At 32.3% G+C, this 538,880-nt stretch overlaps 2 protein-coding genes across 2 annotated transcripts; both read right to left on the bottom strand.

The window, feature by feature from the left end:
• Positions 1-74,806: 74,806 nt before the first annotated feature.
• On the bottom strand, positions 74,807-312,661 carry LOC140433914 (dopamine receptor 1-like). The gene is made up of 7 exons (XM_072521886.1): positions 312,649-312,661; positions 310,204-310,248; positions 306,649-306,828; positions 286,843-286,972; positions 124,277-124,509; positions 89,391-89,588; positions 74,807-75,222 (listed from the first exon to the last, which is right to left on the bottom strand). Exons 1-7 carry the CDS (start codon positions 312,659-312,661, stop codon positions 74,807-74,809), a joined length of 1,215 nt encoding a protein of 404 aa, XP_072377987.1.
• Positions 312,662-536,659: 223,998 nt separating this feature from the next.
• Positions 536,660-537,322, bottom strand: LOC140433913 (protein FAM200C-like). The gene has a single exon (XM_072521885.1). The coding sequence runs from the start codon at positions 537,320-537,322 to the stop codon at positions 536,660-536,662; it is 663 nt and encodes a 220-aa protein (XP_072377986.1).
• Positions 537,323-538,880: the final 1,558 nt, after the last annotated feature.

Here is a 538,880-nt window from a genome sequence, read left to right as displayed (position 1 = left end):
TGCTGTTTACCTCTAACAACTTTTTTTAAATAATGTGGCATTGCATGTTAGGTCTTTACGAAATAAACAATACAAACAGATTAAACAACCTATACTATTATTTTATTAGAGGTAAATATTATATTGTTATAACAATTAAGTAAAATTATAGACGACAAGTTTCAAAAGTGTTAAAGATGCTCCATATCATCTTCATCTTCTTGTGGGTAATCGTTTGTGGCTACATCGCTATGTGTTAAATTTTGATAAAACGCATGACAAACTGACGGAACAAAAGGCAGTAATGCAATTAAGTCATTGTACTTTTGTTTTGTGATTGGTAATGGGATTACTGAGACTTGATTTAATTGGGCTGGAAACGTTACTTGCTGTCTTCGATACCTCATGAAGTCCACTTCATACATATTTTGATTATTGAAATCGGTCTTATAAAAGAACTTTCCAATGTGTTCTTGTTGGACTTGTAGGAAAATACGTGTTGACAGTAGAACAAGGTCTTTATTAACATTTTTTTTTTCTACTTACAAAAGGAGGATTAGATGACAATTTCTTATCGAACAGCGTTTTGAAGCTTTTGAAATCTGCAAGTTTCATATTGTGCACTGTGTATTTACCTGATGTTTGCCTAACTAGTTGTTGCCAGTCCCATGGTGTTAAAATGGCCAAATTGGAGAGTTTCTTTCTTTGTCTTTCGATTAAAGCATGAACAGTGTCTGCTTCCATATGTGTGCCCTTTCAGTAAAAACTTTTGAGTGATCGTCTTTATTTGCAGTATCCAAAAATAGCACATTATAATACTTATATTTTTATTTTGTCCATAGCAGTTATTGGTCCAAAGAGTGATGTCCTCTACTTGACTACCTGGAATTGTATTGTCAGCCCATTTCAAAATTGACGAGGCAATTTCATTTGCACATTGGGCCCCTTTCGATTCGTCCCACATTATACAGAAGAATCACTGGCATCATGTAATATAAAATTTAATATCCAAAGATTCCTTTTGTAGAAACTAATACAATTGTTTTTTAGTGGTGAAGGCAAACATTTTTGCAAATCACCAGATAGTACTTTGTATTTTGGTGACTCTTTAGCTGTTATAAAGTCCAATTGTTTTAAGTTATACCGAGTTTTAGATTCAATTAGGTGAGCATCATGATCAGCCTGTACACTGGTTAGTTCATCTGAAGTAAGATTATTTTTTAATTGAACGGTGAATGTACTGCATGTATCGCAAATGTCTCTTTCGGGCGGTTTAAACGATAACTTGAAGTCTTTATTAAAAATATCTGCGTACAACCACTTTTTTGCTCTGAGCCTTGGATCTACATGTCTTTCATTGCATTCATCAATGTACAGTTGATACATATTTTCTATTGTAAGTTCTGTGTCCAGATAATCTCTCTTACTTCTTTCTCTGGAATAATGACTCTCGTATTTTGGGAATGATTTAATATGTTGATGTATACTATTTATGGTTTCGGTAGGAGTTTTATTGGTTGGCGTGTGTCTACCTCTTTGATCAGCTTTTCTTAAACCTCCTGGCTCAATTTTTGTCAACATATTTACTACTACTAAATTAGATATACAAAGTGTGTTTACAAACATAACCTTGCACACCTTCAATAGCTGATTGTTCACTGTAAAATGGTAGTGTAGTGTATTATTTTTAGATTTGGTAGAATTTAGATCTTTTTTTCTTGATCGAAGAGTAGGTTGGATGTCGATACATGAGAAGATAAATTGCTTTTTAAGATCTAAAACGTTTGTCTCAGTCCAGTATGAGTTTGCGAAATGAAATGTATGAAATTTTTTGTGTTTCGTATTCTGGCTAACTTTCAGAGCATTTCATGCGACACATACAAGGAGGCTTTAACATTTTTGCAGGCATGTCTTTGCCTCTTTTACTGAGATACTTTTTCCCACCAGCTATTTTTCGTTTGCGAATATTACAGGCCCAATTTTGTTCATTTACTTACGTTTTTTACCTTTTTGTTTGCACTTAGTTATATTTTGTACATTTCTTTTAACACTTTTCTCTTCTTCTAAAATAACTTGATCATGTTCATTGAAATTGCCTGCATCACTGCTTAGGGATAAATCGTCCTAAAGAAGATTTTTTTTTATTGCCCCACTAATCGCTACTCGTAGGAGTAATAATAGCTTTCTCTTTTACCTTTGTTTTCGCTGGTTTACTTATACGTCTCATATCATTGTCGTCCGATTCTGAGCTTTCATCACTTAGAGGCTCATAGATTTTATCAATATCTAGGTAACAAACCAGCTAAAAGAAGGACTTGAATCGTGTTTTATTATAATTTATGAAAATATTTTATTTCTTTTAACACTTTTCTCTTCTTCTAAAATAACTTGATCATGTTCATTGAAATTGCCTGCATCACTGCTTAGGGATAAATCGTCCTAAAGAAGATTTTTTTTTATTGCCCCACTAATCGCTACTCGTAGGAGTAATAATAGCTTTCTCTTTTACCTTTGTTTTCGCTGGTTTACTTATACGTCTCATATCATTGTCGTCCGATTCTGAGCTTTCATCACTTAGAGGCTCATAGATTTTATCAATATCTAGCTAACAAACCAGCTAAAAGAAGGACTTGAATCGTGTTTTATTATAATTTATGAAAATATTTTATTTCAAAAATAATAATGTTAAAAAATAAAAAATTTAGACATGACTTTAAATTATTATGTTTAATTTCAAATCGAGAGCTGTCATTCGTTTCTCGTAAAGTGTAGCACAAAACTGTATTGAGTTGTGGCGTACTAGAATAAATAAAACATACTGGAAAAATTAAAAATTTAATTTGAAATTAATACAAAATGAATAACTTTAACAGTGAAAAAGTCTGGAATTTAAATATATGTATTATAATTCGAAACTGCTGAAATAATAGTATTTTGTCATATCTTCATTATTAAAAAATTCTTCAAACATTTTGGACATTAATTCAACCGTCTCTCTGGTTATTAAATTTATTAGATACCGTTTTTTGTTGTTAATAATAAAAATAATATTTATCTAAACACATTTTTGAACGTTATTTTTTTTATTTAGATTTAGTGCAATTCCGTTATCTGTGATGTTAACAATGAATTGTTTCACGAACCATTATCTCCAGTCTGAACCAGAGATATGTAAGAGAGGCTCTCTTATATAATCTCTGGTCTGAACACTGGTTTACATTGGAAAAAAAAGCGTACCATTTCTATATGACGGGAAGTGTAGAAGGGTACATAACACTATGTCCGGATGGTAAATGACGGTGCACACATGTAGTAGAGGTAAACAACACCAAGTCCACATGGTGTTGTTTACCTCTGACTGGAAGTGGACTTGGTGTTTATTAAAAAGTCGGTAAATTGCCGTAAAATTGTCTCTGGACATAGTATGGTTTACCTATGTGTAGAGCCCGAAAAGTTATATTCAAAAGTGCAATAATCTAAATTTCGATAAAAATGGACATAGTGTCCTTTACCTCCGAGGTACACATTTGTTACTTATTAGATTAACTCTGAAAATACAACGAAGAGCATTAGTTAAACACACATCTGGATGAGAAATCACCGCTTCGCCTTGCTTCCTATGATGATTTTAAAAGCATCATTTGAAAAATCATTAGTTGAAAAAATAAACAAGAAGACAATTTACAATTTAAAGAACAACAATAACGTGCTGTGATCTGGTAAAAATTTTTGAAACCTTATTATAGTTAAACTAAAATAAATAAATATCTTGGGATAACTAAATTTGATTTTAACTATCTTGTGTTTAAATGATCGAAGTCATATAGTCAAGACTTTATTATTAAAGTGTTTAAATTAGAATATTAACATTTTTATTTCACCAAAAAAAAATTAGATTTAAATAATTAACTGGACTTTGTTTTATATCTGTATCATGCACATCTGTCTAATCATTATATTTTAAAATTGTTTTAATAATTAATCTGCTATTCCTGGTAGACATATTCCAAAAAAAAATATGAACATCGATCCAGCCGACTTTGTTTTATATAGATATATGGATTTTAAAAGCGGAAGATAAAAAATGTACCGGCAAATTAGAAGAATTAGATATGAAAGATGAAAAGGTTTTTCTGACCAACCTGTATATGTATATAACATATTTTTGTTGATGAAATTTGTCCTTGATGTATATTTTTGAACAGAATAAGATAAAAAGATAAAAAAATAAATGTTTTTAACTTACCTTTCTGTCATTATCTTAGAATATATCAGTCCAGGTTTTTCGATTCCGAAATACTATTTCTCTTTTCTTTTTCTACATTAACTAATCCTCTTTCTTGGTGAATTTATATAGAGGTTTTTATCTCCTCTAAATTACGGTCTCCATTGAATATCTTATTTGCCGATTCAACTTTCGTCCATTCTCTGAACGTACTACCTTATTGGAATAATTCAGATGCGTCGAAAAATCATTTTGCATTCTCCATTACTTATCGTAGTGGCAAATTTAACTTACCTTCATAATTCTTAATATAAATATGAAAAAATACAAGAGGAGAGATCATAGCATTTTTTATTTCAGATCGTTTGTATACATATTAAAGACAGTATACACACCTAATAGGGGTATAAAACATTCATTTTTATACAGTAGTTCTTCTAAAGAAGAAAAGACAAATCAAGACATTCAGTCTATTTACAATAGGTATTTTTCGACATTTAATAGATTTTTACAGATATGTATGTTTCTTACTTAATAATAAATATTATTTTACAATAGAAATTTTTTTCATATAATAACCCTGTTTCTTAAAAGTCTATAAGGAAGAGGAAAAGATATATTGATAGATAGTATAATTGAAAAATATTTCGTCTAATTTGTATAATAATAATTTAGATACAATCCATCTAATTTACAAACCGTTGCACGTCATTATCTACGTCAGAGATCGAAGTTGACATAGTTGCCAAAGTATAAAAAAATCCTGAATCCATTTTAAATCAAATAGGTCACATAATTATTATTATACTCTTTACAGCGGCTATTTAAATTCTTACGTGACATTTTTGAAATAAAACACACTAATTTTGTTCTAAAAAGAACAGATTTTATTAAATAGGTAAAAATATAAAACAAGAGGTATTCACTTTAAACTTTAAAATAATAAAGTACAAAAAGTGTCAACACCGTAACTGTCAAATCAGTGTGACCAATTTATGCCAAAATTTCACCTTCGTTCGATTACAGTTACAGTGTGTTCCGAAAAAATGTTCTTCATAAAAACGCTTTATAATGCATTTATACAAATTAAATGAAACATATTGGTGTCCATTTCTTTAAGTTAACAATAATAGAAATCTTTAAATATTAGTTCTACGCGTATATAATAAAATATGTCTAGTGGCTGTAATGCCAGTGTACTCGGCAAAGTGATTCTAAAAAAGAACACACCTATAGTTTGTCCCAAACCCTTCTTTTAATGCGCCATATTTGATCGAATTCTCTCTAACACATTAAGCTAGAAGTGACAGAAAAAAAAACGTGAGTCTCTGATTATTATACATAGAACTTAGAAAATTATTCATCGTACAGCTAATTCTACTTACGGATGTATAATTGGTTGGAGTTTAGAATACCCTAAATAGATATCCAATCAATGATCCGCATAAATATAATTTGACGCAGAAGGTCTCGATCTTGACAGTACTTTCACAACGTCAACTGATAAAATAATTGTCATAAAAATATTTTAGATATGCCGAGATATATCGAGAAAGAACAAAGACTAATATTAAAATTATTAAATTATTTTCAATTAGAAAAAGAGGGATTACGATCCTGCAACTGTCAAATTTAACTAAAATGACATGCAATAATTCTCGACATTCTTAAAATCCTATATTATGTCAAAATTAGTGACGCACTGAAAGAATGATTTGGGACAGACAGTACCGCTTAATTAGTTCGTGTTGGTATCATGTGACGTCACGGGCTACGACGCCGATGACGTGCAACGGTATGTAAATTAGATGAAGTATATACCTTTTAGATTTATTTTAAAACGGTGGGTTTCTATCCCCAGAGTAATATTAATTAAAAAAAATTGCGGATTGGAACATATTATTTTTGAATAATCGATTTATGATCATAGCAGTTCTGTTTCGTAGACCTACGATAGCATTCAGCTCGAGGATGTTCGAATTCAGATCGAATTTATAAAACACATTAAAATATACAGTGGTCCCAGAAAAGGGGATTGCCTATTACTATTTAATATCGTTATGGATAAGATAAGTGCATAAAAAAAGATATTAAATTTGGAATACGGATGTGAAAATACTGTTTTATAGTAATGAAGATGATTTTTAAAAGATCTTACCTATTACTAACAGAAAAGAAATATGACAAACAAGAAAAGTTTAAATATAGCAATAGCGACTGAAAAAAAAAACCAAAATGTATATTAAAGAGTATATTAAAGGACTGATTCGATCTAAATTGGAAATTTGTTATCTAGAAATAGAAATATAGCTCAAGCGATACTGAAAATCAAGCAATACGCCAAGCTAAAACAATAATCAGGTAACCTTAAGCTATGGTTTGTTAGAATAGTGAGCGATGCATAACTCACAGTCAGTCGAACGTCGCGCACGTTCGTCAAAATCAAAGAAATGGTTTTATATTATGAGAACGGTTTGTTAGGTCCTGCTGAGCTGCGCGCACTGCAGACAGATAGCCATGTACGTCAACGGTGTGGCGTATATGTATAATTGTATTTTTATATAGTTATTATTATTGTAAAAATTAAGTAATGTCTACTAAATTTTCTCCCGAAGAAGATGAAAGACTAGTGGATCTAGTACAAATCCCTGGAAAGTCTAAAATATTCTCGAAATTTTTTCTCGTTCTGTAACAATCTTTCTTCGAGTGTTAATTTAAAAGCACCTTCTCTATTAAGACATAAAAAAATTTCGTTTACATTTTTATTTCTTTTATTTAAATTTAACGTTATCAACTCTTCTTCCAACTCTTCTTGGAGTAATAAAATTATTGCGTTAAGTTTGCGAGAATTCATTTTTTTAAACGTACAACCTTTGAGATAATAAATGTGAAACTATTTTCTAAACTTGTTTTCAGAGCGACAGAATATTTATGCGAATTAATCGAACAAACCGACTCACCCAAAACTGCCGTGAGTCAAGTAGAACAGATTCGGCTGTACGTGTATGCTGTGTGCTGCGCACTGTTCTAACAAACCGTAGCTATAATAGACCAGACTGTATCTGCTCTAAAACACCCTCATTTGGGTAAATCGTATATGATCCTATTTTTTGCTTTAATCACTTCCAAACATTATAAGAAATAATATTTCACCATGAGAACACTTATTACTACGAGAACAACTACGAGAAATTAGAAAAATTCAATTTTTTTTCTCCCTTTCTTTGCTATATCTCAGCAGCTATACATTTTCAAAAATTTTGTAAAGACGAAAAAGTTTTGCAATTAAATTTCCTACGAAAATTAATGGCAAATGAAAATTTATTATCATTATTGAAAAATTTGCAAAAATCAATAAAAAATGGTCAAAAATCAATGCTTTTTTAATAATCTTTTTCAGGTCTTTGGAAGCCACATAGAACCTTCAAAATTTACACAAAAAATCTTATTACACTAAAAACACTACCCAAAAATGTCATCCACCACAACCGATTAATTGGTTTTCGCAAAATAATTTTACAATCTAAATTTTTGAACAAAAATTATTAATTTGCAAACTTACGCAGATCCAATGAAAAAAGTTCTAAATAATTGAATTTTTTTTTTGGAATATATTAGGGCATTCAGGAATTTGAATAAAAATCAAATAATTGAAATTCGTTGAATAAAAGAGCCTAGGGAGTTTTTTATAACTGTAGAACTGTATAATTTTAAACGCAGATAACGTTTTCGGAATAACTATTCCATCCTCAGTGCTATCCTAAAATAAGTATCACCAGTTTAATTAAATCAAACGTGAAAGTTAAAGTAATTACTATTTAAATGGGAATAAGCCACAATTAAAGGTTGAAGTAAGTTAATTGACGTATCAACTTCCACTTCGGAAACAATTGAAGGTTAATGTAAGTTTATTGACGTTTCAATTTCCACTTCGAAAATTGTTCTCAAAATACAAATATTAGAATGATTTCCGTAGTGGAAATTAAAACGTCAATAAACTTACTTTAACAAATAGTTAAATACTTAAAAACACCTTTAATTGTGGCTTATCCCCATTTAAATAGTAATTACTTTAAAATGCCACAAGAAAATAGCTTCAGAACAATATTGTGAAAGCTAAAATTTTGACCAAGGTTATTACAAAAATGAGGTTTAATACTTACTTATTATTACAGATTGAGATGTTAATTGATGTATGTGAGTGTGTATTTGATATAGAAAGTGAACAGAATAGTTGATGTGATCAGTTGTTTCATTTGGGTGTGAATATGAATTATGATTTTTTTGTAGATGAATTTATGTAAAATTATTGTTTATTAAAAGTCAGAGTATTAATAGAGTTGTGTACTGTATTTTTTAAGGTTGTAGTTATTGGAATATGGTATAATGAGATCTATGGTGATATTATGAAATATGATCGAAACAACATAATTAGATAAAATTATGAGTAATGGTTATATGGTTATAGGATGGAACTTTTTTAATGAACTTATGTAGTAATAAGCCTCTATATGTTAAAAACAACATTTGGTACCTGAGAAATATAAGGTGTCTAAGTTCTAGGTTTATGAATGTTAGATGGATGGAGAGAGTTGATTAAGTCATAATCTCTCTTATCGAAAATATGGAAAAACCCACAAAATTGATGGACGAAGAGTGACTCTATTTGACTAAAATTAAAATTTGTGATGTTATATTGTTATAGTGACCGGAAAAATAACTGAATAAGAGACTTAGATCTCCAGAGGTCCTACACCATACCCTAAGAAAATTACGTGTAGGTAAGGAAAAAGGAAGTATACTATAAAAGAAAATAGGGAGAATGGATAATTTTAATTAGAGCAGTTATATTGAAAATGGTGTGAACTTTACTGTAGTATTGTATATAATAAATATAGATTCTGATGTGTGGCTTGGCTTTAGATGTATCATGGAATTAGCTAGGTGTGTGAGCGAAGAGAATACATATATATATATATATATATATATATATATATATATATATATATATATATATATATATATATATATATATATATATATATATGAGTAAGGGCTTTAATTTTATTGTGTGGTTACGCACAGTTTGTAAAGGGGAATTGAATTATCTGATCCGAATTTGCTTATGGAGTATTGACGGGTAAAGAACATTGGACATAAGGGTCAGAGGTGAAGTTCAAAAATACTGAAAAACAGTGGGGGTGATGGATAAGTTACAATAAATTTAGAAAGATTGGCTTGATGGGGACTAAGAAAGATGAATAAATCGCAACAGAAGAATGCTTAGTGGGATATGGATGTAAAGAGAAGTTGTAGAGGATATAGGTCATGAGAATAGTTGGTGATGGAAAGGGAGAAATTCACGATGGAACGAGACATGGCAATTAAGACAGTTTGGACTTCTCTGCTTTTCTTTGATAATTTCCAGGTCTTCATATAAGTTGAGTTTTAGAAAGTCTGTTGGGAAATATTGTGAAAATATGATTGAGATTGTGGTTATGTTATTTCAAATGTTGAGAGAAAGTGAAAGTGTTTTCTCTTTTTGTGTGCTCTAAAGATTGGAAAGACAGTGATCTACAGATTCTTCCTATACAGGTAGCATCACAATATGAACATTTTAGGTTATAAACACTACTACTATTCATGTATTTGTTCGGGTCCTTAGAATTATATAGACACTGTCCCAAATTATTGGGTACTTTAAATGAAATGTGGATGTTTTCAACTGAACTGAATATGAATAAGGTGAAATATATCCAGAAAGACTCTCATAATGATATGGTAGTAAAACATAGTAAGGTTTATTGGTAAGGTCTCTGGGGAACGCAGTCCCTTGTAAGGTTGTAAGACGTCTTCTATGGATTGGTATATTGATGATGTGATCGTATCCGCTATTGACTGCTATTTGTCGAAGGGTATTAAATTCTTTGGTATAGATCGACTGGGATAGTGGAATGATTTTAAGGCGATGAATGTAACTGTATATTATGTATGTGGTACATGGTGATTTGAAGAGAAGGAAGCCACACATACATCAGTATGTGTGGGTTTCCTATAGACACTGAAGTCGAAATAGTCATATAATCTGGCGATGAGGAGATCAAGAAAGTTAATTGATTGGGATGATTCTAGTTTCATTGTAAACTTGATGTTGGGATGGATTTGATTAATTTTAGAAAGTAATAAAAAGCTTAGATTTAAATATATTTTACAATTGTGACTTTATTTCTTATTTTTTGTTATACTTTTGTATTTAACACAAATAAATTTTTATGAATATTTATTTTGTTATGTATTTAAATGATCTTTTTATTTTAAATGCCCGAAAAAAAGATATTAAAAAAACATTGATTTTTAACCCTTTTTGTACAGAGAAACCAGCTGAGAAGACTTGCATTTTGATTTGTGAATGCTAGTCACATTAAACATAATTTTAATGCTTAGACACAAATGGAAAACAAAGACTGGTATATCAAAAAAGCCTGAACCCACCAGCATAACAATAGGATCTCGGCTTTTAATAAAGAACAAGTTATCGCCTTTTTTAATAATTTGCAACAACTATATATGAAAATTAACATTAAGGAAGACCGACTTTTAACGTTGACGAGAGCGGAATTACCACTGTACAAAAGCCTTGCAAAAAACTGGGACCTAAGGGTGTCAAACGGTTTTGAAGGGAAACATCCGGTGAAAGAGTAACAATTGTTTGCTGCTTTGCAATTACCTGTTACATTCCACCAATGTTTTTCTTTTCAAGTATTAGAATGACAGACGCATTTGTAGCATAATTTTTTTCTTTAAATAAATATCAAATATTATATAAAAATTTATTTGATATAGCTGACGCTGTTTACTTATAAACGTTTTTGCCGAATCATCTGTAAACAAAAATTAATGGAATACTTATTTCTCGAATTTGACCTCAGCTTAAATGCGTTTTAATTTTAAATAAGTTACCACAAAAATTTGAAGTCCCAGCATCTTTAGGGTTCAATTTCGTATAAAAGGCGTCGCAGAGGAGAAACCTTATTTGTCACAATTTTAGATCTGGTACGAGAATGTACAATCTTGGCACAAGGAGTCAAAGAGAGTAATGGCAGCGACTAAGGAAGAAGGTTCTTTTTCGTAGTTTTGAAAACTGGCAAAAGTTTTCCATAATTCCATGAGTTTTGATGAGAAGAAGGTGATTTGAGCTCAAAATGCCATGTGGGAATCTTTGTAATAAAAGTTAATCACCATTTGTTGTAAGCTATATCCTATGACAAGTGATTTTAAAGCAGCGTCTGCGGGCTAAGTAAGCCGACATGGTTTTCAGTGGAAAATAAGCAGCCGAGTTTGAAGAATCACATATTGTTATCATCAAGGATAACCTGAAGTCCAGTTTTGGTATTTGATTTGATTTCTCCCAGGATTTGTTAAGCCTCCATTTGCGTCTTCCAAAGGTCAGATTTTGATTGTATGAAGTTTGTTGGATAATCTTTTTTGTTCAAATGTAAGGAAAGAAAAACCCTAAACCTTTCTTTTTAAGTAGCAAGAGGATTTGTTTAAACGCCGACCTAATTTTAAATAGTTTAGAAATCCCCTTTTAGTGTTGCTCAGGAGATTTCTGTAAGTATTTCTTGATTTCCTTTTCGTAGTTAGTTCTTCCAGTCCTACCCAAAAAAGTAATCCATATTCACGACCTTCCTCTCCAATCAAAATACGAGTAGCCGTTCGCAAACGTTTTGATTTAAACGTTTTTAACCTCCTATAAGCAAATGATATTGTTACACATTAACAAAAAATGATCCTTCCAAATTTATTTATTCTTATTCTAAAGCGTCTGGAGTAACGACGATCTTTTTATAAATGGTTTCAGCATTTCAAAAATACCTTAAAACCATCGAAAGATGATCCAGTCATTTTGATTTTGGATAACCACTCCAGTCACATTTCTTTTCCTATATTTAATTACTGTAGAGATCATGGAATTTCTCTTTTAACAATACCTGCTCACACTTCACACAAACTCCAACCCTTGGACATAACTTTTTTTAATCCTCTCAAATCAGCATTCAATAGATATTGTGACTATTGCCAGCAGAGACGATAACTTAATATGATTTAGTTGTGATATTTAATAATGCATACGTGCATACTGCTAGAATGCACCAAGCACAATCAGGCTTTCAGGCGGCTGGCATTTTGCCTTTCCAAAAAGATAAATTTGCAAATGATCACTTTTTAGCCGCAACTTATAATAACAGATAATGAACCGTTTTAGCAGGAGCATTTTGGAAAATCTAAGTCTTTTTCCGAAACCACCAAAAAAAAAATACTTGCCGAAAAAAACAAAAATCTCAGACAGAAACTCCTAACAGAAACGCCTAACAGAAAAACTTGAGATGGAAATTAATAACAGAAAAGAAAAGCAGTATTGTTTAAACAAGCGCCAAAATGGACAAAGGGACAAAGAGAACATCCCGAAATTGACAAAAAGGTACAAAACGGAAGATTTTTGAAGACAACAGCTCCGAGATGTTTTAGAAACTGAACTGTGCGATGATGATCAGTTGGACGATCTCGTGTCAGATGAAAATGACTTCTGTGTATTTTGTGGTGATGGTTGCAAAAAAGACGAGATATGGTACATGTGTTCGATATGTTATCAATGGGTTCATGTCATGTGTACAGGAGAAGATAGTCCAGAAGGATATTTTTGTGACTTCTCCGATTTTTTTTAACACATTTTTTTTTATTTTATAATGGCTTTGGCATAGCCAATTAGCCACGATTATGTGATAAACACATAAAACATTAAACTAGATTTTGAGAGATCATTTTTAAGCTCTATTATTGTGCAGAGTTATCTGACATATGCGTACAATTAGCCCAATAGATCGGGTAATTTTGCGCGTTACACGAATTGGAAATTTCGCCTCTCACTGTTCAACTCTAACTGCCCTTGAAGTATATCTTCAAAAAAGTTGGAAACTGAAATATTTTAAGTTGTTGCAATATCCTGAATTAGCTTTAGGTGCGCACCAATAGCCGACTATCATTATAAAGTACACTGAAGAGACAAGGCCTGTAACAAGTCAAACAAAATAGAAACAACACAAATAAAAACACAATAATTAAATAATATATTAAAATAAGTTTTAGAAATTGACTAGTGTATTTTCATACTTTTTTATCTTTGTAAACAATTTGAAGATAAATTAGACGAAAAACTTTCCTTAAGGAACATTTCCCTAAATGTAGAATAAAATTTAACAAAATTAATCACAACCTGGAAAAATATTGCTAGATGCTCTATTTTTAACTACAATAAAATATACAAAAAATGTTAACCATGATATGACTAGTTCATTTACAAATATACACAATGCTCAAATAGATGAGGCCACAAATATAATTTTAATTTATTTGCTATTACTATTTTTCATATTTTATTCATTACATCTTTTAAAAATAACAAAATAAAATTGAAAAACAAAAAAAAAGAAAGAGTATCACTATTTTAAGCAAATTTTGTACTGTTATTGAATACAAACATTTCTCAGTTTATAAAAAACAATACTTGAAGACAGATATTTAAAATTGGTGAGTGCTAAAAATAAAAAAGAGTAAATATGCTTTAAACAACAGAAGTAATTTCAAACTTTAAATCGGTACTTCTTGAAATTAGTTTTCTTAGTACTCAAAATATCTCACTTTATCAACATGTTGGTAGTCTTAAAAAAACAGTCCCATATCAGTCACTTCCTCATTACCTCAGTTTACCTCCAAAAAGTTTAGTAACCCCTTATTTTTAAGATTTTTCAATCCTCTATCCCACTGTCATATTTTTGATACTAAATACAAATGATCTCTCTACTAGAATCCTTGAAATAAATGGTGTTTGGTATGAGTAGGTAACATGGGGTTGACTTTTATATAGAAATACGTCGTGAAATGCAAGGTCAACTGATCTATTGTATATTTTTACACTCTGGGCCAAAATTAACCGGCCACCTTATAAATGGGTAATTTTTGATGCCTTATATCTCTTAAACCTGTTGTCCGATTTAAGTGATTTTTTTAATATGTTATAGTCTTATTTCTTGACAATATCGTTATAATAACATGGTTGCTAACCAGGTAAATTTTCATTGTATACCGGGTGTACGAATTAAACTGTGTTTTTTTCTGAAAGTTTGCATCACCCTGTGGAATATTCTAGCATTTATAAAATATTGAAATTAAAACCTAACTATAGCTTCATGTTTTCTCAACATTTTGTATTTTTGATTTATTCGCTTATGTCGGATAATACAAAAGTTAGGTAGTTTAACAACTAGCCATGTTTTTCATCAATATAGAAGATTTAACTCACCAGCAAAATTAACCCCACTACCTTTATAATTGTTTTGTTTACATTACCTGTGACAGTTTGTTTCCTAAATTTGTGTCATCGAAGGATTTTTGACATATAGTCGTTGTACGACATTGTTGCAAATTAAAATTGTAATTTTATATCATTGTGAGCGAATATTGTTTAAGTTGAAATTTTGGTGCTTATTTATTGTTTGTGATTTTAAAAATGCCACTCGTTCTAACTGATGCTGTTAGAGCAGTGGCTTAAGTTCATGCTGGTTACATTCAACGTCATATCGCTGGTATACTCGATGTATCCAGAAATACGATACAAGATGCCATCAGACGATTTCGGGAGACAGGATCGTACAACCGCAGGCCAGGTCAAGGCCGAAAACGATGCACTTCAGTTCGAGATGACCGCTTCATTGTCACTAAAGTATTGAGAAATCGCTTTTGCACCGCCCCTGAAGCTCGTAGGTCTCTTCTTGAGGTGAGAAACGTTATTGTGAGTAGACAAACGATTAGAAGAAGAATGTCAGATATAAACTTGAGGGCTTTTCGTCCAGCTCGCGCACCACAACTGCTCCTATAACACCGTAGGGCTAGACTTCATTTTGCGCGAGAATATGCTAACTGGACTATGGCAAAATGGAAGAATATATTGTTTTCAGATTAGAACAGAATAGCCCTAAAAGGTCCAGATAGACGCCAAGGTGTCTATATAGGCGTCAAAATGAAAGGTTTGCTGCATGCGCTACAACCGAAACAGTGGCTTACCGAGGAGGGTCAATTATGGTTTGGGGAGGTATTTCTTACGAAGAGCGTACTCATCTTGTTGTGTTCGGTAGAGGCAGTGTGAATGCCCAAGTATACGTGCAAGAAGTTCTCCAAGACCATGTCATGTCTTTTGCACCATTCATTGGTGATGCTTGGTGAACTTCAGACTAATGCATGACAATGCACGTTGCCATACAGCAAGATTTATCCGTGAATACCATAATGAGCTCGGGATTCAAGTTCTACCATGGCCAGCACACAGTCCCGATCTTAACCAAATTGAGCATATCTGGGACAACCTTAGAAAACGGGTAAGAGCTAGAGTACCAGCTCCTGCAATCTTTGAAGAGCTGAAGACAGCTGCGGTAGAGGAGTGGCACAATATCCCCAATCTGATATTCAGGATAGCATGAATGGATTGCCAAACGGGCTCCAAGAAGTCCTAAGGGCTAGAGGCGGCAAAACCCATTATTGATACCCAATTTTTTTTCAATTAGACTTTGATTTTTAAAATATTGTTAATTTTTTTCGAAGATTTTATTCATTGGATTTTTACTGTTTAATGACGTTTTTTTAAAAAGATTATTTTTTTCTCTTCCGCGGAGATAAAAATTGATAAAAAACATGTCTAGTTGTTAAAGCACCTAACTTTTGTATTATCCAACATAAGCGAATCAATCAAAAAACAAAATTCTTGAACATTTGGTTCGTTAGACAGTGCATTTCACATCAAGTCACTCCTACTTTTGCTAAGGTCAAAACATCAAAAAATGTACCCGATAAAGAAAAACAGATTTTGGAGAAAAAGATCCTGAAAAGAGAACTTAAGAAGCACTATACCAAACTTCACCATATTAACGTCAATCTTAAAATTACTTATGATCAAATTTTGCAACAACATCCTTGGTTTCTAGTCAACGACTCCTTTAACAACATAGAAGATGAGGTCTCTCGCTTACAATCCACCAAGAAGAGAAATCTTACCCACAAATTAAACCGTTTGATTTTGCAAAAACAACAGGGAAGCACCTCAACACTTATGCATAAGTTTTCAGATCACCAATTTCATCCTAGAGTCTTAAATCTAAGTAACACTAACTTTTCAGAGGATGAACTGTATTTTTTAGGATTAGGCCTTAAGTTTTCTTGTCAGAATTTTAGGTTAAGTGACTCAGTGCTGGGAGGATTTGCAGTAGAGCTGGACACTCTAATAGAAGGTATGACTAACAATGCTGATACTAAACAATATTTGAGAAACTCTTGCATTAGCTTACTTCAACAACAACAATGTAAGTACAAACGCAATTTTCATAGAAATCACCATAATTTTAAAAAACAAAAGGATTTGCTAAAATCAATTAAACAAAAAATTGATAGAGATTCTCTTGTACTCAGCAAGGCTGATAAGGGTAATTGTGTTGTAATCTTAGAACAAACTCAATACATAGAGAAAGTAAAATCTTTTCTTTCAGATAACAGTTTTGTAGTTTTAAAAAAAATCCACTTAACACCTTTATTAATAAAACAAAAGCAATGGTCAAATTGTTTAATGATACTATTACTAAATATAACAACAGAAAGTTAATTGTATCTAATCCTATAATACCTAGGTTATATGGACTTCCTAAAATCCATAAACACAATTGTCCCATAAGGCCTGTAGTAAGTTTTTGTAACACTCCAGTTTCTATTTTATCAGAGTTTATTTACAACACAATTCAGTCTATCACTAATTTTAAACCTAAGTTCTCCATCAAAAATTCTTTAGATCTAATAGAACGGTTAAATAACATTAGCATAGAAGAGGGTTTTTATTTAGTTTCTTTTGATGTTTCCAATCTGTTTACTTCTGTACCAAGAGATGAAACATTACCTTTAGTACACAATCTTCTAGACAATTGCAACATATCGGCAAAAGACAAATATGCTATCTTAACTATACTTAAATTCTGTCTGGATCAGGACTTCTTTCAATTTAATCAAAAAATATATAAACAACCAACAGGTTTAGCAATGGGATCTCCACTATCACCTTTTCTGGCTGACATTTTCTTAGACAGCTTAGAACAGAAGTTTGTTAACAACAACAACAAAATAGTTTTTTGGTCAAGGTATGTTGATGATTGTATAGCTCTCATACAGGGAACCGAAGATGATGCTTTACAGATTCTGGATGATCTTAATAACCTCCATCCCAACATCTCTTTTACTCTGGAACCAGAATCTGATAAAAAGTTCAACTTCTTGGATATGACTATTTCCCGTAATAAAGATTCTTTAGAGTACAATATTTACAGAAAACCTACCCAAACAGATCATGTTATACATGATATATCTAATCATCCAACCCAACATAAAATGGCTGCTTTCAACAGTTACATTCATAGGTTACTCAAATTTCCACTTTCTAATGATAATTTTAATTCAGAACTTAATACTCTTAAACAAATTGCTTTCAATAATGGTTATGATCCTAACATTATCTATAAGCTTCTAAATAGAGCTAAACTAAAAATTGCAGAAAAGCTTGCATATTCATCACAATTTTTTCTTCAAACTACTGCTTCAAATAACACCAGATATTTCTCCTTCACCTACATTAGCAGCATTTCCAATAAAATATCTAAACTTTTTACTTCTACAATCGATAACATCAAAATTTCCTTCAAGTCACACAACACCTTAGGTTCCTTCTTAATCAACACCAAAGATAGGATAAACACACTTGACAAAAGTGGTATTTACAAATTAAAATGTGATGATTGTGATGCCTCTTATGTAGGTAGAACCATTAGAAAGTTATCCACTAGAGTTTCAGAACATTTGAAAAGACCAAACTTTTCAAGTTTTGGTCAACACTTATTATCCAGTAAACACAATTTTAACATCAACACTGGTTCATCTATCTTACATGACATTAGTAGAAAGAAAAACTATATGGAGTTGGATTTATTGGAAGATTTGGAAATTACAAGGGAAACAAATGAAAACTCTCACTGTCTTAATACTCAAATTAATTTAAATTGTACTAAATTTAAACCTATTTTTAAAAACTTTATTACAGCTTCACCTCGTGGGGGACCCAGCTCGACTGTTTAGACTTCCTGCACTGAGCACATCCATAGTAATTTTATAGTTATACCATTGACTGTGGGTTCAACTGAACTACTTGGATTACACCCCATTTATATACTTTGCTTTACATTTTGATTTTCAATTATTAGTATTTTAATTACATAGTCAGATCTCTTCCTTTCTACATTACAGATAGTGCTTGGTAGACCATTTTATTGTAGTCAACCACCCACTGTTTAACATATTGTTTAGTCCGCTTCTTGCATTCTTACTTTTCGTCTATTTCAGTTGCTCTCAAACTAACACCTTAATTATTACAGACATGTTTGAGTGTGAGATCTGGATTATTCAATCTACTTAAAAAATATTCGATATAATTTTATATTTCATCAGTGACCTCCTATAGTAGTGTCAGTTGGACTTTTGGTCAATACTTAGTTTCATAGAATTGTAAAAGGTGCAGATCACATATCTATGATTGTGACTGCTCATCCAAGTTGTCATTTGTCACATGTCACCCCAACATTTCCGTTAGATCAGGAGCCATTCTGTCTCCGGCTTCTTCAAGTAATGTAGCCTTCCTTAAATTATTTTAAAGTGTTTGTTTGTCCATTTGTAGTGTAGTGTAATGTACATTTATATGTTTATGACATCTTGTTCTTGCCGGATAGGCCACAATTGACGAAGTAAGTCTATAAACGTTAATCATATAAAAACCTTTTTTCAACCATAAAACTTCGAGTTTTTATCGAAGTTAATCAATTTCTTTGGTTATAAAAAAACGTTTCTTGGCTTATTTCAGATGCCCCTGAAGATGATCTAGGGATCGAAAGTACTTGGGCAAGATTTAATTAAACTGTGCTCGATATATGCCTTTTATCTGATCAAAAAACAAAATGTTCAGAAAGCATGAGGCTATAGTTACTATTTAATTTCAATATTCTACAAATGCTAGAGTATTCCACAGGGTGATGCAAACTTTAAGAAAAAAACACAGTTTGATTCGTACACCCGATATACAATGAAAATTTACCTGTTTAGCAACAATATTATTATAAAGATATTGTTAAGGAATAGGGCTATAACATATTAATTAAATCACTTAAATCGTACAAGTTTAGGAGATATGAAAAATCAAAAAATACCCATTTTTAAGGTGGCCGGTTAATTTTGGTCCTGAGTGTATTATTTTCATTTACTCCACGCTTTGTTACTTTAAATAAACTACTATTTTAAAGCTCAAGTATACCAGCTTTTTTTTCAGAAAATGTTTATGAATATAAAAAGAAGTGTAATCTAGCCCAAGAGAAAATAAATCCTTACTGCAACTGGCATTTAACTCCTGAGTATTAAACTTCAAACGAACATCTTCAATGCCACTACATCGTAAAGTATACGAACAATACATACTCCAAGTGCACTAATGCACAGAGCGAAAACTTCAGTTAACCTCGACACATAAACTGATGTAGTTTTTAAAATAGGAGCGTAAGCCTGAATGTATTTATTCACTTATTCTTAAATTAATGAAAGAGGACAATTGTTGTCTGATGTTAATATTAAAATCGAAAGCTTTGTTAAGTTTTAAAATTTTATGTTTTAATCTTAACATTTATCTGTGCAAAATTTTTACGGTTTGTGAAATGTTTGTTCACTTAATCTGTAATGAGGGACATTTCTTTCTGCAAACAAACAGAATAAAATAACTGTAAAACAGAAGGTTAACACAAAATTTAAATAAATATTTGTAGATAAACTAACAGTTGAGAATTGCTACAAAAAAAAAAAAACAAATTCATATTCAAAATATAAGAGCAGCAGAAGAAATAAAAGCATATTAGGACAATAATGTACCTACACGCGAGAAGAGCTAGCCGATGCCACTCAAAAGAACGCAGCATTCAATTTTTGCACAATCGGAGTTTAACGTTCTATCTTGCTATAAAGACACAACACGAGTATATGATAGCACATTATTAAGTATAAGGTAAGAACACAAAAAAACTTAAAATATACAGCATTAAACATAAAAATGGAAAATTATTACAGAAATAAAAGAAATAGTTAAAAGATGGAAACTTTGAAGAACTGCTAACGGATATAAACCCAGACGACATTAATGAAGAACAAAATAATATACTGCAATATAACACAGAAAACTCAATAAACGAGAAAGAACTAAAAAAAGCAGAAAAACCGTTGAAACATTGAAAAGCTCCTGGAATGGATAGAATATCAACAGAAATTATAAAAAAAACATGGTAAAAAACATGAAGACAGAGTTGGTGGGGTTATTTACACCGGATGAAGGTACCAGTGAGAAGAGTGTAAGTAGCAAAAATATTGAAAAACAAAAAAAGGGAAGACCAAGACAGACATGGGATGAAGTGATCGGGAAGATACTGTAGAAAAGAGGAGTGACATGGACAGACACAAGCATGTTGATGCGAAAACGCAAAAAAATGAAAGAAATTTGTTAAGATGCATCAATAATGTGTACAAATAAGGGATCAGAGATATGATGTTCATTGTATAGTCATATAAGAAAAATCAGGGAAGATAGTCTACCAAAAATTGTGATTGAAGCAAAACTAGTTGTAAAGCGTACACAATAAAGGCTACCAAAGAGATAGAGGCACAGGTGAAAATCTACCTCTTACCAAGAAATATTACAAAGATGAATTATTAGTACGAGATATAAAGATGTTGCACAATAACAACAAGATTAAGTTAAAGAATATTGAGAAAAGTTACGATTTGAAAGAGGAAAACTCGATGTTAAAACTTTGTTAAAAAATCAAAATATCAATTATAGTAAGGTCAGAATGAAGTAAGTGATCAGCTTTGACCAATAAACGTTTTAAAAACATGCGAATAATTTGATTAAGTTTTGATTTGGTTTAAGTTGCCCATCTTAAGTGTTGATTAAGATAAGTACAAAAATAGCCGTATTTGGATTGGGTCAAGGGTATAATAAGGTTTAACGAAGAGTTTAAGTTAGATGTCATTAGTTTACAACAATCATAAATACTAAATCCAAATCAATAATTTATGTCTTAATAATCAGAAAAAGCCAATAAAAATGTCTTGAGCAAAGAATACAAAACAAAAAGTAATATTATCATCTGCCACTGCCCACCTAGAACCGTGAAACCTTATGGTGATACAGGTATACTTGATGCTCGGTTATAACAGCTAATTTTGTGAGATAAACACGACCTAGTGAAGAGACGGCTGAACTTCGGAAATTACGCATCACCCAGGATTTATAAGCCTTCTTCCAGCAGAAAATAACCATTCATACACTAGTGTCTCACAGGACAAGAATGTACCAGGAACAAACAAATCAAATCCGCGATAAATTTGAAAGTGACTGGTCGATTGGAAAGCTGCGTTTCCAAATATAGTGAAGTTCTGTAGTCAGGGAGACTCGAATTGTTATATCTGAATAAATGCTTAAAACAGTTATCAGAAAGTAATAGAGTAAAATATTACACTAAGAATGGTCAGGCGAAAGAGAAAAACGGAAGAAGGACGATACAGCTAGAACAATGGAATGTCAGACGATCCTTTTATGAAGGTGCCCTAAATGAACTAATAAATAAGGCAAGGAGGTATAAAATCGATTTAATGGCTCTGCAAGAGACAAAACAGTTAGGGTCGGTAACAGAATAACTCAAATAGAAGGTATTGTGGTTTTTAAAAGTGAAGGAAACGGCACAATGATAGGAACTGTTTTTTGGTAACTAATGTATCATCGATTAAGTGATAGCTTTTTATTCTCTTTTTGATGCTTTTAATCCTGTCTCTGATGGGATGTGTTTAATACGAATTAATAGTAGTAAAAGAAACTGGATTATAATCAATATTCATGCCCCGTCTGAATACAAGGACGACAAAATACAAGATCTTTACTACAGACAGCTAAATGGCGAATACTAACGCTTACCTAAACGAGATGTAAAAGTAATAATGGGATATTGTAATGTCAAAGTGGAAAAAGAAACTTTGTACACTGCAGTAACTGGTAACCACAGTAAACGTAAAGTATCAAATGAAAATGATCAAAGATTTAATGGATTTTCGATAAAGAAAAACATAGTAGTCAAAAGCAGAGAACGAAAACGAAAAGAGATATAGAAAGGTACATGGGTCTACCCAAATGGAACAACGGTGAACCATAGATCATGTTATGATTGAAAGTAAATACATGAATACGACAAAAAGAAACAGTAAAATTATTGAAGTTTTTATATTAATATATCTTTAATAACGGATTTTTTAAATAAAAATTTTGTGATTTATGATATCCAGCCAACTACAAAAAGAAGAAATAAATAGAATTCTCCAACTATGTGATCAAAATTTACAAACAGAACAAGTCTGAGAATAAATTAAATCTAAGGTAGGAAAATCTAGCAAGAAAATAGTTAAGGGCGACTTCAAGCGAAGTAAAAACAAAGACTGATTTGACGAAGAGTCACTAACAGGAAATATAGATTCCAAAAAACAGGAATATAAAATAATTCGAGGAAAACTTATAACTCTGTGTAGAAAGAAAAATATTATATTATATGGAGCTAAAATTAAAAGAGCTAGGAAAAAATTTAAAAAACAAAGAGGCGAAATCGTTCTATCAAAAAAGTAAGAAGATGGGAAAATATCACCAAAGTAGATATATAAAAGGCAAAGACGAAAATTTAATTGATGATCCGGTACAAATATTAACGAAGTGGACAAAAACTTCGAAGAATTGTTAAATAGTAACTTAAAGCACTAAGCAGAATAGAAAAGAAAATGGCTAGGTTGAATTCACATGATCTCCTGAGAGTTAGCAAAAGACATAGCTAATCAGAATTAGCGTATGACAAACGCTCTGCTTTTACCTTCAAAAGGTCACTTTATATATATATATATATATATATATATATATATATATATATATATATAGATATACAAGGATTTCCACAGTTTTCACTGTATTCCTTCACTCAACCGTTTTCTCCAATTTTTCCTGTTTAGCCAGTCCCCTTCCTGTAGGTTTCTTCTACTCATTGCTTCGTCCACCTCATCTCTGAAAGATCTTCGGGGTCTGCCTCTCTTTCTTCTTCCTATCGGGCTCCACTCTGTTATTCTATTTATCCACCGATTTTGGTCTGCTCTTCTGACATGTCCGTACCAGGTTAACCTCTTCTGTTCGATGTAGTCTATTATGTCGGAGTTCATGACCATTCTCCTCTTAATCTCCATGTTATTTATCCTATCTCTTCTTGTTACTCTGCAGCTTCTCCTTAGAAATTCCATCTCTGTTGCTCTTATTTTGTTTTTGGTTTTCTTATTTATTTTCCAATTTTCACACCCATAAGTGAGGATACTTCTTGTCATGGTATTATATATTTTTTTCTTTGTTTTCATGCTGATGTTCTTATCCCATAGTACCGGGTTCAATTTTCGTATGCAGTCTCTTGTTTGTCCTAGTCTATTTTTTATATCTTTCTCCGTTGTTCCTTTGTTTGATATTATGAAACCTAAATACTTATACTTGTCTGTTCCTTTGATTTGTTTACCTTCGTCTATTTCCAGCTGTTTTATTTCTGTATTCTCCGTTGTTAGGTATTCAGTTTTCTTTAGGTTTATTTCCATCCCATTCTTTGTATATTCCTGCTCCAGTTTTCTCATCATAAAACTGAGGTCATCCTCGTCTTGTGCGATCACTATTTGGTCGTTGGCAAAACTTAGCGTATATAGATATTCGTTCGTTACTGGTATACCCATTCCTTCGCACTTTCTTTTCCATGGTTTGAGGGTTTTTTCCAGGAATATTTTGAACAGGGTAGGGGATGTGGAGCAACCCTGTAGTAGTCCCTTTGTCGTCTTAAATGGACGGCATATTCTATTGCCCGTTTTGATAGCTACTTCGTTATTCTTGTAGAGTGCTTTTACCGCGTTTATTAATCTTCGTGGAACTTCGATGTTTTCCATTGCTTCCCATAGCTTGGTTCTAGGTATTGAGTTATATGCCTTCTTAAGATCAACAAAAGCCAGATGGACGGATCTATTTTTGGTCATTCTTTTTTCTATTAGTTGTTCGACCGTGTAAATGTGATCTAAGCATGCTTTCCCTGCTGTGAAACCTGCCTGGTCTTCTCCGATTTTATCTTGTACATATATTTCTAATTTTTCCTTTATGGTCTTTCCATACAGTCTGCCTATAGACGATATAATGCTGATTCCCCGATAGTTTTCGCAGTTTTTTCTATTTCCTTACTTGTATATTGATGTCATATATGCTTGGGTCCATTCTGCCGGTAAGTCTTCTCCATTCAGTGCTCTCTCAAACATTTTATGTATCATACGGAATAACTTTTCCGATCCGTTTTTTATCAATTCATTTGGTATTCCGCCGGGACCTTCTGCTTTTTTGTTCTTTAGAGTTTTGATCGTTCTTTTTACCTCAGCTAGGCTTAATTCGATTTCGTCATGTGTGTAGATTTCTATTCCGTCTATTTCTGATTGTTTGAATTCGGGGCGGTCTTCGGTTAGCAATTTTTTATAGTATTCTTGCCATTCGTTTTTTTTGATTTGACCGATCTTGATTTTCTCTGTCTTATTTCTTTGGAGCGACTTTAAGATGCGCCATGACTCTGAATTTCTCGTTCCTCCTATGTGCTGTTCTATCTCTGTGCATGTTTTTTCCCATCTTTCATTTTTTTCATTTGCTACTTTTCTTTTCACTTCTTTATTTTTTTTTTCTGTATAGTTCCAAGTCCTCATAGTTTTTTGTGTTCAGGTATTTTATATGAAGGTCTTTTTTCTCTTTTATGCATGTTAGTGTGTCTTCGGTTAATTTCGTAGTTTGGTGGGTGTATTTTTGGTCCGCTTCTCCAAGAGCTTCTAGGGCTGCTGTCTTCATGCAGGTTTTTATGTGTTCGTATGTTTGTTCTAATGATTCATACCGAAACTCTTCTAGCTTTTGGTCCAATCTTCGCTTATATAGGTCTTTTATTGAGTCTTCTTCTAATAAATTGATTTTGAATTTCTTTTCTTGTGTTGAGCACGTATTGACAGGTGTAGCCGGAGCCGTAACTTGGTCAGACTCTCCCTGGGTCGGTTTCTGTTGGGTCCATATGAAGGGGAATTCCATCCAAGCGATTACTAGTTTGTGATCTGTGCCGCATTCTGCGCCTCGCTTTACTCTCACGTCTTTTATTTTCATCGAGCTTTCGTGGTTTACTATAACATAATCAATAATAGACCTCAATTTTCTTGTTTCTTGTGTCCAAATGTATTTGTGTATGTCTTTATGTTTGTAGAAGCCGTTTGTGATCTTTAAGTTGCTTATTTCGCATAGCTCAATCAATCTCTCCCCGTTATCGTTCATTATATCTTCTCCAAATCTACCAACTGTTCTGTCGTTTTCTTTTCTTTCTGTTCTTCCATTTAGGTCACCGGTGATAATTATTTCTTGGTTCTTCTTTCTCTTTTCGATTTCTTCTTGCAGTTGTTCTATGAATTGTTCGTTTTCTGCAATTGAGCTGTCTTCTGTTGGACCGTATACTGCTAGTAAGATAATTTGTCTTCCGTATACTTTTAAGTTAAGCTTGGCAATTCTTTCGTTTATTGGTTTCCAGTTTTCGATTGCGTGTTCCCATTTCTTTTTCAGTATAATTGCAATTCCTGCTTTTGCCCTTTCTTTCTTATCTATTCCGCTCCAACAGTGAATGACTTCTCCCATTTTTTCGGTACCGTTTCCTTTCTTTTTCGTCTCAGTCATTATCATTATATCTAGTTTCATTCTTTCGAATTCCGCTATTACCTCTTTGTATTTTGTTCGCCAACCTTGTACGTTCCATGTGCCGAGTGCGAGTTTTCTCTGGCTTTTCTTTCTTTTTGTTGTTGTTGTTTGGTTGAGTCACTTTATCAAAGTGCTTATTTCGGAAGTTCATATTGCATATTTATAGCAGGCATTCAAGGTACGCACTTGTGAATAATTGTCACAAAACTTTTGGATAATTTCTTACAAACGTTTTATGCGTAGTGTTCTTTCAAAATGTTTTTCCTGTTGAAGACTTAAATCCCAAAATTATCAGCCCCGATGGGGGCTCTTCCCGACCTACGAATAAATAAGGTTAAACCATTTTCTTACGTTGGCGTCAACTTTGAACATGGAAAATAGAAATAGAAGTTCGATGCCAGAATAGTAAAAGGGAATGAAAATTACATAAATTTATATACGATCTTCTTTAAGTGCCGTCTCCTGATCGGAGGTTGGATATCATCATCACTATCTTTACTCTATCTACTGCTGCTCTGAAAAGTTCTATAGAACTGCATTTAAACCAGTCCCTTAAATTCTTTAACCATGACACTCTCATTCTTCCTATACTCCTTTCTCTTCTTATCTTTCCCTGTATTATCAGCCTTAGCAGTTCATATCGCTGTCCCCTCATTACGTGTCCCAGATATTGTAACTTTATTATTTTTATTGTGTTTATTGTTTCGCATTCTTTGCCCATTTCTCGCAATACTTCCGTGTTAGTTTTCTTCTGTGTCCATGCTGTTCTAAGCATCTTCCTGTAATACCACATTTCAAAGAACTTTAACTTATTTATGTGTTCTTGCTTTAATGTTCAGCTTTCAAGTCCATATTGCAGTATCGAAAACACGTACCATCACATTGTTTTCATTTTTACAAACGCATTTCTTGCTATTTCTATCCTGGCTCTTATTTCGGTTGTTTAATCATTATTGTCTGAAATCCAGTTTCCTAGGTATTTGTATTTATCAACCCTTTCTATCGGTATATTTCCCAAATGTATGTTTGTTGGTATATTTGTTTTCTTTCTTATTATCATGTATTTGGTCATTTTTATATTCATTTTTAGTCCATATTTTTCACAGAAACTGTTTGTTTTGTTTAGCAGTAATTGGAGTTGTTCAGCAGAGCTTGCCGTAATCACGGTGTCATCTTATGTTGTTATCTTACGGTGTCATCTTACGGTGTCATCTTACGGTGTCATCTTATGTTGTTAATAGATCTTCCGTTAATTATTATTCCTTCACTTTGAGATAGTAATGCTTCTTCAAAAATGGCTTCACTGTATACATTAAATAGTAATGGGGACATAATACATCCCTGCCTAACTCCTCTCCTGATTTTAGTTTCTGGACTGGGTTCGTTATCTATTACGATCTGTGCTCTTTGATTCCAGTAGAGGTTTGTTATTATTCGTAAGTCCCTATGGTCTATGTTTTTTGTTTTTAGAATTTGGACTAATTTTTCATGTCTTACTTTATCAAATGCTTTTTCAAAATCAACGTTTAGAATTTGGACTAATTTTTCATGTCTTACTTTATCAAATGCTTTTTCAAAATCAACCTAACAAACATGCACATCAACATTTATACCCATGTATCTTTGAGCGAACACATTAAAAGCAAATACCGCTTCTCTGGTTCCTAGTCCGTTTCTGAAACCAAACTGACTATCATCTACTCCTTCTTCCAGTTTTTTTATTTATACGACCATGTATTATTTTCAGGAGTAATTTGAGAATGTGACCTATTAGTGATATTGTTCTGTATTCACTGCAATATTTAGCGTTTGTATTTTTAGGGATAGCACAAAAGGTGGAGAGTAGCCATTGTTTCGGTATGTGTCCTGTTTTGTATACTGAGTTAAATAAGTTTACTATAATGTCTAAGGTTTCATCATTTATGCATTTTAAGGTTTCTATAGGAATTTGGTCTGGACCTACTGCTTCATCATTTTTGCTGTTTTTTAATGCCATTTTAATTTCCTCTTTAAATAACTTTAAAACCATATCCTCTTCTACTTCTATCTCCATCTGTTCTGTTCTATTGTCTTTGAACAGTTCATTGATGTATTCTGTCCATGTCTTTAATTTGTGGTTAGTATTCAACACAAGTTTCCCATTTGCATCTTTCAGTATTCCGGGTTTTCTTGTTCTATTGTGAGTTAATTCTTTAATTTTTTTATGTGTGTTAAAACTATCATGTCTTTTCTGGTATTCTTCTATTTTTGCGCATTGTTTTTTTAACCATTGTTCTTTTGCTTTCTTAATTCTGTATTTTATTTGTTTATCCACTTTTTTGTACATCTGATTATCTTTGTTTTTATATTGACGTCTTTCTTCCATTAAATCTAAAATTTCTTCCGTCATCCAATGCTTCTTTTTATATCTGGTTGGTATTAGAATTTCTTTTTGACTTTTATCTATTTCTGTCTTTATAATTTACTTCTATCGATTTTTGCATTTGTTGTTTTTCTTTTTATTATTTTCATTTTGAATCTAATTTTGATCACTACTGGGTTGTGATCTGATCCTATGTCGGCAGTTGGATAGGTTTTTGCGGATATAATTGCGTTCCTGTATATTTGTTTAACTAATACATAGTCTATTTAATTTCTTACAATTCTCTCTTCTTGATCTGCTGGTGACTTCCAGGTATATAGTCTTCTCTTTGGCATTTTAAATAATGTATTAGCTATAACAAAATTATTGTTTTGTCAAAATTCGATAAGCCTGTCACCCCTTTCGTTTCTGTTGCCAAGATCATATCCTCCTGTACATTCTTCTACTTTTTCTTTCCCAACCTTTGCGTTAAAGTCTCCAATTATAATTGTTACATCTTGCGTTTTAATGGATTTTAAAATGCTGTCTAGGTCTTCGTAGAAAGTTTCAATATCGCTCTCTGGTTTGTCCGCAGTTGGAGCATAAACTTGTGGGATGTTTTTTAAGTTTGTTCTGGTTTAATTGTAAGAGTATAATTCTCTTGGAGTATGGAGTGAAATTTATTACAGCTTCATCAATGTTTTTGTTTAATGTTATCCCGACACCATATCTGTGTGAACCGTCTTGACTTCCTGAATATTTTATTGTTTTAATGTTGATTTTTATCTTTCCTAAGTCGGGCCATTGGACATCGCTGATTCCTAAAATATCTATATTCAGCCTTTCCATTTCTTTAACGGTATTATGTACTTTTCCAGCTTGATGTAGACTTCTAACATTCCAAGTCGCTACTTACAATAAGGCATGCGATAAAAGGCAAATCGGATAAGATGGACAGGACATGTACAGAGATTGAATGAAGGAAGACAACAAAATACAACATTCTGAGAAAGGCTCGATATCAGAAAGTTAGTTGGTCGTCCAAGATAAAGATACATTAACGAATGATCTATGTAAGATAGGGGTATAAGAATGGGAGATTGCTAAAGAAGATCAGCAAGAGTGAAGGAAAATGGTATACGCGACCAAGACTCACTTAAAAGTTGTAGAGCTAAGAAAGAAGAAGAAGACTAAAAATTAGGCAGTTTAAGCTCTCAAATGAATTTGAAAGGGAAAACTCCATATATATATAAAACAGTAATTCGACTGGATTAGTCATGAACATTAATTAAGAAGGAAGAAGATACTCTAGAAAGATGAGCAAACAAAAATATTTAGCTGCGTATTCGGAGGAAGGAAGACAGAGAACCTACCATTACCAGATTTCCAAAGGATCGGATGATTGGGACATGTAGAAAGAATGGCAGTGAACATAATGTCTAAACTAGTCATGACCAGGAAACTAACCGGTCTCAGAAGAAGAGGTAGGCCCAGAATGAGATGGATTAATAAGGTAAAGAAAGACCTTAAGCACGTGAAGGTGGGGGACTGGAAAATTAAACACTAAACAAAAGTGAATGGAGAAATATTGTTCCTCGGGTACTTCAGAGCAGTTAAGAATTTTGTATATACTTAAATTTGAGTTTTGCTTAAAATAATTGTAATTAGCTTATATTATACCTAATCGTATTTTATAAAAATGGCCTAGGTCTTAACGGCCTGTTGTGCGTTATTAGAGCTCTTTCGAAATGCAGCAATTCTTAAAGTTAAACATCATTGATGATTTTTAATCTTTGTAACTTAGTTCTAGAAGTAAATGTTACCAATAAAGAAGTGATACCTAAGACCTAATTGAAGAATTAACATATAATAAATTAGATTTTACTAAAAAAACTGTTTTTAATTTTTATTAAATATTTATGTCATAAATATTATAAGAATTATAAAAACAAACACTTTTAATCTTTTCATTGCGAATATAATCAATGAATTGTAAGTTATATACTTGTGGACTCATTTATTGTACAGATACATTTTCCTAACTAAGTAAATCGAAAATTCCAACATTTAACATAACTTTATCTCTTTATATCATCCATTCTAATTTTCATTTATTCGTAGACTTCTAAACAGCTTTGGGAGAGCGCCATTTTCATTTATTTTCATTTTAAGGAAATCCAATGGCGAATGTTTGTATTTGTGTTAAGGAAAGTCTATGCGGTTTGGGGGAAACGCTACACGACGAATTTGGAGGAGCGTTACAGAATGTCCCTATAGTGTATTTATCCCGGGAACTATAGAATCTCCCATATATCTAACTAAGATTTAAGATATCTTAAAAGTTTATAAATATCGATGAGGAAGTTTTTAAATTCGTATAAGATAAAAAAGAGTTATTTGGATTAATGTTTTCAACGTTTTCTTTTAAGAAAAGTAACATTTTTTTTAATAATGGATACAATATTTTTTAACAGTAAGATTTATTAAGCGTGTATTACGCACTAGAAGGCATAACAGCCGTGTCCTAGAGTGACCTGAGTAGAAACTTTTAGAAAAAAGGAACAAAGTATTACTTCCTTCTAGTGCGTAATATGCCGCCTTCTTAAAAACGAATTACAGACATTTGTATCTGGATGATAGAGGTACTTTAACTATTTTAGCATTTGGTGACACTCAGACTGGCTCAGAGATACACAATGATGTTCATATATAAGTAACCACCTTTCAGTCAGTGTGCAAGTAACTCATTCGGTTTAAATAAATTCTTTGCATATTATTTTACACTTTATTTTTTATTAATGAGTCTCATATTATGTTTACATGACGTTTGCTTTTTGATATTTTAGCGACCTTACCAGATACCATCGAGTGACTTTCAAAGAAAAGGATAATGTCCTAATAATAGAGTTGCTTCTATTTGTTTAAAATTAGTTTTATATAAAAGAAGAAATTATTTTTTATTTTTGGTGTAAATTCCCTTACCAAAAGCCAAGTTTCTCTGAAACAATTTTAAAAAACGTAAAAATCTCCCTATTATCAACAATACGTTAACAAAACATAAAATATTTTAAGGGGTACTACAATATTATCGTTAGTATGTCATATTTTTTCTGGTTAATATATAGCGTATAATATTAAATTGTCATACACAATTCGTTGGTACGCGGGCAAAGGGGTACAAGTGAAAATTTGATGAAACATAAGAAAAGTACACTACGCTATAAAAAACAAGTTCATCTGCGGTTGTGCAAAGATACATAAGTCAATAATAACACCGTTATCTAGATATGAGTTGGTGCCCAATGACTCTAAATAAAAATTCAATCATTCATTGGGTGCAAAGGAGTATAACTTAACTTATATCCAATAGCAAGACTAGTGCATCCCGTGCGTTTAGTGATGATAGTGGTTAGTGAAGTCAACTTTTGTCTCTTGACACCACTACTCAGTTAACTTATATCTGTTGACACGTGGCGTTCTAACACCAAAATAAGTGTTAAGAATGTATTTGTAACAAATTTTAAAACATATTTAACAGTTCAAAATAAGGTCTTTCCGTGCTAATAAAATTCTGGAAATGTATGAGAAAGTACAATCAAATAATACAGGTTACAATTACAAGTTATTATTATTAAAATTTGTTTTAATGTGACTAATAACTATAATAACACGTAGATTCCGATTCCGAATCTTATCAACATCAAGAGGAAGCAGATGAAAAGGCAAAGTTAAAAAATAGACAGACTAATAGTAACCTAGGCAGTGGTATAAGTAAGTTTTTGCTTGTTGATTTTAAGAAAAAATTAACAACTGTGCTTTTAGGTTCAAATGCGGCTCCATCTATTTCTGTTTTTAGTTTTTATCTGACATATTATATCGTCTTAATGATGATAGTGATATAGATCCTTCTTATGATCCGGAGGAAGATTCTGACGTTTTATTATCGGATAAAGATAACATTAGTTTTATTGCAGGACTCTCAATATGATTATTGAGAGTTTCAGTAAATGCCTGACGAGTATTTGTAACCTGTTTATCTACCAATCGTTAATAATCTCTAAATGAACAATTATATTACACTTCTGTATGTTTTTTTAAACGGTGGTATATAGCCAACTACTGGGATTTTCCCATTAATTTTTTTTAATTATATTACAATTAAAATTTGTATATATATATATATATATATATATATATATGTATATATATATATATGTATATATATATGTATATATATATATATATATATATATATATATATATATATATATATATATATATATATATATGTATATATATATAAACGTAGGTGGTCCGATAAGTATTTAGCCTCACCGCCTGATGGCGCCACTATCTGAAGAGAAATCTACTATCATGTAATATCATGTTCCGACAGCTTATGAAAGCAGACGTGGCCGTGGATTTTAAGGAAATGGAAAAAGAGCAATATCGGTCGGTGATTCGATTCTTGTTTTTGCAAGGGAAATCGGGCAGCGAAATCAAAGAGCGCTTGGATGTTGTGTACGGTGACTCTTTTTCTTCAAAAATTGGTTTAACGAGTTTTAACGTGGCCTCTCGTCGGTTTTTGAGAAGAATTGGCTACCACAAAAAAGAACGTGAAAAAAATCTACGATTTCATATTGGCAGACCACCAACTGAGGGTACGCGAGATAGCCGAGACAGTAGGCATCTTAATAAAATACCGAGTAAGTGAAATCCTGCGTGAAATTTTGGGCATGAAAAAGCTGTCGGTGCGATGATTGCAGCGTTTGCTCAGAGCGTCTGCGCCTGTGAGAGCTTAACAAGCTTAACGGTGAAACCACTTCAGAGCAGTGTTTAACGCCATTTCAGCGTAATTCGAAGGAATTTCTACGTCGTCTCGTAATCATTCACGAACCATAAATCCGTTGGTACACAACAGGGACCAAAAAACAATTGAAACAGTGGCGATTAAGGAGGTGAACGTGCTCTTAAGGAGGTGAATTTTTTTTTGGAATTCACAAGGGGTGATCTACGTCGACTACCTAGAGAATGACAAAACTATCACAGGGTTCTGCTACGCCTAACCCTAAAAAACGACCCCATTTAGCGAAGAAAGAATTGCTCTTTCACCATGACAATGGATACGTTCATACCTCTGCCGTCACCATGGCAAAATTGGTCGAAATGGGCTACGAACTGTTGCTCCATCCACCATATTACCTAAATTTGGAACCATTTTACTTCTTTTTGTTTCCAAACTTAAAAAAGTCACTCGATGGGCAGAAATTTAAGTCAAAACAAGATGTTATCGCCGATACGGAAGCCTTCTTTGAAGACTTCGAGAAAACGAATTTTTCATATGAGTTTAAAAAGTTAAAGCATCGCTGGGTCAAGTGTATTGAGCTAAAATTAGACTACGCTGAGAAATAAATCTCCACTTACTCTCAAATTACTTATCGGACCGCCCTAGTATTCAAAACCTTTTTCCAAAGAATGGTGTAAGGTGTAATTTACTTATTCAGAACTTTCTTCCATTCTTTTCGGTTTCGTGTCAATGTTTTTACGCCTGTTCATGTCACTCTTCTCTTCAATATATTTCCGATTACTTCATCCCATGTCTCTTTTGGTCATCTTCTTTTTTGATTTTTATTATCTTTGCTTTATACACTCTTTTTATTGGTATGATATCTATCTTCTGATGTAAATGGCCTTATTATCTTAGCAGTCTCTATACTACAAAATTTCTGTTCTTTATTCTATCCATTTTAATAGTATCTTTACCTCTTCTCAAAAACTTCATTTCTAGAGCCTGTATCTTGTTCTCTTGCTGTTCTGTTAATACTCATGATTCGCTGACAAATGCCAAAATAGGCCTAAAAACTGCACTAAAAACTTTAATTTTTGTTTTTCATGATATTTCTTTTCTAATGATACATTTTCTATTCGTTGTATGACACAGTTGTTGTAACGTTTTCTCCATTTTTAATATTTTGTTGTCTCATCCTTTTTCTCTTCGTATTTTAAATAGTTTCTGTGTCTTTATTGAAGACTTTTTCCAGCTCGTATCTCTGTCTTGCAGTGCTTTTTTGGTTTAAAGAAAATATATGATCCTCAAACCCCTTAATGTCAATCTTCGGTAGTTATTGCATCGTGTGCTATCTGATTTTTTGTATATAGGTACTATTAGTGATGCTTTCAAATCTGTCAGGATATCTTTAATTTTCCCTATTTGTAATTGTTCAATCACAAAAATAATCCCTTAATTTGTAATCTCACATTATTCTTAACTTCTTAATATTTTATAGTTTCATCGTGTATAATAATTGAAACATTGTGGAAACATATCGTGTAATATTTTAATAGTTAGTTCATTTACCTATAACGTAATAAATTGCCGAATAATATATTTTCCAATTGAACTTCTTAAGTGTTACAATTACGGCCTAGATAAAATGGTATTGTAAGCTCATAGTTCAAAGTTTGTTAGTATGATAGAAGCAATAACCTCTGTGCTGAGGTATACATTATTTGTGAGATTATAAAAACTTCAACGTTTTATTGTATTTACCATCGTCGATCAAGAAGAAGCGGGCAGAGGGGCATTACAAACGATTCGGTACTTATATCTGCTGTTATTCCACCCACTGCAGGTGCTTTTTTACCCGTTAACGTATTTGTTGCTTCTTTTAGTTTTTCCTCATTTATTGAGTTTTTCGTGTTATCTTATTAACAGTATAATATTTTGTTCTTGATTAACGTCATGTTGGTTTTTATCTGTTAGTACTTTTGCGAAGTGTTCTTTCCACCTGTTTACTATTTGTTATGTCTCTTTTATTAAATCTCCATTTTTATATAGAAGATTATCAGCTGTGTCATAAAAACTATGCTACAATAATTTTTAAGTATAATCAGATTACTGGCATATTAAAAAACATTTCCTTGCATTTAATGAATTCAATTGCACTAAACTGCTTAAACTTGAAGTATTAGAAATATTAGTTTAAATAAAAATTTTAACTATGTATTATGTATTACATATAATTAATGAAAATTTGTGACACTGAACATTACATTTATAGTGCAAAATTGTTTAATATTTCATATAAAACTTAGTGGATTAATTAAACTTCTACGTAAGTTTAACACTAAAGAAATCAATAAAGGTTGGCCAATAGATAAGCACTCGAAGGCATAACTGCAGGGAAAAGATTTTGTCGATACAAATTTGAGATTAGTTTATATGCGGGAGAATAAGTTTTTAGGTAAACATTATAGCCTAAGCTTTGCCTTCCCAATACCTTCCTTAATGGAGTATCATACCCTATTTTTTTTCACTAAGGGTTGGGTGTCAGGGATAACTTTGTTGAAAAGGCTTTTTGATTTCCTGTAAACAAGAAACTCGATTATTGTTTAAAATGTAACTAGTATAAAAAGAGATAAAAATTATGAAGGGTAAAATCGAAGGAAAAAGGGGTCCTGGTAGACGACAAATATCCTGGCTGAAAAACATTCGCGACTGGACCGGGTTAAACACACAGACGCTCTTAAGAAAAGCAGAAGATAGAGATGAATTTGCAATGGTTATAGCCAACCTTCATTAGTGGAGACGGTACTAGAAGAAGAAGATAAAAAATGAAAATGAACCACTAAGTACATTCATTAAAAATACTTTATATTTGATATTTCAATTATCGAAGTGGAAATCAAAAGAACAAATATAATTTTATTCACTACTACTCTAACCAGCATGCTTGTACCAATACCACACCAACTTTGAAAGTTTGATACTATAGGTCATCATAAAGCGCTTCGAGCATTGGCTGACTACCTCATCGACTACCGATACATTACCTTGATTAAGAGTATCTACGAAACTGTTACAGCTAATGTCCAACTTCATGAAGATATTAAAAAGTTTAGACAGGGTGATACTATCTCAACGAAATTGATTACAGCTGTATTCGAATATATGTTTAAGCAAATGATCATCATCAATCAGCCAATCCCGTCCACTGCTGGACATAGGCCTCCCTCAGTTCTTTCCAGTGTTCTCTACACTGGGCCGCTTGTAGCCAGTTTCCCGCTACTCTTTTTATGTCGTCGGTCCATCTAGTCGGTGGTCGTCCTCGGCTTCTTTTATAATTTCTGGGCCTCCATTCCATAATTCGTCTTGTCCATCGTCCATCTTGTGTTCTGGCTAAGTGTCCTGCCCAGTTTTACTTAAGTCTCGTGGTTCTTTCGATGACGTCTTGAACTCCTGATCTTTGCCTGATTTGTCGGTTTGTTATGTGGTCTCGGAGGCTCACATTCAGCATTGCACGTTCCATGGCTCGTTGTGTAACTCTTAGTTTATTCGCAGATTTCTGCGTGAGTGTTAAAGTCTCTGCTCCATAAGTTTGTACAGGCAAAACACATTGGTTATAAACTTTTCGCTTGAGACACATGGGAATTGAACTTTTTAGAATATGGCTTAGTTTGCCAAATGCTGCCCATGTCAGGCCTATTCGCCTCTGTATTTCATTTGTTTGATTGTCTCTGTTTATTTTGATCTCGTGTCCCAGATATTTGTAAGTGTCTGTTTGTTGTATGGTATTATTGTCGATAGTTATATTTCCACTCATTACGAGATTTGTCATAAGTTTAGTTTTCTCAAAGTTTATCTTTAATCCTGCTCTTTCAGACAGACTTTTAAGCGAATGTAGCATAGAAACCGTATCCTGTAAGTTATCTGTGATTAATACGAAATCATCTGCAAACCTCAGATGATTTAATCTTTCTCCATCTATATTGATGCCCATATCTTGCCATTGGGTGTTCTTAAATATTGACTCTAGAGCTGGCGTGAACAATTTTGGTGAAATATTGTCTCCTTGTCTTACTCCTCGACCTAAGCTGAATTTTTCTGTGTCTTCGTGTAGTCGTATACTTGATGTAGCGTTCTCGTAGATGTTTTTGATTAGTGACGTGTACCTGTAATCTATTCGGCTTTGATTTAGGGCTTCCAGTACGGTTTCAAACTCTACAGTATCAAAAGCCTTCTCGTAATCGACAAATGCAAGAACCAGTGGTATGTTGTACTCGATGCATTTTTCAATTAAGATCTTTATGGTGTGCAAATGGTCATTTGTGCCATATCCTCTCCTAAAGCCTGCCTGTTCTTTGGGCTGATAGAAATCAAGTTTAGGTGTTAGTCTCTTTGTTAAGATTTTCATAAAGAGTTTATACATATGTGTCAAGAGGCTGATGGGTCTATAATTTTCTAATTTAGTAATATCACCTTTTTTGTGTAACAAGACTATCACTGCATTGTTCCAGTCTTTAGGAATCGTACCCGCATGTAAGCATTTATTAAACAGTTCGCTTACTGATTTTAATAGAATTTCTCCTCCTGCTTTTATTGCCTCAATAACGAGTCCATCGTCACCAGGCGATCGATGGTTCTTCATTTCCTTTAAAGCTGATCTTACTTCTGACACAGTAATGGGTAAAAGTATTTCCGATCCCTGATTTATGAGAGTCTTTACTCGTGTCGGTAAATTTTCTTGTGATCTTTGGCTGGTATAGAGGTCTTTATAAAACTCTCTAGTTATTTTCAGAATGTTTTGTTTATCTGTTGTTGCCTTTCCGTCTTTATCTTCTAGCTTGTATATTTCTTTTTTACTTTGTGTGAGTTCTCTTTTCATTATCTTTAAACCTTTGTTCTTTTCTACTGTTTGAGTAATTACATTAGTATTATATCTTCTTATATCTCTTCTAATATCCGCTGAAATTCTTTTATTTAGTTTTCTATATTCTTCTTTGTTTCCCTTTTCTTTCTCGCTTAGGTTTCGTCGTATTTCCATGAGAGCTTTTGTGTCTTTGCTAATCTTTTCACTTTTGGTGTAATTTTTCTTGCAAAATTTGAGTTGTGCGTTTCTAACCGAGTCTGTAATTAATTTATTATGATCGTCGATACTTAGAGGTTTGGGATTATTACTCTGTAAAGTTTCTGCTATATTTTTTATGTACGCTTCTGGCTGATTTGGTGAATTCCAAACTATGCGTTTGCCACTGTTTATCATCTTTGCTCTTTCTTTTTGTAGGTTTATCGTTATTCTAGCTCTTACTGGTCTGTGGTCGCTTCCTACTGATAGTTTATTAAGTACAGTGACATTCTTGAATAATTTGCTTTTTGTCTGTTATTATATAATCATATTCGCTCTTAGTTCTTCCATCTGGACTAACCCACGTCCATTTTCTACTCTGTTTCTTCTTAAAAAAGGTGTTCATTGCATACAGTTTGTGTTGCAGTAGAAAGTTGGTAAGTATTTCGCCTCTTTCGTTTCTTACTCCGATTCCAAAATCTCCGATTGCTACTTCTTGTTCGTCCTTTTTCCTTCCGAGTTTCCCGTTAAAATCTCCCATTATCAGATTGTAATGGGCCGGTTCCTGCTTTTTTGCTCTTTCGATTTCCTCATAGAAGGCTTCAACAATCTCATCTTCGTAATCGCTGGTGGGGGCGTATACCTGGATTATTTTCAGATTGTATCTCTTATTTAGTCTTAGATTTATATACATAACTCTTGGGGAAATGCAGCCAATGCTCTGTATCATTTTCTGTAATTTTTTGTGTACTAATAAACCTACTCCTCCAGTTGTCGATTCTGTTTCCCCATTATAGTGGAATATGTTGCCTGATTTTAGTTTGACCTGATCTTCACCTCTTCTTTTGACTTCGCTAATTCCTATAATATCCCATTTCACATGTCTGAGTTCTTCCTCCAGTTCCGTCATTTTTTCATCTTTGGATAAGGTTCTTACATTATACGTAATTATGTGCAGCGTTCGTCGTTCTTGGTAGCCTCTTACATCCCGGAGATTCTTTGCACCCTCTGCCCGCTGTCCGTGAATCCTACCGCTACCTTGGTTGGGAACTAGCGAGCTGCCGGGGACTGAGGGACCTTTTCTTGAATGTCTATTCATGCTGAGGGGTTTTGGCATTTAAACACCACGCTTGCCAGGCGGGTTAGTGAGTTGGTTTGGGAAATTGGTAGGATAGTAGGTATTGGGTAGGAATGGGTTTAGGACATGATTTCTCTCCATAGGAGTTGAGAGACAATCAAGGCTCGCGTAGGGCAGGGTCGCATCCCTGAAGTAAGTCTATCCTCCACTGGGATTGTGGAGGAGTACTTACCCGCTACCGCAAGCAAATGATACAAGGGGATAATATGGGAATTAACATAAATAGAGAGAATCTAAACAACCTAAAATTTGCTGGTGACATCGTTATAATGTCTGATAGAGCTGATAAAGCTACAAAAATGCAGGAAATGCTCTATGAAGCATCAACAACAATTGATCTTAAAATTAACACCTTAAAGAAAAAAATTATGACCAACCTTGTAGTCAGCAAGAAAATTTTCAGATTAAAAGCCATAGTATCGACCAAGTAATAGCTTGCAAATATCTACGGGATGAGATTCGCTTAGGCCGAAAATTAGACAACTAAATTACACAGAAGGATTGATTTTACATGAGCTGTCTTTGATAGATTGAACAACATTTTTAAGTCTAATATTCCAGTTTGTTTAAAAAGAAATGTTTTTAACCAATGTGTTTTACAGGTCCTTACAAATGGTGCAGAAACGCCAACTCTGACAAAAGGAACAATAAATAAAATAAGAGTTACACACGCTATAGAAAGATCAATGTTAGGTATTACAATTAGAGATAAAGTACCAAACCTAGAAATAAGAAGAAGACCAGGAGTCACGGATGCAGTTAAAAAATAGCCATTGCTAAATGGGCTTGGGCTGGACACGACGGATGATAGATGGACAAGAAAGATTTTTGAATGGTAACCAAGACAAGAGTCATATCTAAATAGAGGACGACTACCGACTAGATGGGTGGATGATATATAGCGAATCACCACAAATTGGATGCAAGAAGGCAAGAAGATCAAGATAGAAATCGGTGGAAAATTAAACGGGAGGCCTACGTTCAGCAGTAGACAAATATACGCTAGTTGATGAAGTGTTGAAAAGCAAGGGTGATAAGAGGCATCCCTGCCGTACTCATCTTTTAATAGTAAGAGCCTGTGATTCCAGACCGTCTACTAAAACTGACGTTATTTGATTCCAATACAAATTTGCAATTCTGCACACGTCTCTGCCATCCAAGCCAATTTTTCTTAGAACTTCGGCTTTACCTTTGGCTAAAATTTCAATAAATGCCTTAACCAACTCATCGTTCTATAATCAGCACAGGTATTTGCTGTTGTCTTCATAAGTAGAGCTATGAACAATGAATTGGATCAACCACTAGATCCACCGGTATAAATTGTATTGAAAAACGACTATCATTTATAAGCTTCTATGATTCACCTGAAATTTCATCATAAAATTCTTCACTTCCATTAAATATACTAGTTAATCTGGAGATACCCCGTATGTTAAAATACCACTTGCTGTTTAACGAATCTAGAGTTTTTCTTTATTATATTAACAAAGTAGAATCTTTTCTATTCAACAACTCCTTTATTCCACTTAACAAAAATCCAATAAACAAACTTATGAAGACCTAAAACCTAAGATCCTACCTAACCTAAGACCTAAAATCTAACATTCCTAATTCTACAAATTTGTTTTGTCAATACTCCTTTAGCTTCACTAGCAAAATTTATACTAAGACTCTGTTTCAAGATCTAATTGATTACACTCCCAAATATACTGTTGCCAACTACTCTTCCAGATAACTTTACTATGGTCTCTTTCGATGTAACAAATCTTTTAACTAATATTCCCAGACTAGATACCATTCTAATCATCAACAATCTCTTACTCACAAAAACTATTAACCCTAATAAATGTTAACCGATTTATCTCTCTACTCCAATTCTGCCTCTCTCAAGACTTCTTTATCTTTAACGATAAAATTTATAGACAACCAGAAAGTTTCGCAATGGGAAATCCACTTTCTTCCCTACTTGCAGATCTTTATCTTGACTCTCTTGAAAATACTTTTGTTAATTCCCAACCACAAGACAAGCAATCTTACGGTATAGATATGTAGATATTTTAGCCCACCTTCAGAATTATACAACATTTTGTTGTTAATTAATAATTTATATCCTGCAATTAACTTTACCTTAGAGTTAGAAAATATCATTATCAACTTTTTAGATTTAACCATTAAACGGAATTTTTCGTCTTCTTTTTCTACATTAGAATTTTCAATTTTTAGAAAACCTACCCAAACTGATCATATTTTATGATACCAACATCATCAAATCATCCTTTTCAACATAAGATGGCAGCTATTCATTGTTATGTCCATAGACTTTTTAACATCCCTAAGTTACAAGAAAACTATACTAAAGAAATCACAATTAATAATCAAATAGCAAACAACAATGGTTTTCCTTCTTCTACTGTAGATACGGTCAATACTCAAAAAGATACTTAACCAAGCTTTTAATGTGGAAAATAAGCCCAACACTACGTCCATTTATAGATCCTAATCTTATTTAGGACCAATTTCGGAAAAAATATCAAGAGTACTTTGTAGTAAAATCAGTAACTTAAACATCTCTTTTAAAACCAAACACAACATTAAGTCCATGTTTAGCAAAACTAAGATCAAAAATAATGAACAAAACAAAAGTGATATTTACAAAATTGTCTTGTGGTGATTGTAACATGACTTATGTGGGTAGAACGATGAGAACCCTAGCTCAAAGAATCAAAGAACATCTCAATAACACAGATAAATTAAACTATGGACATCACATTAAATTTAATAATCATTCCTTTTCTCCTACCAAAAACAGTAAAATTTACATAACATCCCAAATAAAAATTTAAGACTTATGAACCTTTTAAAAGATCTTGAGATATCCAAAGAAATGAAACTGATACCTGATTGTTGCTTAAATACACGAATTAGTCTAAATTGCAATTATAGTTTTATTTTTAAATTCTTGTAGAAGAAAAATCGGTAAGATAGTTTCGAAACTAATTCAGATTTCTGCTTTAATCTGGAGCCTTCTAAAAATTGCAAGGCATAGCCAGACGTTGATTTCATTTCATTTTATTCGGATCTACTCTGTATGAGTACAAGAAACAAATTCGTTAAAGATTTCTGCTTAGTTGAGGAGACATGTCGTGGAATGCAAATTTTAAATTCCCCATGTCTCTATTAATATCTTTATCAACGTCTAGCTATGCCTTGCAATTTTTAGAAGGCTCCAGATTAAAGCAGAAATCTGAATTTGTTTCGAAACTATCTTACCGATTTTTCTATCAGATGTCGCTATTGCGTCCATAACGAAGCCATTTTATTGTTGCTTCCTAATAAGACAGAGAAGATTATTTTTCACGTTAAGAACGGCTATGAATAACTGTTCTGATGAGACTTATTAAGTCGAAATACGTATCAACAGATACATAGACGCTTTGAAATCAAATCTTTTCTGTCTTTTTCATTTTCTTGCAGAAGACTTTAGAAGAAGAAGAGTAAACTTATACAATCTTAAATCTGTATTCTTTATACATTGTATATTTAAATTTTTTAAATTTTATTTATTATTTTTAACAATTATTATTTGTAATCAATTATTTGACAAGTTATTTTTCACTGAGACAAGAAAAATTTCAAATTTAAATTAACATTCTTACTATTCCAATCAAGAGATACAATTTTTTTTTAAAACACTCAAGTGTCATACTGAGAGGCATCATAATCCAGTTTCTTCTTTATATCTAAATAATTTCTCTTAGGGATAACTTGTCGATTAAACCTACTTTGGCCTTCGGTCAATTCACAACATATTTATTATGATGCTATGAAAAGCAATTTTTAAAAAACAATTTTGTAGAGTCTTCGATACATGTCTTCTTTTTTTTCAATTAAAAATTAAAAAAAATTGTTTAATTGAAAAATCATTTAAGCGCTAGCGTTAGATTTTGCTCACTCTATTTGCTGCTTCAACTCCAGTAAAAATGGTCCGGTTCTGACACTTGTACCATAACCAAATTTTTAATGTGTTTTTGTTGGAGTCCTTTGTATGTTCTTTTCACTAATTAAAAGAATATAAAAAAATTAAAAATAAAACCAGCATTTTTCTGCTTACCATATGATCTCTCTTAGTAGGATACTTTTTATTTGACGTAAGTGAATTACTGTTAAATTAAATTAGTTATTTACATCCTAACATACGTTAGCATAGCTCCGAAGATGTCTTTGTAAGCCGAAAGCGCTCAGCTAGAAATTAAAATCTTTTACACACTTCAAAAATATTTAACTTTTGCATCTTTTGATTTGTCAAAAGTGTGTACAAAAATATATCAGTCTCTTCATTTTTTGTTATATTGGTTAAAACTAAATCAGTGGAATTTTTAATCAAATCTAGGTATATGTCACCTATTAAATTTCTTCTTCTTCTTCAAGTGCCATCTCCGCGGCGGAGGTCGGCAATCATCATAGCTATTCGGACTTTTGAGACGGCTGCTCTGAAAAGTTCATTTGATGTACATCCGTACCACTCTCTCAGGTTGCGCAGCCATGACATTCTACGCCTCCCGATGCTTCTCTTTCCTTGGATCTTTCCCTGCATAATCAGTTGGAGCAAGGTGTATTTCTCTCCACGTGTAATATGTCCGAGATATTCTAATTTTCTTGTTTTTATTGAATTTAAAATTTCCATTTCTTTGTTCATCCTTCCCAGAACCTCTTTGTTTGTGACGTGTTCTGTCCATGATATTTTCAGAATTCTTCTGTACACCCACAGCTCAAATGATTCCAGTTTTTTCATTGATGTCGCATTCAAGGTCCAAGATTCCATTCCATAAAATAAAGTCGAAAAAACATAGCACCTCGCCAACCTAACTCTTAGTTCCAGTTTTAAATCCCTGGTACATAGAACTCTTCTCATTTTGTTGAAATTTGCTCTAGCTTTTTCTGTTCTTATTTTTATCTTCTGATTGTAATCATTTGTGGAGTTAATCATTGTTCCCAGGTATGCATATATGTCCACTTGTTCGACGTTGGTTTCGTTTATTAGAAGATTCTCGTTATTTCTTTGAGTTTTCGATATTCTCATAAATTTCGTCTTCTTGACATTCATTGTTAGACCATACTCTTTTCCATACTCTGCTATTCTGGTCACCAGTCACTGAAGATTTTCAATGTTTTCGGCTAAGATCACAGTGTCGTCCGCATATCTAATGTTGTTAATGGGAACTCCATTTACCTTTATTCCAGCTGTTTCACCCTCAAGAGCTTTTTTCAGGACCTCTTCGGAGTAGGCATTGAAAAGAATTGGCGACAATACGCATCCCTGTCTTACTCCACATCTAATCTTTTGCTCGCTGTTTATAGTATAAAATAAATTTCTAGAAAGAACGAAAATAACAAAAAACAGAATCCCCATACATTTTTATTGCGTTGTAACAGACATTAAATTAAAAAAAATAAGCTTTTTTTGGCTCTTATATTGAATTTGAAAAATTGCAAACGTCGCGCCGATGAAAGTCATATTTACACAGTTCCTACAAGAATTCAATCGTATATAGATAAAATGATTTCTTTGATTAAATTTGGTGAATATTTGCACAACTAATGTCCGTTGTAATGTAACCGATCAATTATCGTTTACGTATGTTATGATGTAGTCAAACTTGACCACACAATGCTATTTTAATTCAGGTTTATTTTCAATCGTATCCTTTTATTTTGAAACATGTAATTTCCGGAAACTTTTTTCGAAACCAATTTACGGCCTACATTGTCACAAACATACCTGTCAGTATTTCCTTCATTGCAAAACTCTGCGATTCTGTTCCCGAGTTGAATAATTTTTAAAATACGGTTCAATCATTTTCAGCATTTCTGTAATAGTGTAAACCATCATTTACAGTAGTTAATTTTAGAGAGCTACCCATGAAAAACAACATATGATGCAAAATAATCTGCAACATAATAAAAATATAAAAAGATAATTGGTACCAGGAAACTATCCTCAAAATTCATTTCAGTAATACATTAAATTTTTAAGAAAAATCGAATCCATTTTTTAATTTTTGAATGGAAATGAATGGGTAACATTTTTTTTTCCTCGTAGCACTACCATCCTTAGAGGTTCTTGAATAACTACAAAACTTGCTTCCATCTGTGATAGTTGGGTTGGTGGGCAAATTAGTAACATTTGGTGACTAAATATTCCTTAACTGTATGGACCGAAAATCGAAACAAAGCAGTAGTATAAACAGAAGCAATAAACGTAATTTAAAAAGGTATTATTAACCTAGCTTAAGAGCGTAAATACTAGGCTATATTTTACTATTACTCTGTAAAAAGCTGTATTTTTCTAATAAATTTAAGTTTTGAGGTTGCCTTTGATAAGATATTTTCCTGGTTGTAAGTGCTTTTAGGTAATATTACAATCGATATCACGTGCATTGTCCTCCAATCTGAAAATAAAATGAATTTCACACAGTACACATAACTGTGTCTCATCAGAATTTACCTTCAATTTAATTCTACTTTGACAATTTTTTGGAGAGGTTAATTCATTATTAAGAACTAATTTTAAAATTGTCAACATGAATTTTTTTAGAATTAAATTATTTTAATAAAAATTTACGATTAAAGCTTTTATAGTAGCGGTAATACAGTACAACGCTAAGATTTGAAGGTTTTGTTATTTCTGCTCTGATATAATTCGGCGGCTGACATCTTACAGGGACCCTCCTTCCTCTTACCGCACGCTTGCATTTCTACGTGCAGTAGAATAGCTTTTGTAATTACTATATTGTGTATGTTGGTATATGTTACTATTATTTATTTTTACTAAAATAACTATATAAAAACACAGTTAAATCTATAATTAACGTAAGTATATAGTTTAAAATTTTTGTAAAAAATGCTAGCATGTCATCGTTCTTTTTTTATTTATTTCAAATATTTAAAAAAAAAACAAAAAGAGAACTTAATAATATAAGTCACTTAAAATACTTATATACTTAATTCATTTTCTTTTTTTAACTACTTCCGCCCTTATTCGGGACTGTATTGAAACAGTTAACAAAAGCATATAACCTTTATAATTTTTTTCAACCATTGTTAATTTATAGTCAGTGAAAAACGTTTAAATTCAAAAATATTTACAAGTGTGTAGTGATTTAGATAAAACCTATCTGTCCTTACACATCTCGTGCTACAAAACACCCACATTAATGGTCCTTAGAGCAGGATATTAACCTATGACAGACAACCATTTCCAGATAGCCGACATCCATAAATTATAATGTCAGTCCATTTAACTTAACCCTTAGAATGATTTAACATTGTGAACATTTTTTGTGTTTAGTTTAATTCTCTTTTCTCCTTCTTGAAGCCTTAATTTTGGTATTGAGAGGGTTTAGTATCGCTTTTGTTTTTTCTGGTGCCGGTACCTCCTTTTATTTCACCTATTTTTATCTTCACCTGGTCAATATTTTATTACTTTTTTAATTCAAGGGAGTTGTATTTCTCAATGGGTATATAAATTTTTATTTTTAGCTCCCTAAAGAACCAAAAAAATCATGTAAAAATGTTTCAACTTTGGTCGAATACAAACAAGTAAGAACGTTTTTAAAATCCAACTACCGTTTTGTTTAGAAAATTCTAGAGCTGTGTTACAGTTAATTTTAATATCGCCATATTTATTTTTGACAGCTGAATATAAATGGTGTGACTCATTTTAAATTATGGATCCTATTGAGGAAACACGTCCACTGCATTTTAATAAATAACTTTTTTATAAAATACGCTAAAATGTAATATTAATTAAATGTACGTAAATCCCCAACCATATTTACACAAACAAATTTTTACTTTGATCTATAAACAATTCACATATATAAAATCTCATTGACAGCAGTAACAAACATTATTTAAGCTGTTTGTTTTGTAACATATTAATATCATAATAAAGATCTTTGTGGCCTTTTTTAAAACCATTTATTAAATTTATTATGTTTACTGGAAATTAAATACAATTTTAGTTTAAACTATGATTATTTTGACGTTTCGATTTGTACTTCTTAAATCGTTCTCAAAATACAAATAAAACAAATTTGATATAAATGCAGGTGCCCTAAATAAACTGGTAGACTATAGCAAGATTACGGTTGCCTGAGTACTAGAGCACGAGGGCCATAACAGCAATGAAAACGCAGATAAAATGGCCAAACAAGGCTCATTAATAGCATTCAATGCACCGAAACACTTCAGTGGTTTTGCAAAGGCAGTAACAAGGATGACTACAAGAAAGTGAGTAGCTCACAAATATCTGAAATGGTGAAGGAATTTGCCAGGATACACAGGCGAAACAGTTATTTATAAAACATTCGTCAACATTTACAGCAAACCTAGTAAGCTAACCTAATTACCCCATAAAAGAGTGGTTGGTTCAAAAATCTTTAAAATGGTGGAGGAATCACTAGAACAAAGACAGGCGAAATAGTTCATTAGAGAACATTCGCCAAAATTTACAGTAGACCTACTAAACAGACACAAAAAAGTCAAAGCTATAGTAGGTCTGCTAACAGGGCACAGTGAGCTGAACACGCAGTTAAAGCTGATGGAATTGGCAGATGTTGACCTATGCAAATTTTGTCACCTAGAGGAACAAATAGTAAGACTTCCAGACCTTTTCAACCCTCCCTAAAATAAAATCCCTTTTTTGCAATCATAACGTCAAAATGAAGCTACGAAGCCGATATAGTGTGCTAAAATATTACATATTGATAATAATCTTGTACGGCACTGAAATCTTGACTCTGAATGCAGACACTATAAATATGCTAGATTAGAGAGGCTCTAGAAATTTGGAATCACAGAAAATATCATAGGTGGAAAAACGATCAAATTATGAAGTTATACAACTGGCTAATACTATTAGAGAATGACAACCACAAAATGTCCTATCTAAATCACATTCTTCGAGAAAATTAGTATTGTATCTTACAACTAATAGCCAACGGCAAGATAGAAGGACGGAGAGGTGAAAACACGTAGCATGGCTGAAGAACAGTCGTGACTCAACAGGCATGCAAAATATCGACTAGCTTTTTAAACTTGCGGAGGAACAAATGTCAGAATAATTGCCATTGCCAGGGAAACCAGACATGTAATGAAGAAGAAATCGAAGGAAAACCTTTATATTAAGGCGCATATTGAAAAAAATAGTTTTATTAAAAAGAAACGTTTCTGGATTTCTAAATTCTAAAGGTGCAATCTGTCAGAATATGGAGCGGCGTTCAAAGATAAATAGAAAATAAAAAATAAAATAAAAAACGGCAAAATATAAAAACGTGAACCAACCTAACGTGTAATACCGTTTTCACCTTGAATATTTGTAGTTTAGGATCCCTGGAATAGAGCAAAACTGTCTATTTATGGCTAGCGCGGCCAGTTTCGATGTTTTTCGGTAAATTAAAACAGTTCAAAGGAAACTGGAAGCTGATCTATAGCACGTACTAAACCCCATCAAACCTTCCAACGTGACTAGAGATAAGTACAGCCAGTATTGTGGTAATTTTACTATGGAGTGGTCTAACGAAAATGTGTTGGAATTTTTATCATTATCATTATCATAAATTATCCAATTTACTAGTATTTTTGCCGTTGAACCCTGATCTCGAGCAGACACGCTTCATTGGGTTAGATCAAAAAGTAAATATTTATCAATTTCACACTAACACGGAGTGCCAAGAAGAGCCAGACAGAGAAAAATTTGTCAAAATTGTGGTCAAGCTTCAACAGGAGAAGGCATTCGAAGCAGAGAAGTTTTAGTATAGAATAAATTGTTTAATTGAAAATCACATTTTTGTGAATTAGTTCCTTTTTCCAAAAGCTTTTTCAATTGTGGTTGATTTCCAAGACATATTAACAATAAAAAAGGTTTTAAACATATTCCCTGAATAATCAAGCAACATCAATAAATAAGTTAGTAAGAGCTTTAGCTTCTAGGACAATCTGTAAGTACAAATTTTAATAACTTGATTCAGTTTAATTAAACAATCCGGGACATCCTGCATTATAAATTACAATACCACTTACGAGGAACGCTTTTTAGTGGCTTGTATTGGAGATAAAAGAAGCTCGGAATGTTATTACTACAGTTCACTGTTCGCAATTTCGATTCAGTGGAATATTAAAAAACCTTTCGCAACGAATAGACTCAAGAGTTGACATGTAATTGATTGAAATTGAAATGTTATTCATTCTTTGACGACGGCCTGATTGATTTTTCGAAAAGTGGGAAAAGTCGGTAATGGATTTTTAGATTTGTTTTTGGATAGAGAGGGCATATAGTAAAATGAAGAGAAACTGACGATTTTAAAGCGATTTACTTTTTCAACGATATACTTAAGATTCCCTTTCAGTCGCAGTAGACACATTGCTTTATACTAGAATTAACAGTATGGTTCAAATAATCCAGTCGCTATTTTCGGTGTATACATCCCGATTGACTTCTCAAGAGTTTTCTTTTAAAACTAACTTGTTTAGAGAATGTCTAGACCAACGCTTCTAGTGGAAATTGCTAAATCTTTAAAAAAATTTTATAAAATGGTTGTACATAAAAGTAAAATATAAAAAAAATAAATTAGCCTTTTATTTAGTAATGACATTAAATTTCAAGACGTATCTTGATACCAAAAAAGTTTTTTGCTGTGTTAAACTTCTGGCTGAAAATTGTTACGTCTATATTGATTATACGGGGTGTTTCGTTAAAAATTGTCCATATATACCTTAGCATAAAATTCGTAGATTTAACCTTCTTCTTCTTCCTTCTTGTACGTAGGCTTTAAAGCCTGTTTCTTCTTCACTATTAGCTTCCTAAATTGTTTAAATTATTGCACTATCCTTTTCTTGGTCTGCCAATACTTCTTTGTCCATTTGGTGACTTATCTTGTGCTATTCGTACTATCCTATCCTCTGCCATTCCACTAATGTGTTCGTTCCACTCCCGTTTTCTTTGTGTAACCCATCCATTTATGACTTCTATATTGCATGCTCTTCTTACGTTTTTGCTGCTCTCCATATCCAACAGACTTTTCCCTGATATTCATCGGAGTATTTTCATCTCTGTTGTTTCTAGTAGTCGTCTCGTTTTAGATGTGTCAAGTCTTGTCTCCGCCGTGTATGTTAATATAGGTCTAATTGCTGCTTTATCGATTTTTTTTTTTGTCTTGTCTTAGGTGTTTGTTCTTCCAGATTGTGTCACCAAGAGATTCCGCCGCTTTACTTGCTTTTAATCTTGGTTATCTTCCTTCTTCTTCGACATCTTCGTAACTAGTTCTATCCCCAGATATCTAAACCTTGCTTCCTGTTTTATTATTTTCCCATCAATTGCGATTTTTCATCGTAGTGGGTATTTAGATGTTGTCATACATTTGGTTTTTTCTGCTAATATTCTCATATTGTATTGTTTGGCTGTTGTATTGAACATATGTGTTATCTCAAGCTCGTCTTCTGTCTTGGCGATTAATGCGGCGTCGTCTGCATAACATGATATTTGGATTTCTTTGTTCTCTATTCTGTAACCATGACCTTAACGTACTGCTTGTATTATTTCGTCCAATATTATATTAAAGAGAAGTGGGCGTAACGAGTCACTCTGTTTGACTCCGCTTTGTACTGATATACACCGTGTTAGTTTTTCATTTATATTTGCTCATATTCGATTATGTCAGTAGATGTTTTCGATGGTTTGTATAATATTGATTGGTATGTTTCTTTTATACGGTAGGTGTAAGACGTCTTCGACCTTGGATGCAATCGAAAGCCTTTGTCAGGTCCATAAAACATAGATATGCTCGTTTGTTGTACTCGATAGCCTTTTCTGTGAAAGATATTTCACAGAAAAGGCTAGCGAGTAAGGCATTTCAGATTAGTTTATTGATTTTGTTGGTCAGGACTTTTGTGCTAAGCTTAAGTGCGGTGTACAGTATATTTATACCTCTATAATTGTTGGGGTATTCTTTATCTTCTTTCTTGAACATTGGTATTATTACTCTGTTTCTCCTTGCGTCTGGTATCTTGCAGTGCAATATAAGTATTGTAATCTCTAGGGTTACACTTTCTCCTCTGTATTTTAGAAGCTCGTCGGTTGACTATCTATTTTTGAGTGAATTTATGGCTATCTCTACTTCCTGAAAACTGATTTCTATTTCGTGCCTTAATACGTTATTGTGTTAATTATTATTTTCCTTTCCTTTAAACAGTTCTGTCAGGTATCGTTCCTATTCGTTTACTGGTATGTTATTGTATTCCTTCAATTTTGCCATTTCTTTCCGTTGGTTTCTTATGAATCTCCATATTTGTTTTTGTGTGCAGTATAAGTCCCCAGTGGTCCATTGTTCATTTTTTGGGCTTCTTACCCACTGCTTTGTTTAATTTCGTATTCTTTTATAGGTTTTTCGGGATTCTGGAGTATTTGATGTTTTATACTTCGTGTAAGCCTCTCGTTTCTCCTTATATTTCTCGTTTATTTCTTTTCTGAACCATGGTGTATTGTTGTTGTTTCTTTTGTTCAGTATAACTTTGCGTTTTCTTAAAACTTCTTTTTCTGCTTCTTCAATGTTATTTTTAATTTCCGCCCAGATTTAATCTAAAACACTTGATTAAAATATTCTTCCTTACCAAGATACAGAGTGATTTATTACAAATATTCTAAAATAATTTTAACCCATTCTTTCAACACCTACCAATATTTTTTGTTCAAACTTGACAAACAGTTTATACATATTAGGATACTTTAACTAGTTTTAAAAGATAGTTTTCCGCCGTTACCATAGGCGTGCTGCAGGGATAGATACTTCATTTCCCCCTCCTCACAATCTACGCCACTGTCGTAATAACCATTCTATTATATTTTTTTGATTCTTCGATACTTTTTCCGTAAATACTATTCTTGTATCTCACCGTCATAGAGTAAGTAGTTTTAAAGTTATTTGCGTTTAAAGGTAATGTTTAAACTACATAATCTTATTTTTTTGCTTATTTCACATAGTATCTTTGATAATTTAACCAAGTTACTGATACAATTTTGTTAATTCTAATCGTAAATTTCCCTGAATCTTTAATAGTTATTATATTTTTTTCATCTCTTGGAATTACGAAATCACTCTTTCAGAAATCATCAACCTTACAAATTGTAGGGCTTATTTAAAATTAAGTAGACTGATTTATTTATCTGTATTACATTCTTAAAACTGTCAGACAGATAATTGTAATTGAAAAGTCTAAGATTACTTACTGTTATAGTAGAATTTTTTAAATTAAAGAGTAAAGCAAATTATACAAGGCGTGTTGCTGCTCAAAAATATCAAACAATTATTATATCCTGACAGGCAACAACCCCATTACAGGACTTTTAAAATATTTACGAACGGTTCACGGAAACTAGTCAATTCCATCCAAAACGAGATTCAGGACATCCAAAAATAATAACAGTAAATTAGGAGGATGACGTGTTAGTACGAATTGCTAATGAACCTCAGTTAAGAAGATAAAGCGAGGAAGTGAGTTTTCATGGTCTGCTCGGAGTCCTGATTTTAATCCCTTAGATTTTTATATTTAGGGACACTTTTTTCTTCATATGTTCCCAAATAGAGCTTGCCGAAAATTTTATTGGAAATCAATCAAACATATTTCTGAAGGTTATGAGAAATTTTTCTGATATAATTCAAAAATTTGTTGACCTGAATGGAGGCCATACATTTATTAAATTGATTTGTTGTTATTGTCGCCTAAATAACTATTTTTTACAATAGTTTTGTCTTATATAACAATTATTTTATTAACCAGCCCAATTCGAAAATTTACCAAGAAAAATTGTTTTAGTATAATAAAAATCATAGTTCTGATTTTTTATGAACTAAAACATTAATACGAAAAAATCATTTGGAGTGAAATTTACTGAATCTACTAAATTGTATAACTTTATTAGTGACATAATTATGACTCATGTGAAATGGATGTTAGCTTTATTGCTAACATTGCTGCTTGATAAGATTATATTTTAAACATTACCTTTAAACGCAAATAACTTGAAAACTGCTTACTCTATCGCATTGTTAGAAAATGATATTTATGGAAAAAGTAACAAAGAATAAAAAAACAAGCTAAAATAAGTATTACTACAGTGGCGTGATCGTGAGGGGGAAAAAGAAAGTATCTATCCCTACAGCACGCTCCTGATAAGAGCGGAAAACTATCTATTAACACACTTAACAGGTGTAAACTGTTTGTCAAGTTTAAACAAAAAATATTGGAAGGTGTTAAAAGAATGGGCTAAAATCACTTAGGAATATTTGTAATAAAACACTTTGTATCTCGATAAGGAGGAATATTTCATTTAAGTGTTTCGAGTTAAATCTTCGTATTTTGTGCTAAGGTTTCTACAGTTACTATATCGACACTTCTTAATGAAACACCCTGTATAAGTGCGTTAATTGAAGACCTTAGAGCAACAACGGTACAAGCCACATTGTTCCAAAAATAAGTTATACACATTTTTAATAAGAAAAGACATCTACTAACAACCTATGAGAACTATCGCTATTGCTCTATAAATAACTCCACAAATCAGAAAAAACCTTATTTATTTAAAAAGAAAATCAAGTATTTTAATTGTAAAAACTAAAAACTGTTTAATAGTAAAAAAGACAAAGATTCCATAGAATGTATAAAAAGTAATAGAAAAAAAAAAACGCATTCAGTTATCCACAATCAGGTGAGTAATTCAAATATCTAACATATCTTCTTTTTAAGTAAGGGTATTGAGGCTTAAATTTAAATGTAAATAATCCAAATATTATAACGAGGTAGGGTATTTTTTGTTTTTTACCTTTTTAATCGATAGTATAACTATTCAAGAGTATCCAGTTGTGATTTTTGAGAGTGATCGGGAAAAATTAATGAAGTTTAGGCATTTAGCAGTAAGTGAGTTGAGTCAGTGAGCTGAGTGAGTGAGTGAGTGGGGTGAGTGAGTGAGTGAGGTGAGTTAGTGAGATAAGTGAGTCTGGTCAGTGATTGATGTGAGTGAGTGAGTGAGTGAGATGAATTAAGTGAGTGAAATAGGTTAAGTGAGTGAAATGAGTGAGTCCGGTGAGTGAATGAGGTGAGTGAGTGAGGTGAGTGATTAAGGTGAATGAGTGAGGTAAGCGACTGAGGTGAGTGAGCTTGGCGAGTGAGTGAGACGAGTGAGTGAGATGAGTAAGCATTCACATAGAAATTGGAATAAGTATGTCAATGTCAAGTTCTTATAATTATGCACTTGCAGCAAATAAAGGCAGAGTACGTTGACGATAGTAGCAAAAAAAATCGGTTGCCTGTAAAGTCGGTTTTACGGGCGAAGATTTTACGTGACAACGTCTTTTTCTCGGTAGAATATTTATTGATATGAATATTATTAAATTGCACAATAGTTGTTTGCAGTTAAAACGCGCTGTTTCTTCTCAATCGACTGAATTACGATTGATTGCAGAGTGATTTAAACTAATAATTTACTTAACACTATCAACATTTGTCAATAGTATGACATAACCTATAAACTCAGTTTCTCAATTTTTGTGTCAATCTAACAATTAATCAATCAATCATAGTTTACGATAATGAAATATTAGTGTACAATTATTTACCTTTATTGTTGTAGTTGTTGTAAATGACGAATCTAAGCACTCCACATTTTCACTACAGACACAGCTGACGATACTTTAACCACACGTGTGAACTTGTATTATGACGCTTTCTTGGTTTTCCAACGCCAAGAACGCTCGAGAAAGACAGAGACACAAGCACGCACCGATTCAACGCGCCTAATTCTCTAGTGCTGCGCGCGCAGCGGACCGATCATGTTTGAGTGGGAGAGAGACGCAAGGCATTCGCCGGTCCGGCGCGCCTCTCTCTCGTTCGGTGACTCATCGTAACAGACGTGAGCGGGCGTTACACTTTTTCATGAGTGACTCCGAGCCACAACCTAATTTAAGACGTTGTCACGTCAAAAGATGCTGTAGATATTTAAGCAGGAAGCACGTCGCGACGTTGCTATATGGGCTTGGAATAGATGATACTGTGTGAGTATAAAAAAATAAGCTTTTTTTTAAACGGATTTTTCTCGGAATTATTCACGTCGATATTCACTGTACTTCAAAAACTACCTGATCGATCCGTTTTAAACTTTGCACACTTCTTTCATAGATAAATGACAAGGTCAAAACGTTGAGATATTGTCCATTTTTTTATAATTATTTTATAACATCAAATTAGTCTTTTTTAAATCTTAAATTAAAATAAAAAAAAAATTAAATGAACAATACCTCGAAATCTTTTTGGTTTTTTATCAACAGATGATCCAGTTATAAGTATTTTTTTACATCTTGGAAAATTAGCTGTCTTTTACATAATTTTTAATATTTTACCCCCCTTAACGTTTAAATACTACAATCGGTTAGGGATTGTTCAAGTATTACGTAACACAACTAGGTTGGGTTAGGTTAGGGCAGTAGGTTGTTGTAAAACGTGTTAAAGGTTTGGGGGGGGGGGGTTCGATCATCGCGTTCCGTAATATTGTTTGTTTACTTAAAGAAAAAAAACTATGGAATTAAAATCTCTCAAGTTAGCAATCCTTTTTGTTTCGGTTTTAGGGGGAATTCCTCGATTGTATTGTACAATATTGTTATTTTGTTCCTTTTTACGGGAAATCTTTCGACTGTATTGTACGTCCTTTGTAGTGCGTTTTTGATTTTAAATCTTTTTGATTTTAAATAAAATAATTAATAATTAATTTTGTAAATATACATAACGTGATTATCAGAGTTTGTAGTATATATGAGGTTAAAAGCCTCGTACATTTACATGTTCATATAATTAGAGCACATTGTTAACGTAGTTTTTTTAACAGGCAAATACTTTTTCTGTAACCATAAAAACACAAAACGATTCAGTGTGCTCTTCCGATATCAGAAAAAGCTTCTGTTTTAAGATGGCGCAAAGCAAATCTGGAGAGGCACTCTAAAAATAAATGAAAAATTAAACGAAACTTGGGCCTTCGTTATTTAAATAAAAAATGAAAAGACTGATATGTTTTTTGTTGAAGTTAAAGCAACTATCAACATTCTATCTGTTGCCACATTTTCGCGGGTACATGTCGTTTTTTGTGGAAAAAATTAGTTTTAACTTGTATTAATATTTTCAGAAAAGAAAAAATATTCTATTCCTTAATAGTACAATTGATATTATTTTTAATACACATTTGGTATTTCAGGATTTGATTTAAACCCTTTTAGTTGATTTTCTTAAAAACTTAGAAGTAGGTAGGCATTGTTCATGAAATGGCAACGTCGTTTTGGTGCCTGTAGTCGGTGCGCATATTCGCCGATTCCACAACGTACGGCATAGGAAAATAAATACGAACCTCCGATTGGTCCTAGTTTAAATAAAAAGAATATTTAAATTGAGTGTTATTTTTTTGCTAGTTAGTATAAACAAAAATTCTTTATCCTTTATATATCTTAAACGGGGTGCTTAATATGTGCCTCGTATTTGCAGTGTAGCGCTGTCAGTACTGTATGAATGCATCAATGACAATATTAGGTTCTTTTTTTTAATAAACTAAAGATGTTAAAATTAAAAAATTTCCTAGTTCTCTTCACTTTGCTACACAGGCAAAATTGATTTTTTTTGTGTGGTAGCTGGTTTTACTTATTTTCTAGCATTAAAAAAAAACATTTATACTTATATCCCGTAAAATTCAGTGGTTCAGATTTTCCAAATTTGATATTTTTTGGTATAACAAAATGGTAAAACTAAAAAAAAAACAGTATTACACATTACACATGATTAGTCTCGAGTAAGTATCAGGCAGTTTGCTAAACAATGACATCGTATTCACTTTAAATTGCCTAGTTTATCTAAAAATATCACATTTGGAAAAAATCCAACCCATACCACTGAATTCTTCGTACAAAAATGTATAACTAAAAGATTTTAAAAAAATGCCCATTAGAAATCTTTTATCCCCTTAGTATATTTATCATCAATCCCAGCGGTGCATTTACTTGCCCATTCTGTATGTAGTGGGATCAGCGAATATGCAGTCGGTGCGAGTAGTATTCCACAGATGGGAGCGGTAAGATACATTTTTTGTAGCACCTGGAGATAGCTAAGAATATTAAAATATCAAAAATTATTTACTAGTTATTATTTTCAATACTGTCAGAGTTGGAAGAAATACTTAAAGTAATAATATTGCTTATTCGATACCTAAACTAGAAAAACTCTCAACTAAAAATTTGGGTTTCTGGATGTAAGTTTAAAAATTCTCAATTTCCTTAAATAATTTATGTCAACCAAAATTCAGTAATTTTTAACTCAAATCGCATAAAAAAGTTGTGAGTTAAAACACAAAAAAAAAGATATTCTTCGTCAGTTTACTGCTATAAACAGTTTTTTCTCCTACTGTAAAATTTGAAGATTTTCAGTTGAGAGGTTTTGGAGTTTTGGTATTGCTATGTAAGTTGTAAAGTTTTTATAGGTTGCTTCATTTAAAATCTGTTAACTCTTAAAAGTTGCTTACAAACTCTTAATGCTACTTACTTTTAGACTAGTGAAATCTGTATATTTTTACCAAAGCTACAAATCGAGTTTAGTGATTGTACGGCAGATTGTACCATTTTTGAGTATTCACATACTATAGTCAAGTAACATTTTAATTGTTTTTATTGTTATTTAAAAAAGGTTTTAATACAGAACCCTTTTTTACAGAACCACTCATGATTATTAGCTTGTTGTTCGGTAAGGTAATTAATATAATATATATAACAACTATGCAGGTAATTTCAATGTAAAGTTAGATTTTATGACAGAGTTGACTGCCTCTAAGATAAGCAAATAGTTTTTGAGCATCCTTCTTTCCTCGAGGGCTTGTTCCTTACAGTCTGTCGGGATGTTAAATATCTGTGTTTATTATATTTAGAACTCTGTAACAGATGTTTTACTGTCAGGTCAATATTGCATACTTTACACAAGTTAAAGTTTACGTTGAAGTAGGTTGTCGTGAGTAAATTTTGTATGATCATGTGTGAGTATAACTTGTTCTTTTTTTTTGTGTCCAACGTTGTTCATGTTTATTTACTTTGAAAGAGGCGTTCTTTCAGGTTTGTTGCCACTTTTTTTGGTTGAAATTTTTGGTTAAAAATAAATTTAGCTTCCTATGTACCGATATGATATTTTTCTCATAGGCGTGATTAGTCGGTGCATTTTAAGAAAGTATATGTATAACTTAATTCGGTTAAAAGTCTCAAACTTGTGAGACTGTTGTTTTGTGAATTTAAGTGCATAAAAGTAACCTATACTGACCAGATTCAAGTGTGTATACTTAATCAGCGATTAACAAGAAGTCAATCCAGCTCTTGTCAAGTGTAAAATGGATCTAGAGTTATATGCTATACATACGGATGCTGGTTATATAAGGTCCCAATGTCCTACTTGTCGCAGTTCGAGCAGAACTCTCACTTCTCTAAATTTCGCTACTACCACTCACACCTTAAGTCTAGATGTGCTTTACACAGATGTTTGTGTAGTATCCCTCATGTCTAGACCTTTGATCGAAGGTAATATTATTCGAAGGCATGGGATAATATATAATTTTGTTTAATAAATTTATCCTACAAAAAGACTGAGTTAAATATGACTTTAATGCATTAAAATGCAATGTTTGCATTTTAATGATTCCACTCTGAGAATTTTTAATTTGTTTGTAAGTCTGTTCTATCTATTAATTATTTTTAATAATAATTTTAATGCACTCCCGATGAAGCTAATAAACATGGTTTATTTTCATTGCAAAGTACAGGGCATATAATTGGGTTTGCCGATGACACGGCTATTGTTTATGAAGCTGATAACTAGTATGACTTAAAAATAAAAGCAGAAACTGATCTAAAATTCATAAAAGACTGGTTTAATTATAAAATACTTACAATAAATTTTAAAAAGACTGTTTACTTACCAATTTCTAACTATACCCCGAATATTGATCTATTCGAACCTCTTCGAATAGCACATAATAAACACAATTTTTGCATCAAACCAGTATCGAATGTTAAATATTTAGGTGTACACACACTTAAAATGGGATTGTCACATTAAATACGTTATTAAAAAGTTACAGTTTATCTTCTATAAATTTAAGCACCTAAAAAACACATACCGGGTATATACCTTCGCACACTATATTACGGATTAGTAGAAAGTCATCTCCGTTATGGTATACTGGCTTGGGGAAGCGCTTTAAAAACTCACATTCTCCCACTAGAAATCATGCAAAGAAGATTTCTGAGGATCATTATGGCTATACCCTACACTTGTTCTACAGATAGACTATATAAGGAGAGCAAAATATTTGACTTAAAGCAGTTATACTTTCTTTGTATATCTGTAAAATATCACACCATGAAAGTTAAAAGCAACTTACGTTCACATGGATATCATACTAGAGGCAAGCACCTCTATATGGCTCCAAAAATGACGAAATCTTTCTGTCAACGATCATTCTTATTTTTAGCCCCTAAAATAAACAATCATATTCCCCTTGATATTAAAAATATGAAGAATGTCTTTCTCTTTAAAAATAAATTAAGATCATATCTCATGGAACAGACAAGACATTTTTGTAATATCATTATAGTAGCTTAAGTTATAAAGCAATATTCACTTAAACTTTCTTAAAAAAAAAACCTTAATTTTAAATCTACTACTTTTAAAGATGAATTAAAAATGTAATATATCATGCTGTTTTTATTGTTTTATTTAATGTGTTTATCATATTTACTGAAGCATCTGTATTTACACTTTTGTCCTTTCAAAAATCTTGTTAACTCATTGATTAATACATAAGTACTGTATTCATACCAAGGGTTTCTACTAAAATTTTAATTATGGTTATTTATGATTCCAAAAGCAGTATATATTATTGTATTGTATACATTGTATTGTTTATTTTATTTAGCATATTTACCAGAACATAATTTGTGTATTTGCAGATCTCGTTAAATACTTATTAGTATCTAAGTTTAATTTTATTATACATCTTTGATTGTTGTATCTAAATTTTCAACCTGCTTGTTTTTTATGGTTAAATTTTATCATATATATATTTATAGTTTAGTATAGTATATTGTATTTTTATTTATTGTATGTTATATTTACCGAAACAGGTGTTCCCACACCTCTCGGAGACCTTCGGGTTAATTTATTCACATATTTTTAATTATTGAAACAAATTTTGTATGATTGTTGAATAAATTATTATTATTATTATTATTAGCGAAATATCGAGTTTGACGATATTTATATGCGGTATGTCCGTAAAGTATGGAATAAATTCAATATTTCCTAAATGAAAAGCCTTTAAAAAAAAACACGTTGATTTTTGAGTTTAATGTTTTACATTCTACAAAAAAATTTCATTATAAAAGGTGATGCACATCAAGGTGATGACGTCATCGGCCCTTTTTTTAAATGTAACACCATATATTTTATGACATTTTTAGTCCGATAAAATGAGCTGATTCTAAAAAAGTGTAATACTGGGGGTCTAATGGATATAATTTGAAAGATATGCGCTTAGAAATTAAATTATATTTTATCAATTATTGCATAAAAGTAGCCTACTACTAGTTTTCAGTAAAATATAATAATTTTTAGTAACGTTCAATAACAATTAAGTAGTACAATAATTGTATTAATTCGTGAATGTTCTGTATTATTCGCGAATCGCGAACTCAGGCGGAAGTGTGTAATTTATTTAATGATAAATATCCAGAAAGACCCAAAACGCAGTAAATAGTAAGTAAGATTGAAAATAAATTTCGAGAAACAGGTACGGTTAAAAATGCACGCAAATCAGGTCGTTCCTCTGTAAATTATGATGCAACATTAGATGTTCTACTTGCTTTTGAAGAAGATCCGCACACTTCTATTCGTAAGGTTAGTGATCTCGATGTTTGCAAAACAACGGTACACAGAGTAGTGAATTGAAAAATGGCACCCCTTTAGATGCACACTTCTATAAGAATTAAACGAGAATAATCCAGATAAAAGAATACAATTTTGCGAAACAATGATGGATAACTGCAACCGAAATCCTCTCTTGATTCAAAATATTATTTTGTCGAATGAAGCCATATTCATATTAAATGACGGTCAATGATGATTGTAGATCCTGGGCAAAAGAAAACCCTCTGGAGCGAAAACATCATACAAAATAGCCTCAAAAGGTAAACGTATGGGCTGGCATTGTAAGAAACACAATCATCGGACCCTACTTTTTCGAAGGTAATTAAAAGGGCCAGCTACCTTTAGTTTTTAAGAAGGTTTCTCGTACCTCCTTTAGTTAATTTATTCCTCAGTAGAATTAATAATTGTAAAGGTTTTGATGAAAATTTATGGTTTTAACAGGATCGTGCGCCTCCGCATTATGCTGTAGATGTTCGAAGGTACCTGAACGAAATTTTTCCGAACATATGGATTGGAAGACATGAACATATTGAGTAGCAGGTTCATCGATAATTATTTGCTTTAGCGGTGTGACACTTACTGGTTTAGTTTTATAAAGTCTTCTTTTTAAGTATCCCCGATAGAATCAATCTTTAATTTATTAATTCATCTTCCGAGAAATATCTGATCTAAATAAGCAATTCGTCCTTCTTCAATAAAAATCATCTTTGTTGTCGAGCTTTTAAAAACAAATAAAACAACTACCAGCTTTAACTATTAATGCAATTTATTTTACAAAACTTTTTATTTAACGTCAAGCTGTTGTTAGTTTTATGAACTAATGTTAAAAAATTCTATATTTACTGAATTACTTCAAAACTATTTGGCACTGGAGTTTTATTTATTTAAGATTTCCGTGACTAGATAAAATACCAAGTTACATATGGTTGAACTCGAATTAAAGTTAGGATTTTAATAATAATACAATGTAGAGTATTGTATTTAAAAAAACCAAAGCGACTAATGACATCAGAAAAATGGATAATCTGGCAATATTGCAAGCATCTCATTTGAAATCTCCACATTAAAAAATAGACGTATCCTGGTGTTGTATTTAAAAAACCAAAGCGACTAATGATATTAGAAAAAAGGACAATCTGGCAACATTGCAAGCATCATATTTAAAATTTCCACATTGCAAATTGGGCGTATCACGGTTTTTGTACAATTTGGACTATCCATTTAAGAGATAATTAGGCGTTTCCCGACTTTTAGTCCACTCTGTATAGCTATTGTGGGATTAACTTGCCCTAAATCAGATTTGAGAGTCATCACAACAGTCCTTTACTACCACCACCGCTATACTCGTTGCACAGTCGAGAGATTTACAGCAAACTTTCTCGCAGTTTTATTCTAGCCATTGCCACCATCTTACGCCTCCACAAATCTTTCCACAACAAGGTTTATGTTCAATATAATAAACCGAAAATACATTACATAAACAATTTGATATCGAAATATAAAATCATAGAAATAAAATGTTGATTGCCATGTTGATTTCCATGTTGATTGCCAACGTTCGGAACGGACAAAGCACATGAAGAAGAAGAAATAAAAACTGTGCAAATAGTGATAATGATCTTTGGACATTTGCATGAGGAGCCGTTTTTTGGCAAACGCGTATCGAAACAATTTTTTTAACAATCAGTTAGTAAAATATGTTAAAACAACAAAATTATTAGACCAGGCGAAAAGCTGGGGTTCGTTCGGAAAAATATTTCCATGAGATACCTCAAAATAAGGTTCAAGCGGTAGCCCAGGCAAAACATTGTTAAAATTTTTTTGAACTTATCGTTTTCGAGTTATTTCAAGGCTTAAAAATACAAGTAAAAACATTATTTTTGAATTCACCAAGAACCTTAATTCAAGCTCAAACCTTGTTCTATCATTTTTCGATAAGTATTTTGGGTCTATTCCATTTTAAAACATTTTTTTTAATTGATAATGAAGCGCTTATGACAGGACGGGCGCTCGGACTGCAGCGTGTATGAGAGAGAACCAAGATCTAGGGTACACATTTTTTCTGGTTTAAATTCTCATTCTACAAATGACCGCACGCCTTTTCATACGTGCCTTGTTATCAATTAAAAAATATTGGTTTAATAGTTATTTATGCAACAAGGGTTTTAATAAGATGATTACCTCCGAAGAACAACATATTCTAGCCAGAGGGCCGCTGGCCCGAAGGATGGATTTTGGTCAATCTGCATAATATTCCGGCAACACCTGCAGTACATTCAACCAACTTACACCTTTAAATGATTAACAGAATTCGCAGAAAATCATTCGTTGAAGTAAAAGGCACGGTAAACTGCACTGGTGTTCTTCATAATGTTTAACACTTTGCTAAATTTTAGGTATAAAATAAATATATGTGCCATTAACCCGTTCTTTATAGTTTTGTATATTTTGTTACATTTTTTTAATAAATAGTATTCTTGCATAATATTATTAAACGTAAATTTATTTCACCTACTTGTTTGAAAATTTTTTTCTGAAACAAATACTATCCTGCAAAGGATAACTTATATTCAAAGTAGATATACAAAGTACTAAAATATTACTTTTAATTTTTGTTTCTAGTTTCTAGTTTACTCCGAAAATACTTCGGAGTAAACTAGAACATTTTGTCAATTTAAATAGTGGTGGTTAGATTGACCATATGTTAGAATGTACCGTTTTTGAGACATCTGCGATTACGGGTAAAAGTTAGGGTTTTGGTAAATATATTTAACTTTTTTATTTGCAAATGAAAATACTTGTACTTAAAATAAAATAATTGTGGGAAACTTTAATTTGTTTATGTACGGTTTTTAACTATTTCTAAACTTTTTATCAAATATAATTAAATTACAATCGGCATTCCTAATGATCGCTAGGTTAATTTGCTTAATGCGTTTAGGATCTTTGTAGTTGGTTATATTATATTTTACCTCTCAAGCACAACAGTTAGAAAGTTTCTGTCATATTGATCCAAACTCAGTATATTATAACTCAAACGTGTAGTTTCAAGTAACCATAATGCCTAGATGTAAGTTGAATATTGATGAATTAATTGCAAAAGTGTATAAATACTTTACCATAAAAAGAGACAATGATGGAACTTTAATATAAATCAACGCGTTTGTGACGCACTGAGGATAGGTGAAAGTAGGCTAAAAAGTGTAATGAAGATTGTCAGATATTTAAAGAAAATCTTACTGTGCCTGAGTTTCACGAAAATAAAAAACAACTCGTAAACATTCTAGGAGCATTGACTTACCTGATGGAGAAAAATTTGAAATTTGCAATATTTTGTATTTGCGTTTCTAAAATTAAAAGGACTAGCCTTTGGAAAGTGTTGAGAGATTTAGGATTTAAATTCAAAAAAGAAAATATTAAGTTACTTTTAGGCGAAAGGAGTAAGTGTGGTTCACAAGAGAATTAAATTTTTGAGAGAATATACTAGACTTAAATCTGAAAATGCAACATTTGTATACTTAGATGAGACATGGATATTTGCAAAGGGTGGAATTAAAAGAATTTGACAAGACGACAGCATAAAATCAATAAAACACACAGATAGAGAAGGCAAAAGACACATCATTGTATATGCAGAAGGAAAAGAAGACTTTATAGAAAACGCAGATTTGATTTTTTCTTCAAAATCAAAATCTGTTGATTAACATGTAAAAATGAATGCAGATATGTTTGTTAAATAGGTTAAGGAGAAACTGTTACCCAGTCTGAATGAACCATCAGTTATATGTTTAGATAATGTACCTTACCATTCGGAGATTTTGGAGAGACAACCAAAACAGTCGTGGAACGTACCAAGCATAAAAAATTGGTTAGTTGAAAATAATATCAATTTTCCGGAATACGCCTTCAAATGAGAGTTAATGGAAATTTCGATACGTAATAAAAAACCAATGGTTTATATAGTTGACCAAATTGTATCAAGTTATGAACACCAAGTACTACGGTTATCGCCGTATCACTGCCAGTTTAATCCAATCGAACACATCTGGGGTATATGTAAAACGTATTATGATAATCACGTTGGATGCAGTGGATACAGTGACGATGCAGTTAAGGAAATGTGACAAGAAGCTCTTAAAACTACAACTCTAGAAATATCGGCCGAAACTGTAAATAAATGTGAAGAATTAATAGAAGAGTGGTGGATCATGGAAAATAAAATTAGTGAAATTATTCCTGTGTTTACAGATTTACATCATGATAGCGGTAGTGAATTTAGTGACGATGATGATGATTTGTAAATTTAAATATTCAGTAAGTACACTATTATAATGTTATTTACAAAAAATTGTACAGCAGGTTAACCATTATATTTATACATTCATTATTAGCCAAATAAACAATTATATTTAAAATTTCATTTGAATTCTTGATCCTCATTTTATACAAATTAACTCAAACTAAATTTATCAAATTTATTTATTTATTTAATACTAGAATGCTTCCCTTATTCAGAAGATCTTATTTTAAGGTATCTTATGAAAGTTATTATGCAAAAAAATCTCATGAATACTCAGGAATATTTTTTCTAACGAACCCAAGCTTTTCGCTTTCACTTTTCTATATGAAAAAACAAACATTTCAAAAATAATTTTAAATTACGGGATGACACTAATTGTATGCATGTGACGCTAATTCGATCTAGTAAGTAGAAGCAACTCTATTGTTACATAGGCGGCTTTTAATCTGGTAAAGAAACATAACATTAAAAGAAATAGAACATATATGCTATACACATTAAAAGCACAAAACCATGTTAACACTTTAATCTAGCATTGCAATTGTACATTGTATAAAATAACCTGTCACTAGATTATACCAACACGGTGTGCTTCTATTTGCTTAAATAAAATTTATGGTGTGCGCTATATAATACTGAATAGTTGGTTGGTACATTTAACGTTTAGTCTAGTTCCATTGGTCTATCTATGTCATTACGAGATGATATAATATCAGTATTTTATAAACAACAGACATAATAAATTAAATATATCAAATTACTCAGTATAACATGTTCATAAATAGACTACATATCAATTACTTGAGGCAGTGATATTTCATACATAATTAAATGTATACAGGGTGTCCCATTATTAATTGGACATTAGCTAATGGGTGATAGCTGACATTAAAATAAAGCGTTTGAGCTCAAATTGCTTCGGCAAAATGTTGCTAGTTTTCGTTCTACAAGGTGATTCATTAAAATTTTTTATAATATTTGTAGGGATATATTGAAAACTATTCAACCGATTTAAGTAAAATTTGGTATCTTGATATTATTTAGTATGCTTAATATGAAAATGATATTAGTTTTACCATTGACACTAGGTGACCATATCTACTATAACATTGGTTGATTAATGTGGCAATAATCTATTTGTCCGCCCTGTATAAACATTTTATGACAAAAAAACATGAACATTCTACACAAAAAAGGTATTCTTCTTTCAAATCAAAAAGGTACATCGTTTTCGAAATAAACGTATTTTGTTAATGATACGCATGTCTGTATGTAATTTTTCCCAAAATAAGCAGATACCTAGGTATGCTGTGAACTTAATGGCAAAGTCAACACGTATTAATTAGATAGATATGATCTATCAATAGAAATGCGCGATATGATCTGTTTGTATGCCCAGAAAAATTTTTGTTCTCGTAAAGCAGATCAACGCTATTTAGAACTTTATTCCAATAGAAGGCAACCAAACCATAAAATTATTAGATAATTGTTCGAGATGAGGCGAAACAGGGTCATTTCATCCCAAAAATAGAAATGCTGGAAGACCGAGAATGATTGATGCGGATAGGGAGGATAAAATTGTTGTGCGTGTTGCAGAAGATCGAGAAACCAGTACAAGGCTTGTTTCTGTTCTGCGGCCACTGGTATAAGCAATTCTACGGTGTCAAGAATAATACGGACAGAAAATCTGTATCCATATCGTTTTACTCCAGTACAGAATCTTTTACCACAGGATTTTTCAGCAAGGCTCCGATTTAGTCAGTTTATGATAGGGCGGCATTTAGAAGATCCAATGTTTTCTAATAACATTTTATTTACCGATGAAGCCACATTTACTAGAAAAGATGTGTTTAACTGGAACAACAGCTATACCTATGAGACAGAAAATCCTCATGCATTTCAAGTCCATCATTTTCAACATGAGTTTTCCATATATATCTGGTGTGGCATATTTTGGGATTGTATTGTAGGACCATTCGAATTACCAACAAGGCTTGACGCAGTAACGTGTCTGAATTTTTGGAGAGAAGAGTTACCAACTCTTTTATAAGACATACCCCTAAATTTGAGACGTAACTCTTGGTACATGCATGATGGCGCACCACCACATTATAGCTTAGAAGTAAGAAATTATCTAGATAAAATTTATCCTTCAAATGTGGATTGGTAGAGGTAGTGTATACCCATGACCAGCACGCAGTTCCGAGCTAAATCACCTAGACTTTCATTTGTGGGGCTACCTAAAGTCACTTGTTTATATAAAAAAAATAACCGTCAAGAGTTATGGCAAAATATTGTAGAGGGAGTTAACGTAATTAGAGCCCAAAGAAACTCATTATTAAAAATAAGACAAAAATTACACAAAAGATTTAGATTATGTAGTTTATCTAATGGTAAAAATTTTGAACACTTATTGTAATTTTTTTTTGTTTTGTTTTGAATTATTCACTTTTTCAATTGTTTTATATTCACTTTATTGTTTAATTTAATTTAATTTATGATTTTTTTTTTTAAATTTGTTTCTGTGTAAAAGGTTTAATAAAAATAATTGTTTCAATCATATGCATTTTGTTTGCAAAAATTATCTACTACTAATACATTTAATATTCACTGGTATTTAAGATCTTTTAAATAATGTTTGAATTTACATAAGTTTTTGTAAAATTTTTTCATTTTATGCACGTCTCTAAAAAATACGTTTATTTCGAAAGCAATGTACTTTTTTGATTTGAAACAATGTACTTTTTTGATTTGAAACAAGAATATCTTTTTTGTGTAGAATTGAATGTTATTTCATGTTTTTTTCCTAGAATGTTTATACAAGGCGGACAAAAAAATTATGACCACATTAATGAACGAATGTTATAATAGGTGGCGACACCTAGTATCAATGGTAAAACTAATATCATTTTCATATTAAGCATACTAAATAATAGCAAGATATCAAATTTCACTTAAATCGGTTGAATAGTTTTCAATACATCCCTAAAAAAATTATAAAAAAATATTAATGAATCACCCTGTAGAACGTAAACTACCAACATTTTGCTAAAGCAATTTGAGCTCAAACGCTTTATTTTGATGTCAGCTATCACCCATTAGCTAATGTCCAATTAATTATGGGACACACTGTATAAGCAACACATTTTTTAAGGGGTAGTTTACAAGGAGGAGTTAAAGACGTAAGTATTTTATTCGATCCATACAGCAACATATACTATACAGGGTGTGTCAAGACGAGTTTACACTATCTATATATCGAAAACTACTGACACGATATTTATGAAAATTGGTTAAAGGGGTGTTTATGTTATCACAAACTTAAAGAAAACATTTTGACATGCCACTTCCGGTTATACCAGAAGTAAACAGAAACTTTCTTATTTTACATAGAAAACCCTGTATATTATTGCATTTTTAGATTCTGCATAAGATTCTAGACAAAATTTGTATTAGGTATCATGGGTCAAAATTTTATATTTTTTTATTTATTCATCTTTTTTCAAAAATTTTGAAAGATAGGGACAAACTTTTTAAAGTTAATATCTCATCCATTTACAATAATATTGTCTTAAAAATCTTTGCACGTAAAGTATAGGTAACGTTCTTTTAGAACTTTATATTAAAATCGAATTTCTAGATACAGGGTGTTCACAAATAATATGGCATTTCTTTAAACTTCAAACAACAGTAAGTCAATAATTTTAAATGAAACACCCTGTATTTTATAATTTCAATACTCCACCTGCAGTTTTGTTGGGTGGATCGAGTAGCTCGATAGAACTGTTGCCAGTCTTAAGCCCGGATAAAGGAGGAGGGGGTCTATAGCCAGGTTAGCACCTTACTGATAGATTTTAAAACCATACAGCTCTTAAAAACAGGACTATGCCTAGGAACAGAAATGATTTCATTACGAAGACTAACGCGAGAAAGAGGACAACGAATTTATGGGAAACGAGAAATATACTACGCATCGGTACTTGGAACGTAAAGTCACTAAACACAAGAGAGCAGGAAATTACAAAAGAGCTTGTAGAAAAAAATAAAGACATATAAGCACTACATGAGACGAAGAAAAAGGAAAGGGTCAAATTATGCTAGATGACTATCTGATGATTTACAGTGGTGTTGCGAAAGAAACCAGAGCCAAAGAAGGAGTCGCTCTGTTAGTACACAGAAAATTTTTACACCAAGTACAAGAATGTAAATATACCTCTGAAAGAACAGTAAGTGTAAAATTTAAACTGGATGTCAAACCTCTGAATATGATAGCAATCTATGCACCAGAAAACAACAGAGATATCACCATAAGGAAAGTCTTCTACGAACACCTTCAAACTGTAATAAACGAGACACCAAATGATGAATATATAATCATTATGGGTGATTTTAATGCCCTTGTTGGCAATGATATAGTTCCAGGACTAAAACAGCGATATAATGAAAATATCAGAAATAAAAAGGGAGACCTTTTGACGGACCTCTGCAGCATAAACCAGATACGTAATAATATATTTTTCCCCCACAAAGAACAATACAAATACACTTTTGAAAACAGTAGAGGACAGAGATCTGTAATAGACTATATTCTGTCGAATAGAGAATCACAGTCCTCTAAAATCTTGGATGTAAGACCACTAACATTAGCAGAAATAGTAAGCGATCATAAATTGATATTGTGCAAAATCCGAATGAAAATACATATATATGATAACAAAACACCAGAATACACTACAAAGATAAAAGTCGAAAGCTCACAGAATGACTCCACAAGATGCTTATTTCAAAAAAAATAACCAAAAAAAGCAGAAACACATATATCACAGCAAGTGATGGAGTCGAATAAGGCTGAGCAAAAATTAAGTCTAATATCTTAGCCTCGGCCAAGAAAGTTCTTGGTGAAAGAAAAATAAATCGTTCCCAAGCCGAAGAACTTCATTGTTTGGTACAGAAGTGAAGGAAAAATGTAAAGAAAAGAAAAAATTTCACCTGAAATACATGTGAACCAAAACACAAGAGGCATATCAAAATTACAAGACAATCAGAAACGAAACACATGTACTTGTAAGAAAAATAAAAAATGATTACTGGGAATGCTTTTCGAAAGAAATGGAACATAATTTTTACGGTCTGCAAAAGAAAATATGGCGCTTCATAAGAGGTAAAAGAACAGAGGTAAAGGAACAAATAGAAGTAAAATTACTGAGAAATCACTTGAGTATAATAGACCAGCATTTCTGTGGCTGATTGAGCTAAAGAGCATTTGACAGAGTAAGACTCAAAGATGTAATCCATCTTCTGTATAATAGAAAATTTCCCCTAAATATTATAAAAACTATCGAAAATATTTACCAAAACAACACAATGGAAGCCAGTATAGATGGATAACTTGAAGAACCTATAGAAATAGGCAGCGGAATCAGACAAGGGGATTTATTGAGCCCCATTTCGTTAATTTAATCATGGATGAAATCATCAAAAGCGTTAATAAAGGAAGAGGATGCAGACTAGAAAACAAAGAAATAAAAATACTCTGTTACGCAGACGACGCGATATTGATAGCTCAAGATATAGATAGTTCGCAAAGACTGGTCCACAGATTTAACATAAGAGCAAAAGAATTTAATAGGATAATCTCATCTCAGAAAACTAAAACAATATTAGTCAGCAAAGAACCAACCAAATGTAAAATAAAAATTGATGGCATCAGTATTGAACAAGTAATGGAAATAAAATACGTTGGAATTACACTGTCTAGATATGGAGATCTGAACAAAGAAGTGACAGATCAACTACAAAAAGCAAATAGACTAAAGTTTCTTCATTTAGCAAATCTCATCTGTAATCAAGAGCACGTGTTGATATTCACCCTCCCATTCGTTAAGAGGCTATTAAATATAATTTATTGCCTTAAGCCAGACGGATTCTCATGTTACAGATCCAAACTTGCCAGTCTGTTTAAATTCAAATTGTAGCGTGTTGCTTTTTTATTCAAAATGTTTACTTTGTTATGTATCTCTCAGTTAATGAATATTTTGTTTTAGCACATTTTCCTTCAATTGAACATTAAATTTTGCTCACAGTGATTAAATTTCAAGAAATGCTTAACGCGGGATAAGAAATATAGTAACTAAAAACATTAAATGTAAGCTAAATTGGCAGCTTTGTCCCAGAATTATACAGTAGCCTATACATCTTAGTGAATGCAGTATCTTTTCATCAAATCACTCATCGATGCTAGAACCTCATTTTAATGATCGATGTGATTATATCTATTCATAATTTGTATATGTAAACGTACCTATGTCTAATAGTGAACCATATGCCTTTTCAAAATTAACAAATCATTTATCGATTCTGTTTTACTATGGTCTGTAAACCAGTAGACACATATCTGACGGTGGATCACATGACTTTTCAAAACTAATAAAGTACGTTAAATTGTTTAACAGTTCTTTGCTATATCATTGTATTTGCTATAATGCTATCGTGACAGCTCACACGTTACTATTGGACCTATAACAGCTGAGATAAAGCATACCAGCCCTTTGTACACGCCACCATGTTTGTTTTTGGTATATCATTACATTGTTTTTGCTATATGCTTTGCTAACAGGTTTGCCGCATGTTTTTCAAAATCAACAAATACTGCCGGAGTACCCATGTCTAATGATGGACATAAACCTTCATACTTACTTTTCACATACCACAACAGCATATGTGGTTACTTATACGATATCATACACAACGCCATATATGTTTTTTGTATATCATTGCCTTGTTTTTGCAGATGACACCTCGCATACCACAATTGGACTAATAACTGCTGAGATAAAGTACACTGGATCTTTGTACATACCGCCATGTTTGTTTTTTGTATATCATTGCATTGTATTTGCTACATAAAGTCACATGACACCTCACATGTGAAAATGAAACCACTAACAACTGAGATACACGCCACCCTTTGTACACGCCATCGTGTTTATTTTTTCTATAATATAATAATTCTGATTCCCCTCCCTTTCGATCGATCTCTTATGCGCCATGATCCGTCCAGCCATTCCCGAGTTGTACGACTTTGAGACCAATTTGTTATTTTGTACTTACGGATTTGGTGGAGGCGTCAATATGAATTATTATGGGAAAATCGTCTAAATCGCAGTTTTGTTGCATCGAAGTGCAGGTGCTACCCTTTTTCCATCTAGATGGTTAAACATCTGCATGGGCGACGTGTCGTCCTAATGAATTTAACTGAAATTATGTCCACCATATAGCGTCTAATTATTTATTATTAGTTGACATCAGGAAAAATGTTCCCGAAAACAGAAGGTTCGATACTCGCCATTCAGAATCAGGTTATTATCAAGTTATTATCGTTTAAGCCCTCAGGTTCAAAGCCACAATTGCCGATATGGATTTTAAACCTAAAAACCATTCAACATCTTACCGGGGACTGCCGGTATTGCATTACGTTATTTATTGCATTACGTTCACTAAGCAATAAAATAACTGACAAACAGCACTAATAAATATGGCGACACCTAACCCGCATAGACAACATAATATTTATTAGCAAGCAATGCACAAGAACTATACTAAATTGGGTAGTTCCTTACAGCGAGATGTTTGGTTTAAATTAAAATTGTTTCCAAAACAAAATTCTAATATTTTTAAAGATACCAGTAAACACATTTGTATGCCAAGGGACAAATAACAGATCACATAACGCCCAAAAAATATGTGGGAGCAAGTATTAACAGCCGGTCTAACCCAAAACAGAAATCATATTAAAAACCAAACAAGCGAGGAAAATACTCATATATATGAAAATATTTTTTACAAGATCAGACCGTAGTCTAGAGCTCAGAATCCTAATAATCAGGTGTTGTTTTTCTGTCGTACTGTATGACTGTAAAAGTTGGTAGGTGAACGATATTATATATAAGATAAAGTACAGGACAAAAGAGCAGTGGAAAGATTCCAGAACTTTTAGTAAAAAAATCTGAGGAGATGGTTTGACCACTCATAGATCCACTTATCAACAGAAATTTCCCGTGCAGAAAGAGACGGCGCAATAAGAAGAAAAAGCAAAGCAATAAGAAGAAGAAGAAAAAATAAGATCAAAACGTTTTTTCTTAGCCTTGTTGCCATCTAGAATCCATTCAGACAAGGTCAACAACCACTATTGGGAGTCTTACGTTGCCACGCAGCCTATTTGTTAAATACTTCATTAAACATCATAACATATTTTTAACAATAATGTAATACAAAACAAAGTTTGTTACTCTTTAAGGGTTTTTATTCAGATATATACTGGCTTGAATCATCTATACCTGGCAATATTACACTAATGATGGATTTTTTAGTCAGAAAACATTCTGTGATGTAGTATTTATTTAATATATATCTTTTATAAATGATTTTTAAATAAAACTTTTGTGATTCATGGTATACAGCCAACAGGAATTTTATTTTTCTTGTAGAAGAAAAATAAAAGTTATAATTAGCAAGAAAACGTGACTATAAGGAAAGACAAACCACAGTTTAAATAATAGAAATCAAAGAAATTGGACATTTTTAAAAATAATATTGTTGAACTTTTGTATATTGAGGTAGTATATTTATGCAGTTATGTAGTTTGAAAAACTATTTGATAATTAAAATTTTTATAAAATACCATAATGAGTTAAAAAATTAGAAAATAGATTTTATGTTCATAAAATACTGATTTTTAGTCTTTGAAATACGTATTCTATCTAGATAATATCCATATAATAACTCTCTGTTTATTAGGGTTCTAAAAATATCTGTTTGTATTTGATTGTGAGGGCAGGTAACTCGTTGAACCCTTTCTACTTCTCTCACACACCTATCTCTATATCATTACAAACCTCTAATTTACACCATTGTATCCTGTAAATTGCCACATTCCTGTCAAATGGCGCTAATATCTTCCAATATATCCTTTTCAGAGTTGACCCTGGTTTGTCGTACGGATTCACAGCTCAGATGTTCACTGGAGAATTCACCAAAACTACCGTTTCTCCTGGCGTTGACTACCAAAGTCTTCGTACCGTAATCTGTAACGTATTTGTCGTTGTTTAGTGACACGCTCTGATAGCCGCACTTGCACCAGTCTGGATAGTGAGCAGTCAAAATCCTCTTAAAAGCTTCTCTAAATTCAGTGTTAAATATGGAGTAGATGATGGGATTAAACGCTGAGTTGGAATATCCCAACCAAGTGAGAATTTTAAATGTTATATCTGGGATACAGGTTTTGCAGAACGCTGCTACGATATTTATACAGAAAAACGGTACCCAGCAGATAAGAAAAACACCCATTATTATGCCTTAAAGAGAAAGGAAAAATTAAAAAATTAACATTAATACAAATCATATCTATATTATAAATGTTACAACACAAATTAATAAGCAAAGAGAGTATTTAAGTCTTAACAATAAGTGGTTTCAATACCTTTTAATATATATATATATATATATATATATATATATATATATATATATATATATATATATATATATATATATATTGATTATATATTTGGCCATTTAATTCAACAAAGCGATAGCAACTTTTGCTAAAAGATTGAATCTTTTACACATTTCGTAATGCCCAGAGGACAGAAAACGATATTATTAAATCGTTTTCGTATGTATGGAATAAATTCAATTTTAGCGTTATTATATACTATCTGAAAAAAACCTGAAACAGGTCGAATTTAATTCTTAAATTATCAATTTACAGTATGAAAATATTATCCTCTTCCTGCCCCCTTTGAATTATAAGCACCCCCTCGAAAATTTTAAATAACAAAGGGGGTCGTGTGGCACCTTATTAGAAAAGGATTTTAGTCCTCTGTTCAGCAATATAAAGTTTTTTAAATTTTGTGCAATCATAACTGAGAAAATTAATTTTTACAATTAAATGTTCAACTTGACAACCATTATTCACTTCTTGACAATAACCAGGGCGATTTTGGAATCCTCGTACAACATTTTGTATGACCTTGAGGGTTATTTTGTTAGTTTATTCCGTTATCCTAACTTTTAAATCAGCAATATTGCCTGGCATATTAAAGTATACTTTAGAAATAATCAGGTATTTTCGTATCTGTTCTGCTAAACATTAGGGAAAAAACTTAAAGATAATAAAATATTAGTCAGAAAGCCAAATAAACAATTGATATGAATCTAGTAGGCTGCTGTCATTTAGGTATTTAAAGTTACTAAAAGACGGCAGTATAATATTTGTGCGCGTATTAAATTTAATTATGGCTCATTTGTTCGAGACTTAAAGAATAGACATTTTAATTATGATTCGTTTTAGTAATAAAACAAGAACTCAAAAGAAGGTTTGTGAAATGTTTAATAATAAATACCCTGGTCAAAAAGTTTCGCAGACTACAGTTAGAAAAATTGAAAAGAAGTTTCGTTATACTGGACATGTAAAAAATGTTGAAAAACAAGGTAGACATGTTAAATTTAGTGATCAAAAAAAGTTAGATGTACTTTTAGAGATTGAGGAAAATCCGCATAAGACAACTCGAAAACTGGCCGTCGTCAATGATGTAAGTAAATCATCTATTTTGAGAGTTTTGCATAAAGAAAACTACCACCCTTACAAGTTCAGTTAGTACAGGAGTTAAATGAAGATGATCCCGATAGAAGGCAAGAATTCTGTGAAATGATGGGCAGAATGAACGCAGATTTGCAGTTCATAAACAAAATAGATTTTTCTGATGAAGCGCCGTTTCATTTAAACTAAACGGTTAACAAACTCAGAGAAAATCCTCACTGGGTGTGTGAGACTCACGCAATATCCTAAAAAAATAATATTTGGGCTACTATCAGCAACAATAAAATTATTGGTCCTTATTTTTTTGAGGACACAGTTGATGGTGAGGTTTATCTAGATTTTTTGATTAACTTTTTAGTGCCTACGGTACGAAGATTTTTTCCTGATGTAAATCATTCAAATAAGATAGATCAATCTATTTAATAACAACAAGACATAGCTCTTCCGCATTTTGCACGTATAGTTAGAAATTATTTAAACGAGGTTTTTCCCAATCGGTGGATTGGAAAACGTGGAACCATCGAATGGCCGGCTAGATCCCCGATTTGACTCCTCTCGATTAGTTCTTATGGGGTTATTTAAGATCTAAATTATATTTTAATAGACCAAACAGTATTGCTGATTTAAAAGTTAGGATAACGGAAGAAATTAACAAAATAACCCCCGAGGTCGAACAAAATGTTGTGCGAGAATTCCAAAATCGCCTCGGCGATTGTCAAGAAGTAAATGGTGGTTATTTTGAACATTTAATTTAATTGATAACTTTTCGACTGTTCTAACAACCATTCAAATTTTGTCATTTTCTGTCATGTGGAACAATTTTACCCAATCATGTCAACATTAGACTATAATTGCATTCAGTGCAATTTTCAATCCCTATGACAACACGATCGAGTTTGACAACTTCATCCAAATAAATTTCAAAATGTCACGTTTTGTCAAGATTATAAATATTATGCGTGGTAATAGATCTTCTATAGTAGAGAACAGCAAGGAATCTAATGTTAACTTAAATTTTAATAATTGTACTTTCACTAACTGTACTTTTAACAAATAAATGTTTCGTTATGTTGAGTTATGATTTTTTTTTCAAAAAATTATCCGCCGAATATCCCTCGGACATTGATGAATGCCTCATAATTTTCTCAAGCTCGTTGCTTGGTAACAGCACTCAGCCTTCGGCTTCGTGCTGTTACCAAGGAACGAGCTTTCGATTGTCATGAAATTATCTCGTCTGTTATCAATGTCCTAGGGATATTACTACTGAAAATTACTTTGAAAAATTCATTCTAAATAATATGTGACATTATTATCTTCATTCAACCTAAAGTTTTGTGATAGGGACATTATCAAAATTTTACATCTTAAAAATCAATTTTCTCAGTTATGATTGCACTAAACTTAAAAAACTTTATATTTCTGAACAGAGGACTAAAATCCCCTTCTAATAAGGTGTAACATGACACCCTTTGTAATTTAAAATTTTTGAGGGAGTGCTTATAATTCAAAGGGGGAGCTGGAAGGAGATAATATTTTCATACTGTAAATTGTCAATTTAAGAATTAAAATCGACCTGTTTCAGGTTTTTTCAGATAGTACATAATAACGCCAAAAATGAATTTATTCCATACATATGGACCGCATGGTATATTATTAATGATGCTCCCCATAATCCTCATACCTTCAGTTCTTTCCAATATTGACCCCTGAAATATTAGTTGGGAGTACACATTAAACAATTGTGGCGACAGCACACATCCCTGTCTAACTCCTCTTTAAATTTTTACTTGGTTTGTCTTACTATCTTCTGCTCTTACGACCACTGTTTGAGTGTAGTGTTGTGAATTTATTAAAAGGTTCAATATTTATAACACTTACGGATTTAATTTATTTTTATTTATATTAACTTATCTAACAATAATTTATATATATCCGTACGTAACAATTAAAGTCGCGGCCGCGGGTCTTCAGAATTAACTGTCCCTTCCAAATAAAATGTCCTGTTATATATGCCATTGCCTTTACGCTAGAACCATCGAACAGCCTTCTCGACTAGCGGCGAAATTATAACGGTAAGGCAAACGGGTATTTTTACATCGGCTCGACCGTTTCTGGAAGGTCCCTTCAGGTAAATATAAGCCTCTCGTAAAATCTACAACATATTAGAATTAGTCATCATATATTTACAGTTATTTTTAGGCCAGGATATTTATCGTAACATTGCCCCCCTCTTAAAAGATGGTTCCTCCTGGAACCTTGTCGGGACTGGAACCGGAACTGTATGCTGGTATCGGCAACTGGACCCTCTTTTACAACTTCCAGCTGTATAAAAATGACAAGGGACGGTTTTCTCTCCGCACCAGTAACTATGCGGATTGCAACAGACTAACACCTGGACTTCGGTGTCTTTGAAGATCTTCTCCACCATATTTCGGATAACCCTCCAATCTAATTGGCGGCACTCCAACTTTGGCATGGCTAACTTTTGCACGTCGGACTCTAGTACGTGCTCTCTCAATTGAAGTAAGGCTTCCCATACATCTCGGTAGGTAGGTTGGTCACGGGCAGTGTCTTTTGTTACCAGGTAGAAAAGGTAACGTGATGCATCTTGGAGTTTCAATGTTTTACCGGGAGCTGGCACCTGGCATTGAAGTTCTGCAACTCGACCAAACTTCCTTCGAAAGACGGATGCCAACCCTGGTGCGTCTTTGATACTGGCCGGGATGGTAAGGGCCAGCGAGTAGTCATCGGGGAGCGCGAGTAGATCTTGCTTTTCTTCAGTGGTAACACCATGTCTCGCTTTACCGGTACCTCCATAGGCACCCATGAATTCCTCAAACGTGAGGTCAGACACATCTTGGACTTGGTTTACTTCCACTTCTTCATCTACGTCGTGGTCACCTTCGAAAGACGCCAGCCGGTTATAGTGTACTATCATCGGCTTTCCCCTCGGAATCTTGCTTATTCGGTAGATGACATCGTTGATCTTCTCCATGATGAGGTATGGTCCTTCCCAAAACTGCTGCAATTTGGGAGAACAACCTTTTCGCTTCTTGGGATTATACAGCCAGACTTTGTCGTTCTTCTTAAAGCAACCCTTTTCGGCTTGTGTATCGTACCGTTTCTTCATTCGGTCGCTAGCGATCTGAAGGTGGGAACGGACCAACTCATGTACATCGTCCATTCTTCTTCGTAATTCGATCACATAATATTCACCTGCTACATCTTCTCCAGGTCGACACCCAAACTCTAGATCACAAGGTAGTCGCATTTCGCGTCCGAATAGGACTTTGGCTGGTGTCTGGCCCGTTGATTCGTTAACAGCAGATCTGTAGGCCATTGTGAAGAACGGAAGGTATTGGTCCCAGTCTCGCTGATGATCGGACACCATCTTTGTCAAATACTTGCCAACTGTCTTATTCATTCGTTCTACCATACCATCCGATTGCGGATGATACGCGATAGTTCTTGTTTTCTTCATGCCTAGTCTATCACATATTCCTTGGAATAGATCACTTTCGAAGTTCCTGCCTTGGTCACTATGGATCTCCAAAGGCACTCCAAATCGGCTGATATATTCTTGGATCAACTTATCTGCAACGGTGGCGGCCTTCTGGTCTGGAAGTGCGTAAATCTCGACCCACTTAGTGAAGTAATCCATTACTACTAGCATGTACTTGCCTCCATTTTCACTTTCTGGAAATGGCCCAGCGATGTCCAAAGCTATTCTTTCAAACGAGCTTCCAACATTATATTGTCTCATAGGAGCTCTCCTTTTTCGGTAAGGCCCGTTACTCGTGGCACAAATAGTACATTTCTTACACCAGTCTTTTACATCGTCGGAACTGTTCAGCCAATAAAACCGTTCCCGAATTCGCTGAAGGGTTTTCCTTACACCAAAATGCCCTCCCGATGGACTGTCGTGTAACTGACGAAGTACTTCGGCTATTCTGCTCTTTGGGATCACCAACTGTCTTCTCTTCTCTGAACCGTCATCATTTTCCAGGACTCGTTTGAGCAAGCCATCTTCAATGATAAATGAGTCCCACTGGGCCCAATACGTCTTAACTACTGAGCATAGGTTTGATATTTCCTGCCAAGGTGGTCGACGGTTTTCCTCTTTCCATTTTTGGATTTTCTGTATAACTGGATCTCTCTCTTGTTCTTCCCTTATCTTAAGTAGGCGTCCAGTCGTCGTTGACAATCGTCGTTCTTAGCACTGCTGCTTCCTTGGATTCCGTTTTGTTGCAGTGGAAACACTCTGCTGGGCATGGCCTTCTGGAAAGAGAATCAGCGTTTCTATGGCTAACTCCGGCCCGGTGCTCAATCTTAAAATCGTATTCTTGGAGTCGTTCGATCCACCTGGCTATCTGACCCTCTGGATTCTTAAACTGCATCAACCTCTTAAGGGCGGCATGGTCGGTTCGGATTAGAAACTTTCTGCCATAGATGTATTGATAGAAGTGCTCTACTGATTTAACTACTGCTAGAAGTTCTCTTCTCGTGACGCAATAATTCCGCTCAGGTTTTGAAAGAACTTTACTAAAATATCCGAGGACTCGTTCCTGTCCTCCTTGAATCTGAGACAGCACTCCTCCAATTCCCACATTACTTGCATCCGTATCTAAGATGAACTCTCCTTCTGGCAGTGGATACCCTAAAATTGGTGCTGTTATTAGATGTTTTTTTAAGGTCTAAAAGGCATTTTGGCAGTCTGTATCCCAGCGGTATTCTCTTGCTTCCTCTGTAAGTCGCGTTAATGGCTTAGCGATATCTGCAAACTTCTTAATAAACCTCCGGTAGTAAGTACATAGTCCAAGAAAACTTCTCACTTGATGTTTGTCAGTTGGTTTTGGCCATTCCTTAATGGAATCGATTTTTCCCTTATCCACGGCCACTCCTTCTTTACTGACTATATGACCCAGATAATTTACTTTACCTTGAAATAGCTGGCACTTCTTTGGGCTTAGCATCAATTGGGCAGCTTTAAGTCGATTAAAAACGTTTTCTAAATTCCTCAAATGATCTTCGAATGTCTCCCCCAAGACGATTATGTCATCTAAATAAACCAGGCATGTTTTCCAAGATAACCCTCTCAACACATTTTACATAAGCCTCTCAAATGTCGCAGGAGCATTACAGAGTCCAAATGGCATAACGTTGAATTGCCACAATCCAGATCCTGTGGTGAAGGCTGTCTTTTCTTTATCTACTGGGTTCATTTCTACCTGCCAGTATCCAGACTTCAAATCCAAAGTAGAAAACAATTTACTTCCAGCCAATGTGTCCAATGTGTCATCGATCCGAGGCAGAGGATAACTATCTTTCTTGGTAACGTTGTTCAGCAAACGGTAATCCACACAGAACCTCGTCGTTCCGTCTTTCTTCTTAACCAGGACCACCGGAGAGACCCATGGGCTCGTAGAAGGTTCTATTACCCCGTCTTTCTTTATTTCCTGAACAATCGTTTCAGCTTCCTCTCTTTTCGCCTGTGGTAATCGTCGAGCTGTTTGACGAATTGGCTTAGCATTACCAGTATCAATTTTATGCTTAACAACGGTAGTTCTTCCCGTCTTTTCTCTTTTCGGTACGAAAATATCACGATACTGCCGAAGAAATTCCCTTAGTTTCCTTTTCTCCATCTGATTTAGAGACTGTCCTGCAACTGCAACCATTTGGTCGAATTTGTCGTTGGCATTATCAGATGTTGTCGCCTGACGGATTATGGATGTCACAGGTACACAAGTTCCTACCTTTGTCTCTTTCTTGATGGTCACTGGGTAGTCATTGACATTGATAAGCCTCACAGGAATTTCCTTAGCCAAAGTCACCAATTCCTTTCCAATTATGATTCCACGGCCAACCTCATCGTCGTGGTTCCAAGGCTCCATCATAACAGGTCTCCCTTCGTCCACAATTACCTGTAGCCGCGCTACTATGATCGTTTCGCTTCTCGCAGGCACGACTGTATCTTCTTTAATGGCTGCTTGCACAGTGTTGTCATTATGTGGATGGAGAAATACTTCCTCGTTGCCAACTTTGATTACCTTATTCTTAAAATTCAATTGGAATCCATGCATATTCATTACGTCCATTCCTAATATAACATCCTCTTCGATGTCAGCAACTATAACAGTATGGACAAACTTTTCTGCTCCAATTCCCAATTGTACCTGGATTTCTCCATGAATGTTGGCATTTTCACCTGTAGCGGTCCGAAGTCGCAACCTCGTTGGTAACAGTTTCTTTCGGCTGTTTATAACTGTCGGGCGTATAATGGTTCTGGTCGCTCCGGTATCCACCAACAACGTATGTCTTTTACCATTTATTTCTCCATCTACATATACACTATCTTCACGACATTTCAAAGAAGCTATTAGTATAAGAGGGTCTTTGGAAAAGTTCCGGGTCGAAGCTGCTCCCCTAAAGCCGACTCGTTCTGGTTTTCCTGATGGTGAGTTTCTTGATTTTATGGTCTTCGTTTTCTTGCATGTAATAATTTTCATCATATTAACGAGCTGGTCAAGTTTATCTTCATCTCCTTCCTCTTTTACAGTCCTAACTTTACTGTATCCTCCAGAGGCCTGCGTAGCTGACTCGTATTCGAGGGCGGCGGATAAGACATCAACCAGCGTCTTGTGACGAGCTAATCGTAGTGTTCTCTGCATTTCATGATCACGAAGACCATCAATAAACGTTTGAACGGCCAACTTTTCCATCATATCTTCGGGGGCTGTTGGATAAGCATATCGTACTAATCTGGCAATATCTACCTCATATTTCTTTTGTCTTCGATTTTTAAGCTGCGACTGATATACATGTTCCAAATGTTCGTGGCCATATCGCATATTTAACCTCTTCTTCAGTTGTTCGAAATCATCGGTCTCCTCTACGGCTATGGTCTGAAGCACATCTAAGGCATCTCCTCGAAGAGCGATAGTCAGGTTTACAGCCTTTTCTTTTTCAGACCATCCATTCGCTCTTGCAGCTGATTCGAACTGTTTCATGTAGTTATTCCATGACGATTTTCCATCGAAAGTTGGGACTTTCACATGGACAGAACCTCCACTTCCTTCAAATTTCGGCCGTATTTCCAACTTACATTTCGTCTCGTCTTCTTTTATCTCCACTGTAATCGGATTGTTACCTCTCTCTGCTGTCCCTGTTTCCTCCATCTTCCTTTCCATCTCTTTAATCTTTTCTTCGAAGGCCAACATATCGGCAGCAACTTGATTTTTTAACGAAGACATTCTATCGTCCAGGGCAGACATCTCAGAAGTGACTTTAGAGATTTCCGAAGAGATGTTAGTAGAAACTTTGCTTTCCAGAGAAGAAATCTCGTTAGAAACTTTGTTCTCCAATGATGCGATGTCACCAGAAACTTTCGAAATATCGCCAGAAACTTTGTTCTCTAATGATGCGATGTCACCAGAAACTTTCAAAATATCGTCAGAAACTTTGTTCTCTAATGATGCGATGTCACCAGAAACTTTCGCAATCGACGAGATAACAGCAACATGCTTGTCTTCAAATATATAAGTTTCCGGATCCAAACCTTCTTCTTTTAAAGCGTTCTTTAGTCGTTGGACTAAATCAGCCTTTTTCCCGGTAGAAGCTAATTCCCTATCTTCAAGATGCCTTCTTAAATCCGTAACTGTGAGCTCATAAATCGTAGCCATTTTCACAATTTATTTTAAGTATTCCACTGTTCTGACACCATTTGTTGTGAATTTATTAAAAGGTTCAATATTTATAACACTTACGGATTTAATTTATTTTTATTTATATTAACTTATCTAACAATAATTTATATATATCCGTACGTAACAATTAAAGTCTCGGCCGGGGGTCTTCAGAATTAACTGTCCCTTCCAAATAAAATGTCCTGTTATATATGCCATTGCCTTTACGCTAGAACCATCAAACAGCCTTCTCGACTAGCGGCGAAATTATAACGGTAAGGCAAACGGGTATTTTTACATCGGCTCGACCGTTTCTGGAAGGTAACGACCTTCGACCTTCAGGTAAATAGAAGCCTCTCGTAAAATCTACAACATATTAGAATTAGTCATCATATATTTACAGTTATTTTTAGGCCAGGATATTTATCGTAACAGTAGTATAGATTTTTGATTAAATTAATATCCTCGGGATCTAGGCATATGTGTTACAATCCATGTATGAGTTTACCATGTTAAACTCGGTTAAACGTTGTTGGAAAATCTATAAATATAACACATGAATAAGCTTTTATTATATTCCCTGCATTTTTTAATAGTACCATCAGTATGCACGTTGCCTCTCTTGTCCGCATTTCACCTCTAAATCCAAAGTGTGTGTGTCTAATTGTTGTAACTAGAAGCACAATTGGAGAAATTTACTTCCAAACAAGCTTTCAACAATATTCAAACAGGTCCGAATTTGAAGTCTTTAGACTAAGACTAAAGTCTAAAAAGTCTAAAAGAACTTCAGAAGAAAGAAGTGTACTATTTAACACATATTTTTAACGCAATCTCAAGAACTGTTTACTCTCTATTTGTGGAAAGTAGCACAAAACCATCTTAATACCCAAACCAGACAAGCCTGTAGAAAAAGTCAAGTCTTATAAACCTACCAATCTAGTTTCAGTAATGTTAAAGATTTTTAAAAAACTACTACTAGACGAATTACAGTCAATACTCGTGGAACAGGAGCTAATACTCAATCACCATTTTGGATTTAGACAACAACATGATACCACTAAGCAAATTCACCGAATCTGCAAATCCATAAACAAAGCCTTAGAAGAGAAGAACTACTGTTCTGCAGCCTTTTTGGATGTCTCGCAGGCTTTTGACAAAGGCACACTGGCCTGTTATACAAAATAAGACAAGTGATCTTGTACATGAGTTGGTCTTAAAATTAACTTTTCTAAAACACAATATTTGACCAACCTTGTACTAGTCAAAAAAGACAAAAAGATATCAACTAATGATACGCAAATTAAACAAGTGTGTACATATAGCCCAGTCTGGTTATGCAAAAATCATCGATTTCACGGCAAAATTTTTCGCAGATATTTGAAGCTTTTAAGACATAGGTGGGGGTTACTAGATGACGAATAGATGAAAAGATACTCATATTTTTACCTTGCGTCTTTTTTAAACAGTAATTTATGGTCACAATTTGATTTTTTGTCTATAAGTTTTTTCCCTAATGTTTTTAAAAAACAATATTTATATCATTTTTTTATAACAAGAATATCTTAATTTTCCCGTTTTTTCAATTAAAATTGATAAATAATTTACGGAGATATTTGCAAAAAAGCAGTTTTTTGACACTAATTTATAAATATAATTAACTTTTTTATTAACGAAATAAAATGTTAATAATACATTTAAACATCGAGGAATTACTGTCCTTTAAATTTGTGCGAAATTTCCCCCCGATCAATCAAATAGTTTAAAAGTTATTTAATTTGTTTATCCCTGAGGCTAATTATTTAAACTATTGAGCTTCCCCTATGCATGATGCTAGACACATTTAGCAAATTTCATAGGATTCTTTAAGACTTAGACTATCGGAGAAGTTAAATGCATATTGCGTTTTCATCGAACATATTTATAAAATAAACATTTGAAAAAGGGGTATGTTTTTTACTAATAAACAATTGTATTATCTTATATATTTTTCAAGCTACAGACTTGTACGTACAACCATTGGATATCTGGTTAAAAAACTCACATTAAATAATAAAAAAACCTTCTATGTCCAATATGAACGAAGTTAGCGACTATTTTTTTTTTAAATCATATCTCCATTGTTTATAAACATTAGGAAGTAAAATTTGCACAAATTTTGAATGAAAATCTAAATTTTATATTGAAACTTATAGCTATAAAATTTATCTAATTTTTCAAAACTTACAGCCCTTCGAAACGAAGGTATTTTCGAAAGATCAACATAGGAAAGTGAAAAGGATAACTGTTTCAGCTCCGTTTTTTTTTTCGACATCGGAACTTCAAATTGCAACACGTAGGAAAAATTTACGTTATCTCGGCTTCCATTGCAGCTGGAAGCCTCTTTTTTTATTCTGGGGTACAAAATAGGTTGTTTTACTTATAAAATAATAAAATATGTTTTTTACTTATAAACAATTGTAATAACTTTTATATTTTTCAAGCTACAGACTTGTACGTGAAACCATTGGACAGGTAAAAAAACTCACATTTAAAAAAAGAAACCTTCTATAACCAATAGGGACGAAGTTAGCGACTATTTTTTTTTAAATTATATCTCCATTGTTTATAAACATTAAGAAGTAAAATTTGCACAAATTTTGAATGAAAATCTAAACTTTATATTAAAACTTGTAGCTTTAAAATTTATCCAATTTTTCGAAACTTACAGCATTTCAAAACGAAGTTACTTTCGAAAGATCGACATAGGAAAGTGGAGGGGAAACTGTTTGAGCTCCTCGCTCCAAAATTTCGTCTCACTAGTCTCAGTGTAGTGGCTTTAGAAAGCAATATACTTATACTTCTTTAAGTAAAATATTTTGTGTTTTTTGAACAAAAAAGTTTTAACTAAAAGAAGACGAGAAAATATGCTGCAACCTCGGTACAGTTACGTTTGATGACGACAGTGATTCTGAAGATGTATATTTATTGACTAACTTAATAAGTGAAGACTTGAAGACAAAAAACCTGCAACAAAAAGGTTCGGAGCTGACAGTAAAGTTGAATGAATGAACCAAATTTTAACTTTTAAACCAATGTATGTAAAGAAAATAAAAAAAGTAAAGTTCAATAAACATTGCAAAATTTAATAAGACAAGTGATGAAAAAATCTACTTATTTTATCAAAACAGTAACGCAGATTAGATTAATATTGTATATCATATTTGTACGAAAAATAGAATAAAAATCAATATTGTTAATTATAAAAATACAAACAATTATAAATAATATAAGGAATATATTAATATATTGTGTAAAAAATTACCTGAAATTTAATTGATAAAATATATAAGTATTATTACATCATTGATATAAAATGAAAAAATATATGTTGATTTTCCGAGATTTTCCGAGATTTATGGGGGGTGACAATTATGTATCAATATTAATGCTGCGACAGACTATTCCAGCCAAATTAAAAAAGAAGTAAGTATTTACAATGAATTTCAAATGGACTCAATTTTTCCGAGGTTTCTCATATTTTCCGGCCAGTGAAAACTATGTAGTTATTCATATTTCGACGAGCTACCCCAGAATAAAAAAAGAGGCTTCCAGCTGCAATGGAAGCCGAGATAACGTAAATTTTTCCTACGTGTTGCAATTTGAAGTTCCGATGTCGAAAAAAAAACGGAGCTGAAACAGTTATCCTTTTCACTTTCCTATGTTGATCTTTCGAAAATACCTTCGTTTCGAAGGGCTGTAAGTTTTGAAAAATTAGATAAATTTTATAGCTATAAGTTTCAATATAAAATTTAGATTTTCATTCAAAATTTGTGCAAATTTTACTTCCTAATGTTTATAAACAATGGAGATATGATTTAAAAAAAAAAATAGTCGCTAACTTCGTTCATATTGGACATAGAAGGTTTTTTTATTATTTAATGTGAGTTTTTTAACCAGATATCCAATGGTTGTACGTACAAGTCTGTAGCTTGAAAAATATATAAGATATTACAATTGTTTATTAGTAAAAAACATACCCCTTTTTCAAATGTTTATTTTATAAATATGTTCGATGAAAACGCAATATGTATTTAACTTCTGAGATAGTCTAAGTCTTAAAGAATCCTATAAAATTTGCTAAATGTGTCTAGCATCATGCATAGGCAAACTCAATAGTTTAAATAATTAGCCTCAGGGATAAACAAATTAAATAACTTTTAAACTATTTGACCGATCGGGGAGAAATTTCGCACAAATTTAATAGACGGTAATTCCTCGATGTTTAAATGGATTAATAACATTTTATTTAGTTAATAAAAAATTAATACAATTTATAAATTAGTGCCAAAAAACTGCTTTTTTTGCAAATATCTCGTAAATTATTTATGAATTTTAATTGAAAAAAGGGGAAAATAAAGATGTTCTTGATATAAAAAAATGATATAAATATTGTTTATTTAAAGTATAAGGAAAAAAACTTATAGACAAAAAATCAAATTGTAACCATAAATAATTGTTTTAAAAAAACGCAAGGTGAAAATAGGAGTATCTTTTCATCTATTCGTCATCTAGTAACCCCCACCTATGTCTTAAAAGCTTCAGATATCTGCGAAACATTTTTCTTCCTTTTTTTTTAACCAGACTGGGCTAATATAAATATCTGAGCCATGAGAATAAATTAGAAAGAGACAATAAAACAATCGAGTTAAACAAGAGAATATAACTAACACGGGCAACTTACGGAAAACCGCTACTTATAGCAACGGAGGATGTCCTGCGGACGTCCTCATGCGCATCCAGCAAAACTGGATTCAAGGTGCTCAAGATCGAATGCAATTGAATAATTTACGGAAGACCTATGTTAAGCTAGTGATGTTGATGATAACTGCAATAGGTAAATTTACCAAAACTTAACTGAGAACTGTTTTCGAGGTATATTGCTTACGTTTATGGAGAATAGCCAAATTACTATACACGGAAACGTGGGAGGTGAAGGAAGTAGAGTTAAATTTTCCATAAGTTATTCTAAGAATTTTGTTTCAAACAATCCAATCTGAAAATTTTCAAAAATAATAGAAAATGATTACAAAATATATCGTAATATTAGAAATACTTCAATAGATATGAAGTAATGAGTAGAAGAAAAAAAAAAACAATTTTAAAATCATATTGTAATTTTTTAAAAGTAATCACATAAAATATTGATAGTTAACCTGTTAAATCTTAAATTCATTTCTGTAAAACTAAAGTACCTACTTACCTACGGTAATGGCAGCTTTGTGATCGCTGACGTGATATGGACTACTGTGATGATTATGAAGGTGAATGTGAAGAGCTTTGTTCTTATGTTTGGTGCTCTTCTTTTTGGTATTTGGATCTGGTAAATCAATTGGTCTGGTAATGGCTCGAATATTTTTTACATGTTTTTGAGCGTAACAGTACAATCTACAGTATATACCTGAAACAAAAATATTGAAAATAGAACCAACCATGAGCATTATTATTGACATATTATTATTTTTTATTCTTTATAAGCTTGAATTAACACAAAGATATTAGTACATTAAAACATAAAATTTATAATAGTTAATATTAGAGTTTGGTTAATCAAAAATGGTTAGATAATCCAATATAATTTTGAACGTATGTACTGGTGTATGTTAATACCGAAATGAAATAACGAAAACATCAAAGGAGCAGAAAAATAAGGAAAATCAAATAAACAGTGGTTATTAAGAGAGAATAAATAATATTGTTACCAACTGAACCTTGAATGAGGAACAATACAAGTTTTGCTAAGACAATTAAGAAAAATGGGACAAAAAATTCGTATATTTACAGTATAAATATTTGCAGATAATGAATACAACATCAAAAAGAAGAACACCATTAGATACTAAACTATATTCAACTCCAAGCTACCGACAAAATAAACAGAAATCACTGAGTGATATTTGAGTCTGCATGTGACAAACATTGGCTTTTGGTCACAAGTTATCGAAGCATCTTACTCATGTCGGTTAGATAATATAGATATTAAACTATATTCAATCCCAAAGTACTGACAGAATAAGCAAAAGTCACCGCGTGATAATCGAGTCTGCACGTGACGAACACCTTGCCATTGGCGACAAGTTATTATGTCGGTTGAGCTAACAGGCACGCACGTTTTTTTTCGTACCGTGGAATGACGAGTTCCAGTAGGTAGTTGTGCAAAACTGTTGGTTTGTTAATCGCTAGGTCGTATGTTGATACAGTGCAAGCATTTTTTTCAATAAAATTTGTTATAGTCAATACAAAAGCTTTCCCTACTTTAAAAAAAATTCCAGTAAGTATAATGAAGCGTTACAGTTAATTTTGCAAATGCATATTTCGTTATTTTAGTTGGAAAAAGTATAATAATTACATTTATTAAAGACGTCTGATGCAGAATCTGCGGATGAAAATGAGTAACTTTTAGTACTACGTCCTTTTAGAAAAAGTTAAAAAAATCGCATAGATATAAAAACCAAAGAAATAATAATTCATACAAGTGTGAATTATAATAATAGATAATCCTAATTGAAGCGTTAAAGGACATTGACGGGTTGAAGTTTTTTTGAAAAGTGTTTTCAATGTCATTAAAGAATAAAAAAATATCTGATGCTATGAAGATGCCATGAAAGACCCAGAATGGGTACAATCTATAAGAAACAAGCTACCACACGTGTAAAATTGAATTGAGTACATGGACAGAACAAGAATTACCTTAACATAAAAATCTTAAAAGATCTATGTATGATTATTGTTTATATAATAAAAAGGTTTAAATCTTAATATATTTAGATGATATATTATTAATGGGCAAATATATGGACGTCAAGCGTATTATAAGAAGAATATTTTTATAATATAAGATAGTTTTCAGGCAAAAGATTTAAAAAACATTAAAATTTTTTTACAATTTTTGTAGGTATGAACATTACTAGGACAAGTATTGATCAAGAAAGATTTGTATAAAAACTTTAGGATCATTTTAATATGAAGTAATGTTAACGAAAGATGACTCCCATGGAAAAGGGATTTCAATGCAATGAGGAGAGTGGAATTCTAACTAATATTCCTTGCAGACAATTTGTTGGAGGACTGATGTATTTATCAACAACAAGTAGGCCAGACATCAATTATACAGTACAGATTTTTAGATTGTCCTACTACAGAGACAAGGTATGCTGGAAAAATAATTTTAAGATATCTACGAGGAAGTAAGAAACTGGGATTAACTTATAAAAATACAGATTATCAGATAACACTCAATGGATATTCAGATGTCAATTGGGTAACAGATAAGAAAGATAGTGTAAGTGGATATATATTAATATATGGTAATAACCCAATATCATGGTTTTTAAAGAAGCAAAACTGTATGGCATTATCAACAGCAAAAGCTGAGTACATTGCAGCAGCACAAACAACTCTAGACTTAATCAATGTCAAGGGTATTTTAGAGAATTTTAATGTAATTGTCAAAACTTTATATTGTGATAATAAAAGTACGATTTTAATGTCTAACAGTAATCATAATTCCAGAAAGACCAAAACATACAAATATTAAAATTCATTTTTTAGGGGACTTAATTTTTAAGAAAGAAGTTGTAATGGATTATATATCAACTGAGAAAAATTTAGCTAATATTTTAACTACCTCTACTAGGTACTACGACTTTTATAAATCTAAGATATAAAATTTATGTTATATAAATTGTAATTATTATTTTGTTAAATTATAATATTTCTGATTTTCCTGTTGCAACATTCTAAATCATCGAGGAGGATTATTGGAATTTTGTACTTGGAAACACTGGTTCACAATGTCACTAGTGATTCCGGTTGTCAACTGTCACTTGTAATCTTATTTAATAATGCAGTACATGCAGTGTGGTTTACTTCTTAATGTAGAATAAAGTATTTAAATAATTCACTGCGAACTCTTAATTACCATAACTGTGGAACAACAAATTCTAATACTTTATTGTCTAAATTGTGTACAAGCTTTAGATATCTATTATCTATTCCAATCATCTTTAGTTTTTGAAATATCTTGTGATGTTGGACCCACTTAAAACACTTTTTTAAAATATATCAAGCAGACTTAGATTGGTTTCTGTACTTTCCATGATATTTGGAGTAATGTTAACATTGAAAACAAAACCTATCTCGTTATATATGCAACAAAAATATGTACACAATAAGAAAAAGATGGAAACATTAGTACCAATAGAATCCAAATCTTCGAGGTTGTCGAATCCTAATATATATATTTTTATATATATATATATATATATATATTTATATATATATATATATATATATATATATATTTATATATATATATATATATATATATATATTTATATATATATATATATATATATATATATATATATATTTATATATATATATATATTTATATATATATATATATATATATATATATATATATATATCTATATTTAGAAAACTAAATCAATAGAAATCAGCAAAGAACCAATCAGGTGTAAAATGGAAATCGATGGCGTCAGTATTTAACAAAACCTGGGCAAAAAAGACTGATAGAATAATAACACAATAAGCCTTAATAACACTATATGGCGCAACCGACCTATTAACATTTAGATGATGTCAAGCATTTATAAAGCCAGTGTAAGACCAATAATGATGTATGCATCAGATAGAAGACCTTACACAGCCACAACACAAAGACTACTGAAAACGGCAGAACTAAGAGTACTGAGGAGATTTACAGTAAATACGCTGAGAGATCAAAAGACATTAGAATAAAATGTAACGTACAGTGTATAAACGAATGGACACAAAAAAAAATTAAAGAAGCACAAACTTAAGCATGGTCCTAACATTTATTGATTAATTGAAATTTGGTTAGTTTTCATTTGACTTTTAAAGAGTAAACATGTGTGTGTTTGCAATAACTGCTAGTGTTAAGTGTAGACTAGTGTTAAGCTCCTAAAAACCAGAAAAAGCTCAGAAGAATATTGCCAAATCCGATAAGAAAACATAATATAACATGAAACACAAAAAAGAATAAAATAATCACATAAGAAAAGGAAGGAAGAATCACACTAGAATGGCAGAGACCTGTGTGGTGATAATAGCAAGAGATAAATCACCAATCGGTAGAAAAAGTATGGGAGGGCCGTGCACACAAGATGGAGTAAAAATCTTCAATAAAGATATCAATCCGCCAATGAACTTGATTGCTTATAAAAAGAAAGAAGATATATATATATATATATATATATATATATTTTTATATATATATATATATATATATATATATATATATATATTTATATATATATATATATATATATATATATATATATATATATATATATATATACTGTATACTTAAAAAGTTATCTGTTATTGAGTGGCCAAAATTGATTACAATAGCGGTTAGTATATTATTAGTGCTAGGCTAAAGCAAGGTTAATACACAAGGTACCCGTTACTATCCAATGAATGAAGATTTTAAATTATACTTACGTCTATTATGTAATAAACAGTATCACTCTTCTTAAGATAATAATTAGGAAACTCTAGTGCATGTTTTATATAGCAGTTAAACATGTTTCTCCAACATATACATAATCATAGCTATATCCGACGGAAGTTAGTTTGGACATTTTTAACCAATTATAGACTTATAGATATCTATTTTTTCTTTATCTTGTTCATTAATTTGTGCAGATATTTTATAACTAATACAGCAAATATGAGACAGAAATATTTACAGCTCATAAAATTAAAAATTACTATAAAAAATAATAAATGATACTAAATTGTAATAAAGGTAGAGTGACGTTGAATATGTCGTTAGAAATGGACTACTTATTCTAGGTGTTAGGCTTTTTTTTTTCAAAATACGTATAGACATACACACACATAAAATAAATGTTTCGACAGGTATTCCATGTCTTCCTGAAAACTGTATCTAAAATACATCAATTATTTTTATCATAATATTTACAAAAAAAAAATAATAATAAAAACTCACCATAAAATGTAAATTAGTCCATTTGGGGTGAAATCCAATAAACAATCATTAAGGTAAATATAACAGGTAAACACATTTTTTACTAAAAAACATTCAACATTTAAAAAATCTTAGCTGTGGTTTTTTCTTCACTTAACACACCAATAAATTTCTTTATCGGATGTCTATTGTAATATAATTTGTTCGACGCTGTTATGGTATTTATAGTGTTTGGGCACCGTTTGATGTGCATTAATCCATACATTTCTCTTTTTTGTTTTTTTTTACTTTAAAATTTTTTTTTGTTCAAAATTGAAAGTCTGATCTTGTTGTTTTTCATGTTTGGTAAGGGCCGTCGTATTTATTTTACGATATTTATGTGAATTGAATCTAAAATGTAGGTGTTGACTTATTTGACCAATAAACTCCTTGATAGTCTTTTGACTTATTTTAATTCATATGCAGAACGTTTGACGAATTATGCTCTGGTACCATATATATTTGGCCAATTAATTAAAGCCATAACAAAGCTTTTACTGAAATCGTAAACTCTTACAAATTTCGAACAGCTTAAAAGAGACAGGCCATCAAAGTAGATGGCACTTCTGCAGCTATCCACTTTCAAGTCAAAAATATACAGAGACTTTAGCTGGTTGTTCTGTGTGTGAATTTGTATTTACCCGGATCTCTGACGATATAGGGTTATGCTGAAATAACGTTATAAGATCCTGTTGGTTCGATTTTTACACGGCACGTTTGACGAATTGTGCTCTTGCGCCATATATATTTAGCTTTCGAATTTATCAAAGCTACAAGCGAAGCTTGTGCCGAAATCGTAAACTTTTACTTATACGTATATATGTATATATTTAAACCTAAAGCTAAGATTAATACTATTACAAGAATTATTATTAAACTTAACAGGCACTACGACTCTCTCTCTCTCTCTCTTCTTCCTTAAGTAATCCAACTTTGGACATAGGTCTCCCCCAAATCAATACAGTGTTTTCTATTTTGCGCCACTTGCTTCCAGTTGTGTCCTCCGATCTTCTTAATGTCATCAGCCCATCTCATTTGTGGTCTTCCTCTGCTTCTCTTTCCTAACCATTGTTGTATTTCGTGGTTCCAGCTTTTATCCTTTAGTCGGGCATTGTGTTCCGCGAAGCTCCATTTTAATTTGGCAGCATGTTCTTCTGCGTCTTTTACTTTGATTTTGCTTCTAATCCATTTGTTTGTTTTTTGTCTATTAGTCTCACCCCGAGCATTGATCTTTCTATCGCCGTTTGTGCCTTTACTATTTTATGTATATGAGACTTGGTGAGTGTCCACGTCTGTAAACCATACGTGAGTATAGGTAGGATACACTGATCGTAAATTCTGGTTTTCAAATATTGTTGTATTTTAGTGCTTTTCAAGATCCAACTCAGTTTTCCAAATCCTGCCCACGCTAACCTTATTCTTCCGGTAATTTCTGAAGTTTGATTTTCTTTGTTGTTGTCTTTGTTATGTGTCACAGGTAGATGTATTCACTTCATCATCATCATCATTGGTGCTACAGACCTATATGAGAGCCCCGACTTTCCCAAGTCTATTTCGCCAGTCCTCATCTACTACCATCCTCATCTACACCATCCCTTCATCTGAGTTTTGGCCTACCCCTACTTCTACTTTCCACAAGTTGTGACATAAGGATTCTTCTAGGAAGGTTTTTCTGCTATGATCTTTCCAGATGTCCTACCCATCTTAGTCTTCCTATTTTTATAAGGGATACTACGTCTTTACCACCACATATATGTTTATATCTGTGATATATCTGGTAGTTGTAGATGTATTCACTAACTGTTGCTAAATTTATGTGTTCAACGTTATTTCTCTAATGTTCGGTGTATTTGTCATAATTTTTGTTTTTTCCAAGTTCATATTAAAACCTGTTCTTTCCGAAGCTTGAAATAGTTGCGTCATCATGGTCTGTAGTTCTTCGAAACTTGTAGCGAATATTACAATGTCATTAACATTTATTCCTTTATCTGGCCAGTTAATGTCTTTGAACACGTCTTCCAGTCCAAGTGTGAATAGCTTTGGTTAGATAACATCTCCCTGGCGAATTCCTCTGTTGATTGGTATAGCTTTGGTTTTCGCATCTATTTGTATTTTCATTGTAGCTTTCTTGTAAATATTATGTATGAGTTTTCTGTATCGGGAGTCTATCCTGCAGTTGTTCATAGCTCTCTCTATTGCCCAAAGTTCTATGGAGTTGACTGCCTTTTCATAATCAACGAAGCCAAAGTATAAGTTTAAGTGATATTCATTGGCTTTCTCTATTAGCGTTTTGACTGTAAGAAGATGATCCGCTCTACTGTAACCTTTTCGGAATCATGCCTGCTCTACTGGTTGACAGCTATCGAGCTTTGTATATACACTACTACACTGATCACTTATCAATGTATTACTGCTACTAGGAATAGCGAACGGTTTATTTATACATATACACACACATATATATATATATATATATTTATATATATATATATATATATATATATATATATATATATATATATATATATATATATATATATATATATATATATATATATATATATATATTATAAGGGTTGGTGTGAAGATTTCTCACAGATGGATTTTTATGACTTAATTAATTTGCGAAGGTAGATGATGAGAGTTGGCATGCAAGTAACGATTGGTATGGGTGGGTTGTAGATAAATATACTGATAAAAACCTTGGGATTGATTTTATAGATTTGGCAGTGTTATACGAGGTAGTTTAAAAGATAATTACGTTTTTTAATTAAGTTTGTGGCAAAATTAACGCCCTGTAAAATTGCAGAGATTTGATATTAAATCTATTGTCTAAAATTATTAACACAGCGAAATTTTTATTTTGATATAGAGGTTTGTTGGAACTCTGAATGAGTATTTTCTGAGCTTTCTTAAATAGAACATCCTGTATTTTAGTATTGTAATGAAATGTTATTTTATGATGCGTTATTATTTATTAAGTATTCCCTATACCTAACTGCTTTAATTTGTGAGTTATTCGATATTTTTTGAACTAAACATTAATTGCAACAACAATTAGGTGACATTTTATCAGGTTGACCGTGAAAAATATTCAATCTAAACAAATTTTTCAAAAAGAAATACATAATAGTCTAGACTGCTCCTGAAATTGTTAGTATTTGATTCTTAACTTGCTAGTAAGTAGCTAGTATAGTTGGTGTGTAAACTATTAATAAAAACATAATATTCTACCTAGTTGGCTATAAATTTGATACAAACTTACTTAGAGTTTACCATTAGACTTTTTTTATAGTTCCTGTTGCTATGTTACTATTACTAATATGAATTTTTTTATAAAGCAACGTATTGATATGACTTTTGCGCCAGGAGAGTATAACAAAAATATTCTACTAGTTACAAGAATTTGTCATCAGAAATTCCCAGATAGGCGGCAACAAAAAATTGATTAAACAAAAGCTATCGTAAATGAAGAAGATAAGTTTAATGTAATCTTTAATAGCACTGAAAATCCGCATATTAGTACGACGGAAGTTGCACATGCTTTTGAAACTAGTGATCGTAGTATAGGAAGAATTTTTAAAAAGAACAAGCTGCATCCATATCATGCACAATTGCACCAAGAGCTAAATGAGGATAACTATAATAAAAGCGTAGAATTTGGTCGGTGGGCGCAGAAACAAATTCAGGATGATGCATATTTCCTGAAATACGTTTAATTTATTTTTATTTACTAATAGTTATGTAAACAGACATAATTTCTGCTATAAGATACTTAACTACAGTCCATCTATTTTACTTACCGTTGCACGTCATTATCATTAACAAAGATCAAAATTGACATAGTTGCCAAAGTATAAAAAAATCTTGAATCCATTTTAAATCAAATAGGTCACATAATTATTGCAAAAGTGGATTATACAACAAAACAAATTCTTATTAAATTCTTACGTGACATTTTTGAAATAAAACAGACTAATTTTGTTCTAAAAAGAAGAGATTTTAATAAATATGTAAAAATTCAAAACCAGAGGTATTCACTTTAAAATTCAAAATAATAAAGTACAAAAAGTGTCAACACCGCAACTGTCAAATAAGTGTTACTAATTTATGCCAAAATATCACCTTAGTTCGATTACAGTTACAGTGTGTTCCGAACAAATGTTCTTCACAAAAATGCTTTATAATGCATTTATAAAAATTAAATGAAACATATTATTGTGTTCTGAAGCTATTTTCTTGTGGCATTTTAAATTAATTACTATTTAAATGGGAATAAGCCACAATTAAAGGTTAAAATATGTTTATTGACGTTTCAATTTCCACTTCGGAAATCGTTCAATAAACGTATTTTAACCTTTAATTATTCCCATTTAAATAGTAATTAATATTATTATGTATTTCTTTAAGTTAACATTAATAGAAATCTTTAAATATTGTTGCTACGCATATATAATAAAATATGTCTAGTGGCTGTAATGCCAGTGTACTCGGCAAAGTGCTTCTAAAAAAGAACACACCTACCACCTAAATATTTCGTGTTGGTATCATGTGACCTCACAGGCTATGACGCGGATGACGTGCAATGGTAAGTAAATTGGATGAAGTATACTAATTTATATCACTTTTTTACCCACAGTCAAACAACATGCTCATTCTTCTTAGGGAGCCTGTCCGCTCCGAACGTTCTGGCATGGTGGCTATGGACATTCTGGCTATGATGACTAGCTGTTGACCAAATCCGCGGTTGTGTTTATCCTCCGTTGTACTTTTTCATTGGTTACTTTGTCTGTCCATGGTATCTTCAGGATCCTTCTGTATAATCGTAGCTCAAAAGCCTAAAGTTTTTATAGAGTTTTCGTCTTCAATGTCCACGTTTCTACTCCGTACAGAACAGCTTCGGCAGATGGCTCATTAGGCTTATGGTCCTATAGCCTTCACAAACTTTTGCTCCTGGTTTTTTGGGCAATGTTACGAACTCTACGCCATTCTACTGGTATTTTTCCTGCTTTGTATATTTCATTGTATATTTCATTTATCATTTTTATTTGTTCATCTAATAGTTTTAGCAGTTCTGCATCAAGTTCTTCATTATTTCTTTGAGATTTCGGGACCTAAATTTTCTTCAATGGTGGGTTCTTGTATTTTTCTGAGGTCGTGGAAAAGTTTCTCCAAATTTTCTTAAAATACTTTCTTTTTATCTTTCTTGGTTATGGTAAGATTGCCTTCATCATCTGTTATTTTTCCGCTGTTGCGTTTTCGGAACTTTCCAGCTATTTCCTTTACCTTTCGATGGACATCGAAGTTATCATATTGACTCTGATACTCCTCTATTTCTTAACATGGATCTGTTTTTTGTTTCTCTTTGACTTCTTTTATCTTCCTTTTGAAGATGATATGTATTCTCTTATATTCTTGGAGATTTTCTTTTTTTTTTCTCTGATCCATAAATTCAAGTATTTCATCTGTATTCCACGATTTTCGTTTCTCTGTATCTTTCTTAAGGTGTTGTTCTTTTATTTCTTTTACTGTTTCTTGTATGATGGAAGACTTTCCTCTATAGCTTCTGCATTTCTGCATTTTAGCACCTTTGTGTTCAGGTTTTCTCTCAACTTCAGTCGAACATTGGGATCTTTTAGTTTTCTAACATTATACTTCTTCATCGACTTACTAGTAACCTTTTTCATTCTGACTTTGAAATTACCAACAACTGGTACATGATCAGAATTTATGTCTGCCCCCGGGTATATTTTGACATATGTACAACTGTTCCTGTACCTCTTATTTACTAGCATGTAATCAATCTGATTTCTTACAATTCTTCCCACAGAATCCTGTGGAGATTTTCGGGTGTACAATTTGCTTGTATGTAGCTTAAACAAGGAGTTCATTATTACTTATTGATTTGCTTCCGTAAAAATCTCCAATGTATCTACCATGATCTTTAAGTGTTGGAATCCCTGAAAATTATGTTATAAGAATCTTCTTTTTCGAGGATTACGTAAACGAAAAAATGTATCTATATTTTTGGATAACGAATTGTCGGAATTATTTTAAGTAGTACCGTTAAAAATATGTGAGATAATGTGGGTATTATAAGGAATGGAGCGAGAAGGTGGCCTCCACAATCTCTAAAGTTAAGCAAGCTAGATTTTATTTTCTGAGGTTAATTAAAATATAAGATATATAAATCACCAGCTACAATTAAAGAAGATATATGAGAGAATTAGACATGAATGTATGGGATTAAACAGAAATATATTAACTATAATTATAGTGTAGGTCGCTCTTTTGAATATCGCTTGCAATTATGTATTGACGTCGACGGAGGCCAACTTTAAACGTTTATTATAAATTCAACGATTTTTTTATTTTTGACAAGTAAATATTTTTTATATAGAACATTAATTACATACATTTAAAGTTAAAAAAGACCTCAAAACCATAAAATCTAGTCTTGCACACTCAACAGAATATTCCAACCCATTTACGCATGAAGAAATATATCAAGCCCTAAATGAAATGAAAACAGGAAAAGCGCCGGGTTTCGACGCCATTCACGCTGAGTTCCTCAAACATAGCGGCAGATTCACTAGGCAATGGCTCGCAGAATTCTTTTCTGACATCCTTCAAACGGGAAACGTCCCCTACCAACTCAAAAATGCAAAAATCGTCGCCATTTTAAAACCAGGGAAAAGTAATCATTCACCGAAAAACTACCGCCCCATCGCACTCTTAAGTATGGTGTACAAATTGTTCAAAAGACTGTTGTATAATAGAATCAGCAAAACTCTATTCCAACACTTACCAGTGGAACAGGCAGGATTTCGGCCAAACCGCAGCTGCACAGACCAGGTACTTGCCCTGACCAATTATGTGGAATCAAACTGTCAAAAGCAATTAAAAACAACCGCTGTCTTCATAGATCTATCTGCTGCTTACGACACTGTGTGGCGACAAGGGGTAATATATAAATTAATGCGAATAATCCCATGCAGAAAGACCACTGAGGTTATTAACGCCATTCTATCCAACAGATGTTTTAAAGTTATATGGGGAGACAAGACTAGTACCCAAAGAAAACTGAATAATGGACTTCCACAAGGATCCGTGCTGGCTCCCATGATATTCAGCCTCTACATAGCAGCCATGCCAGAAACCACATCAAAAAAGTTTGGATACGCAGACGACTGGACGCTTGCCGCAAGTCATAAAGAATTCGAGGTCACTGAACGCATTCTAACAAACGATTTAAATGTCCTAGGGAATTATTTCCGCAAATGGAGATTGCAACCCAATCCAACTAAAACAGAAGTGTCCTGCTTCCATTTGAACAACAAGATGGCCAACTATCAACCTCAAATCCATTTTGAGGATAGACTCCTTAACTATAATAAACACCCAAAATACTTAGGTGTTACACTTGACAGAACGCTAAACTTTAAAGAGCATCTTACTAAAACTGCTGCAAAACTCCGAACTCGTAACAACATCCTGCAAAAGCTCTGCGGCACTACATGGGGCTCCTCAGCACCCACACTTAGATCGACAGCATTAGGACTGGTATACCCCGTAGCGGAATACTGTGCATCAGTATGGATAAACCGTCCACATACTCACCGTGTTGATGTCCAACTCAAGCAAGCCATGCAAACTATATCGGGCACAATCAAGGCCATGCCCACTTACTGGTTACCAGCTTTGAGTCATATAGCTCCACCACCCATCCGCCGGGAACATGCCCTTGTCAGAGAATTTACAAAAATCAATACTGATCCTGAGCTCCGCTCCCATGTCGGAACTTCCGCCAGAGACATAAATAGGCTCCGTTCAAGACACCCGCCTCTAAAAAGAGCAAAAAGCCTAGTAGATCAAAACTTTAATGTAACTGAACGGTGGAGAGAACAATGGGAGAATAACGCTGCACCAGCTAACTGGAACATGCCATATATTACAAGCAAACCTGAGGGCTTCAACAAACCGAGACGAATTTGGACCACACTCAATAGAATAAGACACGAACTGTGGCAGATGTTTCGACTCACTTTTTAGATGGGGAAAAATACAATCACCAAATTGCGACTGCGGCGCCGAAAGGCAAACAGTAAAACACATGGTAGAGGAATGCCCGATTAGATCCTATAACGCCAATCCTTCGGATTTCCTGGCTGCTACAAAAGCGTCAATCGAATATATTTATAATCTAGATGTTTGTCTGTAGAATAATATTTTTGTATTTACTGTTGTTTGTAATTTATATAATTTATATATATGTATATATATGAACCTGTGATGTAGCCATACGCAAATAAAATTTATATAGAACTTTATTTGTATATTAAACGTCACTTCACTTTTAACTACATATTTCATATCTTATTAAATATTAACAAATTATAGATCAGTTTAGATTATTATGTATTTCTTTCACTGCCAACGTAATAAAATTTTACCCAATTTTTTTTTTGCAATTAATGTTTGGCACAAATAGTGACAAATAACTCATAAATTAAAGCAGTTAGATATAGGTAGTAACACCATGGTTTAGAAAATAAATAAAAGAGAAATGTAAAGAGAAACGAGAAGCCTACAGGAAGTATAGAACATCAAATATTCCAAAAACCCGAGACAACTATAGAAGAATACGAAATGAAACAAAGCAGTTGGTAAGAATAAAAAAAATTAACACTGGGAACAGTTTACAAAAAGATGAAAAGCGACTTCTACGGTACACAAAAACAAATATAAAAATTCATAAGAAACCAACGAAAAATGATGGCAGTATTGAAGGAATACAATAACATACCAGCAAAAGAATGGAAAAGATACCTGATGGAACTGTTTAAAGGAAAGGAAAATAATAATCAAAACCTCAACGTACCTGAATTAAGAGACAAAATAGAAATCAGTTTTCAGGAAGTAGAGATAGCCATAAACTCAATCAAAAATAGAAAGTCACCAAGACTAGACAGAATAACCAATGAGCTTCTAAAACACGGAGGAGAAAGTATAACTCTAGAGACGACAAAACTTATACAAAAACTAATATTCCACTGCAAGATACCAGACGCATGGAGAAGAACGGCACTATCGAGTGAGTTGGTGTTTCAGCTGATTGGGGATGGCAACGATTCCGAAATTGAAGTAGTAGAAGATGAAGGGGGTGATCAAAAAGACTCGTTTCTGCCGTTGATGCATGTTGATGAGCCTGAGATACCTCCAAGTTTAGACCCATCGTCTGCAACTGCTCCTGAAAAGTACAAAAAAGCCGAGACAGTCGTCAAAGGATCTGGAAGCAAATGCCATACAACCAGAAGGAAGACTGCTATCCAGAGCGGCCGCCAGCAGCGGTTAGGTCTCTTTTGGCTTATTTTGAAGACTATTTTGACGAACAATTTTTTGTGCATGCCGCAGTTTGTACAAATAGTTACTATATGCAAAAAAATGGAACAGTTCTAAACACCAATGCAACAGAATTAAAAAAAATTGTAGGAGTACATTTTATCATGGGGTGTATTCCATACCCAAGCATTCACATGTACTGGCGGACAGAAATGCAACTAGCTTTAGCTGCTGACAAGATTTCTAGGGATCGTTTTAAAGTTTTTCGTATGGCTTTTCACGTTGTGGAAAGTAATGAAGCTCCTACAGGAAACCAGAATTCACTCTGGAAAGTGCAACCTGTACTTGATCAAGTAAAGAATGCTTGCAACAGATTAGAACGCCAAAAAGGGATTTTATTCGATAGACGAACAGATGATTCCATTTTGTGGGGCATGTCCACGTGGTTTAAGACAAAATATTAAAACAAAGCCATGTCCACAAGGGTTAAAAGCTTTTGTCACAACTACTCACGATGGTTTGATGATTGACTTCGAAGTTTACCAAGGCGCTAAAACAAACTATGGAGACAAATCTCTAGGCGTGGGAGCTGCTGTCATTCTTCATCTATCTAAGTCTATTCCACGTGGTAGTTGTGTATATTTCGACCGGTTTTTCTCATCCATACCTTTACTAGAAAAATTAATAGAAATGGAACTTCATGGGACTGGCACAATGATGACGAATCAAGTTCCTGATAAAAAAATATTGATTTTAAGCAAGATAGCAAAATGAAACGTGGTGAATCTCAACAGTTCATTTGCAATGATGTTGTTGTAACATAGATGGACAACAAATCCATCCTAGTAGCATCCCATTGCACTTTTGGAGATGATTCTTGTCAAATCAAGCGATGGGATAAAAGTCAATCAGCATTTACAGACGTTAAATGTCCAAAAGTAATCGCGAACCACAATAAGAATATGGGAGGTGTAGATATTCTTGATCAGTCCATAGAATACTACCGGACCTTTATCAAAACGAAAAAATGGGCTCTAAAAGTCATCCTTAATTTTTTTTTAAATTTCAATTTCGAATGCTTGGCGGTTGTACGTATTAGAATCAATTGCAACGGGAGCAGCCAAAAATAAAATAATGGACTTATTGGAATTTCGAATGCAGGTGGCAGATGGTCTAGTCAATGCCCCAGAACGTAACTGATATTGATGAACAAGATGAGAACCTGCGCCTTGACTGAATCCACCTTCTGTGGCCAAAAGGTATCATGGATATGATCATCTTCCATCATTTGATGAAATAGACAGTACAAGATCGTGCAGAATGGAAGGTTGCAATAGTAGATTTAAGATACTATGCACCAAATGTGAAGTTTACCTTTGTTTGTCTAGAAAACAAAACTGTTTGGCAAGCTATCATACAAAGTAAATATGTTTCAAAATAATTTTTGAGTGTTTTTATTATTTTTTAAGGAAAATAATTATTTTTTTTTTGTTATAATTTAATTTACCTTTAATATCTAAATTAATTACGTAAAAGTTCCTACTACTATAAATATTAATAAAAAATATGTTTTCTATGAAAAATATTTGTTTTGTACCATTTTACATTAAAAACCTGACGCAATCACGATCGAGCACTAAAGCAGTTTAAGTCTGAATATCACAATCGTACAGGATCCCACTACGCTAAGGGGGACGAGGGGGATTTTTTAAAATATTTATTTGGTGTACCTTATATAATAAATAAAGATGTTCAGTAGTCTAAAATCTTCATTTCAAATAATACGAAATCAGACCTGAAAGTTTGTTTCACTCCGTCAATATGGCTGTATATATTTATGTATATTTAAAAATATTACAGAGAGGAGTATGCTCCTATCTGTGCTTCTTTTACCTAAATAATTTTTTTCGTATATTAAGTTTAATATGGCTTTTATAAGGATCCTATTATCTATATTATTTTTAAAATTAAAGTTCGTTAGGTTTGAATTTTACCCTCATATAAGTTCATCTTTTATATTGCCAACAATATGAGATCATTATATTAAAATATGATTATATTAGATATTTTAGCAAGTTAAACTTTCATTATCAACAAATATCTTCTTGCTACTTTAGTCCAGACTAACCTAATAAAACTACAAAGCATCTTTTATACATCAGGCTCGCGTCGGACGCCAATGAGGTATGGTAAATAAAAGACCTCCTTTACCGGGGATAAAATATTCATTTTTACGGCTTCGTATTCTGGATTAAGGAGAATTGAAGCTTTAAATGGGAGTAGTATAAGTTATGTCCTTGTTCTTGAGAATATGAATTTCCTACCAAGTTTACTTCAGATCCAGTTGAAAAGGAGGTAAGCGGAAGTAAAAATTTTTTAATAGACTTCTCGAAGGGTATATTAGGGAAAAGTTTACAGCGTGAGCTGATAAAATATTCACCAGGAAAGGTGCTTCTACATGATGCACACAGAGAATTTCAATGTTACACGCAAAATGTAAAAAAAATGCCTTGTAGGGATTTACTCGGTTTATTCTTTAAAACGTTTAAAAATAAAAGGGATGGAAAGTATCAGTCAGAAAAAACCCAAAGAACTGATTTAATTTTTGCTCCTTCTATCTATCCTTCTTCTTCTCTTTTCTTTGTAGTGCACAATCTTTATTAACACACTTTTGTTAATAGCAGCTTGAAATAGATACGAAAATTGTTAATTTGTGAATTCGTTAATACCACTACGGTATATTTTTAGCTACGAGTTCCTCTATCAAGATTAAATTTTCAAAATTTTTTCTTATACTACTGTACAAAAAGATGTGTACATAAATATGAAATTATTATTATAATTTCAGAGTATGAGACCTGTATTAAGTAGGGCTAGAACAAAATATTAGGAGAGGTAATAAAGGAATATACAGATAATAGCCAAATCAGTGCTATAACACACACTAGCAGTATTTACATACGCAGGCTTCCATTCGCGATATTCATTCGCGGTGGTTTCTCGTATATGGGGGAGCGGGCTGTCTTTAGCGGTTTTAACACACGTGTCTCTCGGTACTAACACTAAGATCGAAGAGATAGAGCACATTTACGTCTGTTGTCCATACGATTCAAAAAAGGATTCGCAGTATTTTTTAGAACCGCTATCAAGAAAGTAGAGCTGTGGAAACGTCCGTTTGCGTTGGGCCCAGCTAGGAAAGAAAGAGGTTTTTCTGTTTTGCTATTTTAAAACTGTCTGTATGTCTTAAGGAGTGGGTTTCAAATAGAAGTAGGAAATACTAAGGGTTGAACTAAGGTAATGACTTTTCATATTGAGGTTGAGAATTATAGGAATTAATACAGCGAAAAATACAACAAGGTTTTTCGCACGTGAAAAATTGAACAAATACCAAGTATAAAAACTTTACATATATTTTTTGGTACGTCTCATGACATGTACGATACATTGCAGCTTATATCGATTAGTTTTTTTGATAATTTATTTTTGTTTGCGTATTCCTCCTCGTATGTTCTCATACTTCACTTCTCATAATTCAGCAGCTGATTTTTAATACTCCTTGTTGGAATGATTCCCACGTTCACGTCTTGAATGATTGGAATGAAGGTTGGATAACTGTTTCAGTATAGTCTAGTTTTGTACACTATAGTAGAAAATAATGGTATTGAGAAGTCGTAGTATTTTATTATCCTCATATGTAGGTAGGTGAAAATAGAAGTCGTGGCTACTTAATTTTTTTCATTTTTACAAAAGCTCTTTTGGCTTTTTCTCTTCTGGTTGTAATTTTCATCACTGACTACCAATTTAATTTATATTACTGCCCAAGTATATCAGCTTTTCGTGTCGTTTGTGGCAAAGTTATTATTGATGTTATCACTATGTTAAGTTATCATATTAAATGACACTAAGAGTGTGTTAGGTGACATGAATGCAAGAATAGGACGAGAGCGAGTTTTCATGCCCACTATAGAAAGGCATAGCCTACACAACATCAGTAGCGATAATGTATTACGACTAATAAACTTAGCAGAAGCACTAAATGTGAAAGTCGTTAGCTCCTATTTTTAACACAATAAACTTCTGATGAAAAAACAATGAGTCAGATTGATCCCATCTTAATAGATTCAAGGCATAGAACAGACATAATAAACTGCAGAAGATATATTGTCTAATGATCTCAACATTGAGGGCCTACAATTTCAAACATCAGTCAAGAAAATAAAACAAATAAAAAAAAATGGAATATGCAAAAAGGAAAACATCACCAACAGACTAAAGAATCAATATGTAAATGAAAAAAGCCAGTCAGCTATAGATTCCTACTAAGCCAGAATAAGCCGGCGGAGACAAGACCTGATACATGTAAAAAGAGACGACTACTACAAACAACAGAGCTGAAAATACTTCGACGAAAATCGGAGAAAAGTCTGTTGGATAGGAAGAAAAGCGAAAATATAAGAAGAGCATGCAATATAGAAGACATAAATGGATGGCTGACAAAACGGAAACAGGAGTGGAACGAACACATTAGTATAATGGCAGAGGATAGGATAGTACGAATAGCACGAAATATATCACCAAATGGACGAAGAAGTATTGGCAGACCAAAAAAAAAAAGATGGTGCGATAATTTAGACAAATTGGGAGGCTAATATTAAGAAAGAAACAGGCTTTAATACCTACATAAAAGAAGGAAGAAGAAGAAGAAGAACTGAATAATGTCCTTTAATTTATTCCTGTCAAATTTCTTTTTAAGGTCCAAACATAAATATGGTGGTTTATTGTATTCTAGTGATTTCTCTTGAACTTCTACATCTTCTTCTTCTTATTTTTATGTAGACATGTCTCCGTCTGTTTTCCAATGTGCCTCCAGTAAGTTGTCGTTCCATAGTTTTCGTGGTCTTCCTACTGATCGTCTTCCTATTGGGGAACTGTCTCTTGTCGTCTTTACTACTCTATTTGTTGTCATTCGACTTATATGATCATTTCATTCTACTCTTCTATGTTTTACCCATTTCTTGATGTTCTCCACCTTGCATCTACGTCGTATATCTGTACTTCTAGCTCTATCCCAAAGTGTCTTGCCATCAATTTTTCTAAGTGTTTTTATTTCTGCTGTTTCTAACATTCTTTTTGTTCTGTCTGTATCAGGTCGTGTTTCTGCCGCGTATGTCATTATTGGTCTGATGACTGTTTTGTAAATTCTGGCTTTCATTTTTTTTCCGATATTTTTATTTCTTCATATTATTTCATTCAGACAGCCTGCGGATCTGTGTGCTTTATTCACTTGATCTTCCACTTCAGGTTCGAGCTTTCCGTAGCCAGATAATGTAATGTCTAGATATTTAAACTCCGTCACTTGTTCTATTATCTGATTTTCCAGCTCTAATTTACATCTTAGTAAATTTGCTGTTGTAACCAAGCATTTTGTCTTTTTTGAGGAAATTAACATGCTAAATTTTCTGGCGGTTATATTAAATTGGTACAGCATACGTTAGAGAGACATAGTGGTGATACTAGGCGACTTTAATGCCAAACTTGGAAGAACGAATCTAGATGACCACATGAAGATGATTGCAGGGCCATATGGTCTAGGAGATAGAAATGAGCGAGGAGACCGACTATTAGAATTCTGCAACCAAAGGAAATTTTCTGTAATGAACACGCATTTCAAGCATCATCCGCGTAGACTCTATACCTGGAAATCACCTGGAGATAGAACAAGAAATCAAATAGACTTTATTCTGATCAGTTCGAGATAGAAGTCTTCAATTACCAACGCAAAAACATTTCTAGGAGCAGAATGCGGAAGCGATCACCAGCTCTTGATGGCTGATTACAGAATACGTTTCAAGAACATACGCAAAGCTTTTCCCCGTTCTTTTAGGCTAACGGACCCCGAATTAGCTACCTTTAAAGAGAGAATTTAACCAGCACTAACCAAAATAGAGAACAATCAGGCAGAACAAAGTGTGGATAAAGCCTGGACAGATATTAAAGAAACCATCGTAACAAAATTAAACCAATGTCGCCAACCATCTATAAATAATAGCATTAAACCGTGGATCAGCAGAAACACGTGGAAAGTGATTGAACAAAGAAAGCAACTTAAAGTTGGCCCCTGTGATCAACAGACATATAAAGCTCTCTCCAGAGATATTCAACGAATATGCCGAAAAGACAAACAAGAATACATCTCTGAAATCTGTCAAGAAATAGAAAATCACGGATATCGAAATGAAACCAAAGACCTCTTCCGGAAAGTGAAAATTCTTGCAAGAGAATTTAATCCCAAGAACTATGCAATAGAGGACAAACATGGTATTATCATAAGTAATATCGACAGAGTGTTGGAAACATGGAAAAACTATTGTTCAGAGCTCTACAGGGAAGAACACGTAAATCTAGGCCACACTTCAGCCCTCGAAAACATCGCATACAACCCTGAACCTGAAATTCTGCTGTCCGAGATTGAAGAAGCTGTAACTTACCTCAAGAAGAATAAATCCCCTGGCTGCGATGATATCACGGGAGAGCTCCTTCAGAACATGGGAGACAAAGGATGTTACATAATGTGGAAACTTTGTAATAAAATTTGGAGATGCGGAAAGTGGCCCAGTGAATGGCGCACATCATTGTGCATACCAATTCATAAAAAAGGAACAACTACAAAGTGTAGTAATTATCGTACCATCTCACTGATTTCCCATCCAAGCAAAATATTACTAAGAATCATTAAACGCCGTTTGCAACAATACTTAGACAAACAAATTCCCCAAGAACAAGCAGGCTTTGTCAAAGGGAAGGGTACGAGAGAGCAAATCCTTAATATGCGGCAGCTTATAGAAAAGGCCCGCGAATTTAAAATTCCAATAATAATCTGTTTTCTAGACTACCAAAAGGCATTTGATTGTGTGACGTGGGAAGTTCTCTGGACAGTTCTTCATGAGATGGGAGTTCCAGATCATTTAGCAATATTAATTAAAAACTTATACGAAGATAACTCAGATAAAATAAGAATTGAAAACCAGCAATCAGATATCTTCAAAACCAGCAGAGGTGTACGACAAGGGTGCATACTATCTCCAGACCTGTTCAATTTATATGGAGAATACATAATAAGGAACGCACTCGATGGATGGAGAGGCGGCATCTCCATTGCAGGAAAAAAGATCTCAAACTTAAGATTCGCAGACGATACAACACTGATAGCAACATCTGAAGAGGAGATGTCGAGACTGATAAAGAGAGTAGAAACCGAAAGCAACAAGTGTGGGCTCAAGATTAATAATCAGAAAACAAAAATCATGATTGTGGACCACGCGAATATCCTCCAAACAACAGGCGCCCTAAATCAATTCGAGAAAGTAGACGAGTTCACGTATCTAGGATCTTCCTTAAGCAATGCAGCCTCCTCCCATACGGAAATTCGCAGAAGAATAGGGATGGCCAAGAACGCGATGAGTCGACTGTCAAAAATATGGAAGGACCGCTCTTTATCCAAAAAACTCAAAATAAGACTGGTACGGACACTCATTTTTTCAATCTTCAGTTACGGTGCCGAAACATGGACAATAAAATCAGAGGATAGGAAAAGGATTGACGCATTCGAAATGTGGTGCTGGAGACGAATGCTACGCGTCTCGTGGACGGAGCACAGATCCAATCAGTCGATTCTCGAAGAGCTAAACATTCAGACCAGACTCTCCTCTCAGTGTCTTGCAAATGTTTTAAAGTTTTTTGGCCACATTGCGAGAAGAGACAATGACAACTTAGAAAGACTAATTGTATGCGGAAACGTAGAAGGACGTAGAGGCAGAGGACGCTCACCTATCCGATGGTCAGATCAAGTACAGAAAGCCACTGGAGAGACGTTTTCCGAGTCCATGAGAGCAGCCCAAAATCGCAAGAGATGGAGAGAATTGACAGCCCGCATTGTAGGAAATCACGATCCTCAGCAATGAGGAAACGACAAGAGAGAGAGAGAGACAGTATACGTTGTCAACCGTCTTCACTTTGAGACAGTAGTATTGCATCGTCTGCATAGCAGATTATTTAAAGTTGTTTTTTTCCCATTTGGTACAATTTTTTAGTTCTCACTTTTTTATTATTTCATCTATAATCAGGTTGAACAATAGAGGACCCAGGTAATCTTCCTGTCTTATGCCATTGCCAGCTTCAATAGCGTCGGTTGGTTCTTCTTTCACTTTTACCTTTATTGTGTTCTTTTTGTAAATATTTTCAATCATTTTGATTATTCCTAGAGGTATCTCTCTTGGGTGCAATAAACGTAAATAACGTCCTTTAGTATGACCCGGTCAAATGCCTTCTTAAGGTCCACGAAACATAGATATGCCGGTTTGTTGTATTCTAATGACTTATCTTGAACTTGCTTCACTATAAATGTAGTGTCTGTGCATGATCTTTCCGACATACCTTGTTGTTCTTCGACGAATGTTATAATTTTATTCATTTTTTTTTATTATCACTTTAGTTGTCAATTTTAGTATTGTGTGTGATTTGTCTCCATTTTTGAAGATATTAGGATGCTTAATCTCCATTCTTGTAATATTCTGTTTTGTTCTATTATTTTTTGGATTAGTTTTATTAGTTGTTTGGTCAGATCTAGTATTTTAGGAGCTTAATCGATATTCACTTCATTCTCCTGGTGATTTTATATTTTTAAATTTTCTTTGCTTTGCTTTATTTGTTTGTTAATATTTGGATCAAAATTTTCCACGACATTGAATTTGGAGATGTGGCAGCATCTAATGGCCACCTTGACTAAGAAATTTAACTCCCCTAAAGTTATGTTTATGGAGACCTAAAAATTAAAATCTATATAACATCACCCGTATCTTTAAAAGATTTGCATCAACAAATTGTCAACGAATACCAATAAATCACTCAGTAAATGCTTCGGAATGTGAAAGAACGTTTGTCATTGTATTGACACCGGGGATCATCAGTTTCAACATTAGACAACTAAAACTAAAATCAACTAAAAAATAAGTAACCAGCTAAAAATAATAATTTTAAAATGTCTTTCTTTAATAATCAAATAAATTATTGGATCGAATTTAAAGACTATTAGGGTGATTCTTAGCCTTTCTTAAGTGCTAAAGTAAAATAATCGAAAATATCGAGAAATGTGTCACCCTTTAATAACAAATTGACGTGTTCTTTAAAAATAGCCACATAAACTATTTTTATTACCCACGTGGGTTTGGCTAGGTTAGGTTTTTCCCACAAATGTCGTCGATTATTAAAAAATATTTTTAGAATTCAGGATCTTCCTGTATCATTCATCTAAAATAAATATTTATTGACGATCTGTTCTGTCCGTCAAGTCATTAATCCTACAAGTTACATATATTAGTAATACATATACTAAGTGACATAGTATTGTAAATGATTAAAATTTCAAAATGATTGCATTGCTTTAAAGCCCTTTTACCTTTAATAATGTGTGGATGCACCCCGATGTGTTACGCATTCTCCAACGCGCCTAGGCATGCTTCTGATCAGGTGGTCAATGTCCTCTTGTGGTATCTCATTCCAGGCAACCACCAACTCCTCTCGAAGTGCTTGTAGAGTCTGAGGAGGACGTTGCAAATTGAGCAATCTCCTACCCATCATATCCCACACGTGCTCAATTGTGGATAAGTCGGGAGATCTTGGTAGCCATGCTAACAATGTGACATCATTATGTTGAAAGAAGTCTATTGTGACTCTTGCAACATGTGGTCGGACATTATCTTGTAGGAAAGTTGGATTTGACAGGGTGTCAAGATCGAGTAAAAGGTGGGGTTCTAGGACTTCTTGGATATAACGCTGCGCGTTCATGTTACCTCTGATGAAGATTAAAGGTGACCTGGAACCATAAGCTATAGCACCCCAAACCACAACTCCAACAGTGTGAAGAACATGTCTTTCAACAAAAAACTGTGGATTCCTCCTTTCACCACGTCGCCTTCTAACCCTCGCTCGACCATCGTGCATGCCTAAACAAAATCGAGACTCGTCACTAAAGACAATACTGTTCCATTCCTGATTCCAGAGTGACCGTTCTCTGCACCACTGAAGGCGATTATGGCGGTGTTCTGGAGTTAAAGGGTGGACCCAGTGTGGTCGGTATGAAAATAGGCCAAAACTTCTCATTCGTCGGTAAACACTTCGCCTGCCAACAGGTCTTCCGTGTTCTGCAAACCATTCATTTGCAATGAAGCTGGTAGTGGAGAAACGGTCTCTTAAGGCCAATAATCTTAGGCGGCGATCTTCACGGTCTGTTGTTCTACGGCGGCGTCCAGTGCCCCTTGCTCTTTGCGTACGGCCTTCTTGAAGTCATGTCTGACAACACCTAACCACGGTGTCTACACTTCTTTGCACTCTAACTGCAACTTCCCGAAAAGAAAGTCCAGCTTCCCGAAGTCCCATTATACGGCCCCTATCAAACTCAATAAGTTGACGAAATCGTACAGGTCTCCGTACTCTAGGCATCGTAACCAATCGTAAAGAATGTCAAGAACCACAATCCGCCAAATTTGAATCTTTACTACGGTTGAAATATTCATTTTTAGATTGTTAGTGAATTTAACAACAAAAAGTATAAAAACCGTAATCTCCAACTGATAAGGCTAAAAATTTTATCACTTGTTTTTTTAGTAAGATAAATAAATTACACCAAATTTTATTGAAATAAAATCATTTAAACTGGGTGTTCGGATTTCTATGTCACTTAGTATATTATTGTTCATTAATATATAAAGGAGTCCGGCGCCCCTGACTCTAAACTAATTTTAATTATAATAACTTGAGGAAATATATCCGTCCAACATAAGGGTGCGTCAAATTCAGTATGTCCCAAAATTTATTTCAACAAATTTAATAAACTGAGACACGGGCAAACAAAGTAAAACCAATTCATCATCCACTTTAATGTCCAATACTTTAATCCGAATGTATAGTTTGTCATTTATCTAAATAAATGGCCTACCTACGTGCAGATTTGAAAACTTCAACTTGAAATATTAAGTTGTTCAACCAACATATTTTGACAATATAAACTTTATTTTGAAACAGGTGCTGTATATTCCCAATTTTAACATTTTATAGGTAAATGATATACGGAGTTTTTCATTAATATGTATTACTGGATATATACAAATAATATCGACATCCTAATGAAAACTCCACATTTTTGGGTATTTGACCTTTTGGTTACCTATTACCAATGAACCTACGTTTTCTATTATTTTAAACTTTTAAGTTTCTTTTTAAATTGAAAATTTATTATAAATTGTTTATTTAAAAACCATGTCGAGTATTTATAGTTTTTACTAAAATACGACTTTTTTCACGCCTTACTTTTTCTCTCCAATCTTTCACGCCTATTTTTGATAAGTATAATTCTTAAGCTTTAATTCTTACAAACTGCTACTTCTTTCGACGTCCTCTTCTATTCTATTTATCCATTTCTCCCTCCTTTAATATTGATTTAATATTTCGGTTCTCTGGCATTTGTATAAATTGACCGAGCCATCTAGATCTTTGGGCTCGAATGTTTGCCGTAATTATTTCCATTCTTCTTCTTTAAGTTCCTTCTTCTATCGAAGGTTGGAAATCATCATCGCTATGCGGACTCTGTTGACTGCCGCCTTAAAAAGTTTTGCACTACTGCATTCAAACCATTCCCTTAAGTTCTTAAGCCAGGATATTCTTCGTCTTCACACATTTCGCTTTCATCGGATTTTGCCTTGCATAATAAGTTGTAATAATGCGTATTTTTGCCCTCTCATCACATGTCCTAAGTATTCAAGTTTTCGTCTTTTGATAGTTAATATTATTTCCGCCTCATTTCCTATCCTAGTTACTTCCACCTTTGACATTCTTTGAATCCATGATATTCGTAGGATTCTTCTGTAACACCAAAATTCAAAGGCGGCCAACTTATTCAGATGGACTTGATTTAGTGTCCACACTTCCAAGCCATAAAGAAGAGAACACGTAACATCGAAGCATTCTCAGGCGTAGTTCTGACCTTATATCCCAACAACAAAAAAACTTTTTCAGTTTAATGAATGATGCACGTGCTATTTCAATGCGTGTTCTAATTTCTATGGTTTGGTCTACATCTGCTGTTAGACATGTTCCTAAGTATTTATAGTTATTAGCACTCTAAATTGCAGTATTTTCAATAGTCAATTGGATATTTGCATGTGCAGATTAAGTCATGATCATGCATTTTCCACACATACTCATTATATCTTTATTTTTTCATCTTCTTTAAATATTCTCTGCCATCTGTATTTCTCCGAAGACCTTTCTTACCCAGATCTCTACTTTCTTTTTTTCCTGAAGGTTCATAATCCATGTTTCGATGACTTACATCACCGCTAGTCTGAATACTGTCTCGTAGACTCCCAGTTTAGCTGATCTTAACACATTTTCTGATTTCAGTATTGAACTAATGACAGCCTCTGCTCCTTTTATTTGGGTATATTTGCTATTTTTTGATCTGTCTCCTCTCGTTTCCATATACATATTACGTTTTTGTTTGGTTTATTGTTAGTCCGTATCTTCACGTTTCTTCTTGAAATTTCTGGAAAACTTTTTCTAGATTCACATGGAAAATGAAATTCTTAAAAGGTGTATATATATTTTAAAAATGCCCTTTTGGGTTACACCACAAAACGTTTTCGGATTAACAAGCCATCATCAGTGCAGTTACCAGGTATACATGAAAAAAGCCACTAAATACGTGGGTAAAACCCTTTAGATGTTGTTAAATTTTTTAACTAATACGTATCTGTTGATAAATTTAAATGATCTTTTAGTTTTAAAAGGTTTACATCATGGTAACGCAAAACTCCCAGGGGTTGCAAACCCAATAGAAGGTGTCACTATAGGTCCTTAAAAGTAACTTAAGATTGCTTAATAAATATTTTATAGGCTATAGGAAATAGAAAAGTATTTTAAAATTGTGAAGAATAATAAAAAAATTTCCCGCTTTTTTTATTAGTCTCCTCAATTTTAAAATCATCATCATCATTCTGGCTTTACAACCTTGAGTGGATCCTAGCCTCCTCAAAAATTTGTCTTCAGTCGTTCATATCCTTTGCCTTTCTCCGCCAAGCCCGTATTCCCGTATTTCTCATGTCTTCATCAATGTTATCAAGGAACCTTGTTTTGGGCCTTCCTCTTTTTCTCTGACCAATGGGTCTATCAAGGAGCGTTTTTCTAGTTGGGTCATATTGTTTCATACGCATTACATGCTCTGTCCAACTCCTATCTTAACATGTTTTACGTATCAGGTTTCTGGTAAATACTGTAAAGTTCGAAATTGTATCGTCTTCTTCGCACTACATTGTCATTCACTGCTCCATAGATTTGCCTTAGTACTTTTTTTTCGAAACATCCTAACATGTTTTGTTAGAGTCCAGGTCTCTGAACCATATGTTATGACAGGGCGTATTATTGTTTTGTATAATTTTATTTTTGTATTTCTCGATATAATTGTGGATTTAAGGAGGAGATTGAACCCAAAATAGCATCTGTTGGCCGTGAAAATTCTGCGGTTTATCTCTGTGGTAGTATTATTTTTAGTATTTAGGAGCGCTTCCAGGTATACAAATTCGTTCACTGCTTCGATGACGTCATTTTCTATAACAAGTGGTCGTAGGATTTGTGGTTGCATGCTTATTTTCATAAACTTTGTTTTGTTGGTGTTTATTATTAAACCCATTTTTGTAGCTGATTCTTTTAGTGCTACATACGCCTCTCGTACAGCGTTTTCCGTTCTCCCAACAATATTGATATCATCAGCATAGGCCAGAATTTGCACTGATTTATTATAAACTAAACCAGTGGTTGTGATTTGTGACATACCTATTACTTTTTTCAGAGCCAGATTAAACAGTACACAGGAGAGAGGGTCTCCCTGGAGCAGCCCGTTATTTGTTTTAAAAGGTTCAGAGAGTTCCCCCTGAAAATTCGTACTCTACATTCAACTTTTTCAACAGTTAGTTTTGTTAAATTTTCCAACTGATTTGGTATTACTAGCTCTTTCATTGCTTTAAACATTTCTCTTTCATTCGCAGAGTCGTAGGCTGCTTTGTAGTCTATAAATATGTGATGAGTATCAATGTCATACTCCAGTGTTTTTTTCAAAATTTGTTGATTTTGAAAAAAACACTGGAAACACTTTGTTTGAAAATTTGTCAAAATAAATTGTCAATTAATCACCTGTGAAACCAACCTGGTATTTTTCTACTATCTGTTCTACATATGGTGCCATACGGTGACATCACACTGTGGAAAATATTTTATACGCTGCATTTAGAAGCCTAATTCCTCTGTGGTTAGGGCATTCAAAGATATCTTCTTTTTTGTGTATGGTGCAAGGTATTCCAATATTCTAATCATTGGGGAGGGATTTCTGTATCCATATTTCTTTTAAAAGCTGCTGTAATGCCATTATGGTATTATGGCCACCTTCTTTATATAGTTCAGCTGGGAGATTATCTATTCCGGGTGATTTGTTTTTGGCTAGCTTTTTAACTGCATCTTTAACTTCAAGAATCGTTGGTGATTCCTCTTCCCTCTCGTCTGTTCCCATTACCTCATCTCTTTTGTCTTCCAGGTTTTCTTCATTTTCCTCTATATTAAGTGCTTAATTTTAAAATATTTACACCACTTTTTCAAACTTTTCGTAATAGTGGTAGCTCTTTGAAAATGTCCAACTTTCGAATTTTGAAACAATTTAATATTTTAACTTGTTACCTTTCTTAATAATCAACTCCAATTAGCATTTCCATACATCATTAAAAAAACCCCTCATTTACCAAACCTACCCATGCAGACACTGCCAATACCAGTTCAATTAATTTGGATTGTGGCAGCATGGTGAGACGTTTTCTTCAACATAATTGAAAAGTATTTCATTAGGCGTGGTTTAAAAAAAGGATAGTAATGGAGAAAAAATTGTGGAAAATCTGGGGCTACAAGACCTGGAAGATGATTTGCCATTGTCAACCTTTTGCGAAAGTCGTGGAGTTAAAATTTTTTTGAATTACCTAGAGATTGATGTAGCCCTATTGACGGAAAATCCTAAAGTAAACTTAACTAGTTGTGTTAGTGATTTTAAAGCAAACGAACAGGTGTCCAATGTTTCCGGCAATGAGAGTGACGAGGAACTAGAACTTACTACAACTGTAAGTAATTTAAAAAATGCTCACCTAAAATTAAGAAACTTAAAATTATTTTTTATATATATAAAGGTGATGCAAAAGTAAGTTAAAAAATATCTGATGTAATTTTAAATGTTAAGTCAGAAATTATGAAAAACGATGTAAAAACAAAATCAATCCAAAATTGATGATTTTAAGAAGTAATACCTACCTTTTTTACATTAGTATTTTATTTGTTTTATTTGTGTATATCTCTACCTCAGAGCTAAATAGTAGTAACTTCATTTTTTTGACAAATTGTATTATCTCACTTTATACATAACAGACTTCACATCTTCCATATGCAATACGATATTAATTCCTATTTAATGTGGTTACAAAGATAGACAATGTGAAAGTGTATTATTCTCCGTTCACAAATTGTTCACAAAGTCATAAAACGGTCGTAAAATTTGTATCATCATAGGCGTTCCTGAGGTGTTTATCATTAAATAATAATATAATGTTTTAATACTGGTATATATAATATTAATAATGTTTTAATACTAATATATTTAGCAAAAAACAATTAAAACTTTCACGGCTAATGTTGGTTATTATATTATATTAATAAAAATAAGAATTTAACCATTAACAATTTTGTAAATAAGAATACCTTATCTCTTTGGATATTTCAATACTAATCTTCGCGTTTAATCACTTTACTAGAAAACCTGGAATTCATATCCGAAGGTACTATTCGTTGCAAGATAATTAGGATGAAATTCCCCAGATTTTTAATAATATAATGGGTATAAAGATGCCGGCTTTGGCCACGTGCCTTGTCTGTTCAGTTTATATTCAAAACTTAACTTGAAAGGGTGAAGTTATTACGAACGAAAACAATTTTGTTGTTTAGTACGTTTTTGATCGCATGTAATTTACGGCTCGTCGGTGTTTCCGCGTCTACGACAGTAATTAGCGTCTCAAATATTTCTTTTGCGAATTATATGCAGTGCGTGAGTGATTTTTTATTCCATATACCTACGAACATATACGTACCTTTCGCTCGTGTTGGTTTGGTAAATTGTTTGTGATGCTTTCATCATCAACATCATCAAGTTTTACACCGGTACTGTTGCGTTCAGTCAGTAAGTCTGTCTATTCACAGGAAAAAGCCTATTGAAATTGATGAATTTGCCAAAAATGGTATTCGAAGAAAAATTCATGGATTTTTTTTCAAAAAAGAAATACCAAACCTATACAAAATTTTACAAGAAGTTAGAGATGATCCGGATTTGCCTCATATCGGACGAACTAAATTGTGGCAAGTTTTAAAAGAATTAAATTTCGGGTGGGAGAAATCAGACCGAAAATCACTTTTGATTGACCGGGAGGAGATAATATGTTGGAGAAGAAATTATCTAAGATCCATATGAAAATTCCGGGCTGGAGGAAGGCCAATCTTCTACCAGGATGAAACGTGGGTAAACTAAGGTCATACTCTAAAAAAATTTGGTCAGATAAAAATATATTAAGCTCTGGGCAAGCCTTTATGGAAGGTTGGTCTACTGGTATCTCCCCACCTTCTGGTAAAGGCAGTAGATTAATAATTTCTCACATTGGTAGAGAAAAGATTTGTTAAGCATGGTTTGTTGGAATTTCAGTCCAAAAGTACAAAAGACTATCACGAGGAGATGACAGCTGATGTTTTCGAAGAGTATTTTGAGCAGATGATTGAACACGTACCACCAAATTCAATTATAGCATTAGATAATGCACCTTATCATTCACGACTAGTAGAAAGACGTCCAACTACTACGTGGAAGAAACAGGATATTCTTGACTGGCTGCGGAATAAGTATCTGCCTTACGAAGATGAAATGGTAAAAGCAGAACTTTTAAAAATTACCCGGCAACACAAATCTAAGTTCAAGAAATACGTAGTTGACAAAATGGCGGAAAGGCGAAACATCACAGTCCTTAGACTTCCACCCTACCACTGCAAAATAAATCCAATTGAACTCATTTGGGAACAAATAAAAAGTTATGTAACTAAAAAAAATACGGCATATAAAATACAAGCTGTACGTGAATTGTTATACGAGTCTTTACAACATATTACAGAACAAAACTGGAAAGATGCAGTAAGACATGTAATAGAAGAAGAACAAAAAATGTGGGATCTTGATAATTGATGCGACCGTAGAAACACAACCGCTAATTATTAACCCTCAAGACGACTCGGATTCCGAAGTTGATCCTATTTATTTTGAATTTTAATAGTTTTCGAATCGTAATTATATAAGGTAAGTAATAGTAGTTGTAATCGTAAGGTATTACAGGGAAAAGGCGCAAAATGTCGCCTGTCAAAATGTTAAATGTGTTTTAAATGTATCCATTTTTTTTCAAATCCTGAGAAAACTAAAAAGAATTTTTGAAAAATTTAAAGGCAGAATGAAATATTTATTAGAATAAATAAAAAGTTTCTTTTGCATGCAATATTTTCAATTAAAAATTATACTATATTTTCTCTTTTATTTTCACCCCTATTACATAACATATTAAAATAAACATTGTAGAAGTTTTCAGGGACTTTCTGCCCTCAGTAATAATGTAATCTTTCATTCTGCGTTTAAATTTTTCAAAAATATTTATTAGTTTTCTCCGGATTTGAAAATAATGGATACATTTAAAACACATTGAAAATTTTGCCAGGCAACAGTTGGCGCCTTTTCCCTTCATTAAATAAATGCATCTTTTACAAATGGCAAGAACCTTTTTATTTTTGAATAAAATAAAGAAGTTTTACTAAAACAAAAATACAATTTACATAAGTACAATTAAAAAAATATATTTATTTAATTTAAATAAATGTTTCAATCATATACTCTACGACACTGGTCGGTCATCTGTAACCAAAATACCTTCGTAATCGGATTATAAGGTTGACTGCTGTATTGTATTCCTTCAGATACAAGGTGGGTTATTCGAAAATATCTTAAACCGTCAGTTTCAGGTTGGTTTTTACTATTATATCGTATTACCTATCCTCTCTGTATTTCAGTTCTCTAATTAGGGTTAAATTTGTAGTGAGCTATCGAAAAATTGTGAACCGATTAAAAGTCTCTCAGTAGTTCCGAGCTAAATAATAGTTTACACTACTCAATACCCAGTAAAATAAAAGTATTAGTTGAGTTAATATTAAGTATTTGCTCTATGGAACGACGGTAAACCGCGGTGTGGCACTGTAATCAGTTTGTTTATGCTGAGTTATTGGAAAGCAATACACCCGAAACAATGCTAAACCTTGGCTGTATTCCGTAATATTTCACACAAAATGTAATTTTTCATGTAAAATTTCATTGACAAGTGTGATGAATGCGACAGAATAAATTTGACTAAAAGTCAGATCATAGAAAGAAAAGAAAATACTGAACAAGATTATCAACATCTTCTGGAGGCTAGTGACAAGTATGAATTAAAAATACTTGATAATTAAAGAGCAGCACCAAGTGTTGGAACAATAAAATTATTGACACTTGGTTTAAAGAAATATCTACCGACGCCTGTTCTAAGTAATTAGCAGAGTTTTTATAAGCTCAATATATGGACATACAATAATTATACGATTTCAGACACTTCAGGTAATGTTTCTTGCATGCTGTAGGATGGATCAAGGTCTGGACGTGGGGCACGCAAATTAAATGGCTTCAAGATTTTTAAAGTGGACTTTTAAATAAAAACATAAGAGAGATTACTGTGTGGTCCGACAATTGCCCATCCCAAAACGGAAATATGGTAAAAGTCATGCTTCATCAGAAGCATCCATAGATAAAAATTAAAAATCACAAGTTTTTATAACGTGGTCGTACTCATTTTAAAGTGGATAGTGAACATTCTCTTAATAATAGGGAACAAAAAAACATCTTTTTTTTAAAAACCATGACTCCCTGGGACTGGCAGCAGCTAGCACGACTTTGCTCGTTCTAAACCAGTCAATGTAATTAATATGGAATAAAATTACTTCAAAGATATTAACACTCTTTACAACAACTTTTCACCTATAAGGAAAAAAACTTTGCAGAATACTTTCGTATGTCAGATGTTGTCCACTTAGTACGCAGCGATAATTTGGGATGACTTTTTTTCAAAACTAATTTTAATTCGGAAACATTCCAATCTGTTCTGCAAACAGAAATGCTAGACGTGTTTAGTATTCCACTTCAATAAAGTAGGTGAGGATTTATAAAAATTGTCCAAAATGATTTTAAGTGAACAACATACATGATGCTTTGAGTTTCGTTTTGCGTTAGTTTTGTTTTTTAATTTTGTTTTAGAGATATAACTTGTTTATTTCATTTAATTAAATCCAAAGGAGTGTCTTGACTAAACTTTGTTTCATTTACCGTATTATCTCCAGATTATTTATTCATGGCTGTCAACTTACCATTGTATGATCTCCCGAACATGATAAAAATTTTCATACCGATCAGTATTAACTCCACGTTTTTTTCAAAAAATCTAAGAGTTAAAAAAAATAACAAATACAGGGCTATATACATAGTATCATTTATACCTATCAAATAGTGTCCATCACATATTTGAAGAACAATAATTAAAAATTCTATTTAAAATTTACTGGTTATATTTCTTTACACTGCTCTCTTTTAAAATGTCAATTTTGACAGTTAATACAGTTTAGCTCTGAGCATCGAGTTAGAATCTATGGAGAAGCTATGAACATATTAACGTGTGTATTAAAAACGGTGTAGGTAGGCGTGGCTAACGATGATACCAATATGGCGGCGGGATCATGGCCGGACTCAATAATATTAAAACTACTATAAAAATATGACTAGTTATTCAGAAGATTTAATCATAATCTAAAACAGTGCAATACATTTTTAATAAACTATGATTTATTTATCCCGCGGTAAACACTAAAAACGCGATATATTATACATAAAGATAAATTAATACAGTCAAATACTATTAATTTATTCTCTGAAGTACGGGCCATTACTTTGTTTACATATTTGTATACTAACCTGTAGAACGTTATTCCTGAAGATTTTCTATTAACATTGCTTCTGCTACTGCAACTACGTTGAGAACAAGAAACCATTATTATGCACTATCACAATATATTATTACAGTTTCTATAAAAGTATTATAAAACTAAAAATATTCGAAAAACAATAAACGTAAACAAACATATACGATCTGTCAAGAGTGTCAAAACAATCTTAACAATATGGCCGAAGTGAGGTCGTTTTTAGTCACGTGATGCCCTCTACATAGATTCTAACTCGATGTCTCTGAGGTACAAATATGCTTATGTAAATATGTACGAAAATGTGTAATTAAAGTTCGAGAAAATCGAAATCTCTTTTTTATTTCCATTAATTAAGCGATAACTTTACACAACGAACAATTATTTCCCCCGTTGGTGTCCGCTATGGAGAAGTTTCACTGTATAATATTTAATATCTTCGATAAATTAGAAATTATTAAAAAATTTAAAAATAAATTTTTGTAAACAATTAATCTAATGCAACTTACCTATCATTACAATACATGGAACATAAAAAGATATACAACTAGACACAACAGCATATGTGGGAGTCAGATCTAGAGCACACGTTGGATAATTTTGACCTCCTGAGTTATAGACTAGCGGTTGAGGTGGCCTGTGTAGCTCTAACGATATTGGGACGAATGAAATTAAACCGGCTAATAACCAAATGGTAGCTATGGTACCTAAAGCTACTCTTCGGGTTACCCATCTGCCGTATCTGAAACAAAGTTTATCAAGAATTAACAAAACAGTTTATAATAATTAATAGCTTAAATTAGGCAGGCGATATTTTTAAATATTTGCTTTAGAATTTTGACTCCCAGATCGGAAGTCTCCATTCCTCATTATACAATTTAAACTAGCCAAGAAGACGGTTTTTAGTGACAATCAAAACTCTTATTTACATTGTATGAGTTGCCATCATTTAGTCATTGTACAAAAATTTAAATTTTGTGATGCAATTTTCAAAAAGCATTACATCTTTTAAGAAACATTTGTTGATTAAGGTACAAAAATTAAAATTTTGTGATGCAATTTTCAGAAAGCCTTACATCTTTTAGAAAACATTTGTTGATTAAGGTACAAAAATTGAAATTTTGTGACGCAATTTTCAGAAAGCCTTACATTTTTAGGAAACATTTGTTGATTAAGGTAATATAGATTAAATCTATACAGAATCAAGTCGACTATCTGTGGTTTTTGTTTTGGAGAAGACTTTTTGGACTACTATCCGTTTCCTAATAACCGGTTTGCATATGGTGCCATACGGTGACATAGTACTATAGAAAATATTTTATACGCTGCATTTAGAAGCGTAATTCCTCTGTGGTTAGAGCATTCAAAGATTATCTCCTTTTTTTGTAAACGGTTCAAAGTATTCCAATATTTGAATCATTGGTTAGGGATATCTGTGTCCATATTTCCTTTATAAGCTGCTGTAATGCTATTATGGTATCGTGGCCACCTTCTTTGTATAGTTTAGCTGGGAGGTTATCTATTCCGGGTGATTTGTTTTTGGCTAGCATTTTTAACTTCAAGAATCGTTGATGGTTCCTTTTCCCTCTCGTATGTTCTCCTTATCTCATCTCTTTCGTCTTCCTCGTTTTCTTCTTCTTCCTCTATATTAAGTGCCTGGTTCAAGTGTTCCATCCATCCATACATCTTTCCTTGTTGTTAATAGGTCACCATTTCGACTTCTGCAGTGACTTGTGGTTGCCTTGAATTCTTTTCTGTTGAGACTAACTTTCTTATAGAATGCTCTAAACTCTTTTGCTAGTGAGGTACTCTGTATATTTTAGTTCTTTTTTTTCTCTTTGTCTGATTATTCTTTACAAATATTCTAGTTCGTCGGGTAAGCATCTTTCTGCAGGCTTTATCATTTGGTTTGTTGCATTCTTGCATTCATCGTCAAACCAATGATTTTTACGGGTACAAATTTCTGTTACTATTTCATCTTTAGCTGCTGCTTCAATGTCTTCCTTCAGAAAACCTCCCTCTGGTCCAGTAGGAGTCTATATCTGTTTGGCCTTCTTCATTTATATTTTGGTTCCCTGGCCTGTTGTTGATACTTTCCGAGTACCGTTATATAATCTCGCATCTCTCAGCTTTTGCACATTTCATTTTTTTCTATTTATTTTATTTTTTTTACTGGTATTTGAAATTCTGAGATCTGAGTCTATGCTAGCGCCTTTAAAACTTCTGCAGTTTATTACGTCTGTTCCATGCCTTGAGTGATCAATCTGACTCGTTGTTCTTTTATCTGGAGAGGATCAGGTTACCTTGTGTATGTTCTTGTGTTCAAAATAGGTGCTAGCGACTGTCATATTTAGTGCTGCTAAAATTACTTGTAGCAAATTTATGTAAAAAGTGTTATTATGGATATTAACGATGTACCAACTCGTTTTAATAATAGTACAAACTCAATCATCATCATCATCATCACTGGCTTGACAACCCTTTTTGGGTCTTGGCCTGTTCCAGGATTCTTCTCCATTCTGATCTGTTTCGTGCTTTTTTTCTCCAGTTTTTAAATTTTAAGGTTGTTATATCATTTTCTATTTGTTTCAAGTATCTCAGTTTCGGTCTTCCTCTTGTTCTTTTTCCTACTGGCATCTGTTTGAATATTTTGTTTGGTATTTCTCCTTCTTCCAGTCGTTCTACATGTCCTATCCAACGCAGCCGTCCTATTTTAATGAATGTTATAATATCCGGATTATGGTATATTTTGTATAGTTCAGAGTTGTATCGTCTTCGCCATATTCCGTTTTCTTTTGTGCCCTTATATATGTGTCGCATAAGATTTTTCTTTCGAAGGTGGCCAACAACGTTTCCTCTCTTTTAGTGAGTGTCCAGGTTTCTGAGCCATATGTGAGTACCGGTCTTATTAGGGTTTTATATATTTGGCATTTTGTCTTTCTTGCGACGTTATCTGATCTTAGGTGTCTAATTAAGCCATGGTAACATTTATTTGCAATAAATATTCGCCTCTTCACTTCCTCCGTAACGTTATTATCAGACGTGACTAGGGATCCCAAGTATATAAAGTTTTTTACCCCCTCTATGTTGTATTCTGCTATTGTTATATTTTGTGGCTGCCTTATTTCTGCGTTTTTACTTACCTGCATATATTTTGTTTTAGTCTGAATGATTTTAAGACCACTATTTTGTGCAGCTCGTTTTATTTGGTTGTATGCCTCTATCATTTCTCTTCTTAATCTTGCGATTATGTCAACATCATCTGCAAATGCTAGTATTTGCACGCTTTTATTAATGATTGTTCCTCGTGTATTGACCGTTGTGTCCCTCAGTATTTTCTCGAGTTCGATGTTGAACAAGATGCAAGATAGAGCGTCTCCCTGGCGTAGTCCCTTTTTCACATCTATTGTTTCCGTTAATTCATTTTGTATCCGGATTCTACTTTCTACTTTTAGAGATTCTTTTATCAGTTCTATTAGTTGTGTTGGTATATTAAATTCTTTCATTGCTTTTATTAAGAATTCTCGGTTTATATTGTCGTATGCGCTTTCAAAGTCTATGAAGAGATGATGTGTGTCGATGTTATATTCACTTGTTTTTTCGAGGATCTGTCGCAGAACAAATATCTGGTCTATTGTTGACTTCTGTCTACAGAAGCCACTTTGGTATTTGCCAACTATTTTTTCAGCGTGTGGTCTGTCTTTCATAAATGACATTGGACATTATTTTGTATGCTGCATTCAGCAGCGTGATTCCACGGTAGTTTCCACATTCTAACTGATTTCTTTTTTTATGTAATGGTACAATAATAAGGCTATTCCACTCCGTTGGTAGCTGTTTATTCGACCATATCTTTGTTATCAATTCATGTATTGTTTTTTGTAGTGCGTCTCCTCCTTCCTTTAGTAACTCCGATGCTATTTAGTCCGATCCCGGTACTTTATTGTTCTTTAATTTTTCTACTGCTGCTCTAATCTCGGCTATTGTTGGTGGAGTCTTTTATCTGTTGTCTGCTTGGTCTAATGGTATGTAAGGGGCCGTCTCTCTCCGATCTCCTTCAAACTTTTCCGTAAAATGTTGTGTCCATCTACTTAGTATCTCTTGCTGTTCTGTCAATATATTACCTTTCTTATCTCTACACATCGTTGTTCTCGGTTTAAAGTCTTTTCTGCTTTTGTTTAGTCTCTGATAAAATTTTCTTGTCTCTGTTGATTTACTTAGCTCTTGTAGTTCTTGAAGTTCTTTGTTCATATATTCTCTCTTTTTTCTTCGGTGAGTTTTCTTTTCTTCTTTGCGTAGTCGTTTATATTCTTCCTCTGCTTGTCATGTTCTGTGCCCCTATTGCATCAGTAAATATGCTCTGTTTTTTTGTTTGTGATGATCTGACATTCTTCGTCAAACCAGTCATTCGTTCTTGTTTTTTTTTCTCTACCTTTTATGCCTAGTACTTCTTTAGCTGCCTCTTTTATGATTTTTGTTTGTTTCTTTGAGTCTCTCTACCTTGTATCGTTCATGTTTAGAGCCTCTTTCCTTTTTGATGTTTGAAATTCTAGCCCTTACCCTACTTTCGACCAGGTAGTGATTAGAATCCGCATTTGCCCCTCTTCTGGTGCGGACGTTTATTATATTCGATTGGTGTCTCGAGTCTACAATAACATGATCTATCATATTTATGTAAGTCCATCCGGGGATTTCCAGGTACCTTTGTGTATATCTTTGCGAGCAAAGTACGTGCTGGCAATCACCATTTTAAGTGATCTTGCTAGTTTTATTAACCTATTGCCATTGTCATTTGATTGCTCATGGAGACTGTGCCTACCTATTGGGGGTTGGAATTGCTGTTCTTTTCCAACTTTGGCGTTTAGGTCTCCATAGATTATTTTTATATCATTTTTTGGGTATAATTGATATGCGGACTCTAATTCATCATAAAACTCTTCTTTAATTTCCTCTTCTTTTTCTTCTGTCGGGGCATGCGCATTAATTAGACTGTAGTTAAAGAAACGACCTTTAACTCTTAAAATGCACATTCTTGGACTAATGGCTCTGAAATATCTTATAGTATGCTTTACTCTCTTGTTTACTATGAATCCTGTGCACAATACGTGATCTTTAGGATCGCAGCTGTAGAAAATCGTATGGCTTCTTTTTTCCATTAGATTGTTTCCAATCCACCTCATTTCTTGTATGGCAGTTATGTCTATTTTGTATCTGTCTAGTTCATTTATTAGATTTTGGAGAGCTCCCAATCTATATAAGGTACGAATATTCCATGTCGCAACCCTCAAATCGTGTTCCTTTTTCTCGCACAGTCGTTGTCGTTTGATCAGTCCGGCTTAGTTAACCTTCAGCCCAACCCCTTATTCGTCGGAGGACCAAGACTCCCTTCTTCGTCAACCCTGACCCCACCTTCCACTGGGGGTTGGTTACCCAATCTCCAGTGGGGTTGTATACAGTCCGCCTTGGAGGTGAAGATAGGAATTGAGTAGGATAGGCTAAGTGATGCCAACAGGATACGGCATCATGTATTGCGCCTCACTACCCCCTTTACACACCAGTACAAACTCAATAGTCAGGTAAAACGTCATTATTAAGCTATGATGCATACAATAGCCAAATACGTAAAATTAAAAAAACGAAAAATGTTTTAAGAACACCGGGTGCTAAAAAAACAACAAAGCACTATAGAATGGTTTGTAAATATGATTTAATTAGAATAAGTGGTAAAGAGCGACTGATTATGCCAGTTGACAAAAACGCTTAGTCTAAAGTATATTATGCTACAACTGATGAATTATTTGATATAATTCATAATGTGCACTTAGCAATTGGGCATGGGGGACGCAATTGTTTGGTATGCGAAATAAATAAACTTTATTGTAATGTAACTAAAAAAATAATAATGGTTTACCTACGACTTTGTGTGCTCTGTCAGAAAAAGAGTAGTAACCCAAGTAAAGGTTTGTTTCGAAGCCAATTTTACATTCAAGAAATAACTCTTAGACAAGCTGCAATGGAAAATAGCATATTAGGCAGCTAAGGTTTACAAGCGTTGATAATGTAAAGGTGGTTATAATGCTATCTTGCGTATATGCATATAGCATAGGTTCACTATCTTGTCAAAATAAAAATGATTAGTTTTCAAAAGTTGTTTTAAATAAAAAATAATACATTATGGATAATTTTATTTATTTATCAACATTGGATATTTGCTTCTGACCACTGTCGTTAAGCGGTTATTTATAAAAAATATAATTTTAAGTTATTTTTTATAACATTGGCTCATAGCTAATATCATTGTCGTTAAAGGCCGGGCATTGTCGTTAACAACCAGGGAAAATGGACATCCACGACATCTCCGGTCTTTAACATCAATGTCCAATGTATATTATTGCCCGTAACATATATATTGAATGCTCTGATATAAAATATAGTGAAATTTTTCATAAAAGCGTTCATTTCGTATTTATTTATTGAAAACATATAGAATGAAATTGAATTCAATAAAATTTTTAACAATAATGGTAAATATGATATTTGCTTACTGTGAGTTTTATTTATTGTTTCAAAGTATATAACGGCTTTATTTCAAGTTCAATATAAAAATTATATTAAAATTACATTTTCAGAAATTATTACCGTTTAGAAACGGTAATCTACGTATAAATTAATTAAAAATTGGTGTACCTCAATAGTTAAATTTTGTTTATGCGCTCAAACATACATTATATATAATTTTTACAAGGAAACTAAGTACCCGTAGCTGACTGTATACCATAAATATACTCCATAAAATATATTCCTTTTATAAAGGTATTTTTAAATTTTTGTTTTGGGATACATGGTATACGGCCAGTTACAAAAACTTAGTTTCCTTGTTACAGTTATGCAATATTTAATATAACTTTTGTCTTTTAATTAGGTCGTAGGCCTGTTTGAAATCTATAAATATGTTGTGGACGTCAATGTCGTACTCCCACGATTTATTTAGAGTTTGTTTCACTGTATATGGCTGATCAGTTGTAGATCTTCCTTGTCGGAAACCGGTTTGATATTTCCCGAAAATATTTTCAAATAGTAGTTGGAGTCGTATTCGTTTTCTAGAACTGTGAATTCTATGGCCAGTATAAATTTTTTTTTAGTCAAGATCCTGGCATAGCTGCAGACACCTTTTACAAAGTGAATATATTTAATGCTATTAATAGTATGTTTGAAATCTTTCTCAAGAGTAATAATATTTTTTGTGTACTATTTATTTCAATTCAGCTGTTTATTAAGTTTTATTCAAATTATTAACGCTGTAGACACTTTTCTTTGACTCATTCTAAAAGCGATTTTAATTTCAGACGCAAGTTTTCGTATAAAAGGAAACTTACAAATTATATTTACACCATTCAATTCAAAGTCAGACGTTTATATAATCAAAAATATTCAGACGAAAATACCCCGCAGTGCTTTGATGTAATCCTTTTATATGTGTCTTCGTTCTCATCCTTGTATTTACTTCGTTGATTTCACTGCCTCCGAAAAAATCTAAACTCAGCATCTATTTATGAAATTATACTAGTTATTGTTTTTGACTAAAACCCACATAAATATACCGATATACGTAAGAAGTATACTCATATAGGCTTAAGTATACAGGAACGTAAAGTATGGTTGGTAACACTGGTTTGCAAAAAAATCTCTCCTTTTTGTTTTCATGCATAATAATGTTATTTTTAGTGCTCTAAACGCAGAATTTACTATAAAAATAAATACAGTACATAGACTTTTCATATAATGTTTGTGTAATCAAAAAACGATATTCTTGTAAAAATGACTATACCAAGGGTTCTAAAGTACTATGTTTAAGATTTACAGTAAAAAATATTATTTTGTCAAATAAGGGTTATGAAAGTTTTACTAAATCTATCTCATTATAAGTAAAGAGTTTAAGTCAAGAATAGGAAGGTGTAAGGATCAAAGAAAATATCCTAAATGATACGGCCTCAATCTTGAACCGATGATGGGTTGAATTTGTCGACGCAAAATTTAACGGCCATCATATCGAAGAAGCAGATAACACCGTAGCAAATCGAAATTATTGGAATCTATTCAACTCAAACGAAACACCACTTACCACTAAAGAAATTGCCCAAGCCAATCAAAAGCTGAAAAATAATAAAGCACCAGAAAATCAATCAAATTTGTAGCGAGCTCTACAAGAATATTGACGATGCCCTGCTACAAGCACTGCATAAACCTTTACTTCTTGTCTGGAAAAATAAGACAATGCCCTGTGAACGGTCTCAAAGCCTGATAGGCTCATTACTAGACTTCGGCAAATATGCAAATAAAAATGTAGAAAATATGCGCATAAATATGCACGTGTTTACCCGAAAATATGCAAATATTTTACAAAATATGCATACAAATAAATAAAAAAATCGTAAAATAGTAACAATTTTATTTAAAAAAAAGTGTACATAACTAAATATTTCCTACTATTCATTAAGATTTACATTTATTTTAAGTAACTACATCATTTTTAAGTATGAATAAACTTATTTAGAATTATGGTAACAATAAATGACCAAGTGGTGTTCAAAATTTTCTAACAAAAACTTGTGTCTGAGTACATATATTTATATATGGAAAAACTTCGTTCAACATCAACTGATGTAACGGGAGCATTTTTCAAACTAACCAAAACATTTGGTTCTAAATTAATTGTTTCCGAAATATTTCCAGCTAGAACACTGACTACTTCAGAAAGAATATGGTAACCTTTATTTTTTTCCATAGTAGCTTCAAATTTTTTTAAAATATCTTTTCCAATATTACCTCTAACGTTCCTACAACATGACGCAAATTCTTTTATTAATGCTGTACTTGATGTAAAACTAAAATTTGATTTTATAAAAGAAAGTTCTTGTTGAAGCAAGTTACTCTGAAAAGTTTGTTTAGAATCCAAAAGAGATTGGGAACTTTCATCTGTTAACGTATCAATTATGTTCTTTATTTTAACAAAATGATCTGCATAAAAATTAGCTGCTTCTAACCATGTTCCCCATCGCGTTAAAATAGGTTGTGGTGGAAGAGGAATGTTAGGTAGCATTTCTTTATAAAGTTGAATTCTTATAGGAGATTTAAGAAATACTTTTTTGACACTGGATATCATGGTATTTACAAGAGGAAACTTTTTTCGTATTTCCTCTGCAACTCTGTTTAATCCATGCGCTACACAAGTAACATGTATTAAATCTGGGAAAAATATTTTTAAATTTTGTCCTGCTTTCACCATATAAGGAGCAGCATCCGATAAAATAAGCAGTAATTTATTAGAAGGAATAGTTGTCGGAAGAAAAAAAGTTGCTAATGTTTCTTGTATAAAACGCGAAATTGTTAAAGCATTTGTTTTCTCAAGTTGCTGGCATGAAATAAGATGAGATTTTGGTAAGGTATCTTCTTTAAGAACACCAATCAATAAATGAGCAATATACTTTCATGAGGAATCAGTGGTTTCGTCTACAGATATGTAAAAATAATTATCTGCAATTTCTTCCTTAATATTAATTAACACCGACGAGTATAGCCCGTTCACATTATTTCTTCTTAGAGACCGATCACTTGGAACATTAAGTTTGCAATATTTTTTTAGAAACGAACTAAAATTTACATTTGCTAATTTTGAAAGCGGTATGTTTGCAGACACTAATGCGCGACACAAGTCTTCATTAAAAGTTTCTTGCTCATCTAATTTTTTTGAAGTAGATTGGAAACATTTAGCCATTGAAGTTTGATGTTTTCCTCCTATTTTTCCTTTTTTTGCAATGTGTGAAGCAGTTCTCACATGTTGGTCTATCTGAAATTTCTTCTCACATGCTATCTATAAATAAAAATAAAAACCTTTATTTTAACCCAACCTTTAAAATATAAAAATATACAAGGTGTTTTTGGTTAATCAAATAACTGGTTTGGAAAAAAAAACACTCGCTAAGTGTTTTAAATGCAGTATTAATCCACAAATTAGTTTTTGTTACTAACCATTAGTACATCATATAACTTATTTTAAAATTCAACAAAAGTTTTTTTTTTGTTAATTCAATTACAATAAAAATAATTGTGTTTTAGAATAGCTGACTTCATAAAAAAAAGTAAAGGTGAAAAATTTTTCTAAATACACACCATTGTATTGTACCATGGACAATTTTTTCTCACTAAAGGAAACTATTTTTCATTTAAAAACAACCTACGAGTACTAAATTTCAAGTAAATACGTTTATTGGTTTTAAAGTTATTGTTGTTAATAACTAAAAGAATTTAATTTTTTTTAATTTTAACACCCTGTATCTCGAAAAGTAAATGAGTTTGACGCCTCATTAACTATATCGTTTTGTTCAATTTTTCGAGAAGTATCTACAGTCAAACGTTGTAAGTGTCATTTGGAAACACCCTGTATGTATGAAATATTAGATATTTAATAGAAAATATTAGATACTTACAATTTTGCCACAGACTGAACAGTAGATTTTTCCCATATCCATAGACAACTCTTTATAAGGTTTAATCCAAGTTGAAGCACTGGTTGTTTTAGGCATTATAAAATCACAATCTTCCTTTTTGTTACGCACAACGAGTGTTTACGCTTTGAATATCAAAACAAAAATGATTTACAAATCTGAGCATCAAATTAGAAATGTTTAGGTACCTAATTCAATAAACTGGGAGATTTTGGAAAATTCCTAAATTAGGAACAAAACTATTAGCCGTTTACCTGCTGTTAAGATACAATAAATTGTAGATAGATTTGGGGATTAGATCATAAAATGCAAATGAGCGAACCCTTAGCGATTATCCAATAACTGAATGCCTCAGTGACCGGGACTTTCTAAGAATGTTGAGGGCTACTTAAATTGATCTTCTTTGAAATTGTAAATGTTTTGTACCTGTAGAGATTACGTACTTAGATCATTTCTTAATTAAAATGACTACAAAATTTTATACAAGAATTGAAATAAATTGGTATGTTTAAAAATTTTCAAATACAGTATAAAAATCTGAACTTTTATGCACTTTATGCAAACTTTTATACAAATATGCCAAAATATGAAATATTTGCATAAAATATGCACAATATGCAAAATATGCAATATGCATATTTGCCGAAGTCTACTCATTACATAAAAAAGGCGATCAGCTAAAATGTGACATTTACAGCGGTATAACCATGTTAACAACTGCTTACAAAATAATAGCAAATATTCTCTACACATAGAAAGTTACAAGTTTACACAGTTGGCATACTTAGAAAATACCTGGCCGAATTTACTCCAAAAGAATCAATAATTGACGAGATTTATTTAATAAGACAGATTCTCGAGGAAACATTAGATTTTAACATTGAAACTCATCACCTATTCGTCAACTTCAAGGCTGCATACGACAATGTTAAGAGAACAGTACTATACCAATTAATGCGTGAGTTTAATATGCCAGAAAAAATTATCCAATTAACGATAATAACAATGTCTAACTTAAAAACCAGCGTTAGGATAAAGGGAGAAAATTATTGATCCTTTAAGATACTAAGAACTAATGAATATAATAAATATGAATAAACTAAAAAAAGATTTATCAAATTTAAAGCAATAGTCATGTTGATATTAATTATGCTATTTTATTTTATATCATATTAAAGGCACTTTTAGAACTCAACCACCAAAATGCATAGCTATTAACTATCGCATATTGTCCCCGCATAGGTTTGGGCTAGTCATCTATCATTTAACAGCTTGTTTCATTGATATCGCACCACCATTATTTAAAACTACAGAGTTTTCGGTTTCCCAACGGCTATAAATTCTGATTCAATTAAATATGGTCATAAATTCACATAATAGTTAATAAAATACAAAACCAAAACAAACCGTATCGCAACCCACAATAACAGAAATGTCATGGCTTTTAATGCATCTGATATAAACCGTTAACAAAATTCAAATGAAAACAGTGGTGTACTCGAATTTTTATTTGTATACTATGAAGTTACATTACAAGTTATATAATAGTTTTGATCAGTTAACAAGATATTGAATCTGGAGACGATATTTTTATTAATTGGGTGGCACAAAGCAATTATTGTAGTAAATATCAGCAATTAATATTTTGTTACACTATATAATTTTTCCACAAAATGGTTCTACAAGTAATTAAAAGAGAGAAAAAATTAGGTATACAGGTATATGGTGCATCGTTTGCTGTATATAAATATTTGACCTGTAATAGGAGTATAGTAAGTAAATGAAGGATTGAATCAATATTTTAATAAAAATATATATTTTTATTTTCATATATGTATAAAAGGAGTTGAATGCAAACAAATTTTGTAACACATACTCTGCAGTAAAATTAATTGTTAATTTTGTTATTAATATAAAAATACAATACAATACACTGCCACATAATTCAATATTATAATACAATACAAATTAAAATGCAATATTCATAAGTATTTAAAAATGACAATATACATAACTTACGCATATGTTTAATTTACCATGATAATAATAGTAATAAATATTAAATATGTTTACAAAAGGAACATTTTTATTCTCGAGAGAGAAAGAGAGAGAAAATATATCTTCTCTCTCTCTCTTACATATATCTTACATATGTAATGATTTTGCCGATTCACTCAATATATTACGAATACACACAAATTTCCAACGTCGAACGCGCGTATAAAAGTATAACTTCAAAAAATGAATATACACTCGCGATCATAAAATCCGGGTCACCTTGAAAATTTCAAGTTTATTGAATATTTTTGCATCTGGTGCAGTAATAACCTTTTTTTTAGGCTAATGTATTTTTTATTTGTCATCAATGTTTGTTTTGAAAGAAAAAAAAACGGTTTTTTTATTGTTTTTATTGAAAAAGCACAAAACAAACCAAATTGCTGATAAAACAGACATACGAAAAAAAAGAAAATAATAAAAAATACAGAACGTGGTAAAAGAGTGGAATTTCAATGACTAATATCGTGTATTGCCTCTCCTTGCTCTAATAACCTCTTGCAGACGACGGGGCATACTCTCAATTTTTCTCCAGATTACATGTTGTGGTATGTTATTCCACTCTCTCACTAACAGATCCTTAAGCTCCTGTGCGTTGTTAGGAGGTGGTGTATGGGTTTGAATACGTTTTTTCAAATTGCCCCAGAGACGTTTGATGGGATTCAGGTCCGGAAACCTAGCTGGCCAGGGTAACCTCGTAATTCCAACCTCGTCTAAGTATTGCATACTGATCCTTGCAACGTGCGGTCACGCGCTGTCCTGCATAAAAACCGCGTTTTTTCCAAGTCCCACCATGGTGCGCATAACATGTTCTTCCAGACTCTCCGTAATGTACCTTCGTGCAGTTAAGGACCCATTTTCGATTAAGGGTAATTCTGTGCGGAAGTCGGAAGATACACCAGAGTCCTCCCCAAGCCATGACCGAGCCTCCACCAAATGACATTCTTGGAGCAATGCAAGCTTGTGAAAATCATTCACCGGTTCTCCTACAAACTCTTACACGTCTATCGGATCCAGTTAGGTAGAAACGGGATTCATCTGAGAATAACACTTTGCTCCAATCATTAATTCCCCAATGCGCGTATTGTCGAGCAAAAGCTAGTCGTGCAACTCGATGCGCCCGGCGAAGTGGCGGTCCTGTAGCCATTACCCGAGAAGATAGTCCAGAAGAACGAAGTCTTCTCCTGACTGTTGCAACGCAAACATTGCAATTTTTATTTCCTGTAGACAATTTTAATGCATAACCGCAGTTGAGGTCCGATTTCGTAAAGCCTGAAACATAAGGAAACGGTCATCTCGTGCCGTGGTCGTTCTTCTTCGTCCAGATTCAGGTCGTCTGGTTAGCAAACCCGTCTCCTGAAAGCGTTGAAGCACTCGTTGAACCGTAGAAAGGCTTACGCCAACAGTTCTTGCGACTTGCCGTTAAGTATGACCGTCTTCCTCCGCGCAACAATGCGTGCCGTTTCAACAACAGTCAAAGGCATTTTTGGCAAAAAATAAATAATAATAAACACTAATAATGGCACTAATACACACTAATGGTGGCAATAATAAACGTTTGTTTGTTGCGTTTGAACAGAAAGTCGAAGCACAAATGAGAGATTTAAAACAAGCGGCAGTTACAGGTACCGTTCATTTTGGGTGTATAGTTTTCCGCGAAATCGGCATTATTGGAATTCTTTGTTACAAAGGAAACCACTAATACGACAACAATTCTCAGAAACATGCATTAGTTTGTATTTGTGTTATTATTATTTACGATAAAGCTCGTTAAAAATGAAATAAGGGTAATTTTCAAGGTGACCCGGATTTTATGATCGCGAGTGTATTTAATAACACTAACGTGGGGTTTTTAAATATTTTAAAAATAAAAAAGGAAATTCATATTGGGATTCGAACTCACATATACCAGCGTATAAACCAAACACGTAAGAAATTTCCCAATTGGACATGATAATAACGTATTTCAAAATTGACAGTTCTCGGTCATACAGTGATTTATTGTAATTATTATTTTGAAATACAAAAGACTAAAATAATTATGAACATTTAATAAATAATACAAAATATATTACATAAATAATAATATTAATATATATTATATTATATTATATATATATATATATATATATATATAATATTATATATGTATATATATACATACGTATATATACATATATATATATATATATATATATATATATATATATATATATATATATTTATATATATATATATAAAACTTTATTATATATATATATATATATATATATATATATATATATATATTAAATATATATATACAAAAGGAACATTTTTATTCCCGATAGAGAAAGTCAGAGAAAATATATCTTCTGTTTCTCTCTTACTCATATCTTACATATGTAATGATTTCACCGATTCACTTCCGTGCAAATTTTCAGCGTCGACCGCGCGTATAAAAGTATAACTTCAAAAAATAATCTTACTTCTCTGTTCGTAGATATATACAAATATTTTCCTAAAACTAACTTTACAAAAACTAATTATAATAACTTAGTTCTATGCACTGGGTTTTTTCATTTCAATGTCTGTCTTTCACTAACAAATTCATTGATTATACGAATATATAGCATTTTTCATACAAAAATGCTTGCACGTCACTCAAGATTTACGACGTCAGAACCCCACAGCGCTGACAAAACATCAGAATGATTAGTAAGTGAGGGATTTTTAAAATGTCAACTATTTGTCAAACTATTATATTAACAGTAAATACACTTAGTTTTAAGCCTACTGCAATACACTAAAATCCATTAGAAAACATTTTAATACAAAATTATAGATTCTAAATTTTAAACTTACCTCTTTTGGGCTTTAATAGTAAAAACGTCCCGTCATTATTTGGTCAAAAATTGGTCAAAATAATCTATCTTATATGAAAGCTTATCAGTTTTCTACATATTATTTATTTATTTTGGCATAGCACAATGACAATACACAACAATAATTAGTTTTTAAAGCTATTAGTCAAAATTTAATATGTATTTATAAATACAATTTATTAATATATATTATATTATGATCAAATTGTGCAAGGAATCAAAACATAAACAAAATTCATACTCTAAAAAAGCGGCAACACTTTATACACTTTTCCCACACGCTAAACTGTCAATAAAATTTGAAGTATTAGTTGCGTACAATTGTCTAGTCTATTTAATTAAAATTATTATTTTGTTTAATATTAGACTTAAAGACTTATTTCATAAAATTTATATTATTAATAATAACAAATGTTTTTGGTTATTTAATCAATATAGTTCTAAAATTTCCAATATAATTATATTTTATTTTTTTGATTATTATACCATGTTGACGCCTATGAAAGATCAAGCAGTTCCGTATGGGTTTCGTATAATTAGCTGTGTTAGGAAAATTTGAACTCTAAGTTTGACGTTCTGGAAATTTTAAATATAAGTGGCGTCACTTTATATAAATTGTAACGTACAAGCATTTTTATATGAAAAATGCTATATGGACTTTCCTTTTATGATTCTCGCTAATCTGACCTGATTTTACATTTACAATTATAAATAAATTAATAATCTACTTTAGAGATCTCAGTTGACTTTTATAATTTACAAGTTCCTTTGTTAGACAACATTTACAATTTACGTTATTTCAAATATTTCAAGTGATTCAAACTGTGACTACTCTGATTACTTTGTTACCTCATGTTTATGCTTTTTATTTGACATTAATGAGAATTCCAATATATATCCTTACATTTTTCCTTACTCTTTCTCAAATAAGATTTGCTTCAGTTTTTCTCAGTCATTACCTTAATTACTGCACAAATACATAATTTTTCATTTTCCTTTATACTTTAGTACTTTTTTCTACAGTGTATCTACTTTTTAAACATAATTCATATTTATATATCCCCACTAGTATTTATATCATGTTTATATTTTATATATCTTTTAACGAGTCCGGCACTTAAATAATTCTTAAATTATTTCTAATTAAGATATTTAAATCTTTAAATTAACAAAATTCATTGAATATTCCCGTAGGTATTTTTAACGTTTACAGTTGGTATTAAACAAAGACTCCAACCGGTAAGATTCTGAAAGCTGCATCAATGCGACGACCCTTTACGGCACTTTTAGGTTGACAGTTACCGAGGCAAGTTGATGGAAGTAAGGCGGCCAGATGTGTGGTTTTTAAGAATCTGATGTCTAACATTAAAACACTGAAAACTTTTGTTGTCAACACTTTCACAAAAGTGATCTATTTTTGGTATGTGTTTACACTTTATAGTCTTTAACTGAATAAGTTGAGGAGGGGAGAACTGTTTGCCTTAAGTTGCTCAAGTCAAATTCATCATTAAACGCATGATTATGGCCTAGAAGGAGAAGTGAGTACGTATTCTCTGTTTTTTTTTTATTACTGAAAGCCCCTTTATGTTCTGCTATACGTTTGATAAAAGTTCTACCAGTTTCACTGATGTAAGTTTTTAGGAAGTCGCCACATTTAAGTTTGCATACACCTTCTAGACCATAATCATTCTTTTATTGACAAATTTCAAATTCTTTACATCCAAAATAAAGGCCTTAAGCTATCTTTATTAGAATCTATGGAAATTAACAAATTAAAAACCCTCCTCAACCTATTCAGTTAAAGACTATAAAGTGTAAACACATACCAAAAATAGAGCACTTGAGAAAGGCACTCTGTGATAAATTTTGTGGAAGTGCTGAAAACAAAAATTTTTAGTGTTTTATTGATATAAATTTCTATCAAGTAACGGTCGAATTCGTCACTTAATATGATTTTAACTTTATTTTAGAAAAAGTGGGTTTTTAAATTTGAACGAGTCGTTTAAGTTATTTTGGTTTTTTATGTGTACCTTCGGGTAATAGCCACTCTGAGCCGATAATGGACAATTTTTGATTAAAATTGTCACTGCTATATTCTCATTTCTCCTTTCATATTTTATCTATATCTTGTCATATTTCATCTCATATCAAATATTTTATAGCTAAATATACTATACCGACCTTTAATTTTACTTTCCTGTCTGAAAATCATACAATTATTTGTTTCTATTTATTTTCCACAATATTTCATCGTATGATCCGTTTCATATAATTTTATATTCGTAAATACATCAAGAATATGCTTTCTTTTTAAAAATTATCTATTCAATCAATTCATATATATCATAAATCATTGTCAAACTCTTCGAAGGTCATCACATTTTACAAAAAGCATTAAGGTTTTTGTTCCAATCTAAGTTTAATTGGTAAATTTTTTGTAGTACCTTGTAAGGTTGATTAACCTAGTGTTTTTTCATAACCTTTTTTTACGTAGTAAGACCAGACATTAATACAATTGTTTTTTTAGCCGATCTACCAGAAATCAACCAAAACTGACAACAAAAGAGAAGAGGCAAGACGTCACAACAGTGAAGAAGAATTTGTTTTAAGTTAAGCTGATTATTTTTGTACATAGGATCTAGGATTGGTATGTATGTTTTCACCAGAGTCCAAGTTCTCCGCCAGACCAACTCCAATGAAAATCTAACAGAACTGGCAGAAAGATCTGCTTTTAATGTTAGTGTGTGGAACACCTTAGCGTTTCTGTTTAGGTATTATTTTTAATACGAATCGGATGGCATTTATGACTTCTATTGCATTTTGACAATGGTTACGACTTGAATCTTTTAGTGACAGATATTCTTTTAATTTTCTATTTCTTATTTAATGTCTATATTTTCTTAGTTATTTTTTATGCAGATTTTAATTGAATCCTGCTTAGAGTAAATATATGATGAATAAAAAGAAACTGATCGAGAGTAGTGAATCGATGTCAAGAACCGATGTCATGAAGCCGTTCTGTGACGCTCGCCTCAGCATTTTACTGTAGAGAAGAAAAGTAATAAGTAGACTTCGGCAAATATGCAAATAAAAATGTAGAAAATATGCGCATAAATATGCACGTGTTTACCCGAAAATATGCAAATATTTTACAAAATATGCATACAAATAAATAAAAAAATCGTAAAATAGTAACAATTTTATTTAAAAAAAAAAGTGTACATAACTAAATATTTCCTACTATTCATTAAGATTTACATTTATTTTAAGTAACTACATCATTTTTAAGTATGAATAAACTTATTTAGAATTATGGTAACAATAAATGACCAAGTGGTGTTCAAAATTTTCTAACAAAAACTTGTGGCTTCTGTCTGAGTACATATATTTATATATGGAAAAACTTCGTTCAACATCAACTGATGTAACGGGAGCATTTTACAAACTAACCAAAACATTTGGTTTTAAATTAATTGTTTCCGAAATATTTCCAGCTAGAACACTGACTACTTCAGAAAGAATATGGCAACCTCTATTTTTTTCCATAGTAGCTTCAAATTTTTTTAAAATATCTTTTCCAATATTACCTCTAACGTTCCGACAACATGACGCAAATTCTTTTATTAATGCTGTACTTTCGAACAATGACAGTTTTGGTGATTCTAACTGAGTAATTGTTTTTTGAACAAAACTAAAATTTGATTTTATAAATGAAAGTTCTTGTTGAAGCAAGTTACTCTGAAAAGTTTGTTTAGAATCCAAAAGAGATTGGGAACTTTCATCTGTTAACGTATCAATTATGTTCTTTATTTTAACAAAATGATCTGCATAAAAATTAGCTGCTTTTAACCATGTTCCTCATCGCGTTAAAATAGGTTGTGGTGGAAGAGGAATGTTAGGTAGCATTTCTTTATAAAGTTGAATTCTTATAGGAGATTTAAGAAATACTTTTTTGACACTGGATATCATGGTATTTACAAGAGGAAACTTTTTTCGTATTTCCTCTGCAACTCTGTTTAATCCATGCGCTACACAAGTAACATGTATTAAATCTGGGAAAAATATTTTTAAATTTTGTCCTGCTTTCACCATATAAGGAGCAGCATCCGATAAAATAAGCAGTAATTTATTAGAAGGAATAGTTGTCGGAAGAAAAAAAGTTGCTAATGTTTCTTGTATAAAACGCGAAATTGTTAAAGCATTTGTTTTCTCAAGTTTCTGGCATGAAATAAGATGAGATTTTGGTAAGGTATCTTCTTTAAGAACACCAATCAATAAATGAGCAATATACTTTCCTGAGGAATCAGTGGTTTCGTCTACAGATATGTAAAAATAATTATCTGCAATTTCTTCCTTAACATTAATTAACACCGACGAGTATAGCCCGTTCACATTATTTCTTCTTAGAGACCGATCACTTGGAACATTAAGTTTGCAATATTTTTTAGAAACGAACTAAAATTTACATTTGCTAATTTTGAAAGCGGTATGTTTGCAGACACTAATGCGCGACACAAGTCTTCATTAAAAGTTTCTTGCTCATCTAATTTTTTTGAAGTAGATTGGAAACATTTAGCCATTGAAGTTTGATGTTTTCCTCCTATTTTTCCTTTTTTTGCAATGTGTGAAGCAGTTCTCACATGTTGGTCTATCTGAAATTTCTTCTCACATGCTATCTATAAATAAAAATAAAAACCTTTATTTTAACCCAACCTTTAAAACATAAAAATATACAAGGTGTTTTTGGTTAATCAAATAACTGGTTTGAAAAAAAAACACTCGCTAAATGTTTTAAATGCATTATTAATCCACAAATTAGTTTTTGTTACTAAGCATTAGTACATCATATAACTTATTTTAAAATTCAACAAAAGTTTTTTTTTTGTTAATTCAATTACAATAAAAATAATTGTGTTTTAGAATAGCTGACTTCATAAAAAAAAGTAAAGGTGAAAAATTTTTCTAAATACACACCATTGTATTGTACCATGGACAATTTTTTCTCACTAAAGGAAGCTATTTTTCATTTAAAAACAACCTACGAGTACGAAATTTCAAGTAAATACGTTTATTGGTTTTAAAGTTATTGTTGTTATTAACTAAAAGAATTTAATTTTTTTTAATTTTAACACCCTGTATCTCGAAAAGTAAATAAGTTTGACCCCTCATTAACTATATCGTTTTGTTCAATTTTTCGAGAAGTATCTACAGTCAAACGTTGTAAGTGTCATTTGGAAACACCCTGTATGTATGAAATATTAGATATTTAATAGAAACTATTAGATACTTACAATTTTGCCACAGACTGAACAGTAGATTTTTCCCATATCCATAGACAGCTCTTTATAAGGTTTAATCCAAGTTGAAGCACTGGTTGTTTTAGGCATTATAAAATCACAATCTTCCTTTTTGTTACGCACAACGAGTGTTTACGCTTTGAATATCAAAACAAAAATGATTTACAAATCTGAGCATCAAATTAGAAATGTTTAGGTACCTAATTCAATAAACTGGGAGATTTTGGAAAATCCCTAAATTAGGAACAAAACTATTAGCCGTTTACCTGCTGTTAAGATACAATAAATTGTAGATAGATTTGGGGATTAGATCATAAAATGCAAATGAGCGAACCCTTAGCGATTATCCAATAACTGAATACCTCAGTGACCGAGACTTTCTAAGAATGTTGAGGGCTACTTAAATTGATCTTCTTTGAAATTGTAAATGTTTTGTACCTGTAGAGATTACGTACTTAGATCATTTCTTGATTAAAATGACTACAAAATTTTATACAAGAATTGAAATAAATTGGTATGTTTAAAAATTTTCAAATACAGTATAAAAATCTGAACTTTTATGCACTTTATGCAAACTTTTATACAAATATGCCAAAATATGAAATATTTGCATAAAATATGCACAATATGCAAAATATGCAATATGCATATTTGCCGAAGTCTAGTAATCAGTAAAAGTAATAATCTATATTAGAATGTTGCCTTAATAATCAGAGTTTAAAATATGTTTTAAAAACATAAAGCTTTAAAATTATGTACATAGGTATATTATATATTTGGAGTTCGTTTAAATAATACATTATATGGTGACCAAATTTGTGATTAATAACTACTAAATTAAGCTACGTTTTTAATATTTAAATATAGTTTAACATTAAAGACTTTTTATTTACATACAACGTTGATTGGTAATAACATAAATTGCAATAAACGCATATTCGTCATTACCCGTAGCTACAGCAGCTATTAAACACGGATACCATATATCTTCAAAATTCCGTTTTACTAATCCTGAAACTGAAACGTATGTGCTCCGTAATTAATTGTTTGAGAGAGAGAGCCAATTGTTTTACTCTTGTTGTGTAATCGAACTTTAACAATTACTACAGTGAGCCGTGCATTTTGGTCCGTAACCTGCCACAAAATTCGAATCATGTGAACTTTGTTACGACCATTTATTACATGGTATTAGCAGCCGCAACGATGCTGTTATGGCGGAAAAGCGGGTCTGAAATGTTTTTGTTCCGAGATACGTGATTGCAATCGTTTTCCACAAAATTTGAACGGGAATCCGATAATGCACTGATGTACGTAGATAATTTCCACAATTTTATTCATAACAGAGCAAAAAATACTGATATCCATATTAATTTTTAAATTCAATGTGAAAGGAAATGTAATGTTGACATTTGTGTTGTCTACATGCTAACGTAAGAATTGAATTGAATTAAAATGTTATTTTACTAATTGCAAATTTGCAGAAATAGTACTTTAAGATCTACCAGCTCTTACATTAGTGTTCGTGGTAATTCTAAAGGTGTACATTTTTATCTATCAACGTCTAAAGATGTGATCTAATAGAAAGTGGAGTGGCGTTGTTCATAAGTGAATAGAAATAGAAAATACATAATAGAAAAAGACAAAATATAAAGACGGAAACCACCAAAACGTCGAATATCGTTTTTCTTTTCAATATTTGTGGTTTACAATCCTGGGATAGGGCAAAACAAATCCCGTTGTTTGTCGGTAAATCAACCTGGTGCAAAAGACAATCGGAAGCAGATGCAGCGCATATCTAACCCTTTGGACCCAGCTAGGGGAGGTACGGTCAGTGTCGCAGTAATTATACTATGAAGGGGTCTAACGTAATTGGGTCTGAATTTTTTATCTTCATGTAAATAACCCAACTTATTAAAATTTTTGCCGCCAACGCTGATGGCGTACAACAGACTTAACCCTCGATACTTACCTTCGGAATGGTGCGACTATATTTTGGGGTAGGTAACGTAGGGTAACGTATGGTGCCAACCGTTGTTTCTTTTGTGATCGTTTATATCGATTTTCTGTTTCTCTTTGCCAAAGTAAACCAGCGAAGAGAGCCTTTTCACAAGCTGTGAGATGCCACCTTTAAGGCGGTATGATTAATGATAAAAATTCCAACTTCTTTAGACTACTCCATAGTAAAATACAACGATACTGGCCGTACCTGACTCTAGTCACGTCGGAAGGTTTGATGGGGTAAGTACGTGCTATAAATAGCTTAAAATTTTCTTTGAACTGTGTTAATTTACCGACAAAAAGGAACTGACCGGGTTGGCCACAAATAGACAATTTTGCCCTATACCAGGATCGTAAACCACAAATATTTAAGGTAAAAACGTAACGAATGTATTTTCTATTTCCCTTCGCCGATAAAAAACGCTACTCAACGTTCTGCCAGATCGCACATTAATACGTCATTCATCAATATCTTATACGTAACTCGATTTAAGAACTATGACAAATTTAAGTTGCCAGGCGTAATTTTGATACCACAATTATGCAAAATGTTTATTGTGAAAAATACAATACGATTAGTTAGTATATTATGTACATTTATTAAGCAGTTACATAATTCAAGTGTCACCTAACTGTAAAAATGTAATAAATGGCTTTTTGTAAAGACATGACCTTGACTTTACTTTAGTAACAGAGCATTTGCTAAGCAAACTTTGCATGAATATAGTTATCTCACCAATAGCATTAGTAATTGACTGGGTTAATCTAAAATATAAAAAATACTAATAAGCCAAATACTGGTTTATATGCGAATAACCTTTAACTACTCGCGCATCAAGTTATAATATAAGTACTTACACGCGTGACGTACTTTATACACTACAAGAGAATACACTTAAAAACATAAGTTTTTTTTATTTTTTTTTGAAAAAATACACTTAGATGTTTGTTATAAACCTTATTTATTAACAAAAATAATAATATTGAACATTTTGAGTAAGCCAGATAGAATGAAATTGTTATCAACAAATTTTTTGAAACCAAAGAGACATGATACTAATACTAAAATATAAAAAATAATAGTCAAAATATTAGTTAAATATTTATTGCACATCCTCTGAGCTGTCATCTGTGCTTTATCGTTACTTATAGATGTAAAATAACTGAATTCTGCCTTTAAGATATGCAACCAACTATACATGGACTTGTATTAACTAATTATCTCTGTATCTTTGGGTAAAAGGTATGTTTATCAAGTGGTCAAACTGTTTACCTTTTTTTTTTTTTTTTTTTTTTTTTTTTTTTTTTTTTTTTATTCAGTTTGATGGCCTTGGCCGAGCCAATTAGCCAGACAAATTTAAAGACAAACAATTTTTACAATCAGAGTAATTTTTTACAATTAGAGGAATAAACATATAATCATCCGTACAATCTAACGTGCAATTAGTAATAATTAGCAATTAACAATTAATAATTAGTAATAAGTAATAATTCTTTTTTTTTTCTTTTTTAATTTTTTTTTTTTTTTTTTTTTTTTTTTTTTTCCTGCGCTAAGACATAACCCGATTCAACATCTCGGAGGTTTACATCTTTTTTATTTTTTTTTTTTTTTATTTCTTTATGATTTTTTTTTTTTTTTTTTAATTTTTTTTTTTTTCTTTTTATATTTAATTTTTTTTTTTTTTTTTTTTTGCTATAATACAATATTTACTTAAATATAAGTTAGTTTTAAGCTACAATTTATATTTACAGTTTTTGATATGTTCGTAAATCATTTTTAATATATTGATATCTCTAGAGAAAATCAAATTGTTCAGGTAGACGGGAAGTGGAATTTTTAATATAATAAGATTATCATAAAATTTGTTTATGTTTACTGATTCGTGGGAACATTCAAGAAAAATATGTAATAAGTTACCTTCTTTTCCACACTTGCAATTAGGTGACTCCGCGAGACCCAACTTGTACATATGAAGGGGGGTAAGAGCATGATTAGATCTTAATCTGTTTATAACCCTTATGAAATGGCGATTTGATAGAGTATGAAACCATCTTTTTATGGGTATTTCAGGCTGCATTTGTTTGTAATTATTTCCAGTTCTCGTGTTTCGATAATATGTTTGCCATTTTTCTTTTTGATGCTGTTTACTAATTATATCAATGTCTGAAAAGGGAAGTAAGTTCAAGGGAGCTTCTTCGCCTATGTCTAGGGCAGATTTGGCTAGGCTATCTGCTATTTCATTGCCCTTAATGCCCGCGTGTCCCTTTATCCATGATATAATAATGCTTTTCCCTAAATTTGTAATTTTATTGTAAATAGTCATAATTTCTAGTTCTATATGATTTAGTTGTTTGGACCTATGTACGTTTGTTAGTCTGTCGACGACACTCTTACTGTCTGTAAATATTATGCAGCTGTAGGGTTCGTTACTATGTATATGCCTTAATGCAAGAAGAATCGCTGTCATTTCAGCAGTGTATATCGATGATTCAGCTGGCAATTTCAATAATTTTTTAAATCCGCTTTGAACATTAATTAATGCACATCCTACTTTGTTTTGTACTTTAGATCCGTCTGTAAAGTAAAACTGATAGTTTGGCCATTTATGCCGTGTAAATGATTGAAAAGCGACTGGATCTAAATTACTGTCCATAAAAAAGGTATTAATATGTTTTGAAAAAAGCTCTTCTAATATATGGGAATACATAGGTGAAACTTGATTTTCATACGTATAGAAAGTATGTCGGTATTGAGATATCCTCAGGTAACTATTTACCAGAAGAGAACATTTTTTCTTTGTCCAATATTTATGAGTTAGATCTAAAATTGATAAAATATGAATATCCTGTAGATAGTTAGTATTTTTCCCTATGGCTCTAGTAATGAATTTATCACTTAAAAACTCCCGTCGAAATTTCAGAGGTGGTTCTATCGCCTCAACTTCCATTATATTAACAGGTGTAGAATTCAAATATCCAAGACAAAGCCGAAGGCATTTATTTTTTTGTATTTCTAATTTATTTAAATGTGTGTTTGCGGCAGTTCCATATAAATGACAACTGTAATCGAAAATGGGTCGAATCATAGTACGGTAAAATAAAAGTGCTACATTTGGATCAGCGCCCCAGTTAGTTCTACAAAAGGCTCTTAGAATGTTCATTGCATTTTCAGACTTTTTTATGACATGATGAATTTGATCCTTCCATAGGAGTTTTCTGTCTAAATAAGTACCGAGATATTTTATACAATTTTTAATAGGGAACTGAACTTGACCTACTTCCAGATGCCCTTGTGGAATTTGATGTTTTCTAGAGAAAATACAAATTTCAGTTTTAGATTCTGATATATCTAAACCAATATTTTCATAGTGATTAAGAACAGCTTTAATTGAGAGATCAAAATTATTTTTACATATATCCAATGATTTGTGGGCTGTGTAAACTACTACATCATCAGCATATTGAATAATTTTTGTTGGGCTATTAATACAATTTTCTATATCCATATTATATAAAATAAATAGTATTGGGCTTAATATGCTACCCTGTGGAAGTCCTATATTCGTAAGACGTGGTGGAGAGATGGAATGGTTGATTTTTAAAAAAGTTGATCTATTAGTGTACAATGTCCTCAGAAAACTAGCTATGGTGATGGGGAAGCCGATGTCTAATAGCTTTTTATGCATAATGTCCAAGTTAACGGTATCGAATGCAGAGGAGACATCAAGAAAAGCAGGCATAGTATACATATTATCAGTAAAGTTTATTAGTATCGATGAGACTAAGGCAGTTATGGCATCTTGGGTTGATTTTGATTTTCGAAATCCATACTGAGATTTTGGGAGAATATGTTCTTGCTCTAACCAATGTTCAATTCTATTTTTTATTAACCTTTCTAACGTCTTTAGGAAGCAAGAGGCTAAGGATATTGGTCTATATGATCTACTGCAATTTTCTGGCTTACCAGGTTTTTTAATAGGTATTAGAATATATTCCTTCCAGCTGTCTGGAATTTGTGACGTATCATTCCAAATGTCATTAAAAATATTTAATAATGATATTTTATAGTGGTGAGGAATATGGTATATCATGGAATATGAAATATTGTCTTTACCTGGAGCACTGCTATTTTGTTGACTAAGTACTCGCTCTAACTCCCACATTTTAAATGGTTCTTCTAAGCCAAACCTATCTCTTGACACTGTTTCGCTGTATTCTGGAAAATGTTGTGAAGGTACCCACTGTGGAGATATTTTCTTATGAAATTCATCTAGCCAGCTGGATTCTGGATCTATTGGAATCTTGTTGGACTGTTTGCGGTTTTTAAAAGTGTTTACTTTCTTCCACACTTCACTGATTTGTGTTTTTGAATTTAGGCTTTCGCAGTATTCTACCCAATTCTGTTTTTTCTTTTGTTTGAAAAGTTTTTTTGCGACAGCGTCAAGTCTCTTAAATTCAACTAAATTATTTCTTGTAGGATCTTGTTTATATTTTCCATATGCAATTTTTCGGTTATCAGCGGCGGTTTTGCAACTTTCACACCACCATTGGTTCGAAATTCGTCTCTTATGTGTTCCGTTAGATGAAAACTTTGGTATTGCTAAATTGGCTGCTTTATTAATGTTTGCTATTAGAGTTTGATAGTTTCCAGGAGGATTTACAGCTTCTAGTACAGATGTGTATAATTTCCAATCGGCCTTGTTAAGATTCCAGATCTTGTGATAGTTTTGAGCTGTAAATGAAGTTATATGATCTGTTTCCATGTTAATGATAATCGGAAGATGATTGGATCCATGAGGGTCCTGTAGGACTCTCCAAGTAAAAAATTTTGAAATATCTTGTGTACAAAAGGTTAAGTCAATAGCGGATGGACTCTTACTAGTTGCTAATGTGGGCGATCCATCATTCAAGCATATCAAATTACAATGATCAATACATTCTAAAAGTTTTTTACCATAGCTGTCTTCAATTTCGCAGCCCCATGCGATACTGTGGGAATTAAAATCCCCACCAATAATAAACGGTTTAGGTATGTCTTTAAAGAATTCCAACCATTGACTTTCAGATATCTTGGTCTTTGGTTCAATGTAAACTGACACAATATTGATGGGATTTTTACCTCGGAGAATTTTAACTGAAATACATTTGTGAGTGAAAGGATATCTATTTTTAAGATTTATTTCTTCGCATCTTAAGTTTGATTTTAATAAAATGGCAGTTCCACCATAACCGTCTGCCCGATCTGATCTAAAGCAATTGTAACCTTTAAAATTATAATAGTATTTTGATTTAAACCACGTTTCTGAAAGCAATGCTATGGAAATATTATTTTGATATAGCAGATATTCTAGATTTACTTTATTAGCTACTGCTGAACGACAGTTCCATTGCAGCAAATTTATGTTCGCGTTTGTGTCTGCGAATTTGAAGACAAGGTATGGTTTACATGTTTACTAATTAATTCCACAATTTCAGATTTTGATACATCGAAATTGTTTGTTTGTTTTATATTACTTATAATATTGAGAACTACTTCTAAAACTAAACTTATTGTTGCATTTAATTCCTCTGATTGTAATTTTACTCCGGCTGAGTTTTTTAAATAATGTTGACTATTAAAAATTCCCCCCGAGACAAAAGAGGTTTTTGGTTGTGTAAGTATTTCTTTTCTTGAAATTTCAATGGGATCAGGGCTGGTTGGTCTGTGTCTTTTGTTTGGGTTTGAAGTTGTAGGAGAAGAAAACATATAATTAGTAAAATTGTTATTATAGGATTTGGGTTGTAAATTGTGGGACTGTGAGTACTGAGGTTGAGAGGAATGATACTGTATTGTACTAGAAGGGGTAGGTACAGATTGAGGCTGTTGGGAATAATTTGTCGAGGATATTTGACCACTTTTCATGGCAGAAGTATTATGAGCAACTATGTTTGCGTACGTATTTTTTGGGACCTGTTTATTTGCATCAAAGAAATTAATATTGCAAGAGCTCATGGTTTCCTTTACAATTTTTTGTCTTTTAAATTCTGAACAAGCAGACAAATTAGTAGTAAGATGATTTCCTTGACAGTTAAAGCACCGTGGTATGTAATCTGAATTTTTACAATCTTGTGTGGTATGGGACTCCTGACATTTGCTGCATCTTGGTTTACTTCGACACTGACCTCCCAGATGACCAAAACGGAGGCAGTTATAACATAATAATACTTTCTGGTTATACGGCTCTACCTCCTTGATAACTTTATTAATAGAAATATATTTTGGTAAGATTTGTGATTTGAAAATAACAATGCAAGACTTTGTGGGTACATATTCTACTATTTTACCTTCATCCGTAATTTTTTCTACTTTACGTTTTATTCTTTTGACATTAGATACTTCAAAAGTGCAATGTTGATCAAATTGTCTTATTTTATCTTTTATGTACGCCTCTGAAAAATCTTTTTCTATATCTCTAATAACACCTTGTCTATGAAGAATAAATTTTGGGATATACAATACAAAGTTATTTTTAACAAAAATATTTTCGTTTTTATTATTTATTAGAAAATTTGCTGATTTATAATCCTTTAACTTGATCCTAACCCTATTCCGACCTATAGAATCGATACTTATAATTTTATTGTCTATCTCCGGAAAGTTAGAAAGAATAATATCTCCGATTTTAAGAGCATTTAATTTACCATTAAATTCGACCGAATTATTCTCAACATAAATATGATACGGGCCTAAATCAGTACTTACATACAAAAACTCCTGTCTTTCTTTCGATGTGTTATCGTTATCGATGGTCATTGCTGTTGTTGTTTGTATATCATTTGTATTTTTTTGACGTATATCTGGGGGCACTGGGTCGTCTGGGGGTTTCCCCCCGACTAACTGGTCCATTTAATTGTTCTTAAAACTCACAAACTAATTTTATTTTTACACCTAATCTGCAGATTTATAAAAACACAATTTTTAAACGAAAAAGGTTTAATTTCGTTCCGCTTTGTCGATAGGCACGTCCGATTCGTAGGTGAACTAGAACACGACTGAACTGTTTACCTGTCGCTTCATTACTATTGGCCTTCAGACCCGGATCCTTCATTACTATTGGCATATAATATATTCATCAAGATAAGTTACTTTATTTCTTCCTTGAAATATTCATAATAAAATCCCAATATTCTTTTTATAAATACATAGTTTTCGGTTAATTTCCCAAGGTCACAAAAATTTACGAAACGTTTCATTAATTATCCTCATTCGGGCTAGTTTTTCTTGTCCTAACCGCCTTGTTTTTTATCAAATCAGAATAAAGCTAATGAGAGCTTTTTTGATTTTATTTTTAGTCGCTGGAGGAAGAAAAAAAAGAATATAACAGTCAATTTTCATTTTGGATTTGGGTACTGGATGGAGGCTGTTTTATTTTGAGTTTTTGGTTTTTCCCCTGGATTCTGGAGTTACTATTTAGTTTTTGGTGCTAGGAGAGTGAGACTTCTAACTTTCACCCGAACGAGTCCCAGCGGCGTTATGGCTTCCGGAAGAAGAAACTTCTCGGAAAAATAAGTTACCTAAATTTTGTTTAATTTTTTAGTGATCCGAACGAACCAATCGTAATAATCATTATAGTCAATTTTCATAATCCATATTTGCATTTCATTATCTATATAACATTCAATTTTTCTTAATATAATTTGTTTATTTTTGTCATTAAATAATTTAAATATATATGTATTAGTTATAACAGGGCAGGGTGTATTGTAATACAATTTTTGTAAGATCATTTGTGTACAAAGGTCCATTTGGTATTTTTACAGCCCTACTGGTAACCTCATTGGTTAATCTTGGATCTGTTCCTTTCCGAACAGACCAATTTGGGTACAGTTACAGGTTATCTGATTTGAATCAAATTAGAAATTGTCAAACTGCTACATTGGGTTAAATATAGGGAAGCGTTATAGTTGTTTGGATATATAAATTTTGGTTGTCAGTAAATTTTGTTTAATTAGTGAATAAAACTTTATCTAAGGTTAAAAGCATTCAATTTGAAGTGTAACCAGAAGTTCATACTTTTCTAGTACATTAGGGAATGTAAAATATATTGTATATAAAAACAAGAGTTAATAGGATTTTCATATTATAAGGGTATTTAAATTCAATTATATATATATATATATATATATATATATATATATATATATATATATATATATATATATATATATATATATATATATATATATAACATTGTTAAGGGTATTTCCAGGTAGGGTATTTAAGTTAAATTGTACATTACGTTGTTCACGGGGTTTATATTTTATTATTATTAAATTGGGTTGTAAGTGATAATCTGTTTTATTAAACCACCTTCTTTTATATATAAGTGTATATCTAGTTACAGAAACTCATAGTTATCGGCAGCAATAAAGTCACTAGGTGAAGTGTTTGTTAGACGAAGAGTCCAGTAAACATCTTCCCTGGCGCCCTAATCATCCTTCTTTCGTACATTCCTGTTGGCAGTACTTACTCTTAGTTCGTTTTATTTATTCTTATATTTTCTTAGTTAATATATATAGTTACAATTCTTAACTGTTTTCTCAGGGCATGCAAATAGGCCTAACCCTACCTTGAGTATCAACTGGCCAGTCTTAAGCTTACCCAGCTAGCTGAACTGCATTCAGTTTTAACTTCTACTTTTAACTTAGTTGAAACTTATCTTCACTACTACTCTAAAGATCTTTATCACATACGGGACCTTGTCCCAAGTGATCTATATACATTTTGTTACAGTAGCGCCCATCGTGGTGCAACACGGATTTGTTATAGTCTGATCTGAGACAAATGCTGCATGTTATCGTTGTAGTCCGGTTTTTCTGTCTATCACAAGAAAAACACCTTCCTCGTTCTTTTGCTGGTGGTTTGTCATTCCGTTGAGCTATTTGAGGCCGGTTATATGTGTTTAGAATAAGTCTTATGTTGGATGGCAAAGTATTTATTTCAGATCGTTCTGAACGTTGTAGTTTCATTAATGATATTTAGTATTAGCATACTTTTGGGCCCAGGAAGTACTTTTACAATATTCATTTTGTTAGTATTATTAAACTTACTTTTTAAAGAATACTTATACCATTTTGTTTCATCCTTGCCTTCATCTGAAGGCAAGGATGGAACTTCATTCTGAACTTCAAGTTTCACTTGAATATCCATTCAAATCAGAACTCCGTTCTTCGTTACAAACAACTTCTTCATCCGAAGTATCAGGATTTCCCCCAATTACTTCTTCGCCTTTTTCCCGAAATAATGCATCAGCGAATGCTTGGAGTTCTTTATGAGTAAGTCGATTGGGATTTCTAACTGGAATCTGATGCCTGAAAAATAAAATTACTAATAAAATTTTTTACCTGCATGGGAAAAAGTATTGTTTATAAATAAAAATATATTTTGTGCCATAATGACTATAAAAAACAATTAAAATAATATGTACTTACATTACTACACGCGTGGCGAATTTTTTACACAAGAGGGAACAACCAATATAAACAGCTAATTACGATCTTCTCAAAAACGCCGATTCTCACGAAACTAAAACCAGTTGTAAAGCATGTTCCAGTGTTAGGTTAGATAGATAAACAGGATCGGTCTTTAAATTTTAAAATATATTTGCAGTAGAATTATTATATCAAAATACGCCAGCCCGTGTAGTTAAAGGTTAAGCCAAAATTAACTGTAATATTAATTACATTTTTAACTACAAAAATTTGACGTTTCGGTTTCCACTCTGGAAATTGTTTGGAAAAACATTATTTAAAAATTTTGTTAAAAATAATGTATCTATCCTAACCTTCAATGTTATTGACAAAAATTGACACACTTGAGCTTGGGCTGAAAAAATATGAGGTGGATTTTTGCCCTAAGGACCTTCAAATTATGATAATTCGAAGTGTTCTACATTGTTCATATGTGCTATAAGCGTTTGTGTATGAGACATTGTTCATGTTGTTCTGAAGCTATTTTCTTGTGGCATTTTAAATTAATTACTATTTAAATGGGAATAAGCCACAATTAAAGATTAAAATACGTTTAATGACGTTTCAATTTCCACTTCGGAAATCGTTCTCAAAATACAAACATTAGTGAAATATATTAAATAAGTTCTCAAAATACAAACTAATGTTTGTATTTTGAGAACGATTTCCGAAGTGGAAATTGAAACGTCAATAAACGTATTTTAACCTTTAATTGTGGCTTATTTTCATTTAAATAGTAATTAGTGTTCATGTATTGTGTATGTGTGTTGTGTATGTGCAAGACAATGTGTCTTAGAGTTTTGGTAAATATAAAATAGGTTTTGAAATAAAGCTGCAAATAACTGGTAGCAGTAAACAAGATAGTAAAAATAAATAATATTACTTTGTTTTTAGTTTTAACATAAAATATTTAAAACTAATAATTATTACAAACATACTTTCTAACGAAAAAATTTCGCCGTTAAACAGACGTATTTCATTGAACGTGAAAATACACAGCACAAAAATATTAATTCAATAAATCCAAAACGTTGAAGTAGAACACTTAAAGTAATAATATAAAACTCCTAAAATAAATACATAACTTTAACAAATATTTCCAATCTGATAACATCTGATACCAGTCACGTTTTAAAACAACAAACAATACGTTCAAAAATGGTACATGTATACAGTTTAGGAGTTTCAATTAATACAAAATCCCAAGAAAGCATAAGTTTAAAATAGAACTTTCAAAATTGCTTCTCATGCATCAACTTGTCGTATAAATCAAACGCAAAGCTGTAGATAAATATTTTATACTTTTCTAGCATACACTAGAAAAATAATAAATTTGGAAAACCAATTTTATGTCATAAAAATAAATAATTATGATACACTCCTTTAATATTTATTTGGATCGAAATTATACTTAAAAAATCGATCCTGTAGTTTTGTGACATATGACATATCAATGGCCTAGAGGCAATAACTTGTAAGTAACAAAAATTAAAAAATCAGGTTTTGGCACCGCAATACTTTTTTTACCAATCACCAAAATTACAGACGTGCAAAGCAATGAATTTAGAATTTAGAGATGTACCAGAACCAGAAGCCAGAGATCTGCCAGAGTTAGAATGACATATTTGTCCTCCTGGTTATTCATTAGATGACTTGCCCCTGGAATTTGAAGACGGATTTATACTAGAAAACCATTCAATGGGTACAATGCCAAAGAACTCCCCTGTTAACATCAACTCTAATCAGAGCGGCGTTATTGATTTCAACTTTTCAGATCAGATGAAAAATAATAAAGAAAATAAAGTGTTAGTCAATCAACTAGACAAAACAATCAGTACAAGGCATTGTTATAAGTTTGAGTTTTAAATGCAATAATGAAGAAAAAAACCCTCAAAACAACGATCCGGATTATATTTTAGGTAATAGTGATAATAGTTGTAATAAGGACATAAATTCAGAAGTTATACCTAGTGGACCATCGAAAAACAGAACAAAGAAAATCGACTCGGACAAAAATAAATGGAAAAGAAACGCAAATAAAATTAAGCGAATGAAAGGAGAAGAATACATTGGATTCACTAGACGAAATAAAAAATGAAAAAACAAAAAAATGAGGATAGAAAGGAAAATTAAAGAAAGGTGAAATGGTAGACATTGCGAAAAAACTAAAGTTTATTTTTGCAATAAGATTACGGACGAAAAAAGAAACCAAGTATTTCAAATTTTTTGGAAAGATGGAAACAGAAAAAACTTTTTGTTGTAAATAAGGTTGAGATGGCAAAACCAAAAATAAAAAAAACTGAAAATAAAGAGACGCAAACATCGAATAGCTTTAAATATTTTTTAGAGTATAGTCAAAAGATGTTCGCAAATACCATTTGTGTTGGAGAGTGGAGTGTAAGAAGCTGGTGTAATGCTGAAGAGAATGGGATGATACCATCCTTGGTGAAAATAAAGGACAGAAAAACAAGAGAACATAAGTTATGTGAGAAAAGAAAGTTTCTTGAAAACTGGTTTGGCAAGCTGCCAAAACTACCTTCACATTATGCAAGGGCAGATACCAAAAAACACCGCATCGAAGATAATATAGTTAAAAACAAATCGCTGTTGTACAAAAGGTACGTTGAATCTTGTGAAGGAAAACCTCAGAGCACTTTTGTTTTTGATGAGATATTTTAGAGAAAAAATTTAGGGATCTTCTAGCCTCAAAAAGATCAGTGCGATTTATGCTGCCAATTTAAAACTGATAATACAAATCAAGAAGAGGATGAATCGCACATTGTATCTAAAGACCGGGCGAGGCAATGCTCGGGTAGAAGCTGTCAACGAAAATTGTCACCTTATAACTATGGACCTTCAATCTGTTCAAATATGCCCCAGAATGTATGCTTCGACGTTTTGTTATAAACAAAAACTTAGAGTACATAATTAACAAAGTTTTTGGTGGCATGAATCTGAAGGAAGGCTTTAGGCTTCAAATTTTGTAAGTTGCATAATAGATTATCTCCAAACACAATTTAGTCAGTCTAGTTTACCTATAATAATATACAGCGACAGTTGTGGGTACTAGAATCGCAATTCGATTCTTTCAAATGCTCTGCTGACCTTTTGTGTTACAAATAAAAGAACTGTAGAGCAAAAATTTCTCGTAAAGGGCCACACGCAGATGAAATGCGATAGTATTTACAGCTTAATAGAACGGAATCTGGATAAAAGAGAGATTTATTTGCAAGGAGAATATAATAACGCGCGCAAAAATCCGTTTCCCTTAGAGGCAGAATATTTACACCACGATTTTTTCTAAAAATTACAACGATCCACTTTAGCAGTGGTATTCTTCTATAATGCCGCCTGGAGCTATGATTTGCGATGTAAGGGCTCTAAAATATACACCAGAAGATTATATATTACAAAATAGATTTTGACTCCGAATATATGCCTTTGAGAAAAATGATAACCTTCAAGTTAGCTAATGTTAATTATAAAAACCTATACTCGTCCAAATCAAAAATTCCTCTCGAAAAATATGAACAACTTCTTGCTATCACAAGAGATATGGATAGAGATTACCACGACTTCTACAAAAATTTACCACATGAAGTTTCCAAAATAACTAAAGATATATAGTTAGTGAAAATGAAACATCTTTTCTGTATAATTTTTCTATTTATTGTAGACACTTATGTTGTCGAATTAGATTTTTAAATTATTTAAACTAACTTTTGATCATTTCTGTATTTTTGTTAGCAAAGTATTTAGTGTATTATATATATATATATATATATATCCCTTAACTGGTATGGCAGGGTCAAATTTGACCCTATTGGAAATTCTTTTGTAATTTTCGGAAAAACTAGGCGATATGGCAACATACCATTTGAGGTATTCTTTCAAGGCGTGCAACTGCTTCAGTTCCGCTATCAGTCGCCCGCAAGCAATTAGTGGCTCCACGTGAATATTGTGAATTGGGTCAGATTTGACCCTGCCATACCGTTAAAGGATAATTTCTCGTTTTCGGGTAAGAAGCACAATACTGTTATTTTTCCAGAAAAAAATACAATTTTGTTTGTTCTTTCAATTTAGAGTTGTGATCGAAGTATAATATGTCGAACGTGCGTGACAAAAGGGCGCCTTTGACACAAAAGGAAATTGAACATATTGCTGAAACTTTATGGGATACCGACAACGACCTTTCCGATGCAGAGACGATTGTTAGTGATCACGATACGGATAGTGACTACAATGCTGATAGTGAGAGTGAAGATGAAGCTGTTGATGGCAGTGATAGGCACTCTGTCGAAGAAGTTAGCTTATCTGTTGAAAGTGAAATTGTTGGGGATGAAAGTGGCTATTTCTACGGAAAAAATAGAAAAAAGTGGGCGAAAACGCCACCTGCGTCTAGCCGTACTCGCGTCACCAACATAGTGTCGCATATTCCTGGCCTTTCGGGACCATGTCGGACCAATAAGCCAACTACACCCTTGCAGGCGCTCAGTTTTTTTCTCGATGGATACATTATAAATGAAGTTATCGCAAGAACGAATGAGAAAATAACTGAACTGCAGGCAACCTATGGCGATCAGGCCTTGTCATGTCAGTTTATTAATCATGTCGATGAAGTAGAAATGCGAGCATTTCTCGGTCTTCTCTATCTAGCTGGAGTGTTCAAGTCGAGTCACGAGGACATAAATTCGCTTTTTGCAACAGATGGAACAGGTCGTGACATTTTTCGTGCAACAATGACTCTAAAGAGATTCAGTTTCCTGCTAACAGCCTTAAGATTTGACAATCCAGCCACTAGACGACAACGTATTGAAGACGGAGATAAACTTGCTGCAATTTCAAATTTGTTTTACAGATTTATTGGAAACTGTAAGATAAACTATTCTTGTGGGGAATACGTAACCGTGGACGAAATGTTGGTTGGATTTCGGGGAAAGTGTAGGTTCCGTATGTTTATAAAAAGCAAGCCTGTGAAATACGGACTAAAAATATTGTGTTTGTGTGACGCTCGTACACATTATTTGATCAATGCTTTTGTATATACGGGCAAAGATGAAAATAGGGCAAATCCAAAGAAGCTATCTATTCCAACCCAAACTGTGCTAACTTTGATTGAACCAATAGCAAATTCGAACCGTAATATTACAGGGGACAATTGGTTCACGTCACTAGAGCTGGTTGAAGAATTGCAACGCCAAAACTTGACATACGTAGGTACTATTAGACGGAATAAAAGGGAGTTACCTAAAGAGTTCCTAGCTAGTAAGCAACGTGAACCACTTTCCTCGCTTTTTGGATTTACTAAGGATATAACAATTGCGTCATACGTTCCAAAAAGAAATCGCTCAGTTTGCATGATGTCTACAATGCACCATAATAACATGGTCGAAGAAGGAGCAAAGAAATTACCAGACATCATCTCCTTTTATAACCTAACGAAAGTTGGCGTTGATGTACTGGACCAAATTTGTGCCAATTACAAAGTAGGAAGACGTACTCGGCGTTGGCCTCTAACTTTGTGGTACCGAATGATGGACATCTCCGCCGCAAATGCAGGCATAATTTATAATGCTGCTAATCCAAATAATGAGATGGTTCGTAACCGTTTCCTTATTGATTTAGGGAGAGAAATGATCAACGAACACTTAGTTCGAAGAAGTCAAATGAAAAACATTCCTCGGGAATTGAAGGTAACCATAAGGCGAATCAGCAATATCCCAGATGAGGCCCCACGAAGCATAGATAACCCTCAACGTCGACAACCTAAGCGTGCCAGATGCTTCTTATGCCCTTACAGTGACAACAAACATCCAATTGTATGTGACGAGTGTAGCAGGCATATTTGCAAAGACCATTGCAAAACGTCCAACATGTGTACAAATTGCTCCGAACAATAAAATACTGCGCAAAATGTAGTTGTCAGAATTTTTGTTTATTATGTTTTTTCATGTTTTTAAGTATTTTTCCCTAGGTTTAGGTTTGTTTTGATTAAAACAATTCCGTTTAAAATTATTTTTAATTTTTTCTCTATTTTTTTTTACAGATAAGAAAAGCCATGTTAATTTTTATAAGTTTAGCCAGAAGTAGGCCAGATATTATTAAAAAGTATATGTAAACATTATTATTTATAATAAAAAGGATTTATATTCGATCTGAATGAAAATTTTTCTGTTTTCTATTTGCTGCATGCAAAAAAAGGCACAGGGTCAAATCTGACCCCGCCATACTTTAAGTGTAATTTTAAATCACCATACCAGTTAAGGGATATATATATATATATATATATATATATATATATATATATATATATATATATAAGACAAAATATAATAATTTCAGAACATCAAAATAAATAAAAAATATACTATTTTTTACAAATATTGGGGTTAACCGACTTTTGTACATACTCAAAACAGTAAAATTTTAACACTTTATAACTCACAAATAAAACAGTAAAGTTATAAAATATACTTGCAATACCTCTTATAAATTTAAAAACAGGAAAAATGAAAAGAGTAATAACACGTATGTACCATTAAAAAAGTGAAAATAGAATTTGGGACCAAAAACAATTGAAATTACAAAGAAATAATTGTAAATAGTTTTATGACCAACTTAAATATTTTTATTTAATAATATATAAAGTTTTTTTTTAAATAACTACAAATTTTGCCAAAGGTACTTGCCAGGTATTGCTTCTAGGCCATCGATATTCCGATTCAGCAATAAAAGTGGAAAAAAAATTTAAACTGGAAGTTTGTATTTCCGGCTCCAACAAACCATCTTATGTCAATCTTCCGCATCTATTTATTTGGTAAATAGATAGACAAATAATCAATTGAGCTGATAACGAAATTCATTATCAACGTGAAAAAACTCAAAAAAAAAGATTTTTATGTTTTATTTCAGGTAAAGAAAATAATCAAAATCCACTTTTTTTATTTAAAAATATACAAACCACATTAACCACGCAGGGTTATTAGTAGAGTAACGTATAAAAGAATTTGATTTATTTATATTAAATATATGTCTATAATCATAAATCTTTTAAAAACTTAAATTTTGTTTCTGTGATTATATTTCCTCTAAATAGTTTACGGATAGTTGTTGGCGTCTTCTATACAGAAACTTCCCTATAATAGGATTCGTTACGATTTTTTCTCTTTATCAGAAAGGAAACATGGAAAGTGCAGAAAGTTATCGTGGTATTAGCTTCTTAGATGCAGTAACCAAACTCATTTCGACATTGACTTTAACCAGATTTACCTCGTGGGTACAAAATAATAACATTTTAAATGAGTTCCAGGCAGGATATAGAACCGGCTATTCGACTATAGACAACATTTTTAATCTTACGAGTATAGTAAAAATACAACATGCACAAGGAGTTTTAAATGTTTATACATTTTCTGTGGACTTTGATGCTGCTTTTGATACAGTTGATCGGCGGGCCCTTTTTTACTCGTTAAGTCACTTAAGATTATGTACTAAAATGCTGAATTTGTTAAAAAGTATGTTCGAAAATACGAAATCGGCAGTATGGTCAAGGGAAGGTCTATCTGAATGGCTTGACTGTAATTATAGAAGTGAAACAGGAGTGTCTTTCAAGTCCATTGCTGTTTGCGCTTTTCTTGAATGACCTACGTAAAGCATTGGGAGGCGGTTTGGGGATAAATGCTTTGATTTTAAGACTTTTATTTTATGCAGATGATTTGGTTTTGATGACAATTAATTCGAAGGTGCTACAGCGGATGATTAATGAACTGAAAAAATACTGCAGAATGTGGAACCTAAAAATACATTTATAAATCCAAAATTCTTGTATTCAGAAGAGGAGGTGGTGTGATCAGGGAATCTTAGAAACTGAATTATCGAGTATTAGAGGCAGTCTTCTTCTTGATGTGCCTATCCGTTACGAATGTTGGCGATCATCACGGCAATCTTTATCTTATCTGCAGCAGCGCGGAAAAACTGCACAGGTATTGTATTGAACCAGATTCTGAGGTTCTTTAACAAGATGTTCTTCTTCTTCCTGGACCTCGTTTTCCAAATATTTTTCCTTGCAGGATGGTTTGAAGGAGAGCATATCTGGATTAGAGGTAGTGAATAACTATAATTATTTGGGAATGATAGTAAAACCCAAGTTGTTATTTAAAGCTGATCTAAAAAAGCGCCAGAGTTTGGCAAAAGTAGCGACTCACACGGCTTGGAGTAGTTTGTATCTGGTAAGGCTGATATACCCTTTTTGGCTAAAGTAACAGCATATGAGTCGGTGGCCAGATCAATTTTGACTTTGAGTCTCAGGTATGGGGTCTTTTTGTGTACGATGAGGTGGAAATAATCAGAAGATTTTATATTTTAAAAAGAATATGATAGAAAAAAAAAGAAGGAAATACAGCGTGGATACTACAAAGAACCGCGCGAAGAAGGAGTAAACATGCATTATCTAGTGGAAATGGAAAATTTTAAAGGTTAAAGTGGTTGGGTAGAAATGAACTTAGTAGAGTGAAAGTAGTTTCTATGATGAGACAGGGACAAGCTGAGTTAGCAGGTTATTGCAGGGAGGCATGGCCGTATGGGTATGAATTAGTGAGCCTATTGAATTACTAAATCTATTAGCATGGTGTTAGTTCAATAGGATGAAAATATTAAAATTAGCATTAATAATTTGTTTGCGTATAGCTATTATCTTTTTATCTATCTTGTCTGTCTTGACTATCTTGTTATTATTATTGCTATTAGTATGATTATTATATAAACAGCTTTCATTCCCTGTAAGGGACAAATTCAATCATTTCAAATGCAAGCTATACCGTATTGTTATACATTGTTATTATACATGATAAATTATTAGTTATCAGCAATACGGGATAGTTTGAACTATGTATCACCAATCACTATATAAAAACTCTTGTATCGGAATCTAAGTAGTATTTTGTTTATTTCTAATTTATTACAATTCAACAGATTTTTTTCTCTTACCAATTTGTGGGTTGTTACTTTGTCTGCTAAAGCAATTTTATGCATATTAATAAACACAGACATGTAATATTGGCATAATTACTATAACTTTTTTGATCTATATCCTTATAAGACAGCACCCTAATATGGGCTTTTTATAATTTCAGCATTTAATTTACTTTGTACCACTGACCTGATGATGCTTTGCAAATTTTAGAAAGCGAAACCGGTCGTCTTGGCTAGAAAAATTAAATTGATTGTGAGTAAGTCTAATTTATTTCTTTTACCTCTTTTAACATTTATTTAATTTATTTTTTATTTGTTTTAATGATCTTGTTAGATAGAATGAGCGTTAGTATAATTTTTTGTATATTAGAGAATAATATTTGTTTGCCAACGCTCCTGATGGTATGTACCATGAAGAACAAATATCGCTAAAAGAGAATATTGTATTGAATTTTTTTTAATGAGAAATAAAAAGGCATTATTGATTGATTGATGGATCGTTTTGAAGACACCTAGTGGTAATCTGTAAACTGTAGATTTATTGCTGTTTATTTTTTTTAAAGACGTTTTCCTATCGTATTATATGCAACCATAATCTAATTTAATTCAAATAAGTGATTTATAAAGGTTAATTAATGTTTTACAGTCAACGCCCCAAACTGTATTACATAATATTATTAGATTACAATTAAATGTTCTATCAAATACTAGACCCAAAGCAGTTACTTTGATTGACAGCTTTATAGGCAAATTATTTAATTGCATTATATAACATAGGTAATGTAAAATTAGTTGTAAGGTGAGTGTCATTTTTATTAAAAATACGGTTTTGAGTTATTTTGCAGAAAAATTAAATCTAGTTTGCAATGACCAGTTTTGAAGCCGATTTAACGTAATTTATAAAATGTTTGTTGTAGAAACTGGGTTATTATATTTGGTATAAATAACAGTATCATCTGCATGAACGCCTGCTTTAATAGGAGCTGTAATTACATTTATAATGCTATTAAAAATATGGTTGGGACAAAAATAGACCTTGAGCAACTCTATTATCCAGCATTTTTAGAGAACTTGTGATAGCATTTATTCGAACTTGTATTGAACCATTATTGAAATTTGTTATGGAAGCCAACATGCAACTTAGAATTCCGTAATTGCAAAGCGTTTTTAATTTACAGTGTTTCCATGTTCAATCGAATGCCTTTTATGCCAAAAAATATTACTATTAGCTTCTGATTGTTTGCAAAGGCTTTTTTAGTTGCAAACAGATGTTGAATAAACCTAACAAGATTATTTTTGCTGCGATAGGTAGGTATTTTATGAATATCCTTTTAGTACTAACGCATGGTCTCACAGACGGAGCTAACCTATTCATACCGATAATTAACGATCTTCGGGCTAGGTCATTCAGTATCTTCAGAAATTCAAAGATTTCGGTCTTAGACATAGATGTTAGCTTTTGCGTCTGTATACTAAAGGTAAGGATTGTGATTTTTAGCGTTGTATTTTTAGTGAATAAAATATTATTTGTTTCATTTTTAGAAATAGAAATGAACTATGAGAAGGAGCAAAAATATTTGAAGAGACTTCTAGAGAAAGTTGATAGTAATAGTGAATTGGAATGCAACGATTCTGCTGATAGTTCTGAAGTAGATGAAACTGAAATACAAAATCTCGATACAGATAATGAACAGGATATATCAGAGGCAGAAAATGATGTTTTTCATGAGGCAGAAGTAGAAAATATTTGCTGGCAAATTCCTATCTATTTCTACGAAAGTATCTTGGTAATAAGCGAGTGCATACAAGAGCAGACAATTTAATGAGGTATTTACTAGGTGTAAAGAAAAATGCTAGGGAGAAATTAATCTTTAGTGATATTCGGGGCTGTTTTATAACAGACTGGATGTTGGAACTTATTGCAATAAATACAAACATAAATATTTACCTACATACTGATCTTCTGAATAAAAACTACAGTAGGACGGATATACTAGAAATAAAAACACTTATAGGCCTGTCGTAAATAGCAGGAAAGTTCAAGAATAATGCTTTCAATCTATCGCGACTTGTTTAGAAAAAACGGTACTTTCTTAGAAATATTTTGCCTTACAATGCTATACGAGCGATACAAAATTTTATTGGCATTTATTCGCTTTGATAATGAAAAAACTCGTGCAGAGAGACAAAAAACAGATAACTGGCTCTAGCACATATTGGCTCCTATCCGAAACTTTTTTGAAGACTTCAACACGAATTGGGACGCTGTGGGTTCAAAGTTTATATGCCAAAAAAAAACCAAATAGGTACGATATAAAAATATATGCCTTGACTGATGCTAAATTAGCTTATAGCTCAAATTTAGAAATTTATGTTGGTCAGCGACCACAGGGACCCTACCAGCAAACAATGACTTTGGATTTAGTAGAACGTTTATGCAGACCAATTTGGGGTACACATAAAAATGTTACTCTTGATAATTTTTTACCAGTTATCAGCTATCTTATACATTATTGGCCAATTATCAGTTAACCATAATTGGAACTCTTCGAAAAAACAGACCAAACCTGAGGGAGATGATACGTTGGATATACAGACTGGTAAGCCTAACATAATAATTGATTACAACGCAAACCGAAGAGGAATGGATACTATTGATAAGATATGTGAAAGCTACAATTGTGCAAGATCGACTAATCGCTGTTCGGACAGCCCAACGCATACCACTTAGGAGAACATTTTTAGAGAAAACGGGTATTTAATTGCTTGAACCACATGCAAAACGTAGAGCAATGCAATTGCAACAAACATGCTAAGGATGATAAGTATGCGACTCAGAGAAATGTTTGATATCACATTGAATGTGCAAAATAATGAAAAATCTCATGATGGGTATTTTTACTGTGGAAGCCAGAAAAGTCGAAAAACAAAGTAAAGTTGTTACTCGTGTAATAAACTTATGTGCTTAGAACACATAAAGGGTATATTATGTGTGGAATGTTCAGAAAAAGATTTAGATCTTTTAGATCTTTTAAGTTTAAAGTTACCCCGTATTATTAAATTGTTTAAGTGTGGTTTCACTTTTTAGAATAGTTGCTTGTTTTTGTTAATTAATTATTTTTGGCAAAATAAATGTTTATAAATATCATTTTTAAATAAAACTATATTTTTTTTTAAATAAAAAGGTATTTAATAAGAACCTTGAAGTAATTAAATTTTAAAAATTTGTAAAATTTCCAGTTCTAGGGCATGCATAAATATACGGTCCCAGAGACGAACGTTAACACTTCACACAAAATAATTCACGTTAGCACTGAAAGGATATTGGTGTGACATCATCAGGTCCTGCAGATGTATTTTTGGAGTTTGCAATAGAAAATTCTAGTTCTTGAAGAGTAAGTTTAAATTGAAAATTTTTGAAATTTATATTGGTATATGTAAAGTAGGTTTCTTGGAGATAAAAAATTATAGAATAAAGTTTACCTATTATTAATTTTAAATTATCATGAAGTGTCTTCTTCTTATAGTGCACCTATAGTGCGTTGGCGAATTATTTTAAGGCCAGACGTCTGTCTTTTGCGGCATGCAAAAGATCGCCAGTGTTATTTATGCCTGTCAAGTTCTTTATGTTCCGTGCCACGACATTTGTTTGCGACCTACTCCTATCTTACTTTTAATCTTTCCCTGGATTCACTAGATTGCCTGATTTTTTCTTATTGTCATGCATTTAGTTTTTCCAGCATTTATTTTCAAGCCTATTTTTCCTAGGGTGTTTATTTTATTTAACATCAACTGCATATCATGTTCGTTGTCTGTTATTATCGCGGTGTCGTCGGCGTAACGAATGTTATTTATTGGGAAACCGTTTACCTTTATTCCACACTCAGAGCCTTCCAGTGCCTCTGCAAAAATGTTTTCCACATAGAGATTAAAAAGCATAGGAGACAAAATACACCCCTGTCGCACCCCTCTTAAAATTTCAAATTCTTCTTTGTTGGTTAATTTGTTCAGTCTCACTCGTGCTTTATGATTCCTATAGAGATTCTGGATAACTCTTATATCTTTCTCGTCAATTTTAGCGTTGTGTAGCATTTTTATCATTGCGTCATGTTTTACGGTGTCAAACGCTTTTTCATAATCGATGAATGTTATGATTTTATCCTTTTGTTGATCCATGCAGTTTTGTACAAGCGTATTCAAGCAGAAATATGCTTCACGTGTACCCAGTCCTCTCTTGAAACCAAATTGTGTCTCACCGCTTAGATCTTCCAGATTTTTGAACATTCTTGTGTGAAGGATGCGAAGAAACACCTTAAGCAGATGACTCATTAAACTAATCAGTCTGTGGTCTTTGCATTTTGTCGCTCTTTGTGATTTGGGGATCATTATAAAGGTTGAGTAAAGCCAATCCGTTGGAATGTGGTCGGTGTTATATATGGCATTAAAAATTGTTATCAGCATGTAGATGTTATCATCTTCCAACAGTTTTATGGCTTCCGTAGTAATTCCATCCAGTTCAGGGGCCTTGCCTAGTTTTGCTACTTTTATAGCGTAGTTTGCCCAGATTTTAGCTAGTTGTTCCTGGGTATGAACGTAATTTCCTTGATCATTCTTCAGGCGAGTCTCATGGTGTTTCTTGTATATACTCGAAATTTCTTTGACCTTTTTATGTAGTCCAAAACTGTCTCCCTTTTCTTGTAGTGATTCCAATTCTTCACAACGTTCTTTCATCCAGCTTTACTGTGCGTTTTTAATTCTTGCCCTTATTGTACGTTGTATTTTCTTGTATTTCTGTTGATTCTGATGTATTTTGTACTGTCTGCGTTACTCCATTAGATCAAGTATCTCTTGCCTCATCCACTCGTTTTTGTGATTTCTTTTTATTTTACTTGTGACTACTTCGTCAGCCTATTTTTATTTTCTCACAGGTTTTCTCTATTTCGCAATTTCCTTGTATGTTTCTCAAGTTCTCGTTGATGTACTTACTGTATGTAGATCTAAGCTCTTCATCTCTCATTAGTTCTCTAGTGTTTATGTAGTTTTTATTAGATGGCTTTTTAACCTTTGCCAATCGAAGTCTTACATTCGCGATTAGGGGGCTGTGGTCAGACGAAATGTTCGCATCAGGGTAAGCGGCCACTCTTTTTATATAGTTGCGAAATCTTTTGTTTATCAATAAAAAATCAATTTGATTTCGTATCATATGACCTGGACGATCTCCTGGTGCTCGCCATGTATACAATCTTCTTGGTGGGAGTTGATACCACGTATTGGATATGACGAAATCGTGGTCATTACAAAATTCAATTAGTAACTCTCCTCGCTCATTTTTGTTATCCAGACCGAAATCACCGACCGCATTACCACATCTACCCCTACCGACTTTGGCATTAAAATCGCCCATTATGATGTTGATATCGTTTTTCTTTGTGACCTTTAATGATTCCTTTATGTCTTTATAGAAATATAAAACTTCAGTTTTCGGTTTATCAGACGTGGGTGCGTAAACTTGAATTAGATTTATATTAATAGGTTGACCGGCTAACATCACTATGATTACTCTGTTTAAAACGGGTATGTAATCTATAAGAGACATCGCAATTCTATTATCAAGCACTATTGCAACTCCATGCATGTGGTAATTATCTGTGGCGTCGCTACCGGAATAGAACACTGTAAAATTGTCTTTGTGAGAAATATCTGAGCCAGACCACTTCAATTCACTTACACCCATTGTTTTCACTTCTAAGCCCCGCATTTCTTTGAGCAGGTTATGTAACTTTCTTGGGATGCACAAACTATTGAAATTCTATGCCGCTACTTTATGAATAACATCTTGAAGTCGAACCCAGGGGATTTTTAGCACCTTCGGACCATCTAAGGTCTGCCAGGGACTAAGGGCCTTTGCTTCAATTTTGTCCGACTAATAAGATAATTATTCCAGGGATATCCGTAGGGATCTTTAATGTAGTGGTTTCCCCTTACCTTCTACATATTTATATCGTTGGCCAAATTTTGGTTCATCCGCCTTCGGGGTCGATTTCTCAACCCCAGGACAAAAAGGTGCCCTAACACTTACCAACTCCTACGCCCCAAGCCGTTGGTCAGTAAGTGGGTAACTGCTTATACCTGTATAAAATGTATAAAATCCATTTCTGTCCCACTGCACTATGAACAAATTGATCATGTCTTGATTATCCTTCAACTTGTGATAATGATTCGCCTGTTCCATCAGTTAAAACGGGTTAAGGTTAATATTTTTCTTTTAACCTAGTAATTAGAATTTTTAATCTAGAATTTTGTATAAAACAAATGAACAAAATTTATAATCTCAATTCCTATATATTTCTGTAATCTAATTTATACTAATATAGTTCAGTTGGTTAGTTAAAGTAATCTATTGAAATCTTTTCAGAGTTATGGGAGAATACGGTGTGTTTTAGAAAATTTTCACTATAATCTAGTCGAAATGGAGGTGATATTTTCGATTTTGTCTTTGATTGATTCTAAAGAGCAAATGAGATTTACCCGAGAGGTTTTAAAAAAGTGTTGGGCTATTTTTGGGTTTAGATTATTGAAGGATATTAAAGATGGGTGAAAAGGTTTTTGGATTCTTTTCGTTAATTTCAGGAGACAATGAGATATGTAGACTTAGACAAATATGCAAAATGCATATATTGCATATTTTGTATACAATGCATAAACGACAATTTATTTCAAATTGCGGATTTTGAATATTTATCTAACCGTAGATAATGGTATGACTATGTAACTGGAAATTGTAATGTTTATTTTATTTCAATATTTCAGTCTTCAATATTACCGATAGAACCTATAGATACTACCTAATATTCTTGGTATTGCTGTAGCAGATAACCGATTATAATCCCGTAGTAAAAGGGTGTTTTAATTTTATTGCGTGGGGAATAAATAGAATTGTCCTTTTGCAAATCATTTTGTTCTCAAAAGTGAAAGTGAAAACCTAATCGTCAGTCGAGCTTGTTTAATTTGTCAACTATTTTGCTTTTAAAATGCCAAAAATAACTAGTGTAACTACTTCGATTAAACCATATAAAGAGCTATCTATGGATATGGACAAGTTTATTTTTCAGTTTGTGGCAAAATTGTAAGTACCTACTAAATATTTATTACTTTACTACATTTAATGTTACCTAAAATATTTTAATGATTGTATAATTTAACGCTATTAAAACGTTAAAATATTTTCTTACTAAGGCGCTCTGATGAGTTCTGAAAGGACGAAATGCGTATAAGCCAATTGCAGAGGCACTATACGTGAAATCAAACTAACTGCCTTTTCTATATCTTTATTTACCCGTATTTTGAGTATTAGAAGCCAGTACATGAAAGGTTCCTGCTTAGAGGAATCGATATGATGTGAAATGCAATTTTAGGTTTCCCATGTCGGTTTATTCATCGTCTGTTTGGTTTGCTTAAGCGAGAATCTGAATTTTGGTTTCAAACAAGCAAAAATCTTCGGATTTTTACTTTTCAGTTTATTCTTAGATGTCGCCGTGTGCCACTTTAAGAAGTTATTTCATTATTGCTTTCATTGGTGGAAAATATTTCATTTCATGTTTTGGGCTTCATACTGAGGTGCTCTGATGAGTCCTGAAAGGACGAAATACAAACAGACTAATTGTAAAGGCACTATACGTGAAATGAAATTCTAACTTTTTTATCTATCTTTATTTACTTGTATTTCGAGTAGTTAAAGCCAGTTCATAAAAGAGTCTTACTTAAATGAATCGATATGCTGTGGAATGCAATTTTAGATTCCCCATGTTGGTTTATTGATCATCTATTTGCTTTCTAAATCGTAGAAGGCACAGATTTAAAGGAGAATCTGAATTTTGGTTTCGAAGAAAGAAAAATTTTCGGATTTTTACTTTTTGCTTGATTAATTTGTTTTTAGTTTAAGTTTATTTATGATATAATTGATTTAAAATTTAGACTGTTTAGTATATAATTCGTATTTAGTATTCGCTCCGTGCGTGACCATGGTAGCGGTACTTTGAAACGATGCCAGCGTGCGTAGCGGCGAAATATGACACAATTGGACCTACCTTTTTACGCATAAATTTTATCAAAAATGTGTGCAAATACATATTGCGTATTTAATTGTGCTAATAATAGTAAAAATAGTAAGTGTAGTTTTTATAGGTTCCCAAAGATTACATATAAATTAGAGAAAAGAAAAAGATGGATCCGTGCTATTAATATGAAAAAGTTAATATCACATAACTTCATTTTGATGCAATTGAAATAGGAAAAATTAAAATAATTTACCTTAAATGATATTTTATAAGGCTTCAAGCTAACTGCAGAGTAACTGATGACTTTAGTTTTTATATCATAACTTTTACTATTACTGTTTTTAAATATATGCTCTTTCACGTGAAAAACTTGATTTGCCAGTACTAGATTTTTCCCTTTCTTTTCCGTTTGTGGTTGAAAAGATATATTATGATGAATTTTGAGAAACCCAGTTTTTAATACTACATTTATTTTGTACATAAACTGAAAAAATATAATTAAAAAGTTAATTATTAATAATTGTCAATTTCGCATGTATTTAACAATGTCAGACATATGTCATATGTTTAACCTGAAAATTGGTAGATCCAAAACTGTCAGATGAAGGCGGTAGGTGTCGCGTCAGTCACGCGCGGAGCGAATAGTACAGTGTAGTAACCTTAATGATTACTATTTTTAAAAGTAATCAAATATACATTGCTATATTATATAAAAAAATAATATTTCTGAAACGATTTGTTTATGTAACGTTGAGAATTAATGGGTTAACTAGCAAATGACCGTAGAGCTACGGTATTCTGATTATCTCATTTAAACTTAAAGCTATTTGTTAAGTACTTTACTTTATTTTAGATGTCCGTAATTTTTTAATACGTCTTTATTAATAAATTTATGATATCTATTACATTTTAATAATTACGAATAATGATTATACCTAGTAATAACACTTGGTTTAATTGCATACATTCATGGAATGCATTTTAATTATTTGTGCTTAATGTGCATGCATGCAAATACTCGTTGGTAGATTTTCGTAACGGCGTCATGGTGGATTTTTCTCCAGTAAATCGGATAAAGCTCACTGCGTTCTCGGCCAACGAAAAGATCATCATATTTATTGTTTTCAAATCATTACAACACGATAATCCTACGTGCTCTGTAGACAGTGTTGTGGAGATATGCGCAAAGTACACAGGATGTTTGAAGAGGTCAATTTATAATTTAAGAAAGGAGGACAAGACAGGGGTCATCACGAATTCTGTTGTAAAGTCAGAGAGACGACCAGTGGAAATTAATGAAAATGTTAAAAGTGTAATTCGAAGAAAGGTTCAATCTTTTTATTTTGCCAAGGAAATTCCAACAACTGCAAAAATTCATGTTGCATTGCAAGATGATGATGTACTGTACATCAGTAGAACTCGATTGCGGAAGATACTTCACGAATTAAATTTTTCGTAGGAAACTATTAACAGAAAATCAATGTTATTGGATAGTCCGGAAATCGTTTCTTGAAGAAGGCATAATCTTCGAAAAATTAAATAGCACAGGGAAAAAAACCAAAGAATATATTATTGAGATGAGACAAAGATAAATGAAGGCCATACGGTTTCCAAGGTATGGCAAGACAAAAATGTTAAAAGCAACCGCCAAGCTGTGTTGGAGGGATTGTCCACAGGTATTAGAGCACCGTCGGGAACAGATAGAAGGCTTATAATTACCCACATTGGGAGTTCAGAGGGTTTCCTTAAAGAAGGGTTGCTCCTATTTGAAGTCAAAACACGGGCGACTACTACGAGGACATGAGGCCGATCTGTTTAAAGAATATTTTGAACAAATGATGAAATTTATACGAGAAGGTTCGATTATCGTTACGGATAATGCTAAATATCATTCACGGCAAACCGAACAGTTTCATACAACAGCGTGAAAGAATGAGAATATAAGACAGTGGTTAATTAATAAAAATATATCCTTTGGAGATGACCTTCTAAAATTGGAGCTTTTGCAAGTCGCTAGGCAACACATACCTTCACACGCATCAAGAATGCATGTCGCAGACGAAATGGCCAAAAAAGTTTACAGTACTTAGATTGCCGCCTTATCACTGTGAATTAAATCCTATAGAGTTGATTTGGGCCCAAGTAAAAGTGGACGTGGCAAGAAATAACATCACTTAAAAACTTGCAGACGTTAAAGAACTTTTTAAACACGCTTTACACAATGCCACTGCCTTAAATTGGAACAAATGCATTCAACATGTGATAAAAAAAGAAGAAACAATGTGGGACTTGGACAACACATTAGATATCTTGGCGGAACTATTAATTATTAACGTGGCTGCTGAAGACACCTTCGCGAATGAAGAATAAGTCAATGTAGATTATGAATAACATGATATTTCTTATATAATTAATCTTTTAGCTATTTAGAATTATTTGAAATTTTTATTAAAGCAATATGTAATATTTTCATTACTTTTAATAAAATTTTTCAAAATAATTAAAATTATGTACAAAATAAAATTATTAAACATTGTTAACGTTTTTAATCTTGAACAAGTAAACTGATTGTTGCGAAACTGTCTATAAAATAATATTTTTTTTATTTAGAAAATCGCATCGACCAAATGGCCATTAGCGAAAAATTAGTGGATTACATTAGGTACAATTACTTCATTACAATTTGGTTTATTAAATATTATGGTACTTATTAATGTCTTTCAAGAAATTCAGAGTATTGTTAAAGTTACAGTCTGCACCTAGAGCTTCTATAAGTGTTCCTGGTATCTTGTTATTGCTTCGTTGTTGATTGTAGAGGGGACATTCACATAGTAGGTGCATTATTGTTAGTGTCGTATTACACGTCTCACATCGCGGCGCTTCGCACTTTTTAATTAAGTAATCATGCGTTAACCTATTATGTACGAGTCTGAGGCGCGTTACTATTATTTCTTGGCTTCTTGACTTAGGTAACACATTCCATGCCTCTATGCTTGGTTTCACTTGTTTTAATTTTGAATTCGACACATTCCATTTATTTTTCCACGCACTTAAGATTGATTTTTTTGTATAAGCTTTTATATCCGTTGATACTAATGTGTTTACGATCTCGGAAACGTCACTCACTATCGCGTCTTTCGCACTATGATCAGCAATTTCGTTGCCTTTTATTCCTATATGGGATGGGATCCAGATAAAATTTATCTCATTATGATTGGTATAAGCCTGAAGAAGGACTGTTTTAATTTTTTTTAAAAGCGGGTTTTTTGGATACAGTTGTCGGATGCTTTGTATGGCACTAAGTGAGTCTGTTAAGATAATATATTTGGAGTTTGTTGTCAGATTGCTTAGTTCTATGGCGCGATAGAGAGCATACAGTTCAGCTGTATAGATAGTACTAACATTAGATAGTTTGAATTTAAGGACCTTCTCTGGAGTTACCCACACCTTCGGATGATTTTAAACCATCAGTGTATATCTGGGTATGATTTTTATAACGACTAATGATTTTTCTAAAATGGGAAATAATTAGATCAGGATTAGTGGAATTTTTATCAAATGACGTAAGTTCAAAGTTATATGATGGTATGTTTTGAATCCAAGGTGGATTATGATCATATGTGTATGGAAGACATTCAGGTATGACAATATCAAACAGATGCAAATGGTCTTTTATTCTTTTATAGAAAGGTTTATTAGAACGGTGATTTGCATTAAGATTTGGGTAATTTATCAGTAAAAGTATTTCTATAGACAGGATTTTTTGCAATATCCTTAATTTTTGTTGCATATGTTAGACTAAGGTAAGCTTTTCTATCATTTAACGACAATTCATTTGCTTCACAAAGTAAACTTTCAATCGGTGTTGTACAAAAGGCTCCCAGGCATATTCTGAGTGCTGTGTTATGAATAGTATCGAGCTTTTTAAGTACTGATTTCGATGCTGAGTCGTAAGCCATAGCCGCGTAGTCTAGCTGTGATCGTATAATAGTTCTGTATATAATTAGCAATGTACTCCTGTCTGAACCCCAATTCTTGTGTGCTAGAATTTTTAGTAAATTTAATCTTCTGTAACATTTACATGCTAGATTATTATTGATATGTTCTTTCCAATTCAACTTTCTGTCAAAAGTAACTCCTAGCAATTTTAGCAAATCTTTTTGTTGTAGTGATTGGTTGTATAGATATAATGAGATTGGTGTACTGACTTTGTTTTTAGAATATTCCATATATTTAGTTTTAGTTGTTGAAAAGATAAATCCAGTTTCCTTTGACCATTTGTCAATATCTAACAAGAAACTCTGTGCAAGTTGTGAGAGGTTGTTTAAGTTTTTGCTTTGACCAAATATTACGAGATCGTCAGCATATAAGCGGCCTTTAAGTGGAAGTTTTAAATTTGGTAGAAGATCATTTATGGCAATTATAAATAGCGTAGGATAAAATAATATTTGTTTTCTTAAAAAACTGACATTTTTATTACCCAAAAAGCAAATTATATTCTTCAATTATTAGTATACATAATATACAAAATTTGCTAAACATAAAAAAACGTGATACCTCTTCTTTATTATAAGCTCATTAACTATTGTCTAGGAGACGCTTTAAAACCCTTATTACTATAGAGCCTATTAAATACTGACTCAAGATCAAAAATGTTTTCTGACAATAATTGACAAAAAACTTTATATTAGAACATAATTTAACAAATAAAAGCTCAATAAATGAGTTTTCTTGGCAAAAATTTATTCGAAATTATAATTAATCGTATTTACTAAACAATCCTTAAAAGTTAAATATAATAAGACCAGTTTCAAAGAAACTACATTCAAACTGTCTGCATATTTAAGTAGATATATTATATGCACTCCAAGGAAATTGAATTCCAAGCTTTAAAAAGGTATTTTCCGTTTGGTTAAAAATATTACTTTTGATATTAGGAACTAATTTTTCTTGAAATTGAAACGCGATCTTTTTAAATCAAAAAAGTATTTACAGGAAATTACTTCGTGCACCATTGGCTATAAAAAAATGTTTTAACTGTTTAAATATACTTATGGACAAAAATATCGAATATTTTGGAATTTTCAAATTATTGTTCTTTCAAAATAAATTCTGGTCAATCAAGTCGTTTATTGTAAAATAGAGTTTATTTTAACAATGTTTATTGAACAATTTTAAGTTTTTATGAGAAGAAAATTGTTAAACAAAAATAAATGTTTAATATTAGGTTAATAAGTTTATTTTACTCCAAACTTAAATGATAATTTAAATTGCTTAACCAAGTTGTTTTAACTGAAAGAAGTGCATGATCAGTAACGAGTATTCCCCCCTCTAGCTTTTATTACTGCTTACATCTTTCTCAGCATGCTTGCAAGTAAATTTTGGACATATCCTTGGGAAATTGCATTTCATTCATACTGTGCAGCAAGCCGAAGCTGCTCTATTGTATTTGGAACGGGATTTATTTATCGTATTCTGCGTTTTAGGTGATCCCACATGTGCTCTATTGGATTTTATTCCGGGCTAAACGGTGGCCAATCCAATCTTCGAATTTGGACCTCATCAAGATAATTACTCACTATGGCAGCGGCATGTGGTCGAGCATTATCGTGCATTAACGTGAATCTTTCATATCCAATGTAACCAACATAGTATGACAAAACATGATCTTGCGGGATGTTTTAATTTTTTGCTAGCTGTGTTGTATTTTTGAAGACCAGCTGCTTGTTTTAATTTTTTATGCATATTAAATGTATTGAGTTTTGCTTCCAATGACTTTATCTCTTCACACTGTGTTTTTTCACAAAAAAACACATTTTCTTTGGCCTTTTGTATTTCGATTCTTATTTGTCTCTGAATATTTTGTACATTCTTTTATTGTTCTTTAATTTTCTTTTTTCTTTTATGGGAATGATTAAAACTACAATTAGTTTTAATCTTTCTTCTTTTTCATTTCTCTCCTCTAGACCAAAATCGCCAATGAATTTATGGGTTTTCATTTTACCAATTTTTGCATTCAAGTTACCCATAATAATAGTTATATCTTCTTGTTTAATTTGTTTAATTAAATTTATCAAAAACGCATAGAATTGCTCTACCTCTTCTTTTGGTTTATCGCTGGTTGGGGCATACACGTAATTTAACTTGACCAGAGTAGTATTTAGTTGGATTACTATTAATGTTTCAGAAACAGGTGTAACATTTGTAACATGTTGACGTAATTGATGAGATATGATTACTCCAACACCATTCATATGTTGACCGTCATCATTGTGGTTTAAGGCCATATAAACATAATATTAAATTGTGAAAAATTTTTTATAAATAAATGGGTAAAATAACTTTAAATAAAATTCAGACGTTTGTAGTCAATATATTCCAAAACGCATAAATTTGTTTCTAGATATTTTAAAATAACTTTTGCAATATAAAATATAAAATTAAAATACAATTGCACATTTTTAAACTAACTTACTTAAGCTTTTATCTCATATTTTTTGTTTTTTTTCTTTTTTAATTCGAAGTCCAATTTACTGAAACATGGCCGCAAAGAAAGCGATTTTTTAAGATTTATTTAAAAATTGTTATAAATAAATGGGTTCCTACTAAAAACTTTCGGTAAACTTTTAAACATAGAATATTGACATTATAATCTATCGGTTAAAATTGTAGGTATGAAATAACAGGTATAATTTTGCCAGAAATAATTATCTTTCTGTACTTTTTGTAGGCGTAGAAAGTGCCTATGATAATATATGCCTACCCACTCTTTAATCATAATTAAATTCTGTATAAATAGAAAATATTTTCAAGAAATTTTGATACACAATTGTAGGTCCAAGAAATAACAACAAAGGGCTAACAGAAGGCACATTTTTGATTTTTGTTCTCTTTAATTTGTATACTGTTGATTTACATGAATTATTTTCAATATTTTAAACATATTCTTAAGATTTTTTCTTGAAAAAATGTTTAAGATAAATTTATTTATACCATTAGTACATTATAGTACAACATTTCAAGAGTATTATCTGAAATTTTGGTGCAAAAATAATAAAAGTTAAGAAAATTACGTAAGCTTATAACTGGATCATCTGATGACAAAAAACCAAAAACATTTCGTTAGTTTGAGTTTCCTTAGGTCGCAATGTCGAGATATTGATTATTTTATCGTTTTTTCAAATTTTACAAGGAAAAAAGACTAATTTTTTGAATTTGCGAAATTTTTTTTTTAAAATTTGACTAATTTGATCGCATAAAATTAATTATAATAACAAAATGGACCTCAACGTTGTGACCTAGTAATGTATCTATAAAACAAATGTGCAAAATTAGAGAAGGATGTATCAAGAAGTTTTTGAGATACAGTCTATATACAGAGGCACTATACACTATAGTGAAATCAAGCTTAACTGCCTTTATTTTATTTCGTAATACTCGTTATAAGTACAAGAAACCCATTTGCTAAGAATTTTTGCTTAGATGAGGAGATAATTTGTGAAATGCAATTTTTAGATTCCCTATTTTTCCTCTTTACATCTTAAGCATCGTCTGTTTTGCCTTGTAATTCATAGAAGGCACCTATTAAAGTAAAAATCTGGATTTTGGTTTCGTTAATAGAACATTTTCGGATATTTACTTTAGTGATTCACACAGTATTGTTTATTCCAGGCACATATAGCGATGTGCTTTCGGGTAAAATATCTAGACCATATTTTTGTTCCTGCTTTCGATGTACTCTTCCTTTTTTGAATTTGTAGCCATTTATCTGCTCTAGTAGTTCTAGTAAATACTTATTCCAATTTCTATGTGAGTGCTAACTGACTTCACTTACTTATCTCACTTACTCGTCTCACTTACTCTCCAAGCTCACTCACCACGCTCACTCACCTCACTCACATATCTCTCTTACTCACTCACCTCAATCACCCACCCCACTCACTCACCTTACTCACCTATCTCACTCACTCACCTCATTTACTCATAAATGCCTATAATTCCATTAATTTTGCTCCTATCACTCTGAAATTTTAACTATCGTGTGTTACACGTTACTTTTAACTTATTTTTTTTTATGAATTGTAATATTTTAGGGATAATACCACACCCTTCAGACAAATTTCTACTTAAAATATAAAAAATTAGACAGTAATATATATTCAAATATAGTAGTATTAAATGAACAAGATCTTACCACTATCTCACTTCAATTTAGTCAGAATATCCTCAGTGATTTATATTGTCCCAGCTCAACTCTGTCAGATCTTTATGATTACAATTGATTGTTTCTGAATATAAATGATAATTTATATATGATAATTTTCGCAATAATATTAACTTATTAAATTGAATCTGTGACAATATATACTGAAACTTTCAAGTCCAAGGATGGTATGGAAGGTGTTTTTATATTTCCTCTAAAAATATTAACTATTCCTACAAACTGGATAAAATATTTTCTATATTTAGTGCTAAAGCTATTGCAATCTATGAAGCTATGGCATATTTATGTAAAAAAGACTACAATTATTGATCCTGTAATAATTATATCGGACTCCCTGTCTGTTTTAAATTCCTTGGTTTTGGCTAAGTACCCAAGTCACACCTCCAATGATACTATATATGCAATTAAAAAAAAAACCGATTTTGGAACTACAAAAGTTGGAAAAACATGATAATTTTGTATGGGTTAAAGTACATATCGGTCTCGAACATAACAAGCATATTGATGTGCTGACAAAAAAAAAAAAACAAACGGGTTTGACCAATAAACTACCTGTAAGGCTTTGTGATGCAGTCGTTTATATTAAAATGAAATATGTCAAAATTTATAACGGATGCTGGTCACACCATACTTATACAGATCCTTCTAGATACTGTAATATACAAAATCAAATATCGAATAAAACATAGTTCCAGCCATAAATATAATTATTCAAGAAAATATATCACAACTACAATACGTCTTCGATTTGGCCACGCCTATCTCGCACACCTACATAAAATTCGTGTTCCCCAAAAATGGTAATTGTCAAAATGGTGGTAAAAAGGTAATTTTGATCACATTTTGTTCGAATGCCAAAAATATAAGGATAAATCAGTTAATAGAAAAATGTTGGATTCGTGAAAATCGCATCGAAGCAATTAACCCAGTCATTAGGTATTTACAATCCAAATGCAAATACCGACGACAGTGATTATGAGTAAAGATCTAATTTTTGGTTAGACAGTAAGGTAAAATGCTTTTATTTTCTGTTATTGTTATATGAGTGTTATTGATAATATGAAATTTTATCAGTAAATACTGCAATTTAAAAACCATAGAATTTTTTATTTTCTTATATTTTTAAATCCGTATTTTTGCCTATCTTCCACAGTCCTTCAAATATTGGGAGTCAAATCTTTTATCCCTAATCCAAAATAGTTGCAAATTCGTGAAGTATACTTTACTTTAAATATTGTGGGTATTAAGACGGCTTCATAAAACGATATATTTAAACGCGAAAGATAATTTATTTAAAAATAAATTGCTAATATCTCATATTTTTTAGGATCTCTTTCAAGATTTATTAGATACCAATTCACTTTTTATTACCTTTATGCATATTTTATTTTGTTCATAGGATTTTATGCATACAATATTCATATTGCGATATCCGTTGATCTATTTGATTTATGATTAAACTTAATTTGCGAGAGGTGTCAGAAACATCCAACCGAACATAAAGTGCAAACAAAGTAATCACAAACTGTTGCTTCTACAACGGTTTTTGCGTTTCAAATTTTCCAGCTTAACTTAATGGTCGTTGCTTCCTCCAGCTTTAAGGCGCGAAGCTGAGTTGAATACAGATGATATATAAGGGATGATATTAAAGTGCACCGGTTCTTCGGCTTGACAAATATATGCGGAAAACAGTCGGCTTAACGTCTCAATGGAAATAGAGGAATTGCATATCTGACGAGCGCTCTACATATATTCAGGATTTTAGGAAAATATTAAACTGGAAATTTAATGAATATTAAAGTTGGTATAACATAATAGCTTGGGTTTTAGCTAAAAATAAAAATACAATTAACGTTAATCTTGGATTTAAATCTTAATATTTTGCTTTTTACATTAAATAAATAGTAGATATACTTTAAAGAGAAAATTGAAAAGGTTCTAAAACTGTTTTCTTGTGGCATGCCTGAGTTAAATATCATGAATATTAAAATCCGTAAACTAATTTTCGAAACCAAATTCAGATTTTTGCTTTAATCTGTGCCTTCTAAGAATTGCAAAGCAAAACAGACGTTGATTAAGATGTTAATAGAGACATGAGGAATCTAAAAATTGCATTCCACAACATATCTCCTCAACTAAGCGAAAATCCTTAGCGAATTTGGTTTCTAGTACTCGTACAGAGTATATCGGAATAAAAGGAACAAGACAGTTAAGATTTGATTTTACATATAGTGGGTCTGTGTATCCGCTTATACGTATTTCGCTTTAAAAGGGCTCTTCAGAACGACTATTCACAGTCGCTCTAAAAGTGAAAATAAATCTTTTCTGTCTTAGGAAGCAACTCTAACATGGCTTCGTATGAACACAAATAGCGATATCTGATATTAAAATCCGTAAACTAATTTTCGAAACCAAATGAGCTTAGCTAAGGATTTTTGCTTAGTTGAGGAGATATGTTGTGGAATGCAATTTTTAGACTCCCCATCTCTATTAACATCTTTATCAACGTCTGTTCTGCCTTGCAATTCTTAGAAGGCACAGATTAAAGCAAAAATCTGAATTTGGTTTCGAAAATTAGTTTACGGATTTTAATATCAGATGTCGCTATTTGCGTCCATACGAAGCCATGTTAGAGTTGCTTCCTAAGACAGAAAAGATTTATTTTTACTTTCAGAACGGCTATTCACAGTCGCTGTGAAGAGCCCATTTAGGGCGAAAAACGTATAAGCGGATACACAGACGCACTGTACGTGAAATCAAATCTTAACTGTCTTTTTCCTATTATGGATATTCTATTTTTGTTCAAATAAACCACAATTTAAGTTTAAAGAAGTTTATTTTTGACGTTTCGATTTCTACTTCGGAAATCGTTCTCAAAATAACAAACAATAATAAATTAAACATTTATTTCTTGGTAAAAAATTCTTGTAATAATTTAATTTTATCTGACTCATTTATATTGACAATTTAGACATATATTATACATTTTAAAGTGGACCACTATAAAATGATATTGCCAATATTTACTTTATTACTTCATTGTAAAATAGTAAAGATAGTAAATTATTATTTTTGAGAAGAATAATGGGTTTATTTTAATTTAGACCGTTGTTTTTTATTTGTTAATTGTCGCACTACCTATATAGTGTATCTCTGTCGCACTTACACATAATATACGCACTTACGCAAAAAATTCCCAAAAAATACTTGCTATTAAAATTATTAAATTAAGTAAATTAATTATCTTCTGTAAAGTTACTTTATGTAATTGTTACTAGACTTTACCTACCTTGTTATAAAACCATACCTTTTGAAATTTATTGTGTACTATAATTTTCACTTTCAGTTTACAGCAAAAATCAATTATAATAAACTATGAATAATTTATGACGTAATATATTACCTAGTTAAAAAATAATAATAGTAAATTACCAAATTTTAATAAATTTCAAAGTATTATAAGAACTACTTGTTTGCTGACCCAGCAAACGTTAAAATTGTCAACTGGAGCGTTCTATTTGAATTTATTTTATTTTATTTTATTGAATTAAATTTATTTTAATTTAATTTATTTTATATTTTATTCTATATTACTGAATTTTATTTATTTATTTTATGTTATTTTGATTTAGTATATTTTGTTTTATTTTAATCATATTTTATTTACTGTCATTTTAATTTTTTTTCATTATTATTATTATTAGTCTGGCCGCTGGGTACCTTCCTGTATGCATGGTAGGGTGGTTAGCTAAATTACTAGCTATTCTCATCATCATCATCATCATGCAATCTCTTTTGTCCACTGCTGGACATAGGTCCCTCCCATTTTTCGCCACTCTTCACGGTTCTGTGCTTCTTGTTGCCATTTCATTCTCTAACTATTCTATCTTATTTCAAATACGAATATGTAGGTTCCTCATTTCAAAAAGAGGTCCCATTTTATGAACAATTTTTTCATAAATAAATTTCCAAATTTAATTATTTTAATTTACAACTATGAACCCCCTCCCATGTCAGTTGGCCCACCTATGGAATTTGCATTTTAAGTCGATTACCATAAACAAATTATACTCTGCATGTTTAAGTTTTCATATTAATTAATATGGCATTTTTATTAATATTTATTAAAAACATTACCTTATGGTTTTTTATTTATTTTCAATAATAAAAAAAAATTAATAAACCCTGGCTATGCATTTACTTATGTCAACATACATACGTTGATTTTTTTATAATTACGTTAAATCCAAAGCTAGCTATAGAAAAATGACATCAAAACAATAATATTGTCAAATATATTTTGTAGTATTGTAAAGTTTTTGCCGTTTGTGGATTTTATTGTGAGGGACAAGATCTATGCGAAATTTTAAAGACCCACCTGCTGATAATCCGCTATTGATACCTATTGTAACACAGACCCTTAGAGTTGTACAGAGTTGTACTAACCTTTATCCAACATTCAAATAAAATTACCGGAGGAGTGTTGAATTCTGAATTATTAGGTTTAAATGTTTTTACAAATTGATCGGAACAATGGTTTTTAGCAGTAAACAATCTCACAATATACAAAAAAATACTTTCGTTGTTCTTTTTTCTAAACTTAGGACTGGCAAAATAAAAAAAATTTCAGTTACGAAAATAAGTCGACATTTTGTTTTCTGGGTTCGTCAATTAACATTAATTATTGATATACACAAAAAGAAGCAAAACTTATTTCAAATAATCGTCATTAAATATTTTTGTGAAATGTTATCAAAAATATGATGTCTTTGCTTATAACATTTAAAAATAATTAAGAGAAATTCCTGCGGTTGACCTAAATACAAAAGTTACAAACAATTTGATATTTCCGGTAATGACTAAGTACTTCATGAGTAGAATTCTACTTTCGTAGAATAAATAAATGGGGCGGGATCATTGTCACAATATTTAAATAACGGAATTAGTCATCCTTAAGCAGTATATTTTGTGGTTCTTTCAGCCAGAGTTTGTTGAAAAAAAGTGTTGTGATATATTTAGTATTTATCAAAGATATGTGGCGTCCATGGGAAGGTGATGTACGTTTACCTGACGAAAATGAACCTACGGATAATTTAGAAGATGAAGATGAAAGTTCTGTGCCAAGTACTCAGCAAAGGAAGAATTTGTGTATAGCTGAGCAAAATATGGTGTTAGATGTATTTGATAGACTTTCTAAAAAAATGACCAAATATGAAGGTGTTAAGCAAACGGCGGTTTTAACAAAATTTTCTTGTGTAACAGAGTGCCGTTTAATAAAGACAAGTTCGAAAAGTAGAACAACAAGAAAGAATTTGGGACGCTCTAAAAAAAATCAACCTCACCTCTTGGAACCTATTAGTGAGACAATATATAATATGTATGCAGCTAAAGTTATGCCTAACCTAAACAATATCATGGCAAAATTAAAAGAAAAACATATTGTTGATGATTTTTCCACAAAGACTTTGGGAAGATTTTTGACCAAAAATGGTTTTAAATAAAACTATCAATAAGAGACAAACCATAATTGAAAGTAGCCGCCTAATAAAATAGAGGAATGAATATATCGAAAAAATATCGCAATACCGCAGTGAGTGTCGAGAAATTTATTATCTGGACGAGACTTGGTTTGATTCTCATGAAAGGATAGATAAAGCCTGGACAAATGGTACAAGAAAATGCCAAATAGATGTACCCCATTCTAGAGGCAAGCAAATTTGCATATTGCATTGCGGAGGACAACATGGATGGGTGAACGATGCGGTATTGTTGAGTTCCAAAAGTAATAAAAACAGTTCTCTAGGCTACCACCAAGACATCGAAGGGACGCTTTTTGAATCGTGGTTTGAGAATACATTATTCCCAAATTTAAAAGAAAATAGCGTGATTGTTATGGACAATGCATCATATAACTTCAAATGCATTAAAAAAATTCCAACCAAACAGAGTAGGAAGGATGAAATTCAAGAATTTTTAATAGCCGAAGACCTATATTTTGCGGATCATTACACCAAAGATTCACTAATCCAGGTTCTTCATACAAAAGTCGTAACTTAAGAATATATTATAGGTAAATAAGCCACTAACAATGGACATATGGTTTTAAGATTACCTTCATATTACTGTGTGTTGAATCCCATAGAATTGCTATGGGCTCAGTTAAAAAACCCTTTCCGGAGGAAAAACACATCTCCAAAAGATGCTCAAAGTGTTGTCGAACTAATAAAAACAGAGTTCAAAAATGTTAGTGCTCAAAACTGGCAAAATGCAATAGAACATGTAAAGAATATTGAAAAAGATTACATGAAAAATGTCCCAGCCTTGAAGAAAATTATTATTAATTTGGCTGAGAGTGATGAAGAGAACGATAATGACGATGAGTTGAAATAACTGTTAACTCTAACTGGAAGATCCCAAATGAATGTGAATTTCCGAAGTGGCTAGTATACCATTTAATTTATAATAGTAAAATAACTAATGGGTAACTTTTTGTGACATCGTGGCATGTGATATGTAAGTAAATAAAAACTATTTTTGAAGTTATACTTCTTTAGAAGCGATTAGGAAAAATTGACGAGAGTGAATTTTTATAAAATTCACAGTATGAATTACGGGTATATTTACAGCATGAACTTAGTTGCTACGTCTAAATCTTTTAAGTTAGGTATTAATGCAAATAAAATATGAAAAAAAATATATTGGTGTTTTTGTAATTCGATTATATTAGGACGGTGATAGATATTTACTGATGATTTGTTTATTGTATATGTATATTTTTGTGTATAAAAATCGACCTGGTTCAGTAGTTTTCATCTACTTTATAATTACGTAGAAATTACATTTATCCGTTACTTCTTATGCACAGAAGAAAACTAATAGAGAATAAGAATAAGAATAAACACAATAAAAATAAGAAAGTTACAATATCTGGGACACGTAATTAGGGGACAGCGATATGAACTGCTAAGGCTGATAATACAGGGAAAGATAAGAGGAGGCTGAGTATAAGAAGAAGGAGAGTGTCATGGTTGAAGAATTAGAACTCTTCAGAGCAGCAGTAGATAGAGTAAAGATAGTGATGATGATATCCAACTTCCGATCGGGAGACGGCACTTAAAGAAGAAGAAGTTACTTTATGATCTCACTGTATAATATATTAATAATAAGTGTTCATTGACGAACTTAGCACGGTTAATAAAAAAACTTTTAAATCCACCAAATTTTTATTTTGGTAACTGAAAAAATATTTTATTTTGCCAGTCTTAATTTTAAAAAAAGGTGAAGGTAAATTGTTTTAAATACTATATTATGAGGTATTTTACTTTAAAAATAATCAGTATTTCGATCAATTGGTAAAAACACTTAAGTACACAAATTAATAATTCGAAATTCAACACTATCTCCGACAATTTTATTCGAATGTTGGATACAGATTAGTACAAATCTGTAAATGTCTCTCTGCGGGTCTGTGTTACAATAGGTATCAATATCGGATTACCAGTAGATCGGTTTTAAAAATTTCAAATAGATCTTGTCCCTCACTGTACAATGGGTCGAGGTAAAGTTATCGATGAGAAAATTGGTTCAATCATTATTATATTTTTTAATTTTGGAAAATCTAATTCGGAAATCGCGAATATGTTGCAACTGCTCCGCTATGTGTAGGAAGGATAGTCAGAAGATATAAAGCTACAGGTTCCGTCGTCACAAAACCTAGAAATGTACGAAAAAGTAAAATAACCGAAGCAGATCGAAAAGCATTAAGACGCATTATATTAAAAAAACCAGCAAATTATATGGAGTTTTATGAGGCGACGTTATTAGAAGACACGTTTCTAGACCAACATGTTACCGAGAGGCCCACTAATTAGGATTTGATACTTACAAAGTAAGCTTTATAGTTGAAAAAAATAGTACGAATTATTTTTAATAAATTTTAGTTTATTTTAGGCTAAGGAAAAGCCACATTTAACATAACAACAAAAGAAAAATAGACTAAGGTGGTCAAAAGAGCATAAAGATTGGACTCAGTCGCAATGGAATTCAATACAATGAAATGATGAGTCCAGATTTGAAGTGTGTGTTGGAGACAGTAGGAGTCGCGTCATTCGCAGGAAAAATGAAGCTTTCCATCCCGACTGTCTGAAGAGAAAAGTTAAATTTCCTGCATATGATCCTTCATATTTGAATATTTTAGAAGAATCTCTTACCGATTATGGAACACAGTTTAACATCAGCGGACGATTTTATCTTCCAACAGGACGGCGCAGGTTGTCATACGTAAAAAAATAATTTAAAATGGATTAAATACCATGGCATACCACTTCTGGAATGGGTTTCTTACAGTCCCGACTTGTCCATGATAGAGACTTTGTGGCGTGAAATAAAAAAAGCTTTGAGAAAACATCCTGCCACGTCCGTCAACGAATTGAAGGAAAATATTGCAAGAAATATGGGATTCGTTTACATTAGAATTTTGTCAGAACTTGGTAAAAACTATGTCTCGAAGAATTGTGTATGTCATTAAAAATAAAGGGGCTGTAGCTCAATGGTAAAATTTCACATTTTTTTTTGTTAATATTATTATGTTAGTATTATAGTTAATATAATATTATAGTTATTATTGCATATTCTATGCGTTTTTTTTTAATTTATTATAATTATGTTTAACCAATAGTTTTTATTGCGTTATAAAATATTTTCTATATATAGAAAATTCAAAAATGTTGTTCGATGCATTAACACTTCTTTAATTTACGCTGCGCTTTTAATTTTGTTCTCTAAAATTTAATGTTCTTATCAATCTAACATTGGGCTACTGATATGGGAAGGGGCTCGTATTGGCCTCGTAAAGTACGGCTAAAAATACATTACAAATTTTATATATGTTTATTAGCACATTGGCTAATAATGAATAAATAAATTATTAAAAAACTATATAAATATTAAATTACAAAATTTTAATAAATGTCAACTATTGGTTGAAAATTTTTCACGTAAGTACGTATAATATGTATAAGTGCAACAGAGACGCACCATATGGTACGACGGGCGCGGCCATGGACGTATAAACATAGATGGACCCAGCAATAAGATGCCTTAAACACACACTGTTTTGAAGCTGCGATATTCCTGGACAAGAGGGTAAAGGGGAGTAAAACGGGTATCGATAGACTGTGATACTTCCTCAATGAGCATAAGCGTGCTTGAATTTTTACTCGCGGGGATAATTATTCAGACGTTAATAATTGGAAGTAGTAATAATGTATAAAAACACGTTTTTATAGAAAAAATAAAATACAATTTTATTTGCTTTAAAATTAATACAATAAAATATTGTTGCGTAGCGCAACCTAAAATTATGATCCAAATGACGAACACCCTTTTTTAAAAAATACTACTTTTAGTTTTAAGTCGAGTTGTACCCGAGAATGCACGATAGATGTTGCATATACTCTTTGCACATAATTGCGAGATTATCACGTATTCTCTTCTCAATTTTATTAGAAAAAAAACATCAGTCATTATGTCACTGTCACATTTGATTAATAAAAATTAATTCGCTCATTTTTCAACACACAATGTTCAATTAACGCAAAATAAAGTTTCTTAAGTAGTAAGATGTTTTTTAAAGTGTAATACGGGAAGTGTGATCGCCAAATGTAAGGTAACACATTTTAATTAATTAATAGATATAATTAGAACCAGATCGAAGGTACTGCCCCAACAGGCAGTGAGCAACACGTCAGGAGGAGAAGATAAAATCCCCCGGTGTTCTACATGTTCCTAACGAGCCGGATACAGCAACTGTTCCCGTTTATGTAAAGCTGGAAGCTGAATTTTCATTAATTATAGCACGAGGGCGATCATCTCTCGTTTCTGCAAAGGCGTTTTCACGCAGTACTCAAGATTTTCTCACACTATTCGTAAAAAACATCACTCGCTTCCTCATTTCTTCGCAAAGAAAAGACATAGTTTTTATTCTCTCATATACACACATTGGAGTTTTGGCGGTTCCAGGATCCAAGGTTGTTCTATTAGCGCCGGGAGGCCGGTATATCGACATCGACACTTGCAAGGGATAAGGAGTTTATGTGAGGTCGCGGTTGGACTTAATGTGCGGTTTGATCATTTACTGTAACTTTTACGAATTGTTTTTTGCATCGTCGCATGTCATTTTATTTTTAGATTTTAGATTCGCAGTGATTTTAAGTAGATTTTTATGGTAATATTATTTAGTTCATGATACTAAGTATCTCTTGTTGTATTTAAAATTTGTATTATTTTTTCTCACGTTCAAAATGACTGATGTTGCAAAAATTATAAAATTGAGAGGGCATACTAAAGCTTGTATTACTAGAATTCAAACATTTGTCTCAAAAAACCAAAATGTAGTTTTAGATTGCGGTCAATATATTGCACGCAAAAATGTATTAAATGAAACTTATCGCGAGTATCTCAACCTACAAAAGGAACTTGAATTAGAAGATTTTGATAAATATTGTTCAGATAGAGACATAGTTAAAGAACAGTATTATAATTTAGATTCATATTTGTACGAGAAAATCACGCAATTATCTGCAAAACCAGTTCAAACTCAACCTATTGTAACAAATGTAATACCATCTGTTAGCACAATTCAAAATGTAAAGTTGCCAGAATTAAAAATACCTTTTTTCTCGGGCGAAATCTCAGAATGGCCCAGCTTTTTTGATGTTTTCACCAAATTAATAACAAATGATAAACAGTTATCTAATGCTCAAAAACTTATTTATCTCAAATCAGTGTTAAGGAATGAACCGTTAAAGTTAATTGACAATCTAGAAATAATTGATTCCAATTTTGAAATTGCAATACAAAATTTATGCAATAGATTTGAAAATAAATATTTAATAGTAAACAGTCATTTGAACAGTTTATTAAATGCTCCACTCATTACAAAACCCAATGCACATGCTCTAAGGGATTTCTTAACTCAAATTAAAAGCCATCTCGCTGCCTTAGAAAACCTCAACATCTCGAATCAACTCACTGATTTAATTCTCATCAATCTCTTTACTCAAAAATTAGACTATAATACTAAAAGATCATTTGAAACCGAGCGTAATATAAACAAACTCCCAAGTTTAATGGAGTTCCTTGAATTTATTGAAAGAAAATGCAAAATTCTCGAAAATCTTGTTCCTGAATACTCTCATTCTCCGAAACAAAAACAACCTTCTCGTTTTACTTCTCTTAACACAGTTAGCAATAATTTGCAGTATAGTAGTAATAATCAGTATTTTAAATGTTTCTTATGTCAAAATAACTCCCATAAAATATACACTTGCCGGGAATTCTTAAATATGTCTGAAGATGAGCGTTTTCAAACGGTCAAGGCAAAGAAAGCGTGTCTCAACTGCTTGGCTAGTGGTCATTCAGCAAGCTCATGTACCTCTGCGTCAAATTGCGCTAAATGTAACAGGAGACATCACACATTGCTCCACTTCTCTAACGCTTCTACTCATAACTCAAATAGTTCTCGTTTCAGAACAAATCAAGATTCTCGTAGTCTACCCACTAGAAACACTCATTTCCAAAACACTCGTCACTCTCAAGACTCACAAGAAAATCATAATTCTCAAAATACTCGCCAGTCTCACAATATGCATGATACTCCAAATTCTCGTACTCACTCTAATGTATCTCGTGATCCCAATACTCAAAGCGAAACTTCAAGTTCACCTGCAATCCCACGAATAGCAAATCAATCTCAGTCTAATGATGTCTACCGAGCATCATCTCTCTCTACACTCTCAGGCAAAAAGGAGGTTCTACTCCAAACAGCATGTGTTACAATTTATGATTCTCATAATAATCCCGTTAAGGTTCGCTGCCTTACAGACTCAGCTAGTCAGCTTTCGTTTATCACTGAGGAATTAGCAAGTCGCTTGAAATGTATTCCTTACACAAAAAGTCTTCAAATTTCTGGAATATCCGAAATCTGTTCGACGTCGAATAAAATGGTGGATTTAAATATTTTCTCAAATGTTAATCCCACAAAACATTTTACACTCTCTTGTGCGATTCTCCCAACCATCACTTGTAAGCACCCTCAAATTACATTGGATTTTAATGCTCTCAAAATTCCACCAAACATTCACCTAGCTGATCCAGAATTTTGTACTCCTGCCGAAGTTCAAATGCTGCTTGGAGCAGATGTTTATTTCGACTTACTTACTTACGGGTTAATAAAATTAGGCCCTAATCTTCCTACCTTAACAAATACTCATCTCGGTTATCTTGTAGGTGGAAATGTACCTCAATCATCTGGGTCAATTGACTCATATTCTATACTTAACATTCAAGAAAATACTCAACCTCGAAATGAAGTATCCTTGTTTGTTCAAACTCAAAATACCGATTCACTCGTACGGTCGTTTTGGGAAATAGAAGAAATCTCGTGTTCTACTTGTACTCCAAAAATCCTAACTCCTTCGGAGCAACAAGCCGAAGATATTTTTAAATCGTCACTTAAAATATTATCATCTGGTAGATTCCAAGTAGATCTCCCTTTCAAATCTCCCAACGAATATAAAAAATTGGGCGAATCGTTTTTCCTCGCAAAGAAGCGATTCCTAAACCTCGAACAGAAACTGATCAAGTCAGATCAATTATACGCACAGTATAAACAATTTATTCATGAATATATTGCACTTGGACATTGCAGATATGTGCCTCTCTCCACTCGAAATATTCACTCTGATTTAAAATACTTTATTCCTCACCATTGCGTTTTAAAGGATAGCGTAACAAATAAGTTGCGTGTTGTCTTTTATGGCAGTATGAAAACTACCTCAAATCTAAGTCTTAATGACATAATGCTTCCTGGTTATACGGTAAAACGCGAATTATTCGATATTTTGATAAATTTTAGATTATTTAAATACTGTATTGTAGCAGATCTACGTCATATGTACAGACAAATTCGAGTAAATCCCGAACAGGTATTTCTGTTGAACATCTTATGGCGTGATTCACCTCAAGAGGATTTGAAATGTCTTCAACTTAAAACTGTCACTTATGGATTAAATAACTCCGGTTTTCTCAGCACTAGATGTCTTAAGGAATTAGCTCAAAAACATTCCGACAAATTTCCCTTGGCTAGTGATGCTCTTTTAAATTGCTGTTATATCGATAATGTGCTGTATGGCTGTAACGATTTTGAAACACTCTTCGAAATTCATCGTCAATTAACCGAATGTTTGAACCTCGCTTGTTTCTCGCTTCATAAATGGTGTGCAAACTCACCTGAATTTCTCGCAGGTATTTCTCATATCTCTAATGAAGCTAGTTATGTAATCAATCCTGAAAATAACACGAACAAAATTCTCGGCCTATGTTGGAATTCTCACTCCGATCATTTTTCAGTTCTTGTGCCAAAGGTTACCGTTAAGGATACCTATACAAAAAGAGAAGTTCTTTCTTTAATTGCTTCCATTTATGACCCTATCGGATTGATTAACCCTGTAGTGGTATCTGCTAAATTAATTATGAGAAAGATTTGGTTAGAAAGGTCGAATTGGGATGACCACCTCAGTCCAAATTTGCTTACACAATGGAATCTATTTTTACAAACACTTCCTCACCTCTCCAATCTCAAGATTCCTAGGTTGCTGCAAAATTCTAGCAATGTAACAAGTACTCAAATACATGGGTTTTCGGATGCAAGTCTTAGCGCGTATGGTGCTTGCGTTTATTTAAGAACATCACATGAAAATGGCTTTATCTCTTGCAATCTAATCTCCTCAAAGAGTCGTGTTAGTCCTGTAAAAGTTGTGACTCTTCCTCGATTAGAACTTCTAGGAGTATTATTACTCTCTAATCTTGTTACGAAGATTCTTTCTGTCTTGATTCCATCCCAATCTCAGATAAATTCTGTCAATTTATGGACAGATTCCGAAGTCGTCCTCGCATGGATTAATTCACACCCTTCTCGTTGGTCTACCTTTGTAGCCAATAGAGTAACTCAAATTCAAGAACTCACCTCCAACCATACATGGAGACATGTACGATCGAAAGATAACCCTGCGGATATATTATCTCGTGGTGCTACACCCTTGCAGTTGCTTGATTGTGATCTTTGGTTTAATGGTCCTCAATTTTTGTCAGATCCACACTTTGATTTCAACCTCTTTGTATATAATGGCCCTTCGAGTATTAATGTTGATGAACTGCCTGAACTCAAAAGGGTTACTCATCTGATCAGAAAACCAGATTCACAAGTGTATGATGCCCTCTGCAAATTTTCATGTTTCACTCGACTTCAGAGAGCTTTTGCATACTGCATTCGTTTTATTCACAATGTAAGAGCTAAGTCTCATAGACGTACAGGTCCTCTCACTCCAAATGAACTCTCTAGTTCTGAGTTAATGATTATCAAATTGACCCAGTCTCATTTCTTCAGTTCGGAAATCCAATTTTTAATGGATAATCGTCTGCTTAACGATAAGTCTATTCGTAAATTGAATCCCTTTCTAGATTCGTCTCAAATGATACGAGTAGGCGGTCGTCTTCTCTTTTCAGATGTTTCTTATGATCAGAAATTCCTTCTACATTCTGGCTCTCAAAATACACTGTCCAATGTTAGATTGAAATTCTGGCCTCTTGATGGTCTTCGACAAATCAAACGTATAATACAAAATTGTCTCACTTGTTACCGTTTTAACGCACAAGTCGCTTCCCAAATCATGGCTAATCTCCCGAGGGAAAGAGTTCAAATTGCACGTCCATTTATAAACGTTGGAGTTGATTTTGGTGGTCCATTTCCAATCAAGACCTCTAAACTCAAGAGAGCTCCCCTTACTAAGGCCTATATGGCAGTGTTTGTATGTTTAGCTACTCGCGCCGTGCATGTGGAATTAATTTCCAGTCTTTCTACTGAAGCGTTCTTATTGACTCTGAAAAGATTTATCGCCCGAAGGGGTAATCCGAGTATCATTTTCAGCGATAATGGCACCAACTTTCTAGGTGCGAAAAATCAATTGAAAGAACTTTATGAGTTGCTTCTCAAAGGTGATACCTCTGAATCTATTCGCTCTTTCGCTACTTTATGTCAAATTCAATGGAAGTTTATCCCTCCACGCTCACCACACCACGGTGGTATTTGGGAAGCTGCCATAAAGAGCTTCAAATATCATCTCGTAAGAATAATGGGTAACTCCAATTTTACTTTCGAAGAACTATCCACTGTACTTTCGCAGATTGAAGCAGTGCTCAATTCACGCCCTATCTGTGCGCTCTAAGACGACCCGTCCGATTTTTCCTTTCTTACTCCCGGACACTTCCTTATTGGATCTAACTTAATGTCTTATCCTGAATTAGATCTCTCTGATATTCAAGAAAATAAATTGTCTTTGTGGAATAAATGCACAAGAATTCAGCAGCATATGTGGAAGGTTTTAACTCGCGATTATCTTAATAGGCTTCAAAATAGACCTAAATGGTTCACTTCTCAGGTAGGCATAAAGCCTGATGATCTCGTCTTGCTTAAGGACGAAAACTCGCCTCCTCTCAAATGGCCTATAGCACGGGTAGTTGAGACATATCCGGGAAAGGACAACAAGGTAAGAGTTGTTAAGGTCAGAACTCCTGAAGGGTTATACGTTCGCTCTATTGCTAAACTGTGTCCTCTTCCTATGACTCACCTTCAAGAATTTTAATAGTTTTTTTTTAGATTAGTTATACCTTTCTTCAAATTGTACATCAATATTTTTTTTTTGATGCGTTCACATCAAGAGGGGGACTATGTTGCGTAGCGCAACCTAAAATTATGATCCAAATGACGAACACCCTTTTTTAAAAAATACTACTTTTAGTTTTAAGTCGAGTTGTACCCGAGAATGCACGATAGATGTTGCATATACTCTTTGCACATAATTGCGAGATTATCACGTATTCTCTTCTCAATTTTATTAGAAAAAAAACATCAGTCATTGTGTCACTGTCACATTTGATTAATAAAAATTAATTCGCTCATTTTTCAACACACAATGTTCAATTAACGCAAAATAAAGTTTCTTAAGTAGTAAGATGTTTTTTAAAGTGTAATACGGGAAGTGTGATCGCCAAATGTAAGGTAACACATTTTAATTAATTAATAGATATAATTAGATCCAGATCGAAGGTACTGCCCCAACAGGCAGTGAGCAACACGTCAGGAGGAGAAGATAAAATCCCCCGGTGTTCTACAAATATAGTTGAGCTCAAGTTAATTTTTTAATAGGTATCAAATAATCCTACGATAAAAAAAAACAATTAAAAAATATACATTTGTCAAATTTAAGTACATACCTATATTTATTGATAATGCGTTAAAACATATTCTTTCAAATTGTGACAAATTTGTTTTAATACAATATCAATAGATTCCACGTAGTAAGGGTTTCTGCTACAAAATTATTTATTGAAATATTCATTCCAAAGCTCTTGCTGGCATTTGACATAAAATTATTTGCAAATATACATACTTATTAAAAAGTAGGCGTGAAAATGTATAAATTATTGGAAAGCTATTTACCGAACAGAAATATTAAAGTAAAAATGGTAAATAGACATAATAGAAGACGTTGGTATAGAAATAAATTTTTATTAATTGCGAAATAAAACAGTCTTAGTAAGAACGCTTCTTATGCGCACGGTGTTAGCATCTAAAGTAGTCCTCGTTTCATGATGAATTCCAATTTAAAAATATTTCTCAAGAACCAATTTTAAAAGTTGCATAGAGTGACCATCGATTGCATCTTTATCATACGTATGGTCATCAAAATGCTCATAGATTGATTTTACGACATTTTGTATGGTTTTATTAATCAAAATATTCATAAGGTTTTTAACTAGTCTGTTGTAGATATTTATAGTTTTATTAAAAAATCTGAAATATTTTTCAGCTTCCTTACAAGTTTAAATAACCAAAAAGGATGCTTTTGAAAGGTTTTTTTATACTGTTTTCTCTGTTGAAGTTTAGAGTAAGTTTCATCATTAATCAATATTATTTGGAAACCTATATAGAAAAATAAATGAGTTTTATTCATTTCACTAATTTATTGTTAATTCATAAGAAAAATTAAATTAAAAAGCTACTAAACAGATCTTTTTAATCACATGATGTCTACTTACAATTTAAAAATGTCTATACTAATTTTATGAACTAATATCTTGTTCAATACATTAATTAATATGAATAAACCCAATGGTACGCCTATGAAAGACATATTTTAAAATGTAAACACACAGGCTTCCTCAGTTTCTCATCTTAAATAATGTAAACAAACAGTACAATAAAATAATGTAAACAAATTAAATGAGACATTGGGATGTAAATATTTCGTTTTTTTTGCAAATGCAAAACTGTAGCACCATTATTATAATTTGTTTATTTCACTATTTACAAATATCACTTAAAATACAGCCAACATATCGAAAAACAACTTTTCCTCATCTTGGGTAATAAGTAAACAAACATGGACATGACATGGAACAGCATTTGAAGTTTGACGTAGAGCCATAAGACAGAGAAATGTAAACACCGTTGCCATTAATAAATAGGTTTCAGTGCTTCTACATATAAAATAATTGGTTGATATTTGTTATACGCTATTATTAAATGATATGCACACTATGTGTACATTTGATGTTTTAATTACAATTAAATATATTAATATAAGTAATAAACTATTATTTTGGTTTGATAGCACCTGTAGAGTATAAAATAAATATAGTAATATTTTCAGCGATACGTGAATAAGATATTTTATTAAAAAAATGTGACAACGTTTGAAGGTGCTGAGAATGTGACCTAGTCAAATAATTTTGGCTTCACATTTTTATGTAAATAACTGAGTCCATATGTGTTTATACGTCCATGGGCGCGGCGGATTACAAATCGAATTAAACGCGCACAATTAACAATTAAGAAACAACAATAATAGAATTTAAACTTTCATTTAGGGGCTTGGCAACCTTAAAAATATTAATTTACATGTGAATTTTCAAGTCTCGAAAATAAGTATTTTTGCATTTTTCAGATTTTAAATCGCTTATAACTCGAAAACTACCAACTTTAAAAAATAAAGTTTTGTTTAAAATAGTCCAAAAAACATAAGACATATTTTCCGGAGCAAAAAAGGTGATTTTTGGAGTTTTTAACAATGTGTCCGCCCAAAAATTTCGCCTGGCACCCTTCGGATTTGTTTAAAGGAAACGTTTTGAAACAGGAATCCGCAGAGAAACCAAATCAGAAAACATTTTTTCTACGGGAGCGGTCTCACAACCTGTAATAATATTACATAAGTTAGACTAGAAACGTAAAAAAAAACAAGAAAATAATCAAATCAAAAAGTTGAGTCGATGACTTAAGTACAGATGAGATAAGTGTATAAAGATATACCATTTTTCAAAGTAAAAACGTTGCACTTCACAATTTATATAAAGTGACTTCACTTGGATTTAAAATTTCCATAAGATCAACCTTAGAGTTCAAAATTTCCTAACACATCTAATAATACGATCCCATACGGAACTGCTCAATCCCTCATAGGCGTCAACATGGTATAATAATCAGAAAAATGTAATCATGATTATATTGGGAATTTTAGAATTATATTGATTAAATAACCAAAAACATTTGTTATTATTAATAATATAAATTTTATGAAATAACTCTTTATGTCTAATATTCCACAAAATAATAATTTTAATTAAACAGATTAGACAATTGTACGCAACTGATATGGGAATACTTTTAATTTTACTGACAGTTCAGCGTGTGGCAAAATTGTTTAGAGTGTTGCCGCTTTTTTAGAGTAAGAATTTTGTTTATGTTTTGATTTCTTACACAATTTGATCATAATGTATTATATATTAATAAATTGAATTTATAAATTTATAAACATATTAAATTTAGATTAATAGCTTTAAAAATAGCTTTAATAAAAGAGTTAATTTGTCTAAAATCAAAGTTGAAGAATAAAATCAAGAAGATATTTAACAAAATTAGAATATTATTGGTAAATTTAGGATAAGATTTAAAAAGGTTATAAAAAAGAATAGTAACAAAAAATGTGATAGAAACGAGACAGTCGTACGGATTCTTTTAGAAAAGCTAAGTAACATGAAGCAAACATATGTCCCAGAAGAATCACTCCAGAATATATGTAAAACCTTTAACAAGATCAGAGAATAACATAATAGAAAATAAAGAAAAGTGGAAAAGTTGGATGAATGACAATATACTGCAACTCATGGAAGAAAGAACAAAATCAAAGAATAACAAAATAATGTACAAAAAAATTCAGAGAAAAATAACAACCGAAATACGAAAGGCCAAAGAAAATTGGTTAAAAACATAGTGTGAAGCGATAGAGTTGTTGGAATAAAAACACGATACATTTAATGCATAAAAAGGTAAAATAAGCAGCTGGTCCTCAAAAATCCAACACATCTAGCAAACTGCAAGATCAACAGGGGACCATCGTCACAGATAAAAATCGAGAAATATGCACATGGACCAAATGCATATAAGAAAGCTTTTATTATAATAGGCCTGAACAACTTCCTTCCTACATATGTAATGACCACTTACCAATCACATCAAATGAAGTGGAAAAAGCAATATCACAACTAAAAGATGACAAAGCTTACTTAACACTGACGGTTGTGAACGACTAACAGAATATTTAATGACATATATTTAAACGGTGTAATACCAAGATCATGACTAAAGACAACGTTTATTGCTCTACCAAAGAAAACAAAATCTGTGTCCTGTTAAAAGTTATTTTTAAAAATCATACACCAAAGGATATACTATGGACTATGCGAATAAAAAATCAGCCGTACACAGTTAGGTTTTCGGAACGCAGTGTGTACGAGAGAGGCTCGTTTTAGCATACGAGTACTATTTCAACGATGTAAAGATGTGATATTTGTGCATGCTTCATTGATTAACATAAAGCGTTTGATATAGTAAAACACGATAAGCTGATGGAGATATTAACAAATATTTTAATAAACACCTGTGATCTAAGAATTATCAGCAATCTGTACTGGAAACAAACATCGTGTATCCGTACAAAGGCAGGAGAATCCTTTGATATCAAAATCAAACGTGGGGTCCGACAAGGATGTATACTATCACCCTTACTGTTTAACATATACTCTAAGGAAATATTTCAAGAAGCAGTAGAAGATGTTGAAACCGGAATTCAAATTAACAGAGAATGTACCAATAACATTAAATACGTGGATGACACGTGGATGGTAGTATTCGCTGACAGTTATGAAGCCGTCCAGAAGTTAATAAATAGATTCACAGAAGTGAATGAGAGATATGGATTTTCACTGAACCTTAAGAAAACGAAATGTATGGTGATCTCTAAGAAGAAAAGCAAATTGAAAAAATCAGTGTGAATGGTCAACCAATAGAACGAATGACCTTGGTACCAAAGTCAATGAAAATTGGGACCATTCCCTAGAAATAAAATGTAGGATAGAGAAAGCAAGATCTGCATTACACTGCCACATAATTCAATATTATAATACAATACAAATTCAAATGCAATATTCATAAGTATTTAAAAATGACAATATACATAACTTACGCATATGTTTAATTTACCGTGATAATAATATTAATAAAAAAAATAATAATATTAATAAATATTAAATATGTTTACAAAAGGAACATTTTATTCTCGAGAGAGAAAGAGAGGGAAAATATATCTTCTGTCTCTCTCTTACCTATATCTTACATATGTATTAATTTTGCCGATTCACTCAATATATACGAATATACACAAATTTCCAACGTCGAACGCGCGTATAGAAGTATAACTTCAAAAAATGTTTGTGGAAGATAAAAATAAAAAACCAACAACTCGGATTATGTTGTAAATTTTCATTTTATTTTAAAATTTAGCATTTTTGAGTATATTACATAAATTTAATAAGACTAACGTGGGGTTTTTTAAATATTTCAAAAATAAAAAAGCGCATTTTCCAGAAAATAAAGCATTCCTAAAGGTACAACTAAAGTAAAATATATATTCAATCATCGCTAGAGCAGTGGAGAAAACAAGTAACCGGAATGGGAACAGACATAGACGGTGGTAAATGTCTATCAACTTATTTTTCGCAGATGATCAGGTAGTCCTAGCGAATGATGAGGAAAACATGAAGTAAATATTTAGAAAACTAAAGAAAGAATATGAAAAATGGGGCTTCAATATGAATATGTCAAAGACAGAGTATCTTAACATAGTAGATGATGAAGAAGATTTAGAAATTAGAAACACAAAAACATACAATGAATATAAATATCTCGAATCTATATCTAAAGAAGGCACTACCAAAAGAGACATCGAAAACAGAACGCAGCAGTGAAAAAAAGCGGTAAACATTCTAAACTCTTTACTATGGTCTAAATATATTAGACAAGAAACGAAATTGACAATCTATCGAACCTTGGTAGAGCCTATTATGACTTATGAGGCAGAAGTTTGGCAGATCACGGAAAAAGATAGAAAATAAATAGAAGTAGTAGAAATGGACTTTCTAAGGAAAGCGTGTGGTGTATCCAGAGAAGATCATATCAGGAATGAAGATATTAGAAGAAGGACAAATACGGTATATTCCAGTATAGATAGAATCGCAATGAGACAACTAATGTGGTATGGTCACGTGAAGTGAATGAATGAAGATAGATGGCCAAAGAAAGCTTTAAATTACATACCACAACAAAGAAGAAGAAGGGGAAGGCCTTCAGTTGCCTGGGAGAAAGTATATATATATATATATATATATATATATATATACATATATATGTATATATAAAGGTACAACTAAAAACGTATAATAAACATAAAAAACTAGTCAAAAGGGACTAGTTGAGAAGGTACAGCATACTTATAAGAAGCAGATATAATTCCCATCTTTATAGCATATATTATCTTATTTCTGCCTCTATTCTAAATTCCAGAATATATGAATAGCGTCTTAGTTGTTTTATCGGAGTGTCGGAGTTTAATATATATTTTTTATATTTACTTTTGATGATTTATTATTATCATATTACCCTCAGTAAAGAGTACCAAAAACAGTATAATTGCTAATTTGTAACAAACAATTTAGATTTCATATTTATACAATTTAATTTTACATTTATAACTAAATCATTTTTCTTCACCAATTTTTAGTAATTAATTTATCCTACAAAGGGCCACTTAATAATAAAGAAAATAAATCTGATATGAATGATTAAATTATTTAATATATTACTAAAATGACTAACCTTTTTACGGCTTATATTTTACCTTTACGTCTTATATCCTGAAAGCACGAAAGTCGGTGCTCGCACAATAACCATATATTTTCTAATTTTTCCTTTGCCTCTATAGATATACGGCTTAAGTGATAGATATGAGGGGAGTGGAAAAAGATTGCCACCGTTATATATGGCTCCATTATTTTTTACGATAAAATAAGAGGAGATCTCAGTAAGAAGAAAAAGATAAATTCGAATCGACAGTTTGAGTACATTTTTAGGCGGACTGTTAAGAACGCGCGCGCCAGATTGAAGCAGACAATCTGAAAAAATTGCTATGTCAGCCGTGGATTGTTGAGCATGTGGGTCAATGGTTTTTATATCAGTTTTATGAAAATTTAATAAGCTGATTTTTTTCAGACAGAGAAAAAAGCTTAATATTTTATAAACATACCTGAAAGATAAAAGCTTTGATTGATTTTAGTATTTCCAACGGTAAATAATAAATTAAAAGTTTATACTTATACTTGTGATAAAACTTTAAAAAATTATATCATTTTCTGTAAAAATAATTTTTTGCATCTTTAATACGAAAGTTTTTTTATAATCTACGTTTTTGGGTTTTATACATGCTCATTTCTGTAGCAACAATTATAGGTATGGTACTTTAGAGAACAAGTTAAATATGAAAATATTGGAATTAATATTCCACTGCTGGATAGGTAACGAATCCGAACTATCAAAAACATGTTTTTATTTATGCTAGGCAGATGAACAACAACAGATGAATCATTTTAATTAAACATTCGCAAATGATAACCTATAAATTTTTTTTTATAGATTATTTATCATCTATATCATTTTTCAAAGTAAAAACTTTGAACGTCACAATTGATATAAAGTGAGGTCATTTATATTTAAAATTTCCAGAACGTTAACCTTAGCGTACAAATTTTCCTAACACAGCTAATAATATGAAACCCATACGGAACTGCTTGATCTTTCATAGGCGTCAACATGGTATAATAATCAGAAAAATGTAATCATCATTATATTGGGAATTTTAGAATTATATTGATTAAATAACCAAAAACATTTGTTATTATTATTAATATAAATTTTATGAAATAACTCCTTAAGTCTAATCTTCCACAAATATTAATTTTAATTAAATAGATTAGACAATTGTACCCAACAAAAACGGGAATACTTCAAATTTTAATGACAGTTCAGCGTGTGGCAAAATTGTTTAAAGTGTTGCCCCGTTTTTTTAGAGCAAGAATTTTGTTTATGTTTTGGTTTCTTACACAATTTGATCATAATATATTACATGTTAATAAATTGTATTTGTAAATACATATTCAATTTAGATTAATAGCTTTAAAAACTAATTATTGTTGTGTATTGTGATTGTGCTATGCCAAAACAACTAAATAGTCTGTAGAAAGCTGATAAGCTTTCATATAAGATAGATTAATTTGAACAAGAAATATTGATAGGACGTTTTTACTATTATTGCCCTAAAAGAGGTAAGTTTAAAATTTAGAATATATAATTTTGTATTAAAATGTTTTCTTATGTATTTTAGTGTGTTGCAGTAGTCTTAAAACTAAGTGTATTTACTGTTAATATAACAGTTTGACAAATATTTTAAAAATTCCTGAATTACTAACTATTCTGTTGATTTGGCAACACTGTGGAGTTCTGACGTCATAAATCTTGAACGACGTGCAATTATCTTTATATGAAAAATTCTATATGTTCTATTTAAATCTGTATTCTATCGACATATAATAGAAAATAGACTGATCGCTTCAATAACAGCCCGTTCTCACAGTGTAACAACGCAAAGCAGTCCCTGCATCTCTTTCTAATGGGCCGAGTTTATCGACCACGTGATATTTTTATTGATCATTTAGGTGACGTGGTCGATAACCCGGTAAATTAAACAAAGATGCACGGACTGCTTTGCCTCAGTTTTCTCTGTCGCACTGTGAAAACCGAAAGACATAAAAAAATACTTTCAGAGATGTCCTTGGCAACACTATGCAAGAAGATTTCTAAACTATTTAAAATAGGATGTTGTTTAAAAAAATCTTCTTGTTTGAAAAGAAAGGCTTTTCTTTCATAAAAAATTTTAAGGGTGAATCTTTTTTAAAAGAAATAATGTTTAAACTTATGGTTTAAAGAGAAACATTATATATTTATTTTTATTTCACATAAACAGTTATTACAAAAACAATGTCTAAATAACTTAACAAAAATTAAATTGAATTGGACCTTCTAGCAAAACAGAATAAAAACTATGGTTATCTACCAAATGACAGAAAAGAATGTACTAACTGTCATATGTCGAAATATAATACCAAACTTTCCCTGAATTATTAATTATCAAGGTTAATTTTATTTAAAAGAAAACTAAAATATGACAATTAGTAGATTCATAAAACTATAATTTGTTATAAACTTTTTAATTTGTCGTAAGAGCAAACCTTAGCGTATTAACGAAAAATGTTTATTTGGAAAATTCAGCAAAACTACTTTCTTCACTGGCTAATTATTTCTTTTTAAATTATTAAAAAAGTTTGTTACCTTGGAATTGGATACAAAAATCACTGTCCCACACACACTTTAAACGATCTGGATTCGACTTATGAGAGAAACAAAATAGTAGCCGAAGAACACCAAAACTAAGCCTTAGGTTATCCTGGATGATAACTATATAATTCTTCAAAAGTCGGCTGCTTATTTTTCACTCAAAACCATGTAAGGCCAATTAGCCCTCAGAAACGCTGTTATCAGATCCCTTGACACGGACTACAGCAACAAACCGGTGATTATCTCACTTTACAAAGAGTGCTATATATATATATATATATATATATATATATATATATATATATATATATATATATATATATAGCATTTCGAGATTAAATCACCTTTTAATGAAAACTAATCGCATTAAGCGAAAATTTGCCGGTTTTTGAAATTATAACCGAAAATATTGTTTCCTAGTTCAATTTTCAATTAGTGGTCTTTGTCTGCTACACCAACGAATTTTCGATGACAAAATTCTTCATGAATTCAACAACGAAATCGATTGCTTTTCAGCCGTTTTATTGAGTAGTGATTTCATCCTCCCAAAATCATTCTCTTGTCAGCATTTTCCCACCAACCTAAGTGGAAAGATTCATACTTATTATAAAAGAATAATTATAATTATTATAAATAGACTCGAAAATGTTTACATTACCAATCTTAGAGACGCAAAATATTTTCGGTGATTTATTATATACGGGGTAAAACAAAAATTCTACACACTGATCGAATGCTTTTTTATCCAGGTGGACTGGCATCACTGATTTCAATATAACTGCATTTTTACCAAAAGATGCCCAAGACAGTTTTATTCTTCTGTTGCTTTTTTCTTGGTTACTAATTGCTCCTTCAAGTTTTTCAGGGGCTTTGTATAGTTCGTTGAAGAATTTAGTCACGAGTTGTATTATTTTATTTCTGTCTGTAATTCTAATGTTATCCTTTGTTAGAGCAACAATTTGCTTCTTTTTAATAAATAATGCTTTTCTTGTTTTCTTATAGTTTTCCTGTTCATGATTGCATTTTCTGCCAGTATTTCGTTGTATTCTTTTGGATTGTTATTATTTTTACTGGTTAGTGTTGGTTTTGTGATTAATTTTATTTTTTCTAGTTTCAGATCTAGAACAGTTTTTGCTGTGATTAGTCTATGGTTGCTGCCTCTGAAATCAGTTTGAAATTTATTTATTACATTAACATCTTTTATTGTAGCAATATTGTTAGTTAGAATGAAGTCAATTTCGTTCTAAGTGGTTCCATTTGGTGCTACCCAAGTCCATTTTCTGTTAGATTTTTTCTTAAAAAATGTATTTGTAATTAGCATGTTTTGGTATTGTACAAACTGAACCAGTCTTTCTTACCTTTCATTTCTCACACCGATTCCATACTTTCCCACGACTTGTTCCTTGTCGTTTCTCTTTTCCACTTCGGCATTAAAATCACCAATTAAATAACTGAATTGACTTTTATTGTTATTTACTGCTGTCCTCTATTTCTTCGTTAGTGTGAGTAACGGTTGGGGAGTATTTTGTTTATTTTTTATATTGTATATTTAATACTCTTCGTTTTCATTTCTTGGTTATTAGGAATTGAATACCGTCTGTTCTGCCCATTGATGTGCCTCGGTAATGAATGTGCGGTTTATACTACGCAGATTCTTACCACCCTCTGCTCTCCTGGCTTGATCCCGAAAGCTAACCATTTCGTGGCCATTTGGGCCTACGGAGAATAAGGGCAATGATTTGAATGTCTCGTTCATATCAGGGGTTGTCAGGCGTACCTTACCACGCTGCCTCAGTGTGGGTTGTAAGGGTTCACTGGTGTGTTCCAATTATAAGGTGTTGAAATCCGCCTTTCACGCATTTTCTTTTATATAACGTACTTTCGTAATACGCCATATATTGCCGGGGATGTCTTCGTAGAAGTAGGCAAAGCTGGCTGACTTTTTAGATAAGACGTAACCCATTTGTCACTATCAGATAGGAATTTACCGGAGACATTATATTGGTTTGCTCTTACCAACAATAACTTACCAACAATAATGTTAGAAGACTCTGAGGTTTCCAGAGCAACAACCAACACATCCACGGAGGAAGCTAAGCTACCTGAAGAAAAAATACCAAACGTTTAGAAAGTTTCAAACAAGAAAAAGTTTCATGCGAGTTGATAGTAAAATAAAGGTAAACGATATCGGTATAGCTCGCAACAAAGGAAAAAAATATAATAAACTATGTATATGTCGTAGGCAAGTATGAAATGCAGGCATTCTCGCAAAAGCCTAGTCATTTTCGTAATGACTTGGCAGTTTGTATAACGTTTTCATTTTTACGAAATGACTTCAACCTTTTAGGCATTTGCGAAACTACCGGAAACGGTAATTCTATTTTGAAACAGTGTTGCAATTTAGGCACAGATCATATAATATAAAAAAATGTTTTCCTTTCCTAAATGAATTATTAAAAGCTCTTCCAAAATCATATTCTTTTGGTGAATAAAAATTTAAAGTCAGTGCAAATGTCCTTGATTCTAGAGAATATTTGGCACCTTTTAAAAACCATCGAAACAATGCTTTGGGTGATTTTCGTAAAGAGGCCTAAAACAATAAAAATGCAGAAATAATTATACAAAAATACAAGTATATAATAATAATTTAATTCATTTTCTCTTCCCTTTTTTATATTATATGATCTGTGCCTAACTTGCAACACTGTTTCAAAATAGAATTATTACCCATGATATCATGAAATTATCGTTTCCGGTAGTTTCGCAAATGCCTAAAAGGTTGAAGTCATTTCGTAAAAATGAAAACGTTATACAAACTGCCAAGTCATTACGAAAATGACTAGGCTTTTGCGAGAATGTCTGCATTTCATACTTGCCTACGACATATATAATATTTAAGGCAACCGTATATACGTATTTCTGACTATTGGTCGTCTTCAGTACGGTGCAACCAAGTTAGAAAAGGAGCATATTAACTTAGGAAAGGATCACTACAGGAGCAATGCGACCAATTTGTGGCAATAAAGGTGGTTATGGTTAAAAAAAACAGGAATATATATGTCAAACTTCAATGAACGCAGACGTAGAAACTGCTCAAAAGTAGTTATATAAATTGCGATGAAGTTCAGCAAGGAGCCATAGAGCCAAGGTCTTGCCTTACTACTTCAGAAATATAGGTATGTGACTCCCTACGAATTATGCTTTTTATGTATGTTTTAAAACCTCCAAATACAAATCAGTACGGACGAAACCTAAAAAAATTACCCCGCAAAACTGTACATTTGTTTTTTTTATAATGGGGCTTTCACTCTCAATCTGTATTTAGTAAAATGGACGAAATCAATAATTTTCCTGGAACGGTAAATCATTACAAAAAACATTACATGATCTTATAGTCTAGCAAATAAAAAATGCAATAAGCAGATGCAAATGATCTTTTATTCTTTCATTCAAAGGTTTAACAGAACGGTGATTTGCATTGAGGTGTGGGAAATTATCAGTAAAAGTATTTCAATAGACAGGATTTTTTGCATTATTCTTAATTTTTGTTGCATACGTTAGACTAAGGTAATCCTTTCTATCATTTAACGACAATTCCTTTGCTTCGCAAAGTAAACTTTCAATCGGTGTTGTACAAAAAGTTCCCAGACATATTCTGAGTGCTGTATTATAAATAGTGTCGAGCTTTGTAAGTACTGATTTCGATGCTGAGTCATAAGATATAGCCGCGTAGTCTAGCTGTTATCGTATAATAGTTACTATTACTACTACTACTAAGGATTTCCACAGTTTTCACTGTCTTCCTTCACTCAACCGTTTTCTTCAATTTTCCCTGTCATTCCAGTCTCCATCTCGCAGGGTTCTTTTCTCCATAGCCTCGTCGATTTCATCTCTGAATGACCTTCGGGGTCTTCCTCTCTTTCTTCTTCCAATCGGGCTCCATTCTGTGATTTTGTTTATCCAGCGTCCTCTGTCCGCTCTTCTGACGTGGCCGTACCAGGATAGTCTCTTCTCCTCTATATAGTCGATTATGTCTGATTGCACTCCCATTCTCCGCTTAATATCTGCGTTTTCAATTCTGTCTCTTTTTGTAAGTCTACAGCTTCTCCTCAGGAACTCCATTTCTACTGCTCTTATTCTACCTCTATTTCTCTTGTTTATCGTCCAGTTTTTGGACCCATATGTCAGGATACTTCTTGTCAGGGTATTATATATTCTCTTTTTTGTCTTTATCGTAATGTTCTTATCCTACAACACTGAGTTTAGTTGTCTTATACAGTTTCTTGTTTGTCTCAGTCTGTTGTTTATATCTTCTTCTGTTGTTCCCTAGTTCGATATTATGGTTCCTAAATACTTGAATTTATCTGTTCCATTTATTTGTCTTCCCTCGTCTATCTCCAGGTTGCTCATATCCTTGTTTTCTGTTGTTAGGTATTCGGTTTTCTCTAAGTTTATTTCCATTCCGTTGTTTTTATATTCTTCTTCTAGTTTTCTGAGCATAATAATAGTTATTATAATAATAGTATAATAGTTCTGTATTTAATTAACAATGTATCCACTTTGTTTTTAGGAAATACTATATATTTAGTTTTAGTTGTTGAAAACATAAACCCAGTTTTCTGTGACCATTTTTCAATATCCAACAAGAAACCCTGTGCAAGTTGTGAGGGGTTGTTTAGGTTTTTGTTTTAACTAAATATTACGAGATCGTCAGCATATAAGCGGTTTTAAAGTGGAAGTTTTAAATTTCGTAGAACATCATTTATGGCGATTGTAAATAGCGTAAGACTTATAACAGATCCCTGAGGAATTCCATTTTCTAATTCCACTTTTGATGACAAGTTACCATTTACTCTAACTTGCATACATCTTTTATATAAGAAGTTTTTCTATAAATGCAAGGCAGTTTCCTTTAATTTCTAAATCGTATAGTAATCTGATGATACATGAATATCTGATGATATTCCAATACATTTTTGATTAAGGGAGAAGGCTTCATGTACACTGATTTATAGATATATAATATTGTCTAGAGTTGATCTATTTTGTCGAAAACCACTTTGTTTTGGAATAATAATATTTCGATCTTCAAGTGTCCAGAGGAGACGACGGTTGACAATTTTTTCTAATAGTTTGCATGCAGTACATGTGCAATTGGTCTATAAGACTCAGGATCTGTTTTGGGACATTTTGGTTTTAATATTGGTATTATAATAGAATCTTTTCATGCTGTTGGAAATTTCTGTTCTGTCCAAATAATACTAAATATGTTAAGTAGATGATTGTGTGCATTCTCAGGTAAATGCTTAAGAAAAACCATTGAGATATTATCTGGACCCTCACTAGTCTTTTTAAATGAGTTTAATGCATTTTTGTATTCATTTATATTAAATTTGTAGTTTAATACATCTGTGTCATCTACAAACGGTAAAATTACATTGCATTCTTCGTTCTATTTGTTGATAAAATTATTATTATAATTGCTTGTATTAGATCTATTTTTATATGTATTAGCAAATTATTCTGCTATTTCTAGGTCATCTGTGATTATTCTTGTGCGTATTATCTTTCTTTAGTTGAGTAATTTTGTTATAAGCCGGTATTCCAGATATTTTTTTGACATTCTTCCACATTTTAGACATAGGGGTCCTACTGTTTATACTGGACACAAATTGAACCCACGAATTTATTTTTAAAGTTTTTATTGTTAACTGAGCTTTAGCATTCAGTTTTTGAAATTCTATTTTATTGTTAAGTGTTTTATGTATTTTGTATTTGTTAAAGGCTTTTTTGGAAGCTTCGATCGGTGTCTTACATTGTTCATTCCCCCAAGGAACTGGTTTATGTTTTGTAACAAGTGCAGTTTTTTAATGGTTACCTCGGCTGCATCTAAGACGATATTGAAGAAGGTTTCGATGTCTGTGTAAATATTGTTGGATATTTCACAGTTTGTGACATGTTTTTCTATGATATTTTCAAATAATCTCCAATTTGCTATCTTCGTTTTTGACTTAGAGGTGTGCTTTCTATTTTTGGGCTTAAACAAGTTATTGATGATTATTATTGGGTAATGATCACTGTTATAAGTGAAGTCTAATCTGTCCCATGTCATTAACGCAGAGAAGTTATTATCCGCTATCGTTAAGTCCAAGGGCGTTGATTCGCCTTTTTGTATATTGAATCTTGTAGGGCGTCCATCATTTAACAGTGATAGGTTATACTGATCTATTAATTCTTCAATAATAAGTTCTCTTTTGTCATTATATGTACGCAAATACTGTAAGCATTAAAATCAGCTGTTAAAATATGCGGAGAAGGTATTTGTCTCACGAGGTTAAAAAGGTCCTGTTTATCAATTAGTTGTCCTGGGGGTAAGTAAATCGTGCAAATATTTATTTTTGTGGTCCCTTCTAGAGAAATAGCTACAGCTTCTAAATGTGTTTGTAGGGTAACCTATTTGCGGTTAATTTGTTATTTACAAGAATTGTCACTCCACCACTTGCTATTCTTTGGTTTATTCTATTTTTTTGAAAAACTTTGGTAATTATGTAAATAAGATTCTTGGTTGCTCTTAAGATTCGTTTTTTGAAGACAAATAATATCTGGTAGATATTTTAATTGTAGAATTTTTAACATCGGTAAGTTATTTATAGTATCCGTTTATATTCCACTGAATTAATTTTTCATGTTCATTAAAGCTTTAGTTTTCAATGTTATTTGGGATGCGCATACTGGAAATTGACGTTTATTGTGGTTTTTGGTATTACTCGTATTAATATTGAAATAAATCAAAGCAGCCATACATTTACAATATGACTGTATATTACTTAAATTATGCGTATATTATTACAATAGTGTACTCTAAATTCCATCATTAACATTGAATAATTAAATAGCTTATATGTTATATGTGGACACAAGGATTGCTTGATCAGATACATATATTCTTAATTAATACTCATCGAATAATTAAGTATGTTTTATTATTAAGTTACAAATACATTATGAAATGTCCGGTCACGAATAATAGAGATTTCAAAGATAAATACATTATATTGTTGCCACATACGGGGAGCCTTAATAGTGCACGTTGGATTCGTTATTATAAAAAATATAAGAAAGAATATTCTCAAAACTGTACTTACATTATAGACAGTCCTAAAACTACTTATTATATTCGCTATTATAAAAGATATAAAAAAAGATATAGCAAAATTATAGTCAGCTTTATACTAAGGTGAAAAGGAGGAACTACTTGGAAAAACGCAAAAAATCATCGACATTTTAAGGGGACACATATCGATAAGTTGGCTCTTAAATTGTTCTCTAACAAAAAGGCATGGATGACAGCAAACGATATGACGATATAACTCGACAAATTTGACACGAATATGAAAAAGTACAACAGAAAAGTGGTATTGTTTCTGAATATTGCTACATCTTACTACAAGGTTGCACTGGATAATGTTAAACTTATTTTTCTTCCAGCCAATACTAAATTACATTGTTAACCGTTGAACCAAGATACTATCCAGAATTTTAAAATGATCTATAAAAGTGGTTCTATATATAGGCAGTGGTTCTTCAAAAATTTTGGTTTTAAGAAAATCCATTATTTTGACGACGTTTCGGTGAGTTCGCACTTGCCATTGTTAAGTCAGGTTCATTAGTTCGTTTTTTTTGTCCAATTTACAACCTGTCCATGTTTTTTTTTCAGTTATATCTAGAGATTAGTTTGTAAGATATCTAGTTTTTGCTAGATTTATTTTTAATCGTATTTCTTTTTATTTTGTCTAATAGCAGGAGTTCAACATTATATTGTGTCATACGAGATTTTCTTTTTTGGCAAGGTCGGTTATTTGTGAGACATGTAGTCTATTTCTAATTGTTTTTTTTTGACACCGAAATGCCCTACTGAAGAACTGTCGTGTATGAAGCCACACGTCTTGCATAATAAGGAAGTCCCACTGGGCTCAATACGTTTTAACTACTAAGCATAAGCGTGATATTTCTTGCCAAGATAGTCTACGGTTTTCTTCCTTCCATTTTCATATTTTCTGTAAAACTGGATCTTTCACCTGGACCACCGTTGTTTATAGCACGGCTTCTTCAGTGGATTCTGTTTTGTTGCAGTGTTAACACTCGGTTTGGCAAGGCCTTGACAAGGCCAAGAGAATCAACATTCCTGTGGCTAACTCAGAGGCGATGCTGATTCTTGAAATCGTAATCTTGAAATCGTTTATTCCATCTGGCTATCTGAACTTATCGATTTTTGAACTACGTTAACCATTTAAGGGCGGCATGGTCGGTTCGATTTAAAATCTTCTTTGCATGATAGAAGTGTTCTATTGTTTCATGACTACTAGGAGTTTTCTACTCGTAAAGCAATAATCTTGCACGGGTTATCCAAATACTTGTTTCGGTATTTCTTGAATTTAAGCTAGCATTGCTCCAATCCCCACATTACTTACATCTATATCCAAGATAAACTCTCCTTCTGGCAGTGCATATACTAATATTGGTGCTGTGATTAAATACTTCTTAAAGTTTTAGAAGAATTTTGTCAGTCCTCATCCCAGCAGTAATATCTTGCTTCCTCTGTAAGTCGCAATAATGGCATAGAGATATATGTAAACTTTTGAAGTTATACTTCTATACGCGCGCTCCACGTTGGAAATTTGTACGGGAGTGAATCGGTGAAATCATTACATATGTAAGATAATGAGTAAGAGAGGGACAGAAGATATATTTTCTCTCTCTTCCTCTCTCGAGAATAAAAATGTTCCTTTTGTATATATATTTAATATTATATATATATTATATATATATTATATATATAATATTATATATATTTATAATTTAATATTTATTAACATTATTATTTATGTGATATGTTTTGTATTATTTATTAAATGTTCATCAATTTTTTAGACTTTTGTATTTCAAAATAATAATCTCAATAAATCACTGTATGACTGAGAACTGTCAATTTTGAAATACGTTTGTGTCATGTCTAATTGGCAAATATTTTACGTATTTGGTTCATACGCTGGTGTATGTGAGTTCGAATCCCAATATGAATTTCTTTTTTTATTTTTGAAATATTTAAAAACCCCACGTTAATTTTATTAAATATATGTAATATGCGCAAAAATGCTAAATTTTAAAATAAAATGAATATTTACAACATAAACCAAGTTGTTGTGGCCGTGGTAACCCAGGTTCGAATTCTGGTCACGGCAATGTGCTAACATGTCACGGTGAGGCAATTTTTTGTTTTTTTTTGTTAAAAAATATTTAAAAATATTAATGACTGTGTTTAAAACAATCAAATCTATTTTGAACAAATTTTTACAGGTGTATAAAAAAAATACTCTAACTCGCTCCAAAAAAAATTGTTGTTTTGAAAAAATTATTGTTGAAAACGAAAAATTCGATAATAGGGTAGGATTAAAAATGTTACTTTTGTTTATCTATATAAAAATAACGATTTTACAAATTTTTAATGGAGTTTAGAATAAAAATTTTACAACAGCGATTCATTGCTCAGTTTTTGAAGTTATATGCGTATATTAAACATATGCGTAAGTAAGTTATGTATATTGTCATTTTTAAATACTTATGACTATTGCATTTTAATTTCTATTGTATTATTATATTGAATTATGTTGCAGTGTATTGTATTGTATTTTTATATTAATAACAAAATAAACAATGAATTTTACTGCTGAGTATGTGTAAAACAATTTTTTTTTTCATTCAACTCCTTTCATACATATATGAAAATAAAAATATACATTTTCATCAAAATATTATATTTTAATGAAATCCTCCTATAACAAGTCAAATGTTGTTTATAGACGGCAAACGATGCACCATAGACCTATATACCTAATTCTGTTTCTCTTTCTGCTCTCTCTTACCTATAGCATTACACATGTAATGATTGTGAAAAACTGGAATATCTGGGCCACATAATGAGAGGAGAAAAGTACTCTCTGCTTAGACTCATAATCCTAGGAAAAATCTCGGGAAAGAGAAATGTGGGACGTAGGAGGATTTCCTGGTTGCAAAATTTAAGGGAGTGGTATGGGTGCAGTTCAATACAGTTGTTCAGAGCTGCAGCTAACAAAGTAAAGATTGCTGTGATGGTAGCCAACCTCCGATAGGAGACGGTACTGCAAGAAGAAGAAGATTGTGCAGATTGACTCCCATAAAAATTTGTAACGGCGAACGCGTGTATAGAAGTATACCTTCTACCGGCAGTCCCACTGGACTCCCACACCCGTTTTTTTAATTAACCTTCGATAGTAAGTACATAGCCCAAGAGTTTTCTCACTTGATGTTTGGCAGTTGATTTTGGCCACTCCTTAATGGAATCGATTTTTCATTTATCCACTGCCACTTCTTCTCTGCTGAATATATGACCCAGATAATTGACTTTACGTTAAAGTAGAACCTACTTATTGAGGTTCAACATCAAGTGGGCAGCTTTAAGTTGATTAAAAACATCTAAATTCTTCAGGTAGTCTTCAAAAGTCTCACCCATGACAACTATATCATCTCAATACACCAGGCACCATGATTTTAAAAAGGTTATATTACCATATATCATATTTAAGTTATAAAACAAATACAATATAGCACTTTGGGAGATATATTAAATTAAGAGAAGGCATTTGGCTCTATAGAAATTTAGACAATCCTTGCTTTAAGTAACAATAGAGTTAATGACCGATATACGAAAATTCTATATCTGTATAGTATGTGAAATATATATCTATTAATGCAACATCGCAATCAAAAACAAAAGAAAAAATAAAAAGATAAAACTTCAGGCAGAAGTTAGACAACGAGATTATATATCTTACTTTAGGTATTTACTCCAAAAATTGTTTAGAACATTAGAATGGATAAATACAGGAGTGACGAAAACCTCAACTATCTAATATTTGCCGATGATATTGTCTTAACATCAAACGATAAAGGGATATTGCGAGAAATGCTTTTAAATCTAAATACAAAATCAAAAACATAATTAAAAATAAATCTAGCAAAAACAAAATAATTAACAAACGAACCTCTAGATATAACTGAGAACACTAAAAAAGGTCGGATAAAAAAAAACGAACTATCAAAGCTTAACCTATAGTTTGATTTAAATAGAAGATATTTCTTAACATGGGCACCATTTGGAAGATTACAAATAATATTTAAATCACACTTACCAAATACTGTAAAGGCAAAACTTTCGATCAGTATGTATTGCCGGTTCTGACATAGAAAACTGAAACATGGGCTTTTAAAAAAATAACATATTTTAACTTTTAACAACATATTTCTCAAACTTCAAGTGACTCAGACAGTAAGGGAACGAAGAATGCTCAACATTAAATCCATGTCCACTAAAGAAATAAGATGACGATCAAAAACGAAAAAGTTACAGAAGCAATTCAAAAGATTGCCATATTAAAATGGAACGGCAGGACACATCGTGGGACCAAACTATCTTCAAGAACTTGACATCTGACAAATTAAACGTATGGCCTGGTGTGTGTGAATTGTGTGCTATTGCATAAGAATTTTTCTCTGATTTGCAATCACTTTTGTGCTGCGTTATGCTTTCTTTTAACTACTACGATGTTTGCCCTATATACTTTACATCACATTATATATTTAAATATTTTGATTTTAGGAATTTAACTATCTTGGAGATGGAACACAACTATAAAAAAAGATTATTGGTCGAAATGTACCACATAAACAAAAATAAAAAATTAAATAATTATAAGACATGGACGTGCAAGTTAAGCGAAACAGTACAATATTTTAAAATTTTGAAAAACTAAAAATAGCTTACATCTGGTTAGATAATACGGTTCGATAATAAAACTCGTTGTCATTACAACAAAACAGTGTAAAAATGATCGAAATCAGTGCCGCCTTGTTCGTCGTAAAATATGTATTACTCTAATATAATTTGCTTTATAAAATAAGACAAAACATTTATAGTTATAAAAGTTATAAAATTGTGAATGTTATGTTTGTATCTAATTGTTAATTAATTTTGTAGTAGTTCCTGATCGAACTAAAGTTCCTGAAATATCGAACTAATGAAATAAATGTAGTTTTAATTTAAATTACTGATCACAGTCCCGACATTTTAACACGATTATCCCGTAGTGATATTCAACACACTTGCACGGTCTATAATTACGAAAGATTTCTAATTCTACTACAAATCTAATACTACTTGTAGTGAAGTGAATAGTGATTAGTGTAGTAGTGTATGGGAGCTCGGGAGACTGAGACCTCGGAAGCCCTTAAGAAAAAGCTCGGCGCAATGGAAATCAACTCGGTTCAACCCGGAAGACTAATGAGCTTAATATTAATTTTTATAATAGTATTAATTAATCTTAGCTCTAGGTTTGATTGTACTATCCGCGGAAATCTTTCCGAACATACACACACACACACATACACATATATATATATATATATATATATATATATATATATATATATATATATATATAAATAAATATAATAAATATATATAAATATAATAAATCTCAACAAATTAAACGTTTTAAAATCACAGATCCAAAGTATTGTTACGATAAATATATGATTCATATTTAACTGTAATAAATATATAAAGATTTTAATAAACTTGTAAGTGTTAGAACCTTTGATAATAAATAAAGACAATAAATTAGATTAATAAACATATTACAGTGGTGTCCAGAAGTGAATATATAAAATAAATTGTGAAAATGACTACGATTTATGAGCTCACAGTTACGAATTTAAGAAGACATCTCGAGGATAGATAATTAGCTTCTACCTAAAAAAAGGCTGAGTTGGTCCAACGACTAAAGAACGCTTTGGAGGAAACAGGGACAGCAGAAAGAGGAAACAATCCAATTAGAGTAGAGACAAAAGAAGACCATAAGATGCTGGAATTGTGGCGAAATAGGACAAGTATAAAGTTCATGTAAGCATCCTAGGTGCGACGCAAATCAAGAAACCCACCATCAGGAAAACTAGAACGGATCGGCCTTAGGGGCAGCTTCGACCCGGAACTTTTACAAAGATCCTCTCATATTAATAGCTTCTTTGAAATGTCGTGAAGATAGTGTATATATAGATGGAGAAATAAATGGTAAAAGTCATACGTTGTTGGTGGATACCGGAGCGACCAGAACCATTATACGCCCGACAGTTATAAACAGCCGTAAGAAACTATTACCAACGAGGTTGTGACTTCGGATCGCTACAGGTGAAAATGCCAACATTCATGGAGAAATCCAGGTACAATTAGGAATTGGAGCAGAAAAGTTCGTTTATACTGTTATACATCGAAGAGGATGTTATAAGATTAGGAATGGACGTAATGAATATGCATAGATTCTAATTGGATTTTAAGAATAAGGTAATCAAAGTTGGTAACGAGAAGGTATTTCTTCATCCACATGATGACAACACTGTGCAAGCAGCCATTCAAGAAGATACAGTTGTGCCTGTGAGAAGTAAAACGATGATAGTAGTGTGGCTACAAGGAATTGTGGACGAAGGGACACCTGTTATGATGGAGCCTTGGAACCATGACGACGAGGTTGGCCGTGAAATCATAATTGGAAAGGAAGTGGTGACTTCGGCTAAAGAAATTCCTGTGAGACCTATCAATGTCAATGACTACCCAGTGACCATCAAGAAAGAGACAAAAGTAGGAACTTGTGTACCTGTGAGATCCATAATCCGTCAGGCGACAAAATCTGATAATTCCAACAACAAATTCGACCAAATGGTTGCAGTTGCGGGACAGTCTCTAAATCAGATGGAGAAAAGGAAATTAAGGGAATTTCTTCGGTAGTTTCGTGATATTTTCGTACCAAAAGGAGGAAAACAGGCAGAACTACCGTTTTTAAGCATAAAATTGATACTGGTAATGCTAAGCCAATTCGTCAAACAGCAAACGGCAAACAGAGAGGAAGCTGAAACGATTGTTCAGAAAATGAAGAAAGACGGGGAGATTGAACCTTCTACGGGCCCCTGGGTCTTTTCGGTGGTCCTGGTTAAGAAGAAAGACCGAACGACGAGGTTTTGTGTGGATTACCGTTTGCTGAACAACGTTACCAAGAAAGATAGTTATCCTCTGCCTCGGATCGACGATACATTGGACACATTGGCTGTAAGTAAATTGTTTTTTACTTTGGATTTGAAGTTTGTATACTGGCAGGTAGAAATGGACTCAGTAGATAAAGAGAAGACAGCCTTCACCACAGGATCTGGATTGTGGCAATTCAACGTTATGCCATTTGGACTCTGTTGTAATGCCCCTGCTACATTTGAGAGGCTTGTGGAAAAAGAAGGTTATCCTGGAAAACATGCCTGGTTTATCTAGATGACATGATCGTCTTGAGGGAGACATTTGAAAAAGATCATCTGAAGAATTTAGAAAACGTTTTTAATCGACTTAAAGCTGCCCAATTGATGTTAAACCCCAAGAAGTGCCAGCTATTTCAAGGTAAAGTCAATTATCTGGGTCATATAGTTAGTAAAGAAGGAGTGGCCGTGGGTAATGGAAAAATCGATTTTATTAAGGAATGGCCAGAACCAACGGACAAACATCAAGTGAGAAGTTTTCTTGGACTATGTACTTACTACCGAAGGTTTATTAAAAAGTTTGCAGATATCGCTAAGCCATTAACGCGACTTACAGAGGAAGAAAGAGATTACCGCTGGGATACAGACTGCCAAAATGCCTTTGAGACCTTAAAAAAGCATTTAATCACAGCTTTAATTTTAGGATATCCACTGCCAGAAGGAGAGTTTACCTTAGATACAGATGCAAGTAATGTGGGAATTGGAGGAGTACTATCTCAGATTCAAGTAGGATAGGAAAGAGTTCTTGGATATTTTAGTAAAGTTATCTCAAAACCTGAGCGAAATTATTGCGTCACGAGAAGAGAACTTCTAGCAGTAGTGAAATCAGTGGAGCACTTTTATCAATACCTCTACGGAAGGAAATTTTGAATCCGAACCGACCATGCCGCCCTTAAGTGGTTGATGCAGTTTAAGAATCCAGAGGGTCAGATAGCTAGATGGATTGAACGACTCCAAGAATACGATTTTAAGATTGAGCACTGGGCCGGAGTTAGCCACAGAAACGCTGATGCTCTTTCCAGAAGGCCATGCCCAGCAAAGTGTTCCCACTGCAACAAAACGGAATCCAAGGAAGCAGAAGTGCTAAGAACAACGATGGTCAACGACAATTGGACGCCTACTAAGATAAGGAAGGAGATGAAGATAAACTTGACCAGCTCGTTAATACGATAAAAAGTATGACATACAAGAAATCGAAGACAGAAGAAAGATCAGGCTCTTCAAGAATATGAGGTAGATATTGCCAGATTAGTAAGATGTGCTTATCCAACAGCTCCCGAAGACATAATGGAAAAATTGGCCGTTCAAACGTTTACTGATGGTCTTCGTGATCATGAAATGCAGAGAACACTGCGATTAGCTCGTCACAAGACGCTGGTTGAGGTCGTATCCGCCGCCCTCGAATACGAGTCAGCTACGCAGGCCTCTGGCGGTTACAGTAAAGTTAGGATTGTAAAAGAGGGTCCAGTTGCCGATACCAGTATACCGTTCTAGTTCCAGTCCCGACAAGGTTCCAGAAAGAACCATCTTGTAAGAGGGGGGCAATGTTATGATAAATATATGATTCAAATTTAACTGTAATAAATATATAAAGATTCTAATAAACTTGTAAGTGTTATTAATGTAGAACCTTTGATAATAAATAAAGACAATAAATTAGATTAATAAAAATATTACAGTATAACTGACACGTTTGATAGAACGGTTTAAAGTGGACTCAGAATTCGACAGAAAATTTACATGCCAATCTTAATTATTAATTTAAGTAGATTGTAACTACTTGTCTCTGTACGTCTATGTGTATCGACAATAACAAATAAAATATGGAGCTGTGCTGGATGCTATTCATTAAATTTGGAAATCACTTCCACCGTAATTATAAAATTATCTGAAACCGCAACAGAACAAACCAATCAATTGGATGGAAAATGTCGCTATTGTCCAAGCGTTTAACTATTCTAGTATTTAATGGCTAAATAACTGCCAATACACTTAGATGTGGATTAAACTTAATTGAGTAATACATTTTTAAGGGTGAACTTAAAATAGTAAAATGTTTTCTGTACGTGTAACACAGAAAGCTGTTAATACAACTTAAATTTGCCTCTACTACACTTTCTTTGCTCCTGATGAAAAATTTATCAAAATTCTTACAAAACATTCTATTATGTTAGAGCTTTACAACATAATAACGTGACAGACCAGAGAAATTAGCAAATAAAAAGCCTTTTTCGCGACACTCTTTGAAACAGGTATCTAAGAACTGTTAGATAAAACAAATTAAACCTCATGTTTACAGTAGTAAAGACTGGCAAATTATAAGGAAAATTTTACTGAAACAGCATAGACAATCCTTTTAAATGACAGTTTGTAGCAAAAGTTATTTTCGTTAATTTTTTGCTTCATTATTGCAAAAATAGCTTTAAAAGTCGATTTTTTGAAAATTATTGATATCTTTTATAAAAATGCACAAAAACACTTTTAAAATCCGTAAACTAATTTTCGAAATCAAATTCAGAACTTTATCTGTGCCTTCTAAGAATTGCTAGGCAAAACAGACGTTGATAAAGATGTTATTAGAGACATGGGGAATCTAAAAATTGCATTCCACAACATATCTCCTCAACTAAGCAAAATTATTAGCGAATTGGTTTCAAGTACTCGTACAAAGTATATCGGAATAAAATGGAAAAGACAGTTAAGATTTGATTTCACGTACAGGGCGCATGTGCATCCGCTAATACGTATTTCGGCCTAATAGGCCTCTTTAGAACGGCTTTCACTGTCGCTCTGAACGTGAGAATAAATCTTGGAACACACTATTGGAGAATATGGAACAACTGGATATTCTTGAAAGATTTTACTGAATAGTTTATGAAACAATTTATGGAATAACTGCAGCTGTCGGGAGGACCTAACCACCTGATTGGGAGCCCATAGATATTTGGTAGCAAGCAGCCCATCGATGCCATGATGCCATAAGTATCGTTCGAATTTAATTAGGGTTGTTTTTGCCTACTTAAATATATTTTTTTAATTTTTAATAAATATGATTAGTTAAGAAATTGTTTTATTTGCTATCTGCTAAGGGTTCATGGTTTAACTCATAGTTTCAGACAAGACGAATTCACACTTGAGAGACTGAGCTAGGCGAAGCATAGACGATAAGCTCCCATGGTTGATTGAGGTAATATTTTTATAATAGTTTTGAATTCTCTTTGGTAGTCTTATCGTTACAAGAGAATAGAGGAAGATACCCACTTTGTTGTATTTCTTTTGTAAAAGAAGTTGTATACATCTTTTTCAGAATGCGATGGAAGGCAATCCTCAATGAGAAATGCTAAAAAAGTACATACATGTTGTCCAGGCTGCCCCTCAACTACTTTTATGTGCATTAAGTGTTTTTTGATACCCATGCAAGTACTGTTACGAAGTTATTGTAATAGAATATAATAATATATACATTTGTTGTAATATATTTTGTTCATGAATTACAAACTATGTGGGACAACCTGGTGTATATGGTCTGGACTAAAACCAAGAACAAAAAATTCTATCCACAGACCGTGTGCAACAAAAGTGACCACTTTTTTTTTCTTGTTTTAATTGTCAGAACGTCAAATTGTCATGCACACACATAAACGAATATAATTTTGATATCTAAAGTACAAAAAATCCTTTGGTCCCTAACGTGTTAAGCAACAAATTAACAAACATATTTTTACAAACCCTCAATTTAATCGATTTTCTACAATTTTTCAGTAAAATTGTGTCACTTTTCCATATAATTTACCGTTTTTCAGGTTTAGTATTTTAAATCAAATAATAATGATACATTGGGTATATATTGTTTATAAGTAAAAAATGACATTTAATCTTTTGCACATTTTGCTTAATACAAATTATTAATAATCTTAATAATCACCCAATTTATCGAAAAGAGGTTGTTAGATAATTGTATTAACGAATGTAATGGAAAAATCCTTAGTTCTCTGGTCTTTCAATCTAACACTATTAGTACTATTACATTCTCTGCCTTCCCTTTCTTATGTAAAGATCTCTCGATGACGCCTGGTATTTTCATTATAATTTGCAACTCATTACTTTAATAAAAGTACAAAATAATGGGCAAATAATACACAAACACGAATATTTATTTACAAGTCGCCTGTTTTCCATCTTATTATACGTATTTCAAGCACGTGCTACCATCAGCCGGAATATACCTCTTTTTGTTGTATTTAATGATAGGAATAGCTTGGAATACGTGTGATACGGTGGCAATTAGATGAGATGTAAATATTTCTGTTTGTATATTCTTTTAGGGTATTTCGATAATAATTTAATGTTTGTTACACTTAAGTGACATATCTTGATAACCACTTTAAAAAATAAGATTTTGTTGTGATTTTAAATCCTGATAGATACTAATAGAAATTCTGGGCAATGTTTGTCAATGAGGCATCTTTAAGAGCTCTGCAGTAATGGCTATATATTAATTGGCGTATATAATACTGTCATCAGGCAAATAACTGTAGGTCAATGATTATTTGAACTTAATTTAACACAACGTGAAACTGTAGATAGAACAATTTTTTAGTATGCAAATCTACTCTAATATGATGGACAACACACTAGTCTCTTCCCATCTGCTAAGTTTGTGCTTCAGACGTAAGTTTTTAAACTTAGTTTTCAATTGTAGTTAAATAAAAATGGTTTTAAAAATTATTGAAAGCACTACTACGCTCGATGCATAAACAATATTACTGGCCGAAAACTGTGTAGCGTTCTTGAAGTGAGAAAAGCTTGTTGTGTAAGAGAGACAGGAGACCTGCTTCGTTTTCATCCATATTTCGTACTGTTTGCTGGGTGAGAAGTGACTCTGGTGGATACTTGATGGGGAGAACTGATCTAGTGATAACTGGTCAGTTATCGACCAGGCTTAAAAGTTACTAATACAGCTATTAAAATATAGGGGTTAATTATAGAAGGCTGAAAATTAAGAGCAGTATTCTTGAATACCTCATCATGAAAAAATTAATAATTTTGTTTAAAAACAATTTTAGGATGGATCACGCTTATCACTTAAAAATAGATTACGACCGATTTTTAGACCTACCGAAGATATCAACAAAATTGTATAAACATAGGTCAAGCCGTTTCGAAGGAGTAATTGACGACTAACTCTGTGACGCCAATATGGCAATTAAAAAATACGGGTTGGTAATGAAAGGGTGAAAAATTAAGAGTCGTATCTATTTTTTAATGCCACAGCATAAAAAATTTAAATAAAAAATGTTGTATAAAGAATAAAAACAAGTTTAGGTGGACCACTCCTACAACAACTTAGGGATATAAAATATTGATTGCAACCGATTTTTAGACTTACCAAATCTATCTATAATGATGACTATGATGACAGGTCACTCCGTTTGTCCAGTAAACTAACGGCACCAGCTAGGAAAGAAATATGAACTACCATATTTTAATCATATTTTATTCTTGAAACAATACGTTTACTTAATAATACTATATTAATTACATATTAATATAATTAATAATTAATTTTAATAATATTTTTAAGGTAGAATTTAATACAAAATAATCTGAAAAAAGAAATCTGAATTAATTAATTTTTTCGAAAAGTGCTAAATATAGGTTACTGTAATTGTAGGGTGAGACCAATGGCGTATAATATATATTTATTATACGTCATTGAGTAAGATAAACATACACTTACTATAAACATAAAATAACGTTTAACAAACGTCAAAGTTTTACCAAAATAAAATAAAAACTAAATAAGATTAAATAAAATTGAATAAAGGCAAATATAATTAAATCAAGTTAAACAGAATTATGTAGAATTAAATAATTTTTTGAGCGTTTATCGATACATCATTGGAAAGGAGAGGCAGTAGCAAATATGTTGAGACATAAAAACACACATTGCGGCATTGCTAAGAGGGCATTATATCATATCTCCTTTACGTTTGGTCCGATTGTTGCGTGTGACAGGTTAAAAAAAGGGAAGGATATCACAAATATATTAACATAGAAAAAACACAAACAAAGCGACTACCAAAAGCGCTAGATGGTGTCTTCATTACTAACGAACGTATAGTTACATACGAACTGTCAGAGGGCACTATGCATAAAAATAATTTAACTAACATGACAAAAAAACAAACAAGATAACTACTAAAAGGGCACTACATAGTATCTAGAAAATTTACTAGTATGCATAAACAATTTCATAAAAATCTCTATGTCACTAATATTGGTATAAAAAATAGCGGTTGGTGATAGAAGGGTGAAAATTAAGGGCCGTATGTATTTGTCAATACCACATTATAAAACAGTAAAAATAAAAAAAAATGGTAAAAGAAATTAAAAAATGTTTGGGGCGGACTATCCTTATTCCTTAGGGTTATGAAAAATGAATTAAAACCTATTCTCAGATCTAAAGAGTATGGCGACTAACACTATGACACGAGAGTTTTGTAAATATAGATTTATTTATTTCATTTTTAAGTTATCAAACATTGCAACACATATAAATATTTAGGAATGATTATCACAAAAAAGGCAACCTAGACGACACTATTGAGGAGAAAAACAACCAAGCAAGAAAAGCAATTTCCCTTCTCAATAGTATACTCTATCAATCAATCTCTAATAATAACAAGCACAAGATATATACCACACTGATTAAAACTACAATTACCTACAGTAGAGAAGTAAGGCAAATAAAGGAAAGATACAAGAGACAACTTGAGGAAACGGAAATGGATTTCTGGAGACGTTCAGCTGGACAATCTAGACTAGAAAGAGTAACGAACAACAGAATAAGAGAAATTATGAAAGTAAAACATACAATAGTGGACGATATTAGTATTTAACAACTCAGATGGTACGGTCATGTACAAAGAACGTCTCCCAAAACAAGTCTTAATGTGCACCTCTTACGGTAGAAAAAAAGACGAAGACCCCGCCTTAGTTGGAGAGAAGGTATCAATAGAGAAATGAGAGACAGAGACATAGAAGAAGACTTATGGATGACTCGGGAGGAGTGGCAGTTGGGTATCGGAAGACGTAGGAGAACGTTTTAAACCGATCTACATATATATATATATATATATATATATATATATATATATATATATATATATACATAAATTAATACTCTTTTAATTCTATTTCCTAATCTTCATCTAATATACTGAATCACTGATAACTGACTATCTTTCTGACTGACCTCACACTGACCTCTATACTGAACTTACTGACCATTTTGAATCCCAATCACATCGTATTTATATCATTTCAATGTTCACGAATATTCTTGAAAGAAAATATATCCGAATCCTTCTATTTCATAGACATTACAATGCTCGCGAAGATTCTACTGCGAACAAAGGTTAAATTGGTTCTATTGACGTCTTATTTTATATTTCTAGATAATTCTCTACTATTCTATCTAGAAAACTACTATTATAACTGAAATTCTATCGAGAATTTTATGGAAATTTAGGCTTTTCAGATCAGAATATAAACTTATATATAAATTACATCTTAAATTAATAAATAACCCTATTTTTAAATCCATAATCATACACAAAATTCCCACAACCAAATCCACTTCAGTGTATATTTGGTTGCCTATAAAGACGGCTCACTCAAATACATTTACAATATCATAATTATAAAAATAAACAAATACATTGCAAAATAAAAAAACTTTTTAAACTTATTATTATAATAATTTCTTAAGAATGCCCTCATATAAATACTTTCTATAATATTCTCTAGTATATAACTTATAAATTATTTCTTTAAACACTACCTTTGTTTCTCCTATATTTAATATTATCTCAATATATATATATATATATATATATATATATATATATATATATATATATATATATATATATATATATGTAAAAGATATAATCTTTTAGCGAAAGCCGCTATCGCTTTATTAAATTAAATGGCCAAATATATGGCCTAGGAGGACAAATTCGTTAAACTTCCCGTGCTCGAATCGGTATCAATAAAGTGTTATGATCATTTCGGCCCAGCCCAGCCTCATCAGACACTTTGGGCTGATACAAATTCAAACTCGGAAAGTCCAACGAATGTCTCCCAAAACTTCACTACAACAGTAGTTAGCTACAAAGGCGCCACCTGCTTTGGCGGCCGTGAACGAAAACGATATGATAATATCGTTTTCTGTATCCTCTGCGCTATGCGAAATGTGTAAAAGATATAATCTTTTAGCGAAAGCCGCTATCGCTTTATTAAATTAAATGGCCAAATATATGGCCTAGGAGGACAAATTCGTTAAACTTCCCGTGCTCGAATCGGTATCAATAAAGTGTTATGATCATTTCGGCCTAGCCCAGCCTCATCAGACACTTTGGGCTGATACAAATTCAAACTCGGAAAGTCCAACGAATGTCTCCCAAAACTTCACTACAACAGTAGTTAGCTACAAAGGCGCCACCTGCTTTGGCGGCCGTGAACGAAAACGATATGATAATATCGTTTTCTGTATCCTCTGCGCTATGCGAAATGTGTAAAAGATATAATCTTTTAGCGAAAGCCGCTATCGCTTTATTAAATTAAATGGCCAAATATATGGCCTAGGAGGACAAATTCGTTAAACTTCCCGTGCTCGAATCGGTATCAATAAAGTGTTATGATCATTTCGGCCTAGCCCAGCCTCATCAGACACTTTGGGCTGATACAAATTCAAACTCGGAAAGTCCAACGAATGTCTCCCAAAACTTCACTACAACAGTAGTTAGCTACAAATGCGCCACCTGCTTTGGCGGCAGTGAACGAAAACGATATGATAATATCGTTTTCTGTATCCTCTGCGCTATGCGAAATGTGTAAAAGATATAATCTTTTAGCGAAAGCCGCTATCGCTTTATTAAATTAAATGGCCAAATATATGGCCTAGGAGGACAAATTCGTTAAACTTCCCGTGCTCGAATCGGTATCAATAAAGTGTTATGATCATTTCGGCCTAGCCCAGCCTCATCAGACACTTTGGGCTGATACAAATTCAAACTCGGAAAGTCCAACGAATGTCTCCCAAAACTTCACTACAACAGTAGTTAGCTACAAAGGCGCCACCTGCTTTGGCGGCCGTGAACGAAAACGATATGATAATATCGTTTTCTGTATCCTCTGCGCTATGCGAAATGTGTAAAAGATATAATCTTTTAGCGAAAGCCGCTATCGCTTTATTAAATTAAATGGCCAAATATATGGCCTATGAGGACAAATTCGTTAAACTTCCCGTGCTCGAATCGGTATCAATAAAGTGTTATGATCATTTCGGCCTAGCCCAGCCTCATCAGACACTTTGGGCTGATACAAATTCAAACTCGGAAAGTCCAACGAATGTCTCCCAAAACTTCACTACAACAGTAGTTAGCTACAAAGGCGCCATCTGCTTAGGCGGCCGTGAACGAAAACGATATGATAATATCGTTTTCTGTATCCTCTGCGCTATGCGAAATGTGTAAAAGATATAATCTTTTAGCGAAAGCCGCTATCGCTTTATTAAATTAAATGGCCAAATATATGGCCTAGGAGGACAAATTCGTTAAACTTTCCGTGCTCGAATCGGTATCAATAAAGTGTTATGATCATTTCGGCCTAGCCCAGCCTCATCAGACACTTTGGGCTGATACAAATTCAAACTCGGAAAGTCCAACGAATGTCTCCCAAAACTTCACTACAACAGTAGTTAGCTACAAAGGCGCCACCTGCTTTGGCGGCCGTGAACGAAAACGATATGATAATATCGTTTTCTGTATCCTCTGCGCTATGCGAAATGTGTAAAAGATATAATCTTTTAGCTAAAAGTTTAAATAATATAATTAATAAGCTAAAATTTTCGCTAAAAGATTATATCTTTTACACATTTCGCATAGCGCAGAGGATACAGAAAACGATATTATCATATCGTTTTCGTTCACTGCCGCCAAAGCAGGTGGCGCCTTTGTAGCTAACTACTGTTGTAGTGAAGTTTTGGGAGACATTCGTTGGACTTTCCGAGTTTGAATTTGTATCAACCCAAAGTGTCTGATGAGGCTGGGCTAGGCCGAAATGATCATAACACTTTATTGATACCGATTCGAGCACGGGAAGTTTAACGAATTTGTCCTCCTAGGCCATATATTTGGCCATTTAATTTAATAAAGCGATAGCGGCTTTCGCTAAAAGATTATATCTTTTACACATTTCGCATAGCGCAGAGGATACAGAAAACGATATTATCATATCGTTTTCGTTCACGGCCGCCAAAGCAGGTGGCGCCTTTGTAGCTAACTACTGTTGTAGTGAAGTTTTGGGAGACATTCGTTGGACTTTCCGAGTTTGAATTTGTATCAGCCCAAAGTGTCTGATGAGGCTGGGCTAGGCCGAAATGATCATAACACTTTATTGATACCGATTCGAGCACGGGAAGTTTAACGAATTTGTCCTCCTAGGCCATATATTTGGCCATTTAATATATATATATATATATATATATATATATATATATATATATATATATATATATATATATATATATATATATATAAACTTACCAGCCATTTCGGAGGATTTAGCCATTAGTATTCGTAAAAGTAGATAAATAGATTCTTAATACTTAGTTTTGAATATTTAGTGTATTTTTTATATAATGTAACGTACTAAATGATATTTTTAAATTTTTCGTTCTTTGGCCACTAAATTAAGAAATAATAATAATAAACTATCGGTTCTGTAACACATGCTTAGTAACAGTTTGGATATCACAACTAATATTTTGCATACAAAAGGAACATGTGTGCGCTGGCGGTTTTCTTGACTACAAATTTAATCCATTAGGCCGAGAGAAATGAAAATTTTTAAAAACCCTTTGGGCGTATGGAATGTTTAATAAAATTGAAGTATGATAATAGCACTTTTTGATAGTTTTCTAAATTTCAAGGTGATTTATTTAAGATTTCTAAAAAAATACTCAGTTTCACTGAGTTTTATCCTTACCTGCATACGATATAACTAATATTAGCCAAATTAAACCTTTTTATTATTTTGGTCATAATAAAACAATGTCTACAATCAATCATTATAACTTTTCTCATAAATAAATGTGTTACAATTTTACGGAAAAACGTTTAAACCATTTTAAAGATCGTGTCAAAAATACAACAAATTATATTATTAAAATGGAGAAGTGCGAATTTCTGATTTAAAATAAAACATAATAATTTTGTTGTTATTAAATGAATGTTACTTTATAAATTTCATTAAAAGGAATAATAATATTTATAAATAAAAGATTACATACTCAACAAAATAGCATTATAGTGTGACTTTATACCAGCCAAGTAGTAGGAAATCATTAACACATGTACAGCTCATGCGCGATATATAGAACTTATATGGTAATTATGATTCATAAATTAGTACCAAGCCTCAGTCTACATTACTAAGAAAATAAAAATTCTTCACCTTTAAAACAACGAAAGGTACTGATTACCAGAAAACTAAGATAAATATTGTTCAGTTCCCGAGAAACAGTCAAAACAGTTCTGATATGCCTTTCCGAATTTCAAATAAATTGATAACTTCATACGATACGACTTCATAAGTCGTATATGTTTTATTTTATAGACCATAACCGAATTCCAATCAATAAAAATACTTTATCGCAGAGGTACTTGTGCTTGTTTATATTTAAGAGGTAAACAAGATTTTATTATCATTATTTTAAAAAAATATTTTTAAATACCGTTTTTAAAACAAACCTAAACCTACTGTACCCTACAATCACCCTATTTTCGATACATTTAATAATAAGAAAACCAAATCAATATCTATACAATAAGTAAATTCCAAAAAAATAAATCTTTTGGTCACGAGGATATCGGTCAAAGGAGAAATAATAAAAGGAAATCACAGTTCCAATCCTGTATTTGAAGACGTTTCGCTTATTTAATTTACAAGCTTCATAATTTCAATCTAAAAGAATACAAAGGTGATAGGTAAGAATATAAAAAACATGGAAAAATAACTTACGAATGGTGAGTGAAGAAAGTTAAGGTGTAAAACAAACACACCATTCTCTTAGTATCCGTGGTCAAAATATTATTTTAAAGCTGAAAAAAATGGATAAAAACTACTGCGAAGCACTAGAAAAACCCGTCACATTGTACGTAAAAAAAATATTGACAGTAAAGTGTAGAAATAAAAACAAAAGATTTTACAAAACACACTGGCACAGAGATGTTATTCTAATAAAGTTAACGTTTAAAAAACATCTTATAAAAACAAAAGATTTTACAAAACACATTTTTTATTTCTACATTTCTACACTTTACTGTCAAATATTGGACCACGGATACTAAGAGAATGGTGTGTTTGTTTTACACCTTAACCTTCTTCACTAACCATTCGTAAGTTATTTTTCCATGTTTTTTTATATTCTTACCTACCGCCTTTGTATTCTTTTAGATTGAACTGATGAAACTTGTAAATTAAATAAGCGAAACGTCTTCAAATACAGGAATGGAACTGTGATTTCCTTTTATTATTGCTCCTTTGACCGATATCCTCGTGACCAAAAGATTTATTATTTTGGAACTTACTTATTGAATATTGTTTGACGGTCGTACTCCTTTATATTTTTATATATATATATATATATATGTATATATATATATATATATATATATATATATATATATATATATATATATATATATATATATATATATATCTTCTCTCTCCCTAATACAGTTTTGATTATGATAACAGGTGAATTGCAAATAGTAATGTTTGGTTTACAAATGTTTACTATTATTATTTATGTCTCTGGCTTAATTAATTTGTGTCAACGTATCTGAGATCCCGATGGACTTGCCTTTAGGTATCGGCTGCTGATCTTCACTATTAGGTATAATGATATTCGTAATAGTCCATTGGACAGTTACATTAGGGTTGCATTTTTGAGAGGACGTAATTTTATTGTTTTGATGTGTTAAGAATAAGCTGAAGATCAAGTTTGTGGGGTCGCCACCCTTGTCCCCCGGAGCCATCTTGCAAAAAGTGTTGCAAATAGTTTTCGTGCTGTATCTCGTAAAGTAGCAAACCTACAGAAAAATTTATTGCACATTATTTGTAACAAATTAAATTATCTACAACTTACCGGGTGCTTGAATACTCATAAGAATACGATAAAAACAATCCAATAGGTTTAGTTTTCTATTAGATATTTTTTAATTTATATAATGTATCATTTTGTTAACATAACTATGTTATTATCATAATCTTAACATAATCTAAGTTTATTACCAACTTGTTTCCCGACCAGATCTAAGGTAGAGTATGGAGGCACGTTTTTTTAAGGGGTAAAAGGCGTGTTTTTAAGGCGAGATAATATTGGGTATAATTATACAAGGTGGTCCAGAATTATGTACATTAATTTCTAGAGCTCATAGTACGTCAAAAAAAAGGGTACTTCTTTATGTACACTTTTTTTATAAAACTGAATAACAAGGGAGATACAACCCTTTAAAGGGGTGAATTGAAATTCTTATTTTTTCAAATATCTTCCAAACGGTTTTGAATATGGAGTTCATATTTTGGGAGTAATTATAAGACATTAGGATAATTAATTTCATGTCACCACCTACCACATCCTATATTAATACAGGGTAGTTTTGGAGGGCAAGTGGGGGTTATTGCGTCACATGTTTTTTAATTTTTACATATTTTAAAAAAATATTTTAAAAATTTTTTCCTTAGACTTTTCTACGTAAAAAAGGTGCTCTTGTAATATTTCGATAGATATCACCGTTTTCGATTTATTTAAACTCGAAGGTATACATGTATTTTATTGTAATCGTTACATTTCTTAATATTTCTTGTTATTCAGTTTTATAAAAAAGTGTACATAAAGAAGTACCCTAATTTTTGGACGTACTATGAGCTCTAGAAATTTATGATTTATTTAAAAAATTGTTTTCAAACTATTATTTTTTTATTCTATTTGATGGTTCAGACTGCAATACAAAATCTAATTCAGTATCGAAGGTAAATGTTTGCGGGAGAATGTGAGTTGAATTGGTGTCATTGTGGGTCATTCATCTTCGAAGTTTTTTAACTTTTCGATTAATTTTAATATTTTCATAATATTACTGCAGTCTTCACCCGAACAATTGTCGTATATTTCAGGCCTGCTTTTTGGCAACCACACATATTTCCAATTTTACTTGTATTTCTAGAAAATTGATTTAAGAAGATCGGGGGGATCTGGAGTTTTGAAAGTTATCTAAATTTTTCCATGTTTTTTCCAGTCTTAATCTTCAGGATAGTAGTGTTTCCTGGTTACAAACTCTAAGACTGTGAAAATGAGCTGCATCTTGTATTCGCGAAAACAATGATAAGTTAAATGTATTGTTCGCGACTGTCTTGGTAAATCATTTGTATCTCATGCTGTCGGAGAATCATCTTTATTTCTACCATATGACGAGACGATAAAACGTTCGCTTAAAACAGTAAGCAAAGATAGTTCGGCTTTTTCACTAAGAATTAATGCTATTCTGCTATCTAACTCAGCATGTTTCTGTTAAATTTGGATAAATATTAAATTTGTCGATCTTGTATGTTGCTGATATTGTGTCGCTTCTTGAAAAAGTGTGGAGAAACAGCAACTTCTCTGCAATGTCATCGCCATATATAAATCTTGAAGAACAGTCTAATTGATGCGACTTATATACAACCTTTTAAAGGTTTAAAAAAATTGGACACTTTGTACACACAACATTGGACTACTTCCTTTCTAATGCCGTGGGTAGGACAAGAATGTCAATGTATACTGCTACGACAGTCACAGAAGCAAGCGCAAAACAGATGATGACTACATATGCATCAGATTCAGCCTGGTCGATACTAAAACCCACTTCTGATAAGGCAGTTTTAAGAAGGTCTATTAAGTTTATTTTGTTCTTTTCATTACCAATAAATTGATCTTGGGATAATGTTGGTACTTTACTATTATTAAACTTTATCTCTGCCGATTAGTTCTTTTTAGTGCGACGTAGGCTTACGGGATGGGGTAAGTTTTGTGATGGAGGAAAGGGTCGATAATAAATTAATAATAACATAGAAATGGTGATAAAATATTAAATTGATTTAAAATAATAATAATAATAATAAAATGTATAATAGGAAACGATATAACAGCTGTAGCTGAAAAGCAATGGATGAGAATTGCAAAATATAGGGAAACGTGGAAACAATTGGAGGAGGCCTATGTCCAACAATGGATGAATGAAGGCTGAAGAAGAAGAAGAAGATAATAGGAAACTAAGTTTAACGGTTCGTTTTTATCGTATTCTTACGAGTAATCAAGAGTTCGATCAACACCGGAGCACTTTAAAAACCAGAAAAATTAATGAAAATAATTGTGGTGAAAATTATTCTTTAAAAAATGGTCTTTAATATTTCTTTGATGTCATTTAATTATAGAATGATTGAAAAAAAGTTAAAAGGCTCAAAAACATTTCTTTCAAAATTTTTAGTTATTTTTGATTAGAACTATTCCATTGATTTATTTTCCATTTTACGATAAAAAGTAATAAAAAGAAAGTAGATAATTTAATATACTACATACACATATTTTTTGTATAGTTGCTAGTTTTTGAGATACAGCGCAAAAACCGTTTGCACCCATTTTTCCAAGATGGCAGCCGGGGACAAGGGTGGCGACCGCACAAACTTCAACTTTAGCTTATACTTACCGTCTCAATAAATCAAAATAATAAAATTGCGTCTTCTAAGAAGTCCAACGCTAAGCCCAAAAAAATGTAACATTTCATTGGATTATAATGCTATAAGTGTAAAAAATTGTGTTTCAGTAGTTTTGCAAATATATACTCCAAATAATGATTAGTGTTGGGTTCTTGCAAGTATGTATTGTGTTCCAACAAAAAAACAAACAGAGATTGTAGCGTTTTCTTAAAATTACTAAAGTCAAATAAAGTTGCGTACACGTCACCAAGGTCGTAATTCTATTGTATGGGTGGCTACAATTCTATAGCAATGTGTATGTTACTTTAGTTTACTAAACAATCACTTCTTAAAATAACCTGATCAATAAAACAACTTTTGTAACAAGATAATGTATATACAATACCTATAGCTTTTTTGAATTTAGACGTCCCTCATTGCAAAATTTTGCGTTGAAATGTTCATGATGAAACCACCAATTAATGACGGAGAATTAGTCACTACCAGAAATATTGTCATGTTGCCGCTTCGTTTGTTTAGTTTTTAATCAGTATTCTGTGACTTTTGTACTCGTGGTATCATCGATTTTTAAGGTTATCTTGTGAAAAACATTTATTTATTTGTCAAAATGCCCAAACAGCTGAACAGTAGAGGTAATATGAAAATAAAATATCATTATTTTACTTTACAAAAATTTGTATTATTTTAGCGTGTAGCTGCTGCTTTAAAAATCAGTGTAAAAACAGTAAGCACCATATGTCAAATGCGGAAAAAAAGTGAACAGTTCGAGTCACCAAAGAAAAAGCGTTGCACTAATAAACTAGTAACAAATACAATAACTTTAAATACAAGCTCTATTCGTGATACCATTTACAATATGTACCAGGGAAGTAAGTATGATTATAACAAATATACATTTAACATAATTTTATTTCTGTATGCTTTTAGAACAGCACGTAGCGGTTCAATCATTGGGGTCCCAACCGAAAGATTAAGAATTATTTAATGGTAATACCACTTCTTTAAAAAGATTGCTCAAAGAACTTGAGTTTGAGTGGATGAAAGATAATCCACGAACAAGGACTTATGCAATTACCTAACGTTGTTTGTAAAAGAGTACATTTCTTGAGAACTTATAAAGAAGCGAAGGATAAAGGTATATACCAATTCGTGTTTCTTGATGAAACTTGGATATTTCAAAATGGGATCATTGGTTATTCTTGGCAAAATGATAATATAAAGAGTGTTAAAACACTAAAACGGATGGCAAAAGGTTTGTTGTATTAACATAAGTTGTTATATAAACATTTAAATAATATCATTGCAGATATATTATACTCCATGCGGGTAATGAAACCGGATTTATAGAGGGTGCTGAAGCAATATTTTGTTCAAAAACTCAACTTAATTATTATTATGGGGAAATGAATCAGGCAAATTTCTTGAAATGGTTTGAATATCAGTTGCTGGAAAACTTAGAGAATCCTTCTCTAATTGTACCTACTTGATAATACACCTCATTACAGTATGTTATTGCATAAATCTCCGAATACGAGAATTGCTATTGAGAAGTGGTTGACAGAAAAAATCATTCCCTATTCCCATATGATGTTCAAAACAGAACTGTTGCGCAGCGTTTCTCAGTAAATATACAAATATATTCTTACATATAAATGTCATTTATTTTAAACATTTTTTTAGAAATATACCACAAACTAAGTATATAGTGGACGATATGGCAGAACGGTATGGACACAAAGTTTTACGTCTTCTTCCTTACCATTGTATCCTTAACCATATTGAATTAATTTGGGGCATAGCAAAAAATTATTACAATAGGCACATTGGTAGAGATAGTAACAGCGCTATCAACTGCCTAAACATGTGGTATGAGGCACTTTACATGATTACTCCCGATACGTGGAAAAACTTTATCAATCATACTGAAAGAGAAATATTTAAATGGTATAAGAGAGAAAGAATATTTGATCGTCAAGAAATTAGTCCAATAGTATTAAATGGTAACAGTGGAGAGAGTGACACTAATGTGGAATCAGAAAATGTTTAGTTCGTTGATGTTGTTTTTTTAATGACCTATTTTGTCTTTGAAAATACGTTCATTATTAAAAAATATTTTATTTTATTGCTTGTGGTTTTATTTTGATTATATTTATTGTTTGATAACTCAGTAATAACCTTACCACTTTTATTATGGAATTCTTTACTTTGTGAAATCTATTCATGAATGTAATTAACAAAAAACAAATGAAAAAAAAACACTCATTTCCAAATTCCATTTAATATAGTGTGAAATTTGCTACCTTTACCTTTTTTGTTTACTTCAGTTCTTTTCTGTTAATTTTCATACTTCATGAACCATCTGACAACGCTGCAAATGTTCATAATAATGACGTGAACGCATCTTTATTTGGCTTTCACTGTATTTTGTTTTAGAACAATTTATTTCGAGTGAAATTTCTCGCCCATGTTATTTTTAATTGACTTTAAAAGATATTAAAATCCGTTTAAATCATCGCTTATTCTAAGTTTTGCAAAGTACATTTTAAGGTTATATCTGAATATAAATTAAACAACAGTGGGGACAGCACACAATTCTGCCTGACTATCTTTAGAATCTTGTACTCTTCTGTTATATACTATTCTGTCGAATTCCCATTAATACGAGTGATAGCTGTTTGACCGCAATATAATTTTTCATTGGTCCCAACGTAACTTGTGATGATGTCCTGTATCAAATAACCTTTTATAATCAATAAAAACGGTAAAGACATCTTTATATTAATTTTGACATTTTTTCAGCAGAATATTCGTTGCAAAAAGTTCTTTTTTAGTTGCCAATCCATTTCTAAAGCCAAACTGCGTTTCACCTTGATCTTCTTTACACTTATTTCCTATTCTACTGTAGATGATACGTAAAAATAACTTTAAAGTGTGATTTATAAGACTTATAAGTCTAAAGACGCTAAAGTATTTCAGACTTTGTTTTTTGGTAAAATTATGAATGCAAACTTCAATCATAGTCTACAAGCTCATGGGAGATTTTAAATGGGCAATGTGACCCCGAATAAAACACATCAAAAAATACTACAATATGTAGTAACAACTTTAAAAATTAATCCTTCAATTCTTATCGATACATGTGAGTCACAGGTAAGAAAAACTTACCACTTAAGAGAGTAAGTTTTTATTTGGCCAAACATTTTTGTACGCCATTAATGAACTTAAGTAGATAATAATTGCGATCTAATGCCGTACAAAAATATTGGTATGAGGAGCAGGAAAAATTTTTTATTTTCCAATTTTTAGTAATTTGTCACAGTACAATGTCACAGACATTTACACACAAAGTTTCGAATCGGTATATATAGATTCATTTTTTGAAATGCCGTATATTTGGTTGGGACAGGGGTGAGAAATCTAAGGTGCAACCTTTAATTTGAACCCCTATGCTTTGTGTACCGAGAAGAATTGGCGGCATAGTTTCTAAAGTTGTTATTACATATTGAATTATTGATTTATATGTGATTTATGCTGGGTCAAATAACCCATTAAAAATGTTCCATGGACTTGTAGTCTCTCAGTCATTTGGGATTTCTCCGGTTGAGTACACACGACTAAAAAGCTTAATCAATCTTTAAACGGTTTCTTCGTTAATTAGTTTAAACGTATCTGCCGGGATATTCTCAGGGCCAACAGTTTTCCTGTTCTTTGCCAACTTTATAGTACGCAGTACTTCTACCTTTAGTATTTCTTATCTTTCGTCTTTACCCAATTTCTATTTTTCTCCTGGTGTGACGTCAATTTTTATTTACTTGAATCAAAATTTTATCTTTTTTATTAAGGTGTAACGTTATAAACGTCACATTTTTATTAATTTATATTTAAATAAATATTTTGTTTTAATTTCTTTATTAATTTATTAATTCCTTAACCACCAGCTTCCATTTTTTTTTCAAAAAGTAGTTGGCGCCATCTGTCTTTTTTTTCTCCCTCTTTCTGTCCCGTAGAATAAATGTTTGCCCTCTCTCTTTCTGTCCAGTACTAAATATTCTGTTCTATGTCGACAGAAAAGCTAATTCCATCATATAAGAACATCCTATGACATCTGTGCTAACTTAAGGCAGTCCCTTTCTAGTTTCTAATCACTTAAAATGGTGGGATTATTTTTTGTTAATAATTGAAATTTATAAAAGAAGGTAGGAATTATAATAAATTTCATCTTATGGTCTGCAACATTCTTCTCTTGGGGTGAGTACTTTCATTGTAATCTTTATTCTATAATTCTGACAGCATTTTCAACATTCGTAATCTCACTTCTTTCGAAAGCACGTTTTTCGATTATATGCATATAGGGATCTGATCAGAATTTAACTAAGTAATAATAATAATTGTATTTCATTTTATCCGCTATTTGTTTAATTGTAATTTTTTAAAATGGCAAGGAAATTAAACTCTTTATGATGTGTCTCTAATACAAACTGTTGTTGTATTTTAGTTTATTGACCATATTCACGGTTTATTGGCTGTATTAATTGGCCCTCCGTTCGGCTCGCGGAGATAAGAATACGGCCGAGGTCAGAAGGCCCTGCCTGTCGTAAGAGGCGACTAAGGGGTAGGAATTGAGAAGTGGAGAGCCGTCGCTTGAGGTGTCGGGTTTGTAGAAACGCACTCGAGGCGCTTAGGCGTCACGGTCACCGGTCTACATTCCTAGTATCCTAGACGAGACTCTCGTGGGCCCACTCTACTCTCATTTCAAGAGAACCAAGCGAGGTTAAACGAGCTGGGCCCGTACACACCTCTTTTGGCCTCACACCATCAATCGTGGTGTCGGTGTCTCGGCACGTACCCGCCTGGAGATTTAAGAGTGGTAGAGGAGAGATCCTAGGGGGCGACCTGTCTACGTGCGAGGTGGAAATTTCTCTGCCTGCGTCACATGTCTGCCCGTGAGAGGGGATAACCGATGAGGAGGTAATCGCAACACAGGTACTATGGGGGAGGTGGAGCCCCGCGATGCGTATGCAACGCGCCACCTTAATTTTGGTGTCGGACTCGTAGGGGCAGTGGATTCGCTAACGGTCGTATGCCAAAAGGCCAGGTAGACCAGGGTCCTGCCAATTTATTTGGAGGGCACAAAGCACAGCTATGTATTAATTCGCCGTACCATTTTACTGGCCGTATTATGAAAATTTATTGAATCTATTGGAGGACCACACACATATGTAATAACTGCAGCTCTCAGGAGGATCTAATCGTCTAATTGGGAGGCTACACAAGCAACCCATTGATGGCATCGTTGCCTTAAGTATCACCCTCACTATATTCTTTGTTAAGCATTGGCAGGGTTGATTGTTTCCTGTTTTTAATAAATATGATTAGTTAAAAATTGTTTTATTTGCTATCAGCTAAGGGTTTATGGTTTGATTCCTAGTTTAAAACAAGACGAACTCAAACTTAAAATACTGAGCTAGGCGAAGTATAGACGATAAGCTCCCATGGAAGATTGAGGTATTATTTTTATAATAGTACTTCAATTATCTTTGGTAGTGTTATCGCTACAAAGTGTGATATGTTTTGGTGAACCACACCAATTTTAAGTGTGAAATAGCCAAGTTTCACCTAAACAATAAAATAAATTCGGAAAAGTTTTGTGATATGGCTGCTTTCTAAAAATTTTCGGGCGATTTTTTTGTAGAAAAATCATATCCAGCATATTATTCATATAAAGTCATCGGGACGATATTTTAATCGAAAATAATGATAGCTTTAAAAAGAAAACAATGTACTAAACTGTCACAGCAAATAAGTCTCTTAGAAGAACAAACATTTAGGAAAACAATAATAATATAACACACCGTATCTCTTAAACATATTCAACAGAATTTGGCTTCACCACCAATGGCCAGCTATTTGGTCAAATGCAATAGTCATTCATTTCCTAAAAACTAATAAACCTAAATATGACCCAGAATTATATCGACCCATATCTCTGACATCGACAACCTGCAAATTACTAGAAAATATTGTTAACTCCAGACTCTCATGGGTTTTAGAAAATTCTAATTTCTTAATCTCCGAGCAAAATGGCTTTAGAAAAAATCAGTCATCCACAGACAACATTTTAGATTTGGAAAGTGAAATACATGAAGCTCTTGCTACAAACCAAAAATGTGTTGCTATATTTTTTGACTTAGAACGTGCATTTAATAAAGCTTGGAAATACAACATTTTAAGACAACTTCATAAATGGAATATTCAAGGTCACTGCCTTGCTTTCATCCAAAACTTTTTAAATAACAGATCTTTTCAAGTAAAAATAAATAATATTTTTCAAATATTTATAGTTTGGAAAATGGTACACCCCAAGGATCCATACTCAGTCCAACACTATTTCTGGTAGCAATAAACGACATCATCAAAAACATTCAAGTACCTTTACAGGCTCGTTTATACGCTGATGACCTAGTGGTATCTATTAAAGGTAAAAATAATTCCTCAATGTCATCAATTCTCCAAAACTTTTTAGATAGTCTCGAAAATTGGTCCAACTTTACATCAATGTCATCAATTCTTCAAAACTTTTTAGATACTCTCGAAAATTGGTCCAACTTTACAGGTTTTCAATTTTCAGTAGAAATTGCCATTGCCACAACCTTCTAACCTAAGAATGTATGAGAAACAGCTGGAGTTTAGAGATCACCACAAATTCTTGGGTTTAATCTTCGATTCAAAGTTAACATGGAAAAATCACATCTCAGAACTAATCCTTTCCTGCAATAAAAGATTAAATATTTTAAGATCTCTCTGTAATAAAAACTGGGGCTCAGACCAATCCACTCTACTCCTCCTGTATAAATCTTTAATACGTTCTAAGCTAGATTATGGAGCAATTGCCTATTCCACTGCTAATAAATCTCTACTGAAATCATTAGATATTATTCATAACAAAAGTCTTAGATTAATCTTAGGGGCTTTCCCAACTACACCTGTATCCAGCATTTATGCTCTTTTAGGAGAACCATCGCTACATAACCGCCGCATATACCTCGCTCTATCACATGCAGCCTCAGTCGCGGGCAATACTTCAAAGCCAATATATCAAAACACTTTTACAAATAAATATTTAAACTTATTCCAAGATATTCGCTATACTAAAAAACCATATTACGAAAGAATTAAATCCATTCTTCAAAACCTAAACATTAATTTCCCGAAGGTTTTCTCCTCGGATATTAAATACCCCGAGCCTTGGTTGATCGATATACCAACTTGCGATGCATCTCTAGAGTATTTAGATAAATCTAATACACATCATTCTCTAATTCGGTCCAAGTTTGAGGCCCTCATAAATAAGTACCCCGACTACCATAAAATCTACACAGATGCATCTAAATCCGAAGACGGAGTGGGGGCATCAATCATTTCTTCAGAAAACAATCTTCTTTTCCGTTGACCCCCAGCATGCAGCACATATTCAGCTGAACTCTATGCCATATACCGTGCTGTGAAACTTCTTAACGAGCTTACACTCACAAAAGCCCTGATTATAACAGATTCCCTTAGCTCTTTAAATTCATTAAAACACATTTTTCCGAAACATCCTTTTGAAAAGTTGCTAAAATACCAGCTTTCCCAAGCTCATGAACATGGAAGAAGCGTCCAATTTTTATGGGTTCCCTCACACGTCGGAATAACAGGAAATGAAGAAGCTGACAGGATTGCACGAGAGGCAATTTTAAGTGATTTGCCGGAGCCGATAGACACGTGTGTTTCCACTGACTTAAAAGCTTATTTTAAAAATAAAGTGTTGTGTTTGTGGCGAAATAAGTGGTCTCAAACTAATTCCAATTTAAATAAAATCAAAAATAATGTGTCTCAGTGGTTTCCATCGTCGCGCAATAGACGAGAACAAATTGCGGTTGCGCGTTTACGTCTAGGACATACCAGATTAACGCACTCCTACCTTTTCACAAAGAAAAATCCAGCTATATGTGATCAGTGTAACGTCCGATTAACAGTCGAACACTTTTTAACAATTTGTAGTAAATATGACCAAGAAAGACAGCGCTACAAGATCCCAAACGCTCTACCACAGGCTCTAGGTCAAAACTGTTCCTGTGACAATATAGTGAATTATCTCAGATCCATAAACATTTTGTGTAATCTGTAGGTGTTTAACTATGTTATTTATATTTTGTTCCGTCGCTAATAACCTTTTGGTGGATGCGACATCTTTTTCTAATAAAAAAAAAAAAAAAAATAATAATATAACACTCCAAATCACACTTTTCATAGATAAAGTCATTTCAAATTCTAATTTAAACAAGAATACAAATATTAAGTAAATATAAAGTTTTTGTCATATTTTATATTCAAAATTACTGAAAACTACGACTAAAATACCTTTCGATCCCATTTTATCTCTAGCTATCATCAACGTGATTCCTCCAGTAAGTCTCAATGCTGAATTTGATAGTTTAATAATAATTTATAAATATCCACTAAAATTATTATCATAAAAAGAAAAATATTAACTTTCACAGTTTTTTCATTGAAATATTTATTAAGTAATATTTTTAGTCCAATAGCCATATTTTGTCCAAATAACCTAATTCTAGCCTATATCTAAAGAGTTGTAACTCACCCTGTACAAGGAGAATTATATTTGCCATTGTTTAATTATTCGTATATGCTAGAAGCCTATTTTCACTCGACTAGTTAATCCGATATGGTTATTTGATATTAGCACACGGCTGAATCTAATTTAACGTAATGGTGTTATATCTACATAGTGTAGATTGTGCTGCCTTTTAGGATGTATCTATCGATCTCCACTATTGTAAATTTATAATCTTTAATATAAATTTATAATAGTATACAATTATTCAAAATATAGGAATACTCAGTTACTATTACAAAATAAGAAAGTTTCTGGTTTGGCCAAATTAACCAAGTTTTTTAATGGCAATTTATTTTTGTATTTAATTTTGCGTTGCATAACTCTATAAAAATGATGGCTTTCCCATTAGCGAATAATTGTCCATGCGCGAAACATAGAAATTAAGTTAATTCCGTAAATTTTCAACAGTTAGTTTTTTGATTTGTTTATTGTTATTGCAAAAGCCAAATGCGCAGAAAATTGATACCTCAATGTCATTATTCACTAGCCTTTTCACAGTTAGTCTCGATCCATTGCACCGTAGAGCTTGATTAATGTTATGCACCATAATGACAACTAATCCTACTTTTAATGGTACACCTTTAGGTGGATCCATGCAATTTTATTAAATTCGAACACTCTGTAGGATAGTTTACTACATAATTCTAATTTATAACTGTGTCAACTGATTTTTTGAATGAAAACAACTTTCTTAAAAGAAAATTCAGAATGACTGCATTCAGATCATCGACAACTGTATTTTTTGCTGCAAATGTTGCTCTTTTAATCTGGATTTTTGAACTAGTGAGATATGTCCAGAAAAACACGCTGAAAAAGCTCAGCTCAACAAATTAATAATAAATTTACTTAATAATTACACTGAAAAGGTCAAATGATACTTGTAAACTTCGCTTTTATGCACAATGCGTAAACAATAATAATGGACAAAAACTGTGTAGAGTTTTCGGAGTGAGAGAAGGTTTATTGCATGAGAGACAGAAGACCGACTTTGTTCTCATCACAACTCCGTGCTGTTTACTGGGTGAGAAGTGATAATTATTGATCAGTTATCAATCAGGGTTAAAATTAATAAATTAATAATATGTATTGCTTAATGCCATATCATTAAAAAATAAAAATAAAAAATTTTGTCCAAAAAATAAAATAATAAGTTTTGGATGAACCACGCTTACCTGTTAGGGATACGAAAAATATATTGAGATCTATCCTAAGACCTATCGAATATATACGTAAAATTTTATAAAAATGGGTCAAACCATTTTGTAGGAGTATGACAACTAACTCTGTGACACTAATATGGATATTAAAAAAAGGGATTACTAATTGAGGGGTGAAATAATATAACTGCATGTATTTTTATTGAAACATCATTTTTATTAAAAAACAAAAATAATTCTTTTCACATAAGAAAAAATGTAACATAATCAAAATTCTGAGAACTACTGGAAATGACGAAAAGGACTTGCAAATTACATTAATGGTATCGGCACCAAACCGCAAAAATTAAAATAAATTACACAACATTTGAATATATACCAATCAGACGAGAAGTACCACAGGGTTGCGTCTTATCACCGCTATGATTTTATCTTTATCTGGAGTCTATATTCAGAGAAACATCAGATGAGGTCCAAGGTGAAATAAAGATCAATGAAACGAGTATAAACAACATCAGGTAAGGTGATGATACCGTCTCACTAGAAAAAAACGCACAAGAACTGCAAAACATAATAAATTCGGTAGTTCATTATAGCGACATGTTCAGTTTAAACCTAAAGTTTCCAAAACTAAAATTATTTTATTTCATTATTTTCAAAGTCATCAATAAACGTATATTTTTATACCTAGTCACGAATATTCGAACAGGTAACTTGCATAAAATATTTGGGAGCAAATATCAACAGCCAGTGTAACCCAATAAAGAAATTAAATCAAGAGTCGAACAAGCGAGCAAAATACTCATGAATCTGAAAACATTTTTTACAAGATTAACCCTAGTCTGGAGCTCAGACTCCGAATGATCAGATTCTATGCTTTCTCTGTGTTGTTCTATGGCTGTAATAGTTAGATAATCGATTCGAAAATAGAAATAAATATGCCCTTGAAATATATATACACAGACACATGCTGAGAATTACATGGAAACAAAAAGTTACTAACGATGAGCTTCTTCGGCTCATGAGTAAACGAAATGAACTGGGTCATATGTCGAGAGATAAAATATATGAATTACTTTAAATCATATTTGAAGGTAAATCACATGGCGCAAGATCAGTAGAAAGACGTCAGAATTCATGGCTGAAACCAGAACTTGGCAGTGACAGCCGAGACAGCGCAACAAGAAAAAGTCAATTCTTTAAGACCAAAATCCTTAAACCAAATACACACACTCACACTGGGACGAACGTATTAAAAATTCAATATAGTAAATTGTACAAAATAACTATAAACAACTTTAGAATAGAATAGAAATATTTTTATTTACAAGAATCAGTTTACAAACAAATACACGATTTAAATGACTCCAATTAAAGTGAATAGTGTCAATACAAGAAATACAAAAGTAATAAAAATATACAATAAAAGTACTTACACATAAATAAAATAAAAAAATTTAAATCACATGTATCGAATAAAAGAACAAAAAACAAGTTTTGCTTCCTCCAACCTTTATCTATCTCACCAAATATTCATTGACTGAATATGGTTCAAGATCTATCGTAAGATCGCTTAAATATTGCTTAAAGCTGTTAAAATTGTTTTCCATTTTAATCACATCCGGCAATTTGTTATAAAATTTTACACATGCATACAGTGATATAAAGTCTATGCGTGAGCATATTGGAGTTATGCTTTATGCCGTTTACTTTAAATATATGTCTATTTTTGTAGATAAATACCAGGCACTCATAAATATATGTTCCAGATACAGTCCCTACACCTAATTCTTTAAATTTTCCTTTGCAGGAATCTTTAATTTCGGACCAAGCAGTATCCTAACTATTATTTTCTGAATAATAAAAGCTTGTTCAGCTTTGGTCCTTCCTCCCCAGAAAATTATTCCAAATCTTATATGGCAGCTTACACAATAGAGAGCTCGTTTTAAGATGACATCTAAATATGATATTACTTTAAAAGAGCATTATTCTAAAAAATAACAAACTGATGTTAGCTTAGCTTATAATTTACCAACATGCATTTTAAAGCCTAAATTCTGTTTTATATCTATACCCAGAAATTTGGTGTTATCTACTAAAAATACTTCCTCCTCTTGTATTTGAATACTACTTGGTATAATACTGCTGTTCATTTTAGTTTTGAAAATCATATAATTTGTTTTCTTCTTATTTTTAAGTCTATACATATTGAACCACATCTGAGCCTTCTCCAAAGTATTATTGGCAATATATAGAAGGTTATTCAAAGACGATCATAAGATTAATATATTTGTGTCATTAGCAAACTTTACTAGATTAATATTGTTCCTATTTTTTACAATGTGTATAGCGCGATCATTAACATAAAAAACAAATAACAAAAGGGCCTATAATATCGCCCTGTGGAATGCCTACATTAAGAGAGCCCTCCTCGGAGACGTACTTGACTCCTAAATATTTTACAACTACTTTTTGCTTACGTCCTGTTAAGTAAGATTTTATCAACTGATAAGCTAGTCCCCTAATACCATATCTTTTAAATTTCTCCAGTAAAATTAAGTGGAACAAACTATCCAAAGTCTTTGACAGATCGAAAACTATTCCCAGAGAAAGATGTTTATTTTCATAACTGTTCACAATCTTGTCCATAAAATTGTAGTAAGCAGTATCGATTGATTTTCTCTTTAAATAGCCATGCTGTGCATGAGATATGAGCGATAAATTATGAAAATAAAAAAAGCTGAGAAGCCTCTGAACTGCTACATATTCACAGTCCTGCTCTACGGAATGGAAGCGTGGACACTAACTCCTGCATCTGTAAATCGGCTCGAAGCTTTCGAAATGTGGTGTTATAGGCGCATGTTACGTATATCCTGGGTTGACAGAGTTACTAATGTGGAGGTCCTGCATAGAATGGGGAAAGAATGTGAAATTCTCATGACCGTTAAAACTAAAAAGTTGGAATATCTAGGACATGTAATGAGAAATTAAGAACGTTACGGCCTTCTCCAGCTGATTCTCCAAGGGAAGGTAAATGATAAGAGAGGACCGGAAAGAAGACGCATTTCCTGGCTTCAAAATTTACGAAAGTGGTATAACATGACTACCACTGAACTGTTCCGCGCTACAATAAGCAAAGTAAAGATAGCCTTGATGATCGCCAACATCCGGAACGGATAGGCACTTTAAGAAGAAGAAGAGAAGCCTTACACACATCGCTGATTCAAATAATTTGGAGAACGAAGGGAGCAGACTGATAATTTTCCAGAAGTTAAGGATCACCTTTCTTAAACAGAGATTTGACTAATGCCACTTTCAATGCATCGAGAAATACACGTGTTGAGAATGTTATTATTCAAATGATACATTGGTGTTGCCAACTCAAAGGTACAAAATTTTATTAAGCTATTTGATATATTACCATATCCCAAACTATTTTTATTCTTCAATTTTTGCATTAAAACAATTACCTAATCAATGGTTAGTGGTGTTAGATAAATTGTAGTGGTGTTAGATAATCTTGTAAACCTCTGGAGGGATTAGGAAATGCCAAAAGGTCTTAATCCCAATGAAAGAAAAATCCAAATCTGCAACCTCCACGTGGTAGAAGATGGGCAACATCTATCTATATATGGCCAATGCAGATAGGGACCGAGTGATTGCTGGTATAAGCAATCTCTCACTTACTGACCAACGGCTACGGGCGGATGAGTTGGTAAGTGATAGGGCACTCTTTTGTCCTGGAGTTAAAAAATCGACTCCAAAGGTGGATGAACCAAAGAAGTGGTCAATGGCAGAAGGATGTACAAGGCAACGAGAAACCACTACATTAAAGATCTTTAAATAGATATCTCTTGTCAATTAGCATGGCTATTATAAATGACAATTTCACAACTACTGATCATGGACATCGGATACCAAGATCCGGCAGGGGAGGCAATTCTCAGTTATACCGCGGGGCCTCCCAGGTCGACAACATGCGAAAACCCCGCGTCAGGCACAAAAATATAAACGCACTGCAGATAGGTACTTAGAATGTGAAGTCTATATATGAAGCAGGGAAGATCCACAATGTAATACATGAGATGAGGTGACTTAAAGTCAATATAATGGGACTAAGCGAGACCAGATGGCCTAGATCTGGCGAAATCGAAGTCAACGGTGCCAAAATATACTACTCAGGAAATGAAGATATTCACCACTATAATGGCGTCGCGATAGTGGTTGATCGCAGTTTTTGCCAGGATGTAACTTGTTTTGATCCTATATCGGATAGAATGTTAATGATCACAGCCCAAACAGCGCATAGAACTCTTAATATCTTACAGGTGTACGCCCCCACTGCAGATAAAGATGAAAATGAAAGAAAAGAGTTCTACAATGATATTAAAAAAGCACTAGACAGCACCAATAATAGAGATATAACAATAACAATGGGCGATTTTAATGCCAAATTAAGAAAAGGTAAATTCCAAGATACTATTGGTGAATTCGGACTAGGAATAAGGAACGAAAGAGGGGAAAGACTGACGGAATTGTGTCAGGAGTTCAGTTACCACCACGTAGATTATATACATGGAAATCACCTATGGATAGCAAAGAAAAAATTATCAGAAACCAGATAGATTATATTCTTATCAATAAGAGATACCGTAACTCCATCAAATCGGCAAATACATATCCAGGAACAGACGTGTCATCAGACCACAATCCAGTAATCGTAAAATTCGAAATCCACTTAAAGAAAATAAAAAATCAACGAAAGACACAACAAATAAGCACTCTGCTAAAACACTCGAATATAAAAGAAGAACTAACGTTGAAAATTAACGAAGTGTTAAGCAAAACAATAATCAATGATAATGAAGATTCCAACGAAAAATGGGAAATATTTAAGAACACAGTAATGATGCCAATTAAAGATACGCTAAGTAGTCATAAATCGACGATGCTAAGACTCCATAAATGACAGATGAGATCCGGCAACTAATGGACAAAAGAAAATCATACAAAAACAAAAATGTAAACGAATACAAAGCCACATACAAGGAGACCAGGATAAAAATACGAGCAGCTAAAGAGAAGTTGTACAACGACAAATGTTTAGAGATAGAACAACTCCAGAGAGATCATGACAGGTTTGAATTGCACAAAAAAATTAAAGAATTAGCAGGTATAAGACTGTCCAACAATAGTAACATTCTGGTTGATACGAATGGTAAAATAATATCTGATATCAAAGGCAAACTAAACATATGGAGAGAGTACGCCCAAGAATTGTGAGGATGACAGGACACAACAAGATAGCATGAACGATTGCAAGGAACATAATATAGGTCCAAATATAAACTAAGGATGAAATAATACATGCAACAAATCTGGCAAAATCTAATAAAACTGCTAGGCCTGATACAATTTCAACTGAAATAATTAAATTAATATCAGAAGATCAGATCAATGTATTAGTAGGCTTATATAATACAATATATAATACGGGTATTATTCCGAGAGATTGGCTCAAATCAACATTTATTACATTACCAAAAAAACCTAATGCAAGGAAATGTAATGACCACCGTATAATTAGTCTAATGAGTCACACACTAAAAATATTCTTAAAAATGATCCATTTAAGAATTTTTAGAAAAGTGGAACAAGACATCACTGAAATCCAATTTGGATTTAGGAATGCCATGGGTATAAGAGAGGCATTATTTGGATTTAACGTCCTCATGCAAAGATGTATGGATATAAACCAACCACTCTATGCTTGTTTTATTGATTACAATAAGGCGTTCGATAAGGTCCGACACAATCGTCTTATACAGTTACTTAAAGATAAACACAAGACTTAAGAATAATAACTCATCTCTACTTTAACAAAACAGCAAAAGTCAGAGTAGGCAAAGAACTTTCGGAGGAAGTAGAGATAAAAAGAGGCGTAAGGCAAGGTTGCATGCTCTCCCCCTATTGTTCAATCTATATTCAGAAGAAATAATTAAAAAATCACTCAAAAGTGTAACAATTGGAATAAAAGTCAACGACAGACCCATCAACAATATCAGATATGCCGATGATACTATACTAATTGCAGAAAATATACAAGATCTATAGACACTTTTAGATAATGTAGTAAATGCTAGTGAGGAAAGCGGACTAACGCTTAATGCTAATAAAACAAAATTTATGACAATTTCCAAAAGACAACAAGACATTTTAAACATAAGAGGGGTTCCAATAAAAAAAGTAAAAAAATACAGATATCTTGGTACAATTATTAATGAAAATAACGAGTATACAGAAGAAATAAAAATGAGAATTAGACAAGCTAGAGCAACATTTAATAAGGTGAGAAAAGTATTATGCAGTAGAGACCTTAGTTTGCAACTCAAAATTAGAATATTACGTTCATATGTATTTTCGGTGCTGCTGTACGAGTTGGAGGCCTGGACCTTAAAGAAAGAGGTGAGCGATTGACTTGAAGCATTCGAGATGTGGACCTACCAAAGAATATTAAAAATAAGTTGGGTAGACCGAATAACAAATGTTGAGGTCCTCAGAAAGATGACAAAGGAAATGGAAATCATGAATACGATTAAGACAAGAAAGTTACAATATTACTCGGTTACTCAGCCACGTTATGAGAGGGGATAAATATGTGTTGCTACAAACCATAATGCAGGGAAAAATATCGAAAAAACGAAGTATTGGAAGAAGACTCATCTCCTGGCTCAACAATCTGAGAAAGTGGTATAATTGCAGTTCCGTCGACTTGTTCAGAGCTGCAATCTCAAAAGTGAAAATAGCTGTGATGATTACCAACCTCCTTAGAGGACACGGTATCTAAAGAAAAAGAAGGTGTTAGATATATAGTATTAGTATTTAGTGTTATGTTGCTCTTAAACTTTATAGTTGGTATATCACGCAACAATTTTGATGATACTTCAAGGATGAATCTATTAAAATTATTACTTACATTTGCAGGATCTCCAGATATTTTAAAACTATTTGCCGTTTGATTAGTACCTCTAATTTCCCTGATAATCTGCCATAAACATTTTGATTTATTATCACTGTTTTTAATTCGATACCTATATTGCAACTTCCGTGACTTTACTAACATTTTGTTGTAATTTCGTTTTGTTTGATGATACTGTTCCACATATTATTTAGTATCTATCTGTCTATCTAATGACAATTAATAGAATGGTCGTTTGTCTTTTTTTGAGAATGTAAGATCTGATCCAATACACGTTCTTGATTATTGCCTGTATAATGTCAATATTGAAAAGCCTTTGCATTAACACAGAACTACCCTTATACCAAAATTTTTAAATAATTGTAAACAGTATGTATGCTTTAAGGAGAACTACTATAAGATAAATATTGGGTCGCTATCTCAAAATTTGCATACGAGAAAAAATAATGCCGTTCAATAAACAATAATTGTTATTAAGATACTTTAACATTTTGTACATAATTCTAATAATAATAGAATGCCAACATAATAAATAATGATAAATAGTCCCGATATTCTAACTATATACTATGAGTAGAAATTATTAACCATCTTAATTTTGATATTTTTGGTAGGTATGTTTATTTTAGCTAATATTATAATAAACCTCACATAAAAGATTATTAGAAAAAATTTATAAATATAATATTACACTGTTACTAAGCAATCCATTAATGTCTCAAATTCTACAGATGTTTAATTTCTGATTAATTTAAATTCAATTGCAGATTTGGTAGTCTAGATGCAATTCGTGGTCAAGCTATTAAGCCACCGCAGCTGCCCTAGTTACGTGTTTCGACTTCCTTAACTATCCCTACTTGGATCTTAAATAGCTATAGAGTTATCTAAGAATGCAAACGTAATTGATTATTAGATCTGGGTCCCTATTATTTCGCTTCTGACGCCTTTAATTAGAATTATATTTAGAATTATTGTCCAAAGGACAAAGATACCTTAGTTGGAATTATTAGTTGAGTAAAATATACAGACTCCTTTTTTTATATACAGAGTGTAACAAAAATAAAGGTTATAAATTAAATCGCGTATTCTGGGACAAAAAATAGTTTAACTAAACCTAACTTACCTTAGTACAAATGTGCACGTAAAAAAAGTTATAGCCCTTTGAAATTAGAAAATGAAAATCGATTTTTTCCAATATATCGAAAACTGTTAGAGATTTTATATTAAAAATGGACATGTGGCTTTCTTAAGGCAGAAATAATATCTTAAGACAAATTTAATATCCATTTGTTTCCCTAAACACCACCCAAATGTTTGTATGTTCCAATTAAATTATTATTGGGGTACCATTAGTTAATCAATGTTTTTAAAATTGTTTTGCCTCTTAGTAATTTTTGCAATAAGCCAGTTCTTATTGCAATTCGGCTTCTTTTTTAACGTTTCAAAATTTCTGAGTACCTAACAAAACGTAAAATATAAATAAATTTTCATATTATTACCAGGCCTCTATAGTCTTACTAACCATTTACAAATATGTGGTGGAATTTAAAAATGTTAAAAATGACCACCATTTTCTTAAATAAACATTTGACACCGTTTCAAAAAGGACAATAAAATATTTTGGAAAATCATGGGGCTCCGACGAAATCCATTTGCAGCTTCCAGGATTCAATTTTTTAGTTGTTCTTCGTTCATAATTGGTACGGAATATACCTACCCTTTCATAAAACCCCAGAGGCAAAAGTCAATTGGGCTAAGATCTGCATCTCTGGGTGACCAAGAAATAGGCGCATCAGGGCCCTTTCCAATCCAACGTCCAGGATAGTGATCACATATTTGCCCTGACTGCGTGATTAACCTCGTCTAAGTACTCTGGTAACACGTTTTGTAGAAAGCGTAAGTAACTTTCAGCGTTTAAATTGTTAGAAAGAAATACTCACCCTATTAGATTATTATTCACAATTCCTGCCCAAACATTGACTTTAAATTACTTTGTTGATGAGAGACTTTTTTCGCGTGGCGGTTTTCTTCGGTCCATATGTGCGTATTATGATGGTTCGTAATACCATTTCTGTTAAAGGTAGCTTCGTCGGTAAACTAAACATGATTATTAAAATTTTTCTAGGATAATCTTGATCCTGTAATTCTTGAACGAGCGTTGATAAGTCTGAAACTGCTATTTCTTAAATCCTCTCCAACTCATCATGAAAAAAACATCTAATTAAGCCACTACTACTCTTGTATTGCTTCCAGGGATTTCTTAAATTGCTTCCAAAACCTCTTCATCGTTTGTATCTACTTTTGGTCGACCATTATTACCAACAAGTTAAGGTCGCATTGTCTGCCTGGTGTATTTCGATTTCGAATAGTGCAGCTGCTGCTGCACTATTCGAAATATTGCAGCTGCTGCACTATTCCCTTTTTATTCACCTGTAATTATCAAATTACCAATAATTATCTAAAACCTTAATTTAGCCGGCTCAAAATTACCCAGAATTAAGAGCAAATCTGCTATTTCTGAAAACGTGTACACCATTGTTTTAGAAAATTTAGGTTTTCTTAATACTCTTAAATGCACAATAAATGAAATATTTATTACTGACAATACGTGTTGTTGTAATGTAATGTAAAAACATGTTTAACTAATGGTACTAAAATATTAATTTAATTGGTACGTATACAAACATTTAAGGGGTTTAAGTGAACAAAACCCCCATACAATTTTTATAGGGTGTACAACTTTCACTGTAATTTTTTTTTAAATATTCCTGCCATAAGAAAGCCACATTTCCATTTTTAATATCTCTGATAATTTTTGTTATATTGGAAAAAATCGATTTTCATTTTGTAACTTCAAAGGGCTGCAACTTTTTTGATGTGCACATTTGTGATGTATACTAAGGTAAGTTAGGTTCGATCGAACTATTTTTGGTCCCAGAATACGTGATTTAGTTTATGTTTACCTACCTTTTGTTACACCCTGAAAACAATATTTACATGTATAAAACGATTTTTTTAAATCTAACGTTTAATCTTAAAAAGATGAAATATCGAAGTGATATTTTACAAAACTTTTGACATTAATTCGCTTTACCTTTAGTTTGTGTATTATAGAACATTTCTTTATTTTGTAAATTGGTAATAACGACTCTCTCTCCCTCTCTCTCTCTTCTCTTTCTCTCTCTCTAGTTGTTTTCTTATTACCAAGTCCCGTGATTTTCTACCATACGAGCAACTATTCCTTTTCACCGGCTTCAATCCTGAGCTTGTCTCATGGACTCAGGGAATGTCTTGCCACTGGCTTTCTCCAGTTGATTTGTCAATCAAGTGGGTGAAGCCTCTGCCCCTGCGACCTTTAACGTTTCTCGAAATAATAAGTTTTTCAATATTATCATTTCTTAGGGCTTGGATACAATGAACGCGATCTGTCGCGGCGGGCAGCAATCTAGGTCGCGATATCTTTGTAAGCGATACAGTATACTGGTTTCTTTTTAGCAAACAGCCGGTGCTAGTTTTCATACTCAAGAAGAATATGGACCTATATAGGCATTTGTGAAAACTGGCCTAACTAATCGAAGGTAGGTCAGCCAATGCTTCAATTCAAGTTCGTGAACAATTTACTGACTACCTACTTTGACAAAAGATGAATTAAAAAATATAAAACGAAGGTTATTCCCAGTTTTATTTAAAATTAAGTAGTTAAATTTTAATGTTGCTATGATTATAATATTAAGATAATTATGTTTTAAAATGATACTTAATTTAAAAATTAATTAATAAATTAATTCTGTCAAATTAACGAAAAACTTACTTGTAATATTCTGTTCTGCAGCTACCTCATTCCATGCTCCTGATTTTTTTACCGCATTTTTAAAGTACTCGTAAGAAGTATCAAAACATATATACGTACATTTCGATTATTCGGTTTCTTCACTCATTTTGCTATACTGATGGCGCGATCAATCTGTAATTTTGTATAGAGGAATAAACACATTACTGATTAATTAATTGGTGCGTCGACGACAATATCGCAATGCGAAATTTTCGCGAGACGAACGGCCACGGCGATTAACGAGAACCAACACATCGATGTGATGATATCTCGCAATAACAGCATTGGTACTGCGTTATATTTTGTGAACGAAGCCGGCTGCGTTCTCTGTCGTTTCCTTTGCGAATTTACAATGGTTCCAACAGAGAAATAAATAGAATTGGTTAAAAATTATCCAATTCTTTATTATTTGGCATGAGGATTATAAAAACATCAGAAAGAAAAATAAAGTATGGGATGAAATAAGCCAAGAGATGAAAGAATCTCGTAAGTATTTTAATTTAAAGTTTATATTCACATTTCAAGTATTAAAATAATTAACAAATTTTTCTCTAGTTGAAAGTGCTAAATTGGCTGCACACCTTGGGTCTTTTTCTAAATCGATAAAAGCTCTATATAAAATTTCCTCAGTTTCTGAAAACTCTAGTCCTTGTTGTTTTAATTAACTGCATAAAAAAATAATACAAAATGTAACAAGTTTCAACAATTGAAACCATCGTTTCATTTTTTGTCTCAATTGGTCTAAAAAATACTCGTCATTTTTGAGGTACAATGCCAAATGCATTTTCGACCACAAGTCTAACTTGACATAAACGAGTATTTCGAGATAATTGTCTTTTCGTTTGTCGCCTATAGATTGTTTTTAGGGAAAAGGTCTCGTTAAAAAAAATCAAAGCAAAAGACTTATTTCCAATCAAAACGTGTGGACAAGGTTCCACTTACCCAGGAAGATTGTTATCTTCAGGAACATTCATTAAACCTGTCTCAAATGTCTGGCCTATGTTTGAATTTTCAAATATGCCTCCAACGCTATTTTTTAAGTAACCTTCTACATCAATGCATATGAATTTGTAATTACTATTTTTTCAAATAATAAAAGTGGTTTGACCAGGTTTTTCCAGGGCATTTTATAGTTACATGTTTTCCGACCGAACTAACGATGCAGTTTGGGAATTGCTATATGCTATATAGGTTGTTATCTTTCACGTATAGTTTTACATACTTAATTTATAATTTTAGAAACTGAACTGGGCAAGCTGACAAAGTAAAACATGGCAATGGACTGAAAGTATGAGAATATTTCAACCTTTCTTGCTTTTTGGTAAAATCTCTTCAAATCTGCCGGAAGTTGCGACTCAAGTAGAGTTTGTAACTGAAAAAGATGATGGTGTAGATGTTTCTGGTAACGAAGAGAGTAAACCTATTGATCTATCTAAAGTACCGTTACCTACAAAAAGCTGATGTCACCACCCCGATTATAGGATTAGAACCAAAAAACGAAAAGTGAGAAATGTACAAAATATAAAACCTACATTTTCAGTTGACTCTGTTATTATTTATTTTGAAAGTAGAAAAAAAAAACAGCAAAAGACTCATATGCAAGCTTAATAAAAAAAATTTCTGGAAAACTTCCGGCTGAAACCAAACTACAAATTGCCCAAATAATTGCACAGCAAGAGGTAATGCACTATGCGGAAGAGCAGCAGCAGATAATTCAACTACACCAGAGTTCTCAACCTTCAACTTCCAATAGTTGCACCTCTGATTCGAACTTATATTGTCAGACCAAGGAACCATTCCACTCCAATCCAAGTACCACTATTGCAGATTGTAAACAATCATATCCGGTTTCAGCGGCCACCTTTATATAAGTGTATATTCCTCTATAATGTTGATACATAAAAGAATATAAAAATAAAAATACAATGATTGATGATTGATTTACCTCAAAGTAATGGCTAGTTTTTCTTTCGCTGAAATATGTTTAAAAAATTGCTATGAAGCTTAAAAATATTTTCCCTTTATTAAGTTTAAAATATCATCAACACAAGAAATTTTCATTCTGAAGTAATTATAAAACCGATTTTCATTAGATAGAAGTTGTGGTATTAACGTACAATATTCTGCTTTTTGGTTGTCTTTCCAAATTTATCTCATGAGTCCCAATTTTTCTTTTTCGATAAAAAATGTTAATAGATATTAAAACTTGTCCATTATATGAAAACATATATTTGGTATAATATTTTCAGATACCTAGTGAATACATAATAGGACATTCTTTAATTTTAATATATATTTATATATTTTACCATTGATCCTCCCCGTCTGGTCAAGCAATCAGCAAGATTAAATCTTCCTCCGATTTTGAAGCATCCATTCCAAACTATGCTGTAGTCGTCGATTCAATTCAAGCTTCTAATCGCAGCAAATGTGTTCATTACATAAAAAAACGCTGTCGCTTATATTGGGAGATAAATCGTTTCATGTACGCACCGATGAATCGCTGCAATGTGTTCATCCTTAACAGTATCGTCCGGCGAAACGATCCAGATTGGCTCGCTGCAACACATCGCTTTCTGTGTGTCTGAGGCTTTGAAAGCGCCTGCGAGACAAATAGAGGCTAGTCGAGTGTAAATGTTAAGCTCTTGGAGGATTGAGTGATTTGTTATGTGCTTTGTCCATGTGATTCAAGGCATTGTCCTCCAATACCACATCTCGAAGGCATCAATTCATTTCGCGTTCTTTTGTCCCATTTCATTATTTATGTTTTTGACTCGTAACTGAATATAAGAAGAATTAAGGTACGTAGTATTCTCCTACGTATTTCGGTTTTAAAATAGCCTGCATTAATAATGTAGGATTTTAAATAATTGACTTCGTTAACCATTTGAAACTGATTCAAGGTTCCGGTTGTTTGCAGCGAGTTTTATTAATCGACTATCATAATTGTTGCTTTTTGGTTATTGATCTTGAGACCATATCTATTGCTTTCAGTCTTTACTAGCTGTAGCAGTCTTAACATTTCTTCTTCAACTGACAGATATAAGAATTGTATCGTATGCATATCTAAGGTTTGTAATCTTTTACATGCGATAGAGATACCGCCGTTCTATTCTATTCTAATAATATATATATATATATATATATATATATATATATATATATATATTCCTTATTAACTGACCGACTTATACAATTTTGTCAAGAAGAAAACAGGAGGGTTACCAACACATGGTTTCAACTCCACCCCCGTCGCCTTTATACCTGGAAATCTCCAGCCGATAGAGCTCAGAACATAATAAGAAATCAAATAGACTTCATTCTTATCAACGGTAGATTCAGCACAACTGTCAAAAGAGCTTGCACATACCCTGGAACAGATGTCCCTTCTGACTACGTACTATTAGTAGCCGTCATAAAGATCGCTCTTTCATGCAAGAACAAGCCTGAAACTCAACAACAGATAACACTGGACAAACTAAAAGACCCAATGATACAAGCAGAAATAAACAATGAAATAAACGCACAAATTCAAATATTGACGACAAACATTGCCGAAGATCTAACACCAACATGGAATACGATTACAAGTGCTGTAACAGACATCATGAAAAACAACTTAGGGTACAAACGAAATAACAAGAGGCAAAAATGGATGACAGAAGAAATACTATTACTAATGGAAGAACGACGAAGACACAAGAATAAAAAAGATGGCAGTAATATGTATGAAAACATTAACAGGCTAATAAAAGCAAAAATAAGAATAGCAAAAAATGAATGGCTTAAGCAACAATGTATCGATCTAGAACATTTACAACGACAGCAAGATTTTTATTTACATAAAAAGCTTAAGGAGACTGCTGGAATATACAGAAAACGAAGACCAACTACCATAGTTAATCAGGATAACCAGCTAGTGCTGGGTGAAAAGGAGAAAATTGATATATGGGAAAGTTATATCCAGGAGCTCTTCCATGACGAAAGACCCTTGAGTGAAGTATATACAGACGACCAGCTGACTGGCCCTACAATCACCAAAGAGGAGATAGAAAAGGTAATATTAAATTCAAAAAACAATAAGGCACCTAGACCAGATAAAATCCCGTCAGAAATACTCAAATTACTGGATGAAACGGGAATTTCAGCACTACACAAAATATTTAACTTAATTTATGAAACTGGCTGCTATCTTCAACAGTGGTTACGCTCTACCTTTATTCCCCTGCCCAAGAAAGTCAATGCAAAAAGATTTGATGATCATAGACTCATTAGCCTGATTAGTCACACTTTAAAGATATTCTTACAAATACTACATCAAAGATTATACAAAAAATGTGAATGGGACATCAGTGAATCCCAGTTCGGGTTTAGGCAAGGTTTAGGAACATGAAAAGCAATAGTAGCAACACAGATGCTGGTCCAAAACTGTTACGATTAGAAGAAGGATGTGTTCCTATGCTTTTTAGATTACCAAAAAGCGTTTGATCGTGTCCAACACCACAAGTTAATGCAGATCCTCAAGAAAGTTGATATAGACCAAAAAGACATAAGATGCATTGAAAACTTGTATTGGCATTAAACGGCACAGTTAAAAATAGACAATTCTATATCCAAACCCATACATATAAGAAGGGGCGTTCGACAGGGATGTGCGCTTTCCCCTCTTTTATTTAACATTTATTCGGAAGCCATATTTCTAGAGTCTTTGGAGGATGCAGAGATGGAAATCAAAGTGAATGGAGTATTGATCAACAACATACGATATGCTGATGATGGTGTCTCAATTTGTGACAACATAGTCGATCTTTACCAACTTTTCACTATAATCGGAGAATACAGTAAGCGAATGGGATTAGAGATTAATACCAAAATAACAAAATTTATGATCATCTCCAGACACTTGGATGCACTTGAAAACTCCACCATAACACTGAATACTAAGTCCATTGAAAGGGTGAGTAAATTTAAATACCTGGGATCGTGGCTTTTTGAAGACTGGGCATCGGACAGGGAAGTAAAATGTCGCATTGAGCAAGCTCGACAAGCTTTCGTAAAATTCAAGAAGGTACTGACTTGTTCAGAGTTCGATCTTCAACTGAGACTAAGGTTTACTAAGTGCTACGTGTGGTCAGTGCAGCTATATGGCGTAGAGGGCTGGACACTCAAAACGAGGGATATAAACAGATTAGAAGCTTTCGAAATGTGGCTCTATCGCCGTATCCTAAAAATACCATGGACAGCGAAAATCACAAATATAGATGTCCTTAAAAGAATAAACCAAGAACGCCAACTTTTCGAAATCATCAAGAAAAGGAAAACGGCGTATCTAGGTCACATCATTCGAAATGAAAAATATCAGTTCCTCCAACTTATAATTGAGGGTAAAATTGAAGGCAAAAGAGGAATGGGACGGAAGAAAATGTCCTGGCGCCGAAACATAAGGCAATGGACAGGGATTAACGACATACAATATCTGATACATATTGCAAGAAATAGAGAATTAATGGAAAATGTGATTGCTAACATCCATTAGTGGATTTGCATCTGACGAAGAAGAAGATTCCTTATTAAAGTTAAAGCGACTTGGATATAGAATATATCCTTGATGGACTTCTCTACTGACTTTAAAATGTTTGGACGGTTTTCAATTATTATTTTGGTTTCAACATGCTCATACAGGCTCTTCACCACAGCTGACAGATGATCAGGAACTCTTATTAGAAATTAAAAAAAAATGATCATAGCAATTTTAAAGACTTCTTAAAAATTTAAAAAATCGACAGTCAAAATGTTATCTCTTTTGTTCGTTAAATTAAAGTGAGAATACTTATTTTCAGATTTTTACTAATAATGTTCTGATAGTACCGGATAGATCTTGTACTTAATTGTAAGTTTTTTTTTAAACTTAGGTATACAGCCAACCACTGAAAATTTTTCTTTATAAATTAGTTATTAATAAACTTTCCATAGTGTTTAAAACTTTTTTTGGTAATGGTACTTTTTGCGTCTCTGTTATATTATGACCCGCAGAAAGCATAAACTTTTGTTAAAGTTTTTTGTTTGTTTTTTTTTGGCTTTAGGGTAAATACCCACACAGCCAGATACAAATTTTTAAAAACAGATACAAGGATTACAGAGGGGTTACACTCTTCTTGCCCAGTGGCCGATCAGGGCATTTTTATAAACGATAAAAGGTAGGCCTCGAACAGATAGGTATACGTACATTAAGGAAAGACATCAGGTATTAACAAAGGTGGTTATATTTGTATATTCGTTGTTCTGACGAAAGACAGCAAACAATCGTAAATTTCTTTTCTGTCTAAAGCAAGAAGATGCAGTATATTATATGGGCTTTTAATGTTTAATTTTAAAAGTTTTCTGAAAAGCTCATTAGATTGAGCTCTATATTTTAAACAATCAAAAACAAAAAAGATGTGGTCCAGGTCATCGATTTTATTACAGGCTTCACAAAGGTCACTCTCAAGTATTTTTTTTTATATAAATGTGCTGGATAACATGCGTGACCAAACTTCATTCTGCTGATAGTAGTTATACTTTTTCAAATGTAATCGTAATCATTGTATCAAGGTTTTCTCCTTAATTTGGTTTCAAGTCTAGTGTAACGTGTTGGCTGTACTCTTGCCATAAATAGGACCATTTCTTCATCATTCTCTGTTTTGCTATGATTATTTGTTCGTCTGTAGTTAATTCGTAATTTATTTGTTCCCCCGTTACTATGCTTTCTTTGGCAATTTGATCTGCAATTTCATTGTTTGTTATTCCTGCGTGTGCTTTGACCCAGAAGAATTTTATATATTTATTTTGATCTTGTAAATGTTTGAGTATTGCTTGAATGCTAAAAATAATGTCATTAGTTGTGTTTGAGTTTGATTTTAAAATTTTAAGAACGGAAAGTGAATCGGAAAAGATTATAGCATTCTGATCCTCTACCTGATAAACATATTCTAGTGCTTTTAGAATTGCTATTGCCTCAGCTGTGAAAATAGATGTGTTTTTGTTTAACTTATATTTTTTCTGTATACACTTAGGTATTACGAAAGCGCAACCTGTACCATCGGTATTTTTTGATCCATCAGTGTATATAGTGACGTAGTTTGGATGTTACTCTAAAATTTGATTTATGACTTTACTATTCATATATAACTCAGAATAAAGGGGTATATTTACATCACAGGAAACAAAGTGATCAAAGTGGTTGGTCTCTACCTTTGTTTGTGGTTTTAAGGTCACGTTTCTTAATCCATCACAAATAGGAGGAGAGTCCAAAAAGGCTTAGTTAGGTCGTCTTCGTTTAATTTATATATGCTGCTAATGAATGGTGAGTTTTTTTAGCGACTTAATAATCATTTTTTCAGCTAAAAATGATCTTCTCAGTTCTTATGGCGGTTCGATTGCTTCAGCTCTTAACGGTTCAGCTGGTGTAGATTTCATTGCTCCCAAACATATTTTGAGTGATTTGTTTTGTATAATATCCAGCTTACGTAGATTTGTTTTATTGGCTGTTCCATACAGTGTACAACCATTATCACATAATGGTTGTACACTCTTACATAAGATCAACCTTACATAAGATCAATAATAAGATCAATTATTGATCTTATGTAAGCTTTATAGAAGATTAGAGCTGTTTGAGGTTCTGCAGTCCACCAAGTTCGCATAATGGATTTTAAGAAGTTTAGCCCTTTATTGCATTTTGTCTCTATTTGTTCAATATGAAGTTTCCAGGTTAATTTTCTTATAACTTTGGATTTTTCTGCAGAGATTTGAAGCCGTAAATCACTTATGGAGCTTAAAACGAGTTTTGTGCTTGAATTCAAACGATTAATGCATTCGTCGAGATGTTTGCTACGTGTATAAACAAAAAAATCATCGGCATATTGTATAACAGTTGCTTTAGATATGGAGGTGTGTAAATTAGTAGTATATATATTAAAAAGTAATGGTGCAAGGACTGAAACTTGTGGCAAACCTAAATTTGCAGTTTGGTATTTTACTGGGCACCTATAATGTCCTCTGAGCTCTACTTGCCGGTTTATATATAATTTGCATATCGTGTTAGCAACTTCTTGAGGAATTTGTAATTGCATCATTTTTTCCCGTAAGATGAACCACTTGACATTGTCGTAGGCACCTTTAACATCTAGAAATATCGTTTCATTATACTAGTTTTCAGTTAAGCCTATTTGTATGTCTGTAACTAAGTGTGTCACCGCATCTATGATGCCAAAACCTTTTTTAAAACCATATTGTGTAGTTGGCAGAGCGCCGGTTGTATTTAACCACCAATCCAATCGATTTTTAATTATTCTTTCGAAAACCTTGAGTATACAGGGCATAAGTGCAATAGGTCTATATGAGTCACATAGGTGGGGGTCTTTGTTTGGTTTGTGTATTGGTATTACAATAGCCTTTTTCAAAGATTGTCAAAGTGAGTTTAAAAATAATACAAGCTTTAAACGTTAAAGTGAGTATTTGGATTTGCCATTAGGTTTTGTAATTAACGTGTTTTAACACTTGAACTCTAATATGTAGAGATGCGTCAAACAGCGACAGTACTTGCGAAATAATAATTTTAAGCACATTCGTTCGATTTCCTTTCTTCATGTATAATTCAGATATTTAAACATAAAATCATTACCTTCTATAAATATTTGAGATAATAATAATAATGAATAAAATTTATTAAAAGACTTTACGAAGTTTACAGTTATTCCTAAAAACCATTCTTACAAAGTCGTTCTCTACAATTCCCTAAATCTTGCGTTTTTATCACAACCATAATTTTAATAAACTTTATAGTGAGTTTCCTCCCCAAAGCTGAAAGCCGGATCTACCTAAAATCCACATAATTTCTTGACGCTTTCCTAAAACCTGGAACGCAATCGTGAAAAGCACGTGTACCGCCAAGTTTTTGGTATTCATTTCAACTTTTTATTGAGACGTATATCCGACGTAAAGTTATAAAATTAAATACAAATGGAACATGTAGAGCGAGCAAAAAACTTGTTAATGTGTGTGACGGCTGAATTTGTGGCTCTGAATAACAAAAAAAGTTGAGAAGGGATTTCTGATGAACGAGTAATGTTTCCACAACCCAAATAAAAAGTTGGAGCCATATAATTATTTTTGACATATGCATATTTTTTATTTTATTAACGGGTTGGGAGAAAAATAATATTTTTAATTATGTGTTCGTTTACTCATATAAAGCAACAAGAGATACAATTTCTTTTAAAAAGTTATCCAGTAGATTTTGAAACGTTTTGTAAACAAAATAATATTATACCACGATGGATTTTTGCAGACAAAGTTATATAACTTTCATTTCCGTGCTTACAATTTAAAAAAAATATTTTGGAGCAAAATTGTAATGAAATAAAATCGCCGTTATTAAATTATTTACACGATACGTCCTTAACTCACCACTTTAAATGTACTATAAGTTTGAAACTATTTTTCTTTTGAACGAATAATTAGATTTGGAGGATTTTTTTATGTTATATGTCTATTTCTAGTAAATCACTGTATAAATGCTTTAGCTACGGGGCGTAAAAATAAAGTTGTGCTTTTCATCGTAATTTGCAACACCCTGTGGAAATTATTAGAAAGAAACGCTACACTTGATTAATATTTTAAGATATCTATATATATATATATATATATATATATATATATATATATATATATATATCTTCTTCTTCCTATGCCGTCCCCATTAAGGGAGGTTGGCGACCACATTTTTAAAAGCTTCTCTGTCTGCAACGTGGAATAATTCGTCTACAGTCATGTTTGTCCAGTCTCGAATATTTCGCAGCCATGACTTCCTCTTTCTACCTATTCCCTGTTTGCCATCGACTCTACCCTGCATGATGACCTGCAGAAGGCTATATTTATTATTTCTTAGTATGTGTCCAAGGTATGCAGTCTTGCGTACTTTTATCGTTCTCAACAATTTTTTGTCTCGATATATATATATATATATATATATATATATATATATATATATATATATATATATATATATATATATATATAAGAAAAAAGAAGTACTTGTGACTCGTTTGGAACAAATATATAACTGTTTTGGATGGGTTGGAGTCAATAATAGGGCTATTGGTTAACTATTTTTTTATTCTCGAGCTTTCAATTGTGTTTACAATTGTTATCAAGAGCTAAAAAAGACAAAATACTTACAAGGTTGAACTAAAAAGAAAAAACAATTTTTGTTAACTTACCAAATAAAAATTAGTTTGGTAACTAAAAATCACTGCTTACATCTTCAAAATATTTAATACAAAAATGTTTTTATTTAATAAATGTTTCTCCGAAAATTTTTATAATTTTGAAAACATTTTTTTAATATAAAAATAATTGAATTTATAAATAAGTTCAAATAGCAACCAATTACAAATAGCCTCAATGTCATAAATGCCAACATAAAATTTTTATTTTTGACAATTATATTGCCAAAAGTAAAATTTGTTACTAAACAAAAAAGAATGTTTAAACGAAATTTTACTTTTGGCAATATAATTGTCATAAATAAAAATTTTATGTTGGCATTTATGACATTAAGGCTATTTGTAATTGGTTGCTATTTGAACTTATTTATAAATTCAATTATTTTTATATTAAAAAAATGTTTTCAAAATTATAAAAATTTTCGGAGAAACATTTATTAGATAAAAACATTTTTGTATTAAATATTTTGAAGATGTAAGCAGTGATTTTTACTTACCAAACTAATTTTTATTTGGTAAGTTAACAAAAATTGTTTTTTCTTTTTAGTTCAACCTTGTAAGTATTTTGTCTTTTTTAGCTCTTGATAATAATTGTAAACACAATTGAAAGCTCGAGAATAAAAAAGTAGTTAACCAATAGCCCTATTATTGACTGCAACCCATCCAAAACAGTTATATATATATATATATATATATATATATATATATATAAATATATATATATATATATATATATATATATATATATATATATATATATATATATATAAATATATATATATACATCCTACTATCATTTTTGCATCGATACATTATGCTTTTACCATCAATTTAGCATCGTCTTGCAAAGTAGCATCTGTATATCGACGCTACTTTACAAGACCTTAATAACTTGTTTCCTGTACCTGTTACAAGAATTTTAACCATCTCATTGATTAGAGTTTTGATACCGTGTTGGTATTTTAAAATATCTGCTTTCTCTCTTTATTCCTTACTGAGTTATATAAGTTTATTCCAGAAAATGTTTGAGTCTAAAATGATGGTACAGTGAAAATATTATATATATTTAGTTCAGGGTTTTACCGTTTACTCGCTGCCATTATATACATGAAAATGTATATCCCACTTTCATTATCAATCATTTTAGCATCAGAAATTTGGCATCGCTGTTGAATATAATATTACCCACAACGAAATAGTAAATTTAAGAATATATATATATTTTTTTCACCCACAAATCATTCTGGCATCATGTTTAGTTAAAAGTAACGGGTTATTATATATTGCAACTACCTATTGTATCTTCGCTCCAATTGGTTCAGTCGCGACGTACAGCCCCTCAAATGATAGGATTTAACCAATAAAATACAATAAGACAGAAAAATCAAATATAGCAGCATGTCAAAAAGGCTTTAATTATATATCTTCGTTTCTATAAGTCCAATCGTGACGTACAGTATCTCAAATGATAGGATTTAACCAACTGAAAACAAAGAAATAAAAAAATTAAATACAGCAACATGTCAAAAGGGCCGTAGTCACGTATCTTCGGTTCTATTAGTCCAATCGTGACGTATAGTACCTCTAATGATAGGATTTAATATAAAGAATACAATGGGATAGAAATATCAAATGCAGAGCAATGTCAAAAGGGCCTTAGTTGTGTATCTTTAGTTCTATTAGTCCAATCATGACGTGCAGTACCTCAAATGAAAGGATTTAACAAATAAAATACAATGAGGTATAGGAATTAAATGGAGTAGCATGTCAAAATGGCCGTAGTTATGTATCTTCGGTCCTACTAGTCCAATCGTGACGTACGATACCTCAAATGATACCACTTAACCAATAGAATACAATCACATAGAAATCAAATACAGCATCACGTCAAAAGGGCCTTAGTTACGTATCTTCGTTTTTAGTGGCCCAATCATAACGTACAGTACCGCAAATGACAGGATTTAACCAATCGAATACAATAAGATAGAAATGTAAAATACATCAGCTTGTCAAAAGGGCCTTAGTTATGTATCTGCGGTCTTATTAGTAAAATCGTGACGTTTCGTACCTCAAATAATAGAATTTAACTAATAGAATACTATGAGATATAAAACTTAAATAGAGTAGCCTGGCAAAAGGCTTTTGACAAAATCTGACATAACAAAATGCTAGAAATATTGGAAACAGCGGGATTGATCGATAAAGATCTACGAATAATTACAAATCTATACTGGCATCAAGTGGCAATAATAAAGGTTGAACAAGAACTGTCGGATGAAATAAATATAAAAAGAATAGTGAGACAAGGCTGTATATTGTCGCCTTTACTTTTTAACTTATATTCGGAGAAAATATTTAAGGAAGCCTTAATGGAGACAACCGAAGACAAACATAATTATATACAGGATGACGGAATAAAAGTTGGAGATGCCACACTGGACAGAGTAGAGAAACTCGTGTATCTCGGCAGTAATATCAATGAGAGCTGGGATCCAACCGCAGAAATTAAAAGCCGACTAGACAAGCCCGAGCTGCCTTTGTAAAAATGAGAAACGTACTTTGCAGTCACGATCTTAGTATTGACCTTAGAGTTCGAGTGACATTTGCTACATCTTTCCTGTCCTGCTGTATGGAGTGGAAGCGTGGACTCTAACTGAGGCTATACAGTTATATTATATTATAGGGCTGTGGGTATACAGACGACTACTGAAAATAAGCTGGGTCGACAGAGTTAGAAATGAGGAGGTCCTTAGACGGCTGAACCAAACTACACAACTGGTTAATATAATAAAGAAACGCAAGCTGGAATGCTTAGGTCATATTATGAGACACCCTGAAAAATATAATCTTTTACATCTGATCATTCAGGGAAAGATCCAAGGTAATCGTGGTCCTGGTAGAAGAAGAACATCATGGCTGAAAAATCTAAGGCAATGGTATGAAAAATCAACTACATCGTTATTTAGAGCTGCTGTCAATAAAGCCACGATGGCAAATATGGTAGCCAACATGATATCCAACGATCGATAACGGTCATGGAACTAGAAGACGAAGAAGTCTGGCAAAAGGGCTTTAGTTATGTATCTTCGATCCTATTTGTCCAATTGTGACGTACAGTACCTCAAATGGTACCATTTAACCAATAGAGTACTACGACGTAGAAATCAAATACATCAACACGTCAAAACGACCTTAGGTATATATCTTTGCTCCTATATATGTTATGTCAAAAGAGCCTTAGTTGCGTATCTCCGGTCCTATAGGTCTAATCATGACATGAAGCCTAAAATGATAGGATTTAACCGAGATAATACGATGGTAGAGAGAAATTAAACATGGCGGCATCTAATAACACCTTAAACTGGCAGCAATAAAACGAATTAACGCACAGAGATGTGTGGCATATTACGTGACAGGATTTAGCGAATACCATACAATTACGTCATACATCTCTTTGCATACGTCCACTTTTAGTTAACTACTTAGTATCTATTCAGTACTTTGCTTTACGGTGTTGAGGCATGGACTCTTAAACAGAAGAATGTTAAAAATCTTGAAAGCTTTGAGATGTGGTGCTACCGCCGTATACTAAAAATAAGTTGGGTGGATATAATTACAAATGAAGAGGTATTAGAAGTTACTCACCGGTCACCGCCTTTTCTGTAAATGGAGTGAATATTGTTTTCCATTTAATATTTTTTCTCAGTTGAATAATTCCTGCTGGTATTTGGTCTAAGCTTACTTCTTTTCCCCATTCAAGCTGTTTCATAGCTAATTCTACTTCCTCTTTATAGTGCCCTGTTCACCTGTTTTGGTAATTTCGGACTATTTCATCTCTTATAACATAAAACAGTTGTTTCAGATATCTTTATCGCGTTTCCTTTTTTTATGGATGAATATTCTGCCGTTTTCATCTTCTACTATTTCATATGGAGCTACACCATTAACAATTCCAAATCAAGAAAACATAAATAACACTTCGAATTATATTATACAACTAATAGTCCAAAAATGAAGAGCAAGAGGTAGATGGCCAAGAAGCCGAAATCTTAATGACGAACACAAATATAATCGACTAATCAGACAATTAAGATCAGCGCTACATGATGAAGGCAATGCCACATTTGAACACTACATTAGTACATTGTCTAAAGAAGATCATTAAGTATGAATAGCAACAAAAACACTTAAAGAGACCTGAACAACACAACTCACCATTTAAGAAAGATGACGTTAGTTGAGGAAGATCAGACCAGGAAAAAATGTCAACATTTTCAGAATACCACATAATAATAGTCAAGCAATAGAACACTGAAAACTTTTATTTTTAACTGTACGCCCATGAATGACTTACCATTTTTTAAATAACACTTTATATTGCAGTTGTTTATTGTATTTTTTTCATCTTTCAAGATAATTCTTATAGGGATATATGTATTTATAACATACGGTCTTATGGTCTTATTACGGCTTTAAGATTATTCGACCCAAATGTATCTTGTACCGCACTGCTAATTAAGAATTATGTTTGTAATGCGATAAGAGGTCCGGATATACGAGACACCAGTGACTCATGCCGCACTGATAAAAATCCGACAGGAATCTGTATTTCTATAAAAAAAAATATGTAGATTAATTTGTTTTGTGTATTAATTTAGTTTAGTTTGAACAAGACTTGCAGTAAAAGATTTTTCTAAATATAGAATGTAAACCATATTCCCAATGCTTTGTGAAAGAGAACCAGTTTATAATATACCGGACGACGAAGGACTTCAACATCTAATTAATAGGATTACCACAATGTGTGATGAATATGGCCTTAAGCTAAACACCGCAAAGACAAAGGTGATGGTCGTCAGTAAAACGCCAACACAACCGGAAGTGGTAACAGCTTATGGTGAACAACTGGAGAGAACTAACAGTATCACTTACCTTGGTTGTAATCTAAATGAGAACTGGGACATGAGCAAAGAAATTAGAATACGGATAGAGAAGGCCAGAGCTGCATTCTTTAAGATGAAGAATCTGTTATGTGGAAACAATATTACTTTAAGTCTGAAAATTTGATTAGTGAGATGTTATGTGTTCCCTACTCTTTTGTATGGTGTCGAAGGTTGGACTTTGACGGATACACTTCTCAAGAAACTGGAAGCCTTTGAAATCTGGGTGTATCGGAGAACCCTACGAATAAGTTGGGTGGATAGAGTTCGTAACGAAGTTGTTTTGCATCGGATGGGAAAAGTTACGGAAGTCGTCAAAACAGTTAAAAATCGCAAACTTGAATATTTTGGCCATGTTATGCGCCACCCAGAGAGATATAATATACTCCATTTAATAATACAAGGCAAGGTAGACGGAAGAAGAGGGCCAGGTCGAAGAAGAACGTCATGGCTTAGAAACCTGAGAGATTGGCTTAACAGATCCTCTGCATCTCTTTTCCGAGCTGCCGTCAACAAAATTACTATAGCCAATTTGATAGCCAACGCTCGATAATCGAGCTCGGCACATGTAGAAGAAAAAAAGGACGACGTAATAACACCTTATTTTAGAATATTGGTCGATGAATTGAAATCATTGTTCAAGAAACGAATTATTCATGTGCAGATGTTTTACTATAAAAACATGTAGAACCAAAATCTCGATTAAAAAAGTTGCAACCAGTTACTCAGGATGGAACTTAACCCCATTATTGATTTTACAAGTGATAAAATGGGTCGACAAAAAACCAGTTTTATTCCTTACATCATTTAAACATAATAGTTGTATCTTGGTTTAATCAAATGAAAAGAAAAATTATACACAAGTACTAAAACCGCAAACTATTCTCGATTATAACTTGGTGAAAAAGGGTGTTGATTTTAGTGACCAAGTGGCTTCTTACCAAAACCCAATACGCAAAATTCTGAAGTGGTACCGAAAAGTGGCAGTGAAATTAATATTTAATACCTGATTTAATACCACAGTAGTCAATGCTTAGTTGCTAAATAACAGAAAACGTAAAAAAGTGACAACCTATCCTTGAGTTCAGACTGGAGTTCGCGAAGGCATTTGCAAATAAAGAAATGTTGTAACCTTCACGACAAATTACATCCAAAAATACCATCTCAGGCAAAGCGATGTAGATAATACAAAGAGAAAAAAGTGTACAAGATGTTACAAATTTTTAAGAAGAAGCATGATTAGTAGAAAGGCCGATAGAAAAGTTAAAAAAGTTAAAACATACTCTGAAGAATGTGATGGCAAAACTGCAATATGTCTAGTGTGCTTTATTGAATCACATTAAAAAACAATTTTGCTTATACAGGAACTATTATTGAGTAAAAACGTATTGTGCCTCAAGTGGCCTTATAATATTGGATAAGTTGATAGTTTCTAGTAGAACGTTTTTATTGTTAATTACCTCCGTAAAAGTGAGTTATAGTATTTATAAAAAAATGGATGTAAATAATATACCTTCGACATCTAAAAAAGCTAGATTTGAACATAAACGTAGATTGACCACTGCTGAATTACAATCATTGTTAGAAGCATCTCGCGAGGACAATGTAGATTAAACGAATGGTGGAAGTGACCCTGATTGACTCTGATGAAATATTTGCACAAAGTCGTTCAGAAAAATCGAGGATTGCGTTTTGGAAAGAGACAACACAAACAGAATTTAAGACTTTTCTCGGGCTTATGTTCCATATGGGTACAATTAAGATGAACCGTCTGAATGACTACTGAAAAAGTATGGGTAACTTCTATAATAGTGTTGACTTGACTAGACAATTGATCATAGCCCATATTAAGAAATAACCGAATAGACAATCCTCACTTGTCAAAGAAACTAAAAAAACGTGAAGTGGTCTAAAAACTAAAAAGTCCCCTATTCAAACTGGTTTTTAATAAAAAATTTAATCATATGTTGAAAGTTTTTTTAATATACCCTAAAACTGAAAGCGCAAAGAATCGATTGCAAGTTACAAAATACTTGTAGTCATACTGTTTGGACAAGTACAGTTGTTTAAATAATCGGTTTCTGTGATAAACAAATTGAATAAATTGTAAAATATTTTTTGATCTGCTTGATATTTAGCACACTTTAATAACTCATCAATTGCCATAATTTCAAGTAGCTATATTACCTGTCGTTAGGCAAAAAACAAAGTTATTAACATTTATAAATTACTACAAACATAATATCTTACAGTTTACGGTTTTTTCGTTTTTTCTTATCTCAATTATTTATGTATTTAAATTTGGTATTTGTCTACATAAAAAACTTTTTATGGTCTACAACATTTATTTGAATTGTTTTTCTTTAGAATGTATACAAAACGTTTTATAAGCAAACAATTATTTTCTTTTTGCCTTTTAAGATTGTTTAAAAAAAACAAAGCAAAATCAACTTTAGTCAACTCAGTCTTTACGAATTTTTCGTCGGCACCTCTCATACTATTTAGAATTTATATTTTTGTATAAGATTTTTTTAAACTATTTAGCGAGGTTCCGTGAACTACTTTCTTATGGTTAAATACTACTATAGTTAAATATAACTAATATTTAACGATATGTTTTCCAATATTTAACCTTGTTTATTGTACAAATTATGTAAAAATGTGTATACACATTTTGTACAAAAAAACGTTTTTTGAGAACGATTTCCTGAATGGAAATCAAAATGTCAACATTAAATAATTAAAAATGTAATTCTCATCACAATCACAACCAATATTTTTGACTTAATCCCATAAAAACCTAATATTTATCTTAAACTATTCACTGATAGCTTCGATAAAACAGGTTGGAAATTAAAATATGTAAAATATTCCCCGACACAACTCTCTGGGAAAAAATATCTAAATAAATAGATAATATAACAACTGAACATTGATATAAAAAAACCTGTTAGTTGACCCCAGCCGGCTGAAATCAGCCGGCTGGCAGGTAGATTCCATGTCTTTATTATTTGAACTTGACCGACCGACCAAACCGATCGATATTTTTATGTTTTCAAATATAATTTTAAGTATTAATACTGGCAACATCTATTGGCTTTAAAATGATACCAAATACAATAATTTTACCTCCCGAGGTTACAGTGATGGTTTGATGTAAAAAATTTAATATATAAAAAAATCGGATTATTGAAAAACCGACAACGGTGCCAAGCCTACAAAGGTGCTCTAAACGAACATACACGACTTATAAATAGGAAATGATAGCATTTCTTGGTGATGCTAAACTACTGCAACGTGAAAAGAGCTCTAAATGATAGCGGGATGTATATATATATATATATATATATTCTTTCTCAAGATTTTTGTAAAAAAATTATCTTAGTATCTCTATTATTAACGATTATACAAAACTTTAAATGTAATAAGTTTTAATTAACATTTAAAGCAAAGAAAACATTACTTACATAAACTTTATTTACATTTAGTACAAATAAAGCCTAAGAGAACATAACCTAAATAATCTTTAACAATTCCCTTTCCCAAAAACATTTAATAACAATTGTCTCCAGTTCTACATCTAATTACTTCTTCACAGCGACAAGGCATACTTAAAATCTTATTTGGTATTTGGTCTTGATCAATTGCATCCCAAACTTCTCTCACCATAACTTCTATGTCGTCAAGAAAGACAGGTGGTGGTTGTCTGCTTCTGAGTTAGCGAACAATAATATTCCACAAATTCTCTATGGGATTGTGATCAAGGCTGCATGGTGGCCAGTTCATGGTTTGTATTCCAACCTCGTCCAAATAATCACGAACCACACGTGACACATGTGGTCGAGTGTTAAAAGAAAATTATTTTCTATGTAAGCAAATATAACTACATGGTTAGACAAAATGTAATATACGTCTGTAACATACCACCAAAACAAGTGCACAATACGGACTCAGACTAAATATCACAAAAACCAAATGGATGTTAGTAAGCAAAACCCAACAACCACCACAGCAACTGATATTAGACAATGAAAGAATTGAACACGTGGATTCGTACATCTACTTGGGAACAACAGTTAACTCAAATTGGGATCAAGCGAAGGAAATACGTATAAGAGTAGAAAAGGCAAGAGCATCGTTCACTAGCATGAAGCAAATTTTCACCTCTAAAAGCCTCACCCTACCTCTCAAAATTCGACTTCTGAAATGTTATGTATTCCCGGTATTGTTATATGGAATGGAGGCGTGGACAATGACCGCAACATTGATGAAAAAAGTAGAGGCCTTCGAAATGTGGGCTTACCGACGTATTTTACGTATATCCTGGACTGAGCACGTGACCAACGAAGAGGTACTACGCCGGATAGGTAAAGAGAGAGAGGTAGGAATAAGTATAAAGAAAAGAAAGTTGGAATACTTGGGTCACGTTATGAGACATAAAAAATATAGAGTACTACAGCTGATCGTTCAAGGGAAAATAGACAGCAGAAGGGGTCCAGGGAGGAGAAGACACTCGTGGCTCCAAAACTTGCGGCAATGGTTCAGATTGTCATCTGCTGAACTATTCAGATCTGCCGTAAACAAAGTCAGAATAGCCATGTTGATTGCCAACGTTCGGAACGGACAAGGCACATGAAGAAGAAGAACATACCTTTCCTCCTCAGAGTACAAAATATTCCTTCCCAAACCATTACAGATCCTTAATTGAATAAAGTAATAGGTCGTATACTACACTATGCGTGGCGTTCTCTTGGCCATAGAATAACTCTCACACGTCTATCTGAGCTATATAAGCAATACCTCGATTCATCAGTGAACAACACGTGCTCACAGTCATTAACATTCCAGTCAAGGTGCTCTCTGGCAAATCGTAATGTACTTCTACGATGATTTACGTTTAAAGCTAGTGCCCTGACTGGTATCCTTATATGCAGATCTTGTTCAGCGAGACACCTTTGTATAGCGTGTCTACTAATTTAAATATTATGAACATTTGCCACTTGTATTTGTAAATGTCTCATTGTGAGAAAACATTCTCTTATAGCAACATAGTTTTCTTTTTTTATAACAGAGATATCAAGATCATTTTTTTTATGAAAATGTGGAGAAAGAATAAGGCGATTTTGAAATATTAATAACATGTAGCGTTTGTTTCTAATACATTCCACAGGTTATTGCAAAATTAGATGAAAAAACACAACTTTAACTTTACACTTTAAGAATTCAAAAGAAATATAGTTTCAAATTCGTGGTCCATTTTAGGAGCTGCGTTAATTTTGGAGAGTAGTATATAAACAGTCTGCCACATTTTTTTTAAAACCTAATTTTTGTTTTCAAAAAATTTGAATTTTTTCAAATCTTGAACAAAAACCAAACAATGTAGAAGTTTACCAATTTTTTTGCAGATAAAAGATAAATCGGATTATTTGGGCGTCATAAGGAACTAAAAAAAAATTAAAGCATTCTTTTGGCTTCTAAACAAATAGAATATCTTGGTAAGTATTGGTCTAAATTAATTTTAAAAATCGTAGTTGAAAAAGACTCGGAAGAACTCGGAAAGACGCTTGCTTTTTAAATTTGATTGAAATACAAGCAGTGGTGCCTGAGATACAACCGGCCAAATTTAACCAGTAGTTCTGACGAAGTTTTAAACAATAAGATGGTAATCTTTGAGCCATTACTTTTTTCGTTTGAAGCTCTGTGTCGATAAAAATTTTCATACTTTCAAGATAATCATTACACATATTATAATAACAAAAAGATTGATATGCTCGTTAAAAATACCAAAACGACTAGGTTGAATAAAATGAAATTTTAAAGTTTAAAATCGGTATACGTAAAAAATGTATTTTCTCAGCTTCCAATGAAGCACTTTTTTTTTATTTTTTTTAGTCCATTGGAACTTGAAGAGACAAACCTAAATAATGCAGCACCAAATCCCAAAGATGTTTTAATTATTTTGTTATAAATAAATTTATTTATACATATTATAATAACACATTTAATATGTTTTCCTATGGTGTAAACTTCTTTTTTGGATAAACTTACCAAACGCGTGCCTTATAAGCTGTTTAATATTGTTGGTGACAATGTAACTGAACTTATGTTTCAAAAGAAAAATTAAGTTGTAGGGTAAATGGAGGAGAGACGGACCAGGAGGATAGTCGGTCCGCTAGGTATACCTGACCAAACTTGTCAACAGGGCAAGTCTATCCTACTCTGTTGTATCGTTTAACGTTAGTTGCTTAAGAGACGCTAGTTGTACCGCATCGGTACGTACTTGTAGGAGTGTTATTTACGATAATTGAAACTGCCACGTGTGATAATTTTACTTGAGTTTTTTAAACTTCATTTTTTGTAAAAAACAGGTGAGTTTGACCAATTCTTTGTTAGTTTATTATTTAACTATATTTAAAATGTGTATTATAGAATAAGAACTACTGCTGTAGACTGCTTATTTTAAACAATACGGGCTGGTCCATCTGTCCTCCTATTTGAGAATAGATGGAACACTTACGAAGAGGAGAGTTGGACCAGTATGTTTTGTTTTAGGATTATGCCTAATAAATATATTCGCAAACAACATACACGAAAGAGAGGTAACTGGATCTCTAGGAAGCTAAGTGATGCCATAGATGCTGTAAAGAATGGTGATACAGGTATTAATAAAGCCGCCAAAGTATTTGGAATACCCAAAACGACTTTTAAACGTCGAATAAAAACAAACAACATGGATAAGATGAACTAATTGGGTCCAGATTGTTCTTTAGGAACTACTGTTGAAGCTAAAATCGTTAGCGATATAAAAAAACTACAAAAACAGGCTTTGCAGCAACCAGAACTAAAGTAAAAATCATGGCCTTTAATTTAGCTTAGCGATTAGGAATCCAAAATAAATTTAATGTAGAAGGTAAATTTTTAAATTCATAAATCTGATACAAGAGTTATTTATTGTCTACTTTAAGGTAAAGCTGGTAAAAAATGTTTAGAACTCTTTTTGAAACGAATACCTGAAATTTCAATTAGAAAAGCTGCAAACACCTCAATTGCACGAGCTTTAGGAATGTCCAAAGAAACAGTCGATAACTACTTTTCTGATCTGGAGAGAATTATGACCGAATATAATTTTTATGATAAACCCGGACACATATTTAATACTGACGAAACAGGATTACAACTGAATACTAGAGCCGGTAAAGTTCTAGCAGAAAAAAAGGTTCAAAATGTGTTCCTAGCGTAAGGAACTGGGGAAAAAGGTGAAACGATCAGTGTAATAGCTTGCAGTAGTGCAGAAGGGATTTTCTTGCCCCCATATTGCATCGTGCTTTTTTTAAGTCTTATGGTACAAAATAACACAAACAGGGTTCTAAAACGCTTTCAGTTTGGTAAACTCTTAAGTCGAGCATGGGGAAACTCAGCAACTGTCCAAAATGCGGCTTCTGCATTGAAATCCATGAGAATCCGTTTAATCTATTAATAATCCCATGCAATATGCATTTTTGACACACACTCCATCAGAAACAGAAACAATGAATTTTCCAGTTAGACCAGAATCTCCTCAACCAGGTCCCTCTGGAATCAGTGATAAAATATCCTTGCACGGTAGTCCACACAAGTCATTAATTACTGATAAAGATATAACTCCCGAAAAGGCTCTTGATGAGGTAACGCCCGTGCCTTTATTGGCAGCAGCAGTAGAGTTCCTAAAAAATAACTGGAGAGATTACAGCTCAAGAATTTTTTAAAATAGAGAAGGATGCCTTGATTAAAAAAAGCTCAAAACCTATAAAAAAACAAAAACTTAAGAGAAAGCCAAGCGAATCGTCACTATCTGAAGATGTTACTCTAAACGATACTAGTGGTGATGAAAACATGAGTGATATTGAAAATGAGTGTGTTGGGTACAACGAGGACTATCGCCAAATATGTAAAAAAGATAACCGGTTACAATGTATTTTTTCTGTAACAAGTGCAGAAAGTCTCTTGCTATTAAAAAGAAACAGGTTTAGTTTGGTACATGTCTCCTACTCCTAGTAGCCCATTTCACCACCACAGTTGAGGAGAGATGGACCCATGATGTGCCAGTGCATTATATTTTTTTTAGGTTTAAGAATTATAATTTCTAGTTTTTACTTATACCAAAACAAATACCAATGTTAAGTTATGTTATACAATTTTTTTCTAAAAGGTGGTCCATCTCTCCTCCCTTTACCCTATCATTAAAAAGTTTAAAAATACACAAATTATTATTGATCCAGCTGTAATTTTCCAAAGATCTACTGTAGCCGTGCATGATAAGTAAGGTGACCTTAAACTATTAATGGCCACCGTATTTTATGTAATTCGCGAGAAACTGCTACATATTTCGCCACCTACTAGTCAGAAAAAAAAGTAAACATTAGTTGTTTTCTCAATATAGGTTACAAAGTAGATGTTAGAAGTTAACTGTTTATCATAACATTAGAAATTTATAATCGCTTGTCGGTAAAGTTTGATTAATTTTGTGCTAATTTTCTTAGGTTATATTATAGTTCACCGGTTGCATTTTTTTAGGAGAGTTTGCAGGACTTTATCGACATATTTTAAAAAATCTTTTATAGTGTTCAACTAGTAAGGTTCTTAAATATCAAATAGAAATATAAATAGTATTAAAATTTATACTGGTGAGTATTTTGAAGGACTTTGATTCTTGCGTATGATATATAATACGCTAGAAAATCGTGGTATCTAAGCAATATTCTTTCTGTTTAAAAAAATGAGGAAAAAATATGATCCTAATAATAACAAAAATGTAGAGAAATTGCTAAAATATATGAGAGTTTAGAAGATAACGATACTTTGGCTCAGGAAATTGACCAATGTAACGAAGTTCAACTCATGTTGCATTATACAAATGACCGAAAGGATTTGGACAGAGATAATGCCGAGAGTGATGAGGAAGACCAATTCAATTATACTTATTGTATTGGCCGAGGCACGCTATCTTAAAGCATGGATATTACAGCTGTTTCTCGAAAAAATACAGCGATTGATGAAACCGTGCAGTAAAATACAACTGTGAGTGAAACTCACAAATCATGTAACAAAAGAAAAAGAGAGGTTGCAGAAATTTTACAAGATTATGAAAACAGAAAAAATCTATGAAGATAATCAATCGTAAGTGGGAAGACAAAAAAACTGAAAAAAGAAGCCATAAACTATATTTTCAAATACAATACGGAACTCCATATACTAAATGAATGGAAACAACAAAATTTGAAGCCAATCGATGTGTTTAAATTATTTTTTTATAAAAAATTCATGGAGTATTTTTGTAAAGAAAGGGTAAAGAACGCTTCACAAAAATCCTGCCCTTTCTCTTTGTCCGTTGATGATGTATATAAATACTTTGGCATCCTTATTCTCTCTGGACAATAGCCATTGCCTTCTAGGAGAATGTATTGGAAATGTCGAGGAGACTCTCACTCACATCTAGTTAGTAACTAGACTCATATTAAAAATAAAAAACAAATTCGTAGAACTTTCCACGCTCTACATTGTAAATAACATCAGCTCACTCTTGTTCACTGGAATGACAATAACGAAGGTACTATGGCAACTAATATTTCAACTCTAAAAATATTATCTATAGGAAACTGTAACAGATTGTCCAGAAAAGACAGAAAAATTATAGCGGTACCTCAACCAAACGTTGTGCAAATGTATAACAAAAATGGTATTAGGCGATATTTAGATTTTGCTTGAATGGGGCAATAGTCAACATGTGGCATCATTACCATAGCAACATTAAGGCAATTTCTTTATTAGAATTTTACAGGCAAATTGTGGAGGCCCTGCTGACAGTTCCAGATATTCCAATGCCACGTAGAGTATGTCCAAAATCTTCAAAACATGTTGCTGACGAAATTCGTTTGGGTCATTTGGTGGGCAAAATTGAAAAACAACGAAGGTGCGGCAAATGTGGCAAGTGGACGAAATATCGATGCAATGAAATGTAATGTAGGACTTCATTCCAAGCAATGTTTTGTCGAGTATCACACGTTTGTAAAACTTTTATTAAAATAAATAATGTTTTATTAAATATCGTGCCTTTCATTGCCCAGCGTATAATATATCTTACGTAAAAAAAAAGACAGTTACAAAGAAAAAAAACGTAAATTTTGCATAGTGCAATTAAAAACAACCTCTCGTTATTTCATTCGTAAATTTTGATTTCGTTTGATAAAAATTTAATTTTGATCATTAATGGATTAGACTACTTAAAATATGAACTTGCACCATATTTTCTTTTCATTTTTAAATATTATCTGCTTCAAAAATCAGACAAATCAAAATTGTATTTGTATAAATGTTTAAGAATTAACACAGATTTTTTTACTCTCAATTGTGTGCATGTCATTGATTGAGGATTTCTCCTTCATTAAGTAGTTTGGCCACAGAAACAAACGTTGGATATAATTTTAAATACTTAGGTCGACTTCTTTATTAGGCATTATTCAACTAACAACTACATTTTTGTTATGCATATCCTAAAAACTCTGATAAAAGTACAAAGATGGCCGAAAGACTACAACGTCGTGCACAGTATCTCAAGAAACATTTTTATCGGATGACACGAATAAAAATCGTTTTATAATTCGTTTGCAATAGGACTTCGGAAGTCTGGAATTAATAATAATTAAGCTTGTGAAGACGCTAATACATATACAAACAGATATAAATGTAACATCTAATAAAAAACCTACTATTTTAGTTTTTTTAACACCAATTATTTTCGGTCCCTAGCAGGAGTCATTAAAGCGACTGGGAAGAAGCCATTACCGTGAAATGGTATAACCGTTGGTATAAGCGAATATTAGTGGCACTAAACGTAAAATCAAATCTTAACTGTCTTTTCTATGTCTTTATTTACTCGTATATTTTAAGTATAAACAACCAATTCACGAAAGGTTCTTGCCTAGTCGAATCGATATGTCGTGGTATGCAATTTTAGATTCCCCATATCGGTCCATTTCTGGTCTATTTGCTTAGAAAATTGTAAAAGGCATAAGTTTAGTCAATAATCTGAATTTTGGTTTCAAACACTTAAAAATCTTTGAATTTTTAATTTTGTTTATAGCTTATTTTTATTTGTATTTTATTATTTCATCAGCACCAACTCTGAACCACTTTTTGTACTACTATTTCTTTAATAGTTGTTCTACTTCACTTCTTTTATATCTGGTACCAACGATATAACATACTAAGGATGGAACCTTTGAATAAATACAGATAAACAGATTAAACTGCAACGGTGACGATTTGACACGACCAGACACGACAGACGTTGGTTGATGCGGTTTTGCCTAATCGAATATTATTTTAGAGTTATTGAACTGTAATAATAATACTCCATAATTACTGTAATGAGTTTATAATTATCCCTATTTATTATCAGAGCACTAATATCAAAGTTAAAATGTTTGAGGTATTTGATAAAATATGCTATTTTCTGAAGTTATTAGTCATAATCATTAAAATGAACTGAATGAATGGAAGCCTATTAAATTAAAAAGCTAAATTTATTTAATACTGAGAATTGCGATATTTAGTTAAAATAAATTATTTCCAACGGTTGTGGAAATAAGCTTATAAAAATAGATTTACCTGTTTTTATTTTCAAATATCATCAAGGTCGCTATTTTCACTGTCGGAGTTTAATTGTAAATCGTCGCTATCTCAATCTTCGTCTGGATTAATAACAATACGATTCACGACTACATAAATTAGTGGCTCCTTTGATATCAATTCATGTTTAGTTGTGATGACTTTATCTGTTATTTTTTTTTTCACTCCTCCACAGGAAAGTTTGAAAAAATTCGGCCGACAGCTGCTGGATTGACGTAAATGTAAAGTTTACATCTCTGGCTCCCACATATAATTTCAAAGCTACCCAAACCATTTCAATAGGATTCAGGCTTTAACATAGAGGCAGTATATGCAATGTTTTTTCTTCCGAATCCATTCCTGCATAACACACTTCTTCGATGCGGATGAGAGACATTCATCTTCCTGTGTATTATGGTATGGCGCATTATCTAACACTATTACAATATTCGGAAGAAGTTACACAAAAGATGTTCTTCCAACCACTTTTTTTTTTAAATTTGTATAGTTCATGTCATCACGATGTCCCAAGATTTTGACGTCGACTTCCACCTGAAATAAGAACCAGTAATAAAACTTTGTTCATTTTCTGCCCCAACAATAATTAAACGTTGCCCTTTTGACACTGCTTTTTTAAGTCCATTATTGCTGGTATCACACCAATTGTTTTTTGCAATATGGCTCGTTAGTAAATAAGTTTCGTCAGTAAACACTGGAAATTTATTTGCATCTCTTGCTTCGTTGATTTTCTCCAGATATTGCAGCTTTAAATGTCTAATGTCGTGTTTCTCAATCAACATTTTTCTGTTGTCGATTTTTTTTTTTCAGCGAAACTCAAGTTTGTAGAATTCCATCCTCATACTTTCTCTACTTCCTGCATAATTGAATTCATTTACAAATTTTGGTGAATTGTTTTAATTGTTGGAACTTGTTTATCGCGAAGATGAAAATCATATATTTGTCTCCGTAATATAATTTGATAACATGGATCTAGCTGTATTTTTGAGGACTTTTTTTGTCGTTTATTACGTGTGGAGAATCCGGGGATTTTCCCATTTTCAACCTCACGTCCCTCTTTAGCGATTTTTCTGACGCTGGATAAACCAACACCTATAACAATTGAATATTATATTAATTTTTTCCTCTTATTGGATTATTTTCTATCTTTCTATAACAGCACCTCGTCTTATATTCGATTTATAACAAAAAAAAAATGGTAATCTAAGTATGCAAAACATTTATATATATATATATATATATATATATATATATATATATATACATATATATATATATATATATATATATATATATATATACATTTTAATATAATAAATATACAATCAATTTACCTGTCCAAGCAGCTACTCGTTCTTGCACTTTCGATAACTCAATAAGAAGAACATTTCAATCTGCTTCCTGTTGCGTAAATTTTAAAACCGAGTAAATAATTTCACGGACTTGTGCACTCAGAATCAGATTTTTTAAGACTTTAACGCGATTCATTTTAATAAAATAATATTTCACCTTAGTTTTTAATATGAAAATTCAACAAACAATAAATATTTTACGAACTACGAAGTTATCTGACAACGTAGCAAACGCACTAAAATTTAAGTTTAATGCTAAGTATACGGCGGGTGCTTGCATACAACTGACTATAGGCTCCTCTCTTTATCGATGAATTGACCTTGAGCGTTGCAGTTATATCTGTTAAGTTATACTTGCGTCCAAAGTAGCTAGTTACAATGGCCGACTCTTGTTTTAAGAATATCAGTGGCCTACGAAAAAAATTCTTTTGGTACATATTATGTACAATAATTATTTATTTTCGTTTTTACTTACATTTGAATAGATTAAGTTATTATGACGTGTTACATTATGAAATTAATACATTATGATTTATATTTGATTAAATTTTTATATAATGACACATTATAAAATACGTTGTGTTTTCGCTGTACTATATTCGCTCCGTGCGTGACTGACGCGACACCTACCGCCTTCATCTGACAGTTTTGGACCTACCAATTTTCAGGTTAAACCTATGACATTAATGACATATGTTTGACATTGTTAAATACAGGCGAAATTGACTATTATTAATAATTAATTTTTTAATTATATTTTTTCAGTTTATGTACAAAATAAATGTAGTATTAAAAACTGGGTTTCTCAAAATTCATCATAATATATCTTTACTCTAAACAGGAAGTCTATAAGTCCAAACGGAAAAGAAAAGTTAAAAATCTAGTACTGGCAAATCAAGTTTTTCACGTGAAAGAGCATATAATTAAAAACAGTAATAGTAAAAGTTATGATATAAAAGCTAAAGTCATCAGGCACTCCGCAGTTAGCTTGAAGCCTTATAAAATATCATTTAAGGTAAATTATTTAAATATTTCAATTGCATAAAAATGAGGTTACCTGATATTTCCTTTTTCATATTAATAGCACGGATCCATCTTTTTCTTTTCTCTAATTTATATGTAATCTTTGGGAACCTATAAAAACTACACTTACTATTTTTGGTATTATTAGCACAACTAAATACGCAACATGTATTTGCACACATTTTTGATAAAATTTATGCGTAAAAAGATAGTGTCCAATTTTGTCATATTTCGCCGCTACGCACGCTGGCATGGTTTCAAGGTACCCCTACCATGGTCACGCACGGAGCGAATACAGGACAAACCACAATTTTAAATTTTTTGTGAAGACAACTCGTATTTAATTCTTTCAAAAACAATGGCCTACAAAATATTAAAAATTTAACGAATTTATTGATTTACCAAAAAGAATACATTAAATGATTGACTTAACAAATAATGCTACCTGTTTAACATTAAAATATCAGGAAAAACTATTTTCACGTTATTCACCTGACAAATTCACGTCGGACATTATAGCTAGTAATATGACGTCAGTTCTGTCGTTTATCAGCTACATGTAAAAATATCAACATGTTTCATCCTTAGTATAGTAGTCTGATACTGATTCCGATTTAAGACATTCACTGTTTTCTTCTTCTCTGTAATTATCAAATAACTCTGCTAATGTACTATTTATATAGAATAGATACTATTACTGTAAGATACAAAACTAGATACAAAACTAGATATTATTAATAGATAAGTAATATAAATGTGGTAATAAAAGTAGAAGTACCTATACGATTATCTTCATAAAAAATAGGGTACTTACCTAAGGGGGTCTTTTATGTGAATATATCTATCTAGTGATATGGCGCAAAGATTGAGTATACTAGCTGTTGAGCACATGACGTCGAAGGCCACCCAAGTGTCACAGAATTGAGCACCAAAAATCCAATATCCTAAAAGATATTAACATGTTTAAGGAAAATACTTATAATTATTTAACAGTTTGTTATATTGTTATATTCTTTATATTTTCAATTACTGATATTTATCTAATTATATTTTTGTATATTCTGGTTTTTGTTTTTATTTACTAAAACCGCTTCAACAATTTTTTTTATTGCATTTAAACTTTAGGCTTAAGAAGTTTGATTTGGAATATTCTAAACTTTTAAAAGTGTCTATACACATTTTTTAAATAAAAACCGTAGGTACAAGTCAAGTCATGTACTATAGTCATCTTTACAACATTTTGACAGTCATTGCCGAAAACAACACAAAAGATCCTACCTCTACATATTATTAGCTCAAATAAACTTATTGTTGCAGATTTTTTTCATTGAAAAAAAAAGAATAATGATGAATAATGGAAGTGCATATTTATTAATTGTAAATGAAAAAGTGTAAATACGTTTTAACTTTACACTTTTTTATTTAAGTTGAAGATATCGATACCTTTTTGCCATAACATCGTAAGTCTCGTTTAGTAAATTTTACAGTACGGCAGTTTTTTCAATAAACGTGTTTAGAAATGTCCAATTGAAGTGAAAATTGGCATCCGGACGTATTATGATGAGTGTTTGAAGTAAAGTAATGATTTTTCTTCAAAATAGTTTCAGTTTTTTTGTAGTTGGACTTACGTTACTTTGGCAGCATTAAAAATAATTTTGCTACTGTAGTTTTATACAAGTCCAACACTTACGATAATTTTGGTAAATTCAGAAATAATTTCACATTATGATTGTTATCGTAAGCTCAGCACTTACGATAAAAAGTATGTTTAGACACAGCCTCATAAAGTAACATAAATATATATAAAAAAATACTAAAAATCATTTATTTAAGGTAATTTATTTGTGAAAAGTAAAAAGTACAATAGGCATTTAACTGAACAACAAATCGCTTTACTCATAAACTTACAAATAGTCATAATATCTAATGTTATTGCATGTGATATAATAAATGTGAATCATAGCTAGTTAGCAGAAATCTAATCTTGGGGCCCTTCATCGCTTTTGTCTTCCTCATCGGATTCTGCTAGCTTATCTGGCGTAGCTGACGTTTTCATTAGCCTATATTCTTTATTCTTTTGAAACCTGAGAGGAATTATATTGTAGTCGCAGAGATCAATTAAGTCTTTTTTCTTTGCAACGGAAATAGACAATTTATGAGACTAAAGCCGTTTTGGTTTTTTTTTTCCTTTTAATTCCATCGTGAAATTCTGGCCATTATTTAAATATTCAACCTCTATAATAATATCTGGGTTACCTTTCTCAAATTTTACATTTTTAATTTCACTGATTTTTATAGGTTTTCCGTTCTTACATTTGAATTTACTCGGTTTTAGTACATCATCAAATATTTTTTTCCATTCTAAGAAGTCGCTGAAATCAATTTTTATTGTTTCAAATGGTTTAGGTTTGGTACGAGAGTTGGATATCGATGTATACCATTCTGATGGAGCCCATACTACGCGTTTTTTGATAAACCGCTCAATTGTTGCGGAACTGAGTCGACAGGCATATAAGTATGGCCTGGTAGTAAGTATCGCACACGGATTGATGTTATATTAACAGAATTCCTAAGAAAAGTCGGGATCATTAGATGCAACTTCTTGCAAATATTTGTAGATTATGGTAGATATTTCGTTACTGCCACGTCCTCCGTCACATTCTCCCCACAAATAACAAAACCCATTTTGGGTTCCACTTTCGTAAACTATAAGATTGTAATAAGCATACTTTCTGGTGTAGTACAAGAGCAAATTGTCTCCATGTGGTGTGTTTAACACCTTCTGTACGTCGAAATTAGCACATAAAAATTTTGAATCTAAGATAGTTTTTTTTTGATCAGCTAGAAATGAGTCTGCATTTTTCTTTGTTTTCCAAATGTTTTTCATACAATTGCTTTGTTTCTTCTGTTTCCTCAAAATCTTTGTCTTTTCTCACTTCACATACTTTGCACTTATCTTTTTTCGGCAAGTGAAATCCGATATTAAATTATGCCTTAAAAATCTTTCAGAACACTTACAGGGAAACGATATCGTTCTTAGTTATGCCATTTTCTAACTGTTTCTTTTTAAAAAGTTCATATAAGAATGATACATTACGAAATTCAGTGGGTAAGTGTCTTCTCGATGTTTTATTTCTGCAATAATGAGGTGGAACAGCTGGTAGCAACGTGATAAAATCTAAAACATTCTGCTTCTGCTCTTTCCCAGTCTTGTTATGTGGAACATGCTTACCTCTCGGATCTATTTTGGAAAATAAGGCTGACGTAGAGTTTTCTTTCGTATATCTCAAAGTCATTTGTGAAATATCCGAGGTTTTCAATAAAAATTGTTTGGCACACCTCGTGTTCCACATCATTCCACCTAATTATATACTTGTACGAACATTGTCTTCTGCTTCTTCCAACCTCTTGTTTTCGACGTTTTATTATCTTTTATGCCTAAATCAAAAGTAAAAACCATAAATAATTACCGAAAAAATTATTTTGTGGTACTTACGTTCTGATTCTGCGGCTATACACAGTGCACTAATAGATCGTAACGCACTTCGCTGCATCGTAAGTAGCAATTTTTGTACCACGTGACTTGCACCTTACGATGTTTTGGTGACCATGCGATGTTTTCACAACTACAAAATAGATTTGTTCACATTTTTATGTGACTTACGTTACAGCAAATTCGGTTTTTTCTCCAAGACTATGCTATTATACCTTACGATAATTTTGCTGGGAGGTGCCTGGCGGCTTGATAGATACGATTCTTCAATAAAACTGTTTTCCCTAATTTTGTCACTTACGATGTTATGGCAAAAAGGTATCGATATTGACTATGAGCAAGTGTGCTTGGTTGCATAGTATCTTTCAGCTACTTTTTGTTGAGGTCAAAAAATTACTTACTAAATTTTTAGTAAGTTAAGACAGTTAAGACTAGGTTAACTGAACAGAGTAAAGGACAATTTAAACAATTAGACATGCAAGTCATAGATTTAATGACATCAGAACCCACTGGTACAAACTTGACGGCAAACAAATTCAACAAATTTTACATGATATATTAGTTTTTTTGTCAAGTTTCGCAGAAAAGCACTGCTGCCAAATAAAAAACAAATGTATTTACCATATCAGCTATCGGTTAGACGGTTTCTCTTTGTATTTAAGAGTGAGAAACAAAGATAATCATTTGTAAGTGTCAAACCCATGTTGTTCTATAGAAGGTTATGTAAGATTTTTGTTTATAAGTGTGAAATTGTTTAAAATTTAAGCTGTCTACACACCAAATTCTGTTACTTTAGTTTTTCAATTATTTTGATTAAAATTGTTGAAAATTTTAATTGCATTGTCTTCTTCTTCTTCTTCTTCTTCTTCTTCTTCTTCCTTCTTGTATGTATGTTTTAAAGCCTGTTTCTTTGTTGTTTAAATTATCGCACCATATTTTTCTTGGTCTGCCAATACTTCTTTGTCCATTTGGTGACTTATCTCGTGCTATTCGTACTATCTTATCTTCTGCCATCCTATTAATGTGTTCGTTCCACTCCTGTTTTCGTTTTGTCACCCATCCATTTATGTCTTCTATTGTAGCATTTGTAAATCCCTTGATGTATATTGAAATCCCCTGTATATGTTTTAAAACACCAAAGAATAATTTTAGTGTAAAAATTAATGAGAAAATCCCAGTAGTTGGCTGTATACCATCGTTTAAAAAAACATACAGAAGTTAAAACACTTCACCAGTGTATTTAGGTATATAAAAACATATAGTTAAAACTTTTACAAGTGTCGTAAAAATTTATACAGTAGCATAACGTTTTCGATCTAATCAGATCATCTTCAGTGCCTTATGTAGTTGAAGCTAACAATGAATTTGTGGCTATGACATCTATATATGGGTTTACATCTTTCCAAAATTAAATTATATGGTGATTCTAGGTCGATGACATTGGATAAAATTTAATACTTGAGGGGCTACATGTCTCCCTGCTCGGTTTTATACACGTGGTTCTTGTCAGTTGGTCTGTGTCGTTTTAACTGGATTTTGTCTAATGTTACGAGGTTGGCTTTACTGCAGGGTTTTAGTACTGTACATGAGTAATCAAGGTGTGATCTTATAATACCTTTATAATTTAACAGAAGTGAAATATGGTCTGCTTCCCACCATGTGCCATATAATGCTCTCATTATATTCATTCCTTTTTGAGCGTTCGTTTCAATATTTCTAATGTTTTCTGTCCAGTTTAAAGAATTATTATTATTGGTTTAAAGAATTATCTGTCCATCTTGTCATTTATTGTGCTCCTAATATTACTAAAAAATATCATTGCTGATGTTTTATCTATTGGTAAAGGAAGCTTATTTTCAGTTAGCCAAATATTAATGTCTCTAAGGCAATTATTAGCAATTCTAATAAGATTATTTATGTTTTTACCAGTTATTACAAGAGCTAGATCATCAGCGTATTGTATTAACTTGAATTTGGTTGGTATAATATCATGTAATGATTTAGTGTATACAGTAAATAAAAGTGGGCTCAGAGGTGACCCTTGAGCCAAACCTCTATCTGTAATGTTGAGTCCAAATATTTCATTCTGATTATCTCTCACGTAGATCATTTTATTATTCAAAAATTCAAATATTAGATTATTATATGAGCTAGGAATATTTAATTCGGTCATTTTTTTATATAGCAGATATATATCTACATTATCATATGCAGCTTTTAGATTAAGAAAAACAGTTAATACCACCTTCTTATCAGTAAATGCATTAAGTACTATATGTGATAGTAGTATATGTGCATGATTGCAACCAAATTCCTTGCGGAACCCTATTTGATACTGCGATAAAATGCTGTTGTGTTCTACAAACCATTCTATTCTATTCTTAATTATATTTTCCAGTACCTTACCTACACATGAAGTTGGACGTGTACGAACTCATCACTATATAGCCCCTCATAAAATTATTAGACCCTCGGAGATTATTATATAGTAAACTGATCACCGGCATCCTTTGGAGATTGGTAAACTCATCACCGCAGATAGGTAAACTCATCACCGGAATTTTTGCCTGGTTTCTAATGCGAAAGATTGCCTCTTACCTGTTATACTTCTCGTTTATGTGATAATTTAATAAATTCATAAATTATTTAAGTAAGTTGCTTTAAAATTTAACTGAGATATTAATATGTCTCACGGTGTGGCCTATTCGACGTATCTGCCAATCTAAATGGTTTTGAGATCTAAAAATTTAGTTGCATAGGATTTCGATAGTGAACTTTAAAATGAAAATATTTGTCAATATGTGCTATTTTTGTTTATATCGGAAGTAGTCCCAACTTCGTTATTTGATTTTCATTGCATTTTTATATTTCGCATTGAATTCTCGAGATAATTTGTTAAGCATACATTCGGTCTAAGTCTTACCATTTTGGCGTTATTTGACTATTTTGAAAATAATACACGATTTTGAACAGTTAGTAAATATAAAATATCTGAAAAATAGGAAAAGCTAAAAACTTGAGTGTGCTATTAGTGCATTGAAGTCGAAGGAAACGTAATTTTTTACACGTGCAAAGCTTTAAATTTTATAGCATCATTTGCGGAAATTTTTAAATTTGAAGTAATCAGCAATGCATTTATTATGACAGAATGTATCAAAATGCTTAAGTACAGCTTCCTGTACCTTTCAATGACATGTACAAAGATCCCACAATCAGAGTGCTTTTAAAAGCAATATTTTTACATTTTTTGGTTAGTTTTCGCCATTATTTGTAGGAGTCAGATGAGTTGTTCATTTCATTTCATAAACATCATGACAACTAGCCTCAATTAGTGTAAGATACAAAATAATTTTTATTCTGTAATTTGTACTAATTTTGTTTATTGTAGCACCCTGATGATGCAAATAGAGATTTGGGAATGCTTGGTAGTTTAAAAAGAGTACTTCTTTGTCCTATCTTCGGCTGCACACCCAAATATATAGTTGTTTTTGTAGTCTAACTGATCAGCGTTGACTACAAGCGTTTATCGCTTTTTCAGTATATGTATATAAGAGTCCAATTAAGTGGGTACCATATGGAAAATTTTTTTATTTTTAGTTTTATGAAAAAAAAAATTATTCTCTAGTTCTGAATGATCTAGAATTTCAGTCATCAGAATCAGATATTAGTATTCTTCAGTCAGTTACACGGTTCGTTAAACAACATGAATTTTATTAAGACTTGAGAATATCCACAATTCATTTTTTTTTGACAAACCGCGTATACAACTAAAAAAAAATTAATATCTGATCATTGTATTCTAGGTTTTAGATCATTCAAAACTTTTTATGTAATATCATTATTTTATATAACAAAATTCATAGAACTAAAAATAAAAAGGTTTCACATATGGTGCCGACTTATATATATATATATATATATATATATATATATATATATATATATATATATATATACATATAACAATGTGACTTTAACAATTTAATTAGAAATCTCAAAATATAATATCAGAAAAGGTAATCTACAGCAACAAAGTAATATTATGCCTTGCCTACAAGAAACATCTTATACAGGTAACTTAAAGAACTTAATTACACTGATTTTTTTCTGTTTGATCAGAATTATTCGCGAAAACCAGTGCGAAACAACTAAACAAAAACGGTATAACATTTCTACTCACCAGTTGTATGACATTTAGCCTTACACCCTTTCGTCGCACAAGTCCACAAAAGGCAATTCGATTTTTTTAGAGTCTTTCGCAATCATTTGAAATTTGAAATTATTGATAACCATCATTTTTTGACCGCGTTGGCTCAGGATGTAATAAATTAGCATTTCACTATCCATGTTGAAGAAACAAAGACAAATAAAGAGAAATTTTTCTTTTCGCATGATTTTAGGTAGCTATCAATAGAATTTTGTGGAATTCCCAAATAAAAACCCATAAATTGCAGTTGCATTTAAGACATCTGGATTTGGATTATTCTGTGAAATTATCAAAAACTAGCAGTTTGTTGGGATTTAATGCTCTATACCTGATCCAGGCTGCAGGTAGGCCAGTGATCAGTTTACCAATCTCTTAGGGTCTATTTTGAAAACCCTACTTTTATGGCGGTAATGAGTTTGTACTATGTCCGAGGGTATTTATGGTAATTGGTGATGAGTTTACGTGTACCCATGAAGTTAGGGAAAATTGGTCTATAGCTCTCTGGATTATCTGGGCATTTAGTAGGTTTCAAAAAAGGTAATATTAATGTTTGTTTCCATTCAAAAGGAATTTTGCTCATTTCTATGATATCATTAAAAATTTTAATAACATGAAAATGTGCTATTGGGGATAGATTTTTAATCATAAAATATGATACATTATCTAACTCTGTTGCTTTATATTTTTTGGAGTATATAATATTTTTATACTTATTAAATTTAATGGATTGAACACTTTCATTATTACCGTTTAACAAGGTAAAGTAGGGATTTACATTACAAGAGGTTTAGCTGTTTAGAATATTTATACAAATTTCTTTATTGGGAGAAATTGTATTTCTATTGCCAAAATATGTTAAATTTTTTAACTGTATTCCAGATTTTGCTGATTGGTGTATCTCGATCAAGGGTCCCAAAAAATGCTCTTAAACTCATCCTTTTCTTAATTTGAAGTTGCCTTTTTACAAAAGCCTTTACTTTATTACAATTTATGTAGTTTTCCAACATCTGATTTTCAATGCAATTCTTAACTGATTCTCTTCTTTTTAATATCAATTGCTCACATTCATCGTCCCACCATGGTACACACTTACCGTTCGGCTTGTACATATGATATGGAATATTTTCTTGTGCGCTTGAGTTGATTATTTCATATCATTCATTATATCTTACATCACGTAGAACATGCATTTTCTTTTCAATAGTATCTGCATATCTAGACCATTTTGATTTTTTAAAATTACGTTTTCTACATAGCGGTGGACTTGTAGATGTCTGGATTTGATTATATTTGCATACTGTTGGGAAATGATCACTACGTCCAGTATCAGAATATACCCACCAATGACACTTGGTTGCAATATATTGACGGACAATGGTTAGATCTAGTGCTGATGGGTTCTGACCAGGCAATACCATTCTAGTGGGGGTTCCATCATTTCTTATTACTAATTGATCTTCCTCTAAGGATTCTTTTATTATGTTTCCATTATGATCACTAATAGCACAGCCCCACAATGGATCATGAGCATTTAGATCCCCCATAATTATAACGGGTGTACCAATATTTTGAACTATATTATTCCATAATGGTTTTGTGATCTTTTTACCAGAAGGATTATAAATATTAATATCCATCACATCTATCATCTCTATATACATAAATATTTTTTATTTTAAAGACAAAACTATTATCTGTACTATATCTGGTTTAATATCATTAATAAATAAATATATATATATATATATATATATATATATATATATATATAAATTATCATAATTTGTTTAAAGACTTCTGATGTTCCATTGCAGAAGTGTGAAACATCCTTGTGCTTTGTTATATTGATTAACTTGAGTCATCCTTTCCTATGGATGAATCAACATTTTCTGTTTTTAATTTTGTGATAAAATTAAGAACATGTTCTCTATCTGTTTTGTTTAATTTAATAGCCATATTTATTATAACCTGGAGAGACTGAGAGTCATCCCTTCCAGGGGTAGTTACATTCCATTCATTATTTTTATAATTTGTGTTATTAAAAATATGTGTTTTTTCTGTATGTACTGTTCCATTAGGATTTAATAAAAATTCATTATGTTCTGAATTTCTTTTCTTTGCGCTGTGGTCAGGGGCTGGTCTTTTCTTTGCTTTTACTGCAACACTATATGTATTTGTCTTTACTTGATTGGCTACATACGCTGTTCTGCGTGACTTTAGGGGTATGTCTATATCTGAATTTTCCTTAGCTGGCAAACTGGGAAAATCCAAAGGGTGCACATTGAATTTATTATTATTTTTAACCTTAGGTGTCTTCTCTATTGCCTCAAAGAAAAAGATATATTTTCTAAAGACATCATCTCTCTTATTTTTTTTGTCTGATATACTCTGGACATTTTCTACTTGTACTATTGTGATTCTCACTATCACAATGTACACATTTCATAATGCATCTTTGATTAAAATCGTGAATTTCCGCACAATTAATACATTTGTTATTTTTTGTTTTACATAAATTTTTTGTATGCCTATAATTCAAGCATTTGTAGCACTGAATTACTGGTATAATATAAGGCAAAACCCTATGCGCTACTACATGATGTATTATTAAGAATCTTTTCTGGCTTTACTTTAATTTTAAATCTCTTTACATTTATAATTTTACAGTTTTTAGTATTTGGTTCTGAGTATTTTAGCAATACATCATCACTAAATTTTTTGTCAATAAATTGGATTATTCCCTTGCATGTAACATTTTTGTTGGGTATAAATACATCATAACCTTTTTCTTTTAGCAAATTATTTTGAAGAAAGTTATTTGCTGCATTTCTATTTTTAAATTCCACACTAATTCTATTCATCACATTTTTGTGGGTCTTAAAGATATCTTTTAGTTGTAAATCAAAGATTTTTTTTGCAATTACTAAATAATTTTAATTTCCAACATTTAACTGATCCTTCCTGGCTTCTACATATAATTCAAATGGCCCCTTATCATAATATGTCGTATCTATTTGGAACCTTTATCATATTTATTTTTTTTTAACTCTGTAATTATTTCTTTCTCCACATTTTTCATTTCATTTTCGTTTAATATATCTGGGGGATTCTCGCCCCCAGACGAATCCCCCATTTTTCTTTTATTTTAACTCTTATTAAAGAAGGTAGATTAGATTAGATTGTGAGGTCGTTAAGGCCATGCGGCCTCACCGCACTTCGACCTATAGAGATCTTTTGTGCATACCTTAATCTAGTTAAACTCACTAGATCAACCTAGGTCACCTAGCCTATCAAATCATAAATAATTATAAATTTTTCTTCAAATTTGGCTCTTATTTACTTTCCTTTTTTTGTTTATACTCTCTATACTTTAAGTAAGAAACTTCAAGCTTTGGAAAACTATTATTTGATTGGTAATTTCACAATATTCTCTCGGAGTCAACAATATAGACTGTACTCTTTAAAGAAATTTTTGTAGATTCTAACTCGATTATCATGTTTAACCTGGTTTAGCCTAGAAATTGATTACTATATTATGACAGATGTCAGTTGCAATTTTCAATCTCATCAAATATAATAATGACGTCATATAAACTCGTCACTAGTTCTAGCGAATGAAATGCTTGCTGTAATAGGATCGCATGTCAAGAAAATCTAAATATTCCCTATATATTTTTTTAAATTTAAAATATGGCAACAACGGAAAAATTGCGTACAACCTATATTGTTTGACTTTTCCTGTATATAAATAATTTAAACTAGTAAAATATAAGAAATTTAAGTTCAATTAGAGACAGACCAAACTAATAAATATATTATTATTTGTATAGAATTTCCAGAAAAACACCTACCATTTTCACGTATTCCTCCAAAAAATATTGCATCAGTATTCAATTTTTAATAGATTTCCATAATAATTGTTGTTATCTATTTACTGAACTCTACACACTTTCATTATTTATCTGTTATTTTTCTTTTCTCAATTAAAGAGGTCTGCAACAAGTTTATTTCTGCTATTATCAATAAGGGCAACATTTATGTTGTACGTTTCTCACAATGACTAAAAATATTACCAAGCTCCATAAATTTATTTTCACAATTTATGCTTACTCTGCTGATTATTTAAAAGTGATCCCCTAAAAATTTAATTTCTTGGTATAAAGTTCTTAGAAAATTTGCACTGCGATGTCCTGGACTGTTAATATTGCAACTAAGTCAACAATGTTAAAGTAGATATACGAGCAGAAATTGGTTTCTGCAATTTGTGACACATTGAACAGTACAGTATAGAACTAGGTGTTGCAGTATCTAGCAAAGGGTGTAGCAAATAACAGAGTGAACATATTTCCTTGGGCTTTATTGGATGACGTATGTGCAGAGACAGCGTTTATGTAATACATGGTTTTACCCTTTCAACACGGAATATATATTTTTTTATAAATTCATGAATGTGTTCCATAAATTAATAAATATTAGTAGGTAGTAATATATCAGAAATATCAGGAATTTTTTTTATTATTTTAAAAAATAAATAGCTATGGGATCTTTTGTTCCAATAGTAGTTTTCAGTGGAATTATAATTAAATCCTAATAGAAATTAGGTACTCCAATGCTGCTTATTACCAATGTACAACCCAGTACAAGCATTATTTCGTACGTGTCAATTTTTGTCAATTTTTACTTAAGAAACTCCTTTTTAATATATTCACGAGGAACAATTTCAGATGTTACACATCTTTAAAATTCAAATCTAATACAGGTAAGCCCTCTATTTAAAGAGGGCTTTGTTTTTTGGGAACGAAGTTTTGTTGATGAGTTTTTTTAAGTAAAGACTATAGAACTTGGTGTATAATTGTTATTAGAAACAGCTACATAATCTAGTTTACTTCCACTTTTAACTATTTCATTAGTCACTCATTTTCTGGAAAACTGTCTCAACCAATGGTTCAAATTCATTATCCTCATTAGAAGATGCAAGTGGTTCACCTTCTGAATCAAAGAAATCATCCAAATTGTACATGAGTTCTTGTAACTTTTATCTTCTTGTAAAAAAGACCGATGGAACAAAATTTTAATAAGTTGGAGACCGTTGGAATATAAACGAAGCAGAGGAAGGCCCCAAATGAGATGGGCAGATGATATCAAGAAGCAAGTGGGCTCTAGGTGGATGACTGTAGCGACAGAGAGAAGAATGGAAAAGGATCGGGGAGGCCTACGTCCAAAGATGGACCGAAGAAGGCTACTTAGATAGATAGATAGAAAAATTGAAAACGTTAAAAATTCTTAAGGGAATTTTTACGATTGGGAGAAATAGTATTTCTTATAATTAATATTTGGACATTTATGTAATACCAATATTTGAAAGCAAAAAAATATACTTTAGACAAAAAACAAAACAACTATGCCTTACTACACTTACTTATAGTTGTTTACTACACTAATATACAGGGTGTTCAGAAACTCTCTTAACAAACGAAATCCGGAGATTCCGCAGATAATTTTAAGACAATTTACTCCAATTCACCTAGACAAAAAATGCTTCCTAAAGGAGCTAGAGCTCTTTGAAGATGGCGCCTTGTAAGTAGTTTTTTAATACCTCCAGAACGCTTTTATTTAGAAAACCAAAAACCGGTACGATTATTTATCCTCCAAATTTAAATCGATTAATCGATTAATTGCGAATTTCTAGTATTTTCTAGTCTTTTTAAGCATTTTTGATACTAGATTATTAATAATTTTTTAGGTATTATAGTACTGAAAGGTACTCTTACTTCAAGTCTTAAACTTTAAGATACACCGTTTTCTAGAAAAATCAAATTGAAAATTTTTCGTGATTCGTCATAAAAGTTAAATTAATAGGAACCTTTATTAATTTTAGAAATTACCTTTTGTTTCAGTAAATGCAGCTCAGAATTCGTAAAAAAAGTTTGGGTAAAGAGACAAAAAAAAAGAGACAATTTAAAACAAAATTGTATTTAAAGGTTTTTAAAAACAAAGTATTTATTAACGTAGATAGTAACAAAAGATGCTCAATGTAATGACCATTAGTTTCTATGAAAAAATTTTTCATTTTACTTAGAGAATGCCGATTAACTGCGAAATTTATTAAAGTTAGTATTAAAGTTATTTCTAAATTCATTGCAAACATCTTGTATCGTTAGCCAGAGTTGTGCACGATTTTGTATCGCAACGAAATAAACAAAGCCTTGTACATATCATCAAATACAATAATCACAAGGATTCAAATCCTGCAACCATGCTGGCGAAGCAGCTGGATCGCCTCTTCCAATTCAGTGGTCTTTGTAGTTATCACCAAGAAAGTCTCGTACATTCCTGCTAAATCATAACTAAAATGTGTATCAGCGTATTCCTCATTAGTAAAAACCATTTTTATTAAATTGAAATTGTTGTGTTTAAATGCCACAAAGTAAAAACTAAAAAAAACTTCAGGAACTGACAACAATTTGATAACGAAAATTCAGATTTACACTTCTGTTGACAGTTCAAAGCCAACTAGTGCAAAAATATTAATTTAACTTTCAAGACAAAAAAAATCCAAAAATTTTGAAATCGATTTTTCTCAAAAAAGGTGTATTCTAGTGACCTAAAACAAGAATACCTTTTAATACTAAAATACCTGAAAATTTAATAATCTAGTATCACGAATGCTTAAAAGTTAATAACAAAAAAGTTACGCGTTAAAATAACCGTTGGCCTACCCAAAACGGCCGCCTATTGGCAATTAATGGAATCGATTCAACTCTGGAAGATAAATAATCGTACCAGTTTTTGTTTTTTTTCTAATAGAAGCGTTCTGAAAGTAGTTCCCTTAGGAGTAGGTCTTAAAATTATCTGAGGCATCTCCAATCCCCATTTGTCAGGAGAGTTTCTGGACACCCTGTATGTATATTATTCAAATATGTTTGTATGGGATTAAGCCACAATTATTAGTTGTAATAAAAATTAACTTTTTAACTAACTAGTGTTTGACGTTTCGACATCCACTCCGGAAATCGTTATCAAAAAGATTATTATAAAAATTCTGCGAAAATGTATACCTAACCAAAGAATTTGGTATTAGGTTATGTCATCTTAACTGACATACTTAGCTTCGATCTTCTAGGTAACAGCATGTAAATGACTGAAGAAAAATGAGGGTGCTGTTTTTACCTGATTTATATTAAATTCTGTTTTGTTTATTTTTTGTATGTTGTGTTGCGTATGTATTTTGCATAAGATTGAAGGAGATGTTTTTCGACCTCCTTCCTCCATGACTACGCTGTGACTGGTATATACTTGTTGTTACCTCCTTGTATTAGTATTGGCAACTTTAAGCTTGCTACATTCCGCTGATAAGTTTGCTACAGAGTTATCTTCGTTAAGTAGGATGAGAGCTGTTTCTTTGACTTTTCTTTTTTTCATGTCTATTTCTTTCATGATTGTTAATGCATCTTTTTATTGTGGTCCTTATTCGTTGTCTCAGGCATGTTTGCATATTTGAAATTTCTCTAAGTCTGTGTTCCTAACGTATGTTTTATGCTCGTTTTGTATATTTTTTACTCTGGATAACTTTAATAGGTTTCTTTTTTCACCAAAATGACACGAGTCACATGCAAGTGTGTTGTATCTGTTTGATTTAATTCGCCATTCTTAAATATCGAGTCACGCAATAGGCCAAAAATTAGACCAAAACAGGTAGACCAAAACTCTTTATAAATTACAATAAAAGTTTAGATTTTATGCATAGTTTCATTAAAGATCTACATACATCCTCACGTAGAGCCGCACAAATGCATAATCTAGGTCATTCTTCAGTCTTGTGGGTATTATGTAAGAATTCGTTTAAACTCTACAAAATTACTTCAGTCCCCAGAGATGAAAATGCCACTGAACCTTTAATAATTATATGAACAAGCTAAATTTTGCTAAGAATTTCAATTTTAGAACGAAAAAAAATTGCAAAAAAGTATATTCCTTTTACCACCGGGCTTCCTCCTAAGAGCCCCCTCGTAGAGGGGAAAAATCGAAACAAATCGATTTACCAAGAATCTGTGCGCAATAGAAAAAAATGTTTCAAATAAAAAATTTAGCTAAAATAATTTTGAACAAAAGCGTTTATTAGGATTTTTTCTTAAGAATGGATCTTTCTGTTAGAAACAACAGATACCTTTTGATTTGAATGTCCTATTGACAAAATCAAGATGCGTTTTAAAGGTAAAGAGGCTTTTGTATACAAATTTTGTATTTTACCGCATATAAACTCAGTTTATATAATGGTGTTTAATAAATAAATTTATTTTTTTCATTAACCAGCGGCTATAAAGTTTTGATTACTAGAAACCTACTGTTTAAAACACATATCATAAAACTTTAGTTTTAAGTTTTGGCAACAAATGTAAGACATTTGGCAACGACCTATAATGTTTAAAACTGCTCTTTTTCAATTACACTAGTACGTTTTTTAAATTCCTCCGTTTTCTTGGAGGCATTTCCCGTGACGTGTGATCGTTTGTAATGTAAAAGTTTAAATTCTGTGTTTTTTGGCCATATTTAAAATGCCTTATATTTTTTACTACAACTCAAAATTGAATTTTTATCTTATAGGTTTTAAAGATTGGTCTCTAAAAATGAAAATTTTACTACAACTAGAATCTAAAATTTAACTACAACTTCTTTAACGATGTCGAAACTACGGGGTACTATCGAATTTCTTACGAACAAATCGATCCATTAGAACAAGTCAAGCCAATAGAATATATACACGCATGGAAAAAGTACTATTATGAGAATAAATACATGATACCCGACGTTTGTCGAAGGAGCTTCTAGATTTGTTTTCAGTAGCAAGTTGAAATTTGCAGATTGAAATAAGATTGAATCCATTTGTTACAGAAAAATGGAAAATGAACTAGGAAGGAACACTGAACGCCAGAAAAACAAATACGAACGCTTAACCAAACATAAGGAGGTAGAATCAAAACAATACACAGAAGGGACAGTGGTCAACCTTTCAGATAATATCATTGCTATCCAAAGGGGGAAATTTTGCCATTGCACCTAAAGTTATACCCAGAACATATCATCGCTAATATCGAATCTGCGATTCGCAGCTTACCAATCGAAAAAGCTGAAGAAATAAGGACAGAATCAGCAAGAATTTTGCATAAAGCTAAAACACTGAAAAATAACCTGAGCCACCAAGAAATCCGTGCCATAAAATCGATAAACGAAGACAAAAATGTTGTAATTTTACCAGCAGACCTGCGGTATATAGAAAACTTAAAAAAGATCCCAGTCACCCTACGGAAAATTAATAGACTTATAAAATCTTTGTCCATACCAGAGGATATAAAACCAAGAATATGCAATAGCGAAGCAGTCCCACCACGATTGTATGGCTTACCGAAAATACACAAAGAAGATGTACCCCTACGCCACATTGTTAGCTCCATAGGATCTCGATCTTACAGCCTTGCTAAATATTTGGTCGATATTTTAGAACCACATATAGGAAAAAACGATGCCTTTGTAAAAGACTCCGCCCATTTCATCGAGAAGATCAAGATTTTCCCTATTTACAAGAGTTCCCCTAGAAGACGTTCTGAATTTATTTGAGGGACTAGTTTCCCAGGATATAATGGAATTATACCGTATTAGCTTCACTACCACCTACTTTTCATGGGAAGACCAGATTTATGAACAGATAGATGGAGTAGCAATGGGAAGCCCACTAAGCCCGGTCGTAGCCAACCTTTTTATTGAGCATCTAGGGAAGAGGGTAATGGACTCAGCATACAAGCCAAGGGTATGTTTAGATACGTCGATGACACTTTTGTGATTTGGGGTCACGGAGTAAAAAAACTTAACGATTTCCTGTCTTATATAAACACACTACATCAAAATACTCAATTTACGATGGAAACAGAGAAAGATCAACAACTAGCGTTCCTAGATGTCTAAGTAAATCGAAAGGAATGTTACCTAGGACATAAAGTGTATCGAAAACCTACACACACAAACAGATACCTAAACGAACTCAAATCATCATCCAGGCCAAAAACAAGGTATCATCAAAACTCTGGCGGAGAGGTTGAAGAGAATTTGTGAACCACAGCATCTGCAAAGTGAACTTCTTCATATTGAAAAAGCGCTCACCTCTAATGGTTATACCAAAAGATGAATACATAAAGCGATGAACGTCTCTAAAAGAAAGGACGAAGAAACAGAATGTATAGGCAAAGCGTTCTTGCCCTATATATCGGGGGTAACGGACATAATTAGGCGAATTTTTAAAAAAGCCAATGTAAAGATCATTTTCAAGCCTATAAAAAAAATTAAGGACTGTTTAAGATCGGAGAAGGACAAACGTGACCCATTAGCAACGGCCAGGGTATACCGAATACCATGCACATGTGGAATGGTATATGTGGGAACCATGAAAAGACACACAAACACAAGGATAAACGAAGATAAAAGCCATTGTCGTTTAGGACATATCGACTAATCTGCCGTTGCCGAACACGCTTTGGGAAGCGGAGAACATCGGATACTATTTGAAGAAACGCAGATGCTGGATAAAACATCACAGTACTACCCACGGTTGTATCGGGAAGCGGTGGAGATATATAAGCACCCAAATAATTTTAATTGGATAGAAGAAGGACTAAAAATCAACAAAACATACCAATATTAAAATCCACAAAAACCCTTCCCGTAAAACACGAAGAAAGAAAAGCTACTACAAACGACGACACACCCCCGCACGCCGAAACCAGTGGAGGGGAGGCGAGTAGAAAATATAAATATGGCCTCCGCAGTACAACGCGGCGTCAGTTTCAGCTTACAAGTAGAAACATCTCCAGAAGATGCCAACCCCTAGTGTTGGTGAAACGTGGAGAACTAATCTCAAAAGACAACGGCCTAACAGCCCGAACAAACAGTTTAACAAGTTAGACAATGGCCGTAAAAGCCTAGCGCATTTTACTACAACTAGTCAATAAAAGTGATACATTTTATTGATCTCACGTGAATTGTAAAAAATGGCAAAAATCGCGAAACCTTAATTAATTAAACAGATTTATAGAAACTGACTTCATTTTCGGCAAAATGCAAAAATGGCATACAAAAGCTACACTCTTTAACTTTAAAACTCTTTTGATTTTTATCGATAGGATACTCTGATCAAAAGACATTGAATTTTTACCGTTGAGTTGATACAAATATCATTTAACATTGATTTCGCGTGCGCAGATGACATTAAAAATCGCAGGTCGCTTCAAGCGTTGTTTCTAAGAGAACGGTTTAGTCTAAATATAAAGTGCTAATAAACGTTGTTGTTTAAAATTATATCAGCTATAGTTTTTATTCGAAACATTTTTTTTCTACGACGTACCGATTCTTTGTAAATGGAGATTTTTTTTTAGATTTTTACCCCCCTGCGAGGGGAATTTTAAGGAAAAGCCCTTAAAGGAAAAAAAAGTAAAAGTGGTAAACTTTTTTGGGGACCCAAAAATTGATATTTTGGGCAAAATTCGACTTGTTCGTATATTATTTACGGGTCAAATCTCTGACGACTGGACCAAATCCAGTTGTTGCAAAAATTTAATAAAGATGACTACGACAGTTTAAAGATTACAGTTTAGTGAGGTAATAATAAATAAAATTGTCAGTAAGGAGAACTTCGGTAATATATTCAAAGACCACAACAACTAAATCTATGGACGGATATAGTATCTTGGTATTCGCCAAGACCAAGAAAGGCTCGAGAATTACAGTCGAACCTGAACTTTTGCCACGAAGTCAAACGATTAATAAGAGTACTACCTAAAGTTCCACGCCGTTTGTGGAAAAACAAATCATGGCTTTTGCATTACAATAATACATCAGCTCACATTTTATTGTTTAATCGTAAATTTTTGGGCAAAAAGAATAAGGATACCGCAGCCTTCATATTCACCAGATGTTTCTTCATGTGACTTCTTCCTATTTTCAAAAATAACGTAAACTTTAAAGAGCCGTCTGTTCACAAGCATAGATGACATTAAAGGGCATCGCCGATAGAACTAAAGACTATCCCAAAAATCGACTTAAGAAGTGTTTCAATGATTAGTAGAATTGGCAGAAGTGTTGGCCCATGTGCACACTATCTGATGGCTTATTTTTAAAGAAAACTGATAATAGGTCAATACATGATATTCATAATCTTTTGGGGGAGATATGTATTGGTTACCTAACTCCTTACAGCAGAACCACTAAGTTCTCTTTCTCTTCAATCCTGACCCCCGGAGGGAGAGTAGTGAGATCTCTATCTCTGGCCATTTCTTTTAATTTCTGGTCATTTCTTTTAACTTATGCATACATATTTTGCATATGCTTGTAATTTCATCAATTCATCTTGTTGAAGGTTTTAGTCGTGATCTTCGGCTTTCTATCTTTATTTAAATAATAAGTGTTTTCATATTTTCTGTGTCTGCACTCATAACAAGTACAAAGTATTTTAATTGTTTGAGATGGACTTTGCTGTCAGCCGTTTGCTGACTTTTAGCTCATTTAAAATTGCACCTAATTAAGATTGAACTACTAAGATATTGAATTAATATTGGACTATATAAAAATAAAGAATGGATCAAAAAGACCCGTTTCGAAATCATTATTAAGCTATTTTAAATACCTCTAATGATAAAGATTAAGGATAACTGAAGTTAAGATACATCTTACATAAAATAAACCGACGAGAATGTTAGATTGGGTAAATCGAGATATATTATTAAGAAAAAAATGTGGGTTAAAAATTATGAAAATCTAATTGATATTTCTTATTAGTTTACAATTTTTTTCGCTCTCTTTTTTTTCCACCAACGTTCTCTGTTTTCCATCTGATAAAAATATAACTAATAACTATACTTATTTACTATACTCACCTAAAATATCATTGACACCTGCGAATGTCATCACCAGACAGGCCACAAAGAGATCAGCAATGGCCAGGCTGGCTAGAAAAAGGTTTCCTATTCGGCGTAGGCCCCTGTCTGTATAGATGGCGACACACACCAAAATATTACCAGCTACTGAGAGAAAAATTAAAAGGGAGAGAAATACACCTGAAACAAAAAAATATAATAAAAAATATGGTCAAAAGAAACATAAAATAAGTTATTTGAACCAATAATCTAATAAGAGAGTTGATGGTTATTTTAATTTAATCATATTAATTTATAGGTCATTTCTGCAATTTATTTAATTTATAAAGTTTAAAACTACAAAATTTGTATACATCGTTTTGACAAATAAACGTCGTTGCTTATCATACCACTCGGTAATAATTTGGATTTTGGAGTTTCTTTCATATCGTTAAAACACTAATATTAAACTTACGCAGCTACGTGCATATCGTGCATACAGTGCGTCAATCTGAGCTTTGGTCACGGAAATCCAGATGAAATCTCCAGAAATAGTGTCGAAAGCTCGACGTAGTATCAGTGGAATACAAACCAGTAAGCGTATTAAATTTAATGTTAATTTTTTTAATGGTATAAATACACTACTCTCCAAAATTAAGGAACCACCTTAAATGTATTATAAATTTGAAGATATTTTTCTTCTAAGCCGTTGGTTCTATTTCAATGATTTTTCGTTATACCGATGTAGGTCTCTATCTAAGGAGTTACTTTACCAATACTTTCTAAAAAATGTCAACGTTTTATCCAATATATCGTGTGGAATTTATTACAAACAAATGCTACATTTTATTAGAATTGCAAGAGAGCTTCATCTTGTCTTAACAGTTTTGTGAAAAATCATATCTATATTTCTATTATCAAAAAAGAAAAGTGCGTTTAAAGCATAACGTGATTTTATTGGCTATAAAAATTTAACAAATTTGACAGGTCAGTTTAGAACTGACAATATTGTTTCCAATTTAATATTTTTTTTGCTGCTATGCACATTTCAGTCAGTTCACATGTACCGTATTTCGCAAAGAATAGAGAATAGAATTTCGCAAATGCGTTGTTACAAACTGTAAAAATACAATTTTTACAGTTTGAAAGAAATACAAGAAATAATCAATTCAAGTTCTATTCGTTTCCACATTAGAAGCACAAATTACTTCAAAGAGAAAAGTGGATTTTTAATTATTGTATTAAATAGACAAGTTTAAGTAATTTTATTTGCTGTTTAGATACGACTAATATATTAAAAGGCCTAAAAACTTCGCTGATCTATGATACTAGGTGTCGCTCTTTCGAACTTGTATATAGCGAATAAAAGAAAGATTTGTCACAATCAGATATTTACAGATACAAGTAGCAGATGTCCATAATATCCAAATTATTCGGAATTCCATACAAACACGTATCGCTAAAATCTCACCTTGACTGGAATGTTAATGCTAATGACTGGGAGTACCTACTGTTCAAATATAACTCAAAGTAGGTAAAAATAAATAAAAACAAGACTGGTTTCGCATGCTATAATTTGCTATCCATCTTCAGGTCAACGGTACATGGAAAACTAAATGCTGAAAATATAATAACCCGTATTAGGGTGCTGTCTGGTACAGAATATACAGCAATCATGTCAATATTAAATGTGTGTAATTGTTAAATATGAATTTAAATTGATTAAATAAAAATGGGTCACTAAAGTGAAAAAAAAATCGGTTGCCTGTAAAGTCGGTTTTACGGGCGAAGATTTTACGTGACAACGTCTTTTTCTCGGTAGAATATTTATTGATATGAATATTATTAAATTGCACAATAGGAACAAGGAATTGAATGAAAATAAGAATTGCACAAATTTTAACTATAGAAATATATTTTGTTTACTAAAACATTGTACATGTAAACTTAAACTTAACTAATTTCTATTTGAGTGATTTTGTTGGGGATAGGACGATGATAGGAGAAATAGCATCGCACCAGCGGACCGATCATGTTTGAGTGGGAGAGAGACGCAAGGCATTCGCCGGTCCGGTGGGCCTCTCTCTCGTTCGGTGACTCATCGTAACAGACGTGAGCGGGCGTTACATTTTTCATGAGTGACTCCGAGCCACAACCTAATTTAAGACGTTGTCACGTCAAAATGATCTAGTAAAATTATAATTAAATAAATAATTATTACTTACATGTTGTACTTAACTAAACATAGTTAAAAAAACTGTTATGGTAAACTGGTGACAGGTGATCATCGGTTTTACTGCAAAGTAGGTATTGTGTAAATGGTTTGTTGAAAACTAAACGTGATGTGTTATATTATATAAAAGTTATTTATATTTATTAAAGATGTATATTTTGACAATGTGTTATTTATTAAAATTATTTATTTAGAACAGACAGCACTGTGATAATGTAAAAAAGATAGATGTTCTATTTTTAATGCAAGTTTGGGTGTGCAATAACTCCAGCTTGTAATTATCAAATTAACGATGAATACGTTTTGGTCTGTATTTGGACAGAAAAGAAATTATTGTGATGTCAATTAAAATTAAGAACACTTTAGACAAACCAAGGATAAACAGAACAAATTCAAAAAGACAAAACAGATATTTAATTTAAAGAAGGGGGTATTTTGTAGCACAACATCTGTCATATACTTGACATTTAGTGGTTCGATGACATGACACTTAGACGTTGACAGATGTCATGGGACATTACACACATTATTACTAACGGATATAAGTTATGTATTATAGGTTACTACACACATGTTTTAATATGTAAAATTAAAGAGCCTAAAATATATTCAACACCATTTTCATTACATTACACGTACATACACAACAACATTACGTAACACAGCTGTTTAGTATAATAAATTTTAAGAGGTAAAATTGACATAGTTGAAGTAGTTGCAAGTTAAAGTGTGTGTTAACCAACTATATTATTAAATAGATATTGTAATCTAATTTATGAATTAGCATATTTTTACAAAGTTTAAATGAATTTATTGTAACAATTAAAAATGATTGTATCAGAAACTGAAATGATCAGATTTAACTTAATTTAATTGAATTTAATTTAATTAAGTTAATTTTTTTAACTATGTTTTCTCAAACATTTAATAATATTCCTTTTATCGGCACATAAGGAATATTTATTTATTTAATTTTAATTTTACTAGATAATTTTTTAATTTAATTTAACCTTATTTTTATTTAATTATTTTAAATTCATAGTTAATAATCACACACATATAATATTGGCATAATTGCTGTATATTCTGTACCAAACAGTACCCTAATACGGGTTATTATACTTTCAGCATTTCGTTTACCGTGTACCGTTTACCTGAAGATGTAAAGCAAATTATAGTATGCGAAACCGGTCGTTGGTGGTAAAATAAATTGACTGTGAGTAAATCTTATTTTATTTCTTTTTACCTGTTTAAAATGGACTCACAAAGGCAACATATTCAAGACATAATTCAAAGTATTGCTTAATATAGCTTAGATAGACGTGTAAGAGGTATTCGACGGCCAAGGTATATTACAGACATTTTTTCTAATCGTGTAGTTCCCTTTGCTTCTTACATAGAAAACCAGTGTCTTACAAGGCATGATAATGCACAACCACATGTTAAACGTGTGGTCTGTGATTATTTGGATGAAGTTGGTATAGAAACCATAATTTAACCACCTTATAGCCCTGATATAAATCACATAGAAAATATGTAGGATTTAAAGTGAAACTGGAACAAACCATGAAGTGGAGATATCCAGGAGTGGCTAGTATACCTGTTGAATACAAAGCACGTCTTGTTCGTGTGTATTAAGGTATAAAAAATGCTTATTAAAAGCTTAAAATTTTTATTTTAAAGAAGATCTTTTCGGAATTAAATTATTCCATCATCAGTTTACTAAAAGAGAGAGTAAAAATACCAATATTAAAAAACAAGTAAGTTAAAATTTAAATATATAGAAAGAACACGTTGGTTTTTTACTACTTACATAAAAAGTTGTTAAAACATTGTATGGCCACATAAAAACATTGGAAGGACATCCGTATTAAAAAACAATCCTCATAGTATTTATCAAGGTAAATACAATAGACTGTTAACTTGTTGATTATTAAAAACTGAAAATGGGGGCATCTTACATGACCCCTGTAGCTGGTGAGGTTTTATCGACTTACATTACCTCTGATCTGTGCTGGAGTCTTGGGCTAACTGATAGAAAGATGGTATGAAAAATCAGTTAGTACCCGTCAATATTAAGTGAAATGATGTAGTAGAAGCAAAAGTCATTGTGCTTAAGTTTGTGAATAGGCTCAATAGCAATTTTTGGTATTTTAAAAAGGTAGTAGAATGTAAAACAATGAGTGACTGTGATGTAAAATAAATTTGGTATACCAGAGTAAGGCAAAATTTAAGTTAGTTAGTTGAAATTAATAAATCATTTTAAAGGCGATAAAAAGAATGTTATTACCTAATTGTTTCCTTGTATGAAGTAAGTATAGATAAAAGTTGGTTTGAAATTTTTGGAAAATGAATCAAGGAAAAAGAAATAAAAGAAAAAGAAAGAAAAGGAAATAGGAGATGAATGTAAAGATGTAAGCTGGGGATACTAAAACTGATTGTGATAAGATATTGATAGATGTAAAGTGAGTATTTATAAGAAAACCTGTGTGATTAGTTAGATGGTAGTTATTGGAGGGGATGGGAAATTTAATATTGGAAAAGGGGGATGTTAGTGTATTAATGGTGACAAGAATAGAGTTAAGTATGGCGGATTATATAAGGTGATATTAAGCTATGGGAAAATAGAAAGAAATGTAGAAGTAAGTAAAACTGGATACTAGTTAAAAGAAAGAAAGTTAGATTAGGAGAATAATTGTCGATGAAGTGGGACAAAGTCTCTGTTGATGCTGGTGTAACGATTAACACAATTGGGACTGTTTTTCTTTTCCTTGACTATTTCCAAATCCTCAAGAAGGTCAAGTTTGAGATAATCTCTACCTGGGATGTAATGAAGAAGAGAAATATCATCTGGTACCTTGATTGTGTGATTGTGATATTTAAGATGATGGGAAAAAGAAGAAGTGTTCTCTAACTTAGAATGTTCCATGGCCCTGGTTACTAGAGATCTACAAGTTCTACCAATATAAGTGGCATCACAGTCAGAAATTCAAAATTCATACTCAGGGTAATCAAGGACATAACAGGTTTTTCTCCCACTTTTTCCATTAAAAGTTCATCCCAACTAATATCCAAACTCAATCACACAAATCTCCTACCAGATACTATGCTTTCATTTGACGTTAGCAATCTCTTTACTTCTGTACCTAAACTTGAAACTATTCAGTTAGTCCACGACCTTCTCACATCTAAATCAACTAATACCTCAGTCATCACACCAATAATAGAGATAATTTCCTTTTGTTTATCACAGGATTATTTTTCTTTTAATAATATTTTTTATAAACAACCTGATGGCTTGGCTATGGGAAGTTGTCTTTCCCCCTTTTTAGCTGACCTCTTCATGAATCATCTAGAATCCACTCAAATCATGACTAACAATACAATTCTACACTGGTTCCGTTACGTTGATGATTGCTTAGTGTTCATTAGAGGTAACTCAAATACAGCTTCGTCCTTACTAAACACTATCAATAATATTCACCCCAATATTAAATTCATTATGAAATTAGAATCCAACTTCTCCATCAATTTCTTGGACCTTTCCATCAATAGAATTAATAATGTCTTTGATTATAGCATCTACAGAAAACCCACACAAACAGATCATGTCATACATTTCAATTCTAATTATCCCATTTCACACAAATTATCTGCATTCAACAGTTTCATTCATCGTTTAGAAACCATCCCATTATCCAACATTAACTACAACCAAGAACTCAACATAATCAAACAGATTGCTGTCAATAATTCAATAATTTCAATAAACAGATTCCCCATCTTACTTCTCATTACCATTTCACTGTCCAACACTCTCCGAAACAATCAAAAACACTATCCTGAATTCTGTTGAAAATATTAAGATTTCCTTTAAAGTTAACAATAAATTGAGTAGATCATTATGCAATAGTAAGGACTCTATTGACTTCAGCAAACGCAATGGAGTTTATAAACTTTAATGTTCTGACTGTGATGCCACTTATATTGGTAGAACTTGTAGATCTCTAGTAACCAGGGCCATGGAACATTCTAAGTTAGAGAACACTTCTTCTTTTTCCCATCATCTTAAATATCACAATCACACAATTAAGGTACCAGATGATATTTCTCTTCTTCATAACATCCCAGGTAGAGTGTCGCCAAGGTAACCAATCACGACAAAGATTGTTACTTTGGCCTGCCAACCACAGCGCTCGTTATTAACTGCGCTGTCATTGGCCTCTCGGCGGAAGTGTGCTGAAAATTCTCAAACACGATGTGTATAAAAGAGCAGCACATCTTCCGAACGGGATCCAGTCGTCATACACTACTAGCCCCGTAAGACCTTGTTGGTTCGGTGCGCTACCAAGCTACCTTTGAGTTTTATTAATTAACGAATATCCTGCTCTCGTCGAACACGTCCAAAAAAAATTGAAGAATAATACCTAATAATGGTTATCCAATTTAGAAGTTAAATCATCAAGTGTACGAGAACCGGCGTGTCGACTACAAAACGCTTCCTGACAGTAGAACACGACTTTCTGAGATAGAAAAGACATTGGTCTTATAACTATCTCAAATCGTGTCGAACTGACCACAGCGTTATTTGGGCCTGTCACGGTAAAGAGCGAATAAAAGCCCCGACGGGGACTTGTAATTTCTTTTCCGATCAGGTTGAGCTGCAATACCACTTCGTCTCCAAAACCTTATGTAAATAGTAACTATATGAATTACTGTTAACAAAAAGGTAGTTATACGAAGCGACTGGCAGCAGGAAGAGTCGACATTGCCGGCATTCTTGTACCTCTCTCGAGGAGAGGGAACGCGGCTACACGAAGCGAGAAGGCCGACATCTTTGTGGAACTTGAGCTATACACCACGTATTAGAATTCTAATACATATTAATTCAGTGTAAGAATATTTTGTCTGTAAGAAAGCTCGAACTGTTAGAGAATTCTGATTGCCGGTGTCTCCTCACCTACCACAAAGGCTCGGTGGAACTTCTTGCCCGTAGCGGCCGGTATCTCAATCAACTCCTTAAATACTAAGATGGACTCTCGGAACTTGAGATCCTCTTCGAGAGCGGCGGTTGTAGATCGTCCAGAAACCCCTGAAAACCAGGAGGACGCTACGGCCGTACGACAAGAGATTATCTTAAACTTGACTTTTTTGAGGATTTGGAAATAGTCAAGGAAAAGAAAAACAGTCCCAATTGTGTTAATCGTCACACCAGCATCAACAGAGACTTTGTCCCACTTTATCGACAATTATTCTCCTGATCTAACTTTTTTTCCTTTAACTATTATCCAGTTTTACTTACTTCTACATTTCTTTCTATTTTCCCATAGCTTAATATCACCTTATATAATCCGCCATACTTAACTCTATTCTTGTCACCATTAATACACTAACATCCCCCTTTCCAATATCCAATTTCCCATCCTCTTCAATAACTACCATCTAACTAATCACACAGGTTTTCTTATAAATACTCACTTTACATCTATCAATCTCTTATCACAATCAGTTTCAGTATCCCCAGCTTACATCTTTACATTCATCTCCTATTTCCTTTTCTTTCTTTTTCTTTTATTTCTTTTTCCTCGATTCACCTTCCATAAATTTCAAACCAACTTTTATCTATACTTACTTCATACAAGGAAACAATTAGGTAATAACATTCTTTTTATCGCCTTTAAAATGATTTATTAATTTCAACTAACTAACTTAAATTTTGCCTTACCCTGGTATACCAAATTTATTTTACATCACAGTCACTCATTGTTTTACATTCTACCACCTTTTTAAAATAACAAAAATTGACATTGATTCTTCTACACACAAAACACAATTCTTCACTAAAAACTGCCTATTCACAAACTTAAGCACAATGACTTTTGCTCCTACTACATCATTCCACTTGACATTGACGGGTACTAACTGATTTTTCATACCATCTTTCTATCAGTTAGCCCAAGACTCCAGCACAGATCAGAGGTAATGTAAGTCGATAAAACCTCACCAGCTACAGGGGTCATGTAAGATGCCCCCATTTTCAGTTTTTAATAATCAACAAGTTAACAGGCTATTGCATTTACCTTGATAAATACCATGAGGATTGTTTCTTAATACGGATGTCCTTCCAATGTTTTTATGTGGCCATACAATGTTTTTAACAACTTTTTATGTAAGTATTAAAAAACCAACGTGTTATTTCTATATATTTAAATTTTAACTTACTTGTTTTTTAATATTGGCATTTTTACTCTCTCTTTTAGTAAACTGATGATGGAATGATTTAATTCCGTAAAGATCTTTTTTAAAATAAAAATGTTAAGCTTTTAATAAGCATTTTTTTTACCTTAATACACACAAACACCACGTGCTTAATATGTAGGATATTACTGACTTCAAGACTGAACCTTCCATGTAGCTTCTTACCGATCACTTTTCTCTACCTAATGTAAAGAACCCACATTTGCCAGGATATAGCACTAACACAAAATGTGCTCTGCTGTTACTTTCTTTAGGCAACAGAACCTGCATAGATTATCATCTGTCAATCCCATCAGCTTCAACGACCTATTCAGCGAACATTGCGGTGTTAACAGATCTATTATGACTTTGACCGTTTTCCTGTCTTTGCTGATTAGGTATGCTGTACATTTTGGCAAATGTTCTATACTGAACTGTGTCACTTGTAATTGTTCTGGCGAATTCCTATACCATTCCAGAAATTTTTGTATCGCCTTTTTTTACCAAATTGAGTGCCTTAAGCGCTTGGTCGCTTAAGTTAATCGAATGGTGCGTTGTTTTCTGCCTTTTTATTTCTTTCACGCAGTGATCGACTGCTCTTATTTCCACCTGGAAAATTGTGATATGCTTAGACAGACATACCGAGAAATGTATTCCTTGCTTTGTCTCTACTATACTGGCTCCTATACCCTCAGATGTTTTTGAGCCATACTAGGTAGCTTTTGCTTGTATGGGTACACCAGTATCCTTTCAGCATCTTTTTGTCATTCCCGCTTAATATATTAATTTTGAATTTATTTTCGAAGCTACATCTCGTAGCTGTTGCATCGATGGGTTACCCCATTACGATATCTGCTTTTAGCTCCTTGCTTAGCGTTCTATTGTAAGCACTGTACGCCTGACTTATATTTTGCTAACTATGTATTAATGTGCATCACAGATCTTGCTTCACCCTGTATAAAGATATAAAGTGATGAAAGATTCAGCAGCACTTCTAACGCCGCTGAAGCACTTGTAGCACCTGTAGTTCACAGACATGCTAGCCTTGGTGTATTCCTTAGCAGCCTTATAACTCCCACTTGCTGCGCCTTTGTTCACTACGTCACAGATCCATAGGTTGTCATTGGTGTAATAACCCTTGTGTATAATCAAAGGATCATTTTCTTGGCACTCATAAACACGTCTTATTAATTAAATTAAAGATAGGTATCCTCTTTACTCAGGAAATAAAAAACCATTATGTTTGTTTTTTTATTTCAATAGAATTGTCCTCGCATTTCTAACGTCGGTCCATGAGAAAGATTTAGAATTTTTTGTCTAAATGAGGTTTAGGAAAAATAGCATCGTATGCCTTTAGTAAAAATGCTACAAAAAGATCACAATAGCTCATTGTATATCATTGAGTTTATAATAGAAAAAAGACTGATATATTAATGTATCTTTTTTCGTTTAAACCATATTATATGGAGAACTCTAATAAACGGAATAATATTATTCGCAAATATATTTTTAATTGCATATGCCAAAATGGAAAACTTGTTTTTTTATTTATAAATGTAAAAACAAGATAATTAGAGTAATTACTACAATAGTTTTCACTTTGTTGAACATTCATTTCAGAGTAATAAATAGAGAAAACATTAAATAGGCTTAGTGTAGAAATTGTAGTAGTAACATTATACACGAATAGCACTTAATTACTTAATTAATTATTATTTATTAACCTTTCATGATTTGAATTATACACACATAATTATTATTTGTGAATATTTAGATGTTGTTTGAAAGCAAATATCATCAGCAAAAAACTTATCAAGAATCGAACAAGCGAAGAATACACTCATACACATGAAAACATATTTTATAAAATCAGACCATAGTCTAGAGCTCAGAATTCGAATGCCCACATGTTACGTTTTCTTTTTTTTGCTGTATGTCTGTGAAAGTTGGACAATGGAAACAGAAAAAAGAATTCTGTTTTCATTGTCATGTTTCTGAAGGCCTTTGAAATGTATATATACAGACTGATGCTGAGAAATCAAACTGAGAATAAGTAAACAAAAAGAATTACTTAGCATAATCAAAGAGAGAGAAATACAATACTTGGGTAATGTGTTGAGGAGCGAAAGATATGAATTATTCCAAATCATATTGGAAAGTAAAGTGCAGGCCAAAAGATCAGTTTAAAAGACCCCAGAACTCGTGGCTGAAAGACCCGAAGAGCCATTGGGATCGCCAAACTTCGGATGGAGACAGCGCAATAAGAAGAATATGTATAAAAGTAAAGCAGATCCCACTGAACCTAACACAAATTGAGAGTTTATAAAAAGTACGCTACAAATGACCGCAAAAGAAACGGTGGCTGAGGAATCAACTAGCAGCAAAATAACTAGTTTGATGAGAAATACAAAGGCTAACCAAAGAAAAGAATAACGCGTATCTAAACATAGCCAACAGTAAGACTAAGTGCAACATTAACAAATATCGAGTAAAGATGAGAGAGGCAAACTGCAGCTAATTATTATATAGCTTCTACCCTATATAATGTTTTCAATCAATCCACAATTATTGTTGATTTGGTTATATCTTTTTCGTACGTGTCTTGTAGCTCCAGATAGCTATTGGGATAAGATCTTTTCTTCCCAGTATGTCCTAAATGAAGTACTACTTAATCAGGAGCTACAGCCGCATTGTCCTAGAGCAGCACGACAGTTTAAATTTACTTTGCCTTGATCTTGGAGGCAACCTACATGTATCAAGCTATCCTTCTCACAAGTATATATATATATATATATATATATATATATATATATATATATATATATATATATATATATATATATATATATATATAAGAAATACTGGATGATACTAAGAACCACACAGGATGCGTTCGAACAAAGAACAGAAACACCAAGTACATCAACACATCAACATAGAACGAGGAGTGCGCCAAGGGTGCATTTTATTCCCCCTATTATTTAATGTATACGCCGAACATATAATTAGAGCTTCTCTTAAAGATCGCCCTGAAGGTACCAGAGCCAATGGATTCATTATTAACAATATAAGATATGCCGATGACACCGTAGTATTAGCAGAAACAGAAGACCAACTAAAAATATTAATGAACATATTATCAGCAGAAAGTTACAGGCTGGGCTTGGATATTAACTTTTCCAAAACCAAAATTCTGGTATTCCACAAAAACCCCCATGAATAAGTTACACCTAACATACAAATAAATGGTATCACCCTTCAGAGTTCCCAAAGCTTCATATACCTGGTAGGAGAATATAATAGTCAACTAGATCACTCAAAAAAAATTAGAAGACGCATTGAAATAGAAAGATCTGGTTTCATGAATATGTGTAAAATGCACAGTAACCCCAAGCTATCAGTCTCAATAAGATTGAGAACATTTAAGTGTTATGTGTGGTCTCTATAACTATATGGCTGTGAGACCTGGACATTAAAACAGTATGACGTCAACAAATTAAATTCATTTGAAATGTGGATGTACCGTCGAATGCTAAGAATAAGCTGGCCCAGCAAAATTACGAATGCAGAAGTACTGAGAGCAATGAACACACGTCCTAATCTGGTTAATATTATTAAAATTAGAAAGACGTCATATCTAGGACACATAATGCGTCATAAGGAATTTGAGCAGCTCCAGGTAATATAAGAACGCAAGATGGAAGATAAAAGGGACATAGGACAAAGAAAAAATCTTGGCTAAGAAATATCAGAGATTGGACCCACACAAAAGGAAATGAATTAATTCATCAAGCCCAGAACAGAGAGAAATTTGCCATATTGATCGCCAACCTCAACAGAGAAGGCACTTAGGAGGAGGAGGAAGAAATACTGGATATTAGTGACTGTCGATATAAAAAAACAACACAGTTTACTAGGATTCCAGTCAGAAAATTAGCCGGGATGTTAATGAAACACTCTTTTGACTTTTTGTCTAGCTTTCGGAATGGTTTTATTCCTTTTTCAAGATGCTGTAATAAAAAATATGTAAATATTTATAAAAAATCATAATTATTTAGTGCAATTTACTAGTCGTTGAGATTATTTATAAAAGCATTGACACTCAACATTAATAACACACATATAAAATATAAAATAATGGACAAAATACATTCTAAAATTTTTAAAATTTAGGTAGATAGTAAAACTTAGTTTATGGCATCTTTTACTGGTGTGTTTTAACTCTGACACATAGAGGACAGAAAGTAAAAACCCTATGATTAAAAAGTAATTAGGTGTACTTAATATTATATTTCTTTTTAAGAAATACTAGAGGGCCATCTTGGGTGATTTACTTTTTAATTTTTTTTTAATTGCAAGCAATTTTTTTTAATTAAAAAATAAATCACCCAAGATGGGCCACTAGTATTTCTTAAAAAGAAATATAATATTAAGTAATTACTTTTTAATTATAGGGTTTTTACTTTCTGTTCTCTATGTGTCAGAGTTAAAACACACCAGTAAAAGATGCCATAAACTAAGTTTTACTATCTTTACCTAACATATTTTTTTTGTTACAGTGCCTTGAAAAATGAATAAAACCATTCCAAAAGCTAGACAAACAGTCAAAAGAGTGTTTCATTAACATCCCGGCCAATTGTCTGACTGCAACCCTAATAAACTGTGTTGTGTGTACATATATATATATATATATATATATATATATATATATATATATATATATATATATATATATATATATATATATATATATATGGGTAACTTGAAAATAAACCCAATTCTTATTAACGCCACTCAAAAATATTACGAACAAAACTTTGCAAGAATTAAAATGGGACAAGAAATCACCTCTCCTTTTCAAACAACAAAAGGACTAAGACAAGGCTGCTGTCTGTCACCCACCTTATTTAAAATCTATTTGGACAGATCCTTAGTGAAATGGGTAAAAAAATGTAGAAACATGGGAATAACGGTGGAAGAAAACAAGCTATATACACTTTTCTTTGCGGATGACCAGGTAGTAATTGCCGAAGACAGCTACGATCTTAGCTATATGGTAAGAAAACTGCAAGAAGAATATGAGGTGGCAGGTCTAAACATGAATATGACAAAATGTGAATATCTCTCAGTGGGAACAGATGAAATATGTGACCTAGTCTTGGAAGACGACAAAATCAAAGGCGTGCAATCCTGAAAATATTTGGGGGTCATTTTCAACAAGAAGGGAAATAGCGCAGATGAAATCAGGGAAAGAATAAACAAGGGCAGAGCAGCGACCCGTGCCTTAAACTCTCTTCTCTGGCAAAAAACAATTCGACGAGAAACCAAAAAACACATTTACGGTAGTATAGTCCAAAGTATTACACTTTACGGTTCGGAAGTATGGGACGTCACCAAAGCTAATAGAAACAAACTTTTGACGACAGAAATGGATTATCTGAGACGAAGCTGCGGTAGATCGAAACTGGAGAGAGTTAGAAACGAACAAATAAGAAACGAAATGAAAATGGAGAGAAATATCAATGATGACATAGAAAGAAAACAATTAATCTGGTTCGGACATGTTAAAAGAATGCCAGAGTACAGATGGCCTAGGAGAGTACTGGAATGGATCCCTCCTGAAAGAAGAAAGCGAGGACGACCACGGAGAAGTTGGCGCAACGATATTGATAAAGCAATGGCGGCAAGAGACTTAGAGGAGGCAACTGCATATGACAGAAAAAGATGGAAATTGGGGGCGGAGAAGCGGCGACAGCCGTAATAAATCCGTTATTATATATTATATATATATATATATATATATATATATATATATATATATATATATTTACAACATCTAAACCTATAATTTTAGTATTAAATTCAAAGTAGAGTGGCTTATGAGGGCAAAATCTTACTATAAGTAGTAACTATAAGTAGTAAAATCGCATTAAGTCAACCATACATCAAATTCAAGCACATAGGCATATTCCAGAAAAGTTACATGAATATAACATAAATACACACTATCTCTTCGTTGACTTCAAAGCAGCTTATGACAGTGTAAAAAAACTGCATTATATAATGCAATAATAGACTTTGAGATCCTACCTAAGTTAGTTAAGTTGACCCAACTAACAATGAAAAATGCAAGCTCATGCGTTAGAGTTAAAGGAGCACACTGACTGAAGTTTTTTGACATTAATTATGGTCTAAGACAGTGGGACGCGCTGGCATGTCTCCTCTTTAATATTGCCTTGGAAAAGGCAATTGGACAATTAAATAGAATGAATGGAACTATTTTAAATAGATCGACGCAAATTCTCGCATTCGCTGACAATATAGTTATAGTGGGCAGAAGTATGAGAGACATGGTACAGTGTTTTAATAAGCATGCGGACGCGGCAATTGAATTAGTACTTGTGATAAACGAGGAAAAAACCAAATATATGTTGGTTTTTAAAAACCCCCAAAATATCCAACAGAGAATTATTCAAATTAACAACCATACCTTTAAGCAAGTCAAAGCATTCACATATCTTGGATCGCTAGTAAACCCAACAAATACGACAAGCGACAAAATAAAAAAAGCATAGCAATAGCAAACACAACTGTTCACGATCTCCAAAAACATTTAAAAAATAAAAATATAAAACCTGCAGTAAAGCTCAATATATACAAGACCTTAATAAGACCGGTTTTATACATGGGGCTGAAACGTGAATCTTATTTTAAAATGATGAAAGACTTCTTGGTATTTTTGAGAGAAAAATCCTTAGAAAGATTTTTGGGGCCGTGAATAAAAATGAGCTATGGCCTCGAAGGTACAACTTTGAACTATATTAGTTATATAGCGATCCAGATATTGTAAAATTCGTTAAAGCACAGGGACTTAGATGGGCTGGACACAATGCTAGTATGTCAGATCACAAATACATAAAGAGATTAAGAGATTAACATTTTCAAAACCAGAGGACACAAGAAGAAGAGGACGACCACGAAGGAGATGAATTAATGATGTGGAAGAAGACCTACAGATTCTAAGGGTCAGAAGATAGAGGGAAGTGGCCAGGAATCGACAGGAGTGGCGACTTCTTTGTGAGCAGGCCAAGATCCACAAGGGATTGTCGAGCCACTTATGATGATGAGTAGAATTGCATCATTCTAATAATTAATACAACAATTTCTGTCTGATGGTATGTGGTCACACCGTTATTTATAATTGTTGTCATAATTATATAGTGACATCTTTATTATTAAAATTTTATTGTTGTAATTATTTTAAGTGATATTCTGTATGGCTTAAGTTTAATATAAAAAATTGTAACTCAAATTATAAATACCATTAAACATTTTAGTACCGTTCTTTATGTCCATTCTTAGCATATCTATTAAAGTTTAAACCAGTACGGAAACAAATGATTTACAGTAAGCGTAGCTGCATAATAAATTCTGAAGTTCGAACTTCGACAAACGAATAGTATTTATTTTAAATGATATGGTTTCAACCACTTCGTTAAAAGTTTAACTCAGATATTTCGAGAACAAAACCAATATTTCCATAATACAAGTTTAAATGTTTGTCAGATCAAAGGGAAGTAGCTTTATATTTCAGGGATAATCGATTTGCAATTCAACCATATAATCCCTTGCTAACTTAAAACGGGCATTAAATAATCGTTATTATGGCTTCAATACTAAATTTGATACATTACACCGATGAAGAATTAGGGACAAAAACAAAGGATTTTATTAAAAAAAGTAAACAAATAGAAAAATATATTAAGTTAATTAAATATAAGCAAAATATTTAATAAACTTGATCCATAAGAGATCGATTTCTGATAAGAATTAACTAATTCCTGATTCCTGATGAGAATTTAAGGGGAAGCTTAGATATACAAAATGGCGCCGACTGAAGTGTCTGTGATTTCTGTAGAGCTTGCAAAACTTAAAGAAGAGCAATTAATTGAAATAATTGTAAGCAACTGTCTACCTAATACCATCAATAATGTGATAATCAAAAGTTTTTTAAGTGAAAAACTGTGTAATAAGTGAAAAAAGTCCGAGTTACAAAGTGAAGAAAAAACTATCGACGAGGCTATTTCAAATAGCAATGAAACCCACAGCTTATACATAGAAAATAGGCTGTTACAACAAGACAAAGAATCACAGGGTAAGTTGATTCTTTACTTCGAGAAAAGGGCTTATGAACAAGAAACTCTTCTTTACTTCTACAAGAAACTTTCTTCTATTGGTATCTCAGAAAAGGAACAGGTGGCAGGTGGATAAGAGTGGCAGTGGCAGATATGAACGAACGACATCGTGATAACTCTAACCTCAATACAAAGGCAAACATAATCACTAATGAACAAGTGCGAGATGCAGTTGAAGCAGCGAAGATGTATAACAAACCCATTATTGGAACAGCTTCTAAGTCTAATTCATCTAGAAAAGTGAAGACAGTTCCAAAACTTGGATTTTTAAGTGTTGATCAACTGCATCCTGAAACGACAACCGAAACTTGACCAATTATTTGGTAAAGGTAAATGCTCCAAATATCAATTTCTACTGCAAGAAGATAAAGTTTTCCGAGTACCAAGCAAGCTTTAAAGTTTCATATCCATTAAATTACAAAAATGAAGTCTTCAATCCCAGCATCTGACCTGAAGGTTCGATGGTTCGTCGTTTTGACTTCAAGTACAAGAATTTTACCAGACGCAGTCCCCAACAAAACCAGAAATAATTGTTACGAGTCCGGAATTAGGCAATCTAGATACTGCAAATAAGTTTAAAGGCAACACCAATCAACTAAACATCGTATGTATTAATTCTTAATCTATTGTAAACAAAGTAAATATTATCGAATTATTACTTAAAACTGAAAGTCCGGATTTACTATGTATATCCGAATCATGGTGTAATGACAATATAATTTCTTTTTATTTTCCTAATTATCTCTTAGGTTCGTACTGTTACGTAAAAATATGAGTCATAGTTTTAACCTGTAAACATGTTTTTATTCTAATATGTTGTAGAGTTTACGAGAGGCCTCGATTTACCTGAGCGACCTTCCAGAACCGATGCGAGGGAAATCCAGTTTGCCTTTACCGTTTCGCCATCGAAGGTTTTAGATTTTTCGAGATAACGGCACTGGTATATAATGACGGAACTTTATTTGGAAGGGACAGTTAATTCTCAAGACCCGCGCTCGCGAATTTGTTACGTACGGATATAATAAATTATTGTCAGATAAGTTAATATAAATAAAGAAATAAATTAAATCCGTAAGTGTTATAAATATTGAACCTTTTAATAAATTCACAACAAATGGTGCCAGAAGTGAGATCGAACATAAATTAGACTTATAATAATAATACAAGTGAATATTTGTAAATTGTGAAAATGACGACGATTTATGAGCTGACAGTGACTAATTTAAGAAGACATCTTGAAGACAGAGAATTAGCTTCTACCGGAAAAAAGGCTGAGTTAGTCCAACGACTAAAGAACGCTTTGCTAGAAGAAGGACTAGATCCAGAGACTTATATATTTGAAGATGCTGTCCTCTCGTCGATTTCGAAAGTTTCTGGTGATGTAGCCAAAGTTTCTGGTGATGTAGCCAAAGTTTCTGGTGATGTGGCCAAAGTTTCTGGTGATGTAGCCAAAGTTTCTGGTGACATCACATCATTAGAGAACAAAGTTTCTGGCGATATTTCGAAAGTTTCCGGCGACATCGCTTCTTTAGAAAGCAAAGTTTCTAACGAGATTTCTTCCCTGGAAAGCAAAGTTTCTGCTAACATCTCTTCAGAAATCTCTAAAGTCACTTCTGAGATGTCTGCCCTGGACGATAGAATATCTTCGTTAAAAAACCAAGTTGCTGCCGATAAGTTGGCCTTCGAAGAAAAGATTAAAGAGATGGAAAGGAAGATGGAAGAAACAGGGACAGCAGAGAGAGGTAACAATCCGACTACAGTGGAGATAAAAGAAGACGAGACGAAATTTAAGTTGGAGACACGGCCGAAATTTGAAGGAAGTGGAGGTTCTATTCATGTTAAAGTCCCAACTTTCGACGGAAAATCATCATGGAACAACTACATGAAACAGTTCGAATCAGCCGCAAGAGCAAATGGATGGTCTGAAAAAGAAAAAGCTGTAAACCTGACTATCGCCCTTCGAGGAGATGCCTTAGATGTGCTTCAGACCATAGCCGTAGAGGAGACCGATGATTTCGAACAACTGAAGAAGAGGTTAAATATGCGATATGGACACGAACATTTGGAGCATGTATATCAGTCACAGCTTAAAAATCGTAGACAGAAGAAAGATGAGGCTCTTCAAGAATATGAGGTAGATATTGCCAGATTAGTACGATATGCTTATCCAACAGCTCCCGAAGACATGATGGAAAAATTGGCCGTTCAAACGTTTATTGATGGTCTTCGTGATCATGAAATGCAGAGAACACTGCGATTAGCTCGTCACAAGACGCTGGTTGATGTCCTATCCGCCGCCCTCGAATACGAGTCAGCTACGCAGGCCTCTGGCGGGTACAGTAAAGTTAGGACTGTAAAAGAGGAAGGAGATGAAGATAAACTTGACCTGCTCGTTAATATGATGAAAAGCATGACATACAAGAAAACGAAGACCATCAGATGCTGGAATTGTGGCGAAATAGGACACGTACGAAGCTCCTGTAAGCACCCTAGGTACGACGCAAATCAAGAAACTCACCATCAGGAAAACTAGAACGGGTCAGCCTTAGGGGGGCAGCTTCGACCCAGAACTTTTCCAAAGACCCTCTCATACTAATAGCTTCTTTGAAATGTCGTGAAGATAGTGTATATGTAGATGGAGACATAAATGGTAAAAAGCATACGTTGTTGGTGGATACCGGAGCGACCAGAACCATTATACGCCCGACAGTTATAAACAGCCGAAAGAAACTGTTACCAACGAGGTTGCGACTTCGGACCGCTACAGGTGAAAATGCCAACATTCATGGAGAAATCCAGGTACAATTGGGAATTGGAGCAGAAAAGTTTGTCCATACTGTTATAGTTGCTGACATCGAAGAGGATGTTATATTAGGGATGGACGTAATGAGTATGCATGGATTCCAATTGGATTTTAAGAATAAGGTAATCAAAGTTGGCAACGAGGAAGTATTTCTCCATCCACATAATGACAACACTGTGCAAGCAGCCATTAAAGAAGATACAGTCGTGCCTGCGAGAAGCGAAACGATCATATTAGCGCGGCTACAGGGAATTGTGGACGAAGGGAGACCTGTTATGATGGAGCCTTGGAACCACGACGATGAGGTTGGCCGTGGAATCATAATTGGAAAGGAATTGGTGACTTCGGCTAAAGAAATTCCTGTGAGACTTATCAATGTCAACGACTACCCAGTGACCATCAAGAAAGAGACAAAGGTAGGAACTTGTGTACCTGTGACATCCATAATCCGTCAGGCGACAACATCTGATAATTCCAACGACAAATTCGACCAAATGGTTGCAGTTGCAGGACAGTCTCTAAATCAGATGGAGAAAAGGAAATTAAGGGAATTTCTTCGGCAGTATCGTGATATTTTCGTACCGAAAGGAGGAAAGACGGGAAGAACTACCGTTGTTAAGCATAAAATTGATACTGGTAATGCTAAGCCAATTTGTCAAACAGCTCGACGATTACCACAGGCGAAGAGAGAGGAAGCTGAAAAGATTGTTCAGGAAATGAAGAAAGACGGGGTGATAGAACCTTCTACGAGTCCATGGGTCTCTCCGGTGGTCCTGGTTAAGAAGAAAGACGGAACGACGAGGTTCTGTGTGGATTACCGTTTGCTGAACAACGTTACCAAGAAAGATAGTTATCCTCTGCCTCGGATCGATGACACATTGGACACATTGGCTGGAAGTAAATTGTTTTCTACTTTAGATTTGAAGTCTGGATACTGGCAGGTAGAAATGGACCCAGTCGATAAAGAAAAGACAGCCTTCACCACAGGATCTGGATTGTGGCAATTCAACGTTATGCCATTTGGACTTTGTAATGCTCCTGCGACATTTGAGAGGCTTATGGAAAATGTGTTGAGAGGGTTATCTTGGAAAACATGCCTGGTTTATTTAGATGACATAATCGTCTTGGGGGAGACATTCGAAGATCATTTGAGGAATTTAGAAAACGTTTTTAATCGACTTAAAGCTGCCCAATTGATGCTAAACCCCAAGAAGTGCCAGCTATTTCAAGGTAAAGTCAATTATCTGGGTCATATAGTCAGTAAAGAAGGAGTGGCCGTGGATAAGGGAAAAATCGATTCCATTAAGGAATGGCCAAAACCAACTGACAAACATCAAGTGAGAAGTTTTCTTGGACTATGTACTTACTACCGGAGGTTTATTAAGAAGTTTGCAGATATCGCTAAGCCATTAACGCGACTTACAGAGGAAGCAAGAGAATACCGCTGGGATATAGACTGCCAAAATGCCTTTGAAACGTTGAAAAAGCATTTAATAACAGCACCAATTTTAGGGTATCCACTGCCAGAAGGAGAGTTCATCTTAGATACGGACGCAAGTAATGTGGGAATTGGAGGAGTGCTGTCTCAGATTCAAGGAGGACAGGAACGAGTTCTCGGATATTTTAGTAAAGTTCTTTCAAAACCTGAACGGAATTATTGCGTCACGAGAAGAGAACTTCTGGCAGTAGTGAAATCAGTAGAGCACTTCTATCAATACCTCTATGGCAGAAAGTTTCTAATCCGAACCGACCATGCCGCCCTTAAGTGGTTGATGCAGTTTAAGAATCCAGAGGGTCAGATAGCCAGGTGGATCGAACGACTCCAAGAATACGATTTTAAGATTGAGCACCGGGCCGGAGTTAGCCACAGAAACGCTGATTCTCTTTCCAGAAGGCCATGCCCAGCAGAGTGTTCCCACTGCAACAAAACGGAATCCAAGGAAGCAGCAGTGCTAAGAACGACGATTGTCAACGACGACTGGACGCCTACTAAGATAAGGGAAGAACAAGAGAGAGATCCAGTTATACAGAAAATCCGAAAATGGAAAGAGGAAAACCGTCGACCACCTTGGCAGGAAATATTAAACCTATGCTCAGTAGTTAAGACGTATTGGGCCCAGTGGGACTCATTTATCATCGAAGATGGCTTGCTCAAACGAGTCCTGGAAAATGATGACGGTTCGGAAAAGAGAAGACAGTTGGTGATCCCAAAGAGCAGAATAGCGGAAGTACTTCGTCAGTTACACGACAGTCCATCGGGAGGGCATTTTGGTGTAAGGAAAACCCTTCAGCGAATTCGGGAACGGTTTTATTGGATGAACAGTTCCGACGATGTAAAAGACTGGTGTAAGAAATGTACTATTTGTGCCACGAGTAACGGGCCTTACCGAAAAAGGAGAGCTCCTATGAGACAATATAATGTTGTAAGCCCGTTTGAAAGAATAGCTTTGGACATCGCTGGGCCATTTCCAGAAAGTGAAAACGGAGGCAAGTACATGCTGGTAGTAATGGATTACTTCACTAAGTGGGTCGAGATTTACGCACCTCCAGACCAGAAGGCCGCCACAGTTGCAGATAAGTTGATCCAAGAATATATCAGCCGATTTGGAGTGCCTTTGGAGATCCATAGTGACCAAGGCAGGAACTTCGAAAGCGATCTATTCCAAGGAATATGTGATAGACTAGGCATGAAGAAAACAAGAACTACCGCGTATCATCCGCAATCGGATGGTATGGTAGAACGAATGAATAGGACAGTTGGCAAGTATTTGACAAAGATGGTGTCCGATCATCAGCGAGACTGGGACCAATACCTTCCGTTCTTCACAATGGCCTACAGATCTGCTGTTAACGAATCAACAGGCCAGACACCAGCCAAAGTCCTATTCGGACGCGAAATGCGACTACCTTGTGATCTCGAGTTTGGATGTAAACCTGGAGAAGATGTAGCAGGTGAAGATTATGTGATCGAATTACGAAGAAGAATGGACGATGTACATGAGTTGGTCCGTTCCCACCTTCAGATCGCTAGCGACAGAATGAAGAAACGGTACGATACACAAGCCGAAAAGGGTTGCTTTAAGAAGAACGACAAAGTATGGCTGTATAATCCCAAGAAGCGAAAAGGTTGTTCTCCCAAATTGCAGCAGTTTTGGGAAGGCCCATACCTAATTATGGAGAAGATCAACGATGTCATCTACCGAATAAGCAAGATTCCGAGGGGAAAGCCGATGATAGTACACCATAACCGGCTGGCGTCTTTTGAAGGTGACCACTACGTAGATGAAGAAGTGGAGGTAAACCAAGTCCAAGACGTGTCTGACCTCACGTTTGAGGAATTCATGGGTGCCTATGGAGGTACCGGTAAAGCAAGACATGGTGTTACCACTGAAGAAAAGCAAGATCTACTCGCGCTCCCCGATGACTACTCGCTGGCCCTTACCATCCCGGCCAGTATCAAAGACGCACCAGGGTTGGCATCCGTCTTTCGAAGGAAGTTTGGTCGAGTTGCAGAACTTCAGTGCCAGGTGCCAGCTCCCGGTAAAACCTTGAAACTCCAAGATGCATCACGTTACCTTTTCTACCTGGTAACAAAAGACACTGCCTGTGACCAACCTACCTACCGAGATGTATGGGAAGCCTTACTTCAATTGAGAGAGCACGTACTAGAGTCCGACGTGCAAAAGTTAGCCATGTCAAAGTTGGAGTGCCGCCAATTAGATTGGAGGGTTATCCGAAATATGGTGGAGGAGATCTTTAAAGACACCGAAGTCCAGGTGTTAGTCTGTTGCAATCCGCATAGTTACTGGTGCGGAGAGAAAACCGTCCCTTGTCATTTTTTTACAACTGGAAGTTGTAAAAGAGGGTCCAGTTGCCGATACCAGCATACCGTTCCAGTTCTAGCCCCGACAAGGTTCCAGGAGGAACCATCTTTTGAGAGGGGGGCAATGTTACGTAAAAATATGAGTCATAGTTTTAACCTGTAAACATGTTTTTATTCTAATATGTTGTAGAGTTTACGAGAGGCCTCGATTTACCTGAGCGACCTTCCAGAACCGATGCGAGGGAAATCCAGTTTGCCTTTACCGTTTCGCCATCGAAGGTTTTAGATTTTTCGAGATAACGGCACTGGTATATAATGACGGAACTTTATTTGGAAGGGACAGTTAATTCTCAAGACCCGAGCTCGCGAATTTGTTACGTACGGATCTAATAAATTATTGTCAGATAAGTTAATATAAATAAAGAAATAAATTAAATCCGTAAGTGTTATAAATATTGAACCTTTTAATAAATTCACAACAGTACTATAATCGAAATGATCATATACATGGTGGTGTACTTTTATTTGTAAAGGTTAATTTAAAATTTAATATTCCAAGTTTTCTCACGAACATCTGTCAAGATATTAACTTTGAGTGTTGTTGTATTAGTTTTATATGCGACTTAAAAAAATTTTGTTTACTCAATGTGTATCGCTCCCCTAATGAGGATATTGATATTTTTATACATAAATTATATCATGTATTTAATATTTGTTACGTTAAATATGATTGTATTATTCTTTGTGGCGATCTTAACATCGATTATCTTAAAGAGTCAAGGGAAAAATCTATACTGATGGATTTCATGATTAGTTTTGGACTTAACTGTAAAAATACTGAACCAACTAGAACATTTACAAACAAAAATGGTGTAATTTCACGATCAAAACTAGATTATTTTCTTACCAATATTCCTCAATTATATAATGAGGCTGTGGTGAACTACAATTTAGGTGATCGTCTAGGACTTTATTTTAGTTTAAATATATCTGAGAGTAACAATACTGCTACATCCCAGATAGCTACTTATAGAAACTTATCAAAGAATTGTTTGTCTAATCTTTTGTTGAGTTGAGATACTGAAATTCCTCAGCTTAGTAAAAAGCTAAAAGATTTATTTTGGCTAGCAAATGTTAGTGGAAATTCAGATTTAATGTTTAACTATAAAATACAAAAATCCAACTTTATCCGTTAGGTAAAGGATACAAAAAAAAAGCCTCATATCAAAGTTATTTACAAAATCAAAATAATAATAAAAGAAGGAAAGAGATATGGGAAACTGTGAATCGTCAAACTGGTGAAAATAAAAACAATCTTGAGTGAAGTATTACTGATAATAATAAATTATTGATACATCCAGAATAGATAGCAACTATTTCACAACTATGACAATTAACAACGCAATATTTTTTTCTGAGGTCTCACCATTTGATATTGAGAATGTTATATCTTCCTTAAACTATACCAGCTCAGTAGGTATTGACCAAAGCCTCACTGAAATAATTAAATACATTTCTTCATATATATCTCCTGTTTTGTCTCACATCATCAACCTATCTGTCAAGGATGACAAGTTTCCAAGTAACCTTAAAACGGGAGTAGTTAGTCCAATTTTCAAAAAGGGAGATCCATGTTTGTTTGATAATTACAAACCAATCACTGTAACAAGTGTACTCTCTAAGATTATTGAAAAGTGTATTTACAATAAAATATAAAATTTTCTAAATACATTGATATCTTAAATAAATGCCAGCATGAGTTTCTTCCTAATAAATATACAGAGAGTGCTTCTATTTCACTATTTAATTATATCCACGCTGCTTTGGATCAAAGGTATGTGCACTCTTTTTTTAACTTAACTAAGGCTCTTGACTCTACTGACATTGAAATTATACTGCATAAATTAGAAGCCCTTGGTTTTCGGGGTCACTTCTTGAACTGGTTAATTTCATACTTACATCATAAATTCTCAGTAAAAGTCGATAATAAGAAGTCATCTGTTTTTAATCTTGATTAAGGTGTACCACAAGGCTCCGTATTGGGACCCTTAATATTTCTTTTATATGTTAATGATTTGATAAATTTTTTAACTGCAGATCATACAGTTCTCTATGCAGATGATTCAACAACTGTAGTTGACGAGTCAACTGAAGTCGAACTCATATCAAAAATGAACTTGGTAGCACAGGAATTTACAACCTGGTGTAAAAGGAACTCTTTAATGGTAAATGCAAAGAAAACTATTTATATGCAGTTCTACTCGCGCTGTAAGTCATCCCATGATTATAAGATTACAGTTAGTTCTGAGGAAATACCTTTTAGTGATACAACGTTATTTCTTGGTAGCATTCTAGAAAGTAATATGACATGTTATAAAAATGCTACTAAAGTCTGCAAAACAATGAATAAGGGTTACTATACGATCCTTCAGTTGAAAACTCTATTTAATGCCAATCAATTGATAATTGTGTACTATGCATTGGTTTATTCATATGGCCTATAATGTAGGGAATGTCTTGTAGGGAAACTCTAGGAACTCTTCTAGAGATTTTATAACTCAAAAGAGAATTCTTATTATCTCAAAAAGTTTCTTTGACGGTCCCAATTGTAACTGTAGACCATATTTTGGACCTATTTAAATACTATTGATTTTGAGAACGATTTCCGAAGTGGAAATTGAAACGTCAATAATCGTATTTTAACCTTTAATTGTGGCTTATTCCCATTTAAATATAAATTGGCATATTAGTTTTGAACGAAACCGTCCAGGGAATTCTTCTTTATAACATTATTGGCAATGTTTCTTTCCTTCTAATGTATAAGTATTTGATTTGGTAGATATTTGGCCAAGAACCGGTTCTATCTGTAATTTAATCTATTTTTGTATAACTAAACTTTCTTATCGTAATTCACCTATCAGTTTTTCCATTGTTGTAACATCAGCTCTATAAATCTTATCTTGTATATAAATTGGCATATCTTTCACAATTAAATCAATTAGTATATCAATAGGAAAATCATTTTTAACATTTATTAATAAATTTTATTTACAGAATCTATAGTTAACAAGACTACTACCCATATACCTAATAAAATAAGCTTCCCTATGTTTATTCCAACCTGTTTTACAGAAACTATTTAAACTATTAACTTTCCATACCTCAAAACTATTATCTAAGCCTAAAGTTAATATTTTTGATTTAAACGATTTCTTTTCTATTTCATCAATGAATATACAGAGCATCATAATCTTGTCCTCATCAGCATCTACCTTACATCGCAAATGTTCTGATTCGAAGGTCTTCATCCATGAAGTTATTGAAGAAACGTTTTTTTCATTAAAATTTCGAATAACAAAATATTTTTTTACTATTTTATAGTTCTTCTTTTCAACTTTAGAAATGTTTATATGACTAAATTTATAGCTTAACTCAAAGAACGACTGCGATTATTCAATTGCTTCTGTTTTCTCATACACTGGGGTTAAACTATGTTGTAAGTATTCATTTTAATAAATCATTTTAGCATCTATATCAAAATAAATATCTTCTAATGATATAGTAAATGTCCTGAAAGAGCCTTTGGTTTTTATAGATGCTAATATATTTTTCAATTTTTTTCATATGAAATAGTTCAGAATAAACATTTTACAGTGCCTTTTAGCGGGAATTTCATAATAAAAACGGAATTCTGTTGGCTGCAATAACCTAAACTTATATATGTTTTCTACAGGAAAAATAATGATGTCTGCAAATGCTTCGTTTTCCTAGATACGTAGTGTTTATTTTTTTTAAAAATTGATGATTTATTTATTGCCCTGTATTGTCTTGTATATACCACAATTTGTATCCTTTATGTTATTCTTTCACTCTTTCTTCATTTCACCTTGTGTTTTGAATGCAAGTTATTTGTACTGTGATTATTTTAAGCTACTACCAACCCTATACTATTATCTGTAAGATTTTTAAGATTTTAAGGTACTGTTCGGATTTCTATAAACTGCAATAGTGTTCCCCCTGAAAGACTTCTAATCCAAAAATCAGAACAGAGGTTCTGTTTATTTTCAGAATATTTTACTTCAGGAGATGTTATCATTTCAGTATAGTTTTTGTTACATTAACGAAGCTCTTTTCATTATTCTGACATGAAAAGATTTTCAGACATCTGATATCTCAATGTATTTTCTATTACCATCATGCTCTGTACGATTTACTAAACATACCACCAATCTAACCAAAGTGCAATATTATTCGATACCTGCTCTCATTTTTCTGTAATGGCCCAGATTTAAGTCCACTGTTGAACATAGGCGTCCCGTAAATAATTCCATTGCTTCCGCTTTTGAAGACATTGAATTCAATTGTGCTAAAGGCGCTTAATGTCGTCCGATTACCTTGTTGGAGGACGTCTTCGATTATAATAAACATCGTGTCTAGGTCTCCATTCTAAAATTTTCTTCGTTCATCTTCCATCTCTGACTCTGGCGACGTATCCAGCCACTAGGAGGCACGTAATTGACATGGTATACCATACTGGGATACTAAGATGCAAATGAGAATCTTTAAAGAAGATATTAGTGTGAAGGAGATTGATGTTATTATAATAAAAGCTAAAAGATAAAAGCTGATCATGACAGTGAAAACAGCTGAAGTAGGCATGCGATTAGATTGGTCTGATTGATTTGTTCTATAATAACTAATCTAACTACTAATAAACTTATCCTAACTATTTACGACTTACTGTTCTATTACTACATGGAAACTAAAATGATCAACTGAATTTCGTACCAAACGGTTGCCGGAATTGTACGATATCGTCTGTAATTATTTGAGGTTGCCCGGATGCGATCAGATATTATAATAGCTAATACGATAACATCTGGAGAAAGCCTATAAACCTCAATACATTTTTGTTATTACTTTTGGAGATTTAGATAGGTTTCATAAATATTAAAGACTTTAGATCTCAAAATAAAAACTCGCTTTTTAAAACTTGTCAAAGTTTAAAAAGTGGAAAAAATACACGAATTTGTATTTATAAAGTTACTACGAACTGGTTTACTATACAGTGAATGGCTAAATTACGGAATATTATCATTATTTCGAGAACCGTCGAGTTTTGAGAAAAATCCAGAAACAGGTCGATTTTTGTTATAAAATACCCATCTTATAACGTACATGGAGTAGAGATGACGTCACCGATGTGGGTGTAGTGACATAACTGTTAATTTTTTTAAATAGAAATTGGTATAATGCGACACCGCATTTGAAGGAGAATTTAATTTTCTATTTAAGGACATTACATTTTTAACTAAAATATTTTTTAAGGGTACAAAAACAATTTTTTTTTTAATTTAAATTATTCAGCTGATTACAACAAATGATTTAATTTATAATGTACTTTAAAGTAACCAAATTACGCATAACAATTATTTTAAATTAAATGTTCGAAATCCCATCCATCGGTTCCTGCCATGGTTTTCTGAAGTAAATACTTAAAAAAGCAAAAATAAGTAAAAATAATAATGGTCACAAAAAGTTATCTCATAAACACTAAAACTTTTTGTCAAATGTTAATTCAAGCAAGTGATAGTGGCATAGTTACTGTAATATTTATTGACGTGAATGTTTTGATTTTGGGAATTGTCATCAGTTGTCAATTGTAATTTTTACTTTTGAATACTAAATTATGGCTCACCTAAATGAAACACAACGCATAGGAATATAAATTCTTAGCGAATGCGGAGATAAAAAAGAACACAGAACGAGGTATGCAATTTATTCAACGCAAAATATCCAGACAGACCCATTAGCCAATAAACAGGAAGTAAAATAGTCCGAAAATTTGGAGAAACTGGGCACGTTAAACATATTTCAAACGCTGGGCGTCCTAAAATTTAAGACAACGTGAAACTTGATATTTTATTAAATGTACATGACAATCCTCACAGTAGTTCAACACAAATGGGTGAATATACTGGAGTTTCCCAACGATCGGTATTACGTATTTGAAAAAAAGATAATACCATCCCTACAAAATTCAACTACATCGGGAATTAAACGACAACGATCCCGATCGCCGGATGTATCCGCAATCCACATTTCACCAATCAAATCCTTTTTTCCGATGAAGCCAAATCTTTTGTACATGGTACCGTGAATCGTCAAAATTGCAAATATAGGAGTCAAGAAAACCCACATTGGATGACTGAGTCACACACCAATATTCTCATAAAGTAAATATATTGGCAGGGATCATTAATGACAGAATCTTTGAAGAAAATGTAACAGGAGAACGTTATTTAACTTTTTTGTGAGTGTCCAGCAAGGTAGCAAGATCTAACACCTCTAGACTTTTTCCTGTGGGGTTACATAAAATCAAAAGTTTATATCAATAGACCCCAAAACTTACAGGACTTGAAAGATAGAATTAGGCACAAAATGAGTCTAATTACTCCAGAAGTCATCCGGAAGTACTTGATGAATGTATCCGTAGATTCGCATATTGTCAAGAAACCGATGGATTTCATTTCGAACATTTAATTTAAAATAATTATTATGCATAGTTTGGTTAATTTAAAGTACATTATTAATTAAATCATTAGTTTGAATAAGTAATAAGAATAATAACTAGTAATTTAGTTGAATTTAAATTAAAAAAAAATTGATTTTGTAAGCTTAAAAAATATTTTAGTTAAAAATGTAATGTCGTTAAATAGAGAATTAAATACTCGTTTAAATGAGGTGTCGCATTATACCCATTTCTATTTAAAAACATTAACGATTACGTCACTACACCTACACCGGTGACAGCATCCCTACTCCATGTACGTTATAACATGGATATTTACCTGTTTCGGGATTTCCCTCAAAACTCGACGGTTCTCGAAATAATGATAATATTCCATAATTTAGCCGTTCACTATATGGATACTATTATTCATTTTAGATATGAGGCTTAAATTAAACATTTAAAACAATAATTAAAAGCATAATATTATTAATTCCGCTTAAAATAACTCCATTCAAAAGATTTTAGGAATTTACGCATTTATTATCTAACTATTTAATTACATACAGTACAATTAAATTTTGGGTTTACTATTTATTTATGGTTTAAATATAATTCGACAATTTTAAATGTACATATGGATTAACTGGAACTGATCGAATAAAGTAAATAAATTTTGGTACAAATAACATTTTCTGTTTAGTAGGTTTACATTGACAGACGTAAATATAACAATAATATTATTTTGGTTTAGTTTGATTGTTTTGATTTAATTTGACTTATAATGAAAATCTATTTATTACTTAGTTTTACTGAAAAAATAACATCATTTTTTCACTGATACATATTGTGGGTTATTAACAAACAAATGTACTATTACGAATTAGTAGTACTTAAATTAACAGAACTATTCCTTCGATAACTCTGGCGAGGTATAAATGGACTTTTCCTCATATGTGCAAATAATTATTAAAATTTAAATGGTTGCAATAAACAATCAAAGACAATTTATAGGTTTAGGTAAAACTAGGTAAAAACTTACCGCTGGGTCTAATTACCAGGGTTTGCACTACAAAACAACGAACGAAATCAATTCAATATGCGTGCATGGGTTCACGTGCCGGGTTGCGTCTTTTCTTTTCTATGACTGGTGCTCTTCTGGTCAAAGGGACGCATTCCACGAGCCCGATGGCGGTACTTATAGGGATCGTAGGAATACAGGGAGGACAAATGCATTGATTAATTTATACAACCATATTTGAATTTAAACATTCTCCCCCCTTTAAAGGCCATAAGGTCTTTAAAAAACAAAACGAATTCTAAATACTATCATTACTTAAACAACTAAAACGATAATTATTACAAACAATTCCTATACAAATCTTAAACAAATATTCAAAGCTTAAACTACAATAAAAAAATTAAAATTAAAATGGTGGTTTCGTCGCGGTTATATTGACAAAAGCTGAACAAAACAAAATTAATAAAAACGTTGTAAAACGGCCGGTAGCATCCCTCGCGAAGGCGCATCAGCTGCATTATTTCGAGATTCGATATAATGCCAAGAATAATTTTGACTATGGGACTGGATATACGAAATGCGATTTGCGACGAAAGTTTTGAATCTCGAGTGGGAGCTTTTAATCCAGTGCAATACGATTTGAGAATCTAACCAAGCATACACATTTTGAAATATTATATGCTTCCACGACTCTAACAAAAACGACATAACTTTTACCAAATGAACAGCAGCTAACAATTCTAATCGAGGTATAGTAATCTGTTTTATAGGAGCTACTTTCGATTTGGCACACAGTAAATTAACTTGAACTAGGTTACGAGTATCAATACTACGAATATAAACGACACAAGCATATCCCTTTTCACTAGCATCGGCAAATCCATGAAGCTCTAAGATGGGACATGAGGAAATATTCAAAAAACGAGGAATTTTGAACTGTGAAATAAGAGATAGTTCGCTCTTATATTGTTCCCATACCCGAATTATTTCCGAAGGAGGACGATCATCCCATTTAAGACCGGTTGCCCAAAGTTGTTGGATTAAATGTTTAATAAAAAAGGTAATAGGTGTTAAGTAACCACAAGGATCATAAATTCGAGCTAATTCGGACAAAAACGATCTTTTGGTACAAGGGACGTCTTGCAATTTGACTGAAAATTGAAAGACGTCGGACTGTGCAATCCACTTCAAACCAAGGATTTTTAATGAAGGACCATTTGCTTCTGGATCAAAATTAATGGAGTGAGGATTAATATGGGATTCAGGAAATTGCGACAACAATTTGGATTCATTCGAACACCATTTCCGTAATTCAAAGCCTCCTAACTTTAACAAAGCGACTAATTCGTCAACTAAAGTTTGTGCTTCTTCGAGAGTCGAAGCACCAAAAACAAAACCATCAATATACGAAGCATGACGAATAAGCGAGACGGCGTTAGGAAAACGAGAGCCTTCGTCTAATGCTAATTGTTGGAGAGTTCTTAAAGCGAGATACGGCGAAGATACTATTCCAAAAGTAACGGTTAATAAACGATATTCCTGAATTTCCTCAGCGCTAGAAAATCTCCATAACACGCGTTGATAATCCGTGTGCTCAGGAGCGACTAAAATATTACGATACATCTGACGAATGTCCGCACACAGCGCAAAACGATTAAGTCTAAAATTCAACAAAAGCGACACTATGTTCTGTTGCAACTTAGGACCGACCAGTAAATAGTCGTTCAAAGATTTACCGCGACTGGGACTTTTCTGAGACGCATTATATACAACTCGAATTTTACTTGAAACACTATCTGGTTTCACAACGCAATGATGTGGAATATAATACTTTCCCCTTTTCTTTTCGGCATTAGAGACTAACTGCATATGACCTAAATCAAGATACTCCTGCATATGAAAAGAATATTCTTTTTTCAAACTTGGTTGACAAGATAAGCGTCGTTCTAATGATAGCAATCTATTTAAAGCAATATCATAGCTATCTTGCAAACAAGGCGGCGATTCACGAAAAGGCAAAGACACAACATATTTACCCGAGACGTCCCGATTATGCGTTTCCAGATAAATGTTCTCACACAGAACGTCTTCTGGTTCTGAAACTGGCTTTTCCGGTACGTTTTCCAGTTCCCAAAATTTCGTTAACGAAGAATTTAGTGGGTCTTCAATATTTGAAAGACAAACAAGCGAAGTCGACGAAAGGTTAGGTGTGCTAGTAGGTCCTAACAAAATATAACCAAAAACGGTATTTAGGGCATCTGGTTGTCCCGCTTTACCTTCAATTTTACCTTCTAACAACACCTTCGAAAATATGCTACAACCAATTAACAAATCTATAGATTGACTACAGTTAAATTCGGGATCGGCTAACTTCAAATTTTTAATATAATTCCACGTCGATATGTCAATTTTGGTGCTCGGCAAATCCGAGCAAACCCGATCTGTAATAATAGCCTCCAAGTGAAACACCGGTAACTCCTGATGACGAGGTTGGATAGAAAAACTTATTTGACCTTGATTCAGTTTCGTTTGCATCGAATTGAGTCCGTTAACTTCAAATGAACAAGGAGTTTTAGGCCAACCTAATCTACTGGCAGCTTTACGACTAATGAACGAACTCATTGAACCTGAATCTAGCAGACATCTCAAGGGCTGTTTACACCCCTTACTATCAATCGCGTGAACTAAAACGGTACCGAGCAAAATTTCCTTTTTTGTATCGTTTTTCTTCCCTATAAAACTAGCAGCACAATGTGATATTTCAGGCGAATTTTGTTCGACTCCCGATGCCCCTGGATTATTAGTATTTTCTATGGACGACTGACTATTGGAACGATTTCTATCAAAGTGCAACAAACTATTATGAAGGTGACTATTACATTTACTACATTTAAAGGCCTTTGGACACGACTTGACAGAATGATTAGCCTGATTAAGACACCTAAAACACGAGGAAGATTCTTTACAAAATTGGTATCTTTCTTTTGGAGATTTTTTCAAAAACAACGAGCAATGGTTAAGAAAATGACTTTGTTTACATAAAGCACAACATATTGACGACGAATTTGTAACAAAGGATGAACTACTATTATGCCTTGACTCATTGGAATGTTTATAATTACACTTTGGCTCCGTATAAGTTGGAGCCCTCGACGATTTCTTAGATTCACTTAAGCTACTATTCAAATTATCGTAAGCAATGTACTGAGTTTCAATAAACTCTACCAATTTTTGAAATGACGGGATTTTATTCGATTTATTTTCTAACTCAAATAACTTTACTGAATCCGCGTCTAGTTTCGACAAAAGTAAATTAAACATAATAAAATCCCAATGTTCTGTCGGAAGACCTAATGTTTTCAATGCGGCTAAATTTTCTAAAAACGTATCTACTAATTTAGCCAGATTTTTCGAATTAACTACCGATATTTTCTGTACGCCCAAGATCGCATCCCAATGCGCGGTCGCACAACGACGAACATTTGTGTACCGTTTAACAATTAGATCGTAAGCAATTTGATAATTATCGCTATTTATTGACAAATTACGAATCAAACTAAGTGGAGTCCCTTCTAAACATCCTTTCAAATACTTAAACTTTTCTACGTCTGCTAGGCCTGCGTTATTATGTACAACCGAATTATATAAGTCTAAAAACGAACTAAACTCCTTAAAATCACCCTTAAATTTAGGCAGCCCTATTTTAGGCAAGCGAATATTTGATTGTGGAACTACTACTGATCTAAACGGTTCTGGAGTTTCAAATTGTGGCTCAGATAATTCCTCACTAAATAGTTTTATTTTATAAAATTGTTCCAAAAATAATTCCCGAACATTTTCTTCAACCCTCGTATCCGCGTCTGGTACAGAAAGAATATTACTAATAATATTAGTGTGATGTTTTAAGAACTCTTCGCGAATCGAATCTAAATCCTCTAGTCTAATTTTAAATAAAGGGCGAATAGAAACGTCTGAAAGGGCCTTAAAACCTAAATCGAAAATTAACTGAATATCATTTAAAGCAGTTTTTCTTAAAAATTTGAGCTTCCTATTCTTTTCTTCAAGTTTTTCCATTTTAAATTCCTAACAAGTTCCAATAATATTATACAAACGAAAATGTACAAAATGTGGTCTAAAACCCCGAAATTACCGATTTGTAATTCGATACTTTATTAAAATGACGATAATTCCCTTCTAAAAAGTCCCATATGGTCGACTTTACAAAAAGGTCATAAATTATTCTCGAGCCACGACAAGAGACGCAAACTTAAGATAAGAACCCTCAAAACGATAAAAAATACGACGAGACGAAACCAACCATTCAAATTTAAATATAACAAAAAATATTTTTTCAATAAATGAGTTCAAATCCGGCTAGATAGGCCAATGTGGGGTATTAACAAACAAATGTACTATTACGAATTAGTAGTACTTAAATTAACAGAACTATTCCTTCGATAATTCTGGCGAGGTATAAATGGACTTTTCCTCATATGTGCAAATAATTATTAAAATTTAAATGGTTGCAATAAACAATCAAAGACAATTTATAGGTTTAGGTAAAACTAGGTAAAAACTTACCGCTGGGTCTAATTACCAGGGTTTGCACTACAAAACAACGAACGAAATCAATTCAATATGCGTGCATGGGTTCACGTGCCGGGTTGCGTCTTTTCTTTTCTATGACTGGTGCTCTTCTGGTCAAAGGGACGCATTCCACGAGCCCGATGGCGGTACTTATAGGGATCGTAGGAATACAGGGAGGACAAATGCATTGATTAATTTATACAACCATATTTGAATTTAAACACATATACACGTATTAGGTATAACTGACTCTCTGGACAATATACATGAAGTGTTGCAAATAAGTCTATTTACCTAAAAATATAAAGAGAAATATATTGTTGGTAGTAAGATTTTTTTTATTATATATGTTTATTTAAAATCTACATTATTACAGAGTATTAAGTAGATGTGTTACAGGTTTTGCGCGTGAAGGAGAGTCTTCCAATGATGTCTCACCTTATTCTATCTTGGTTTAGTTTTAAGTAGCTCTTGGGGCCAGGTTCTATCTAGTCTTCTTGTAGCTGGACCATTGTTAAATAGTTCCCTTACTGGCTAATTTTTATAGTGAATGGTAAGTTCATTTTGTGACTCCGTGGCTTGATGGACTTCTTCCCTGATGAAAGGAATCTTTAAGTCGTAGTGAAGTGTTTGATTACTTATGTACCATGGTGCATCCACTATCGATCTTAGCACTTTAGACTAGAATCTTTGGATAATATTTAGCGACGTTGGCTTTGCACAGCCCCATAGGTGTAGTCCGTAGAACCAGGTATGTTTGAGTATGGCTTTGTATAGAAGCATGTTGTTTTGGATATTATGTTTTGATTTACGTCCAAGAAGCCAATATATTTGCGAAAATTTTAAGTCGAGCTGCCTTCTTTTGGTCTGGATATGTTTCTTCCAAGTGAGACGTTGATCAAGATGGAGGCCAAGGTATCTAGCGTCTGTTACTGTTGGTGTTCTGACATTTTCCATCCTTACAGGTGGGCATATGTTGTGACGGTTGGTAAATGTTATTTGAGCTGATTTTGTTTTATTTACTTTTATTCTCCATTTCGTATACCAATCACTGAGTATGTTTAGATGATGTTGCAGGTTTTGTGAGGCTTGTATGGGATCTTCATTTACAGCTAGTATTGCTACGTTGTCAGCAAAGGAAGTGATTGTAGTATTATTAGTCTCTGGTATATCGGCTGTGTAAAGTGAGAAAAGCATCGGCCCTAGAACACTACCCTGTGAGACTCCGGAGTTGATAGGGCAGAGGTTGGATGGCTGGTCTTTGAATTTTACAGAGAAATATCTATTTGATATGTAGGATTTAAGTAGGAGGAAATGGTTACTGGATAGTGCTATTTTTACTTTGTAAAGCAGACCTATGTGCAAGACTTTGTCAAACGCGTGAAATGTCTAGACATACAGCGTTGCAGTATTTTATCATTCGATGAACTTGTTGGGTAGTGGAGTGATTTTCCCGAAAACCAAACTGATGTTTTGGAAGTAATGTTAGAAATTCATGATCTGCGTATATCCTTTGTAACAGCAATCTTTCAAAAACTTTGCTTACGGTTGAGAGTAGGCTGATGGGTTGATAAGATGTTACTTTATTGGGCTCTTTTCCTGGCTTGAGGATTATAATGACTTCAGCAAATTTTCATATTTTTGATGTAAGTATGATAAGCTTAGCATGCGGTTACATATAAGTGTTAGCAAAGTAATTGTCTTGCTAGGAAGTTGTTTTAGTACTTGTGCCGAGATTACATCATCATAACCTGGGGCCTTTCATGAGTTGAGTTTGTTTATTTCTTGCCTGGCTTCTATAGGAGTAAAACTTTTAATTGGAAGGGACATTTGACATGCTGCGCTAATTAGTTCTTCGACTTCTTCATCAGGGTCTGCTGGCTCTGTTTGAAATACGTTTGTAAGATGTTCAGCAAAGACATCCGCTTTTTTTTTGTTGGAGCAGGCCCATTCGCCATTTGGTTTACGGATGGGAGGAACAGTTGTGTATGGTTTCTTAAGCTTCTTAGTCGCCTTCCATAACGTCTGGTCATTTGCTGTAAGATTTGTAATGTAATGTTCGAAGGTTTCGTTGTTTGCGGCTTTGATGGCTACTCCAAGTTGCCTACGTAGTCTATTGAATATATGTAGGTCTATGTTGTTTCTAGATCTTTGCCAAGTTCTCCTTGCACGACGTTTTCAGCAATGAGTTGGCGAATGTGCAGAGGAACATTTGTGGTATGTGTTGATATGCGTTCAGTTCGTGGTGTAGATTGCAATGCCGCTTTTTGCACAAGTGTGGTGAAGTATTAAACTGCTGTATCTATGTCATGTGTAGATTTAATCCGCAGATTAAGATTGGTGTTTTCTTCTAGGTAGGATTGAAAATCTGCCCAGTTGGTGTTTTTTGACGTGAGTCGAGGAGGTGGTGGGCTGTTTATAACTGTGGTAATCAGGCTTATAATAACCGGTGTATGATCCGATGAGAGATCATAGCTGGATTCTATTAGACAGTTGTTTCTGGACACTCCTTTGCTTATGTAGTAGTCCAGTAGATCTGGAAGTTTCCTGGGGTCACTCGGCCAGTACGTAGGGATTCCGTTGGTGTGGCAATCATATTTGTTGTCGGTCATTGCTTTTAAAAGAGTACGAACTTTTGTTGTTGTGAGTCTTGAGCCCCAGTGTATGTGTTTAGCATTCCAGTCTCCCCCGGCTACGAATTTGCTGCCAAGTAATTGGAAGTAGGCTTTGTATTCATCTGTGGATATTGCGTGACGAGGTGGGCTATACATTGCAGATATGTTAAAGTGCCATGGCGTTGCATTTACTTAAACGATTGCTGCTTGTATTTTTTCTGTTGGACATTTCGGCCACACATGATGTGATATGCAGCTGCGGATGATTACCGCCGAGCCACCATGAGCTGTACCATCGGGATGAGGTGTGCTGTATGTGGTATAGAGCGGAATATTGAATGTAGTTAGGTCGGTAAAGTGAGTTTCTGAAATAAGCAGAACGTCAATTTTATTCAAGTTTAAAAAAGTAATTACTTCTTGCTTATAGTTTAACAGCCCATAAGCGTTCCATGTGGCAACTCTAAGTATGTTTAAGAATTTTTTTGGTTAATGACTTGTGTAAGTTTAATATCATACTATTTTGACTCATGAGTTGCGAGAACATGTTTTTGAACTCGTTTAGGAATGTTAATAGTTGTTGTGTAATAGGATTTAAAGTAATCAATTTTTTAGTCAAAATATTTAGTATTTTTCATTCCAATAAATATAAATAAAACAAGAAAATTGGAATATCTCGGACATATTACAGGTGGAGAGAAATACACCTTGTTCCAACTGATTATGCAGGGAAAGATCCAAGGAAAGAGAAGCATAGGGAGGCGTAGAATGTCATGGCTGCGCAACCTGAGAGAGTGGTTCGGATGTACATCAAATGAACTTTTCAGAGCAGCTGTCTCAAAAGTCCAAATAGCCATGATGATTGCCGACCTCCGCCTCGGAGATGGCACTGGAAGAAGATTCCAATAAATAGAACCCTTCGCCTGAGGGAAGTGTTAGTTTTGTCTATGCTTATACCGTCGTAATAAAAACATCACTACTAGTTTTTTTGTATTCCTTCGTGAACCTTTATTTACCTACTCCAAAATGTAGGCATCTCTTAATCCTTTTTCTAGGTCGCCACTCCAGGATATTTCGTGTTCACCTGTTACACTCTCCAACAATAAAAAATATTTTTGGGCTCCTCGAAATAAAAATGGGCGTTTTTCAATACGTGTAGAATGCTGATGTCAATTATAAAGTTTGTTATGCTCCATTACGTAAAACTTTTTGGAAATGCAAAATTTTATTAAAACATTTTAATGTTACGAAATTTATAAAAAATATGTATAGTACATCCACTATTAATTTTCCAACATAAACATGCCTCATTCTGGTATTAAAGAGACCGCCTTTCAAATCAAGGTTGTCAGACATATTTCCTAAAATTCCTAAGGTTATATTAAAAAAACATTCTATATTCTCTATTCGTTATTATTCAATTGCTAGTCAACGAACGACACTCTTAAAAAATGATATGAACATATTCTCAAAAAATATATCTATAAATTAATTAACTAGGTACTAATATTTCCATGGACTCTTCACTAATGAATTAAAGCAACCGTGAACGTTGTATATATTACTTATGCTCTAAGTAATTTTCGAATATCGGCAACATTGTAGTCTGGAGAGAATTTGGACTTTCGATCTATCTTGACGTTGCTATGTTGGTGAATTTAGCGGTAATACTCTTATAGATATAATAATCGACTTTTAAGAAATCAGACAACTTTTAAGAATCCAAGTTCTCAGAAACGGTTACAAGAATTGTATTATTTTTTTCCAAATTTCATTGATTTTATACCTTACCTGGAAACATGAAAAATTGTAGATATATTAATATGTTATATTAAAGTTACATTCAGTAATTTTAAGCTCATGCATTATGGCAACAGCGAAGCGCAAAGCGATAAATCGTAATGAATACCTGTTTGTCTGGCTATGTGACACCCTAAAATATTCCTTTTTGCAACCAGATATCACAGGCGGAGGCTTATTATAAGGTAAGTAATATTATATTTTTCTAGAATGGCATTTTGGAGACCATTTGAAATGAATGATCAAGATACATCAACTTCTGTGTTATCAATAAATAATGAAAATTATTTTAATGACAGCCCGGAATTAAAAAATAAAGAGTTGCACGTACAATCCCAAAGAATAGTTTCAAATATGTATGAGTGTTTGAAAAAAGAAAATATTGGGATGGCTGATAATGCAATTGTTTCGAGAATTCATATATTAACAAAAATCGGGTATAAGACGATATATACAATTATTAAATTAGGCGCTGTTACAGATCATTCCTTAAAACGAAAGCGACCAAATAGAAAATTGGGTAGGATTGACACTGCTGCAAAAGACGTTATTCAGCGAACAGTTTACAATTTTTACAAAGAAACACTGCGCGAGATTTTGATAAGTTGTGGATTTAAATATAAGAAATTAGATAATCGAATGGTAATAATGGAATCTCGGCGTATTGTTGAACTTCGACGAGAATATTTGAGTAAAATAAAACAGTATTGTAATTCAAACACAAACATAATCTATTTAGACGAAACCTAGTTCGATACGCATGATGTTGTCAAGTACGGCTGGGTTGACAACACAAACAAGTGTGCGTTAAATACACCGTGTTCACGAGGAAAACGTGTTATTATTCTTCATGCCGGAAGCAAAGATGGTTTTGTATCTAATGCATTGCTATTGTCGGCCAAAAATATAACAAAGTCTTCTGCCGGTTATCACGAAGATATGACAGCCGATTTATTTGAAAAGTGGTTTGTTGAACAACTCTTGCCCAATATTCCGCCAAATTCAGTGATTGTTATGGATAAGGCGTCGTATCATTCCCGCATATTAAATAAAATACCTAATAATAACACGAAAAAGGACGAAATTTTAAAATTTATGCAACTCAAAAACATCACTGTTCCTAAAAAGATTCCAGTAAAGAAAGAATTAATTAGAATCATCAAAAGTCGGAATTTTAAAAACGAATACGTTATTGACACCATTTGCAGCAGGCACGGCCATACTCTTTTGCGATTACCCCCATACTATTGCATTTTTAATCCAATTGAAATGGTTTGGGGTACCGTAAAGAAACGATTGCGAACATATAATCAGTCACCAACATTAAGCGCAGTGGCCATTGAGAATATTCGAGAAGTAATTAGTGGCATTAATAGCGATGTGTGGAAAAATTGCGAAGCTCATGTTTTAAAAATAGAAAACGAATATCCTGTTTTACCGGCAATAGCACCAATAGTTATCCAACCTGGGAACGATTCGACTTCAGAAGACTCTGACGATTCTTTTTACTAATTAATTTATTTACAGCTATCGCGATGCATCTTGAACACTAGTATTCATTATTATACAGTGTGTCACATTTAAGATGAAGACACCTCTATATATCAGCTATCAAAATACATACAGATTTAAAATTTTGCACAGTCTTACATGTTGATAGTGCACATTTTTTTAAGATAGTCATCTGAAATTTTAATTTTAAACGCGGCTTACTGCGAATCCACAAACAGGGTAAATTTTCGATATTTTGCTTCGCGTTAGAGAAATTGGAAAAACTTATTTGGAAAAGTTGTTCCACTTATTGTAACCGCACATACCAAATTTCATGACAAAATTCGCAATTTTAGTTTTTCAGTATTATTTGTAATCTCGATCATAAATCTACAATTGATGCATCTCGGGACAGCCAACTGTCCGTTTTAGAATCCTGACTACAATTGAAGATCTTATTTCCAAAGTGTCTTAAATCCATATAATGAAATCCATGAAATTACAGATTTTCATACAAATTTAACATACAAATTATACAATTTTCATATGCACTTTTAAATGGTAAATAAGAAGTTGTTTTGGTACATATAACTTTATTCTAGACTTGAAGAAATCTATAACGTTTAAAAAAAGAAAATTAAATCTTATCTAAATATATATATATATATATATATATATATATATATATATATATATATATATATATATATATATATATATATATATATATATATATATATATAAATATTAATTATCTTAAATGCGACACACTGTATAAAGTCAGAACAAAAAAAAAACAAAAAAAAAAAAAAATATAAAAACAAAAAAGAAAAAAAATAATAAAAACAAAATGAAAAAAAAACTAACTTTATATTCTTACTAACATACCCAACCCTTTCCTTTCCTGGCAAGGAAGGCTCATACCTCCTCGTGGTCCTTGCTGGACAGACAATATTTTGAGATTTTCTGTCCTTGCTGGATAGACAATCTTTTAAAATTTTCTTACAGAATGAGCCATTATTTACAGATAATTGTAAAAAAATATTCTGGTTTATGTAAAAAGTAAATAATAATTCCAATATTCTTATAAATCACTAAAATTAACAAGCTTTAATTTGAAAGAATTAATTTCTTATCTTTGAAGAGTCCTATTCAAAAATGCCCCGTTTAAACAAATCGAAGGTTGAAGGGTGCCGGACATTTTTGCCGGAAACAATTCAAATTCAAAAGATCACCTTTTTCTGCTACGGAAAATATTGCCCCGATTTCTCACCAAAATCAATGTTGAGACTTTAGTTTAGATACTCTTGAATCTCAAAAATACTCATTTACATATTTTTCAATCCTCGAAAATGCATATTAGGTATCGCATTTTTCTGATTTTAAATCGCCTATATCTCCAAAACTATTAACTTTTGAGAAAAATGACATAGATCTTATTTAGAGTCACCCAAAAACCTAAAAAATATTTCTTGGAGCACAAAAGGTGATATTTTGAATTTGTTTAAAAAATTGTTTAAACAATTTCTGCCCAAAAATTGAGAAATTTTCCTGAATATAATTATGTAAAAATTAATAAAAATTATATAATTTTTCTTAAAATATGCGTTTGATGAACTGATCCCTTTTCTTAATTTCCACGCCAATGGTCGGCATTGGCATCAAAGAATCTCAAAAGCCGACGCTTGGCAAATTGACATTGGAAAAAGTATAACATATATTTTAACAAAAGTTTTTTGGGATATTGCTTTCTGGAAGCTTTTTCATATCTAGTACATTATGTCATAATGTAACAGCAATATCGTATCTGGGCCTTCAAAACGATAAATACTCTCTTTACACGTCAGCATGCAAGAAAAAGTAAAGGGAAGAAAGTGCTTGGGAAGAAAATAGAAATCTGGGCTAAGAAATATGAGAGACTTGAACAACCTCCGTGTTGAATAGATATTTCACGTTGCAAAAATAGGGAAGCGTTTAAAGAAGTGATCACCAACCTTCGATAGAAGACTGCACGATAAAAAGGAGATGTCCTGATAAAACTTTTTTTTTGTTTATTATTATGCGCATAAGAAGTCTCTTATTAACTGTCTGTAGTTTTTAATTTCGTAATTTCCTTAGAAATTTTTACGCACTAGTTTAAAGTTACTGAATGCTCTTTTCGTTAACGACGCAAAAGTTAATGTCTGGGTCTTTTGTGTATCGCCGGTCTGTTTTTATTGTAGTTCGTCATGTTCCTTATACTTTCATTTGAATGATTTCTTAGATTGTTAAAGACTCCATACGCTTTTTTTTTCTATTTTATCTAAGATCTTTACCTCTTTGGTTTTTCTATATACCAACTTTTTGGATACAAAGGTTTTGCCTCAAGCTACCGATCCATGTGGCAAAGCTTTTATGATCATGATATTTACATTTTTAACTTCGTTTTAGGTTTTACTTGCTATTTATTTCAATAAGACATCTTAGCATGCTTCCTAATCTCTCGCTTTTAATGATAGCGCCGTGAACATGTAATATGTATGTCATTATTTTTTCTATTAGCAGCTCTAGGTTGCTTGGTTAAACCATTATATCTTTGTGCCGAACATCCTTCCTTGGCAATATGGACTTCCTAATATTTTTTGAAACATGACTGACTTTGACCTTTTTAGGTTTATTTTATCTTCTATATTATATATCGACTTACCATTTATGTTTCCTCGAGGCAAAAATACAATAATTTTGAGCCATAGTTTACAGTCATACTTTCTTATATTCTGTCTCAGATGAATTGTGTCCGCTGCAAGAGAAATTACTCTAGGCTTTATTGCTATCAATACTATAATCAAGCTCGCACATGTTCTTTTCAATTTCCATAACGTGAATAATACTTTCGTTTAACTTTTCTGTAGTTATTTTTGATATTACTTTATAAAAAATATTAGTTAGATCCGAGAATTTAAACGTTTTAAAAACTTTAAAGCATTATTACGAGCAACGTTATTTTTGACTTGAGCCTATATGGACACTATCGCGAGTCAAGCTTATAATGATGGGGTGGTAAACGGCGTATTTTAAAACCTTGTTTTTTGGCCATCTCTTCTATAACATATTGTTTATAATTTTGAGAATGGTTGTAGGCAATATTTAATAAGATAACATTTTCTGATGAGTATACTCAAATTAAAGTTGAGTTCATGTAATGAACTATATTACAATAAAGCGTCCCAGGAACGCCACTTATTAACATTGGCAATATCGTTTTAAAGTCGTCTACTCATTCCGACTACAACAGGTATACCAATATCATATACTAAGACTTTATGCAAGACTTATGTAAATAAAATCTGGCAAGAAATATCAAGAAATATGGGATCAAACAAACACAAATCTTAAAAGCATCAAACCAGACGTATCTTCAAAAAATCTTCCTATACCACCAAAACGAAAATACCAGGTAATTATCAGCAGACTCCGACTTGGGCATACACGACTTACGCACGGCAACATAATCTCCAAAGAACCGCTACCAATGTGCCAAAGATGCCAAACATCTTTCACAGTCAACCATATAATAATAGAATGTCCAGAGTATACCTCAGAAAAGGCGATATTCAAGATACCCAACAGCCTGAAAGAAGCACTGGTTACAAAATTCAATGAAGTTCTGTCTTTTTTAAATTACTGTAAACTCTATAATAAATTGTAATTTAATTTTTGTTACATTTACATACATGTACATAATACCATATTGTTGTAAGTCATTAATTTTAAAATGTATCTTATTTTCTCTATTTGTATCATAAACTTACCGCCAATAACCCTAGCGGTTGATGCGGATAAATAAATTAAAAAAAAAGTCGTCTACTCTAAAATGTATAATACATGTCGAAATTGTCAATATCAATAAGTCAGATAAAATTAAATTATTAGAAAAAGTTTTTACTAAGTAACAAATTACAAAATTTATTTAATTTGTTAATGATTTTAAAAACGATTTTGAAAGTGGAAATCGAAACGTCACAAATAAACTAATTTTAAACTTACATTTTGGCTTATTTCCAACTAAAATAGTAATTCCATTAAGATGCCACAAAAAATAGCTCCAGAACAGAATTAAAAATCCGAATAGTTTACATGTTATCTAATAGAAAATAAATAGTTCTAGATGTAAGTGTAATCAATAAGTTTATAGTAGATAGTGAGTGATATCAAGCAAGCAAGCAATTTAATTAAACCCAGCCTGTGAGAAATGTTCACCCCTAAGAATTACGTTCGGGTGTAACAATTCATTGGAGCGAGATGTATTAACTCGAGTGAAAACAGGAGTCACTCCATCGCGCTCCAATGCTCCAGACCATCCCTTTCCCCCCTATAGCACTCTGATGCGCGGCTTCACTTTTCCACTTGATGGGATTGTCTTGCACAGTTACCTGTTCTTCTGGTTGTTGGTGCCTCTATTTGAAAAGTACAGCGTGTGTCTGTACCTGGTGTTCTAGGTATGTCTGCTGTGTATATCGTGTACAGTAGAGGTGACAGTACCGCTCCCTGTGGCACTTCAGCCTCCGGGTTACCGAGTTCGGATAGGACTTGTCCTATCCGGACTCTGAAACTACGATTGCTTAAGTACGAAGAGATTAGTCTTGCCATTGCTCCACTGTAACCGTATCGTCTCATTTTGTAGATCAGTCCTTTATGCCAGACTCTGTCGAAAGCTATACTTACATCTAGGAAGACAGCTCCTGTGAATTGTTTGTCATTAAATCCAGCTGCTATGTACTCTGTTAATCTGAGTACTTGTAGCTCACTGGAGTGTTCTGATCTTAAACCGAATTGGGCTTCGGGTATTATATCTAATCTGTCTGTTTCAGCTTGGAGTCTGATGAGTATTATTCTCTCTACAATCTTGCTGATTGCAGGTAGTAAGCTTATTGGCCTGTAGTTTTGCGGGAATGTGCTGTTTTTTCCGGGCTTTGGTAACATTATGACATGAGCCTCTTTCCATCTGTTTGGGAATTTCTTGAATCTTAGCATCGCGTTGATAATATTTGTTAGATATACTATGGCTCTCGCTGGTAAGTATTTTAGAGCCCTGTTCGTTATTAGATCGGGACCAGGTGCTTTTTTAGGCGAGCTATTTTTAATTAACACGAAGTTCCCCTCGTGTATGTCCTCGGTGGGGAGATCTTCGAAGATCTCGTAATTTGTGCCCTGGTCTTCTAGGAGGGCATCATAGATATTATAGTTGAGTTTATACCTCGAACTATAACCATTGGGGCTTGGAGTGGCCTTTCGGCCGGGTGGGGATCGTGACCGATCCATAATCGCGTGGGGTGGAAGTCCTAATCTTTGGAGGAAAGCTTATTTTTTTGACCGTCTGACCCGTTGTCAGCACGGCTTCTGGGTGCCTCCCAGTACCTTTACTCGGAAGTTCACGCTCTAGGCAGAACTAGAGTGGGATCCGCTTGAAGTTCTTACCTCCCTGACCTTGGGGTCGTGTCTGCCAGGTCTAATTTCTAAAATATGACACCTCACAGTGTCATCCCAATCGTAGCACAGGAAGTATCCCGACGGGCTAAGCCCGTTTACTTTTTCACTTGCCTATGCCTTGATTTTGGCCTCCGTGAAGATTCGATTAATACAAATCTCCCCGGTTCAGCTTTGTCTCGGCATAGGCATTTGCCTCTAGTGGCCTCGGCCGCGGCTTATGCAAGTCTCCGGTCTGCCGTGCTAACATTCACGGCACAGACTGATAAGTCCGGCTTCGACTCAACGCTGCAGCTCCTCGACGATCTTCAGGTGTCGCTTCTACTCCACGTCCGTACTGTTCAGCGGCTGACGCTGAACTTAGATAGTGATCATCGAGCTGTGAGAGGAAAGGTAGTGATTTTAAAGAACGAAAAAACCAAACTTAGTAATAAGGTAGAATCTAACAGTAGGCATAACCAGAAAATCTTTGTAAGTACACAGACCTAGATACTAACGCAATAACCAGGTTATTTACCATAGCAGCATCACTTAACAATAACAAAATTTTTTTAGTTGGTGCTGGTTGAGGTAAAAAAAGGTACTCAGACATTCATTTACAAATATACAAATAGTTACATTGTTCGTTTTTTGCAACTCCTTAACGGAAACTAAATATCCGGTGCTACACTCACTTCCGTTTAAACTTCCTATAACCAAATTTCCAATAAACCGTCCTTTAACATCAGTCGTCTCGTCAACAGATATCCATATTGAATTATTCATAATTGCAGTTTTAATCGCTTCAAAAGTAAGTTGCATACTGGAATCTACATATTTTTTTCATAGAGTCGTAGCAGAATGAACTTATACAACATCATTATTGCAGTACTTTTAAAAAAAAATTGTAATAATGGATTATCCAATTTTGCAATTGCAATACTACCACATTAAAATTAATATAATATGATATCCTAATTTAATTGGTTTTCACCTCTATTAAAATTTTATATACAAGATATTAAGATAAAGGGCGATTTCCTTAGTCAATTTTAAAAGGACAAAAAACATTAATTAAGCACACTACATGTTACAATTTTATAAAACTTGTTTACTGAAGTATCTCATATATAAACAATTTTTTGAGTTTTGATCGTAGATTTTTTTTTCAAAAATATCAGAGGATTATGTAAACAGTCACATTTTTATCGTAAAAAAAATAAAGTATTAATTTATGACGAAAAAGTCAGTCTTAAAACCATGTTTACACCTTTGCGAAAAATAATTTTAAAATCAATGCATTAAAATAAATAAGTTTGTCATAATGAATGTCCTATTATAAAACTTACATTTTAACATTAAATTATATTTAGCTCATATTTTTAGAAAAGTATTTAAAAATTAAAACAAAAAACGTAAAATATATGGTTGCTATCAATGATTTTGAACTCTGTTTTACTATTAATCCAACGTTGTTTTGGCATTTTCAAGCACTTCTTATAAACACTTAAACACAACTTTACTGAACCAAAGAATACACCAAACTAAACTAACTGTAACTACAAACAGAACGGAAATTGCATTTTTTTGCTAATACAAAATCTGGTAATTTGTTATTTGTTAAGCTTTCGGGGAAAACCATATTGATTTGTAATTTATGATTTTATTTAATGTCGGCAAGTGGCTTATCGCGGTTTACTGTTCATATTGTCATATTATGCTATTACTAATAAGGGGTATTTCCAAGGGATACTGTTACCTACCTCGACAAATTGCATACTTGTGGTCTCAAATATTTGTCTATATTGTGGTATACCTGAAAATATGCACTTTTAATTAATGTATATGAACTTATACAATTCATCCAAAATATGCAAATATGCACTTAATACCCATTTTGCATATTTTCCGAACTCTAAAATAAGCATAATAATATAATTAGTCCCTTTATACAAAAATTATCTTCCCATTACTTAGTAAATTTTCTTTTAAAAATTTGTTTTACTATTTTATTGGTTTGCTGTAGTCTTAATTTCAGTTTTCACAGGTATTGACGAAAAGTAAAAGCGGGTTACATTTTCCCCCCAGATGTTTTACGGTAACCTTGGCGAACATTCGTAAACAAATACAAATCCAGTATACTTTATCTTAGTAATAAAGGCTGTTTTGTAAGAAAAACATCAAAATAGAATCCACGTGCTTAATGCATTTTTGTACAGTGTGATTAAAACTATGATTTAAAATTGTAGAATTGTTTCAAAAAACTACATATAAAGTTTAAACATAAAACGAACTAATAATAATTTGGTATAAAATTTAACTGTAAAAACAGAAACAACAAACGTGAACAGATTGAAAGAATCTTTAAGATGGACATTCTCGTTGTTAGATGGAAGAGCTTGGGTCCAGATAAATCAAGGTAAAAACGATTGTCACTAAATTTTGTCTATTCCTATAATAGTTTGTCATTCCCAGTTATTAAGAATAATATCACTTAATTGTATTTAAATTTATTTTACCCCATTGGGATAATTCTTTTTGATACATTTCGAAATGATAATGTATATTTCCAAAAAAACTTGACCACTACTACGGATACTACGGATTTTAAAGGTAAGCCTAATACTATCAAAATTGATAATATTATATATTCTAATTTTTCAAGTGGTGGTTATTTATTGATATCTATCCATTTCTTGACCATTGTACATCGCTAACACCAAGTATATCTAAGACGTCAACTAACTGTCAAAGTTAAATAAATATTACCTGATACTCCTGATAGTATTAAAGTTAATTAATTTATTTAACTCCTGAGTTAAATAAATACTCCTGATAAATTATTACATTTAGAGACTATAAAACGAATTAATTTCTATACTACATACACATTTAGTGTCATAAACTGGAAAACATTAAATTGGCTTTAACCAAACAGCCGCAAATATAGTGGCGTAGCGCTAGAAATAATCACACACTAGTGATTAGTGACACAACAGGCTCAAAGTACAAACAGGTTTGTACCCTTTAAAACTAAAACGGTATAAACAGACAATAAAATTTTCAAAAACGGAAAAGAAGCTTTCTTTCAAGCAAAATGCCCTATAGATTATTAAAAATTCACTCATATTTTGGAAGATTATAGCAAACTAACCAAAATTAGTGTGGATCGCCTTCCCATTAGAGAAAGATATCAAGCCCAAAATGGTTATCACAGAACTTCCTCCAAATACAAACCCAAAAGACATACAAACAGAACTAATACGCAAACATAAAATAAATACAATAAACATAACACACATGATGTCAAAGAAGGCTGAAAAGAAATCCCCACCAATTTTTATAATTACAGTGGAACAAGAAAGTACCCAAGTCCAAGAAAATAACTAACCTAATGTACATAAGAGTAGTAATAGAATATCTAAGAAAAAGCTCAATATTTTAATTACCAGGAATTCCACCATGCCCAAAATGGATGCTTTAAAGCCGCTAGATGCGTAAAGTGCGGAGAACAGCCCAGAAGCAAAGTTTGTCAAATTGCAGCAGAACAAAAAGTAAAATGCGCTAACTGCCAAGGAATAATAATATTCGTCAAGTTATAGAGGATGCCCAAGGGTACTTGTCTAGAGAAGACCCAGACAAACAACAATAGAAAATAGAACACAACAACCTAAAAAAATAATGGGCAATCGTACGCCCAAATCAACAAACTCACACAAAAACAAGCAATATATTTGACCATACTAATATTAAAAAAACAACAAAAAGGACTGGTCAATGTGCTAAAATATCTAGTCATCAAAACGGTAAAGGAAGCGCTCCAGGAACTCAGGCGGCACAAGCACAAATGCAAACGTGCTGGATCAACTAATAAACAGATATGAAATGCATGTCGTAGCGTTACAAGAAAATAAACTAACTCATAGCATCACGATGGTATGGACATAATGAAGGAAAGAGCAAGAAAAAAATTCGGTGAGTTAGAAGACCACAAACCAGATCCTGTGAGAGATGATGATGAGTATGATGTGTACCAGAGATGGAAACACAGAAAACACAAACAGCAAATATTAGCAAACATTTAATAAAGTCTGGATAATCGTAGCTTCATCCAAAGAAGAAAACATGCTTACCTTTGGCATGGCACTGTATTTACTAATATTAATTTTATATGTTTCAGACAGCTCTAATAATAACCAATTATAACCAAAAGGCGCAAGCCACCAAAAATACTAAGAGGTAATCACATCTTCAAGCCATGAGTCACTTAACTGGGCTTATCCCAGAGCGGGGACTCGAGGCCCGAGTAAGCAATACAGATCAATGATAATTGATAAGTCACCAGAGATAGCGGAAATGTAGCGGCTTACGCTGGCCTGCATTGTTCCGCGTAGGAATTCGTGTGGGATGCCTTGTACTAACTACTCCCACAAGACAAGCACGTTGCTGATTAAATAGCCTCTATAGGGAATCTGAGTGATACCAGAGAGACACTGGATGGTCTAGAGCATTGGAGCGGGGTGGGGTGATTCTTGTTTACGCATTGTATCACCCTAATATCATACTTGGGGTGTGTACTGTGCAAGTCTCTCATGCTGGGTTAAACTATTGCTTGCTTGTTAAGTATATCTATATTAACCATCTCTCTCTCTCTCTTTGATAACGGTGTAGTTTTTCATGCTGATACATACTTCTCACATTCCAGGTAGCTATTTCATAACAAATACAAGGTGAAATTAAAAAAAGAAAGAATATTACTCCCTAGGGCGATACCATGAATGCTGTACTTAAAATAATAGTTAGCTATAACGCTTAAGTTTAAAAATATTAACATTTATATACTTAGTATAATATGAAAACATGCAAAGAAATGTAATTGGAAAAACATACTCTACACAGTAAAAAAGAAAGTTAACATAATAATGAATAGTAAACACGATTGACTAAAATTATTCTCATAAAAATAAACAGCGAATTTTATTGTCTTATCTTCTACTTGTAATTACATAATTTGTTAATGTCAGACATACACATACAATGATGTTAAATGAGTATGGCTCTGTAAAAATTTCCATATAAATTGCCTCTTTAAATTCGACATTTTTAATTATTTCATCCTTTTGTAAATTCACTTTTGCCTTTTTTATGTAAAATGTCCTTGTTCCTCAGACTGCAGCAGAGTTGGACTAAGTAAAAAATAATGATAAATAAAGAAACTCTGGTTTAGATTAGGACATAAAAAAATATAATATTTCAAGGAAAATAAAGTAACCTAAAATACGTTTTAATACTTTTGAGAAAATAAGTGTTTTTAATTCTTACATATAGTAAATTCTGGTAAAGGTTTTTTTTACTGCAATCCTGATATTTTTTTAAATGTTGTTTATTTGTTTTATTTAATTTTAAATTATAAATTTAGCGATGTTTATTAAAACACTCTTATTAAAAAAAAAATTGGACTTGACCCACTGTTGCACTGAATTAGATGTCGCAATTTTCATTAAGTAACAAAAATTACAGTGTAAACAACACCTGATTAAGTCGTTCAATTTACACAAATTAAACAAAACGTAAAAAAATGCTTACATGATCAGAAAATAACAAAATGTTCCAAAAACATGATAAAACACACTTCTAATCTTCATATTGGTATTCTTCTCCAGATTCTTCATTGAACTCCAGTAATTCTTCCTGGTGTAATGATCTGGTATTAGTAACAGCTAATAGTGGTAGATTCTTATTATATTCACTAGTATTCCGTTAATTAATATGCCTTCATTAATGTCTTTTAGTACCTCTTTAAACATCTCTTTTAAGCACATATTAAAAATAGAGAGGGTAATACACATCCTTGTCGTACCCCTCTTTATATAGGTATCTCTTTACATTTTTGTTGGTCTACTCATAATATGGCTTTCTGATAACGGTACAAATTTGAAATGATTCTTAATTCCTAATTATCTATTTCTGTATTCCTTAATGTGTTTGCCAGCCTTCTGTGTTGTATGCCACAGCCTTTTCTAAATCCGTTGATTTTTTGTTATTCTGTCGTCTAGTTTCTTGAAGATACATATATTTATGATTCACAAGAAAATTTTAAAACATGGTTTATTAAGCTGATTGTTCTATAGTCCTCACATTTCAATGTGTTGGATTTTTTGAGTAGTGAGATGAATAAAGATACATGTTTTAAAGTGGACAAATAAACTGCATATTGGTATAATACGTACTCATCAAGGTGAAATAAAGAGAGAGAGACAGAGATATAAATGCCTGAAATTACTTAAAAAGTAAAATATTATTTACTAAAATTATAGAAACAATAAAGGACCAAATGTTTTTCAAAATTTTCCAACAAAAATTTTGTTCTAAATCTACTTCTTCTCAATTCGCAAAAATTACCAACAAGAACGTCAGCTATCGCAGTAAGTTTCTGAAAACCATTGTATTTTTGAAATATTGTTTCAAATTCTTAAGAAATATCTTTTCCATTGTCACCTTTAATATTTTGACAAGCGGATCTATTTTCTTTTATTAAGGCTATGCTTTCTACCAATGAAAACATTGATGATTCTAACTGTGTAATGGTTTTTTGAAGCAACATAAAATGTAATACGAATGAAAGTTGCTGCTAAAGAACGTTGTTTTTAAAAGTTTGTTTAGCATCTAGCAGATATTGAAAACTTTCATCCTTTAAAACGTCAATTCTATTTTTTAAATCTACGAAATAGTCGGCTTCCATGTTCCTTATCGTGCTGGATCGGGTTCTGGTGGAAGTGGAATATTTGGAAACATTTCTTTATAAACTTGAATTCTTATTATTTAGGAGATTTAAGGAACACTTTTTTTATGCTTAATATCAGAGAGTTTAAAAAAGGAATTTTTGAAGTTATACTTCTATACGCACGGTCGGCGTTGGAAATTTGCATGAGAGTGAATCTGTGAAACCATTACATATGTGAGATAATGAGTAAGAGAGAGACAGAAGATATATTTTCTCTCTCTTCCTCTCTCGAGAATAAAAAAGTTCCTTTTGTATTTAAGATTATATATATATATATATATATATATATATATATATATATATATATAATATTATATATAATACAATATGTATTAATATTATTATTTATGTGATATGTTTTGTATTATTTAAAATTAAACGTTTATAATTATTTTAGGCTTTTGTATTTTAAAATAATCACTGTTTTACCGAGAACTGTCAATTTTGAAATCCGTTAGTGTCATGTCTAATTGGCAAATACTTTACGTGTTTGGTTCATACGCTGGTGGTTGTGAGTTCGAATCCCAATTATGAATTTCGTTTTTTATTTTTGAAATATTTAAAAACCTCACGTTAATCTTATGAAATATATTATGTAATATACGCAAAAACCATAATCCGAGTTGTTGGTTTCTTATTTTTATCTTCGTAAAGTAAGTTTAGGTATATTGGCAGTTTTAAATACTTATGAATATTACATTTTAATTTATATTGTATTAATATATTAAATTATGTTGCAGTGTATTTATTGTATTGTAATTTCTATATTAATAACAAAATAAACAATGAATTTTACTGCAGAGTATGTGTACATTTTTTTGCATTCAACTCCTTTTATACATATATAAAAATAAAAATATATATTTTTATTAAAATATTGTTACAATCCTTCATTTACTATACTCCTATTATAGGTCAAATGTTTATATACAGCAAACGATGCACCATATACCTATATAACTAATTCTGTTTCTCTTTCAGCTCTCTCTTACCTATAGCATTATATATGTAATGAGTGTGCAGATTGAATCCTATATAAATTTTTAACTGCGAACGCGTGTATAGAAGTATAACTTCTACCGGCAGTCCCACTGGACTGCCACACCCGTTTTTTCGAATTTCTTCCATAATTGTCGAAACGTAAAACTTTCAATACCTACAGAAAATTATGGACAAAAAAACAACTGTTTTTCTACGACCCACACGGAAATCGGGAAAGTACGTTACTAGCAGAGAATACGTTACCAAACACGCCACTCTTAAAAAACGTTGCAGCATCAGAAAAATATCAAAATAAACAGAAATTGAAAAGAAATACCAAAATGGTATATAATATTTGGTGTTACTGGTAAACCCATAGTATTACATGTGACTTTATTTTTTAGACAAACTTATGTAAGCTACAAAAAATGAGCTCCAGCAAAACAAAGAAAACAACCTATTAGGAAAAGTTAAATTTTTTCGAATTTTAAGTAAAATAATATCAGGAGAAAAACACTTAACCTAAACTAACACCTCAAGTTATGGACGGGGTCTTCAGTGGCCTAGTGATATTATTAGGGAGAAAAGTAATTTAAACTCTAACCACTATTTATATAAATAAGTATACATTTGAATAAAAATGATTTTTTTCTTTGCAATAATATTTTTAAACGTAATAGGGAGATATAAATTATAATAAGAAATAGCATTACAACTTAAAAAACTATTTCAATTAAGGTAACATAAAATTTGAACGGACTTTTAATAGAAATACGGCGTTTCTTTGAGGAGAAAGACGAAAAAGCCACCAATGTTTTCAATTAATTTAAAAACTTACTTCCTGTTCCACAAAGACTAAACAGGGATGGTTACAGGCTAGTACAGTAGACTTTCTTTTCTTAAATATATATTTGTAAAGATATAAAAGTGAGGATTTTTAAAATGAAAATATCTCCTTTTTATTTCCATAAGTAATGTATGGCGTAAAATAGAAATAAAGTACAATACGGGAAATATGCTAGGAGTAAATTCAAACAGAAGTGAAATAAATAGAAATTGAGATTTTTTTTATTAACATCTATTACTTTGAACAATCTCATTTACAATAAAAATAATAAGTAAAATTGTTTGTCTTTACAATGTTAGAGAGATGAGGTCCAGTGACCAAAGCATTATAACACAAATATTAGCTTGTTTAACACGAATACCAAAAACAACACAGATCACAATGACTGGGTACTGTTGAAGGCGTAGCTTCCACTACTGTATTCACTGTCAGGAACAGTTTGGTAGGTCCATCCATCATACCGCTTTAATCTCTTCGCTTGATGGTTGTGGAGAAGATTGTTCAGAAATTCTTTTTCACTCTTCAGAGACTGCTAGTACCTGAAGAGCTCTATGTAAGGCGTCATTCTGGATATACCAAGGGGCATTAGCTATTGTTCTTAGAGTTTTAGATTGAAATCTTTGTATTTTCATAACATTAGATTTGCTAGCTAATCCTCAGGGCTGCAAACCATATCTCCAAACGTGTTTTATTATAATTTTGTATATCAGCAGCTTTTTAGTGATCGATGGCTGTGAGCTTTTTCTCAGCATCCAGTAAAGTTTTCTGTATGAAATTCCTAGCTGTAGTCTTTTCGTTCATATATGTTTGGTCTAGTTAATCTTTTGTCTAGATGAATGCCTAGATATTTTACGTCATTCTGTTGAAGTAAAGGATGCCCATCAAGGATAACTTGTGGACCTATACCTCTTCTGAGAGTAAATGTAATATGTGTAGACTTTGAGGGATTTACTTTTATAATTCTTTAGAGTTTAAACCATTCATTAGTTTTGTTTAGATGTAGTTGCAATATCACTCATGTTATAACTGTATTAATATGATATGTTAGGAAAGCAGTATGATCTGCAAATTTTGCAACCGTAAGGTTATTGCTTGTTGGTAAGTCAGCCATATATAACAGGTACAAGATCGGTCCGAGCACACTACCCTGAGGTAATTTAGATATGATGGGGTTAAGTTTTGTTTAGGCTTCACTATACCTTACTAGATATCTTCTTTCTGTAAGGTATTTAAGCAGTTTGAAGTAAGAGTAACGTAGGTTTTTTTAACTTGTGCAGAAGTCCTGTGTGCCACACCTTGTCAAAAGCTTGAGAGGCATCAAAGGCTGCAGTACAGTATTTCTTGTTTTCGGGACTAACTCTTATTGTTGTGTATAATCTGTGAACTTGTTCTATTGTAGCGTGTTGGTTACGAAACCCGAATTGATGGTGAGGTATAAGACCCTTTTTGTCTAATATTGGTTTAATTTTTTCAAGTTTTTCAAAAACCTTAGAAATGACTGGGAGTAAACTAATCGGTCGGTATGAGTTGACATCTTTTGGATCTTTACCAGATTTTTGAATGAGTATAATCTGTGACACTTTCCATTGCAAAGGGAAGTAGTGCAGGCTTAACATAGCATTGAAGATCATTGTAATTATTCTGTAGCAATCATGGGTTGGTTGTTGAAGGATCTTACCTGTAATGAGATCGTATCCCGGCGCCTTGTTGGATTTTATTTCATTTTTTATTATCTGTTGTATTTCTCTAACGATAAATTGGGAGATTAGTAGTTCCATTTGATGTAAAGCGCCAGGAAAAGAATGGAGTAGTTCTTTTTGTTCTACAGGCACTTCTCTGGTAAATGGACTACATACTTTCGAATGTCTCGGATTTCTCTGTATCTGTTCTTGTCAATTTACCTTTGACATTTTTAAAGGAGGTACGGCGTCTTGTGGCGCTTTTAATTTTCTTCAGATTTTTAAGATAAGTTTGGATTGCCTTATTTCTTTCTTTTTTTAACAGATTTTTTAGTATTCTGGTAATTCTGTTTGGGTTTGTTTTGTCAATAGGTGCATGTGTGTTTTGCCGCTTTCTCCTTACTTTTCTTTTCTCTTCAATCAAGCTTTTTGCACGGAGAGAATAATTTATTCTTTCCATTCTATCCTTTCATGTTGTCTGTTTAGGAGTAGCTCTCCATCCCGCCTTTTGTATGGAAGCAATAATATATTGTACATCGTTTTCAATTTGTATTTCTGTTTTGAGTGGCAAGTTCATTGATATTTGTTCTGTAAGTGCACCTCGAAATATGTTCCAGTTTGCTTGGTTATTATTTAGGACTGGAGGCGTACTTCTGAGTATAACTTTGGGGTCTAGGTCAATACCTATAATCACTTATTACTTGTTCTAACGAAAATTCGTTCTAGGAGGAAAAACATTTGTTAACATCTGTTTTATTAAAAAATTATTATCCCTTATCGTTTATAATTTACCCTTCTGTTAGGGGATGGATATCACCTTATCAACATGGCTTTATAGATAAACGTTCTACTGTATCAAACTTGGCTGTAATAACTCAATATATTTCAGATGTTTTGGATGTACAAGGTCAAGTAGATGTAATATATACTGATTTTTCTAAAGCGTTTGATAAGGTTGATCACAAATACCTTCTCTTTAAATTATCAAATTTGGGATTTGCTGGAAACATTTTAAAGTTACTGGAAAGCTATTTAATAGGTAGGAACCAATTTGTATCCTATAATGGTTTCAAATCAGAATTAATCTGTACTACATCCGGTGTTCCACAGGGATCAAATTTAGGTCCATTGTTGTTCCTATTATATATCAATGATTTATTTTTAGATATCAATAACAGAAAATTGTGTTTTGCGGATGATCTTAAAATATACTGTGAAATTAAAACAATTGCTAACTGTATAGATTTACAGAACGATCTAAATTATATAGATACTTGGTGTGTAAAAAACAAACTTTTTCTTAATGTCAATAAATGTAAAGTAGTAAGTTACTCTAGAAGGGAAAATAAGGTTGATTTTAATTATGTAATTCAGGGGTCAGATCTTGAAAAATGTAATAGCATTAAAGATTTAGGAGTTATATTTGATTCAAAATTAACCTTTAACAACCATATTGAGCAGAAAGTATCCGATGCTATGAAAATGTACGGTTTTATTATCAGAAACTGTAGAAATTTTAGCGATATAAGACCGATTAAACTGCTGTATCTATCGCTGGTGCGAACAAAACTAGAATATTGTAGCTTAATTTGGTATCCCATTTATAAATGTTATATGCAACAGATTGAAAAGGTACAACGGAAACTTTTAAAATATTTAGCTTTTAAGGTTGATGGAGTATATCCTGTCCATGGTTATGATTACGATTTGTTATGTAACAGGTTTAATATTGTAAGTTTAGAGTTAAGAAGAATTATATTTTCGGTTTCATTTTTATATAAGTTGTTACACAACTGTATTGACTGCAGTGATATATTAGGTCAAATTAGATTTAATGTGCCAAGAATTACTTCCAGGTCGACTATAGTGTTTACTTGTCCACGTGCGAGAACTAATATGTTACTGAAGTCACCCATTTATATTATGTGCAATAATTATAACAAAATATGCAACCATTGTGATATTTTCTCACGCTCAATTAATCATCTGGTTGATACCGCACTGGTTCATGGAGTACATTAGATTGTTAATTTTTTTTTTGTGTATTTTTTTTTATTTCTTATATACGTAGTGATTTGTTTAATTATATTATTCTCACTCTTTATTTTGTTTTCACCTACTTATTTTTTGCACTTATTTTTTTTACTTGATATTTTTGTATCACCTACTAATGATTGTATACTAATTAAAAATGTATCTTAAATTTTTACCCTAGAAATGGGAAACTGTTGGGTAATAAAGCTATTATTTATTTATTTATTTATTTATTTATTTATTTATTTATTTATTTATTTATTTATTTATTTATTTATTTATTTATTTATTTATTTATTTATTTATTTATAATTAAGGAATTTTCAACAATCGATCGAATAGAACAAAAAAACTTAGAACGAGATCCTACAGCATACGCAAGGAATAATACGAGGAAAATACCATAAATAAAAGGATTATCAGAAAAACTTAAAAGAATAGGAAAGAAATTCAACATTTTAACAACATCAAGGCCATTAAATGTTAGAATAAATGAACATCAATCTTATATTAAAAATAGAGAATTTGATAGATCTCAAATATGTAAATACGCATAGGATAATGAACATAGGGTTCAATGGAATGATTCAAATAGAGTCCTAAAAGAAACGAATGGTAGAAAGAGAAAAATCAAAGAAGCGGCTCTAATTATGCTAAATGAGACCAATTGTGTCGCAAATTCCTCGCAGAATGTAGTAGGATCTGGTTACCCATATTAAAAGCGGAAGTTATTAAAAGGAAAATACCAGCATTAGTAAGTCGATAACATATAGATAAACATCATTTATGTTTTTAAATAACAAACATGTAAAATCAGAATTTGGTGATTTTTTCACCAAACAAAAAAATAAAATTTTTTTAATTTACTAATGTTTATATTTCGAGATCGATTTCCGAAGTGGAAATTAAAACGTCAATAAACGTACTTCAACCTTTAATTGTGGCTTATTCCCATTTAAATAGTAATTAAAATAAATTCTTAACAAAAACTTTCGTCACAAGCTAACCCGCCATCCGATTAATTTGACTGCTTATAACGTGAATTCTCTTTCTACTAGTAGCTATAAATTTTTGTTCTACGTATGGCACACTCTATCGTAGTTATTGAATTGAAATTTCTATGCCGCTAATATGGTTTATCTAACTATTAGGGCTTTGAAAAGATTATTGGTGTTAAAATTATACTTAGAAAGTGACGAACGTTACACTGAACTGGTACTTTTATTACAGAATATATAAGTACATCAGAGCAAGACTGTATTTCAGTCCAAAATTTCAGTTTTCTACTCATTTAGCTCAATGGGATTAAAATTTTCCTCTCTATTGGTGTTTCTTATTCGCTGTTTCGACTGAAATTGGCCAAAATAACCTTTTATGAACAGTATTAAGTAAACATTGCGTTTAGAGCAAAACTGTATCTTCTGCATTTCAAATGTATTAGATCCAAAATAGTGTATATATTTCCCAGGATAAAATCATATTGTGTCCAACAAAAAGTATTATGTCCCACATAATGCAATTCAGACAAAGCATTAAGTCCAAAATCTTTTAAAATTTGGAAAGTCTGTGCTTGTTGAGGTGTGAATTACATATATAATACGTGCGTTCGTTCAGTTCGCTGATGTATATATATATACATATGTATATATGTATATACGTATTTATGGCTATTGGTCGTCTTCAGTACGGTGCACTGAAGTTAGAAAAACAGCGCAAAATTTACTTGTAAAAGGATCAGTACAGGAGCAATGCGACCAATTTGTGGCAATAATTTAAAGAATTTATAAAGGACACATCCAGTGGCTAAAGTTTATGCAAATACTGCAGTGGTAAACAATGCAACGTAACACGACTCTCTATCGCATAATCTATAAGCTTCTTGTGTGAGTTGAATGTTCGTCAAATATAAGAAACACCGGAAAGTCCTTATAAGCATTAGAAAATAACACAAATATTTTCAACCATGCCAAAAATAACTCTGCAGTTATTCATCCAGTGCTGTGCAATTCAATCTAACCACCTGGACGTAATACTAGCTCAAACTATAAAAAATTAACATTGGTGGCATGTATGCTCCACTCTGAGACATGCAAATAAAGCTAGTTATGGCTTCACCGCTTTCGGTCAAAGTAAGTGCGCCGACTTGTCGCTTGCCCTTATAAGCTATGAATTTGAAATTGTTCTTAGAGTTTACTCTTACATCAGTTTCGTCGCAATTAAATATTTGCGCTGCTGTAAATTTGTACTTGTCTATCAAGTTTGTAAGCAGTGAAAAAAGCTACCGTCACTTTATTGTGACATAAGTTCATAGCTCTGGCGCCAGATGTTGATCCTGGTTTCCTAAGTGATAAAATAGAATCTCTCTTTAAAAATCCGTTGTCCCAATATTGACCAGCGATTTTATTTTTAAATCTGTAGCTAGGCCATTTCATACAGCTAACTGATAAGCTAAGGTACGCGAATCTTTAGATCGTTAGATCAAAAAATCGAGACTCTATAATTTTTAAATAGCTCATGAGCTCATATTCTTGCTTTTCAGCTTTAAGGTAAAGACAGCATAACATATCCCTGCTGTTTTATCAATATGGTACCGTGGATCTTCCGTTTTTTCTTAACATACCTCTCTAGGGTACTTAAGGGAACATGAAATTGATTTAAAGCCTTCAAACAACCTAGTTGAGCAGAAATAACCTTTTCGACAGCATTATTCATAGACTCAGTAGACCATAACCGTTTATTTGTGTTCCTTTTGTGTGCTCGAAAAATCTGAAATAGAAGAAAAATGGTTACGAACCTAATATAGACTTTCTTAATAAAAATAATGTGGGGCAGAACGATGTACTTTCCTATTCCGCAAAAAGCACACGATCTATTTTAGCAAGCTTTGGTCAGTCAAAAACGACGGGTAAGACAACGTTTGCCTAGACTAAACGAAAAGCATTAGACGAATTCATTTGCCTTTCCTAGCATCAGATGAATGCTACGAAAACTTACCTTGGTCATAAAATCACCACCAGTTACAAATACTTAAGCGAAAAACCATGCAATTATAGTTTTACGTTGTTATAACTGCAATAGAACTAAACAAACATGACTACATATCTTTACTCCCACTACATTGATTTACTTTTACTTATCGCCGCTGGCTGCAACACGTCATTTATACTTTAAATTTCGCCCTGCTACCCCATTCCGCACCACCATCGCCTATTTCATTTTTGCAGAAGGAAGGGGTATAGAAGGGTTTTTATTTAGTTTAGTTCATTATTCTTTATTTTGTCTGCTTAGGTATTTCTATTGTTAACATAATTATTTTTTTTTTATAATTTGTGAAGGAAAGTTTTTTTTTATTTGGATATCTTTATCGCAAATCGTGTCGAAAATCTTTAGATCCTGAAAATCAAGTTGCGTTACATTGAAGTAATTTAGTTGTCCTTTTATTGTCAATTAAACTAATCTAACTCTTTTAAAACTTTATTCTTAATAAATATATTGAAGATAATATTACGGTTTACCCTATAACTTTCCAGAAAAGTTTAAAAATTTGCTTGAAATGTAAAATGTTTTTAAATTGTGCAAATTCTTTGTATATATTCTTAAAATAAAATAAAACAACTACTAACAAAAAGAAAACAATGCACTTCACTCGCACCAAAATAAAAGCTTTTTCATCAAAGTAATCTACTTACTTGCTCTTTTTACTGTGTTCATCGATCCATCCGGGTTTTTTCCCTAAACAGCTTAAACAGATGATGTAAAATATCTTTTAGAAAAAACTAATTAAATCTTTTATTTAAATCCTTTCGTTAACTTATTTACCATATTTAAATATTTTATAAAAATTTAAATTGATCAAAACCTAATTTTTGCTGTCCATCCATCGTAATTTCATTTTTGGAAGATTATAATAAAGTTAGAAAAAGACCATACACTTTTGCGGTCTGACTTTTTTTCATATGGTGTAAATCATGGAGGGGTTCAGATGAGGTAGGGAGTTCAGATGGGGTAGTCACTTTCACCTTCCTGAGGGAAACCCTGGTAATCTGAGCAACTATGTGAAAGACTGTAATAACAAAGTGCGTAACAAGGTCAGATCTGAGGAGAGCAGGATAAATGGTCCACCGATGAACAGTGGATTGGGTTATGGGCTAACATCCCAAAAAAATTTTCTGTAAAAAATGTTAAACAACTATTTTCACGAACGCTCCAGGAAATAAAACTGATTGGACCATAAGGCAAAAACATGGCAAACGTAATAAGGATTTTAACTCACAAAAGAAAGGTCGCTAACGTGTTAACCCTAACACTAAGAAATCAGACTTAATAGAGATTTGAGGCTTCTCTAAGGTAAGTTAAAATGTAAAGGGAGGAATCATTGCACTCTTGGCACACTTATAAATTCTCGGTAGATTTTAGGAATGTATAAACGAAATATTATGTAAAAGTTATAAATAAATCAATATAAAGTTTAAAACAAGAACTATGTATCTATTATTAACGAAATACGAAGAGAAATGTATATGGTACAAACTAAACTTAATATTGTCATTATCACTAAAGGTTTTATGTAAAGAAAAATACAATATAAGTGGTTTAAGTAAAAATTAGGTTTCTAGAAATCTAGTACAATATGTAAAAAACTGTGAAATAATTTTGTTTAATTTAGAAACTTTATAAACAACTTTTGTGTGATCCAGAACCAAAAAATAGTAATTATCTTATAAGAACAGATAAGAAGGACAATTAAACATTGTTTTTCAGAAGACAAAAGAATACAATTTTAGGCTAATTTATGTATATATATATATATATATATATATATATATATATATATATATATATATATATCTATATATATATATATATATCTATATCTATATATATATATATATCTATATATATATATATATATATATATATATATATATATATATATATATATATATATATATATATATATATAAGTATTTATATTAGTGTAAAGCTTAATCCCTGGGTTAATATAGTTAATAATAATATTAAGTTTTTCTATGGGTTCAGGAAATAAGTGAAGAACGTAGTTTAGCTAATTTTATTTAAACACTCAAACGCAAAAAACAACTACCTTACTATATAAATAACAATTTTCTTATTCATAAATATCGTATACTACTTTAAAAGATAAACACTGTTCCTTTAAGGTGACGCCGAAGATGTTTTTATACATGAACAGATGTTCTAGATATCACCAGCAAAGTCCTGAATGCCGAGCCAACGCTTTCAACACAAAATTCCAGGAAAATGTCGCGAATAAACCATTGCACGGTAGAAGTTTCAAGATATTACAGGACCGTAATTACAATCACATAATGGTATAAAAGTCACTAAACTGGAGTTCCACATAATCGTCAAACTATGGGTCAATATAAAGAATATCAAACATGGAAATCAACCTTTTTATATTTTAAAAAGCATACGGCCATACACAGTTACTCTATAAACTTCTGAAAATGCCTGTAGAAGAGACACGTGGTTTTATAGCTCAATACATAAAAAAAAACAGATGACAGATAACTCAATCGCCTAACTTAATCCATACGATGACTCATAAAATAATCCTCAAAATAAATATTAAAATAATCCATATTATAATTTTCAAACATATGGTCGACCGGTATGTGTTTTATGAATGCTCACTTCAAGAGACGAAATAAGACAAACGATCCAAAATTAATTACTTAGATTCGAAACTTTGTCTAAAACTACCACGACCTTGACTAATTCAAAATAAATTCTTCCGCTTGTGCAACTTAACAGGCCTTACGGCTAGGCAACTCGTTATACATGGTAAAGACCCTTTTATACAGTTACTTTACAAACTTCTGAAGATCCCTGTAGAACAGACACGTGGTTTTATAGCTCCATACAAAAAAAAACAGATATGACGGACAAAGGCTTTATCCAATATTCCACACTATAAATCATTAGTGTAATTCGCATAGTTGCATTTTTTTTCTTCAAGCATCAAATTGTATGTCCATCCAATTGTATGTCCATTGTTCATCCAATTCTTAAACTTTATCGTAACGTAAAAAATCTTCAATTTTTGCTTAAACTCTGCGTGTTATTTCATATATCATAAGAAAGATAAGTCTATTTTTTATTATTATTTATGCAATAATTGAAAAAGTTTAAGAATGACTAATAGAAATCAGTATTTATTTACGTTTGGAGATACGCACTATACGCCAAACTGAAAAGATAACACAAGACGAAGATACGAGTATTTTCACAATAAATATAACTACTTTTTACTGTTAATAAACAATTTTGATTTTTATGTGTACATATTTTTTTAAGCCCTTTTTTCTATTCAAATTGCCGAATATAGGCCTCTTCCAATTCTCGACATTCATCTCTGTTGTTTGTAACACGTTTTTACATTGGTCCTGCAGTTCTTTTAATATCGTCGCTCTAACGCATTTGCGGTCTTCCTTGTGGTCTTATGGTTTCATATGGCTGCCAATTCCCGATTTCTTTATTACATCGGCCATCCTTAAGACGTTCGTTATGTCCAGCCCATTTCCATTTCAGTTTAGGCTACCTGTTCGACAGCGTCTTTTACTTTTGTTCTATTACGAATGTCTTCATTGGTTTTATGGTCTTTGAATGAGATATCCAGCATCTGTCGTTCCATAGCTCTCTGAGTTTTTCTGATCTTCTCCATGTTTATTTTTGTGTTTAGTGAATGTCCAGTTTTGAGCTCCATATGTAAGTGCAGGTAGGATACAGGAATTAAACACTTTGGTTCGCAGTCTTTGAGGTATATTTTTATTTTTAAGTATGTATGAGAGTCTTCCGAATGCTGCCCATCCCATTTTTACACATCTGCCTATTTCGGTAGTCTGATATTCTTTGCTTACCTTGACATTTTGACCCAGATATGTATATTCATCTACGTGTTCTATCTCCGTCAGTTGGACGTTTATCATAGGTTTTTAATTTTTGTTTGACATTAGTTTACTTTTGCTGAAATTCATTTTCAGTCTTTTTTCTAGGGATTTTGTATGTAGCTCCTCAATCATCATATTCAGTGCATTTCACGTACATATTTTTTACATTGTACATTTTTACGTTGCACATATTTAGCGCTTACTAATATGCATACCTATTTTAAAAATCAGTAATTATTCTCTTTCAAATTTATTTATATTTGAATGCTTCGGTATTTAGTATGAAATGATTTTCGTTGAAATCTAGTTAAATAAAAAAAAATACTGTGTAAAGCTTGTTGCTTTTTTTGATATTAAAGTAAATAGTAAAATAAGACTGCATATTTTATTTTTGTTACATAAATGGCTAAAAGAGCGGACAGGATTATAAACCTTCTACGAGTGCCGTCAAAGTTAGACGACACTAAAAAAAATTACCCTTTTTAAGTTAAAGAGCCTGATTTAGACAACTTTACTCTTGCTCTTACTTCATTCATGAAACAAAATACTATCGACAATGTTATTGCCGTGCAAACAAAGAGTATGTAGGCAAATAGCAGTCTAATTGTTAATAATCTCGAGAAATATGCTGGAGAAACCAAAGAAATGCTTATCAATCATATTTGCGAGAAAGAACCGTACATCATAATGAATTTAAATGATTTTAATATTACAAACACGGTCACTAATGGCACAGAAAGATCAGAAAAAGTCATCTATCTCGTGTATGCAAAAAAATAATTGCCAAGACAATGAAACGTCCAACGACCCGGACTTCTTAATCATGGAAGCAGAGATGGAGGAAGAGTGGTTTTGAAGAATTTATGCGTTATATAGGATGTAAAAAAAAACAATCAGAACAACAGTACACTGAATCCAAAAGAATCAACGAAGCGTTCAAGGTCTGAAAGGAGTAAAACAGACAAAAACAAATGGAGCAAATACAAGAACTACAAGAATAGAGAAAATGGGCTTAAGTATCATGAAAAAAAAAACGAAAATAATTCATGGAATTACAATATAAGAAAAGGCGGCAAAAACTGTGAAACCCCGTTGCAATTGCAAGTTAAGTAGGGACGACAAGACAAAATTAAAATGTGATTCTATTTCTGACAAGCCTAGAAACGAAATATTCGACAACTTTTAAAGAAAAGCTTAATTAATTAAAACGCAATTGTGAAACCTACAGAGAGACGAAGGGAAGAACGGGAAATATCTAAAAGGCAAACATCGACCGAGTTTTATTTAAACGCTGGACATAATCGAATAAAGTATGCAAAAAGATGTTTGCAAATACACTCTGTATTGGAAAAATTGTCATAAAGACGTGGGCCAGAGAAACAGTTACAGATAATAAGCAAGTTGAAAAGCAGCCGAAAAGCGGCGAAGCAATAAAGATCTCAATAAATTTATTTCATAAATTACCCAAACTTGAATCCCATTACTGCAGGGCAAATAGTTCAAACTTATACTTGGAAACAGTATGGCCCATTAAAAGCACTTTATATATATATATATATATATATATATATAAATATATATATATATATATATATATATATATATATATATATATATATGTATATATATATATATATATATATATATATATATATATATATATATATATATATATATACGAAGTAACAAGAAGTCCAGAGACCTCTCTCTGATAGTAAATTAGGTGAACTGCAAATTCAAAGCCTCTTACTAGAGACTTTTAACGACGCTAGAAGTCCTTTTACTTCAACATGCATCTACGATTCACCTTTGAAAATTACTATCTTTTTCGCTCTTTACGTAGAGAAAGACGTTTAAATAAAAGTAAAAGATTGCATTTCATTTCAATCGGAACTCCACCATTGCCAAAATAACAGCCAGGTACGCTAGCAGCGACCTATACGAAGTAACAAGAAGTTCAGAGACCTCTCTCTGATAGTAATGCATTAACTGCATTTCATTTCAGTTGAACTTCCACAAGTGCTCCTAATGATGAGTTGAATAACTCGAAACACGTGTAGAGCAATGGTGGAGTTCCGATTGAAATGAAATGCAATCTTTTACTTTCATTTAAACGTCTTTTTCTACGTAAAGAGCGAAAAAGATAATAATTTTCAAAGGTGAATCGTAGATGCATGTTGAAGTAAAAGAACTTCTAGCGTCGTTAAAAGTCTCTAGTAAGAGGCTTTGAATTTGCGGTTTACCTAATTTACTATCAGAGAGAGGTCTCTGCACTTCTTGTTACTTCGTATAGATGTCGCTGCTAGCGTACCTGGCTGTTATTTTGGTTATAATAACCAAATACTAGACTGCATTTCATTTCAGTTGAACTTCCACAAGTGCTCCTGATGATGAGTTGAATAACTCGAAACACGTGTAGAGCAATGGTGGAGTTCCGATTAAAATGAAATGCAATCTTTTACTTTCATATATATATATATATGTATATATATATATATATATATATATATATATATATATATATATATATATATATATATATATATATATATATATATATATATATATACATATATGTATCTAACTGCGAAGATTTTTGTTGGGAAAATAATATAAAACCCATGTCAAGAACCACCTTTTCCATAAGTTTCGATCACCAAAATTTATCTTTATACAAGGCTAAAAAGGATAAGTGCGATGTTTGTGTAGCTTTTGAAACAAATAATATTTTCCAAGATAGGTACAATTTTCACATTCTGCTGAAAACAGAACGCCAAGAAAAGGATACTGACAAAGCATCAGATAATGAAGTTTTTACATTTGATCTGCAATCTACGCTACTCTGTTTAAAGTCCAATGTGAGCTCCTGTTATTACAATACAAAACTTATACATAATTTCACGATTTACGATCTAAAACGCCAGCAAGGTGAATGTTTTTTGTGGAATGAAACAGAGGGTCGGGTAAAAGCTAATGAGTCTGCAACCAGAATAGTAAATTTCCTCAAAAAGGAAGTAGAGGTCCATCCTCGTGATAAAAAACTAATTATATTTTGTATGGCGTTATTTGCGCTACTCAAAACAGAAATTCTGTGTTTGGAAACGCCCTCTTCAACGTAGCAATAGAAAAAGATTTAATTATAATACAAAAGTATCTCCAGAAAGGTCATTCGCAGATGGAGGCAGATAGCATGCAGTCTACGATAGAAAGATTGATTCGAAAATTCACAATTAATGTACCTGATGATTATGCAAAAATATGCAAAAAAGAATGTTTGAAAAATCCCTATAGAGTAGAGTATTTATCGCATGATTTTTTTAAAAACATTGAAAGTTATATAAATTTTATCTCATTAATACGACCTGAAAAAAAAGTCGGAAATCCCCAGGTAGTTGACCTAAAGGCAACTAAATATACAAATAAAAATATGCTTTACAAAATTAGACATTCTGAATTGGAATGGAAAACTTTTCCTGTCAGATTACCTTCAAATATATACCAGTTTGTGTTTAATGATTGCTCAGTTCAAGAGACAAAACAAGACAAACATTACTTAGATTCGAAACTTTAAAACTATCGCGATCTTAACTAACTCAAACTAAAATTCTTCCGCTTGTATAACTTAACAGGCCTTATGGCTAAGCAACTTATTATACATTATAAAGACTCTTTTTAATGTCACAAGAAGCAAAGAAATACTCTGTACTGTAGGTGCTACCCAATAGAGCCCGTATTTGCAGTGAGATTTCTTGACAATCAGATCAAACAACTCATAATGGGATTCAAAGCAATAAGTCGCTAAATCTGCTTCATGCAATGGGTCAATTATAAGAAATGCTATAAGTATTACTACAATACCTGGCAATCAGTATCTAAAAGTATGTTGTATTTTGAAGCATTATTAATATTAAATTTATAATTGTTGTGTCTATTTGATCCAAAATCTGTTTTATATTAGTAAAATCTAGAGATAATTTCTTAAATATATCTTTTAACTGCTTAAATTGCTTAAATAAGTTTTATTTTAATTCAAATAAAACATATTTCTCCTAATATTAATTTTATTAAACTATAAACTATTTTAGTACGAGAGTAGTATCTGTCATTCAATTTTGCATATAGCACAGCTATAAATACTTTTTAAAGCCACTCCTGCAGTCACTACACAATAATACCTCATCTAAAATCAGCCGTAATCCAGGAATCAGGCAGTTTACAAGAGCAAAAACATGCACCCCAACAAGCAAAGCAGAAAAGCAGAAAATTTTACGAATTTCCAAGTCCAGCAACAAGCCCGGAAAGCAGTTACGAAGGTAGACAACATAAGCATCAAGTGTGCCCTGGATAGGTCCCTGGGGATCTTGTCAAAGAAACGTTAAAAGAAGGGTCTGCCGATATGACGTTAATTCTCGAGTAAAGGATTTTTTAATGCTTACATGATGCGTTTCTAAAAATAAATATTTTCCTAGTTAATATAGATTGACAACAAGTTAATATATTTTTAATTTTTATATAGGTTTTCAATATATGACACATATACAGTGCAGTATTTAATATTATGCATCTCGTCAAATTATTAGTTATTTATTTATTTTGATTTTGATAAATTATTATTTATTTATTTATTTTGACTTATTCTCAAACATTAAATATAAAGGATATGTTTATTTATTATTATTTTTGTTTCACAAAAAGTACTGTTAAAACAGTAGCAATATTAATTAACTAAATGCTGCATAAAGTATCTACGCTAAGACCTTAAATGACTAAAGGTTCTAACTAAATTTCTTATAAAAAAAGCCAAACCCGCTCAAAATTTAAAAAATAAAATATAAACAATTATCTGAGATACCTAAAATTAAAAAAATTCGAAAAATTATACATATATATATATATATATATATATATATATATATATATATATATATATATATATATATATATATATATATATATATATATGTATATATATACAGGGTAAGTCATAAGGAACTTTACATACTTCTACCATATGTAGAGTCCCTCAGGCAGCATAACATGTGGCCACTAAAAAATGTCAACTCCTCTTCTTTATTAATTAACAGGGTGATTTGTGTAATTGACCATTTATTTCATTTTACTGTAGTGTTTATACGTCTCATTTGATTTTTTTAATTTTTGCATGATACAGTACACTACTATCAAGCATTCGACTGGTATTAGCTAAACTAAAAAATTCCAGGACTGGCTTTGGAAAAATTAATTTAGGGATTCGTATTAAATATTACACCCTGTATAAATTTTTTTTAAAATGCAATAAGTGATTTTCAAACTACATAAATAGCCAATGAAAACGACATATGCGACAATTTGTTGCATTTTTATTAAATTTTTAGTGAACGATCAAATCTTACCAAAAATAGAACAACCATAATGAAGTATCAAATTATAAGGTATTAATTTAAACAAATGTTATAAATTTCAAACATTTTAATTAAAATGAGTTCCTACAACATAATCTAATACGTAGAAAATTAACATCTTTACTGTCACTTTGTATTATCTCTACGATAGAATCAATTGTTTTTCAATTTTAAATTTTTACTCATAGTTCGTATTGGGGCATTATTTTCGATAAATAATAAATTAAATTGATTAAAAAGTCAAACCTCTTGTATGTGTTAGTTTTTGTTGATTGTAAATGATTAAAATTTTATGTCAAATAATAATACATTGCATCAACTGTACTAAATAAAAATAAATCTAAAAAAGTTTAAAATGAAGGTTGGCGTTGACCGTGTGACGTTTCTTGATATTTTATACCCATTGTCATTATTGTCATTATCAATTGATATTTATGTGTACAAGAATACATATTTCTTCTGTCATATCTACGTTAAGTACATTGTGTTAGTTTTGGTAGAGCTTTTGTTACTTTCGTTCAAAATGCTACATCAGTTTTCGACCACAGAATATGCAGACATAATATTTGTTTATGGATTCTGTAATGGGAATGGTAGGGCTGCTAGTAGAGGATATCGCAGGAGATTTCCTAATCGTCGAACTCTTAGTTATCCAACATTTGGGTCAGTTTTTAATTATTTGCGAGAAAATGGCACTTTTCCTAGTGGAACAACAGAGCGACATGTAGATGAAGCTCAGGAAGATGACATTATGGACGCCGTTACTATGAACCCTACAATAAGCACTAGAAAAGTAAGTCGAGAACTCAATGTTACTCAATCAAAAGTAAGTAGAGTCTTACAAAAAAATAATCTATACCCATATCACATTCAAATGGTTCAGCGACTACATGCTGGAGATGAGATCGATAGGTTGGAATTTTGTAGATGGATTAACAATAATCGACCAACGCTATACAGGACACTATTTACAGATGAAGCCCAATTTACCAGAGACGGGATAAATAATTCACGAAATTCACATGTGTGGGCAGAAGAAAATACCCATGCTATTCGAGAACGTCGTTCTCAGTTAAGGTTTTCGGTTAACGTGTGGATTGGCGTCATAAATAACCAATTAGTAGGTCCTCACTTTTTTGATGGTCCTTTAACAGGCAGGTCTATTTAAACTTTCTACAAAATATTTTGCCGAATTTGCTTGCCAACGCGAACGCTGCTATCCGAGGGATGTATTTTCAGCATGATGGGGCACCCCCACACTTTTTACTGGCAGTGAGACAACATCTCAATAATGTTTATGGCAACAGGTGGATAGGACGTGCAGGTCCTATTTCGTGGCCTTCAAGATCCCCTGATTTCAATCCCGTTGATTACCATATTTGGGGACGATTGAAGCAACTAGTTTACGCAGTGAATATTAATAACCGACAACAATTAATTGATAGAATTATACATTGTTGTAATACTATTAGAAACGATCCCCAGAGTATCCGTAATTCAATACGTCAATTAACAATTCGGCAACAAAAATGTGTACAGGCTGCAGGGTTCCATTTCGAAAATCTATTTTGAATTATTTTTATTTTGTTACCATTATTGTATCTTTTCCAGTTCTAATTTACGGGTTTATCATAACTATGTACATATTTTTAGTTTTTTTTTTTAAATTGTTCTTCGTTATTGTTAGTAGTTACTGTTTTTTGTTGTGCAGTGACTCAGTTTATCATTTCAATTAAAATGTTTGAAATTTATAACATTTGTTTAAATTAATTACCTTATAATTTGATACTTCATTATGGTTGTTCTATTTTTGGTAAGATTTGATCGTTCACTAAAAATTTAATAAAAGTGCAACAACATTGTCGCATATGTCGTTTTCATTGGCTATTTATGTAGTTTGAAAATCACTTATTGCATTTAAAAAAATATATACAGGGTGTAATACTTAATACGAATCCCTAAATTAATTTTTCCAAAGCCAGTCCTGGAATTTTTTAGTTTAGCTAATACCAGTCGAATGCTTGATAGTAGTGTACTGTATCATGTTAAAATTAAAAAAATCAAATGAGCCGTATAAACACTACAGTAAAATGAAATAAATGGTCAATTACACAAATCACCCTGTTCATTAATAAAGAAGAGGAGTTGACATTTTTTAGTGGCCACATGATATGCTCCCTGAGGGACTCTACATATGGTAGAAGTATGTAAAGTTCCTCATGACTCACCCTGTATATATATATATATATATATATATATATATATATATATTGTAACACTGCCGTATTACAATAATATTACAAGGCCAGAATCGCTCGTTGTCGAAGAGAATTAGGGCGGGGTTATAGAAACTATATCGTATTTTAAATTCAAGCACAATTAGATAATATGAAATTATAATTTATTATTGGACGCCACCCCTGGTTTATCCTCAAAGGGGAAGAGCAAAAAAAAAAATTAAGATTTATTGAAAGTGTACAAGAAAACTATTCTTTATTATTTCTTAGCAATGAACAAAAAGAAAACATTAAAAGTTACGTCATCCCAAAGGGATTCCAAAATATTATTTTATGTTAACATTATCATAAACAAAAAATCTTTGTATCGTATTAAATTAAGAATTGGTTATAAAGAAAATGAATGTATATATATATATTAACCCCAAATTTCGAAATTTGTTTACATTGAAAATAATATAGTTATTTATCAACTAGGAACAATGAAGAAAATAAACCTTTAAATTAAATTAGAACACTTCACTATATTTTCATTTTTTTTTGAGTTCATGATCATTTCTGTTGTCTTGAAAGTAGGTATAATAAAAATTGGTACAACCTTAATCTGCTCTGTTTCTCTTCTTATTTAATGTCACCAAATAAACCATTGATTCAGCTACGTACTATATCAAATCACCACCATCCTAGATAAGAGGGGTTAGGGATTCCAAAAAAAGATACTGCTACTGGGCCATGATCTGGAATAACTCCATAGCAATACTATCTTGCGACGAGTATTAGAAATATAATATCAGCATTATAGCCTCTCCAATGAGGGTCTAAAAAAAATAAATATCTATCTGAAATATGGACAAGAAAAGGATTTATTTGCTCACCTCTGAATTGAGACCCACTTTATAAAACACGTCTTAACGGTTGGACGGTCTTAACAGAAAAGAGCGAAGCGCTGTCATGGCGCCTGAATCTGGAAATTGGGCGTGAGTGACAAGTTGAAAAATATGCTCATCTACCGGATATATTTGGGAATTACAGAAGAATCCTTGAGTCGGCTACAGGTAGGTACTTGACAGATAGATGGGGCTATTAGTTTTATTTAAAAAAAAATATAATCGAAATATATAATGAGTTTCTTTTAAATCTTTTGAAACGGTTACACAGCCCTCCCCACGATTTCAACTGGGTACCAGCGTGGAATCGGACTAGGCATGGTGGCACACCATACTAACCTTTTCAAAAGTGGGAATAGATATACGGAGAGGTAAGACAAACAGAATGGACAAATATAGCTACAATCTGGACTCACAGAATCCTTCTTTCACAACTCACGTGGGAACAACTCAAAGATTTCAGAACAAAGCGAAACAGAACGCATAGAATATTTATGACTCAACTATAAAAATGTAAACAAAAAAAATTGCATGCTCACTCTCAAAATGCATAGGGTATTTCACCTATAACCAATATCATGAACAAAGCGGAATAAAACAAAACATATCTACAAATCATTATTTGAGACCAAATGCTCGCATTCAATCGAAACAATATAATTAAGATATTATTATTTGAAATTTCATAAGTAATATAAAGCAAAACATACTAGTGTTGTCACCAAGATACAAAACAGATAATTTACTGCGTAGTCGTTATGAGACCTAACACAATAAAACACAAAAAAAAATAATGTTATCGTTTGTTCGGAAGCGTAGAGTCTTTCATCTATGACTTAATCCACGAATAACATAAGAATAATAATACAATCGTATCATTAACGCAATAAGATACAAAATACAAATGTGTCATCGTTTGTTCGGAAGCATAGAGTCTTTCATCTATGACTTAATCCACGAATAACATAAGGTAATAACGCAGCGCGTCATTATAGACACATTTAGAAATACACAAATAAAAGGAAAGAGTTACTAATAGTTCAAAATTGGGTACATTAAAGTTCTACAAAGACAAGCCTTATTAAGTTTACTGGGAAAGGTAGACATCAGAATTTCTGTAAGACACATCTATATTTAGAAACAAAAAAAGGCTGATGTTTAGTTATTAGTATGACAACTAGAATTTGTGATAACTAACGTGTATCATCCGCCTATAATAGGGACAACATCGGTAGGTCAAATTCGGGTAGGTTTAACTTCGGGTAGGGTCAACTTCGGGTAGGGTCTAAATAATTCTAGATTACATAACTAAACAGGTATTGGAGAACTAAAAAAAGTTTCCTGACGCGGGAGGCTGTTATTCTAGATTTATTACTGAAATACAATTATGAATGGCTTATCATTCCGACGAGTCAACTAGCGGGAATCCGCTTACTTCATCCCTAGCCTTCCTCAGTGTCTGGCCATTCAGAATATAGGATGTTAGACAGCAATAATCTTTTCAAACATTATTTTGGGGGGTTTCGAATAGAGAGTCGAAATTCTAAGGTCTTCACACTAAGAGTAAAACTTAGGCAAAATGAACAGGTACTATAATGAACTATCATTGGTAACTAGACAGAGGAATCTTGATATCTTTGGTATAGATACCAAAAAAATTACTTGGATTTATAAATCCGTAAAATAAGATAAATTGAATTTTGTATCCACTTGAAGACAACTAAAGGTATGTACAATTTATTGTAATATAAACTAACATAAGCATAAAAATATCACATTCTACCAAGGCATTCTAAAAATAAAATGAGATTAAATCTTGCAAACACCCTTAAAATCAATATAGGTTCTTGGTCGGGGTAGCATAAACTTAAGATCTCGATCAATACAAACTAGAGAGAGAATAATACCGAAGTAGAATAAGATAAGATAAAAATAAAATTTATGTCGAAAAGAAATACGACATATATACATATATATATAGACATATTGAACACAATAAATGATCAATATTATAATAATAAAAAGTAAAACAGTTCAACGAACTGGGATGCGAGCCAAACTGAGTTGCTCTGGAGATCGACGTGCGGAGTCTCCTACACTACTTCCAGAGGCTCGTCTCTTTGCGACAACATCTGAGATACACAAAATTATTAATTGGAACAGGGATAGGTCCACTAATCCACTTGACTATAGCAGGATGCTCCCTGACTAATAGTCAACACCACCGACATAAAACAAGGGTTGTCGAGACAGCTCAAAAAAAAATTGAAACGTGTCAACTTCCTGAAGGGAAAGAAGCACTAAGGGACAGATTTGCCGAAGCAAAGTGGTATTCAATGTACTAAGTACTAGGGTATCAGTGCTGTACTGACCCCACGCCAAAAAAATTTGGAAAGGAAACGAATCCTCTCCAGGATAAAGTTCGCGTTAGCGCAACTCTTCCTGTACACGGGCCACGGAGGGGTTGAATAGTCGCTGGAGAAGGTAGCAAAGATTAAGTACGCAAAGGCGTAAAGGGAATCAACTAAAAAATTAAAAATTAAGAATGGACTGAACATTTTAGAAGAAAGGTAGGATGGCCAATAGTTCTATAAGAATATCCTCTGGAATTGATCACCGTGGAAAATTTCCAAGCAAGAAGACTGGCAAAAGGACAAAAGAAGAAAATAAATCCAAACCGTTAATACACAATCTTGGAGAAGAAGAAAGAAAAATGGGTATATGGCATACAAGCCACAATCGCTACACAAATAGTTCAGTCTAAAACTGTTGTTTTCAAAAGAAACAAAAAAAAATCGTAAGAGTCTTCCACGAAACAAAAACTTACGATAAGACTTAAAAGGAACGGAAGAATCATTACAGTCTTCCAAAGAAATAGAACAATATTACAATCCATCGTCAATAAAAAAAAATCGTGATGTTGTATGTAACACACCACAACAATAAAAAAAGTTGAACAGTAAAACATTTTTGACACCTAATTGAATCCAATATGGTCGTCATACAAATCACAAAGAAATGTTTACCATTCTTTAGCAGAACTCTAACAGAGTCAAAATAATATAAACTTTTCATTCTCAGTGGGTCATTTAACGGTAGTACCAGAACTATTTCAATTGTTAAACAAACGTGGTCTTAACGTCGACATAAAGATAAAAGGTAAATTCACAATAGGCGGCAGCGGGTTGTTTCACCTCTGTATATACAAAGAGTCACAATAGACAACAGCAAACTACTTCAACCTCACTTGTGCCATATCGTGAACACAAGATAATAAATGAAAGCTTTTGAGCCTTAGCCAAAAGTCTCAAAGCAAAAAGATATATGTGGTCTAATAAACTATTAGAAGACCGCAAAAATGTCAACGACAAAAAAAGAAAGCTGCTGCGTATACAACAGTCTGACATCCACACAAATAACTCAAGATACAATAATACAGGTCACGTGCCTGTACGTCCTACAGGACATCTCGAGAAAAAAAAGGTAAAACCACAAAACAAAAATAAGTTCCAGTACCAAAAACATACTTCTACTACATCTGACCACACAAAGACATAAAATTAACATAACAGAAGGAAAATAACAATATTTCCGCTCTATATTCTCAACAAAGACGCCTTAGGCAGAGAGAAACGAAGTCATATCATTACTTCCTTATACATGCAAAACAAAAGAACCATGGACTGTAAAATATAGAAAGCATTTTCCTCTTCAGGAAATAAAATTTTCTTTTCAAAGTACGAAAAAGTTAAACTATGAAAAAATAAATTTTTAAAATAAACGAAAGACAAATTAAAAAGAAAATTTAACAGATGACAGACTAAACATATTAAAAACATCCAAGATCAAAGAACTCAACTTAAATCCTCGCAAAAAAATATTTCGCGTAATTATTCTGCACGAAACCAGATAACACATTTTAAAATTAGGTAGGTCGGGACAGCCTGTATATAGGTATAATTCCGAGCTGCGAATAAAAACCATGAATCAAGGTTAAGAAATAAAATTCACTTAATTGATTTTTCAAATAACGAACGCTAAGTGCCATTTCGTTTATTTAAAATAAACACATTGAGGAATATAATTATTATGCTTCTATAAACAAAAGACTGAACTGCAAAGAAAAAGAATTGAGGACTATACAAATTGTCGAGACATATTAGCCGGAATAATTTCAAGGTTTCACTCAATCTAAACACTAAAAAAGAACGACGAAATATTATATTACTTACAAACGCTTCTAAGAAAAGGCCAGCGTTTAGATACCAAATCAATTATTTCATGAACGTAAACAAAATTTCTAACATGGAATGTTTATTTTTTAGACGAGTCTGTAAATACACAAATTAATATCGTTCGCATTAAGAATACCGACAAAAAGAAATTAAGCAGTGAATGTTTACATCACATCATTCCAAATACGTTTTATTTTGATCTCAGAAAATAGACGGAAATATTTCTACGTAATTTTACGAAGACTAAAAACCAATACAAATAAATACTTTGCAAAAAATTCTAAAATAGTAGCAGTGGACTGATTAAACAAAAATTGGGTAAAAGCGAATGCACAAACAACTTGAGTCTAAAATACGAAATGTAAACAGAAATCATAAACATATTACGTTGTTTTTATAATGAAGATACACGCTCCACGATTGGCGCGCCATTTTGTGTAACACTGCCGTATTACAATAATATTACAAGGCCAGAATCGCTCGTTGTCGAAGAGAATTAGGGCGGGGTTATAGAAACTATATCGTATTTTAAATTCAAGCACAATTAGATAATATGAAATTATAATTTATTATTGGACGCCACCCCTGGTTTATCCTCAAAGGGGAAGAGCAAAAAAAAAAATTAAGATTTATTGAAAGTGTACAAGAAAACTATTCTTTATTATTTCTTAGCAATGAACAAAAAGAAAACATTAAAAGTTACGTCATCCCAAAGGGATTCCAAAATATTATTTTATGTTAACATTATCATAAACAAAAAATCTTTGTATCGTATTAAATTAAGAATTGGTTATAAAGAAAATGAATGTATATATATATATTAACCCCAAATTTCGAAATTTGTTTACATTGAAAATAATATAGTTATTTATCAACTAGGAACAATGAAGAAAATAAACCTTTAAATTAAATTAGAACACTTCACTATATTTTCATTTTTTTTTGAGTTCATGATCATTTCTGTTGTCTTGAAAGTAGGTATAATAAAAATTGGTACAACCTTAATCTGCTCTGTTTCTCTTCTTATTTAATGTCACCAAATAAACCATTGATTCAGCTACGTACTATATCAAATCACCACCATCCTAGATAAGAGGGGTTAGGGATTCCAAAAAAAGATACTGCTACTGGGCCATGATCTGGAATAACTCCATAGCAATACTATCTTGCGACGAGTATTAGAAATATAATATCAGCATTATAGCCTCTCCAATGAGGGTCTAAAAAAAATAAATATCTATCTGAAATATGGACAAGAAAAGGATTTATTTGCTCACCTCTGAATTGAGACCCACTTTATAAAACACGTCTTAACGGTTGGACGGTCTTAACAGAAAAGAGCGAAGCGCTGTCATGGCGCCTGAATCTGGAAATTGGGCGTGAGTGACAAGTTGAAAAATATGCTCATCTACCGGATATATTTGGGAATTACAGAAGAATCCTTGAGTCGGCTACAGGTAGGTACTTGACAGATAGATGGGGCTATTAGTTTTATTTAAAAAAAAATATAATCGAAATATATAATGAGTTTCTTTTAAATCTTTTGAAACGGTTACAATATATATATATATATATATATATGTTTGATTTGAGGTTTCCGCGGGAGCTATATGTGCTGTCACTATTTTTCCGGGTTTGACTCCGCGTTGTAAAATGCTGGTTTTCTTGGGTATATATTTAATAGCTCTAATATCAGTCACATTTTTCCTGGTCGTAAGCTGGCAAACATCTGGTTTTCCTTTTTAGAATAATCTTTAAACCAATCGTAAGTTACCCATTCGGTCTCATATGGATATGGATTTTGTCTAGCTTTACGAGTAATATAGTAATATAAAGATAAGTGGAAGTCAGATATATATATATATATATATATATATATATATATATATATATATATATATATATATATATATATATATATATATATATATCACGTCCTTTAATTTTAGTTTCTATCCGACTGTGAATTTAGTCACACTTTATTTGAGTATGTTCACGTTCTAAGTATTTTTGTTCAATTATTTGATTTCTACATATAGAGCAAAAACGCCGTGTATTTTCCATGATACTGTTACGGTTTTGGTATCTACATCCATCACTGTACACCGTAAGTGGCAAGTTGCTATCCGTAAACCGTGTAATATAGTCCACAACCAAAGAGGCAAACGAAGAATCGGATAAATCAGTTTCTATTTCGCTAAACCAATAACACATAACATGTTTTGTCTTTATATTCATTATGGTGAACCATAATTTTGTTTTATAATATACAGCACTTGCGTTAATGCTGGGACATACCTTAACAGCTTGTAAGTCCATCATTAAAATGATACTTGATTTATCTTAAGCTAGCATGATGTCATTCATGTTTTCTTGCCTTGCTCTTCCTTCTTAGTAACATGATTGACAAAAGATTCCTTATCTAGGTTCCCTACTTCATGTTGAAAACAAATATTACATTTATCTTTTTTGGGTAAGTATATAGAAATTCCTTTCTCATGAAATAACTGATCAAATGTTCTTCTACTCATAGCCTACTTGCTTTTATTTTTGCACTTCAATAGATACTCGCTACATAAAGCTGCAACAGATTAAAGAGTTTGGTCTAAATACAATGCGCTTGAGCTTTTACGGCAGTGGTGCGATGGCAGTTTTGGTAGCTCATCTAAAAACATCATTAAAAACTGCTTGTCACCATTCATTTTATGTAGTGGTCGTCTCTAGTTTCTGTTTGTTCTGACATCTTTGACTTGTGAATATTGTGTTTAGCTTTCTTAACCCATAAACTTATTTGAAAATCACCCAAGCATAAAGTGGATAGAAATAATTTTTTACATACATTTGTCTTTTGACCATCAATGGGTAAAGTATAAAACATTGAACAATTTATGGATGATATTTAATTTTTTGTATACCTTATTTTGACAGGTGTGCGTATAATATTATAAGCCACACACATTTTTCGTTGTTCCCATGTCATTTTCCAAATTTTGTTAAATATTTCTTTTCTGGTATCTTCTAAATCATTTTTTTCTGAGGTTTAGGAGCAATTTGTTTGTATACTTTTATTTCAGGATCTTTTTGAAAAGCAAGATACACTTTACTGCTTTCTCGTAGTCTTTTGTTTGCTTCTCTTTTCCAAGATTGTCTCTTCCGTTTCCTCTTTCTTATTTTACCCATTTGTGTGCCTTTAATATGACTGGATACACTTCTTACATGTTCTTCATTGGTATTATTTTCATTGATATTCAAATCTAATTCTTCATTTGATTTTGAAATTTTGTATTGTTCTTTTTTTGGTGATCCTTTCGATATTTCTTCAATTATGCTGGTTGCTTTGCTGTCCTTTAAAATTTCGAAAACTTCTCCATGTTTTAAACCCCCCATATTTTCCTCATTGATAGTATTTTTATAGATATTCAACTATAATATTTTGCATGATTCTGAAATTTTGTATTGTTTTTTTTTCGTTGCTTCTTTTGATATTTCTTCAATGCTGGCTGCGATGCTGTCCATTAAAATTTCGAAAAAAAAAATAGTCGGAACTATAGGTGGAAAAATAGGATCAGAACTTGAACATTCTCCATTTTACTTAACATTTACATTAGAAGCAGACATTTCATCTGAAACAAACATGCTACTTGAAATCGTTTGAATATATTTGTAGAGAAATGCTTATTATTGTAAATTTAAAACAAAGGTAATAACCAAAAACTATGTTCAATGTGTGGATATGGGCACATTGTGAAACTAAACTTGATGCATAATTAAATCGTTAAGTTTTTAACGAAAACATACTAAAAACCAAATGATAACAAACGTCTTGGATACATGATATTATAACAGTAATCAATATGTAAGCTACCTGTTGTTTTTAAACAACTGACAACACTTGAACACGATTAGAAACATTAGTATTATCCATATTCATTTTAATTTACACAAATTTTATTTTTCAGTACTGCATTCAACCATGTATTAATTTTTTCGGCGCAGACAAATTTTGTGTTTAGGTTTTTTGGATAATTATGAAAAAAAAGGTATGTCGTAAGTTTTTGCAAAATTACAATTTTTAACGCCCAAAAATATAATTAACAAATATTGTTTGAAAATCATCAAATGCCTAAATACAAGTTCAAACTTTCTTCTATCAGCTTCCAATAAAAATTCTGGGCTTATTGAAGTTATACTTCTATACGCGCGCTCCACGTTGGAGATTTGTATGGGAGTGAATCTGTGAAATCATTACTTATGTAAGATAATGAGTAAGAGAGAGACAGAAAATATATTTTATCTCTCTTCATCTCTCGAATATAAAAATGTTCCTTTTGTATATATAATTTAATATTATATATATTATATAAAGATATATATACATATAATATTATACATATAATAAAATATTTATTAATATTATTATTTATGTTTTCTATTATTTATTAAATGTTCATAATTATATTAGTCTTTTGTATTTCAAAATAATATCATGAATGTGTTGCTTGTGTGAGTCCATTTCAAAAGGTGAAAGAAATAATAAGTTAGACTTACTCACAATCAATTTAATTTAACTAATCGGACGACCGGTTTCGCTTTCTATAATATGCAAAGCATCATCAGGTCACGATACAAAGTTAAAATGATGCCGGTACTCTATTAATTGATGGTTGAAAGAACATGGTTCAAACTATCTTGGATTGTTGATTGGAGAATTCAGGTTAACTATTGTAATTGTTCAACGGTAAACTGGGAAGTTCTTGAGGAGACAGATTTTATCCAATGAAGTAGAGATAGGTGGAATGTATTGTTTGTTTTATGAAAGTAATGTTCTATACCATTAATTTCTTTAAAGTTATTTAAGTTTATTCTAGAGATATATTTATGAAATGTGTGTTATTTATTGAGATTTTATGTTTTGTTCTGGAAGGTGACAGTTGTAAGACAATGAATAGGAATGGATGTACAGATTGTGTGGGTGTGCAATTGTATAATCATGTAGTTATCAAAATTTCTTTGATAAAGTTGTTGAAATATCTGGCAAATTACTGCAAAGTCCAGAGATTTTTATGTTAAAATTAAATTAAGACACTTTTACACACACAGAAACACACAGAAAACACTTTAAAAACGGGGGACGAAACAAACATTTAATTTAAAATAAAAGGAGAGGATTTCAAAAGGACTACATTTCTTACTAGGAGACAATGAGTTTTTTATGTGCTGTATATCAGAATTTTAGGAAAAAATATATATAAATATATCTAAAATTCTGATATACAGCACATAAAAAACTCATTGTCTCCTAGTAAGAAATGTAGTCCTTTTGAAATCCTCTCCTTTTATTTTAAATTAAATGTTTGTTTCGTCCCCCGTTTTTAAAGTGTTTTCTGTGTGTTTCTGTGTGTGTAAAAGTGTCTTAATTTAATTTTAACATAAAAATCTCTGGACTTTGCAGTAATTTGCCAGATATTTCAACAACTTTATCAAAGAAATTTTGATAACTACATGATTATACAATTGCACACCCACACAATCTGTACATCCATTCCTATTCATTGTCTTACAACTGTCACCTTCCAGAACAAAACATAAAATCTCAATAAATAACACACATTTCATAAATATATCTCTAGAATAAACTTAAATAACTTTAAAGAAATTAATGGTATAGAACATTACTTTCATAAAACAAACAATACATTCCACCTATCTCTACTTCATTGGATAAAATCTGTCTCCTCAAGAACTTCCCAGTTTACCGTTGAACAATTACAATAGTTAACCTGAATTCTCCAATCAACAATCCAAGATAGTTTGAACCATGTTCTTTCAACCATCAATTAATAGAGTACCGGCATCATTTTAACTTTGTATCGTGACCTGATGATGCTTTGCATATTATAGAAAGCGAAACCGGTCGTCCGATTAGTTAAATTAAATTGATTGTGAGTAAGTCTAACTTATTATTTCTTTCACCTTTTCAAAATAATAATCTCAATAAATCACTGTATGATCCAGAACTGTCAATTTTGAAATACGTTTGTGTCATGTCCTCGGTAGTATAGTAGACAGTATCCCCGCCTGTCACGCGGGAGACCGGGGTTCGATTCCCAGTCGGGGAGGATTTTTTTATTAATATTATTACATTATTGTCATTTTTAAATACTTATAAATATTGCAGTTTAATTTGTATTGCTTTATAATATTAATAACAAAATAAACAATAAATTTTACTGCAGAGTACATATATGTAAAAAATTTTTTGCATTCAACTTCTTTCATACATATATGAAAATAAAAATATACATTTTCATCAAAATATTGATTGAATCCTTCATGGTTAGTAAGTTGTTATTAATTCTGTTTCTCTTTCTGCTATGTCTTACGTATAGAATTACATATGTAATGATTGTGCAGATTGACTCCCAAATAAATTTGTAACGGCGAATGCGTGTATAGAAGTGTAACTTCCACCGGCAGTCCCACTGGACTACCACACCCGTTTTTTTTATTTTAAAATACTTATTTTTAATTTGTTAATGAAGCACGTATAGCAGGGCGGGCGCTCATTTGTACAATGAGAATTCCCATTAAAGAGACAATAGAAATAAATCTAAGATAGTAGAGTCTGTAGTACAGTTTTTAGTAGATGCTTACTCAAAGTGCTTCTTCGTCCAACATATTAAGTGTTTCTAATAAATACCTATACGCATATTAAATTACACACACGCGTATTAGTACAGGCATAGGTATTGCATATAAATATTAGTATTTAATGCCAGAATTAAATCTAAAGAACTTAAAAAGGATGCATTATCTTAACTTACTAAGCGTATATAATGAAAATGTCACAATCTAGGATAAACGTGACTTACCTATGACCAAAATGGACATCATAGTCACCGTATCCTGTTCTTCAAGGAGACCGATGGTATTTTCCACGTATGTATCATTTTCGATAATCTGAAACAAAATTTTGTATTTTATTTCCTGGTTGTAGTTCATTGAAACATAATGAGTTGATTCAGTAAATACATCTTTAAGTTGTGAAACTTTCGATTTACATTATGAAATGCATGTGACTTTTGTAAATATACAAAACACATTTTAATATATTTCAAAAATCGAACTATAAATAATTGACATTTTGTTAAATTATCTACGCAAACATCTTTTCGTAATGGTTACATGAAAAAACAAACAAATTTGATATTTATTTTGTTATTTGTATCTTTGTGGGCATGTGTCCCATAAAGTAAACACCATTTTACAATTATTTTGCTTTGTGTCAATAACCCTCTCATGACAGGTAAGGACAACATAATTAGATACTGTTAGTATTTGTTAAAAAGGTCGTACAGAGTAATTAATACCAGCTAGAGACCGGGATATATGCAAAATGCATTTTTTTGCAGATTTAGCTTATTTTGCACAAATTTCTTATTTTTACAAGAAATTGCATATATCTGCATACTTTTATAAACAAAATGTATAATGCCAATCTTTTCTGAATGTGTCGACCTTTTCCCGTAATTGTTTATTCAAATTCCCCGAGTAATAAAACCTGTTTATTTGAACCATTTTGGGGGCGTACATGCTATTGTAATAAAACATAGTGTATAAAGATTGTAGTATAATATTAACGTAATAAAAGGTTTTAGGTAAACCGGTAATCAATTAAGACCCCAATATATAAACAAAATGAAACATACATAAACACTTTGTTGCACCAACTATTAACCATAGTGCAATGATTATTTTTTTTCGAAATTCAAAAGGGCCAGAAGTGTCGGTGCAGCTGTATATTCTGAGATGTGGTGCTATCGCCGAATACTAAAAATAAGTTAAGTCGACGGAGTTAATCAGGAGTAGATGGAGTTGATCAGGATACAATTACAAACGAAGAGGTAATACGTAGAATAAATAGCGATCCAGAAGTTATACTGATTATAAAAAAGAGAAAACTTAGGTCACCTGATGAGAGGACAAAAGTACACATTCCTACAAAATATAATACAAGGAAAAATCCAAGGACGCAGAAATCCAGGCCGTAGAAGAATGTCCAGGATGAGAAATTTAAGAGAGTGGTTTGGCTGTACCACTAACGAATTAATAAAAACAGCAGTAAATAAAATTAGAATCGCTCTAATGATATCCAATCTCCGATAGGAGAGGCACCCAAAGAAGAAGAAGCTGTATGAATCTCTGAAAGTGTAAAAATGCAAATTTTTGCATTGTTTAACCCGATGTAACCCAAGTAGAGCCATCTTAAAAACGCATAACAAAATGCGGGAGATGTTTTAGTTTTGTTATAAATAAATTAATTTATTTATACTCCAGCCGTCAGGGACGAAAATGCCACTAAACCTATAAAAATCGAAATCCTATTTCTTTAACTATTTTTCTAAACGAGTCTATTTGGCCACAAAAGTTTATGACTTTTTTATTCTCTACTTCTTTAAAAATTATTTTCATTATAAGTCTTCTTTTGTGGATTGTGTAAGGATTGCAGAGTATATTGCTTCTACTTGTTTGTTAGGACCCTTTGGAAGTTGAAGGTTTATTAATAGTTTTTTGTGGTGATTTAAAGCCAGGAGACTTTTTTTACATGGTTCTTAAACAATACGTTTCACAGTGTTGACAGAAACATCACAAGCTTTGGCTACTCTTTCTTGCAAATTCGTCATGATGATACATAGGAATTCTTTTTCCTTTTATTTTTTTATAAACTGACATACACTGTATATAATTTATGGACCTTGGTCGTGAATAACTTTTCTGGAACTGCTCATGTTGCTACGTCTTTGCTGTAATAACAGAAATTAAAAATTAGTTACCAAAAAGATTGATTTAGTAAAGCTACATTTTGTTTGATGAGCTTTTATACATAATTTAAAAACAACATTTTTATCACCAAGGTTAACAAAATAACATAAATCAAATTTTAATTTATTCAAAATTTAATAAAATAAATACTACTTTTCAATAAATTATTTGACTACACAAAATATTTTCAAAAATTATCTATGTATACAAAAGGCTATAATGACAAGTCACACCGTTTGTCCAGTAAACTAACGATGATATCTAGGAAAGAAATCTGGACTAGCACCATTTTACATTTCAATCATATTTTGTTCTTGAAACTTAAAAAATTATTAGTTAATTTTAAAGTAGAATTTACTACAAAATAATTTAAAGCTTTATGTTAATTTAGATTAATCCTAATGCCATCTGAACAAAGAAATCTGAACTACTGACATTTCAACCAATGAATCAATCATATTTTGTTTTTGAAACGATAAGTTTAATAAATAATACAAAAAAATATTAATTATTATTATAATTAATAAATAATACTATCAATATTTTTAAGGCACGATTTAATACAAAATAATTTAAAGTTTGATGTTGGTTTGGTAGAAAATGAATAAACTGACAGATAAGATAAATAAAAATTTTCTGACATAAAATATAAAATATTTATTTGTCAAATAAAGTACTAAATAAAAAGTTATCAGGAAAATAAATTGTGTTTATTGTAGTTCCTAATTATGTTGTTTGTTATCGTGAAATCAAAAATATACCCTAAATATTGTTGTTTTTTCTTCTTCTTCTTTCAGTACCCTGTCCGATTATCAAACGTTGGCGATCATATTGGCAATAATAACTTTGTTTACGGCGACTCTAAATAAACTAGCGGTGGTCTCTTGATACCATTCTTCTCTTGATAACAATACATATTGTTGTTTAGTGTAGGTTAGAGACATGGATACTAAAAGATTTAATGAAATCGGAGAGTATGATAAGTATGATGTTTATTATTGTGCGGGAATATAATATTTGATGCAGAATTGAACGTTTTAATTTTTGTAATGATAAAGACTTTTTTAAAAGGTTAAGATTAAGTAAACCGACAGTGATCTGTATTCTGGGAAAATATTGTAAATAGTTGTTAATAATTGATTATAAAAGTAGATGTATACATATTTTAATTTACTTAGTTTGGGGATTAAATATTTTCATTATCTTGATAATTAAAAAATGAATTAATTATTCTTTTTCAAGAGATATTGGTGCTATTGATTCAATAAGAGTAGTATCGGATTCCAAAATGAAAAATATGAACATAGTACCCATAGGTTATCAGATTCTTTTAATTATTAATTATAAAATACATTCAGTTATATATAAAAACGACTCAGAGTAAGTATACAAAATCTCCAGAGTGTAAAAGAAATTTTAAAAACTTTTTTTAAAAACATAAATATTCTATATAATACATATATGGGATATTAATTTTAAGTTCTGACAATTTCGTGATATTTCTTAGATATGTTTTTCTATGTATCTATCAGGTAGGAATAAATAATTCTGTATTCTTGATAAGAAGTTTAAATGGAGATAATAGAAATGGGTTCTTACAAGAAGATTCTAATTATAAAATAACGCCATGTTTGAGAAGTATACTAAACAACCCAATTTCTATAACGAATTTCATAATAGAACCAGATATGCAACATAACTTTTTATGTATGGAAGAGAACGAGTAGGTACTATTTCATCCAGTGATAGTGGCTGTAAGATTAAAAAGATTTAACCGTTCTAATCTTTAGCAACATTCTACGAGTATAACCTGGCGAAAGATCAAAATTAAGAAAATTTTGAAGAAGAATTGATGAATGCAGACGTTACTAAACTTTTTGAAGTTAAAGATGTTTGAACTAACCTGTATCGGTATAAACGTCACATCTTTATTAATTTATATTTAAATATTTATTTTATTTTAATTTTTTTTTTAAATTTACTAATTTCTTTACTTTCAGTTTCTTTTTTACTAGTTTTTCTTCAAAAAAGTATTTGGCGCCCTCTCTGCCTCTTTTTGTCTGGTAGAATAGATATTCGCCCTCTCTTTTTCTTTCCGTTAGAATAAATATTCGCCCTGTCTCTTTCTGTCCAGTAGACTAAATATTAGGTTCTATGTTGACAGAACAGCTAATTCCGTCATAGGCATACGTCCTATGGCATCTGTGCTAAACTTCACTGCAGTCTCCTACTTACTTTCTGTCAATTAGTTTTTTTAACATGGTGGAAATTTTTTTTTTGCCTGTTTCTGAAATTTATAAAAGAAGGCAAAAAGTATTAAAAGCTTTATTTTATGGTCTGCAGAAATCTTTTGGGGTGAGTATTTTCATTGCAATCTATATTCTATCATTCTGACAGCATTTTCAATATTCATAACCTTACTTCTTTTAAAACCACATTTTCAATTCTATGCATGTAGGAACCTAACAAAATTTAACTAAGTTCAAAAGTAAATCCTTGCCATCTGTTATTTGTTTAGTTGTAATTTTGGTAAAATAATTGTCAAGGAAGTTAAACCCCTTTGATGTTTGTCTAAAGCTGTTCTTATATTTTAGTAAATTAAAGAATTTATTGGGTTTACTGAATATTATATGGGATATTTCTGGAACTTTATATAAAATATTTATGGAATAATACCGAATAACTGCAGCTAACCACATGCTCTGGAGGACCCAACCACATAATTGGAAGCCACATATATTTAAAAGCAAGCAGCCCATCTATGTCATAAATATCACTTAAAAATTTATTCAACGTAAAGCATTAGGCAGGGTTTTTGCTACCTAAATATTATTTTTTATGTTAAATAAATAGTTAAATCATTGTTTTATTTGTTACCAGCTAAATGTTCATTGTTTAATTCATAGTTTAAGACAAGATGCATTCACACTTGAGACTCTGAGTTAGCCAAAGCGTAGAGGATAAGCTAACATGGTTGATTGACGTATTATTTTATAATAGTATTTCAAGTCTCTTTGGTAGTCCTATCGTTACGAAGCTTATATAATATTTTAGTGTTATGGAAAATCCTGAGGAGAATCATTAAACATGCATTATTTTTTTTGTTATTAATTTTTTCTTTACATAATTTAATTTATTCCTACCATCACAAATTGTATAACCAAAAGAGATATTAAAACAATATTGTGATTTATTTGTAAATAATTTAATATTGCTATGTTCAGAAATAAATTTTACATTTATGTTTATTAAGGGTACATTTTATTTTATAAATAAATGTGTATCCTTCGGATAACTATCTGTCAGATAGGACAATATTTATCTGGAGGTGAAAAGACCAGCCTTTTCATGCAAGAAGTTTATTATATTAAAAATTTCATTTTAATTCTTTTGAAAATTTTGTTGATCCTAAAAAATTGGCTGGAAATTTGGTGGTCGGTAAAAAATATAATGCAAAACTCGAGTTTTGCCAACAAATAAATTACCAAACAAAAATTTCGCTGGTTTTACACGTAGGTCGATTTCATAAGACTTCGCGCAAAAAGTTCAGCGATTCTCCAAACGTAACTTATTTGTTATGAAAGTTGTACCGGGTGGTCCAATAAGCCGATTTCTCGGCTATATATCAGAAACTATTTATGTTATACCTTTTGGAGAAAAAATTCCTTAGTAAAAGTGGCCACGAGAAATCGCTGGAAATAACTTTCAAGTTTCTGGGTTAACTGCTAGGGGGCGTAACCTGTTAAGAAAACTTTAAAACCCAGTTTTTTGGGAAATATGCCCAATTGTACCAAGTGTTAAATAAGTAAACTAGAAAGAGGCCTAAATTCTGCACAAAGTTTTTCAAGTACTTTTTTTTATGTTTTCAAATAAAGGGTGTAACCTGTTAAGAAAACTTTAAGAACCAGTTTTTTGGGAAATATGCCCAATTGTACCAGTTGTTAAATAAGTAAACTAAAAAGAGGCCTAAATTCTGCACACAGTTTTTCAAGTACTTTTTTTTTATTTATTCAAATAAAGGGTGGGGGAGAGTGTGAAAGTATTTGTAGATAAATACCTATAACTTTGGTTTGGATCAACCGATTTTAACAAAATTAGTGTCATTAGAAATAATGTGGATGAATTATTTTACACCTACTATGAAATAATTGCATTTAGTTTTAATTGTCATAGATAGAGAGTACTTTCGAATACAAAAAATTAAAATTTGTTTTTCTTCAAAATGTTTAATGGAAACACCTATTTATTGTAAATTATAATAGAACTGGATTATATTCGTAACAAAATGGCGCAAACTGCATGTTCATAGCTTTTGTCGAACTCGAGATATTAATAAAAACGCATACACATAAGTAAGTATATTATTGACTTACCCTGTATTATAAATTAAATGAAAAAATAAGTCAGTAGGTACTTTCAAATTTTTTTATGGCAGAAAAATCTTAATTTTGATACCTATTTTGACCATTGTTATTTTATATGATTAAAAATAGTTTTTTCGAAACGAAGTAGGCTACGACAATGAATTTGACGTGTAGTTCATATTGTTTATTTATTGACAGCAGTCAAAACATTGTTAAGAAGTGTTATATTATAAGTCGAATTAAAGATTGCACTTTTTTCAATAGATATTAATATTGGTAATATCAGTAATTAATTATCAGTACTAATAATTCGTGATGAGTATATTAAATGCAGAATTGTATGATATGATTGGAGTTTATTTCGAATGTCACCAAAAAGCCGCTATTGCCTCACGTATTTATTCTGTAAGATATCCTGACAGGAGCCATTATGGCAAAAAGTAGTACTTACATTATGGCATTACGTAGTAGAGGTATGACCGAAGATAATTTAATCAATGTTCTTGCTTTAATTCAACAGAATTCACATATAAGTAGTCGGCACATCTTTATAGAATTAAACATACCCAAAACTACTGTTCTAAAAATCTATTGCCTCACGTATTTATTCTGTAAGATATCCTGACAGGAGCCATTATGGCAAAAAGTAGTACTTACATTATGGCATTACGTAGTAGAGGTATGACCGAAGATAATTTAATCAATGTTCTTGCTTTAATTCAACAGAATTCACATATAAGTAGTCGGCACATCTTTATAGAATTAAACATACCCAAAACTACTGTTCTAAAAACTTTAAAACATTACAGGTTGGTTTTTTATATTATAAAGTGAACGTTTAGGTCAGAAACTTGGAATTCCCTTTAAACTTTAGATTCAACTGTTATTTTAATATTTCATTAAAACGACAACACGGCGCTTTTATCCTTTAATCCTTTTCTTAAAAATGCTTATGCACGATTTATCTTGTGAAACAATTGTGGATTTTTCAAGATTTTTTGAGTTTTAGTAAATATAGTGGTTTCTTTTTCACCAATATTTGTTGTTTTGTTTTTTAGACTGCATCCTTATTATGTAGTTTTATACCAAGCTTTACATGAGAGAGCTTTTGATGCAAGGCTGAATTACTGCAATTGAATGTTAGGTCTGCTAGAAGAACAACCGCATATCATGTCAAAGATTTTGTAAACAGACAAGGCTACGATTAATAGTGCGGTTGGTGTTAATCTGCATAATATGCATTATTGGGCTGAAAAAAAAAACCACACTGGATACATGAGGTGCAGGTTCAAGGTAGATGAAGTGTTAAAGTTTGTTGTGGTATAGTTGATTGGAAGATCGTAGGTCCATATTTCTTTGATAGAACTTTAACAACGAAACATATTTGGATATTCTGGAAAATCAGTTGCCTGTTTTATTAAAAGATATTTCCTTACAAACAAGAAGAGATATGATATTACAACATGACGGGTATCCTGCGCACTTTTCTAGTCGAGTTCGAGAATATTTGTATGAAAGTTATCCAAATAAACGGATTTGAGGGGGAAGTATATTTTCATGTTCAGCTAGATCTCCAGACTTAACATGTCTGAAATTTTATTTGTGGGGAAGATTGAAGGACTTAGTGTACCAAACCCGACCAACCACGCGAGACGACATGAAACATCGCATTATAAACGCAATATATCAATAAATAGTATATCAAGAGCTAAGATTGAAGCAGCTGTTATGTCTACGCTCGAAAGATTACATCTTTGTGTGAACAACGATGGAAAACAATTTGAACATTTAATTGGACATTACGTTTTAATGTTCGAGATATTTGTATGATCTTTCACATATTTAATTTTAAGTTATAATAAAGGGTGTGTCAATACTATACTTACTTATGTTTATGCGTTTTTATTCCCGCATATCTCGAGTTGGACAAAAGCTATGAACATGCGGTTTGCTTTATTTTGTTATGAATGTAATCCAGTTTCATTATAATTTACAATAAATAGTTGTTTCCATTAAACATTTTAATAAAAAACAAATTTTAATTTTTTCTATTTGAAAGTACCCTCTACCCATGACAACTAAAACTAAATGCAATTGTTTTATAGTAGATGTAAATTAAATCATCTACACTCTTTCTAATGACACTCATTTCGGTAAAATCAGTTGATCCAAACCAAAGTTGTAGGTATTTATCTACAAATAGTTTCCCACTCTCCCCCGCCCTTTATTTAAAAAATAAAAAAAAGTACTTAAACAACTTTGTGCGGAATTTAGGCCTCTTTCTAGTTTACTTTTTTAACACTTGGTATAATTGGGCATATTTCACAGAAAACTGGTTTTCAAATTTTTCTTTACAGGTTACGCCCCCTAGTGGTTAACCCAGAAACTTGAAAGTTAGTTCCAGCGATTTCTCGTGGCCACTTTAACTAAGGAATTTTCTCTCCTAAAGTTATAACATAAACAGTTTCTGATATATAGCCGAGAGATCGGCTTATTGGACCAGCCGGTACAACAGATTAAAATATTATTCTGTTGTCGTCATAGCCTTAAATAGGAGAAAGACAAAAAAATTTAGTGAAGTGATTGTAAATGCAATTGATTGGATCCCCGTTGCATGATGATGGGCAAAATCACTAGTTGTCTATAAGTCACTAAACTAAAAATTTAATCCAAAAACTACAATAATTAATTAAAAAATTAAAAAGAAACAAATTTGCTTGCACCGTTCAAAGATTTTGGAGAAGAACTAACAACAACCTAAACAAAAAACTAATGAAGACTGAAATTTAACGGCTGAAACTTTTTGGATGATTAGTACAACTTATTTAAGACGTAAACTTGTGTTCTGCGTCGATATGACTCATACCTCTTTAGAAAATCAATTACCTCTACTTATTGTATATTGTCCACCAACCAATAACCCTCAATGGTTCATGACCAATAACCCTCAACTAAAATGTAATTAAAACGTTTGGATTTAAGGCAATCACATCTTAATAATGACGTATTTATGTTAAGTGATTATTCTAATTTTAATGATAGGTACCAATATTTAATATATTTAAAAAGATAACTGATGTACGATGCCAAGATGAAAATTTTAATGAAAGGGCTTAAATTTTCTTGTAAATTTCGCGATAAAAATAAATACTTCATTTATTTTCCATCTCTTCAACCTAGTAAATCTAGACGCTGGTGGATTGAATGCAAAATAATCAAGATAACGAGATATTTAATTAAATAGGCTAAATGAATATTACTTAAACACGTAATTATCAAATGTTATTGAGGTAAATTTATTAGGTTTTCAACATATTTAACAAAAAGTTTGATTTTTGACTAAGTTATAATTATTTAAATTCATGTTTAAATGTTCAAACGTATTAAATATTTTGAGATTCATTTTAAATTTATATTACTTTAAGTTTAATTCTCTTGACACCTACAACTTCAAATTTTAAGTACCTGTCAAATAGTTTATTTTTATGTATTTCTCTTTCACTTTTAAAGTCATTTAATTTAATTCTAATTCTTGTACGACATATAGAATCTATATTTGTAATTGTAGAGTCCAACTCTGCAAATACTGAAAGAACCATATCGTCAACTTTTAATGATAAGAACCGATATCGGTTATTCATCATCAATAACCTGTATGCATCCACTGCTGGTCATATGTCTCCCTTAGCTCTTCTAATCTATCTCTGTCTTGTCCAGTTACCGCTAACATCCTTTAGATCGTCAGTTCATGGGGTTAATGAGCGTCTTCTGCTCCGTAATGCTTCTTGTCTTGGTCTTCACTGGTTGCCTGATTATCTGGCGACGTATTATGCCCAATTGCACTTTAGTGATGCGATTTATTTCATAGCATCTGTTGTTTTTGTTCTACGACGTATTTGTTCGTTTGGGATTCGGTCTGTTAGAGAAACACGCCATATCTGGCGCTCCATAGTAGTCTGATTCACGCGATTTTTATTGACTACCTTTTTTGTGAGTATTAAAAACTTCGCTCGTCAGTGCAGGTAACACACATTGGTCAGGGATTTTTCTTTTTTAGGCCTAAGGGTAAATCTAATTTCAATATATATTTATTTACCAAACACTGCCCAGGCTCGTCTTGTGCGACCTGGGAACCCACATATCTGGTTATCTCTGCTTAACACTTTCATTGCCGACGGCACACACCGTGTGCCATCGGCTATTGTCGTCACAGGCCGACGGCGCACCATGTGCGTCCCGCGCATACGTGACTTTCCACTTTCCTCAAGTAGTATGGCTCTGGCCTTTGTTAGAGTCAGTTCTGTTTTTGTTGGCCGTTCAGATATATTCTAAAATATATACGTGCACTAGCGGTTTCGGAATTTTGTGTTTTTTTATATAGTTATGGATGGTGACGTTGCAGGACCGTCTAGTTCAAAGCGTGTATGTAGAGAACGTGATGTGGAGATCCCATTGTCGAGTGAACAGCTGCAAGAATTAGCAGATTCATTGTAGGAAAGTTCAGAGGATGATCTAGTAGTTCCATCAGATGATTCTTGGTCGGAGGAGGATGATAATGCTGACAGCGATAGAGTAGAGGCTGATATTGTGAATGATCCTGACAATGTTTTTAGCGATGACGATGATGATATCCCTCAAACAAGATTATTATTTACAGACTGGAATAACACTCCTGATTTGAAAACAATTGATTTTACTGAAATACCTGGATTTCGTGTACCACAACCTGTGCGTAATAATCTATATGAATTTTTCAGTTTGCTTATAACTGATGAATTACTAAATCGCATTGTAGATCAAACAAATATTTACGCAGAGGAATTTTTTTTGAGTCGTACCACTTCAGCTAAATCCAGAATAACCACTTTCCCTAGCAGAGTTAAAGATTTTATTTGGCATGTGGTTCCAAATGGGCAATGTACAACTCAATCGGTTACAAGACTACTGGAACAAAGATGAACTGTTTGCTATTCCTGGTTTTCAAAAATACATGACTAAAAATAGATTCATGATCATTATGAGGTGACTTCACTTTTCAACACATGCACGTCATGCGGGAGATCCTGGTTATCATAAAATCAGAAATCTTCAAGATTATTTTAATAAACGAATGAATGAAATCTATTACCCTGCAAAATCGTTATCATTAGATGAGTCCATGATGCTGTGGCGCGGAAGACTGTCTTTTCGCCAATTTTTAAAAGGTAAACGACACAAGTTCGGCATAAAATTGTATATATTAGCTGAACCCAATGGTATGGTGTTGCGATGGAATGTATACAGTGGTGCTCAAGGTGAAACTGGTGGTACAGGTCATACTGAAAAAGTGGTATTGTGACTGATAAAAGGGTTCGAGAACAGATGACATTCTTTATATATGGACAACTTTTATAATAGTGTTCCCTTATGTCGGAAATTGCTTGATCAAAAAACTTATGTTACCGGTACTCTCCGAAGAGGCAGAAAACAAAATCCAAAAGTCGTTATTGACGCAAAAATTAAGAAAGGCAAAATAGTTACCAAATTAGTACCTTAATAGTACCAAATATCTTATGGGAATTGCAGTTGGTAAATGGCGAGATAAGAGAGAGGTCCTATTTCTGTCAACGGAGTTTGAGGAAGAAATGATAGAGACACAAACAAAAGAGGAGACATTGTACAGAAACCAAGGGCTATAACTAAATACAACGCAAATATGTCTGGCATTGATCGCCAGGATCAAATGCTTTCATACTATTCAAGTGAGAGGAAAACTTTGAGATGGTATAAGAAGCTCGGAATACATTTTTTGTCTATTATGTTTCTCAACAGTTTTTTTTTATTCAGAAGAGCTTTAAACGTAAAACTTACATATTATGATTACCGTTTGCAAGTTATAAAAACGTTGTTATCGGAAAAATCTTTACCGCCTACACGCAAGTTGGACACTACGCATTTACCGAGTAAGTTGGACAGAACGCATAGGAGAAGATGTAGGGATTGCAGCAAACAAAAGATTCGAACGTGTACCCAATATTATTGTTCTTCATGCGAAGGAGAACCAGGGCTGTGTTTACAAAATTGCTTTGCAGAATAACACAAAAAATTATAGATATTGTATTTTTATATTTTGTTTGTTTTTTTGTGTGAAACACCTCTTTTTTAAATGAATTTTCTGTTCAGTGTCTGTTGTATTATTTTAGTGTAAACATTTCAGTATGTATGAACGACGCACACCGTGTGTCACCGGCCTTTCATACAAAATTTTATTCAAACGGCCGACGGCACACACCCTGTGACACTATTCCAAAAGCCTATTTTAGTCTATGAAATGATAAACCAATGTTTAAAATATATTTAATACACTTTTATATTCAACTATTTAGCAATGTTAAGTTACGGCCTCAGGCGAACATCCAAAATAGTTGGTTGGCACTGAATGTGTTAAACGAATTTTAGATCCTAAGTACTTATACGTTGCAGTATTTCTTTTACAGCAATATTTTGATTTAGCACCAGATTAGTCATTTGTAAGCGTGATATCAATTTTCCAACAATATTATCATCATCTATACATCTTATCAATAACTGAGAATCTCTCCATTTATGTTGATATGTCTTCTTACAAGTATGTTGTAAAAGCGTCGTGAATAGTATTGGACATATGGTATCTCTTTGGTGTACACCTTGCTGTATACAGAATTTATTTATTTTGTTTTTAGATGGTCTTACGCTAGCATTGGTATTTCGGTAGATATATTTAATTAGGTTTATGTTGCAATGGTCTATTCGACATTTTGTCAATGCGTTTAATATTTTCTACTGGCTTATAGTATCGGATGCTTTTCATAGTCCACAAATATAAGTGACAATAGTTTGTTGTATTCTGCAGATTTCTCTATCAGGAACTTAATTACTAAACTTTATTTCAAGTTAAGAAAATAACATTGCGTTTATGGAGATCAGTGTTGCCAAAGCTCTACGGCACGAGTTGCTGTTAGATTGTCGATATATGATTCATTTCAACCAGAGCCTGCATAAAAAAAGTTCCTCACTAATTTAGCGTTAAATCTTTTAAATAAGTGATTGTTTGAAAAGTCAAAGTACATTTCAGCATTTAAATTTCAAGGTTGAATATGATAACCTATTAATTTGTTACCCAAAGTAGTTGCCCAAACATTATTTTATTGCCCAACTTTAAATGAGCGTTGGCAGTATAACCACACCAGTAGTGCGAATTAGGGGAGTTAAACATACCTTTTCGCATAAAGGTAGCCTCATCCGTAACAAGAATACGTTTTAACAATTTTTAGATTAAGGGCTGTCCTTTCTGGCAATGTTTCACAAAATTTCTTTCTAACCGGTAGATCGTCTAGCAAGAGCTCTTGGACTATTTTGTAATCATAATAGCTCCTGCTCTTTAAGTATTTGCCATGTACAATAAAACCTCGATATAACGGACTACTTGGGGGGAGGGGGTGTCCGTTAAAGCCGAAAGTCCGTTATATAAAAATATGGTTAAAATAAATCAAAATACTTTGTTTTTAAAATATATATGTACACTGTAATTAGATATATATAAAAAATACAAAATACAAACAAAATTCTATTTAAGTAATTGTCTTCGGACATTTGTCGTGAAGTGACGTTGCTGTGGATATCGACGCGCTTGCTATCGGTAATCCCGTTTTGAACAAGTTTCGTTTGCTCTTTCCCAGTTTGCTGTTTTTCTATGATCAACTCCCTAAATACAGTTTAATTTAATAATCAATAAATGTTGTTAGATCGTCGAGATGCGATCTTACCTCTGATAACTTCATTTTTAACAGTCTTGTTTTGTCGTCTTGTTTGCTATCTTTACTTCTGTCCTCATTTTTAAGGTTCATAACTTCATCTGTTATTTCACTTTCAGTCATGATGTTATACCCAGGGTCACCTTCATCTACTTCTAGCGATTGTAAAACATCTTCCTCAGCTACATGTTTTCCGGCATTATTACGAATTGTCCTACAGAAATTAGTAACTTTTAACCCTTCTAAATCTATGTCTACATCTTGGCCATCAAACAAATCCTTCTAACCATTTTTTAATGTTTGCTCTTTCACCTCCTCCCATGCTGCAGCAAAATTAAAAATTGTTGATTTTAAATTGTAAAACCTTAAGTTTTGCAAAGTACGTTGCGCTCTTGTTGTATCTTCTGCATTATCTCCATCGTACAATACAACCATTACTTCGTCTAAAAACTTTCTGCGATATATTCGTTTGGCTGCAAAATGATTCCCTGATCCATGGGTGAAATAAGCGATGTTGTATTTTTTGGCAAAAACATATACCTGAAGTTTCCATCTTCTGAACGTAGAATATTTTCAGAGGGTGAGCAGGAGCGTTGTCTAAGAGCAATAAACATTTCACCTCTTCTGACGGTATTCCCAATTTCTCCCCTTGAAATTTTCTCATTGAAGGTATAATTTTCTATGAAAAACCAATTATTGAAAATATGTGAGGTGAACCATGCCTTATTAGAGCTATAATATGAAAGGGGCATATGATGCATTACGTCTTTATAACCCTAAGTTTACGAGATTTGCCAACCACTACAGGTATCAATCTATGCGATCCATCAGCGTTAGCACAAAGCAGTGCCAAGATCCTGTCCTTGCTGATTTTTCTTCCAGAATCCAATTTTTCAAATTTGGAGGCTTATGCGCTTTCAGACAAAGTACGCCATAACAAACCAGTTGCGTCAACATTGTAAATCTAAGATTCTAATAGCATTTCGTTACTTACTTGCTGTATGTGCTACTAATTTTTGCCTAAAAGGTTCTGTTTGTTCTTTAAGTGCAGCTGAAGCTTCGCCGTAAATACTTTTATTCATGATTTCGTGCCTTTTACGAAAGCGCCAGAGCCATCCATTACTTGCTCTGGTATGTCCATATGATTTGCTAATTTAATTGCAGCAAATATCAATTCGACTGCTCGGACCAGGATCCCACAGAACGTTGTTGGCCATACCATTTTAAGATTGCTTCTTCCAGTGAAGTTTTACGAGCCAATTTTATTCGTTCTCCAAGATTGCTATTCTGTCCTACATCACACCTGAATGCAAATTTATTTATTTTGTTTTTGTTTTTTTATGTCCAAAAGTTTGCTTTTTTATGCCGTATTGATTACTATTGATTACATATATGAGACGCATGTGTAATATTAACAGTATGTTTTTATTTTTTTTTACATTTGACCGGATTTTTTGTCCGTTATATCCGAAGTCCGTTAAATAGAGGTCCGTTATATCGAAGTTTTACTGTACTTGAAAAAGACGTATTTGTTTGTCCTGCCACATTCCTTACTCTGACTATTAGATCTTGATCAAGTCAATCTAAAATAATATTTTCTCTCAATTCTCTTCTCAAAATACAAACATTGTTTGTATTTTGAGAACGATTTCCAAAGTGGAAATTGAAACGTCAATAAACTTACTTTAACTTTTATTTGTGGCTTCTTCCCATTTGAATAGTAATTAGGTAATAATTACTTTTACATATGTGTGGATGAGACTACTGACTCGTCAGGAAAATACATTGACCACCATTCCAAAATCGTATTTAATTTCCTGTAAGGAAGTGGAAAAAACCAACGCTCTAACAATATCACGGTTTCTACAAGACGCATTAGCAAACTTTTTTTTCCTGCTGTTGTGCCTAATGATAAATTATTGCTTATTTTATCTGATGCCGCACCTTATATGGTGAAAGCAGGACAAAATTTAAAAATATATTTTTCCAAACTTAATACATGTCACTTGTTTAGCGCATGGAATTAACAGAGTTGCAGAGGAAGTAAGTAAAAATATCCAGTAGATTAATAGCGAGCGTCAAAAAGATATTCCTGAAATCACCAGTAAAAATGCAATGTTACAGAGATATGCTTTCTGCTGTTCCACTGCCACCGCAACTCATTTTAACACGTTGGGGGACATGATTGGAAGTAGCTAATTTCTATGCTGATCATTTTGTTGATTAAAAAAAAATTAACCTTTTAACGGATAATAGTTATATATATACCCGGTATTTAGGCGGCACACGCCCTTCCGGTAGGGATCTATGGAGGAGTATCACCAAGCCGCAAGCCCTTATCTCTTGCCGTACTGCTCCACCATAGGCCGATCAGATACCAGCATATTCTAGACTAAGCCGCAGATTCATTTAGAATTTTAAACTGCTGCGTTAGCCTTTTTGTTTTCTGTACACCGAGCTGGGGATTGAACTGACATCTCTCGCAGTGAAGCAAAGTAGAAGCCAGCCGCCCAGCCCGCTTGGCTATCCGATCGACCAAACCCGCTTGGTTATCCATTCATAAAATTCATAGAAAGGAAATTTTTCAAAAATTTAAAGTAACCATGGAAAAAATAGCGGTTACCAGGTTCTTTCTGAAGGAATAGCTGTAACATTTTTCAAACCACTTAATTGTATAATAAATTGTATTGTAAATGGTAAAATAAAAAAATATTGTAAATACTTTTTATTATATGCATATTTTCTCAATAAATATGCATATTTTACATAAATTACTGCATATTTTTGCGCATATTTTATGCTTTTTTATTTGCATATTTGCCTTAGTCTAGTTATAATATTAGTTAAATATTTTCCTTTATATTTCAAAGTTTAAATTTTAATATAATATTTTCCACAAATCATGAAGCTCCTTTTCTATTTTACTGGGACTTGCATTCAGCTCTATCCGGGAAATTTAAATAAGTCATGATATTTTATAGTATACCCAAATAAATCGCGATAACAAAGAAACCCACATTTTATGCAAAAACATTCTGTTATCCATAAGCGTACTTGTTATCCAGTTCTGTAATACACAAAGCCATAGAAATGACGACAAAAACTGTATAAAAATAAAATGTTCTATGCAGATAAAACAACGGAGTTTTCAGATTTATTTTAAGTAACCAAGAAGAAATAAAACTGAGGAATTTACATCTAAAAAACTATAAAGATATTTACAATGTTCATGCTGTAGTATGAATGTTGACAATGTTTTTGAATAATTATTATCAACAGGAAATGTACGAAGACAGAATGGCGTAATATAATAACTATAAAAAAGTATAATCAATCCAACATTTAATACAGTAAATTTAAGAAATTAATAAAATTTTAATGTTTTATTCTTCTTTTATTTTTATTTTTTACGTGAACCTAAGCTTTTTCTAGATATCGTGACATCCTCTTACTATTCTTATCCTAACATCATAACCTTATGTCTAACTATGTCCTTCCATCAGATTTCTCATTTGTCCTTTTCCTCCATTCTCTTACACTTATAGTTTTTAGGTTGTCTTCAACGTCATCCAATTATCTCGTTCTGGGTCTTCTTTTTTTTTTTCGTCTTCCTAGCGGCTTCCATTGTTATATTTTCTTTGTTGATTTTCTATCTTATTGTCTCTGAACATATCGTAGCCATAACAGTCTCTACTTTTAACAAATCTTACAATAATTACTATTTAAATGGGAATAAACCACAAAGAAAGGTAAAAGTAAGTTTATTTACGTTTCAATTTCCACTTCGGAAATCGTTCTCAAAATACAAACATTAGTAAGTTAAACAAATTTTTATTTACATATTTAAAAATTAGCTTTATTTACTAATGCTTGTATTTTAAGAACGATTTCCAAAGTGGAAATTGAAACGTTAATAAACTTACTTTTAACTTTATTTGTGGTTTATTCCCATTTAAATAGTAAATACTTTAAAATGCCACAAGAAAATAGCTTCAGAAAAATATAACAAAATTGCACGCTTTATTTAATTCATTAATCGCATCCTTTCTCCTGATTCTCCATGTACCGCCTTTCTCTTGCACCGCGCACTGGGCTGTATACTTTTCTCAGTATCTTTCTCTCGAATTCAGTTCTGTCAATAATTTGACAGAACTGAACTTCTTTTCTTCTTTATCATCTTCCTTATCCCCAGTAGAAGTACCTGCCTTCTTCTCATCTGCCTTTTTATCTTTTTCATCAGCTTTCTTTTCATCCTTCCTATCTTTTTCTTTTTCTTCAGACTTTTTCTCCTTGTCTTCTTTTTCTGTTTTCTTGTCATCTTTGTCTTCATCTACTTCCATCTTTTTGTCACGATGCTTCCTTTCATGGTCTCTTCTACGTTGGCGGGAAGCAATACTTAAAACGGCAGTAGTTACTTTTTCTCTTTTCTCTCTTTTCTTTTCTTCCGTTAGAGCCATATAAGCATACAAACTAGGTTCTCTTAAAGATGTCTGATAGAGCTCCGTATGCGGCCCATGCTAATGTGATTGTTCTTTGCAGTTCATCAGTTTGGTTTTGCTGGCAGATTTGTCATGTGTTGTATTTTTCCAAAATTTATGTTCAAACCAACTTCATAACAGGCGGTTTCTAACTCAGTAAGTATAGGTACAATCTCTTTTAAGTTATCTACTATTAGAACAATGTCGTCCGCAAATTGTAGGTGGGGGAGCATTTCGCCGTCGACATTAATTCCTTTGGCTTCCCACTCCAATTTTTTAAAAACATGTTCTAGAAGTACCATAAAAAATCTGCTTGCCTGATTCCTCTTTTGACTATATATTTTGTACCTTTGTGTAGTCTTATTTTATGGTTACATTATTGTATAATATATTCTGGCTAATTGGCTATGCCAAAGCCATTATACAATAAAAAAAAAAAATATAATATATTCGCGTTCAGTTTGAAGTATCTCTGCGACTTTCATCTAACGATCTCATTACGCTGTTAGTGTATATGGTACTAAACGCTTCGCGAAAATCTACGAAAGCTAGGACCAATGATTGGTTGTATTCAAGGGATAATCCTATTTATGCAGTGGATATGGCGGTCAGTGCCAAAGTGTTTCTTGAAACCTGCCTGTTTGCTAGGGTGATAAAAATCGAATTGTGTTTTCAGTCTATTTATTATTATTCTTGGTAATAACTTGTAGAGGTAGTTTAACAGGCTTATGGGTCGGTAAGTCTCGAGGTTTGTTGGATCTCCCTTTTGTGTTATAAAATGTGTACTGTGCCATCTTGTAGGTGCAGTTTTACTTTGATGCAGTTATAAGTTAGACATTTTTTTCATATTCTCTAAAAGTCTATCTTTTGTAATTTTTACGGCTTCTATAACGACATTACATTTTAATTTTCTTCAGTGTATTCCTTATTTAGCCTGTTGATATATCAGCAACTTTTCTGTTAGTTACTTATTATGATTTTGCTGACTTCTGTGTGATTCTGTATAGAAAACTTCTACTAGCCTTAGTAATCATCCCATCCCAGAGAACATATACTGGCAGCCTATCATAGTATGTTACATGGGTTAACAGAAATTCAGATGTTAAAATACAACTTTGAGACATAATTAAATACCATTAAGCAAATAGCAGTAAACAATGGATACAAAGAACAAAACAATTAATAAACTTTTAAATCAAAAACTACACAAGAAATCCTTGAAATTAGTATTTCCACCACCAGAAAAAAACTCAGTACCTTCTGCTCGATTACATATACAGGCAAAATATTAACAAAAATAGCCAAACACATAAAAAAGGAATAACATCAGCTTTCAGAACAAATAACAACTTGGGCAAATATATTAAAAACAACAAGTGATAAAATAAAAAGCACTTACACAGTGGTGTATACAAACTAAAATGTGGCGACTGCCCGAAATCTTACATCGGTCAAACTGGTAGAAATTTTAATAAACGAATAGTAGAACATAAAAGGGCTCTCAATAATAGAAAAACAGATTCTACATACGCACTTCACCTTCTAGATCATAATCATTCTTTTAATGACGAATTTCAAATTCTTTACATTCAAAATAAACGCATTAAGCTATCTTTGTTAGAATTTATGGAAATTAACAAATTAAAAAAATACAGATATAAGTCAGAATGACCAACTTGAGACAGACAGTTCTCAATCTATTTCATTAAAGACTATAAAGTGTAAACGCATGCCAAAAATAGATCACTTAAAAAAGGCACTCTGCCGAAACAGCCATAGTGATAAATTTTTATAATAAATTTTGTGGAAATTCTTTTATTGTTACATGTTTCTTAGCACTTTTTTTCTGGAATGAACGGTTCTCTAATAAACAACGCTTGAAGCCACCGTCGACTTTGAATGTCAGTCACGTGCGCAAAATCAATGTTGAATAAAATTTATATTAGCTCGACGGTAAAAATTCGATATTTGTGATATCCTATCGACAAAAATTAAGATGCGTTTTAAAGGTAAAGAGTGTAGCTGTTATGTGCAGTTTTTGTGTTTTTCCGCGAATAAACTCAGTTTTTACAAAGGTATTAAGTAAATAAACGTGGCGTGATTTTTGCGGAGCACACTAGTTCGCTCCCAAGGTTAAAACCCTGTTAATTACATACTAGTTTGCTTCAAAAACCATAACCTAGTTCGCTCCCGTGGTCAAACGCAAACAATGGAAAACATATGAAGTTGTAAGATAAAAGAGATGAACTTAGTAGAGATGAGAAATTTAGCGATAGAAACCCATAAATTTACATTATATTCACTGTTTTCCACCTTCAGACGTATCAGAGGAGGATGTCAACTAAAACTGTTACTGTCACAGCGATAGTTTCCAAACCCTTACGTCTAAAGGTGGAAAGCAATAAATGAAATGTAAATCTACGCTAAATTTCCCATCTCTAGTTTCATTTCTATTTATCTCATAACTTAATGTGTTTTCCATCTTTTGCGTAATTTTGCCGGTTATTAGCGCGCTTATTACTGTTAAGTATTTTGAAAAATGTTAGTGATTGATTTAGAAATTATATTAGAAATTTTAAATTGTTTTTAAAAATTACTGAAATAATTTTTGTGCCTATTCTAAAATATAGGTATAATAAGAAAGCAAAGTGTAAAAACTAACATAATATAGGATATTCTCTACCATTACAAAATTAAACAAATATAAATTAAAATGAGGCATTTATTTCGCTAGATATATAAATAAAATATATTTGACAAAATTAAATCTACTAATTTGAGATCAACAAATTTTTGACGCTGTAGAAGTACTTTTTGGTACACTTTTTTTTGGTTTCACAGATCTTCGTATTTTTATATGCGTCAATTTGAATATCTTTTAAAACTTCTAAAAATTGAAATTATATTAGGGTGCGGATTGTAAAATAACGAATTAAATTTAGAATGGAAACATTCACAGGTATTGGTTGTACGCTCAAGTGATGAGCTGTTTTCCGCCCACATCTCAGGAGAGAAGTCTGCCTCTTCAGAAATATAGTTGTCCACCAAGTAGTCAGCAAATTGTTGTATGGCTTGGTGTTTTGCTGGCAATATTTCACTAAAGTCTAAAGCAAAACACTGACCTACTTCTAATGGATCTAGGAAAGGTAGACCAAACATATATCTAAGGTATTTTCCAACTTCATTGTCGTTTGAATAATCAGTAGCCAGACCAACTGTTTGAATTTTTCTCCACTATTATTGTCCGAGATGAAACCTACATCCTTTTATTTTCGCAGATGGAAACACTTCACTTACAGCTGCATGGATCGGTTTTTCGAAATTGGCATACACAAACTTGGGACTAAAATTTACGTTCAATTTTTGATACTCCGTCTTTAAACAATTTAAGGCAGTCACATATGAGTTTGTTAACTTATTTGAAAGCAAAAAGAATGCCAACAGCACATAGTGTCCATTTTTGAGTCCGTGAACTGTAAATAGTTGAATAAAAAATTTAGTGCAGTATTTAAAAGTTTCGTCAACATAAATTGTTTCTAATTTACTTAAAAATGTTAACTTAGATACACAAGAAAAAGCAACAAACTCTTTTACCGGATCATTTTTTAATAAAAATTTTTCTTTTTATTGAAAGATTTCTTGTACTTCCTACGCACAGTTCGGAATTATGGGAATAACTTGTTTTCTGCCATTATAAATATTTTTTCTAATCAAATGTACATCGTCCACAGTAAGACTTTTAGTGCATGTTTGTTTAATTTCGCTGTGTATCAACTTCAATGGTTTTTCTCACAAATCATCCATTGCCTTCCGCTTAACACCATTACTTAATTTTTGCCGATTTAACACTGTTTTTGATAAACTTTCATAGGTATGGTTATGACTACATTCGACTACACTGTTACAAATATTTTAACAAATTCTTTGCAACTTGTTTCTACACACTGCCAACGTTTGATATTATTAGCAAGCATTTTACGGAAGTTATACTTGTAATTGTTAATAACTAACATTCACTTGCCCTTTTTATTTAACATTTCACTTACTCCAGATTTCTCCATCATGAACTAGGTATAACAAACCAGGACATTCAAACTGGAACTAAAGTAATAATGTTAAGCTTCGCACCACCCCTATTTCTTATCATAAAATTTTAGGTAGACTACTAATTACCTACCAATTTTTTCAAAGAAATATATCAATAGCAACTTCTGATACGGAAAAACCCAATCAAATATTGGACAAGGGAATATGAGCTCTAATATCATAATACTTTAGTGATATTATCGTTATAATTTTAATATTTTTTTAAGTAAGAAGTAGTGTTATATAGTAGCATTGTTTAAAAAAGACTCATTCTTTTTTAAACAATGATGGTAGTGTTGTATTAATAGGTAAATACAAAGTTTAAGAAGACGTTATTCTAATATCTTTTCTAAGAAATATATCGTCGGTATACTGCGAAAACCAGGTAAATGTCGGAATACCGAAATCGAGAAAAAACGTTTTTAAAGTTTAGTTTTATGTTGTGAATTAAGCAGTCAGCTTGTTTTTGATATTAGGTATTCTAGTGAAAGATGCATATATCTGAAATGATATTCTATTATTAGTTTGAAAAAGTTGAGACACCTATCTGACTAATCCTAAATTTAAGTTGGAAATGCTATCACTTACCTGGTTTTACCTGTAAATCTAAATAAATCAATTACTCTTCAAATAACATATTTAACACAAATATAATAAACCAAGTATAATATTGTCCAGTTTTGTGATCGAGATATGAGGCTTTTACTAGGTAATAGCAATGTTTTAAGGTATTAGTCGGTATTTATGACATTTAACTGGTTTTCCCTAAAAATTTTATTAACAGCTGTGTGTAGTTATAGTTATTGTTTATATGAATGACAGGCAGTTTTATAGAAAAAATCAAATTTATTTCGAATATAATATTAACAATATTATTATTATGAGGCTTCCTCGTCCGATTCGTCACTGAAAGCAGGCTCTGGCAAGATGTCTGTTACATCATTTCCCGTTTTCAAATTACGATACCACCCGTGATATTCCTCCGGTATCACTCCCTTATCACATAGCTGTACCAAATCTTTTTTGCTATGCTAATTGGCAAATGTGCATCATAAAGTCGCTTAAGTTCTTCAAGATTGCTTGAATTAGTTGATAACTTGGCATGCTTTTTTCTTGTTGACTGCCGTGCAGTATCAGTAAGGAAATAATTGAAGCTTGTTGACATGTCATAATTAAAATAGATTCTGTTTGTCTCTCCTTTCACGAATCTCATTCTTTTTATCTTCAACCACATTATTTTTTCGCCGTTTTGGTCTTTTGTCCGGTTTTTAATTAAAGTGTGTGACAAATTTTTTAAATAATAAAAGTCGTAGTATTTAAATTTTTTACATTTGTATGGTTCTATACACATTTTTTTATCATCAAACTTGATATTTTTAGTTCCTCTTGCATTTTGAAAAACAGACAAGTAATCTGGCATCCCATAGATAGATCTGTGCTTTTTCGCGGTTTCGTTACTACTCTGCATAGAGTCAACTTCCGTACAGGAATGTCCAGACTCTAAAAATTTGTGTTCAATAATATTTAAACGGATTCTGTCCTCTGCAGGTATCAGAAAATAAACTTATTTCACTTACATATTCTGGAACACATTTTGATAAGTAGTGGAGTATAATGCTTTCTATTTCAGAACTTCCTTGTCTATCGTTAATTTCTGACCAGTCAAAACAGTAAGCTGCATTTGGTAATGCGGCTTCATATACACACAAATTGTAGACACATAATTTTCGAGAATAATATAGTTTCCAGTCAATCCACTTGGAATCTGTAGTACAGCGTGTAGATCGAAAGTAACTGAAACAAAATCCCGTTATTCGTTAGATCTTTTCTTATCATTTTGTTTTTTAAGATTACATACTTCTTTTCTTTTCTGATAACTCTGTAACTGTCTTCTAAATCCGATTTGTCAGTTGGATTAGCCCTATCATATTTATTACAAACTAAACATTGATCTTTTTTAGCAACAAAAAAGCTTAAATTATAGTCGTTAGAAAATATTCTTCGATATGTAATTTCGCTAACACCTTCCAGTTTCTTCTGCTCATAGTCATTTATAAAAAGTTGGTATATTTTTCTTATACTTAAATGTTTGTCCAAATATCTACGCTTTGAACTTTGGCGAATATAATGTGGGCCCATGGTTGGAAAAGACTCAATATGAGCCTCTTTTATCCATATCTGCATAACAGCCTAGAATATCAGTTTTTCTTACAACATCTTGTATTAACGACGCTGATATACAAAGTGTCTTACAAAGAAATTTCTCACATACCTGTATGTCTTGACCATTCAAAGAAAAGTAACACTTTTTGGAAAATGCACGTGGTTTTTTAAACTACAACGAACTGCAACGACTCTGTTTGGTGGCTCCGTTTTAATACGTGCAATAAGAAAATGTTTCTGGTCTATATATTCTAACTTTCAATAATCACGACATAGTCTTTGTCTGTAATCTTCACTGAAATAACTGGCACATTTGTAAAAGCACTCTAAACAATTAACTGGTTTTGACATTGCTGGTCTATGGTCTTTTTCTTATCTTATAAGGCAAATCCTCAGCACGCTTCCTTTTTGCAACATTTATTACCCAATCTTTTGGGTTAGCTTCTCTCCAACGTTTTAGTGGACGTACGTCATTCCATACTTTGTCAAGAAGTAGATTTAATATCCAACTAGCTTTTTCAGTTGACACTAAATTGTTCGTGGGTGCACCTATTTCAGTATCTTTTTTCTCATTATTTAGGCTATCAAAGTGTGTAAATCATATAGACTTCCTAGAGAGAGCGATCCCTCTTCACTTGGCTGGTATGTAGGGTCTACATCTGAAAAGTCACTATCAAAAATGGATTCCATCATTGAGACTATATTGTTCTCAAAATCATCAAGAATTGAACTGCTGTCTTTAGTTATTCTATCTGTGTATGTGTTATAAATATCATTTATGGGTTTAGCTTAGTAACCATTTCTAAATTTTAACTAAACCCGTTTTCAGGTAAAATGAAGTAAGTGTACTTAAAGGTTTTCACTAGTCGATATGAAAGAGAAATTTTAATAAATCATACACGTAAAATGTATTAAAGACACTTATCACCTTTTTACTGAATATGGTTTGCAGTAGTAGAAATATATTTTTGTCCGGCATAATAATATATGTGGGCTTACTTTGTTTTACATGCAACAGAACTTTAATTTTATGGAAGTAAGTAGCGATATATTATTTTATATGAAAATGAAAAGTTGATTAGGTGTAACTTATTTGTTTATTACACAAATTATCTGCTGAATGGTAAGTCGTATCATTTGTTGGGTTTTACCTGTATGTAGAGCGGAAAAAGCCTAGAATTTTGGTATACTTAACTCAATATTTTAAAATTTGTCATTTACCTAGTTTTCGCAGTATACCGACGATATGGCCGGAGCGAATTTATCTATGCCCCTTTTCTGTGAGGTATTAAAATCTGACCGCGGGAGCGAACTATTACAGTTCAAGATCAATACAATCTATCCCTTCTGTTGACTGAACACCATAAAGTTTTAATTACTAAAGCCTAGCCCTAAAATATAACAAACAAATTTTGAATTTTGCAAACAAATGTTAGGCATTTGAAATATGCTTAAAAAACGTTGGATATAAAATTTCACATATCAAACAATCTACATTTAAACCTTTTTCAATTAAACTATTCCGTTTTTCAAAAGAACCAAACTTCTGCTATAAAGTACGTAAAACTGTCTTCTTTGAGGCGTTCCCTGTGACATGCGATCGTTTAAAATGTAAAGCATTAAGTTTTGCGTTTAAGTAAAGCATTAAGTAAATGCGTTTTTTATTCATATTTTAAATGCCTCATCTTAGTTGCCACAACTCAAAATTAAAATTTCATGTCATATGTTTTAAAGATTGATCTCTAAGAATGAAAAGACTGATCAATGAAAGTGATCAAATTTATTGATCTCACGAGAATCGTAAAAAATGGTAAAAATCGAACCACGTTTATTTATTTAACACCTTTATATAAAACAAGTTCATTCTCGGTAAAATATAAAAACTGCATACGAAAGCTCTACTCTTTACCTTTAAAAGGCATCTTGATTTTTGTCGATAGGAGACTTGGATCAAAAGATATCGAATTTTTACCGTCAAGCTGATACAAATTTTATCGAACACTGATTTCGCGCACGTGACTGACATTCAAATTCGACGGTCGCTTCAAGCGTTGTTTCTTCGAGAACGGTTCGTTCTATACAAAAAAGGCAAATAAACATTTTTGTTTAAAATTATCTCAGCTACATTTTTTATTTGAAATATTTTTTTCTACGGCGTACAGATTCTTGGTAAAGCGATTTATTTGCGTTTTTACACCCCTATGGGTGGGTTTCAGGTGGAAGCCCGAGAGTAAAAGTGATAAACTTTTTTGCATCTTTTTTGGGGTGCTAAAAAATTATTCTCGGCATAATTCAGCTTGTTCGTATGATTTTTAGGGGTCACCTCTCTGACGACTGGACTATCTGGGCAAAAATAATTACTAATATAGATAAAAAGACAAAATATATTGCAAGGCAAAATTGAAATTTGGTAGATTAGTTTGCCTATTCTATATCTAACCTATATAAGATTTTAAATGTAATAGATAAAGGTAGCCTTGATTATTTTTAATCTACTATAAGAGTGTCACAAAAGGAAAAATATAAAGTTGTAAATTTAATTTTGTCTCGGTCTTTTTTTGAAAAGTTGTATTATACTTGATTTTTATTCTTCATTATTAATTACTTATCAAAGTAATACTAAAATATCAAATATTTTTTTCTTAAGTATCCTCAAATATTATTTATGTGCCTATACAATAAGGCAATTCTAATTTTGGATCGTTTCAACATGGCAAACAAATGAGGGTTTTGTAGGTTAATCTTCATCATCAAATTTATTAACCTGTTTTATAGATAGGAACACAATAGCTGAAAGCCGCGAGAGATTACGATGTTATGAGCTTCAATTTAGTAGGTTATTATGTCTGTTATATATTGTCATAAAATGGCAATAATAGGGTGAGTGATGGATGTAACGAGATTTAATATAGTAAATAGATTTACAAAATTAATTGATAAATTATAGTCAAGCTAATTGGTATTTAATTGATTATATTTATAAAAATGTCGTTAAAATACTTCGGAAAAAATAGAACAACATTTTAAAAACTACATTATAATTTTAGTTTATTTATTTTTGATGATGTAATATCTCTCTGCTTTCACTTTGACGATTTTAATCACCAATTTCTCCTGCTTTTCAAGTCTACGTGGATTTATCATGTTACGTTTTTGTTGCCATTCTTAATTTTAGGTTTTATAGTTTGAGAATAATTTTTGAAGTGAAAATCGACACGTCAAATAAACTTAATTTTATTATTGTGGCTTATTCCCAACAAAAATAGTAAATTGCATTCTTAATTTTTTCTTCCCACATCTTACTTTTTGAACTTTCGCTTAGTTATATCATTGACGATAAAGTCCCTTTAAAGTGACCATATTATTGGCAACTAGAACAAAACTAAACATATCAGCTATAATGAAGTTATATTATGTACTGATAATACATGTTTTCAAATAAATAATGAATTCTATTAACAAAATTTTGGTCTAGCAATGGGCTCTAGTTTATACGCATTATTAGCCGATATATTTATGATAGATTTTGAAACAAATATTATTTCTAAACAAAATTTAAAAATCACAGTATAGTGGAGATATCTAGATAACGTATTCTCAATATCGCCTCGTGAATCAGAGCAGTTGGACGCATTCCTGAATAATATAAACGATAAAAAAGATACAATAACATTTACCATGGAAAAGGAATATAATAACACACTACCTTTTCTGGATGTTTTAATGTCTAAGAACGATTCTGGATATAAGACTCAGGTGTATAGAAAACCAACACATACCAACAGATATTAAAATTTTAAATCAAATCACAATATTAATATTAAAAACCGAATCAATAAATATATATAATATGATAGAGCCAAAGTTACTTGTTCTAACGAAAATTCGTTATTGGAGGAAAAACATTTGTTAACGTCTGTTTTATTAAAAGCTGATTATCCTTTTTATCGTTTATAAATAAGGAATTTTCAACAATCGACCAAATAGAACAGAACAACTTAGAACGAGATCCTACAGCATAAACAAGGAATAATACGAGGAAAATTACAATACCATACATAAAATGATTATCAGAAAAACTTAAAAGGATAGGAAATAAATTCAACATTTCAACAACATTTAAAACAACAAACACATTGAGATCTATTTTGTCTAAAACCAAACCTAACAATGAACAAAAAAGGACAAAGAATTGCATTTATAAAATACCTTGTGAATGCGATCAGTTTTATTTAGATGAAACATCAAGGCCATTGAATGTTAGAATAAGTAAAACATTATATCATCAATCTTATATTAAAAATAGAGAATTTTTTAGATCCCAAATACGTAAACACGCATGGGATAACAAACATAGGGTTCAATGGAATGATTCAAATATAGTCCTAAAAGAAACGAATGGTAAAAAGAGAAAAACCAAAGAAGCGGCACTAATTATGCTAAATAAGACCAATTGGGTCGCAAATTCCTCGGCAGAATGTGGTAGGATCTGGTTACCCATAACAAAAGAGGAAGTTATTAAAAGGAAAATATCAGTATCATTTATGTTTTTAAATAACAAACACATAAAATCAGAATTTGGTGTTTATTGAAAGTAAACTAAATGCACGACCAAATACTTACCATGTCGGGATAGTATTATAAGTTTTTTTTTTCTGGTTTTTCCCTCATAATTTACTATGAAATCACTAACAGGAGATTTTTACTGTCATCATGGAATGTGTTTTTTTTTTAAAGACAAATGACATGCTTTGATTTCTTCTGACGGATAGTCTTAAGATAAAGTTGATTTCATGTAATCGAATGAAATATTTTACGTATCGAATAAATAATTTTAAAGTCGTCTACTTTAAAATGTATAGTGTATGTCTAAATTGTCAATATAAATGTGTCATATAAAATTAAATTATTAGAAGAATTTTTCACCAAGTAACAAAAAATCAAAATTTGTTTAATTTATTAATGTTTGTATTTTGAGAACGATTTTCGAAGTGGAAATTGAAACGTCAATAAACGTACTTTAACCTTTAATTGTCGCTTATTCCCATTTAAATAGTAATTATTTTAAGATGCCACAAGAAAATAGCTTCAGAATAATATAAAAAGAAAAATAAAACAAAAAAAAGAAAGAAGTTTTGAAAATCTTCAAAAGTTCTTCATCTTCCATCCAGCAGAATTACAAAGTAGACCAGGCAGTATCTGTTTCGGGTTGCCTAAATCGTATATAATCCTTATTTATTTTACTCGCTTTAAAATATTATCAGGAATGATAATTTAACTATGCCTAAACTTCAAAAGGTGGGCTAAATTTTTAATCAAACAATTTTTTGAAAAAAATATAAAAAATTCAATGTTTTTTCTTCTTTTCGTTGCTAAATCTCGGCAGCTATACATCATCGGCAGCAATTGTAACCAAAAAAAAATTTCACAATTCAATTTTCTATGAAACAAAAATTGATTGCAAATTTAAAAAATAATAAATATTATTGAAAAATTAGTAAAAAAAAAACTAAAACATCTGGGAGCTACACAGAACTTCCTTAAAATAAAAAACAAACATTATACAAATCATACAAAATTTCAGCACAGTGAATCAAGTAGTCTTTGCAAAAGAAATTTGCAATCTAAATTTTTAAAAAAAAGTTATTAATCTTCACATTTATGCAGAGCCAACAAAAAAAGTTTTAAGTAATTAAAAGTAATGATCGAAAATTACTTAACTAGTAATTGATCTGGGATTTATTCAATTAATTTTCTGACCTCAAATAACTGTCAAAGGTTAATTACGCTTTTTAAAGTTACTCATGGATTTTAAAGCGCAACCCGTGGGAATGAGAAGACAGGGTAGACCAAAGCTGAGGTGGATGGACGGGGTAACACAAGCTGCCGAGAAGATCGGAGTCGGCAACTGGAAAATGCAAGCGAGGGAAAGAATAGAATGGCTTAGAAAGCTTGAGAAGGTCGAGGCCCTCTAAAGGTTGTATCACCAAGATGATGATGATGATGATGATGATCATGGATTTTAAAGACATAAACAGTGTTAAAGAGATGAATTAATTTATCGACGATTTAAAAATACAAAGTGAAGTGCTTCAATCAAAATGTGAAAAGAAAACGAGTATAAAATTTGGTTTAATATTTTAATAGTGTAATTTACTTGTGGCTATATTGGTGTAAGTAGAGAAAATCAGTTAAAACGCCAAGAAATCAGGTGAGATCCTGTTTTCTTCCTTTCCGAGTTGTGAGAGGCTCCGTTAGGAACTCTTACATATTGTTTTGCGATCTTGATAACCAAGATTCACACATCATAAACAGCACTAAACCATCTACAACTATCAGAAATAACTCCAATTTTCCAACCCAAAATCATATGTCGATGCCGCACTCTCTAGGCCTCCTCCCCCTGGGGAACGAGCTATTGTCATGTACTCCAGTACAAATATCTTTTTTTTATTTGGATATATTAGAGCAATTGGTGAAAAATTTCATCCAAAAAATATTGTTTTTGCATTTTAAATAACCAAATCTGCATTTTTCGCGCATCTACCGACATCGTTGATCAACTATACCGCACGTCATAATAATTAATTTCACGGTGGTCTTTATCCGCAGGAGTTTTTATCCGACCAAAAGAATCCTTATTTTAAATGTATGTCCTTCCATCCCGCATTCACTAGTCGAACAGTTCTCAAAAGATATTGGCTTACAGCTAGCAGCACGTGTTACTTTTGTAAAATGCGGAATATCGGACGATTAATATGCACTTATTATGAGGTTTTGTAGGATAACATTTGTAATTCCTGACAAGGAGTACTTCAAAGTACCCTCTTTTCTGCTAATTAACCATGAAAATATACCCTTTAGAATATTTTTATCTACTGACTGACTAGAGTGTTTTCTTTATATGCTTGCAGGTCATACCGCGAAGTCTTGTCCCAAAGTCCCCAGTGGACCAGACCACACACCTATTGCAGCTAATACTCCTCCCCCTTCTTTATTTTTAGCTGACTGCTTAACTTTATCAAAATAGCGAAGAAATTGAGTCCCTTCTCGTTAACGACACATCCACCTGGCTACCATTATGAATTTATTCATCTCTCGTCATACTAATTTAAATAAAAGCCCACATTTACAGTAGGACAAAAAAGAGGACGCTCCACTGTCTTCCTGACACTTCTACCATTCTCTCTCCATTAGGTATTCTTGCTCCATTAACTTCTTTTTCTCCTTCGACAATCTTGATGCCACCCAAACCATGATATATATACTCGATGAAATACTCGATGAAACGTAATTGTATTTCCGCTATAGGAATGGTTTATAAAGATAATTTGACTAATTTCACACTTAATTTCAAGCAACTTGCTTTTTTTAGAGAACTCTTTTGGATGTCCCACCCGACTACTAGAAGCTTAAAACTTTTCATCCAACAGATGATATTCAAAAACATTTATTGCCGCTCTATACAGGTACAAAGAAACGATCACCAAAAAACAGTATTACTAGAATCTTAAAGAAGTTAAAACAACAGCCTAGTTATTATTACAAGAATATAGAGCCTCGCCTGATAACCCCTCTGAACAATTAAAAAAAATGAACTACCTGGCTCGGCCTCTGCTTCTTATAGGCCTATATGTCTTCCCTATACCATGTGTAAAATACTTTAAAAAATTGTCAATGAACGTCTTATATTATGGTATCTTGACAAATACAAAATTACACCGAAAGGAGAATTTGGCTTTCGACGAGACAGATCCACACGCAAGGGGCATTCGAAACGATTAATCGACAACTTATAATTATCAAGCTAAAGCAACATAATATGAGCTAAAATACATTTTATTTCATACAAATTTTTGTGTCCTAAAGGACCTTTAAAGTTTCTGCAAATGATGTCTCTTCTCTTCTGTTTATACTCAAATGGTACTCCTTAAGGTTCAGTATTAAGTTGTTTAACCTCGCTATAAGTGATCTTTGTTTTAATTTACCTTCTCCCAGTCTAGAACACAAGCTCTATCTATAACACAGCACTTCGACTCTGTCTAGGCGCATTTGGTTTATTCCATCTGATAGTCTCTATTATGATGCCAATGAACCCACCTCTGGATTAGAGATGGTAATACCTTTTCCTTTTCTATGCTCCATCTGACTTTTTTAACACCGTTAAACTTGTGTACCATTTATTCATAAAAACCTATACCACACCCTCACAACAACAAACCATATATTTTTTATATAATCCACAATAAAAAATGACATCAAAATTCACAAATCCCATTTAATTTCCGAATTCCTTTTCCATAAAAAAAGAATTTTTAAAAACTATACACAATAATCACATTAATTAAATATTATACACCGATGCTTCCAAAAGTTATTTGGGGTTTTTCTGTTCAATCACCTCTAAAAACAATTGCATTTCTACTTCCTGTATCCCTCTTTTGTGCAGCGTAGAATTGTATACTTTTCTACAGGTTATTAAGGATATTAACCACCCAAACAAAAATGTTGCCATTTGTACATACTCTCTAGCTTCCATTTTATGCATTCAGGAATTATATACCGATCATCTTGTACAAAATATTTATCACCGTTACCACCACCTTTCTACATTAAACAATAAGATTACCTCTATCTGGATTCTGTCTCACATTGGTATACCTGGCAACGAACTCGCAGATCAACATACTAAAACGGCTTCAACAGGTACCACATCAACAACTCATATCCAAATTTGCAAAGATTTAAAAACATAAGTGTACCGAATTACCGGAAGATTATGGCAAACCCCTTGGAGCTCCCTATAAAGAACTTACAGAATTGTTATTGATAAAATATAATAACTTTGCATCCGGAGGTAATAACAGCATACTTGCTGTTTTTAATCCTTCCGCTAACAACTGCAGTAGCTGAAAGAAGTTTTTTTAAAATTAAAATTAATTAAAAACTACCTCAGGACTTCTATCTGACAGAAACCACTAACAGACTTTACGCTACTGTCTGTAAAATCTGAAAATCTAGAGAAATTAAAATTTTTGTGAGCTATGGAAGCTTTAATAAATAAGTTTGCCGAACAAAAGGCGAGAAAACTTCATTTTTAAATTGTTTGGGTAAAATTTTATTGGTTCGAAGGAGCATTTGTATTTGTTATTATATTTGTATATTTTCTAATTATATTTAATAAATGTTTTGTTTAATACAAGCGTGTTTGTTTATTTTGTTAACCATTTTTTTAGCACTATTCCAAATCAGTCATGGAAAAGGTCAGCGACAAACTTTAATAGGGGTCACCTGTGGGGCTAGCTACGTCATTGATAGGTATTTGAAAGTTGTTCAAAATAATATTTTGCACAACTTTCACAAATAACTTTTTCCGATATCTCTAACGCGAATCAAAATATCGAAAATTTACCCTCTTTGCGAAATCGCAGTAGGCCGAGTTTAAAATTTAAATTTCAGTTGAGTAACCTAACCTAACCTAACCTAACCTTTAACCTGCACGACTGTGCAAAACTTCAAATGTGTAATTATTTTGATAGCCTAAATATGAGGCTATCTTCATCTTAAATGCGACACAGTGTATATAATTAAATTTCGATTAATTCATTGTATTTCCTGACATTGCTAATTTAATTAACAGTTTTGTCTTATTTCAGTCGTTTTTAATATCAAATCGGTCAAGAAGGGTGAAACGGACTATACCATATTCTTTTATAATTAATAATAGCACTTAATTACGTAAAATCTTTATAAAAAATATTTCAAACACACACTGTTGATACTTTAAAACTTTAGGGACTTTTTAGGACTTTACACCATATAGGCAATTTAAGCTAGTCCCTTATAAAAGTGAAAAGTGTATACTTAGCCAGAGTTTTACAAGAACATTACAGGTCCGTAAAGTGTCAGAATTGTTTTGTGAAAAAAGAAAAATTGCCGCACATAAGGGTTCCAAAGTTCACGAAAAAGTTTCTAGGGATATTCTGGGAAAGTTAAATATGCACTAGGGTCGTATAATGTTTATGGAAATAGTCGGTTATGTGACAAATGTGCCCGACTTTCTTAAAACGAGTAAAAAGTTAAAATTTGGATTTCAAATTTATTTTTATGGAAAGAAGTTTGACAAAATTCCTTAGAGGCAGTTTTGTTTTACTTATTTTATTAATATATATATATATATATATATATATATATATATATATATATATATAAATACGTTCAAATTATCGGGTAGAGTGGTCTGTAATAAAAATCTTTCTTACATATAATATAATTTTTTCTAATTACAGACCACTTTACCCGATAATTTGAAAGTATTTATAAATTATTTTTTGGTCGAAATAATCATTTCTAACATATATATATATATATATATATATATATATATATATATATATATATATATATATATATTATATATAAGACAGAATCCAATCTGCAAACCGCGGTCTATTCGCACTGGATAAGCTCATAAAATCAAAAAATCTCACAAGAAGTTCAAAGATAAAAATCTATAAATCCATCGTCAGACCTGTAATAACATACGGATGCGAAACGTGGACCATGACCAAAGCAAACGAAGAAAAGCTCAGACGCTTTGAGCGAAAAATACTTAAAAAAATTTTCAGACCTCACCATGATATCACCACAAACCAGTATAAGATCACAACAAATATCGAATTAAAAGCACTCTACAATGATGCCGATATTGTCCAAGAAATTAAATCACAGCGACTAAGATGGGCAGGCCACGTGCACAGACTGCATAACGAGAGACTTGTAAAACTGGTGTGCGAGGAGATTCCCACAGGCAAAAGACCACTCGGACGTCTCAGAATGCGATGGAGAGATAACATCCAAGCAGATCTCCAGAAAATGAACATTCCATTTGACCCTAGGTTAATGGAAGACCGAACAAATTGGAAAAAAGTTGTACAGTCAGCCAAGACACACCCAGGGTTGTAGCGCTACGTGATGATGATGATATATTGGCCAATTGATTATTGGCTTCATCAGAAGTGCTGTACAAATTTATTAAAACAAAGAGATAAGCAACATTACGATAAAATTACATAAATATGTACTTACAGAGGTAGAATTGTTTACAAAAAAGAGACATGATTAACATTAGTTTGACACTTTCTCGAGTCGTATTGAAATTCTCGAAGTAGTCTGTGATATTTTTTATACTCCTCGATTAATTTTCCAGTCATATACTCAATATCTTCATAATCTTGTATTATCACTAGTTGATAATCTGCAAATGAAAAAGTGTATATGCTATTGTTGTTAATCGGCATTCCCATATTTCTACATTTGCGCTTCTACAGTTTTAGAGCTTGTTCTAGATAAATTTTAAATAATGTCGGAAAAAGACAGCAGCCCTGCTTACGGCATTCATTTGGAATCCACTTGACAGATTATTTCCAACCTTTATCTTTGAGTTAGCATTAACCTACAGTGTTTTCGTCGCATTTATTAAATTCATGTTTATGTTTGTTTTCTCTAACGCTTCCCATAATTTATAATGTGGTACGCTATCATAAGCCTTTCATAAGTCCACATACAATAAATGTACTTCTTGATTAACGGCTATTTTCTTTTCAATAATCTGTTAATGCAAAACAAATGGTCAACAGTAGATCTACCTGCCCTAAATCCTGCCTGTTCCTCAGCCTCTAAGTCTTTATATTCGCTTTCTATTCTGTTTTTAATTACTTTTCCGTATATTCTACTGATCTAGTTTCTTACGGCAATGCCTCTGTAATTGTCACATTCACCCCTTCTGCCTTTTTTGTGTATAGTGGATATAAATGATGTCTTCCACTCCTCTGGGGTTGTCATTCCATTAATGCAGTTTTAAAACAGTTTGGCTAAACTTGTATATAGTTTGGTTGTGCCGTGTTTAATTAACTCTGCAGGTATGTTACCTGGACCCGGTGCTTTGTTATTTTTTAGAGATCTGCATACATCTTCCACTTCTTTCGTTGTTATTCGTATGGGAGAAGTTAAAATATTTATATTTTGTCATCCATTGTTATTGTTGACACCATGTCTCTCTTCTTACATTGTCGTAAAGAATTTAAGACTCTCCTACTTTCTGTGCTTCTTTGTCTTCCTAGATACGAATTTATCATGTTACACTTTTGTTGCCATGCTTCATTTTTTTTCCGACATATCATTTTTCGTACTTCAGCTTGAGACTCCTTGTAAATTATTTTATTCGTTATATTCTTTGTATTTAAGAATTTTTGATATTGGTCTTTTTTCTTCTTTATTTCTTGTTCTATTTCTTCGTCAAACTAATATGGAAGTTTTGTTTGATTCTGGATTTGGTATCTGTTGCTGACTCCTGGAGACACCTTTTTATGTGAGTGTAATGTTTTTCATTGTTATATTTGATTGTTTTTCAACTTTTGATTTAATCTATTTCTGTATAATTCTCTCACGCTTTCCTGTTCTAAGCTGATTAGGTTATACATAATGTAAAAGAATCTAAAGGTAAAATAATACTTACTCTTTATGAACAACGTTATATATTATACCTGTTTTTGAATTTACATAAACAAAGTTTTTAGCTAAATATTTTTGGCACACCTGTCGCATTTTTCTGTCAATATTATTTACATTTGAAATAAAAAACTGCAACGTAATTACGGTGCATTCCAATTATGACTCCAATGGCCAAATTTGTTCACCAATATCCTAAAAGAGGGTTTTATTTTTAAAAATTGAAAAATATAGCAGGCTGTTCCAATTAGAAGTTAAATTGGACCATTTTTTATTTTTATTTAAACACGAAGTGTTAATTTGTGCAATCAAAAATTAATTGTTTTTGGGTTGAGTTGAATAAGAAGTAATGACCCAAAAACAAAATTAAGACGCAATTCCAATATTAAACTTAGCTTTAAAGTACTAAGCCACAGGATAGTATACTATAAAATAGAAGATGAAAATATCAGTGGTTGGCGGTGTATCATAGTTGAAAAAAACTTATATAATACAATATATATATATGTCGAAACGCTAGCAAATATATACAAAGAGGCCACAGCTAGAGTAAGCATATATGAAAATACCCCAGAGTTGCCCACTCAGAAAGGAGTCCGACAAGGAGACACCATATCCCCTAAGCTCTTCACTGCAAACTTAGAAAATATCTTCCGGAAATTAGACTGGAACAACCAAGGTCTATGTATAGATGGAGAATACCTAAACCATCTTAGATTCGCTGATGACATCATTCTAATTGCTAGAAGTCCTGAAGAATTACAACTACAAATTAATGAACTTAATACAGCCAGCAATGAGGTAGGCCTAAAAATGAACCTAGCAAAGACTAAAATAATGTGCAATGATCTGATCGCCAACGTGGAAATAAAAATTAATGAAACCTCGCTAGAAGTAGTAGATGAATACATATACCTGGGACAGCTCATACATAAATCGGGATCACTACTTCCAGAAATCAACAGACGAATAAAACAAGAGGGGTCAGCATTCGGACGAAATTCCATAGTCTTCAAGTCCAAAATGCCACTATACCTCAAGAAGAGAGTATTTGATCAATGCATATTACCCGTCTTGACATATGGATGTGAAACTTGGATATTAAAGAGAGAAATAACGTCGAAACTTCAAGTAACTCAAAGAGCAATGGAAAGATGTATGCTAGGGATAACAAAGAGGAATCGTAAAAGAATTGAATGGATACGGAGGCAAACCCAGGTGACTGATGTAATCCAAAGAATAAAATCCCTGAAATGGCAATGGGCAGGACATATGGCAAGAAGAACAGATAACAGATGGACCACTAGAACAACCATGTGGTACCCCAGGAACGCTAAGAGACCAAAGAGGCGCCCGAATCTCAGATGGGATTATGATATAAGAAAATTAACAGGAACAACGTGGTCTCGAATAGCACAAGATAGAAAAATATGGGCGCAAATGAGCGCAAATTATTAGAACAACGAATAACTAAGACATCGTCGAATAATAATAAGAACATAGAATAACATTGAAATAAGGGAGGCTGCACCGTAATTGGAAACGGTTGATAAAGCTGCACATGATGATGATGATGATATAAATTAAGGATCACTTGAAGAGTGGTGGGTTTTTCGGTCAAAAGGTGGAGATAAAAGACAGAGGTTGGCTACTTCATCTATTTATTTGAAGACGTTTCGCTCTCTAATCAAAAAGCATCATCAGTTCATCTAAAAAGAACAATCTGAAAAGCCAACATCCATAGAAAAGTCAATATAAATGTGTTACCGCAAAAAGATATGTAGCAGTCAATGGTATAATATGTAAAGAAGCTCAAGATATTTTACATTAAATGGTTAGGTTGTATAAACAATTAATATAAAATAAATATAGTTTACAATTTGATACAAACACAAAACAACAAAAGACCATGTGGTTATTGTACAGGTAATTTAAAAAAGTATGTAAAAACTTATGTAAAAAATAAGTATTTGCCGAGAACTAACAAGATCATAAGATCACACTTCCAACAGTATCATATTAATTTAATTTAATTTTTACTTTGGGTAACATTATTGAAATGATTAAGAGTTTATTATAGTAATATTATAAAAGATGTAATGAAGTTACCACAAAAAGCTATCCGAGACACCCGGAAAATGGGAGCCTATTTTAGATCCACTTAGCTATCACGTGAAAAGACAGTGTCCTTGATGTCAAAACATGATAAATAACAAGGCGAGTTACCAACCGCTAGCTAATGCAGTAAAGCGGTAAGTTTGAAAATATGAAAAAGTAGGCGAAAACCTTGTCTGTACAAACCAGTTAATGAAAGAAAAATATTCTTAAGAACACCATTTTCACTTCAGGAAATGACTCGGAGAAAAAGGACAAACAAGTGAGGTCGATAGCTACATACCAAATATAAGTGTCTAAGTTGTAGCTGGTTGGCCAGCCACATGGTGCAGATTTAATTCAACTTCCAACAGTCCAAGGTTCATAATAATTTGGAACTGAGAAATTAATAAGAATTCTATGAATCAAATTTATTTAATTTTTTTCATATTGTTCTTTTTAGATGAACTGATGATGCTTTCTGATTAGAAAGCGAAGCGTCTTCAAATAAATAGATGAAGTGTCTTTTTTCTCCACCTTTTGACGGAAAAACCCACCCCTCTTTGAGTCATCCTTAATTTATATTGGATTAACGGTCGTACTCCTTTTCTCCTCGATATATATATATATATATATATATATATATATATATATATATATATATATATATATATATATATACAAAACTCAAATATTTGGGTGTGCAGCGGAAGATAGGACAAAGAAGTACTCTTTTTAGTTAACCAAGCTTTCGCAAATCTTTATTTGCATCATCAGGGTGCTACAATAAACAAAATTAGTACAAAATACAGAAAAGAATTATTTTGCATCTTACACTAATTGAGGTTAGTTGTCGTGATGTTTATTAAATGAAATCAGCAACTCATTTGACCCCTACAAATGATGGCGAAAACTATCCAAAATTGTTTTTAAAAAAACGTTCTTTAACAAATACATATTTAAAACACTTTAAAACACATATACAAGAACACTCAAATAAAATTATGTTAAAATAATTACAGAACATGTCATAATATAAAATTTAGGTTATAAACATTCTTATCAGAAACAAAAGAATTGGTTGTGAATTCGTTACTGCCAACTTAAAACGATAGAACGTTAGATCTTAATGATAACAATGTAAAGGTAATAGTATACCTGATAGACGCTGAACTTCTTGAAACAGAAGAGGTAAAAAGACTTATATTAGAAGAAGTAGGAGAGGTACTGTATATCTCATATATAATGAAACTTATATTGTTGATGATGAATTGTCTGTATTAGTAGATTCGTGTTTATCCAAAGTTAACAATAATGAATATAGGTTGCTTAAATTATTGGTATCTGTCTTTTTGTTAATAGTTTCTTTTTCTTGAAAAATGAAAGCCATCTCGAGAAACAATCTTTTTAAATAATTGCTCTCCGTGGATAGGATTTTTACATTTGGAAAATCGAAAGAGTGCCCTGTTGTGTTAGCATGTGTGGCTAGAGAACATCTATCAGGGTGTAACCTAATGTCACTCTTGTGAAGAGTCAAGCGGCTAGAAACTTTTTGGGAGGTGTGACCTATATAAGAACCTTCACAGCCCAAACAATTAAGTTTGTAGACAACATCACTTTTATCTAAGTGATAAACTTAGATAAAACTTAGACTTAGTGACTTAGATAAAAGTGATGTTGTCTACAAACTTAATTGTTTGGGCTGTGAAGGTTCTTATATAGGTCACACCTCCCAAAAAGTTTCTAGCCGCTTGACTCTTCACAAGAGTGACATTAGGTTACACCCTGATAGATGTTCTCTAGCCACACATGCTAACACAACAGGGCACTCTTTCGATTTTCCAAATGTAAAAATCCTATCCACGGAGAGCAATTATTTAAAAAGATTGTTTCTCGAGATGGCTTTCATTTTTCAAGAAAAAGAAACTATTAACAAAAAGACAGATACCAATAATTTAAGCAACCTATATTCATTATTGTTAACTTTGGATAAACACGAATCTACTAATACAGACAATTTAGTTTCATTATATATGAGATATACAGTACCTCTCCTACTTCTTCTAATATAAGTCTTTTTACCTCTTCTGTTTCAAGAAGTTCAGCGTCTATCAGGTATACTATTACCTATACATTGTTATCATTAAGATCTAACGTTCTATCGTTTTAAGTTGGCAGTAACGAATTCACAACCAATTCTTTTGTTTCTGATAAGAATGTTTATAACCTAAATTTTATATTATGACATGTTCTGTAATTATTTTAACATAATTTTATTTGAGTGTTCTTGTATATGTGTTTTAAAGTGTTTTAAATATGTATTTGTTAAAGAACGTTTTTTTAAAAACAATTTTGGATAGTTTTCGCCATCATTTGTAGGGGTCAAATGAGTTGCTCATTTCATTTAATAAACATCACGACAACTAACCTCAATTAGTGTAAGATGCAAAATAATTCTTTTCTGTATTTTGTACTAATTTTGTTTATTGTAGCACCCTGATGATGCAAATAAAGATTTGCGAAAGCTTGGTTAACTAAAAAGAGTACTTCTTTGTCCTATCTTCCGCTGCACACCCAAATATTTGAGTTTTGTATTCTATTTGATCAGCGTTGATGACAAGCGTTTATCGCTTTTTCACTATATATATATATATATATATATATATATATATATATATATATATGTGTATATATATATTTATTAAACCTACACCTAAAATTAATGCTATTACTGGAATTAACCTCACCAGTCCACCAGTTGATTATCATTGCGTCGAGCTTTCGACATCCTCTTTGATATCTTCTTCAGGGTTTCCGAGGTCTCAGTCTCCCTAATTTCCAGATACTACTACACTGATCACTTATCAAAGAATTATTGATGCTGGGAATAGGATACGGATCATTTATACCATCGATGGTGACGTGGCTTGACGTCCAAAAAAGTGTCGGTCTTTGATAACCATATTCCTTGTAGGCATCCGTAAAAGTAACAAGTACAAAGTAATATTTTATGTACTTCTATATTTTATATTGTATATGTCTCTATATTTCTTTCTAACAATATTCTCTCTTAACTTTATTTCATTTGTAAACTTAAATATATTTTACTGCATATCGTCGCTGCCGTGTAAATATCTCCTATGTGTTGAAACCTAAAATTTTCAAGAGACAAAGAAAAGACGTTTTTGTAAAAATAATACAACTTATTGACATTTTATAGTGTTATAATTTTATTTTTTTGCTTTTCTTAACGACGTAACACAATATCAAAACAACCGAATGTAATTTTGAAACAAAACTTTAATATTTAAAGTAAAGCATACACGAAACATACGAGTTTTTAATATACTTGAAAATGACACATAGGAGGTTTAACTAAGTTTAATGTTTATTTTTTTGTTTTCTTATCCGGCTGATAAGGTAGATTATCGTAAAAACTGTAATGATCTCTTTCTAACACGAGTTTAAGGTCTTGTAGGCATTTCCATTTCGATTCGGTTATTGGAATAGGACGTAAATATAGCTGCGTTGGTCTTTGAATAACGTTAAGTTTTAGTCTACGTTGTGGTAGTAGCTTATATAGGTTGGAATGCCGTAGTTTGAATAAAATCTCTCCGTCAGGACGATATTGTAGAGCTCGGAGTTTAGTCGCGGTTGGATCTCCCTCCTTCTTTCCGGGTCACAGTGACTGAATATAACTTTGCAATTTCTCAAAAAAAAAAAAAGATGTGGACCAAAACTTTAATACTCTAAGGTTGTTTTGGCAGCGCATTTCTCATTTGAGCTATGTAGTTACTAGGAGAATTTCGCATTCCATCATTGTATGGCCTTTCTCAAGGAACAGCTGTTGGATTAAAATATTTTTCTGAATTGCCAAATCGCTTAAAGCACTAGCTAGTATCTTATTGCGATTTTGATAATTACATTCATCGGATATAATTGTAATTTCTTGTATATATCTAATTTTGATGAAAGAAAATCCACAATACATGATCTAAACTCGTTAGAAGATACGCCGCCATTTGATTCATGCCAGACATATAATGAAACATCTTTGTTATTCAATACAAAAATTGTAAAACTGTGAAGCTGAAATTTTTGCTTATAAAACATTCCTGAAGCTTCAGTCTTGGGGTAGAGCAAAACACTTTGGAGATCTATAGTCAAGACTAAGTGCGAATCATCAGTTTCAGATTTAGCTGCATTTTTTTCCTCTCTTACTTCATTTTTCATCACGATATGGTTCTGACATACATCTCGAGCAACTGTTTTTACTTTATACCCTCAACATACATAGCACTGGTCTTTGCGAGGCTTAATATCTTTATTTTTTAGTACATCCAAGCAAAACGTTCTTGAAACGCTTTTAATTGTATTTTGTTTGCACCACTCTTCATACACACTGCATGTGTGATAAAGACCTAAAGGGATTCAACGTATGTACAACTACTAGAGCTTCTGCAGTAATGGCTTGGAACCTTAGGAAGTAATTCAAGCCACCTTAAAACATTTTCAGTCATTTCTTTATGAGTATTCTCCTTTCTAGTCTGGGCTTTTCCTTCGATCGAGGAGATGAAACACCTTTATCGCCAGTACTTCCTTCCGAATCCTCATTAGCTGCAGTATCAACTTCGCTTGTTCGCACCCATCTTCTGAATGTGCCTTTCCCTAAATTTAATGTATTGATGAAGAACAGCCTACAAACCTTCACTTTTTCCCCTTAGATCTTGGCAAAAATATGTCATGACCTACATTTTTCTTTAGCTCTTTCGCATTATTTTCTGTCTTTTTTCATCTTCTGCGGATATGTCGGGTACTTACTAAACCTTTCACAAACGCTTTCTTTTCGGACCAAGTACTGAAATTCCATAATGTCTTAAAAGCTGACATCCTTTCATTTTCAGATATTAGGTTACAAAAAAATGATCTATCTTATTTTTTTCTAGTGGTAGTGTGGCCACAACGCTCCTTAACAGATCTGAAATTTTTTTTGCAGTCTTGCACTATTCTGCCATTTTCTACCTTTTTGTAGCCAGTGTAAGATAAGCCAGAAACTCGTCTCTTTTTGGCTTTAAGTCGTTTCTTACTGATGCGTGAAATGGGTTTAAAAAAAAAACTTAGAGAGCCATCACTGTGAGAGCTGGTGACAGATTTATGGTCACCAATTTTTGTCCCTTCTTCTTGGGACAATTTATCTTCTATGACTTGTTTTTCCAAACAAATTTCCTCGCCTCCATTCTCCATTTCAATCTCCTGGGTGAAAACAGATATATCGTTTGCAACTTCTAGCTTTACATTATTTGCTGCTTGCATTTCTTTTTCTTCCGATTTCTCATCTTCATGTTCCACTATTTCTAATTCTTTTGCGATGTCCATTTCCACTACTTCATTTTCTGCAACCTCCATTTCAATTACTTCATTTTCTTCAACCACCATTTCCACTACTTCGTTTTCTGCAATCTCCATTTTTTTTGCAGAAACAAATTCCTTTTCGAACCCCTGGTCCCTTGTTAACCTCATTTCAGTATTAAAAACTGGGAATAGAATTCCATGAGTGGTACTAACGACCCATTCCTGCCATTCGCCTTGGTTAAGGGTATTGTTTTCTGATAAAGCAAAATCAGGTCTTAATAAAGTATGATTTTGTGCAAAACCACCTTCAGAAATTGAGGTATTATTTGGTAACATCGTATTTTCAGATGGTAACATCAACGATGATAAAATTTGGTCAGCGATAATTTCCTAACCAATCTCGTTAGGTACAGGTCTACACCTGTGTTCTTCAATCAAGTCTTTATTATTTAATAACTCTTTTTGATTACCCATATCTGTACAAGGCTGCATAATATCCTTTTCATTATTTGATTTCGTCCCCAGACTACTTAATGCAGCTTCGACAAGTCTTTTGCTTCGAGCAGACCTTCTAATATTCTGTAAGAACAAAAAAAATCTATTTTAACAAACATGTATATTGTTAATTACAGGGGTTTATTAAAACCATGTTAACATTTAGGTAACTAATATTATTAATGTAATTTTAACACCCAATAAGATAATTATATAAAATATTGTTACATGTAGCCTCAAACCATAAAGCTTACAAACAAAGTCTTTACATAAAATAATATAATAAAATAAAATGTTTTTCACTTACCTTAATAATATTGAGTAGTTCAGGTATAATTACAGTGCCAATATAATTACTAAACTAATCAAAATAACACAACTTTTTACAAACTCCGGGTCAGCGGAGCTAAAGTTTTATTATTATTTTGACAAACTAACCTAAAAGTACGAATCTCAAACCTCAAATGTGCAGCAATTTGACAGATCAGGCCGGGTTAAAATCGCGTATGTGTCCAACGTCGACACAGCGGGCATTACCGCGGAGACGGCAGTAGCAAAATCTCCCATGTGTAAAATTTTTCTGTTAAATAAAGCACGTACGAGCTTTTATCGCAATCATTATTGTAGACGGTGTACATAAGAGATTTTTAATATTAAAAATAACGGATTTCAGATTTAAATAGCAAATAGGAGGGTTTGTTACAAGGTGCGCGTGGAAGATTCCTGTAATATGGCTATATTAACTTATTTTCTCGAAAATGTGCACAAAGAAGATTTTTCCACGGCAACTAAGATATTTACAATATGTAAAAAGTTGACACATTCTTTCTTATTTATGTTTCCTAGTGTTCTATCCCATATATATTCTAATGTTAACTCTATGATAAACAAACATAAATAATCAAATAGGTAACTTTTTATTTTATTTTACAGTTAAATAAAAACAAAGATAAATAAACATTCTGGATTCTCCTCGAAACAAAACTAATACGAACTTTTTTCAAACATATTCAAAAACTGAGAATGCTAATTTTTGCGAGATTACTTGTTCTTTTCATTTTATTCAGACTTTATTTGAATCCGTATTTAAAAAACATAAAATTGGTTTGTTTAAATGAGATTTTCTTAAACAAGGATTTTATATTCATAAGAAAATACGGTTTAATTTACAAAGGCGTTTTTTACGTTTTTAATGAATGAATGGATATGTTGTTTGCGTTACTTAACAAACGGGAGCATTTGTTCTAATTTAAATAGAATTGTAAATTAGGTTTAGTAGATTTAATATGGTTATACTCATATTTTAAGGAAAAACATGAATAACAGATTAATAGGAGTAAAAAACTGGTTTATTCTCTTTTCTTTTTAATAAAATCTTTTAACCAAGTAATGTGGGAGGGATTTTATCATTAAATTCTTATTTTTAAAGGCATAAAAGCATTATTTAAGATTGTTTGAACTTCCAAACCAAATAATACATTGGTGTATTGACAAGATATTAAAATTAAAACATGCATTTCTATACGCAAAAAAAATACCTTAAAATTTTTTCGCTGTATTGTTGGAAGATGTTCTTAAAAACTGGATTGGAATGAACAAAATATTTATTGACAAGTCGTGTGAATGATTTAATTCTGACAGCTGATAAAAATAGTATTTTAACAAATATGCTTGTTTAGTGCTGTTGATAAAAGCTTTCCAAGGAGCAGATACAGCAAGTGACCACAATTTTGATTTAGCAGGCATGAAACTAAAACTAAAGAACATAAAAAGAAAACACCAAAATACCTACAATTAATCTGACAAGACTGAAAAAAGCTTATCTCTGCCAACATATCAAATAATAGACAAGGTAGTTTAGAAAGTAGAGAGACAAAGATAACTTAACGACACAAAAAAATCTGAAAGAGTTAGAGAAGATCCGGAGAAACATCATAAATAATAACTAGAGGGAGATATATACCCTAATATTAAACAATGGGTACCACAAAAAATACAGGTAATAATTTGGAAAGAGAAAAATGCAAGAATAAAAACAAATAACATAAATAAAACAATTAAATAAATATAAAAGAAGCACAGAAATTGTTGCTATCAGAAAAATGTTCAGAAATATAAAGATTAGAAAAACGACAGCAGTAAGGTGAACCCGTCGAACTGTGAACTAATTTTCAGTTAGATGATTTTTCTGACGTATTTTGCATGATTTATGAGATGTTTTAAGTCATGATATTTTTTTCCTAGAATTCTTACGGACTTTACTATTTAAATGGGAATAAGCCACAATTAAAGGTTAAATTACGTTTATTGACGTTTCAATTTCCACTTCGGATTAAACAAATTTTAATTTACTAATGTTTGTATTTTGAGAACGATTTCTGAAGTGAAAATTGAAACGTCAATAAACGTAATTTAACCTTTAATTGTGGCTTATTCCCATTTAAATAGCAATTACTTTAAAATGCCACAAGAAAATAGCTTCAGAACAATACACTTAAATTTGGGAACGTTCGTAATATCAGATGTGGAAATTATGTTAAATTATTTTTTAAGTATCCATGGTTCACACTTTCCCGTCAATTTGAGGTAACTGTGACAATGGACTTTGGCTTACAATAGGGTCTGTTATTTTTGGGGCAAGTGTAAATAATTTAAAAGAGCAAGAAAAAACGAAGTTTTTAGTGTTTGAAAAATTTTAATTTATTTATTTTTAAGCAAGTTACAAACTTTTTAAGATTTAAAGGTTCAACCCGACAAAATTTATGTCAAAAATAAAATGATCCCTTCTGTCTTTAAAGGGTTCTGGTAAAGTTTTTACGATATCGTCTTTAGTTATCATATCCGTGTCTTCTATATCACGTTAAAAAAAGGTGTAACTACTCTTTTTATATCTTAAAAAGCAAATTTTCCATTCATTTTCAATCTTTTTATTAATTCTTCCAATAAAATGTTTAATATGTTCTTTAGATGTGTACTACAACCCAAATACACAGCGCGATTTGGGTCTTTCCCAACTCTCCAACTGTTGGCACTTCTTTTTCAATTATTTACTCGTTTTCTTCAAATATTTCAGGATCTAAATCATCTTCAGAGTCAACATATTCTACCAAATCTTCCGATTCTGAGCTACTAAAAGTTTCTTCTGGTTTCTCAATCCTCTTCGGTTTTTAAATTTTTGCTCTTTTTTTCTTTCTGAGTTCTTCTTCTTTTGTTTGCTTTTCTATTTCTTTTATGTTCTTCAATCTATTTTCTTCTGCAAGTTTATTTAGAACTTCTTCGGAAGTAACGACTTCTGCCCCTGCAGCTACTTTTTTCTTTTTGTGCCCGAAGGACTTTGCTTATTTGTCTGTTTAACAATATTTAAAAAACTTATTTTTGAAAAATTACTACTTAGACTTGCATTAGAAATATTGGTTGTATGGTTTTCTACAATATGGTCTTTATTTACCGACTAATCAATATTGCCGGTGGTAAACGCATGTAATGCCTATCGTCAGAGAAAACTCTGTTTTTGGAATTTTTAGGCCAGTATTATGTCTTCCATTTTACGAGTTGTTGATCCCAAGTGTCTTTTAGAGACTTAAATACGGCTAAATCCAAAGGCTACAGAAGGTGGCTGGTATGCGGAGGAAGTTTGATAATTGTGATATCATTATGTCGTGCTAATTCAACTAGTTCAATACTAATATGGGTACTATGACCGTCATATATCAACAGTACCGGCTTATTTTCTCCTAATGCGGGAATAAACGTTTTTTTTTAATAATTCAAAAATACGTCACTCTCCATCCATCTATTGGGACTGACTGCTTAAGCAGTTCCCAAAAATGAGTCCTTGTTATCTGGTAGCCAGGAATCCCAAATATTTTTTCCCTTGAATACGATTAGTGGTGCTGCCTTCCTCCCTAATGCAGACACTGATAAAAGTAGTACCGTGGTGTTTTCTCTTCCTGGACCGGAAGTAGTTTTCTGGAATTTGGTTTACCTTTAGCTCCCACGACTTTGGTTTTTTTGGGGTCGTGAGAAATGGATGTTTCGTCCATATTCCACACGAGTTGCGGCTTGTCTTTGTCCTCTAATTTTAGCCGAACTAAAGTTTTTTTGAGAATATCAAAATATTCTTGGATGATGAAAGGATCTGTCATTTTTTTTCTTGAGTACTCCACAGCTTGGGGTTTTTTTATGCTAAGTTAGTGACGTCTTTTAAAACGAACCACTCATGCCCCGGAGTGTTATCCTTAAATGGGGTTTTTATGTCATTTTTAATAACAAATTTGCAAACAATCTCTAGTAGTTCCAATCTGGATACTCCAAATCCTCACTGCTCCAGAGTTTTTAGTCAATTGGCCAATCTAGCCTCATCTTGGAGTAGAATCGCTGGAGCCCCCCCTTTCGATTTGATTTAAACTCATTGAGCATCAGTCACATGGTAAAATAATGTTGTTTTGGGAATATTATACAATTTATAGTCAATGTCAGTGACAATAAGTCAGCAGGTCCGGACAATGTACCCTGCGAAATATTAAAGATCCTATGTAAATCAGACAAACAGTTCCTTGATAATCTAGTTGAACTTTTTAACAACATATATAATAGCGGTAAAATCCCGGAGAACTGGCTGCAGTCAACATTTATTACAATCCCGAAGAAACCAAAGGCCCAGATCTGTGATGACTACCGGCTTATAAGCTTGATTAATCATGTCACTAAAGCGTTCACTAAGATCATTCATAGAAGAATATATGATAAATGTGAGTCAAATATTGATAGATCGCAGTTTGGCTTTCGGAAAGCACTTGGAACTAGAGAAGCAATTTTCGCTCTCCAGGTGCTTATACAGCGGTGTAGAGACGTTGATAAGGACGTGTATTTGTGCTTTGTGGATTTTAGAAAAGCATTTGACAATGTCAATCATGAACAATTGATAGATATTCTGCGAAAGACAGGTATTGACGACAAGGACATTCGAATTGTGGCAAACCTATACTGGGGTCAAACAGCAAGAGCAAAAATTGGCAACGAACTCACTAAAAGTGTGCAGATCAAAAGAGGTGTCCGTCAGGGTTGTATATTATCCCCACTCCTATTCAATATTTATTCCGAAGAAATATTTAATAAATGTATGGAAAATGCAAATGAGGGCATAAAAATAAACGGCGAGTTAACAAACAATATAAGATATGCCGACGACACGGTGATCCTTGCCAGTACCATAGACGAATTACAGCAGGTAATGGAAAGACTTTATTCAGTTAGTGAGGAATACGGCCTGAGCCTCAACTTCAAGAAGACAAAGTGGATGCTGATAAGCAAGAAGCAACAGCCTGCTCGACAGTTACGGATAAGTAACATACTAATTGACCATGTAGAATCTTATGTGTACCTTGGCACCAACGTAAATGCAAAATGGGAACAGGCCACAGAAATTAAGGCGAGAATAGAACGAGCTAGAGCAGCATTTAGCAATATGAAAAAGCTCCTCATAAGCAGGGATTTGTCTCTTCCCCTAAAACTACGTCTAGTTAGGTGCTACGTTTTTCCGATCTTACTGTATGGTGTGGAGGCCTGGACGCTGACGGAGACGCTCACGAGAAAACTAGAAGCATTCGAAATGTGGGTGTACCGACGCATTCTTCGTATATCCTGGACCGAACATGTCACCAACACAGAGGTAATCCAAAGAATCGGAAAGGAGAAAGAAATCGTGAATACAATTAAACAAAGAAAGCTTGAATATCTAGGCCACATATTGAGACACGATAAGTACCGTCTACTGCAATTGATTGTCCAGGGAAAAATAGACAGTAAGAGAGGGCCAGGCAGGAGAAGACACTCGTGGCTCCAAAATCTGAGGAAGTGGTTCGGGCTCACATCGGTCGAACTATTCAGAAGCGCCGCAAATAAGATCAGAATTGCCATGTTAATAGCCAACGTTCGCAACGGACAGGGCACTTGAAGAAGAAGATACAATTTATGCGCCCAGTATATCGAACAAACCCCTCTTTGTATCTCTGACAATGCGTGATTTATATCATCTCGGGTATATTTGGTTGCTCGATCAGACTTCAGTTTATAGTTTCTTACTATTTAAAAATTAAAAGATAGTTTTGCAAGTTTACAGTTGCCCCAGTACACGTGGTCACATTTACTCCATTAGGCAATATAAACGAGGTAAGTGTGAATTTGGTTAAAAATTAAAATTGGCAATTTTTCTAATACATATAACGTCATATACTGCCGTCCTATATATATATATATATATATATATATATATATATATATATATATATATATATATATATATATATATATATATATATAGACTATTAAAATTGCAGTAACTCAACTTGTTGTTAGGCATTCCTTAGTTAAAAGGCAGTAAGTACCTTATACAAGCCTAAAAGGTAGTATCTCCTACAGAAAATGGAGATACTGCTTTTTAATCTAACACCTGCTTGAGTTTATCGCGACATGCCCCACCACACATTTATATCACGATATCACAATTCTTAGTTTCTGTCTGTAAACAGTGAAGCCGGAAGCATGAGTAAGTTTCTCTCAGTTTATTTTAATTAGTATTATTATCGACTCGATTGTTAATAGGTTTATTGTCATATATTATTTTGTTACAGTTAACAGTTAACCTAAAGAAATTTAAAACATGGGAACCCGTGGTAAGAAAATAATGCAAATGCTGCAGACAATGGAAGTTATCAATCCAAGTTATGGTGAGGAACCGCGTGACAGTCAAGAGATAGAAGGTAAAATATATATTAACTTAGACCCCGTTAGGCTACAAATATCCGAAAGTGAAAATTCAGCTTTGCCAGCTAAATCCACTTTAATGAGTTTTCAGGCTGATTCTGATCACTCACTTAAAGTTCTACCGTATCTTGCAGTGAAAATTCCGATGAAACGTATAATACTAAAAAGGGAAAACTGAGAAAGAGAAATGATAAAACAAAACAAGAAAGGAAAAAGGAACATGCTCAGAAGCAACAAGACAAACACTATATTCGACCTGGGTGCAATGTGTACCATAGGAAATGTAAAACAGTTTTTAATGAGAATCAGCGGGTAACAATAAACAAGCAGTACTGGTCGATGAATTAGCTAGAGAGACGGATTTTTGTTTCGTCAAATGTGGCAGTTCATGATGTGAAAAGAAGGTGCGGTAGTGTAGAAAGTGCTCAAAAAAGGACATTATTTTTTAAAAAGTAATGGTAAACAGCATGAAGTGTGCAAAAAATTTTTTGTGCATGTAAATATACATTATCAATTCTAATATAATTGGATCACAGACAATTACCATTAGATATTTTGAACCAGGTCATTCCTTTATGTCAGCTGACAGTTTTCACCATCAGGTGGAGCAGTCTTTGCAGCGAATGAAAAAGGTTTTTGACTTTTTGCTGACGCTGATTTTGTGTCTTGCGTTCAGTCAGCTAATTCTGGAAAGGTTAAGACTAAAGAAGTCAAGCTTGAGGATTTCTTTGTTTGACCTGACAACTCATCAATTTACAAAATAAACCATACAACACCACGACCCTACTTGAAAGACATGGTTGAAGTTGTTGCTAAGCGAGGTATCTTTAATTTATTTTATAAAAACAAGTTTTGTTTCCAACAAAACAAAAAAATTAAATTTTTTTAAACTGATAGTAGCCAAGTCTAGCTTCAAAGAACCTGTCAGCATTTCAAAACCAAGAGGAATTACAGAAGAAAGAAAGCTAGCGATTTTGCAAAATTTGTTTACATTAATTCCTGAAAATCGAAGACAATTTTGGTAAAGCCTTCCCGTCAATGATGCAGATGCAGATTTAAGATCGGAGTTTGATGATGTTTAATAAGTGGATTTTGTGTTTTTTTAATCATTAATAATCTGTTTTGACTAATTATTTGTTTTTCAACAAAATGTAGAGTTAAGCTAAATGATATTTTAAGAAAGTTTTTAACTAACAAAGTTAATAAAACGAAATGATTGTTGTTGTCACCGTGCTTTCCGTTGAAGAAATATTACACTAAAAAAAAGTAACCTCAAACTAATTGGAGTTACTGCTTTTTTATGTAATTCATTCATAACGGTTGTAATAATATACCTTGCTTAAAAGCAGTATCCGCCATTTTCATTAAAATTTATAAAAATAGCTTAACCCTTTAATCGGCAAGATAGAAATAGCAGGTTTTAAGTTTCAGGAATTTTGGTTTTAGGGTATTTTGGGTGTGGGAAAAATGAATCTGAGGTCAGTTTGGCGATATTGTGTGTGTGTTTGGTCGCCAGCTCAATAAATGGTAGACCGTCTACAGACGGTCTTGTCGTTCAGAAGGAAAATTTATGAAAACACCATAATTTATTAGTTGCACGAAATTAATATTTTTATTGAAAAAAAAAATTACAAGTAAATACACAAAAAGGTATCAGGCTTTGGTGTGATGCCATGTGAAGCAATTTTTACCTTTCCAGTTGGAGAAATGAAGGTTGCACTTGGTGAAAAGAAATGAATGTCAGACTTTATACACAGTTTGCACGACTTTTACGATTCCCATTCAGGACAATGATTTAATCCGCCGTATCTTACACTATCCACCTGATGAACAGCTCATCTACCGACGGCAGAACTATTAGATTGCTGTGGAGCGGACGATGGTCGTTCAACAGGACGTTTTTCAGTATTAGCACACAGCTCTTTAGCCATTTTCAATAGAAATTGTTGCATCGTTATGTCTTTGTCTTTCACCTTCATCGGAGACATTACGATTTTTCTCGACATTTACGCATCGATAAAGAACGAAGACATTGGTAATCGCCATTTCCAGCAGATGGTAAAAAATTCTGGTGGCCATGTCCATTGTTTTGATACTTAGTCCATTTTGACCCATATATGAATCCATCAGGTCTACACCTCCCATATGGGAGTTGTATTCTCAAATGATTTGTATAACCTCGTTCACATGTAAGTACATTGAACGTTGACGCCACAGAATATTCTTCCATTCCTGTGAAACCTTCGCAATATTTTTTAACGCTGAAAGAAAAAATAATCAGTAGATCTCAATTTTTTTTATTCATAATGTGTTCAGACCTCTTCAAGTGAAGCCACCTACTGATGGTACTACTCTCGGGCCGGAAACTTCCAAAGTCGGTAACAATGATATTGGTCCCTTTGGTGGTTTGAATGTAGATGCAGGTGTTGCTGCTGATGTTATTGCTATTACTGTCATATCTACTGTTGTTGCTACCGTGGTTGTATCTTTTGATGTCGATGCTACTGTTTCTGCTGCTGTAGTAGGTAGAATTCATCTATAATTACAAGAGCCGCTTAAGGAGTGGAAGTTTGTACTATTGGAGTAGCATCGATCGAACTGAGTAAAGTACTACTGATATTCAGTGATAAGTTTGCAGCCTGTACAAATTTAGTGGTTGATTCTAAGTTTTGCATGCATTCAGTTATCATCTCATTATCCTAAGGTGTTATTTCATCACACTTGTAATCCGGATCACTGTCTACGTCATCAACATATTCTTCATCCGTAAACGATTCCATAATGTCTGTTACTCCTTCTTCACTCAGAGTAGAGACATAGAATCCTTTTCCTACCGCCCACGCTCTCCTACATCTTTCTACACCATGTTTACCCTACATTTTCTACATAATACAACGATAAACGCAGGTTTAGTAGGCAAAATAAGAACAAAAATATGCATGATAATAAGAAAAGAGCAGAAACCTCTTGCAACTAAGCGACAAGACTGTCTGCAGATGGCCTTCATTAAATGCGCTATATTTCAAAGCTACTGATTATTTCCTCAACACACAGTAGATAATCAATAAATATACCTAATAACTACTCACCACAAAAATTTTCATGTTTATTTCTCAAGAAAGTACTTTTTTAAAATTCATTGTTGTTACCCGTAACACAAATAATTTTAGCGTCTAAATCATACGAATGTCTCGACACAAATGCCAGCTAGTGTAAATCAACTAAAGCTAGAGTGTTCAAACTGGTACCGTTTGTTTCGTATTTTCAGTATCTACAAACGGATTTGTCGTTCAGCTCGATTACACAAGTTATTAAAAAAATACTTAGGTTAGAGTAAAGACCGTCTGTAGACGGTCTTGCCGATTAAAGGGTTAAAAAAATAAACTTATTCAATAATATCAAAAAGAACTACAACACAGTTAAACAATTCCGGAATCCATAAATAAATATAATGGTATCTCAGCCCTGTTTATTAAAATCTGCATTATCTCGAAACTTACTTTGTGGAGATACTGCCTTTTTGCTTAGGACGGTAGTATAGTTGTTAAACAATCCTGCATACGTTAAACATTGTTACATATCCGTACTCTGGATCTACAGCTATTCACACATAACTTAACAAGCTGGATAAGTTTTTTTGGAACTGAAAGTTCTGCCACTGCATTCCACATCTGATCCCTTTTAATGCTGTCGTACGCTTGCCGGAAATCTATGAAGAGATTATGGATAGTTCTATTGAATTCTCATCATTTTTCAAGCAGCTGTCTTAGTTAGTAGTAGCCGCTATAAGTTATACCCACAGACAAAAATCAAGGTCAGACTTTTTTATTAATACAATATTACATACAATTATTTTATTTTATAAAATTATTTATATTTATAAAAGAGTAATTACTAGGTAAATATAGTTTTAACTAAAGTTAGATCCCAAAAACAAAAATAAAATGTATTTATGTATTTATCATTTTTCATTAATTAACAAGTTAGATATTACATGCAAGGACAAGCTTACATACAAGTTCAACATTATGAAAAAACCTCCATGTTGACTGAATGTTGACTGTATGTATGTAGGTCTTGGAAGTGAGCTGAATAGGAGACCATAACAATATTTTGGTGTTTTCGTGAAGTTCCTTCTTAAAAACGTCCATCACTTTTCGGTGATCAATGACGCAATCAATTTTCTCTCTTTTAGTATATCATGCAGATATTTTAACAAACTGCTAACAGCAGTTAGCAAAAATGATAACAAAGCCAACAGATATAAGAATAGTGCAAGAATAGCAAAACTACCACAAAATTGACATTCATCGTTTTCTCCCCTGATCCTTTAAATTCGTTAGGTCATTCTGTCTAATTTTCCCATCGAGCAAAAAGACAAAAGAGGGAATCTAATCGTTATGAAAAGGAGACCAAAAAAGTGGCCTCTGATGGCGGACATATCCGGAAATGCGAATGCGCCAAATTTAAATTTCATGACACTTTACAATAATCATACAGTGGTGTAGGGGTTCTAATTTATCTATTTATTTGTTATATTACATAATATTAATATTACATAATATTAATAGATAATACACTTTTTTTAACACTAGAACATAATAAAGTTTTAAGTAAATAATAACAATAATAGTCTAAAATGTGAAACAATTGTTAAAAAACTTCAATAGAAAATACAAATACTCTTTCATGTGACAGTTGGGACAAACAATAACATCAACAATAACATAACCCAACTAAATTTGATTTCTTAAACAAGGAAAGAGTCTCTCTTTCCTTGTTTAATGTGGCCTCTCAAGATGGCATTTCCTGTCTAACAATATTTTTGCCCCCACTACCTTTACATTCCCTCTTTTGTCTTTTTGCTCGATGAATTTTCCCTAACCTGAACCTCCCACTAGTTTCTGTTTAGGGGAATTACTTTAATTAGTTTTTAATTATCAATGAATTATGTATAAATTTGTCCTGTGCAAGTTTCCATAAATATAAACAAGTTTAATTTGATGTCAGGTATTAAGTAATTTCCTGAACTATTTATTCGCTTAGAAGTAAAATCAAAATAAAAAAGTTTTCATCTTATCCAAATAAAACGATTCAAAGTTTATACCTCCAAATTAACTACCGTTTCTTTTTTATTACTTTTGTTTAGATTTGTTTTTTATACCTCAATTTGTAGTAAAAGGAAAAAGAAGGTAAATAAGTTAATTTTATTAACGGTTGTCGTAAGAGTCTTTCGATACCATCTATATTTAGTTGCGTATTAAATTTTAATGGGCTTTTCCCAGAGCTATAGATTTTATTTACCCTTACGTTTATATTTTATCCTTGAAATATGCGTTTTATTTATTAACAATTCGATGGCCTAACTGTAATAACCTGTAACTGAAATAAGTGAATTTTACAGGAGAGACAAAATATGATTTTAAACAAAAATTATTAATGAACAGAAGACCTTAAAATGAATAATTTCATTTTTTAGTAAATAAAAGATGAAAAAGTACATTTTGCAGTATTTTGAGTTTTTTTGTGTAGATACGGGGTATTGTCAAAAATGTTGTGACATAAATTTTAGATATGGGTTTTTAGTATTAATTTAACAGATGGTAAAAACAAAACGAAAATTGGTACAAAACAATTTTATTAGAAGTTACAAACATTATGTAAAGTAAAACAGTAAAAAAATATGTAACTTAAACTTTAAAGGGAAATTAGGTTTAATAAATATAACTTACTAAAAACAAATAACAACTAAACTAAAAACTTTTAAGATATCTACCTAAATCTTCTTATCTTTGGGTAAATTGTTGTAAAACATGTGACAGTCGGTAGGTAAAAGTACCTGAAGGTCTTGCAAATGAGTATATTTACCACTCTTTATACTTAGTCTTTGGTTCTGCAAGTTAGGGTACGACGACATTTCTAGACTTTTGGGATTGACAGGCCCGTACAGGTAATGGCTTAAATTCATCTTTGAAATTAGTTTTGAACAAAATTTGTTTTTTCTCTGGATCGTACATTAACACCCTGAGATCTGTGACGGTCGGATCGTTCTTTATCGTTACAGGTCGAATACTTCTATACCCAAGTTCGCAGGATGCATAGTTTTTAAAAAATGTTTGAGTAAGCATCTGCGCTTTAAATGGAGCTAGTTTTATCCGTGCTTCTTCAGTACATGTACACATAGAATCGTGTGGAAGAAAAATAATGATGGATAATGATGGAAGCAAAAGTAGATGCACACACATATCCTTCTGTTTTAGCCCATCAATAATTAAAGCCTTCATGATTTTTTAAGTTAGACATAGTAAAATTGTGAATTTTACCTTTAGCCTTCCTCTTTCTGCGTCTTACTCTAATTTCTTCATTTAGTTTATCTTCAGCTGAGCTCCACGCACTGTCTGTTTTCTTTTTAGTATTAGAAGTTTTATCTGAAAAATCGGGATCTTCTTCAAGGATATAGTCGTCGTCGTTTTAATTGGAATCCTCAAAGGTGATGCTTGAACCGGGGTTAGGGTGCAAATTGCCATTTCCAATAAAGGAGTTTTCTTTAAATAAGTATCTGGATTAGTATTTTCTGTTACTTTATCTGTTTCTACAAGGTGCTCATGTGCGACTTCACCGAGGACTTCATCTTAAAATATTTGCTGTTGTACGTTGCTCAGCAAAATGGAGATATTTTAAGTATCATGCCAATCAGTAGTATCTCGAAAATCTCCTACTATCGGTATTAGGGTCCCATCTGTGGCACTTGCTTTATTCACTGAACTCAGTGAATACAGCAGTTTCAGAAACTTGCTTGTTACTGCTAGGAGGCTGTTGATTATTTTCTTTTCGATTTAAAACCATAGACAAAATTCTGTGTGATCGAGTTGCTTGCATCTGAAAAAAAAAACATAATCAAGATAACTTAATCTTATACCGATTGTAAAAGGTATGAGCACAAATATGTTAATGGATAATAGGGCAAGTCAAAACAAGAAAAAATGTTGATAAAACATAGGGCTAATAAATCTCTTATTTGTACTAATATCTATTACACCCTGTATACCTAACTGAGGTTTTTATTTTTAAATTTTTCTCAGTGTAGACTAGATTCATATTAAAAACAGTTCCCTTAGATTAAATTTTGGTTAAATAAACTAAAATATCAACCCCGCTACTTTAGCAGGACAAAAACAGCTTTCGCTTTTTTATTTCCATTTTTTAGTCACGTAATGCACAATGTTATAATAATAGCCCGTATCTACTAAAAATTAGTATGCAAATCTGTTCACAACAAGAATTCAATATCCCGTATCGTAAGGTCTCACAATATGAGACCCTTTTATCAAGTTATAATATCCTAGGTTACTTAAAATTTATAAAAAATAGCAGCAGAAATTATTAAAAACAGTTCCCTTAGATTAAATTTTGGTTAAATAAACTAAAATATCAACCCCGCTACTTTAGCAGGACAAAAACAGCTTTCGCTTTTTTATTTCCATTTTTTAGTCACGTAATGCACAATGTTATAATAATAGCCCGTATCTACTAAAAATTAGTATGCAAATCTGTTCACAACAAGAATTCAATATCCCGTATCGTAAGGTCTCACAATATGAGACCCTTTTATCAAGTTATAATATCCTAGGTTACTTAAAATTTATAAAAAATAGCAGCAGAAATATATTTTTAATAAAAATAGTGGTAAAACTTACCTTTGAAATATAATTAATTCACTGAACAGCTAAACAAACTCACACACGTGTAGGTTGTAAAAGAATGAAATGTACAACGGACAGATACGGGATATTTTTATGCGCATGTCTTCTGACGAGCAATACGGGATATTAAATAAAAGCAATTTCCAAGGCTTCCTTATTTTTTGTATGATACAGGGTTTTTACTATCGAGCAAAAAGACAAAAGAGGGAATGTAAAGGTAGTGGGGGCAAAAATATTGTTAGGAAATGCCATCTTGAGAGGCCACATTAAACAAGGAAAGAGAGACTTTTTCCTTTTTTAAGAAATCAAATATAGTTGGGTTATGTTATTGTTGATGTTATTGTTTGTCCCAACTGTCACATGAAAGAGTATTTGTATTTTCTATTGAAGTTTTTTAACAATTGTTTCACATTTTAGACTATTATTGTTATTATTTACTTAAAACTTTATTATGTTCTAGTGTTAAAAAAAGTGTATTATGTATTAATATTATGTAATATTAATATTATGTAATATAACAAATAAATAGATAAATTAGAACCCCTACACCACTGTATGATTATTGTAAAGTGTCATGAAATTTAAATTTGGCGCATTCGCATTTCCGGATATGTCCGCCATCAGAGGCCACTTTTTTGGTCTCCTTTTCATAACGATTAGATTCCCTCTTTTGTCTTTTTGCTCGATGGTTTTTACACAACATGCTAATCAACCCAACAAACCTGATGCAATGAAAGTCTCAAAATCTCAAAATTGTCAGATACGGGGTATTGCAGTTAGGCCATCGAATTATTCATTATAATATACGCGTTTACTAATTTAGCTGGGATGATAAAAAACTAAAGAAATTTATTAGACACTAGGTTATAATTAAAGTTAGCTAAATATTTTGGAAATACACATAGAGTGCTTGTATATATACTAGGTGGTCTAAAAAAAATAAATAGAAATAAATATAAATACCTATAAATAAATCGATAAATAAATAAATAAGCAGTTCTTAAATTTTTTTTCTGACTTATGGTTATATGTATGGTTAGCTGTAATTTTTCCCTATACAGGGTGTTCCAAAAAGGTATGTCATAAATTAAATCACGCATTTCAAAGACAAAAACAAGTTGATTGAATCCAACTTACCTTTGTACAAAAGTGTACACAAAAAAAGTTACAGCCCTTTGAAGTTACAAAATAAAAATTGTTTTATTGCATTATCTCCTAAACAACTTGACATTTTGTAATAAAAATTGACAAGTTACTTTCATGTTCTGAAAGCATTTTTCATACAAAAGAAACAACAAAATCTAAGCTAACAGAAAAATTTTAAGGGAGTTGTGCAGCTCTAAATGCTCCTAAACTTTTAAGTACGTTCAAATCAAATAAATTTTGTGGCATCATTAGTTTAACACATTATTTTTAAAACTTTTTTGGCTCTTATCATCACTTTTTCGAAAAACTAGTTTTTTCCTAGTTAGCCATAAAATTACAATTAGTTTCTACGGATACAATAATTACAAACAGTTCCATCAATAATAGTCAATAATTTGAAGCTAGTTCCATCAATAATAGTCAATAATTTGAAGCTATCATTTATTGTGTGAATAAGATTAATATTAAAAATTTTGATATGGCAGATATGCATTTAACTTTGGGTAAGTTAGATCAGATTAAATTATGATTTTAAGGTGAATGTCAAGGAACTAGTGCAGCAGCCGCAAGGCATTATGCAGTAAAATACCCCAATCGAAATACACCCGATAGACAATTATTTCTGACCATTAATCGTCGTTTACGGAAAACGGGTACATTCCAACCGCAAGTTGCTGGCAATAGTGGTCGTCCAATAATGGATACAACTGATGAAGACATTTTAGAAATGGAACTCTGGAACAAGTACAAGAGTAATAGTTGCTCAACTAAATGTTACTCACGTAAGGGTTTAAAGGCGTTTGAAGGATCAGCTGCATAAGTGATAGCAACCATATCACTTAACAACCGTTCAAGGGTTATTGGTTGAAGATTATCCTAAAAGGATTGGATTTTGCGATTGGTTATTAACGGAAAACACTCGACATGTTAATTTTATTAGAAATATTTTGTTTACTGTCGAGTCTACCTTCAGTAGAAATGGAATAACAAACCATCATAACGAGCACATTTGGGCCGACGAAAATCCTCACGCCAAAAAAACGACTTATCACCAAAGGACTTTCAAAATTAATGTTTGGGTAGGAATTTTGGATAACAAGCTAATAGGCCCAGTATTTCTTCCCAACAGTTTAAATGGTGATAATTATTTGCAGTTCTTTAGAGTAAAAATGGAAGCAGTCCGTCAATTTCTTGATAAACTAAATTGTGTCGAATCTTATTATAGAAGAGGAAAAAGTAAGAGAGTTTACCTTTTAGCTGAGTTAAGTGTAAATAAGTTATATAAAATGTTTAAGGATGCTTACACTGCCGATTTTTACGTGAGTTATTTATATTTCACCGTATTTTTATAACCGATTTTAACATTGGATTTTCCTCTCTATCTACAGACGCATGCACTACGTGCACTCCTTTTAAATATATGATACAACAATACGCTCGAATTAGTCCAATGACTGAACATCGTATTCACAAGCTGAGAGCGGATGCGTTTTACAAACTAATGAAGGAAGTTCCCAGTGATACTTATAGCTATGTTTTTAATTTGCAACAAGTACATCCACTCCCGAAAACTCCAATCGGCGATGCCTTTTATCGCCGACAAATTGCAACCTAGCGTTTTGCTATGTGCCTATTGACTCAAAGGCAACCACATTTTATACGTGGAATAAAACGAAAGGAAGCAGAGAAGCAAGTGAAATCGGATCTGCACTCATCCATCACTTAAGACGCCAAGATCTTTCGTCTTTTTCTGCAGCATCGTTGTTTTGTGATGGTTGCGCTGGCTAAAATAAAAATGCTTATATTGTTCATGTTTTGTGCCATTGGCTCAAAAATGAGGCTTCGGAGAATGTACAGAAAATTCATGTAACCTTTCCGACTCGTGGCCATAGTTTTCTTCCAGCTGATCAAGATTTTGGCCGTGTGGAGAAGCGCTTGAAAAAACTGATATCATCATCTCGAGCAAAGAGTATGCTTCTATTTACGAGGAGTTTGTCTCTGTACTAAAACTGGGACTAGGACTGGGTGATATACGATATCAAAAGCCTTGAAATAAATTTCATTTCAATAAAATCAAAAAATAACAGAAATCAGTCAAACCAAACGCCTCATTATTAAGGAAATCAAAACAAGGGACCGGTATATTTCAATCAAAATAAAATACTGCGCCAACTATACGTTCGATGGTGGAACAGAAACTTTTAGAAGCATTGTAAAAAAAATAAAAATGATATTCTTCAGGCTCTTCACCAAATCCCACTATCTCATTTCGTGACTGAGGAGAAAAAAAAGATGTTCTTTATTTATTGCAAACTCATTTTTGGACAAAATTAAAAAGCGATTCCTGATCATCATTGGTATATTAATGCTCTTTAACACAAAGTTAATAGTGATCTAGATTCAGAAACCCACAACTACCATGATGGCGAGTGTGATTGCTTGGAGGATGAGCCAAAACATGTTCACATCTAAATTTTTTGTACTCCTCATTTTTGTTTGTTTTAGTGGGTACCGTTTAATATTTTTAATTTCTAAAATATTGTTAGTTTGACAAAAGTTAATATCTCCCATCTTTAAAAACAGACATCCAACAGACACATGACTATATTTTGTTAATGCAAATCAATATAACTAATGTTAATTAACGTTTTATTTCTCTTAATCTAAGCTCAATTCATTGTGTTCTCTGAAATTTCTAAAATTTTAGTACAAAAGCTGCCGCACGTTTCTATGTCTTCCGAAAAATTTTGAAAATTGGATTTATGCAGTTTTGTAAAAAAGTTCCTCCACTCATCTGTGAACCAAGAGCTCTTTTATTACGTTCTGTATTTTGCAAAATGTTTTATAATCTACTTTTTATGACTTACTTTTATACATGTATGACTCAAAAGCTTAAGTTATTTTAATAATTTTTTATTTTGTAAAAAATAATTTATTTTATATTCATTATCCAAATAATATTCACTAGTTCTAATGAATATGAATAAATAAATAATTATGATTCAAACAATACAAAATAAAAAAAAAAAATGACATGCTGAATTTTCTTATATTTTCACCAAGCAAGTTTCTATCGAATCAATCAAATATTTAATTTTATTGGCCTGAAGTCGTCAATATAAAAAAAATATTGGGATATTTTCCTTATAAAAATAAATACAAAATTGGCGTTTCGCGTTATGTTTAGTTTTATGATCTTCTCAGAACCCTACTAGAAAATAAAATCAAATCTTACTATCCCACTTTTTTAGAGTAGTAATATCTTTTCGCAGTTGTGGCGTGATACTACTTAAATTTACAGGACCATAAATTTTTTATTCGCAAATTTACATTCGCCTTGGGGTACGGTTTTATTTTTGTGCCTTTTATTACTTTCGTTCAGTCTTTTAGAGTTTAAATTTAAGAATATACCCCTACATACATATATTAGGAATATACAATTTTTAATTCCTTTTACTGGTTTTCTTTAATTTAATTGTATATTATAGTGTAATGTTTAAACTGTATGTCTATATGTATGTGTATACAGGGTGGTCCTTAAGTAATAATTGTACAAATGAAAACCGTAAATTCCACACTTTGAAATAATACGATTTAAGTCAACTTGCTTTAATAAAATGTTGATATTAAGAAAGATACAGGGTGTTAAAGTGGAAATTTAAAATTTTATTTTTCGCTATAACTTTTAGGTTTGTAAATATTTTTGGACAAAAATTTTTAATTGGATGCTTTTAAGCAGGATAAATTAAAATTTTATACAAACTTTAATGTAACTGACAAAAGGCGGTACATATGCCACATATGTGGCATATATTTGCGCTTAACTTTTTTGCTCTTTAAGTCTGCTCTATTTTTGTTAAAAAATATTAAAGATACATTATTTTTACAAGGAAAAGGTATACTTGTTAGTAACCTTAAAATTTAACCGTTTTCGAGATATTCGCATTTTATAATTCAGCTGCATAATAATTCATAATTGTAATATTTGTGCTTTTAAGCTCTGAATACCTGTAGATAAGCATAATTCATAGTTTATTCTTATTAAAACAACTCAAAGATGATAATGTAACATTACAAAATTTTTGTTATGGCTGCTAAATGACTTATTTAAGAAAATATTCTTCATCTTCTTCTTTAGGTGCCGTGTCCGTATTCAGACGTTGGCCGTCATCATGTTTACAATTTCCCTTTTCTATCGCTTCTTAAGTTTCTATACCTACTGGCGTTGTATTACTTTTTCTCTATTGTAAAATGCTGAAAACCCAAAATATGTGGTTTATATAAGATGGTGGTACCACATTCTAGAGAGAAGGCAGTGATAACATACTTAAATATAACTGTTCTGAACGTTAGATTGATTGTGGCAGTCAATTTCCATGGCAATGTGGTGAGATATTTATATAATTATTTAATTTATAAAAAATCCCAAAAGAATACTTATTATTCATTACGTAAATTGTTTGCCAATTTTTATTAGGACAATTAGAAACTAAAACCCAGGTATTAAATAACACATATGTGTCTTGTTTCATAATACTTTTACTACCAATCTAACCTTAAAGACTCAGCATTTTTATAAAAACATCATCGTTGGCCTAATAACCGTATTGTTATAAATATAGTAAACACACATGTAATTTAGTTTAGCATGATATTAGATCGTTAGTTAATTATATTAATACCGATAAACTAGAGGCCTTCGAAATGTGGATATAGAGAAGAATTTTGAAAATACCTTGGACAGACAACAGAATGAACAAAGAACGGGAGCTGTTGATCACCATCAAGAGAAGAAAGTTGGAACATCTCGGTTATGTGATGAGAGGGAAAAAGTACCGATTACTCCAGTTAATTATCCAAGGAAAGATTCAGGGCAAACGAAGCGTGGGGACACGACGTATATCTTGGCTGCGCAATTTAAGAGACTGGTTCCAGTGCACATCTAACCAATTATTTAGAGCAACAGCTATAAAGATACGAATAGCAATGATGATTGCCAAACTCCGTAGCGGAGAGGGCACTTGAAAAAGAAAAAGTTAATCATAATAGACCATTGGTTCGAGATGTAATTAGAGTTACTCGTAAGCTATAACGTAATCGTATAAATAAGAAATGTCATCGATATCTTATTCCGTGTTTATATAAGTAACCAATGAATGAAATACATCACAGTTTAATACATTATTTAACGTCTGTGATATATAATATACCATAAGGTTTGGATATGTATCCAAAAGAATATATTCATCCATTATACATTATAGCCACCACGTAGCCCAGAATTTAATCCGCTTGATTTTGGTGTATGGAGCGCGTATTAAAACAACGTGTCTATAAGAATCCTATAAATATTCGCAACCAACTATGGAAAGAAATAAATACTGCAGCAGTTTCTTTAGAACCAATGATGCTATTTAATATGAAACGATCTTTAATGTAACATATTGATAAATGAATTAAAGAAAATAGTGAACATATTATTACTTACTTTGACAAAAAGTTATGTTATTTAGTTTAACTATTTCTTAATTTGGTTTGTAAACCAAATGTTTTGATTATGACTTTAATTGAACATAAAACGTAAAATGTTTTAGGTAAAATCCTATTATTCTGTTTTTGTCAAATCCTATTATTAATTATCCTGCTGATATATTTAGTTTATTTAACATTTCGTCAACTATTAACTTTATTTAAAGGTATTTAATACCAAAATTTAGATTTATTAATATTTTTGTCTATTTTTCTTCGTTGCTTGGGGTAATTGCCTTATATCCGAATTATGCAGCTAATTTGAAAAATGCGATTATCACGAAAACTGTTGAGTTTTGAAGTTATTAAGAGGTATACCTTTTTTTTGTTAAAATAATGTATCTTTAAAATTTTTATCACAAATACCGATAACGCTAAGAGCAAAAAAGTTAAGTGCAAATTTATGCCACATATGTAGCATATGTGGCGCCCTCTATCAGCTACATCAACGTGTGCATCAAATTATAATTTCTCATATTTAAAAATAATTAGTTGTTAATTTTTATGCATAAATCTTTACAAACATGAGTGTTAGAGCGAAAAAAAAAATTTTTAAATAATTAAATAAATAAATTAACACCCTGTATCTTTCTTCTAATCTAATCTACTGTTTGTTTTTGTACAATTACTTAAGGACCACCCTGTATATACAATATTTTTCACAATATTTAAGTTCACAAATAACAGGTCAAAAAAGCATGCTTTTATACGGTTTTCCTCAAATAAATTTAAAAATTTAGATTTTGTCGGGAAAACTGTTTGAATATAGAATAAGGCTAACAAAAAAAAGATGCGTTTTTATTATTATCACAAACTTAATATTAAGAAAGTTATGTCTGCTCAAATTCAGAACTTTATTCATCTAATACTTCTAAAGATCTTAAAAATCCTTTAAAATTACTACTGGTTAAAGTTATTTGCACAAAAATTAAGGTAAGTTATAATAATAAACTTAATAGATTTTGATATTAACTAAAATAAACTTTACTTATTTTAAGAACTGCAAATTACCTTAATACTTTAGGAACAAAGTGTTTTAAACAATGCATCCTTCCTATCATGACATCTGAATGTCAAACCTAGACTATACCAAGCAAACATAAATAAACTAGCCACAAAAGTTGAGAATATCACAATAAAAATTGCCAAGCTCAAATGAAGTTTGAAAATAGCCGGAACAAATTACAAGTTTGTTGCTCAGAGTTCGATGGAAGAAGGTGGGAAAGAGAAAAAGAAGAATAATAGTTTCATATATTCCAAGCTAAATGTTTGATGTGTATATTAATAACTCTTTATAAATGAGGACATAAGTGGATAAAGGTGTGATGTCACATTTTGTGAAAAAATGAGATACTTAGTGCTAATTTTGGACACCCCTGGTATATTATGCAACTTTTAAATTCGACTCTATTTTTAAAAATGTTAAGATTAAAAAGATAAAGGTCTCATATCACATAACTTCTACTAGATTTAGAGAATAGAGGTGTTTTATGTCACATTTTTAGGACTTGACACCTTTATCCCGTAAACACGAGGAAGTTTTTTGTTCAAAGCTGGTGTACTGTCAAAATTTTGAGGTTATGTTTATTGTGTTTAACTAATAAGCAGTGCTTTCATGTTGTCTGTACTATTAAATAAATAAGTGTGTTAATAAAAATAACTAACATTTTATTATGGGATCCAGAATTAAACGCATGTTTAAATTATTAGAAGAACAAAAGTCAACTTTTGTAAATATTGGTAAGTATGTTATAAGGATGTGTCACTTACAGTGAATATTATATTTTTAAAGGTTCTATAATAATATTACAGTTGATATTTACATTGAAATTGAGACATTTTTTATTTGCAGATAATACAAACGATAGTTTTCAAAAGACTGCTACATCATCCAGTAATATAAACGAAAGTTTTCAAGATGTAACGTCCATAAGTGGGTATTCTCCATGCAGTGATGAAAACGATTCTGATGACGCGGAATATACTGTTAAATATCATAAAGAGAATATCGAGGAGGTTATGCGTAACTATTTAAATGCAGCAGCGTTGCAAGACATACACATTACTGAAGCAGAGACTGAAAATGAAACGATTTTATCACCAAATAAACAAAATATACACATCACTGCAAATGTTATAGATCAGACTATTTTAAAAACAAAGTTGTGTACACTAAAACCAAAAGTATCCAAAAAGCGACCACGTAATCCAGGGGAGTGAAAACGAACAAAAGCTGCAAAACTATGGCATATGGGTCAAGAATATATTTCGCAAACAGGAAAAGTAATGAAAAAGAATGAAATCAAGCTTGGGTTACTTTCTACAGAGCAGTGTCTTCTGAACTGTACGAACAAGTTCAATGTAGAGAATGGAGAAATGTTTTTCAGAAAATTTTATGCTTTGGGTAAGAACTCTAAAAATACTTTCCTGTTTAAAAGTATTACAATGCAAGCGGTAGCTGGTCATTGTCATCGTTCTAATACAAGACCATTCAAAAATTATACCTTTAAATATGGGATAACACACAATAAAAAGGTAATAACAGTGTGTAAAACTGCCTTTTGCTCTCTATATGGAATCGGCCGAAAAAAAGTTGAAAATTTACTAAAGCTTGGATAATATATACCATCACCTGATCAATAAGGACGTCATGAAAATAGTCCGCACAAAATAATTGATGATGTGGTCAAGTGCATTGAAAGACATATGCAGAATTTTTCAGCTGAAAATTAGCATTATTCAAGAAACAAAAATGCGTACAAGAAATACCTTTTTCCTTTGCTCAATGTAAATAAACTGTACGAATTGTACATACAAGGCTGTAAAGAACAGAACTAGAATAATGCATATTTGGTTAAAGCTTCTTTCTACAGATATATTTTTGAAACTAAGTTCAATTTATCATTTGACAGAACTCGCTAGAGCATAGAGAAAACTGAGAATTTGCTTAAAAATCACAATAATTTGATAGGCAGGTACCATCTGTTACAAAAATCATATGCTATATAACAATGGATCTCCAACAGACCGTACCATTCCTGAAGTTGTCTACATCAACGGCTTTTTACTTGAGGCAAATCTGGATGTTCAATTTTGGTATCCATTGCAGGAAACATTTAGGACACAAATCCTATTTTATTACATGGACAGAGAATATTGCTAATAGAGGCAGTAATGAAGTTGGAAGTTGTTTGTTTCGGTTTTGCAAATTATTAAAAGAAAAAATACCGAAATTGATCATTTGATAATATGGTCGGATTCATGTGCAGGCTAAAACAAAAACTTTTTCATTACCTGCTTGTACCAATATTTAATTTTAAATAACTGGTTTAACATAATCGAACATAAGTATCCCGAAGCAGGACACAATCATCTCGATTCTGATCGAGACTGGTCGAATTGAGAAAGTACTTCGGAAGCATCAAAATATTTTTACACCAGACCAATACCGTGAAATCATGTGAAGAATCATGGAAAGACAGTGTATGTGTAAATATGGAGCATTTTTTTTATTTCGAAACACTTTCAGCCATTACGCTTTTAATGAAGAGAGTGGCAAATACAATTTACGAAAAAGTTAATCTACGTTAAACGTGTTTAGATCCGTCAACTCCATATTTGGAAGTGGATCTACATAGGAAAAGTGCATCTCAAGTTGAACCTGAATTTATTACATTAAGACAGCTGGCCAGATGCGGGGGTCTTACAACTAAGAAAATGTCCAATTTAAGAGATCAACTCAAATTTATTGATCCCGGCTATAGATGGTTGTATAAAGAGGTTTTAGAGCAAGATCAATACAACCCCAAGATCAAAAAGTTAAGGAAATCGTGCTATTTTAGTTTAGATTAGTGTTAAAAATATTTTATAAAGAATAATATTATGTTTAATAAAGAATAACTTACTTTCATATCTGTATAACTCCTTTATTCACAATAAATCATATAAACTTTTTCTTTGTAGGTTTATGGATAAATATGTTATGTACACAAAAAAATATTTTTTCAAGAGATTTTTTTCTTGAAATATTTTTAAAGTATATCACAGACAATACTTTTAACTGTTTTAACTAATAGAGTTTTACCAATTTCAATCTAAAACATAATAGAAAAGCTCCAGATCAAAATGTATTTTATCAATTTACTCAAAACTAAAAAAATGTTACATAACACCTTTGTTACAAAATATTCTATTTTTATAAATTAAAGGTAGTAAGTAGTCGGACCAGCTCTTTAAGATTTGGTTTATATCCAATATATACCCAGAGAGTGGGGTGAGTAAAATGTTATGGCCCAATTTCTCGAATAATGCCGCGTATCAGACCATTAGCTATAACCCAGCGCAGGTGTTGTTGTCACCTGTCAAGAACTACACTTTATGTGTATAGTTTAAATTTTTATTCAATAGTGAGGTTAATTGTAATATAATTTAATGCTTAGTTCAAAGAATATATATATATATATATATATATATATATATATATATATATATATATATATATATATATATATATATATATATATATACCTTAGGTGTGCACTACTTTATCAACGGTAAGTTTCTAACTTAATATTATATCACACCGTTTGTATTTTGTGGTAACTTATTCCTACTAAGTTTCTAACACTAACTTAACTAAATTAAATAAACCTTGTAATCTATACCCCTAATTAGTAACTAAATATCTAACTTTACTTGTGATCTAACTTAATCTAATTATACTTTAAACTGCTAATTATAATTTAAGGTTACTTTTATTTCAAATATCAATAGTTTCAATTATCTAAACGTCTGGTGGAAGAGAAGGTTATTATAAATACATCAGTTGTATGTAACCACAGATAAACTATTTGAATATGTGACTAGTATTATCCCAAATATGATAAGGTAGACAAAATGGTTGCAGGGAAGGTAAAATGGTTCATTCTCACCAAGTTTATTGTTCACTTTCCTTCTTAGGGTCTATAGCTTGGTCTTCTTTATATCCAATAACCCTACAATCAGCTTCTGGAAGTTGTAGATCCAAACGACGAACAGCTTGTATGGAAGCCAATAAAAAGTAAACACCAAATAGAAGATTTGAAGGAGGAGAAGAATATAAAATAAAAGTATAAGGTCTAAAAGTAAAAGAATAGTCTTAGAAAGTGTTTAAGTTGTGATTGATGGAATAATAGGTCTTAGATAGGACTTACCGTTGATGTAAGGTGACCTTAATGTAAAATAATTCTCAATCAAGAATTTAATCCGCTATAAGCGCCTATTTTACAAATAGAATTGATTCCTGATCCTGTTGAGGTAAAATTGAGTTTTAAATCCAGAAATTTCCTGTATATTCAGTACCCTTGGCACATGTGAACCCAAAAATCTCAACTTTTTTCCTCAAAAAAAAAAACAACTCAAAAAATCCACAAATCCAACTTTTAAACGAACTGATGACAAGATATCCTGTCTCCAACCTATTAGGACCAACAATTCAAAGTACAACTTTTAGTTCCATGAACCAATAAATTGACCTTTAGAAGTTGATGTCAAATAACCTGTAAGAAGAGGCTAAATGTCATGTCACTCAAGATAAGCATACCCTGCCATTAACCTAACAGGTGACAGTTTTGATAAAGAAAACATTTGATAAGAAAACAATAACCTAAAGAAGAACAATTTGAAAGATACATGAGGATACTACCAGAAGAAAAATCAAGCCCTTTATGAAACTATAACTAAGTAAGTTTTTATAAAATAAATTCAAATCCAATTTATTGTCTATTTTATTTCTAGTTTCATTGACCACATAAGGAAAATAAACAAAGGAAATATTAAACCTGTAACACCTTTATTCACTTATGTCTTCAAATATATAACTGTAAGATTATATTTGATATAATATATAAGTCAAGATCTAAATATTAACCGCAAATAATAAAAAATAAATTTAGGAGTTACGCGAATATGCTCCACAGACCTTTAAATCCATGTATTACGTAAATTTGAACATATATTTTTAAATATTATGAAACATATAATACTTACTTATATTAAAAAATATATACACATATACCTGGTTTATTTTAACCATAAAAAAACAACTGTGTATTAAATTTCGCCAAAATACTGCTACTTATAACATTTCTGGAATAATCCTCTTCAGGATTAAAAATACACACCATAAAGAGCTTAATTCTTGGTTATACAGTTCCACGTTTGAAAAAATCTGTGGATATAAATCAACGCAGTAGGGGTAAAACACCCTCTGGAGTAATCCGCCCTGGGCGGTTATAACACGGCGTGAGACATATTTTTTCTTAACGTAATATCCAAAAAGAAAGTAAAAGGACCTCTGGAGTGTTCTAGCGGACAAAAACAATCTTAAGATGTTTCGTATATTTGGATCTCTGGTATGTGGGAGATTATATGTGTCTATGAGGATACTATCATCGCAATTGTGTGAATTTATAAGACAATTATTAATCGAATAATGACAAAAAATATTTTTTTATACAAAATAAAATGCGTAATTAAACATTTAAATAAAAAGTTATTTCAAATAAGTAAATTTTTAAAAAATTATATATCGGACTACTTGGGGGGAGGGGGTGTCCGTTAAAGCCGAAAGTCCGTTATATAAAAATATGCTTAAAATAAATCAAAATACTTTTTCTCGAAAATATATGTACACTGTTATTAGATATATATAAAAAATACAAAATACAAACAAAATTTTGTTTGAGTAATTGTCTTCGGACATTCGTCGTGAAGTAACGTTGCTGTGGATATCGACGCGCTTGCTGTCGGTAATCCCGTTTTGAACAAGTTTCGTTTGCTCTTTCCATGTTTGCTATTTTTCTATGATCAACTGCCTAAATACAGTTTAATTTAATAATCAATAAATATTGCTAGATCGTCGAAATGCGATCTTACCTCTGATAACTTCATTTTTACCAGTCTTGTTTTTATCATTTTTAAGGTTCATAACTTCATCTGCTATTTCACTTTCAGTCATGATGTTATAACCAGGGTGACCCTAATCTACAGTAATTAGTAACTTTCAACCCTTCTAAATCTATGTCTGCATCTTGGCCATTAAACAAATTCTTCCAACCATTTTTTAACTTTTGCTCTTTCACCTCCTCCCATGCTGCAGCAAAATTAAAAATTGTTGATTTTAAATTGTAAGATCTTAAGTTTTGCAAGGTACGTTGAGCTCTTGTATCTTCTGCATTATCTCCATCGTACAATACAACCATTACTTCGTCTAAAAACTTTCTGCGATATATTCATTTGGCTGCCAAAATTATTCCCTGATCCATGGGTTAAATAAGCGATGTTGTATTTTTTGGTTAAAACATACACCTGAAATTTTCATCTTCTGAACGTAGAATATTCTCAGAGGCGTGAGCAGGAGCGTTGTCTATAAGCAATAAACATTTCACCTCTTCTGACAGTATTCCCAATTTCTCCTCTTAAAATTTTCTCACTGAAGGTACAATTTCTTTAAAAAACCAATTTTTGAAAATATCTGAGGTGAACCATGCCTTCTTAGAGCTATAATATGAAGGGGGCATATGATGCATTATGTCTTTTAAAACTCTAGGTTTACGAAAGTTGCCAACCTCTAGGTATCAATCTATGTGATCCATCAGCGTTAGCACAAAGCAGTGCCAAGATCCTGTCCTTGCCGATTTTTCTTCCAGAATCCGATTTTTAATATTTGGAGGCTTGTGCGCTTTCAAGCAAAGTACGGCATACCAAGCCAGTTTCGTCAACATTGTAAATCTAAGATTCTAATAGCATTTCGTTACTTACTTGCTATATGTGCTATTAATTTTTGCCTAAAAGGTTCTGTTTCTTCTTTAGGTGCAGTTGAAGCTTCGCCGTAAATTCTTTTATTCATGATTCCGTGCCTTTTACGAAAGCGCCAGAGCCATCCGTCACTTGCTCTGGTATGTCCATATGATTTGCTAATTTAATTGCAGCAAATTTCAATTAGACTGCGCGGACCAGGATCCCACTAGAACGTTGTTGGCCACACCATTTTAAGATTGCTTCTTCCAGTGAAGTTTCACGAGCTAATTTCGTTCGTTTTCCAAGATTGCTATGCTCTCCTACATCACATATGAGTGCAAATTTATTTATTTTGTTTTTGTTTTTTATGTCCGAAAGTTTGCTTTTTTATGCCATATTGATTACATATATGAGATGCATGTGTAATATTAACAGTATGTTTTTATTTTTTTTACATTTGACCGGATTTTTTGTCCGTCATATCCGAAGTCCGTTAAATAGAGGTCCGTTATATCGAGGTTTTACTGTACTATTTAGTCAGCATAAAGACTTTTGAGATTTGATGTCAATACATGGTCTCTGCCATCCACTTATACGTATTTAAACCTTCTTAGGTCTCTTCAGAGCGATATATTCAGAAGCTATGGATCCATCTAATAAATAAATTAGTAGACCGAAATCCGAAGATTTCTTACTTGGAGAAACTAAATTCAAATATTTTTCTACTGCGCGTTTTACACTATATAAAGCAGACATATTGATGAACTCACAGGCAAGGAGAATCTAAAATATACATTCTACGACTTGCCGTCCGCTTTGTAAATTTGTTTATATAACTCCGACAATGGGAGTAATAATAAACAAAGCTGAAAGACTTTTTCGAATTTTCTTTGGTCTCTCCAAAACGACATATATAGAAGCTCTAGATTGAAAACAAATCTCTCCCGTCGATGAATTCATCAATATAAAGTATGTGACAAATATGTGAATTTAGTTTCGCCAAGTAAGAAATCTTTGGATTTGTTTCTACTAATTTTGTTAGTAAGTAGTAATTTGCTACGTACACTTCCCGTCATATAAAAGTGGTACACTTTTTTTTTCTAATGTAAACCTGGATACAATGGTTCGTGGATTAATTCGTTGTTGCCATCACAGATAACGGAATTGCACTAAATCTAAATAAAAAAATAACATTCAAAAATATATAAAATTTTTGACAGGTATATTTTTATTATTAACAACAAAAACCTTATCTAATAAATTTAATAACCAAAGATAGGGTTAAGCTAATATCCAAAATGTTTGAAGGATCTTCGTTCGTTACCTAGATTATTGGCACAGAGAACATTGGAATGCATCTACTGTAATTTTTTACTTCAATTACCTACCGAACTTATCGAAGATTAATTTATTATTTATTACATGAACGATAACATTAACAAAAACTAACATTATACTTTATCCTACGTAGATTATAAACTATAAAATATCCGGGGCGAAAAAACGCTTTTCAAAACGTGACAGTTACAATCCAATACCTCACTGTAATGTTTTATTATAATAATTTAAAGTTATGTCTAGATTGATTATCTATCACTATATTTGAATTGAAATATTTTCATAAATTATAATAATACATATGTACTTCATTGAGGTGATGAAAAATTACAAAATTAATATGAAAATCTTTTAGGATGCATGTTTAAACAAATTTAATGTGACTGACTGATCGATAATGCTCGATGTTTTAGTTTTAAGAATACTCAAAAGTTGCGGTCTGTCACACACCCCTGCTTTTAGCTGTTGTCATATAATATTTTCGTTGAACTGGCAACAGTGCCCTAGAAATTAGAATGACACATTTGACAAGATCAACTTACACAACTTGAAAAACACGATTTTTGGTTATAAGAGTTGTACCAGTTTTTTATGACGCGAACGGTACCATGCAGATTTTTAAGAACGAGTTTTTAAGAAGTTACCTGAACAGTTTAGAAGACATTGAAAAATTACGATTACTTGATTGATTATTGATTTTTTCAATAAAGTCCCTATTTTTCTTAAATTTCTTATTTTCGATTGATTTTTTATGATAATGATGAAATTTTATGCTAAATGAGTTACTGATTCAATATATATATATATATATATATATATATATATTATATATATATATATATCTAACCTAGCCAATGTAAATTTAAAATAAACTATCTTTAAATTGAAATTCTTATGAAACTAATTAAATTCTATAGACAATGTAAAATTTAAACAAACTATCTTCAAAATTGAAATTGTTATGACACTAACTAAATTATATTAACAAAATTTTGTACCTTTCTGTCACTGAATGCCTAAATGAACTGTTTTGCACTATATAGATTATAATCACCACTCAATGTCTTCTTCTCAGCTTCGGTTATCCTTGTTTTTGTAATTACTTTTTCCAATTATCAGCTTCCACCAATTTAAAATATATTTCTTCTTAAGCATTTATAAACCACCAAGCAAACCAGCAAACAGCATTTATATTTATTCTTCTTTTCAGTATACCAATATCCAATCACCAAATATATTATATAATTTTAATTTTCAATTAATACTTCTTGCATTATCCAATCACCATTTATACATTACATAATTTTTAATCTTCAATAATATTTTCTTTATACTGTTTCTTATTCTTCATTTAACTCACTATATTGAACAATTGGACCTTCTGTCTGACTATAATTGATCTGACTCTAATTAACTTTCATACTAAACTGGACATCATAGTAACTGTAACTCATAACTGATTGACTGAATCCAAATCACCGGGTATTTATATCTTTTTCCATGTTCCAGAATCATCTAGCAAGAAATCATGTTCGATTTTGTTCCATCTCTTCTATATGGATGTTCTGGAACAGTTCATTTCGCAAACAAAGCCATCTCCGGTGATCTAGAGAATTCCTTACTTTTCTATCGATAATTTTGTTGACATTTATGCTTTTCAGATCAGAATATACACTTAAATCAGTAACTTAACATTCTAATTTAATAAACTACACATTTTAAACAACATATTATTATAACCCCACTTTATATTCGTAATCATTACTTAAACTGTCACTTGGAGAGTATGTATATCTGGTTGCCTAATCACATGGCTCACTTAAATATATTTACAACATTAAAATACAACTTTTTACAATTATTATATGCTAATTTCTTAAAAATGCCCTCACATAAATATATTTTTATAAAATTCTCTATTATATAACTTATTAAAATAATCAAATACTTTTTATATCTAATATTATCTAGTAGTGTAACTTATAATTTATTTTCTATAAACACCAATCATATCAATATATATATATATATATATATATATATATATATATATATATATATATATATATTGTCATACTTTTTCTTTCCCAATCAAAGAAAAATAAATAAAAATATCCATCGGAATAAAATTTTAAGAAATCATTATAAACAAAAATGTATATATTAATTTAAGATAAGATTTAGTGTAGATAAAAATAGAAATTTGTTTGGCAAACGACCTGTTTCCGTTGCAAACAAAATTATCAAAAAACCTTTGTTTAGAATTAGAAGACATTTTACCTGCAAGTTAATAATCTTTTCATTGTTTGTATAGTCGAGTATTAAATGACCATATTTTAATCTTTTGAAATATGTATAAATGATGTATTGAAAAAAACCAATTTTAAAGTAAGCTATTTAGTTTTCTCTGAAACCGAAATTAGGCTTTTCCAAAATCATGATAAACACAATTTAAGCTTTTTGATTGGACGGTCGTTTTTAAAATGGGAATTTGGTGAGTCGATCATGAGAGAGGAGAAGTTAGTCATATTTTGGTCATCGAAAGGAAACAGTCGTGTTCTCAAGATAGGGTGTGGTTCGTGAGTTTGGATACCGGCGTATCGAAAAGAAGTGAATAGTTTGAAGACGGAGATAACAAGTGGATTAAAAGAGGTCTTTGTATCTACCGTGGGCATCTTATAAAGTATATGTGAAAGTATTCTTACGGCATCAAGTTGACAAAAGGAGGTCCTGGTTTCATAAATAAGTAGCGGAGTTTGGAGAAGTGAATCAGGTGTTTTTTTGTGTAGTCTGCAGGAGGTTTGCAGAGACGTAAAGAAGGAGCCGAGGTGCCAAAAAGGGGAGATCACATCTTTGAGGAGACTGGACTTTTCTGGGTATGTTCCAACATACAACTCAAGAAGAAAATAAACTGTAAGTGTTTGTACAATTGAATTTTATATCTGTGAAGGATCGTTTCGACATCATGGTCATTATCATTAAAATTTAAGAACTGAGGTTTTGTTAGGCTAATCAAAAGTTTAAAGTTTTGTGATATCTTTTTTAAGTAAAGAAAATTTTAAGTAAAATTGGTTTTTCACGTAATATAAATTTATGTAGTTTTATAATCTTATTATCATAATAATTTGATTTATTGATAAGATAACGACAGAATTTAATAATTGTTTTATTCGTTCATATAAAATAAAGAAACGTAAACCTTTGTAATATAATATATTTGTATTATTATCCTTTCTTCTCTCCCGATAAAAGACAACTAGAAAATCTTTTGAATCCATCGAACACAAGTAATGTAAGGATTATTTTACTTTTGATAACAGATAAGTTATAATTTTTTTATTGGCTCAATAAACTAAGTTTGAACTCAAAATAAACAATCATAACAATATATATATATATATATATATATATATATATATATATATATATATATATATATATATATATATATATATATATATATATATATATATATATATATATATATATATATATATATAGATCTAGCGGTTAATGTGGGCCCCGTACTAAAACGGTATTATACTAACTCCAGGAGAATATACACCGTGTATATTATTATCTGGGTAGCGCTTTATGTAGACTCCGACCAACACGTAGGATTAAATGAACTCCGTAATAGGGTAAAACACTTTTGGGATCCGTATGTATTCTTCCCCGTACACAACTAAACTCCTCCGATGTTGCCAATAATTTGATTAGTCGTAGATTTTTAAATTTTATAGCAGGTACGTTTTGGAACTTGAAATTTATTTAAATATCAATCAATTTATTCATTCTGAAATTCCACAAATACTTGGTTAATGTAGTTAAATATTTTATGGTGGTAATTTATATTACTTGCTTTAATTATTTTTAAACTTAAGTTAGTGTCTGTTATAAGCTTGGAAAAGGCAATTTTTATGTATTAGTATTTTTTTAATGCATTGACACTGAAAAATTTATTATATAAATGTACGTTCCGATGTTTCGATTGCTACGTTTTATGATGTACAATATTTGTTTCATAAAGTAGTAAAATTTAAATTATAATAATTTGTAAATCAATCTTAAAATTACAATTTTCTACTGTCTAATTTCAATATTTCAATTTTTAAATGTAGGGAATTCAATATCTTACTATAATACTTTAGTATGTAACTTGTAACAGATACTAAAATAATAAGTAGGCATAACACCTAATTTCGCTTTAACTATAAATGTATCGTATAACGTAACGTAGCAATCAGTAGTGAATCATTACTCAGATAAAATATTTCGGTGACTTTATGGTAATTTGATTATAGCCAACATATCTATTATACTTTTACATATAAAAATACTTTTTAGCTTGTAAATTTTGTATCTTTCGTGATCAGGCATACGAGTATTTTTATTTAGAAGTAAATGTATATATAATATTCTTTTTTCTGTCACTTATTTTAAATATGGTTCACTTATATTCTTCTTGCTTATTTATTTTTATTCGTAATACTTATAACGTACGTAATAACGTACCTTTTGTTGCAAAAGGCAACAACGGGTACGAAAGATATCAGGTATCAGGGGTGGTATTTGTCAATCTAAATGCCGCCTACGACACATTAAATTAGAGGACATTTCTTCAAAAACTGTATGACAAACTGTAAACATCGTTTTATCCGCGTATATCTACAGAACATAAGATTTTTCGTATCATTCAATGGTAATATGGAGAACGCAGACAAACGGTCTCGCTTGGCGTAGCGTAATGGCACCTACACTGTATTACATTTACACAAATGATCAACAGATACCAGTAGATACTAGGATTTTCATGTAGACCATACATTGCACAACCAAAAACTTTTGTTGCTGGAGTGGAGAAAAATCTAATAGATGCCTTAAATATAATAAAAATGAACTACGATTTAATTTTAAGCCAAACCCCGAAAATCTTAGGAACGCTCCTTCAATTTTCCCAACACAGGCGCTTTCACAAAACTGAACATCCAATAGTGTGATGAAATCCTTGAACTCTGAATTTCCTATAAATACCTTGTAGATAGTTTATATCGCACGTTGTCAATCACAGAATCTTGTTTAAAACTAAAAGGCAAACTAAGGACCAGAAATAGTATGCTCCGCAAGCTTGTCAGCTAAAAATGGGGCGCACATCCTTTCACCCTTAAAACGTAAATGCTTGCACTTTTCTTCTTGCTTAACTGTCTTTTTCCTTTTATTCCGATATACTCTGTACGAGTACTAGAAATCAATTCGTTAAGGATTTTTGCTTAGTTGAGGAGATATGTTGTGGAATGCAATTTTTAGATTCCCCATGTCTCTAATAACAGTTTTATCAACGTCTGTTTTTCCTTGCAATTCTTAGAAGGCACAGATTAAAGCAAAATACTGAATTTGGTTTCAAAAATTAGTTTACGTTTTGGTATATCTAAAATTCAAAGGCTTGAAGCTTCCTAACTATTTGCGCTTTTACCGTCCATATTTCTACTCCGTACAATAGTTGAGACCAGACGTACCATTCAACAAACCTCAGTCTCAGCGCAGTATTAAGATTTTTGTCACAGAACAATTGCTTGAATTTTAAGAACGCTGCCCTTGCCATTTCTATTCGTACCCTGATTTCTTAGTCTGAATCTAATTCTTTGTTGATGTAAGCTCCCAGATATTTATATTTTGCTGAATGTCGATCTAGGGAATCCGGTGGTATGTACATGATGTTTCCATAACCAACGTTCGAAAATTTGTCTTACTGTAAAGTCATGAGGATTTTACTAGGAAATATAGTGCTGTTTAATAATAATAAAGTTCAAGCAACAATTCCTATATGCACTAACTTGGTACTGATATCTCTGCTCCCCGATACCAGGTAGCAGTCCCGAAAACATTATAACTGCTACACTCATGCTTTCAATTATCCAACGATTAGCCAGTCCAGGACTATACGCCTTATTATGGTACTGATATTGCTGCTGTCCCTCATAAGTAAATATAATATGCAAGAAAGGTTTTGGCAATTTAATAGGATTTTGTATGTTAGAATATTATTTCTCCGAGAAAGTGAAAAATATCTATTTGCTATCCGGATTTAATTCATAGATTAAATATTAGAATGCTACAAAATAATGCTATTAGCAGCAAAAAACGGTCTGATAGTAAGTAATGAGAAAACTAAATAAATTTCTTTAACATACAAGAGAGAGGACGTAGGGTAGGGCATAACGTAACAATAAACCCATATAATTTTGAAAGATTGCAGCGTTTTAGGTATCGTAGATAACGCTGTCACATAAGAAATAAAATGGAATATTCAGGTAGCTAACTGATGTAAATATAACCCACATAACACTTTTAAATCCAGAAGTCTAATACAAATCCCTAAAATCAGGATATATAAAACAGTGATTAAACCAGTGCTATTGACTTAAATGTGACGAGAACGCTGACAAAACAATGTAAGTAAAACTTAGGTATTAATTAGATCAGGATTACTAGAAAAGCCATCAGAATTATTTTCCAACTTACAAAGGTCCGAATACTAACCAATACCGAACCGGAACTAATGCCAAGGTCTAACAGATATATAAAGATAGCAACGTCATACAAGAGACTAAATCTCAACGCCAAAGTTACGCTGGCTACATCCAAAGGCTTTCTAATAACTGCATTGCCAAGTTAAACTGGGAGAATGCCCCGAGAGAAAAAATGCCCTTAGGACGTCCACGAATCAACAGGGGAGGTAACATATGGTCAGATTTAGGAATAATGGAACTACCTACCGACCCATCATATTTATCAACACATGCCTGTACAACCAACTGCTATCCAACCTACAATCAATACTTATCTGTTGGGAACTATCAAATCCATTACATGTAGTCAAACGAAGTAGGCTTAAAAAAAGATATCTTAGGAAAGGCACTAAAGAAATATTGATACATATTTTTAAAACGTTATTTACGTGGCTAAGTTTTCAATAGGAATGAGGAGACAAAAAGCAGAAAAGCCAATAGAACCTTGTTGCGTTCTGACTATACTATGACGATAACCTTTACAATATAAACAATACTTGAGGCAACTGTTTGTCTCAATTTTGTCATTCAGAATAATTATGTCTGTATTTTTTAATTTGCTAATTTCCATAGATTCTAATTTCCATAGAATCTATATATATCTTAAGGCCTTTATTTTAAATATACTTTTTTAGTAATGAAAATACGTAGATAGAACCTGGAATATACATTTAACCTTTAATCTCTGGGATAAATCCATCTCCTAAACAATGGCGCCGATATATTTAGTTAAAATTCATAAATAAATAAATTACAAATTGTAATAAATATTACAAACTCATTTACTTTTCACAAAGAGACTTCATATTAACTATACTTATTACTATACAGATCTGATTCGAAATATCGTCGAAAAGTAACAGTGTGTAAAATTATTTTTAATGAAAAGTTAATTAGCCATTTCTTATGGGGTTCAAAAGAAAAGCCTTTACGAAAATTTGAGTACAAATAAGACCACCGTAATCAGTTGTACCCTGGGTAATGAATAATTAATTAATCGGCTAATGAGAATCACCCGGTCAATATGATTTTTGTCAAATCGGTCCTTTTTAGGATCAATTATTCTAATAATGTCTATAAATATTAAGGGCATATCTAAAGATAAAGACACTTTACTTTACTTAACCTTATCAGACATATGCGCTTAGCACAAATGTGACGCATTTCTAGTGCAGAAAATACATAGAAGGCAAAAAATAGTGTATTTGGAATTAAGCTGATCGCTGAAAATCACATAATAAATGTAAAAGTGCTATCTCTGCCGGCAAAGAAGCAAAGAAAAACTTAAAATGAGAGAGGACAAAACCAGTCAGCTGAAGGAACCTTTTAACGATGTTGAGCTTGGATCCACTATCTACGTATATAATGAAGAATAGTACGGCACTGACTGAAGATCTGAGCACAAAGCTTATTATAAAATTTGGACCAAAAATACAACAGTTACTGATATCCAAAGTCTTCAGACAAACCAAGCAAAGACAAAGTTGTTGCCTTGCTTAAACCTGGCAAAAACTCCAACGACCACAAAAGCTATCGGTCAATATATTTATTTTGTCAGCTTTACAAAATACTTCTCAAGAGGTAAAACAGAAGAAAAACTCAAATTAAAAGACAAAAGTTGCTATAGACAGGAAAGATCATGTACGTCACCAATACTAAATCTTGCCCAACACAGCAAAGATGGGTACAAAAGATATTAGGTATGAGGAGTGGTATTTGTCAATCTAAGCAGCAATTTGCAGTTTTCATTCAACATCTAAGTTACGTTATGCCCTACTCTACGTCCTCTCTCTTGTATGTTAAAGAAATTTATTTAGTCATCTGGGAAAAATTTCTCAAACGATATTAATATTAAAAGGGACTTTAAAGAGCCAAAGCACGCTAAACCGTAAGGTGACTAAACCACACAAAATGGTTATTTGAGAAAAATTATAGCTCGTTCCAGAAAGAATTGTAAATATAACATTAATGTAATTTAAGAAGAAATGCTGAAGAAAAAAAAACAGTAGCGGTTAGCCTAAATAAAGAAAGACAAAAAGATGTAATTTAATGTTTTGAAAAAATCTGATTCGAAGACTATCTGAAAAACATTTCATAGTATAGACATCGAGCGCGGCGATGCCTTTGCCGTCTGGCGGCCTATATCGGAAACTTTTACTACCATTTGACTATTTGTGTACGATTTTGTGTATGGTTAAGTGGCACACCACAAAAAGTGTTTTTATTTTCTCTTTTGTTCAACAATTAAAATGTATTACTATACTTGTTCCACTACAGAACTATAGATGTTCCAATACAATAAAGGATAATAAACATAAAGCACAGGGTACAAAATTTTATTATTTTCTATGTGCTAGTTATTATAAACACATAAGCTATACTACAATCAAAAACTATGAACACTATGAAAAAATACGGTAGACTATAACTACATTTGTGCTTTAGCACTATAGTAAGAACAAGATAAAAATCTAAATTCCTACATAATTATATTAACGAGAAGTTAAAAAAACTTTTGTTCGTTATCAGTAATAGAAAGCGCATTTCAGAATATATTATGAAAAATGTTGTTGATATTACAATATCAGATGATAGGAATACAAAAATAAAAAACAACTTACCTTTTCAAAACAACAATGAATCACTTCATTTTATCACGAAAAATTTAAAAATTGCAATGTAATTGAACCCATTTTGTGATCTATAGTTACATTGATACTTATGTGGCAATTAGCTGTAAAGTCATTAGTCTTTTCCGTCGTATCATATTTTCCTAATATTTTTTGTAGGCAAGCGGTTTAGTTTGTGTAATATAATATCCCCAATTCGTCTCATAATATTTAGTTTTCAAAACAGCTATTAATAATTCGTTCACATTTTTTAGAGCTCTTTGCAGTACATTTGAAAATAAGTCGACAGTAAGATACTTTACTTGTAGATTACTCCTTGTTAAATTAGTTTATTAGGTAAGCCTAGTTCTGCCATGGTATTTCATAGTTTTATTCTTATGATTATATCAGTGTTTGTTTAAAATCTATAAATAACTAGTTTAATGTTTTTTTTTTGTATTCCCAACATTTCTCATTAACTGCCTAATAGTGAATAATTGATCAACGATTTATTAGTCTTTCTAATTCCACACTAATAGTCTCCTATTTGATAGTTCACCTATTCACTCAATCGTTCCAGGTGTATTAGAAAAAATACTGTATATCCTAATAATTAATAGATATATAGCTTATATATAGCTTATATCGCTATAGTTTGTGCAGTACATTTTATTATCCCTATTGTGTATGGTATGCTTTTCATCAAGTTGGTACTTGCTCTTACTTCTAAATTGACAGATGAGCTGTTTAACTGCCTGTACTGAACTTTCTTCTTCATTTTGCAAATATATATAAAAATTAATAAAACTCTGACATACCGTTAATTAAAATATTGGATACCCTATACTATTCAATCAACGGAAATACTAAGATCACAAGAATCTATCTCTATCTAATTAGCCTTTTTCGGTCCATCTTTGGACATAGGCCTTCCCAATCCTTTTCCATTCTTCTCTGTCTGTCGGTATAGTCATCTACCTAGAGCCCACGTGCTTCTTGATATCATCTGCCCATCTCATTTGGGGCCTTCCTCTGCTTCGTTTATATTTCCACGGTCTCCAACTTATAAGAATTTTGTTTCATCGGTCTTCTTTTTGTCTTATATTGTGACCGGCAAATCTCCATTTCAATTTTGCAACTTCTTATCTAACATCCCTCACTTTTGTTTTCTCTCTTATCCACTCGTTTCCCTTTTTATCCATTAGTCTTATGTGCAACATTTGTCTTTCCATTGCTATTTGGGTTTTTATGGTTATGTCCATGTTTACTTTTGTAAATGTCCACGTTTGGGAACCATAAGTTAGAACAGGGAGTACGCATTGATTGTATACTTTGGTCTTAAGATGCTGTGGATATCTTTTGTTTTTAAGAATGTAGCTTAGTTTGCCAAATGCCGCCCATGCCAGTCTAATTCGTCTTTTTATCTCTGCTGTTTGGTTTTCTTTGTTACGTTTTATAGTTTGACCCAGATATATATAATCCTGAACTTGTTCTACTTCATCTTGTCCGATCCTCATTGTGATGTTTTCATCTGTATTTGTTATAATTTTGGTCTTGCTGTAATTCATATTAAGGCCTATCTTTCCAGCTTCTACGTCCAGTTCTTTCATCATTTCAAATAATTATTCTCATTTATCTGTTATCAATGCGATGTCATCAGTGTATATTAGATGGTTCAAGCGTTGTCCATAAATTTTTATACCTTTTTCTTCCCATTCTGATCTTTTAAAAATATCTTTCAGAGCCTGATTGAAAAGTTTCGGTGATATTGTGTCACCCTGTCTCACGCCTCTATTTATTTGTATTGATTTTGTTTATTCATATACTTTAATTGTTGTTTTGGCTTCCTTATATATATTGGCTATTAGTTCCGTATATCTGTGGTCAATTCATTTTCTTATTCATTTTTCATTATTCATTTGCTCGTTCTATAAGTATTTTCATACTTAGTAAATGGTCACTTGTGCTGAATCCCTTTCTAAAACCAGCTTGTTCTTTTGACTGGTATCCATCGAATTTTGTCGTCAATCTATTGGTTAAAATTTTTGTTAGGAGTTTATACATTACATTGAGGAGTGTTATAGGACGGTAGTTTTTTATATCTGCTTTATCCCCTTTCTTGTGTAGGATAATGGTTACGGATTCCTTCCAGTTGTTTGGGATTCTTTTTTCTTTTAATATCTTGTTAAAAACGGAATGTAGATTGTTAATTACCACTTTTCCACCATATTTCAGCATATCTGCAGTTATTCCATCTTTTACTGGCGATTTGTTGTTTTTCATTTCTTTCAATGCCTTCTTTATTTCTGATTTGCTTATTTCTGGCTGTAGCTCTGAGTTGACATTTTTTACTTTAGCCTTAAGTTGGTTTTTAATTGTTTCTGGTGGTTCCTTTTTTGTTTTATATAGTTCTGAGTAGAAATGGTGGATAATATTTATAATGTCATCTTTAACGTTTGTTTCTAGTCCGTTTTCATCTTTTTTTTTTTGTTTATTTCACACTTACCTAATTTCGGTCTTAAGCATTTCATATTTTTGTTGTTTTGTATTACTTTTTCTCTTTTTATTTCTTGTTCTTTTCTCTTATTTTTTCTTATTATTCTGCTTATTGTTTTATTGATTTCTACATATTCTATAGCTTCCTTCTTTTATCCATAAGCTTCTTTGTTTCTGTTGATATATAATTGTTCTTTTTGAGATCCTTTTTTGCTATTTCTTTTCCTGATGTAATCATCGTTGCTGTAAGTATGTTGTCTATTTCATCTATATCTTTGTCATCACTGTCTAATTTTTAAGTAAGTTGTTCTTTTAATAGGTCTTTGTATATCTCTTTATATTGCCCTAGTTTGTTTCTATCTACTAGATCCTAGTTTTTAATTATTTTTCTTTTCATTTCATAGTTATCGTCAACACTAATTTTTGCTCTGACCATCCAGTGATCGCTACCTGTTGTGAATCTGTTAAGAACTGTTACATCTTTAATGATATATCGTTCCGTGGACAGTATGTAGTCGATCTCATTTTTTGTGGATCCATTAGGGCTGACCCATGTCCACTTTCGTTGGGGCTTCTTTTTGTAAAAGGAGTTCATTGCGTATAGATGCTTTTCTTCTAGGTAGTTCATCAAAGTAGCACCTCTATCATTTCTCTGACCATAGCCGAAATCTTCTATTTTAGTTTCTTCATTGTTTAGTTTTCTACCCAGTTTGGCATTGAAATCTCCAATTACTAGTATAAGACGATTTTTATGTTCTTCCATAGTCTTTGATATATCTTCATAAAATAGTTCGATATCTTCCGTCATCATAAGCTGTCGTGGGGGCATATACCTAGATAATTTTAATTAATGTTCTTCTTATTTTAAGTATGACATAGGCTGTATTCGGGTTTCTTCTTTTCGTCGAGTTTCTGATAGGCCTATGATATCTCATTTTATGGTTGTTAATTCTTCTTTCAGTTCATGTACTTATTCATCCGTAGACATCGATCTAATATTGTATGTCCCTATTGACAGGTTGACGGATTTTTTTGATTTATGTTGTGTTCGTCTTAGTGGGTTTTTGTTTATATCTATCAAAAGCGAATTATTGCGTCTCCCAGATACAGCGAGGCAGACCTTTGAGGTGTGGGATAATATTATGGGTTATTTCTGGTTTCGTCATAATTTACACTGAAATTACTAACAAGAGAGTGCTCTTACTTCCACATGTTCAAATTGATATATAGTACCAACAGGTGCTAGTTATATACCATCAGTACTAATAAAATGGAAACTATCAAATTAATGTCAATTTCATTGAATAATCAAAACAATCGAAAATATAAAATATACCAAAACAAGACAATAAAAGTAAAAGTAGAAGAAGAACTAACCGACCCTATTGAAGCTGGTAATGGGATAAGACAGGGAGATTTTCTGAGTCCTCTATTGTTCAACCGGATTATGGATGAAATAATAAAAAGTAAGAAATAAAAGAGGATACCAAATGGGAGAAAAACAAATTAAAATAATCTGCTATGCAGACGACGCAGTACTATTCTTTCAAAGTAAAGATGATTTACAACGTATGCTACACCAATTTCATATAACCGCCAGAAAATTTAACATGTTAATTTCCTCAAAAGAGACAAAATGCATGGTTACAACAGCAAGTTTACTAATATGTTAATTGGAGCTGGAAGGTCAGATAATAGAACAAGTGATGAAGTTTAAATATCTAGGTATCACATTATCTAGCTACGGAAAGCTCGAAACTTAAGTGGAAGATCCACTGAATAGAGCAAACAGAGCCGCAGGCTGCCTAAATGAAACAATATGAAGAAATAAAAATATCGGGAAAGAAACCAAAGGCAGAATTTACAAAATTTACAATAATGACATACGCAGCAGAAACAAGACCTGACATAAACAGGACAAAAAGGATGTTAGAAACAACAGAGATATAAACACTTAGAAAAATTGATGGTAAGACACTATGGGACAGAGCTAGAAGTACAGATATACGATGTAGATGCAAGGTGAAGAACATCAAGAACTGGTTAAGAAATAGAAGAGTAGAATGGAACGATCATATAAGCCAAATGACAACAAATAGAGTAGTAGACACGGCAAGAGACGGTTACCCAATAGGAAGACGATCAGTAGGAAGACCACGAAAACCATGGAACGGCAACTTACTGGAGGCACATTGAAAAACAGACAGAGTCATGGCTATATAAAAAGAAGAAGAAGAAGAAGAAGAAGAAGTAGAAAAAGATACACAGGATAAACATTAAAATAGCTGCAATAAAGAGAAAATGAATCAGTCATATTAATGTAGAATAGCAGAGGACAGAATGTTTAGAGAAAATAATGAATCAGTCATATTAATTTAGAATAGCAGAGGACAAAGTATTTGTCATAGCCTTGGACAAGTGTCCAATTGAAAAAAGACCACAGGTCGTTCAAAAAAGACGGAACTCTAGAAAGAAAATAAAATAGATTTAAAAAAAAAGCATAAACGTGTCTTTTCCTACTCTTTTAATATTGAAAATACGCAAATAGAACCTTGAATTAAAATGTAACCTTTGATATCTGTGATAAACCCATCACCTGAACAATGGCGCCGATGTATGAAGTTGAAATTTTTTACACCTATTTTAACTGTTTTTATTTTTTTATTATCTATATATGAGTTGCGAACGATATCACAAACTTATTTATTTTCCACAAACAGGCTCTTTAATACCTGAAATTATTACTATACAAATCTGATTCGAAATATCGTCAAAAAGTAATACACGGCATGTAAAATTTAAATTTTCAATAAAAAGTAAAATATTAGGCATTACTTATGGGGTTCAAAGAACGAGCCTTTACGAAAATTTAAGTACTAAGAAAACCACCACAATCGGGTATACCCAGGGTAATGATTAAATAATTAATCGGCTAATTCTTCAGTCACCCCTTTAATATGATTTTGTCAAATTGGTCCTTTTTAGGACCAACTATTCTAATAACATAATGTTTATAACTGTTAAGGGTATATCTAGAGATCAAGAAATTTTACTTTACTTAAACTTATCAGACATATGCGCTAAACACGAATCTGACTTATTTCTAGTGCAGGAAACACATATAGGGCCTAACGTAGGGTATTTGGAATAAAGCTTATCGCTGAAAACCACATTATAGATATAGACATGCTATCTCTGTCGGAAAAAAAGCAAAGAATAACTCAAAGTAAGAAAGGACAAAACCAGTCAGCTTTCAGAGAAACTTTCAACGATGTTGAGCTTGGATCTACCATCTACATATTTAATGAAAAATAATACAACTACCGACATTGAGGATCTGAGCACAAAGCTTATTACGAAATCTGGACCAAAAACACCACAATGGCTTATCCGGATGATGAACAACTGTATTCAAATTATGGAAACACCCAAAATCTAGAGACAAGCCAAAGTTGTTACCTTGCTTAAACCTGGCAAAAACTCCAACGACCACAAAAACTATCGGCCAATATCTTTATTTTGTCAGCTATTTAAAATACTTTTGCACAAGATCGTTAATATGATTTCACCGATATTTGAAGAAAAGCTCAAATTAAAAGACAAAAGTGGCTATAGATAGGGAAGATCAGGTACATTACAAATGCTAAATCTTACCCAACACATCAAAGACGGGTACGAAAAATATCGGGTATCAGGGGTGGTATTTTTCAATCCAAATTGACCGCTTACGACACCTTAAATTACAAAATATTTCTCGAAAAACTATACGATATCCCCTTAGATAACAAACTCACTTATATTATTTGCGTATGCCTACACAAGAGAATATTTTTTGTATCACTCAATGTTAAGAATAGCAGATGAAGAACGGTCTCGCTTGGGGTAGCATAAAGGCACCTACACTGTATAACATTTACACAAACAAACGATCCATACCGGTAGATACTAGGACTTCTATTATATAGACGAGACACCTATTATTGCACAATAAAAATAAACTATGAATCAATTTTCAGCCAAAACCCCTGAAAAACTCGTGAGTGCTCCTTCAATTTCCTCGACATAGACGTTTTCACAAAACTGAACATCGAATCTTGTCATAAAATCATTGAACTGTAGACTTCCTATAAATTCCTTGAAAATAGTTTGTATTACACCGGGTCAGTCACAGATTATTGTTTAAAACTAAAAGGTAAATTGAGGACCAGAAATAATATTCTTCGCAAGCTTGTCAGCTAAAAATGAGGCGCACGTCCTTCCGCCCTTAAAACATAGACGCTTGTACTATATGCTTCTGCTGCCGAATATACCTTGTTAGACAAATTAACCATTCTGTCTATTAATTTTAACACAAAAATATCTATTGTAGCACTTAACCATATTTATTTTGAGATAACCTTCTATCAAGATATCATATGTAGTACACAAATAAGACCAGAACTAAAATATTAAAAAAGCTTTATACAATATATCGCAGAAGATTGGATAAAATAAAAGTAGTTTTTATTATTCAGATGCTTACATAAAATGTACAAAGACATACTCACGTAAACAAAATATATTACGAAATTTCTTGAACTAATTGAACTAATAAAATTATATTAAATAAAAAAACAACATCTTTAAAAATACAGAAAAAATAAAATTTTCGATGCAAGCGAACATTCCATTCAATAATAAGCCCAAATCCTTTTGTATCTACATACCTGTTTTTTAAAGAACCAGTTACATTTTAGTACTTAGTTATACCAGGTAATATAATATCCTCTGTTACACAGTGTAATGCGTATGACATTCCACTGTCTACAAACAGTAGATAAAAATAAGGAGCCTATATAAACCGTTCAGGGTATATGTTGAAAACATACGGTATAATCGCACAGTTGCCAAACTCTCAGAGCTTACTTAAACCGATAAACGTATGGTTCAAATATACAATGAAGAAGATCTGAACGACCCCTATAATATATACACGTGAACTAAGCGATATACATTTATGATACAGGGGTATTTACGGGCTCCAAAAAATTTTTATAAATTATTAAACTCTACATGTTGATGAATCGACTGAACCAATATTACGGAATTGTCAAGTGAGCTCCGTATATCGGTATCCACTTGACCACGGAGCTCAATTGAACCTGAATTTTAACATGGGCGGAGTTCACTTAATGCCGTAGATATATATATATATATATATATATATATATATATATATATATATATATATATATATATATATATATATATATATATATATAAAATGTGCACTCGTAAGTGAATGGGATATTTTCGGTCAATTTGGAGATAAAAAAGACAAGAGTTGTGCTACTTTATCTATTTATTGAAGACGTTTCGCCCAATGTTCATTGGGCATCATCAGTTCATCTAAAAGAGTATAATAAGCGATACATCTATATGAAAAACGATTAAGTAAATGATCTTACCTTTAAAAGATCTGTAGCATTAAGATGTTATTATTGTGAAGAAACATCAAAAATTAATCTATTAAATAAATCAGAAAAAACACAGAAACACAGAACGCCGGAAGATTCCCAATTATTAAATCATCACATCATCACATGTACATCACAAATATAAGACGACGATACGCCTTCGGGTTATACTAGTTGCTAGATGAAGGCCTTTCTTGTCTTGAATTTCTATTAATTTTTTTAAATATTTCCATCTAATCGCCTCATTATTATCATCAAAAAAAATTTTATAAGTACCCAAATTATTGCGGATAAGCTTTAACATGTGGAAGGTCAAATATTACATATGGTTGATTTCTGACTGGATGTAAAAAATATGCTTTATTAAAATTAATAGATAAATCATGCTGCACCATCAAACATTACACTTGTGATTGTGACAGCAGCTTCGTGCAATATTTTTAAGCACATTTTTACCAGATTACTTTAAGAAGTAGCCTATTGGTAGTTTTCATGTATCATTTAAGCTATTAATTAAAAATACAATGGCTTCTTTTGCTTTGACTTCGGAAGAATCTCTTTGAGGGTTATTTCCTATGTCAATTAACCTACATTTAAAGTTTTCATTTATGTAAATATAAAATATATAATGTTATGATACTATTTATAATTGCCAATAAATGCTAAGCTAGGCCTACACTAAAAACTTTTCACTCCATTCTATTTTCTTATGTATAGACATTTTGTCAACCATCAAAGCACAGATACATGAGTTTTCTTTATCTTTAAGTTCAACTGCTTTTTGTTTTAATATCTTCACTGCTTCTTTTTGAAAATCAGGCTCATACGCTACCACCTGATACTACTTTTAAAGAGTTCGTGGATAAGACAACATATTGGGAAAAGTTTTTCTGACATACAAGTAAGCTTTTGACAAACATAAATTAAGAGTGAGAGCGAAGCTATTTAATTGCAGTGGATATGTTTTAGTGCTCTTCGATTTTAGGAGCTAGTGAAAGATAAATAATATAAAATAATTAACAACTTATACATACCAAAACCATATAGATCACTATTATGAAGTATTAATAATTTTGCTTACCGAAAGTTTCAGGCAGGAATCTTCATCGATCATCTACTTTTCTTGAGATGTTCTATTAAAGATTTTAAGGTATTAACTTTTTTAACAAGCCTTTGATTTTATTGTGCAACATTTTGATTTGCTTGTTTTTTTTTTAAATAATTTGTTTACTACCACTTCATATTCCATGATCCTTGTTTAACAAAGTCACAAGATAATGTCTTCGCTTTATCAAGGGAGGTTCTAAGGTAGTTTACTCTGAAGTTTCTGCTGAGGTCTTTATGGTAGTAGATTTACTCGTTGTTATATTTATATTTTCGCTTTTAGAGCCTGTTGTTTTGCCTGAGACAGTTTTTTCTTTACTAAAAATTTTCTGGTTTGAACTTGCTTAATTAAACGGTTTGGAAAATCGAAAATACTGGGTACAGCATTTTTATGACTCCATCCGATAGCAATACACGAATCCGCCGTAAAATGCTTGGAGCAAATTTTAGAACTCTTTGATGATTTACAATGTTCAAGGCGCATCGCTATAATCCATTTTTTTTGCAATAATCAATCTTTAGGAAATCTAAAACAATTTATTTACTTTATCGTTAAGTTTTCAAAGTACCTATGAATTGAAAATTATATAAGACTCTCATACATGCACCTATTTTAAACACTTTGGAAAAGAAGAGTAAATTAATATGAGCTAAATGTCTGGTATGTTTTTCAAGTTTAATTTATGAATTTACTTACCCATAAAATGATATATCTGTCCCCTTTTTGTGTCGCTGCGTACAATTAAATGCACTGCAAGATAATACCATAATTAAGAAAACACCTGTAAACACTTTTAGTTTCTAACGTTTTCTGCCATAAACTGACGTCACGCATAGCTGTGCAAAGCAATTTATGTTGGTTTCACTCTTCGAAACGGAGGTATAGCATACGGCGTGTCTATAAGCTTTAAATGTCTGAGGTTATATGAAATTTAAAGCTAAATAACCATATAAAGAAGTAACTATGAAGTTTAAGGGGGTGTAGGGTTGTGTTATAGGGGTAGTACCTTTTATCGAGACGACCACATCAAGCGTCATAGACGGGAGATGGTTCTTGATAACTGGTCCTCATAAGACACCCAACTCTCACTTATGGCTCCACGTGCCACACCCCAGGAAACTGCATTGGTCTGCAGGCTAAACTAAGTGAGGGTAGCCAGATATGGTGAAAGGTAGCATCTAACCCAGACGCAAACTAAACTTCGGCAGCTGGAAGTTTAAAACTGACCATGAGCATAGGTCATGGGAACTGGTATGGTTATGGATCAGACATCAGAGAGCGCAGTGGGAACCACATACACGGTCTGTGCACAGCGGTGAAGTAGGCAAGAGGAAACCACTTCACTACATTCCTAAGACAATTTTCTACAATATGGAGTGTTACAAAATTAGAATAGGTCAGTCAGGCGAACCCATTGACAATCGGCGTCTTTCCACGTCCGGGGTGGGAGATGTGAAATGGGCTACCGGGCTCAATGCGACAGGGAACCAGGTCGCAGGTGCACAAAGGACTACTGGACACTAAATAAAATTTTTTTTTAAAAACCAACAGATTTGGAACTTGAAATATACGAGGTTTGATCCAACATCCTGGAAAGTTACATATAATTGAGAGAGAAATGGCTGATTATCGAATTTCTATGCTTGGCATCAGTGAAACTCACTGGAAGGGTAAGGGGCATTTCCGAAGCGCCTCTGGCAATACCATTTATTTCTCAGGCCACCAAACAGAGAGCATCAATGGGGTTGCAATTATAATACCACCCACATTCCAGAACTACGTAAATGGATATGATGCAGTTAATGACAGAATTATACATCTGAGACTAAAGTGCTCAACATCCATCCTCCACATCATACAAATATATGCCCCGACAGCCACGGCAGAACAAGCAACACTAGAAGACTTTTATATGGCTCTCGAAGGTGTACTTGATAAAATACCAAACAAAGACATAGTGGTGATACTAGGCGACTTTAATGCCAAACTTGGAAGAACGAATCTAGATGACCACATGAAGATGATTGTAGGGCCATATGGTCTAGGAGATAGGAATGAGCGAGGAGACCGACTATTAGAATTCTGCAACCAAAGGAAATTTTCTGTAATTAACACGCATTTCAAGCATCATCCGCGTAGACTCTATACCTGGAAATCACCTGGTGATAGAACAAGAAATCAAATAGACTTTATTCTGATCAGTTCGAGATGGAAGTCTTCAATTACCAACGCAAAAACATTTCCAGGAGCAGAATGCGGAAGCGATCACCAGCTCTTGATGGCTGATTACAGAATACATTTCAAGAATATACGCAAAGCTTCTCCCCGTTCTTTTAGGCTAACGGACCCCGAATTAGCTACCTTTAAAGAGAGAATTGAACCAGCACTAACCAGAATAGAGAACAATCAGGCAGAACAAAGTGTGGATGAAGCCTAGACAGATATTAAAGAAACCATCGTAACAACAGTGAACCAATGTCGCCAACCATCTATAAATAATAGCATTAAACCGTGGATCAGCAGAAACACGTGGAAAGTGATTAAACAAAGAAAGCAACTTAAAGTTGGCCCCTGTGATCAACAGACATATAAAGCTCTCTTCAGAGATATTCAACGAAGATGCTGAAAAGACAAACAAGAATACATCTCTGAAATCTGTCAAGAAATAGAAAATCACGGATATCGAAATGAAACCAAAGACCTCTTCCGGAAAGTGAAAATTCTTGCGAGAGAATTTAAACCCAAGAACTATGCAATAGAGGACAAACATGGTATTATCATAAGTGATATCGACAGAGTGTTGGAAACATGGAAAAACTATTGTTCAGAGCTCTACAGTGAAGAACACGTAAATCTAGGCCACACTTCAGCTCTCGAAAACATCGCATACAACCCTGAACCTGAAATTCTGCTGTCCGAGATTGAAGAAGCTGTAACTCACCTCAAGAAGAATAAATCCCCTGGCTGCAATGATATCACGGGAGAGCTCCTTCAGAACATGGGAGACAAAGGATGTTACATAATGTGGAAACTTTGTAATACAATTTGGAGATGCGGAAAGTGGCCCAGAGAATGGCGCACATCATTGTGCATACCAGTCCATAAAAAAGGAACAACTACAAAGTGTAGTAATTATCGTACCATCTCACTGATTTCCCATCCAAGCAAAATATTACTAAGAATCATTAAACGCCGTTTGCAACAATACTTAGACAAACAAATTCCCCAAGAACAAGCAGGCTTTGTCAAAGGGAAGGGTACGAGAGAGCAAATCCTTAATATGCGGCAGCTCATAGAAAAGGCCTGCGAATTTAAAATTCCAATAATAATCTGTTTTCTAGACTACCAAAAGGCATTTGATTGTGTGAAGTGGGAAGTTCTCTGGACAGTTCTTCCTGAGATGGGAGTTCCAGATCATTTGGCAATATTAATTAAAAACTTATACGAAGATAACTCAGTTAAAATAAGAATTGAAAACCAGCAATCTGATACCTTCAAAACCAGCAGAGGTGTACGACAAGGGTGCATACTATCTCCAGACCTGTTCAATTTATATGGAGAATACATAATGAGGAACGCACTCGATGGATGGAGAGGCGGCATCTCCATTGCAGGAAAAAAGATCTCAAACTTTAGATTCGCAGACGATACAACACTGATAGCAACATCTGAAGAGGAGATGTCGAGAATGATAAAGAGAGTAGAAACCTAAAGCAACAACTGTGGGCTCAAGATTAATAATCAGAAAACAAAAATCATGATTGTGGACCACGAGAATATCCTCGAAACAACAGGCGCCCTAAATCAATTAGAGAAAGTAGACGAGTTCACGTATCTAGGATCTTCCTTAAGCAATGCAGCCTCCTCCCATACGGAAATTCGCAGAAGAATAGGGATGGCCAAGAACGCGATGAGTCGACTGTCAAAAATATGGAAGGACCGCTCTTTATCCAAAAAACTCAAAATGAGACTGGTACGGACACTCATTTTTTCAATTTTCAGTTACGGTGCCGAAACATGGACAATAAAATCAGAGGATAGGAAAAGGATTGACGCATTCGAAATGTGGTGCTGGAGACGAATGCTACGCGTCTCGTGGACGGAGCACAGATCCAATCAGTCGATTCTCGAAGAGCTAAACATTCAGACCAGACTCTTCTCTCAGTGTCTTGCAAATGTTTTAAAGTTTTTTGGCCACATTGCGAGAAGAGACAATGACAACTTAGAAAGACTAATTGTATGCGGACACGTAGAAGGACGTAGAGGCAGAGGAAGCTCACCTATCCGATGGTCAGATCAAGTACAGAAAGCCACTGGAGAGACGTTTTCCGAGTCCATAAGAGCAGCCCAAAATCGCAAGAGATGGAGAGAATTGACAGCCCGCATTGTAGGAAATCACGATCCTCAGCAATGAGGAAACGACAAGAGAGAGAGATGATGTTTAAGCTAACTAAATATGATCTATAAGAAAAATGAAAAGTATTGGAATATTTTATAAACAGAGAAATGTAAGCGTAAGTCAAGAACAGTTTGTACAATTTTAAGTAGGGTTAATAAAACTTCTCGTGTCAATTTTTTAAATTTAAATCAAAATCAAGCTTTTTTAACGTATTTAATCCTAAGCTGAAATTATTTCAGCCAGGTCTACTCTCCCATAACCTTATTATGATGCTTAGTGAGGTAAAAAATTGAATATGTGTTTTTAATTTATTGTTACTTGTTTCGTTTATTGTTTCTGTGTTTTTGTACTATTATTTTGTTATACTATTATTATTGTTATACTAATTATGTGTATCAACTTTTATTAATCAAGAAATATCTAAAACCATCAACGTAATCAGAAAAATTATTTAACCCATTCAGTCTCAGAGGTACTTAGAAGTACCAGTAACCGGAACCATCCTTATATCCTAGATGTCGATATAATAGAGATAGTACTTTTTAAATGAATAGAATGTCCTATAAACATTTTTTAATAAATTTTAAACAATTCAATTTTCATAATTGATGTGGTATTGGTACTTAAACAATACGGTACCCGAAAAGTATCGCTGGGATAAATTCAGAGTGGAAAAAATATTAAGGCATATTATAATAACTATATATTTCAATTATTAATTTCATGAAATTCTATGAAACAGTTCGTATTTTGATTAATACATAGAAAAACTTTACATAAAGAGCAAATTGACATCGATTTAGATTGTATTTTGTTCATACTACAAACTTCACATCTTCTCCTTCGATCACCAAAATTTCGGCCAGTGATTTCCTCTATTGGACAATCTTATTTCCGAAGGAACGCTAAAATTATGCCGTCGTTTTTTCCTGTTGGAGTCTTGTTTGTTTTGTGGGAAGAAGCAAAACAGAGGCTACTAGTAATGTATACGAAAATCCAACAAATATTTTGGAGGTGGCTCTAATACTTTTTTAGCTAGAGTGAAACTATTTACAAAGTTAATTTCTAGGTTTGCCCAAAAAAGTCAATAGCACCAATTATTAGATGTTTTGTCCAAACTGCAACATTGTCTTAGTTGGTCGTGATGGTCTAGACCATCCATAGATTTGTTGTAATCTTTTATTATTTAGGGTGGTAGGATGTTAATATTTTTGCCATTACGTTGTTTTCGTTTCAATGTGGTTTATTCACTTCTGTGAAAGTTGGAAGCAGTAGTGACTACGCGATTATTCTTCCATTTAAAAAAAGAAATCCCTGTATTAGAAATACGGTAGTCACAGTCATCTCTAGCAAGTTTTTTATTTTCTAACAGATTTTTAGGAAGATCCTTTTTATTAGCTCGGATCGTATCACAGGTTAAATTAGTAGTTTCAGCTTTTAATTTCTCTAGTAGTTTTTTAGTAGTGAAAAAGTTCTTCAAAAAAATAATTTTATGTTTTCCCAGTCTGCTTTTGTCAAAGATAAAACCACCGGTTCACCTGAATTATATTTGGAGTATTTCTCTTGAATTTTTTAGTTTTTGCTTTGATATACTTGAAATTGTTTTACAAAGCAAAGCCATTCACGTCAGAGTAACACCAGTAAAACAGATAGATCTTCTTGACTTGACCAATAATTTCGGACTCCAGGAACTATATGGTAGCCCATTAAAAAGTTTATCCCTATAAATGCTAAGAGTTCTTACTTGGACATATTCAGTTGTTTTCCCTTTTGTGTAGCATAAAGGTTTCATGACTGTGTGGCATAAAGTTATATCCTCTATTTTCTATCCAAATACAGGCAGCTTCTGTGGTGGTTTTTTCTGTGGTTTTTTCAAATTTACTTCATTTATTTCTGGGTCAGGCTCTTGATGTTGATGTTCATTAGGTTCTTGAATTTGTCGTTTGTTAGATTGATCATCAGGAACTAATTTAAGGTCTTCATTATTTGACTTTTCTTTTTGATTAATTTGTAAATCTATTCCAGGAGTAGAAATATCAGCTCATAATCGACATCTGGTTCAACATCAGTATCTTCTGCATTATCTAATGGAGACACAAATCATCAAAATCATCATTTTCAATAGATTCTAAAAATTCGGCATCAGTTAAACCCTTTTTTTTTGACACTATGGACAATGTCTCAATTGAAAAAAATATATTACAATTATGCCCAATGGTACTCTCAAGTACCAATGAAACAAATGTCATTTTTAGTGATTAAATATTCAAAACCATTCACAAAACATTGCTTAGTTACAAAAACCTTACTTACTCTGCCATTTTTTATAAACAAAACACTGTAGACGTTATTTCAACAATAAAAAATACACTTTGAACGAATCACTTATAGACAGCCCTGAATATCATAACAATAATACAAACAAATGAAGAATTTGCCCTGCACATCGCATGCCAGTAACTACAATCAATGAAATCGCGTTGTTCAAGGCTAGACTTAGATGTACCGCTGGGAAATAATCGCTTAACGCTAGTTAAAGTATTTTTAACACATTCGCTGCCCAAATAGAAAGAAAAATTTTTCATTTAAGGCTCCAAACTTTTTTTTATTAATTTATATTAAAAATGCATTAGGTTATTAAATTTTTGAGTTCAGCTACAAAAAAAATATTTTTTCTTGATTTATAACCGTGAATTATATTTAACGTACGGAGCTCTAAGACCAAAATATCACTTCCAGACCACGTGCATTGTAGGTGACTCACGCAATATACTTTACCTACCGCTACAAGTCTCAGCTTGCAATTTAGTTTGAGTAAAGATTTTGTACATTATAAAAATGTAAATTATAAAAAATTATAGACCCATCAGCCTCTTGACACATATGTATAAACTCTTTATGAAAATCTTAACAAAGAGACTAACACCTAAACTTGATTTCTATCAGCCCAAAGAACAGGCAGGCTTTAGGAGAGGATATGGCACAAATGACCATTTGCACACCACAAAGATCTTAATTGAAAAATGCATCGAGTACAACATACCACTGGTTCTTGCATTTGTCGATTACGAGAAGGCTTTTGATACTGTAGAGTTTGAAACCGTACTGGAAGCCCTAAATCAAAGCCGAATAGATTACAGGTACACGTCACTAATCAAAAACATCTACGAGAACGCTACATCAAGTATACGACTACACGAAGACACAGAAAAATTCAGCTTAGGTCGAGGAGTAAGACAAGGAGACAATATTTCACCAAAATTGTTCACGGCAGCTCTAGAGTCAATATTTAAGAACACCCAATGGCAAGATATGGGCATCAATATAGATGGAGAAAGATTAAATAATTTGAGGTTTGCAGATGATGTCGTATTAATCGCAGATAACTTACAGGATACAGTTTCTATGCTACATTCGCTTAAAAGTCTGTCTGAAAGAGCAGGATTAAAGATAAACTTTGAGAAAACTAAACTTATGACAAATCTCGTAATAAGTGGAAATATAACTATCGACAATAATACCATACAACAAACAGACACTTACAAATATCTGGGACACGAGATCAAAATAAACAGAGACAATCAAACAAATGAAATACAGAGGCGAATAGGCCTGACATGGGCAGCATTTGGCAAACTAAGCCATATTCTAAAAAGTTCAATTCCCATGTGTCTCAAGCGAAAAGTTTATAACCAATGTGTTTTGCCTGTACAAACTTATGGAGCAGAGACTTTAACACTCACGCAGAAATCTGCGAATAAACTAAGAGTTACACAACGAGCCATGGAACGTGCAATGCTGAATGTGAGCCTCCGAGACCACATAACAAACCGACAAATCAGGCAAAGATCAGGAGTTCAAGACGTCATCGAAAGAACCACGAGACTTAAGTGGAACTGGGCAGGACACTTAGCCAGAACACAAGATGGACGATGGACAAGACGAATTATGGAATGGAGGCCCAGAAATTATAAAAGAAGCCGAGGACGACCACCGACTAGATGGACCGACGACATAAAAAGAGTAGCGGGAAACTGGCTACAAGCGGCCCAGTGTAGAGAACACTGGAAAGAACTGAGGGAGGCCTATGTCCAGCAGTGGACGGGATTGGCTGATTGATGATGATGAAAGATTTTGTTAGAGTAACAGTGCTGTTCGAATTTGTTCATATTAGAACTACCTATTTGTTTATTATGGCGAAAAAATTTGAAACTTATGAGAAACAACAACAATATTTGCAGAGATTGCATAAGCATGAATACTTTGATATGAGTGATGAGGATGTAGATGATCCTTTCGAAGGTGACAATTCTGAAGACGATTATATACCATCTATGTCCAGTTCAGATAGTGAACAAGAAGTACTGGCTACCAAAATCATTAAACTTCCTGTTACTCCTACCGAATTTCAAATTACATGGACTGCTGTAACGGGAAAAAATCTAAAGGCATTTTATTTCAATGCAGTACATCCTGGCATTTTACCTGAAGTTGCATCGCTATTAGCGCAAAAAGAGCCCTATGATTTCTTTAAATTTTTTCTAACAGATGACTATATTGTAACTGAAACAAACAGATATGCTGAGCAGATCAAACAAAATGAAAATATTTCGCAGTATTCAAGAGTCGAAAGATGGAAACCTCTAACAAATTCAGAATGTGAAATCTTTCTGGGTATAATTATGTGAATGGGTTTAAATAAAAAACCTCGACTATCCAATTATTGGTCCAAGAATATCCTGTACGTCATTGATATCAATTAGCGTATGTCACGAAATCGTTTCAAACTAATATTACGTATGTGGCATCTTTCTACTAATACAGAATGTCCAAGAGGTTATTCTTATACTTCTCTATACTTATTAAAATTCAACCCTTAATTAATCGTTTACTGGCCAAATTTCAAACTGCCAGAATTCCGAACAAAAACGTATGCATTGATGAGACTCTAGTACCGCTTCGTGGACGGCTGGCTTTTAAACAATATATCAAAAATAAAAAACATAAATTTGGGATAAAACTCTACAAATTATGCACAGAAAATGGGTATACTTTCAATATGAAAGTTTACTGCGGAAGAGACGTTTTGGAGCGAGGGATTTCAGCATCATCTTTAGTTGTTATGTCGCTGATGGACGGTCTCCTAGATTGTGGTAGAATAGTGTACACAGATAATTTTTATACTAGTATTCACTTGGCTCACCAACTTTTAGATAGATCAACACATCTCATAGGCACACTCAGATCAAACAGAAAATTAAACCCCCAAGAGGTTGTGAAAGCAAAGTTAAAAAGAAATGAAAGTTGTTGTAATAAAATGGAAAGATAAAAGAGATGTATTAATGCTTAGTACAGTACACATAGACAGCAAAGTAGAGGTTATGAGTAATGTGTGTGTGTTTTGTTTTATGGCACTGGAACTAAGCCAATTAGCCAATGAGTAAAAACAACAAAATGGCAGAAAAACCACAAGCAGTGATCGATTATAATAACTATAAAGCGTTTATTGACCTTTTAGATCAAATGAAATCATATTCGAATTCACTACGAAGAAGAGTAAAATGGTACCGTAAACTAGCAGTCGAACTTCTCACTGGATCAGTTATTACAAATGCCTACATTATGTATAAAAGTATATCTAAAACTAAAATACAAATTACTGTCTTCAGAGAAGAAATAACAAAAAAACTATTAGAGGAACAAGTGCTGGAAGAACAAGTCGTACAACAAGAAATTTTACAAACTTGTCGACTGAAAAAAAAATGGAATTAGTAAGAAGAAGGTGTACAGTTTGTTATGAGAATCTGAAAACAGAACATGGAAGAGACTATGCTATGAAAAAATGTAAGCAGACTCCATACAAATGTGACATTTGTGAGACATTTTTCTGTGTGGAGTGTTTTGTTGTGAAACATAAAACTGTAAAAATTTGATTTATAAAGAACTAAATACTATGAAATTGTCACTTTCACAAATATCTACTTAATTTGTTTTTTTTTTGGTAATACATAATTTACAGGAAAATGTGCATCTTATTTTCTACGGCTATTACAATTGTAACTTCAGTATTCTGACCGCCGGGCAATGTACAAATGCTTTGTATATGAATAACGTGTGAACTGTGAATGATATTTGTTTCACAGAGTATAGAACCAAACCTGTCGTTGGAATTATATTTAACTCGCAGAACGTCTGGTCAAAACGGAGCGTGAGTTAAATACAACTCACATGGCGGTTAATGTGTTAACGAAAAATAAATTAAGTGGTACTTACGTGCACCGGTGGAACTTAAAGGCCGACAAATTATAATAATTTCGTCTGGGACTAAAAGGGTAAATTAATTATTCCTCTACATTGCTTTGATATGAGAACGAAAACAATAATTACTCAAAAAAAGGAAGGAATCTATATATTATTATGTATCTCCCTTAATATTTTTTTACTGAGGTGTTTACTGAGGTTTGCGTTCCTTATCAGAGATACAACTTTAGAAAATTGGTACGTTTCCATAAAAATATATTTTGAGTCTCTAAAAAGCGTTACACTCCCAACTCTATACCACCTCTTTCAAATCTGCTGCCCAGTGAAAGCCTACGCACTAAACTTTTCTTTGATTAAAAAATTCATTTTCTAATATTTCATTTGGCAGTTTACCATTAAATATTTACACAACTAAATTTCGCTTAACGGTGTTTTTTTTTAATAAAAAAGTGTCAATAAAAACTCGTAAATGAGATATTGTATTGTCGGTATCAAATAACGTTAAAAAAAGAGATAGGCAATTTTTCATTCTTTAGCACTTGGAGAGTGTCCACAGGTGGTAAAAGTAAAAAATGACCCGCAATTTATCGAAGCTCGGGTGATATATTTCTGTTTACGCTTTTATAGAAAGTGTTAATAAAATTGTGAGTAATTTATTTTCACAGTTGGTAGCTGCTATTCAATTTTTCAGTTATACAATATATTAATAATATGTCTATATATACCTAATATATATATATATATATATATATATATATATATATATATATATATATATAGATATATATATATATATATATATATATATATATATATATATATATATATATATATATATACTCGTATTAAGGATCACTCAGATGAGTGGTGGGTTGTTTAGGTCAAAAGGTGGAGAAGAAAGACAAAGTTGATGGCTACTTCATCTATTTATTAAAGACGTTTCGCTTTCTTAATCAGAAAGCATCACCAGTTCATCTAAAAAGAACAATATGAAAAAACCACACAAGCATGGAAAAGTTGTTACATGTGTTACCCTAAAAAGATATGTAGCAGTCAGTGATATTAAAGTTGTAACAACGCTTAAGTAAATGGACATTATACGATTACAATGTATAAACAATAAATTGAACTAAATAAAGTTAACAATTTGTTCAAACTAAGCAAAGCAAAAAGAACATGTGGTTTTTTTATATAAACATGTATAAGTAAAAAAACATTGAAAAAGAGAATGAAGAACTAAGAAAATCATAGATGCACTTCCAACAATATAGCAATAGTTATGATTTAATTTTAACTTTAGGTAGCATTATTATAGTAATTAATATTGAAATTGAATAATTTAATGTATAATGAAATTACCACTCCTGGCTTCTTGAATGCTGCCGGTAAAATGGTGTTTTATTAAGACAAACGCGAAAACAACGTAAAAAGACAGTAAACCTTGAGGTCATTAATTATGACAGAACAACAAGGTGAAATACCAACCCTAATAATAGAGCGGTTTATTTAAATGATAAGATGAGTTTGGGTGACAACCTGCTTGTAAGGAACCAATAAATAATGAAAGGAAAGGTGGTTAATAACACCAAATTTCCCCCATTGATCGGTTAAGAAAAAACAAACAAACAAGTGAGGTCAAACCAAAAACTCATGTATAAATCGTCAACGTTGTGGCTGGCTAATCAGCCACAGGTGAAGATCAATTATAATTTCCAACAGTCCAAGGTTCATACACTTGGAGCTGCAAATGATAAAGGATTCTATGAATCACATCAATTATATAACTGTATTGAACTATTTTATTAAAAACAGTTAATACAAATCTGTGTATATGCAACACGATACTAGGTCAAAAGTAATGCAAGTTGCATAAGTCTAAGCTAATATAAATAAGAAATATTTCTTATATTCCATTTTATATTAAAATTTATTTTATATGTTAATATATATCTGTGTATATGAAACGAGTGACTATGTCAAAAGTTACATAAGTTTAAGTTAATATAAGTAAGAAATATTTCTTTGTTTTATATATATATATATATATATATATATATATATATATATATATATATATATGTATTATATATATAATATATATATATATATATATATATATATATATATATATATATATATATATATATATATATATATATATATATATATATATATTATGATCTGCTTTGTTTAAATTTTTGTTAATTCTAATTGAATTAAACTATATCAAATAATATTTAACTTCTCAGGGTTCTTTACTATACAATAAAATTTATTTTACTTTCAATTTGTGGCTTCTAGTATTTCCTGGATGTTGGCGCTCTTTAGGATAGACAAAGGGAATAAATATTATAACACAGTTTATAACCTTTTAAAACAATCACTATTTATTTCAATACCATATATAACTATCAACATAAAAATTGTATACACTGAATTATCTATTCCTCAGAGCAAAAGAAAACTTAATTCTGTTATTTCCCTTTTAAAACCAATTTATTTAATTTACTGCAAAATTGTTCTCATTAACTTTTTTAAAAACAAACATGCAACTTTATTACATGCAAATTTTCTGACTTCAATTCTTTTTTATCAATTGCTTTATGATATGAGTTTAAATAAAATATATGGTGTACATACAACGCTTATTTCACCAACAAATTGACTGACCTTTTTTATCTTCTTTCTGTGATGTCACCCAACGGATACTGACTTAGTCTCCGGATTGTGTTTCCCGAAATACTGTGTAATTTTCCAAAATACGTGCGGCTCTGCTTCCTCCCTCCAAAACTGTTACACAAAAAACAGCACTCGTTTAGTTTCTCTCCAAATTAACAAAAAACACCTCCGACTCGTTTCACAATAATAATAATGGGACTCTTTTCGCAAATTGCGTCTCCCGCGTCTAATGGTTATCTAGTACAAACTTTTTTCCTTTTCTTGCAGATTCAGGAGTCTCTATGGACACAAGGAGTTTGAGATTCTCGACCTGGGTCTCGATTCGTCTACAACTATTCTGCTCACCAACTTAAACTCACACATAAAAAATTCTTTTACACACTGTTCTTAAACTCATTTTTTTTTTAATGAGAAACGTACTTTGCAGTCACTTTGCAATCTTAGCATCGACCTTAGAGTTCGAATGACATATTGCTACTTCTTTCCTATCCTGCTGTATGGAGTGGAAGCGTGGACTCTAACTAAGGCTATCCTTAGACGCTTGACAGCCTTTGAGATGTGGGTATACAGACGACTACTGAAAATAAGCTGGGTCGACAGAGTTAGAAATGAGGAGGTCCTTAGACGGCTGAACCAAACAACACAACTGGTCAATATAATAAAGAAACGCAAGCTGGAATACTTTGGTCACATTATGAGACACCCTGAAAAATATGATCTTTTAGATCTGATCATTCAGAGAAAGATCCAAGGTAATCGTGGTCCTGGTAGAAGAAGAACATCATGGCTGAAAAATCTAAAGCAATGGTATGGAAAATCAACTACATCGTTATTTATAGCTGCTGTCAATAAAGTCACGATAGCTAAAATGGTAGCCATCATGATATCTAACGATCGACAACGGTCATGGAACTAGAAGAAGAAGAAGTTCTTAAACTGGACTTCTTGTTCTGGCTGTTAAAAACACAATATTGATTCCAAAGACTGTTCTTAAAGTGGACTTCTCGTTCTCGATTTTAAAAACACCATGATTCAAATCTCCTGGTTCAATTTTCAAGTCGACTGTCCTATTCTCCTCCCCTAGTACTTTCTAGCCAATCAACATTCATTCATACAAATTCATCCCACTACCAAACTTCAAATTTTACTAATTTTAAACTTCAAGAAATCAAGCGTGTTTACTGTTATTGGGTTTTCCCCCAATTAACAGGATATGATATCGACTAAGCTTTCTTTTGTTTTGCTACAGGCAAATGCCTCTTTGTAAAAGATAACATCTATCCATAGCATTACCTTCGAAGAAAATAATATACAACCCATTATATATCTAACATTAATTTTGAATTCTGATCTACTACAAAACCATGTATCATTATTTATAAAATTTTAAACAATACTTTCTTAATTTCTAAATAATTCCGAGTTGTTTTTCTATACAAATGTTTTTAGAAACTATTCACTGTTTTAAATCCACTGTTCTCCGAAAACACTTATTACAAATAAAACATTATATTTATAAATTTTTAACCTACAGGGTCTTGAATATTTATCATCTCATGGTATTTTAAAAATAAAAAACTGATTTTATTTTCGATCTGTATTAGAATTATAACAGTCTTTTGAGCTGTATGTAATTTGTAAAAGATTTATAGATTTCAGCATAAGCTTTGCTACTTCTTTGATGAGTTGAGACGCCGAATATTTAAATATACGGCGAAAGGTGAACAGTTCGTCAAAAACCATCCGTGTATGAATTGATAATCAATAGACTGTTATACCGATATGTCTGTAACTTTATAACAGTAGAAATAACTTTATAACAGTCTAATGATACGCATTCATACACGAAAAAAGCAGAAGTAAAAATATCTCTATTTTCTGTATCATTGTTTATTCTTATTAATTAAAAGTATCCTAAATTAGTTTTGACCTGGTATTAAAAATTTCGCTCCAGTTTTATTTATATTTTTTTACTATTATTTTGCGTCTTTTATGCTCACGCTTTTGTACCTACATAATGCAAATCTATTTTCATTAATATGTACATCATTAAAATAATTAAATACAATTTCTTGACTAATTTTGAACACACTTTATTTATAGTACTCATTAGCGTCATTGATCATCCACAAATGCGGCTTCTCATACCAACACTGACAACAGTCAGAGTTAGTGTGAGAAATTCCTACCTGACTAAACTTTCAACAATTAAGCCGTGCTAATGTTCATGTTTGACCTAGGTCGAATGGTCCGGTTACTTTTGTAAAGTACCTACTGGCTTACTATTAATTATTGATTACACAAATTTTAATTTCTACAAAAAGAGTATAAAATATTTTTATTTATTTAAAAGTTAAGATTTTTTTGTAATTTAAGAAATTGATTTTATTTTTAAACATCTTTCGTATTTACCCAAATTTGAAATAGCTAAAAATAATACCACAGTAATCATTTTTAAGATTATACAAACAAAACCAAAATAAAAATAGCGAATACTAAATGAAACTTCCATATTATAAACCTCCATATTCTGACAGGAAGTGCATGCAACTGTTCACAGAAAAAACAGTTGACGCCCACACGCACACTTTCGTGAATTAGAAAATTTATATCACACATTCAGCCATTTTCACGGCTTTTGGTGGAAACACGTAATAAAGGAACAAGCTAATACTCCTGTCAATTTGTGGCTTTTAAACAGGGAACATAAGGTTGTGACTTAATAAGGGGTTACTGAGAAGTATAATGTCTGATATAAGCTTAAAATTTGATTATGAAGAGGGTTTCATTCTGAATATGATAACAAATGATATGGGTTAATATACAAAGCAATAATTATAGAATCCTTTGTTGTTTTTCGGTTAAGGTTTGGGAATAAAAAGTATACATTAATTAATTATAATTAAAACAGAAGCAAAATGTAATCTAAATAATATGATTGCTTTCCTTTGATTTTCAAATATATTATTTAAATGTTGAAGCATTTTCTATTCAGTAGTTATGGTAAAAGTAACATACTCGTAAATACACATGGGATAATTTGCTTGTGAATGTTAAATTTTATTTTATTTATTACTGTTTTTAAGTGATTTTACAAAATGTTTTCTTTGCAATTTTCTTCAAGCTTTTAACTTGATGATAGTTGGTGCGTCTTTACAACTGGTATCTTGGACGCTCTACAAGGATATGCCTAACACTGAGTGGAACATTAGAGCAAGCTCATAAAAAGGGGTGGTTGTGACCAATTATATGCCCGCAGATAGGTCAAGTAGGTCCTAGACGAAGTCGAGTAATAATGAATTGAAGAGTTCTGGTGAGAATTTGATATTTTCACGATTTTAAAGATCTTTTTGCCACAAAGGATCTCAGAATTTTTTCTTATGTACAATTGATTTTAGTTAAATTGACTAAAACTGTGAAAAAAGTAAGCTTTGTACATGCTGGTCAAAAATTATCATTGAGCCAAGACTCACAAATCAATTGTTTCTAAGTTACAGAGGCTCAAAATGTCTTCAAGATATTTAAACTAACTTCAGAGAGTGATCCTGCATAAAAAATAATGACAGTTTGATATATAAACGTATGCTTGAACATGCTTCCTTTCTCGTGATAAGGGCTGCTGAAATTTTTTCTTACAAACAAAATTTGTTTTTGGACATACAAATAAAAATATTATATTTATCATTGGCATAATATGTATCATACTAGTCTTGGCTCAATTTTTTTTAAGAAAAACTGGTACGCCACTGAAATTTAAAAAAATCATTGTTAAATGAATTATTTATTTTTTATCAAGAATATTATATTTAAACTTATACTTAACAAAATAGGACAAGTATGCAGTGCATACAATACACCAGAACGGTTATATTTTATTGGTTCCGATTCAGACGTGAAAAGTTTTACTAATTTGTGCTCCAACGCCATAATATCTTCAGGTCTATCTATATAAAAGGCTAGTACGACAAGTCACACTGTTTGTCTAGTAAGGTAACTATGCTACCTAGGAAAGAAATCCAAACTACCAACATAGTTTGTTCTTGAAACGATATGGTTGATTTATTGGTAATTCATTATGCAAATTGACGATTCAAATATCCTTAATTGACTTTACAGTAATTATTTTTTTAGCAAAATTGCTAAAAATATAGACTACTGTAATAATTACACGTAATAATGTAATAAGCTTACCCAATGACGTATAATAAATATATTCTATTATACGTCATTGATCTTAACTTATAATATATGCATATTAATTATACATTATTGGATAAGATACACATATACTTGCTATAAAAATAAAATTACGTTAAGCAAAGGACAAAGTTTTACCAAAATAAAATAAAATAAAAATTAAATAAAGCTAAACAGAATTAAATAAAATTAAATCAAGTTTAACAGAATTACGTAAAATTAAATAAAAATTAAATAAAATTAAGTAAATTTAAATAAAATATGTTAAAGCTTCTTCTTCTTCTTCTTCTTTTTCCTCTTCATAAGCAGTTCTGCTTGTTCATGGGCGGATTAATACCTCTATGGAAGGTTGTCGCTCCATCTTTTGCGCGGTCGTCCGATACTTCTTCTGCCGATTGGTGACTTATCTCTTGCTATTTTAACTACACGGGTATCCTCCATTCTGCTTATGTGGTTATTCCATTCTTTTTTTCTAATTTGTGTCCATTCATTTATACACTGTATGTTACATTTTCTTCTAATGTCGTCACTTCTCTTTCGATCTCTTAGTGTATTTCCAATAATTCTTCTCAGTACTCTCATCTCTGCTGTTTCCTTTGTGTTGTGGCTGTATCGGGTCTTGTTTCTGAGGCATATGTCATTATTGGTCTTACACTGGTTTTATAAATTCCTGCGTTCATTTCAGTATTAATGTGTCTGTTTCGCCATATAGTGTTATTAAGGCATCCTGCCAATCTATTTTGATCAAATTTTAGAGCATAAGGCTCAATGAATCCCCTTGTCTTATTCCGCTGCCTATTTCTATAGGTTCTATAAGTTGTCCATCTATTCTAACGTCTATTTGGTTGTTTTGGTACACGTTTACAATAGTTTTTATAATATTTAGGGTCACTTCTCTATTATACAGAAGATGGATAACATATTTAAGTCTTACTCTATCAAACGCATTCTTTAGGTCAATCAGACACTATGTAGTTAGTACACAAATTATAACTATGTAGTTTTCTGGCCGTTTTTCTTCTCAGGTATTTTATAATTTTATTAATTAATGTTAATTGTTCTGTCATTGCAAGGTGAAGCTGTGCCTGTAAAAATGCTGATAATGTTTCTGCTTTATTTTCAATGTATAATCTTATAAGAAAATGCTAAGATTTATTCTGTTCATTTTTTGAGCGATTTTTGGTGACGGTAGAATAGTTCGTCGGATTGCGACGTATGAAACATGATTGGAAACAAGAGGGGTAGCGAATATATTAAGAAAGAAAAAACACACATTTTGGCATTGCCAAAAAGGCACTACATAATATCTTCTTTATTATTGGTTCTATTGGTGCGGGTGTTGCGTTAAATGAAAATATATAAAATAAACAACTGATAAAATTACGACATAGCAAATGAAGGGGGAGTATAAAATGAATATATTAAGATATAAATCAAATAGGGCGACTACCAAAAGTGCACTAAACAGTGTCTTTATTATTAATGAACATATAGGCATATTATGTACGAGATGTCACAGGGCACTATGGATAAAAATAGTTTAACTTAAAGACAAATTTTGATTAATTGACTTAAAGAAAGCTTCTGACTGAGTTTAAAATAAGCAACTGAACGAATCCTTACATGCGACATAATAAATGAAAGGGGAGGAAATAACAAATAAATTAAGTAAGAAAAAAAAGACAAGGTGACTATTAAAAGGGCACTACACAATATCTTGATTATTATTGAACTTACATTATAGGGCGCTATATATACAAATAGATTTACTATAAGACATATCTTGATTTATTGACTTAAAAAGTGCCTTTTGCTGAGTACAAAATAAACATCCGATCAAATCCTAATATGCGACAAATGAAAAGGGAGGATATAACGAATTTATTCAGATATAAAAAATAAAGAGGCTACCCAAAGGGCACTACACATCATCTTTATTATTAATGAACGTATAGCAACATACCGCATATCACATGACACTATGAATGATAATAGACATATTTGCTTTATACATAAAGCATAAAGTAAATATAAGGTAAATTTGCTTTATTGGCCTGAAGAAGGCCTCATCTGTTTTTGTATTTGCAGGTAAAAGGATCAAAAGAAATAATAAAAATACACAAAAATATCAAATGTAAATTTCAGCAAAATATTGTATATCAAATTAGATAAAAAAAAACAAATCAAATATAAAATACATCAGTATACTTGATCAATAACTGGATCCATGCGATAACTGTTCAAAACATCTCTATCTCCCCATGGCTGTCTTTTAAACTTTTATATCAAAATTTAATCTGCAAATTTATGCAATCAAAGGAGGCTTACAAATCTCCAAATCTGGTGGCCCCTCAAAACCATCGACAGGCCTTAGATACTTTGTTGTATTTACTAAAAAAAAAACAACTTACAATTTGTTTGAAAATATCTTTTACATAAATGATTTGCACTGCGGGGCTGCTACTAAAAGCTTAACAACCTTTTTCACTTTTCAGTTTTTACCGGCAAACACCAAAATTTATTTTACCTTAATAATTTTACAAAGAAAATCAAAGCAACCTTTCTCTTCCAAATCTCGAATCAAACTTCTTTTTTTAAATACCTTCTTTCTAAAACCAAACGTCCCGTTTTCTTTCATACCGTTTCCTAAAATCTCTTCTTTGACCAATGAATACACTCTAGCAAAAAAAAACGACTTGACAACAAACATCTACGTCATACAACTATGTATTTTTAATACCCTAAAGTCAAAATCTATTGTTATCAGCAGACTTGGAAACCAATCTCTACGTTTTATTTGTAAACAAATTATGTAAATTACTGACTTATAATCCTACTACATACTTATCTACAGGAACAATCGCTTACAAATAATCTTTAGTATGAAGAAAATTCGAAACCGTATTTTAAATTTCACTATTTATTGTCCCACAAAATCGATTATACCGATTTTGTTCTTTCAAATCTATTAATAACTGATTGTTAGTAGAATCATTTTTAATTATTAAAAACGCACACAATTTTTCTACATTTTTTTGCTAATCTTAGTCACAATGATTACAATTTAACAGCAATTGCAAACAATTTCATAAGATAATACTATTTTTTAAATTTACGAAATAGCAGCTTAATATGTTTCCCTATAATCAAGTTTCATGTCATTTTGAACGGATGCCGAAAAATGTTATTCTGTAAAAAGCTTTTAAAATAATTTTCCTCTAATTACCTAAAATTTACTTGACGAACATTTTTCATGAAATACTTTGGATAACGTAGCTTTAGCAAACTCGTTAACAACAATTATGTAAAATGTTTAACATTCGGATGGTATGCACGCTCTATATATTACAGAAATATTCTACAATAAACTCTGTAAGAGTTACATACGCACATATGAAATAACTAACAAACTATGGATAATTAATAGTTAATTAAAGTGACTATTTTGAAATGTTTTCATTGTTAACAACTTTTAATATTAATTAATCGTTGTTCGTTTTACACTTTATGACTATGATTACACTCGAATAGAACTATATATTACCAGATACTACTGTGAGGCAAAAAAATGAAATTTTGTATGACTTAACTGATAGTCCAGTACATGAACGTGAAATACGGCAATATCTTGTAATTTTCCGTGTTACCCCCGAATTACATAAAAATTTGAATTCAGGTTTTACTTACCATCCACCTTACTTTTGGACCTGTGCCGTTGGTTGCCTATTTTTTGGGGGCGAAAACTACCCCTTATAAAAAAAATCGTATAATTAAAGCGGGTTATTAATTCAAATCATTTTTTAAAGAAATGAATAAATATTATTTAAACATTAAACAACATAATTTAGGATTTTATTATAGTTTAATATCTAAATCTTACCCTCCAGATTAGTTATAATTAAAACGATGTCATTGAATAATTTGTCTCCATTGATTAACATAAAAATTTTGATTTAATTTATAATTACGCTCTACCTTAAAATTGGAATTGCTTTTTATTTTTTAGGGATGTGTGTGTATGTGTAGTTTCATTTTATGACTAGAGACATAATCTATTAGCCTATTATGTTTTGAGTTATTAATTAATTTTTTTTTTTAACAATTTGTTATAGAGAGAACCCGTAACAACAATAAAATCTTATCTTCTATTGACTTACATATACGTACGTACCTACGTTAATTTTTTTTTGTTTTATTATGATTATATTTTTTTTTATTTATTTTTTTTATTTTTTTTTTATTTTATTTTTTTTTATTTTTTTTTATTATTTTTTTTTCTTAATTTTTTTTTTACTGGAAGGAAAAGGAAAATATATGGTTTTGCTGATTTATTACATACGCCTAGGGGTCTATCAAGGCGATTTGCACAACACAAAATTAGATCACGGATAGAAAGGTTAACAACTGGGTTAAAACAAAGGACTTATATAACTAACTTTTTATGTTTGAAATATATACACTGTTACCATAATACATTTAGAAATTCAATTTCATTTTACGTATGTGGCGAAAAATTATTTCATATATATGCAAGTTATTGGTTTTTATTAAATCTGATAAATTAATACTAATTTTTTCCTTATTGATATACTCGTATATTTTTATTATAAATTGGTTTATACATCGTATATTTAATGAGCAATTTAAAACTAAATGCTTAATTGAGTCTTCTTCGCCACATTCGCAAAATGGAGTTTCGGCTAAATTAATTCTAAATTTATGTAACGGAGACAGAGCATGGTTAAATCTTATTCTACATAGTATTCTAATCATATCTTTATTAAAATTTTTTGAGTTTTTGAACCACGTTGAGGACTGTATTTTTGGTTTTATATCTTTATAATATAATCCTTTATTGTACAAATTGTACATTGTTTGCCATGAATTTAACATTTTTTTCCTTAGATGAGAATTTAGATCTTCAACTACACATTTATATTCTGATTCTTTAGATGGTTCATTATATTTAGAAATTTTATCTACTATTTCATTATTTAATATTCCACAATGAGCTTTTATCCAACAAAACATTACATTAGATCCTCTTAATTTTATTGTACCCACCAGGTTTATAATTTCAGATAACACATAATTAAATCCAATATTGTTATATTTAGAAATATTTTCAATTTTTTGTATTGAACTTTTACTATCAGAGAATATAACGTAATTAGATTTTGTTCTTGAGAAATTACTAATATATTTAAGTGCTTCTAATATTGCTATTAATTCAGCGGTATATATCGAGGTTTTAATATTTAGATCTACTACTGTACTAAATTTTCGATCTGGAACGTAAAAGGCAGATGTAACCTTTAAATCTGATTTAGATGCATCCGAAAAAATATATGAATAATTAGGGAACATAGACTTTATGTCAGCTTGGAACATGCTATTCCGTATATATTGTGGAAATTCTGAGTAGTCTCTAAGATATCCTACTTTTATGCTGTCCAAGTGTTCTAATTCTATTTTAAAACATGGTAATTCTCTTGAGGTCGAAATGTCCTTACTAAGTTGTATCCTTACGTATTTGTACGATTCAATAATAGGAATTGTAGGTTTTTTTGCCAATATTCTTTGACTAGATCGTAAATACTGAGCTCAAAGCAATTTTGGACTACTGGACTTTTCTTTGCATAAATTTTTAATAAAAACTTCTCCGTTAAGTAATCTCTTCTGAAATTTAGTGGAGGTTCATTGCATTCTACATTTAAATTTGAAATGGGTGTACTTTTAAGTGCACCTATACTTATTCTTAAGACTTTATTTACTAACCTATCTAATTTCTTCAGGTTAGTCTTCTTCAGGTGAGCTGCTTGACTATAAAAAATTGACCCATAATCTATTATAGGTCAGGTAAGCGTAACATTTGGATCAGCTCCCCAACTTGTATGACACACTGATCTTATTGCATTTAATCCTTTTTCTGTTTTTGTTATTAAGCGGTCTATGTGTTCGTTACACAATAACTTCCTATCTATTACCATACCCAAATAGTTAATGGATGCTTGAACCTCAAAATTAACGTTATTGAATACTATAGATTGTGGTAATCTATGTTTTTTTGAGAATATACATGCTTGGGTTTTCTTTGTAGAGATGCTGAGTCCTATATTAAAATAATACTCTTCTATTGTCGAAAACATTTTACTCATTATATTATACCTTGATCTATTTCAACTTTAGGTACATATATACACACATCATCAGCAAACTGTAGAAAATTTCCTCTTGTATTAACTTTTTTGTGTAAGTCTGAGGTATAAATGAGATATAGTAAAGGACTAAGGATGCTTCCTTGCGGTAACCCAACATTAGAAATTCTTGGATCCAATAGTTCATTATTGATTTGAAGTTGTAATTTTCTATTTGAATACAGTTTTATTATTCTTTTGCCAAAGTCACTGGGTATTCCTATCTTCTCCATTTGTTGATAGAGAATATTTAATTTGATATTATCATATGCACCTTCTACATCTATTAATAGAGATACCAGGCATTTACGTTCAGAAAAGGATATACTAATGTCTAGGATAAGGTTAGCTATATTTTCTGATGTCAGTCTTAGTTTACGAAACCCATATTGTGTATCACTAATTTTGTTATTTTTCTCTAACCATAATTCAAGTCTTCTCTTTACCATCCGTTCAAATGTTTTTAAAATACACGATCCTAATGAAATTCCTCTATATGAATCCGCTGAGTCTATATCTTTATTTGGTTTTAAAATCGGTATAATTACATAATCCTTCCATGAATCCGGAAATTCAGCTTTCATCCATATTAAATTAATTATATTTAACAATTTTATTTTCTGACACCTTGGTAAGTAATACAGCATAATATAATGGACATTGTCTAATCCAGGAGCAGTATTTTTATGACACTTTAAACTATATTCTAGTTCTTTTAGAGTAAATTCATATAACAAATAGTTTGAGTTATTATTATTCACTTTTTTAGGATGATTTACATTTAAATTTGGTGAAACCCAGAGTGGAGCTAACTTATTTAAAAATTCTTCAGTCCAATTATCTTTCTTTACTTGATTTTTTGGGACATTATAAGTATTTTTGATTTTTTTAATTTCTTTCCAAATTTCTTGGACCGGAGTATTTTTATTTAATTTATTACAAAATTCTCGCCAAGAAGCTTTTTTACTTTTTAATATTGTTTTTTTCCTAATTGCCTCTGCTTTCTGATATTTTATGTAACTTTCATATGTACTATTTCGTTTAAATTCTAAAAAAGTTTCTTGCTGAAATTTTATAGCTTGTGCACATTCTGGGTTCCACCATTTTTTATTAAATTTACTATTGATCGTCATTTTTTTCTTAGGTATTGATAATTCACAAGCATCATTAATCGTATTGATAAATGTATTATATATGTTATTAATATTTTCATCAGTATTTATATCTTTGGTGTCAATAGTTTCAAGAATCGAAGAAAATAACGACCAATCTGCTCTGTTCACGTTCCATCGGGTTTTCTCATTAACTATTGTTATATTATCAACATCGCTTTCAATTATTATTGGAAAGTGATCAGAACCTAGAGCTACATTTTTAACGTTCCAATCAAAACAGGAAGATATGTCACTGGAACATATAGTTATGTCCACAGCTGATTTATTTCTAGTGTATAATCTAGGTATTATAGTTTCGGCCCCATTATTTAAAAAACATAACTCACAGTCTTCTATTGCTGTTAATAGACTAAGTCCAGCCCTATCATTCTGATCGCAACCCCATGCATTATGGTGACAATTAAAGTCTCCTGCTACCAAAAATGGTGTACTTAAACTATTAAAAAACTTTTTTCATTCAGTATCTGATACATTTAAATTTGGTTTTGCATACACTGAATATATATTAAGTACTTTATTTGATTTTAATTTGACTGTTATTGATATACTCATAACCTGATTGATTTTATGATGATTTGGATGACCTGTGAACTGAATGTATTTTTTAGTTAAAATAGCTAATCCTCCATAACCATCATCTCTATCTCTCCGAAATATATTATAACCACTGAAATTAATATTATTTTTTTCTTTTAACCACGTTTCACTAATTATAGCTATATCAATATTATTTTCAAAAATAAATTTCTCAAAATGACCTTTATTGTGTACAATGGACCTAGCGTTCCACTGTACAATTTTGAACTTATTCATTTTCTGCGAGAATACGACTTAAATTATTTTTAAAATCGTCAAACATTTTTATATTGTCTAAAGTTATTGAGTTATTCTTTAATACATTTTTAAAAGTCCTTATAATCATATCACAAACAGAGTTTATTTTACAGTTTTTATTTGAATTTGAGCTCATTGTTGATTGGGAATAGTTAGGGATATTTTTATAATTTTGATATATCGGTTGACTACTAGTAGATGGAGATGAAAGAATCTCCTTATGCTCGTCAGAATATCCTGAACGGGGATAATTAGGATAACTTTCTAAATTTCGTTTGCGTTTAACTGGTACTGAGTAATGAGTGCTTTTATTTACATTCTTTGTCACCGTTGCGTAACTATTATCATATTTTTTATTAGCCTCACTATAGGATAAATTTTCTGTGGCCATATATGTTTTAATTTGTTTCTGACGATGAAATTCTTCACAATTTTTCCTATCCGTTGCTTCATGATTTCCTTTGCATAAAATACATGATGTTAATTGCGAATTACAAGAATTTGTTTCATGTTCATTGCCGCATTTTTCACATCGAACTTTACGTCTACATTTTGCACTAACGTGACCGTACCTCATGCATTGTCTGCATTGGATTACTCGTGGAACATATATGTCTACATCGTAAATAATGTTTTCTATTACTACCTGTTTAGGTATCATTTGCCCCTTAAAAGTAACAATAACTGCCATTGTAGGGAGTAACTCACCATTTACCTTTCGTTTTATTCTTTTTACTTCATAAACTTTAAAATTATTTCCATATTTAGGTTTAATTATGTTTAATAAATCGTCGTCTTTAATATCCTTGTCAATACTTTTTATTACACCTTTTTTGTATGTAAAGAAAGTGGGTATATAAGCCTCGTAATTTTTTTCTTGAAATACTTTAGACTAATTTGTTGGCACTACTAAATGAATTTAATTCGACTTTAACTTTATTTCTACCAGTTACAGAAATATTTAAAGTGTTATCCCTGATCTCCGGTTCTGCATTTAAAATTAATCTAGCAGTAGAAATTTTATGAAACTTACCTATGTTTCCTTCTTTACTTTGCACAAATACATAATATGGTCCTTGGTCCGTTGAACTATATTTATTTTTTTGTTTTATTATTTTTTCAATACCACCTGTTTCGTCGCTTTTTCCATTTCCGCTAAATTCCATATTCACTTCATCTATAATAATACTTTTTCCCCTATCAGGAGGTTCATATCTTCCGTCCGAATCTCCAATCATTACAATCAAAAAACAAATAAACAAACACTTAATGAAGACTCGTTCACGCACTGATAAGAACTTTACCTGACCACTGCCAAAAACGAACTGTTTTAGGGATGAAAACGTCCACTATTTAAAAAATACTCGTCTTTTCTTGTTCGGAATATATATCAAGATGTGATCTTGTCTGTTAAATCTTACGGTGTCGCTGGGTGCGACTACCTAAACTGCTTGAAATGCAGGGTTTCTGTCGACATGCACCTTTAGCTTCTGTACCATACTCCATAAGATATGAAACGGCTATATCTCTGCGAAAATAGATTTGTTTTACTAAATTGCCGGTCTTCTTGTGAATATACCAAGCGTTTTCCAATGATGGGTCTAGTAACCATGTAAATAATAGCCATTACCATTTTTTTGATCCAATACCAATCCTGTACCTCCCTATATTTTATATAATGTAATATTTATTAAATAAATACCTTTGGTGACACAATGACCCTCCAATTGATATAATCACTGGTGGTGAAATCAAGTGCCATTACTAATGCGTTTATTTTTTCAAAAATACGGTAGTACTTTATCCTAGCGTTGCATATATGTAATACTGAACTTCGTCGCTACACCAAACTAAGTGGTAGCGAAATATTTAAATAAAATTTGAAAGATGTATGTTATGTACCTTCATATATGGTTTAGATACTTTTTGAGCTAAAAAAATTCGAAGATAAAAAAATAAATGTACATACTGCAGATTGATGTAATTTTTTTTTCACCATTCATTAACAGCTGATTTTAAATATATACAGGCACAAAGTTTTTGCGTACTAGATCTGCAAACCAGTAACAAGGGCTTGATCTAGTCCCTAATCACGAGTGTATGCAAACTTTAAATAGCAATATCTTAACCAGTTTGTGTCTTACAGAAAAACAAAAAAACCAAACTGTTTAAAAAAGCAAATCCTATATTTTTTTAAGATTGCTCGTATCACTGATACTCAGTCAAAATTTCAAGAATTTTTCTTTTACTTTAAAACCACTTTTTTTAAAAAATAATCACTTTGAACCGGTTAAACTTACAGAGTATATAAACAATAAATAAATAAAGTAAATTATACAGCGGCAACGAATATTTTTATTTGGGGTGCTTAGGGGAATTTAGATGTTTTTACCAAAAAAGAGACCAACTTTATTTTGACCGCAACTCGCTTAGTTTTGATGCTAACAACTAAAAAAAAAGGGTGTGGCAGTCCAGTGGAACTGCCGGTAGAAGTTATACTTCTATACACGCGTTTGCCGTTACAAATTTATATGGGAGTCAATCCGCACAATCATTACATATGTAATGCTATAGGTAAGAGAGAGCAGAAAGAGAAAAAGAATTAGGTATATAGGTATATGGTGCATCGTTTGCTGTATATAAACATTTGACATGTAATAGGAGTAAAGTAAATGAAGGATTGAATCAATATTTTAATGAAAATATATATTTTTATTTTCATATATGTATAAAAGGAGTTTAATGCAAAAAAAAAATTTACACATACTCTGCAGTAAAATTTATTGTTTATTTTGTTATTAATATAAAAATACAATACAATACACTGCAACATAATTCAGTACAATAATACAATACAAATTAAAATGCAATATTCATAGGTATTTACAAATGACAATATACATAACTTACTTACGCATATGTTTAACTTACCATGATAATAATATTAATAAAAAAATAATAATATTAATAAATAGTAAATATATTTACAAAAGGAATATTTCTATTATTGAGAGAGAAAGAGAGAGAAAATATATCTTATGTGTCTCTCTTACCTATATCTTAATTTCCCGTCGAACGCGCGTATAGATGTTTATCTTCAAAAAATGTTTGCGGAAGATAAAAATAAAAAACTAACAACTCGGATTATGTTGTAAATTTTCATTTTATTTTAAAATTTAGCATTTACATATATTTAATAAGATTAACGTGAGGTTTTTAAATATTTCAAAAATATATTTCAAAAATCAAAAAGGCAATTCATATTGGGATTCGAACTCACATATTCCAGCGTATCAACCAAACACGTAAAAAATTTGCCAATTAGACATGACACTAACGTATTTCAAAATTGACAGTTCTCGGTCATACAGTGATTTATTGTAATTATTATTTTGATATCTAATTATAAAATAATTATGAACATTTAATAAATAATACAAAACATATCACATAAATAATAATATTATTGTATATTATATATATATATATATATATATATATATATATATATATATATATATATATATATATATATATATATATATATTATATTATATATATTTTATATAATATATGTAATATTAAATATATATACAAAAGGAACATTTTTATTCTCGAGAGAGAAAGGGAGAAAATATATCTTCTGTCTCTCTCTTACTCATATCTTACATATGTAATGATTTCACCGATTCACTCCCGTGCAAATTTCCAACGTCGAGCGCGCGTATAGAAGTATAACTTCAAAAAAAAAACAAGAATAAAGCTTCTTTAAACACTTTTAATTTTACGTTGAAATGTCTGATTTGAAATTTGACAAATACAAATATACTTTTCATAAGCTACAAATTATTTACTGGGTCTAAAGACTTATTTTTTCAAATACGTTTTTCTCAGCATTTTTTTTTTTTTTTTCGATAAATACTTACCTTTTGAGTTATTTGTGAAAAAGCTTTTGAAAACGTGGTTTATTTTTGAAAATTGAACATTTTCGCTCACAAATAACTCAAAAAGTATTGACTTTTTGAGTTTCGTTTCACACTAGAGTAAAAATACTCTAAAGAATAAAAGTTGCTTAAAATTAGTAAGTTTATCTATTTCCGGACTTATTTTAAACGTTTGTTTTTTCGACCTCAAGAAGGGTTGACTTTCAACCCGGCAAGAATCCCTGTGATCAAGTTAAGAATTGAAGTAATGGATAAGAGGAATTTTATTCCCAATTTTCAAGCAAATCCATTGTGACGAGGACAATATTACTCCAAAACGGGCATTTAATTTATTTAATTACCAAACTAAGGTATTAAATCCAACACTAGTTTAGTATTACCAAAAATATTATATTAATAACGATGAAGTTGTTTATTTTCTTTATCACGACATAAAAAATATCCTTTCACAAAATGTAAGATAACTGAACCTCTTTTTCGATAATGCTGCAGCTCAAAATAAAAATTTAACGATACTACAGTTTCTGCATATTCTTGTAAGAAGCACGTCTTTAGAGAATATTCAACATCGTTTTTCTGAACCAGGGCACAGTTTCCTACCGTGTGATCGTTGTTTTGGTGTTACAGAAAAGTTTTTACGAAAAAAAGATTATATTTTCTCTCCTACACAATACTGTCAGTTTATTCAATAGACATCCAAATATTTCATACCTATTATGGTTCATCAAGATATGATCTTTAACTTTAGCAGTAATTTTGAGAACCATTTTAAAAAAGTTATAATGAATTCTCAGAAACAGAGGTTTAAGATTTCTCAACACCGGATTTTGAAATACAGCAAGGACCACATGGATACAGTTAATGTGTGTGTTACAATTGATATTTCTATTTTTGAATCGTACTACATTTTGAGGGACAATAAAGATAATCTTTCAATTGAAACTAACTTGATGGTGTACGAGTCATCAATACCCGTAAAAAAGGACAAGTACAAAGACGTAATGCAGTTAGCTACCATCTACGTTCCAGCCAACAAAATCCAATCCCTTTTTTACCAATCCCTTAAATGTACTGACGTTGGTAATGATAACCATGATTCCCAGATTTCAGGCACGGATGACGACGACCAAGCAGACCAATAGACTGATTTTCTCTTTGAATATAAAAGAAAAAAACGTTTTTTTTTTTAATTTTTAATAATAATAAACAGATTTTGCAGTAATTTTGGTGTAATTTTGGTGCAAGTGAGGGGCAGCTCCAATTTTTTTGCATTTTTTCTGCAGAAAGAAGCTTATATAAATAAAGGAAAAAGTTGGCAGGTATACCAATATGATTATCTTTAAACTAAACTACTTTATTGTAATTAATACATGAATAAATTTTTATAAAACATTTTTTCCATTTTCCCAAAAGTTACTATAAATGGAGCTGCCCCATTCTTGCAACAAGGTCCCCAATTTTAATTTAAAATAAGTTTATTTTGACATTTTATTTATTCGACCTTAAAAACGATTTGACAGATTTTACCCAAGACAATTAATTACAGCTCATTAATAATTACAACAGCAAGGCACCTCATTTTTATGGAGTACCGAGAGTTCATACAGTGAACACATTACTTATATCTATTTGTGGTGTCATGAATTCTGTTTGTAATAAAATGTCAATATTTTTATTAAATATTATACACTTAACCGGAAGTTTTGCACCATCAAAAATTATACGCATTTTAATAGTTAATTTTCTCATAAACAGATTAACGGATTCCGCTATTATGACAGATTTTTTTGGTATTTACACTATTGGGCAAAGGTTTACTTACTCAAACTTTTTCTTTTAGGATTATAGCGGGTGGAAGAAAAAAATATTTTTCTTATGTTAAGTTTGAGACACTCTGTAGGAAGTATAAGGTATAGGGGTGGGTTATCATCGAAATAATGTTATGCTGTCATGTTTTGAGAACATTTTGTTTTTTTTAATTTTCGTAATATCTTTAAAAACAACGAACAAAAATAGACGGTTTTTTTATTTGACATATGTTTTAACTTAAACTAAACTGAATTAACAATAAAAAACAACAACAGTTAACGAAACTTAAAAACACAGAAACAAAGTAAACAAATATCGCATGTTTCTCATTTACTTCTAATAATACATTATATAAAGTTCCAAAATCGGTTCGCTTTGCGCGACGCAGAAGGACACCTTTTTCACGCAACATTTGAATATACTTTTATAGGAAACACATTTTTTTCCAATATTATTTGGCTAATTTAATTATAGTAATTATAAAGAGATGATAAAGTTGTGTTATTTTAATATTTAATCATAAAACACATTTTGTAGTTAATTTAATTTTATTGATTTTTGGGTACAGTTATTTTGTTAACATAGATATCCTTTATAAAATATGTGTTAATTATTTTTTTTATTAGGTACACATACAGGTACACATCAGCTTATTCTCCAGAGGTTGATATTTCAGTTGTTTAAATATATTAAAAGTGGTATCTACGTACAAATGAATCGACTACAGCTATACATTTTAAAATTATTTATAAAATTACCAAGTATTCCCACTAGCTTATTTGTTAATAATCACTTTGTAATTTAGGTACACAAAATCTGTATAAGTATATAATAAAATAAACACAAACTCGAAATAAATAATGATAAAGTCAAATTTATTTAGATCGGGTCAGCTAACCGGTCAACAAATATGAGCGCACCGAGGTCAAACAATATTACACAATGCTTTAAATGACATCTTTTATAATTTTCACACATAAAATTATCTTGGTGTTGTTTAATAATAATAATAATAATAATTACTATTATTATTATTATTATATAATAATATATAATATATAATAATATATATAATATTCAATATATTGGGTCTAAATGAACATCCATATAAGATTATGCAGAAAGCTGTGTTACTTTCGACGTCCAGATGCGTACGAAAATTTTTGGGAGATACACCGACATACCAAGTCACCTAGGACTCGATAACATGGAAAGAATCCCACCAGAGCTCAATCCTGTTGCTGAATTTTCCCCTTAGAGGAAGTGTGAGCCGTATGGCTAAATCTGGATATATATATATATATATATATATATATATATATATATATATATATATATATATATATATATATATATATATATATATATATTTCAATCCCCGCCTCGGTGTACAGAAAACAAAAAGGCTAACGCAGCAGTTTAAAATTCTAAAATGAATCTGCGGCTTAGTCTAGAATATGCTGGTATCTGATCGATCTATGGTGGAGCAGTACGGCAAGAGATAAGGGCTTGCGGCTAGGTGATACTCCTCCATAGATCCCTACCGGAAGGGCGTCGAACGCCTAAATACCGGGTATATATATATATATATATATATATATATATACATATATATATATATATATAATCTAATATATATATGTATATATATATATATATATATATATATATATATATATATATATATATAATATAATATATAATAATAATTATTATAATAATAATAATAAATTGGTCACATCCTGTGTGGCCCGGCGTATCTACCAACATTGTACTCTGAACAATATCATAGAGCCTCAACAGAAAGGATGCGCTAAGGGCTCCATGGGCTGCAAAGAACAACTAATTATCGACTCAGTCATTTCTAACCAGGCATACACCAAAAAAAGAAACCTTTTTACTGCCTTCATTGACTACAAGAAGGCTTTTGATTCAGTGCCGCATGAATGGCTTATAGATATATTGAAAATATATAAAGTCGATGATAATCTCGTGATCTTTTTGAAGCATATAATGGCAGAGTGGAAGACTAAAATTCACCCTCAAATACCGGGTGAAATTAATATCGAAACTGAAGATATCCCTATTAACCGGGGGCTTTTCCAGGGAGACTCGTTGAGTCCAATTTGGTTTTGCCTAGCAATGAACCCACTATCTCAGCTGCTGAACTCTACTGACTCAGGTTTTAGCATCAAAAATAACAACACTGTTGTAGCGAAGCTTAATCATCTGTTGTATATGAATGATTTAAAATTAATGGCTTCCACTCGAAACCACCTAGATGAGATGCTAAAAACTGTAGAAAATTTCTCAAATGATATCAGTATGAATTTTGGACTAGACAAGTGCCGTATACTAAATATAGTCAGAGGAAAGGTTCAGCCCGGAGGTTTCGATATGCAAGATGGCCAAAACATCGAGGCAATGGGTGAAAATGATATGTACAAATATCTCGGAGTAAAACAAGCGCGGAAAATTGACCATAAACAAATGAAAACTAAACTAACTTCGGAGTTCGTGCGAAGAGTAAGACAACTAAATCGGTCATATCTTAATAGTAAAAATTTGTTTAAGGCATTAAATACATACGCCTGTTCCGCGCTGAGCTACTCATTTGGTATTATAAAGTGGTCAAAAACGGATATAGAGGCTCTTCAGCGGAAAGTAAGAACACTTTTCACAAAGGCGCAAAAACATCATCCACGCAGTGCAGTAGAGAGAACAACATTACCGCGGTATCAAGGGGGAAGAGGACTTATGGATACAGGTGAGCAATTGGATAAACAAATTGCTAATTTAAGAATTTATTTTCAGATACAGGCTGAGATATCTACTTTACATCGAGCAATTTGCGCAGTAGATGATACGACACCGCTTAAACTGAGGGAACAAGAAATGCGCATAAACCACCTGACTAAGCAAGACAAAATGCGCACCTGGATAAGTAAACCTCTGCATGGGCGACATCTTAATGAGATCAGCCAAGAATATGTCGACAATACAGCGTCGAACTATTGGTTGACATCAGGAAAGATGTTTCCCGAGACTGAGGGTTTCCTACTTGCCATTCAGGATCAGGTTATTCCAAATAAAAATTACCTGAAATATATTGTTAAAGATCCTCAAGTCCAAAATGACAAATGCCGATATGGATGCCAAGCCCAAGAAACCATCCAACATCTTACCGGTGGCTGCCAGGCATTTGTCGGTACTGATTATAAAGAACGTAATGACTCAGTAGGAAAGATTATCCACCAGAACTAGCTGACAAACTGGGACTTCTCCAAACCGATCATCTTCCTTATTATCAATACGTCCCTGATAGAATGCTTGAAAATGACAACTACAAGCTATACTGGGACCGCACTGTGCTTACAGACCAACCAGTGGCCCATAATAGACCCGATCTCATACTAGGTAATAAGATTACTAGGCAAACAACACTTATCGATGTGGCGATACCCAACAACAATAATTTACGTGTTAAATACAACGAAAAGATCGCCAAGTACAGAGATTTAGAAATACAAATCAGGAGACAATGGAGAATGGAAAGTACCCAGACGATACCTATTATTCTTTCTACCACTGGAGTCATCCCAAAGAGCCTCCTAGAAAACATAAAAAAGCTGGGTCTAAATGAACATCTATATAAGATTATGCAAAAAGCTGTGTTACTTTCGACGTCCAGATGCGTACGAAAATTTTTGGGAGATACACCGACATACCAAGTCACCTAGGACTCGATAACATGGAAAGAGTCCCACCAGAGCTCAATCCTTTTGATACCGTAGGTATCTGGGATGAGTGAATTTTCCCCTTATAGGGAGTGTGAGTCGTGTGGCTAAATCTGGATAATAATAATAGCGTTTATTGTCCAACAGAATCCATTTATAGGATAATAATAACATGTAAGCACTACGAGCCTAGTGGGTTTATGGATTGATGTACTATTCTTTTCCACTTCCTTTAGTCGGCTGCTTTTATTTGCCAGTTTATTACGTTAATCTTTTCATATATTATTTAACTTCGTTGCTCCATCTTGACTTCGGTCTTCCTCTTCGCCTTTTGCATGCCAATGTACTAAATAGTACTATTTTGGGAATTCTAGATAGAATCAGTCTTTGTTCATAGCTAAACCATTTAAGTCTTTGTGCATTAATTACCGCTATTATGTTGGATTCTTAATAGAGCTCCGTTAGCTCATTATTTGTTCTTCCTATCCATTGTCCATTTAAGTTTTTTTGACCAAAAATTTTGCGCAGTATTTTCTGCTCCTAAACTAATGACAATTCTTGATATTTTTGTTGTGGTACATGTTTCAGAAGCATACGTCACTATCAGCCTTGTATTTCCTTAGTTTTGCCCTTCCAGATATATTTTTGCTTCTTAACAATCCATTAAAAGCATATATAGCGCGATTGCAAATATATAAAATTATGTGGAAGAAACACCAACGAAAAAATCTATATGATTTGATGCCGTACATCAAAGCACTAAAAACAAATCAACTACAAGTTAAAAAAAAACTACTATACAATATATTAAACTAAACATCAATTTAATACCACAGGTACTTTTTAAGACACTATAATCCTTTAACTGAAGGAAAAACGCGGTAAGTTTCTACAATGTTAAAAACAGTCGTTAAACTATCATTAAAATAATGGGTCCAAGGAATTTTTGATGCATCACAGTCCTGGCTCAGCTGTCAAATGTCATGGGCAATAATATCTTATTTGTGTTCATTGTACCATTGTTCTGATTCACGCTTAAAAGTTCTGCGTGGATCAGCCATATAAGCGGTATGCACAATGGAACATAAGAGAGACGAGATTGTTTAATGGAGGCTCTGTGATGTTTTGAGGTGGAATTTACTTGGAAGCAAGAACGGATTTGGTGTCTTTACGTAAAGGATCCTTAAAGACCGAAAATTTTGTTTCTTAGAACACGTTTTTCTTTCGCACCTTATATAGGAAATAATTTGATCTTAACTCATGATACCGCAACCTTTTACGTGTCGCGTGTGTTTTATAAATATTTAAGTAAGATAAATATTTAGGCTATTGTCAGTAGACAATTAGACTTTGATAGCCCCTTGCTGCTTTTCTAAAAGATATAGAAACTATGGTTATTATTATCTGAAACTCCATAGAACAAAATCAAATAGCTCGTATAATCCAGCATGCCTAGGCGATGTGAAGCTGTTACTAAGAATAGAGGAAAAAACACGCACTATTAGTTTACGTGTTTCTGTTTTTAATAAAGTTTTGTTAACTGTTTTTATTTTTTATTGTTAATTTAATATTGCTTTAGTTAAAACACATGTTAGAAAATAAAACTGTCTATTTTCTTTGGTTATAAAGATATCAAGGAGATTAAAAAAACTAAATGTTCGCAAAACATAGAATATAACATGGTTTTGATATAACCCTCTCTTGTATCTTATCCTCCCTACAGAGTGTCTCAAACTTTTTTTTGAAATATCATTTTAAAGTCATCTACTTTAACATGTATAATACATGACCGAATTATGTATGACTCAGTCAAATTAAATTATACTACTCAACAATTGAAGTGGATAATTTTAAAATTCCTAAAATTAACATATACAACTATTTTTAAAATAATTGCCTGTACTCTACTCTATATACTATCTTTATTGCCAATATTTTTTGCATGTGGTTTTTTTCTCCCCATTCTTATCGGCCCTTATCTCGTACAAAGAGAGACATGTTCCAAACATGAATATATCATTCGTATAAAACTGCTTGTATTGGCTTTACCAGTTGTCAATAAGTCAAGAAATCTATTTATCACAAAAACATTGTGCCGCAAAGACGTTTAGAACTAGTCCAGGTCGAGCAGTTAGTTCATTGGATCCAACAAGGCATAACTCAACAAGAGGTTGCTATGAGGCTAAATGTGTCGCAAAGTGTGATAAGTCTTGCATGGAATCGGTATGTAGCAACTGGATCTGCAACATACAGGCATGGAGGAGGAAGAGAATGACCTACAACTACGTTTTGTAATTCTGACGGCAAGAAGAAACCCAACATTCAAGGCTTCCAGAATTAACAGTATTTTCAGGCATGCTACTCGACGAGCGATTTCCAGTCAAACTGTCAGAAGATGGTTACATGCATCCAATTTAAATGCTAGACGGCGCGCTACCCATACACGACTAACTAAAGAGCAGCGTGCATGCAGATATCGCTGGGCGATGGAACACTATCAGTGGAATTTCGAAAATTGGAGGAATTATACCTTTACTGACGAGTCCAGATTTCGTTTGTATAAGAATGATAGCAAATATTGGTGTGGAGGGAAAGAGGACAGCGTTACAATGAAAATCTGAGAGTCCCAACCACTATTTTTGTAGGTGGATCCTTTTGCGTATGGGGAGGCATATGTTTTGACGGTCGCACGGACTTAGCCGTCTTAATTAATGATAATGCTCTCCCTCACCTAGCGAGAATTGTCAACGAGTGTATAGAAGCTCATGGCATTACAAGAATGGAGTGGCCACCGTGTTCACCTGATATAAATTGCATTGAACATGTTTGGGCCGAAATGTCTAGGCAACAAAACAGGCTCCTTCAACCGCCCTAAACCTTAGATCAGTTGGCCAATACATTACGCGCGATTTGGAAACGTATACCGCAGCAGTTCAATTTAATAAGAGGTCTTCCAAATAGAGTTAGAGCACTAAGGAGACACAGAGGTGGACCCACACACTATTAATTTTTCTTTTCGGGATATTAGAAATTGAGCAGTAATGGAAATTTTAGGTTGTTAGTTTTACAATTTTTGTTTATTTTCTATTTTTTTTTTCTTAAAGAATTTCTTTCTTTTGGTTCATCTGTATAAAAATACGAAGTAAAAATAAATCTTTATTTATATCACTCCATTTTTCTATTTAACCTTATGAACAAAAAATAAAATACATATTTTCATAATATCCACTTCAATTGTTGAGCAGTGTATTAGAATAATTTTATACCCAAGTAACAAAAACAAAATTTGTGTAATTTATTAATGTTTTATATTTTAAGGACGATTTCGGAAGTCAAAATCATAACCCAGAGAAGCTTATTTTAAAGTAAAATTGTGGCTTATTTCCAGTAAAATTATATCAAGATTTCACAAGAATCTATTTGGGATGGACTTGAGAATCTATTTAGGATGTTCTTTTGGGACAAAGAAATAAATTTTAAGTGAAAATTATCATTGATTAGGTAATAGCATAGCAGCTGTCTTTATAATAATCACCATACTAATCATTACCATATGGTCAGATGAAGTCTGAAGCCCGATAAATCAAATAAATAACACCATCACAAGGTCCATAAGAAAAGACATAAGAAACTACAATGTAGAAAAAACAAAACAGGCAATAGAGCAAAATAAGAACATGAAAGTTTTAAGAGGAGCGTACAAAAGGGGAAAATAGAAATTAAGAAACTGAGAAACAGAACTGGAGAAGAAACAACGAACAGAGATGAAATATTAAGAATGGTCGAAGAGTTCTACACAGAGTTATATAGATCAAGAAAAAAATATAACAATACGGAACCTCCAATTAGGTACACTAAAAACTACACTAAAAACCAAGGATCAGATTTAATGCCCGATATAACAAACTCAGAAATCAAAGAAGCCCTGAAGAAAATGAAAAATAATCGAACTCCGGGTGAAGACGGAATAGTATAAGAATCACTAAAAATTGTAGGGGATGTATTACTTGAAAAAATTAAACAACTTTTCAATATCTGCCTTCATAGCGCCAATATTCCAACAGACTGGAACAACGCTACTATGATTCTATGACACAAAGCAGGAGACAAAGCAAATTTAGAGAATTACAGACCGATTAGCCTCCTCAGCCATATGTATAAGTTGTTTACGTGAATACTAGTTAAGAGAATGGAAAGAAAATTAGAGACTTATCAACCAAGGAAACAGGCAGGATTCCGAAAAAGTTACGAAACAAATGACCATTTACAAAGTATAAAAACCCTAATAGAGAAAGCAGTGGAATACAATAAACCTCTAGTTATAATATTTATCGATTTTCACAAAGCCTTTGACACAGATGAGCTAAGCAAAATATTACAGGCGCTTAAAGAATGCAGGCTAGATTATAGATATACTAAATTATTATACAAAATATACCTGCAGGCAACAACCACTGTCAGATTACATACTAACAGTAATCGCATAAAAATAGAACGGGGGGTTAGACAAGGAGACCCAATGTCACCTAAACTTTTTAATACGGTGCTAAAACATGCTTTTAAGAATTTGGATTGGATGACAAAGGGAATAAAAATAGATGGAGAATATCTAAACAACTTACGTTTCGCCGATGATATACTTATAATAGCTGAAGATCTAGGTATGGCAAGAGAGATGGTACAGGAACTCGTTGTGGCTACAGAAAGTGTAGGTTTAAATATAAATAACTCGAAAACAAAAATCATGACCAATTTGGTACCCAACCAGAACATCAGTATTGGTGTGAAAGAAATAGAACTCGTAGATAGATATAAATACCTGGGACATGAAATTATGATTGGCAGGGATAACCAGACTTATGAACTGAAGAGAAGAATCGGCCTTGGTTGGGCAGCATTTGGAAAACTGAGAGAAACTTTTAAAAGTGAGCTGCTCACATGCCTAAAGAGAAAGGTATTTGATCAGTGCGTTCTCCCAGTCTTGACGTACGGAGCAGAACCACTTACCTTAACAAAAGCAGCAGCTACCAAACTGAGAGTCACGCAGAGAAGAATGGTCCATGTTAGGAATAACTCTGCGAGACAGAATCCCCAACGAAGACATCAGGAGAAGAACCGGAGTGACTGACCTCATCGAGAAGATAGCCAGACTAAAATGCAGATGGGCAGGACACATAGCCAGAATGACAGATGGGCGATGGACAAAGAGGTTATTGGAATGGAGGTCAAGGGAAGACAAGAGAAGCGTCGGTCGACCACCTACAAGATGGACTGACGATTTAAGAAGACTTAATAAAAACTGGATTAGAGCGCCGCAAGATAGACGGGGTTGGAGACATGAGGAAAAGGCCTATGTTCAGCAGTGGACTCTTGAGGCTGGATGAAGATGATAAGATGAAGTCGATGTTGGTAGTATTTGCCTATCGTATATTAAATTTGTTAACCAATCTAAATTTAACACATTTTTGTTTATGTGATACTTGTGTATAAAAAACAAATTTTTAATAAGTGAAATATGAATCAATAATTTACTGCGGTCAGTTTGATAAAATCTGACCATTTATTAGCTTTTCATCTTACAAGTGAATAATATTTATACAACTTTATTGGAATTTCTTCAGTAAGCTATTACTAAAAATGTTAAAATATTTTCTTTACAGCACTTTACTTTTTACTTTTTCTATCATTCCGACTTGTTGCTTCCGAATAACTTTTTCAACTTTATATCTTTGTCCTTTAAGGACTTTAATTTTAATTAAACGTTTTATGTTCGTAAATATTTTAGTATAAAGTGTATTTAGTAAAGTTAAAAAATTTAATATTTTCTAGAATGTTTGTAGAGAACGAGATGTTATATTTTTGTCGAATAAAAAGTAATTAATTTAAAATTAATACAATTAAAAAATACTTAATATAATGTTAGTCTCCTTTTCACTGTAAGTGAGGTTTTGGGATTATAGTAGGGTAGTCTGCTATCTTTTGGGCCTACGGTATACAAGGAAGGTAACAAAGTCAGTGCTACACTTTAAACGCCTATTATTACCAATGGTACTTATTTTATTCAGGCTGAATCGACCTGAGGCATGCAGTTATTTAAAATATTTAGTTGTTTTCGCCAACGCTGGGGATCGATCCCTTGCTTCTTTTAACCCTTGTTAGGGTGCAATGAAACTATAAATATTATTAGCTTGCTGTCTTCATTAGCTGCGATCCTGTGATATATGGAGTGCTTTATGTAGAGATTTTATCGTCAGAGTCTTCATTTTATCTGCCCATCGTGTTAGGCATGCTCGGTTTACTTTTTTTAATACCCTCTCTTTTATATAAAGCTCTTCCAGAATTGGCAGGTTGATTCTATGTTCTGTTTAGAAAACGCGTAGAATTCTTCCATAGACCCACATTTTGAAGGCTTCGATATTACTTCTATCGATTTTTTTTAGTCCATGTCTCAGCTGCGTATGTAGCAATGGTAAAAATAAGGGCATTGACCAACCTGAGCTTAGTATTTCTTGTTATTCTTAGGCCTTTCCACATTTTAATCAATTAAGCTGTTGCGATGCCGGCCATTGATAGTCCAAGCTTGATTTCTGAGGAGCAGTCGCCACTATTGGTTGTTACGGAGCTTAAGTATACAAATCTGTCTACCACTTCGAAATTCGCCACTTGTTGTATGTGCAATAGATTATTATTTGCTCTGTCTATTATTATTATTTTTGTTTTTCCGGTGTTGATCTGAAGTCCGAATTCTTTGCTTATATGACTTAGTCGTTCAGTGATGGTAATCATTTCGACTTCAATCGCTGCTAGGATAAGTGTGTGATCTGCGTATTGCAGGTTGCTAATTTTTTTGCCTCCTGTAGTGATTCCTGCATCCCATTCAAGCAGTATTTTCTTTATTATATATTCAAAATATATATTATATAATAATGGTGATAGTAACAGCCCTTGTCTAATTTCTTTCGTTGTGTTGAACGCATCTAAATATAAATATATTCCCTGTATTTTAATTTTGAGTAATTTTTTATTATACAGCTTTCTTATTAGAATAACTAGGTGGTTAGGTACTACCATATTTTCCATTATACTCCAGAAGAGATCCCATTTGACTGAATCGAAAGCCTTTGGGTAATCCACGAAACATAGTAGCATTGGTATGTTTTGTTAAGTATCTGCTCCCGCATTTTTTTTAATACAAATCCGCACTGTTCTTCGGCTATCTCTAAAAGTAGAAAATTTTTTATCCGTTCATTGATTATATATATAGCAGGATTTTGCTCGCATTAGAAATAAGGACAATAGTTCTACAATTACTACATACGGTTAATGATCTTTTTTATGGATAAGGATAAAGGTTGATTCTCACCACCCATCATTCTATTCACCTGTGCTCCATATCATGTTACACATATCCAGTATTACATCTACGCCAATTTCGTCCATTGCTGTCAGAGTCTCTGCTGGTATGTTATCGATCCCTGGGTATTTTTTGTTTCTTAGTTGGTTTGGTTTAAATAAATAGTTCATGACTTTCGTGGCGGTTTGCATGTTGCTCCAGTTCTTGGCACATCTTATTTTTATGGTGGTTTTGATCTCTGGTGCACATATATTTTATTCTCTTGTCCAGCTTCGCATTTCTTAAGTGTGGCTTTCTATTTTTGTCACATCTTGTAGCATAACTCTTCTTTTTTCCACTAAACTAAACGTTTGCCTGATGTCTAATCTTCGTCCTTTTGGATTTTACGTAGTGTACACTCTGTTTCCGCTGAATGTAGCTAGTTTTTTATTCCATTCCACGTATATTTGTTGTTTTTCTTTGTTTATCAGTTTCATCTAGAATTATTCTGTAATATTTACCCTTCGCTGGTTTGTCAGATGTATTTTTCTAGTTTCATGTAGTTTAAGTCTGCTGTTCATTTTTAGCAGTTTATGATCTGATCCACAGTATGCTACACGCATCTTCTCCGTACGAGTATGTAGTCGGAACTAAAGTGTAGACTAAAAAATACTTAATACTAAATAAACTTATTATAAGCAGTAAAAGGAAATAAATACAGTAACGACTTATAAAAAAAAAATAATAATAATAACAGTCCACATAACAAATTTATTTGAAAAGGACTTACCTTTAGTATTTCAGAAATGCGATTATTAGAAAGAAGTGCCAAAACACGTGAAACTTTTAACTCTCGTTATATTTTCTGTCGAAAATGTAACGAGAGTGCTAGAAGAGCTACTGTATTAAATGAAAGATCCACAAACAAACATGTCGATTATAAGTATGTGTTAATGCTAGTTTTTATATAAAATATAATGTGAATATGAAGTACTGTTTAAAATAGTTAGGTCCTTCCGAATAACTAGTTAGGACGCAGTATCTCAGATACACACACTACATGAGACGGCAGATCCATTTCAACTAACACAAGAATTAGAACAAATTAATGGACTGGGACCAACACTGTTTAATTTAGCACTAAAATACGTAGTTAGGAAAACATCAAAAGGTAAAAACAATACACTTATCAATAAATTAGTCCAACTGGCAGCATAATATGCAAATGACATAAATATCATGTACAGAACCAAAGCAACAGACAAGAATACGTATGCGGAACTTAAATCGCATGGTAAACAAAGCCAATCAGAGCAAGCAACACAATTCTAGCTGACAGTTTATAAATTAAAAAAAGTAGACAGCTTTATCTGTTTAGAAGTTAACATTCTAGATGAGACTGCTCTCGTAACATCTCGAAACGCATATGCTCTATGTAGGTTAGCTCAAAATCACCTTGCGCTAGTAAACAGGTGGCGCGGAGATGGACAGTAACTCCTAACCCTAATAACACACAATTGATTCTCTTTAGACACCCTTATCTCAGCGGACACACCACACACAATTTAGCCGCAAGAATCGACTTCAGACTTTGGGGCGATCGACTCCATCTCCATAACCAGATTTAGTACCTCGGCGTGGTATTCACAGAAACACTATCTGAAGGACCGATCTGGCTGCAACTTGTAACAGGGTAACGAGAAGAGTCGGTTTACTCAATGTCCTCTGTGGTAAATTCGGACGGACACACCCACATACACTTATACACACTTACAAAACAAAATATCATTCCAGTGATTGAATATAGAGCAAATCTTTATGTCATGTTCAATCGCCACTTTACACAGCAACTGCTGGGATTAAAACGGGGAATCCTACATGGAGTAAACAACAAACGGAACAACTACTCCTTCACCCTCATATATTAACTGTCTCTTATACAGCCCATCAATGAGAGGCTCTCCTCTTTGAGGAGGAGTTATATAATCAAAACCATCCCTGGTCAAAACTTCAGAGCCAAAAATATCATTAAAATTACCTGCTCAGTTCTTAGCAATGTTTTCAACATACACCCCAAACGCAAACTCCCATTCCTACCTACTAAATTGCTGTGACCCTTGCCAATAACGAACTCCCTGATAAATAAATTGATATCCTGGAGGCAACTCCACTCTATTTTCGCTGTAACAATTAAATAGCTTACTTGGTTTCTCTATCCCATTGCACAATTATACCTGTCTATTGTTGAGGCTACAGCCACAGCTGTCCTTTTCGCGATTCATAACATTTATACATTTATTAATTAAATTCAGTCATAGTTCGTAACTATGTATATAATTTTTACGAATAAATTTCTGTAAAGAACCGTTTCAGCTCAAAACCCTTTCATCTTTGACTACCTTGGACACCGACGCGTACCATCAGTGAGCACAATGCAGCGACATATGCCGACACAAACAAAAACAAACCACGTCCTGAAGAGGTGTCCCACCTAAAACAGGACAACAAAACTAATCACAAAGAGAAACAACTAACAGAAAAAAAAACAACCAGAAAACGATGGAACATCACAAATGACAACACTGACAATGCAGATCTTAGGAGAAGAATAATCCTAGCCAATACGGCGTACTTTGCTATAAACCAGATATTTAGATCACTAGACGTACATCAAAGCACTAATACACGAATAGTAAATAGAGCAAACAGAGCTGCAGGTTGCCTGAATAAAACAATATAAAGAAATAAAAAAATATCGAGAATGAAATGAAGGGTACAATTAACAAATCAGATCAATAATGACGCGACAAAAACACGATCTGATACAGAGAGCACAAAAATTATACTAAAATATATACATAGGCCTTCTTTAAACTTTAAAGAAAGAAGAAGGATGGAACGAAGAAAAGAAGAGTAGAATATAACGATCATATAAGCCAAACGACAACAAACAGAGTAGTAAAGACGGCAAAAGACGGTTCCCCAATAGGAAGACGATCAGTAGCAAGACCACGAAAACAATGGAACTAAAACTTACTGGAGGCACATTGAAAAACAGACAGTCATTTCTACATAGGAAGAAGAAGAAAAAGAAAAAGAAGATACGAATTTACAAAATCATAATCAGACCGATAGTGAGCTATGGATGTAAAATTTGGATTTTGATTCAAAAATTTGAAAACCACAAGGACATCTTAAAAAAAAAAACACTGAGACGAAAACTAGGTCGTATAACTAAGAACGGCAGGTGGCGAATCAGATACAATATTTTGAAATTTTCCAATTTCTTTGTAGTCACTTTATTTCAAAAAAGTTTTAGATTACTGATGTTACTCATATAGTAGGCTGATTTACTCAATTTATTTGAAATATTTTGACGTTTATTTAGCGATTAGTGTCATTCGTGCATTTCATCATAAAAACTTCCATCACGTAAAGGAAAAATCATAGTTTTTCGGTTATTTTTAGTTTAATTTATTAGGTTTAATTAAATATTGTTTTGATTTCCAATTCAACACTGCGATGAAGACCAAGCAGCACAGATTGTAATTTTGTCCTAGGAAGGATATACACAAAAATATATTACGCGACTTCTCAGGAGAAGTGAATCTACAGGTTCGAATACTTTAAAAAGGTACCAAGCGACAGGAAATTTTGTACGAAGTCAAGATCAAGGACGCGCAAGGTGCACAACCACAATTAATGACCGTTTTTTGGTTCGTAATCCTACACAAAATTCCTCATTGACATCGATTCACCTAAGAAATGAGCTACCAAATGTTATACAAGTTGTGAGTTCAAAAACAATTAGACGAAGAATAAAAAAAGCAAACTTAAAGCCTAGACGCCCTGCCAAAGTTTCATGTCTTCTCCAAAATCATAAAGTACGTCCACTAGTTTTTGCAAAAATACATATTTAGTAAAACATCGACTACTGGAAAAATATTCTTTTTACTGATGAGACCAGAATCGTATTATAAAAGCCAGATGGTCGAAACCACGTCTACCAAAGATTTGAAAAACGACTCGCCACCTGCAATTTCGTCCAGACCGTTAGTTTAAGAGGTTTTGGCATAATGCTTTGAGAAGGTATTAGTTGGGTGGGACGCACCGCACTTGTGGAAGTGACTGAACGGATAACTGATGACTCTTACGTTCAAAACATCCTGCCAGATCATGTTTTGCCATATGTTGGTTAAATTGAATATGACAAATTTATGTTAATGCACGATAATGCTCGACCATATGCCGCAGCCATAGTGAGCAGTTATCTTGATGAGGGTCCAAATTCGAAGATTGGATTAGCCACTATTTAGCCTGGATTTAAATCCAATAGACCAGATGTGCGATTAACTAAAACGCCTCATATGACAAAGATATCTTGTTCCAAATAAGATAAAGCAGCTTTGGCTTGCTAGATAGGATGTGGAATGCAATCCCCTAAGGATATGTGTAAAAATTAAATTTTAAACATACCGAGAATGCAAGCAGTAAAAAGAGTTGGAGGAGGAAAACTCGTTACTAATCATGCACTTGTTTTAGTTAAAAAGACTTGTTAAAGCAATTTAAATTAGCATTTAGGTTTAGAGTAAAATGACTGTATTTAACTTTAAATTGTTTAAAACTTTAAATTGTTCAATAAACATTGTTAAAATAAACTCTTTTTCACAATAAACGACTTAATTGACCAGAATTTATTTTCAAAAATAAAAAATATTCGATATTTTTGTCCATGAGTATTATAAAGAACCACTTTTTCTTAGTATGTCCGCCTACAGCATCTTCAATGGGCAGGCCGTGATATGCAATGTAATTTTAATTACAATCAATTGTTGCTTAAACCCATTATAATATTTAATTTTGACACAAAATAACAAAAATTAAATTTTATTCACTAATATTTCAAAAAAAATTTTAGATTACTGATGTTACTTATATAGTAGGCTGATGTACTCAATTGGTTTGAAATATTTTGACATTTATTTTGACGTTTATTCGCGTTTAGTGTCATGCGTACATTTTATCATAAAAAACCTTCTTCACGTAAAGTTAAAACCATAGTAATTTAGGTATTTTTAGTTTAATTTATTAAGTCCAATTAAATATTGTTTTGATTTAACTAAGTTTGAAACCAGTATGCCACCAATTCGAAACTATTATGAAGCACAAGCAGCACAATGTGTAATTCTGTACAAAGAAGGATATACACAAAAAGATATTACACGACGCCGACGTCTCAGGAAAGTCAATCGACAGTTTGGAATACTTTAAAAAGGTACCACCAGACAGGAAATTTTGTACGAAGGCAAGGTTAAGGACGCACAAGGTACACAACCGCAATTGATGACGGTTTTTTAGTTCCTATTTCTACACAAAACGTTCATTGACATCGATTTATCTCAGAAATGTGCTATTTAATGTTATACAAGTTAATGTAAGTCCAAAACAATTAACTTAAAGACTAGACGCCCTACTAAAGTTTCATGTCTTCTCCGAAATCATAAAGCGCGTTCATTAGTATTTGCAAGAACACATGTTTAGTGAAATATTAACTACTGAAAAAATGTTCTTTTCGCTTATGAGACCAAAATCATATCATAGAAGCCAGACGGTCAAAACCACGTCTACCGAAGATATAAAGAACGACTCGCTACCTGCAATCTCGTCCAGACCGTTAGTTCTGGAGATGGTGGCATAATGCTTTGGGAAGGTATTAGTTGGATGGGATGCACCGTACTTGTGAAAGTGACTGAACGATAAACTGATGACCCTTACGTTCAAAACATCCTTCAAGATCATGTTTTGCCATATGTTGGTTACATTGACTATGACAAATTTATGTTAATGCACGATAATGCTCGACTATATGCCGCTGCCATAGTGAGTAATTATCTTGATGAGGTCCAAATTAGAAGATTGGATTGGCCACCATTTAGCCCCGATATAAAACCAATAGAGCAGCTTCGGCTTGCTGCATAGGAGAATTTAAATGCAATTTCCCAAGAATATCTCCAAAATTTTCTTGCAAACATGCCAAGAAATATGCAGGTAGTAAGTAGAGCTAGAGGGGAGATTACTCATTACTGATCAGGCACTTGTTTCACTTAAAAAGACTTGTTTAAGCAATTTACATTAGCATTAAAGTAGAGTAAAATGACCTTACTTACCTAACATTAGGCATTATTAGTTTTTTCATTTTCCCAGAAAAAAAACTTTAAATTGTTCAATAAATAATTGTTAAAATAAACTCTTCTTTACAATAAACGACTTGATTGACCAAAATTTATTTATAAAAAAAAAATGGAAAATTACAAAATATTCGACATTTTTGGCCATGAGTGTATATATAGAACCACCTTTTTCTTAGTATGTCCGCCTACAGCATCTTCAATGGACAGGCCGTGTTATGCAATGTAATAATAATTATAATCAATTGTTGCTTAAAACCATTATAATATTTAATTTTGGCACAAGATAACTAAAATTAAATTTTATATTCGGAACATAGTTAAGTTTCGGAACATAAAATTTTTACCACAAAACAGGTTTATTTCTCGGAAAATATAATGGAGCTATCTCGAGCTTTGTGATTTCACATCATATATTATTCAAATCTCTCATCACCAACACACTTTCAAATTCTGATACGTATTCATCTCACGCTACTGGAGTTTACGTAGCGGTTATAAAAATATGCCTTAATGCAATGTGGAAAGTGGTAGTTCTCGATGGAGACTGCAACGACAATATTATCTCTGTTGGTTTCACAGTAAATGTGGTTATAGAGTACACACAATTTCTGCAATATCATGAGATTATAAACAATCTCTGTAAATTAGGGAATATATTGACTTTAACTTGATATTGTTGACCATTTTAATTAAAATTCTCATTCCCCTCTGTTTTTCTTTTAGTAAAAATAATAACAATATGTAAAGAAAGTTTAATAAAATATTTATATATTGTCAAAAAGTTATGTTTTAATGTTTTCTTTGGATTAACTTTGGATATTTCGTCGCGATTGTTACTCATTTTATTTTCAATTAAGTTAGTTAGTGTTTAGTTACTGGTATACAAATAAGATAGGTTTTAAGTAGACTTATAGTTTACATCAGTGGTTCCCAACCTTTTTCGGCCTACCGCCCATTTTTCCAAAAACAAAATACTTAACGCCCCCCTTAAAAAACTCTTCCATTCTTAAAATTAGTAACGCACTTTCATTCACAATTGTTTTACCTTTTTTGGGTCAAAGGCTACCTTAAATATGATTCGACGGCCCCTTAACTAATCCAAGCCACAACAAATTTAAAAAAAAATGTTTTTTTTTTCAAAAATACAGTATTCATGTATTGATCAAACTTTAACTTAAATACATATAATAAAAAACAATATAATAATAATATAACATTTTTAATGAGAAGGCTGAGCTTGATGTAATGATAGTAATCTGTCAATATTTGGTTCCATACAGCATCCATCCATACAACATCAGCAATCTTAAATCACCGCGCTACACTATGGACAGTCTATTTTTCTTCTTTGTTAATAAATTGCTGACTATGCTAAATCCTCTTTCGGCTAAATACGATAAAGGAAAGGCAATGAAAAACTTCTTTGATGCAGCCCATAAAGCTGGATATAATACTGAAATTTGACATTGCAGCCAGAATTCTTGATATCCATTTTTAAATTTCACTTTTAACTCTTCATTTGTTGACAATTCTATCAATTCCTCCTGTAGTGATAATTCTGCTGTTTCTAAACTTGAGAACGGTTCTAGCACCCAATCTGGAATAATCAGACCAAGGATATCCTGAAATCTATTCCTAAAATCTTCTTGAAGTGCTTCCAAGTGCTGGCAATATACCAGAATGTCTTCATCATTTGTCTCCACAGAGGAAAGATTTTGAAACTGATGAAATTGTCTCCTACCCAAATTTTGCCTATACAAAATAAGTTTTTACACGAACGAGGAAATAGTTCCTTTTGCTTTGATCAAATTCAAATTATCACCTTGTAGCTGTAGGTTTGTTTCATTAAATTTATCGTATATATCAGTTTAATAAGCAATATTGCTCTTAAATTTAAATAAATTGTCTCTCAAAGAATCATCTTTGCTTTCAAAAAACTCTAAAACTGAGTCAAAGAGATCATAAAATCTTTTTAGACAGTGACCCTTCAAAAGCCATCGAACTTCTGTGTGCAACAATAAACGATTAAAATTCTCGTCGTTTTCATCACACAGTTTTCTAAACAATCTATCATTGAGAGCACTGCTTCTGATCTTGTTAACTGCAGTAATTACATATTGTAGTGAATAATGAAGGCGATCACTAAGATTTTGTGCAACTAAATGCTGTCTGTGAATTACACAATGCACGGCGAGTATATTTGGTACCGCTTTTTTCAAATATGCTATCAGTCCGCAGTGTCGTCCAACCATTGCCGGAGCACCATCTGTAGCAACAGTTATGACATCTTTCAGAGGTATACCTTTATCTGTAAAATAGTGTTCCAGAACATCAAATATCGATTTGCCTTTAGTATCTGTTTCCAGTGTTCTTACAAATAACAGTTCTTGACAGATTTTTTCACTTTTTATGAAGCGAACGTACGCAAAAAGTAAAGACTCATTGTTTGGCAGAGTTGATTCATCAAGCTGTAAAGAAAACTCAGTAGTCTTTAAATAATCAGTTAGAGAATGCTCCATATGCTCAGACATTTCGTCAATTCGTCTCTGTACCGTATTATTGCTTAATGGAATTTTTTTAATAATATCAGATGCCGGCTGGTGCAGTACAGTCCGCAAAACTTCACTTACAGCTGGCAGTATTCATTCTTCGCCAATAGTATGGGGTTTTCCTGATTTAGCTATAAGTCAGGAAATGTTATAAGAAGCACGTAGCTCATCATCGTCTTGCTTTGATGCTGCTGAAAAGATACTAGCTAAAGTTGGACGTTTGAAATGTTGTTTTTTGAGCATTTCAAAATATGATAAATTTCTGTCTTTTCTGTCGGGATGTATTTTGGTCAAATGTTCTTGTAATCGTGAAGGTTTCATGGCTTCAGTTGAGAAAACTCTCTGGCAAATTAAAGACATTGGTAATGCCTTATTAGAAGGCGACTGAATAAAACCATACTTCAAATATTCGACATTGTATTGTCTGCACTTTTTCTTTGGATCGGACATACTGTAGGTATATCTGTAAAAATAAATATGCTGTAGCCACCGCTTTGATAATTTTAAATAATAAACTTTTAAATATTTTTTTAGTTAGCAAAATCAATATTTCAGAGTGGCGGAATATCCAAGCAAGTAGTCGAGAAATTTAAAACATGCCACAAGTAAATAAATATACACTGAGAGAAGAATTTGAGGAAAAATTACAAAACAACTTATTAAAAATTACCATACTGTACACATATTATAAAAATAACTTTATATTCAGTAAATAGTTTATTTTTGGCAGTCTATGATCAGTATAGTAAATTTTATTAAGATTTTTTGTACTTTTTCATCAATTCTTCTCTCAGTGTAAGTAGGTCCTAATTAACTTTTTACTTTGATCCAGTTTGTGCAAGTTGGTACTTTTTGAATATTTTACAATAACTATACATATAAGGAAACAAATTTAGATTTATTACATTTTTACAAATACCTCGTAAATTACGATAGGGAAAAATAATAGAGAATTATAGTAAGTGATATAAATGCCACGTAGATACTTACCTTTGTGACAAATATGTATTAAAATAAAATATATTTCTAATAAATGCACTGCAACTTTCTGCAAATAACACAGAAAATTCACCACCCTGCTTTAGTGAAACAATCTCGAATGATTAAGTTATGCCTGACCATGCCGCTAAGCGAAGGAGGAGCCAAAATTCACTTAAAGCAGAAAGGTTCTACTGGAAGTGGAATTATACTAACCAAACTGTAACGTTCTAAGTTCGACTGCAACGTCTAAATTGTTGGAGTGTTGGACTGAGTGATAAATAAAAAATTGCACGGTGCATAACCAAAATGCATTTTGTGCATTTTGTTTATATTGTCGGGTTGTTAGAAGTTGTTAGAAGCAAAGAAGCAATGAGTTACTTTAGGGGGGCGGCAGCTGTTCCTCAACGCCCCCCAAATTTTCCTTGGACCCAAAAGGCCCCCTTATCTCTCTTCAACGCCCACCGGTGGGCGGTACCGCCCCCGTTGGGAACCACTGGTTTACATGACCTCAATACATAACAGAAAACTGGTTTTACGCTTCTTTCAACAGACTATTATA

The sequence above is a fragment of the Diabrotica undecimpunctata genome, chromosome 2, assembly GCF_040954645.1.
Source record: "Diabrotica undecimpunctata isolate CICGRU chromosome 2, icDiaUnde3, whole genome shotgun sequence".
Lineage (NCBI taxonomy): Eukaryota > Metazoa > Arthropoda > Insecta > Coleoptera > Chrysomelidae > Diabrotica > Diabrotica undecimpunctata.
Note: the sequence above shows the minus strand (reverse complement) of the source record. Positions and strands in the feature narration are given on the sequence as shown.

Bases quoted from the DNA above. Each gene is read 5' to 3' on its own strand.
- LOC140433914 (XM_072521886.1), bottom strand. The intron at 286,973-306,648 runs GTGAGTATAGTA...AATATCTTTTAG, and splicing joins AGGTGTCAATGATATTTTAG to GATATTGGATTTTTGGTGCT. The intron at 89,589-124,276 runs GTAAGTTGCATT...TTTTTGTTTCAG, and splicing joins TCCATGTATTGTAATGATAG to GTATATACTGTAGATTGTAC.
- LOC140433913 (XM_072521885.1), bottom strand. From the start codon at position 537,322: ATGTCTGAGCATATGGAGCATTCTCTAACTGATTATTTAAAGACTACT.